This window comes from Haliotis rufescens, unplaced genomic scaffold (genome assembly GCF_023055435.1).
Source record: "Haliotis rufescens isolate VD_foot unplaced genomic scaffold, xgHalRufe1.0.p SCAF_8, whole genome shotgun sequence".
NCBI lineage: Eukaryota > Metazoa > Mollusca > Gastropoda > Lepetellida > Haliotidae > Haliotis > Haliotis rufescens.
Window position 1 is genome coordinate 18222396 of NW_025964372.1, and position 576716 is coordinate 18799111.

Sequence of the window (576716 nt, forward strand, 5' to 3'; positions counted from 1 at the left end):
AGCGGATGTAAAAGTATCTACACAGAATATGCGTGAACACAATCAAAGGAAATTAGACACAGTGATCGACAAAAGCATTGTCGTCATTGTCAGCATTAATTCAGTTCAGTCATTGCACATGTGTAGCCACAAGGGGGCGTCATGGTCAGTACCTGGTCACACCACCTCTTGCAGCCATCACTGCTCGACACCTCCTTGGCACAGATTGCACAAGTCGTCGGATTTTTTCCTGTAAGGCGTTGGCGAGTTGTGCCAGTGTGTGGGGACGCTGGTGACGTTGACGGACGCGTCGATCAAGTTCGTCCCACAAATGTTCAATCGGCTTGAGATCAGGCGATTTGGACGGCCATGGAAGGACATTGATGTTCTCATTAACAAGGAAATTAACTGTTGCACGTGCTGTGTGGAGCCGAGCGTTGTCATGTTGGAACAGCTCCCTCTGGCGGTCCAAAGTTTGGAGGAAGTGAAGACGCAGAATATGGTCTATGTATCTGTTTGCTGTAAGACTGCCCTGGACAACCACTAACTGTGATCTACCCGTGTAGGATATGGCTCCCCACACCATGACACTCCCTCCACCAAATCGGTCCACCTGTCGAACGCAGTTCGGCGCAAAACGTTCATGTCGACGTCGGTATAGACGTTGTCTTCCATCCCGTCGTTGAAGAAGAAAACGTGACTCATCGCTGAACCAAACGCGTCGCCAGTTCCTTAGACCCCATGCCTGTAGTCTGTTACATCACCGGACACGTCGTTGACGGTGTAGACGTCGAAAGACAGGTCCAACTTTTGGTCGTCTCGTTCGAATTCCCACTTCCGTCAGACGATTTCTGATGGTTTGGTCGGAAATTCTTCGCATACCAGGCACTTGTCCTGCAGTGCCCGTGCTGTAGCAAATCGATTCCGAAGGTCATGCAACCGGATGTACCGATCCTGAGCAGGGGTGGTCACTCTTCCACTTCTGGGATTATCTTGAGTCGAATAAGTGCGGGTATATCGATCCCATAGTCGAGATATGGTGCTTTGGTGAACGTTGAAGTGTCTTTCAACGGCAGACTGGGACTCCCCTGCTTCCAAACGTCCAATGGCGATATTTCGGTCAGCTGCAGTTAATCATGGCATTTTTCGATCTCCGTTCACGTCAGAAAGTTCGTAATGAACTGATGAATTTTGTACGGTCTTTTATAGTCAGTGTCTCTACTCTTGTTTCCAACACTTTGCACGTGCATTGTGCTGAAAACTTTTTCTGAAAGCAATTTCCGTGCATCCTTTGCATTTTTGTTGATAAACGTTTACAAAAAACATTTTTAGATGTGTTTGCGCGCAATGCACAACAAACATGACACGATTAACGGGAATCAAACATAGGAATTGTCTTTATGGCGATTGCTGGGGAAAAAAATCTAATTGGAATTCTCAAAACACCTATGCGTTTCCTTTTTTAAAGAGTGTATTTAATCCATACCAACTGTTAAAGCTGTACTGCACATTCTTTGAAGTAAGGCTCAGGACTCGTACATTGTATCCAAACATGGACTCGAACCCACGAGAAGCCCACGCTTTAACCACCGACATTGACAATGCATGAGTGAATGATGAGTGAATGTCGACTGTGTAAATAACCAAGTGATTGACATCCTGAGCATTGATCTACGCAATTGGAAAATGATGACATCCATCAACCACTAGACGACATAGACGAGACAAGGAGAGTGACGGACAGAGAGACACTGGGAGAGGGAGAGAGACACAGACAAGACAAGAGGGTGAGAGAGACACATACCCACAGATGACACACTGGAGTGGGTGAGAGACGAGACAAGGAGCGCGCGAGACAGACAGACACACTAGACAAGAGGGACGATAGAGACACACTGTGAGAGATAGAGAGACAAGACAAGAGGGCGGGAGAGAGTCTGGGAGAGATAGACGAGACAAGCAAGGCGAGAGAGAGAAAAACTGGGAGAGACAGACGAGACAAAGAGGACGAGAGAGACACTGGGAAAGGCAGACAGGCTAGACAAGGAGGGCGAGAGAAGAAAAACTGGGAAAGACAGACAGACTAGACAAGGACGGCGAGAGAAGAAAAACTGGGAAAGACAGACAGACTAGACAAGAACGGCGAGGGAAGAAAAACTGGGAAAGACAGACAAACTAGACAAGGACGGCGAGGGAAGAAAAACTGGGAAAGACAGACAGACTAGACAAGGACGGCGAGGGAAGAAAACTGGGAAAGACAGACAGACTAGACAAGGAGGGCGAGAAGAAAAACTGGGAAAGACAGACAGACTAGACAAGGACGGCGAGGGAAGAAAAACTGGGAAAGACAGACAGACTAGACAAGGACGGCGAGGGAAGAAAAACTGGGAAAGACAGACTGACTAGACAAGGAGGGCGAGAAGAAAAACTGGGAAAGACAGACAGACTAGACAAGGACGGCGAGAAGGACACTGGTAAAGACACATAGACGAGACACGGAGGGCGAGAGGGACACACTGGGGTAGATAGATAGACGAGACAAGGAGGGTGAGAGAGAGAGACAGACGGAGAGACAAGGAGGTCGAGAGAGACACATTGGGATAGATAGATAGACGAGACAAGGAGGATGAGAGAGAGAGACAGACAGACGAGACAAGGAGGACGAGAGAGACACTGGGAGAGACAGACAGACGAGACAAGGAGGACGAGAGCGACACTGGTAAAGGCAGACGGACGAGAAAAGGAGGACGAGAGAGACAAACTGGGATAGATAGATAGACGGGACAAGGGGGTGAGAGACACATTGGGAGAGACAGACAGACGAGACAAGGAGGGTGAGAGAGAGACACACACAGGGAGAGACGACAGACGAGACAAGGAGGTCGAGAGAGACGCTGGGAGAGACAGACAGATGAGACAAGGAGGACGAGAGACACACTGGGGGAAACGACAGACGAGACAAGGAGGACGAGAGACACTGGGAAAGACACGGACGAGACAAGGACGACGAGAGAGACACTGGGAAAGGCAGACAGACGAGACAAGGAGGACGAGAGACACTGGGAAAGGCAGACAGACGAAACAAGGAGGACGAGAGAGACACTGGGGGAAACGACAGACGAGACAAGGAGGACGAGAGACACTGGGAAAGACACGGACGAGACAAGAAGGACGAGAGAGACACTGGGAAAGGCAGACAGACGAGACAAGGAGGACGAGAGAGACACTGGGAAAGGCAGACAGACGAGACAAGGAGGACGAGAGACACTGGGAAAGACACGGACGAAACAAGGAGGACGAGAGAGACACTGGGAAAGACACGGACGAAACAAGGAGGACGAGAGACACTGGGAAAGACACGGACGAAACAAGGAGGACGAGAGACACTGGGAAAGACACGGACGAAACAAGGAGGACGAGAGACACTGGGAAAACGCAGACAGACGAGACAAGGAGGACGAGAGACACTGGGAAAGACACGGACGAAACAAGGAGGACGAGAGAGACACTGGGAAAGGCAGACGAGACAAGGAGGACGAGAGACACTGGGAAAGACACGGACGAGACAAGGAGGACAAGAGACACTGGGAAAGACACGGACGAGACAAGGAGGACGAGAGAGACACTGGGAAAGGCAGACAGACGAGACAAGGAGGACGAGAGAGACACTGGGGGAAACGACAGACGAGACAAGGAGGACGAGAGACACTGGGAAAGACACGGACGAGACAAGGAGGACGAGAGAGACACTGGGAGAGACGACAGACAGGACAAGGAGGGTGAGAGAGACACTGCATAGGAGAGACAGACAGACGAGACAAGGAGGGTGAGAAAGAGAAAAAGAATTAGAGAGAAAGGGTGAGAGAAACAGGCGAGACAAGGAGGGCGAGAGAGAGGCAGACAAACGAGACAGGGGGACGAGAGGGAGAGACAATGATAGCGTGAGAGAGACATTGAGACAGAAATAAGAACAGTGGAAAAGCTGGTGACCTTCCTCAACTGTAACGATCTCTCCACAACTTTCGGCGTGAGACGATGTGCATCATGGATGAGCAGGAAGACGAGTCTTGACCGCTAGCAGATTCTTGGAACGCGGTATTGATGACACGGGGAAATCGCTACCTAATCCCACAGACGCATAAATTCACTCTCATCAGGCCTATGACAAATTCGCATGTCAGGCCAGGCACAATATTGATAGAAATGGCTATTCTATCGTCATTGGTTCAGAACGAACTGTGGTGAAGGCCAAGTGATCTAAATTGAGTAATGACATTGATGAATTGCACTAGCTTTTAGACATTGTTAGCCTAGAAACCACTTTACCCAGGACATCTGTTAAGGGAAATTAATTACCCCGTGACAGAGCCATTCCAAGATGGCCGCTAGGTCCGACATCTGACCTCGCATCACACTCCACTGCGCAGACTCAAAGGAATCGTGATTTGCATAAGCATTTTCCATTACATGTTTGATAGACTCGCCTCCCTCCCGCCGGTTTTAATTTAAATGTTATTACTGATTGTTCGTGTTCATGGGGTGAGGGGGGAAAAGAACAAGTCTTGGGTCAAAGATATGAAGCGCGATGCTTCTATTTAAAGATAACGTAAATTATGTTTTATTTGTATTTGCGATTAAAAGTGACAGGATGAGTTATGTCTCTGCGTTCACTTATTATTGGGAGGATTCATGTCAAAGGAAACAGTATTGCCTGCACGACTAATCAAATATGCTGAGGACTTGAGATGGATGGACACCATCTCCCCGTGAGGTGCTGTTAACTATGTACAACCAGCATGAATCTGTCGGTAAATGTGAAGTGAATGTTCTTTTATGGCGCAGTAACTAATATTGCATCCACATAAACTGCCGGGCATACATGGAAGTATGCATGTTTGATTTTGTATAGAAATGAAACAGACAAGAAATCGTTCGATGATTATTCGATGATGATGTATTAGAGGCGGGTATCACAGTTGTGTTTGCGTTTGCAGCGTTTCGGCGACTGTTTTCAGTCTAGTAATATGTGATACCATTTGTTATTGTTTTCGATTCACCAATGTGTGAAGCCCATTTCTGGTGTCCCCCGCAGCGAAATTAATGGAATATTGTTAAAAGCGGCTTAAAACCATACTCACTCGCTCATTCAATCGGAAACAATATTTACTGAATCGTTTTCTTGGTCAAGGCCAATGTTTCTTCTAGTTTCTATCATTAAGTGCGGACATCTACATATACATCTTCACTTCCTGAGGGCTTGATTTAAGACTTTGGAGTGAGTGAGTATGGTTTTACGCCACTTTTAGCAATATTCCATCAATGGGGACACCAGAAATTGGCTTAACATATTGTACCCATGTCGGGAATCGCACCCGGGTCTTCGGCGTGACGAGCGAACGCTTTAACCACTAAGCTACCCGACCGCCCCTTCAGCGTGACGAGCGAACGCTTTAACCACTAGGCTACCCGACCGCCCTAAAACTTTGTAGTCAATCGGACAAAAATAAGTTTGTCAATATAGAATGGAGATAAGAGGCACTTGATAATCAAGGTTTCCATTGTACCCACACAATCCACAATAGTCAGCTATCCGATGACGTCAGTCAGTATAGGATGTGTACGGTTCTAAAGGATGTTTTGGACCATGTCTGCATTGTCACTAGTTTTGTCCTGGGTTGTTTGAGTTGTGTAGTTGTTGTTTCCTGTCATCAGTTTCGGTGAACCGTGAAAAGAAAACTTGATTCATAAGCGGGACAAGATGAGTTATACTTGTTTAGGCGACAATTTTTAATTTAATTTGAGAAATTCAGCTAAAGATTTTAAAAAATGGAACGAAAGTGAAGGGTGATTGTTACTCATATTGCCGTAAGATATACCTGTATATACATAGAATTAATACGACTTACGACATTTGAAAAGTTCACCACACAACTCTTCGGCAAATTCCGCTCTCGTCGGCTATAGCTATCTATTCCCTGTGGGCGAGTTTATTCGCCTCAAACTCATGACGTCATCGCGCTTTCAGTTGGGACTTCATTGACGTCATGAAACTGATAGAAAACTTTGAAAACAATTTTTTTCAACTTGTCTAGTTTACGACAAACATGCTAAACATTTCGATCAGCCGACGAGCACCCAACGACATCAACACTCTCAGTCCGTACATCTGCAGGTCACTAATAGGTTTGGTTTTTTTATGATATTGTTAAAGACGTTCATATAATTCAGTCATTAGTGAATGGAGACTCGTGTCAACCTGAATGTCTGGCGAGGAGGCGAGATGACGCAGTGACAGTGGCACTCACTCACTCACTCACTCACTCACTCGTGCATGCAATAATTCACTCTCGTATTGAATCAATCAAGTCCGCACACACGAAAAGTTAATGAAAGAACGCACGTAGATACAAGGAATCTCACTGAGTGTCTTTTAATATATCAACACAAGTTGATAAAAGTGGAAAAACTCTGAGGCTTGTCGAGGAGTTTTCCCACTTTTAACAACGAGTGTTGATATATTTGATGTCAAAAGACACAAGGGTGAGATTTTATTTATCATCCATCATCATTCTTCCAACTTTTTCAGTTTGTAGACATTCATATGCAGTGTCTAAATGTGAAAAATACTGCTAACAGCTTCAGTAGCAGAGCCATTAGTGATGTCATTTGATTGTGACGTCATGTAACAATGTCGTCACAATGGTCTGCAAAGCATTGTGATGCAATTTCATTGCAGCGATATCTACAATGTAGATATCGCTTGATCTCACCCCAAGCGATATCTCCTGTGAGAGCAAGTTTGGGATGATAAATGCGCAATCACACACAATCACTCGCCTGTCAAATCACATATACTTCATAACACACTTAGGCACGTACCTGTACGCTCGACGTCGCACTTACACAATTCCCCATGTACTCAGTCTCCCATACGCACCCACGCAAACCTACATAAACGCACACGCACACGCACACGCACACGCACACACGTATCCACTGTTACAACAGTGTTGAGTACAAAGGCCACTTTATTTGTTGAATGGCTGAGTTTCAACTCTGAGTTTCAAGGGGGCACGGGTGGCCCAGCCGTCTAAGGTGCCGCGATTGCAGAGTTGCGTCCCATGGGCACGCCAGAAACCTATGATTGTGGCTTCGAATCCCGGTTCGCCCTGATTATGTTTCTAGGTTTGTCAGCACCATACCCGTGCTCGTGGGTTTCAATGAAGTGATAAACATCCGTGACCTGCATCACTTCGGGCTTTCCTCCCACATTAAGCTGACACGCCGCGATATAAGTGTAATACTGTTAAAAACGGCGTTAAACCCAACTCACTCACTCACTCACGCATTGAGCTTCATGGCTCTAACCGGGGACCTTTTTTAACCTGGAATTCCCAGGGTTTTTTCCTACTTAATATTGATATCTGACGCCAACAAGTTATTGGCATTGTGACGTCATTACAGTTTTATTAATGTCATACTTTAATGAAAACGTGTCATTGTAGAAGTGTAGTATAAATGACGTTGTTAATTCCAGTTTCACCTAACGCAAAATCAACTCTCATGACATGGTATAATGTCCTGTGTTAAACATCATGGGCTACCTTGATTTGTCTAAATGAATAATTACGTATGATATATTACACCTAATAACATGATGCATGAAATATAATAATGTGGCAAGGAATGATCCATTCAAGTCAATAACACTGACCTGAAAAAGAATGCAAAAATAATTGGATAAATACTGCTTGAGACGCCCAACGCTAACACCGTATTCGTGCGTGCGTGATTCCCGTGCAACCTTTCGAGTTGAGTTGATTGGTTCAACTTTGTCATATGGCCCTGTGACGCAGGGGTAGCATTATGCAGATGGCTGTTACAATGAATGCTCGTTCAACCCGTGACGAACAGGTCTGGTTGTTGATGAAATATAGTGATAGCTAAATAGACAGATTTTTTATTCATGCACCAATTGTCTTTAAATGTAATATCCAGTTATGTATGACTGTTAAATAATCTCATACCAACTTTGACTGGAGTAGGTCCAATAGTTTTTCAGATATTGTAGTAAACGTCGGTACCTTAAATTAACTGCCAGACTATACAAGGGACCAGAGAAATCAGTTCGTTATATCCGTTGTTCGTTTTCGCTCGGAAACGTACACCATCTTGGATAAAACAAAATACAATACACGTGTTGACTTGTATTAGCAGTGATCACTTCAATAACATTCAATTGATAACATTTCATAACATACATTTAATAACATTAAATTCATAACATTTTCCGAACAGTGTTATAAAATACATGTACAAAATGTAAACATATTTATCATGTTACGATTAACATACGGGGAGATGTGTAGTCGGTGATTTGGCTCTGGCCTCGTTTCTCTGACTGCATTCGTGAAACCGCATAGTTCAGATCAGCCATACTGTCAAATTACCGTCACCGTTGTGCCGTGTGACAACACTGGTTCCGAACACACATCCGTGAAGCCTTTACCCTTTACCTTAATCTTATTAATACATTATCGTTTCAGTGGGATTAAAGATAATTCTTCGGGTGGAACAAGCCAAGTTAGAGCTGTATTCCTGAACAAATCAACTTCTTACACCATGCCATGGCGTCAGATTACAATCAGCGTGTGTGAAGAAGTTCGATTTAACGCCGCTTTGAACAGTATTTAATGTACAGTAAACTACGGTTATAACAAATACGCTTATAACGAACTTACGGATATAACGAACTTACTGTTTTGGTCCCCACTATTTGCTGTAGTTATGCTGTATATATGCTTATAACGAACTACGGTTATAATCGAACTAAAATTAGTAGTCCCTTTGAGTTCGTTATAACCGTACTTTACTGTATATCAGCTTTTTGTGGGATGAACAACCATAGTCACGCAGGTCTTTGACGTTTACTCCTTTCAAGAAACCCATGAGCATGGTGCTGACAAACCAATAATTATGATCAATGCGAAAATGGGTTTCGAATCTACGATCATAGGACTCTGACACGCCTAAGGGACGCAACTCTGCACTGATAATTTCGTCGAATACTGTGCCCCCTGTGCACAAATTATCTTTTCGGTGACATTATAAGGAATTATTTAGGGAGGAGGACCCAACTTAGACACGGCAATATTCCAGGCCGCAGCAAATTCTGTCAATGTGCCCACCGGTCACACCGTGTCCTGGGCCCACTTGCACAAAGTGATCTTAGCACTAAGATAATCTTAACTCCCATACTTTAACATAGGCTTACGATAGGCTTAGCGCTAAGATCGCTTTGTGCAAATGAGCCCTGGTGTCAGGTTGCAACCAGTGAGTCGGTGATAGCTACTTTGAACAGTTATATTACGTGTTAGAGAAGAGTTCAAAGTGATGCAGGTGTTACACGTTTAACACTTTGGCTAGACCCACGAGTTAGTGAGTTGGTTTTAATGCCCAGTATTCCAGTTATATAACGGCTGGCAGCTTAATGTCGGAGGAAAGCCCGAAGTGATGCAAGTATCAGACGTTTGCCACTTTGATGAAACAACGAACACGGGTATGGTGCAAACAAACCTAGAAACATTATCAGGACGAATCGGGATTGGAACCCACGGTCATAGATTCATGGTGTGTCCAAGGGACGCAACTCTGCACGGCCGCAGTACAGTCCACGGGCATGGGTATAATGCTAACTAACCTTGAAACACAACCAAAGCTAAAATGGGATTTGAACTAAGTATCAAAGGTCTCTGTCGCGCCTAAGGGAGAGAACTCGGCGCAGTGAATTGCGGGGTACCCTCTCACAGCAGAATCTACTCTTTCGCGATGCTTTCAACCTCATCATATCAACAGATTTCTATCATTCATGACCTCAATTATCGTGAAGAATCTGTCGTTATCCGTCGATGATGTGAACATATTTTTTGAAGAGGGGGCGAGACTGCAGCTGTAAGAGCTTAATGGACCTTACAGTTTTTGTTTGCATTTGATTGATTGCAATAGACATTGCAGCTTTTGGCTGATTAAATAAACAATATCGGATTTGTTTTGAAGCTCTGACTCACTAATGGCGTCATCTGTTACCTGCACTCCGAGATTTCACTGTCGAAAAACTTAAATATCTCTCCCCACTGGTTCTTGATCTCCGTATGTTTGAAGGTGAATGTACGCGTATTAGGATCATACTATCCATAAATATTAGACAGCTACGTGATAAATCGCAACGAACAATAAAGAACGAAGTGTGGTTTATTTCACGATGAAACATGGTTCTATCATGACGTCATTTCTGGAGATTCAAACAAGCACTCGCCACTTGATGACGTCGTATATTGGACGACGTTATATTTGAGAGGTGTGTCTAGTGAGTTGTTCCCCATAGATGTAGCTGGGCAAAGCAGACAAACGCAGTGGCCGAGCGATCGCATCTAAACGTGGCAGCGATATGACAACAAGTATTGGGAATAGAGGTGCAGATAATCGACGTGAGGATTGTGAAAATATGCGGAAAATACCCACCCGGGCATAAAATGGACTTGTCCGACATTGTCGAAGTCGGATTCCATTCAGGGTGTCATCATTATTTAAATACGGGTAAATATTGCTTTATTCTCCCTGCAGTGTGCGATAAACAACGACCACGAGTCGTTTATTTCTTGTTTGAGATATGAATTATTATGTACAGCCTTTTCAAGCATGATGATAAAATGTACAAGCTTTAAAAATATAGAATAATAAGTTTCTGATATTTGCACATGTTCGATTCCCATGCTGATTGGTTAGTTGAAGCGCATATTTTTACAACAATACAATAGGACATCATCAATTGTTCGTGACGTCACAACTGAACAAAACGTCATGGGCGATGGGGTAATCCCATTGGTTAAAGCTTTCGCTCGTCACGGCGACATCCGGGTTCCATTCCCACGTGCGCTCAATATGTGACGCCCACTTTTGGTATCCTGATATTACTTGAATATTGCCAAAAACGGAGTAAAACCCTATCACTCCCTCGCTCATCTCAACAGTAGATACGTTTTCACTAAAAATAATAAATAGATTAGCATACTCGAAACTCGGATCTTTGGTCCCTTGTGAGTGAATGCCAACGGCTCGGCACAAAATGCGTTCCCCATGGACAGACATCTTCCCTAGGCAAGAGAGTTAACTGACTTTAAAAGTCCAGTTTCCACCCTTGTCGAACTTGGCTGGAATTCCTGAACTCGATCGTAGCGCCACCAGTGGTTATTACGAGTTATGTCCCTTCTAAGCCTCTCCTGTGGACCAATCAGATGCCATCACTTGCATTTGTTTCAAACAAAACGGTGGCGCCCACTCATGACGATCTGATCGATAATCAAGAAATATATTGTGATAAAACGGGTCTTACATCACGAAGTGCATCAATTCACGCGAGCACCTTGATTAAAACATAAAAATGTTTGGAAAATATCTGTTGACAACGAGTTGGCGGTGCACATGCTTTGCAAATCCTGCAATCGACCGAAATCTGCGCGACAGTTTACGAACCGGATTTCGATTTCGTTGCGCGATTTTTATTTGACCATGCATACACTCGTTAGTCCAGGCAAAATCTAACTCCATAATACCAGCCTAGTTCGGCAAGGGTGGAAACTGGACTTTTATAGTCAGTTAACTCTCTTGCCTCGGGAAGATAATGGACAGATAACCTCTATCAAGCCATTATGACGACGTCACGCCATTGTTCTTACAGTTGATTCTGAGACAGAAATTCACTGGTCATTCTGAACCTAAAATTGGCGAAACCTTTGGGCACATTGTATACCAATCATGCCATGATGTAAATCAGAGAACTCACTCGGATCTATTAACTATTGCTTTGTCTTTTACCTGACATCAGTACAAATTTAAGTTAAAATATATTAAAATATGTTGGCATCTAGTTCATCCGCTGAGATGTTTTGGTTTTATATTCTTGGTTTTCAGATTTGTTTCCTAAAACCATAGATCCAGTGGTCGAAATACAAAATTCTGTATGATATGTTTCATTTGACACTTGTCAGAGGGGTATACAAGGTACGTGATCTAGACTACCAGATATCGGACTTTCATTTTGTGGAAGCCTCGACGGCTGAGTGGGTTTGACATTGACTTTGTGTGCTGGCGATTAGGTGCTTTACTCTTGGAATATGGGTTCGAATCCCTGATGGGACACAACCCCCAAAAATACTTTACTGTGAAGGTTTTATTCCAAATATAACATTTCTTGCACTTTCTAAATGACATTATGTATTTACAGAACTCTCTCACTCACTATTATGTCAGAAATAAAGAACGAATAATAATGATGTTGTAAATACATAAATGTTTGTGTGTGTTTTTTATCATGGTGCGATAATTGACAGGAAGTTGAATGTCACGTTGTAAACGTCTTCAAATCAACCTTTGTCTGGTGACAAATGAAATAGAACACGTATGCGCCAAAGGTAAAAAGTCATGTTTATTCTGTATTTATGGACCGCCACCGTGGTCTAGTGGTAGAGGGTCCACCCGGAAGGTCGGGGATTCAATCCCCGGCAACGGCATACCAAAACACGTTAAGAGCTCGGAGGTTCACACAGTTTAACCAGCGCTTTTAAATCGTTCACATTTCAATGAACCCATCCAAACTGACGTTCAATTCTTAAATAATTTCATACTTTGAAGTTTACACTGTTTCTTTCATGCTGATTGGCTGAAGGGGTAGTCACGTGATCTGATATTTGGAGTTCACACACCTGTGAATGGACAAAAAAAGTTCAAACGATGTGAACAATTTTTTGTGAAATTGATCGTGTGAACTTTTGCCGGAACTACTTTCCGGGGTTTCCCCGAATTCTCGATCGGTGTTTACGATCAACTCGTTTTTCTTTCTTTTTAATCCCTGCATTTATCGGCAATATAATTAATTTAGTATTTTTGCCTGGTCTTGTAACATTTCATCTGACTTATAAATGAATAAATGCTTTGGTTCTGGTGTTTGATGTCGTCTAGCTGCTAGGCCTACATGAAACAAAATGGATTGTCCTTACGGTGATCTGGATATGGAATGGCTATCTTTCAATACTAATAACGCAAGTGAAGAAAAATAATTCTGTAAAATTACTGTGGTGAACGAAATTGATTTATTGAGCGATATTTACTTTGATGCCTTGTTTTCGGAAATGACAGGAATCTAGCACCAATGGAAACAATGTCGTACCCTGCTCAGATGTGGCCGCTGACACAGAGCAAACGCGACTGCTCCTGATCAATCCCAAACTAAAATCTGATTTACAATCGTTTCGGGAAAAAAAATCTAATATTTTGAGAAACCACAAAACATAAAAACGTAGGGAAAGAAACTTTTAAAAAAAATTAAAAAAAAAAAAAAACTTGCCTACCTGTTTTATCGATTGGTCATCGGAGACGATAAATATCCGTAGACGGAATTAGGCCAAATCTACTATTCCAGTTTCTGAGTTGGCCGACCTTCTCCGTGCATTCTAGGCCGAGAAGCGGCGGCAAATGAGGAGTGACGGGGCACAGTAATGAGGCTGACATTAGGTCATACAGTAGGTCCATCTCAGGTGACAAGAAACACCAGCTAAGCAAAGTGTTACAGCACACGCGACAAATCCCAAACTCCAAATATAACACACCCTGACGTTGAAAATTAACACAAAACACACAAGATTCAGAGCACTCGGTTCAATCCCCACCAGTCCATTCCGCATCGTCCGAAATTGGTTTGCGATTATCCAAACACAAGCAACACATTCATAAATCGGTGATATTCCCAATTTGCTAGTGCCATGAGATGGTTAACGCGTCGGGTGTTTTCCATAACTGCTCCATAAACGTCAACAGCAGTTAGTATAAATTTCATCCTCATGCCCCCGTTCGACTCGAAATGCACCTCTTTACAAACTTATGTGACGTCATTTTATGAATCCGCGCTTGAAGGTTGACCTCGCCTCGGTGCATCGAGGTCATGTTTATATTTTTGTTCAACTTCCTGTGACCTATTTTTAAGATTTGATTTATCCAAAATATTGTTTGTAAATTTGTCCAGAAAATGAAATTATGTTGACATATTCTAGATAATGTTGTATATATTCAAAGAACAATATTTATTGTTTATGACGTCACGGACAACAACCTCTGAGTTGAGGTGATCGGCAACAGTTTTCTAAGTATATTTGAAAATAGACTATGAATTATATATGCAATAATTCACTCAAAATAAAACATGATCTGTCTTAGGTGAACTGATGTTGCAAGCCACCCATTCGTCACCACTCGCTCCTTTCCGTAACCTGCAAGAATACTCGTCCCCCTATCGATGTATGTGCGAAAATACGACAAACCAATCAGACTGCGTGTATGATTTCAAGTTCTTCGTCAAAGAATCCTTCAGAAATAACTTTTGATTTTACATATGTCTTACATCTAAGAATATACCAAAGAGACGGTTAAATGTGTTCAATCATACCGTATAATTCCGCACGCCCCGATGAGCTTTAAATTGCATCTGAAATATATATAATGTATTGGAAAAATGTGTGAACCATTGCGCAACGAGTTGACAACTGTTTTAGGTGTGCCCGTTTGCGCTAAGACGGAACCCGGTCGCAAAAATGGCCACGAGAGGGGCACGAGTCGCTATTCGGCTTGTCCGGGAATAACACGAGTTGGTCACGAATGGGGCACGAGCCGCTATTCGGCTTGTCCCGGAATAACACGAGTTGGTCACGAATGGCAAGCCACCGTGCCAAAGCTCGCCGTAGGCCGTGAACTTCCGGGATAGAATAGGTCCCCAACAACCCATGCTTGTCGTAACAAGAGACTAACGGGATCGGGTGGTCAGGCTTGCTGACTTGGTTGATGCATGTCATCGTATCCCAATTGTTTTGATCGATGCTCATATCAACCACTGGATTGTCTGGTCCAGACTTGATTATTTACAGACCACCGTCATGTAGCTGGACTATTGCTGAGTGCGGCGTTTAACACCAAAAAAAAACATATAGCTGGAATATTGTTGAGTTCAACAACAACAAAACAAACAAACAAAGCTCATCGCTAAGGACAGAAAAAAAATCCACTTGACTCGAAAATGTTTCTCTAGATTTCATCAATGTGTCTCTTATTAACCTACTCTCCAACTTCTGCCTAACATCAACTGTGTATTATGTCTTATTGTGTAACAGAACACATTAAACACATCACTGCTATTCCGAAAACACTTACACACATAAACACACTCTCTGCTGACATTGTTATCTGATCCAGTATTCATTATAGAACCAATTCGCCTGTTGTCCTGTTAAAAGAACGATCCATTGTAAATTACCAATTATTGCGGAACAAAAGCCGGAGCGAGAAACCCTGCCATATTAAATGACAACTTGTGACGGATCCCAAGCCTTCCTGCAGTTGACAGCGGTCGCCAAGTCTCGCGAGATCACGGACCGGGCCACCGTATGCTTCTAAATAAATCTTTATTTATCCATTTGATTTATAGGAAAAGTTTTATTTTACCGAACTGTTGGTCTGCGTGTCAAACTTGAATGTGGCCGCACAAAAAAACTGGAAGGTAATTATCGTGATTTAATAGAAATGCGTATTTTGTTACAAGTCAGTGGGCGCTATCACACTTGGTCCAGTCTCGAGATCAATTGTTTCTCAAAACCTTTGTTCGAAATCATAAATTATGAAACAATTTATGCTATCAATTTCCACACAAAATAGATTACTCTATGTTTCCTTTCACCGTCTTTTGCTTTATCATGGTCGCGCGGCAACAAACGGGTAAAATACGTGTAAATTAATGAAGGAACGCTTTGTTCACAATAATTGCACTTCCCTCTGCTGAAAAAAACAACGTCTTTAAAAATGATTGGAATATTACTCCGAAAACTGACATCTTAGCATCAGCGTTTCAGTCATATTTCGCTAATTGCCTATACTCCCTATTAGCGGAATTAAATAATAGCTGACTAAAGTTATATTGTGATTAGTTGATTAGTTGATTGGTTGAAGCAAACTCTGACTTTTGACATCGACCCAGCCTTGTCTTTTATTGGATATTGTCCTTTCTGATATTCTGGTTGAAATCGGCGTTAAAACGCGACAAATTTCCGTAATTGTAAGTTGCCTTGATTAAACGCCAGGCAACACTCCCTTTGTGTTATTGTGTTAACTGCATCGCACGTTATATAGTGTTAGCGGTGAGTTCTGCATCGCAGGTTGTCGTGTAAGCTGCGAGTTCTGCACCGAAGGTTATAGTATTGGTGGCGAGCTCTGTATCACAGAGTGTAGCGTAAAGCGGCGAGTTGGTGTTAATGGCGATCTCTCCATCGCAGGTTACAGTGTCAGTGGCGAGTTCTGCATCGCAGGTTACAGTGTTTGTGGCAACTTAATCTGATACAGAAGATTTAAATTTGCACATAGGCTTGTTAAGCTTGTCGTGGGCGTCATGTTTTCAAAACACCTCTTAAGACAATGATTTATAAACCCATTTGTAAACATAATTGTTTCAGATGAAAACTGACAATATCAGAAAATAATTTCAGCATCCATTAAAGAGATCGACAGCTCAGTGTTCCGGAGTTCCCCAGTTCCGATTTTTGATGACAAATTAATGTTGAGTGCGAGCGATGCCGAACTGTGGAGAAGGCGTACTATACAGGACTTGTATTAATGTTGAGTGTGAGCGATGCCGAACTGTGGAGAAGGTGTACTATACAGGACTTGTATTAATGTTGAGTGTGAGCGATGCCGAACTGTGGAGAAGGCGTACTATACAGGACTTGTATTAATGTTGAGTTCGGGCGATGCCGAACTGTGGAGAAGGCGTACTATACAGGACTTGTATTAATGTTGAGTTCGGGCGATGCCGAACTGTGGAGAAGGCGTACTATACAGGACTCGTATTAATGTTGAGTGTGAGCAATGCCGAACTGTGGATAAGGTGTACTATACAGGACTTGTATTAATGTTGAGTGCGACCGATGCCGAACTGTGGAGAAGGCGTACCATACAGGACTTGTATTAATGTTGAGTGTGAGCGATGCCGAACTGTGGATAAGGTGTACTATACAGGACTTGTATTAATGTTGAGTGCGAGCGATGCCGAACTGTGGAGAAGGCGTACTATACATGACTTGTATTAATGTTGAGTTCGGGCGATGCAGAACTGTGGAGAAGGCGTACTATACATGACTTGTATTAATGTTGAGTGCGAGCGATGCCGAACTGTGGATGATTACAGAGTGTGGTTCAGACACCAGGAATGGCTACAGACGGTGGTTCAGACACCCGGAGTGGCTACAGAGGATTGTTCAGACATCCGGAATGACTACAAAGTGTGGTTCAGACACCCGGAATGACTACAGAAGATGGTTCAGACACCCGGATTGACTACAGAGTGTGGTTCAGACACCCGGAATGACTACAGAGTATTGTTCAGACATCCGGAATGATTACAGAGGGTGGTTCAGACATCCGGAATGATTACATAGGGTGGTTCATACATCCGGAATGACTACAGAGGCTGGTTCAGACATCCGGAATTATTACAGAGGCTGGTTCAGACATCCGGAATCATTACAGAGGGTGGTTCAGACATCCGGAATCATTACAGAGGGTGGTTCAGACATCCGGAATGACTACAGAGGGTGATTCAGACATCCGGAATGACTACATGGGGTGGTTCAGACACCCGGAATGATTACAGAGGGTGGTTCAGACATCCGGAATGTTTACAGAGGGTGGTTCAGACATCCGGAATGATTACAGAGGGGGGTTCAGACATCCGAAATGATTACAGAGGGTGCTTCCGACATCCGGAATGATTACAGAGGGTGCTTCCGACATCCGGAATGATTGCAGAGGGTGGTTCAGACATCCGGAATGACTACAGAGGGTGGTTCAGACATCCGAAATGATTACAGAGGGTGCTTCAGACATCCGGAATGATTACAGAGGGTGCTTCAGACATCCGGAATGACTACAGAGGGTGGTTCAGACATCCGGAATGACTACAGAGGGTGGTTCAGACATCCGGAATGATTACAGAGGGTGGTTCAAACATCCGGAATGATTACAGAGGGTGGTTCAGACATCCGGAATGACTACAGGGGGTGGTTCAGACACCCGGAATGACATCAAAGGGACCGCTGTTTCACATTCATGGGGGAGATATGACTGGTCCTGTGTTCGGTTAAAGTCACTCACCCACTCACTAAATCCGTTCAATGATGATACACGTGCAGAGTAAACATCATCTACACAGTCAACACCCATTGGTGTTGACTTTTTGTTTACCATGACATAGCCCCATTTATAAGTTCCTACCTTTACTTTTGTTGTTCTTTCAGGTACCTACATATAATCTCTGTCTTCACAGCATTTATTCACCCGATGAAGAAGTAAGTATGTACTCCGAAACGTTGTGTTCCCCATAATAAAGAAGTTGACATCCATACATTCTCTACCTTATGTGTATCACGTCTAAATGTTATCCTGGAGCACGGGTGGCCCAGTCGTCTGAGGCGCCGCGATTCGCTGTGCAGAGTTGCGTCCCTTGGGCACGCCAGAAACCTATGATTGTGGTTTCGAATCCCGGTTCGCCCCGATTATGTTTCTAGGTTTGTCAGCACCATACCCGTGCTCGTGGGTTTCACCAAAGTGGTAAACGTCTAAGACATGCATCACTTCGGGCTTTCCTCCCACATTAAGCTGACATGCCGTGATATAACTGGAATACTGTTAAAAGCGGCGTTCAACCCAACTCACTCACTCTAAATGCCATTCAAAGACTTGACCCATTTATAAGTTCTTGAATTACGGCATATCACGGACAACTTGGCGATATATTGACGCCATCACTAATCCCGCACCCGACCCTCGTTGACCAGCCCTCGGCGGCCGCATCATACTCCATCTCCATCCTCAATAGCAACATGATGCAGTAATCAACTCTGTAAGTATCTTCAGTACAAATGATCAGACATTTCCATTTGAAATAATAAAGTAAGGGATATCAGTCGAGTGCGATGCATTACATCCGGGGCTTTATTACCACCAGGGGACAAGTTGGAATTACATGAACACGATTGTGTCTGGTCAGGAAAGATAATGCCCGATCAAAAAGGCTAATTTCATTCAAGTTATTTAGATTTTTTCCAGGAAAGAATTTCCTCATTTTGTCTCTGCATTAAAACAAAAAAAATTCAATCAAACAAAACAACCGTCGTTCATCAAATTTGGGGGTCAGGGAGAACATGACAAGGTCGCCATTTTGTGATAAAGATCACGTGACGGATATGGAGGTATCATTATTTCTCAATTTCCTCTGGCTGTACGGCGCCAAGGGCCATTATACTCCCGTTAAGGTTATTGCAAACATTGTACAATGAATTCTCCCGCTTTATTGCATGGATATTGAGGCGTACAACAAACACAGAGACTCTCAAACCGTGCTATCCCTCGTCTATGCGATCAGATAACATGATTGAATACACCAAAACAATTATTTCAATAGATTTTGGGTGATTTTTTGTTATTTTGCTCATTTGTTTCGACGTGGATCGTTTCAATATTTTATCATAATTTCCTTGAGATAGAATCGCACATGCCACCATTTCCTTCAATGTGCGTCCCTGATAACGCGGTTTTTGGTGCAGAATCTTTATTTTTGCTATTACTGTTTTGTTTCCATTACCCCCACCGCTTCAATACACATCTCGTTATCAGCCGTGTCATCGCGGAGGATTTTATCAGAAATCAGACATTTTAGAAAAAAGATGGGACGCTAGATATGCGATAATTATATTTTTTAATTATTCTGGATAAATGCCAGTAATATTTACATCTGTTAGTCTGCAACTTCATGTTGGCATTGACTTGTCTGATGAAAACAGGCCAGATCTGCAAATTCGCTGAATATCTACGTGAGTGTATGACGATCAATCGGTTGAAATACAAGTTTTCAACAATTTCTCACTGAAGGAAAGTTTCAATGTGGGTAAACTTTTAAATTTCATGTACAAATCTTTCAATGTATATTCGGTTGCATACAAGGATATTTTTCAGTCCTGATACAATACAGAAAAACACACTTCTATCCACTATCCACTCTCACACAATGTAGAAAAAAACACTTCTGCCTGCCTCCCCCTCTCACACAATATAGAACAACACACTTCTGCCCACTCTCCCCTCACACAATATGGAACAACACACTTCTACCCACTCTCCCCTCACACAATATGGAACAACACACTTCTACCCACTCTCCCCTTACACAATATAGAACACACACTTCTACCCACTCTCCCCTAGCACAATATAGAACACACACTTCTACCCACTCTCCCCTCTCACAATATAGAACAACACACTTCTGCCCACTCTCCCCTCACACAATATGGAACAACACACTTCTACCCACTCTCCCCTCACACAATATGGAACAACACACTTCTACCCACTCTCCCCTTACACAATATAGAACACACACTTCTACCCACTCTCCCCTAGCACAATATAGAACACACACTTCTACCCACTCTCCCCTCACACAATATAGAACACACACTTCTACCCACTCTCCCCTTACACAATATGGAACAACACACTTCTACCCACTCTCCCCTCTCACAATATAGAACAACACACTTCTGCCCACTCTCCCCTCACACAATATGGAACAACACACTTCTACCCACTCTCCCCTCTCACAATATAGAACAACACACTTCTACCCACTCTCCCCTAGCACAATATAGAACACACACTTCTACCCACTCTCCCCTCACACAATATAGAACACACACTTCTACCCACTCTCCCCTTACACAATATGGAACAACACACTTCTACCCACTCTCCCCTCTCACAATATGGAACAACACACTTCTACCCACTCTCCCCTCTCACAATATAGAACAACACACTTCTCCCCACTCTCCCCTCTCACAATAATGAACAACACACTTCTACCCACTCTCCCCTCTCACAATATAGAACAACACACTTCTACCCACTCTCCCCTCTCACAATATAGAACAACACACTTCTACCCACTCTCCCCTCTCACAATATAGAACAACACACTTCTACCCACTCTCCCCTCTCACAATATGGAACAACACACTTCTGCCCACTCTCCCCTCTCACAATATGGAACAACACACTTCTACCCACTCTCCCCTCTCACAATATAGAACAACACACTTCTACCCACTCTCCCCTCACACAATATAGAACAACACACTTCTACCCACTCTCCCCTCACACAATATAGAACAACACACTTCTACCCACTCTCCCCTCACACAATATAGAACAACACACTTCTACCCACTCTCCCCTCACACAATATAGAACACACACTTCTACCCACTCTCCCCTCACACAATGTAGAACAACACACTTCTGCCCACTCTCCCCTCACACAATATGGAACACACACTTCTGCCCACTCTCCCCTCTCACAATATAGAACAACACACTTCTATCCACTCTCCCCTCACACAATATAGAACACACACTTCTACCCACTCTCCCCTCACACAATGTAGAACAACACACTTCTACCCACTCTCCCCTCACACAATGTAGAACAACACACTTCTACCCACTCTCTCCTCACACAATATAGAACAACACACTTCTACCCACTCTCTCCTCAAATAATCTATTTATATTGATCAGTTATTTTGGATAAATAGGCACACCAACACCTATGTTAAGTACAGATACTATCATCGTCTCCCAGCCATATCACCCCACTGGTCACATGTACGTTGATTATTAGCATAAACATCTGGGAGCGAACCAAACAGCTCAAGTCTAATTTTTTAGCTAATCTAATTCATCAATTTAAATTACTGTTAGTTTTATCAAAACAGTGACAGTTGGTCATGGAAAATTAGCATTTATAATATAATTACACTATTATCCATAAATCTCCTTCTCCAATACAATAAAACAACGCCATGAAATATTAGCCTACAGAAATATCTTAACACTCATGAGTCGGATATACAATCGGCCGGATAAACAAGACTACACTATAGTCAGCATCTGAAGCAAACTAAATCAGATCGAAATATATTTTTACAAACTGGGAACTTACAGTGAACACAAATAAAACGAAAATAATTGTCTTCGTGACAAACGGTTAGGGAGAGAGAAATGGCTGCTCCATGGACGTTGTCTCCCCTGATACCAGTATACAAGTTACTGTCAACAGCTGTTTGAATTGGGTTGCAACTTGGAAATAAAATTGACAAAACCCTTTCTAAAGTCATACGAAACCTTTGCTTGAAGCACAGTCGACTGGACGATTTCGTCTACTTCATGAGCATGTGTTTATGAATCACTATCAAAGCCTTTAAAAACTATCAAGGATATTTCCGGAGGGCGGAAGGTCAGGGGTTCGATCCCCGGCCGCGTCATACCAAAAGACGTTAAAAGATGGTACTTGTTGTTACCCTGTCTGGCGGTCGGCATTAAGGGGCTAAAAGAAGGACTGGTCGTCTCGGCGTCAGTATACTGTATCTGTTTGGGCTTTTCATGTTAAACTATGGCATGGTATCTCAGTGTGCTAGCACTATAAATCGGCATCAGTCCTGACTAGTACAAGCAGCCACACACACACACACCCGCGTGCATACACTACGCTATATAAGTGCAATAATCTTGGACGCGACGTTAAACCCCATTTCGCCTCACCAAATAATGCTGCACATCAACCACCACTACTACAATGTACTGTATACTATGTTCCTGTGGCCTTTCTGTAAAGGGCGGAGGGGTTGACCAGTGGTTAAAGCGACCAGTCGTCACGCCGGAGGCCCGGGTACGATTCCCCACATGGGTACAGTGTGTGAAGCCGATATTGCTGGACTATTTCTAAAGCGGAGCAAAACCGTACTCACCCATTAACCCGCTCAGTAAAAGCAAATAAACGATCAAAGGACAAACAAACTATTTGAGCTTATTTCGTTGTCGTTAAAGAATATATCCTTACTTGTTTTCAGTATAATAATACACATATGTAACAGTACTGAGTAATAACGATATGCAGTTCATATTCGCTAGCTCGGTAGGGACACGTAATTCCATCAACTGATCCGTAATTCAAGACAGGAGTGCAGATATCAGACATTAATACCGATAAAGATTCTACACGAACCTTGAACTCACATCGTTGTTAACGCTGACTTGTAGATTTCCAGTTAACGAGATGTTGAGTTGGTGGAGTTCGAGTTACCGAGATGTTGAGTTGGCGGATTTCGAGTTACCGAGATGTTGAGTTGGCGGATTTCGAGTTACCGAGATGTTGAGTTGATGATGGTGAGTTGAAGCTCGAGTTAACTAGAATTTGAGTTGTGAGTTCGAGTTGAAGGGATGTCGAGTTGGTGGAGTTCGAGGTTACCAGATGTCGAGGTGTTGGGATTCGACTAAAAGAGGTTTGGCAGTTTATCTGCCTTATATTGACAAATTGTTATAACTATGTATTGCTCGATAGATCTTTATACGGCGTTGTAACGTCTGAGTTTGTTTTTTTGGGTTTTGTTTGTTGTTTAACGCCACACTCAGCAATATTCCAGCTTAATGACGGCGGTCTGTAAATAATCGAGTCTCACCATTCGATCCCGTTAGTCGCCTCTTACGACAAGCATATTCGCGTTTCACGGCAAGCATGGGTTGCTGAAGACCTATTCTAGCCCGGATCTCCACGGGTCTGCAACGTCTAAGATATGTGAGGCTTGTGAGACATGAACTAACTACTAAAAACAAGGGAACGGCTTCTTTACATATTATGTTATGAAACGTCTACTAAAACATCGTCAATCGGTGCTCATGATGTCAATCACTGGATGTCTGGTCCAGGCTCAATTATTTACAGATCGTCGTCATATAGCTGGAAGAGTCCTGAGCGCGACAAAAAAACATATCCTTATTTCTGTCCCTCAGTATATGTTCAAACTCAAATTGATATTATTGTCTTATTGATATTGTTTAATGTTTAATGTGTTCTTAGTGATACACGTGTCTATATATCCCGCGAGACAATTAGATTGTAATTAGTGCCAACGCCTAATAGTTCCACAGGTAGGAATTCTCCTCAGCCAATACAACCATTAAGTTCCAGCCGTAATTAACACCTGGCCCCAGAGATCATCCGGATGTGTGCTATTTACAATACACAACACTCCCAAATAAATGTAAGGGTCATTATCTCCTAACGATTTCTTTTGATCGCGATAGAAAGACAAAAAGCAACCGTCCCCTGAAACGAAATACGTATCAGAAACGGTTGATTTAGACTCAAGGAAAGGCATTATACGAAATGTGAATCAATCGACACTACGATCTAATTATGATTAAGATAAATAGTTAATGTGTTTATTATCTTCTATCAATACGTTCAGCTACTTAATTGGAAACAAATATGCCCCGCTTTGTTGACTGTTATTTGTGATACAGATATTTTCTTACTGTAAAATGTGCGCTGATCTATGATTCATCCCAACGTGGCCTGACAGACATGTTTGATGGAGAAGAGTGTTGTATGTTCTTGAGAGTTGTGCTGACCTTTCTTGTTTGTAGATATTAGTTCCGTATTGCCTATCGCTGCCACCCACTTCCCAGCGAGCGGCGACGGGCTGACCTAATACAATCTGTGAAGCCTCACTCTGAGATATTTCTTAAAGTGCCGTAAAACAAGACTCACTTACTATCAAACGGTAGTAGTAGTAGTAGTAGTAGTAGAAGTAGTTAGGAATTAGTAGTAGTAGTAGTTAAGAAGTAGTAGTAGAAGTAGTAGTTAGGAAGTAGTAGTAGTAGAAGAAGTAGCAGGAAAGTAGTAGTAGTAGTAGTAGTTAGGAAGTAGTAGTTGTAGTTAAGAAGTAATAGTAGTAGTTAGTAGTAGTAGTAGTAGTAGATAGGAATTAGTAGTAGTAGTAGTAGTAGTAGTAGTTAAGAAGTAGTAGTAGTAGTAGTTAGGAAGAAGTAGTAGTAGTAGTAGTTAGGAATTAGTAGTAGTAGTAGTTAAGAAGTAGTAGTAGAAGTAGTAGTTAGGAAGTAGTAGTAGTAGTAGTAGTAGTTAGGAAGTAGTAGTTGTAGTTAAGAAGTAATAGTAGTAGTTAGTAGTAGTAGTAGTAGTAGTAGTAGATAGGAATTAGTAGTAGTAGTAGTAGTAGTTAAGAAGTAGTAGTAGTAGTAGTAGTTAGGAAGTAGTAGTAGTAGTAGTATTAGTAGTAGTAGTTAGGAAGTTGTAGTAGTAGTTAGGAAGTAGTAGTAGTAGAAGTAGTAGCAGCAGTAGTAGTAGTAGTAGTAGTTAGGAAGTAGTAGTAGCAGTAGTAGTAGTAGTAGTAGTAGTTAGGAAGTAGGAGTAGTAGTAGTCGTAGTAGTAGTAGTAGTAGTAGTAGTAGTAGTTAGGAAGTAGTAGTAGTAGAAGTAGTAGCAGCAGTAGTAGTAGTAGTTAGGAGGTAGTAGTAGTAGTAGTAGTAGTAGTAGTAGTAGTAGTAGTAGTTAGGAAGTAGTAGTAGTAGTAGTTAGGAAGTAGTAGTAGTGGTAGTAGAAGTTAGGAAGTAGTAGTAGTGGTAGTAGTAGTAGTGGTAGTAGTAGTTAGGAAGTAGTAGTAGAAGTTGTAGTAGTTAGGAAGTAGTAGTAGTAGTAGTGGTTAGGAAGTAGTAGTAGAAGTTGTAGTAGTTAGGAAGTAGTAGTAGTAGTGGTTAGGAAGTAGTAGTAGAAGTAGTAGTAGTTAGGAAGTAGTAGTAGTAGTAGTAGTAGTAGTAGTTAGGAAGTAGTAGTAGTAGTAGTAGTAGTAGTTAGGAAGTAGTAGTAGTAGTAGTAGAAGAAGTAGTAGTAGTTAGGAAGTAGTAGTACTAGTAGTAGTTAGGAAGTAGTAGTAGAAGTAGTAGTAGTTAGGAAGTAGTAGTAGTAGTAGTAGTTAGGAAGTAGTAGTAGTAGTAGTGGTTGTAGTAGTAGAAGTAGTAGTTGTTAGGAAGTAGTAGTAGTAGTAGTGGTTGTAGTGGTAGTAGTAGTAGTAGTTAGGAAGTAGTAGTAGTAGTAGTAGTAGTAGTAGTAGTTAGGAAGTAGTAGTAGTAGTAGTAGTAGTAGTAGTAGTAGTAGTTAGGAAGTAGTAGTAGAAGTAGTAGTTAGGAAGTAGTAGTAGTAGTTAGGAAGTAGTAGTAGTAGTAGTGGTTGTAGTAGTAGAAGTAGTAGTCGTTAGGAAGTAGTAGTAGTAGTAGTGGTTGTAGTGGTAGTAGTAGTAGTAGTTAGGAAGTAGTAGTAGTAGTAGTAGTAGTAGTAGTTAGGAAGTAGTAGTAGAAGTAGTAGTTAGGAAGTAGTAGTAGTAGTAGTAGTTAGGAAGTAGTAGTAGTAGTAGTGGTTGTAGTAGTAGAAGTAGTAGTCGTTAGGAAGTAGTAGTAGTGGTAGTAGTAGTAGTAGTTAGGAAGTAGTAGTAGTAGTAGTAGTAGTAGTAGTAGTAGTAGTAGTAGTAGTAGTAGTAGTAGTAGTTAGGAAGTAGTAGTAGAAGTTGTAGTAGTTAGGAAGTAGTAGTAGTAGTAGGAAGAGGAGGAGGAGGAGGAGGAGGAGGGAAGAGGAGTAGGAGGAGGAGTTTCTATGGATATTTCCAGATCTCCTGTCATGACACGACAGTGTGTGCTCACAGTAACCCGGAGGTATTGCCCCGATCATACACAACAAGGGTTCCTCGTGAAACAATAGCCATCAAACACAGCTTGCAGCTCCCCACAATGTCGGACAACAACACGGCTGGGGATTTTACCCGAGGGAAACTTCCACTCCTCTCACGTCGGGTTGTCTCCCCTTTAATGGAGTTAATTATCCCAACTGTGTCTGTTTCACGCTTAATTTCTAAATGCATCCGGCTCACTGTCATAGCAGAAGGACAACCTATAGAAAAACATCAAACCGAACCCACAACAGCGAAACAGAATATGTCGATAATTTTCCAAAACTATATGGAAAAGCTTTCGAATGCTTTTAGCCGCGCTGTACACGAGTATTTGTGTAAACGATTTCCTATTAAAAGCCCTTAATAGTTAAAACACCAGCACTCACGGCTGATAGCTACTCCAAGTGGGAGACCAGCCTTCGTATCTGTGTAAGTGCCCCCTCGATATAACGCTACTTTCGGGACACTAATGGACAACTACCCACTTAACACAAACGCATCCAGTTTCCACGCCAACAATACATTCTGAGAAAAGTGATAAACGCTTACCAAAATACATCGCTGATGGCACCCTTGAGTTTAATTGTTTTGTTGTTGCTACAATTATATTAGTTGAATCAAATCGCACAAATTAACGTGATGATCATTCAGGGTTGAACTTAATATATTGGGTAGATTGAGAGGTACACTAAACTGCCGGGTCAACGAAGGTATACACCCATGTTTGATGGTGGCTCAAAGTGAAACAAACAAAGAATGGTTATTCGATGGGGATGTATTTGATACGGGTATCATGCTTGTGTTTTGGACCTTAATTTTACAGTGTTTCGGCGACTTTGTTTCAGCCTGGTGACATTTGATAATTTTGGGGTTACATCCAAATTTCAAGTGTATCCTTTCTTTTGCCTGGCAGTTTAATCAAAAACTGCGACTACGTGAAGCCTCACCCACTACATCGCCTACAGCGACATACACGACGGCGTTTGTGGTTCAAAGATTAACGACATGCCGTAAAACGTACCAAGCTACTCATCTCCGAGTGTCTGTGACATGTGAAGTCACATTATTCAGTATTCAGTTTGTGACCCCCAAACTCCTAATAACCTCCGCCCGTCAAATTATTTGTATGTTATTTTCAGATTAAAATGAATGTGTGCACAAACGTGTCAATATGTTCTTTCTTTTAAAGGTGTAAAGTTAATCATGCCATCCACCACGCCCCCCTCTCCACAACAACGAGGCAGGTGCAACTTAACAATTATATTTAAACAGTGAGATCGCAGTAGTGGTGGTGGTTGTGGTAATAGAAGAAGTAGTGGTTGTGATAGAGGTAGTAGTGGTAGTAGTAGAAGTAGTGAGTGAATATGGTTTTACGCCGTTTTTAGCAATATTCAAGCAATATCACGGGGGGGGGGCGACCAGAAATGGGCTTCACACATTGTACCCATGTCGGGAATCGAACACGATTTAACCACTAGGCTACCCGACCGCCCCAGTAGTAGTAGTCGTGGTAGTTGTAGTAGTTGAAGTAGTAAAATGGTGGTGGTAGTAATAACAGAAGACGTGGTAGCTGAAGCAACATCGTCGTAGGGGCAGTAGTGGTAGTAGTAGAAGCAAATGTAGCCGCAATGAAAATGGTAGAAGTACAGTAGTGGTAGTAGTTGTAGTAGCAGTAGTAGTAGTAGTAGTAGTAGTAGTAGCAGTAGTAGTAGTAGTAGCAGCAGCAGCATAGTAATGGTAGTAGCAATAGTAGCTGTAGTGAGTGAGTGAGTGAGTAAATATGGTTTTACGCCGCTTTCAGCAATATTCCAGCAATATCACGGCGGGGGACACCAGAAATGGGCTTCACACATTGTACCAATGTCGGGAATCGAACCCGGGTCTTCGGCGTGAGAAGTGAACGGTTTAACCACTAGGCTACCCGACCGCCCCAATAGTAGCTGTAACAGCATAGTGGTAGTCAAATATAGATTGTTTATTGCGTATATATACTATATAGCTTCTGTACAAATGCGTTGTATCATTTAAGACGTGAATTCCATGCGATATTATCTTAGTCTCAACTCCCATTTAGCACACCGGCAAAAAACATTCATCAGACACATCACGTGACGACCACAAGCTTATCGATGCGCAACATGATAACAACATACAAGATGATCAATTGTTTAACATTTAAAAATCCGAAGAAAAAAATACATAAATCATTAAAACAAACACGATCAGATATCCATGGAACTTAGACAACAATAAGTAACATGACAATGAAATCAAATATGTCTTTGTAACTTATAAATCACTTAGCAGACATTCGGTATGACATGAAGAGAAATCGTGATTAATATTTTTAAATTTGAATATTTATTATACCGCCGGAGCACATGATATGGAATATGTAAGGCACGCCCCCGTGTCGTTATAGAGAGGTGCATTCTGACACCGACATTCAGCTGATGGCGGAACCCGGATGAATAAAGTGCCCGGATCAATGATGACAATTCCCTCTCAGCAAATGATATGGCCGCTCGATGACTGTTAAGTGAATGTTGTTCTCCCGTTTCGTTCAATATCTAATTGTCCCCAACTCGCATGTCTTTTCATATTCAGTTTGGATCTTGAATTCGTCGGACTGGTGGGGGTTAAGGTAGAGGTTGAAATCCACCCGGCACTGACAAAAACGCCAAGACGATTAACTTGATTGAGGAAAATATAAATCGATTAAGAATTTCTATTCTGGCATTATCTTTGAAAAAGAATACGTGGTAAAATGCATTACAGATATCGAAGATATTCACCGGACTATAATGCATGGTGTTCCGGGAACTTATCACTCTTAGTGGGATCGATCTAGATTGGTGTTTTTAAGTGGTAAAATGCATTAGCAGTGTTTTAGAGATTTATTATGAATGGGGGAAAACAAAGTGGTTTGTTAAAATGCTTAGAGAAGTATGCTGTGATGAATTAAACATACCCTAACATCGTTTTTGACAGATACTTTGGTAGAATTGATGCGACTCAAATAAGATATATTGTTGAATGCAATTAGCACCGCGTAGAGAGGGAACGTAATGCTTGTTTTCAAAGCTGGAGTATAAACAGTCCCCGTGCGTGTTGGCGTTAGATATATTCTACATATATCAAACAGCGGCATTTTTACCATTTTAACATCAAAATATGCAGTAATGGATTATGCGAGATTGTAAGATTAAGCAAAGAATAAGAACATTATTTTTCTAAATATATGATGCCTAGAGTTAGTTTTATATACGTCCACGCAAATATTTCTCAGGCGAGTATGTGTTGGGAGAGTGAGTGGATGATTGGGCGTGTATGTGTTGGGTGAGTGGGTGATTGGGCGAGTTTTAATGATCCACTTGACACAATTCAACAATCTTCGAACAGATCTAAAACAGTTCCATCGTCGTTGTCCCTCGGTTGTGCTCCTTGCCTCTGCATGTCGCACTCGTTGTCGACCTCCCTATCACGGAGATACTATTCCGTAATGGCGTGATAGACGGGATTAATTACTCCTGTATTGTCGTGTCTTGTCGCGGCTCACATTTCAGGCATTGATCTCCCAATTGTCAGATAGCTTACCATCGGGACACGAGGAGGGATTGCCAGACTCGGCGCTGCTCGACATAATCAAATCTCCACTCTCCCCCCGCATGTCAGCTGCGTCAATACGATGGCGACTTTATAACCAAATGAGCTTCACCCGTCCACGCAAATATTTCTCAGGCGAGTATGTGTTGGGAGAGTGAGTGGATGATTGGGCGAGTATGTGTTGGGAGAGTGAGTGGATGATTGGGTGAGTATGTGTGGAGAGAGTGAGTGGATGATTGGGCGAGTATGTGTGGGGTGAGTGAGTGGATGATTGGGCGAGTATGTGTGGGGTGAGTGAGTGGATGATTGGGCGAGTATGTGTGGGGTGAGTGAGTGGATGATTGGGTGAGTATGTGTGGAGAGAGTGATTGAGTGATTTGGCGAGCATGTGTGGAGAGAGTGGGTGAGTGATTGGGTGAGTATGTGTGAAGAGAGTGAGTGATTGAGCGAGTATGTGTAAGGTGAGTGAGTGAGTTAGTGAGTGGGCGAGCATGTGTGGGGTGAGTGATTGGGTGAGTATGTGTGGTGAGAGTGGTTGAGTGATTTGGCGAGCATGTCTGGAGAGAGTGGGTGAGTGAGTGGGCGATCATGTGTGGAGAGAGTGAGTGAGTGATTGGGCGAGTATGTGTGGGGATAGTGATTTGGGGAGCATGTGGGGGTTGGGTGGGTGATTAGGGGAGTACATGGGGGTGGGTGTATGGGCGAGCATGTGTGGAGAGAGTGAGTAAGTGAGTGATTGGGCGAGTATATGTAGGTGAGTGGGTGATTGGGCGAGTATGTGTGAAGAGAGTGATTTGGCAAGCATGTGGGGGTTGGGTGGGTGATTTAGGCGAGTACGTGGGGGTGAGTGAGTGGGTGTATGGGAGAGTATGTGTGGGGAGAGTAAATGGGTGATTGGCCGAGCATGTGTGGAAAGAGTGAGTGAGTGATTAGGCGAGTATGTGTAGGTGAGTGAGTGATTGGGCGAGTATGTGTGGGTGTGTGGGGATAGAGATTTGGCGAGCATGTGGGGGTTGGGTGGGTGATTGGGCGAGTACATGGGGGTGAGTGAGTGGGTGTATGGGAGAGTATGTGTTGGGAGAGTGAGTGGGTGTATGGGCGAGCATGTGTGGAGTGAGTGAGTGAGTGAGTGATTGGGTGATTTGGCGAGTATGTGTGAAGAGAGTGATCTGGCAAGCATGTGGGGGTTGGGTGGGTGATTTGGGCGAGTACGTGGGGGGTGAGTGAGTGGGTGTATGGGAGAGTATGTGTGGGGAGAGTAAATGGGTGATTGGGCAAGTATATGTGGGGAGAGTGAGTGGGTGTATGGGCGAGCATGTGTGGAGAGAGTGAGTGGGTGATTGGGCGAATATGTGGGGGGTGAGTGGGTGATCGAGCGAGTACGTATGTGTGAGGTGAGTGATATGATGAGTGGACGTATATGTGTTTGGTGATTGAGCGAGTATGTGTGAGGAGAGTGAGTGGGTGACTGGACGAGTATGTGTGGGGAGAGTGAGTGGATGATTGGGCGAGTATGTGTGAGGAGAGTGAGTGGGTGACTGGACGAGTATGTGTGGGGAGAGTGAGTGGGTGATTGGGCGAGTATGTGTGAGGAGAGTGAGTGGGTGACTGGACGAGTATGTGTGGGGAGAGTGAGTGGATGATTGGGCCAGTATGTGTGGGGAGAGTGAGTGGGTGATTGGGCGAGTAGGTGTGATGACAGTGAGTGGGTGACTGGACGAGTATGTGTGAGGTGAGTGAGTGGATGATTGGGCGAGTATGTGTGAGGAGTGTGAGTGGGTGACTGGACGAGTATGTGTGGGGAGAGTGAGTGGGTGATTGGGCGAGTATGTGTGAGGAGAGTGAGTGGATGATTGGGCGAGTATGTGTGAGGAGAGTGAGTGGGTGATTGGGCGAGTAGGTGTGAGGAGAGTGAGTGGGTGATTGGACGAGTATGTGTAGGGAGAGTGAGTGGATGATTGGGCGAGTAGGTTTTGGGAGAGTGAGTGGGTGATTAGGCGAGTATGTGTGAGGAGAGTGAGTGGATGATTGGGCGAGTATGTGTGGGCAGAGTGAGTGGGTGATTGGGCGAGTATGTGTGAGGAGAGTGAGTGGGTGACTGGACGAGTATGTGTGGGGAGAGTGAGTGGATGATTGGGCGAGTATGTGTGGGGAGAGTGAGTGGGTGATTGGGCGAGTATGTGTGAGGAGAGTGAGTGGGTGACTGGACGAGTATGTGTGAGGAGAGTGAGTGGATGATTGGGCGAGTATGTGTGAGGAGAGTGAGTGGGTGATTGGGCGAGTATGTGTGGGGAGAGTGAGTGGATGATTGGGCGAGTATGTGGGGTGGGAGTGAGTGGGTGATCGTATGTGTGAGGTGGGTGATATAATGAGTGGACGTGTATGTGTTGGGTGAGTGGGTGATTGGGCGAGTATGTTGGGGGGGGGGGGGGAGTGAGTGGGTGATCGTATGTGTGAGGTGGGTGATATGATGAGTGGACGTGTATGTGTTGGGTGAGTGATATGATGAGTGGACGTGTATGTGTGAGGTGAGTGATATGATGAGTGGACGTGTATGTGTTGGGAGAGTGAGTGGGTGATTGGGCGTGTATGTGTGAGGTGAGTGACATGATGAGTGGACGTGTATGTGTTGGGTGAGTGGGTGATTGGGCGAGTTTTAATGATCCACTTGACACAATTCAACAATCTTCGAACAGATCTAAAACAGTTCCATCGTCGTTGTCCCTCGGTTGTGCTCCTTGCCTCTGCATGTCGCACTCGTTGTCGACCTCCCTATCACGGAGATACTATTCCGTAATGGCGTGATAGACGGGATTAATTACTCCTGTATTGTCGTGTCTTGTCGCGGCTCACATTTCAGGCATTGATCTCCCAATTGTCAGATAGCTTACCATCGGGACACGAGGAGGGATTGCCAGACTCTGCGCTGCTCGACATAATCAAATCTCCACTCTCCCCCCGCATGTCAGCTGCGTCAATACGATGGCGACTTTATAACCAAATGAGCTTCTTTCTGACAGTTATTTCCCGAAATCATTGCACAAAAGACAATGACAAATCCGAAAATATATGTCTGGCCTGAAACTATTATTGTTTAAACTACCCACTACCGTCCCTGTACCACAGCTATTCTGTTATTTTTGCTAAATATTCCTGGACATGTTAAAGAATGCCTTGGGTATTTGGTCCATTGGTTCATGCGTCCGTCACGCCCGCGACCAGTTCCGGTTTGAATAACGAACCAAGTTGTTGACGAGTAGACGTCTTAAAGTTATTGGCACTATGTAAACGTTGTTTAATTGAGTATTTAGGATTTTTAGCCTCAGCGATTGACACCTTTTTACAAGGTTGGTTAAAATATGACAAATCAATGCTTTAACAACGGTTAAAGTATTCCGGGAAAAAAGGAAATTCCTTCATGTTGATTGTGTTATATTCGCGTCCGGCGTTGACTGCCGCCGGGTAAGGGCGATAACGCTAGCGATTTAGGGACATATGTATACAAACCGTGTTTGTGTATAGTGTTATATTCATGCTTATTTTCAAGTTTTATTCACCTTCACAGCTTGGAGCTAAAGAGATTTCAAGATACACACAGAAGAAATTGCTACGGCAGTAAACACGACCATTAACGAATGTAATGGGCACATGACTCAGTCGTTAGGTTACGGCAATTGACGGAAATTACCGGAAACGTGAAACAGCTAAATCCAGATTAACTTAATCACAGTAACGTGAACATCAGTCGCTATATGCTCTCTGTGTAAACAAATATTGGAAATGAAATTATGTTTATGTCTGTGGATGGCCATAAATGTAATTCGGTTGGAGTAGGTTGTGACTTTGAAGTGTATGTTGATATGTCATTGACAGCACTTAATGGCGTAGCGAATATACCCCAGTAATTACCGAACATAAAAACAGACGTACACTTGTGCGGTTCACCGTGTAATTATATACGTCTCTAAGAAAGTAGGTGTGGTGGTGTATGTTTCGTTGGCTGTTCAACCTCTCCACGAGGCAACTCTCAAGACTGAATGTTTCACGTGTAATCTCATCTCAAGATTCAATGTTTCATGTGTAATCTCATCTCAAGATTCAATGTTTCACGTGTAATCTCATCTCAAGATTGAATGTTTCACGTGTTATCTCATCTCAAGATTCAATGTTTCATGTGTAATCTCATCTCAAGATTCAATGTTTCACGTGTAATCTCATCTCAAGATTGAATGTTTCACGTGTTATCTCATCTCAAGCTTCAATGTTTCACGTGTAATCTCATCTCAAGATTGAATGTTTCACGTGTAATCTCATCTCAAGATTGAATGTTTCACGTGTAATCTCATCTCAATATTGAATGTTTCACGTGTAATCTCATCTCAAGATTTAATGTTTCACGCGTAAGCTCATCTCAAGATTCAACGTTTCACGTGTAAACTCTTCTCAAAATTCAATGCATCATTTGTCAACCTTTCTCAAGATTCAATGTTTCACATGTAATCTCATCACAAGATCGAATATTTCACGTGTAAGCTCTTCTCAAGATTCAATGTTTCACGGATAAGTTCATCTCAAGATTCAATGTTTCACATGTAAGCTCTTTTCAAGATTCAGTGTTTCGCATTAAAACTCTTCTCAGGGTTCAATGTTTCGCATGTAAACTCATTTCAAGATTCAATGTTACACGTGTAAGCTCATATCAAAATTCAGTGTTTCACGTGTAACCTCATCTCAAGATTCAATGTTTCACATGTAAGCTCTTGTCAAGATCCAATGTTTCACGTATAAGCTCATCTCAAGATTCAATAATTGACGTGTAAGCTCATCTCAAGATTCAATAATTCACATGTCAGCTCATCTCAAGATTAAATACTTTTCATGTAAGCTCTTCTCAAGATTCAATACTTCACGTGTAAGATCATCTCAAGATTAAATACTTTACATGTAAGCTCTTCTCAAGATTCAATACTTCGCGTGTAAGCTCATCTCAAGATTCAATACTTCACGTGTAAGTTCATCTCAAGATTAAATACTTCACATGTAAGCTCTTCTCAAGATTCAATACTTCATGTGTAATGTCTTCTCAAGATTCAATGTTAAACGTGTAAGCTCATCTCAAGATTCAATACTTCACGTTTAAGCTCATCTCAAGATTTAATACTTCCCGTGTAAGCTCATCTCAAGATTCAATACTTTACATGTAAGCTCATCTCAAGATTAAATACTTCACATGTAAGCTCTTCTCAAGATTCAATACTTCACGTGTAATGTCTTCTCAAGATTCAATGTTTAACGTGTAAGCTCATCTCAAGATTCAATGTTTAACATGTCAGCTCATCCCAAGATTCAATACTTCACGTGTAAGCCCTTCTCAAGATTCAATACTTCACGTGTAAGCTCATCTCAAGATTCGATACTTCACGTGTAAGCTCATCTCAAGATTCAATACTTCACGTGTGAGCTCATCTCAAGATTCAATACTTCACGTATAAGCTCATCTCAAGATACAATACTTCACGTGTAAGCTCATCTCAAGATTCAATACTTCACGTGTAAGTTCATCTCAAGATTCAATACTTCACATGTAAGCTCTTCTCAAGATTCAATACTTCACGTGTAATGTCTTCTCAAGATTCAATACTTCGCGTGTAAGCTCATCTCAAGATTCAATACTTCACGTGTAAGTTCATCTCAAGATTAAATACTTCACATGTAAGCTCTTCTCAAGATTCAATACTTCATGTGTAATGTCTTTCAAGATTCAATGTTTAACATGTAAGCTCATCTCAAGATTCAATGTTTAACGTGTAAGCTCATCTCTAGATTCAATACTTCACGTATAAGCTCATCTCAAGATTTAATACTTCACGTATAAGCTCATCTCAAGATTCAATACTTCACGTTTAAGCTCTTCTCAAGATTCAATCATTCACGTATAAGCTCATCTCAAGATACAATACTTCACGTATAAACTCATCTCAAGATTCAATGTCAGAATCCTAGAATCGCCCCGACTATTATATGTTTCTAGGTTTGTCGGCACTGTATCTGTGCACGTGGGTTTCACCAAAGTGGTAAACGTCTGAGACTTGAATCACTGTGGGCTTTCCTCCCACATCAGTCTGCCACGTTGTGATATAACTGAACTGCCGTTCAAAATGGCGTTATCCCCAATTCATTCACTTACAATTCAATGTTCCATTTGTATGCCCCTTTCAGACGCTGTGTTTCATATAAAGACAAGACACGCGACTGAGGCAATGAGGAGTCCACAGCGGTAAGTAGACGAGGCAAGGCGTTTGGGTAAGTGAGCGCCTCAGATCACATGTGGAGGACTCCGAGAATAAGTGAATCGCGAGTTTATTGGGAATAAGAGTTTAATGTGAGATCATTAGTTAATAAGTCAAACAAGTTTCTGTGTGAATGAGTCAGTTAGTGAATGATTAAGTTAGAGTTTGAATTTCTTAACTGTTTAATTACAAAGTGGGTAAGATATTTTATTTGCATCGAGTTGATAAGCTGCAATTTGTTTTTTAATTATAAAGATTTCGAGAGGGATTGATATTGCACAAGTGAGTGGGCGAGTTTCTGGGTGAGAGGACTGTTAAGAGAATGCGAGATAACACGAGAAAACGTGAGGTATTGTTTGTTTGTTTGATGTTTGATGCCGCACTCAGCAAAATTCCAGCTTTATGACGGCGGTCTGTAAATAATCGAGTCTCGACCAGACAATCCAGTGATTGACTTCATGAGCTTGATCCACGCAATTGGGATCGATGACATGCATCAACAAAGTCAGCGAGCCTGACCACCCGTTCCCGTTAGTCGCCTCTTACGGGTAAGCATAAGGTACTGTGTGAGTGAGTGAGTGAGTGAGTGAGTGAGTGAGTGAGTGAGTGAGTGAGTGAGTGAGCGAGCGAGTGAGCGAATTATTACGAGGGGATTAATGCGTGTGCAGGTGAGTAGGTTAGTGAGTTGACAAGTGAGTAAATGAGCGAATTTACGAGTGGAGGGGGGGGGGGGGGGGGGGGGGGGGGAGTGACAGAGTGAGCGGGGAGTGAGTTCGGCGAGCGAGTGGGTGAATGAGTCGGTGGGCTAGTTGGGAAGTGAGTGACAGAGTGAGTGACAGAGGTAGCGGTGTAGAATGAGTCGGCGAGCGAGAGGGGAGTGAGTGATAGAGTGTGCGGGGGAATGAGTCGGCGAGCGAGCGGGGAGTGAGTGATAGAGTGAGCGGGGGAATGAGTCGGCGAGCGAGCGGGGAGTGAGTGATAGAGTGAGAGGGGGAATGAGTCGGCGAGCGAGCGGGGAGTGAGTGACAGAGTGAGTGATAGAGTGAGCGGGGGAATGTGTCGGCGAGCGAGCGGGGAGTGAGTGATAGAGTGAGAGGGAGAATGAGTCGGCGAGCGGGGAGTGAGTGATAGAGTGAGCGGGGGAATGAGTCGGCGAGCGAGCGGGGAGTGAGTGATAGAGTGAGAGGGAGAATGAGTCGGCGAGCGGGGAGTGAGTGATAGAGTGAGCGGGGGAATGAGTCGGCGAGCGAGCGGGGAGTGAGTGATAGAGTGAGCGGGGGAATGAGTCGGCGAGCGAGCGGGGAGTGAGTGATAGAGTGAGCGGGGGAATGAGTCGGCGAGCGAGCGGGGAGTGAGTGATAGAGTGAGCGGGGGAATGTGTCGGCGAGCGAGCGGGGAGTGAGTGATAGAGTGAGCGGGGGAATGAGTCGGCGAGCGAGCGGGGAGTGAGTGATAGAGTGAGCGGGGGAATGAGTCGGCGAGTGGATGGACAAGTGAGTAGATAACCGACTGAGTAGGTGAGTGGGCGAGAGAGTTGGCGAGCGGGTGGGTGACTGAGCGGATGAGTGAGCGAAGGGTGAATGAGTAATTATGCGGGGATGTAAGTAATGTGTCGACGAGTGAATGACGGGGGAAATGAGTGGACGGGTGAATGAGGGAAGAAGTGAGTAGGTCAGTAAGTAGGGTAGTGGGTGGGATAGTGACTCACATCTTTGGAGGTCAGTTTGATAGCTTAGCAGTAAACAGCGAGGTCACATCTGAGGAGACCAGTTTCATAACCCGATGTTTTGTACCACTGTCATGGCAGTGCTGGAATATTGCTTAAAGGGCGATAATTCACACTGACACAGTCTCACGTACCAGACACGCGACTAAATACAACGCGTTGCTATGCCTCGAAATCATATCCTGAGCGGCTGGTCAATGGGAGATAACTCCAAGACGTGTGTGTTGGGAGCTGCAGCTGTCGGTTTGCAGTGTCGCGCGGTTGGCATACAGGGGACAGTTATTTCACAGTGTTGAGTACAAATAGGTCTCTTGCGACCCATGTCCTCCCTAAATATATATACTACTTATACTAACAACAAAACGTCTCTTCACGCTAAAATGTGAGTTTCAAGAGCAGAACTTAATTTACCATGATTATATCCACAACACTAAATCCTGGGTGGAACAGATCACGAAAATGTAAACATCCTCACACTGGTTTTCAAACTGCTTGTTGGTGCCATGTGGGATTCTCTCTCACACTCCCTCTGATAATCACGGCCAGGTTAATCTGGAAACCAGGCGAGGTTGTAACAGTAAGAGTGTGTACTCAGGGTAGTGGTGGTTGTCGCGGTCAGGGTGGAGGTCGTAGTGGTGAATGTGGTTGTCGTCGTTGTGGTGGTAGTGGTGATGGTTGTTGTGATGGTCGTTGTGGTGGTGGTGGTTGGTGTGGTGGCGGTTGTGGTCGTTGTGGTAGTGGTAGCAGCAGTGGAAGTAGTGGTAGCAGCGGTAGTATCAGTGGCAGCAGCAGTGGTAGTAGTAGTAGTAGTAGTAGTAGTAGTAGTAGTAGTAGTAGTAGGAGCAGGAGCAGCAAAGGTAGTAGTAGTAGTAGTAGTAGTAGTAGTAGTAGTAGTAGTAGTACGAGGGGTGTTCATTAAAGATTTCCCCTAAACCACTTAGGGTTATCATATTTGGTTGAAATTTCACATGTGTAATGATACATGTATCTATGGGTTATGTCCGTATTTGCAGCACCGAACTATTAATCTTACCACTTTTACAGGTGTTATGATCGAGTAGGGTGTGACAATGGAGCCAGTAGAATACCGAGCAGTGATTAGGTTTTTATATTTGAAAGGTCGCACACCAAAAGAATCTTTCGATGAAATGAAAGCAACTTATTGGGAAGATGCCCCATCATATGACGTTGTTAAACACTGGCATCGCCAGTTCAAGTGTGGTCGGACATCTGAGGAAACAGCTGCCATTCCTGGTCGCCCCCATTCAGCCATTGATGAGGGCACTATCCATCAAGTGGAGACCTCCATTTTGGCAGACCGACGTATAACTGTTCGCCAGTTAGCACAAGATGTCAAGATCAGTGTAGTGTAGGGTAATTTGAACATGCATAAGGTGTCTGCACGATGGATTCCCAGGCTGCTCACACCTTTCCAAAAGCAGGTACGAGTCAATTGCTCAAAGGATCTTTTGGACATGTGCCAAAAAAACCAGGCAAACTTTTTTGACAGACTTATCACACAGGTTGAAACATGGGTCCATCACTATGATCCTGAGACTAAAGTTCAGTCGATGCAATGGAAGCATGTGGAGTGGTGGAGGCAGGCAAGGTCATGCTCACGGTGTTTTGGGACCAGCACGGAGTAGTGATGATGGATTTCTTGGCAAAGGGTACCACAATTACAGGAGCTTATTATGCTTCACTGCTGCGGAAATTGCGGGACGCTATCAAGCTTAAGAGGCGTGGCATGCTGACCAAGGGTTTCCGTCTCCTGCAAGACAATGTTCCAGTACACAACTCTCATGTTGCCCAGACAGAAGCGCGGTCCTGTGGCTATGAAATCCTTCCACATCCTCCTTACTCTCCTGACCTTGCACCATCTGAGTTCCACCTTTTTCCAACCATGAAGTCATTTTTTAAGGGAAAACGTTTCACAGATGATGAAACACTGATTTCCGAAGTCAAGTCGAAGTTTAAGACGCAGAATGAGGGCTTTTACAAGCGAGGTCTCCATAGTTGCATTAAACGATGGGAGAAGTGTGTAACTCTTGGTGGTTCCTATGTGGAGGTCCATCGGAAGTGGGTCAGGGGAAATCTTTAATGAACACCCCTCGTAGTAGTAGTAGTAGTAGTAGTAGTAGTAGTAGTAGTAGTAGTAGTAGTAGTAGCAGTAGTAGTAGTAGTTTATAGGCCGCTTTTAGCAATATTCCATCAATATCACGGCGGGGGACACCAGAAATTTTGGGGAATCGAACCAAGGCCTTCTGCGTGACAAGCGAACGCTTTAACCGCCAGTTGTGACAAGAGTAAACGTGAGACAAATGACGTCAAGGCTGCAAAAGTTGTGGCCCCTGAATTCATGAAGATATTTTATTAGTGCTTCGCGAAGTCTCGGGTTCTTATTCTCATCACACTTCATGTGCATTCACCGCTCAGTGACATGGGCGTTGCCACAGACGTATACAGCCACTAAATACACCGAAAGCTCCCTAAATACGGTGGCCCATTAGGGACATGGAGTCTGTTTTTTCAAAATTGTGATATTTCACTTACTGTTATCGTAACCTTTTGCAAATTAACACGATTTGTCATACAAATGTGTGATAAATCATGTAAAAAGAAAATATTGTATCGCTGAAAAGGGAAGCGAAAATGTCATAAACTAAAATGAAAATGTAAAAACAAAAACGAAAATGTAAAAAATTAAAACGACAATACAGAAAACTATTTCCACCGCGGTGGAAATAGTTTTCTGTATTTTCATTTTAGTTTTTGGTATTTTCGGTTTTGTTTTTACATTATCACTTTAGTTTTGACATTTTCTTTTTAGTTTTTGACATTTTTGCTTCACATTTCAGCGATTCAATAGCTACTTGAAAGTACATTTTCCATGTTTTCGGTTGTTTCTATACATGATTTATCACATATTTGTATGACAAATTGTGTTAATTTGCAAAAGGTTACGATAAAAGTAAGTGATATATCAAAATATTGAAAAACAGACTCCTTATGGGCCACCGTACCTAAACACACAGTATAGCACGTGAGGGGGAGCAAGAAGCCAACGGGTAAAGTTTCACCAAGTGGACACAAGCGCAGAAATTTGTTGTTCAGAGTCGCCTCCCTTAGCCCTGCCAGCATCCAATAGATTCGCTCTGAAAATGATCCTTGGTATTTGAGCATCATACCCGTGTTCGTGGGTTACGTTCAAGGGGTAACCGTAAATTGTTTGGGGGTGCGGGGGTGGGGGGCCGGGGTGTGTGTGTGAAAATGGGGGGTTGTAACGTGTTTATCATTTCTGTTAAGTCATATTCACATATCGCTCATTTGTTATAAAACTAGAAGCTTCTTGCTATATTCTATTACGGATAGATATTATTCCTGGATTAATGGTAAAAACCAAGGTCCCCAGCAACCTATGTTTGTCGTATGAGACAGACAAATAAATGGAACGGGTGGTCAGACTCGATGACTTGGTTCATTGCATGACGTCGTATCCTGTTGCATGGAGCGATGTTCATGATGTGCATCACTGGATTGTCTAGACCAGTCTTTGTTCCCCTCAATAACAACAAGTACAATCTGTTAACGTCTTTTTGGTATGACGCGGCGGGGTATATCTATCCCCTCTCCGGGCAGACGCTCTATTCACTAGACCACGGAGGCGGTCCGTCACAAAGAAGATGCCGAACGTCTCGTGTCCATTAGCAACTTGTGGAGGAGAAGAAGACTGAGATTTAGTCCCAGAAATAAAGTTGTCTTGTTTACAAATATTTATCTACGAAATAAAACAAATAAAATCCAAATGGGGCCCAGAACAATCCGAGGCAATCTAGACTTGAGTTGGACTCCTTGTTAATTTTTTGTCTGGGGCCTGGGAGGGACACTAGGAGAGAAGAAACAGCTAAACTTCAACACAAGGCCAGGTTCCAAAACAATCAAGCTGCGGCAGTACCTTCTCTGAAACACCATGAGACAAGAGGCCATTACACTGACAACAACAGCCTGGAAGGTTTCCACGCCAGAACAAAAGGTTGTCACACAACCATCCTGGAGCAGTGTCAGCTCTGGAACCACCATGGCGGTCATCGCACATACAACAACATAGAGCCTTTCCACACCAGAACACAGGATTGACAATCCACCATCCAAATTCCATCGCAGAACACATCTCATTAAAATAAAATCTGTTACTACGATGCGACAACCCCATGCGTGAAAATCTCACCACCCGTCTGCATAAGGTTTCAAAGACCACAATCCATGTTTGTTTCCTCGGGGACATAATATTTTATGGAAGGCATGAAAAAGAATAACTGGACTTTACCTGGTGCGTGTAATCTGGACCCTGCTGTGTTCCGTGTGCAATATTAGTATGCCACTGAAGTAAGAAATAATTTTGATGACAAAAACATTAGCTACTTTTCTGTTGTTTCTTTGTATGAAAATTAATAATTTAACTCTTGCGCTGACTTATAATGCTTGTCTTGGTCATTTGAAAAAAAAATCGAAATGATATGTATCACGGTATTTTCAAATTAGATATATTTGCTTTATTTACAAAATATGATGTCCATATAGTAACTATCCGGAAAATGGCGTCTAACATCCTTAATTCGAGATACAAAATTGCGGTTCGTATGTTGGGAATGTAATGCCAACAGTTCGGCAATTCGAGCGGGGAACATAGGAAAATGTACCTTAAGCAGGCGACATTGACATCAGTAGAAGGGGTCTCAGCAATCAGAATCCGACATTCATGTGGAGGGTAAGAGAAGTACAGATATGCTTCATGTTGTTTAAACGAGTTCCTAGATCGTCATGTGTTTTTTGACAACAGGGGTTTACTATTAGAGTGAGTGAGTTTTGTTTTAGCAAATTTTCAGCAACATCTCGACGCGGGACGCCAGACACGTCTTTATATAGCCAGGTGTGTCTGCACAGTGGAACTGAGAGAATAAGACAAAGATTGTCTCTCCGGGCAGACGCTCTATTCACTAGACCACGGAGGCGGTCCGTCGCAAAGAAGATGCCGAACGTCTCGTGTCCATTAGCAACTTGTGGAGGAGAAGAAGACTGAGATTTAGTCCCAGAAAAAAAAGTTATCTTATTTACAAATATTTATCTACGAAATAAAACAAATAAAATCCAAATGGGGCCCAGAACAATCCGAGGCAATCTTGTCTCATCATTCAGTTTGTTTTCACTTAACGCAATCAGAGTACCTAACTCAGAGAGGTAATCGGGGCTGGTTATGGAGGCGTGAGTTTTTATGAGTTATGTTCCCCTCGGTAACGTCAAAACTGTACGTACTGTACACGGACCTCTGACATGTGCTACATGCCCCTGGCTATCCCCCTACACACAGGACCTGACTCAACCCCGTTCTACTGTCTATACTCGATCTATGTCCATTGTGTCACGTGTCGTCATTGTTTATTGCTTCCTGCTACTCACACGTGACTGGCTGACTGACTGACTGACTGATATAGGAGATTTAACGTGCGCTCTCCGACTGTAGCGTATTTCGCACACGGGCCTGGCCGGGCCATTTCGTGTATTGCGAAAAGGGTGAAAGTGGTGTGTGCAACCCAAGAGGGGGCATTTAGGGGTTGGTTATATTGAATTTTTGGAATTTTTAAATTTGGAATGAATGCCGAAGTGGGTGGAGGAGGGAACTAAGGGAGCCGGGTGAGGTGGGTGTTTGTATGTTTATTGGATTTTGGATTGGTAGATTAATGAGTTTTTAGATGTGCTTAATTAGATCTGTTTTGATTAGGAATACGCCTAGGGCCTTGAAGTTTTCTAGTTTATTTTAAGGGTTTATGGTCTCTGCTGACACGTGGCTAATGCCCATGTGATTCATTTGTACAGTGACATTGAGACGCTCTCTTAACCACGTTCGGGTGATGTGGACCATGTTTGACACATGTCATGGTGCAACCAGTTACATTATGTAATATAGCCTAAATTAAGGAGAACATCCACACAGAGATATATTTCATACATACAATGTCTCTCATTATTAGCAGCGGTGGGGTAGCCTAGTGATTGAAGCGTTCGCTCGTCACGCCCAGGTTCGTCAGATAGAGGGTTTATCCACACTTTTTTGTTAGCATAGCATATGAGCTAATATATTCTTGGAATGACTGCACACGAACGACAGTCATTGCCTCATTGCAAACAACAACCTTAGCTACGGAATTAAAGGGTAAGTAATCTCTGGCGTATTTCCTGCTGTCTAACACTGCCCGCTCGGGCTCACAAGCTTCTGTGTGTCGATTTGCTCGGTAACCTCGACCGGGCGTGACAAGAGACTGGGCTACCGTCTGTATGAACAGCGTAAATCAATCGATATCTATACTCATTTCTGACTGAACACCAATTGGTTACCCGTCACTACGATTTCGATGTTACAATCACTACGATTTCGATGTTACAAAGGGCTCATGTTGATTAATTTTCTTTAACCTAAACAAACAGGACGGTGGAAGCTCATGGGATGTCGTTATTTGGAAATATCCCTCATGGTTATAGTTTAATAATGAAAAAAAAAGTATCTTGTAGTAAAACATTTTCGGATTTCGGATTGCGTGGATAATACGATAGCTACTCCCTTGTTGTTATCCATGTTTCCTGATTTGTTTGTTTGTTTGTTGTTTAACGCCGCACTCCAGCTACATGGGCGGATACAGGGTGTGTGTGGGGGGGGGTGGGTGGGGTGGGTGGGGGGTGGGGGGGTGCGCATGGGTAGCTGAAGACCTATTCTACCCCGGATCTTCACGGGTGTGTTTCCTGGTATAAGCTACACCTGTAAAGTCATTCACTTGAATCTCAGTTAATGGATTTATTACAGGTGTAATTAGTGGTGGCACCACACAGATTACGTGACCCATGTTCCCATTTGGCATTTCTTTTGGGGTAATAATTGAATCTAAATCCTGGTTTGAAGTTGGGTGAAATGAATGTTATGTAAACTGCACGTGACAGCTCAGCAAGAGAGGAATGATCAGTAGAGTTACAAAAAAGACATCCATCAAAAGATTAAACGATATACGTTGATTGATAACTCACTGATATCTTGCACAGTGGATTTGTCAAAAGTAAGTGTTTACATGTGTTTTTTTTGTTTGTTCGTTTAACGCCGCACTCAGCAATATTCCAGCTATTTGACGGCGGTCTGTAAATAATCGAGTCTGGACCAGACAATCCAGTGATTGACATCATGAGCATCGATCCACGCAATTGGGATCTATGACATGCATCAACCAAGTCAGCGAGACTGACCACCCGATCCCGTTAGTCGCCTCTTACGACAAGCATAGTCGCCTTTTTAAGGCAAGCATGGGTTGCTGAAGACCTATTCTACCCCGGATCTTCACGGGTCGTTTACATGTGTACGTTTACTGGAGCAGACGGAATTCACCCATCTCAGGACGTGAAGTTCCTTATACTTTGTTTAAAGAATTAGCCGACAATACGTTGATTGATGGCTCATTGTTATCTAACTCAGTGGATTTTGTTTTAATAGGACCGTGGAATCGTGAAAAGAGTTGTCACGTGTGTTATCTCAGCTGACCCATGACACTTGACACCTCTGTGAAACACCTGAAACAAACTTACGTGACTCAAGAGAAATGAACACGAGTTATAATTCCAGAAACGCTATATATATATATATATATTAATATATTTGATTGTTACAAAGACACGTGACATCGAACAAGTTTCTTTGTTCAGCTGCAGACGTATGGGATATTTTCTTAATTTGGATATTCACGGATACGCTTAATATAATACATACAACTTTGGTCGATTGTAATTACGATATTTGCATTTTGTTTTCATTCTCATTTGCTGCAGCATTGAACAGAATCATTCTTGTTCCTCTACGTTTTCGTTGGGAAGTTCTTGGATGTCCGACAGACAACACTAAGTCTTTGCTTTCTCAAGCCTTTTTCGTTTGTAGGCTCGTATATGTTACAATCAATGTGTAAAATGTGATTCACTCAGGCAATTTATAAAATGTCTAAATATTTCAGTCATTTTACAAACTGACTGAAAAATATGTCTATTTATTCAACATATTGACTAAAAATTATTAAGACATTCAAATGGGCTTAAAACAACACTATAGTAGAAATAAAAAAATATGGAAATGTACTTTGACTTTCCTTTTCTTTAAATCCTATCATTTTCAGTCACTGGGTGGTGAAATTAAACATCAACATATTTGGAATGTGTTTGCATGATAAAATAAATGGTCAATTTGTAAAAAAAAATATGTAAATTTAGGCGTTTAATAAATTGCCTAAGTAAAAATTGTAGTAATTCTGCACATTGACTTTAACATACAGACACCATAAAATAAGCAATGCTCAGGTGAAATATTATCAGGTGTGTGTGTGTGTGTGTGTGTGTGTGTGTGTGTGTGTGTGTGTGTGTGTGTGTGTGTGTGTGTGTGTTTGTGCGTGTGCAAAAAAATGAAACTAAAAACATGATGTGACGGAATGAATGAAGTGCTGTTATAAAGACTCCCTGTACACACACACACACACACACACACACACACACATACATACATACATACATATACGTCGATACGTTTCTTAGATAAATCTGTTGTGAGGTAATGTCAATAAGGGGTATTGTCCAACTGCATTTGAAGCTGAAAAGTATTTATCTCTTTTTCGGGATAAGGCTCTGTAAATCTTTTGACATACCGACCGAGCATATACACAGAAATGGAACTTGAGAATGGAATTATGTGTAAAAGATCTACTTTGTTTTGAAAAGCAAAGCTATGGCCAGCTTTCGAATCGCATATTCATGTTCCGTATTATTTCTTCATTTCAAATCACATGAGACGATATACAGATTTGATTGTGACTGATTTAGCAGTTAGCCAGCTGGTCCTGTTCCTCAAAGCGATCTTGGTACTATGACTATCGTTAGCCTATGTTACAGTGTGGAACAGGCTCCTCCGCATTAGAAATGCACTACCTGACAGAGTTACTTCCCTTGAGTTGTCTGCCGCTAGATGGCATGGTAAACCCATCGAAAACATTGCCCGACGCCATTTTGTGATATCTTAAGGAAAGAGAGATCGAAACTGAAGCATTACTTGTCTTTTTTCTCCATTTTACGTAAGTTTACCCAATGGAATGACGCAGTTAGAATGTATACCGACATATAAGACTTGCGGGTGGGTGGTATAACACTTAATCATTTGGTTTGTGTCCTTGTATTTGGGCAAGGCAGATGGAGAGGTGGTGCAAAATTCGTGTTTGTTGATGTAAATAGGAAGTAAAGTTTCAGTAAGTACACATACTGAGCTGTCTACTCTCTGGATTTCTACTACGTTTATATGTGTCCGAGTTGGGATGAAGGGATATACGAGTAAACTATCGAGTATCATTTTGATGACCCTGATTGAAATGTTTTCGACAACTGTTTGTTTTGTGACACGATGGAAATAGCGTGGCGTCTGCTTCGGCAGATCTCGTGAGTCACAAGCATAATTAGAATGGAAGTCCAGTGGTGACATGGAACTTTGATCTCTTTCACATTTATTAGAATACAACACTTTATGTTATTTACACTGTTAAAAATATATTATTGGTTTTATTATTTAGGGGCCCAGTGCCGTTTCTTGATGAGTCTACTGTTTCACACGTTAGGGGGTGTTGCCCTTGCTGCAATTAAAACCTAGCTGTAGTATACAGCCTTATCTCCCTTGACCTTGTTGGAATGACAGCTGTGTGTTACTAAGTGTCAGTTGTCTTGATACATCCATTTGAAAATGAATCTCAATATGTATATACACTCAGAAGTATGATAATGATATATCGGTTTATAATGATAATTGATATGAGTTATTTTGTATGTGTGTGGATAAAAATTACCTGTGTAGACCTGTAAGTTAATGCTACCTGTCTTATGAACTAGGCAAGTCCATGAAATGTTTAGAATTGTATTTTCTGCCTCTTCCTTATCCATCTTAACCATAGTTATCTAAATAAAATAATAAATGTACTGTAAATCACAATCCAAACACTGTTTGATTTAGTCTCAAAGGCCTCAAATATTTTTAATGGACAATCTTCAGACATCAGTGGCTATTGCCCCTGACTGTTAGAGATTCCATTAACAAAACTATTGCTTAAAGAATAATACCATATTGCCCATTATTGGCTTCAACTGCTATTAGCTTGTAATATTTTTCCCTTTCGAATAAAATGATCTGCAACATGTTCTAAGAGATTTATGCTCATGTATACATGTCAGAATGTCTTTTGCATATTGTTGAAGTCTGCCAGATAAAGTACCTTCATCTATCATACTTATTCATGCTGATTCATAATTAAATCACCATTGATACATGTTTGAAAGATGTAATAATTATTATTTGTGTTATGAGTTAACTTACTGTGTTCAAATGTTTCCATCATATTTGTTGTCAAACACAATTCCACTCCATTGACCATGCTGACATGATAATCATGAAACAAATTAATGTTGAACCAGTAGAATACCTTATAAGATCATTTCACCTCTGACAGAATCATAAAAAATTACAAAGACTCAAAGGAATGCTTTGTAGGTTAGTTTGGTTAACAAGAAACTGCAGGTTTCAAAAGTGCAGTTTTGGAGGCCATGCCAATCTTATACTGCCATGCAAACTGGTAAACAACTGCTATTGAAACTGTCATGGGTGGTGTCTCTGTACAGGGCTAATGAATTCTGTTGTGTTTGCCTCACCTCTAAAACTGACCTACCATAATCATCATAAACGCCCTGCTCCATTAAGCACACCTGACCAACTTCTAGACTGACCTGTTAGTAATCCATAAACATGTTATAAGCGCCTGGTACTAAGCCTGAAAATTTACGTGCCAATCTGTATTATCCTGTGCATGTTACAGATCTTTTCACAGTCAGCACAGCAGTATAGAAAGGGTATGTTACTATTATTGAAACAGTTTAAATTTAAACTAAGTCTGCTTTCTACTGCTTGATTTCTGACAACAAAGTCATCTTGTCTATGGTTTTAAGAGTAAGCATGCTAGTGAAAATCTAGAGTGACTAGTTGTTTATCACCCATATCTGGTGATTTGACATAAGCATCCAGTCTGAAAATTAAAAGTGAAATGAGCCTAGGACTTGTTGGAAATGGCCAATAGTGTCTACCCCTATTGTATCTAACATGTTTGATTTAAAACCAATTTTCTGTTGTATCGACAAGATGGTATTGTAATTTTGACATATATGCGAAAAGCTAAGAACCATTGACACAGGTTGCAATAAGCACAGAACCACTGTGGCATGCTAATTAGACAGATTGTAGTTAGTGTACATATGATACAGAAGGGATGTTTCATCTTTCCTTTCAGAATGACCAATTACAGTGATTGTCTAAGCACTCTTCTTATTACATGGGCTTATTTGATATGATTACCACCTCATTAACAGGCTCACATCATAACACTTACTCCCCATGGGAAGTCTAGGGTAGAATAGATCCCTAATGTTGACGTAAAAGGTGACTTTATGGGTCGTGTGGTCATTCTCTGTGACTTGGTTGTCTGAACTTGTCTCAGCATGCCTCAACAGATGGGGCGTTGCTGATTATATCAATCACTGTTTTATCTGGTCTATTCTCTAACTATTTGCAGGCTGTCGTGACGTTGCTTAGGTGTTGCTGACTGGTATTAGACATTAAATGAAACAGCAAAAGCATATGATGTCATTATGCAGTTTTGTTAATTGCAGACGTTACAGAACATTTCTAGGCACACACCCTGCCCTAGTTGTGAATAAGATGTTTTTTTGTTGATGGAATATAGAAAGTTATGTTTTGGCAAATGACAAAGCAATGTATCTATTTGTATCCAGCTTTATTTTTATTTATTCAGTATTTTCATTAAGTATTTGTATGTCTTAAACTGTAAAGGTATTTGCATACCATATTTTCTTGTGTGGAATGTGGTATTTCTTATATTGTGCGTAGTTAAGAACTACATCGTATCATTACAGGGGAATGAACATGAGATAACAAACTTGGTCAATGAAAATTGTGATAAAAAATCACTATTGACATCTTGTTATTTTCAGTGCTGTTTTTACTTCTTCTTTTTTTTTAAGTAATCATAAACGTAGCACTTGTGACTTATGGAATAGTTTGATGAATCACAGTTTTAGGTTTTCACAATCAAGAAAACAATGTTGAAACATAAAAATCAAACAACAACTAATATGACTGTCAAAGTAAGGCATTTATGATATATATGTATTCTCTGAACTAAGACTCATTTTCTGGATCAATAGCAGTAAGCTGATCATGGTAACTGTAAATAACTGTGAGTTGGTGCGATCTGCCAATCAATTCACACAATTGGAACTATAATGAATGAAAGTGGTCAAATGTAACAAATGTTATATTTGGGATAACACTTTCTTAGTAAAGTACAGATTCTCGTAATTTTTTCGGGTTGAGTCCCGCCTCGGTGGCTGAGTGGGTTAGATCGCTGACTTTGTGTGCTGGCGATTAGGTACCTCACTCTGGCAAGTGTGGGTTCGAATCCCGGACGGGACTCAACCCCCAAAAAGTGAGAATCTGTACTTTTAATACTAAGAAAGTGTTATCCCAAATTTAACATTTGTTACATTTGACCACTTTCTATATGGCATTGTGTATTTATAGCTTTCGGCCATGGGAGCCATGCCAATTTACACTTGTCGGAGGGGTACTCACAGTACGTGATCTAGACTACCAGTTGTCAGACTTTCATTTTTGTGGAAGCCTCAGTGGCTGAGTGGGTTAGATCGCTGACTTTGTGTGCTGGCGATTAGGTGCCTCACTCTGGCAAGTGTGGGTTCGAATCCCAGACGGGACTCAACCCCAAAATAGAACGAGAATCTGTACTTTACTAAGAAAGTGTTATCCCAAATATAACATTTGTTAAAATGAATGAAATTTTGAATAAAATTAATATAATCATGATAATAGATTACAAACAGAAAGCCACATAAACAATGCATACTTATGACCAGATAGTGTAATAATAAAGGATTATTGTTCATACATCATTGCAGATTTGTTGACATCCCTTTTCTGGTGTTTTGTGCTCAAGGTAATGTCATTACTTGGGGAAAAATAATCAAAATTCACTGTTTGCATATGTTATGCTCTACACAGCACATGTATGATAATTGTGTTGTTTTTTCCAGCATGTTCAGTAGTATATAGGTAGTATACATGATACAATCATTGACAAGTTTAGCTGCACACTCACACAGTTGACCATGGTTGACAGTTACCAAAACCAGTGCATAGTCCAATCAAAATTTGGTAACAGACTAAACATCCAGTTCGTAAACAGCATGGATTTCAACACGCAGATTTCCGTTGACTGCAAGATTTGCAACTGATTACAGTCAACTGGGCATCAGTAGATATTTTCCAAATCTTTTCATGTTTCTGATCTAGGTGCTCAAGTGATTTGATGCACTATTCGTGGTAAGACCTGTTTTATTACATAAGAGATCTTGACTATCGATCAGATCATCATGACTGGGTGCTGCCATTTTGTTCGAAGCAAACACAAGTGATATGAGAGGTGGTGTCTGATTGGTCAATAGAGGGGACATAACTCATAAAAGCCACTGATGGCGTCACAATCTATGCACAAAATTCCAGCCTAGTTTGGAAAGGTGGAAACTGGACTTTCATTGTCATTTAACGCACTTGCCACAGGAAGATGAAATATCTTAAAAAGATTAATGGAATAATATTTTGTTCTCAATTTGCCTGCCAAGGACACTTTGTTTGGAATCATAGATAAATTCCTGCAATGACAATGATCCCAGTCTGAAGAACTGAGGCAGGCTAGTAATAGCAGACACTATGGCCATGATGACAAACAGGGCGCCATGTGTTACAACAAGGATAAGATGAGCTGATTTATGTTAAGATGTCTTGTAGTACCCCGAAATAGACATGATAACTGCAGTATTCAAAACTAACCCTAAGGTTAAAAGTTCAAGATTTAGGGGGACCCCTAGATTAAATACCATAAGGACCTCAAGGACCCCAAGACTCCCACTCATTTCAATCACTAACTTTGTACAATAAGACGCTCAATATAATGATAAAATGTACTTTCTTTATATTTCAGAAGGGTAAAATCAAGTCCTCCATTTGCCTCAACTTGCACATGCTGTGTTGATTGCTTGAAGAATTTATTCATCTTTCTATATCATATTAGGTAAGTTACTCTGCAGAAATACAGACACTGTCATTCTTTAAAGTCAGTTGAAGGGTAGTGGGGTAGCCTAGTGGTTAAATCGTTTGCTCATCACGTCAAAGACCCTGGTTCCATTCCCCACAACACACTCACTCACTCACTCTTTGCTCGTCACGCCGAAGACCCAGGTTCCATTCCCACAATAGGTACAATGTGTGAAGCCCATTTCTGGTGCCCCCTGTCGTGGTATTGCAGGAATATTGCTAAGAGTAAAACCATAGTCACTCACTCAAAGTCAGTTGCTTGAATGATTGAAATGCAGTGATTTCAGTACACAATTATTGCATACATCAGTTCTGTGTGTTTATACTATAAAGAGATAGAAGGACAACATGTACAATAGCATCTTGTTTATTTAGTTACTGTCAGCAATTGTCAATCTCAAAACATTTTCTGTGTTAATTCATTGATTAGATATGTCAGGACTCAGTATAGATCAATTATCAGTTGACTGTAATGAGTCACTGATGCATCAATGCTAATCTTGTTGGTATGGTACATAAAATGTTTTGTTCTGTATTGATATTTTTTACTACATTTGCAAATGTTTCGCTAATATGAAATCAATCACCTGCTCAGTCAGATGGTCTGACAACATGCACTGATGGACATTTTGGACCATAGAAATATGAAGTCCACAATTCATTCTGTTCATGTACCAGGCCCTGTTTCTCACAGAGATCTCAGTGCTTTGTCTCTTGTTACTTCTGTGTGTTATCATAGTTATAGATTTATGATAATCATAGTGTTAAGACTTTTTGCTCTGTGGAACACAGTACCTTAGATATTTGGTCATTGACCCAATATACATGATATAATGTCATACTGGTGCATACTGGTGCAACTGGTGAGAACAATACAGAAAGATGTCAACCATTGAAAAACAGAATGACGTCAGCGAATTTCTGTATAGTTTTGACATTTCATACTGCACAGTTTCTTTCTTCCTTTTCTCCCTGACGCCTCCGTGGTCTAGTGGAGAGCGGAAGGTCCGGGGTTTGATCCCCACCCGCATCATACCAAAAGACATTAAAAGATGATACTTGTTGTTACCCTGTCTGGCTCTCGGCATTAAGGGGCTAAAACAAGGACTTTTTGGCTCGGAGTCAGTATACTTGGTTCTGAGTGGGGTATTCATGTTAAACTGCGGCATGGTATCTCAGTGAGCTAGCACTATTATTAGTATAAATCAGCATCAGTCCGGACTAGTACAAGCAGCCACACAAACACACACGTACATGCACATCGCTATATAAGTGCAATAATCTTGGATGTGACGTTAAACCCCATTTTACATCACCTCACCACCTTTTCTCCCTTAATATGATAATTAGTTTGATATTTTGATAGTTTGGAAAACAATGTTCATGTGGCATAAATATGGACCAATCTGAAACACTATCAGCAAATGGGTGTAGAGTCCCGAATGATCCTGAGAAATGCATGCTATGGTTATGTCTGTGCAGACAAAATGGATAAGGTCCATAGTATCTCATGCATGGTGTAAGAAATAAACTTCGATGTCATTGATATATTCTGTTAACCATTGATTGACATAAAGGTAGTCTAGTCTTGAGTCCCTGTGTAAGTTAAATATCATGTGACATGTGGATGCCGTTTCCATGCGATGATGTAAGGTAACCATGGTAACACTGTCTTTTCTTCCAGGTTATACCAGTAGTCAAGATGGCCGCCGGCCCGTACAACTACAGTTATATTTTCAAATACATCATCATTGGTGACATGGGTGTTGGCAAATCCTGCTTGCTCCATCAGTTCACAGAAAAGAAATGTAGGTACCACCAGTATTAAAGTCAGTGAGGGATTTATGTGCGATTTATGTATGATTAAGTACCAGTGACAGGCTCATTGGGGAAACAACTCTCTGCATGTTGTACTCAGATTGGATGAATGTCCTTTACATAAATAATCTTCACTGAAATATGGGCATTCAGAAATGCAATCAGGAATTATTTATCACAACCCTAAAATGCGCAGTTCATATTTGTGATCAACTTGTGTTTTTGTTTTTTTCAGTTATGGCAGACTGCCCTCATACAATAGGAGTGGAGTTTGGAACAAGGTATGGGTGATAGCAGATGCTCTGGAGTGTACCCTCCCAAGTGGAAATTGCAGTATTATCATATATATGTTTACTTATCCTACATTACTCTTTGATGCATTTACTGATTTCTTTAACAGGAAAACAAAGCTGTGTGAGGTCCAGCTGGAAAAAAAATTGTTCCAACCTGTTGTGTGGCAGACCCACCACAGCGCCCACGTAACCACAGAAGTGCTGATGTAACATATCTGCACATTACTGACTTACTAGTCATGTTTGACCTTGTTTAAGCTGTCTACTGACATCCTTTGCATTGTTTTATATTCTACTTCCTATGGCTTGTGACTTCATTTCTTACCATGTATTTGTGCCATTGAATTAATATATTGCGCTTGAAAATGGCTATTAGTCACAGTAAACAATGGTAAATATCACGTATATTGTTCCAAATATTGTCATTTTGATTTCTCCATGTGGTCACGGTCTCATGTCATTTAATTTTGCTTATTGCTTGGTAATTCCTTTTATATTGTATGAACCTATTTTAGTTGTGGATATTAAAGTGTTCTTTTTTCACTTTTATCATGTTTATACAGGGTAATTTTACCCTTTAACTGTTGAGTTTGGGTTTAAATTTGCCTGTATATCTCTTTGTTGTTTTGTACACATTATGATTACAACCTCTGCTTAAAGTGCAGATTTATACCCTGTTGTATTAAGTGCCACGATAGCAAATCTGGCAGGGATCCTCACCCCTTGTGTTTAGATTGCATCGCTACCATGTGCATTAGCTGCTAAGTGCAGCCCCTGCTCTTCCTTCTCTCCTGCAGCCTTTCAAGAAGTACCAGGGGGTATCGAAGAATACTGTCACCTTAATTGATGGGCGTGACCTCTCCTTCATCTCTTCACGTGCTGACGACAGAGCTCCGAGCTCCGATGACGCCTGAACCTCTTCAGGCACCAACGACTACACAGGCACAGCACCTATCTACACTTCCATAACCACCCAGGCGCCACCCCTCCTAGATGACAGCTACCCAAGCTCATCACCTATTGTCAGCACCTCTGAGCAGTTGCATATCGCCTCCTCTGGTGCTGGCGCCTCAGGGATTCGGACCTCTAACTGGTTATCCATCTACAGAGATGTCTTTCCAGCAAGCGCCGCCTCAGGCATCACACATTGATCTGTCCTGGATGCAGACGTTTACGCAGTCCATGTTCCAGCAGCCGATGGCGCCTCAGTTGATCCCTACATCTGTGCTGCCTTCAGAATCTGCACATCACCTGCTCTAGCACCGGTGCGTCAGGGATTCGATCTGCCACCAGGTTTCCCATCTACATAGATGCCCTTCCAGCAGGCGCAGACTCAGCCGTTACAGGCGCCCAACATGGACCCGTCCTGCGTAGCGCCTCTAATAATGTGTGCAGATCATATGGCTTCCACTCGGACTCATCTGAAGGTCCTTTTGTGCCAGTACAGCGAATCTTCCCCCGAGAAGGACACTCATCTCAGACGTAACCAAGTCCCTTACTTGATTCTTGACTGTTTGACCGTCACAACTCCATCACTTGGCCTGGGCATGGATAAACGAAGCACTAATTTGGTCCTAGCCTACCTCCATTCCGCTGTATTCAATGCTGAAGGATCTGGTCTTGGCATTGGACGAAGAATTTATGATATTATTTTTATCGCCGGCGTTCAAGGGTCCTCTACTTTAGGAAGGACAATTTCCCACTTCAGTGTCCCCTCAATTCTTGCCTGAAGTTCCCGCGCAGGATGTTCCTGGAGATCCAACACACTCTTTGTAAGTCATTACCTGAGGGCAATGGCCTTGGAAGGCATCAGAGGTGTAAACAGTTCTGACCCCCTGGTTGTCACCAATCCAAGCACACCATTGAAATTTTCCAGTTGTCCAGAGCTATCAGTGTTTCGCACGACAGTTAGGAAGGTCTCTATGCTACGAGCATTGGCTTGGTAAGCATGTCCTCCACAAGATCCGAGCGGTCGCCTCCACCATGTCTCGCCAACCCCAAAGGACATTTCTTCGGAGTCCAGAGCTGGCCTTTCAAATTCTCTTGTGTTCTTTTTGCACCCCAGATCATGCGGCAAGCATTAGCTCGGAATGGTTATGTTTCTGTTCAACCCAAGAATGCTGTGATGGTCATCTGGACTTTTTAACAAGGCTTTCTTGAGGATCACATCTGAAAGTACAAACTGCCTTAAATATGACTTTTTCATGTGTCAAAGTATGGCATTTATGATATACATGTATGTATCCATTATCTTGCTACTGAAGTTCAATTCAAGGCGTCAAAAGCAGTAATCTGACCATGGTTGCTGTAAATATCTGTGAGTTGTGCGATCTACTGATCACTTCACACACAATTTCGCCGAGTAATGTAAACAAATTTGAATGATGTTTTTAATAAAATGAATGAACATAGATCTAAGTCCAGATATACAATGAACTCGTTTTTATGACCAAATAGTATAATAATGGGATTAAAATGCGAACTTTAGTTTGGATTTGTTGACTGGCATTTCCGGTGTTAAGTGCTACCAGTGATCAGCTGATAACATTTCTTTAGATGGGGAAAACATCGTGTCATTGGTCAACTTGAGTTTATGAAGGGCAAGGGAACACTGTATGCCCGTCTCCATTTCCGTCAGATACATTGAGGAGTATTGCAGGATAAGTTGAACATTTTGTAAAATCTAAATGTTTTTTTTACGTTTGTATACTTATCCTGCATTACTATGTCTTAAGTGGCCCACCAGTCGCAGAGTTGCCTCCCCAGGGTGTCTTGAGATGTTACGCTCAAGCTGCAGATATGTGACATCAGCATTATCGTGGTTGCCGTGTGGTGGGTCTTCCGCACAACAGATGGGAATAATTTCTTTTCAGCTTGACCTCATGCAGCTTCATTTTACTGTCAAAAGAAAGCAGTAAATGCATTAAGGAGTAATGCAAGACAAGTATACAAATGTAAAAAATATTTAGATTTTACTAAACCTGGATGCATGAATCATATTCAGAGAGTATTGTTGGTGCATTGTAATTTTTGCAGTTTGTGACTTTAGTTTCAAGTCCAAGTCTAGAAAATGTCTTCCTATATAGCAAGAGCAAATGGTTCTAGTCCATACATTAGCTCTAAGTGTTACAGAAATGACTCAAAAAGACATTCAGGGCTGGTAGGCTCAAGAGTCTTTGGTACAGACCTCATTTGTTGACCTTTGTTTCAAGTTTGTTATAATTGTTCAATTTTTTAAATAGGCCAGCAGATCCAAATGACCCAAAAGATGACTTGAAAATTACATCCACATTTCATTATCACCTAAATTACAAACAATTCAAGTTGGTTATTGGTTATTATGTAGCCCCTGTATCTATCACAGCACTGGTAAATCTATGTATGTGTGTCAGCTGTAGCAAATAGCTGGTTTGTTATTTTGAGATTGTACTGAAAGTATGAAATTTGGTCAATTTAAATTAATATTCCTTAATTCAAATTGTTGCAGAACAATGTCATCATGGTGTTGATCTATGTGAACCATATTGTTGTCAGAATTATTGAGGTTGCTGGCCAGAAGATCAAGCTGCAGATCTGGGACACGGCTGGGCAGGAGAGGTTCCGAGCAGTCACTCGCAGCTACTACAGGGGGGCGGCCGGGGCACTCATGGTCTACGACATCACCAGGTAGAGTTGTTGTCCTTCGTTCTAAGCAAGATCGTCATATCCAAACCGTCGACCGTTGCCCAGTGATGCAAGTTCTGTAATTCACTGAGAAGAGTTTCTTCCCTTAGCCTACAAGATTTGCTGGTTATTGGTTCCAGTTAGCTTGCATCCTGTGTAAGGCCGCATGTGCAAGAGAGTGTGTTGTATGTTTCAGGAGGAGCACCTACAACCACCTGAGCAGTTGGTTGACGGACGCCAGAAACCTCACCAACCCAAACACAGTAACTACTTTTATAGTTCTCCTTGTCCAGACAGAGGGCAGTCTGCCTCTTCATGGCAGAAACAAATTGCCACATTTCTCAAAATATTATAACACAACAAGGGAAATAACCAAACTTTCTTGTCATGGGGATTTGAAGTTTTATCACATGTCATTCTTGTCAGGGTTCAAAGGAAAACAGCAGAATTTCTTGTTTTTGTTTGAAAACACCTGTTGGGAAAAGGTTTGAATCATGGTTAGAGAGGTCAAAATGTAACTGCTTCTAAGAGGGAATTATTCATTGTTCCTATTAGGGCCATTTCACCAATCCCAAACCAGTTTGTGAAATATTAGTGCTTATTTTAATGGCATGTTGCCTTTTGAGAGGTGTACATAAAGTTCATGTGCTGTTGTAGGTTATTTTCCTGATCGGCAACAAGTGCGACCTTGAAGCCCAGCGAGACGTTACATACGAGGAAGCCAAACAGTTTGCAGAAGAAAATGGCTTGATGTTTCTTGAGTGCAGTGCTAAAACGTTAGTATTCACATTGTTAGAATTTACAAATGAAATTTGGGGTTTCATTGTCATAACCCTTATAATAAAGGGGTCCTTACATTAAGAATGCATGAAAACTCAAGGACGTCCTTGTTATATTAACAGAATATGAATTTTACATTACTTGATCTTCAAGTCATGTGACCTATTCATTCATGCTACAATTTTACTGACACTGATGGTTTCAAGTGATAAAACTCTTAAAGTCTTGCATTCTGTATTATATTGAGAATATTGCTTGCCTTCCAGTGGAGAGAATGTAGAGGATGCTTTCTTAGACACAGCAAAGAAAATCTACCAGAATATACAAGATGGCAGGTGAGTCCTTTGACTCTCTCATCCTCTCCCACTATACATTACAACTGTGATTTGCTTTAAGATATATTTTAAAAGGGTCTACATCTAATCACTTCCAGAATCATGATCATTTAGTTGTCTTGCAAGTTTATCACCTAGCAGAATGAAAAGTTATATGACCAAAATAACTTCTTGACATTAAACCTGAATGGTCCAAGTGAAAGAGATATTGCGTCTAGGGCACTATTGATACCCGTGCTCGTTGAAAGTAGTAATGTTTAAGACCTGCATCACTTTGGGCTTTCCACCAACATCCAACTGATATAACACTGTGATATAACTGAAATACTGTTCAAATGAAAGACACTTTTAGGATGTAATACGTCGAACGAATCCTACCTCGCAATGATTTAGCAGTTCTCTGCCTGAGATGGAAATGCCATTCAAGGAAAAAAATGTGACAAACAGAGCTGTTATATGGTGATTGATTTTGTTGGATGGAAAGCTACAGACCTGTTAAACCATGTCCCACTCCATCCCCAAAGTTAAGGAATATTTAAGATTTATATACAACATCAACTTTTGAACTGCTCCCAAACATGATTCGTGGGGACGGTGGGGTAGCTTAGTGGTTGGTTCAGGCGTTTGCTCGCTGGAGACCAAGCTTCCATACCCGAGATGGGTACAATGCGTGAAGCCCATTTCTGGTGTCCTCTCTCCTCGATATTGCTGGAATATTGCTAAAAGCAGAGTAAAACCTCTCACTCACTCACTCACTCACTCACTCACTCACTCACTCACTCACTCACTCACTCACTCACTCACTCACTCACTCACTCACTCACTCACTCACTCACTCACTCACTCACTCACTCACTCACTCACTCCAGTATTTTGGTGAGTCCCCTATTTGCTGAGGGAATATGATTCCCCTCACATGACATGTTTCATAATGTACAGTATTATGACCTTTCTCTCAAGGGACCAATGATATTGAAACACTGTGTACCAGTACAGCCATCGTAATGATTGTGATTATTTCAGCCTGGACCTGAATGCGGCTGAGTCCGGAGTACAGCATAAGCCAGCCACACCACGCAACGCCCTCAATACGGATCAGACCCCCAACAAAGAGGGCTGCGCCTGCTAGTTAACAAGCCAGGCTGGCATCTTAACAAGCATTGGTTCTGCCTTCAATTCAGTCATTCCAGCGCCAACTGTCCACTGCTTGTATGCATACAGCAGTACGCACGATGCAGTGTCGATATCAATAGCTGACAGTTGCCGACAGCGTTCATCCTCCACGTCATCATCACCATCACAGGATGTGACCCCAGCATCATCAACGTCTTCACACATCCAATTGGCTCTTACACCAGTTTGTTCCAGCCAATCAGAGATCATTCAAGTATTCAAGCTGGGTAATTTGCTATGTTCATAACTGCAATCTGATTGGTCAGTACTAGTTTGAATGGAGCTCATTTGCCAGCTATTACAAGTTGATGTTGTAGCTGATTGGTCAGTTCTTTGAATGCTTGCAGCTGATCGGATGTGTGAGGACTGATGTCACTTCTCTTTATGTTCATCTATCTCTTACTGTTGTCAGACATGGACACAGGTAACCTAAGTCTATAACATACACTTGAAGTTTATACATCAATATCTCACAAATTATGAATTCTAATTTGAAAGGTGAGATTGCTTGAGTGATGGTCATGAGCATTTTCATTTCAGTAACCATAATGCTTATCATTTGATTTATTTATATTTTGTTATATTCCTGATGATTGTTCAAAATGACATTAATTTTTTAATATAGCATGAAAATCAGTTATGAATTTTCTGTGAACCGAAAATACTGGAGTATCTACGTTATTGAATAAATAAACCTAAAGGGAAGATTCCGCTACTCTTCAGTCCATGCCAATTGATAATTAGTTGGTTTTATTTATTTTTCTGAAAGACAGGTCCAGTGTGTTTATTCTTGGATTAGCCTAAAACTCAGAACAAACTTAAATATCATGTTTATCAGTTGAAATATATTGGTAGTACTTTGAAGACCCTGCTCTGGAGAAGTTACAAATTGTTCATTACTCTAGGATGAAGCATTAGCCTCCTCTCCATCTTCTGTTCCTAAGTTTGTGTGTTTGTCGGGTCAGTGGTTGTTGTGTGTGTAGATACAACGTTGTTTACCTCTGCTGAGTGCAGGGTTGGTAGACAACCCAATTGTGCTATAGTGTAAAGTTTGTTTTTGTTATGCTCAAGATCATTATGTATTGTTTCATATTTATTATTGGGGACTGAGCAATGTATAGCAGTTGTATATAGCTTATTGTGACGCTTACCTTACGCAACCCACTAGACAGGCACATGCTTAGTTTTAAATCTATGTAAATTGTACAGTGTCCATCACATATTTCATAGAGGTGAACTTTCAGAATGATCAGTGATAGAAGGGGCAAATATATGTAGTCATGACACTGATGATATCTAAATTGGACAAAAATGAAACAATTTGGATTTTAAAAAATATGCTACTTTAAAGAAGCTAAAGAACACCCAATTCTTCATATTACATGTTTCATGGCATGACAGAATAACAAGTAATATTAATGAATTAGGTGTTCTTTAACTTCTTTGGAGTAGTATATCTGTGTACCCAAGATGCTTCTATTGAATTAGATATTTTACCTTTATCACGATGAACATGCTGCTTAGAAGGTTATAATGATCTCTGACGCTTTAGTATTTATTGTCGTTACTTTCGTCAGTCAACTTTTCATGTATATTTTTGTTAAAAGGACATCCAGTAATCTTTACTGGAAACAAATTCACAAGGTGTTTGTTTAAGGGGCACCTGTGAGGGCACTTATTCTACAGTCACCCAGGACGAGTGATCATGCCAGTGTGCAGGATCACAAGCCCACTTGGAAATTGTTAAATGCCAGTTCTTCCCACTGGAAGATGACATGAAGTCTGAAATATATAAACGTGAGGGGGCACAGGGTGTCCAATCATCTGAGGTGCTGCAATTCACTGTGCAGAGTTATGTCCTTTGAACACGCCAGAAAGCTATGATTGTGGTTTCGAATCCAGGTTCGCCCCTTTTATGATTCTAGGTTTGTCAGCACCATACCTGTGCTCGTGGGCTTCACCAAAGTGGTAAACGTCTGAGACCTGCATCACTTTGGGCTTTCCTCCCACATAAAGCTGTCACATGGTGATAAAACTGGATACTGTTTAAATCGGCATTAAACCCAATTCACTCAGTTTAATCTTTAATACATAATCATTGTCATGGCATACCAGTGACAGAAAAGCTGTTTGTTATTTGGGTGTTCATGTTCATGTTGCCCCTACACTTGGCAGTCCTAAGGTGAACTGTTTGATAATGTTATCAGGTAGAGTTTCACAAAGTGGTAGTTGTGATTAATGGATATTACTATGTACTCTTGCTCTTGTAGCCATTCGAAGTATGAGAGGCCCAGTAATCTTAGGCTGTCATTTGTTGTGACGACTTGTGCCCATTAGCCATTTTAAATTCCATCTCAGTAACGATCCTTGATTGTGATGCTTGGTTTGTCAGCTCCATAGCCACTCCTTGGTTTCATCAAAGTGTTGAATGTCTACAACCTGTATCACTTTGGGCTCTCCTCCACGTTAAGCTGACATTGATATGAGTGAAATAACTGGTCGGCTTCAAGCCTAATTCACCACTCACTGACAGTTGTTCCATTATTTCTGGAAACCACATCCCAAACTTCCCCCAAATACCACCAATCTGTTTATAATGTCAGTGTTGCTAGGATCAGTTTGTGTGACGATGACATTGTGGTCCATGTTGATGCAGATGGAGCTTCATATTGAAAACACCACCATCAGGCCCAGGAAGCCTGTGTTGCTCACAAATTAGCATCATGGGTTTCTTGCAGGTATCAATCTGTAGCACTGGAGGTGTATAGCACAGCTTAATACTGATGATTTCATTTCCAAATGCGTCACGTTCTGGTCATGAAACACTATCTATCCAAATTGTTTTGATCTTATTATTCATGTTACTCATGTATTAACTTCTGTTGGTAGTAGTGAAGTATTTGTCACCTACAGATAATGCAAGCCTCAGTTGTGAGGATGAGGCTAGGTGAGAGTTGTTTCCCTTTATTTTGTTACTGTAGACCTCTGCACATTGTTTGAATCTTGCATTTGAGAAGTAATTATGTAATCTCTTGTGATATGAATACTTGTGTCTGCTAACATAGTACAGTCAATTACTTCTTCTTTCTATAGTCATGTGTTCACCTGAGTATGTACTTGCAGTCCTTCAATAACCCAGTTTCATAACAGTGAGATTAAATGTCAATTCTGATGTACAAAACATTTCAAAAATAAATCATAGCAAAATATCAATTTAACTGTGGTATCATGAATATATTTGTTATGGTTATTATAAACAATGAAATAATTTATAAGATGTTGTAGGAATCTGTACTAGTAAGGTTTGTTTTACAGTGTTAAGTGGTGATGTTTTCCAAACAACTACTTTTCTAGTCTGGTTGCATCACAAGATGTTTTAATAATCACGGTTTACGGTAATGGTTGAAATTACTATTTTATGCATATTGTGCATATATCTTGCATATGTCCTAGTTAAGTTATTAAGTGATGGGTGATACCAGAGAGGAAGATTGCTTTTGTGATGTGATTAGAAAATTCTATTTTTGATCAACATTGAGAAATGAGATTGTAAGACGTAAACTGTTGTTGCTTCAAGATACAATACAAACAAAGAACATGAAATCAGAGTGACAAGGCCGGTTGATACATTGTAACAATAACTTTGTCATATTAAGGCAAAAATGCCAAAACTATCTTTTATTTCACCCAAAATATTTTTAATGTTTTAAATCCTTTATGATAATTCCATCAGATATTATTAACAATGTAACAGGTTATTGTCACAATCCTCCAGCAAAGCTACCTGTTACAGTGAATTTTTGACATAGTTATCCCTGAGTAATTAAAGCATTAAGTTCATCTGTTCAACGGCCTTGTTCACAAAATGGTGTATAATGTGGAAGATGTCATTGGCACTGTAGGTAAAAAACAGCCTCCCTCGAATCTGAAGAGGACAATATGCACTGGTTGTCAATTCCAATGTGATATTCTTGTACTTCTGCTGTGTTGTGTAAATTCTCTTTCATGCAATAGTAGGTAGCACTCGATAATTGGGCATATGAAAGACATAATATAAACTACAAGTAATAAAGAGATGATGTATATAAAGTGATGAAGGCTTGTGTTGTTTTTGATCGAGCAGTGTAAGGACAAGAGAGAGGCTGTGGTTGTTTTTGTTCTACCAGCCGACCTGATTTAGCTATGTAAAAACAAAAGAGAGGCTGTGTTTTTGGATCTACCATCTTGCCTGATCTAGCTATATGAGAGAGATAAGGGGCTGTTCTTGGATCTACCAGCTTGCCTGATCTAGCGATGTGAGAGAAAGAAGAGGCTGTTCCTGGATCTACCAGCTTGCCTGATCTTTCCATATGCCACCCCCATGTTTGTTTATGACCTGCACCACTTTGACCCAATGTTCCCAAGCAGCATTAACCCCCAAAGACTAAGATACCCATCATATTATCACAACGCTGTGTCAGTGTCTGCAGGTGTTGAAGGATGGAAGTGGAATAACTGCTGTCAAAATATAGAACACTTATTTATTTAATAATACTTCTAATGTTATAATTACTCCTCTACACTTAATCCTGGTTAGAATGCATATCCAGCAACCTATTCTTTCATACATTTTTTAGGCAGATAAATGGAATTGATGGTCGGATACCTGATGATTTAGTTGTGGGTCAGGATCGTACCCTGACTGCATTACTTGTGTCACCAGGGTAGTGAGATGTGAATACATACTGGTAATTAAGCGCACAAAGAGAACAAAACGCCATACAGCAAATAATAACCAAGTGATGTTTAAATCAAAGACAAAAGGATGGCTGCTGATCCACAGACGACCAAATAGGAGTTCAAATAGTTAATACAGGGTTATAACAACATCATTGAAATGCAAAACAGGAGTGATACACCTAGAGATAAAGGCTCCACATTCTCATCATATAAATCTTATGGTCAAGCTCTAAGATTGCATTGAGGACTGATCAAGGTTTGAAATATCTTGAAGAGCGAAGTTGTCTCCCTTTGGCCACCTGGCTGATGGGGCCAGGTTGAGAAGTTTCCCTTCCATGTCAACAGGGACCAGCTCATAGTAACCATAACTTCAGTAGCAACAATAGTAGTTTATTTAACACTGGTTAGAACTGTTGCACACTGCTGACAATACATATCTTAAATTCCTTAACATGCCACTAGTAATCATTGTTAGACCCATGAAGATTCCGGGGTAGAATAGGTCTTCAGCAACCCATGCATGCCGTAAAAGGCGACTAACAGGATCGGGTAGTCAGGCTCGCTGACTTGGTTGATGCATGTCATCGATCCCAATTGCGTGGATCTATGCTCATGATATTAATCACTGGATTGTCTGGTCCAGACTCGATTATTTACAGACCGCCGTCATATAGCTGGAATATTGCTGAGTGCGGCGTTTAACAACAAACAAACAAACAAAAAAGTAATCATTGTTAATACTGAGCTCCAGGAAGGGTAACAAGGAGTACCATCTTTTAACATCATTTGGTATTAGGTGGCCGGGGATCAGACCCTGACCTTCCTCTCTCCAGCAGATGCTCCATGCTTGAGGATCTATTCTGCCTGTGAATCCAAGCATGAGCTACTGGGGATCTATTCTGCCTTTGAATCCAAGCATGAGCTACTGGGGATCTCTTCTGCCTGTGAATCCCCAGGGGAAAAGCAAGAGGTACTAGGATCTATGTTACCCCAGAATCCCACATTCAGGAGGTGAAAGATTCTTGTATGAAACACACAGAAAACAGTCAACAAGGATACAATTTTAAGAGTCTTTATTTAAGACCTGAACTGAGCAGCATTTAAATGTCTCTAATGAACGTCTAACCATGTAGTACAAAGGTAGCTCAATTTGAACATCGGTATCCACTGTAACTGGGTATGTTGGTACACGTAAATATTTCCACAGGCAAACACTGCATTCCAGTTAATGTATGTATAAAACTGTAACAATATCACAGGTCAAATCAAATACTGATATAACATTCTATAACACAACTCCAGGTTTTAAAACCAACTGAATCAAAAGTTATCGCATTACAATTGGGACAATAGCTTTTGGTAGTGTCATATGTAAATCTTCTCCCTCACGAAACTGTTACCTCTTGAACACAAATCAATGAGTAACGATCAACTTCTGAAATCCCAAAAGGAATTATTTGAAACTGATAGGAGAAGATTTGCACAAATCAGCAAGTGAAGTTGCATGAATCAAACACTGACATAATGAAGGGTAATTTTTCTTTCCGTTATGAGCTTATTAACTCTGACAATTCAATATCTTTCAATTCTCAACGTTTATGGTATATAAACATTAATCAGAATTGACAACAAACTATCATGACTGATGGAACCTTGCTTGTGTGAAATCCTAAACACAGGTTCAGAACTCAACATAAAAGTTTCTCAATGTTAAAAAAATAACGGAAAAGTTGCTAAAACTGTTCTTGCTCTTATTTGTTTCATGATGGTCTTAGCTGAAATAAAGCTTTGATAACGAAATACCGAGAACAGACAACAAACAATGAAATCAACAGATAACCACATAGCAGGATCTAGATGTATAGTTGGAAACCTTTAGAAAAACCTGTAGAGATGTACACAATATATTCACATGAAAATTATTTACAATTTTATATTCTAATACTGCTTAAAACACTCTCACACCAATTGAAAGACATCTGCTATATCATATAACACAAAACCTAGACTGTACAAATATGTGATGAGCATAATACACATTAATATAGAAATACTGATAATCATTACAATCCGTTTCAATTTTGAAACTACGCACAAGCTGGAAAATGTTGTTGTTTGATAAGCAAAATAAATAATGTACAGTTTAGATAAAATGTCTTTTGAACTGTTTGTATCAAAAATATTTCCATTCAACAAGAAACACAAAAAATTATACATTCAAAGGAAACAGTTACCGTTCAAGAGTTACCCCCCTTTGAACAGTTATTGTCAAAACAGCAATGTTCTTAATACTTTCAGCAGTGAATACTTATGCCCGATGAATACTTTATAATACTGACAGCAATAGGTGCAGTTGCTGTTGTGCATTCTGTAGTATTGATATAATATGGTGAAAATAATACTGTGGTATTTATTTTTCTATTTGAACCCCTGTTCCGTATCATTTGCCCTTAAAAGGCAGACCCAAGGGTCCAGCGATGATCCCCTCGACGACGCCTCATGCGCATGATGCTGCTGTCGATATCAGCGGCTGCGCTCTTGCTGCGGATGTCATCACGGAGCTTGAGGTGGGAGAGACGCAGCAGGCCAATGTTCCGACTTGTGGCAGTGAGAGACTGGAGCAGACCGTCTCCGCCCTGACAACAATTGTGGAAATATTTATACAAAATATCAATGTTGAGTATTTTCATTTGCATCTACATTTCTCAAGAGGTACAGCAATATTCACCATAGACAGAGATGTTATATCTATCACAATGAATGAAGGTATATATGGGTATGTCATCTGACAATCTACCCCACCTACCCTGATCGTCTGTTGTGTACCAGGGTATCTGACAATCTACCCTACCTACCCTGATCATCTGTAGTGTACCAGGGTATCTGACAATCTACCCCACCTATCCTGATCATGTGTTTTGTACCAGGGTATCTGACAATCTACCCTACCTACCCTGATCATCTGTAGTGTACCAGGGTATCTGACAATCTACCCCACCTACCCTGATCATGTGTTGTGTGCCAGGGTTTCTGACAATCTACCCCACCTACCCTGATCATGTGTTGTGTACCAGTGTATCTGACAATCTACCCCACCTACCCTGATCATCTGTTGTGTGCCAGGGTATCTGACAATCTACCCCACCTACCTGATCATCTGTTTTGTGCCAGGGTATCTGACAATCTACCCCACCTACCCTGATCATGTGTTGTGTGCCAGGGTATCTGACAATCTACCCCACCTACCCTGATCATGTGTTGTGTACCAGTGTATCTGACAATCTACCCCACCTACCCTGATCATGTGTTGTGTGCCAGGGTATCTGACAATCTACCCCACCTACCTGATCATCTGTTGTGTGCCAGGGCATCTGACAATCTACCCCACCTAACCTGATCATCTGTTGTGTGCCAGGGTATCTGACAATCTACCCCACCTACCCTGATCATCTGTTGTGTGCCAGGGTATCTGACAATCTACCCCACCTACCCTGATCATGTGTTGTGTACCAGTGTATCTGACAATCTACCCCACCTACCCTGATCATCTGTTGTGTGCCAGTGTATCTGACAATCTACCCCACCTACCCTGATCATGTGTTGTGTACCAGGGTATCTGACAATCTACCCCACCTACCCTGATCATCTGTTGTGTGCCAGGGTATCTGACAATCTACCCCACCTACCCTGATCATCTGTTGTGTGCCAGGGTATCTGACAATCTACCCCACCTACCCTGATCATGTGTTGTGTACCAGTGTATCTGACAATCTACCCCACCTACCCTGATCATCTGTTGTGTGCCAGTGTATCTGACAATCTACCCCACCTACCCTGATCATGTGTTGTGTACCAGGGTATCTGACAATCTACCCCACCTACCCTGATCATCTGTTGTGTGCCAGGGTATCTGACAATCTACCCCACCTACCCTGATCATCTGTTGTGTGCCAGGGTATCTGACAATCTACCCCACCTACCCTGATCATCTGTTGTGTGCCAGGGTATCTAACAATCTACCCCACCTACCCTGATCATCTGTTGTGTGCCAGGGTATCTGACAATCTACCCCATCTACCCTGATCATGTGTTGTGTACCAGTGTATCTGACAATCTACCCCACCTACCCTGATCATCTGTTGTGTGCCAGTGTATCTGACAATCTACCCCACCTACCCTGATCATGTGTTGTGTACCAGGGTATCTGACAATCTACCCCACCTACCCTGATCATCTGTTGTGTGCCAGGGTATCTGACAATCTACCCCACCTACCCTGATCATCTGTTGTGTGCCAGGGTATCTGACAATCTACCCCACCTACCCTGATCATCTGTTGTGTGCCAGGGTATCTAACAATCTACCCCACCTACCCTGATCATCTGTTGTGTGCCAGGGTATCTGACAATCTACCCCACCTACCCTGATCATGTGTTGTGTACCAGTGTATCTGACAATCTACCCCACCTACCCTGATCATCTGTTGTGTGCCAGGGTATCTGACAATCTACCCCACCTACCCTGATCATCTGTTGTGTGCCAGGGTATCTGACAATCTACCCCACCTACCCTGATCATCTGTTGTGTGCCAGGGTATCTGACAATCTACCCCACCTACCCTGATCATCTGTTGTGTGCAAGGGTATCTGACAATCTACCCCATCTACCCTGATCATCTGTTGTGTACCAGTGTATCTGACAATCTACCACATCTACCCTGATCATCTGTTGTGTACCAGTGTATCTGACAATCTACCCCACCTACCCTGATCATGTGTTGTGTACCAGGGTATCTGACAATCTACCCCACCTATCCTGATCACCTGTTGTGTGCCAGGGTATCTGACAATCTACCCCACCTACCCTGATCATGTGTTGTGTACCAGGGTATCTGACAATCTACCCCATCTACCCTGATCATCTGTTGTGTACCAGTGTATCTGACAATCTACCCCACCTACCCTGATCATCTGTTGTGTACCAGGGTATCTGACAATCTACCCCACCTATCCTGATCATCTGTTGTGTGCCAGGGTATCTGACAATCTACCCCACCTACCCTGATCATGTGTTGTGTACCAGGGTATCTGACAATCTACCCCATCTACCCTGATCATCTGTTGTGTGCCAGGGTATCTGACAATCTACCCCACCTACCCTGATCATCTGTTGTGTACCAGTGTATCTGACAATCTACCCCACCTACCCTAATCATCTGTTGTGTACCAGGGTATCTGACAATCTACCCCACCTACCCTGATCATCTGTTGTGTGCCAGGGTATCTGACAATCTACCCCACCTACCCTGATCATGTGTTGTGTACCAGGGTATCTGACAATCTACCCCATCTACCCTGATCATCTGTTGTGTGCCAGGGTATCTGACAATCTACCCCACCTACCCTGATCATCTGTTGTGTACCAGTGTATCTGACAATCTACCCCACCTACCCTGATCATCTGTTGTGTACCAGGGTATCTGACGATCTACTCCACCTATCCTGATCATGTGTTGTGTACCAGTGTATCTGACAATCTACCCCACCTACCCTGATCATGTGTTGAGCTTCTGGTAGCTGTGTACCAGGGTGACGCTGGAACACTCGCACCAGAGGTCGATCGAGACGTTCCCTTGTTGTCATGTCAGCACTCATCACAGGACCCTGAATAAAGACAACATTTGTAAAATATTGTTTGTAATCCATCTCCTCAATAGAATATCTCAACCTTCAATCAGAACCATCTGCAGCAATACACAGCACGAGTGAGTTCACTTGTCTCAACATTATTATAGTTATTTTACAGCATGTCAGCTAAATGTGGGAGGAAAGCCTGATGTAATGCATATCTCATAAATGTCATACCTCACACTTGATGGCCATGCGAGTGTGGTTTAAAACCATATTTTAGCAACAGACCAGCAACATCACAGCGGGAAACACCATAAATGGGCTGCACACCAATGTGGGGAATTGAACCAGGGTCTTCATCATGATGAGCTGACGCTTTAACCACTAGGCTCCCCCACTGCCCGTTACCATTTAGATGTCACAGCACTAAGTCAACTTGGACAAAACTGCACAGCTAATTGAAATATCTCTGTACATTAATAACTTGTTGGCACCATGTTTATTACCAAAGTATGACCACCTGATCCTGTTAGTCGCCTCTTACGACAAGCATGGTCGCCTTTTACAACAAGCATGGGTTGCTGAAGACCTACTCTACCCCAGATTTTCACAGGTCCAACAGTTGACAACTTACCAGAGCGTTTCCTCGGGCTCGTTCTGTAGAGTCATACCAGCGCTGTGCTCGATGGATGGCGTGGCGGTTCTCCCCCAGGCCCACCCCCAGGTGTTGCTGCAAACATCATTCAATTATTGTCAGATCAATCAACATGTTCCATGTTTTGATATGAATGTCAGTGAAATTGCTTGTATCAGCAACAGTTACAAGGAATGTAACACTAACACTGCTGGTGGACTTCCTTTCCCAATGTTAGTTTCCCTTCACAACAAGCTCAGCTTACCATATTTGACGTAATAAGCGCCCCCCCCTTATAAGTGCCCATGGCAATTTTTGCTAATATACTGGCTAGTGAACAATCCCAATTAGCACCCCTTCCGATTGATCAATGTACACAAGACTTATTTATTCGCGTATAATGCGCACTCGTGTGTTATATGCACCCTTAATTAACGGCAATTATATTCGGGAAAAATATATCTGTCGTACATTAACATTTCAGGCTGTCAGCATAAACCACGAAATCTATCTTTCAACTCTGTTTTTTTCACCCAAATAATATTCTAATAAGAGCCTCCTGGGCGAATAAGGTATTTGGAATTCATCTGACTCACAATCTGGGGGCCAATCATGTTTTAGTTACCTATTAAACCACACTATAGTTCCTTGGCACTCATCGTGTTTCATAATCCCCACTGAGACCAATCATGTTTTAGTTACCTGCTAAACCACTCTATAGTTCCTTGGCACTCATCGTGTTTCATAATCCCCACTGAGACCAATCATGTTTTAGTTACCTGCTAAACCACTCTATAGTTCCTTGGCACTCATCGTGTTTCATAATCCCCACTGAGACCAATCATGTTTCAGTTACCTGCTAAACCACTCTATAGTTCCTTGGCACTCATCGTGTTTCATAATCCCCACTGAGACCAATCATGTTTCAGTTACCTGCTAAACCACTCTAAAGTTCCTTGGCACTCATCGTGTTTCATAATCCCCACTGAGACCAATCATGTTTCAGTTACCTGCTAAACCACTCTATAGTTCCTTGGCACTCATCGTGTTTCATAATCCCCACTGAGACCAATCATGTTTCAGTTACCTGCTAAACCACTCTATAGTTCCTTGGCACTCATCGTGTTTCATAATCCCCACTGAGACCAATCATGTTTCAGTTACCTGCTAAACCACTCTATAGTTCCTTGGCACTCATCGTGTTTCATAATCCCCACTGAGACCAATCATGTTTCAGTTACCTGCTAAACCACTCTATAGTTCCTTGGCACTCATCGTGTTTCATAATCCCCACTGAGACCAATCATGTTTCAGTTACCTGCTAAACCACTCTATAGTTCCTTGGCACTCATCGTGTTTCATAATCCCCACTGAGACCAATCATGTTTCAGTTACCTGCTAAACCACTCTATAGTTCCTTGGCACTCATCGTGTTTCATAATCCCCACTGAGACCAATCATGTTTCAGTTACCTGCTAAACCACTCTATAGTTCCTTGGCACTCATCGTGTTTCATAATCCCCACTGAGACCAATCATGTTTCAGTTACCTGCTAAACCACCCTATAGTTCCTTGGCACTCATCGTGTTTCATAATCCCCACTGAGACCAATCATGTTTCAGTTACCTGCTAAACCACCCTATAGTTCCTTGGCACTCATCGTGTTTCATAATCCCCACCCGGGACCAACCCAAATTATACTTTACAACAAGCATTAGTTTTAGTCAGAAATCAAGAACATATATAGATGAACTACCTTGAGCGTTACTGTCTCAGCAACTTTCTGAGTGAGACCATCGTTGACGGACTTGTGAGCTGCTTTCTGTAGCCTCTCCACTCTGTCAATGGTCTCCCGGAGTTCCTGCCGGAGGTAGCCTGACCGACATCGGGCTTCCAAAGCATCAGCGAGGGCAATGTCGGCATCGGGCGTGTATGGTCCGATGGGATCAGCTTGACTGGCTCCAAGACGAGTAGTGTCCAGACGAGACAACCGACCCTCTGTGGAGCTCTTGGTGCGACTATCTTGATTGGAGTTGGCGTTGTTAAACGATAGTGCGTGGCACAGAAAATCCAGCACACGGGAACGCTCCTGCAGTGTGGCAAACAGGTGCTTCCGGGCCTTGTCCAAAATCTGGAGCAAGAATGAAGAAACTTGACACCACATTAACATAGCAAACATCAAATAGGCATCTCCGGTCGACATGATTATTTCATGTTTCTAGGTTTGTCAGCATTATATCAATGCTCGTGGGTTTCATCAAAGTGGTAAATGTCTAAGACCTGCATCACTTCGGGACTTTGCACCCACATTAAGCTCACACGCTGTGATATAACTGTAATACTGTACAAAGCCGCATTGAACCAGTTCACTCACTTACACACAATTAATGCATAGAGTGAATGGTCACAGGTTGCTAATTTGAAATGACTATTTAATTTACTTTTTGTAAATAATCTCAACACACACAACTGAATGTTCTAAACTGGTCAGCTCTATCTGCACACACACAATCTGTAAATCTAGTTCCTTTATCATATATTTACAAGTCATGAAACTGTTACGATCTTTTGTCTCGCAATCCCTCGCCCAGAACATCACAAATCAGGGCAAAACAAACTTGAATCTTGAATCAATAAACACACAAACTCAATGGCAGGATTAATGATAGGATGCAGCATTCGATTTTCAACCTTGTTGTCCTTTTTCTAATTTAGAAATATATCTCACTTCTGTTTGTTTCTTGTTTAATGCCACACTCAGCAATATTCCAGCTATATGACAGTGGTCTGTAATTAAATTGAGTATGGACCAGACAATCCAGTGATTGAAATCATGAACATTGATCTAAATAATCTGGGATACAATGAAATCAAACCAATCAACCAATCAACCAATCAACCAATCAGTGAGCCTGACCACCGATCCCATTAGTAGCCTCTTATGACAAGCATTGGTTGCTAAAGAGCAATTCTAACCCAGATCTTCAAGGGTCCTAACCATGGAAGCGACTCGACTACGAAGACTATCCTGCCACCAACTGGTCCTCGACAAGACTGACCTGGAGCTGTTCCTGCACAGACTTGAGTTGAGCCTCCAGCGTCTTCTTGTTGTTCAGCAGGTGAGCCCTCTCGCCGTTCAGCAGGTCATCAGCACCATCGTGAGGCTGGAACAAGAACACATTGTCACACTCCGCACACCTTTGTCTTCATACTGTGTGTGTCATAATGTCTGTTACATTGTGTATGTCACTGTCTGTTACATTGTGTATGTCACTGTCTGTGACATTGTGTATGTCACTGTCTGTGACATTGTGTATATCACTGTGACATTTTGTATGTCACTGTGTGTTATATTGTGTATGTCACTGTACGTTATATTGTGTATGTCACTGTCTGTTATATTTTGTATGTCACTGTCTGTTAAATTGTGTATGTCACTGTCAGTTACATTGTGTATGTCACTGTATGTGACATTGTGTACATCACTGTATGTGACATTGTGTATGTCACTGTCTGTTATATTGTGTATGTCACCATCTGTTATATTGTGTATGTCACTGTCAGTTACATTGTGTATGTCTCTGTATGTGACATTGTGTATGTCACTGTATGTGACATTGTGTATGTCACTGTATGTTATATTGTGTATGTCACCATCTGTTATATTGTGTATGTCATGTTGTCTGTATGTCACACTGACCCGGTTGTAACCAAGAATGGGGAATAACACTGGGAGATCATCAAGCACACGCAATCGGTTTTAGATACCCCCTGCCTGTGATTAGGTGAGTTAGCTGTCGACCTGCCACAGAGTTGGCCATGAATTATGTGGCGGTCGGTGAGAGGAGGTCGTTCATCACACCGCTGATGACCGCTAATGGAGGTGATGACCACTCCCCCTTCCTACACTACACCTACTCTGGCAGTATTGATTGGTAATTCCCAACCGGAACCCATCGACTTGATTCCACTTCCAAGAAATATGGCAATGTATGTTTCCCTTCTTGAATATGTAGCCAGCAATCAACAGCAGGACTCCAGGACAGTGAATGTTGTTTTACACTGTTATACACAATACAACAGTTACATTAAGGCTGCCTGCACATAATGGTGTCTGGACCAGGTTAACCAGTGGTTGATAGCATGACCAACAAGCAACAGTATGTTGGTAATGACACACAGTCCACACACAGAGTGTCTACCTTATGCTCATTAGTTTCTTTGTATGTTTGTTTGTTGGGGGGTGGGGTGGGGTGTTATTTTTTTTTAGAATTTTCATCACATTTTTTCTCTTGTTTTCTGCTTCAATTCATATAATCATGAATACACACGAACACACACATATAGACGTGCATACACACATATAGACGCACGCACACATACACACACACGTTTGTAGCTTAAAACCACGCTCAACAATATATATGTCAATGAAAATTACTTAAATAGTGAGTTGTCAACAACCTATTACTAGTGGTTAATAATCTAGGCATGGGTTGTTCAAACTTTTCACTACCAAATGTAGAAATAAATAAATCCCAAAACTACAGTCTAAATGCTATATCTATTATATATCCACAGCAGAGGTTTAAAGAACTGTGATATCTTGTTGACACAAAGCAGTGTGTTGAACACAATACTCAACTATCTGCTACTATGTTGCTATGTGTCCACTAGTATATTCCATCAGTGTATTTAAGAGTTAGCCATGTCCTATTCTGGACTTCACTAGGACATGAAGACACGTCCTACAAGGCCCCGAGACGTCCTCTCTGTACACCGGTCTGGTGAGAGCAACACAAGCATGAGGTGCCCAATTATTGGCGACACACTGAAAACCCATAAACAAGCCTGGATCAATGCTAGATTTACTGCTGCCTGCCCTGTCAGAGGCCACATCGCACAAGCAAGCTATATATTTGTACATAACTAACACAAATACGCCCTCCGATCGGCACTTGTACAGGGAGGATTGGTAGTACGTCAATTATCTGAGTGCCCTGTAGGAAAGTACCCACAGGCCATAATGTTTAATTGAGCATAAAGCAGGTACAAGAGTGCTCTCTGCTGACTAAAAGAGCTTTCTCAGTCACTTCAAATATGACTGCATTAGGGATGAATGAGAAAAGTAATATTCTTTTTATGGTCAAATGAAAAACTTAAGTCTGATAACACTTACGTTTCATGCATTTCCAATCACACAATTATATACTGCAAAAAAATAACTTTGAATATGACTGTCCTCAATACACTCATACAGTCTGTGACAAAATCTTTTGATTCGACAAGGCTGAACATGGCGCTAAGCATAATTTTCAGTAGAATTTAGTGTTATCATATGGACTATTATCAGCTGAGAATTTAACAAGACTCTGGCTTCAGACTAGTGGCTCAAATCGTAGGTTCATATATTTTCCATTATTTGCACAAAAGATGTCTTATTTTTTACTTCACAGCACACAGTTTTGAATTATCACAAATACCAGCTGTGACAGGTGGTTCAGTGGTATGTCTGTCTGAGTCATAAAGGAAGATAGCTTTTTAACACATCAGAGGTTGTTCCACAGCACTAACTGGTCCAGCTTTGGCAAGGGCTTGATGCCCAAATGAGCTGGTGCGAGATTTTACCAATAACAACTGATGCTGGCTACCTGATTTTAGCTTATTATGCTTGTATGTGTAATATCAGCCTGGAACTGTGTAGAATGTGAGTTTCTGAGGATATTTTTATAAAATAGTGTGCTCAGTCTTTAATACAATAAAATATCCACAAAAATATTCATGATCCCTGACGTATTTTGTTCAGTATACATTGCCCAATACTTTCTTGACATTGTTTGTTTGTTTGTTTGTTGCCGCACTCAGCAATATTCCAACTATTTGATGGCGGTCTGTAAATAATCGAGTCTGGACCAGACAATCCAGTGATTCCCATCATGAGCACCAATCCACACAATTTGGATACGATGACATGCATCAACCAAGTCAGTGAGCCTGACCACCCGATCCCATTGGTTGCCTCTTACGACAAGCATTGTCCTACTGAAGATCACACATAATATTCCTGTCTACTGAATAATTAATAAACTGTTATGCAGGTGAGCTACAGTACATGACCATTTCACATTACACATTCTTAATCCCCACGACAATCTATGCCGATACATGTATTCATGTTTATTTAATACAAGTTTAACATGCATTGTTGTAATCAGAGTGTATAAAAACTCCCATATCAGAAAGATTTCACAGATCCAGCACAACAACAAAGAAGAAATGGTATTGACAGATCACCTTGGGAAAACCAAGATTGAGTTCCAACAACTAAAATATCCAATCACACAAGTAATCTCACGACGTAACTACACAGCAATATTAGTGTTGCTAACCTCGTCCACAACTTGCCACACAATCTCAGTCCTTCACCCGCCAGATTTATCGATACTTAATTACACTTCGTAATAATGGCCACTGTTTGCCTCATATCGGTCCCGATTGCCTGGATTAGCAACATATATTAGTTTAACATACAAAGCACCATTCACAGCCTGTATTGAGAGATCTTTCTTTCACTACACAAAGTCATGCTAACAATAAAATATTCAACACTGCTTGCTGTGTTATCACCCACCATGACATAACATGACGATTATGTACTTCACTCCGTCGCTCACACAAAAGAATCCTAGTAAAAGAATCTGCTCATTTATATTCTTTTAAACTATCTCAAAGCAAGTATGTCAGAAGGTTAACACGAAAAGGAAGAGTTCCACAATGTAAGAAAGTGTGAGTTTCTATGGAACCAGTACAGAGATAGAAGCTCAATACGCAGGTTACGGCTTAAAAAGCAGTCTGAGTCAATAACTCATGGAACTTATGTCATTGGAGTACAATACATGTCAGTTATACACTATGGTAATCATTGAACTACTACCATTCTGATTCAACTCCTAGTTTTCAATACAAACCTGTGATATTCCAGTTTTTATAACGTCCGTCATTGACAGCTTTTTACATATCATAAATGCATGGCTTATTCCAGTCATGATATGATGATATACTGCCAATGTGTCGGGGTTTTTTAATTTTTAATCTCACTAATTAGTCACAATGTCTACCCTGATTCTACAGCTTCAGCTAGACTACACACTGCTGCACTAGTGTAATCTTGCTACATACTCACCCGTTTCACATAAGCCAACTTATCCTGAAAATCATGCAACATGTGAAATTTGTGTTTTAAAAGTCAAAAATATTAAAAGGAAAATAAAAAAGGAACACTCTGGTATTTGTGAAATGAGCATAAAAATCTTATGTTGCCTGCTAAGGGGAGACAACTGACTCTGTATTTTGGATCTTGACATTACCTTGTATTATTTTTTACAAACATGTCAAATATTTCATTCTAAATTGGCAATTTTAAACTACTATTACCACAAACTTGGCTCTTAGCATCATTTTTGTCCATTTAAGTGTTATCATTCGGACTTTTATTCACTGATCTTACCAGACCTGACTGAATTTTACTGGACTCGGGCTTTGGACTAGTGGCTAAAGTCGCAGACTGTTTGTTCATATCAAAATGTCATGCCTACTACAAAGAAAGTCCTTTGTAACCGGTACTCAATACATTTAGTTTTATACCTTGGATCAGGGAGTTCCAATAGGAGTCCTGAACAAGTTATTTATTACCTTGTATATTCAAATATTGTTTACCAGCAGTCTCATTTCCTAAAACACGTCTCACTGCATCAGTTCACTTGCACTCACCATACATCACACAGTGTAGGGGTTTTCTCATAACTAATTTATCAACTTTATCCCAAGAAATATCATCCAGACAATGATCCAACCTCTTCCAAAGAAAAAATATGTGAAATGCCTACAATGAGCTAAAATCCAATTACCATATTTGACGTAACAAGCGCCCCGCTCTAATAAGCGCCCATGGCGATATTTGCTAATATATTTGCTAGTGAACAATCCCAATTAGCTCCCCTTCCGATTGATCAATGTACACAAGACTAATTGATTCGTGTATGATACTCACTCGTGTGTTATATGCTTCCTTAATTGTGGGCAATTAAATTCTGGATAATATATCTGTCGTGTATGATACACACATACTTTTCTTTTGTACCATGTCAGGCTGTCAGCATAAACTACGAAATTTACAATTTTTCAACTCTGTTTTTGTTCTCACCAAAATTATATTCTAATAAGAGCCGAATATTTCCAATTTTGAGAGCGCCCCGGGCGCTTAATACGTCGAATACAGTAACATCATAACATGTTACAACATTTACAATTCCTGTTTGATTTTAAACGAAAATAATTTCAAAAGTTTTGAAACAACCCCCATATGCCTTTTTTCAAAGGCATTATTAATTCATTTAAAAAACGACACTGACTCAGCTCGAAGGGAAACAAATGATTTCCTTTCCGGCAAATGTTAGTAAAATCAATCATCCCTTAATGCTGACTGAATTCTTAGAAAGAACCTACGTACCGCACCACTGCGTTATTGAAGCACACCGTCATACAGCAGCGGAATTGATATTAGTTCCATAACCACCACCACATTCATCAGTTTAATGAAATGGCTGTCACCACTGCAATCAATGTCACTTGGAAGCATGTAGTTATTGATTTTACTGATTGGGTTCAAAGATATTTCCAGCTGAATTTCATGTCACTGGTTCCGTGTTGAAGGTTTATCGTAAGAGTTGCATGGACAGAATTAATCAACGTGTGGCTTCATGTTTACGAAAAGCTAGCAAAGGCTTTCCTGTGCATTCTACAGGTTAATTCACATTGATTAAATGGCAAAGGCATATTGGTAAACTTGATCTTGGCTGACCTTAAGTTTCCGTTATGGCAGCCATTTATCAATATTGAACATAAATCTTTCAAAAGACCAAATTTTCTCATTTATTTCCCATGGAGCTACACTAACTGTGCACTCCCCCGTAAAAATCTGGGTTAGAATTGGTCTTCAGCAACTTGTGATTGTCATAAGAGGCGACAAATGGGATCGGGTGGTCAGTCTCGCTGACTTGGTTGATTTATGTCATTGTGTCCCAATTATGTAGATTGATGCTTATGATGTCAATCACTGGATTGTCAGGTCCAGACTCAATTTTTACAGACTAACATAATGTAGCTGGAATGTTGCTAAGTCACAGAGGCATCAAACAACAAAAACACACACAAAAAATATATAAATTACGATAAAAGACACTGTGCACTTGAGTAACTGTAGCTTGTGTTTTTATGTGCTGCCAGGATTCTGAGGAATGGTAAAAGTGGTAGTTCTCAAGAAGTTCACAGGTTCATACTGAATTTACCAGTCTCAGACAAGTACTTCTGTTAATTTCGACCCCTATCTATTGTATGCTGTCTGACTCCATCTTTGATTTCCATAAATGTACTTGGCACCTTTAAATCTGACAGGGTATCGTCTACTAGCTAGTGTTTATAGACTGGCGTTTCCAGTGTTCTGTACACAGCGGAGCGTGTCTCCATGGCAACACCATGTTCATACTGCAAGTTTCGACCTGGGTATGTAACATTCAACATGTTAAGTTGTGTCATACACTTGTAGTCCTCCGGTATAGATCGGCCTCTACTTAAAAGGGAGAATAGTAACTCGATCAATTAGTGCACAGAATTTTTTTATTTTTTTTTTATTCCAATGTAAATGCATTTTAATATAGATTCTATTTCTACCCACTAACAAATATTTGCATACCATGTATTTGTTCTCAATTTTTACACATTGACCAACCAAACCCTCACCCACAGCTACGCAATTACACAAATTATAATGTCACACCTGTACAAGAAATATCAAAGAATACATATCTTCTGATCGGTCCTTCCCAAGGGGAACATTGGGGTAGCCAAGTGGGTAAGCGCTGGCTCATCACGCCCAGGTTCCTGGTTTTAATCTCTACATGAAACTTTGTCTGAAACTTGTAGTGTCCCCCACCATGTTACAACTGGAATAATGCCAACAAAGTAGTGTAAAACCCAACTCACTCACTGAACAGTCGGGAACAGTCGGGTAGCTGGGTGGTTAAAGCGTTCGCTCGTCACACCGAAGGCTAGGTTTGATTCCACACATGGGTACAATGTTCGAAGCCCATTTCTGGTGTCCCCTGCTGTGATATTGCTGGAATATTGCTAAAAGTGGTGTAAAACCATGTTCACTCACTATCTCACTGATACCAACATACATGTATGTATCTCATGTAAGGCCTCGGATTTTAAAACAGCACGAACACCTCTACCTCGTTTCTCAATCAAGTAGACCCCTCAGCATTAAAAAGCCTACAGTACAGTACAGGTGTGAATGGCCGCTTGACAATGGCCAGAATGGAGTCTCAGCCAACAACCCCCAGCAATAAAGGTCACTGATTACAGGTAGGGAGTACACCTGTCAACCTTCATTCCCCCTTGACGAGGTGAGGGGAGGGAGGCTATTGTTGAGGGTCAGTGTGTCGTGGAATGTCCCTGCATACACTGATGGCAACGTTCCCTCACCGGGAGATGTGCTTAGCTGTTCTGTGGCAGTGGTGTATACATGTAGTGTGTATTTGTACATGTTGTATGGGACTTACTGGTCTGTGACACTCACAAGTTTTCTGTGGGACTAGTGCATTTTCTGTGGGACTAGCGTAAGATTAATGTAGCTAGTTCATGTTCTGTGGGACTAGTACATGTTCTCGCTCTTGCAAAACAAAGATCTGAGGACATCCCATGACAGGTCACATCAGAACAACCTTTCATTTGACCGACCAAAGGAATAACTAACAAGAAGTCTACATTAACCAATCAGAAGGCAGCTTTCTCGTCCTTTATGGCACTAGTTTCAAACTGGCAACTACGCTTTGAAACATATTTTGACAGATTCTCGATTAAAATTTGAAAACTAAACAAAAGAACATCCTGAAATTGCTAATAGACGGTCTAGATTGTATGGATTCAGTCGTAAAGCCCTGCAAATGTCGTTTGGAATACCTCATGTTACATTTTTCGAGGTTGCACGATTAGAAAACTCATTCTGACTGTCACTTCCCAATCTGGTAAGCAACGCTCTGATTGGTCAGATGAAAGTTTGTTCTGACGTGACCTGTAATGAGATGTCCTAAGGTATTTGTTTAGTGGTAGCGAGATTAGCGATTTTAATGAGATTGGTACATGCACTGTGTGCAGCTAGTAGATGCACTTTGGGACTAGAACATGCTCCTTGCAGATAGTAGATGTTCTGTGGGATTAGCACATTTTCAATGGGACTAGTAAATGTTCAGTGAAGCTAGATGTTCTGTGGCATAATTCATGTTCTGTGCAACTGTAATCTGTTCTGTGGAAGTAGTACATGTTTTGTACAGCTAGTAGATGTTCTGTGAGACTAGAACACATTCAGTGCAACTGTTATATGTTTTGGGGGACTAGCAAATATTCTGTGGAACTTGTGAATATTCTGTGGAACTAGTGAATATTCTGTAGGACTAGCACATGATCAATGTAGCTTGTTCATGTTCTGTGAGACAAGTAGATCTTCCATGCAGCTATCACACTTAAGACCCTTGAACCAACACTGAAGAAATAGAGTCATCATAATTACTTCCTCTCACACTCAGTAAGACAACTAGTGAGTGAGTGAGTGAGTGAGTTGGGTTTAACGCTGCTTTAACAGTATTCCAGTAATATCGCGGCGTGCCAGCTTAATGTGGGAGGAAAGCCCGAAGTGATGCAGGTCTAAGAGGTTTACCACTTCGGTGAAACCCACGAGCACGGGTATGGTGCTGACAAACCTAGAAACATAATCGGGGCGAATCGGCAACTAGTGTTCCAGACACTTTTAAACATAACAACAACCTCAGGTCACAATGTGTTTACACTTGCTAATCAGGAATGCAATTCCTACATTACAAAAACCAAACACTGGCACATAACTGAGTGAGTTGAATGCACGTCCCACGATCTCCCTTCCCAACCACTGTCTGGTGGCAATAGTTCCTGACAGTGTGTACATACCGGGAGATTTGGAACACATCCACACCACAATCTCTGCCCCTCGTATAGTCGGAGAAAGTGGTACTCAAGTCCATGTATTGTCCACAGAAGAGCAGGTGGTCACCCTATCCTCAACTAGGTAATACCGTGGGGAGACTAAACATATCAGTATCTACTGATCTTTAATACAAACAGTACAATGTTGGTTTTCACACTTCCAACACACCGCACAAATACCTTTCCACCTAAACTAGATGTCTTATTCCTCATAATTAGGTCCCAAAGGTTGTTACTATTCATGGCTGATGAATTAAATAATCGGGAAGTAAAATAGAAATAAATAAACAGTAAAATGAGCAAACTTTCAATGTCAACAATCTATCAATCATATTTCTTTAACTGTTTTATTCCTGAGCCTGTTTCACATAACATGATATGTGTAATTACAAGTCGGATATCTCAAACAATAATTAAACATTTACCATCTTTGTATACGTGTGTGTATTAGATTCCCAATATCCACCGTTGTTATAGGAACACCCACACAACAGAATCAATTATGTAACAGAGTATGTCTGACTTTTTGTGTGAGCATGGTAAGATCTTGACTCTTGGGAGATCCCAACCCTCCCACGAGATGAACAAATCAATATAGTTATAATGCCGCCGTGAGACACCAGAACCATTACAGTAACGATGCCACCACCGTTGTTTTCCTAAACTCTGTCGATCAATACACGTTGCCTACCAGGGGTGAGATCTCCAATCACATGGCCTAGCACATCATGGGATTAATGAATTATAAATCATACATCTGTTTTTCAAAAAAATATATCCTGTTCTTTTTTTTAACACAGTTGCCAAGCCACACTATCTAAAGGAGCAGTGCATCATCACTAGTGTGGCAGCTTTAGACACCAGCCAAGGGGCCACACTTATAACAGGTTGTTGCGTGAAACGTGGTTTGAATATATATCTGCCGTGAACAAAGTTGGGTCAACACGCATCATTTCATTTCAATACAGAGCGTTTACTTCACAACTCATGATTGTCTCTGACAACTGTTCACAGCATGTGTCTACTTTTCCAGTTGAACACATGTCACTAAATGGTAGTTTTATAACCAATGGAAACCTGACTTGGAGTGATAAACTTGAGGTGGTACTGTGGCCCTACTGACTTCTGCCTATACACAATAACTTCACCTGCCAGGATCTATTCAACTTAATATGTTACATGGGGAGTATGTTCCTTTGACAGTTGGTGACAAATACTTGGCTCTTGACATCTTTTTAGTATAGTTTAGTGTTATCACACTCACTATTATTAACTCTGTTTACAAGACCGAACAGAATTTGACAAGACTTGGGTTCAGACTAGTGGCTAAAGTCATAGACACTTCAGATACATTTCTAAAAACACACTTACATTATTTAGTCAAGTGTTGGATCACAGATCCCATTACCTATTTTCAGTAAAAGAATTGAGAGGAAACTAATCAGAATTTACACTTAGATTTTGCCCCTCAAGACGGCAAATACGCCAAAATTGCTTGTGATTACTCAGTGTTTTTCAAAAAAGGCTACATTTGATATTCATAATTAAAGAATTATCAGTCTTAGCAGATTCTTAGATATGAATCTATAATCCCTGGTCGTTTGACCAGACTTTGTCAAAAACAACTCTTATAGACTTCCGTTAAAAGCCAACATTTGGCAAACTTTTCAGGCTCAAAAATCAAAGTTACACAGATTTCTGACTTTGGCAAACCAGTCTGTGATCCAAGAAATAGAATAATAATAGCCCTACTGATGTGTTCACTGATCCATTGTTAAAGTTTCACATAAACATTTCATTTTTTCTACTTTCAAAGAATGTCAAATTGAACACCAAAAAAATCTTCAAAGTGTAAACTGTATTTTAAAAAAAAATTGATATTAACTATAATTAATAAATTTTGTTAAAAACATTGAACTGCAGAACTATATATTCCAAAAAGAAAGAAAAAAAATCCAACTGTTAACAATTAGTGTTACTGACTAAAATTTATATCATCACATATTAATGTTTACTTTGTCCAATTTATCTTTACAAATATCTAGAACAATGAAGCCTCTTTAACATCAGTGAATGCAACATCAGCATGACAACCAATCTGTAACGAGGCATTAACTGTGGTAACTACAGCAACAGGAGACATCTAATACCCCAACCCACCGCTCCAGTAGTCCGCTTATATCCCCTTATCCAGCCATGTTATGATGTAACTCAAGCCCTGTATAATCCCTACACAATAGACATCGGCACAATGTATTAACGATTTACTCCAGGTTAGCGCTTCTGCGTGGTGGAAGACTTGAATACAGTATTAAAGATACTGCCATGATAAGATTTAATGCTGTAATGGTAGTTGCCATGAAGGTAATACTGCCTCCGACACACAAACATTTACATGCTCATCTGGCCAGTCTTGGAGATTCTAATGACATAAAAAGAATGTTTGATATATTTATTTTATATATTTACTTTATTCAACTTACAAAGGTTTTGGGTCTTTAAATATCAATACTTGGTCTGAGAAAATCGTATCAATTATTAATTATCTAAAATAACCTACCGGGTATTATAGGAATGCAGTTTTATTTTATCAGAGATGTGATTGTTTTATTTTTTATTTTAAAACATTTATTAAACCTGGAAAAAGGTCAAAAGATATCAGTTTAATATTGCCACTGTCGTAGCACTCTGTGACAAATATACACAACTCAATAAAAAGAATACCCGATATTTTTCATATGACTATAGTTAATCTGTCATGGCTGTGGGTATTGCAACACAGCCTTTCAATTGTGAGTAGTGTTCTTTAACTTGTTTTGAGTAGTATATTTTGTACACGTGATATCCAGGCAACAGTTAGCACAAGTTCCTCTTTCACACCTAACTGCCCATTGTTACCTGGTAAATCAGGAAAATATCGGGTGTTTGATCGCTCACCTATAATGATCAGCTTACATGTACAAGTTTCATTCATGCATAGACATTGCTTACTTTCGAGTTGATTATATATATTATCAATGTTTGGTCCAGTGCTGAGATGACCCGTGAAGATCCAGGGTAGAATAGGTCTTCAGCAACCCATGCTTGCTGTAAAAGGTCAGGCACGCTGACTTGGTTGATGTATAGCATCGATCCCAATTGCGTGTATCGATGCTCATGATGTCAGTCACTGGATTGTCTGGTCTAGACTTGATTATTTACAGACCGCCATCATAAAGCTGGAATATTGCTGAGTGCTGCATTAAACAACAAACCAACCAACCAGTGCTGAGAGAAATGAGCTTGAAATTTCCCTGTAGTGACACTACACTTTGTGCTGATGGTTAATGATACAGACTGACGCCCTCAAGATGGTGAAACAATGACTCAGTCCCTTCGTGACACACACACATAATTAAGTGAAGCACATCAGTCAACAAATCTTTCCATATCCACAAATTTATTTATCTTAAATTTGAGCTCAATCAAAATAATTTGTTGTACTGTTATAGTGAGTGAGTGAGAGTGCTTATGGTTTTACGCCGCTTTTAGCAATATTCCAGCAATATCACAGTGGGGGACACCAGAAATGGGCTTCACCCATTGTACCCATGTCGGGAATCGAACCCGGGTCTTCGGTGTGATGAGCGAACGCTTTAACGGCAAGGCTACCCGACCGCCCCTTGTAACTGTTATAGTATCATTTTACATACCTAAATATGTTTAATATACCTTGACAAAATGTGGAGTTTCTGAAAAATAACCTTTAAATAGGGCAGCACTGTGGTCCCTATGTTTCTAATTTCCTTGGCCAATGTGCAAAAATGCATGAGTAAAATACATGGAATATAAAAGAAATGTAGAAAAACTTGAACATGAAAACATTAGAATTCTGGATATTATTTTTAACAGAAACTTTATAGGACAGGGTGTGTTATTATTTTCCTCAAAATGATTTTGAATTGAAGTTAAAAAACTACAAGCAAGGAGGGGTGTGGCCATGCGGCCTGAAGAAGCAAAACTGACATTATTGTTTGACCAGTGTTTTTTTCTAAAATTCCTTTTTATACAACTTTCAGCCAACTGGGCCCTTATCTGTCAATCTCCAACTGGAATATTTTTCAAGGCTGATATTAATTTCTATTCAAGAAAAGATGTTTATCAAAACATGACAAACGACCTGTGTGCAGGTGGAAGGGTTGTTTGCATGTGTGTCAATTAATCACATCGGTCATGTATATATATACATGTATATATACACAGTTCAGGTTGTGTTCAGCAGCTGATGTCATCATGTTCAGCATATCACTATCTTGCTTGGCATGTACACTTGCTGAACCAAGATTGTCGTATCAATTATTCAAGCTCATTTCATGAGTATCTACTATCCAAGGTGGTTCCTTAATAGTTAATGAACAAATTTGACACTGGATCTTCTTACTGCAGTTGATCCCTACATTGAGATCTTTGACTTCAGAATAGGTTGTGGACCTAGCTATGAGACACAATGCAAATAGAACTCGTCTGTTGATAACGTTTACGAGCAACATTTTGTTCCTGTGTTATAATAGTGTTATTTGTCAAGAGGGAAACATTTTTATCATCTGAAACATACAATAATCATTCTCACAATTATCATTATTCACAGTTTACTGGGAATCACAATTACTGGTTCCTCGTCTATCAATTGTGAAACATAAAGGTCCAGAATTAAAAGTTGAATAATATAACTAATCAATCTACATGTTTTCAATAAAAACTGCATTCAAAAAGACATATTTAAGGCTGACTGTTCTATTACAAACATGGGAATACTACCATCTGTATTTGTGGTATCTTGAATCCCATCTTATTTTAAAGTATGGAAGCTTTATATCTATTTATCTCTGAAATGTGTTAATTATATTTATTATATTTGACACATGATTTAAGTATTTTAAAGAATATTTTTGGTAAATTGTCTTGACAGATGTATGGTTTAAATATATATACCTTGTATGTTGATGAATAATGCCAAGCAATGGTATGGGTAGCAACTTATTATATTTTACAAACTGAGAATAAAGAGGCAAGTATAGCCTACTAGGACTAGATCTGCCATTTTCATTGCCTTTTTCTGTATTGCCAATCACAAAGTTAACCAGGTGAAAAATATAATAATACAAACCGCATTTTTTCATTGCATGCTTTTTTTCTCACCTTTTCTCTTGTGTGTCTTGACAATCTGACATCATTACTGTCTTTATTCAACTTCAGATCTTTCCTTGTGTGTTCAAGTGCTTTTTCCAGTGCTTCCTTTCCTCTTGTTAACGATTTTATTTCTTCATTTGTTTCCAACAAACTTTCTCTCAGCTTTGCTACAACAGCCCTCACATCTCTAGTATATCTTCTGATTTCTTCATTACTCAACTGAACAACTGTGTCTCTCAAGTGTGGCAGTGGATCAAAGGCTCTGCCAATATCACAACTTTTATCACTTTTGTGAACTATGTTTTGAGACAGTTTTATACCTTTCAAAGTTGAATTCCTCCACGACTCAGGGCCGATCATTGTGGTAGAAGCAACTTTAGTAGCCATCCTTCTGAAAAAGACTGACCGCGGAGGATGGACACAATCGCTGACAGACCACGGTGTGTAAATAAGTACTGAAGCACAGCCGTGTTTTATTACTTAGGCGTCACTTTCCATGCAACGTCGTCCCGGGCAACGAGTCTGTGTGGATCGAAAACACGAACCCGTATCGTAGCGAAACAGGAAACCCTATTGCGGAATACGGAGTGGGATTATTGTGGCCTTGAAATTTGGGATCATAATGATAAGAATACAAGTTTCAGAAAAATCACCAGCATAAAATAAAAGCAAACTGTCCCCAAAACGTGTCATTTTCTTTAAATTAAAAACGCAAAAATTATTCTCTCGAAATTAGTTTGTGAGTGGATGTAAAATGTGCTCTGTTAAACCTTGTGACATTTACTGATTTAGCATCCACATATCTTCTTTTACACTGCTAATGTGCAGTTGGAAACTTTTTAACTTTATTTCTCAAATATTATATTTTGCAAATATTGTGAAATGCTTTAAATACTTTTATAAAGACCTAATAAATGTATGTCAATAATACAACATCAGCTGTAGTTTTTCTGTTATATTCAATATGGTTAAAGGTACAATAAGTAATTTCCAGTAATCCGTGTTAAAACCAATACGTCTTTTGTAATTTGAACACATTACGGAATGGGTTCGATGACATCAAGACTGGATTAAACTATATGATGGCTAGATTTTTTATCTCTTTTGTCAGTAAAATTATACGAAGTATTACAAACTAAAGTTGAAATAAGAATCTTGAAATTTAACATATTGATTTTAGGCTTTGTTATTCTGACTACGGTAAATATGGATAATCTTTCATTAATCCGAAATAAAGTTGTTTGCAAAACTCTCCGCCTTTTGTCGTGTTAAACAAGGAAATACTCCGGAAATACACAAGGGTTGGATATCCATCGATATCGGATTAAATCGGATTATGTGATTGCTACATTGTCGGCCTTTCATCAGTGAGGGAATTATCTGATTACTGGGTATTACAATCGTAATCACACTTGCTAGTACATATAGAGCAAGCGGTCCTTACAGAGCAGTCGTTGTTTGACTTTTTCCAGCTCCATTTGAAGCAAACACTGCTCTTGAGTGAGTAGGCTTTTAGGCCGTTTTAGCAACATGCCAGCATTGCCATGACGGGAGATACCAGAAATGTGCTTAACAAGTTCATTTGTACCATTTTGGGAATCGAAACGGGGCCGTCGAACGCTTTAACCACCAGTCACTGATGATTTATAATAGGGGTGTGAGTGGGTATTAAGCATTTTAAAAAATGTTCCTTAAAATGGGGCGTATCATCAAATATGATACAGTCCTAAAAGCTGACGGTGAATCTGGGATTCGAACCTGTGCGGTCAGTGGATCGCGGCTAGACAATAGCTTGGCCACGCAGAACGCACGCGAAGAGCCTTGTGAGTTACATATGTTGATGCATTATGTAACATATGTAAAGTATTCGAAGATGAAAAACACATTTTGTATAGCTGTGTTTATCTTTTACAGCATAAGGGACGTGTTACGTCGAAACAGCAAGGACAAAATGAGGACAACCTCTATGTAACTCCCACTTGTAGGGTGCACTAGTGGCCCAGTCGTCTAAGGCGCCACGATTTGCTGTGCAGAGTTTCTTCCCCTGGGCACCCCTGAAACCTATGATTGTGGGTTCGAATCTCGATCGCCCCGATTATGTTTCTAGGTTTGTCTGCACCATACCCGTGCTCGTGGGTTTCACCGAAGTGGTAAACGTCTGAGACCTGCATCACCTCGGGCTTTCCTCCCACATTAAGCTGACACGCAGTCATATAACTGGAATACTGTTTAAAGCGGCGTAAAACCTCACTCACTCACTAGATTTGTAACTATATTTGTAAAAGGCCTGAACTACGAATAAACATGTCTGTCTGTCTGTTTGTCACACACGCACGCACGCGCGCGCCAAATGATATAGAGGATGAATTTCAAATGCTTCTACCGTGTCGTTCATACTCTATTTTAACGAAGAGGGCATAAACGTTATGTTATCGCACACAAAAATGTGTTCAGTTCACGAAAGGTACAAATGAAACACAATGCAGGGTGTGGTGACATGTTTATTTCATAAAATAACATTACGAAGACGATTATAAGTAAAGCGAGAGTTACACTGGCCCTGGGGCGAGTTGGGTAAGTTGTCTGGGATGATAATATTGACACAGGCGTGCCACACTGTTTAAATCTATTAGTTATATGATTGATGATATGAACACATCGTACCTTGAAATCTCAGGATTAATACCCAACGCTTTTTATTATACATATAAATATATTTATAGGAACGTCCGGGCGAAAATAAGTACAGACTTTAAAATTGACACTTCACTCTACTAATATTACTGTGTACTGTGAAATTTGCGATCCCGTGTTCCACCGAGACGTCATTTGAGCGTCAGTTTGCATGTCATATCGCCAATGACAACCATATCAGATACATCACCATCGAATAACCATTTCATGTTTTGTTTCTTTTGCCAGGCAGTTTTAATAAAGATAAGCGAGTGTATAAAAATCCACTGAAGCAAACGTTAAAAGAATGAAACGCGCTCAACAGCATTGCGTAATATATGTGGTCATTGTTGACGTCGCGTTGACCATATTAGCTTTACGGCGATATAAGATTGCTTCTTAACTACGGCTAAGTGTGAGGTGGATACTTCTTCAAAAAGTGGAGACTAAGGTGTATATTACTCAGAAGTTTAGAAAGATCGAATATTATTGCTTTCCGAATTTGCACTTTTTAGCGATTATCAGTGCTATTTGGTCAGTTGAAGCGATATGACGTCACATTCCTTCATTGTTGGTGGCAATTCGATCTGATGTAATTCTTTGTTCATGGCCTCACAATTCGATAATATCACGACTTCTTAACAATAGGTTCAATTAATTTATATATTTCGTTTTGTTTGTTGTGTAACACCACACTCAGCAATAATCCAGCTATATGACGGCGGTCTGTACATAATTGATTATATAATCGTCATATCTATACCGGACAATCCAGTGATAGACATCATGAACGTCGATCTAGGCAAATGGGATACGATGACATGCATCAACCAAGCCTCCGAGCATGACCACCCGATCCCGTTAGTCGCCTCGTATGACGAGCATGGGTTGCTGAAGATCAATTCTATTCTGGATCTTTACGGGTAGCCCAATTCGATCGCCTCTTACAGCCAGTTGGGGACTCGTTCTACTCCGGGGTCCCTACGGAATGAATTTATATATGTAATGCTGACATTCTCACGGGTTTTGTTCGTTTTCATGATATAAAAATAAGTAATATATTTACAATAACACTCAATACTTGGATTATGGATGATATCTTTCGTAAATGACTGCTGTAAGTCCATCGCCAAAGGCTCGGGACTTCTCTCATTCCTTCACTTGGGACGGTTAATTAATAATTCCTCATAGCGCATTGGTTATTTCCTAATTATTACATGCGTGTGGGACAGAACAGCGAACACTACTCTCTCTCTCTCTCTCTCTCTCTCTCTCTCTCTCTCTCTCTCTCTCTCTCTCTCTCTCTCTCTCCCTCTCTCTCTCTCTCTCTCTCTCTCATATTGTATATTTTACGTACGCATTCTACAGTCACGCGCACAGACTCTCAATAAGCCTGTACTGATTACCTCCCTTTATTTACAACCCACGCTAGTCTCATTTTTCCACAACGATCGATATGTCGAGTTCCCAATATACACGCGACGTAAATAACACCTGATCTCTGAACCCGTCCACATCCTTCACACTGTGTCTGCGGCCCTAGCGCCACCGACTGGCCAAGCCATGTGCACCTGCTTATAACTGGTTACCGTCTGTACTGAACATCTACCGAAAGGGAATGAATGCAATTATCTAAAATTTCAGGGGTAAAGGTTGTTAAACTGAACTCAGTATATTCTTACGAGATAGACAATGAAAAAAAAAACCAGAAACAAAACGTTGTCAACAATTATTTGGTAGAACGACGTTTTTAAGCATGTCAGTATAACCTACAATTACCTGCAATATGTAAGTGATTACAAATGTACTCACAAACAAACAATCACTACGTGTTAGCCTTTGTATGATAGGGTGTCTATATGTTCATTCTTTCTTCATTTTCTTCAAAAATGTATCTTTCTTCGATTCTAATAAAGGACAAAGGAATTTAAATCCAACAGGTATTCGTCGTTTCTAGTTAGAACCAAAGGAAGACGATGTGGACATGCATAGACATATATTGAGGTGTTAAGAACTGGAGAACATGGCCATATTTATTTAAACTGATTTTAATAAGATGGGTTTATGAAAATATGGAGATGTGATATTGATGACATTATGGACGTCTTCGACTTATGTTATCGCAGTGTTGCACAGTGAGGTCCAGTGGGTATTATAGTTGTACACTGAGGTCCAGTGGGTATTATAGTTGTACACTGAGGTCCTGTGGGTATTATAGTTGTACACTGAGGTCCAGTGGGTATTATAGTTGTACACTGAGGTCCAGTGGGTATTATAGTTGTACACTGAGGTCCAGTGGGTATTATAGTTGTACACTGAGGTCCAGTGGGTAATATAGTTGTACACTGAGGTCCTGTGGGTATTATAGTTGTACACTGAGGTCCAGTGGGTATTATAGTTGTACACTGAGGTCCAGTGGGTATTATAGTTGTACACTGAGGTCCAGTGGGTAATATAGTTGTACACTGAGGTCCAGTGGGTATTTTAGTTGTACACTGAGGTCCAGTGGGTATTATAGTTGTACACTGAGGTCAAGTGGGTATTATAGTTGTACACTGAGGTCCAGTGGGTATTATAGTTGTACACTGAGGTCCAGTGGGTATTATAGTTGTACACTGAGGTCCAGTGGGTAATATAGTTGTACACTGAGGTCCAGTGGGTATTTTAGTTGTACACTGAGGTCCAGTGGGTATTATAGTTGTACACTGAGGTCCAGTGGGTATTATAGTTGTACACTGAGGTCAAGTGGGTATTATAGTTGTACACTGAGGTCCAGTGGGTATTATAGTTGTACACTGAGGTCCAGTGGGTATTTTAGTTGTACACTGAGGTCCAGTGGGTATTATAGTTGTACACTGAGGTCCAGTGGGTATTTTAGTTGTACACTGAGGTCCAGTGGGTATCATAGTTGTACACTGAGGTCCTGTGGGTATTATAGTTGTACACTGAGGTCCAGTGGGTATTATAGTTGTACACTGAGGTCCAGTGGGTAATATAGTTGTACACTGAGGTCCAGTGGGTATTTTAGTTGTACACTGAGGTCCAGTGGGTATTATAGTTGTACACTGAGGTCCAGTGGGTAATATAGTTGTACACTGAGGTCCTGTGGGTATTATAGTTGTACACTGAGGTCCAGTGGGTATTATAGTTGTACACTGAGGTCCAGTGGGTATCATAGTTGTACACTGAGGTCCAGTGGGTAATATAGTTGTACACTGAGGTCCAGTGGGTATTTTAGTTGTACACTGAGGTCCAGTGGGTATTATAGTTGTACACTGAGGTCCAGTGGGTAATATAGTTGTACACTGAGGTTCAGTTGGTATTATAGTTGTACACTGAGGTCCAGTGGGTATTATAGTCGAATACTGAGGTCCAGTGGGTATTATAGTTGTACACTGAGGTCCAGTGGGTCCCAAGTTACCCACGCTTGTAGTACGAGTCAACTACAACCAGTAAGTGATTGAGTACGGTTTTACGCCGCTTTTAACAACATTCAAGCAATATCACGGTGGGGAACGCCAGAAATTGGCTTCACACATTGTGCCCATGTGGGGAATCGAACTCGGGTCTTCGCCGGGACGAGCTAACGCTTTAACTACTGGGTTACCCCACCGCCCTTACTATCAAGTTATTACAGTGCGGGCCCCGGTTGATAGTGTGTCGTGTACTATGTCAGTGTGTGTCGTTGCTGGGTCTATTAACAACTAATTTGGCTGTTCAGATTCCATAATTTACAATCCAGGGCAATATAACCGAAGCTAAGTGTGGTATAAAACATCAGTCATTCACTCTTAGTCGTAGTTATTGTGTTTTAATAATACAATATGTATTTCCATTGAGAATATGACCCTACATAATAATAGAAATCACACGTGATCATGACAGAATATAGTTCTTTTATATCTCATGGCTCACGTGGTGGGCCTTAGTTTACCAGCACAATAGCCCTGTAACGGGTTTGACTAAAGCTTTAAAAGAGATGAGAACATTATAATACCATACAAGTTTAACAATATGTTTGTTTCCATTTCTGCCTGATCTGTTCATTCCATATAGGATTACGAACCAGTATTCTTCCCCAATACCATTACATTTATCCAACCTAAGACAAGCTGATTCCATTGTTTTCCTGTAACAATAGTAGGATTATTAAGACGTTTGTAAATTTTCTATTCTTTGAATTAGCTATATACAGTAATTTTCTACAGGATGCTCCAGTTATATATAAACCTAAAATATGGTAATTTCTTTCTCATCTATGCTAATCATGAATGTAATATCTGTGTCGTGTCTGAACTATGTCAAGCGGCGTATGGTAATGCCCTGTACATGAATAATGGACCTGTGCGCCTTTTACATTATTAGAAACACTCAATAGGTTTGTTTGTACTTCGACATTGAAATTTAACGGGAAACCATTTCAAGGAAGGAATAGTATTTCAGCATACGTCGAATGAGATCCGGGGTAGAATAGGTCTTCAGCAACCCATGCTTGCCGTAAAAGGCGACTATGCTGGGATCGGGTGGTCAGGCTCGCCGACTTGTTTGATGCATGTCATCAATCCCAATTGCGTGGATCGATGCTTATGATATCAATCACTGGATTGTCTGGTCCAGACTCGATTATTTACAGACCGCCGTCATATAGCTGGAATATTGCTGAGTGCGGCGGAAAGCAACAAACAAACAAACGTCGAATGAAGTTGTCGCATCCAGTGACGTGAACCAAAAAATGATGTATTTTTATCAGTCAAATGCAGACTATCCCACCCCCTCCCTCTGATTTCAGCCCTCCTGGGGTAGTATATTCCTACATCTGCCTCTGCTTGTCGTAAAATACCTGGACAATGCTAAGCGGCGTACTCTTAACTCGCTCACCCTAATCATGTTGAGGATTGTTACCTGGATGGTTAGGGTTGCGCGCGGAATGATACCATCACCGTCCCGGAGATACGGGCTCCGTCCCAGAGTGTCATCTTGGCCCGCTGACGTACCATATAGACATGTATGTGGAAGTCGTACCGCTGGATCTATTTCTTCTGTTTAACATTCTTACGTCTTATTTGACAAAAAGAAAAGTGGGTTGGCCACAACTAGGACCTTTTACGTCTGTTTCAATTACCTTGGTTTAGTTTGTATACCTGTATGTTGAGTGACGTGTGTCTGTTCTACAGCCGCGTGTAAATGTTCTGAAGCGGGCGTTGACGAAGACGAGCATCCTGTGTTCTTAGTCAATGACACACCTGGCTGAGTCAGCATTTTAAAGACTAACTTTTATTCCTGCATAAAACAATTACGCAACGTCATACGCCCGGGCCATGACACCTCCATTAAGCTCTAGGTGCGTTATGTCGTGTCAGCGTACATCTACTGAATACTAAAACAAAACCACATGCCGGTACTTCTATCCTAGTATATTCTGTATGTGGTGTGAGTTTATGTTTATTTGAGTACAAACACATGCTGATTCGATAATTTGAGCAGTATTTATCGGAGAACTATTATAGAACAGGAAATGTAAGCGAGCGTAATAAACTGTTGACAAACCGGATAAGAAAGTCTCACAGAAAACGATATAAGCTTACTGTTTGTGACGTCATATCTATATGTACTGTGACGTCATGAGAGATGTCGGGCTGCTCGTTTGAAGCCACCCACTGACAGGTGCTTGTGTGAGTGATGACTATATAATTAAGAGGATGGCTGATTAAAGTAACAGGATTATGTCCCAAGACTATTTTGGAATATAAGAGGAAACAAAGTGTATTCATATACGTATATATGTAGTACTTAAGCTTGGTGAAAATTTTGATTATGGTTCAGCTGACAGCTTCAAGGTATTTCGAATTTGAACTATATAATCTTCCTTCGAAAATAAAAACATGTTAATTTTTACATTATTATTCTCTAGTATTTCAATACAAGCACCGTTATACATTAAAAACGTATAATACTATATTTATATCTAAGTGATAGGCACATATCTCAGCTTGGCATAGCTTAGAAATAACGTGGAGAAGTGTGGGAATATATGCATTAAAAAACCCTCAGAATTATTATTGACTGATTGCGAAAATGATTAAAATAACATTTAAACACTGCATCCTATGAAGGGGGTGCATTATGCCCAAGTGCGTATCATACAAAAGAAAATACATTAACAAATAATAAATAACATAACTCCACTGAAAATAATAATGTTGTTGACCAAACCGATACCGGCAGCAATAATCCTATTTCATGGGCAGCGCATATTCCATGTTTTGTACCCAACAGCGCGGTGATCTGAAAGGGGACACACTAAGTTCCGTGGCTACTTAAACCTCTAAAGTTTATTGACAACAAGGGCCCTAATTAGTCACCTTACGGTTCAGTACCCCCTGGGATGAAAAGAACCTGTAGTACGGCTGGGTTAATACTTTGCCCAGAACAATTGATGTCTTGGGCGGGGCCTTTTGAATGAATCACCGATCTTAGCTTACAGTTGTGGGTCAAAGGTTGAGCGACATTTTGCTTCAAATTTGCTTCCCCGTGGGGCCGGTGGTTGTAGTCTGCGCTATTACTCAACTAGGGAAACATTCCCCTTTTCGAATTGATTTTCTCTAACGTCGGAGAGATCTTAAACAACTCCTTCTCGCGGGCAGCGCGAGACAGTCGCATCGCTATTCACCACATGCGACCTTCACCTTGGATGGCATGTACTCTGCTCTAGTGTGACGTCAAAATTTCCCCTCCTTCCTCCGAGGCGAGACACACACTTCACCGGCGGAAGAAACAAAATACAACAGAGACCCCAAAACTGGATATCCTCGAACGATGGACAGAAATTAAGGATATTTAATTGGTGGTGAATCATTCTTATGTATGCCTGGTGTTATTGATATGGCATCAGTTCCGACATGGCCACAGTCGAGTCTGTCAGCGACCGGATCAGAAGACATTGACAGGTTTCGCTCAACATGGAGACGGGAGGGTGAGGAACGAAACAGGGTAACTGGTGACTCTATAATCGTGAATGGGATCCGATCTGGAAGTGACAGATGTGTAGACGAACAGGATATTAACAGTTCAACCATGGCGGGGAAAAATAAGGTAGGACATCTGAATGACTCTGATCATATTGTGTCAGTTCACAACAATCCTTTTTTCAAAACTTATGGGATTCGAACCCAGCGACCCGAGAGTCGTGTTGACGATCCAAGTGTGCACGAGGGATCTGGAACTCTTAGATCAGCAAATATCAAAGAAAATGATGGTGTATTTGAAGAAGATGAACCCCACGTATACAAACCGGGATCAGGGTTTGTACACAAACTTATGGGCAAGTTCTCCTCACTCTCCACCAGGGAAGACTACAGTTACAGACCGAAGAGGACTTCAAGTTTGGAAAACCTTTTGGACGGACATCACAAACATGATGTACATAATAAGGAAGATGTTCCCAGACGGGTCCAGGAAGGGTTGTCTAGCTTCAGTAAGAGTGTTGAAAACGTTAACCACATGAGTAAGCCTCTTCGACCTCTTAGGGTACCTACTTATCGCTCTATATCGGAGTCGAGTGATAAAAAATCTAAAGTGAAATCTCCCAGAGAGTCAACGGATGCACCTTTCTTAGGCCGAGATGACATTATTATTATTGAAAAAGAACATTCGGACAAACAAGACCAAAAAATATCTCAGGCATTGGATAGTCCAGGAAAATTCACTGGACCCCAGGTGATAAGTTTGAAGGATGACACTAACAATTTTGATGAGCTTCCAAAACCCAATACTGTTCTCAGTGTGCGCAGCATGTTTGAAAAGCCGACTCCCGCCCCTCCCCTGCCAGTGTACACAACAGCTACAGGGCCTGTTGTTGTTTCTCCAACAAATAATTTGAAAAGCCCGCCTTTCTCTTCACACAAGATTGTTAGCAAAGTTTCACCATCTGTATCTACAGAGTCTACACAGAGTAATGTTTCCAAGACAACAACAGAGGCAGCAACTGGGCCATCACAGAAGCGCAAGGCTCCGCAACCACCTGTTGGAGTATTGTTAGATCAGAAGAGTGGTTTGCCAACTCCAAGACCTCGGTCAAGACAGAGTCCTGTTATTGCTGTGGCCCCATTTGTTAATGATGCAAATTTGGTCAAACAAGAAAGTGAGGTTATCAAAAGTGGAAATAATGGGAACGTTGAGTCAGGCGGCATTTGGCCTGAAGAATCGGTGTCTAAGGTCTTTGATTCCTCAGCTGTTATAAAACCACCAATAGCTCCTGTGCGGTCATCTAAAACTAAACAGTATTCTGCTTCAACCATAAAAGAGACCACTCAAACCACAGAAAAACACACCGCAAACTCAACTACAAAATCCGACACAGATTTCAAGATGGAAAAAGAGAAACCATCAAAGGCTGATACTAAAACTAACATCAATGGAACCAGCTCAAATGGTGGGCTTTCTAGATCAACGGCAGAACCAGTCTACCCACAAGAACCAAGCTCAAGAATTCAAACAAGTGTTAGTTATGAAAACAGTTCGAAATTTGATAATATATTTCCAAGTGAAAAATCCATTAGTGACTTGGATACCCATTTGGATTTACATTCACAAGATCAAACTCCTGTGGAATGTCTACCTGAGGGATCTGGACCTATGAAGGGAATCCCACGCTTTATATCAGATCGGTTAAAGAAAGACGGGAACCAAACAGGACATCATCAAGCATCGGTCGTAAATAATTCTTCTAGTCAAGAGGAAAATAGTATACGATCATCAACGTCTCAATCAGAGGCAGATCCCCCTGTAGCAAGAAAACGCAAGAACAATACTCCAATAGAAGAACCCCCAGAACCGCGAGATAATGCTAATCTTTTGAATTTTAGAAAAAATCTAAAATCTGTTTCGGAATCTAAAAAACCAGTGTCTCAGGTTTTTGATACAAGTCAAATTGTCCGGACACCTGTAAACCACATTCCAAAACTGGATCTATCTAGTATTACAGACGATCAGCGCAATGGCTTTCACCCACAGGAGGGATACAAACCCACGGATATTAAACCGTGTAAGATCATCTTCATTGGTGCCAACGTTAAGACGGGTCGTTCGCTACTGGACAAGAAGAAACTGTCAAAGGTAAGTCACTCCATCACAGAGTTTACTCTCGTCTACATTTGCAGTAGGGTGGCCTATTGGTGAAAGCGTTTGCTTGTGAATACCCAGGTCCTATTCGCCACATGAGTACAATAAGTGAAGCCCCTTCATGGTGTCCCTTGTAATGATATGGCTGGAATAGTGCTTACAGAAGGGTGAAATCCTTCTACAAGCTGTCTACACACTCTGGTCTACGAAAACTGTGGGAAAAAATGCACCCCACTGTGTCATATATCTGTACTTTTGTTTCAAAGAAGGTGCATTGACAATGATATTTTGGTGATATTTTCAATTTATTGTCTTCATTCGTTAGTATAGATCAGGTTTGTTTGTGAGAAAGTGATATGTTTCTCCCCATTTCATGGCTACTTTTAGAATCAGGAAGTAAACAAGATCTGCATAGCTAACCAGTGAAGTTATAGTGTATGCGATGCTAGAGAGAGCAAGTTTATTGCTCTAAAGTTTTCAAGTTTGGTTTTTGAAACCATTATATGTTTAATGAGGAAAACAATATTGAGGGCAAATTTGCATATATTTTGTTTCAACTATTACATCTCATATACAATGTATGTGTGAAGTTGCTGTGCGACTAAGGGTGGTGTATATAGTTTACAGTAGCGGTGTCACTGTGACATGTACGGTGGAGCACAGTTATGTCAAAATGCACCTTGTGTTTTACCAGCCGTGACTCTTTTTGAAGACAAGATCTTTGTTTAAGGATGGGAAGTTGCACTGATGAATTGACACAATTCTACCATAACCCTTTAAATATATAATCAATCATGTGGTGGCGTCTCTCATGTTCAAAGTGACATAAAATGTGGATTTTCAAGTTTCACCTCTTTGTCCATTCACCCATCATAAACACGTGTTAACGTCCCACTCAATCCTTGACAAACAGGTGCCCCCTAGTCTTCTCTCCCTCCCCACCTTCTCTCCCTCCCTCCCCACCTTCTCCCCCTTTCCCACCCACATTTGTGGCCAATGAAGCATGCTGTACATTATGGAGTTGCACCTATGTCAGAATATACAAAAGCTGTTGGGCAATCCCTTGTTTCAAGCCTGCCCATTGGGTAATCATCTGTTAAAACAATTGCCATTGGTCAATCTGCCTGGGGGTACATACTTCGACATGAAGAGAATGTAAATGCTGACAGCTGTATATATAAAGGTTTAATGACTTGATCAACAGGTATCTGTGTTGAAAGACGTACGGGGTGTACACCTACGTCTGTTTATCCAGTGTATTCAGTGTATTGTTAGCTCTAACCAGCATGCATAGTTGTAAATGGAGCCTCCTTTGTGAAAGAACAAACAGACAGTTTGCATGTGTAGTGAAAGAATTAGTCAGTTCTTGATGCAAGGCGCAATATTCATGTCAACAATGTGCTAAATGACCAATAGAATCCTGTTTTTGGTATTGGAAAAGTAGGTGTGGAACATTGCGACTTCCTGACACTTATTCGGATTAACTTATTGTCTGGATATTAATTTAATCAGTTAGTAAGCATATCTCGGTAGGTTGTGTTTCATTGTATGAGAAGTTGACACTTGAGTAGTGAGTGAGTAAGTTGGGTTTTATGCTGCTTTTAACAGTATTCCAGTTATATCACGGCGTGTCAGCTTAATGTGGGAGGAAAGCCCGAAGTGCTGCAGGTCTTAGACGTTTACCACTTTGGTGAAACCCAGGAGCACAGGTATGGTGCTGACAAACCTAGAAACATAATCGGGGCGAACAGGTGACACTTGAGGATAAGATGCCATCTTGATATGTTGTATACTGGTGTCAGGTCTCAAACTTTGGGATACTTCACGAAAGCTGCCTACTTTTGTAGTATTCACAACTATATTTACTGATCCAGCGCAGGCATCACACATATATTCACATATCATGCAGTAAACAATGGGTGACAAAAGATGCTCTGTCTTGGATACTGCTAATTAGACAGGTATATCGCTTTTGTGAGGTCATTGACATGTCTTAGGGCAGCACACGAACCTATTCAGATTAGAAGTAACCTGAAACAGAATTTCAAGTAGTGATGTCGCAGTTCACGAGTACAACAGTGCATTGTAGGCATCTTTGCACGATACGATACGATACCCGATAGACTTAATATGGCATTGATTCACATTTACCCTCATATCGTTTTTCCAACTTGATCTCGGATTGATATCAATAAGCATGTACAAACTATTTTCTAATTCCTCATAACTTTGATGTGTTTCGGATATGAAACCGGCCCGAAACTAGACTGACCTAGACTATTTTCTCGTACAGAATAGTTGACTTGACTCAGTGTCCTGTTGATGAGTAGAGTATTTTTAAAAAAATGTCTACTCATTGTTGTAAAAATAGACTGGAAGGGAGTAAATATACCGTATTCAACGTAATAAGCACCCAGGGCGCTCTCAAATTAGAAATAGGGGGCTCTTATTAGAATATAATTTTGGTGAAAGAGTTGAAAGATCGTAAATTTCGTGGTTTATGCTGACAGCCTGTAATGATACAAAAGTCTCTGCATATTATACACGACCGATATATTTTTCAAGAAATTAAATGCCCGTAATTAAGGGTGCATATAACACACGAGTGCGTATTATACGCAAATAAATAAGTCTTGTGTACATTGGTCAATTGGAAGGGTGCTAATTGTGATTTTTCACTAGCCAATATATCAGCAAATATCTCCATGGGCGTTTATTAGAGTGGGGCGCTTATTACGTCGAATACCGTATATTGAATACCCCAAAATAACTATCAATACCCAATGTGAATGATAAATTATCTGGAGCCCTTGTTCACAGGTACTTCAGGGAAAAGGTCTTTAGCAACCCATGCTTGCTGTAAAAGGCGACTATGCTTGTCGTAAAAGGCGACAAACGGGATCGGGTGGTCAGGCTCGCTGACTTGGTTGATATATGTCATCGATTCCAATTGCGTGGATCAAAGCTCATGCTATCAATCACTGGATTGTCTGGTCCAGACTCGATTATTTACAGACCGCCGTCATATAGCTGGAATATTGCTGAGTGCGGCGTAAAACAACAAACCAACCAACCAAACTTCAGGGAATCGCCCTGATTGTAATCCTTGGCTTGTTGACACCGTACCCTTGCTTCTTGGTTTGACCACAGCAGTAAATGAATCACCATGATCACTTCAGCTTGCCTCCTCCATTTAAGTGACACACTGTTATAAGTTAAGGCTGACATCATGTTAGTTAATAATGGCGTTTAACACATCTCACTTAGTCACTTAGTCAACTATATTTTAACAAACGTACGTACCACGACAACATTTAAATAATCACATCTTGACCAAACAAACCATTGGTGTGCAATGATCCATGCTGTTGGTTGCACACAAGCAAACAGTGGAACTACACTATCGTTTTTCATTTTACTCTGACACAATAAGTACAGGTCCATTGGGACCCATCTTGCCCTGTGTTCAACACATTGTTGTTATAGACCAGGCAGTCAGGGTTACTGGCACTGCACCAGAGCACTGCCTTTGAACAGCCTTTGATGAAGACTAGAATTTGTGATAATGGTCTTAATCTCTGGTCAGGGCGGTTTTGTCATTTGTTCTGGCAATTAAACTAATTAGGCATGAGTAGACAGCCATCATTATCAGCTCTTGAGGTGGAGCTATGCAGTGTCTCACTCATTATGCTGTACTGTATATTGGGAAGCAATGGGATTACATAAACATGTATCAATGTTGTCCGAATGTAGTAGGTCAAACCATCTGCTTCAATTACAATGAAACCATTTTTCAGAAGCCTCAAAATAAAACAAAAGGCCCAAGGCTTCACGCATTGTAACCATGTTGGGAATCGAACCCGGGTCTTCGGCGTGACGAGCTTTAACAAATAGGCTACCCGACCGCCCCTTCTGATGATATAAATAAACAAACCCACAACATATTCATCATTCTAACTACATTCTTCATTGAATCGTGACAGTTGTCTCTCCTATCAGCTTAATATCAGCTCATGATGAGTTCAGAGACTTCACTGCATTTCTTGATGAGCTGATAACCCAGAAGATAGTTAATAGATACAATGTGGGAAGCCCATATCTGATGTTCCGGCCGTGATATTGCTAGAATATTGTTAAAAGCGGCGTAAAACCGTATTCACTCACTCACACTCACATGATTATGTAAGCGATGATCAGTTCCGCTGAATGTAGATCTACCATAGTCGACGTAATAAGCGCCCAGGGCACTCTCAAAATAGAAATAGGGGGCTCTTATTAGAATAAATATATTAGAAATTAGAATTAGAGTTAAAAAATCGTAAATTTTGTAGTTTAAGCTGACAGCCTGAAATGATACTAAAGAAAAGTCTGTGCGTATTATACACGACAGATATATTTTTTCAGAATTTAATTGCCCATAATTAATGGTGCATATAACACACGAGTGAGTATTATACATGAATAAATAAGTCTTGTGTACATTGATCAATCGGAAGGGGTGCTAATTGGGATTGTTTAGCCAATATATTAGCAAATATCGCCATGGGCGCTTATCATGCTTATTAGGTCAAATACAGTAGCTATTAAATGAGTTCTCTGGTAACATTGGTTCCTGTGGAACAGTCATTACTAGAGATAAAGTTCCAGAGGAACCCACTTTCTGGAGGTATGAACACTGTTAGAATAGCACCACCAACACATCTGAGACTGCTCAAGCTTTGACCATGTAGAATAGCAGTGATTTAGTTTCCAAATGAGTGTTGCTGTTAGCAGTGTTCAAACTAAGGTGGCCCTTGAGACCCCCTGTGTGGGGACCCCGCATCTTTGACTTTCAATTTTAGCGTAATGATAAGGACCCTTTGATTTACCTTATTTGACATAATAAGCGCCTAGGCGCTCTCAAAATTAGAAATAGGGGGCTCTTATTAGAATATTATTTTGTTTGAAAAAACAGAGTTGAAAGATAGATTTCGTGGTTTATGCTGACGGCCTGAACTGTTTATATACGACAGATATATTTTTCCAGAATTTAATTGCCCATGATTAAGGGTGCATGTAACACACCAGTGTGTATTATACACGAATAAATAAGTCTTGGGTACATTGATCAATCGGAAGGGGTGCTAATTGGGATTGTTCACTTGCCAATATATTAGCAAATATCGCTGTGGGCGCTTATTGCGTCGAATACGGTATATCTTTTGTTCAGATTTTACTTCAATGTTTTTTTAGGTTGTGGTGGTATAAACATAACAACCGGCACACATGTACGCACATGCAAACACATGCACATACACACAGTCTTGGATAGGTAGGGGGTTAAGAAAAATAAATACTAAATAGAATATCAGGTAATTTAATTAAAATACTAATCCCATTCTTCCACTTTTCCAATTAAGTATTTTAATAGGTGGTGTGGGTAAGAAACATGTATTTATGATTTTTCGGATGTAAATCAAGTATTTGATTTTGTGTGGTGTTAGGAGCATGTTAATCCTCATCTATTAAATGAACAATCATATCTACATGATCGTCCCATTAAGATGGGTTTTGTGATCATCATAGAAACATGTTTCTGGGCGCCATCTGGTGGACGGCTTGACAGTCTTTAGCCCGCTTCATACTGTTTATTGATGGTTATTGATCAGCCAGGTGTAACTTTGTGTACACATTTGTTTACACTGGCACTTGTTGACAGTTTGTGGGGACCCAGCTATCAGACTTGATAATCAAGCATGTTGAATGATGCTATGTAATGTTAGCTGTTGCTGGTATTTGGAAAATAGTTGTGAAATTTGCATTTTTGTTCAAATGTTTTCTTTGAAGCTATTTGAAGGAGTGGACTAATCTTGAGCATTACATGAGAGATGGAAGTTTGTTTTGTTTCTCTGAGGTTTTTCTTTTGGGCAATATTTTTCATAACATGATTCAGTGTTTGATGGACAATGTGAAAATGTTTTAATTAATGGGTCCTAGTTTTTTATACTCCTCCACAACCTCACAAGCCAGTCATGCCAATTTTCTGACACTCTTGTCCTCTTTTCGTGATTACTTTTTTAAAAAGTAGGTGGAGGAAAAGATTTTAAACACATTTGTTTTAAAAGTGATTTGTGAAAAGTTTTGAAGATTTTTCAGTGATAGGTAGGGTAGACTAATGTTCTGTCCCAGAAATAAAGTTGTCTAACAATATATGTCTACAAACTACAAAATATAATCCAAAAGGAACCAACAACAATGATTAATTTTAGACTTGCCAAATCATTCTAGACTTGAGTTAGATTCATTGTTGATTTATTCTCTTGGGTTTGGGAGACAAACGACGCAGAAGGTTACTTAGCTTTCTACATTGACAAACTGTCATATGTTTTTCATTACTGACTTGTTGGGGACCAAACAATATTCTTACCCAATGTTTCCTGTTCCATTTGTGACTGTTTTGTCATTGGATCCATATACCACATAATTGAGAAAAAACATCATCTTCATGTAATTTGACAAACAGTGTCTAAAGTCTTGTGACACCAAGATTGTTATGTGACGGAAAAAACCATAATTTTCGAAAGAGAAATGAAAATTAGCCATCATTATTATTATCAAATATTAATCTAAATCATGTGAACAGTTGTAAGGACACGACTTGGACAAACTGATAATTTGGCTGCTTGAAAACTAACACGACTCTGTCAGGGGTATGAATATCTCTTCAATCATAGGACTCTGCTTTTCAAAGGTACAATTCTCGTTGAGCATCGTGCTGTTTTATTACCGGAATTAATCACGATGTGAGTAATGCTATAATAAATTGATATTGTAAGTGATAAATTGCTGTTTTGCCTCATTGGGGGAAAAAGTGGTTGCCATGGTTACCAAAATTGATGAATTTCTGCAGTGTATCAGTTGCAGTTAACCTGGACAAGGCAGTCTGTGATACAGGTCAACTTCATGTTTAGAAATCTTTGGGAAGACTTGATCTTGGTTTTATTGTGGCCATTTGGTCACATTTAGTTTGAACTGTTTAGATTGGTTTTGCACTGTTGGTTTTCATCAACTGTAAATTGTGTGATAATTAGGGGTGAAACAATACAGCAAGGTCATGATACAATGCATATCATGATGCTTAGGTCACGATATGATACATATCGCATTTTGCATATTCACGACAAATGATGTGGAAACTAAGTATTTCAGGGTAGGTTTATCGTCGTGCGTCTGTTTTAAGTTGGTGACTAAATAAGAAAACATACAGCTTTATGAATATAACAACTTCTTGTTTCTTGCATTAAGGAATGTTTCTATGTAGATTAAAGAAAACAAGTAAAATAATTTATTTTAGCAGGTGTCTTGTCTTGTAATAAATAAAATAAAATGTATTGTATAACACATCGCATGAAAACTCACGATGCACCTGTTCACCGATGTATTGTTTCACCCCTAGTAATAATGACACTTCATCAGATGTGTCATAGCTCAAAAATGGTACAGTCATCTGTAGAGTGTGGTATAGTCAGCTGTGGAGTGTGTGATACAGTTGGTGGTACAGTCGGTGGTACAGTCAGATGTAGAGGGTGGTACAAGTCAGCTGTAGAGTGTGTGATACAGTTGAGGGTACAGTCGGTGGTACAAGTCAGCTGTAGAGTGTGTGATACAGTTGAGGGTACAGTCAGTGGTACAAGTCAGCTGTAGATTGTGAGATACAGTTGAGGGTACAGTCGGTGGTACAGTCAGATGTAGAGGGTGGTACAAGTCAGCTGTAGAGTGTGAGATACAGTTGAGGGTACAGTCGGTGGTACAGTCAGATGTAGAGGGTGGTACAAGTCAGCTGTAGAGTGTGTGATACAGTTGAGGGTACAGTTGGTTGTACAGTCAGATGTAGAGGGGGGTACAAGTCAGCTGTAGAGTGATACAGTTAGTGGTACAGTCAGTGGTACAAGTCAGCTGTAGAGTGTGTGATACAGTTGAGGGTACAGTCGGTGGTACAGTCAGATGTAGAGGGGGTTACAAGTCAGCTGTAGAGTGTGTGATACAGTTGAGGGTACAGTCGGTGGTACAGTCAGATGTAGAGGGTGTTACAAGTCAGCTGTAGAGTGATACAGTCGGTGGTACAGTCATGGTACAAGATACAAGGATATTTGTACACATCAAACCTTTGAATGAAGTAATGAAAATGTTCTTCAAAATAAAAAGATCAAATAAAAATTCATGGTAATTATCCTCTCTTTTTTCTTTGAAGTTTGGCCGACGATTCATACCCTCCATCCCATGCTGTTTTATTCTTGAAATATATGCTTGAATACCATTTAGAGCATCTATACTTAGATTCGGCCAAACAATTTTGTGTTACATGAACAGAACTATAGATATCGCAGCCCGCTGTAAGTGTTAGCAATCATGATAAGAATTAGAGCATACAGAAACCATGAATACATACTTGAGCTAAAACCTTATCTGAACAGCAGATTTAAATTTAGATTTGAGGCCGATCCCCTCTGTTTCCTAGGATGGTGCTGTCAAGCTGACACAGACTGCTCACTGTATTAATCCACCTGCTTGGTTTGTTTGACCAATGTTGTGACTTGACTCTCAATTAGGTTGCTGTGTGTTGCATGACAGGTGATCACAAGATTCGACAGTCTGTTCATTCATTCAAAAGCACAACATGGAACTGATAATGACGACAATAGTTTTCCTAAGCAAATATTTAACGAAAATTTCAGTGTTTGAAACTTGCCCGAAATGTAGCCAATCCTGTGAGGAACTATTTGAAATTACGAATGAAAGACGAACACACGTTTGAGAAATGTTCTACTCCCTTGGAAAGATGATCCTTTAGATTAGACTCATTGATCACAATGTTGAGATAGTTTTTTTAGTCATTTTGAATCAGATTTGTTTGTTTTTTGTTGCTGATTATGAGTTATTTAACACATATTGTTAATTTAGTATGCAGCTGGTTTTCTATCAAAAAGTCAATTGGTTACCTTTCCATGGGGAAACTGAAACAGGCAGTCTTATGCAAACAAGCTCAAATGCTTGGTAAAACAACCCTATCAATTTTGGGGTCTTTTCTAAGGCAACGCCCTTCACTTGAAATATCTTTTGCAAAGGTCTGCTACCTCTAAGATACCGCCATTGTGGGCCCTAGCAAGGCAATGCATTCACGTTAAGTCCCTCGGGCAAGGTTGATGATACAACTTCCAGAGCATGTACACGTTTAACAAGCCGATTTTCAAAGATGAAAACTACAAATTTTATTGCATATCAAACTATGGATATTCCATGTAATTATAGTCTGATTTTCGTACCATGGACGTTGGTTTCCTGTTGCAAGCAGGAGACAAGGTGTTTACACCAAATCAATTGTATTGAAATTTGGGAAGAGTCTGTTGATTTAATACTGTATGATGTTATGGTTTTCCTATATCAGCCATTGTCCCTGAGTTTATAACAGCTAGCACCAGACAGCTGGCCAGCAACAGTTTGAGGTGTTCAATATATAGACAATTATATCCTGACCTGTAGGTCATGTAGGTCCATTAGGCCACTACAGAGTGATGTGTTATATATATCGACAATTATATCCTGACCTGTAGGTCATGTAGGCCCATTACTTCACTACAGAGGAGGTGTTCAATATATAGACAATTATATCCAGACCTGTAGGTCATGTAGGCCCATTAGTCTACTACAGAGGAGGTGTTCAATACGTAGACATGGTATAAGACAATTATATCCTGACCTGTAGGTCATGTAGGTCCATTAGGTGACTACAGGGTGATGTGTTCAATATATAGACAATTATATCCTGACCTGTAGGTCATGTAGGCCCATTACTTCACTACAGAGGAGGTGTTCAATATATAGACAATTATATCCAGACCTGTAGGTCATGTAGGCCCATTAGTCTACTACAGAGGAGGTGTTCAATACGTAGACATGGTATAAGACAATTTTATCCTGACCTGTAGGTCATGTAGGTCCATTAGGTGACTACAGGGTGATGTGTTCAATATATAGACAATTATATCCTGACCTGTAGGTCATGTAGGCCCATTACTTCACTACAGAGGAGGTGTTCAATATATAGACAATTATATCCTGACCTGTAGGTCATGTAGGCCCATTAATCTACTACAGAGGAGGTGTTCAATACATAGAGATGGTATAAGACAATTATATCCTGACCTGTAGGTCATGTAGGTCCATTAGGCCACTACAGAGGAGGTGTTCAATATGTAGAGATGGTATAAGACAATTATATCCTGACCTGTAGGTCATGTAGGTCCACTAGGCCACTACAGAGGAGGTGTTCAATATATAGACAATTATATCCTGACCTGTAGGTCATGTAGGTCCACTAGGCCACTACAGAGGTGGTGTTCAATATATAGACAATTATATCCTGACCTGTAGGTCATGTAGGCCAATTACTTCACTACAAAGGAGGTGTTCAATATATAGACAATTATATCCAGACCTGTAGGTCATGTAGGCCCATTAGTCTACTACAGAGGAGGTGTTCAATACGTAGACATGGTATAAGACAATTTTATCCTGACCTGTAGGTCATGTAGGTCCATTAGGCCACCACAGAGGAGGTGTTCAATATATAGACAATTATATCCTGACCTGTAGGTCATGTAGGTCCATTAGGCCACTACAGAGGAGGTGTTCAATATGTAGAGATGGTATAAGACAATTATATCCTGACCTGTAGGTCATGTAGGTCCACTAGGCCACTACAGAGGTGGTGTTCAATATATAGACAATTATATCCTGACCTGTAAGTCATGTAGACCAATTAGTCCGCTACAGAGGAGGCGTTCAATATGTAGACAATTATATCCTGACCTGTAGGTCATGTAGATCCATTAGTACACTACAGAGGAGGTGTTCAATATATAGACAATTATATCCTGACCTGTAGGTCATGTAGGCCCATTAGTCCACTACAGAGTGATGTGTTCAATATGTAGAGATGGTATGAGACAATTATATCCTGACCTGTAGGTCATGTAGGCCCGTTAGTCCACTACAGAGTGATGTGTTCAATATGTAGAGATGGTATGAGACAATTATATCCTGACCTGTAAGTCATGTAGACCAATTAGTCCGCTACAGAGGAGGCGTTCAATATGTAGACAATTATATCCTGACCTGTAGGTCATGTAGGTCCATTTGTCCATTACACAGGAGGTGTTCATTTGTAGACATGGTTAAGACAAATATCCCCTGACCTGTAGGTCCGTTAGTCCACTACAGAGGAGGTGTTCAATATGTAGACAATTATATCCTGACCTGTAGGTCATGTAGATCCATTAGTCCACTACAGAGGAGGTGTTCAATATATAGACAATTATATCCTGACCTGTAGGTCATGTAGGCCCATTAGTCCACTACAGAAGAGGTGTTCAATATGTAGACAATTACATCCTGACCTGTAGGTCATATAGGTCCATTAGTACACTACAGAGGAGGTATTCAGTATGTAGACATGGTATAAGACAATTATCCCCTGACCTGTAGGTCATGTAGGTCGATAAGTCCACTAGTCCATGTAGTGTATCTGACATCATGGTCATATTTATCGACTTGGTAGATATTGACCATGCTCATAGTATCAATCACAGCATTGTCTGGTCAAGAGCATTACAGGTCACCCTCATGTAGCTGGAATATGGTAGACTAATGGACCTACATGACCTACAGGTCAGGATATAATTGTCTTATACAACAAACAAACTGTAATATGCAAATGGAAAATAAACTGCTAATTTGATCGTACAATAAACTTCTGAATTAAACTGTAATAGTTCATTATCCTGTTATGTAATCTTGTTAAGCTACTTACTGAAAGCTTGTTGGATTAATTACTTAATTAGCATAATTAACAATAAGAAGATGAGAAGATTTGTTCTTTTGTATGTAATTTGAGCATGACCTGTGACTATGAATACTTCTGACCTCTAGCATTAATTGAAACATGATGTTCAAATTCAACATTTGATACTTCTGTATGTGTGCGTTATGTTCATTGTCGGACACTGTGATAATTAATGTATAGCTTAAGGTGGAAGAGCAATGATTACATCCAAGCCCAGATTATTATAAATTATATTGTTCCTTCCTTGGTGGTCATTTAAAAACTTCTTTGCCAAACCCATTGTCCAACTCACCCAGCTTATTGTCCAACTCACCTATCCCATTGTCCAACTCACCCATCCCATTGTCCAACTCATCCAGCCCAATGTCCAACTCACCCATCCCATTGTCCAACTTACCCAATGTCAAATCTTCTTATTTTCTTTGTCACATACATTAAACTACGGTTATAAAGAACTCAAAGGGACCACTAATTTTAGTTCGTAATAACCGTAGTTCATTATAAGCATATATACAGCAAATGCACAACAAATGGCCAGGACTGAAAATAAGTTTGTTATATCAATCAGTTCGTTATAAGTGTGTTCATTTTCAATGTAGTTAACTGTACTCAGTTCCAGTTAGATCCGTTACTGTAAAGTTATCACCAAGATATTGACACAATAAGTTATAATTTTCAAACAATTGCTCCTGGTGTATGTGCTTTATGACTTTGACAGCGTCACCTACCACCGAGGAAGTATTTCACCCTTGTTTCCTCAACAAACAAGATAATTTGTTGTGATATTCAGACATATTGCATGTTTGCTAGCCTGACTGCATGCAAATTATTACCAGTGCCCAAATGTATCTTCCTTGTCACATGATTCATTTAGTCCACACTGTCAGATATATTCTCCCTTACTTTACAACTAAAGATCCAACTCTATCCTTATTGCACTGTATGTAGCCTGCTGCACGGCATTAGGATAATGAACAGTGTTCAAGATTAAGTAGAACAGTCAGGAGTACTTATAATGGGCATGATGTGAAAAATTAATGAAAAGCATGAAAATGTCTGATGTTTCTTGAAATATCAGACATTTTCTTGCATTTCATCAAATTTATCATCATATATTTACCAAATTAGAAACAAATCTAACATTTGGAATGACAGTTAGAATGTCCTAGACAATGAGCATTTCTGGAACCCTTATTATTCTGAACACTTTGAAAATGCAACATCAAATGTCGTATTAAGTTCAGCAGTGTATTTAGCATGTTTAGGCATGAGGTAGTAAACACAACAATGTTGTTTGGGTTCAAAACTCATTTGATGTGATTCGAGTCTTGAGCACAGAAACACATGTCTGATGCTTGAAAACATGATGATGCATTTTCATTGTGTGTTGTGTAGACATTTTGAGTCCTTAATATTAAACATTTCACACTCCTATTTTCCAATTTCTCCCACTGCTTATTTGGGCTAATGTGAAGTTTCAATTTTGATTTGGTCATTCACACAGTTTGTATCTTGATGGTGAATGTGGGTCAGGCCTGTTATACTCCACCTCCCTGTAAAAGATAGGTAGTAGCACAGGTCATTGTTCACCATCACTGTACCTGCAGTCACCAGATCACATGCAATAGTCCTGATAGAAGTGTGGGATCGTTAGCATTCCTCACATGATCCTTGGCGACATTAGGCCTTTGTGTGAATCTCGTAACTCACCATATCACATAGACACTGGGAGGAGCTCAGACCATTTGATACAGGGATTAGGTGTTGGTGGTGGGGATCGTGTGACAGACATATGGTATAAATGTTTGGGTCTATGTGATAGATGTATTGTATAAATGTTTGGGACTATGTGATAGATGTATAGTATAAATCTTTGGGTCTATGTGATAGATATATGGTATAAATGTTTAAGACTGTGTGATAGATGTATGGTATAAATGTTTGGTACCATGAGCAGATGTGATAGATGTTTGTTATGGATATTTGGGACGATGTGATATTTGGTCTAGATATAGACCACGTGATAAATATTTGGTAAAGATATAGACCATGTGATATATATTTGGTACAGATATAGACCATGTGATACATATTTGGTGTGGATATAGATCATGTGACATATATTTGGTACAGATATAGACCATATGACATATATTTGGTATGCATGGTATAGATATAGACCATGTGATACATATTTAGTATTGATATAGTCCATGTGATGCATGTTTTTTCTATTGATGTTTGGCACTATGTGATACTTATTTGGTATAGATATAGATCACGTGATAAGAAACAGCATAGACCTAGGCTCATGTTATTGCTCATGTTATCAGCTACTGGTTTGCTGGGTCAGACGCCATTGTTTACAGGCTGCCTTAATATAGTGAAATATTGCTGACCTCACTCACTCACCCACTCACTCACTCACCCACTCACTCACTCACTCACTCACTCACTCACTCACTCACTCACTCACTCACTCACTCACTCACTCACTCACTCACTCACTCACTCACTCACTCACTGCTGTTGTCTCCCTGCACTGACCCTATATAATCAGGGCAATCTGTGAAAGGACCAGGGCAATTTAATTTAAAGCTGCAGTCAGGTAACTGAATCCTCCTGTTTGTTCTTACATGAATCTGTGGTAGTGAAATAGGTCTTCAGGCTATTCTTGCACACATTATTGTGACAGCGAGGCATCGTGCTTGAAGATGCCATGGCACTGATTGGTCTGAGTGGACCAGAAATAAAATAGACATCTTTGTAAAGGAGGCACTTGAACTAATGTGCAACATGCATTGTTTATCCTCAACAGCTGGTGCCACATGAAACAGTGGTTGTGCTGGAGACAAGTGGTATGGGATAATCCAGACTAGTCGGCATCAGTCCTGGATACCATGGATACAGGGCATAAAATATAAATGTTGAAAATCAATCATGAGCTTTTTCAAGTTATATATTTTGGAAATACTTTCGGGGAACTATTGTTTATGAAACAATTTGGTTGAAATCCTAAAAAATAAAATATTAATAAAATGCACTTTTGGGTAAGTTTCTTCATCTGACAAACATTCAGGTGTGATAACTGTTAGCAGTTTTGTCAATAAGAATAAGTAAGATATTTCTTCATTTCCAGTAATTCCAAAGTTGTTATACTTAAACAGTCAGATATTTATTTGGCTTAGAGGTCTGTATTTTTCCCAGGTGAGCAGCTTATGTTGGAATCACAGAGATTCCAATACAGGTCATCAGAAATGAAAACTATTTTTGTTTTCTTAAAAATGATTTGTTTTTACCTAGACGTTGGTTTGACAGGATTGCAGTGAATGCAATGATAGAACACCTGTACATATAAGAATATTACAAGAATTCACATTTTTGTACCAAAAAAATGCTTTTCTACTATGGGCATTTATTTTAAGATCCAAGATAAAACCTTGAAATCATGCCACGGTGCTTCTGTTATTTGAAACTTGCATCTTTGAGGAATCCATTAGTTCACACGCAGTGGCAGTTGTGCCAACACAGGAGTCTCAACACCGATTCCCCACCACCTCACAGTTGACACAGTGCTAGTCATCAGCTACTGCTGTGTTGCATAACTAACAATGGCGAGGTGGATCACTGGATGCTCGACTCTCGTACTCACTCACCTGCCTTAACGAGGAAGGTGGACAGGTGTGCTATGGACTCTCTCGTGTAGTACTTGCCAGTTAACGAGGCAGGTAAAAACTTTCTATTGTTGCCATTATTGCACCTTCGCATGTCTCGCATCAGTTTGATTTTCTTCTGTTTCATTGATATACACCAGGAATGTCCAACATGTGATTGTTTATGGGAAGTTTGAAGTGGGTGGAATTTTACATGGGGTTTATTTTGGACCAGGCATGATAGGCAAAAATGTCTCTTTGAGCCAAAAAACTATTCAGTGTTTCGGAGGAAATATTTTGATGATCAATATAGTGCGTTGATACCCTCTTGCCATGACAAGTTGTCTACACGACATACCTGGATGCCGATATTCAACATGACGACATACAAAAAATAAATGTATAATTAAATCTGACAAAAATTAATATCTTTCAAATGTTCAGATATGGTACATCTTCACGAGGCAAAGGAGTTAAGTGACTGGAAAAATCCAGTTTTCACCCTCGCCGAACTAAGCTGGAATTTCTGGGCTCGATCATAGTGACACCAGTGGCTATTGCGAGTATTGTCCCTTCTATGTCCCTCCTATTGATCAAGCAGATTCCATCTCTTATATCCCTTGCATTTGCTTCAAACAAAATGGTGGTGCCCAGTCAAGATGATATGATCGATAATCAAGATCTATATTGTAATAAAACGGGTCTTACTTCATGAAGTGTATCGACCTTGATTAAAAACATGAAAAGATTTGGAAACTATCTGTTGACGCTTAGTTGCTTTGTTAATCCTGCAATCGACCAAAATCTGCATGGCAGTTGATTTTGATTGGAATATGCATAGACTCAGACGTCCAGCCAAACTTTTACTCCATAATTCCAGCCTAGTTTGGCAAGGGTGGAAACTGGACTTTCATTGTCGGTTAGCGCCCTTGCCTCAGGAAGATGATATGGGTACTATTAAATGTGTGCAAGTAACATATGTTTGTGGTGACATTCCAACCTTTTATACAATAGTCGCGTCGAAATTTTATGACTCAGTTGGTGAAAAGGGGTGGTTTCGAATTGGGCCTTTGAACCATATATTATATATGTTGTACAAGGAGGGGATGGGTGGGTGGATGTGTGGAATCTAACCGTGTAATATGACTGACTGTAAGATGCTGTACTCATGTTATCAGGGAAATGGACGTCAGTTTCTTGAAACTCACAGGTTGAGAGATGTAGACTTGCACTGAATCTCTGTGTATCAAGTCAGAAATAGATAAATAAACCACTGGCTTTGTCGAGTCAGAGTTAAAGTTTAATAATATAAGGCCAAACACATAATTTGCAATTCTTGAGATGTGTCTTTGTCAAGGCTAAGAATGTGTCTCTTGTCTGATGTTGTCTCTTGTCAAGCCGCTCAACGGTGACAATTCGATTTCCAGCAGAAATCACTACATTTTGAAAGGTTTTAATGACATGCGACCTTGTTGAATGAAATTTCAACCATTGTTAAATTTACGAAAAATCGGGGCGGTCGGGTAGCCTAGTGGTTAAAGCGTTCGCTCGTCACGCCGAAGACCCGGGTTCGATTCCCGACATGGGTACAATGTGTGAAGCCCATTTCTGGTGTACCCCGCCGTGATATTGCTGGAATATTGCTAAAAGCGGCGTAAAAAAACCCACTCATTCACTCACTAAATTGGAAAAAATCATTGTTACAGAAGGCCAAAAGGTTTTAATGTCATATTTACGATGAGGACAGTTATATTTACACTGTGCACCGTGAGTCAGTGTGACCACTATCCTGCAGTCAGATGCCACCCGGGCTCTTCCGCTGCTCTCTGTACGCCTTTCCTGTGTCACTCAATGTGCTCTCGTTTGATCAAACTCCTGGGAAGTGTTGTCAGCCTATAGACACAGCACCTCCCCCTCTCCACACCACCACACACACTCACATTTGCTGGTACACTAATTGCTGTCTTGAAAACACTGATTAGTTTTCTCAAGATTTAGCACACCCCACCATGAAGTGGAACTACTTTTTGCCCCAGATGAGTGTGTGAGGAGGTATCAACAATCAGTAGTCCTTAGTCGCAGTGTTTGTTGGGGTTCTCTGTCACAGTAACTGGATTCTTAGTTTGGAAAATGTCATGGAGTTATTTCAAGTGTGTTTGTAAGTGTGTTTGTAAGAGAACTAGATCTCAGCTTGTTGGTTTGCGTGTTGTGTGTCTCCTACTTCTGAGATGTTGCGTCCCTTGGACACGCCAGAAACCTATAATTGTGGGTTCGAATCCCGGTTCGCCCCGATTATGTTTCTAGGTTTGTCAGCACCATACCTTGCTCGTAGGTTTCAATGAAGTGGTAAACGTCTGAGACCTGCAGCACTTTGGGCTTTCCTCCCACATTAAGCTGACACGCCGTGATATAACTGGAATACTGTTAAAAGAGGTGTTAAACCCAACTCACTCACTCACTCACTACTCCTGAGGTTGTGTTGTGTCTCTCCCAACTTCCTATATTAACTAAAACATCTAAAACCTTTCCTCCACATCAAACTGACACGCAGTTATTTACCTGGAATACTGTTCAAAGTTAAACCCGACTCACTCACTCCTACACTTACATCGAGCTTGTCCTGTGCTCTGTGTCTTCAACAAGGAGGCAGGCATGGTAAAGAAGAACCTGTCAGGGCTTCATTACTGCTCAGTTTTCAAAGTTATAAATGAAAGTCATGAAGGCAGTGTCCTTCAGTGCCATTGTCGTAAAAGGCAACTAACGGGATCGGGTGGTCAGGCTCACTGACTTGGTTGATGCATGTCATTGATCCCAATTGTGTGGATCGATGCTCATGATGTCAATCACTGGATTGTCTGGTTCAGACTTGATTATTTACAGACCGCCGTCATATTGCTGGAATATTGCTGAGTGCAGCGTTAAACAACAAACAAACAAACAAACAAAACCTTCAGTGCCTCCCTTCAAGAGGGATAGACTCTGGTCATTGATGTGTTGCCAGTTCTCAGTGTAGGTATGGACTAACAGATTAATAGACATCATTAGTATTTTAGGCTAGAAGAAAAGCAATGTGTTTTTTAATAGCTTAAGAAAAAATTGCGAGGACTAGGGCTGGCTATCGATACAGATCATGGAGATTGATAACCGTTAACTAAATATCGATCAATTATCGATAAATATCGGAGATGTATCTTTGAGAAAATACGCAAAATAATCCTAAAGAAATCAACATATTTCACACCACTAGGGAGTGGTGGCACATTTATTCAGAGATTAATTTGTCGACATTTGAGATATAACAATAATAGTTACTTTCCATCTTTGGCAATTAACATTATTGACAACAAGAACTCTGTTCTGGTAAATGTAAACTTTATTTCATCACAATAGTTTATGTGAGTTATTATCGATGACACAATTTTCATATCGATTATCGTTAATATTTCTTCTCATCCATGATAATTCCGGTTATGGATCTTTTTGGCCAACCCTAGCTATGCCTTCAAAAACTCCAGGGCTTAAGTCCTCCTTTAATATATCCTTTTCCTCCTTGTATCATGCATGTGTATTCAGTGTACGGAGCTCCAGATAACACTTTGAGCCATTGACCTTTTACTCCAGGGTTTCTATTTTAATTGGGTTATTATTTTTCATTCGGTAACCAATATTTGTTCACTCATCTATTCATCACTCTATTGGTTTTTTCCCAAAATTAGTGAACATTTTAAGATTTAAAAAAAATTAAATAATGTTTTAGATTATATAACTGTTCTAAATATATAGGATTGACTCGGAAAGTAAATTGGCTTGTAATTGTGTTTCGGAAATTAGCTACTTTGTACACATGCTGGAAAAGTTTTATTGGGTATTTACGAGTGCTGTTTTTATAGCGTTTTCATTTAATGCATGCGTTTCTGTACGTAAGTTAACTGAAAGTAATTTGGCTTGGAGTATTTTGGGGGGTATTTTACGCAAATACGCTGCTTATTTGTAGCTCTGATAGTACCCATGTAGTAATCATGGTAATTGAAACATTAAAAATCAATTAAGAAATATTACACTTCAAAGACATTTCATTTCTTGGAACAAAGGGAACTAAATCCTTAGTGTTTAGTGTGTGCCTTTTTTAAGGACGGGTTGGAGTTGTGTTTGTGTTTTTTCTAGGGTAATCCTGGCTAGCGGGATGTGTTTGAAAAGCCACGAGGGAAACCTCGGCACATCACTGTTTGTCAGGAATCCCCCACTGGGATCACGAACATATTTAGTCAGAAGGCTCGGTCAAACACATTTCACAATACATCGGGATTGAATTTGATCATGCTTCATCATTGGAGTCGTAACTGGTAAAATAAACAGGTTGGAAATCTCTACATTCAGATCAAATTGTTTGTGTTTGTTTGGTCAGGCATGTTTTTGATATGTTCGTTTTTCTACGTGTCAGTGCAGTAGTTAGGTGATGAAATGATTCAAACAGCTGGGGAATAGTGCAGGGAATAATTAGATTATATGAAACAAGCTGTAGGGAATTAAAGGTAATGCCATTTCCTTCACTCAGGACAGTTCTGTGGAGGTTATTACATTTATACCGAATAAAAAAAGTTAGGGATCATGAATGTTTTGTGGGATATTTTGTGTGTGTAGTGAACACTGAGCTCAATATTAACAAGAATTTTCATGATCCTGACATGACCTATCCCAATACTTAGTGAACTCACCCAATACTATACCAACTCACCCATCCTGATACTGACTCATCAATCCCCATACCAACTAACTCATCCACTCACCAAGTCACACCATCCTGATACCAACTCACCCATCCCCTCACCAACTCATCCATCCTGATACTAACTCACCCATCCCCATACCAACTCACCTACCTTCTTACAAACTCACCCATCCCCATACCAACTCACCCATCCTGATACTAACTCACCCATCCCCATACCAACTCACCCATCTTCTCACCAACCTGCCCATCTCCTCACCAACTCACCCATCCCCACACCAACTCACCCATCCTGATACTAACTCACCCATCCCCATACAAACTCACCCATCCTGATACTAACTCACCCATCCTCTTACCATCTCACCCATCCCCTCACCAACTCATCCATCCTGATACTAACTCACCCATCCCCATACCAACTCACCCATCTTCTTACAAACTCACCCATCCCCTCACCGACTCACCAATCCTGATACTAACTCACCCATCCCCATACCAACTCACCCATCTTCTTACCAACTCACCCATCTCCTCACCAACTCATCCATCCTGATACTAACTCACCCATCCCCATACCAACTCACCTACCTTCTTACCAACTCACCCATCCCCACACCAACTCACCCATCCTGATACTAACTCACCCATCCCCATACAAACTCACCCATCTTCTCACCCATCTTGGTACTGAATCACCCATCCCCACACCAACCCATTACTGATCCTAGTCAGATACCTGTTTGCCCTTCCAAATCAAGTTCAAAGGTGTGATTCGATGTCATGGTGATTTTTTAACAATGTTGAGAAATGAAACAATTATTTCAACTCCATCACTTAAGATCCTATTTCACAAGCAAATCCCTTTCCCGATACTTTTGCGTTACCCCTTCTTCTCAATTAAACTGAGGATTAGCCATTTCTAGTCGTTGAATCAACAAGTGGCAGCATCGTGAAAAAATGCCTTTAACTGATTTGCTCTCAACCAGTGTTGCTAATTTTATCGAAAATCGAAGGCAGTTGTGTGCTTGTTGAAAATAGATCACACTCAGAGGGCAATGGAGGGTGGTGAGTGTGTGGTCGTCTGATGGCACTGGTTTCATGAAACTGTCCAAGACATTAGGGTTGATTGCTAAGAAGCCAATCTACTTACCATTTCGGAGGAGTAGTTGTATGAGTTTGTATGAAGCCTAGATGTAAAAAATGTGATTGGGGTATAAGTGATGCTGGGCACTATTGATTAGTAACACTCCCTCACTCTAACAACATATAAGTAAACCAAATACTGGAATTAGAATGAAAATCTTGGGAGGTTTCGAAATTAACATAAACTGCAGGGCAAAATAAATTATACACTTGAAAATTGAATTTGACAAAATAAGTTGTATTACCAGGCTGCCAAACACTGCAGACTTAGGGCCCCTGTATCGAATACATCACCATCTAATAACCATTTCTTGTTTGTTTCCTTTAAGCCAGCGTCAGGCATAGGTGTATACTTTCTTTTGCCTGGCAGTTAATGTATGATAGCTCAAGCCTAGTGGGATTCAGGAAGTGCTTGTGACATTCCCTAATGTTTCAAACGAGACGTTTAGATGTCCTTAGGTGAATATAATCAAGCAATTAAACTCATGAACCCCAAACTCCATTACTTTTTAAAATGGCATAAATATGTAAAACAGCTGGAAAATGAAAACATGACATTTGAATAATTCAGCAGTGATTCATCGTAGAAAGTTTCTGTGGTCGAGCAGAGAGGAATGTGCCTACCATATTGAGGGACTGACTTTAGGGGGATACCCATGGACCAATTACTGCAATCAAATTTATTTCAAATTCAAAAACAAGTTTGTCAGTCTTCTAAAAATGTATGTTTATCAGTCTAGCAGTGAATAATTACCCTTATTCACACACTATGAAGCATTGAGTCCTGAGTCTGCACAGTGGCATGTAGACAAGCAGACCAATACATTTCAATAGTATCAACTCATTGATATTCAATACATTATAAAACATGTTCATAAAAATGCTACAAAATGCAACAAATGACAAACAGCATTTGGAGTTATGAGAGGGAGACTATATATAGTATTACATTAACGTGAGATGTACAAAATAGATATTTGATAAAAGTGTTGATAAAAAACATTCAGAGCTAATTACCTGTATCAGAAAACGCTTTACCAAATATCTAAAATATGTTGCAGGTTTTGGCACTAAGCACAGGAGTACATGGTCTGGATAAAATTAAATGTAACAGTTTGTCACAGATTATGTTTGAACCCTAATTTTGGTTATGATTTAGGTGTTCCTAGATTCAGATACTGTACCAGCAAGCTTCAGGACCTTCATCCATTTTTTCTACTGGGCTTGAAAATTAACTTCTGTTTTCACTTTTCCAGAAACATTATCTGCTACATTCTACCTTGTGATGAAAGAAAATGTCACTAGTCCCTCCTGAAGTTTCCTAGTCTTAGATAAGAGGAGTTAATTTCAAACTCGGTAAAGGGAAGGAGCTCTGTGTTCCAACTTCACAGGATAATCTAGAAAAAACTAGATGTCCCAGTTATTGAAACAGGTCACAGCCATGTGGTTGTTTCCGTGGAAGGCTTGGATCCTGCTCGATCTACCTCCATCACGGCTGACTACAGCCTTCACAACACAATGTACACAAACAAGTTTAGTTGTCATAAACATTCTACATAGTCGCTGACAGATTTGTCAAACACAAAATGTTGCTCTACTGGGATCTAGGGCTTCCATGTTCTGGTGTCTTTGCTTTTAAGCTTGATTTTATAATTATTAAAAAAATTATTCAGGGACATGTTGACAAAATTATCAATATTTCTTGTCATCTCTGCCAGTATGCTTACAGAGACAAAGTTGTTTACGTCAAATTTAGTTAATTTTGAAGTGTGTAGAAGGCAGTTCAAATTAATAGGGAACTTTTTAAAAGAAAAAATCAATATTTGTTAACAGCTAGCCTTTCAAACCAGTTGATGTTAATTTTTCTGACAAGGTGACATTGTTGGATGATTTGGTAGTTTTCAAGTTTTGAAGGATGAAGCCCCATGACTGTGTGTGATGTATATCATTATGAAACATTGTGTGTGCTGCTATCAAAGTTGCTGGAAAAGAGTATCATCGGGCAGATATTGTGAATGTATCATCAGGGATGGACATTAACAAAGACTCTACAAGCCAAAAATAGTGATAGCACATAGCAGTAACCCCCACACTCGAAATTCTACTCGCCCTCACGTTACCCAACATGAACATAACCAGTCCAGACTAGCATGGGCTAGTATCCCTGTGTCCCATTATTTATTTTCTTCAAAAATGTCTTGAGTACAAGTGAAAAACAAAAGCAACAAACAAGGAGTTTTTTAACATTTGGTGGAGCCCAGGTGACCCAGTTTTCTTGGGCACTTTGACTGTGCAGAGTCGTGTCCGTTAGCTGTCAGGATCCGCTGTCATGGGATTTAATCCAGATTCACCTTGATTATGATCCTTGGTTTGTCAGCACCATATCCATGCTTGTGGGTTTCACAAAAGTGAGAAACATCTCTGACTTCCATCACTTCAAGCTTCTCCAGGCAATAGCTGTGAGTCACAGAGTGTCAGTGTATATTGCTTCACCGTAAACTCAGGAGCCGAAGTTGAGAGGCTATGCTATGACTGATTCATGTTAAAAACTGTGTTAAGCCCAATCACAATCTGTACTGATAAAAAGTGTCACCTACAGATGATACTTTTCTGTCTGCCAGGGTCCATGTTCCTGGTGTTTGTTCCTGATCCATGTCCATTGTCCATATTCTGGTGCACGTTCCTAATCCATGTTCCTGATCCATGTTCCTGGTGCATATTCTAGGCCCATGTTCCTCAGGTGCATCAAGTACTGTTATCTTCGTCTGGACGTTGTAATATTTCATGAACATAAATCTGTCTATATAGTCATTTGTACTCAAGCAAGGAGCCATTGCTCTGTCCTGAGTGAAATATTGCCCTCTTGGTTGTGAACATCACACATTCAGTGTAACATATCTGTCACATCAGTGTGTTTTACATGGCAATATCTGCCAGATAAAAAATATGTAAGTGTTTTCTCGAGAACATGATGTAGGTGAATCTGAAATTAGAATATGAAAAGAACTATCATTTCCCAGGACAAGCCAACCTTCAAACAAGAGTGAATAGTTGTGCTAGAAAAATGACAAGACCTGTGTATCCCCTCCCATATGAACTATATACATAGGAATCCAGGATATGTGCAAGAGATAATGTGTAGATACCCTACATGAGATATACCATGTATATCCTGCTTGAGATATACCTTGTATGCCCTACATGAGATATACCGTGTATACCCTACATGAGATATACCATGTATACCCTCCATGAGATATACCGTGTATACCCTACATGAGATATATCATGTATACCCTCCATGAGATATACCGTGTATACCCTACATGAGATATACCATGTATACCCTACATGAGATATACCTTGTATACCCTACATGAGATATACCGTGTATACCCTACATGAGATATACCTTGTATGCCCTACATGAGATATACCGTGTATACCCTACATGAGATATACCATGTATACCCTCCATGAGATATACCGTGTATACCCTACATGAGATATACCATGTATACCCTCCATGAGATATACCATGTATACCCTCCATGAGATATACCATGTATACCCTACATGAGATATACCATGTATACCCTACATGAGATATACCATGTATACCCTATGTGAGATATGCCATGTATACCCTACATGAGATATACCATGTATTCCTTCCATGAGATATACCGTGTATACCCTACATGAGATATACCATGTATACAGAGCTCTAGATAAGCTGCGTATCTGCGTAAAATATGCATAAAAAATGCAGAAATACGCAGTAAAATAAAATCCAAGCGTATCCAATACGCAACGAACATTACAGATTCGCTACAAAAATAAAACTTGTGCGTATCATCAAAATATTGTGAAGTAACCCTGCGTATTCGATTAGCAAATCAGCAACTTATTTTGAAATTATAAACGGACATTCCGTCAACCTTGCCAAACTCCACGATGACAGTTACATCATGATCATTTGCCATCACACTTTCTTGTGGAAGTATCGTGGTATTTTTGAGTCCTATAAAGCTCTCTAACCCACACGACATCAGTTTTCAGGGACTAGATGAATAGTGTTTTTTAAATATTTAACTTAAATACCCACATGTGTAAAAACTAGTGGGTAACAGAAATTTGAATACCCAGATAGAATTACTGATACCCAATGATTTAAAAATGCATGGGTAAAATACCCACAACAGCAAAAGCTTATCTGTAGCTCTGTGTATACCCAACATGAGATATGCCGTGTATACCCTACATGAGATATACCGTGTATACCCTACATGAGATATACCGTGTTTACCCTACATGAGATATACCGTGTATACCCTACATGAGATATACCGTGTATACCCTACATGGGTATACCGTGTATACCCTGCATGAGATATACCGTGTTTACCCTACATGAGATATACCGTGTATACCCTACATGAGATATACAGTGTATACCCAATGTGAGATATACCATGTATACCCTATATGAGATATACCGTGTTTACCCTACATGAGATATACCGTGTATACCCTACATGAGATATACCGTGTATACCCTACATGAGATATACCGTGTATACCCTACATGAGATATACAGTGTATACCCAATGTGAGATATACCATGTATACCCTATATGAGATATACCGTGTTTACCCTACATGAGATATACCGTGTATACCCTACATGAGATATACCATGTACAGTGATCGCTCGCTATTGCGCTCTTCGATAAAGCGCTACTTCGGTTATTACGCGCGGTAACGCATGGCTCCCAAAATTTATGTACACTTTTAATACTGAGAGTTTTACACAGACATGATTGTATTGTTGTTCGTTGTTTATTTGCACATAACGCTTCTCATTGCATAATCAACGGTTTATCGCTGAATGGAGTTCTAATAATCTGTTTGAAAATATCCGCGGCAAGTCCCGGAAATACGATTGTTCAACTAGTTAACTTTTCACACTATACATCCTTTGATCTTAGAAGCGCATGCATGCAATAAAAGAGAACCACAAGTGAAGTTTATATTCTTAATTAGTGGGCAATCCAATTTAAGGCTAAACTGTCACACAAATGTAGTTGCTGTCACAACACGGCGGTCATTCATTTCGTAATCGCGCTTTCGTAACATCGCCTGTTTTTTCCCCGTAGTTATAACAAGCGATTTCATTGGATTAAAATTTGTTTCTAATGACGCTTTCTTGCCGAAATCTGCTACAAGTTTCGTGATTGGTCAATTTTGAGCACGTGACCTCAGGCAGCCAATCAAGCTTTGATACAAAGCTCGTGTTTGATAAATTTCAGAAGTTAGCAAAAGATTTTTTGTTAAATCGTGTTATTCTGAACGTTTTAAGCAGGAAATCACGATATATATTAAAAATATGGAACTTCGCGAATGTATCGTGCTAGGTTACGAGCTGTGACAAAGATTTTTCATGCATATATTTTTGCATTAAACGTTGTGTCCGAGCCGAGAATTCAAGGCGACGAAAGCCGAGATGTCATTTGACTTACATTACACGCGATCGCACAAAACGATGGAAATAATAACTTAGATGTAAGTTTGATTACTTTTAGATATATTTTTGTTGATTTTATTTATCACTTTGTATAATATATTTAAAGATTTGCTTAAAATAGTCTATATTTTGCTCTTTGACATGTTCGATGCGGACCCGTTGTCGAAATGTGTGTCCGAGAATTTTATTTTCAATAACATCGCGGGAAATAGTGAATAATTTTTTAATTTATTGATAAAAAATGATAAATTAGAATGGAATACGTATTTCAGACATTGTGAAATATGACAGATTTAATAAATGAATGATATTACAGGTAGATCTAGGTCCATAAAAATATATACTATTTTGACGTGACGTGAGATAAACACATAGGCCTATTGATGATTTGAGATTTGCCGAGCGCGCTCCCCCGCCTCGGCTTCGGTTAAACGGCTCATCGTCTATAACGCCCACCAATTATTTGGACCCCATTGGTAGCGCAATAGCGAGCGATCACTGTATACCCTATATGAGATATACCGTGTTTACCCTACATGAGATATACCATGTATACCCTACATGAGATATACCATGTATACCCTATGTGAGATATACCATGTATACCCTATATGAGATATACCGTGTTTACCCTACATGAGATATACCGTGTATACCCTACATAAGATATAGCTTGTATACCCTACATGAGATATACCGTGTATACCCTACATGAGATGTACCGTGTATACCCTACATGAGATATACCGTGTATACCCTACATGAGATATACCGTGTATACCCTACATGAGATATACCGTGTTTACCCTACATGAGATATACCATGTATACCCTACATGAGATATACCGTGTATACCCTACATGAGATATACCATGTATACCCTACATAAGATATACCATGTATACCCTACATGAGATATACCGTGTATACCCTACATGAGATATACCATGTATACCCTACATGAGATATACCGTGTATACCCTACATGAGATATACCGTGTTTATCCTACATGAGATATACCATGTATACCCTACATGAGATATACCGTGTATACCCTACATGAGATATACCGTGTATACCCTACATGAGATATACAGTGTATGTCCAACAAGCTCGGGCCTGTTGTGTGTATTGTAGAGTGTTTACACTGGAGAGATATACAACTGTGTCTGGCAGGTGGCCAGTTGGGTTTCACAGTCCAGGTCATTCACAAGTTGTCCTTTATGTTCCAACACCATGGGAGATGTATGCATGCTGGTAGATGTACAGAAGTTTATGACCCACAGACGTATAATGCCGTCGTTCAGTATACCCAATCTTCCAACTTGACCCAAAGGTGCTGGGGGACTCATTTGTAATATATTTACCACACAGTTATTTGCATTACAATACAAATTCAGTATGTAACTTTGGGTCTAATCAAAGCCTGAGTTTAGGCAAATTTAATTTGGTCAAGGCAAACCAGTGATTGATATTATGATCATACGTTCCATACCCCCAAAATTGACCACTTGATCCATACAGTGCAGTAGCATTCCAACTTGTGACTATGCATGGGCAGCGAGCAATTGTGGTTTATTACCCGGAATGATTGTTATCTTGATTTGATAGCAGCACACAGTTCAATCTTGTGTGTGCTAAGCTCTCAAAACATGGTGAAATTTAGGAGAAAGTGAGACATCATGTGACTGCTGACCAGGAAGTGTATGAGATAAGGATTTGCTGATGTCAGCATTATTTTTACCACACTTTTTGACATCCATTCAGATCACTCTAAACTATTTAAGGCTATGAGCAAAAGAATTGGAACAGTTGTAAACACACTTAGCAGTTGGGGAAGAATGAGTAGGATTTTGTGCTGACATCAGCAATTTTCTAGCGATATGATGTTGACCGTGCTGATTCTGTTTCAAGGTACCCCAAAGGTATACATCGCTGCTCATTCTATCAACCACTGGTTTGCCTGGCCAGGTTTGATTGTCAAACCTTTGTGATATCGGTTGAATATTGGTAACTGCGGTGTCAAAAAACTCTCTGCACATCCTCAATCCAACAATTGCACATTACATTGCCAATAATTGCATCATACAAACAATTTGTTGGCAAAATATTTAGCTTATAATTAAACTTGTCAAATAATCAAGATACGTGTCAGGTATTAGTAACAATATGTGACTATATATTCCACTACCTGCTCCTGTGGATATCATTATGAGGATCCTACATATTACTTCTTTTCATGTCGCAACTACTGCAATCTTCGGAACAACATGTACTACCATATAAAGGGATATGACTTGGATTCAGTATTATATGGACATGCTACAACATCTACTGATACTAACCTTGCTATTGTACAATCTGTCCATTTGTTCACTGTAAAATCTAAAAGATTTAAAATCTAAATATGTCTTCTTAACAATTACATCGATCAAATAGTTGTTTGTATGACTGTGTGATATGCTGGTATGCTGTTTGTTTATGTACCGATATATGTATGCATGTATATTTGTATTTGTGTGTGACTTGTATATCATCATAATATTTGCAACAGTAGGTACAATTAATCTAAATTTATTATTTTATTTACAGTTTACTCTCATTAATTGTTATATGTCCTTTGTAGGGAGAGGTGTTTAGATAGGTTGAACCTGTTCACCTAGACTAAAATCTAGTCTCTGAAATGAACATATCGTACATAAAAAAAACAGTTGTTCAGTTATCTTAATAAAAATATAATAAAATGGAGCCCAGTGACTCTCTTCATTTTCAGATACTGCAGTGATCTAGACTTGCCAAACATTATAGACTTGCATGGGCTGTATTTGATATATATTTGTATCAGGGTCTGTAAGACAGACTACTGTTCACCAATCCCATTCCTTTTTCTTGGAAATAAATATTGTTTAAATTATATGTGACTAAATATCAAAGAGTTGGTGAACCATTTGGTGATATTTCCCACAATGAAAGTGTTCATAAACTAAACACATATTAAAAGCACTCATTGCATCGGTTGCCCAAGTTGACATTTTGGGACTGTTTTGACAAGGGCTAAATTAGATGAAGTTTGGCTGTTTGAGTAGCCATTAGGGGTTTACTAAGCTGTCACTTAATGTGTTTCCCAAACATGGCTTAAATCCTCACGACTCGCTGTCTGAAACGTCATCCAGGTTAGCTGCTGATTTGTGGGTTTTGTGTGTGACAACTGGCTAGTGATCACACTTGTTAGAGACTGGTTATCGGGTGGTTACAGGCGGATTGCAAAGTGGTTAATAATGACCCGAGCTGGCGAATTAGGCTCAACTGAGCCTCTTACCTGTCAATGTTTTGGAGTTGTGTTTTTACCCTTAATGGCTACCCTGGACATAATTAAGGGTAGTTTGGGAATTCTTGTCAGGTTTTTCAATAATAATCACAATGCTTGTTTATTCTTAAGTGTTATGTAGTTAAATGGGGGTTAGATTACAGATTTTTATCCTATTTGTTTAAACGATTTCTTTGGCGAGTTGCCGTAACAGAAATATTTGCTTTAAATATCTTCATAATTTGCCAGCTGGAATTGTTTGCCAAATAAAAAGTCTCTGTTTGAAGAGATTTTAACTTTAAAGGCAAAAGGACATTTTTCTCTTTCATATGACTGGTCACATGACATGGTTTAACTGACAGGGTGTTTGCTTTTAAGCCGTCATTTCCTTGACTTTTTTCCGTTAAAGGCTGACTTTGGGACCAGCTCTGCCTAAGTATCCCTGTCTTTGTCTTATTCCAATCATTGTGTCTACCTCACACTTCACCTTTTGGCCTCAATTAGCATTCAGCACATACCAAACACATGGGACGGTGAAAACACAAAATGTCACAAACAAATCTTCACTCGTCATCTCGACTTTCTCCATTCTGGACTGTCCTTTAACTGGCTTGTACTCTCACACACGGAATAATATGGTAGGTCTACTCTCAAACATAATCTCATAAAGATCTGTTTAATTCACGTATAATTTTGCTTTTTTATTTTTTAGTATTTCTTTTAGCAAATGTGATGTTCGTGTCATGGTATTAGTGGTGGTAGTATTCTGGTATTTTTAGTCGTATCATCAGCCGTATAATAATGGCAAACATTTGAAGTTGGAAGTGGGTTTCAGCCATAAAGCCATGATGTGAATAATAGATCCTGACTGCCCATGTGTTTGTGGTGGTTGAAACCTGCATTGTTAGCTGACTCATCATTTTTGACATTGACGCTGGATGCAGTGCCCAAAGTAGGACCAGAACTGGCAGTCTGACAGCGAGGCACTGGAAGCCATAAGAACTCTGATGTGATTCTGTTTCAATCACTGAAACATCTAGGTTATGTTACTGTCCTCTGGATGACTGAGATGGGGTGGGCTATAGAGCGTCTGCTATAAATCTGTAACAAAACACTTTGTGGCAATAGGGCTATTATCATGTGTTCATGGATTTCTACAACACAAGAGATGAAGCTAAAACTTAGACAGTCAAAGCTGACAATGACTCCTACACTGCAATACATTATATGAGCTGTAATAGTTTATGCATGTGGGATATATATGCAGTAAATTGTATTACTAGAGTGAATTTGTGAGTGAGAATGTTATTTTCTGTAAAATATCAAAGATGTCCTGATAAGTTGTGTTTTTTTCATGTCACACATTTTTTTTCTAGCCTTGGCAGAAGTCTGTTTTGTGTAACAGGGATTTCATTTTATAAACAATAAAAAATAAAACAATGACCACATATCATTGGATTACTCATTTTCATACACCAATATGCCACTTCCCAACAAAACTGATTTAATTTCAATTGATAATTCGAAGTACATGTGATATGTCTATTGTGTATAATGTTTCACAGCCGGGAGATTATAGTTGTGCTGACAGCTCAGGGATATTAGCTTTACTGGAAATGATTATAAATAGTTTCTTAAATATGTTCTATTTCTTATCTGTAATCCCTCCAAACAGTTGGTATATTGATATAAGTAAAGCAACCCTGTGACGGTGTTGGCCCGGAGCTGCGATGTGTGTATACCCTACTTAGAGTTCGTATAACCCGGGCGGGGGATAATACTTATAATGTACCTATTCATACCGAGAGAACGTGGGATGACATAGGTCATATGCTCACTAAATATTTCATGAGGTTGGTTTTGGTACATGGTGTCTTTTGAATAATAGATGTGTTGCCCTATTGATTTCCATCGGATTTGATGCTTGCTTCGTAGTGTAGGTGTTGATAAAACATACATTCCATTGGACAGAAGCCTTTGAAATATATTCTTTAAAAAGTTGAAATTATTTTGACAATTAAATATTTGATGTTTTTGAGGACTTTTTGTTCAGGGTTTTGATGCATTGGTTCAAATACTTCAGGGTTTTGCGGATTACAGTACTTTGATGTATTTTTGGCATATATTCCTTCAATTTGATTTTTTTTCAGAGGGTCAGATTGACTTCTAAACAAATATGTCGAGTTAAATATTTATGATAAGTTCTCAGCAATAATTCATGTATTTAGTGATATGTTGTAAAATGTTACTCTTTCATAAAGACTCCTTCAATGAATAGCTGATTAAGTAGGAACTTATGAATCATAAACTATAATGGTTACATATTCCCAAACAGGTGTGCCACAAAGGATTAGACTAAACCATGCTGGTTTTACATGGGTGTCTTTGGGCAGCCTTGTCAAAGTGTTTGCTTGTTACACCAAAGGCTTGGGTTCAATTCCCACATGACTACAATGTGTGAAGCCTCCTTCTGTGAGTGAGTGAGTTATAATTTAACGTTGCATCGGCAATATTTCAGCCATGTAGCGACGAGACCAAGTTAATATATTTACAATTTAGTTATTAATGCAAATTTTTATTTAAAAACAAGTTATGAAATATATTTGAGAATAATATACTTAGAAGCCTCCTGCTGGTGTCTCCTGCTGTGATATTGATGATAGTAGACAAAAACACAAAACTCGACTCACTAGCTCACCAATATGTCTTCAGTTTAAAGTTGTGTCAACGCAGGTTGATTCAACACACTTGTAAAACAGTGTTCAAAATATAGGTATGGATGTTAAGGGTCCATGTCATCACCCTAATATAGAGGTAAACTTTTAGGGGATCCATGGACTCAAGTACTATGGGAGCAAACATCAAGGACCCCAGGACCCCCGGACCCCCTTCGATTTCGAATACTGTCAAACTTATTTTTCTTGTCCCCAGCAAGATATGGACGACAGTGGTGTGTAAAAATATACTCGATCAACTCTGATAAATGAGATTGTTGAGCTAACCCTATTATATAACGAGTATCTAACCTCTGCTGAATTTTGCACTGTCAGTTGTCTTTGGAATTGGTTTAAAAAAATCAAGATTGATCGTTGGTTTGTAAAAGCAGTCACTGATCAATTAATGATCATTCATGAATTTATGTAAAAAAGCATCTTTTGAGTTCTCTTTCTTCATGCAAATTACAAAGAAAATAGCAGCTGAGATGTTATGCTCTATTACACAATCATTTCTTTGAAAACTTGCAACATTATCTGGCATTGAAACCTCCTCCACTATCAAACTCTATCCCTACAAATTCTTTTGAATGAAATAACAGGATTGTAAACTTATTGATCTGAGATTCCATGATCGTTTCCTTGCTTGGAAGCTTAAACAAACCATCAGTCATCAATGAAACAGAATAATGCAGTCAGTAATCTCAACCACTAGTCTGAAGTCCGAGGCTAGTAACATTTTGTTTGGTCTAGTAAGCTCAGCTAATAATTTCACAAATAATAACACTAAATTCTACTGAAAAAAATGATACAATTTAGAGTCAAATTCGGGTTAGAAAACTCAAAAGCATTTGTCACGGCCTGATAATTAGGTTTCATAACTAGTAACTACTATTGCAGCAATGGTGGACTATCACTAGTCAGTCGCCCACACCCAAGAGAATAAATTGAAAAAGGAGTCTAACTCAAGTCTAGAATGATTGGGCAAGTGTAGATTGCCTCAAGTAAGCATTGTTCTGGACTCGATTGGGAATTTTTTAAATATTTTATTTTAGATATATATTGTGAAGTAAGATAACTATATTTCTGGGACTATATGTTAGTCAAGACTATCACCATCACCAAGAATACAACTGATTTCTCCTGAATACTAGCTGATACTGTTGGGTAACCATGCATGGCGACATCCGGTGTCACCGAGTCTACTCCAGCTCTGTATCGGCCATGCTTGAACGCTCCAGTTGTAGTACACATGCATCCATTAACCTTGTATAGTTAGCCCCTTGGGTAGATACCAAAACAATATAATAATAATGTTTGATTATTGTTGGTGTTTATTGAGTTGGGGGAATAATACACAGGAAGTATGATGGTCCAGTATTAGCTTTTGACAACTGATTTTCGGGGAACTGATGACGTTTATTTTCCGGGTCAGAAGGGGGCCTGTGTACCTCGTGTTGGATGAAAGAGATGATTGTGAGGATCAGTCAGGCTTGCGTCATAGGCACTGTGGAAACATAATAAATCAATTATGTATTTTCAAAAAATGAAGTTTTTAAAGAAACCTTTTGAAGTGGTGCATGGCATTGTTGAGGAGGTGCAGGATACTGCAGTCATGTCATAACACGATACATTGCAGTTTGACAGTGATTTGGTTGGTAGTTCAAGTTAGAATTCTTTGCATTAGTCGGAACTTCACCCTCGGACATCGGCTAGGCATATTGGCTGACTAACTCCTCTAAAGTTTGAATAACACCACAAAATAGTCATCCAATCAAATTACATAATATTGGTTACACGAACTCTGTATAGAGGTAGTGATGATGTCACTAATACTCGTCTTGTCATGATGTACTGTCTCAAATATGAACTGGGAACAGCTGGCAGCAGAAGGACTTCCTCCCCTGTCTTAACTCAAGGAAACATCTATTCCAGCTAGAAGTTCGTTCTGCTTTGTTGTAAAATATTATGTGTAGGATAAAACATGACAGAAGGTATTCATAAGATTTAAAACCCAAATCCATGGGATAAAACCAAGGATAAGTGTTTTATCTAACTTATGAACTGAGAACATTTATCAACATATTTATGTTTGAAACATACTTTCCCTGAATCTTAGGAAACAAGCATGAAATAACTGTTGCTGGCGTACGGTACTTGAACAAAACATTCTAAAAAGCATTGTGATTTCTCAGAGCCTCTGTAGCCAAGTGGTACACTCACTGGGAGACAGATACGAAGGTTGCATGTTCAATCTGCGGGAATATAAAGAAAACATTTGTTATTGAATTTTACATTTCTTTACATTGTTCTAATGCAAAATATATTTCATACATTCATATGTTACAATATAAACCGAAGTTGTATTCATAATACCCCGGGGATATTATTACATCCCTGTTTATGAGATTTAACCTGACTGGAGAACAATAGGATGATGTCACGAGGTTTGTGTTTGAAATAGATGGAGGGCCACTGGTCGAATATAGATCTATGCAGAACTCTCGTTAAGAACAGTCATTTTGATTGGTTGTCGAGTTCAAGCTCACAAGCAACATATTCTGTGCTAGGGATATGGGAGATAGAGATCGTGACATCACCTCAGCAACGTAGCTATGGTGGGGAATATATCATGGCTAAGTACATCTTAATGGAATGGAGATATGATTATACACTGGCATCACCTCAGCAATGTAGCTATGGTGGGGAATATATCATGGCTAGGTACATCTTAATGGAATGGAGATATGATTATACACTGGCATCACCTCAGCAACGTAGCTATGGTTGGGAATATATCATGGCTAGGTACATCTTAATGGAATGGAGATATGATTATACACTGGCATCACCTCAGCAACGTAGCTATGGTTGGGAATATATCATGGCTAGGTACATCTTAATGGAATGGAGATATGATTATACACTGACATCACCTCAGCAACATAGCTATGGTGGGGAATACTATCATGGCTAGGTACATCTCAATGGAATGGAGATATGATTATACACTGGCTAATCGGGGATGCATTTAGACGAGAGTGTCACAAGTCATGTGTTAGTAAAGTGGCCACCTTATGATATACGTATATGAGCATAATTCTCCCCTCAGTTTCGGGAACTGCGTGATGATTCAGGGGTAATGAAGTGTAGCAACCAGTCAGGCTGGCAGCTGTTGCTTCAGGCTAATGACCCTGTCAACACTTGTCTAGACAAATACCTTGCAGTATTTCTGCATTTCCCTGACTTACCAATAAAACTACACTTCAACAACACTTCTACATGACTTAGCTGGGTAGGTACGTGTAGATTGCTTGAGGTAATTTGCAACTAGGCTTTAGAGCTGGGTGTTGTAAATCACAGAATCGGTACGTGTGTAGATTGAGATAATTTGCAACCATGTTTAAGAGGTGGGTGTACGACAGAATAGGTACATGATTAGGTTGCTTGGGATAGTTTGCAACAAGGTTTTTGTAAATGATATGATCACATCAACAAATCCTTCCTTGTGCAGGTTTGATCACAATTAGAATAGACATTTTCTTGTATTGATTTTATTTGTTGTATTTGATTATCAATGTGTTGTAATATTTTCCCTCTCTCTTTGGCATCAAAGAAACTTAGTTTGATACACGTGTACTACTCAAAAAGATTGAGGATTACCCGATTCATTCTTTCAATTCTTCTCCCGATTCTTTCATGCCATGACAGATTAACTATACTAGGGTGAAAGAATCAGGCGATCCTTAAGTTTAGGAACCAGATGAATATCTGTATCTAGTCACAGAAACATTGTGATACTTTCTTGTTTCAGTACAAATACCATCTTGTGGATCATGTATTAAGTACCTTAGCAAAAATACCCCTGAATTAATAAAAATAACATCTTTATGAAAATTCCAATGTTGAACAAATAATTATTTTTTTCCCAATTTGTCTTTCAAGGTTACATAGTTTAAGATCAAAGATAAATTTGATCTGTTGATCTTCTTGGAGCTTGTCCCTGGTCAGTGTCTAGAGCCAGGTTTGTTGGTGTTTGGTCAGCCTTGATACACCACAGCATTCTACACAACTGCATTTCCAGCTGTTGTTGTATTGGCTAAACCATTAATCTCTTAACTCGGCTCCATACTCATGCCCTGGCCATTGAAGTTTAAACAGAATTGATTTTACGTGACTTCTGTTGAGCAAGAAGTTTGGTTTTATGGAAAATCTAAGTTTGGATATATTAAAGCTTTGAAAAAACTTCAAAGAACATTTTTTTTATGTGACAAATCTTTTAACTCGCAAATTTTCCGACGAACTCAACAGCAATTTGTATTTTAATCAATAAAGTTGATTTGTAGATTGTGTCATTAACGCTCGATTAAGCAAGGTCGCTGAACAACTTCGAAGGAGTTTGAAATTTGACAAATTTGTTTCCTTATATGAACTCACATGCGTTTTCTTAGTCTTACAAGTACGAGCCGTGAAGATCCAGGGTAGACTAGATCTTCAGCAACCCATGCTTGCCATAAAAGGCAACTATGCTTGTCGTAGGAGGCGACTAACAGGATCGGCGTATCCCAATTGCATGGATCAATGTTCATGATGTCAATCACTGGATTGTCTGGTCCAGACTCAAGTATTTACAGACAGCCAACATATAGCTGGAATATTGCTGAGTGCGGCATTAAACAACAAACAAACAAACAAACAAAATCTAAGCAGTGCAAACACTGGAATAAAGACCCTCTCTGGAGCCTTCCTGGTGTCACTGACTCTCATCTATGGAAGGCTGATCATTGGCAACTGGTAGCTGTCCTCGGGCTAAAAGGGGGGCGGTCGGGTAGCCTAGTGGTTAAAGCGTTCGCTCGTCACGCCGAAGACCCGGGTTCGATTCCTGATATGGGTACAATGTGTGAAGCCCATTTGTGAAGTCCCCCGCTGTGATATTGCTGGAATATTGCTAAAAGCGGCGTTAAACCATACTTACTCCCTACTCGGGCTAGAAGTAGAAGGAGATGATGTTGTAGCCTGGTGATTATAGCATTCGCTCACCATGCGGAAGACTCAGGTTCAGTTCCCCTCAAAGGTACTCTTGCGTCCCCTGCCGTTATATTACTTGTATATTGCTAGAAGCGGCATAAAACCAACCCACTCACTCCCTTCTTGTGTATGAACGGCCTGTGCCATGGTTATAAGGGCCTGTCTTAGGGGTACATTTGACCTGTCCTGGGGTATAAGGGACCTGTCCCCGGGGTGTTAGGTGTTTGTGACAGAGTCCAGGTAGACCACATGGGTTTCAAACAAGAGAACATCACTCTCGGCCGAGATGGGCAGGAATTAAGTTGTCAATGGGACGATGGACACTGGTAAATTACGACTGGTAGATCTGAGTGGACTGTGATCACCCTAGGGGCATGGGTCAGGGAGTGGCTTTATGATTGAGTTGTATGACTAGATGTGTGAACAGTGCTGGGCTGTGTTGTACACTGCTAGAGTGCAGCTTGACTGGTGATCTCTCAGTGGGGTCAGCATGGCAATGGGATGGGGCTGATACTGGCTGGATTGGTTAGAAAGGTCCCAGAGGCCAGAGTTTAATCTGTCATACAAAGCCTGAAACAAATATATCCAATACAGCCCATGCAAGTCTATAATGTTTGGCAAGTCTGCAGTATCAGGAATGAAGAAAGTCTCTGGGCTCCTTTTTATTATATTTTATAACTATAATTTAACAACTGTTTCTTTTGTAAAATGTGTACATTTCAGAGACTAGATGTTAGTCTAGCCAGAGGTGTACAATGCCGAGACCCCAGTTAGACCAGGGATTTACCTAGGATTCTAAACTAAGTGCCCTTGGCGTGCACATTGTATGTGTGTGTCCGGGGGGGGGGGGGGGGGATGGGTCATTATTTTGTTTTGTTCAAAGTTCTTATTTATTAAATTCAGAGGTATTTTAACCTTGTATTTTGAGACTGCATTCAGTGAAACCGTATAAAATTAAGCATTTAAACCTCTTCCCAGTTATTGGTCCTGTTATCACTGAAATACAGATTCTCGCAACTCAAGCCATAAAACTAGTTATTAGTTATGTTTATCATAAACCTGTATAGGGAAATAATTAATTCCTATTTGGGAATTTTTAATGACACTTGCTGCAGACTAAGGGCTGAATATCAGCCTCTGAGCAGGTCCACATTTGAGCAGATACCAGTACCTGGATAAGTATGGTGTATAATAATTATAATCATAATCATAATCATCATCATCATCATCATCATCATCATCTAGATACATCCCTGTAGACCCTTAGGCCTTCAGTAATCTATTGTTTAAGTGGTGACTAAACTGGACCATTGGTCAGGCTCGGTGACCTGGCTGGCTGGTTGACTGTCATCGCTGTATTCCAATGGCATGGGATGTTGTTTGTAATATCAACCACTTGTCCACTGATACTGCTGATTGAAGGATAAAACCACAAAGAATATTGCAGAAAACTAATTTTCATTCACCTGTCGAACTTCTGAACTGATTTTCTTCAGTTATCCACGATGGTTTGTTTTTAGACTTGCTGTAATGCACCATTCTATGAATTTATTTAGTTCTAACACATCCCAAATCACAAACCTTTCATTGCCCGCTTCCACAAAATGAAAAAAGCCCTGCAAGTTTCAGAATATATTCCTCAAGGCAAGTATACATGTTTTACATCTAGACTGTTAGTAAATAAATCTGAAACTGTCTGAAATTCCAAAATATTTTTTGGTTTTGGTTTTTTTCAAAAAAAGGTTGAAAGTGGTTGTAAAATCAATGAATGGGTGTTTTTTTTCTTGTGTTATTGGCTGTTTGTCCAAGATAGCGGGGTTTGATAGGCAGCATTAGAAATTGTCACGAAAGTACTCACAGAAATGAAAAAAAACTTTTTTCGATCTCAGATTTTAAATAAATGCAGTTAATATACAAAATATATAAATATTCAAACAACTCAATTAGTACTAATTGGGCCTTGGCACATATACAGCGTATCAAAGGTTTTTATGTCTTTTTACACGTAAAAGTGTGTAAAAATGTGAACAAAACAGATTTTTGTGAAACTGAGCATAAACAGGTGTTTGTAGATCAAGGCGAATGTCCATGACCTATGACACCTTGACGACAGGTGAAAACAGGTGTTTGAAACCCACGTGCATGTGATTTGTCAGTGGTTAGTGATTTGTGAGTTGCATTGTGGGATAGTGAATCATCGTCAAAATATCAGAACATAAAAGTAATATATTCCCTTCTCAAACAACAACTTACATTTCATTATTATTATGTACATAAACATAGCTGTTATTTTTATTGTTGTTTTGATAACTTTTTTCCAGGCTAATTTGCATAATGCCTATAGCCTGTTTCTGCCATGTCAATTTGGACTTAGTATTATTTTTGAATGTTGAAAGTGCCTACAAATTACCTCCTGTAAAGTACATTTTGTATTGAGCACTGAGATAAAACTAGCAAATCCAGACTAGTACTTTTCCAGTTGTTTTGTTATTTTGTATTTACATCTACGTAATGCTTTGTGTCGATTATTAAATCCAGCAAAACAGGGGTTTTTCATTTCCATGAGTACTTTAGTCCTGTAGCCCTTGCCAACTGCCCAATAGTTACGGTATCATAAGGACGTGTAGAAATTTACCATTTTTAAGGGGTTTGCCATATGTTATCACAAGGACTAGTGGACAAAAACTGTTAGTTTCTACCGCTGAAAGGTGCCCTGTCTCCTGTACTGTGTGAGGTGAAAGTGATATTCACCATAGCTGGTGTAGGATAAAGACAACACTATCCTCTCACTGACATGTTTAGGAAAACTTATCAGCTCCGTGTAAACATTCAAACAAACAGACACAGTTTCACTTTCAGGCTATTCTTGACTGGATGTGAATAAATTGCAATCTCATTATTTGTATACATTGTGAGATGGAGGTTTGTTGAGAGAGAGTTGCCTGTGAACTGTTGTGAGGGGCAGAATTTCAGAAGGAAGCTGGATCAGGTGCAGCTTGCTGTGGTGTGCATGTCCAATGTCATGTTGGGAGAATCTGTTTCAGGAACTTGGCGTCCTATTCTCTTTCTCTGAAATCTATGACATCCTCTTCCTGGTGTGTATGTTGGTTGGTTTGTTTGTTGTTTAACGCCGCACTCAGCAATATTCCAGCTATACGACGGCGGTCTGTAAATAATCGAGTCTGGACCAGACAAACCAGTGATCGATATCATGAGCATCGATCCACACAATTGGGATCGATGACATGCATCAACCAAGTCAGCCAGTCTGACCCTCTGATCCCGTTAGTCCCCTCTTACGACAAGCATGGTTGCCTTTTACGGCAAGCATGGGTTGCTGAAGACCTGTTCTACCCCGGGTCTTCACGGGGCTGGTGTGTATGTATATGCTGATTTATAGAAATTAGGGATACCATACCCACAGTCAGGCTGGTGATGATATACCAAACCCACAGTTAGGCTGGTGATGATATACCATACCCACAGTCAGGCTGGTGATATACCATACCCACAGTCAGGCTGGTGATAGACCATACCCACAGTCAGGCTGGTGATGATATACCATACCCACAGTCAGGCTGGTGATATACCATACCCACAGTCAGGCTGGTGATATACCATACCCACAGTCAGGCTGGTGATAGACCATACCCACAGTCAGGCTGGTGATAGACCATACCCACAGTCAGGCTGGTGATAGACCATACCCACAGTCAGGCTGGTGATAGACCATACCCACAGTCAGGCTGGTGATGATATACCATACCCACAGTCAGGCTGGTGATGATATACCATACCCACAGTCAGGCTGGTGATATACCATACCAACAGTCAGGCTGGTGATAGACTGTAGCTACAGTGTGACCAGTGGTTGCCTAGAGCAGGTCTCAAGGAGGTACATGTGTTATTCAATGACTATTCACTCTCATAACAGGAAGATATATATCTGTAACACATGCCTGAGGTGTATGTGATTGTAGTGTAGATTAGATAACATTGTCATGACGGTGTTGGGCTTCCAGTGTTTGAGATAACAAGCAGCTTCAGTTAAATGTTATGTAAGGGAAAGGTGGATGCTTTTATCTATCAGATGTCTTTCTTGATAGAAGTAGCTAAGGGGGTGAAACCTGGAGCCATGGTGCTGGTCATCATTCTGTTTTTCTCCCTCCTCCCATCTTTAGTCATAGTGTTGTTTTTATCCCACAGTCAGGATATATCAGAAACAGGATATAGAAACGGGCTCCGTCGGTCCGTCCGTCTGTCACGTTTCGTTTCCGGAGCATATCTCAGAAACCGTTCTATTTTTTTTAACATGAAACTTTGCAGGTCTGTCAAGTACATGCTGAATTGGTGCCTTTTGCTATTTAGAAATTTAAGAAATTTTTATTTTTTACGTTTCCATGGCAACAAGACGGACTTAGGTTCTGTGAGGGTAGAGTTCGTTTCCGGAGCATAACTCATAAACCGTTCAACATTTTTTCATCAAACTTTGCAGGTCTGTCAGGTACATGCTGAACTGGTGCCTTTTGCTATTTAGAAATTTTTATTTTTTACGTTCCATGGCAGCAAGATGGACTTATGTTCCAAACTCTTCTTTTTTTCACAATTTCCATGACAAGTTCCACCTCGGTTAAAAAATGTTAGGGTTTGTTTAGATTTGATTATGTCATAAATTCTGCAATAGGGGCGGGGGATATAGCCATGTTAGTGGCAAACTCTTGTTTTTAATTCTTTTACCATTTTTTGATAGAATTGAAACAGATCTAAATTATAGAAAGGTCAGATGTAAAATCAGGTCAGTGTTGATTGTCGGTCAGATTAGTCAATGCCAAGTGGATAAAGGTTATGTAATGTTGCCAGCAACACTTGTCTGTTCTCATGATAATGAAAATGACAGAACCTAACCATAATCATAAGAAATCCCTGCCAAAGTGCTGTCCACTGCACGATTCCAAGTATACCACAAGAATGTGCCTATGAATCCCCATTAAAAAGTGATGACACCAGGTGCTTGTGAAATCATGTGCACTTCCCACACTACTGGAACCCGCCACGAATACATGCAGAGGCAAGTCAACCACCCACCATGACAAACAAAGAAACACGAAAGGACCTGATTTCTGTTTAAGGTGAAAAGAAATGCTCCATGTTGTGACTTACAACAGTTCTTCTTCCTTCAATAAACACACCAGTCAGGAATACTACTTCTAATGTAGTTTAAATATGCCTGATCTAATACTTTGCCAATGCGATGTTAAATTTTAACTCACTTACTCATCCTTTTCATGTATGAGAAAATTAAATATTTTAAATATTTTTATGGAAATATTAAGTTTTCTGAGTGAGAAGATACTCCTCCCACCAGCATGTGTACCCTGGCCTTGGTTTCTGACAGTTTGTAGCCGTCCGTTCCTACCATTATTCAATATATCCTTCGGAAATACAATCCAAGTTCAGTCTGCCCTCATCCAATTACTACACTCCTAGTTTTGTTTCCAACAAGGAAGTAGGGGCCTGGACAGGATCAACTCATTTTTTTTGGGGGGGAGGAGTAATATTCTGTAGGATATATCGGCATTCCCTGCAATGTATATGGAAGGCAGGGACTGGTGTATATATTACATCGTGTGTCTCATGTCTGTACAGTGGATACTGTGACATCTCTGTTCCGACAACACATACCTCAGTCAGAAGTATTTGGAATGGGACACACCATTTTCTAATAGTTTTTAAATGTTTTGAACATTTTTGATTTTCAATTTATTTCTAAATTCACACAACCAATTCTTCACACAGCTGCTTTTGTAATTAATTTTAAACATTTTATCAGCGATAGAAACTAATATTTTCATCCCACTAGTCCTTACAATGATAACAAATAGCAAAACCCTTAAAAAGCGCAAATTTCTACTTGTCCTTGTGATACCTTAACTAATTGGCACTGTGGCAAGGACTACTGGACTAGAGCCAATTTCTAACGCTGTTTCATACATATTTATTTATTAACATTATTTTCAAATCTGTGAATGTGACAGATGAAGGGATTCCTGGCAGGATACCGTTTCTCAGGTGGTAACAAACTGTCCGCAGCCTGATTTTCCCTTGAAAATCTATGGAATCAAGGCATTATTTCAGGGCAAACACTTAAATTTCCCCAAATGACATTATTTGATGGAAATATGGCTATGAAAAGTGACTAATTTGGGTGGGTATGGCCCTTGTCATCAGTCATTACTCATAGCAGGAAGAGATGTTTCAAATGAATTAAGTTCTAATCAATGAACAGATGTGTGTAGAATTCTATAGGTAATATATATTGATTATGATTTGTAATACCGAGACAGGTAAATGCTTGCTCTGTTCTAGCCAAATGGCTGACAGGTATCAATATTGCTGCCATAACTGATGGAAATGCGTTGTTCAGTGTGTGTGTGTGTGTGTGTGTGTCATGAGGGCGGGGCAATGAGAGGGCAGTCACGCCACGCCCTCTTAATGCAGTCAGCTGTATATGTGTGTTGAAGCACCAGATGCTCGGTAGTCCTAAAGCATGGGACTGTTGAGTTGAAAGTCAACTGTATTTGTGTGTTGAAGCACCAGATGCTCGGTATTCTTATGGGAGTGGGACTGTTGAGATGAAAGCTGTTGCCAGTGCATGCTTGCAGTGGTTGTGTGGATCAGACTGGAGCTGATGTCATGTCAGACCATGTCAAGGAAGTGTTAAATACAGGGTTGTAAGACAAGGGGGGGAGGGGGGGGTACTAGGGCTGGGCCAGGTAACTTGGGTACCCGGGTCGAGTGGGTACTGAGTAGGGCCCGGGTACCCACAGGACTACCCGGACCCGTGGTTAGTCACGATATGTTGTTTAATGACAAAAATTATCTCAAACTCTATGGTAACAATACAAGTCACTAATGTTCGCATTTCTTTCTGACTATGCACCCATTCCTTTTGACTTTTCACATGGTTGATAAAGATATAACTTAACTTCAGTGTATGCATGGCCAGATTATTTAATACATGAACTAAATACATTTTGCAAGTGCTGTGGTAAAAAAATTTCCTATCAGACATTTTGTATCTCTTGAGACCTACCCAGTACCGGGGTAAGGTCGGGTAATAGAGGGGGGGTAAATTTAGACTCGTCCCAGGCCTAGGGTGTACTGCCTGTGACAGATGAACAATGTGTGCTGTGGTTGTGGTGTAGTCAGTCAGGGGAAGCTGAGAAGATGTTAAGATTTGTTTGTTTATTATTTATGGCTGCACTCAGCAGTATTCCAACTAAATGACGGCACTCTGTAAATAAATAAATAATCTGGACCTGACAATCCAGTGATTGACATCATGAGCATCGATCCATGCAATTGAGATATCCTGGCATGCATCAACCAAGTCAGCAAGCCTGATCACCTGATCCTGTTAAGTCATATTATAATTAAAATTCATATGATAATTAATAGTCATATGATAATTAATAGTCATATGATAATTAAAGGCAATATTGTAAGTCATACCACATGTTAGTGCAAGCCAGTCAGTTGATGGGAAGCAGTTTCCAAGACTCTCCACCATTTGTACCCGAGCCGTGAAGGTATTGACTGTTTGTCATTACTTGTAGGTTAACTGCTTTGCTGACAATGAACTCAGGACTGAGTAAAATAATGTCAACATTGGTTGTGCTTCCAGCATGCCATGAGAAAATTGGGATCCTGTTCGCAAAGTGACACTAGCTTGCTTTATTTGAAATCGGAGGCGTGACTTTTGAGCACTTTGTGTATATCTGATAATGGAACCCTTCCTGGGGAGTAATAGAGCTGATTGGTGGCCCCGAGTTCCCCAGTCACTTGCCCTCGTCCTGATACATGCTTGATTTATTTCCCTTTATCGGCAGAAACAGACATGTCGCTGTGGACTAGGTTGACACAGCACAACGGCTGCCTCAGTGTTGTTCACAGAGTTTGTTTAATTTACTGCATCAGACCGTTTAAGCCAGGATGATAAGGGATTTGTGGTTATCAAGGGAGATAACCCTTACACTCGCCTCGACTTAGCAGTTTAGATACGTTTTGGAGTAATTTTTAAGGCTAATTTTGTTTCTTGATGTGTGGATATTCCTGGCCAAAAGAAATAGACATATTTTTATAGAAATGTTGACATGGTTGAGTTGACGTTTAATTCTAACACAAATATCAAGTGTAAACAGATGCTGTTCTACTTTACACAGTCAGAAAAAGTCAAGCTATATCATGGCAGCCTGTAGTTTATCAAATTTGTCCAGTTAAATAAGCAGTTGATAGCATAAATAACAATCAGTGCCAAAATTGCAGCCTCTCATTGTGCCCCAACCCCCTTTAGTCGGGTCTTATAACAAGCAGTGAATGGGTACCCGGTAGGAAGAGATGGTAATGTGACTGCCACACGTTGTGACCGCTCAACCCCCTTTAGAAAGGTCTTATAACAAGCAGTAAATGGGTACCCGGTAGTGACAACCCAATCCCCTTTGATCAAGTCATATAACAAGCATTGAGTACTACGGACCAATTCTGATCCCAAAACATAAGGTGTAAGAGGTTCAGGCTTATGATTTGTGAAAACTCCAGTTAAGCCCTGTATGTATCATTTCTTGAATCATATTCTGTAAGTGTTCCACCCTGGGGATTCCATGCTAGTTACCAATGCTGGTCATAAGAGGTGACCAAATGGATCAGGTGGTCAGGCATGGTTACTTGGATGATTGTGTGCTGTATTCTCCGACCTGAATTACATACTGTAAATATCAACGTACTATGTCTGTGACAAAACTGAAGTCTTTGTCGATTTTAATGTATAGAATGTTATTAGCTGAGACTAATGTCACAGATTGGCTAATGTCACAGATTGGCCCATGTTGCAGATTGGTACTACATGTATTAAAACATGAACATCTATGCTGATATTTATGCTTTAAAGTCTGGCAGGAAAGAAAGTTAGGTTCTCCGTGAGTGACAGTTGCATGACGCATGATTGCGTACCACGGGACTCCCTAAACCTGGCAGGTCATGCAGATCCTAACAAAGAGCTGCAGATGATGGTAATGTGCGGATGTTATTAAGGCAGTGCAATCAGGTCACAATCTATTTATGTGGGTGCTGGGTAGGGTTGGGGCGTATTGTCACTAGTTCCCTCCTTCCTTCCTGTACAGCACTCCGACAGAGTGTTATGTCTAGACTTTGTTATGTATAGCATTGATGAAGATGGATGACATGGTGGGAGGTGCATGATCATGAAGAGGCATTGTCTGTAATAAAAATAGACAAGGAAATTAGGGTATTCGTGATACGCTGAAATAAAAGGTCATAAGTTTGTAGGTTGCTGGGGCGGTCGGGTAGCTTAGTGGTTGAAGTGTTTGCTCGTCACGCCGAAGACCTGGGTTCGATTCCCGACATGGGTACAATGTGTGAAGCCCATTTCTGGTGTCCCCCGCCGTGATATTGCTGGAATATTGCTAAAAGTGACATAAAACCATACTCACTCAATTGTAGGTTGCTAGGACTGCTGATTGACTTAAGTGTGTCCCCCTTAAACTGTGCAAGGGTTCAAATTTACTGATTTTATTTCCTTGACACATATAAACTGAAGTTGTAAATACATGTTTTGTATACAGACTATGTGTAAATGTGCACATGTAAAATGGCTTCCTTTTGTCAACTTGTCATTCAGAGTTGACATGTTTCTATTACCGTGTCTGTATGTTGTATTGCAAGTGGCAGCATCAGTCAGACTTTCATTACTACCAGGTGAATGACAATTTGAACTTTCTACATCTACCAAACAATCTCAGTGCTTCATTGCCATTGACCTCTCAAAAAATAAATCTAGGCCCCCTGTTTCTGATTATGTCCCAGGGCCCCGTTCCAAAAAGAGATCTTAGCGCTAAGATGATCCTAACTCCCATACTTTAACATAGGCTTACGGTGGTCGTAGCCCTAAGATCGCTTTGTGGAACGGGGCCCAGGTTTACTACACTGTTACAAGGACAGCCGTTTCTTTAGGGAAAGGGCCACTTGACCCAACATATTCAGTGGAAGACAATCCGTCCCCACAAACAGACCAGCCTCCACCACAAGAGCACAAGCATCGTTTTTTATAACAAATCAAACATGACAACAGTTTGTTCAAGTTATCATTTACAGTTTGACCTGAAACAATGCCTGTGCTTGATTCACGTTTTATATCCTTGATCTGCAGTAGATAAATCCTGTTATACCACTCTCTTTTTATCCTTCACCATTCCAGTGGAGATAGGCATTTAACAGTAAATTTCGATGCATCTAATGTAGATTGGCTTGATTTTATCAGGGCTGTCTTACACGGGACACAGTTACTCTAGTTTTTAGTTCAATGAGGAGAGGTTTGACACACTAGGAGTTATGATCTCCAAGTGGTGTCAATCTTAGCCGTGTGGTCGCCATAGTGGAAGATGAACGGCAGACATAAGGTGGATAACAAAAGTGACAGTAAAGGGAAAAAGCGGCACAAGGTAAATTTTGAATTGTCGTAATGAGTGATGGCTTTTCTTGTCTCAAAGTTTGCTTGGAGATTTTTGTCGTAATGGTTGTCGTGAACATGTTGGATTATGTCACCATGACCTCTGTACTTCAAACAATGTTCGGAACAGTCGGTTACATCCTTGCTGGATATGTAACAGTGAGCTGAGATTTCATGACTGTTGTCGAGATGTTGCCTGTTATGTCTCCAGGTACACGTCATGACAATTCATGAGTCTGTTGAAGGATGAAGATACGATTTACGGAGTGTGTGTATGTCTGTGCTCTGTGTACTGCGGGGCAAGATCCAAGAAGGGGCACACACAGTCAGGTCCTGCTACCTGTGGGCAGGATATGTGGCCCTCTAGTCTGTAGTCTGTACTCTGTAGTCTGTACTCTGTAGTCTGTATTGTCCTAGGAGCAGTAGGGCTGGTGGTTTATTGAACAGGTGCTTCATCTTTACTCTGTGACACGTGAAGATCCGGGGTAGAATAGGTCTTCAGTAACCCATGCTTGCCGTAAAAGGCGACTATGCTTGTCATAAGAGGCGACTAACGAGATCGAGTGGTCAGGCTCGCTGACTTGGTTGATGGATGTCATCGATCCCAATTGCAAGGGTTTATACTCATGATATTAATCATTGGACTGTGTGGTCAGGACTCAATTATTTATAGACCGCCGTCATATCGCTGGAATATTGCTGAGTGTGGCATTAAACAACAAACAAAATCTTTACTCTGTAGTCTGTATTGTACTTTGAGTGGTTACTGGTTGGTGGTTTACAGGTGCTACCGTTGGGGAAGATGGGTTGTCTATTCTGCCTTTCATCTGTATTGTAATAGGAGTTGTGGTTGTGGTTTATTAGAACCAATCACATGAACCAATCAGATCTCATCATTCTGACATGGAGGTATGATAAAGAGCATTCCACAATAGCATTCTTAGTGCTACGAACAGCATAAGTATAATGTTATATGGGTATCAGAGTAAACAGTTATAGCTAAGATTGTATTTTGGAATGGACCGTTGAGCTCTAGTAGCAGGGAGTAAATAATGGTTTGAATGACTACAATATCCAAATCTCTGCCAGCTTTGAAAGTGAATGGCTGTCCCAGAATAAATGTTACATGACACTTTAATTAATTCTCACAGTATTATCACAGTGTGCAACTAGTCCAAAGCCTGAATCTAGTCATTATTTGTTTGGTCCAGTACACTCAGCTAATAAAAGCCCATACTTTAAAACTAAAACTCGCCAGTCATGATTCTGGTTGAGAATTAGTCCCCATCAACCTGTGCTGGTCGTAAGAGGCGACCGAAGGGTTGAGGTGGTCAGACGCGGTGGCTTGGCTGATATTGTGACCTCGTACCCTGACAGTGGGGATCGTTGCTCACAATATCAATCACTCAATTATTTACAGGCCACTGTCATATAGCTGGAATATTGCTGAGTGTGGCGTCAAACCAAAAGCAAATGGAAAACACTGAAAGTGATGTCAAGAGCCAATTTCGGCGAGTAGAGTCTGAAATTGTTGGCAGGACTCTTATTTCTTTATCTGGCTTCAAAACAAGGTATCACGATATGGCTGAAATATTGCCGATGTGGCTTAAAGCATATACTCACTCAAAACAAGGTCTGTTTACACTGTTGTTGGTGAGACCCAATGTTCCCACCTTCAGGGGGATGTATTTAGCAAAGGTAGGAGGAGCTCAGGTTCTATGCAGGTTGTACATACACCTGGACAAGACAATCAACAGGTCACATTGTCCAATAAGAGTCCAACACTCTTGTGTCAGATCAGCAAACAATCAACAATTGTTTCTGCGGCCCATTCTGCTGTTTGTCTTTAAGGCATGGATATATTACTTATCAAGCAGCTGTACTTCTTAGATGCCTGGATCATCATGGCGTGTTGCCAAAGCTGATTTTGTTATAAAGATTACAAAAGCTGAAAACGTTGAATGTTTGAGATAGTCATTCTTACCGCTATTCTGATTTACAACCACATCAGCTTAAAACAACACTGACCTGTTTGTCATAACAGTACCAACCGCCTCTGTGGTCTAGTGGTAGAGCATCAGCCCAGAGAGCGGAAGGTCCGGGGTTCGATCCCCGGCCGCGTCATACCAAAAGACATTAAAAAATGGTACTTCTTGTTACCCTGTCTGGTGCTCGGCATTAAGGGGCTAAAACAAGGATTGGTCGGCTCGGAGTCAGTATACTATGTCTGAGTGGGGTTTTTATGTTAAACTGCGGCATGGTATCTCAGTGGGCTGGCACTATAAATCGGCATCAGTCTGGACTAGTTCAAGCAGCCACACAAACACACGTACATGCACGTCGCTATATAAGTGCAATAATCTTGGTCGCAACGTTAAACCCAATTTCACCTCACCTCATAACAGTACCTGCATATATTTTTTTAATTGTTTTTCACATTTTCCAAAACAAGTTTGGATGTAAAATCAGCCAGTTCCAATAACACAGCTGTTACTCAGGACTGACTACACATATTTTTTTCTTTTTCATTTTAAGGTATATGTGTTATTAAAGAGAAAATTTGCATTGGCAGCAATATATTGTGGAATATATGAAATATATGCCTCTGTAAAAGAATATATTGCACATGAAAAACTGTGCCAATTCCCATCTCATCAATTGTTGTCTCAATGCTAATTGCATTTTGACCATTGTGGGATACTACTTATTGACAATATTGGCTAAGGCTGGTAAAAATGCCAGATTATTTGTAACATTGTATGAGGAGTGTTCAGTCTTCCCGGGAGGATTGTTGTGAATGGCTACAAAATTGCTGATGCGGCATTATTCACTGAGTTGTCCCGAGGGCATCCTGGTCGTCATTCTTTCAGCTGATGTTTTGTTTGATCAACACAAATAATCTCGACTAATAAATGAAAAATAACCAACGAAAACATCTGGCATTTCCTATGTTTGTGAAATTTGTTATGAATTTATCAGTAGCAACTTGATCAAAGTTGTCATGAAATGGATCCCTACCATTTTGTCTCTAATTAATGTTATAAGGTATATACTGAGCTGAAAAAGTTTGGGATCATGAATATTTTGAGGGATATTTTTATAAAAATGTGTACTCAGTCTTCACTACAAAAAAATATTTCTCAAAATTTTCATGATCCCTAACCTTTTGGTTCAGTATATAAATATATATATATATATATTTATTCAGATCAATTCATAGTCATATACTTTTAACAGACCTTGATCTAAAATACGAGGAAGGGTAAATTAGCAAACTATTTCTCCTGCCTTTTCAAACTTGATGTTCACGGTGTTGTTGAAGTTTGTTGGTAAAAGACAGGTTATAAATATGCCAGGTGAAACAGACTGACCTGAAGAAACAGATTGCTCAGGGAGGTCACCCTGACCTCAGGAACTCCAGTTGCAAATATATCGTCAGCTCATATGTTATAGGTCATATCGCTCTGGTGTGCTGGATCTAAAACTGATGGTTGTTAAATAGTTTTATTGCCTCCTTGTGATGATCTCTTGAACACAGCTTGGAACTCGGGTGATGGTGTTTGCAGTGTTGATTCATTTGGAGCTATCACAAACTGTCACTGTGGACAATTGTCTTATGTTTTGGACATTGGAGCGGCCTAGTGGGTAAAAAACAGACCCGGGTTTGTTTCCCCACATGGGTGCAGGGCAAGAAGTCCATGTCTGTCTCATCCATGTGATTGTTGGAATATTGCTAAAAGTGGCTCAAAACACTCACTTATACCTTATACTCACACACCAACCCAATCTCTCTCTCTTTCTCTCTCTCTCTTCTCTCTCCCTCTCCCTCTCCCCCTCTCTCCCTCTCTCCTTCCCTGTCTCTCTCTCTCTCTCTCTCTCTCTTTCTCTCTCTCTCTCTCTCTCTCTCTCGCTCGCTCCACTTCAGTGATCTAGTGGAGAGTAGAAGGTTGGTTGTTCCATTCCCGGCTATATAATCATACCAAAAGACATTAAAAAATTGTACTTGTTGTTTGTACTTTTTACCCTGTCTGGCGCTTGAAATTAAGGCCACAAAATAACGGCTGGTCAGTTCAGAGTCAGCATAAGTTTTCTAGATATGCTGTGTCTGAGTGGGGTATCCAGCATGAAATATCAGTGGGTAAGCACTATAAAACCAATGTAAGTCCCGACTAGTACAAGCAGCCCCACACGCACACGTGCATTCACATCGCTTTGAGTGAAATAATATTGACCACAAAGTTAAAACCCATTTTGCCTCAGCTCACCCTACTCACTCAACATTATTGGCCAATCAGCTGATAAGGGACATAATAAGTGTCAAGTTACCGCTACTTTACAACAATACAGATTGATGTAGCTATAAAAATCCTGTTTATTAGATGTCTTTATGACATTAAGAGGTTGACTGAACTAAATCCCTCCAATAGGAACGTGTCATGTTGATGGAATAATGCTGATTGGGTCATAGGACAAACACTCACTGTATCACGCAACGTTTGCATAATGTAAAACATCAAATCACTTCGTTGGGATATTGTTTAAAAAGAAAAATACTCTATAACATACTCTTTAATCAATTTGCTTGGTTGGTCACTTCGCTTGATCTATGGCCCATTCATGTATTGTTATATATAGTGACGTGGTTACATACAAGTTTAAAATATAAATCTGTGATAGTCTTGTTAATTTACAGTTGACAGGTTTTGTTAATCTAAATGTATATATTATTAATATACAACTTGTTACAGTCACGATAGGGCTGAAATACTGTCAATGGGATTTTAAATTTAAACTCACTCACTGAATCACTTTGCGTGTGATGACTACACATCCATATTTCCTCCATTAGAGTCACAGAAATCTTATTGATTGCATTTTCACACTAAAATCACACATACTGCTCAAAGGAAGTTAAGGATATACTACTCAACAGCAGTTAAGACCATTCGATTCCTTCATATTACTATAGCTATTAGCTATATTGGCATTCAAGATTTGGGTTGTCCTTAACTTCGTTTCAGTAGTATGTGTTCTATCCCCCTCGTCTAGTGGGGGGGGGTAGCCTAGTGGTTAAAGCGTTTGCTTGTCACACCGAAGACCTGGGTTCGATTCCCGACATGGGTACAATGTGTGAAGCCCATTTCTGGTGTCCCCCGCCGTGATTTTGCTGGAATATTGCTAAAAGCGGCGTAAAACCACACTCACCAACTCGTCTAGTGGATAGAGTGTCTGCCTGGAGAGTGGAAACTTGGTGGTTCGATCCCCAGCTGCATTTCACTGAAACCTGACCTGCTAGCTCATTACGTATTCAGTAATGGTAGCAGACAAGTAAGGCGAGATGCATTTATTTAAAAACTTTATTTGTATTGGTGCGACTAAGTAAAATGTGCACTCCCAGTGCATGGAGAACACTTCCGTCATGGCGGAGGTATGTGTGGGGGTTGTTCAGTTTTAACTAGTACTCGTAGGCGACGACCAGCTTCCTCAACTTTCAACTGACGATGAAACAACAATTTACAGCATTGTGGACCGACCTAGAAGGAACTCTCACTTGTTCGTAACATTCCAGGGTCTGGAACAAACATAATGTCTGATAGTCCAGCACATGTAAAATGTAGGAAGGACTAGTGGCATTTCCTTGTGAACAACCACCTTTACCATTGCAGCTCAGGACAGTTTTGAAAATAAAAACTAGTTCTATCCGTGCTTACATGTATTGTGTTGCTGAATAGCTGCAGGAATTGATGCTGTATCAGAGCGGGCCTGGACTTCTGTCTGTTATCCTGGGTACTGTTGTACAAAGTGATCTTAGCACTAAGGTGATCGTACCTCCCATACTAGTCCTGCACCATGACCGTGGAATATATTTATTTTATGAAAAAATAATAATCTAGAAAAAGCAAAAAGCAAGTCTAGCCAGCTCAAGCTAGCTCTATTCTGAAATCAGCATAGGGAAATTTTTTTATTTTTAGAGTCAAGAAGGATATTGTGTAATATAAGATTGCAGAGACTAAATGTTAGTCTACTCCCATACCTTAACATAGACTTACGACAGTCGTAGCGCTAAGGTCGTTTTGTACATTGGCGCCCAGTTCAAGTGTTGGTGAAAACATGATTGTCTCTGTGTCATTTGGGTAATAGTAACAGTTTGATTAATATACATCCTAAATTTGGACAACAAATCAGTGGTTATAAATGACTTGAATCACACTTGATAGAAGTGCCAGTTTTCCAGATTATATGGGGGCATGGATGTCCCTGATTGTCTAAGGCACTACAGTTACCTGTGCAGAGTTGAATCTAGATCGGCCTTGATTATGTTTCAAGGTTTGTCAGAACCATTCCCCTGCTTAAGGGTTTCACCAAAGTGGTAAACATCTGAGATCTGCATCTTTTCAGGCGTTCCAACATTAAACTGATGTGACTGGAATAATGTTCAAAGTGGTGTTAAACCCAACTCACTCACTCACTCACGATTATGTTCTCTCACTCCCAGTTGTTGTTCAAAGTGGTGTTAAACCCAACTCACTCACTCACTCACGATTATGTTCTCTCACTCCCAGTTGTTGTTCAAAGTGGTGTTAAACCCAACTCACTCACTCACTCCAGATTATGTTCTCTCACTCCCAGTTGTTGTGGCCATTCAAGAGCAGAGGTACGGACAGTAAGAACAATGGGGGATTCTCCCAGCAAGGTGGAAATTACAAACCTGTTCCAAAGTTTCTCACTATTTGCAACACAAACACTGCCTACTACACATGCGGCAACATCGCCGACGATGACTATCCTGTCTAATTACAGCTTTCTGATGAACCTGAGGGGACCTGTTTACCTGTTGGCTGTTGAGAACAAGGTGTTTGTTTTGTCTGTTGTCTATTGGAATGTGTTCACACATTCAGGTAATCCTCAGCAGGTTCGAACAACACCTGTTTGTTTGTGGGATTGAATCGTGGAATTTATCATAGAACACTTAGAAAGAGGTTAAGTTCAGTGTCCATGAGTTAATTAGACCCATTGGTGGTGATTCCAGGATTGTTTGTCAAAGTGGCGACTAAATGGATCTGTTGCTCAGATTTGGTGACTTGGTTGATGTAAAATTTTTCCCAATTGCATGGACCGATGCTTGTCATGTCAATCACTGGATTGTCTTGTCCAAATGACCGCCTCAGTGGTCTAGTGGTAGAGCGTCCTCCCGGAGAGCGGAAGGTCCGGGGTTCAATCCCCGGCTGCGTCATACCATAAGACACTTAAAGATGGTACTTGTTGTTACCCTGTCTGGCGCTCGGCATTAAGGGGCTAAAAACAAGGACTGGTCGGCTTGGAGTCAGTATACTGTGTCTGAGTGGGGTATTCATGTTAAACTGCGGCATGGTACCCCAGTGGGCTAGCACTATAAATCGGCATCAGTCCGGACTAGTACAAGCAGCCACACACACACGTGCATGCACGTCTCTATATAATAATAATCTTGGACACGACATTAAACCAAATTTCATCTCACCTCACCTCACCTCTTGTCCAAATTCGTTATTTACAGATCACTGTTACATAGCTGGAACATTGCTGAGAAAGAGGTGTTAAACAACAAACAAATCAAACTACAAATACAACAACTATTGTCACAGAATTTTCACTGTTCTTGTCGGGTATCAGTGTCTAAATGTACATCATCGCGGGATCGGGTGGTCACTTAAATTGATGCTCATGATGTCAATCACTGGATTGTCGGGTCCAGACTTGATTGTTTACAGACCGCCGTCATATAGCTGGAATATTGCTTACTGCGGCATTAAGCAACAAACAAACAAACATCATTTACAACTCAAAATCAGACCTCGTGAATATGCGGAAAGTAAAATATTCGAGTTCCTTAAAATGTGGGTGCTGTAGAAAGAACGTTACCATTGAAATGGCTTCATCTTTTGTATGTGTACTTGATATAGTAAAATTGGTTGGTTGGTTTGTTGTTTAACGACGCACTCAGCAATATTACAGCTATATGACGGCGGTTTGTAAATAATCGAGTCTGGACCAGACAATCCAGTGATTGACATCATGAGCATCGATCCACCAATTGGGATCAATGACATGCATCAACCCAGTCAGAGAGCCTGACCACCCGATCCCGTTAGTCGCCTTTTACGACAAGCATAGTCGCCTTTTACGGCAAGCATGGGTTGCTTAAGACCTATTCTACCCCGGAATCTTCACAAAAATCCAAACCTCTAATATGCAGCACTGCTGAATGGTTCTTAATGCAACTGCCATTGACTTCAAATAAATTGTTTGCGATAAAGCCCCTCCTTGCCCAACAACAGAGGAATGCTTCCAGGTCCACTGATAGTCTGCCAGACTGGTGATGTAGGTCCCTGGAGAACTTGGCTGGCATTCCTTCAGGCAAATATTGTTGCTAGCAGGGCTTAGTCGGAGTCAGTTGATCAAGATTAGTCCAATACCCACTGCGTCTTTGTTAGCTGAGGAGTTGAAACGTTTATACTAATACTTGTCGTATCTTTGTGAAAATGGTTGACAAAAGACAAAGATGATTGAAGATTAAGTGGTTGTTTGGAATTACCTTATATTGTTTTTATTAATTACTAGTTGGATCCAATGCCAGTATGTTTTAAGGGGATTGAAACACTTAAACAAATGGTGTTGGCGTTCGCAAGTGATCGTCGTACATGTTTGTGCACCTGGTTTGAGCAGGTTTATTTGTTGAACAGGGGTTGGTTTTGCGATTATCTACCCGTTGGGATTAGGATTTGTTTGTTGTTAGGCTGCACTCAGCAATATTCAAGTTTTTTTGCAGAGGTCTGTAAATAATCGAGTCTGGACCAGATAATCCGTTGATTGGCATCCCAGGCATCGATCTACGCTTGTCATAAGAGGCGACTAATGGGAATGGGTGGTCAGGCTCGCTGATTTTGTTGATGCATGTCATTGTATCCCAGTTGCGTAGATCGATGCTCATGATGTCAGTCAGTGATCCTTTAGGACTCTTCCTCTTCATCAAGCTGCGGGCCGGTGGGGTAGCCTCGTTGCTAAATCGTTCACTTGTCACGCTAAAAGCCCTGGTTCCATGGGTACACTGGAACAAGATGTGAAGCCCTCCTGCTGTGATATTGTTGGAATATAAACAAATATTCTGACCAATTTTTAATGCCACAATCACCAAACTACAATCATTCCTTCAGATTTGTTCCGAATGTAGAGGGCAAATAACTATGGGCCAGAGGCCAGGTGACCCCGTGACGGCCTCCTGAATGTTGAACTCTGTTTTTGTTTTCTTAACGAATACATAAGCACTCTTGCCTGTTGGCCATTGCTAAATCCACAAGGTCCTGTTGGGCTTAGTAGAACCGTCTATGTTTTGTGCCCAAACTTGACACAAATTTGCTACCTCCCGACTTGGATGCCGATCATTCACATCGAACATAGAAGCCTTTAAGTGCCTTTTGACCCCGCAAGGAACGGACGCCCTCTATTGCAAACACAGGCTTACTTTGGTACCCTACAACTGTATGGAAGTGAAATAATTTGCAGATGAAAAATGGGAAATATCAATGGAGTATCGGAGGAATGTTCATCTGTTTTCATCTTCAATAAACATTGCTGTCTTTATGTAGTGATTGTCTGCCTGCTTTATGACCCGGACTTTGCAATCAGGCTAGGGGAGCCTGGAGTCCGACAGGGCCTGACAAGGAGGAAGTTGTGAGGACCGTTGTTTTTGTAGTGATAGTGTGGTGGTGTCTAAGTTAATACAGTTACAATGAGTTAAGTGTCAACACGAAGAATGTTTTATCTTCCTTTCCATAATCTTCTATAGATGTTAATATCAAGTTTTCCGTTTTTCGCAAAATATGGTTCATTAGATTAATGACTTTGAAGTGTCATTTATTAAAATTTATAAAATTCCCGTTTGTTTTTTAGAATTGTCTAAAAAAGTGTGTTGATGTTAATATCAAGTTTTCCGTTTTTCGCAAAATATGGTTCATTAGATTAATGACTTTGAAGTGTCATTTATTAAAATTTATAAAATTCCTGTTTGTTTTTTAGAATTGTCTAAAAAAGTGTGTTGATGTTAATATTAAGTTTTCCGTTTTTCGCAAAATATGGTTCATTAGATTAATGACTTTGAAGTGTCATTTATTAAAATTTATAAAATTCCTGTTTGTTTTTTAGAATTGTCTAAAAAAGTGTGTTGATGTTAATATCAAGTTTTCCGTTTTTCGCAAAATATGGTTCATTAGATTAATGACTTTGAAGTGTCATTTATTAAAATTTATAAAATTCCTGTTTGTTTTTTAGAATTGTCTAAAAAAGTGTGTTGATGTTAATATCAAGTTTTCCGTTTTTTGCAAAATATGGTTCATTAGATTAATGACTTTGAAGTGTCATTTATTAAAATTTATAAAATTCCTGTTTGTTTTTTAGAATTGTCTAAAAAAGTGTGTTGATGTTAATATCAAGTTTTCCGTTTTTCGCAAAATATGGTTCATTAGATTAATGACTTTGAAGTGTCATTTATTAAAATTTATAAAATTCCTGTTTGTTTTTTAGAATTGTCTAAAAAAGTGTGTTGAGGTATTTCTCTTAAAATCCAAAATGATCACTCAGGATAGAATGTAAGCCTAATATAGAAATCACAATTTCATATTAATGTCGCATTACCTTCTGAGCCTTCACAGAGTTCACAAACAAACATTAAAACCTGCAACTTGTGCACTGGTCTTGCTTCTCTTAATCATTAGAAGAGGGATTCAAAAAGTCACTTTGTCAATTTTGTACAAAGAATATGTCGTGACATTTGCTTGTCTGAAATGATTTGATATTTTTTTCTGTGTTTAGGAAGTTGTCCATTAACTATTTCCTTGAAAAAATTCTACAATATCGTAAAGTTATTGCTGTGAACATTTGAATCCCATAAACTGATATATATCCATCTGACCCATTTAGAGAGGTTTCTACCTCGCAGCAACAGGAGTGAATGACTCATAGCCATAAAACAGAACCTATTCCGTCACAAAGGCCATCTGGAACACAGAGCTTCATACTCAGATTAAATATTCATCTGTTTTTTGACTGGCACTATCAGTGTGGCTGAATGGTATTTATTCATGGGCCCCCTGAGATGTTAGGAATTGTGAGATTTGGTGAAATTCATCGAGAGTTCGATGTTGAGTTACAATCTGTATTTCAGAGACTGGGATTAATGTGATCGTGTTAGTGTATATGTAGATATTAAGAATGTGCATGATTACTTTTTATATCTAATTGTATTTTAATATTTGTAATATCTTAAGGTGTCATTTCGGCCCTCTGAGGCCTGGTGCTTGTATTTTAAGTACCGTATGTGCTAAATGTTGTGTTACTTTGTAACACATGACACTAATAAACTTTTTTATTATTATATATTATAATACAGGTACATTGTAGTTACAGAACTCGGTCATCTCAACCATACACATTCCTTTTTCATCATTAAGTCATTTTGATCTCAAAACTTGAAAAAACCTAACTACAGTCTGTGCCAAACAATTTTGAGTCTATTACCCAAACTTGTCTCTTCACATCATTTTCAGTACAGCTTAGTGTGGACTGTTATTAGTTGAGCCAACTATCAAGCAGTATACCGAACAGAATTTTACCAGACTTGGTTTCAGACTGTAACTATATACTTGGGTCCTGTACCCGAGATTGTCATGATGTAACTCTTGATAACTAGTGTCATTGGGGCTGTTGGCTAAGCCGGTAGTTTCAGTGCTCTTCGATGTGAGGGGGCGGTCGGGTAGCCTAGTGGTTAAAGCGTTCGCTTGTCATGCCGAAGACCCGGGTTCGATTCCCGACATGGGTACAATGTGTGAAGCCCATTTCTGGTGTCCCCTGCCGTGATATTGCTGGAATATTGCTAAAAGCAGCGTAAAACAATACTCACTCACTCACTCACTCACTCACTCACTCACTCACTCACTCTTCAATGTGAGGTGCAGCCTGTAAGGCCTCACTGGTTTCTCTGTGTGTGATATTGCTGGGTTATTGCTCAAAGCGGTGTGAAAACTCGAGTATAGAAGAGTCAAGGTAGTGGTTGATAACATGAACAACTCCCATTCAATCATCCAGGTCGAACATTATTTAATACTATTGGTGTAACGATACATAGATACTGTATTGTATCCCCATACCAGCCCACGATACAATACTTGGATTTACAACCCCTGTATCATGATGCATAATACTCGGTTTGATTTCCCTTGGATATATGAGAAGTCCATTCTTGATGTCCCAATGGAAGAAATGTTGGGGTCCCTTGATTAAACTACTTTACCAGCAGACCTCAAGGATCCCAGGAACCCCTAATTTCAAACATTGAGTGGGATACGTAGAACTACTTTACAAGCAGACCTCAAGGATCCCAGGAACCCCTAATTTCAAACATTGAGTGGGATATGTAGAACTACTTTACAAGCAGACCTCAAGGATCCCAGGAACCCCTAATTTCAAACATTGAGTGGGGTACGTAGAAATCCCTTATGTTGCCACATAAGAAGTCGACTGTACCCATAGTAAAGGAAATCCTGGGCACAAGTAGGTAATCCTTATTTCCGATAGTATTATTTGGGCGAGTTACAAGGAATATGAAGCTGATTTCCTGTTAACTAATTAGAATACTGTGAAGTCCAGACATTGTCAGTTACACAAAAAACACACAGAGAGAAATAATAAACAGAGAGAGGGAGGGAGGGAGTTTATTTGAGTTTCACTTTCTATACCAACATATCATGCAGATTTGACTCTTTTTGGTACTAAAAGAGATTAAAAAGACAGTAAATAGCTAAAGTGTACCTGTTCAGGTGTAAACAAATTGATCAGGTCACATGTCTTGTCAAAAGCTGATCAGTGAAGTCATGTCATTCAAGTTTCTGACAGCTAAATATAACGTCCACAGTAGATGCAAATCGGTGATGGCCATGCCAAGTGATAAGTATTGATTTTACAGACCATCCAGGCCGCCAAGAAAAAGATTCTATTTAGAAAAAGTATATTTATTCCCATTTCAGTGATAGCCACACAGAACATGGCTTGTGTAACACTGTACTTTAGAGGAAGCCATTGAGCCATATCCAATGGCTGGAAGACCTAATGTAACATGTGACCTCGCCACCTGAATATGCCATAGTGGAATTCCCTTTCCACACACGACACCAGTGTTGTATTGACCAGATAGCCAATGATACTCAAAACTCTTGACAGAATGTGATATCTGTAATGAAAATGTGTCTGAAGTAAAGTATTCATGTGTTTAATGATACTCCTGTTCTGCGATACAACATTGGAAGATGCATTTGATCAATATTTTCAATCTCAGTGACAGCTAGAATGAACACCCCATGTTTGAGTACCTCTCACATTCACTACATTTTAAATTTTTCTCTTTTTTTAGGGTAAGATCACCTTCAATGACAACAACAACCAAATGTTCGAGTACCCAACGGAGGAGGCGTTGCTGGCCGACTACCTGGTACTGCATCCTGACGAGCCGTCAGAAATACTCATCCTGGAAGATGTGGGGTCCTCCATGACAGAGTCCTCCGATGACGACGCCCACCCTCAGACTCCCCGAGGAGGGGCAAGAGAAGGAGGGGACGACACACTCAAGTCCAACACATCTATAACACACTCAGGTCAGAGATGCAGACATTAGTATTGGCAGTGCAGTTTTACTACTGCATCAGAAACTAACTCGCTATCCTCTAGGATTAATCTCATTCAAATCAGATCTTAGTTCTTGCTACCGCAAAAGATCTGAGGACATCCCATTCCATGTCATGTCAGAATGACCTTTCATCTGACCAATCACAGCATCGGTTACCGGATTGGGACAGTGACAGTCGGAATGTGTTTTCTAATCATTGAACCTCGAAAAGGTTAACAGGGGTATTCCAAACAATAGTTACAGTCTGTACAACTGATTTCGTCAAAATCATCCTCAATCTCCTGCTTCAATTGGAGAAACATTTAAAAGATTTGAGAAGAGACTTTTGAAAGCCTGTGGGAGGTACAATCTAAACTATCTATTAGACATTCCTTAATTTTCTTTTGTTCAGTTTTGAGTAGAGAACTTTGTCAAAACTGTAGTTTGGAATGGAAGTTGCCAGTTTGAAACTAGTGCCATAAGGCTCGAGTAAACTGCTTTGTGATTGGCTAATGTCCATTTCTTATTAGTCATTTCATTGGTCGGTCAAAGTTCGCGAAAGGTAATTCTGACATTATGGAATGTCCTCAGGTCTTTGTTAAGCAGTAGCGGGAACTAAGGTCTGATTTTGATGAGATTGCTTTTGGATATATGTGAAAGCTTACTGTCCTTCAGGGTATATATGAAAGCACATTATCCTTTAGGATATAAATATAAAAACTGGCCTAATCTTGACTTGGAGAGACCGCCTCCGTTGTTTAGTGGATAGAGCATCTGGCCAGAGAGAGAAAGGTTGGTGACTTGATGCCTGGCCGCGTCATACCAAATACTCGGCATTTAAGCGATAAAACAAGGAGTGATCTACTTGGAGTCCATTTTAAACTGCAACATGGTATCTCAGTGGGTTAGCACACCCGACCTAACCTGAGCCTCTGTGAATATGTTGTTGCCATCCTATGAAAATATTTCCTGCTATTTTTCTGATTTGGATGTGATTTTCAATGCTTATTCCAGACTATGCTTTTTTCAGGCGGCTTGTCCAGTTATAAAACCAAGTACAGTATGGATTTTGAATTTGGGGCGTCTATGAACGAACCAGAGCCCCAAGCAGTGGTGGAACAAGTTGTCGAGGAAGACCTGAACAGCCAGGCCGTACCCGCAGACGAGGATACCACATGGTCCACGGAAACCACCTCTGACCTCTTGTTCTAGGAACATTGTCAAGTGCATGGATATACGCAACAAGAGAACATTTTGTACAATCATGTATGTACAAGTTTACCAGGAATATTTTCCTGGCGGCCAAAGGTGCAGTGGTTATTGACTAAAGGGAGACAACTCTGTTCTTGTGTGTTGGGTATCCCCTAGATAGTGGGTATAGAAGCATGATATTGTAATATACATTTATGTGTGTTTTTGCATTATTTACAGTTATGGGTGTATTAGATCCATCTTGTGGTTCTCGACAAGATGAGGTAATTCTTCTGGACTCGCCCAGTATCTTCATCGTCTCGGACGTTGTCTTTGTGTATGTATATTCGATGGAACTACTTTTCTATGTGTGCCAAGAACGCCATAGTTATGTATTCATACACAGTGGATTTTTATCTTTTGAACATAAAAATTACAAGCTTAATTGATGGAGATGTGTGATAGAATAGTTTGTGTGGTAAATGAGAGAAACTTACGGAGGTCTTTGTCAGACTTACATGCAAAGGAGAGGTTCAAGGAAACTGATTATTTTAACACATATTCTTGAACCAATCAGCGTTGAAGTGTTTTTATTTTTAATGAAGATTTATAATTGAGTCTTTGTTGATATCATATAAGAAATGGAGATTTTTACACTTCTTAAATCTGAAAAGGTACAAAAATTTGGTTCTCAGGCAGATTATATTATAAGTTTACATGAGCTGGTGGAACCAGAAACAGACACAGCTTTCCTGGAGACGCTCGTAACCATGGTAACTGTTGTTGGATAATATTATAACTAGGAGCTCTGAACTCAGTGATGATATATTTTATGAATTAAACTATATCATGAGAATATAGTATATATCATCAGAACATCGTATTATGGTCAAATCAGAACTTACATGTTTGAATGTTTTCAAGTGTCCTCCATTAAAATGGAGATTTCCTTCCTTTCAGAAGTTATTGTCATTTTTACATCATAATGAAATATTCAGAAGCCTGAGACGCCCTGGGGGCATACTTTTCTTATTGATGACGATTATTGATAATGACCCGTCTCATCATAGTGTTATCATGTGATTTATCTAAATACACAGGGACTCAGCTCTCAGAAGATGAAGTATTTCGACATTTTATTAAAAAAGAAGAGAATTTTACTTGAAATGCTCTCATCTCCTAGCTCTCACCATTTCATTCCATCGTTTACAAGCAACTGATACTTTGTCTGTCTCACTCGATCTGTGTATGCACAAACATCTACAGGAAGTCATGATTAGGAATTTAACGTGTGATGAACTCTGGATGAAATACTCAAATGGGTTAAATACGTCCAAAAACGGGCTACAGACAGCCCACATGTGTTGAAGGGAGATAACTCTGTTATGTGCAAGCTGAGGATGTTTCTTTAAATAGTTTCTGTTCCTACTTGTGTTCTGGGGATACGAAGTGTTCTATGCTACCACAGAAGCCAATCTCCATGTGATGTTGAATCTAGAACAGTTTGGTGGGAAATGTCATTGTGTGGTTGTTTGTCCCTTATTTCATTCGCTTTATACGTATCTCGATTTAAGGAAAGATGGCCACCATCTCAATGACCACATGGAACGTATACTACTCCAAAGACAGATTAACTATTCAGGTTATAGTCATATGAAAAAATCAGGTGTTCTTTAACTTTTTTGGAGTAGTGTATTTGAAGGTTCATGGCAAACATAAATTACTTTGACCAGGGGCAGATATCTCCTTTTGATTTATGATGATGAGATGTGTATAGATATCAAGCATTGTCATTAAGTCAGGGATGCTCTTGCGGTCAGCTGTAGTTCTCAGGAAAATATCTTCTTGTCTGTTCCGACTCTCTACTCAGAAAGATAATAACAGCATGCAACAGACACTGAACTTTTGTAGAGCTCGTTTTTAGGAGCCATCAGGATTTGGGAGGATACATACCTGTTAAAGATATCTTCATATTTGCATATAGTATTTTTTGGATAATAACCATATTTTAATATATTTGGACCAATTTTGTACTCAGCAAAACAGTGGAGACCAAACCATCATTTCAACATGTTGTCTGTTTCTTTGTGTTACATCATCACAAACATCAACCAGTTGGTCCAAGGGAGGTAAGCCAGTTTCATGTCGACTGTTTCCCATATACTGGAACAATTGTATATTCTCATTGTCAGTTATATGTAAAACTTATGTCAGTTGAAATGTGTTCAAAGAACATTAAGAATACTTTTTTTTACAATTTGTTCAATTATTTACAATTATTCCTAAGCTTTATCACATTCATTCCTCTTCAAGCTTTTCATCTCTGCATTCCTTTTTGCTAAAATTAAAAGTTCATCTTTCAACTACACATTGCCAAGAGGGATAATTTGTTATGCTTCATACTTTTCATATTTTTGTAATTCTTCATACAGATCTGTCTGTGTTTACTGAAGTTGGTGCATTGTTACTGAAACAAGTTAATATTGTTTTGCAGATAAATATTTTGTGTATTTTTGTATGAGTTCTGCAAGATAACTTTCATGTTTAAACAAAAAATCCTCAAATTGGAACTTTTTAAGAGACATTAAATGTATCATTTTTATTGAGTATAAATAAGATTATTACATCTTAATGTTAATAATAAAATTAATTAATTGTTGTGTTTCTTATTTATGGACCATAAAACATAGACCTTTTTTGGTAGATAATTAGTATATTTTTGAATATGTTAATCCATCTTCAGATATAGATTTCTTTCATCTCTGATTTGAGGATTTTGACACAGTGAAAGTATGTATCAGTACAAGATGTCAACTATCTCAAACACAAGTGATTCATGATATAAACAATAATACAGACAAGAAGAACATTGGCAAAGTACATCATAGAACAGGTATAATAGATACTTCATAAAGTATACCATGAAATATTCTAACTATTTCACCAATTATATACCTTTTTATTTCATGCTTCTGAAGTTGAATAAGTTGCATTCTTTTATCAAGTGGCAAGTTATGCTTCATAGCATTTTTTAACCAATATGATTTCTGAAGTAATTAACATTCCATCTTTACCTGACACTTTTACTATTCCTCTGAAATAAGCTCACACTATGTTTCATATTCACTATATATTTTATTTTGTGCCAGTGAGATTTCTGTAAAAAATACACTTTTTATGATGTATCCATTTATAAAACCTAAAATGTGATGTGGAACGACTTTATTTTGTTCCTTTGTAGAATAAATCAAGGGAGGTAACTCTGTAAAATGCATCTTAGGATACCACAACAAAATGTCCTTCCTGTGACTTGTATATATGTAGATCTATGCATGTTTGTACTATAACTATGTAAACACTGTACATAAGTAACACTGCATCTGCTGAAAGTGCAAAGCTTATGTTTTTATTGTTATGTACAAAATGAAAAATGTTTTACGTTAATTTGATAAATTAGTATTCAATGACATTGGTGTTTTTATTAGCATGGTAGAGTTTTGAAGAATTCCATAAAAATATGTAGGTATTACCATATAATTCTAGAATGTATGGATATTTTACTAGTGAGAGTAGCTGGCCTACTGTCCATGTGTGTAATTGATTTGTCTTGATTTGAGTGGTCTGCACAATAGTGCAACATGGATTATCTCCCTTTACAAATAGTCTCATTGCCGCTTGGCAAGCTCCTATACTATTAGCTGCCACCAGTCAGAGCTCCCCGCTGTGATAGGTGACCACGACCATGCTTTGAGTTGAACTCTCAACCAATTCACGTTTATGTTTACAAACATGCGATTACTGTCGTGAATGCTCTTACCCCAGCTAAAAAATTATTTTGTTTGTTTTTCAATTTGAATTTCTATTTCATTTCAACTATCATGTAATTGGTCTAGTAAGAATGTAAGGGGGAATCTAGCTGCATTTCGTTAATGTGTAATCTCAAACCAATTGGATCATTCAAAGAAAACATAAATTCATCTGGGAATTGGTAAGTCAGTAAACCTTTTCAAAATTCACTATCATGGAATTCCCAGTGCCATACACAAGAAAACAACTGTGACTATGTTTGGGGTTAGAGGGCACATTTCAAGATTCTTATAATGGCTGCTATTCTCACTGGTGGCAACAGTGATCCCGGGAGGGTAACGAAGGTGTCCCATGCTGGGAAGGAGCTTGCCACATCAGATGGTATATTCCATCTCTACACAGATCACAGACTCTGGGCTGTTTATGACCTCAGAAACATGATAATTAATTAAATCTTTTGTAGAAATTAAGTTTTCGAAAAAGTCTTTTACTGGTTAAATAATTTACACATGCTACTATGACAAATAAGACATGTTGGGTATGGATAACAGCAGAGACCTATATCGATATGGGCACATCCATATGTAATACAGATGTGTGCAGCCCCTTTACAAAGGGCAGATATCATAACCTGACAGTCGCAAGAATAACCGGAATGGTTGGCCACCCATATTCTGTTGATCAGCCTGATGTCTGTGTAGAGATGAGTCTCGTACCCTCGGAAATACTTACACGGATGTTTTAGTAGTTTGGTGATTGGATTTTTTTGTTCTTCTATAAAAGATAAGACAATGCTGATGAACTGATGATACACGGTGGGTCAGTGTTGGAAAATAAGGGGGATCCTGGGGGCCACAGAGTTTGCTGCTGTATTATTTGAATCCAGGGACCCCTGAGTCTTCAGATTTTAACATAAGGGTTTTGATAAGGACAGCTAGACTTTCATGCTTAATTTCCAGCACGTTGTGTGAAACATATTCCTTTGGTGTATATGGAAAAAAATGATTCAGTACTTCCAGTCCAAGAGCTACGTAAAAATAGAAAAGCAAAAACTGATCCCGAGAAATGTAATGTCTGAACAACACAGCAGCATGACAACCAGTAACTTCTGTTGTAATGTCTGAACAACACAGCAGCATGACAACCAGTAACTTCTGTTGTAATGTCTGAACAACACAGCAGCATGACAACCAGTAACTTCTGTTGTAATGTCTGAACAACACAGCAGCATGACAACCAGTAACTTCTGTTGTAATGTCTGAACAACACAGCAGCATGACAACCAGTGACTTCTGTTGTAGCTGATGTTTGTGTTGCATTTTCTGGAGTGACTTTAGGTGATAATATTTCCAGCTCTGTCTTGACGGTAGTGGATGTTGTGTGTGACTGCCGCCACTGCCGCTGTGGGTCTGCACTGTGGGTCTGCACCTGTATAATCATTCATCAACACCTTGTTCATTCAGGAAAATAACATCCAGGAATATCTGCAATATAAGTAATGAATGTTAACCAAAAGATTTTACATTTTTGGATCATACCTTCCTTCTCAAAATCTTGCAAAAAGTGGCATACTTTGGTGCTTCAATGTTTGTTGAAACACTTCCTCCTCTGTCTAGTCTATCATGAAACAAACCATTCGGAGCAACTTCACTTCACACAGATTAGTCTCTGAAACATGGGGAGATAACTCTAATGACACCAATTGTTATGACTACTGATTTACATACTGCATGCTGCTCTCAAGCCCAGACTTCCCAGCTCAACTTCAAATATATCCTCACCAAATACTTTACAGGTTTGAGTCTGAGGGATCAGTTTATTTAGGTTGTGTCCTGCAGCCTTCCTCACCTATGTGTTTGTGTATCTTTTAGTTTTATTACAAGTTTGCAGTGGACTCAAATCTGAACAACCCCAAACCTGACTATGCGAACCGAAGACGTTTCCAGTCCAAGCAGTCCAGTTTCCAATGTAAACTGATATATTCTTCCATATACAACTACAAATTCATGACTCAAGATGGGGGTGTACACAAGAGGCTTGCTCTTTCGTAGATTTAGCCCATTTCTGGTGCCCCCCGCCGTGATATTGCTGGAATATTGCTAAAAGCGGCGTAAAACCAGACTCACTCTTTCGTAGAATCAGGAAGTCATTATCTGACATTACCTCTTCTCTCAGGTTTCAAGCCAAGGGTGTTCGGCAAACAGATTCATAAAAACGTTAACTTCAAACTCAAGTTATGAAATTGTTTGTCAACAAAATGTCACTTATGATTTATTCATCTTTGAATCTAATTAATGGCAATAATGGGTTCCTTAATGATGAAAATAAAAATCTAAATGATATTTGATTGGCAGCTGGAGAAAACATTTGATTGATTGCATAGTTTTTTAAAGGTATTCAGCGTTATTGGTTCATGGGTATTATCTTATAACATTAATTAATATAGTCTGTTATTGCTTTAAGGTATGATTTAATGATACGAGGATGCTTGTCATCGTATCCCAAATGCGTAGATATGAGTTAACGTAAACGTGTTGCTCAGTTGAAATAGCTTTTTTAACATATCGCAGTTTCGATGGGAGCTGTCCCCCATTTCAAGCTGCCGAATGTGGAGGACATGAATATTTTAGCGGCTGTTTATTTTTTTTTAAATGTCATTGGGCTGCCTTGGAGTGGATAGGGGGTTTATATTTCATAGGTGAGTAGTTCATCGACTGAGTGGATGTGTGGCCTATTATATGCAGATTTGTTGTACACCTAGCTCATCATTAATATATTTTACTTTGACAAAACCATACAAATATTTCACCAAGACAACTAAACATTGTCAGCATAATTGTCACCTGAGATTTGTCCCCATATCACCAATGTCTATACTCACCCATAGTGTCCGTGTAACCATGGTAACTGAATGTAGTTTGAAAGCATATTACTAGAAAATCTATTGATATACCCATCAATGAATAATGCATTGTATCGTGAAATGTCCGTTACATTTTTCAATGACTTGAAGTTTGGGAAAATGGAGAAAAGTTCTTAAAGATGACATACAACTCATCCTTTCAGGAGGATATAAGTCCATTAGTCTCTTAAATTAATGATGCTTTCATTTGGAAGCAGTTGGCGGTGGAGTATCCCCCTCAAAAGTTAAGGCGTATCAATATCTTATTCAGGTGTATGAATCTGTTTATAACCTTCAGATTTCAGGAAAATGATTTTGAAGTTATGATGTCATATCACATTATTCGTCTTCAGATTTCTTGTTCGATGACATTTTAATATTTGACCGAAATGTTGAAACTTCTCCTTTTCCCAAACATTGTCTGACCTATGCCAGAAACATGTCCGTCGGGGAGATACGACTTGATATTCCCAGGTACCGATATAGTGCTGGTGTCCCCCCTGTATATAGAGGCTTGACAGCATACCTGGTCGTCATACCAATCATGCATTCCTTCTTTGTATGTATTCTTATTTGATGCAAATGCAAATAAATATTAGCAACATGCATAGACTTTGTTGTCTTATTCATAAGGTTGTCATAGTTACAAAATTTAACAGATTTTGATAGTTTTGTTCATTATAATATATTTATATGATGAGTGAGTGAGTATATATTTTATGTTACTTTTATGAATATTCCAGATGTATTATTATGATCTCGGGATGCCAACAGTAGGTTTCACACATTGAACCATGTGGGGTTTGAACCTGGATTTGACCAAAAAGCTATGACTCATGTGTCTACCTGATGGTGTCACGGGTTTGCCTGCTCAGCTGAACAATCCTTTCCTGCATGTGACAGGTGTGATGAGAGAGGTACCCTCTTCCCAGCCTCAGGTGTAATACAGCGCTGTAGAGGAAGCTACCACTTGTGTCTACCTGGTGGTGTCACTGGTTTGCCTGGTCCAAACGAGACTATTTACAGGCTGCTGTGCTATTCATATTGTTGGAATTGCCTGTCTCTAGCAGTCAACAACATTAGAAGACAAATGTTGTTGTATTCCACATAGGATCTTAGAATCTTATAGTTTTGTGGTTGATAACATCAGTAACAACCATATGTTGTGGGCTGTTGTTGGGTTTTTTGTCAACTGTAGCCACAACTGTTTAATAGCCTCTCATACAGACCCTGAAACAGAAATATCCAAAAAAACTGGGCAAGTCTAGATCTCTTCAGTTTCAGCTTCTGAAAATGAGGCGATTCTGGGCCTCTTTTATGATATACATTAAAAGACAATTCAACCAACAACATCTTAAAACTCGATTTGGGGAGAAAATAACAAGATTCGCGTTTTCACCAGTCACAGACCAGAACATCAGTGTCAATTTCATTGGTTCTTTGTAAATAGAATCTGAAAAAACGTTTCCATCATAAGATATCTCTAGTAAAAGCAGGGTCCATTGTATGAGTCCCGGTACATCATAAGCATGTGTAACCACCCTCCTATAATGATGATACCAGGTATTCTTGAAAAGGTGAGCATGTCCAGACCCAGCTTTGGCACCTATCACAAACACGTGCAAAGGCAAGTCAATGAAGTGATAAATCAGTTAGGAACATGGTCAGCCTCAACAAACCTCATTATAATTAGTATACCCCAGTAACCTGTACAGTACAGTGCTCTCTGCAAACTATACACAACAGTGGACATGTTAGACAATGTTTGGCCATCGGCCAACATGTCCCCCCTCACACACACACACACACACACACGCACTGGGATTCTGGGTTAACACTGGTTCCCAGCCAACTATGCCTGTCCAAAGAGATCAGGAAAGGAATCGGGTAGTCAGGCTGTGTGACACTGAGAAGGATGTTCAGGACATCAATCACAGGTACAGTTTTGTTTATTTACAGGCCATGTAACATACATGGAAAACTGCAGAATGCGACAAGAATAAGACAATGTAATCGCAATGCTTGCCCTGATATTTGTTTTATCCTCACGGGGTCTTTGTAATCCCAAACATACAGTTGGTATACGCCGTAGGTGCAGGTACGCTGATCACAAATGAATCTTTTATTTTCCCAAACGTCCTCGCGGTTTGATAATTCAAGGTTATGTATGCACCTTTCTTTTGAATTTTGACAGATTGAAAGAAACGTGTTTTATTGATAAACATGCCACCTGTGTAGGACTTACGCTCGTCGGATGCACCCTCCTTACATAATCTTACAAAGAAAGCAGAGTAACACTCACTTAACAATAATAAATTAATGATCATACACAACTACTGTTGGATGTTTTACGATAGCTGTTCCAGATCGGTTCCGCTATTGGTGGACATCATGCAGGAAGATCCCATGCAGTCGGGATACGAGAATGTCTGTGTTGGATGTTTTACGACAGCTGTATCAGGTCGGTTCCGCTATTGGTGGACATCTTGCAGGAAGATCCCATGCAGTCGGGATACGAGAATGTCTGTGTTGGATGTTTTACGACAGGTGTCCCAGGTCGGTTCCGCTATCGGTGGACATCTTGCAGGAAGATCCCATGCAGTCGGGATACGAGAATGTCTGTGTTGGATGTTTTACGACAGGTGTCCCAGGTCGGTTCCGCTATCGGTGGACATCTTGCAGGAAGATCCCATGCAGTCGGGATACGAGAATGTCTGTGTTGGATGTTTTACGACAGGTGTCCCAGGTCGGTTCCGCTATCGGTGGACCCCATTTCTGGTGTCCCCCGCCGTGATATTGCTGGACTATTGCTAAAAGCGGCGTAAAACGATACTCACTCACTCACTCACTATCGGTGGACATCTTGCAGGAAGATCCCATGCAGTCGGGATACGAGAATGTCTGTGTTGGATGTTTTACGACAGCTGTATCAGGTCGGTTCCGCCATTGGTGGACATAATGTAGTCGGGATATACGACAATGTCGTAAGAGGCGACCAACGGGATCAGGTGGTCAGGCTTGCTGACTTGGTTGGTGCATGTCATCGTATCCTATTGGCGTGTGTCGATGCTCATGACGTCAATCACCGGATTGCCTGGTCCAGACACGATTATTTACAGGCAGTCGTCATATAGCTGAAATATTACTGATTGCGGCGTCAAACAACAATCAAATACAACACACAAGCAGACATGTCACCGAGAACATCCCCTCTCAAGTTTAGTAGCGGTCGTCTCTTCCGACAAACATGAAGTACTGTGTACCTGTTAGACTAACAAAATAAAAATGGAGCCTAGAAGTAGAACAATGCTTAAATTTCAGCTTACAGCTGAGTCAATCTAGACTTGCCAAATCGTTGTCGATTTGAATTGGATTCCTTTGTTTAATTTATTCTCTTGGGTCTGGGAGGCAGACTGAGGGCCTGCATATCGCCCCAGAAGCCCCAAGGGAGTCATACAGACTTGCATGTAAAGCTAACTGGACGAGAGAGTAGTCACTGCGAAACTGACGTTCTCAGTTAGCGTCCAACTTGGCGTTCATACGTTTTTATAAGACTGTAATCTTGAAAAGACGTAAACCCTACAGGACTAGTTCCACATTCCTGCAAGGAGAGCTTCCCTATTGCTTGCATCGATTTCAAAACCCTGGACGACCAAGATGAGACCGTATTCGTCAAGGTATTACCCAAGTTAACCTAAGTTGAGCAATGTCAGCACTTGTAATTCATTTACGTCACACTTCGGTTGACCAAACTTGCCCATATACTTACTGAACCCCTAGGGTGCAGTACTCTGGCTAACAACCTCAAAGGGAAGTCATCGTTAAAGTTTATTAAAGTTTCATTTATTGGCTCAATCGTGAATTAAAGGATTTTAATGAATATAATTAACTGGGTATTGACAGTATAGATTTTATATATTCTGAGGGTGCAGGCTAAAAAGTCATCGATTTCTCGGGCGATTAATTTGTTTTAACATTTCACAATCATTGGTGTTTGCAAGTTTAATTTCATTTATTTCAGTACCAAGTTAAAAAAAAAAGTAAGATGCCGTTTTCGCCAATGCCAATGTGTCAGACACCTGGAAGAGTGTGAGTGAGTTTAATCTTACGCCGCTTTTGGCAATAGTCCAGCAATATCACGGCGGGGGACACCAGAAATTACCTTCACACATTGTACCCATGTCGGGAATCGAACCAGGGTCTTCGGCGTGACGAGCGAACGCTTTAACTACTAGGCTACCCGACCGCCCCTTAGGACGAACGTAATCTTTAGTCAATTAAATCTTTTATTACATCATACATTTCCTTCTTCTAGATTTATGTTCTTACGTTGAATATAACCCAGTTGATTTGCCTATTTAATTTATTTTTTTTCCAGTTTTGATCATATTAAACGCAGACATTAGTCATTGAGCATGATTATTTCAGAGGCGAAGCGTGTGAGAATAGACGTTTGACATTATGCTATGTTCATATTTTACGAGCGCATTTATGGACCGATAGCGGTAAGGTTAACCTATGAATAGCCACATGTTTTGTATATTTGTTTGTTGTTGAACGCTGCACTCAGCAATATTCCAGCTATATGATCTGTCTATAAATATCGAGTCTGAACTAGATAATCCAGTGATTGCCATCATCAGCATCGATCTACGCAACTGGGATGAGTGAGTATGGTTTTACGCCGTTATTAGCAATATTCCATCAATATCACGGCGGGGACACCAGAAATGGGCTTCACACATTGTACCCATGTGGGGAATCGAACCCCGGTCTTCGGCGTGACGAGCGAACGCATTAACCACTAGGTTACCCGACCGCCCCCAATTGGAATACGATGACATGCATCAACCAAGTCAGCGAGCCTGACCACCCGGTCCCATTAGTCGCCTCTTACAAGCATAGTCACCCCTTAAGGCAAGCATGGGTTGCTGAAGACTTATTCTACCCCGGATCTTCACGGGCAGCCATATATGTAGTGGTATACAAGTAGGAGTACGTATGTTGCACGTATATAGGCATAGAGATAATTTTGGAAGACATACTGATTCTAAACAATAACGATATTAAAACCACAGAGCGTTAACCACCGACGTATATACATAGGATGAGCAGCCTATCTATATACGTCTTTGGTGGAACGGAAAACGCAAATAATATTCGAATAGGCCAGAGACTATATGGTGTCTGAATAGGCCCAAAGGATAAAACACAAAGACTTTTGTATTCGACTATTTTCGAAAATGTTATCATGTAATGTTTATTAAAATCAATATACAAGAAATATTATCTGCATGTTGTATGGAAAAGCTTGGGAATTTTACATATTTTGGCTTCAGGTGAACAAACCCGACAAAAGGAAACTTCCTTACGGAATATTCGTTCCGTATCCTATAATACAAATCAATTTGGTAACAACCCAGCGCGGTTCATCCGAGAGAGCCAAATCGCACCCATCGAGTTCTTACACGAAACAAAGTTACACCGTACTTTTTATGTTAAACCATTCCATTTCTTTTATCATCTAAGGATATACGATATTAATGAAAAATGGGAACAACAAAGAGTCCTACAGTGACAAAATAACTAAAGAGATATTCATTTTGGGTTCCTACGCGCGCACCGACTGCGCGAAATAGAGATGATATTTTCGTAACGAAGTATTACTTGAAAACATTTGACATGGATACCGACCACACCACGATTGTGCAATACACGCAAATATGATTAAAAGGTGTGTTGTATGTTTAATGGTGTGGTCCGTGCATTGGTAAAATATCATTGAATGTGCACTGTGTAAAAAATTGGCATTGTTTAATTATATTTACTATTAAATATGGTACCTTTATTGCAGTATCAACTATACACAATTCGTTAGCATGGTCGTGCTTTTATCAAACGATAGATGTTTCAATTATGGTCACCAGCGACATAGTCGCTCTCTTTAAGTATAGATATTTTCCTTTAAGCAACAAATATACCAAAAACTTTTCATATAGTGTAAAGTAGTTGTCATGAGTATAGAATCAAAAATAATACTGTTTCCGGTCACGCTTGCGCAGTGTAGACCTCTTTCCCCGCTTTCTAAATTAACATGGCGACTCCAGCTAAAGTCACAAAACCAGAAGGGAAAAATAACCACGACACGGCAGATGAGCAAGCAGGTTTGTATTAGCAGATATATTTTAAATGTGTGTATTTATGTGCGCTTATAATTTCATAGATTCAATGAAACAGTGCTGTACGAGAGCCCTATCAAACCGAACTGTGTCTCCATCACGAAAGCCACATGTTCCCGGTCTTTTGTTTAGTCGTTCGAATTTCCTGAATCGTAGCGATAAAATCAACGATCTCGAAGTGATATCGTACTGTTGGCGGTTTATATCGGCAGCAGTTTATATAAATGGAGTTTTGCGTTATGTTGAATGACGACTGAATCATTTTCCAGAGGTGAAATTGAACTATTAGCGTCAGGCGATGTTGTTGTGAGCTTCTCCACACCGATCCATTACGTCATAGCAGTTCAGCAAAATGTAAACAAACGCCTCTCGGTAACTCGCCTAGAAGAGCATTAACTTTTCGAATATTCGGTCAGTTGCAATATAGTTTACATTGGAATATATTAAAATTGTTGAATATATAGAGACGTACTGTAGGAAACATTGTTTGGTCCATCCACCCCTGCTTATCTCCCTTTATTAACTAAACCATTCCGAAAAAGACTGACTCTTTCATCTTTGGCTATTTTTCCTATTTTTAATATTTTTAATTTTAAAATGTAATTCCATTCACATTTCAAAATGATATGTGGGAATTGAATTTAGGAGATAACTGACTTTGGACATCCCCATGATTTTTGTGTTTGATAAAACAATTCTTTTCATTGTAACAACGTGTTGAATAGTACCTTCAGGCATTAGTGACTTGATATTTTGTACACTAGATTTTGGTCAGTAGAAGGGATTTATAATTGCATCGTAGATATTATCTAGAAAACATTTGATTAATCCATTTTGAAAAAGGTTTCTTCACCACTGCTTGATCTCAGAAAAAACATTGTGCATGTTTTGAATAAACATGACCCTCTTGGAGCATGTACATTTTTAATTAAATCCACAAGCATTGAAAGCATATAAGCACAGTAACTTGTTAAGCTAACATGAGGTGGACACCCCTGAAGAAAACTAGTAGGCTTTGCAAGTCTTTTATTCTACTGTTCATTGTGACGTAAAAGATGTGACGTCAATTGTTTATAGAAAAGCACCAAAATTGTCACACATCCTTTGAATATTGTAGTAACCACAACTTAGCATTTTGTAACCAAATATTGTAGATATGATTATTTAAGTATGCCAACCGACAACTAAACAAAGTACTATTGTATGAATATTAATCCATGGCGATGCAGACGTTAAATCTCTGTTTCAGTCAGGAGGTTTATTGTGATTTAACAACCTCTGATTGACCAATTGGAATATGTAATTTCCAAATGCATGGAAGAATAGGTATTCTCTCTTGAAACATCTTCGCGAGGTTCTAAATCCCAATTCCATGGTATTATTTTGATAGCTCAATAACTACTCTTGTATACACAATAAGATCACCACATCAAAATAGTATATAATTTTATTAACCTACCTCTCATATCATTCATTTATTTATTCTGTCACTTTTCACAATGTCTGAAAAACATATGTCATTTCAATTAATCATATTTTATCAATAGATTAAAAATTTATTCTCTATTTCAATGATTCCCCGCAATGTTATTGAAAATAATAATCTGGAACACACACTTCGACAACAAGCAAATCTTTAAATAAATTATAAAGTAAGGAGTGAAATCAACCAAAATATATCTACAGGTTGTCAAATTTCTAAGTTATTATTTCCATCTTTTTTGTGTGTTATGTAAGTCTGATGACATCTCAGATTTGGCAACTTAATTAATAGGCTGTTATCAGGAAATGGGTGATGCCAGATAATATTTATAATTTAAAAAAATTATTTTCTGATTATGTAAACAATGAAAATGAAAAAGAAACAGGTTACGATTGATGAAAATCGTCAGATTTTAGCTTGCTTCTTGTCTAATCTGGACGTTGTGAATGTGTTACTTACATTTTTTAATTAAAATGAACTTAAGTTGTGAATGCAGTATTTAAATAATGCGGCAAACATAACTTTTATATTTATAAACAGTAGGATTAAACCTTTCAAATTGTGTATAACTTGTAGTAGCAAAGATGTTTTACAAGCAGATAATTTCTTTGATAAATGTAAGCTTCATCAACCACCCCAGTCTCTGGAAGCTTCTGTTTGACTGGTGTTGAAAGAGTGTAATGTCTTTGAATGTATTTATATTAGATGTGATGATGTTTCAGATAAAGAGCAACAAGAGGCAATAGAACAAATAGATGAGGTCCAGAATGAAATCGACCGGCTAAATGAGCAAGCAAGCGAGGAGATTCTCACAGTGGAACAAAAGTACAACAAATTGAGACAACCTTACTTTCAGAAGCGGTCAGATTTGATTGCCAAAATCCCCAATTTCTGGGTAACTGCTGTATCCTTTCAGTCATCAGTCTTACAGGTGGACTGTAGCCATTCCCTCGAGATTCTTTTGACATGTCAGTTTAGTGCAATACTGATAACAGAAACAGTCGTTGCCAAAATTCTACGAGTCTTGTAGCCCAAATATCTCTCTCATGATTGTTTTCATCAATTTGACTAGATTCGGGTTCTAGTGGTTAAGTCACAGAATACATAAATGTTCGTTGTTTTTACAGCTCTGGTTGGTTGGGGAGGATTATGTAAAGAAACTGTTTTAATTCTTAGATGAGCTAGGGGTATTATTCAGAATCACGTGTACATTCTGTCATTTAGCCTTTCAGGATCAAATGATTTTGTGTGTACTTTTTAAACCCTGATTTGCCGATGTGATCATGGTCTGTCAGCACCATAACATTCCAGAATAACATAACATGTTACAAGCCTAATCTTGTAATGTGTGTTGATATTATTTTCAGCAGATTTTAGTCTCAGCTTTTTGCTAAGCTTTCTTCACTGGAAGACATGTTACTGGTTCCGAAGGATCACAGACTTGTGCCTTTGCCAGTGTGTTTGCAGGGATTTATTTATTCCAAAATAAATGCCATTGCATGGGAAGCAACTGAGCATTACAGCCTCTTACTCTCATTGGTTAGCGAAATACATGTCACCCATAGCCGTAGCATCAGTGAGAACTCTGTAACATGTACTGGGACATTTTTTAAAATTCCAATTTGGGAATTTTTACTGACATTTTCTGTAAACTTTGGGCCGAATATCAGCCTTGGAATAGGTCTAGATAAACACTTGGGTTTGTACGTTGTAAGTGTTCACACTACATGAAGCTGACATGCCTAGATATGACTAACATATACTGCCAGCTTGTGGCAACTGAGACCATGAAAAGACCTTAACTATGGACAGTTTGTAAATCACCCTCAAGTATCAGCACTGCTAAATGAAGAGGATGAAGAGGCCTTACAGTACCTGACCAAAGTGGAGGTGCAGGAGTTCGAAGACATCAAGTCAGGGTACAGAATAAACTTTGTGAGTGAACTTGATAGCTGGTGTATGACCAAAATCTCAGAGAGCCATATAAGATAAATCGCCATCCAGGGCTTGAAATTAACCGTATTTTGCGTGCCAACGCAAGCCTAAAATGAAAATGGCATGGCTAAATCATGATCTTCATGCCTCGATGGCACGCTTGGAAAATTGGAATTAATAACCTACCTTTGCCAAATAAGGCATATTTTAATGATAAATATAAATCTCGTCAGCAATAAATTAACTCTTTCAACACCGTAGGTCAGTTTTCCGGCCAAGAAGCATCGAGTCCCCAGACACCGTAGGCCGGTTAACCGGCCAAACCGTAGTCACGTCAAAATAGTACATATTTTTATGGACCTACCTGTAATATCATTCATTTATTAAATCTATCACATTTCACAATGTCTGAAATACATATTCCATTTAATTTATCATTTTTTTATCAATAAATTAAAATATTATTCACTATTTCCCGCGATGTTATCGGGGAAAAAATTCCCGGACACACATTTCGACAATGGGTCCACATCGAACATGTCAAAGAGCAAAATAAAGATGTTTTAAACAAATATATTGTACAAAGTAATAAATAAAAATCAACAAAAATATATCTAAAAGTAATCAAAATTACATCTAAGTTATTATTTCCATACTTTAGTGCGATCGCGTGTAATGTAAGTCAAATGACATCTCGGCTTTCGTCGCCTTGAATTCTCTGCTCGGAAACGATGTTTAATGTAAAAATATATGCATGAAAAATCTTTGTCACAGCTCGTAATCTTGCACGATACATTCACGAAGATCCACATTTTTAATATATATCGTGATTTCCTGCTTGAAACGTTCAGAATAACACGATTTAACAAAAATCTTTCGCCAACTTCTGAAATTTATCAAACACAAGCTTGGTATCACAGCTGTAATTCGATTGGCTGCTGTCATGTGCTCAAAATTGACCAATCACGAAACTTGTAGCAGATTTCGGCAAGAAAGCGTTATTAGAAACCAATTTTATTCCAATGAAATCTCTTGTTATAACTACGAATAAAAACCAGGTGGTGTTCTGAGCGTGTAGATGAAGGAATAAGCTTTCAAGCGATGTGACATATGCCATTCTTCGACGAACATGTTGTTCATACAAAGCCTTGAAAACGGGGGTAATTCTTCATGTTACTGAGCAGACAGCCGCTGTTATCGGGAAATGGGTCATGACAGAAACTATTTCTAATTCTTTTTAAAATGATTTTCCAATTACGTAAACAATGAAATAAAACAGAAATAGGTAAGTGGATTTTACTCAGGTGGGGCTTGTCTGTCACAGTCATTAAATGGAAGTCAGTAAAGTAAGTTTGTAAATCACTTTAACTTGAATAAATCACTTACTATTAAGATCACAGATGTCTCGCTAACTTACAATTACATGAATTTATTAACATTTTGACAGAGAGACAAAAATAAACAACAAACACTTTAATGGTTGTTAAAATTTTAATATTGAAATGTAACAAATAATTGGGTGGGCACTCCATGATTTCCCAAGGCACACCTAAATTTTATACCTTGTGCCTTGTGACACCCTTGACAAAAATTTCATTTCATTTGTGAGTTGTCTTTTGCTGTGAGTAATGAGTGTACAAGGCACTGCAATTGTCTTGCATATTGTTAGACATGTATACCACTGTTGTTATGCACACGGAAGGATAGAAATTAGAAGTCACCTGAAACAAGATTGACATGTTTTTTTGTGTCCACTCATGGGTGTAAAAATACCCAATAGACTGGACCCAAGGGAGTGAAAATATATTGAATACCCAAGGTTAGGGGTGACTATTGAGGTATTTTTGACTATTGCGATAGTAAAAAACAACTATTGCGATACTATTGCGATAGTGGCCCTACATCAAAATAATTATAACTTTCTGATACTATTTGTAAAGAAAACAAGAAATGAGAAGAAAACAAGTTCAAATTGACCTCTCAAAAACATTTAAATACAAAATTTCACTTCATGGAACTGGTAAAGTCTTAGGTTACTGTAGTGTTTTAGCACCAATGTGAATGAATATGATTGAATGACTAGTATTTGACTATACAAACTGTCAAACTGTCTTTAATTGTCACATTGGCATTCACTGAATGACTAAATGCGATTCAACATATCAATTAGGAAACAAAGTTGACAAAAACTGACATGTGGCTTCCGCCATCTTGTCAATGTTGCCTAGCGACGAGTAGCTAAGGGACGTAATTCTAAATCAAGCAGAAAAAGTAGTGCAATCCAAACGAAAGCACGACAGAGGTTAGATGATCATAGTTGTTTCTATGTTTTTTAAGAAAGTAAATGTACCAAACAAATTAACTATCGAAACTATCGATAGTTAGACAAACTATCGCCAATAGTATCGATTGTTTCAAGTTGCAATCGATAGTGTACTATCGTGAGACAAGCAATCGCAATCAATCGATAGTTCGATGTATCGTTACACCACTACCCAAGGTAATGAACAATATTCAATGTGAATAGCAGCTTGTGAGTAAAAACAGTTATCTTACATTAGACATTGACTGTCAGGCCACAAAGTTAAAAAAAAAAATCAAAGCAGCCAAGGCAAAATGTAAGGAGCCAAAAGTAATGACTTGTAATTTAACTGAGCTTCTGCATAACAAAACACACAAAACTCCATTAGTTTGAATAATCAGTTTTATATCATGAACAACAACTGTTGTTGAAGCTTTTGAGTTTTTCAGACAAACAAGCTTTAGAACATTGTCAGTAACATCATCAGACAAGCTTTAGGACATCGTGTCGGTAAATCCATCAGACAAGCTTAAGAACATTGTGTCAGTAACAAACTGGTGCCAGTTGCAGGCTTTGGTTCATCTAACGTATCTACAGACGATGAGACTTCCGTGTCAGCTTCGCCATTCAAAGCATTCCGTATTTTCTTGAGTATACTTCGCATTTTTTTCCAAAAAAACCCACAGCTGTGTAGAAGGGGGTGTGCATTATACATGAAATAATGAGTTTTGATGTTTTTCCCCCATGGAAAGACATTACCGAGAGCATGTAACACCGGAAATACCATGTCAACAAATCCATACTGAAGTTCGAAAATTTTTCATGTAATTACACTGTCTGGCTATAAAAAGGGTTCTTTGTATATCTGGACTTATGTTTGTAACTTATTTCATTAATTTTATTCAAAATTACTTTTAATATTGTTTTAATTAATTTCGGCGAAATCGCGTGAGAAGCGATCGGAAGAAACCACGGTCAGATTACCGCTATTGACGCCTTGAAAAGAACTTTAGTTGACAGAATGGATACATATGTCATAAATGCCATACTTTGACTCGTTAAAAGTCATATTTGTTATTGTTGGATGGTTCTATGTCAACACGGAATTCTCGCGATCACGTGCGCGGGAGCTTTGACGGTGACTGGTCAGACTGGTTCCATGTAAAACCATGTAATACCCGGTAATAGCTGCTTCGCTTATGGTTATTATTATTTCAAATATGTTTAGTAAAAGCTGCATCTAAATTAACAAGATATTGGAATATATTATTCCTGATAAAAAAAATAGCTTCAGATACAATTTTTGTCGATCCTTGCATTAAAACCCTGTAAAGTTATATCATTGGGTGTGTCTTGACTGAATCCCCGGTAAATTCCAATAAAATGTGTGTACAGCTGATTGCTGTGTCTGGCTTAGTTTACAAGAAGATACACATGGTAATCTTAATCCCTGGATATAAAACAATGCCTAGCAGATAAAGAAAAATACAATTTAAACGGTAAATCAACATGTCTGGTGATTTTTTATCTCAAATTTCGAATTTGTACTGACCAAGTTTCTCATCACCCGTTCGTTTGCCAGACATTGCTAAAGGGGTAGATATATCTACGGTGTAATTTTTTTTCTGCACTTGGTAGATCTATTCGAATTTGTTTCCCAAGAGAGGGGTGCGCACTATACTAAAGAAAATATGGTATTCATCATTTTGATTGACAACGATTTGTTGTTGATTTGACTTGCGCAAATATGGAAAAATACTTCGTGTTTTTGAACGGCTAAACAACCGCCACAGCTGTCGCCTGGGCGGATGTCATACAGCGCATGCGTGGGTACTAAACTCTTAACATCGTTAGTGCATTACTTAATAACGGAAAGTGCTTCCTTCATTCCAGGTATGGAGCTTCATATCGAAAGCGAAAACAGTACACATGGCCTAGCAGTGATCTAGTCGATGTTATCATGTTCTGATATCGATTTTTTTCACTGAAGTTACCACACTTATATTAAAAACAATCTTTTTCAATATCTTATGACTAGAGATATTTAGTCGCCAAACTTAATTAAAGACAAGGAGCCAGTTGGCGACTAACATGAAAATACCAGTAGCAAAATACAAAACTAGATCGCCATGGCGACCAATTTAGTCGCAACTTTGTGGCCTGACTGTAGGGATCTACTATGCTTTACCGGGACCTGTAAGAAACAAGTAGTAGATTCCCTGAGTTTGTAGGTATTTAGTTTCTTACACACACTTGTATGTTGTTATTGATATTTGGATGGCCAGTTCTTTTGACATTTAGTGGTGTGCATGATAAAAGTAATGATAAACGCTAGTCCACAGCTTATTTCCCTAATTTTTAAATTGTTCTGATATTGTTGTGCAACATTTAAAAAAGTTTCAAAAATATTTTCTTTTTGTTTCAGTATTTTGATAGCAACCCATATTTTGACAATGATATGATAACTAAAGAGTTCCATTTGAATGATACTGGTGAACCCTCCTCTAAGTCTACACCGATCAAATGGAAAAGTGGAAAGGTAAGTACCTTGGTTGCACTGAGTTGTCAGGGCCTAGTTTCTATTGAAGATAACTGAAGCAACAGAGCAGCAACATTTAGCAGAATAATACGCAGAATGAAAGATTGGATTGTTTGCTGGGCACCGATGAACTACAGTACATGTTATTTATCTATGAAGAATTATAGGATAAATTTCCAATTCTTTTAATGTGAAATTTCAGTGACTTTCAAATGTTGACAGTATTTTGTAAAAATATATTGATGAAATGCAAAACATTAAAAAGATTAGACTGAAGTCAATAATGAAAATAACATGCTGATGGCCAAATGTTATGTAGCCTCAGAACAAGCAATGAGTTTACATGAATGTTTGTCTGGTCAGGACTTGACAAAGAAATCCAGCCAGCCCAGTAAAGGACGAAAGCGCAACCACGAGGAACAGGAATCCTTCTTCTGTTGGTTCTCAGATCACGGGGATGCCGGTGCAGATGAGTTAGGAGAGGTCATAAAGGACGATATCTGGCCCAATCCTTTACAGTACTACTTGGTAGGTGTTGTAGGAGGCTTCCACCTTCAGCTAGTTGAGTCATTCTTACCTGAGTTTGGCGCATCGTGACATAATATGCTGACCTGTTTACTCATAAGGTTTCGGACTGTGAATCTAGGTGAAAAAATTACTGATTTTTAAGAATATATACTGAAACACTTTGGAATAGAATTTTTGATTTTTTTGGATGTTGTAATATTTTGCAAGTAAATTAGTCTCTGTTAACTTGTTCAAGATCTGATAATAATAAGAAGTGCCTTGCAGAAGACGTTTTTTAGCCATCAAATGGCAATTTTTATTTTTGCAGGCTTCAGAAATCGATGAGGAGGGCGGAGGTGATGGTGGTAAGTGTTGAATTCTTTAGAATTAGCTACCTGAAGTTTGTGTTAAAAATCCAAGTCTTAGGGGCTCCCTACTTTCAAATAATGCCGCAGACAATGTCAAGGTTCCTCCTATGTTTGTAACGCCACGAGGGCAGTAGCCTAGTGGCTAAAGCGCTGGCTCGTCGCGCTGAAGACCCAGGTTGGATTCCTCACATGGGTACAATGTGTGAAGTTCATGTTCCTGCTGTGATATTGCTTGAATATTGCTGAAGCGGCATAAAACCATACTCGTCCTAACAATGAGATTTGAAGTTGAGCAATAGGGGAATTGTTTTGTTTTGTTTTTGATGAAAGCATATGCATACTTCTCCATATACAAAGCTTAGACGAGGAGTGTGAAAAGAACTGTAAAATTCAAAACTACACCGCCAAAGGGGCGGGCTGAAATTATCCCATTTCCCCCAAGGTCATTGCATCATCATTTTTTCAAATTGCGTTCTCTCTACCCCCTGGGGAGGATACAACTAAGCTGTCTGTTAGATGGTTTTTCATCACATTAATATCCATTCCTATGGGGTACCCATACAATGCTGCATGGAAAAAAAGCCATTTTTATAACAGACCCATGTGCTAGACACCAGTTTTATGATCTATTTCTTGAGCCTTCATCTATGTTGTTGGTTGTTGCAGATGAGTTGGATGAGGAAGGTCTGGATGATGAGGAAGGAGATGGAGAAGAAGATTTTGATGGGGAAGATGAGGTGAGCATGATCTGGACATTGCTTTGTTGACCCAGACTGAGATTTATTTAATTTTTCTTTTGCTGAATGAAATTTATAAGACATATAAGTCTATTGTTCAGGATTAGATTTGATTATAAACCACAGCAAAAGCCTGAAAAAGGGTTCGTCGCAGGGTTTTTTGCTATCTTATTTATTTTTATGGATGGCGATGCCTGACTTGCTGATTTTTAGATTTCACCTCCTGGCAAGGGGCATTCTGAGTCTTTGTAGTGTTTATGTGATCTGGTCAATGGAACAACGTGTCAGATACCCTGTGCAGAATTGTTCCTCTTAGCTGTGCAGGGTGGTGTGGTAGCCTAGTGGTACTCTCGTCATGCTGAAGCCCCGGATTCGATTCCCCACATGGGTACAATGTGTGGAGCCCATTTTTGGTGCCCCCCATTGCTAAAACGGCGTAAAACTATACCCACTCACTTAGGCTGTGTCAGGATAGCTGCTTATGGGTCCTGGATTCGCTCTGATTACGATCCTTTAACTGTCAGCACCTTACCTGTGTTTGTGGTAAACTTCAACACTCAAGGCCCTACACCCATATTATCTGACACTCTGGGATACAGCTAAAATAATGTTGATAAACCGATCATTAATAATCTTGTGTATTATTCCTCCATTCAATAATAATGAATACCTTGGACCCATACACTATTATCTTGTGATTTTATTAAAGGCCTTTTATTGCATCTTGTGATTTGAAACAAGATTCAGCATGAAGCTACTGTTGATGAGATACGCTACTCAACTTTTGATAAGGGATATGTTTTTCTTTCCATGATACACAAAATGATATGTCAAGTGTATATTTAAGTAGGACATGTCTATCCCAATGAAAAGTTGAGTAGGATTTAATACACTTGCTTATTGTGGAGGCGGTAGGTCTTTAGCCTCTAGTCAGAAGCCTGTATCCAGCCAAACTTGGTTCTTGTAAGCTCGCCTTGCAATTGTTCGAATGTTCTGTCTAAATTCTACTGAAAAAATTGCCAAAAAAGTTTTGCGGCCAGTTGACAAAAATTGTTTTGACACAGGTTGCAAGGATGTGTGGACTTAGGTCACTCGATCTCTATTGAATTAGTCTTCAAGAAAGCATTATACGATTGTGTTTCAGGAGCTAGGTGAGGAGGAAGCAGAGGATGGAGAAGAAGGGGGAGAAGAGGAAGAAGGTTAAGATCATCGGATCATCGGCTGTCATCGTCATTTCCCATCATTCACTGGCAGACTACCCTGGGTTGAGGCGGGGGATAACAACCTACACCCATGGCTAACTGACTACACATGGACAACACTTAACTACACCAATGCTAGAGTAGATGTTAAGCATGTCAAGACGTTTTGTTTTTGTATATTTGGCTGTGTTGGTTTATGGTTAACAGATGCGAGCCCAGCTTAACTCCATTACATGTTTGCTGCATTGACTTTTACATGGTATGGTAAATGTAAAGGAGTTAAAGGGTTAAATGTTCTGTGTGACTTTGTGTGTGAGCAGTTTTCAAGTATTAGCTACGACATAAACAGTTTCAATTAATTAGGTAAATAATCCATTGGTGAAGCTCATCTCAGGAAAACTTCTTAATTGTATTCAAGTACAGTCCGTTGTACCGTGGTTTCTGAATGGCATTTCTACGTGGTCGTGAGGTTATTAGATGACCAAGGGTTAGCCATGGGTGTCTTGGAATAATCTTTTGTTTTGGCCTGGATAGGATGGATTCAACAGATTCATTCTCGATGGAGGTCTAAACCTACTGCTTGACAATTATTTTATGATCTTGTTTGTCTTGTGTACCAGATGTTTTATATTTTGGAAAGTGTTTAGGATAGATATGAACAGACGAGTTTCACAGCGAAACCTCTGCATGTTTTAAGTAAATGTGTCTATTCAGTGTCAGATCCTGATGTTAAGAATCAAACACGTTCGATGTTCTTACATATATAAATTCTTTTTGATTGTTATGAGTTATCTTAAAATGTTATTTCTCCTGTGAATTGACCAATGCATCAACCCTTTTTTTGTTTGTAACAGTATTAGGTAGGAAATTTGAATCGAATGAAAGAGTTACATCTCTTGCAATTCAGTTACGTATTTGTGTGTAAAAGTTAACTTTGAGACCATTGTGTAATTAAAGTAGAGGTAAGAAAACAATTTTTAACTTTAACAATTTCTTAACATACTCATGACAGTAATAAATTAATACTGCCGAAGGTTTTGTACAAAGCACATCAACCATCAAGGTCATTTCCATGAAGCATGCGACAAGGCAGTACGTGTTTCTATGTTGGAATAACGGTGTCAAGTCCAGCAATCATTTTTGTTTATTATTATCAAAGATGTTCTCTCCGAGTTCAGGAAACGAGACCTCCGCACTTTCATAAAGTAACAACATTTTGTACATACGTCTTTAGCATTGGCATCGCTTTGCCAGCTTCACAGGAACTTCCCAGTCAGGTTAGTGCTACCTTGCATTTTTAAGCTCCGGAGGAGAGGAAAGGTCTGGCATGTTTGATAAACCGGGATTTAGAATAGGTTGAAGTCTTTCGACTAGCTTCTCTGACTTGGCCTACAACAACGATTTAAGATCTATTGAAAATAAAGTTGTTCGAGGCTGGTTAATGTTTGGTTGTAGTGAGTCTGAACACCTAGTGCTAGATGGAGGCTACAAGTTTACTGTGAGGAGAGAGCCTACTGTTGTCATTTTGTACAAAACTGCAGTGCAGAGTTTATCAGGAACACTGTCTAGTGTTGGTGTGGTTTTGTATAGACCTTTTTCATAACAGATAAATCGAAACATTCGATAACCGTCATGTTAAATCATTAATAAAGATGTGTCATACCAAGTCAAACCAGTTTGTTTTCTTTCCCAGCACAATTCATGCTTTGATCTCAAACTGGGGTAAAAATGAACCCATTTCTTGGTTTCTTTAACTGTGCGACACTTTCTACGGAGGCATGAATTGTTGTGTCTAAGGTTCTGCTCCCAGTACAGAGGAGCATGGGCTTACAATAATTGTGGGTTCAAATTCCAGATTCATCATAATTACCTTTTTGTCAGCACCCAACTGCTTGTGACCATCGTCCTGGACCTGCATCATTTGGGGCCAACCTTCCACTTAGCTGACATGCCTTGGCCCAACTGAAATACTGTTCACAGCCAATCTCATTCAAATCATGTCTTTTATTAAATGTGATACATTTCTGGATTGAGGTCTGAGGATATGAGGTAATGTCAGGTGATCTGAGTGGGTTCTTGAACAACCCTGATGTCAGCTTTCTAGAACAATTTCCCTAGCCCCATCATATTAATAGATGTTAAAAGATGGTACTTCTAGTTACCCTGTCTGGCCCTCGGCATTAAGGGGCTAAAAGGAGGACTTGTTGGTACACTGTGTCTGAGTGGGATATTCATGTTTTAAACTGCGGCAAGGTATCTCTGGGCTAGCACTATAAATCGGTCTGGACTAGTACAAGCAGCCACATGCTTGTTGCTATACAAGTGCAATAATCTATATTTCACCTCACCTTCGTGAACAATTTCGATACATGAAGTTCAGAATTGACAGGGTATATAAAATATCTACAACAATAAAAAGCCCAGCTGTCATTGTATACGGTGAGAAAAGTTGGATTAAGTTAATCAAAATACATAAATCATGCTGGTCTGCAGGTTGCCCAAACCTTGACGCAGGTTTGCTGATCAGAATGTTCACCTGATGTCGATGGAAGGGTCCTTACACAGGTATCGGTCAACAGATCTGATCTTAATGCGACTGTGTTAACAGCTGTATTAAAGCCAACTTACACACTCCAGGGGCACAGATGGCCAGTCATCTAAGGTGCAGGAATTGGCTGTGCAGAGTTGCATACCTTAGACTTGCCAAGACCTATGCATGTGGGTTCAAATTCCAGTTCACCTCAACTGTTTCCAACACAATACTCGTACTCCAGTGGTTAACACTTTCTGAATGTCTTCATGCTTTCCTCCCACATCGAGCCAAGACGCCGTGACGAAACTGGAGTACAGGTCAAAGCAGCGTAAAATGACCTACTCTCTGAGGGAATAATCCAAACAAGGGACCAAACACAGTAGCTTTACCTCACCCTTTATTCTCAGACGTCTACATCCTGATGAAGTACTAGCACTCGTCCTCTGACTTTCAGAAGTTTCTTCCTGGGTCTCGCAATTCCTTAGGTCCAACATCTGCAACCACTTCAGACTCGATACAAGTGAAATACTTGCTCACATGTGACGCGCAAATTTAATGGTCCCTGGTATTCATTTGGCAATATATAACCATGCTCACTCCATGAAAGTTGGTTAGAGGAGAACACTATTATTACTTTGATTAGTGTACATTTAATGCATTCTGTTACCCTGACTTGGTCAACCTTACCTCTGCCACTGAATGCTAGATTGTCTTCCAAAAGTTCTTTCAACAAATTCTGTTTATTGTCCATTTCACTTGTAGACATTTAGGTAACATATTCCATGAAATTGTTAATTTTTCAATACAAAAAGTGACTCCTTGCTATTTGATAGGCTGACAAAGCAATTATTTGTGTTAATGCTTCTCGCAGATTACTGTTTTCTGATTGGCTAGTAATAGTGGGCGTGGCTTGTGTTGTAATATTTTGCTGAACTATGTCACTGATTTTGTTTTACAATCACACTCATTTACTAATAGTCCAGTGGTGGACACGAGATGGATCAAAGTGTCAATCACAAATTATACGCCCCGATTATGTTTCTAGGTTTGTCAGCACCATACCCGTGCTACTGGGTTTCACCAAAGTGGTAAACGTCTGAGACCTGCATCACTTCGGGCTTTCCTCCAACATTAAGTTGACACGCCGTGATATAACTGGAATACTGTTAAAAGCGTCCGTTAAATCCAACTCACTCACAAACTATATGTGATTGAAAATAAATCCCTGGAACTGATGTTGAAAAATTGTTACAAACCCACTCAACTCAGAAAATCTGTACCACCCAGTGTTGACACCAGTAGCTTACTATACAACTATAACTACAGAATCAACAGCACACAATTCTTTGGAATCTTGCTGTGACTCAAACAAGGAATTTGTAGTGATTAATCACCAGAAAATACACGACAATGATTTCAAAAATTGAAGCATCTTTAATATGTCATTAACATACTTGACGGTAACAATCTATGGGCGTCCTCTCCCAAGTGAACACAACGCTTCGTCCCTCTCTTTAGCAATAGATTTGTCAAATCAGTAAGTCTTAAGTGCTGATGTAAATGGCTTTTATCAACACCGGCCGACAATGTTACACAAATATATTCAACACAACAGGACTGAGCCATGGAATAATCGTCCATCACATAAACTCAAGTCTGTCACCACAAACACTTGTTTGAGAGATTGCTCCTGCAGATGTATAGGCTAAATACAAGGTATTTTAACAGTTTGATTATACATGGATATCTTTTTAATGTCAGTTCAATACTTGGTGATGTTTCACGTCATTGACTCTGCATATTGTCCAAGAGGAATGTACTGCACACAAGACCGTGAAGTATTCGTGGTAGGTCTTATCCAGCACCAAGTCAAAAATATATTTTTACAGCAGCTTTGAGTCTCACAAAGGGAAACAACTCGCTTGTTGGTCATATTGCTTTTATCACCACAGGAAAACTGCAATTATCGTTTGCTTTCATCCTAACGCAGCAGTCGAGATATTCCAGCTGTAAGACGGCAGTCACTAAGTCTTCAAGCTCGGACCTGACAAACCAGTGATTGATATGAGCAGTGTTCAAACCTGTCCGGTACAAGAGCACACAATCAACCAGGTCACCGAGTCTCAGCATCCATCCATTTGGTCGCCTTGATCATAACAGGTGGCTTGGCAACAATTCTACCCTGGAATCCACACAGGACTCAACACTGACAGGAAAACTGCAGTGATGGACAATATCGGTGAATGTTCTGATTTCACTGGTCACAACATGACATGTTAAAGAACCATTAATTCATTTCATTAGAGTCCCTTACAAAGTTAACAAGACGACTATTTTTGTTTTGTATATATAATACATCACTTGCACACAATGTCACCACATAATATGTCACGGACCCTACCCCCAGCTAATGTTAAAAAAATCAGACCAAAGACATGAGTCTGTATGTTTAAGTTGCAAGTTTCACGAAGCTGTTTGATTGAACAACAGAACAAACTATTCTATATTTTCTCCAAAAGAAACTACTCCCCTTTTAGTAGGGATATTGTTTTATCTTTCTATGATAAAACCAATTCTCTTAATGTCAAGTGTATATTGAAACATATCTGTCATATCTGATTATCATTATCAACAGATGAGTAGTACCAGTATATGAGCTTTGTTTTCAAGTGATGCAGTCATATTTCCTTCAACACACTTCATATTTCTCTCGATACTACTTTCCTATGAGCTGTAAAAATCTGGGATAGAATTGGTCTTCAGCAACTCATGCTTGTCATAAGAGGCACCAACGGGATCGGGTGGTCAAGGCTGGCTGACGTGTTGATGCACCTCAGCTAACCCAATTGCAGAGATCGATGTTCATGAAGTCAATCATTGGATTGTCTGATCCTGACTCAATTATTTACAGACCACCATCATACAGCTGGAATATTGCTGAGTGCGGCGTAAAACAACGAACAAACAAACCCTTTTCCTCTGTATCTCTGGAAATATATTAGGAATTTACAAGGCCAAAATCGTCAATTTGATAAAACCAAATATTTCTTGAGATACGTTGGAAGAGGAAGAAGTTCTGATTTCAGCAGGATGTCTCCCTTCAGTTCACTTCGGATCACGATCCTACACTGAGACTTCAAAGATGATACGCTAGTTATCCACAACTGAATATCCTTGGTGATGTCCTGGTCGTCATTCCCAATTAGGGGACACATTCTCCGCAGATGTTTGAGAGAGGCGAGACTCAGCACCGGATGCATCAACTCCAGGAGCTTCTTGAGGAAAGTCGGTTGTGAGAAATTGATGGCATATTTCACCCATCGTTCGTGCATCTTGTTTCTTCGTGTATAGTTGGCACCGGCTTGGATGAGACTTATCACCACCTCAAACTCTGCATCGGTGAACCTTCTCCGGGAGCAGTTGACAAACTTGTCGAGCTCATAACACAATGGCATCTTACCTGAAACAGGGAGTCAGTTAGGAGATAAACATTAATTGTTTTCAGATTTGAGGGTGTTATTAATCATTTGATACCTGGAAATTCAATTTGGAACTAAAGGCATAAGCCAGAAGACTCAAATTCTAAATCTTCTGGGCATCGAATACTCAGTCACAACTGCAAATCCGGAAACAGAATGTTTACTGACATGATAAAATACAAAGGTTATTAGTAAATCTCTCTCTCCATGAAATCTCTCAGTTGTGAGACAGATGTGACTCCAAATGCTGTGACATCACCTTGGAATGTGACGACGTCAATGGATGACATCACATGCTTCTGCGATTACTGAAATCGCCTGATTATAAATCAAAAGTTGTTCTGATAAATGTGAATTAAGCCTCATATACGAATGGCAACGGTTTCTCAATTTGTAAGATTGTATTCATACGCACTGATAAGTCCAAAAGACTTCCAGGATCGATTTAAAAAGGTTTTTTAACCAATCAGATTACAGCAGACACTCTTACAGTGTCATGGCAAAGTTTCAAAGACCAAAATTCTCGTAATGCAATTGAAAAGAAAGTATTTTGCAGGGAAATCGGTCTTCAGCAAATATTGAGAGAAATTTGTCTTGTTGCATATATAAACCATATAATACTGAAAGAAACTAAAGAGATATCCTAACAAACATTTAATACATGAAGGTTCGTAGCTTGCAGCAATGTCTGTTAGGGGATTACTGACAATGTGGTTCTCAAAAGTAGTTAAAGTACACCCCATGTTTTCATATGACTACAGTTTATCTGTCATGCCAAAGACTTCTACCACATAGAACATTATTAAACACTATCTCCTATTATTCTAACCCGGCTGGACAGCTTGATACAGTTAGCTTGACTCCCATACTGTCAGTAGCCAGCTGGTAATCAAGGGAATTAGACTTTGCAGACCTAACGAGATGTCACCATGATAATATATTATACATGTACAAGGCAATGAGCTGGAAGCCATTTTGTCCTTTAGCATTTCCTTTGTCACGTGATCACCAAATTGAGTGGAAAATCCAGTGTTGTACCCCCTACACACAACAAGTGCTTTATGAAACAAGCCCCCAGGCTACAATTTCACTAAATCTAACCAAAAACAGCTTACCTTGCCCTTCTTATAACATTCACATAGAAATCATGTAAATAAATATTTCTTTTTTAACCCTCCTATGCTGTTTGTTAATAATCAATGTATAAACCATTCACACTGTTTTGTGAATTCAGCATAAATGCAAATATCTTCTTCTCTTTTTGGCAACTTGCTGTGAAACAGAGTTTAAAGATCAGCGATCTCATTACACAGCCGGTAGTCCTCATGCATATTTAAGTTTCTGCTAATGGAACTGCCGTCTGTAGCAACTGCTGCTGGCCCCTGTGTGGAGAGGACCATGGACAGGGATAGGAGTGAATGTGGATACAGCAAGACACTGGTCTAGTTCCTCACTACAGCTTGAACACAGCTGGGGGGCGTGTCACTTGACAGCTTTTTTCCCCAATGGTACATGAATGGTCATTTTACTGGTGCTTCCCTCAATGACGTTCAGAATAGAATTATGACTTGATCTTCATACAGCAGAACAGTGTCTGACTTCAATGAGTGATTCAGTGTAATCTAATGAAACAGCATGTGAATTATTGCATCAGTGGCAGACCACAGCCTATGTTAAGTGAGTGAGTGAGTATGGTTTTACGCCGCTTTTAGCAATATTCCAGCAATATCACGGCGGGGGACACCAGAAATGGGCTTCACACATTGTACCCATGTCAGGAATCAAACCCGGGTCTTCGGCGTGATGAGCGAACGCTTTAACCACTAGGCTACCCGACCGCCCCCCTATGTTAAGACTTAGTGGACACCTTATTTCCCTTGTCCTCTGTGTTGAAGCTAGTCCTGCTTGAAAGAGACCAGAACCTGGCAGTTAATTCAGTTCCAATTTGTTGCAAATTTGAAGCATTGAGAACTGGTTCACAATTATGCCTCCAATGCTGCTAGTCACTGAGAACTACCATCATTGGATTGTTACTTATCTTCATCACAATTTAGTCGACTCGGGATAGCGGACTAGAGTGAGGTTTGATGGTGGAGTCAGTGCTGCAGGAGTTCAAAACAAGTTGCCAAAATGAAAAGAAGATATTTGCATTTATGCTGAATGTACAAAAACAGTGTGAATGGTTGTTTATACATTGGGTATCAACAAACAGCACAGGTGGGTTGAAATAGAACTATTTATTTCCCTGTTATCAAGAAGGTCACACAGTTTAAGCAGTACAAATATATTGGCGCTGTCCCGCAGAGCAATTGTAGCATATGACTGGTATTAAGGTACGGGATTTACGACCATCTTAGCGTTACAATCGTATTATGGAATGGGGCAGTGGGCTGCAAGGAGCAGTGAAAGAGGCTTCATGATAGTGCAAGGAGCAGTGAAAGAGGCTTCGTTATAGTACAAATGTACCGATAGTTAAAAAATGTTCGGCATAGAAACTGAAAATGTGTGACTTACAAAGGGCAGGTATAGCCTGTGCAAGTTCATCATGACTTATGTGTGCAGTCAGCGATATCCCTGCTTTTTCAGTGTCCTTGAAACAGTGAGTGAATATTGTTTTACGCCGCTTTAAGCAATATTCCAGCAATACCACGGCGGGCGACACCAGAAATGGGCTTTACACATTGTACCCATGTAGGGAATCGAACCCGGGTCTTCGGCGTGACGAGTGAACGCTTTAACCACTAGGCTACCTGACCGCCCCTGTCCTTGAAACAAATCAATCCTTGGCCACACAGTACAGGGGTATAAGCAGCATTCCACACTGTCGGAGGTGAGGAGAAGTGTTGTGTAGCGTCGTTTTCAAGTTTACTGCACTTTATAGCGACGTGCATGCATCTGGGTGTGTGACTGCATATTCTAGACAGAGCTTATGCTTAGACCACTGAGATTCCATACCTCAGTGTAACATGAATACCTCACTCAGATAAAGTATACTGACTCTGAGCCAACCAGTCCTTGTTTTAGCCCCTTAATGCCGAGCGCCAGGCAGGGTAACATCAAGTACCATCTTTTAACGTCTTATGGTATGACGCGGCCCGGGATCGAACCCCCGACCCTTCCGCTCTCCAGGTAGACCCACCATTGGAGAACACTGACAACCATCAGTCAGGTCACACATTTGGACATTGTCACTCTGGTGTGCTGTTATGACAAACATTACCTATTGATGATCAGGATCCCCACAGGGAGACAAGCTTAGGGTGCTGGGACATACCTACCCTGGGTCCCATTCTACTGAGCGATCTTGGCGCTACGACTGCTGTAAATCTATGTTAAGGTATGGGTTCATAATCGTCTCAGCGCTACGACTGCTGTAAGTCTATGTTAAGGTATGGATTCATAATCGTCTCAGCGCTACGACTGCTGTAAGTCTATGTTAAAGTATGGGTTTATGATCATCTCAACACTATGAGAGTGAGTGAGTGAGTACGGTTTTACGCCACTTTTAGGAATATTCCACCAAAATATCAGGGTAGGGGACACCAGATATCTGCTTCACACATTGTAACCGTGTGGGGAATCGAAGCGGGTCTTTGGCGTGACGAGCAAAAGCTTTAACTACTCGGCTACCCCACCGCCTCGTATCAGCACTACAATTGTTGTAAGTCTTTGTTTAAGTATGGGTTTATGATCATCGCAACACTATGACTGTTGTAAACATCTTTGTTTAAGTATGGGTTTAGAAATGTCTCAGCACTACGACCATTGCAAGTCTATGTTAAAGTATGGGTTTATAAACGTCTCAGCACTACGACTGTTGCAAGTCTATGTTAAAGTATGGGTTATAAACGTCTCAGTGCTACGATTGTTGCAAGTCTATGTTAAAGTATGGGTTTATAAACGTCTCAGTGCTACGATTGTTGCAAGTCTATGTTAAAGTATGGGTTTATAAATGTCTCAGCACTACGACTGTTGCAAGTCTATGTTAAGTATGGGTTTATGATCATCGCAACACTATGAGTCTGGGTTAACGCTGCTTTTAGCAATATTCCACCAATATCACAGCGCGGGACACCAGATATGGGCTTCACGCATTGTACCTATGTGGGGAATCGAAGCCGGGTCTTCGGCAAACGCTTTAACCACTAGGCTACTCCACCGCCCCCTCAACACTATGGGTTAATAATCGTCTCAGCACTACGACCTTTGTAAATGTCTATGTTAAAGTATAGGTTTATAAACGTCTCAGCACTACGACCATTGCAAGTCTATGTTAAAGTATGGGTTTATAAATGTCTCAGCACGACTGCTGTAAGTCTATGTTAAAGTATGGGTTTATAAACGTCTCAGCGCTACGACCATTGCAAGTCTATGTTAAAGTATAGGTTTATAAATGTCTCAGCGCTATGACTGTTGTAAGTCTATGTTAAAGTATGGGTTTATAAACGTCTCAGCGCTACGACCATTGCAAGTCTATGTTAAAGTATGGGTTTATAAATGTCTCAGCGCTACGACTGTTGCAAGTCTATGTTAAAGTATGGGTTAATGTCCGTTTCAGCACTACGACCTTTGTAAATGTCTATGTTAAAGTATAGGTTAATAAACGTCTCAGCACTACGACCTTTGTAAATGTCTATGTTAAAGTATAGGTTTATAAACGTCTCAGCACTACGACCTTTGTAAATGTCTATGTTAAAGTATGGGTTTATAAACATCGCAGCGCTACGACTGTTGTAAGTCTATGTTAAAGTATGGGTTAATGTCCGTTTCAGCACAACGATTGCTCTCCATGGGGTTATGTGACCCTGGCGTAGGTCCCATCTTACCACTCTTGTCTTTGACTATTGCCGATGTGCCAGCGAGCAGCAGCTTATAGACTATCTCTCTCCTCACCACGATTCCCTGCTTGGAGTTCTTACAGATGCAGTGTAACGCTGGAACAGGAGCAGGAATATCACTGATACAACACTCGGACACACTGTCCAAATACAGATCTAAATACCAAAGACTACTAATGTATTTGTTTTACAACAAACATACTATAAAGTTTGTGGAAGAAACATGAAAAAAATAAATTAACCTCAAAGTGATTTTCTGTCCTTGATCTTTCCCTCCTGTCATGACTTTAAGGACTGATGCCAATTTCAATAAATGATTGATGCAAGTTCTTCAAATTAAGCATGATTTATTTTATTTTTTTAGAACAGAAAACATTAAAATGTTTTACCAGGATAACCAAAAAATGAATATTTTTACTGGCTTTAGAATGAGTCAAATTTGCAATATCTGTGAATAAGTATAGCTAATGCCGTTTTTAGCAATATTCCAGCAAGATCAGGGTGGGGCACCATGCAGAAATGGGTTTCACATATTGTACCAATTTGGGGAATTGATCCCGCGTCTTTGATGTGACGAGCGAACACTACCCTGATAAATAATTTGCCACATTATGCTACTAATCTTCTTCCATGTACCATTTTCATATCTGTGGCACCAGAATCCACACATGACAAAAACACTACGATAAATTAATCTAGTCAGTGTTGCAGTTGTCATAACGACTCACCTGTAAACCCATCTTCGTCCTTGAGTAATGCATTACAGGTGTGATCCAGCAACATCTGCACAATATTCAATGCTACAGTGCTGTCACTGCTGCAGGCTTCCATCAGCGCTGTTCGACCTGAACAAAAGATATCCCCACAGGGATTGTGGATTAGAATGGGCCACCAGCAACCTATGCCTGTTGTAAGATTATAAATGGATTGGGTGGTCAAGCTCAGTGACTTGGTTCATTGCATGTCATCATACTTCGTGATGGCGTGGTTGTTTCTCAGAACATCAATCATGGGTTTGCCTGGTCCACATTTTGTTATTTAGCTGGAATATTGGTGGGAGTGGAGTTTAACAAGAAGCAAACAAAAAGGAGACAGGATTTGAAATGATGAAAGCCCAGGGCCCCATTCCACAAGTGATCTCAGCACTAAGGTGATCGTTACTCCCATATTTTAACATTGGCTTACGATCATCGTACACTCAGGTGATCGTAACTCCCATATTTTAACATTGGCTTAAGATCATAGTAGGGCTCTGGTGAACATAACTCCCATACTTTAACATTGGCTTACGATCATCGTAGCCCTCAGGTGATTGTAACTCCCATACTTAAACATTGGATTACGATCATCATAGCCCTCAGGTGATCGTAATTCCCATACTTTAACATTGGCTTACGATCATCATAGCGCTCAGGTGATTGTAACTCCCATACTTAAACATTGGATTACGATCATCATAGCCCTCAGGTGATCGTAATTCCCATACTTTAACATTGGCTTACGATCATCATAGCGCTCAGGTGATTGTAACTCCCATACTTTAACATTGGATTACGATCATCATAGCCCTCAGGTGATTGTAACTCCCATACTTAAACATTGGATTACGATCATCATAGCCCTCAGGTGATTGTAACTCCCATACTTAAACATTGGATTACGATCATCATAGCCCTCAGGTGATTGTAACTCCCATACTTAAACATTGGATTACGATCATCATAGCCCTCAGGTGATTGTAACTCCCATACTTAAACATTGGATTACGATCATCATAGCCCTCAGGTGATTGTAACTCCCTTACTTAAACATTGGATTACGATCATCATTGCCCTCAGGTGATTGTAACTCCCTTACTTAAACATTGGATTACGATCATCATTGCCCTCAGGTGATTGTAACTCCCTTACTTAAACATTGGATTACGATCATCATAGCCCTCAGGTGATTGTAACTCCCTTACTTAAACATTGGATTACGATCATCATTGCCCTCAGGTGATTGTAACTCCCTTACTTAAACATTGGATTACGATCATCATAGCCCTCAGGTGATTGTAACTCCCTTACTTAAACATTGGATTACGATCATCATTGCCCTCAGGTGATTGTAACTCCCTTACTTAAACATTGGATTACGATCATCATTGCCCTCAGGTGATTGTAACTCCCTTACTTAAACATTGGATTACGATCATCATTGCCCTCAGGTGATTGTAACTCCCTTACTTAAACATTGGATTACGATCATCATAGCCCTCAGGTGATTGTAACTCCCTTACTTAAACATTGGATTACGATCATCATTGCCCTCAGGTGATTGTAACTCCCTTACTTAAACATTGGATTACGATCATCATAGCCCTCAGGTGATTGTAACTCCCTTACTTAAACATTGGATTACGATCATCATTGCCCTCAGGTGATTGTAACTCCCTTACTTAAACATTGGATTACGATCATCATTGCCCTCAGGTGATTGTAACTCCCTTACTTAAACATTGGATTACGATCATCATTGCCCTCAGGTGATTGTAACTCCCATACTTAAACATTGGATTACGATCATCATTGCCCTCAGGTGATTGTAACTCCCTTACTTAAACATTGGATAACGATCATCATTGCCCTCAGGTGATTGTAACTCCCATACTTAAACATTGGATTACGATCATCATAGCCCTCAGGTGATTGTAACTCCCTTACTTAAACATTGGATTACGATCATCATAGCCCTCAGGTGATTGTAACTCCCTTACTTAAACATTGGATTACGATCATCATTGCCCTCAGGTGATTGTAACTCCCATACTTAAACATTGGATTACGATCATCATTGCCCTCAGGTGATTGTAACTCCCATACTTAAACATTGGATTACGATCATCATTGCCCTCAGGTGATTGTAACTCCCATACTTAAACATTGGATTACGATCATCATAGCCCTCAGGTGATTGTAACACCCTTACTTAAACATTGGATTACGATCATCATTGCCCTCAGGTGATTGTAACTCCCATACTTAAACATTGGATTACGATCATCATTGCCCTCAGGTGATTGTAACTCCCATACTTAAACATTGGATTACGATCATCATTGCCCTCAGGTGATTGTAACTCCCATACTTAAACATTGGATTACGATCATCATTGCCCTCAGGTGATTGTAACTCCCTTACTTAAACATTGGATTACGATCATCATAGCCCTCAGGTGATTGTAACTCCCTTACTTAAACATTGGATTACGATCATCATAGCCCTCAGGTGATTGTAACTCCCTTACTTAAACATTGGATTACGATCATCATTGCCCTCAGGTGATTGTAACTCCCATACTTAAACATTGGATTACGATCATCATTGCCCTCAGGTGATTGTAACTCCCATACTTAAACATTGGATTACGATCATCATTGCCCTCAGGTGATTGTAACTCCCATACTTAAACATTGGATTACGATCATCATTGCCCTCAGGTGATTGTAACTCCCATACTTAAACATTGGATTACGATCATCATTGCCCTCAGGTGATTGTAACTCCCTTACTTAAACATTGGATTACGATCATCATTGCCCTCAGGTGATTGTAACTCCCATACTTAAACATTGGATTACGATCATCATTGCCCTCAGGTGATTGTAACTCCCATACTTAAACATTGGATTACGATCATCATTGCCCTCAGGTGATTGTAACTCCCTTACTTAAACATTGGATTACGATCATCATTGCCCTCAGGTGATTGTAACTCCCATACTTAAACATTGGATTACGATCATCATTGCCCTCAGGTGATTGTAACTCCCATACTTAAACATTGGATTACGATCATCATTGCCCTCAGGTGATTGTAACTCCCATACTTAAACATTGGATTACGATCATCATTGCCCTCAGGTGATTGTAACTCCCATACTTAAACATTGGATTACGATCATCATTGCCCTCAGGTGATTGTAACTCCCTTACTTAAACATTGGATTACGATCATCATTGCCCTCAGGTGATTGTAACTCCCATACTTAAACATTGGATTACGATCATCATTGCCCTCAGGTGATTGTAACTCCCATACTTAAACATTGGATTACGATCATCATTGCCCTCAGGTGATTGTAACTCCCATACTTAAACATTGGATTACGATCATCATTGCCCTCAGGTGATTGTAACTCCCATACTTAAACATTGGATTACGATCATCATTGCCCTCAGGTGATTGTAACTCCCTTACTTAAACATTGGATTACGATCATCATTGCCCTCAGGTGATTGTAACTCCCATACTTAAACATTGGATTACGATCATCATTGCCCTCAGGTGATTGTAACTCCCATACTTAAACATTGGATTACGATCATCATTGCCCTCAGGTGATTGTAACTCCCATACTTAAACATTGGATTACGATCATCATTGCCCTCAGGTGATTGTAACTCCCTTACTTAAACATTGGATTACGATCATCATTGCCCTCAGGTGATTGTAACTCCCATACTTAAACATTGGATTACGATCATCATTGCCCTAAGATCGCTTTGTGGAATGGGACTCAGGTGTCCCTGTCATAGTCCTCATACTTGAAGTAAAAATAACAGGGGTTCCTAGATCAAACTACTGAAGCCACCCCTCAAGGACAACATTGGACACAATGTATTTGGATTGTCCCCATATCTTCTAGTTCACTAAGCTTCACTGTGTATTTATGAGACAACTGAGGAATGATTTCAGCAGGAATAGATTGTGTCTTTGAATTCTTAGTTCAATTCCTGATTCATATACAACATGTTAGCAGAATATTTAACAGTGTTCAGTATCTGAATATCTCCGACTTGTTCAGTACAATTCCTGATGCAACTATGATGTTACTGGCATAATCAGAGAAACAAGATTTGGCATCTATATAAATACATCAATACTACTCAAAAGAAGTAGAGGACCATGTGAGACTAACTATAGTAATATGAAATAATCTAGTGGTCCTTAACTTCTTTTGAGTGCTATACTTAATTTTGTAAGAACAATTTCTAATCCATATATGATGGTATTGCCATTATGAAAGACAAAGGATCTATGTGAACACTCTGTCTTGTCAGTACTCATGTTTAGGACATAATTCACTATGGCTTTACCAGCATTATCCTGAGTATTGACGTCGCAGCCGATGGCCAAGAGCGCCTGGACATAATCAGCAAAGCTTCGGGATGCAATGTGCAGCGGTGAGCGACCAAATCTGTCTCTCACATCTACGTCAGCGCCAAAAAACAGTACTGATGACAGGATGTCTTTTGTCACTGAAACAAAAATATGTATATATTGATTAAACAGTCAACATTTGCTATAACAAGTTTGGATAAAGCATTGAAATGGCAGACTTAACATCCTTGAATATCCAGTGTATCAAATCTCCAGTTGATGATGATCAAAACCCTGGGCCCATTCACCACCATAGCTTTGTTTCAGAAATGATGTGACCAACTCAATCTCCCTTATAACTTACTTTCTCTCACAAGCAAACTTGACATCCACAACAAATCAAAACACTTCTCTTCTTTGGCCCTCACTCTATGAAGGTTCATACTCCAATGAACTCACACAAAGTGAAAGTCAATTCTTATAATTTTTTTATCACAATTTCTTACCTCAAAGGATGTAGGCCAAGATCTAAACACAATTTTATTTAGTATGTGTGACTTCATGTTTACACTGACAGCCATACAACAACCAGCTATATCGCAGAATAAAATAGTTCCTCAAAAAGAGAGTTGACATAAGCGTGTGGATGCATAACTTGTTCTTCAGAAACATCTTACATACATGTGTTCAAATAATATGACCATTAGATGTGAAAGATCTGTAGAGAACTACCTCAGTAATTCAGTCAAATTGACAGCACGTCGTAATACATTTACATCAAGTACAAGATGTCAAAATAGCTGACAAGATAAACGTGACGGGAGAGATTTCCTAAGTTGTTCTGAATGAACCTGTGGCGGTTACATGTGTTAGTCATCATTGATCAAATGGCCGATCATTGAAAGGTGATTAAAGATGCGTCAAACAGACACTAAGGTAAATTCATAGATTGCTGGAGACGGTCAGTGTCAGCCTAGACACAGATCGAGTCGATACTAGGATAGTTTAGATGAGCATTTCTTCGTTTGTTCATTAGGATAGGCCCTAGCAAGGATATTCGTAAACAATCATGTAGTCACGCTCTCTGACTTTTCTCAATGTATACTGAAACACTGAGACCAGGAATAAAGGTTCTAAATGATCAGAAAGAACACTTATGTATGTTTTTGTGCTAGGGAATTCCCAGGGGTTTCCCCAGGAATGTGGAAGTAGTCCGTCAGTGTTTACGTCGTTCCAAGAACATGGTCTCGTGAAAAACGTATGAACGTCAAATTGTGTCGTTCATACACTTATGAATGTCAATTTCGCGGTCATGTGACAGACCTCTAGTCCAATGGAAAAGCCGCATATCGTGTAAACTTCAAATTAAAAATTTATATCATAATGGAACGTACAGAAATTTATGTTCAGAACAAACACTCTCATATCGAACTTACGGATTTAACAAACTGTTTTTGGTCCCATCCATTTATTGTATATATGCTTATAACAAACTATGGTTATAACAAACTAAAATTAGTGGTCCTTTGGAGTTCGTTATAACTGTAGTTTACTGTATTAGAATACAATGCATGCACTTTGCTGAATTAATCAAGTGCAATGCAGATTTGGGTAGAGACTGCTAGGAAAACACCATGGACGGCCTGTAACTCTGTATAGTGACAACTCAATATCAAAATGGTTTCTAGGGAGCTGCACAGAGATACGGGTTCCCCAGCTAAAGTGAATGGAGACATAACACACCGGACAGTCAAGAATTGTAGACGTCACTGAATAATGCAATTTTACTAGGGCCACAACAAATACACTATGAGGTGAATACGATTCATATCACGGATATAGGGTAACAAATACGAATAATAATTCACGAATACAATAACAAGTCAGCAGTTGATGTATTATTTGTTATATTCAGTGAAATAATAACATAAATTATTTGACATGGTTGGTTAATTATTAATATATTATACATTTATATACTGCATTTATCCAGGTACTAGTATCTGCTCAAATGCGACAATGACCAGTGACCACAGTACTGTCAAATTAATTATTATAAGAGTTTTGTCTTATCTATGCATATATGTTCTTATGGATATTTTTAGGTATAGGGAATGTAAATGCACATGATTGCATATTCATAAATATTTGATTCTAGTGGCCATGAATAACGAATTCAATTCATGAATGGATACATTTCTATTCACCGAATACGCGAGTGAATCGTAACACCCCTGAATTTGACATGGACGTGATTCTAAACTCGTACAGACAACTTGGGAAAACAATGTAAGATGAGGTCATGTTTACCCCCTTGCTGCTGGTTCATCCCAGTGATGATGTGCAGTAGGTACGCATTGGAATCATCTTTGAAGTTGGGATCAGTTCCCTTCCCAAGCAGTCGGTTCACCTTCTCCAGGTTTCTCTTCCGTACGGCATCCAACAACCCCCGCTGGTTGTCCGACAGCCGCTGGCTCTTCCAGTACTCCACCATCTCACCTGCCTCCTGTTGGAGAGAAAGGTAACTATGATAGGCATATATGCTGGTCCTGCATGTTACCACTGGTGGAATAAATATCCTAGGGCTAAAGTTTTTTTTACCTTTCTACGACCTACCATTATTAAGTTGTTATTTGAAATTGCCAACGGCTGCGACAGAAGTACTTTCCAAAACATTTAATAGGAAGCTGCAATTAGCTGATGCTGAGTTTAGCCATAATCACTCATTGCGCTTACTGACATCAAATGTGTCAATTGATTTGAAGAAACCATTGACTGACCAATCAAAATGAAGTATTTTCCAAAGTATAAGTAGCTACATTTGAGTTTTACGCCACTTTGAACAATGTTTCTGTCATATAAGCGTGTCAGCAAAACGCATGTGGAAGTCCAAAGTGATGCAGAATGTAGACATTTACCCCCTTCTCACAAATATGAGCACAGTAATTGTGCTGACAAATCAAAGATTCGAATCCACAATCAGGAGAACCTAATACGACAAGGGACGTAAATCTTTACAGTGAATTTTGATGCCTTTGACGACTGGGCCACCCATGCTGTGGTGGGATGTATTCAAATGTATGTTTGTTTCATTTTGATGGAGCTTCAGTTTTAAACGCTACATTGTTAATGGTATATCTCTACATTGAAATGACATGGAAACATGTTAGTTTGTAGAAAGCATTCAGCACATGTGTCTACCACAACGATAATTCACGAAAGTGACACACCCGATACAAGCACTGCAGGTGTGCTGAACACAGTCGGGCGGTTCCACACACGATAGAAAGACATGTTTTCCTGAAGATGACATCTTGACAGTTGTGATAACCGTTTCTATACAATTGTGCACAAGTACAATACTTTAAAGCATAACCGCAGTCACATTTACAGCGAAAAGGGATAAATAATAACCTTGATCTCATGTTGAAGATCTCTTGAGGTAGCCATATTTGTTGACAAGTGAAAATGAGGCTGTGAAATGAGTTCTAATGAATAATTACCGCGTAAAGTGAAATATATCAACGATATTTATAACAAATGTAGTTAAGTAGCCATATAAAGCGTACATATTAACTGAATATACCTTAAAACAATGAAATAAAACGAACTTGGTAAGTCTCAATGTTTAGATTAATGACAATGTAGTTTATCGACTGGTATGTACTATGATCATTTGACAGATGCACGTGCAAAAGGAAAATCCCGTGCTTCATGTGACGTAGATAGACTGTTTGACTGCTTATTTATTGGAAGCACTATTGGTAAGTGTCATTTCTCTCTGCACCAAAGTAAATATTATATTTATTTACATGTGACAGACCGTTTTATAAATGCCGACTGTTGGTACCAATTGGAATGTCTGGTCAAAATGACCGCGTAAGAATATTACTTGTCTGTTATCAACTGCTAATTGGGTGTAGCACTTCCGATTATTGGAGTAAATGTTAAACATGTACTCATGCAGTATTCTATCTGTCAGTGAAATAGATATGACAGTGCTCTACTTCGTAGGCATTGATATATATACCAGCTATGTGTAATGTATATATGTCACGATGTCAACAATACATGATACCAGGTAGAAACACTTGCCTGTTGGGAATAACGTGAGATAAAGAGGTATGATGTGATATTGCGATGGAATTGGCCGAGAGCCGCGATGGGGTCCTACATCTAGGGTCATGTCTTGACTGAAGAACCCAATCGCGGCTCTCGGCAATGATGAAATATGTTAATGTCTAACAATATGAAAAGAATTCTTAAAGATTTATGAGCTTATTGAGCAAAGCGCTTATTACATGAAGTCTGAAGTCTTGTTAGGCCATAATAACATCCATGATATTAAATACTGTAATTCAGATTATACTTCCCATTAACCAAATTAACTACAAAAACAAAATCCATCCATCCATCCCACATGTAAAAATCATTTAAATGAAATTCTTATGATTAATGGCAAGGTCACACAAAAATACACATTATTTAAATGTTTAAACAGTTTAACCTAAATTACCTTAATCTGCAAAATGAAATATTGATTTGACGTAATAAGCGCCCAGGGCGCTCTCAAAACTAGAAATAGGGGGCTCTTCTTAGAATATTATTTTGGTGAAAAAAACAGAGTTGAAAGATACATTTCGTGGTTTATATTCGACAGATATATTTTTCCAGAATTTAATTACCAATAATAAAGGGTGCATATTACACATGAGTGTGTATTATATGCGAATAAAGGTCGGAAGGGGTGCTTATTGGGATTGTTCACTAGCCAATATACAATGTATTAGCAAATCTCGCCGTGGGCGCTTATTAGAGCGGGGTGCTTATTACGTTAAATAAGGTACACATTATTTAAATGTTAAAACAGATTAACCTAAATTACCTTAATCTGCAAAATGAAATAAATACTGATCTTGCTTGTAAATGAGAAACTTTGTTGTACACATTAAGCAGTGCTGGTAACACATTATGAAAATGTTTAAACTAAATAGTGGATATAGGAATTTATGCCTTGGCCATGCAGTGTGTTATGAATACATACCATCAATTAGTACAGTGAATATGCAGTGCATCCTTCTAGCACATAGTCCCAAGTGAAATTGTCATGTTTAATAAATCTTTGTTACTAAGTAATGGTATTTTATGTATATATGTGGACGTTCTTAACAGTTATCATCCGGAATTGGGCATTTCTGACCTTTTCAAAATCAATAACAACACCAAAAATGAACCCACAGTACAGTACATGGTAAGACACATTTGTGCCATTTCTCACCATTTAGGCATCTATATATGTGAGTGAATTTTGCTTAAAACTGCAGACAGCAATATTCCAGGTCTATAAGAGCAGTCAAGTCGGGACCAGGCTAACCAAAAGCTGAGCTGATTGGGATGCCCCTGGTTTTTTTTGTAGGCTATGATTTCTGGGATTACCGTTTTTGTGAACACCCGGTGTCATCAAACAGCGTCAAACCATATTCACTCACTACACTGATTGTTACACACCACACATCGTCTTTGGTAGGCTTAAGAAATATTAACGGTGACTAAATGAATCAGGTGGTCAGACTCAGTGACTTGGTTGATAGCAAGTCATCATACCCTCATGATAGGGAACATTGCTCACAATGTGAATCACTGAATTGTCTGGTCATATTGCTGGAATACTGCTGAGTCCTGCAGTAAGCAAAAAACATGTATAAACAAGCATAAAAAATGATGAATGGTTGGTCAGATTTATAACAAAGTACAAAGAAAATGTCACAATGTTAAGGGTGCCAACCCCCTTATGGTATGCCGGATGCAGAGCCCTGTTAGAGTGGTATTCTGGGTGCCACAGTGCAGTACGCTGGATGACAAGAAATGTACATAGATGCCAATATTGCAATGTTGAAATATATTTTTTATCTTTTCTTCTTGCAAAATATGTGTGTAAAATCCCAGTCAATGTACTTGCGCCAGTCTATTTAACTTGATATGACTTGAGAGTTCTTAATATGTTTGATGCCAAGACAAATTTAATGGTGTGATGGAGCCCCCTTATTCAGTTGGCTGGGATAAAAAGTGTTGTTTTTTCTAAGTTTCAGATGGCAGAAAACTTGTGGACTATTAAAACAGGATAATCAAATAGTGCAACACTTTGAGACACCACTGAGGGATAATATTTGTTTATGAGATGATTGTGAATAGTTTCTGTTCAATTAAGACCCAATTATTGGCTGTTATAAGAAATTTATCTGGTATGTTCAAACCAAGTGCCCTTGGCAACAAATTGGGAAACAAATACTTTTTGTTCTAAATTGGGATTTTCTTAAAAATGCATATTTTCTTACTTTCAGGGGTGTTTTAATATTTCATTCAGTGCAAAGATGTATAACTAATCATTAAGGCCTTTTCTTGTTTATTGGTCCTGTTATCAGTGTAAAGCAAGTCACCTCTGCCAAGCAATAACAATAGTTTTTACTGTAATAAGATTTGTTGGCAAAAATCTATTATTCCAATTTGGCAATTTTCATGACATTCACTTCAGACTTTGGGTCGAATATTGGCCCCTGAGCTGCTCTAGATACATCCTTTGATATTTTTTTCTACTTATGTGGGCTGGCTTCGTTTGGGTCTTTTGGGGGATTTGTTTTATTTTCATGTACCGTTTCCATAGCAATTTTTAATTATGACCCATAAAACTTTCTTTCTGCTTCGTTGAGTATGTAAACGAGGGTCTGACTGCAGACATGTATTCTCAATTAAGTAATTCCGATTCTCAAAGAAGACAAACTTCTCTGCAGGGTGGGCATCTATATTGATTTAGTTGGTGATGCTAATGTTCAGATGGGGAAGAGTTGCACGCTTGCATCACTCACAGTCTGGGCTGTTCGCCACATTAGTGACGATCACAACCATGCTAACTTTCTCGGGGAAGCATTCACATTTAATTACTGCTTTCTTCTCACTTAGTCATACAAGGTGATCTAGTAAAAAGTAATATTGATGGGATCATTTTCACTTCTCATTAATTTTCCATTTTGGGGGAGAAGTATGGATTCTGTTCAAATAAAATTGTTCGTTTAATTGTGATATATGAATGAAGGTTCTTTGAGGGATAGAATGTGTGGTTGAAGTTTGTAGCCCAATTTATCATAATATTTGAAATGCATACAAGATTCTTAAATACCATGAATTTTAGGTTAACTGGTTTCCGTATTGAATATTACTATTTGTTAAGACTATGATTGAATTGCATGTGAATTTCTTTTTATTGAAACTAGATTTGTCATTTTAATTCTAACCTGTGACCTGTGAATGCGGCTAGGGTTAACATTTCTCAGGCAATCATATTTAGCTTTTCAGTTGGTATGGCACTCGAACTGTTAAACGAGAATGGATTTATATTTTTTGTAAATTGAGTTATTTGAATTTGATACAACAAAAAACAGAACAGATGTAACAACATCAGAATACTGTAAGAAGTATTATCCCAGTGGACTGGTAATTCTTAACACAATAAATTTGATATTTCGCTTGAAACACAGGCAGAACAGTGGACAAGTTCGACATTAATGATGCATGAAAATTAAAGCCAGACACTGGGTGTGTGTAGCAGTGATGGCGATACTGATTAACTGTTGCAGGTCAAATGCTGTGTTATTTCAGTCATTTACTTGGATTACATTATGCTTGGATTATATTATAGGGGATTGGAAATATTGGCTGCTATATACACCTGTGGTATTACTTCTTGTGGCATAGAGGGCACGGGCGGCCCAGTCGTCTAAGGCGCCGCATTTGCTGTGCAGAGTGGCGTCCCTTGGGCATGCCAGAAACCTATGATCATGATGATTGTGGGTTCATATCCCGGTTCGCCCCGATTATGTTTCTAGGTTTGTCAGCACCATTCCCATGCTCGTGGGTTTCACCGAAGTGGTAAACGTCTGAGACCTGCATTACTTCGGGCTTTCCTCCCACATTAAGCTGACGCCGTGATATAACTGTAATATTGTTAAAAGCGGCGTTAAAACCCAACTCACTCGCTCACACTGACATTAATAGGGAAAAACTCATGATGTTGAAAAGATTATTGCCCTTTGTAGTTTGGTGGAAACACAGTGCGGTATGTATAATGTGTGTTGCAGCATTCGGGGGTTCGTTTTTAGTAATATACTCAGATTGGATAGTCGCTCATTCTCATTGTGGAAAATGAAATTTATACCTCATATTCTTAGGTAATATTTCCAATACTTAAAACAAGTCTTCTGTTTCATTCTGCTTGTCTTAACTGTGGTGTGAACTGTTAGGTTAATTGTCGGGTTAGCCTTGTCTGTCTGTTTGTAGAGCCCACCCTTGACAATCCGGGTTAGAATAGGTCTTTAGCAACCCATGCTTGTGGTAAGAGGTGACTATGCTTGTTGTAAGAGGCAAACAAACAGATCGGGTGGCCAGGCTCACTGAATTCGTTGATGCATGTCATCGTATCCCATTTGCCAGGATCAATGCTCATGATATGAATCACTGGATTATCTGGTCCAATTATTCACAGACTGCTGTCTTATAGCTGGAATATTGCTGAGTGCGGTGTTAAACAAGAAACAAACAAAATATTTGAGAGCCCTGGACCCCGTACCACAAATCGATCTTAGCGCTACGGTGATTGTAACTCCCATATTTTAATACATGTAAGATGCACTTACATCACTTTGTGGGATGGGCCTGAGGGGCCAATGGGGATTTCAAATTGAATTGAGCCCTGGCAACGTATGCTTGTCGTATGAGGCAACCATATGCATGAATGGACAGGCTTGAAGACTGAGTTGGTTGTGTGTCATCATACCCTCAGAGCGTGGATTGTTGCTCAATAAATCTATCACTGGATTGTCTGGTCCGGACTTGATTATCAACAGGCTGCTGTCATACAGCTGGAATATTGCTGAGTGTGGCTTTTCCCAACAAACAAATGTACTGTTATGTACATTTTATGATGTAACTATGGTGTTAAACAACAATACAAATAGCCCCAAGGAGATAATTTGAGTGGGGTTTCCCCATAGTTGACCAGTGTTGACCACTGAGACATACTGGAGGCTGAAGAAAGGCCATAATGACTACCAATAGTTGTAATAAACAGTGCACATGCTCTCAAGTCCAGTGCTAATAACAGACAATCATTGAACTTGTTGAGAGAGAAACGTCAGTTGAATTTAATCAGCATATACTACAATTGAATTAGTTTGAATGATTCAAACAGTCTTGATATATTTGTTTGATTGAGCTTGCAGTGGATGCTATTTTGATCCATTCTAATATTTGATTGATAAAGTATGTAATACTTGGTGGTTCAGTAAAACACTGCTGTAGGCCAAGACCATTTTCCAAACAGCATTCTTAGCGCTAAGACGACCGTAACTCCTATGCTTCAACATAACACCTGTGAAGTTCTGAGTTAGAATTGGGATCGGGTGGTCAGACTCACTGACTTGGTTGGTGCATGTCGTCATATCCCAATTGCGTAGATTGAGGCTCATGATGTCAATGACTGGATTGTCTGGTCCAGATTAGATTATTTACAGTTCCATCACACAGCTGGAATAATGCCAAGTGCAGTAATGCTACAACAACGAATAAACAAGCAAACTTTAACATGGATTTATGGCAGTTGTAGCATTGAGATTGCTATGTGGCACAGGCCCCAGGACAAGTCAACTGCACTTAGCCAGTGTTCAATCCTCCATGGGGGGCACTGGTGGCCCAGTCGTCTAAGGTGCCACTTTTCGCCGTGCAGAGTTGCGTCCCTTGGGCACGCCAGAAACCTATGATTGTGGGTTCGAATCCCGGTTTGCCCCGATTATGTTTCTAGGTTTGTCAGCACCATACCCGTGCTCGTGTGTTTCACCGAAGTGGTAAATGTCTGAGACCTGCATCACTTCGGGCTTTCCTTCCACATTAAGCTGACCCGCCATGATATAACTGGAATACTGTTAAAAGCGGCGTTAAACCCTACTCACTCACTCACTCCTTCATGTCCTTTGTGCTGAGTCCAGGGCAGAAGGGTCCCATGTATCCCATGGGGAGGCCATCACTGTAAATGTATGTTTTGGGCATCCCGACCCATTAATATTAAATCTGTTAGGTAGGAAAGGAGTTCCTTTTTATCCGCCGCGATATAACTGTAATACTGTTAAAAGCGGCGTTAAACCCAACTCACTCACTCACTCACCAAACATTCATTCTAAATCTCATTCTGGGTCTGCAATCAGCTGTAATTAAGTCTCATTATTAGTCCAACCAGTGCTGTAATTCAGGTGGGATGTGTTGACAGTGACGATCCTACAAGTTATAGATAACAGCTATAGATATTTTCTATTATATAGACTAGTTGTTACAAGAATTACAATATCAAGTATCAAAAACAACATTGAGTAGTGAAATTGAGATTCTCACCCAGTGACTTCTGATTATACCAAAACAAGTTGATGAATGCTACGGATATCGGAGGCTTGCTGGTGATACGTTTATATTTATCAACAGATCTTGATGTATTTGAGACACCAGGGCAAGATGCTATTGATCATCCAACATCATTCCTCTGACTTTTTCTGTTTGTAAATAGTAATAACCAGTGTCTTGGGTGTAAATTATACAGGTCAGAGAAATAAGTGATGTCATTTGATTGTGATGTCATGGTAACCAATAACATCACAATGATCTGCAAAGCAATTTCATTGTAGCTATAGTTCCTTGATTTCTGTCAAGTGATAGCTCCTATGGGAGCCAATTTTGGATGATAAAATATCTTCGACGACGAGACAGAAAGTTACTGTACAATGTCTGTTTTCAATAGGCAGGAACAAGCTTTATGCAACTTTTTACTCAGGCATAAATTTTATTGGTCATCGGCAGTAGTTGGATGCGAAAGATGAACTCTTCAGAACCTCAGATAAAAGGTACAAATGTGACTCCATGTGGCAAAGTTTCAGGTTAATATTTTATTTCATTTCAAGGGCATGTTGTCAGCTAGTGCAAGTTCTCGAATGTTTGATTTTCAATTTAACTACTTCATAATACTCTTGTTGCTTGTAGGTAACCCTTTCCACTGAACCCGTGAAGATTCCGGGGTAGAATAGGTCTTCAGCAATCCATGCTTGTCGTAAAAGGCGACTATGCTTGTCGTATGAGGTGACTAACGGGATCGGGTGGTCAGGCTCGCTGACTTGGTTGATACATGTCATCGATTCCAATTGCGTGGATTGATGCTCATGATGTCAATCGCTGGATTGTCTCTGCCAGATTCTATTATTTACAGTCCACCATCATATAGGTGGAATATTGCTGAGTGCAGCATTGAACAACAAACAGATGGTGTCTCGTATCAGATTGGGTGTTGGCGTGGGTGTGGGTGTGGGTGTGGGTAGACAGCCGCCTTTCCTCAACCAGCAAAGGGGTGGTCGGGTAGCCTAGTGGTTAAAGCGTTCGCTCATCACGCTGACGACCGGGTTCTATTCCCGACTTGGGTACAATGTGTGAAGCCCATTTCTCGTGTCCCCCGCCATGATATTGCTGGAATATTGCTAAAAGCGGCGTAAAATCAAACTCACTCACTCACTCACTCACTCACTCACTCACTCACTCACTCACTCACTCACTCACTCACTCAACCACTCACTCACTCAACCACTCACTCACTCAACCACTCACTCAACCACTCAACCAGCAAAACTAAGGATGGGTTCAGGAAGCTAATACTAAAACATGGCAAAAATTTGCTGTTCAGTCGAAGATATTTAACTTAGTTTGAGCCAACTGATGAGGATTTGGTGGTTACCTGGTTAATTCAGGTCGTCCTGCCCTATCAAGTCTTGGACCATTGTTCATGCTATCAACCTCTACTTTGTCTAAATCTTTGCATTGTTTTGATGCAGTTCTGAAATCAGTTTCTGATATTTTGTGTTTATGTTGAGCATGCATTTTGTTTGTTCAAACTACTACTACTACTACTACTACTACTACTACTACTACTACTACTACTACAGGTATTGTGTTGATATTACTGTCCATTGGATAACTGATGTTTGTATCATATGGAACTGCAAGTATGTAGGTGTTACTTGCCGTTGTATAACTGATGGTTATAATATATGAAGCTGCAAGACTTCAAGCCATTTAAAGGCTTTCCTTTAATACTTTAATAACGTTTCAATTATACATTGTGTCAGAGTAATCCGAAGACTACTTTATTTTGCAGCTTCTTCATCAGCTTGTTTCTCAAATTAGCCAGGCCTTGGCATGTATGGTCTAAACAAATGTTCAGCTGTGTACATTATCCCAGTTAAAGTGTTGGAGGTTGGGGCTGTGTTGTGTTGTCTGACAACAACTATTTCACAGATTTATCGAAGAGGTAATCAGTTTATTGTGTGGTATGGCAGAGATTTATTTAGATCTATTCAGAGTCTGTGGCATATTTTGGAAAAAATTCCCAAAGTGGAATTAGAAATGTTCAGTTTTTGTCTATATGTTCTGTGAAACCTGTATGGCTGCAACTACATAAGGTACCGATACTGCTGAAATACTGCCGATGTGACTTTACATTTTAACTCGTTAAGGTACCAACTGCACACAACACCTTTACAATATTAAAGAATTCAGAAATTTAAATATTTACAATGTAAATGTGTGTGTATACAATATTGAAGAAAATTGATTGTGATAAGATCTAGTTTGAGAGTTCTATACTGTAATAATGCTCACTTTTGTATGATTGTATTAAGGGCCAGTGGCCTTATAGTGAATAAATTGTCTGTTAATGTAGTTATAACCAATGTTTTAGAGGTGTTGTATTTCACCGATTGCAGAACCAATTAAGAGGAAGAGGCTTTCAAGCTTTGTTTTTCATTATTTTATTGAATGCAGTGTTAAGATACAATGATAAGCGACCTGGATTAAGCAAATAAGAACTTTAAAAAATGTCAGTTTTGAACAAAATAACAACATTTCCCCCCAATTTGCGTGCCAATGGCACTTAGTTTGAAATTCTAGTTAAATCCCTTCATGTGCTTGCTCATTTCCACAAGTTTCTAGGCTAGAGTTGTTTTATTTTGTTGGTTTTATGTTGATCGTTACAAAGAAAAAGGGTGGTTGGGTAGCCTTGTGGTTTAAGTGTCACGCTGAAGATCAGGGTTCGATTTGCCATATGGGTACAATGTGTGAAGCCCTTTTCTGGTGTTCCCTGATGTTGTAAAATTCCAAATTGGAATTAAGAAATTCATGTTGTTATAACCGGGTCAGAATAGGCCCCCAGTTCTCCATAGTTGTCTCCCCATGGGGATTCCGCCATCATTCCGGGGCACAAGAGGTCCCCAGTTCTCCATACTTGTCTCCACATGGGGAGTATGCCATCATTCCGGGGCAGAATAGGTCCCCAGTGCCCCATACTTGTCTCCACATGGGGATTCCGCCATCATTCTGGGGCAGAATAGGTCCCCAGTGCCCCATACTTGTCTCCACATGGGGATTCCGCCATCATTCTGGGGCAGAATAGGTCCCCAGTGCCCCATACTTATCTCCACATGGGGATTCTGCCATCATTCCGGGGAAGAATAGGTCACCAGTACTTCATACTTGTCTCCACATGGGGATTCCGCCATCATTCCGGGGAAGAATAGGTCACCAGTGCCCCATACTTGTCTCCACATGGGGATTCTGCCATCATTCCGGAGCAGAATAGGTCACCAGCACTTCATACTTGTCTCCACATGGGGATTCCGCCATCATTCCGGGGCAGAATAGGTCTCCATTACTTCATACTTGTCTCCACATGGGGATTCCGCCATCATTCCGGGGCAGAATAGGTCTCCAGTACTTTATACTTGTTTCCACATGGGGATTCCGCCATCACTCCAGGGCAGAATAGGTCTCCAGTACTTCATACTTGTCTCCACATTGGGATTCCGCCATCATTCCGGGGAAGAATAGGTCCCCAGTGCCCCATACTTGTCTCCACATGGGGATTCCGCCATCATTCCGGGGCAGAATAGGTCCCCAGTACTTCATACTTGTCTCCACATGGGGATTCCGCCATCATTCTGGGGCAGAATAGGTCTCCATTACTTCATACTTGTCTCCACATGGGGATTCCGCCATCATTCCGGGGCAGAATAGGTCTCCAGTACTTCATACTTGTCTCCACATGGGGATTCCGCCATCATTCTGGGGCAGAATAGGTCTCCATTACTTCATACTTGTCTCCACATGGGGATACCGCCATCATTCCGGGGCAGAATAGGTCTCCAGTACTTCATACTTGTCTCCACATGGGGATTCCGCCATCATTCCGGGGCAGAATAGGTCTTCAGCAGCCCATACTTGTTTCCCAATGGAGATTCCGGGCCACATAAGGTCCCCTCTACACCATGCTTGTATCCCTGTGAAGATTCTCGGACAGAACAGATAATCAGTACGTCATACTTCTTCTGACCCGTGAAGATCTGGTGCAGAACAGGTCTTCAGCAGCCGATGCTTGCCGCAAGAGGCGACTACTGTATTCGACCCATTAAGCGCCCAGGGCGCTTAAAAAAAGACAGAAGGGGTGGGCCCTTATTGGGACCATTTCAGAGTCAAGTTGGCGTATATTCATCAGTAAGCCTTACCATATTTTCTTAAGAATAGTGCACACTTTTTTTCCAAAAAACACAGCTGTGTAGAAGGGGGTGCGCATTATACACAAATTAATGAGTTTTTGATGTTTTTTCCCCCATGGAAAGACATTACTGTGAGCACGTAACACCGGAAATACCATGTCAACAAATCCATAAAAAGTGTTCTTTGTATATCTGGACTTTTGTTTGTAACTTATTTCATTAATTTTATTCAAAATTCCTTTTAATATTGTTTTAATTAATTTTGGCGAAATCGTGTGTGAAGCAATCGGAAGATCGCACAACTCACCGTTATTACCATCAACCACGGTCAGATTACCGCTATTGACGCCTTGAAATGAACTTAAGTTGACAGAGAATGGATACATATATCATAAATGCCATACTTTGATTCGTTAAAAGTCATATTTGTTTTTGTTGGACGATTCTATGTCAACACGTAATTCTCGCGATCACGCGATCACGTGCACAGGAGCTTTGACGGTGACTGGTCAGACTGGTTCCATGTAAAAAATAATACCCGGCAATAGCGATCAGCTGCTTCACTTAGGGTTATTATTCTTTTAAATATGTTAAGTAGAAGCTGCATCTAAATTAACAAGATATTGGAATATATTATTCCTGATAAAAAAATAGTTTCAGATACAACTTTTGCCGATCCTTGCATTTAAAATCCTGTAAAGTTATATTATTGAGTGTGTCTTGACCGAATCACCGGTAGATTCCAAGAAAACGTGTGTACAGCTGATTGCTGTGTCCGGCTTAGTTTACGAGAAAATGCACAAGGTAATCTTAATCCCTGGATATAAAACAATGCCTAGCTGAACAAAAAATACAATTTAAACAGTAAATCAACATGTCTGGTGATTTTTTTATCTCAAATTTCGAATTTGTACTGACGAAGTTTCTCATCACCCGTTTGTTTGCCGGACTTTGCTGAAGGGGTACGGTGTAATTTTTTTCTGCGCATAATATTCAAAGTCACAAATATCTAAAATAAACAGAATACAGTCATGCCCCGCTTATACGGACTTCAAATATCCGGAAACCTCGGTTCCCGGACGATTTTCATCGAAAACGAAAAAAGTACTATATAAATTTTCGGAACCGGTGGGGGGGGGCTTATTGGGGGAGGGGCGTTTAATGGGTCGAATACGGTATGCTTGTTGCAAAAGGCGACTAACAGGATCGGTTGGTCAGACTCGCTGACTTGGTTGATGCATGTCATATCCCAATTGAGTGGATTGATGCTCATGATGTCAATCACTGGATTGTCTGGTCCAGACTTGATTATTTACAGACTGTCGTCATATAGCTGGAATATTGCTGAGTGTGTCATTAAACAACAAACAAACAAACAAACAAACATCATACGTCTCTCCCTGTGGAGATTCTTGGACAGAATAGGTCCCCAGTACCTCATGCTTGTTATGAGAGCCTGCTGTGGCTTGGATGGTCCATCTCTGTGACTTTTTGCATGTCATTGTGCATGTTCGCATTCAGCAATTATATAATCATGTTGAAAATATATCTGTGCTTATTTTGACATTGCATTGATGCAACATGTTTATTTAGAAATGTCTGATTGTATAAATCTTAAATGAGCTTTAAGAATGGATTTGAGGGTGCATACCTGCACTCATTGTGGCATTGAAGTGATGTTAGTGTTATGTGTTTACCTATAAAACATTTGAGTGATAAATGTTGGGCATGTTTTAAAAGGGAGTGCACATTCACTCACTCACTCAGTCAACTTTTTGTCATACAAGTGAGTGAGTGCAATATTGCTTTACAACATATCCAGTCTTGCAACTATGTCATGATGTCATTTGAAGAATAACATTGGTGGCTTTGACATATAACTTTATTTTCCATACATATTATGACACTAATTCAAATTGTTATATTCCCGGGCATACTGCGTACATCTTGGAGAATAACACAACATTGGCGGCTATTACATGTCAATATGCTGTGACACATAAATGTCCTTAGTGCAAATGGCTGTGCATTACTGACTGATAAACCACCAACGTGCAAAAAGTAAATTGTCTAAATATCTCAAATATAGAATTGTTAGCAAGCTGAACTATTGTCAGATGAAGTGAAGACATTTTGGGGTTATTTTTCATGGAGCATGATTTGTTCAATTTAAATTCATTTCAAAGATGATGAATATGTCATATTCATATATTGACACCTTGGGCTTTACAAAATGAAAACAAAATTTGTGGCACAGATTTCTCGGATGTGAATTGAATGCAAGTATTGACTGTGGCTGCTTTCGTTCAGTATTGATCTTAAAGCCTTTGAAAGTAAAAATTTGAGTTATCACCCATTTTGCATGATGCTAATGATTCTTTGTGCTGGCACGAGTCCAAGCGAATGTCCCCCGTTGGTGATGTACTGCCTCAGCTAGCACTGGAGGTTTAGGCTTGATGGGAGAGTGGGGATTAAAAAACAGTTATCACATGGCTAGAGGTGGCTTAATGCTACAGAGGCTGTTGTGAAACTCACCAGGGGGACGCAGTCAGTCTAGATTAGCTGAAGAGGAGATTGTATTGCTTTTCTTTGTGGTGCTTGGAGTATACTTCACGTACAGTAACATGCTGTTGAAATATGGCGATATCATAAAATAATGTCCTCATTGTGTTGTGTGTTTATTATTGAGTGTTTCTTTACAATGCCATCTACATATATTTCATAAGCATGAAGGAAAGAGTTGAATTGTATGAATGTGTGTTCTGTTGATAGTGAATCAAAAGCTTGGTGTATTGGGTTTCATTTTTAAAAATATATTTTTGCAGACAGTAATAAAGATATAACTCCATTATTATTTTTAGTAATAACATTATATTAGTGATCTCATAAACAATGTTTTCTTGATTTATGTGAAGAGGATGAATTTTCAAAAAGTCCAGATCATATTGTGTCAATATTTGATTGTCTTCTGATTCATATGTAAATGCGTTCATGCAAGTGTTCTTAACCTGTTAATAACCATTCTGTCCAACAGTTATTGTGACTGACAGGGGGCACGGGTGGCCCAGTCGTCTAAGGCGCCGCAATTCGCTGTGCAGAGTTGCGTCCCTTGGGCACACCAGAAATCTATGATTGTGTGTACGAATCCCGGTTCGCCCCAATTATGTTTCTAGGTTTGTCAGCACCATACCCGTGCTTGTGGGTTTCACCGAAGTGGTAGACATCTAAGACCTGCATCACTTCGGGCTTTCCTCCCACATTAAGCTGACACGCCGTGATATAACTGGAATTCTGTTAAAAGCGGCGTTAAACCCAACTCACTCACTATTGTGACTGACATAAGTAGCGTCCCATTCCTAATCCCCACCCACCATTACCACAATACCCCAGACACTTAAACAATTTATTTGTTTTAGCTCCTTTACTGCAAAGCTGTTTTTTCAAAGAACAGATAGAGAACTGTCACTCCAAAACTGTTTAAAGGTCAGACAAATAAGAATATTTAGCTACATAAAACATGCACCATTGCAACCTATTATTGAAAAGTGCAGCCTAATATTTATGTCTACATGCACCAAGTGCATGTGAAACAAATTCAAACTTTTGTCTGATGTACACTTACTTTTCTACCCAACAACAATTTTTGAACTCCCAAAATTCCTTTAAACTTTATGCACCATACTACACATCTTACCCTTGTGTTTTGCGTGATTTGTCATGCTTTCTTGGGCTTGTCATCAAATTGTTGGTACTTCAAGATTGTGTTAAGATGTTCTTTTTACTTTTTACCTCAATACAGCATTAAATAAGCCCTCTGGCTTTTTTCCAAGTGCAAGGTTTTTCATTTTCTACCAAAGCCTCGGAGGTTTGTTTTGTCCAACTTATGAACTATCTAAATGCAAGAAATACTTGAAAAAATAAGAAAACATAAGGATACCTTGCAGTGAAACAATACAGAGTGTTGCGTATAAAAAGGCATTCAATCAAAGGGTGTGAGAGAAAGACCATGTGTGGCATGCACACAACTGAAGTCATAGCATAAAAAATTGAACATACTTGCATCACCTGCCCTGGTGGCTCAGTGGGAAAACAGTGGGTTACAAAACTAAACATGATACGTGAGGATGCAGGTACGATTCACGTCATGGAATTTTCAGGTGAAAAAAATTGTGACCAATCATAAATCAACATTATATTCATATCCAAAGGGCAGTTTTTGAAATGTCAGTTGTAAAACCTAGGTCTATGTCAACTCAAAAACTGTTCAATATCTTTCAACATAATTTGGCAGATATATCAAACAGATCCTGAAGTGGTGCCTTTTGCTCTTTGTGGATATTTTACTCTCTTTTTCTCAATTTACTTTTTGGATTTAGGTCTTTGAAAGGCATTTAGAAGTGATGCACATAAGGAAGAGAATTTATGGATGTCGACTTCTTTATTATGAGGAACACAACGTTTCGGAGTATATGCTTACTCCTTCATTAACCTGATGGAGTAAGCATATACTCCGAAACGTTGTGTTCCTCATAATAAGGAAGTCAACATCCATAAATTCTCTTCATTATTTTGGATTTAGTCTCTTTTTGCTTTTTAGCTTTTTGCTATTTAGGAATGTTTCAATATTTGATTTTCCCCTGTTTCCATGGAAACAAGTTAGCTGAAACGGAGGAAAGTCTCATTTCTGGAGCAGAACTAAAAAAACATTCAACATTCTTCATCCAAAATTCATACATATATTAATCAGGGGCTAAGGTGGTGCCATTTTGCTATTTTGGAATTTAAAAAAATTAAAAAAATTTTTTTTCCTGTTTCCATAGCTATGGACTATGACTGTGCAGAGTGGTGTGTTTGTCTGGATCATATCTCTAAAACTAATAGGTATTCTTTCATGACACTTGGCTCACACAAAGACTGGGTTGTCAAATGGTGCCTTTTGCTACTTAGGGGGGTTTAGAATTTATATTTTCTTTTGTTTCCATGTTTGACTGTTCATATTGGTGTGTACCTGACATAGAAATAAAAAGTTCCGAATCCCAATTCCATTTTGAAAAGTCAGATAGATAGAAATTCTCTCATCAAGTTGGACTTAACGTAACAGTCAGATGATTTGTTATTTTGAATTTGTAGTTTGTAGGGACCGGGGGGGGGGGGTGTCATCTACTGATGACTCTTGTTTTATGTTTTCGTGACGTCGGACTTTACTGATAATTAGGGTAGTGCTCGTTACCAGAGCAGAACTTCAAAACCGTTTGATGATTTGGGATATTAAAAAATGCTTAACAGCATTATGTATATTTTTTTCTCTGAACTGAAGGTATCCAATGGCAATGAACCAAAAGTAGGTATCAGTAGCCAAACTCCATTTCAGAATTGCACCAGACCAGGGGGATACGTCATCTCCTGATGAATTGTTTTATAATGCGACTACTGTATTGTTTCACTATAATGTATCCGAATGTTTTCTTATTCTTTCTGGTATTCTGGTCATTTAGACGGCTGTTAGTGAAAACACTCCTCGGCACTTTGGGTGAAAATATGAATCTGTTTTAAGAATGAATATTGTTGTTTGTTTGTTGTTTAACGCTGCACTCATCAATATTCCAGCTATGTGACGGCAGTCTGTGAATTATCAAGTCTGGAGGAGACAATCCAGGGATTGATATCATTAGCATCGATCTATGCAATTGGGATGGGATGCATCAACCAAGTCAGCGAGCCTGACCATCCGATCCTGTTAGTCGCTTTTTAAGAAAAGTATGGGTTGATGAAGACCAAATCTAACCTTGATATTCACGGGTTGAAGAACAAATGTCTTTGATCCCAGTTATGGTTAATGCTTCGTAGCTATTTATCCTAAATAAACTTAAACTTTCAATTTTTATGAATAAAACTTTTTTGTCATCTGTATCCTCCTTTTGGATGTTTCCAATTGATATTTTATGGCCTAAGGAAATCCATTCTCTTGCCTTAGACATCCTAGACATGAATGAAAACAGATTCTTTAATGAAAATTGGTCATCTGTACTCCTGAGAATTTTTTTTATTTTGGAGAACAAAATAATCAATTTATGGTGAAAGAAACACCTTTCTCTTGGCCTTAAAGCATCTTGGACATGTATGAAACAGTTCCGTTAATGAAGCATGATTAGTTTTTTGCACCTCCTGTTGTAAGTGGCGGAATCAATACTGCGCTGACAATACCCAGGTTTTCTCTCACGGATGGTGACCCAGCTGATGCTCCTCTCAATCGGCAATTGTTGCAGCGTAAATGATTTAAGGAGGTCATGACCTTTGATATGGAACTCAAGCATCCTTAGATTACCACTTGCCGATTTTTCGCTCCTTTCTTGTTCAGTCAAACATTTTGTTTTCTTCAGAGATCTCTCCCACAATGATGCTTGAGGGCGTTTTATTGGGAGTAGTTTGTTCATGGCTGATTGAGTACTGTATTTGAATAATAAGTACCTACCAGATAGAGTGGAAGGGGACAAGTTACAGTGATGATATATCATAGTTAACTATGACCAGTTGACTATAACAGTTATCAATGTTGTATGTCGTTTGTCCAAGGTTGGAAGAATTTTTATAAGAAAATTGCTGACAACTGACATTAGACATAATCTGCGACCTCCACAGGATATTGGGGGGCACAGGTTGCCTAGTTGTCTAAGGCGCCATGATTCGCTGTGCAGAGTTGCGTCCCGTGGGCACGCCAGAAACCAATGATTGTGGGTTCGAATCCCGGTTCAGCCGATTATGTTTCTAGGTTTGTCAGCTCCATACCCATGCTCGTTGGTTTCATCGAAGTGGTAAACGTCTAAGGCCTGCATCACTTCGGGCTTTCCTCCCACATCAAGCTTACACGCCGTGATATAATATATAACCGAAATTAGGGCTGCAACGATACAGGAAGGTCACGATACGATACGCATCTCGATATTCTGGTCACGATACGATACGTATCTCGATAGGCAATGATACAAAAACAAGACTTAAAGCATGTCAAGATTGAACCTTTCATGATTTTTAAACAGTCAACATTATTTTTTAATAACAAGACTACTGAAGTTGTATTGAATTGCGTACTTTAGTTCGGTTTTGCTGACTGGTATTTCCGGTGTTATGTGCTTGCGGTGATCAGCTGATAATGTTTTTTGAGATTGGGAAAAACATCTGTCAGTGTAAAACCTGAGCTTATTAAAGATATAAGTATGTTTTGGGGAGCCATGCATTTCCGTGTGCTATAACCAAGTTAGCGGTTTATTGAAAGGCACAATAGCGAGGAAAAGCTGTACTTGAGATTTGCGTTCTGTATCGTGGCGTATCGATAAATGGGCCCACGTGTAATGTAAATCATACCATGGGTCAAGTATCGCTATGCATCGGAATATCAGTGTATCGTTTCACCCTTAACCGAAATACTGTTAAAAGCGGGATTAAACCCAACTCACTCACTCACTCACAGGATATTGCTGACTGTGGTAAGACTTTGTACTGTAAAGTTATAAAGAAAACCTAAGTATATTCTTTCCTTGTCTCACATGCCCTATAACCCTTTATATATTTTGAACCTTGTGGTCAGTCCTTTGTTGATTGTGTGTCAACATACCCCTGTGACGTTGTGATATCCAACACTTTATTGTCTGGTCCAGACTTGATTGTTTACAGGCTGCTGCCATTGGTGGAAACTTAACTGTTACATTCTGTGCAAAAACCTTTGAGAGTTCTACCCCCGAACATGGTTCTTAGCATCATTTTTAGAATTTAGTTTTATTATTTGGATTATTATTAGCTGAGCTTACTGGACCAAACACAATTTAACCCGTGAAGATCCGGGGTAGAATAGGTCTTCAGCAACCCATGCTCGCCGTAAAAGGCGACTATGCTTGTCGTAAGAGGCGACAAATGGGATCGGGTGGTGAGGCTCGCTGACTTGGTTGATGTATGTCATCGTATCCCAGTTGCGTGGATCGATGCTCATGATGTCAATCACTGGATTGTCTGGTCCAGACTCGATTATTTACAGACCACCATCATATAGCTGGAATATTGCTGAGTGCGGCGTAAAACAATAAACCAACAACCAAACACAATTTTACTAGACTTGAGAACAAATAATAAATGGTAGAAACATACGGCCTGGGTTCTTCTTTCAATAACAAGAGTTACTTCCCTTTCCATTTACCTCTGGAGTTTTAATATCATTGAAATATCATAATTTACAAAATGTTTTTTGAATATATGTAACTTCTAAATCTCATTGATGTCAATATATTAATCAAATTAACTGAATAATTTTTTTCTCTGCCTGCCCTTGCCTATCACTGTAAGCAGAATCTATCGATTGTTCACGTTCTTTGATATGTAGACTATTGATATGGAGACTACTATAGTCCTTGATGAAAGATATTGAAAACCAGTGGCAAGTCTTAGATGTATGACAAGATGCTTGATGCCTTGAATGGCTCAGCTGGGGTTCCTTATGGAGGCAGTGTGTACCAGTGAAGATCCGGGTTAGATTTGGCCTTCAGCAACCCATGCTTTTCTTAAAAAGTGACTATGCTTGTCGTAAGAGGCAACTAATGGGATCAGGTTGGGTGGTCAGGCTCACTGCCTTGGTTGATGCATGTCATGGTATCCAGCTTGCGTAAATCAATGCACATGTCAATCACTGGATTGACTTGATCCAGACTTCATTATTTACATGCTGCCATCATATAGCTGGAATATAGCTGAGTGCGGCGCTGAACAACATACAAACAAAGAGGCAGAAGACATGTCTGTTGTGTAAATGGTTTTGTTATAGGAAAGGCACTAGATGTTGCCAACGTTTTTCTGGCTTTGTACCCGTGAAGATTCCTGGGTAGAATAGGTCTTCAGCAACCCATGCTTGCCGTAAAAGGTGACTATGCTTGTCGTAAAAAGCGACTAACTGGATCGGGTGGTCAGGCTCGCTGACTTGGTTGATGCATGTCATCGATCCCAATTGCGTGGATCGATGCTCATGATGTCCATCACTGGATTGTCTCTACCAGATTCTATTATTTACAGTCCACCGTCATATGGCTGGAATATTGCTGAGTGCAGCATTGAACAACAGACAAACAGATGGTGTCTCGTTGCATCAGATTGGGTGTTCGTTTTGGATGTAAGGATACAGTGATTTACTGGTTACTTTCACCAATTCACTTTGTACTGATGCTGGTTTAATCGGGTTAAGCTGATATCAGATTTACCACAGTTAAAAAAACTTTCTTTGTTCTTCTATATATTTCATTTGACAGTTTCATGATTTGTAGCGTCCTGATTATGTTTGTAGGTTTGTCAGCACCATACCCGTTCTTGTGGGTTTCACCAAAGTGGAGACCGCCTCCGTGGTCTAGTGGTGGAGCATCCGCCCCGAGAGCGGAAGGTCCAGGATTCAATCCCCGACCGCGTCATAACCAAAAGACGTTAAAGGATGGTACTTGTTGTTACCCTGTCTGGTGCTCGGCATTAAAGGGCTAAAACAAGGACTGGTCGGCTCGGACTCAGTATACTGTGTCTGAGTGGGGTATTCATGTTAAACTGCGGCATGGTATCTCAGTGAGCTAGCACTATAAATCGGCATCAGTACGGACTAGTACAAGCAGCCACACAAACACACACACGTACATGCACATCGTTATATAAGTGCAATAATCTTGGACGCGACGTTAAACCCCATTTCACCTCACCTTCACCAAAGTGGTAAACGTCTGAGACCTGCATCACTTCGGACTTTCCTCCCACATGAAGCTGACACGCCATGATATAAGTGGAATACTGTTAAAAGCGATGTTAAATCCAACTCACTCACTCATGATTTGTAGCATGATAGATTGAAGTTTTACTTTAGGTAATGGCATGACTTATTGTCCTTCCGTTCGTTGAACAGTTTCCAATTTGACTTTGGACAAACTGAAGAGTTAGACTTTAGGGGAATTTCTATCAACACAATGATTAAATGTTTGTTTTTTTAAAGAATGTAAGCATGTTCAGCGTGTTCAAATTGGGGAATATGTTTTTAATCTATAGTGGCAGCCATTTTGTGGGGTGTCTCCAGAAGCCGAGCTTTCCCAGTTTACAGTCTTGAGCTGAGCTTTGACTTGCAGACAAGCAACCTTGGGATCTTTTTCTTGGACGATCTTTTTTTAATTACCTATTGAATCTAACAGTGACACACAGGGAAAGGAGTCGGAGGTGATGAAGTTTTTACGGTGCGACATATATCTTCCAGGCGGTTGCCGGCGTTTGTAATCGTTGCTCTTCATTATGCTGTGGGGATATGTCGATCACAGGTGCAGCCATGATGAATTGTCTTATATTGTCTGCATTAAACAGTTTGTCATTAGTGGCACAAAGCACAGTGATGATGGCATAGCATGCATTGTGTACTTGATGGCAGCAGCCATGTGTGAAATGCATGATGGGTAGGAGGGGAGATAACTCACTTTTCCCAGCTCGCTTAGTATGAAAACTTAAATGGATTTTAACTTGATAATATATGAAATTATTGTATTATACACCTGACCCAAAAGGGAGGGGGTATATAGTTATATCTGTCCCTCTTTCCAAGGACATTTTTATATGTAACCTATAATTTGTAGATTCTACAATGTAGATTCTTTTCAAACTGGGTGAACACTTTGTATAGGATAGGTACAGTGCAAAGTTTGATTTCAATATTCATATTTTCTAAAAAAAAGCAGCTTTTTTTCTTTTTTAACTTTTGTATGACTTGTAACTTGAAAAATACTTCATGGATTCTTTTCAAGAAGAGGTGCAGTGTAAGGTTCCATTTTGATATGTGTATTTTCCGAAAAAATATGATGTCTTTCATGTTGTGAATTTAGAATTTATTTTTTGCTTCAACATTTGGGCATCCTACATGGATTATCCTTGAATTTTTTACTAATGAGAGAAAATCCCCCCTGGTCTCTAAAAGTAATGAGATTTTATGGTGTGTGATGAGATTTTGCAAATTTTCAGAGACATTTAATCTTCCCACAGTGGAAACTGTATTTGATATTCGGTATTTGTGACTCGATTTATGTTGCAGTTAATGTTACTAGATTATATAGTTAGATCCTCCGATATTTTTGAACATTAATTATTCCACTCTGAATATTTCAAAATATTAGCATTAATATCAACATGAAAGTGCATTATTATATATATTTCTGTTCATTGTCTACTTTAGGAGAAAATACATTAATATTTATGTTTTCCAGTTCATTGTCGACTTTAGGAGGAATTATTTGCAAGAACAATTATAGATAAGGCATGTTTACCACCATCAGCTGTTCCATTTTGTTTTCATGCAGGGAACAAACAATTTCTATGTCTTTGACAATGTCTATTAAGAATGTAATTTAATATATTCAAAGCGATGACATGAAATAGTGACAGCTGTAGATGGTGTTACAGTTTGTTGGCAAAAAAATAAAATAATTTACATTCCAGTGCTTTCGTCAATTTCACTGTCTCGTAGTGTCTATAGTGTGTACTGTAACAAAGACCGGGTGTCCAACCGTATCAAATGAAATTTTATCAGTATGGGCTTTTTTAACTAATTAGAGTGAGTCTGATCTTACGCCGCTTTAAGCAATATTCCAGCAATATCACGGCGTGGGACACCAGAAATGGGCTTCACACATTATACCCATATCAGGAATCGAACCCATGTCTTCGGCGTGACGAGCGAACGCTTTAACCACTGGGCTACCCGACCGCCCCTTAATTAATTAGAACTGTCTGTTAATCATACAATGATTTTTGCTCCAGGTTCACATTTTTGTTTTATTAGCATCAATTAAGTCATATATTTTCTGCAGAAGACAGCATGTTTGCCATGTGTAGCAGCCAGAAAATGTTCATGAGTTACCGGAAGTTGAAAAGATTGTTGACATTCACAATGTTTATGAGTTACATTTGAATAATTAAGTCACTAAATATGGACAAATCTGGAAACAAACATATCGTAGCATATTCTAAAAAATCTCCAACTTGCTTTTTGACCACTAGAAATGGTTCAAATTCGTAATTCATGCACGTTGGCCATTCTTGCAAGAGGGTACGTTCATGAAAACCAGTGCTCTCTCATCTATAGTCTAGGCGAATCTCATCTTAAATACGATCGTTTATGATCTAAAATTTGTATATTCTTATGGAGAAAGAGTTGTAGGTATATTCATTTATGTTGGGTTTTGTCATTCCAAAATCAAAAATTTGCCTGTGTTTTGAAACTTTACCCATGATCGCATTTTTCTCTGGATTTCTGCACAGATGCACATGCATGTACGTCTTTGATTTCTGCTTGGATTTAAGTGACAAAAAAATATGGTTAATGACTTGTTGTAGGTCAACGAATACGATTTGACAACCAGGTATAAAAAAATGTAGTGCAAAGCTCCACACAGTGATATAGGAATCTATTATGCACAGTAAGAGATGGCATGCAGTGTTGCGAGTATGCAAATCGCTGTTTTGATTGACAACTTTTGACGATTAAAGAAACTATTGAGTAAGTTTTTTATTGACATTTTTAGGTACAGTAGAACAGGGTTCTAACAACATGTTGATGCACGTGCATTGCAGACACACGTGATGTTGCTACTTGTATATGCAAGGGGTCGGCGTATGGTTCTTGGTAGGAAGTGACAACTTAGAGACGATGGGTTGTGGTATATACAATTTTACTTTATACAGGTAGATATATACATCTGAAAAAAACACTATGTGCCAGGTCAGCATGTAGTAGTAGTGGTTGTTGTCTCTCTCCCTCTCTCCCTTACTTACTTACTTATATTGGAGATTTAACTCCAAGCGTATGTCGCACACGGTCTCTCTCTCTCCCTCTGGACCAAGGCTTATATAGCCAAGGTCACCTGACATTTAGTAAGTCATAAATATAGACAACAGTAATTCATGATCAGTGACATACTTGCACATCTCGTTCATGATAGCAGACAGTCAATGTACAATACAATGAGGATTAACAATTAGGTAGGATTAGCATCTTATAAATAACGACAATAAAGTGTTTCAGGTCATATAGATGCCAAGGCTCCAGGGTAATTAGCCTTTGGAATTGATGTTCATTCAGACAGTGGTTGTTCACTCCAGGAAATTTCTGAGATGGGCCCTTCATGTGAAAATTTCAAATATTCCCGAGGTACGCCCATACAGCACAACTATTGAAAGATGTACGTGATTTTCAATGGCCCTGAATTAATCTTGATGCGATATCTATGACAACTATGCGAGAATATCGCAGCCTAAGTCAAACCCTATAAGGGAATGGAGTTAACAGACTATCAAAGTTCAGTTTCCACCCTTATGTTATGTTTTGGATGGACTAACTAGTCAATGCATAGACCAATCTAAATCACGTAATGAAATGGCAGCCAGTTTGTAAATTGCCGTGCAGATTTTGGTCGATTGCAGGATTTGGAATGCATGTGTACTGTCAACTTAGCGTCAACAGATGTTTTCCAAATCTTTTCATGTTTCTTATCAAGGTGCTCACGTGATTTGGTGCATTTCTCTAAGTAGGACCCGCTTTTTACAAAATTGATCTTGATTACCGATCAGTTAGTCTTCACTGTTTGAAGCAATGCAAGTGATATGAGAGGTGGAATCTAATCTGGTCAATAGGAGGGACATAGAAGGATCATAACTCGTAATAGACATTGGTGGTGCTACAATCTAGCCCAGAAATTCTAGCATAGTTTGGCGAGGGTGGAAACTGGACTTTTACAGTCAGTTCATGCCCTTGCCTCGGGAAGATGCCTATAACCATGATAACTTAAAAACTGCTTCAAGGATTCTTTTCCAATTGGGGATATAACTTCTATACCAATAGGAGAGGTGCAAAGTTTGATTTCACTATGCAGATTTTCGTATAAAATATTGTTATTTTATGTAGTTTCAGAAATATGTTTGATTCGAAGTCAGGGGGTATTAGTGAGTCCTGCCCTCTTTTTGTCTTGTTCACTTTTGACATCTTTGTTAAAAAACTAAGCTGAAGTGATTTAAAACATGAAATCCATTGATGATGTGAAAGTGGCTTGCTACTTCTTCTTTCAGCAAAACTGGTCATTCTCCGGAACAAAAATATTATTCTTGCAACTCGTAAAATGTCTAGGACCGCCACTGTGGTCTAGTGGTAGAGTGTCTGCCAGGAGAGCTGAAGGTTGGGGTTCGATCTGCAGCCTTGTCATACAGACTTTAAAAGATTGTACTTGTTGTTACCCTGTCTGGTGCTTGGTATTAGGGGGCTAAAACAAGGACTGGTTAGCTCGGAGACAGTATACTGGGTCTGAGTGGGGTATTCATGTTAAACTGCATTCTAGCTGTTGTTTCGAGTCCTGCCAAACCAGTTGTTCAATGATCAAGTCACAATGAACTTCAAGCAATTATTTGTTAAGTACAATGAGCTTATAAATTATTAATACTGTATTTTGCATAAAAAGAACTCACTAATTCCCCATAAAAAGCAGCACTTCATTTGCAATGTTTTGAAGATTTGAAAATCCAAACCATGCTACCATGATTTTCCACCAATTTTATGGTAGAGGTGGTTCACGAAAGACTAATTTCAATTTTATTTACAAGAACAGAATAAATTCACCTAAAATATAGCTGAGAGTGCCACAGAGAGTCGGTTATTACAACCCTCTGGTCTGTGGGTAGAGCTATCCTTGGTTGGAGAATCAAGCCCCTACTGCCTAACATTTTGGTTCTCTATCTACTTAACTAAAATTAAAACAATACCGTGAATATGATTCACTTTTGATACATAATGGGGTGTGCCCTACAATTAATGAATGGCTAGATAGAGGAAAATACTTAATCCTGTTAATTGGTCTGGTACTAATATTGTTGAGATTCAACCACCTTATCCATGCCATGTATCGACATTGCACAGCAGTCATCAATGCTCATGGCGGACACACGAGAAACTGACTTGTGATGCCATTTTCTCAGAGACAAGTGTTGTGTTTCACTTTAAGAACATTTGTCACTTTAACTTCAACCTTGATGATCAGTTTTGCCAAGTTTCACCTTTTTACTATGACTCAAAGTATGTTTACAGTGTTTGGACAAATAAGGCTTCTCATATATCTATCCATGGTGACGTTTCTTTTGTGGTTCAGTATAGGTGTTGACATGTTTGCTTGAATAAAATTGTTCGAGGAATTCTGTTAAATTCTGTAGATATGACTTTTGTCTTAATGAATAGTATGTCTGGGAGATGGGTTCTTGTTATCCGAGGCTAGTGTTACCTGAGTTTTGTTTGTTAGTTGTTTAACACTGCACTCAGCAATATTCCAGCTATATGATGGCGGTCTGTAAATAATCAAGTCTGGACCAGACAATCCGCGATTGACATCATGAGCATCGATCTAGGAAATTGGGATACAATGACATGCATCAACCAAGTCAGCGAGCCTGACCACCTGATCCAGTTAGTCGCCTACAAGTTACCTAAGGCTAGTCTTTGTCTATAACCTATAACTGAAACTAATATTTTAAATCTGCATTTCCCCTGAATCCTTATATATCTCTTGCTGTGTATCTATAATTATATGAAAGTTTAGACAAATATTACACCATGACAACTATATCAACAACTAGTTTAGTATCTGTACTAAAACTTGTTTGTACCAAAATAAGATTGACGAGTCATAACATTATTTCTTCATAAATCAGGTGAGCTACAAAGCCTTGTGGCTTTATTTTGACAGGCTGCTGGAATATGTCTGACTGCGGCATAAAACAACATTCACTCACTCACTCATGGGTTTCTTCAGAGTGGTTACATCTAAGACCTGCATCACTTCAGCCTTTCCTCCCACATACTGAGACACTGATATCACTATAAAAACAGTTCAAACTGGAGTTAAACCCAACTCACTAACTCACAATATGAAACCTTTATAGCCTCTGTCCTTTCAAGTGTAATACACACAGTGATATATGCGCAGGAAGGCTTTCCCTAACAGTTAGTCCATTATTATGGCTGGTGTTTTGTCTGGTGTGCCCTCTTGACAATTTAGTCTCAGTCTGTCTAAAGAGGTATTACAGCCCCAGTCTCATTACTGGCATCATTAGCGACCCCAACAACATAGTCGGCTGTATATATCTCTCCTCATTGCACAGGAGAGCTCTACTGCAAGGGAGATTACATCCCTGCTTTACCATACTGACTATGGCCGGCAACAAACAACTTTGTCTAGTGGTGCCCTCTTCACAGGAATTAGACACCACCCAATGGGGATTAGTCTTTATTTGAATTACCCAGCAAGATCTTTCAGAAGACTTTCATGCTGGAAATATTACAAGTGACCTTCAGCAACTTCGCCATCTCACATCTCATGGTCAAATGCAACCAAAGTTTCGGTTCTTGTCCTGAAATGACAAGGGAAGAGTTCAACTTGGCTTGAGGATAGTGTTAGTATTCACCAAATGTCATCGTGGTGTTGTAAGCATCTATGCCTGGCCAGGTCTCGGCTAGTTATATACCACAATGTGCGTTTCACATAATAATATTGATTTTTCATTACTTAGGTCTCCAAAAAGTTAATGTGCATTGGCTGCCCGGAGGCGGAAATGTGCAAGTGGTTATTTTCAGTCTTGGCATGACTTTTCTTCTACACTTGTGGGAACTGAAATTTGTATTTTACTTTAAATTAATTAAAGTCAAATTAACCCTTTTCCAGAAGAAACAGCGCAATAAGCATGCAATCAGGGGTTGATATGATGCAGTACAAATGTCCACGGATGTTAATTCACAATATTTTGCTCTGGGGGAAATATGTGGGTCTCCTGATCTCAAATGGAATACATCAGCTCAGGTGACCAGTTGTTGGGACAATATCACATTCAGCTGCTTGTGACATTTTTAAATATTTGTATTCGTTGCTATGGGCCTTTTTTAAACAAATAAAAACAATGGAACATTTGAAACAAACTAGCCAATCAGTGTGAAGCTAAAATATAATCATGATAATGCTCTGTGACAAATGATAAAATTAATTATCCCCCGCCCCAACAAAGTTGGCGGGGGATATAGAAATGGGTTCTGTCCATGTGTGTGTGCGCGTGTGTGCGTCCCGAAATCGTTTCCGGAGCATAACTCAGAAACCGTTAAATAATTTCTTACAAAACTTTGCATGTTTACCAGACACATACTGAACTGGTGCCTTTTGCTATTTAGGAGTTTTATAAATTTTTATTTTTTACATTTCCATGGCAACAAGTTGGACTTAGGTTCTATAAGGGTGCTGTTCGTTTCCGGAGCGTAACTCAAAAACCATTAAATACTTTCTTACAAAACTTTGCATGTCTACTAGGCACATACTGAACTGGTGCCTTTTGCTATTTACAAATTTTATAAATTTTTATTTTTTATGTTTCCATGGCAACAAGTTGGACTTAGGTTCTATTTGGTAGTGTTTGTTTCTGGAGCATAACTCAAAACCCATTCAATACTTTCTGACAAAACTATGCATGTTTACCAGACACATACTGAACTGCCTTTTGCTATTTAGGAATTTAAGAAATTTTTATTTTTTATGTTTCCATGGCAACAAGTTGGATTTAAGTTTTCATATAGGGTGGGTTCACTTATGGAGTATAACAAATAAACTGTTAAATATTTCCTTGTCAAACATTTCATGTCTATATATAAAGCACATACTGAACTGGTGCCATTTGATATTAAGGAGTTTTATAAATGTTTATTTTAGAATTTCCATTGCAGCTATTTTGACATGGCCTAAGAGAAATGTTGGGTCAGTTACCTGGTTTTGGACCATAACGTGTTAAAATGGCGGGGGATATAGATGACTTCGTCGACTATACGCTTGTTTCAATTATAAATGGGTAATATAACCCTTTAAGCAACATAAAACCTCACCTTCATTATTCCATGTATCTTGTAACCTGGCAACAGGAATGGTTTCCGAGGTAGGCACATGTAGATTTCCTGCTTATGTTTGATGATTGTGTTTCGTGGTGATTTCTGAATTGAAATTTGAAGGTTAACCAAGAAATCGATGAAAACAGAACTAAATGTGAAATAAAGTTAACAACCACACAACATCAATGAATAATTAACAAATGATATTGAAACACGCATGATTAAGTTTACCTTCACAAAGAGGCAAGTCTATGGGTCAAATATGACACAAATGTCCAGAATTTGTCACTGTCGACTGTCTCAGGCTCCTTATTCATTTTACTGCCACGAACTAACAATCATCACAAATAACCTACAATAATCTACTGCCACGTAACAACTTGATGGTAATAATGTCTGACCAGGTATTCTTTGTGATAAAAATACACTACACAGAGGAAACAAATCCATTCATTTTATTGTATATTAAAGTCTGAAAAGTGATAATTTGACCTTATCCTGACTCATACTAATTGCTTATCTCTTCTCATTCCCCAAAAGTAGTGGAAGCTTCCTGTGATGTGTTCCCAGAGAACAGAAAAACATTTCATCCAAATGCACCCTTTCCATGACCAGGCGCACCGGAACCACATGACCAAGCTGTGTGACTCATCACTCTCATTTTCACGCCAACAAGCTAGTTGGGAATTTTTTCGGAGCTTGTAATCCGAACTATCCCATTTAAACTAATCTTTTTCACAATTTTCATTCATCATATTCATTGATTATTATTTTTTATTTATCTCTGCGCTGAACAGATAAGGGAGATGGACTAAAAGAGGAAAGACTTTTCACAATCAACTTTTATCATCAGGGACGACTTTGGAGAAGAAGAAGACAGAGGAGCATCAGTTAACGTTTATATATCTCTCCCTTTAGATGAAGATATGGGGTTTGATTTATAAGAGGAACCACAGCTTGAACTTCCTTCTGCATAGACTACTCCTCTCATCACATTTCTTCACTGGGCAGCAACAGTGTCAACTCACTTCTAAAAGGCTCTTCAAACTCGAAGAAGAAATCTGCATCATCTGGCGAAAGTATTTGTCTCTTGCGAAGAAAGTCTTCTCTTGCTTCATCGAAGTCATCTACCATCATAAAGGCACTGGCCTCTGCAAATACTTAATCATCATGCACAATGGGGTCCACAAAATCAACTTCTACACAGAGAGAAGACACCTGCGTGCAGCCTTCAACCTCCAAATAGGCGCTGACATTCGCGAACCTTCCCATCAATATCTCAGGCCCAACCTTCCATGCAGCCTAAGACTTTCAGGCAACACTCTGCCTTCGCCCAGCTATCAGCCCTCGAGCAGCCTCAGATTTTTCTCCAGGGTTCTTTACCTACTGTGTCATCAAACAGTACTTCGTAGCCAGTGTAATGCAGCTGGTTCTGCAAGCCATGCAGCAACATCAGCCTTTGACCAAACCCTGCAGGAAGCCTATGCCTTCGAGATCAAGCTCTGATAAGATTCCTCAATCGTCTGACTGTTCTTCTATGCACAGGACCATGTCACAATAAAAATATAAAAAAGTCGCAAAAATAATCATAGACGAGGCCAAAGGCCTTTGGCCTCATCTATGATTTTTTTTGCGACTTTGGCCTCGTCTATGATTTTTTTTGTGAGTTTGGCCTCGTCTATGATTTCTTTTGCGACTTTTTTATATTTTTATTGTTACATGGTCCTGTGTTCTATGGCAGACCATCAAGAGGAAGTCGTTTTTCAACTGGACCTTGGTGAGGAGTCACCGCAAGCAAAAGAATTCCCTTCTATTTATGAAGACCACGAAGGACTTCCCATTTCCTCATCTTTCCAGGGATACTTCTACAAGTGATACTATTTGTATCAAAGGAGAAGACACTGATACATTGACCATCCCTCCAATTAAGCCGATTTCTCAGATAACCAAAAGTCTGAATGCTTTGTTTGCCAAGGCTTCTAGATACTACTGCCAGAGGGCTTGAACATTTCACGATCCATTAACGAAATTATGTTAACAGCCCTAAAGAATGACCAGACTGATTGGGAAATTATTCTTCTTTTGACAATGATCGCGCAAAAGAAGAATCAAGAGTTTGTTTCTGATCACATCAGTTCTATCGCAGTTGGACTCACACTACTTCGTCGCCAGGGCTTGAAAACCAATTCTCACTGGTCGGGTCTTTATGCAAAGCCTCTCATGAGCCAATCATGGGACTCTTCGTCCATCAAGGACCAAATGATCATCAAGTCTGTCCAAACAGTGAACTCTTTGTAGAAGTCACACTTTAAAAGTCGTTTCTCTGGCATCTAGAAAGCTAAAGACAAGCGATCCACCAGCTACCGACTTCATCCTTTCGTAGGCCTCAGGACAGACCACGTTATCAGTCTGGTTGAGGCCGAAGATTCAAGGGATCCCACGCCTGTCGCTGAAGAGGAGGTTGTTGACTGACTTGGACTTTCCACCCCCAGACATTCAAATACAGCAGTTGACTGTAGGTGGAAGAATGGCAAGATACTGGAGAAATTGGGGCATCCAGGACGACCCATTCGTTTCGGACATTGTGAGGACAATTCTCAGGGTTACAATTCAGCCTTTGGCGAGGAACCTCCTCTCTCTCAATCTGCGGATTGTTCAGTAACTGGAGACACGCAAACCAAGTTATCAAAAGTTATAAAAAAGGCCATCAACTTACTTTTTTGTAGAGATAGTACAACCAGATGCAGGGCTCAAAAGAATTCTCAAATCGAATATTTCCTGGAGGGCAAGTAGATATTATTTTGTACTCGTCCTAGAATATTTTCACTTGCCCTTTTAAATTTTGCAATGTTTTATGTTCTCCGTTATTATTACCATTTTCTGTAATTTAACTTTATAAAGTAAAAATTCACAAATACATTCAGTGATTTTGCATGATCTTGTGCTGACTGAAGATCATTCCTAACTTGTTCATGTTCACAGCTTACACATATTTCCTACTTTTACCTTGAAATTTTAATGTTTCATTTCTGAACTTAAAATGTTTAACCCATCACGAGTTGACACTTTGGATCTAGCTGATAGTCAAGGATTTTTACGACAGACAGAACAAAATACATTTATTGTCCATGCCATCTACATTCACCTCCGCCAATTGGCTTCCAGCAAAAATAATAAATACATGACACTTTTTTATGGATAGCAACTTCTTCTATCCATAAAAAAGTGTCATGTATTCATGTCCTACAACTTCTAAATGCCTATCAAAGACAACAACAAAATACAATAGATGATTACATTCCTTTAAAAACTTTGTTTACTTCCTTAACAGACAGTTGGCAAGTATGCCGTCTATTCATTATATGAATGATATGTACATCATTATTATTATTAGTAACGTGTGAGAGATAAAACAAATTTAAGGTTAGAAATCTTGCATACCTTTTTCCTTCCTTTGCACTTTTTTCTCCTAAAAACACAGCTGTCAAGAGAGGTGCATTATACACGCCATGATAATTTTTTGTTTTTTCCCCCAAATGCACCAAAACACCAAAAATACTATGTCAACAAATCTGTACTCAAGTATGCAAATTAATTATATAATTACACTTTCTGGTTGTAGAAAGTGTTCAATGTACAGTGGATTCTGTCCAAATCAGACTCTTGTCAAATTTGGATTTGGGTGAAAACCAGACTTCTTCTCCGTTCCCCTCAGTTCCTTAATAATCTACCATTACTCAAACTGACCTACAACTCTCAAATTCAAACTTTTTAAACTTCGGACTTGGACTAAAATTATGGTGGTCCCAACAACCAATTTATAACTGAAAAGAAGCTGTCTAAATTGGACTGGAACAGACCAGACTGGACCAGACCGGACTGGACCAGATCGGACAGGACCAGATCGGACAGGACCAGATCGGACAGGATGTTCTCTCACTTGGAAGTAGGCCTAGTCATTGTGAGCTAAAACAACAATGCTAATCCTTCGTGTCATCCTATTGATCTTAACACTTTGTTGTCTGCTTAATTAATTAGAAATTTAATCACCTGTTAATGAGAAATTTAGCTTAATTAGATATACTCAGTATCATCAGCGTGTCAATAAATAACAGTAAACACAGCTATTGATATGTGAACCACTTTCCGGTACTTCACCTCCAAACTGTGACTGTTTTTCAAGTCGTGTCCTCAATCTTTAGAAACATAAGCTGTTCAATCTCAATGACTTATGCAAGTAAAGAATGTTTTAGTGTGTACTCAAGGCCAGGTCATGTCAATATTTCATGTACAATGTTTGTGTTTGCGAATTAAGATGAATGATCGTTGCCTTTTGTTGTCTTCAGTCCAACTTTTTGTACTCTGTGTAATCTGGACCTAGGAGTAAACCGGGCTAATTTGCCAGTCCCAACCAAGTCCGAATTGGACAGATTCCACTGTATATGTGGACTTATGTTTGTAACCTATTTAATTAATTTTATTCAAATTTCATTAAATATTGTTTACATTAATTTTGACGAAATTGTTCGTAAAGTGATATGTAGATCACACAACCACTATTTACAGCAATCAGATTACTTTATTTGACAGAGAATGGATATATATAATAAAAATGTTATAATTTGACTCTTTAAAAGTCATATTTGTTGTCGTTTGACTATCGTATGTGAACATTAAGCTTTCACAATCTCAAGCGGGAGCTTCGATGGTAAGTGATCAAATTGTTCCATATGTAAAAATGTGCGACAATAGCAATCAGCTGTACAAAAATGCCTTGCTTATGGTTATTATTATGTTATAGATATATATCATAAAGCTGCAACTAAAATTAAACAATATTTGAAAATATTATTCCTGATAAAATAATAGTTTCTGATATTTGCATCCAAATTCTTTGAAGTTGTATTATTGGGAAATTGTAAATGAATCACCGGTAGATTGGGAGAAAAAGTGTGTACAGCTGATTGCAGTTTCCAGCTTAGTTTACGAGAAAATACACACAGTAATCTTAATCTTTCCATACAAAAACAAAGCTTAGCAGAACATGAAATACAATTTAAATGGTAAAACATAATGTCTAGTGTTTTATCTAAAATTTCAAATTTTTATTGACCAAGTGTGTTATCATCTGTTTGTTTACCTGAATTCACTGAAGTGATGCAATGTAATTATTGTATGTGCATAATACTTGAATTTACCAAAATGCTAAATCACATAGAGTGGGATGCGCCTTATATTGGGGTGCACACTATGCTCCAGAAAATATGGTATTTTATTTATTTATTTGATTAAAGATGAATTGATACGATTGAAGTATGTACTGGCGTGGTAGGATGAGTGTTAGTTCACTTCCTTCTCGCCCTGCACATGCTGCCACTTGTAACTATGAGCGGACAAGTGGATTTTTGAAGCCCTGAGATGTCCCTACCCTGGGGTTCTATTCACCTCTCTTCCTGTTTCCCAACAAGAATTCAAACGAAAAGTTCCATTTAATTTACAACATGAAAGAATTCAACTAAAAGTGTCTTCAAAAGCCAGACAAGTTTGGAATTTTTCCGCCTTCAACAACTAGAGCAGATGATGAAACAACGATTTTATCTGGTATGCATCGATCTTCAAGCTGCTTACCTTCATATCCCCATTCATCCAGCCTCCTGTCCTGCCCTTTGGAAATTAAACGGCCCCGTGGCTTTTTACACGGGTGACCAAACCTATTGTGGTCTTTCTACACAACAAGGGGATCTGTTTCACCTTCTACTTGGATGATTGGATTCATGCTCATCAACAGGTGCTACAACTCCAAATGAATTTCACTCTGAAATTGTTAACCCAGCTAGGTTGGTTAATCAACTATCAGAAATCCAACCTCCAACCATCCTAAGATCACAGGTTCTTCAGGAAGATCGGTGGATCAAAATCCAAAGCTATCTGCCAGTAGCTATTTACAAACAGATTTCAGTCAATCAATGACAATTGACCTTAGGTCTGCTCGCTTCCACTCAAGCTTTCACACTACAGGGCAGACTTCATCTGCATCATATCCAAAGGTTCCTTAAACCGTTATTAGACCATCAAGAACTCAGATTCGTCTTCCACGTCTGAAGAAACATCTCTGATGGTGGACAATCAAGTCAAATGTCTGCAGAGGAACTTATTTGAACAAGCTGGAATACGATCAACACCTTTGTAGACGCCTCACTGGAACGATGGAGCACCCATCTCGACTCGGACGTAGCATCAGGGCTGTGGTTTATACAGGAAAATCGCTTCCACATCAACCACCTAGAGTTCAAGGCAGTAATCTGGGCATTATCTCATAGGGCACCACGTTGAGAGACAAATATCTGATGATAAGAACAGGCAACTCAACTGTGGCCTTTTACATAAACTTCCAAGGTATGACATTGTCGGCAACCCTTCTGAAGTTAACCTTCAGCTTTACGAACAAACAGACAAGCTGTATCTAAGGATCAAAGCAAGGCACATTCCAGGAGCGTCAGGTGTTAACAGACGCCCTGTCAAAACCATCAATACCGTCGCCAACAGAGTGGATGCTACATCCAGAAGCATTCGAACTGGCGACTGTCCATCGGTGGTTGTCCCCAGTAGCAGACCCTCTGTAAATAATCGAGTCTGGACCAGAAAATCCAGTGATTGACAGGATGAGCATCAATCCACCCAATTGGGATCGATGACATGTATCAACCAAGGGATGACATGTATCAACCAAGTCAGCGAGCCTGACCACCCGATCCCGTAAGTCGCCTTTTACGACAAGCATAGTCGCCTTTTACGGCAAGTATGGGTTGCTGAAGACCCATTCTACCCCGGAATCTTCACGGGTCAGCAGACCCTCTGGCTTTGTCCAACAACTTGCTGGCAATATCATGGGATCACGGGAGAGACTTCACACGTACCGGTATACGTTTCCACCACCAGCATTGATACCTCTGTTTTTTTCGGAAGATCATGCATGTAAAGAACCTGCACCTGCTTATGGCTTTTTCTGCCCTTTTGGCTGGCGAGAACATGGTTCCCAGACTTCGTCGCAAAAGCAGGCAAGTCAACTCTAAAGCCCCCGAACTGACCAAATCTGCGACAGGTGGAAGAGATTTGAACAGTTTGCAAGATCAAAAGGGTTAACAGCAAAAAAAGCCTCCTCATCACAAGTAACAGATTTATTGTGTCGGTTACGAGGCGCAAGAAATCTCAAAGGTTCAACTCTAGGCACTTATTTGGCAGCTGTCAGCTCCGTATTAGCCATGACCAATGGAGAAAGACTTGATACTGAAATAATTAGTAACCATAAGCATAGCACTTTGGGACAGCTGATTGCTATTGCGAGATAATTTTTTGCATGGAACAATTTGACCAGTCACCGTCGACGCTCCTGTGCTTGCGATAGCAAAAACTTTATGTTGACATATAATAATCAAACTACAACAAATATGACTTTCGGTGAGTCAATGTATAGCATTTATGATATATATATCCATTCTCTATCCACTAAAGTTTGTTTCAAGGCGTCAATAGCGGTAATCTGACTGTGGTTGCTGTAAATAACGGTGAGTTGTGTGATCTTCCGATCACTTCACACACGATTTCGCTGAAATGAATGTAAACAAAAAATATTGAATGAAATTTTGAATAGAATTAATAAAATAGATTTACAAATATAAGTCCAGATATAAAATCAACACTTTTTATAACTGAGACAGTGTAATTACATGATTAGTTTGCATACTTCAGTATGGATTTGTTGACATGGTATTTCCGGTGTTACATGCTCACAGTAATGGCTTTGTGTTGGGGGAAAAAACATCAAGACTCTTCAACCCTATGTATAAGACAACCCCCCTTGAAAGCCCCCCTTATTCAGAGGACATGGAAGACTTGTCCATTTGCCCTAATAGGCTTTATGCACATACCTTCAAAAGACGAGTTCTAGAAGATGTAGACTGTGAAGACTATTTATCCCCATCATCGAAGAATGCTTCATCAGAAGTCTCCAGAGCTACACTCAGAGCCTGCGGGGCAGCAGGGTTGGACCTACCTTCAGGGACCTACCTTCAGGGACCTACCTTCAGAGTCCAACCCACATGAAGTCCGAGTGATAACATCCACACTGACCTTTCACGGGGACTGCTCCATCCTGACCATTATGGAGGGTTGTTTCTGGTTTCCTCAGGGGGGTATGAGTGGCTCAGCCTAAGGCGCCGCAATTTGCTGTGCAGAGTTGCATCTCTTGGCCACGCCAGAAACCTATGATGAATCCCGGTTCGCTCCGATTATGTTTCTAGGTTTATCAGCACCATACCCATGCTCGTGGGTTTCTCCGAAGTGGTAAGCGTCTGAGACCTGCATCACTTCGGGCTTTCCTCCCACATTAAGCTGAGATGCCGCGATATAACTGTAATACTAAACCCAACTCACTCACTCATTCACTGGTTTCCTCAGAGATATCACCATGGAAGATGTTGCTGGTATTCATCAATTTGGACCACTTGTAGTAGTACAACTAATGATAGCAGCCAGAAGATAGCTGAGAAGTATCACACAATCACGTGACTCAGTGACATCAGGTTACTGTCCGATAACCACCGACTGAGAGTCTATGCTTCTCTGTATTACTATTTAATTCACAGCATGAGTGATAACGATTGTGTCAAGATTCCATCCTTCATTTAAAACTATTACCATTATAAAGCAAGCTAGAATGCCATTCTGTGCACGCTTTTTATCAAAATCCTCAAAATCCTTGGATTTTCTTCTTTCGCTTCCAAAAGGAGATGGTACCCCCAACAGGCTAAGAAGAGCCTACAAGAATGTCTGACCACGTTCCCATTGGGCTTTGCATCAGAACAAATTATGTCAGAATCACACATCGAGGTGAGACCCACCACCAACTGTGAGATTAAGGCAATTAGTATGAGTCAGGTTAAGGTAAAATATGACTTTTTAGGGTAAAAATATCATTCATGCTAATCCTGACTCATTCGCTGAGGCATCCAACCAGCCATCCCCACTCTCCCTGATTTGTTTTTCGGCAAGTAAAGAATAGGAAAATGAAGAGAGTGATGAGTCACACGGCCTTGTCACATGGTTCCGGTGCACCTGCGCATGGGAAGGATACGTTTGGGTAACATGTTTCTCTGTTCTCTGGAAACTCAGGAACACAGGACGTTTAAACTACCATCTTGGGAATGCGACGAGATAACCAATTACGGTAGTATAAGTTAGGATAAGTATAAATGATAAATTTACCCTAAAAAGTTCATTTTTCACAGCAGTGACAGAAAAGTGATATGTTAACTGCAGTGAAAGTAACACTTCACCGGAACTACCGGTAATGAAGTTTCCAACTTGTGTGCCTGTCGCACTTACATTTCTGTGTTGACAGTGAAAATATTTTACATCCAATAAAAGATTTACTGGATTACAGTTCTTCTTGTATGTACTTTGTTCCAAACTCCTCATATTGGATGCTGGGGCAGTGGGGTAGCCTAGTGGTTAAAGCGTTCCCTCGTCGCGCTGAAAACCCGGGTTCAATTCCCCACATGGGTACAACGTGTGAAGCCCATTTCTGGTGTTCCCGCCGTAATATTGCTGGAATAATGTTAAAAGCGGAGTAAAACCTCACTATTGAGTGCTGACAGTATTTGACCAGACTGGTGTGTGTCTTTGTACCCCAATAGTGGTCAGCCTTGAGGTGTTTCTGATCAAAAGTCTATCATTTACAGACTGTAGTGACAAAGGTGGAATATGCGACTGAAAATATTTGCTCACTCTCTTGTAACTAGCTTCTTGAGATTTATTCCCTCTGATGTGTTTTCACCATGTTTCCAATTAAACCCTAATTTCCCCATTTATCAGACAAGCACTTTGTTCACATATATTTATCACTTCTTATCACTCTTTATGTGCACAGGAGGAGACTCCATTGCCACACTGAGGTGATTGTTGTAATTCAGACATGCTGTTAGAGTAACTGTCGTAAATTAATATTTTTAACAAGGAGTTATTGAAAGGATATACTGTTGACTTGGTATAATGGCTTTGTTGATGATCCCCTCATAATAATCACGTTGATGTTGCCTGGCATGCAAGTGTTGATAACGACGACCCACACACAAGACTAAGAGGATACCAGATTTCACAATATTTGGGTATCTGTCGGGGAGTGGTTGCTGTTTGGTATATATAATTTACTCAGTAAGTAATATGGTAAGTTATTAAATGGGGAAGGAGCGGTGGTTATTGTCAGTTATATCAGGGTTGTGGCGGTGGTCTTAGGGCGTGAGTCTCATGTACATGGTTGTAAAAGATGACAATTATGTGGATGAATGATGCGTTGCCCCTCTGACTGGACAGTATTATTGTAGTATACCTAAATAGTGTTACTAGCCCCCTCCCTGAATACTTTTACAAGTCCTTCACTGAATAGTGTTACTAGTCCCCTCACTGAATAGTGTTACTAGTCCCCTCACTGAATAGTCTTACTAGTCCCCTCACTGAATAGTGTTACTAGCTCCCTCAGTGAATAGTGTTACTAGCCCCCTCACTGAATAGTGTTACTAGTCCCCTCCCTGAATAGTGTTACTAGCTCCCTCACTAAATAGTGTTACTAATCTCTCACTGAATAGTGTTACTAATCTCTCACTGAATAGTGTTACTAGCCCCTTCCCTGAATAGTGTTACTAGTCCCTCACTGAATGGTGTTACTTATCTCTCACTGAATACTGTTACTAGACCCCTCCCTGAATAGTGTTACTAGCTCCCTCACTGAATAGTGTTACTAGCCCCCTTACTGAATAGTGTTACTAGTCTCTCACTGAATAGTCTTACTAGTCCCCTCACTGAATAGTGTTACTAGCTCCCTCACTGAATAGTGTTACTAGCCCCCTCACTGAATAGTCTTACTAGTCCCCTCACTGAATAGTGTTACTAGTCCCTCGCTGAATACTGTTACTAGTCCCTCGCTGAATAGTGTTACTAGTCCTTCACTGAATAGTGTTACTAGTCCCCTCCCTGAATAGTGTTACTAGTCCCTCACTGAGTAGTGTTACTAGCTCCCTCACTGAATAGTGTTACAAGTCCCCTCCCTGAATAGTGTTACTAGCTCCCTCACTGAATAGTGTTACTAGTCCCCTCCCTGAATAGTGTTACTAGCTCCCTCACTGAATAGTGTTACTAGCTCCCTCACTGAATAGTGTTACTAGCTCCCTCACGGAATAGTGTTACTAGCTCCCTCACTGAATAGTGTTACTAGCTCCCTCACTGAATAGTGTTACTAGTCCCTCACTGAATAGTGTTACTAGCTCCCTCACTGAATAGTGTTACTAGTCCCCTCACTGAATAGTGTTACTAGCTCCCTCACTGAATAGTGTTACTAGTCCCTCACTGAATAGTGTTACTAGCTCCCTCACTGAATAGTTTTACTAGTCCCCTCACTGAATAGTGTTACTAGTCCCTCGCTGAATAGTGTTACTAGTCCCTCACTGAATAGTGTTACTAGCTCCCTCACTGAATAGTGTTACTAGTCCCCTCACTGAATAGTGTTACTAGCTCCCTCACTGAATAGTGTTACTAGCTCCCTCACTGAATAGTGTTACTAGCCCCCTCCCTGAATAGTGTTACTAGTCCCTCGCTGAATAGTGTTACTTGTCCCTGGCTGAATAGTGTTACTAGTCCCTCACTGAATAGTGTTACTAGTCCCTCACTGAATAGTGTTACTAGCTCCCTCACTGAATAGTTTTACTAGTCCCCTCACTGAATAGTGTTACTAGTCCCTCACTGAATAGTGTTACTAGCCCCCTCACTGAATAGTGTTACTTGTCCCTCACTGAATAGTGTTACTAGTCCCCTCCCTGAATAATGTTACTAGCTCCCTCACTGAATAGTGTTACTAATCTCTCACTGAATAGTGTTACTAGCCCCTTCCCTGAATAGTGTTACTAGTCCCTCACTGAATGGTGTTACTTATCTCTCACTGAATACTGTTACTAGTCCCCTCCCTGAATAGTGTTACTAGCCCCCTTACTGAATAGTGTTACTAGCCCCCTTACTGAATAGTGTTACTAGCCCCCTTACTGAATAGTGTTACTAGTCCCTCCCTGAATAGTGTTACTAGTCCCTCACTGAATAGTGTTACTAGCTCCCTCACTGAGTAGTGTTACTAGCCCCCTTACTGAATAGTGTTACTAGTCTCTCACTGAATAGTCTTACTAGTCCCATCACTGAATAGTGTTACTAGTCCCTCACTGAATAGTGTTACTAGTCCCTCACTGAATAGTGTTACTAGCTCCCTCACTGAGTAGTGTTACTAGCCCCCTTACTGAATAGTGTTACTAGTCTCTCACTGAATAGTCTTACTAGTCCCATCACTGAATAGTGTTACTAGTCCCTCACTGAATAGTGTTACTAGTCCCCTCACTGAATAGTGTTACTAGTCCCTCGCTGAATAGTGTTACTAGTCCCTCGCTGAATACTGTTACTAGTCCCTCGCTGAATAGTGTTACTAGTCCTTCACTGAATAGTGTTACTAGTCCCCTCACTGAATAGTGTTGCTAGTCCCTCACTGAATAGTGTTGCTAGTCCCTCACTGAATAGTGTTGCTAGTCCCTAACTGAATAGTGTTACTAGCTCCCTCACTGAATAGTGTTACTAGTCCCCTCACTGAATAGTGTTACTAGCTCCCTCACTGAATAGTGTTACTAGCTCCCTCATTGAATAGTGTTACTAGCCCCCTCACTGAATAGTGTTACTAGTCCCTCACTGAATAGTGTTACTTGTCCCTGGCTGAATAGTGTTATTAGTCCCTCACTGAATAGTGTTGCTAGTCCCTAACTGAATAGTGTTACTAGCTCCCTCACTGAATAGTGTTACTAGCTCCCTCACTGAATAGTGTTACTAGCTCCCTCACTGAATAGTGTTACTAGCCCCCTCCCTGAATAGTGTTACTAGTCCCTCGCTGAATAGTGTTACTTGTCCCTGGCTGAATAGTGTTACTAGTCCCTCACTGAATAGTGTTACTAGTCCCTCACTGAATAGTGTTGCTAGTCCCTCACTGAATAGTGTTGCTAGTCCCTAACTGAATAGTGTTACTAGCTCCCTCACTGAATAGTGTTACTAGTCCCCTCACTGAATAGTGTTACTAGCTCCCTCACTGAATAGTGTTACTAGCTCCCTCATTGAATAGTGTTACTAGCCCCCTCACTGAATAGTGTTACTAGTCCCTCACTGAATAGTGTTACTTGTCCCTGGCTGAATAGTGTTATTAGTCCCTCACTGAATAGTGTTGCTAGTCCCTAACTGAATAGTGTTACTAGCTCCCTCACTGAATAGTGTTACTAGCTCCCTCACTGAATAGTGTTACTAGCTCCCTCACTGAATAGTGTTACTAGCCCCCTCCCTGAATAGTGTTACTAGTCCCTCGCTGAATAGTGTTACTTGTCCCTGGCTGAATAGTGTTACTAGTCCCTCACTGAATAGTGTTACTAGTCCCTCATTGAATAGTGTTACTAGCTCCCTCACTGAATAGTTTTACTAGTCCCCTCACTGAATAGTGTTGCTAGTCCCTCACTGAATAGTGTTACTAGCCCCCTCACTGAATAGTGTTACTTGTCCCTCACTGAATAGTGTTACTAGTCCCTCACTGAATAGTTTTACTAGCCCCCTCACTGAATAGTGTTACTAGTCCCTCACTGAATAGTGTTACTAGTCCCTCGCTGAATACTGTTACTAGTCCCTTGCTGAATAGTGTTACTAGTCCTTCACTGAATAGTGTTACTAGTCCCCTCACTGAATAGTGTTGCTAGTCCCTCACTGAATAGTGTTGCTAGTCCCTCACTGAATAGTGTCACTAGTCCCTCACTGAATAGTGTTACTAGCTCCCTCACTGAATAGTGTTACTAGCTCCCTCACTGAATAGTGTTACTAGCTCCCTCAGTGAATAGTGTTACTAGCTCCCTCACTGAATAGTGTTCTTGTCCCTCGCTGAATAGTGTTACTAATCTCTCAATGAATAGTGTTACTAGCCCCCTCCCTGAATAGTGTTACTAGTCCCTCCCTGAATAGTGTTACTAGTCCCTCGCTAAATAGTGTTACTAATCTCTCACTGAATAGTGTTACTAGCTCCCTCAGTGAATAGTGTTACTAGTCCCTTGCTGAATAGTGTTACTAGCTCCCTCACTGAATAGTGTTACTAATCTCTCACTGAATAGTGTTACTAGCTCCCTCAGTGAATAGTGTTACTAGTCCCTCGCTGAATAGTGTTACTAGTCCCTCACTGAATAGTGTTACTAGCCCCCTCCCTGAATAGTGTTACTAGTCCCTCACTGAATAGTGTTACTACTGGTAGTCCCTCACTGAATAGTGTTACTTGTCCCTCCCTGAATAGTGTTTCTAGTCCCATCACTGAATAGTGTTACTAGTCCCTCACTGAATAGTGTTACTAGCTCCCTCACTGAACAGTGTTACTAGCTCCCTCACTGAACAGTGTTACTAGCCCCCTCACTGAAAAGTGTTACTAGCCCCCTCACTGAACAGTATGACTCAAGTCCCTCACAGAGTAGTATTACTAGTTCTTTACCAAATATAATTTCTAGTCCCCAAGTCAGACTACTGTTACTAGTCCCTTTCACTAAATAGTATTGCAAACCCCCTTCTGACTGAATATTAATACTAGTCCCCCCTCATGTGACTCCACTACGGGTCTCCCTCACTCTCCAGTAACACCATCCCCCCTCTTTGTCCAAGCCCCATTGCGTCCCGCTCCTCCCTCCCATGACCAGACATAATTGTTTGGCATGTCAAGCTTGAAATCAGCATCACATCATATACATTAAGCAGAAGCAATCAATACCTATTCCACTTGGGGTCTTAAAAAGTCACAATTACTCTTATTGATGTGCTTAACCCTCTGTTTCAGGAAATAAAACACACAAACTAAATATTTCACACAGTGGGCATATGAGGGTTTATTTCATGGTCAGCGAACTATGACATGGTCAATGGTCAAAGTCATTGTGAAACTGGTCATTTAAGGAAGACGATTATCAGGATACAATAGCCCATTGTACAGCAGTCTCTAAACACACTGTCATTGCTGCACGTGCCCCGAAAATATTTACATACCATCCATGGTGCTTGGGCTACAAGGGAGAGTAGTGGCTATAATGTTGTCATGGTTACATTGATCAATATAATGTATTATCTGAAATTATTGGGCTGCGTGTAGTAGGCGAGATGCAATTCCTGCCATCCCATGTAGAGACAGAGCTAACCATTGGCTAGAGGGTGTATATTCGGGTGGCCGGTCACAAACCACTAACAGGGTCAATCTTGGAAGGAAGAGACAGTGAAATATTAATGAGCCATGTCAGGGAGAAGTTTGGGTGATTAGGTTGAACTGTGCACTGTGCACTGTGATGCCCGTGACAAGTATGTTTATATAGACAGAAGGTTTCACCCACTATCCCATGTGCCATTGATTATCAGTGTAAGTGGTTTCCAAGGAGGATAACAGTTTTGTTTTATGTGATTGGCAGGAAGCTTTATCCATGCCATTGATTTGTGATGTCACGGCGACTGTCAAGGAATTTCACCCCAGCCGGATAAACTGTGAGCAGTGTTATTCTGTTTATTGGTAACCATTCAACGACAAGTCTTTGTCAATATCAGAGCAAATGTGTGCCAGGCTTGAATCCGTATTGTGTATACATGCCGACTAGCTGACCACTTGTAATAGCCGTGTCTGTTTCCCCTCCTTGCAGATCCGGAGTGTATAGACTGGTGGCGGGTGATATGGACTCGTATTCCTGGCTAGGCTCAGCTAGCGTATGTCATGACTAGGATATACATTACTATGGGACTTACTGTTGATGGATATAGACGGTGAAACAGGTGAGTGTGCAGACAATGTCAATGTTACTCCATTAGGGGCTGAGGTGGGGGATATAGCGCATTATAGCACAGGAAATACACATTAGCCCTCATTAGTCTCCAAGACAGCATTACAAGGGCATTGTGTCTAAATACAACAAAAGGGTTGTCAATGTAGATGGAATGGATTGATGTATTAGGATGATGAACGCAAGCATAAATCTTGCTCTGTTGTAATTTAGTTGGATTCTTTTTGAGAAAATGTTTTTTTGTACGTTTATTCAAATGATTATGGATTGAATGACCTTGAGAATATTTTGACGCAACCTCGAGAGCATTTAACTCTGTGTGATGATTTTAGTGTCTCAATCAATTTAGATGATTTAAACTGATCCAATTAGGGAAGTGGTAACCTATAAAGTTACTTCTTCAGTCTTAAGTCATGTCGTTATTTCGTGAAATTAATACAGGTCACCCATCAGATAAGAACTGCATCATATGTATATTAATGTATATGTTTTGTTAATTTCAAAGAAACATGAAGTGCAGGGATTTATGTAGACCTGCTCAGATGCAGATATTCGGCCCATTCTGCAGCAGATGTCAGAAAATACTCCCAGATTGAATTAATATTTCTCAATTCATGTTAATTTAGTTATAACTAATCGCATGACTTTGTGGAGGTGACTTGTATTGCACTGAAAGAAGGACCAATAAGGAAGAAGAGGATTTAGTGCTTAATTAAAATTACATTATTACATCAAATGCACTGTTTAAATACAATGTTAAAATACTTCTGAATTTAAGAAAGTGAGAACAAAATAACAATATATTCCTAATTTGCTTGCAAAACCTAAACAAATTCCAGAAGTGGAAAGGCAGTACACTTGATTGATATGTTTTGTTTACTGGACTTCTTAAGCCTTTCTGTTTTTCAAACTTTTGTTTTGTGATAAATGAATCTTTCAGAGACATAGAAAGATAGAATTAGTTACACTACAAAAATATGTAAAAACAATTCTTTTAAGAAATTTGAGGAGCGGATCTGTTATGCAAGTAATTATGAAAATTACTGACAAGGATTCTGATGGGTGATCGTCTGAGAGCTAAACCAATAAAGTTAACGTAATTTATTATCTTTGTGTCAAACTGACATTAGGAGTGTTGTTCTATTGTATCCAGTACATATAGTGCAACATCAGTCGGATCATAAACCACTTTCGGATAGTTTCATAGCTTGGTTATTAAAACAGAGAGCTTCTAGATCAGATATCATTTGGACGAAGGCGTTGTATGTGTAATGTATTTGGCAAGTATATACTGTGTTTCCCCAACAACACTGGCTGCTTGTAAGAGGCGATACCATGAGGATTCCTGGTTGGAGTGGGTCCCCAGAAACCCATGCTGTTTGTTTGTAAGAGGCGACCAAATAGGTTGTGTGGGTTGATTGGATCTGCTTGCACCCAGACAGTGTGGATCGCTGCTCACAAGATCGATCACTGGATTGTCTGGTCAAGTCTTATAGATTTACAGGGAGCCATCATAGCTGCGATATGACTAACTGCATCCTTAAGCAACCAAGAAATCTGCGTCTTCATACATATAATTCATTATGGGAATAGTTTTAACTATTTGCTGATTGAAAATTTCCTTTCAATTTGTGGATAGGAGTGTGGACATGTTACACATGTACGCTGATCTCGTTGAAACAGAATTTCTACGTTGATACAAATACCCAGACTCATTGTCACTGACTCTTTAAGATGTCATTGATTGAAAGAACTTCAAAGGCAACATCATAAAATGTTGATAGCTGTACAGATATGCAGGCATGACATTTCTATGGAGGAGGGAGTTTTGTGAATGAGTTTACTGCAAAATCTATACAGTTATTTACCATTAGAATCTGCCTTCAAAAGTGAGTCATTACATTTTCTGGGCTTGGAGTGAATATATTTACATGCTAATCATTCTGTAAGACAAGTAACATTTTCTAAGAAATGCCTTTTTTTCCATTGCAAGATTTCCCATTAGTGCTGGTTAACACTGAGATGGGCTGTGGTGCCTGGTACAGATTGATATGACATCATATACACCAGCTTCAACCATTGTTAAATAACACCCACTTCCTTTTGTCTGATAGCTCCTATGAGTGTAGGTAATATTAAAAAGACCAATTCCAATATCCAAAAATAATTTTGTAAGGCTGCTGCTGCTTTCAGGCTGGTTGTCTGTGTCAGTGTAGAGACAACACAATACAAATTTACACAAGTCCTCAAAAATACTGGCACGCCTTTAAAAAGTGACAAAAAAGCCTACCTCCCTACCCTTTTTCCAGACTGAATATAAATTAAACATTAACTTTTATTTGGGGGCTTTAGCAAAAAATACTGTTGATTTGATTGTTTTCATTTTCACAATATGACAGACTGGATGAAATATTATATTGAATTTTTTATTTGATTGCTCCATGATTCTTTCTGATGACATGAAATATGATATTTTAGTCTGAATTCTGTAATGAAGGGTAAACATTTCCTACTTGTAATCCACTTCCCTCACACTCGGCTCCATGGTGATGGTGGAATTCAGAATTGATCATCTGATGGAATAATTCAGGCTTAATTAGGTGTTAACTGTTGCTGTTTCCTGTCAAGTTCTGCGATGAGACTACAAGTAGACATTTATGGTGTTGTATTTGACACACTTCATCAAGTGTGAAGTTTCTGGCTCAGCTGGTCTGCATGGCACCATGTACCCAGCCAGGTTCTGTTGTGAGCCACATCACAGGAACTGAGGATGTAACTACCCGGTACTGGTCCTTGGGCTTACAGGCTGTTAGATCAGTTTCACAGTTCGATTTTGACAGTTTGGATGTGGTTTCATCACAATTTCAATATAGAGAATCTCACCCTTGTGTCTTTTGATATCAAATATATCAACCCGAGTTGATAAAAGTGGAAAAACACTGAGGCTGAGATTTTATTTATCATCCAACATCATTTTTCCAACTTTTTCAGTTTGTAGACAGTAATAAGCAGTGTCTTAAGTGTAAAAAGTACTGCTTACAGCTTCAGTAGCAGAGCCATTAGTGATGTCATTTGATTGTGACTTCATGGTAACCTAGACTTGACAATTAGTATAGAATTGCATGGGCTGTATTGGGTATTTCATTTTGATAGAAACAAACTACATCATATAAACTGAAAAGGATCCCTATTGAGATTGGAGATTCAGAACCTGTGGAAAATCTAGACTTGCTTCATTTAGTGCCACAGCAGTAATTAAGGTAAGGGGAAATAATATGGTTCTGGGACTGTGAGACAGACTAACCCAATAGCTATAGGTGTATGTTAATTTAACCATAATAGACACTAGCTATAGGTGTATGTTAATTTAACCATTATAGACATTAGCTATGGTGTGTGGTTATTTAACCATTATAGACACTAGCTATGGTGTATGTTAATTTAACCATTATAGACACTAGCTATGGTGAATGGTAATTTAACCATTTTAGACACTAGCTATAGGTGTATGTTAATTTAACCATAATAGACACTAGCTATAGGTGTATGTTAATTTAACCATAATAGACACTAGCTATGGTGTGTGGTAATTTAACCATTATAGACATTAGCTATGGTGTGTGGTTATTTAACCATTATAGACACTAGCTATGGTGTATGTTAATTTAACCATTATAGACACTAGCTATGGTGAATGGTAATTTAACCATTTTAGACACTAGCTATAGGTGTATGTTAATTTAACCATAATAGACACTAGCTATAGGTGTATGTTAATTTAACCATAATAGACACTAGCTATGGTGTGTGATAATTTCACCATTATAGACACTAGATATTGTGTATGGTAATTTAACCATTATAGACACTAGCTATGGTGTGTGGTTATTTCATCTTTATAGACGCTAGCTATGGTGTGTGGTAATTTAACCATTATAGACACTAGCTATGGTGTAAGGTAATTTAACCATTATAGACACTAGCTATGGTGTATGGTAATTTAACCATTTTAGACACTAGATATGGTGTATGGTAATTTAACCATTATAGACACTAGCTATGGTGTATGGTAATTTATCCATTATAGACATTAGCTATGGTGCATGGTAATTTAACCATTATAGACACTAGCTATGGTGTATGGTAATTTATCCATTATAGACACTAGCTATGGTGTATGGTAATTTAACCATTATAGACACTAGCTATGGTGTATGGTAATTTAACCATTATAGACACTAGCTATGGTGTATGGTAATTTAGCCATGATAAAGCCACTGGCTACAGGTGCATGGTAATATAGCTTCATCATAGACCTATCTTTATTAAATGCCTGTCATGACTTTATGTAGACTACTGCTACCATACATCAATAAATGTGATATCTATTATTGATGTGACCATTAACTGAATTATTGAACATTAACAGAAATTGAGGTCAAAGACAATTGGTCTGGCACATTTTTGCAGAGAGACCATTCAAATGACTGTAGAGTTATTACTGGAGCAGATCTTGAAAACTGTACAATTTAGCTCTAGTGGTGAACTGGGACCTTTTGATAGTTTGGGATTTTATAAACAAATGTTTTTCGAGTTTCGATATACAATAAATATTTACCATTATGGGGGAAATCGATGACACTGTTCTTTTGTCTATATTTAACCCATCTAGTGCCACCATGGTCACTGTCAACTCTGGCAAGTGGATTATTTCTATGTATATTTAACCCATCTCAATTCTGTTATAAAATTATGCTTTTAAAAATATAGTTGCTTCCTGTGAATCCCACTGGAAATAGTTTACATATTTGATCTCACACTCACTGTCCTGGCTTTGTTCATTAAACCTGTCAGCATTTATAACACTGTGATGTCAGGGATGTGCAGAGGATGTGTTGGTGTGGGATATGATGTATATTACAAGGGATGTAATATGTGAGTGGGATACGATGTGTTTTACAGGGTATGTGAGTGGGATACAATGTATTTCACAGGGGCTCTGAGTGGGATACAATGTATTTTACAGGGGCTGTGAGTGGGATACGATGTGTTTTACAGGGGAGGTGTGGTGGGATATGATGTGTTTTATAGGGAAAGTGTGGTGGGATATGTGTATTACAAGGGATGTAATATGTGAGTGGGATATGGTGTGTTTTACAGGGGATGTGAGTGGGATATGATGTGTTTTACAGGGGCTGTGAGTGGGATACGATGTGTTTTACAGGGGATGTGAGTGGGATACGATGTGTTTTACAGGGGATGTGAGTGAGATACAATGTGTTTTACAAGGGAAGTGTGGTGGGATATGATGTGTCTTACAAGGGATGTAATATGTGAGTGGGATACGATGCATGTGTTTTATAGGGGATTTGTTGTGGGATATGATGTGTATTACAAGGGATACAAGATGTGGGTGGAATATGCTGAATATTACATGGATTACAATGTGTGGGTGGAATATGCTGAATATTGCATGGATTACAATATTTGGGTGGAGTGTGCTGAATATTACATGAGATACAGTATGTGGGTGGGATATGATGCATATTACATAGGATACAATATGAGGTTGGGATATGATACTTAAATTGAAATACAGCTATTTACCACAGAGCATGTCTGGCAGCCAGACTAGATACTGAATATTTTGTGTCCTGTTGAGGATGCTCCCCAGTACTCTGTCCTGTAGCATTTCAGTTGATTTCCTTGTGGTGGTGACATGACCCAGTGGTTGAAGCATTCTGTCCTGATGCTGCACACCTGCATTTCATTACAAGAATTGCAACTGTCTGGTGAATAAATATATCTTGGCAACAGCTGTGCCTCACAAAATATAGCATTCATGTAATCATGTTATTTAACATTTTTATTTTGAAGACTAGATTGTATGTCAAGGTTCTTTGAAACCCTTTCTGCCATTAAGAAGACTTTGTTTATTCATGAATGAATACAATCATTACATAATACCTTAAGTCCAACATCAAGGTTCCTGGACTGGGATCAGCTTGGTGATATATGTATATTTGTTCATGGTATTTATTTTGATATAAGCAGTTGTAAGTATTAAGAACCTGATTATATTCAATCCTGCTCCACACGAGGATTACAGCACCTGTAAGTACCTGCCTGAGGCTGGCCAGGTTATATTGTGTACGATTTGTGTCAAACACATTTGTCTATCTGCACTAGATTGTGGTATAAGACAAGGACAGATCTTGTATATACTGTTGTTTGGGACTTGGTAAGTAACGTAGACCTAGGCTAAACTATACTCACTCTTTAAGGCTCGTAGCATATGATGTGTACAACAGGGGATATGATGTGTATTACAGGGGATATGATGTGTATTACAGGGGATATGATGTGTATTACAGGGGATATGATGTGTATTACAGGGGATACAATGTGTTAGTTGGATACAATGTGTAAGTGGTATACGATGTGTACTAGAGTGTATACAATGTGTTGGTGGGATACAATGTGTTGGTGGGATACAATGTGTTAGTAGGATACGAAGTGTACAACAGGGTATACAATGTGTAAGTGGGATACAATGTGTTAGAGGGATATAATGTGTAAGTGGGATATGATGTGTTAGTGGATACAATGTGTACGTGGATACAACATGTACCACAGGGTATACAATATGTAAGTGGGATACAATGTGTTAGTCGATACAATGTGTTAGTGGGATACAATGTGTTAGTGGGATACAATGTGTTAGTGGGATACGATGTGTACCACAGGGTATACAATATGTAAGTGGGATACAATGTGTTGGTGGAATACAATGTGTTGGTGGGATACAATGTGTAAGTAGGATATGATGTGTTAGTGGGATACAACGTGTTAGTAGGATACAATGTGTTAGTAGGATACGATGTGTACCACAGGGTACACGATATGTAAATGGGGTACAATGTGTTAGTGGATGTAATGTGTTAGTTGGATACAATGTGTTATTGGGATATGATGTGTACTACAGGGTATACAATGTGTAAGTGGGATACAATGTGTTGGTGGGATACAATGTGTTAGTAGGATACGATGTGTACCACAGGGTACACGATATGTAAATGGGGTACAATGTGTTAGTGGATGTAATGTGTTAGTTGGATACAATGTGTTATTGGGATATGATGTGTACTACAGGGTATACAATGTGTAAGTGGGATACAATGTGTTGGTGGGATACAATGTGTTGGTGGGATACAATGTGTTAGTAGGATACGATGTGTTAGTAGGATACGATGTGTACCACAGGGTATACGATATGTAAGTAGGATACAATGTGTTGGTGGGATACAATGAGTTGGTGGGATACAATGTGTTAGTAGGATACGATGTGTTAGTAGGATACGATGTGTTAGTGGGATACAATGTGTTGGTGGGATACAATGTGTTGGTGGGATACAATGAGTTGGTGGGATACAATGTGTAAGTAGGATACGATGTGTTAGTGGGATACGATGTGTTAGTGGGATACGATGTGTAAGTGGGATACAATGTGTTGGTGGGATACAATGAGTTGGTGGGATACAATGTGTAAGTAGGATACGATGTGTTAGTAGGATACGATGTGTTAGTGGGATACGATGTGTAAGTGGGATACAATGTGATGGGACTCTGTTACTTACAATGTGTTGGTTGAATATGATGTGTATTGGAGTGGATACAATGTGTTATTAGGAGATGATGTGTATTACAGGGGATACAGTGTGTTGGTGGGATATGATCTGTTTTGCATATATACTGTTGTTGGGATATGATGGAACTCCAACTCACTCACTACTCACTCTCACAAGTAGTCACGAAGGAATAAATTAAATGTCATTAACCATGTTTATGGTTGAATAGCTGTATGTTAATGTGATAAGTTCATAAATGTGTGTGAGACAAGTACAGCAACATCTGTAGAGCATTGTGACAGTGAGTCATCATCAGCTAGTAGCTCTGTCCCAAAACACTGCAGCAAACTGCTCACATGTCACAGCACAAAGTCAGATATAATCACTCCTGTATTACCCAGAGAATCTTTTAATATAAATCTCCAGCTTCTGCAGGTGACAGAGCCAGCAGGAATCTCAGCCTCAGCCGAGGGCCATGCCGACTACTGGGACCTAAATTCCATATTGCCCCGACACTGGTGGTTAATATATGCATATCTCCAGGCCAAATTGGTATTGTAAATGGTCCACAGAGTAAGGTTCTTTTTCACAATTGGCCTTCCTTGCAGACCATACATTGTGGTACATTGTTAAGCCGCTGTGGTCCTGTTCCTGTTCAGGGCAGCTCCCGAAGGAACATGACTGATGCAGATTGTGAATCGTTTGTTATATTTGTTCTTTTAGGCTGCACTCTGCAATATTCCTACTATATGACGACAGCCTGTAAATAATCAAGTCTGGAAAGGAAAACCAATGATTGATATAGTGAGCATCACCCCACAATGTTGTTCTATACTCCTCCTTTTGCTATGTTCTTTCCAAAGTGACCTGTCATGACAAGGAATCGAGCACAAGGGACCATGTTATCGAAGGTGGGTCCCATATGGCACAAGGATGATTTGCTTGAATTTTTATTTGTCTGGGAAGGATGTAAAGATGCTGCTGGGCATTTGACCCTTGAAGATCCGGTGTAGAATTGGTCTTCAGCAATCCATGCTTGCCATAAGAGGCGACTATGCTCATAAGAGGTGAGTAACAGGATCAGTAGTAATTGCATGATTGGGATATTATTTGTGGAAAAATTATAGTTTCAGATAGTTTCTATCTGTGAAGATCCGGGGTAGAATAGGTCTTCAGCAACCCATGCTTGCCGTAGAAGGGCTACTATGTTTGTGGCGACTAACGGGATCGGGTGGTCAGACTCGCTGACTTGGTTGATGCATGTTATCATATCCCAATTGCATAGATCGATGCTCATGATGTCAGTCTGATCTAGATTGTCTGGTCTAGTCTCGGTTATTTACAGACTGGTGTCATATAGCTGAAACATTTCTGAGTGTGGCATTAAACCACAAACTAACAAACAACAATGCCATTCACTCGCTCATTGCAGAAGGATGTTGTAGACCTAAGCAATGAATGTTCTGATGATGCATGAGAGCTCTGTGAGCACAGGATGTTTAAACATCTGACACTGGTTTTATAAATCAGTATTCCTCTCTTCCTGCATGTCATTATGGCACTAACATTATACTTTGTGATACGTGTCATATAACACTCATGTATGTGACAGATTCATTTCCAACCCACCAAGCCATAGATTGCTCTGTGGGAATACGCTGGAATATTGCTTTGTGTGCAACAACAAACAAACATAATGTATGACCTCCCTGAACTTTCCTCATCAATGACCAGTCTCAAAGGCACTGTGCATTGTCTTTTTGACAGACCACCTCTGTGGTCCATTGGATCTGCCTGGGAGTGGAAGGGTCAGTGGTTCGATCCCCTAGCTGCTTCATACCAAAAGACATTAAAAGACTCGGCTCTGAGTCGGTATTTGGGTCTGAGTAGAGTATCCATGTCAAACTACGGCTTGGTATCTCGTAGGCATGGTTTCTCGCCATAAAAATCGGCAAAACGTCCGGACTAATACAAGCAGCCATACATGCATACACGTGGGTGGGTGCATGGTTGTTGCTACATAAGTGTGATAATCTTGAACACAGTGTTAAGACCTCTTTTAACGGCTCCTCTTCGTGAATGATGAATGATGTGTGTTCATCAATCAACAGGACACCCAGTGTCCACTGTATCATTGTAACGAAGTTGTGTATATCAAGAATAATGTTGATTTTTGTGCCTGATTATTTGTGTTTGCATCTGTATGGAGCTGCTGCTGCTGCTGCCAGAAGAACATTCAGTCTTTATATCCCGGTTCTGAATAGTCCAGGCAAGTAATCAGAGCCAGTCAATAGAACATCACGTTCCCTATTACTGGACGTTCGTCAGATGTTCATGGGATGAAAAGGATGTGAATGAACGGCCATGTTTTAGTGGCATTCATGACACAGAAATGTTGCAGTTTAGTTTAAGACTGATAGAGTTTAGAAATTGAGCCTTGTGAATGCTTGGAAGTCATTTAGCAATGATATTTTTATAGATATGTATGACAGAGCCATGCTGGTATTGCAGAAGGCCTGAAGGTTTTAAGTCTTGAAGACGTTCAGTCACAAAAACTTCTCTTGGTGTTTGAGGATCACATGGCTCTTGACATGGCTTTCTGTTTTAAGAGCTTAATGAAGCCTTGTGGTTCAGGATCATGTCACAGAAAGGAAGACATTTGTAAACCCTTTTCCACTGGATGCCGTTTTTATTTCACTTCACTAAGCTTTAAAAAAAATGTCATTGTCGATATATATCTTTGGCAGACTATAAATGAATGGATGGTTTATGCTGCTTACAGGCAAAACCGTGGTTGATGGCATGAACAACTTTCCTTGCCTTCAGGGAAGATTGACTCGCTATCAGCCAGATCATGTGATGTGAACACGCCTGTAGTATTTTAGTCCTGTAGTATGGGGTAATGGGAACTATTTTGACCTCGCACGCCACTAGCACTTTTGATGAGGTATTCCATAGTCTGGGTATCCGGAGGGATTCCAGGTAAGAATATGTCTCCAGCAACCTATGCTTGTAGTAGGAAGGAACTAAATGGATTGGGTGGTCAGACTTGGTGGCTGGTTTGGGGCAATATTGTCATATCCCAATTGTGTGGATCAATGCTCATTATGTCAATGACTGCATTGATGTCTAGTTGGAATATTGCTGAGAGTGGCATCATGCAACAATCAAGCAAACAAACTATAGGGGTTTGGATTTTTGTTGTTAGAATAAAGATTTTTTTCATATGTATTATTCACCATTTCTTACGAACAGCAGTGATAAAATCATGTGGTTTTTTTTCATTTCACCTAATTGTTCAACAGAGTTGGACCCATTTATTTTGGACAAAAGTAAGTTTTTTTCCTTTTTTAATTTTTTTATTTGTTGGTCAGTCTCATAAAACCTACTAAAATATTGTAATGGCTAAAGTTTGAGGGTATTGATAAATGACCCACATCAGCCTTTCTATCACTGACTATAGGCTGACTGGGTCAAGAAAATTCAACAAATGAATTTTGTTTGTTTTGTTTTGCAAGTGGAGTGAGCTTCTGTTTCCCTCGATGAGTTGTTTCCTCCCGTTGGGGCTGTGTGGCTGCTGTAATATTCTAATAATGTGGCAGCTCAGCAATAATCACTGTGTGACCTAAATAGAAAGTTAATTGGCAGTAAGTAATTAGATGAAGCTCTCTAATCCTGGAATCAATAAAAGGATTGGAGTATTTCTGTGTCACGTATAATGCCATTCCATTCATGTCGCTGTAGACAACTTGTGGAGACTGTCTTTCATCAAAGCTGACCCTAATGAATTCCACAGTTCGAATAGGCCCCAAGTATCCTATGCCTGTTGTATGCTTGTATGTCGTATCCTATGCCTGTTGCATGTCGTATCCTATCCCTGTTGCATGTTGTATCTTATGCCTGTTGTATGTTGTATCTTATGCCTGTTGCATGTCGTATACTATGCCTGTTGCATGTCGTATCCTATCCCTGTTGCATGTTGTATCTTATGCCTGTTGCATGTCGTATCCTATGCCTGTTGCATGTCGTATCCTATCCCTGTTGCATGTTGTATCTTATGCCTGTTGTATGTTGTGTCCTATGCCTGTTGCATGTCGTATACTATGCCTGTTGCATGTCGTATCCTATCCCTGTTGCATGTTGTATCTTATGCCTGTTGTATGTTGTATCTTATGCCTGTTGCATGTCGTATCCTATCCCTGTTGCATGTCGTATCCTATCCCTGTTGCATGTTGTATCTTATGCCTGTTGTATGTTGTATCCTATCCCTGTTGCATGTCGTATCCTATCCCTGTTGCATGTCGTATCCTATCCCTGTTGCATGTTGTATCTTATGCCTGTTGCATGTCGTATCCTATGCCTGTTGCATGTCGTATCCTATCCCTGTTGCATGTTGTATCTTATGCCTGTTGTATGTTGTGTCCTATGCCTGTTGCATGTCGTATACTATGCCTGTTGCATGTCGTATCCTATCCCTGTTGCATGTCGTATCCTATGCCTGTTGCATGTCGTATCCTATCCCTGTTGCATGTTGTATCTTATGCCTGTTGTATGTTGTATCTTATGCCTGTTGTATGTTGTATCTTATGCCTGTTGCATGTCGTATCCTATCCCTGTTGCATGTTGTATCTTATGCCTGTTGTATGTCGTATCCTATCCCTGTTGCATGTCGTATCCTATCCCTGTTGCATGTTGTATCTTATGCCTGTTGTATGTTGTATCTTATGCCTGTTGTATGTTGTATCTTATGCCTGTTGCATGTCGTATCCTATCCCTGTTGCATGTCGTATCCTATCCCTGTTGCATGTTGTATCTTATGCCTGTTGTATGTTGTATCCTATCCCTGTTGCATGTCGTATCCTATCCCTGTTGCATGTCGTATCCTATCCCTGTTGCATGTTGTATCTTATGCCTGTTGCATGTCGTATCCTATGCCTGTTGCATGTCGTATCCTATCCCTGTTGCATGTTGTATCTTATGCCTGTTGTATGTTGTGTCCTATGCCTGTTGCATGTCGTATACTATGCCTGTTGCATGTCGTATCCTATCCCTGTTGCATGTTGTATCTTATGCCTGTTGCATGTCGTATACTATGCCTGTTGCATGTCGTATCCTATCCCTGTTGCATGTTGTATCTTATGCCTGTTGTATGTTGTGTCCTTGCATGTCATCATAGTCCATCTGTGTGGATTGTTGCTTATAATATCAGTCACTGAATTTTCTGGTTCAAACTTGATTATTTTAAGGGTGCTGTCATATAAGTGGAATATTGCCAAGTGTGGTGTTAACCAACAAGCCTGCCATTCCCACATAGGTTAGGTGTTACTGTTCAATTTTATAAGTCTTGTAATTTAATTATGTGATCTGGAGAATGAAAGATCAGGGCTTTGATCAGTACCAACATTGATGTGATGAAGTCCTTTAATTTGTGTCCTTCAGTCCTTCAGGGACTGTCTTTCATCAGAGCTGAGCCTAATGAATTCCACCGTTCGAATAGGCCCCCAGTATCCTATGCCTGTTGTATGCTTGTATGTCGTATCCTATGCCTGTTGCATGTCGTATCTTATGCCTGTTGTATGTTCAAACTTGATTATTTAAGGGTGCAGTCATATATATTGCCAAGTATGGTGTTAACCAACAACCCTGCCATCCCCTCGTAGGTTAGAATAGGTCCTCCCCATCAACCAATGCTATATAATATATTTAATGGCACTCTTCTCGAATGTCTTGTACAGTGTTTGACATCCTATGTCTATTTATAATGCGACAAATTCATTTCACTATTCACTACATTATTATTACCCTGTGATGGTCAATTCGCAGCTCCCTGGGGAGTATACAACCAAGGCAGCCTGTGAGGCACAAGCAGGTTAACAGGCACAGCACCATCTCTTCCTACCAGGTACCCCTTAATTGCTGGGTTGCCTGAGGAGACACCCAATGTTTATGATCTCATTGATATACATACATGTACACGCACATTTTGTGTCATCATGCATGAAGTGTGTCATGTAATGTGCAAAGAAAACATTTCCTGTTGATGTACGACTTCCTGAAGGTGATGACCTCAAAGAAGTAGCATGAGGTACATATGCTCTGTGCACGTCACTCTGACTGATAACGGAAAGAGTTTTCCTGGATGACAGTGCAGGTTGTGGGTGATGACCAATAAAGGATCCCAGTTGACTGCACAGCGTGACTGCCAGGAGGACAGTATTGACTGTAGGGTGTTCTCAAACTCTGCATCAAGAGTTGAGGTGGATGACGCCTTCGTTCAGGGTGAAGCACCTCGGGGGTAAATACCAGTGTCACAGGCATTATACTTAGGTTTGACACCAAGAGTACTCCTGATTATGATCCTTGGTGTGGTGCTCTGTCAGGACCATACTTGTGTGGAAAACATGGATTTATATAGATGTCAGTGATCTAACTTGAAGTTATATTACATTTGAAGTTATCAATGTCAGATATGAGGTTATCAATATTACATTTGAAGTTATCAATATTACATTTGAAGTTGTTAATACTACATTTGAAGTTATGAATATTACATTTGAAGTTATTAATATTACATTTGAAGTTGTGAATATTACATTTGAAGTTATTAATATTACATTTGAAGTTATTAATATTACATTTGAAGTTGTGAATATTACATTTGAAGTTATCAATGTCAGATATGAGGTTGTCAATATTTCATTTGAAGTTATGAATATTACATTTGAAGTTGTGAATATTACATTTGAAGTGATGAATATTACATTTGAAGTTGTGAATATTACATTTGAAGTTATCAATACCTGATATGAGTTCATCAATATTTCATTTGAATCTATCTATATTAGTTTTGATGTCATCAAAAGATTATTTCATGTTATTGTTTATTTTCTTTAAAATTGAAAGTGAAATTTGATAATTGTTCCTGGTTTAATTTTAACACAACGCCTTATATAGCTTGAAACCACTATCAACACGATACACAAGGAATCTCGCCCAAGTGCCTTCTGATATCAAAGATATCAACATGATGTCTTGAGTGTTAAAAGTACAGCTGACCAGCTTCGCTTGCTTAGAAATTAGTGATTTATCTGTGATGTCATGGTAACCGATGATGTCACAAATGTCTGCAAGCACCGTGATGCAATTTCCTTTTAGCGATTTTTCCTAGGATCTTATGAGTGAGTGAGTGAGTATTGTTTTACGTCGCTTTTGGCAATATTCCAGCAATACCACGGCAGGGGACACCAGAAAAGGGTTTCACACATTGTACCCATGTTGGGAATCGAAACCCGGGTCTTCAACGTGATGGGTGAACACTTTAATCACTACATACCCCACCGCCCCGAGGATCTTATGATCTCACCATGGAAGCCAGTTTTGGATGATGAAAAACCTATGATGTCAAAACCATTTCATTTTTTAAAATTATTTTCTATGCCAATGTGCCAAGATACAGTAGGCAAAATAAATTTAAAATGTTTGATTTGCGGTTATTTGTTTTTAACTTTCTTAAGAGTTGAAATTTAAACAGAAGCATGTTAATAAGGCATTTTTATCCTGAAACAGTTTTTTTATCTTTCTAAAATAAATTCTCAAGAAGGCTCATTATATATATAAGACAAGACCCATCAGTCTGGCATTAATGTACAGTATTAGGAGATGCTGGGTTGGGGTTCTGGAAATTGATGGATTACATAAGTGTGGCAGACAGTAGTAAATGTAATGACAAGATAAAATGATTTGCACAGTAAAATGAAGTAATCGAGATATGTTTGACTATGGTGGAATATATTGGGTATTGCTAATCATGCAGTTAGATCAGCTGCTGCTGCAATGCATCTCTTGCTGCAGGCAGGTCTGGGAGCCCGGATTCTGCTGGTGACTTCATCATGTCTTCACCTAGAAATATGCAGATAGAGATAAAAATCAATATATCCAGACAATTATTACAAACACAGGTCAACTCTCCCCGCACCTCCTGTCCCAGCCAATCGGGTGTAATCTACTCAGGGAAATATGTAATCTAGCAGGGTGATATCTTGCTATATCACAAAGCAGCACATCATTTATTTCTGCCCTCTGTGGACGGCATGAAGTATGAATGTCTCTTCCAGGCAGTCCCACATGGCGTTGCGTTGCCGGGATTACCAACAGGGGAGATAACTCTGACTTATATGGCTGTCCCTGGTTGCAGTCAGCCAGGATGATGGTGGAATATCCCATTTTCATGGTGGAATTAGTTGGAACAGATATATTTCACATGTTCCCCAGAGATTTCAATGTGAATACAGCTGTAAGCATACAATCGTCACAGACCAAGCTTGCATTTTAATGCCCATGTTTCATTAAAGCCATGCTTAAATCGACAAAAAAGATTGATTGATTGAGTCTTTGTATTAAATATTGAAGACATCACGGTATTATTGCCTATCTTGATTGAGATTGATCAAATCGATGTTGTCAGTCTGAGAGGTGCTAAGGTATTAGCCACGTCATCCCTAATGGGCACCAACATTTTTCCCAAGTTTGGGGTTTGTCATGATCAATGCGGTAAAGTTTTGTTGTTATTTTGTTTGTGAAAAATATTTATTTTCAAACAAAACAAATAGACGTGAGTGTACAAACAGGATGTCCCTCCCAAATGTGGAGTTGTTGCCTAGGTGTATACCTCTTGTTCATGGGTCTCACAACAATTCAAACATATGTAAACTAATACACTTGAAATTATTGAATAAAATCCTGCCAGTCCTGACACTCTGATGTTGAAAACCCCTCCACCCCATCATCCCATCACCCCTCCCAACAGAGGTGTGTAATCATTGTTTGAATCCCACAATAGTCCGGTCACACACACACTCACTCACTCTCACTCACTCATGCTGTTCTATAGTCACTCTGTAAAGTCAATCACTGTACACTATTTCACTCTCATTCACTCTCTGTACAGCTCTCACTCACTCACTCACTCACTCAGCCATCTACCCAGCCACTCACTCACTCACTCACCCACTCACCCACTCACCCACTCACTCACTCACTCGCCACACACTCACTTACTCACTGCACGCCAGCTAGGCAATCAGGAAGCCCAGAGACCATGTTCAGGAATAAATCATCTTGATGTTCCTCATGCTCCAATCATTAAATACTCCCTCAGCGATTACCTCGACTGCGTTTACGTTTTATGTGTAATATAAAGATGTTGGTGATTATATGGGTCATTTATTGATCGTTACGGGAAGACAAGTATTGCCTACTCTCTCCCGACATCAGGAGCTGCACCGGGCAACTCCACATCACGGAAGCAACAACTGTTAAGGTCAATATATGTTTGTTTCTCCTCAGTGGTGTTTCTATGGAGACAATATTTGTGTCCTTGTATTGTATACACTCACAGGAAAGGGAAGCTTTGAAATAAGTGTCATAAAAAATTATTTATCACGCACCAAACTGTTTCTCCATTTATGCTTGATTTGATATTATTAAAAATTTGAGATTCATTCAAGATGAATTAATATTAGAGAGACATGCTTTTCATTTTAGTGAAATTGTTTGCTTTTTAAAAAAATAATTCATTGACTTTATCATTTACCTTTGTAAACCACAGAACGGTCATATATTATTTAACAGTCTGATCGTAACAGGACTTTATGTAGACCTCCTCTAGGCCATCGTTTGGCCCTTTGTCTGTAGCCAATGTCAGAAAAAATTTCCCAATTCATGTTGGTTCACTGGTTATTTGTTTTACACCGCACTCAGCAACATTCCAGCTATATGACAGCGGTTTTTAAATAATCGAGTGTGGACCAGACAATCCAGGGATTGATATCATGAGCATCGATCCACGCAATTTTTATCGATGACATGCTTCTACCAAGTCAGAGAGCCTGACCACCCGATCTCGTTAGTCACCTCTCACGACAAGCATGGGTTGCTGAAGACCTATTCTACCCCGGATCTTCACGGGTCCCCAATTCATACCAATGATATCCAATGTTATGGCTTTGTGGAGGTGACTTATGTTACTGATAACAGGACCAATAAAGAGGACTGAAAAGGCTTTAGTGCTCAGATTTCCACTATTACATTGAATGCCTTTCAAAATGCTGTCTAATTTGTAAAAATAAGAGCTTTAACAACAATCCCAATTTTGAAAAATTGAGGACTTCTTACCAGTTTGCCTGCCAAGGGCACTAAGTTAGGAAACCTAGATAAATCCCTGTCATCTATTCTGTGCTAGTGGTTACTGTAGAATTCCATGGCAAAGGAAGTCTAGTGTTTACGCAGAATGGGGGATGGTTGGGTAGCCTAGTGGGTAAAGCTTTTCCTCGTCACGCCGAAGACACGGGTTTGATTTCCCACATGGGTACAATGTGTGAAGTCCATTTCTGGCCTTCACCGTGATATTGCTGGAATATTGCTAACAGTGGCGTAAAACAATACTCAATCACTTAAACAGAATGGTAGAAACATTGGTGTGCTCATCCTCGCTTATCAAAGGGATAATGTCTCCATCCTTTCATGATAAATACCCTGGACCCATCCACCTTTTAACCTTTATTTCATATATATATATAGAGGGGGCACGGGTGGCCCAGTCGTCTAAGGCGCCGCGATTCGCTGTGCAGAGTTGCATCTCTTGGCCACGCCAGAAACCTATGATTGTGGGTTTGAATCCCCGTTCGCTCCGATTATGTTTCTAGGTTTGTCAGCACCATACCCATGCTCATGGGTTTCACCAAAGTGGTAAACGTCTGAGACCTACATCACTTTGGGCTTTCCTCCCACATTAAGCTGAGATGCCGTGATATAACTGGAATACTGTTAAAAGCGGTGTTAAACCCAACTCACTCACTCATATATATATATATATATATCCCAGAATTTCTTTTGCTCATGAGTTTAATTTGATTGGATGGCTATCTTCATGTCATTTGAATCAGGCTTGAAACAAAACTGTTGCAGCAGATGTGTCCAAGATATCTATGATAATAGAATGGAGATATAGTACTCTGTATAATAGAGGATGTGCTGTGCTGTAGGAATTCTCTGAAATGCTTCCCTGACATTAAATTTAGATATTCTGATCTTGATAATCCTGTACCCTGGCTGTAGACCATGGTGATGACTGTTGATTGGTTCCTGTCTATCCTTGGTGCCAGTGATTGTCTTTGATTCCAACATCTGTCAAGATTAAAAACTGTTATTTTTTACCATTTTGTCTCAGTCATGTCAGTTGTCGTCTAGAAATTGACACAGTTTATGTGCTTGGGGATTTTAACCAGCTCTGCCTTAGTGCTTTCCCCATTAGGACAGTCGTTTTTGTTGCTTTGATCAGACAAATGCCTGCTCCAAGGTTTGAAAATAGGTAAATTAAGAAATGAGTTTGGTTTATTTTTTAGTTAACAGTTTCTTTTTTCAGCACTAGGATTTTGCAACTCTGGCAAACAGTGGTCACACATGAAAGGGATGAGAAGTTTTGAGTCCAGAAATATTGCTTGTGTTTAATATTCTGATGCACAGGACTTGATCCCATAGCGATCCTGTGTACTATATAGATCCCTTGTACCCATGTAGGTCCCTCGTACCCATGTAGGGCCCAAGTACCCATGTAGGTCCTCGTACCCATGTAGGGCCCTCGTACCCATTTAGGGCCCTCATACCCCATGTAGGGCCCTCGTACCCATGTAGGTCCCTTGTACCCCATGTAGGTCCCTCGTATCCATGTAAGTCCCTCGTACCCATGTAGGGCCCAAGTACCCATTTAGGGCCCTCGTACCCCATGTAGGGCCCTCGTACCCATGTAGGTCCCTCGTACCCCATGTAGGGCCCTTGTACCCCATGTAGGGCCCTCATACCCATGTGGGTCCCTCGTACCCATGTAGGTCCCTCATACCCATGTAGGTCCCTCGTACCCATGTAGGGCCCTCATACCCATTTAGGGCCCAAGTACCCATGTAGGGCCCTCGTACCCATGTGGGTCCCTCGTACCCCATGTAGGGCCCAAGTACCCATGTAGGTCCCTTGTACCCATGTAGGTCCCTTGTACCCATGTAGGTCCCTCGTACCCATGTAGGGCCCAAGTACCCATGTAGGTCCCTTGTACCCATGTAGGTCCCAAGTACCCATGTAGGTCCCTCATACCCATGTAGGTCCCTCGTACCCATGTAGGGCCCAAGTACCCATGTAGGTCCTCGTACCCATGTAGGGCCCTCGTACCCATTTAGGGCCCTCATACCCCATGTAGGTCCCAAGTACCCATGTAGGTCCCAAGTACCCATGTAGGTCCCTCGTACCCATGTAGGGCCCAAGTACCCATTTAGGGCCCAAGTACCCATGTAGGGCCCTCGTACCCCATGTAGGGCCCTCGTACCCATGTGGGTCCCTCGTACCCATGTAGGTCCCTCATACCCATGTAGGTCCCTCGTACCCATGTAGGGCCCAAGTACCCATTTAGGGCCCAAGTACCCATGTAGGGCCCTCGTACCCATGTGGGTCCCTCGTACCCCATGTAGGGCCCAAGTACCCATGTAGGTCCCTTGTACCCATGTAGGTCCCAAGTACCCATGTAGGTCCCTTGTACCCATGTAGGTCCCAAGTACCCATGTAGGTCCCAAGTACCCATGTAGGTCCCAAGTACCCATGTAGGTCCCAAGTACCCATGTAGGTCCCAAGTACCCATGTAGATCCCTTGTACCCATGTAGGTCCCAAGTACCCATGTAGGTCCCAAGTACCCATGTAGGTCCCAAGTACACCTGACCCGTGAAGATTCCCGGATAGAATAGGTCTTCAGCAACCCATGCTTGCCGTAAAAGGTAACTATGCTTGTCGTTAAAAGCGACTAACGGGATCGGCTGGTCAGGCTCGCTGACTTTGTTGATGCATGCCATCGATTCCAATTGTTTGGATCGATGCTCATGATATCAATCACTGGATTGTCTGGTCAAGACTCGATTATTTTACAGACCGCCGGCATATAACTGGAATATTGCTGATTGCGGCGTTAAACAACAAACCAACCAACCCAAGTACACCATGTAGGTCCCATATACCCCATGTAGGCCCTACGTACCCATTGTAGACCACAAGTACCCCATGCAGACCCCAAGTACCCATTTAGGTCCCAAGTACCTCATGTAGGTCCCAAGTACCTCATGTAGGTCCCAAGTACCCAGTTGTTTTGTCCTCCGACTGCCAATCTCAGCCTGAAGTCTATAAAAGCTATATGTTAACTAGTTATATTAACCTCTGTAAGATTTCCCATAGAGATATTATAAACACCACATATCACAAGCTAAAGGTGAGATCAAGTCAATTAGCAATTTTGTCTACAAGAAGCAAATTTGACCAGTCCATTTCCTTGATTGAAGAGCAATTGTACCACTGTGGCCAAGCAATTAGGGCAGTTGTTGCCCTTCAATCAATGAAGGCAGTAATTTTATTGGTCACTTGCAGATGACCACATGATCATCCCTGGTCAATATCACTGTGTTATTCCCTACAATGATAAACTATGCAGTGTCAGAAAGAATGGAATGTTGAGTTGTGGTTTCATTCTCTAGTCCCTTGGGTACAAGAGCCTTGTGTTGTGTTATTAGGGCTTCTAGGGTTAATAATGAAGCTTGTATCTCGTGATTGGGTATTTTAGGGTACTTGTTCTTGTGTACAGCGCACAGGTCACAAATAAGGTGAAGCTACTCCAACTACACCAGAGAGTAGTTGGATGGGTGACTGGCAGCTTGATTCCTTAGTTTCTTGGGCCTCGGCCTGCCCCACACATGTGGTTTCTCTATGGGCAAGTGACTTTGTCGAAATATGCCTCTCTTCACCCAGCATTGAATGGGTACCAATAAGGAGGAGATGGTAATGTGACTGTTAACCTTCTAGTGCCTCATAGGCAGCCTATGGGTTGTATACTCCCCAGGGAGCTGAGAACGATAAATGAGTAAACTTTAATCGATCACTGCATGGTATTCTAGTGATTAATAACCTGGTAATTGCATGATTGGGATTTTATTTGGAGTAAAATAATAGTTTCAGATACTGTTTCTACCTTTGAAGATCCGGGGTAGAATAAGTCTTCGGCAACCCATGCTTGCCGTAAAAGGGCGACTATGATCGTGTGGTCAGGCTCAATGACTTGGTTGATGCATGTCATTGTATCCCAATTGCATAGATCGATGCTGATGATGTCAATCACTGGATTGTCTGGTCCAGACTCGATTCTTTACAGACCGTTGTCATATAGCTGGAATATTGTTGAGTGAGATGTCAAAAACAAACAAACAGATACAGTTTCTTCCGATCATTATGATTGCATCAAACTTCTTCTAAGTTACATATGTGTTATTTTTGTGCACAGCTTATTCCTGATAATTTCTGGATTAGCATATAAAACAAATACATCTTAGTCTCTGCAAGTAAAACAATGCCATGCATAACAGGAAATACAATTGAAATGGTAAATCATCATGTCTAGTTTGTTGCAAATTTCACTTTCATTGATTAGGTCTTTTATCTCCTGTCATTTCACCTGTAGTGATACAATGAAGTTTTTGACACTGAACAATACACAGCATAGCAGTTTTCCCAGAAACTTCTTCTCAAGAATGGAGGAAGCACGTTATGCTGAAGTGCATACGATCCACAAGAAAATATGGTAGTGATATAAATACTGCAGAATCTGTCCAAACTGGACTTGAGTGGCGCCTAAAGTTTATCCTGGTGTAGACCAAGGTCTGTAATAGTGAGATGTTACTAGGAGCTGCTTCCACTGCTCTTCCTGTGGCAGTGATGTTTCCACATTAATTTAAAGAAATACCCTTGCAAGCCTTTGATTCAACTCATAATCCATAATTTTTAACAAATGTTTTGTGAAAACTTAATTCCTAAATTGGAGAAAGCTTCGAAGGTGAAAACAGGGTTGAAACTAAGTGCTCAGCCAGGCTAGTTGTGTTGAGCTTTAATGGATTGTGCCAGTGAGATGGGTGAAAATATAATCAGGGTTAGGGAGCATCATTTACATGATAATTTGGTCCTTTGTTCCAGAGGAAGTTCGGTTGGAGAGATTTTACTTGATGATAAATTAACACAGTAAATTTGGGATCATAAATTTAGGGCGGTATTGACCGAGGTCTGGATTAGTCAGTCCTGTTTTGACAGATTCCACTGAATATTATATTCAGAGACAAATATCACTTTACTAACTGGGTTGATAAAAAGAAATCTTCTTCTTTTTAGGATAATGACACAACCTTCATTATGTCATCACATTATAACGAATCTAAAACACAATTTTCAATATAATATTGGGGGATTGCGTGAGCCAGGGCCATTAGTTTCACTTAATGACAACTTAAGAAACTGAATGCATTAACTGAATGCATTAACCAAATAGATATCTCATGCACAAGACAGAGCTAAAGCCGTAACGAGGTACTCAAGATTTTCATTAAAGGCGATTGCGGAATCTTCACAAGGGTTTCCGACATCATGCAAATGTTTCCGACTCCAGTAAGGTCTTTTTCATACTGCTAAGTTTGTGGACGTCTTTGTAATCCTGCTAAGTTTGTGGCCGTCTTTATGGTGCTGCTAAGTTTGTGGCCGTCTTTATGCTGCTGCTAAGTTTGTGGCCGTCTTTATGGTGCTGCTAAGTTTGTGGCCGTCTTTATGGTGCTGCTAAGTTTGTGGCCGTCTTTATGGTGCTGCTAAGTTTGTGGCCGTCTTTATGCTGCTGCTAAGTTTGTGGCCGTCTTTATGGTGCTGCTAAGTTTGTGGCCGTCTTTATGATGCTGCTAAGTTTGTGGCCATCTTAATGATACTGCTGATTGGTAAGCACTGATCTCCAGATTTCAACTGTGAAAAAATCCTGACATATGAGGATTCTGTTGAAATTGAATTTAGTAATTCTGGGTTGAACAGGTCCCCATTAACCTATGCTGGTCGTAAGTGGTGACATCATGGATCGGGTGGTCAGGCTTGGTTGATTGCGTGTCATTATACCCATGCAGACAGTGTAAGATGCTGCTTACAATATCAACCATTGGCTTGTCTGGCAAGACTCGATTATTATAAGCATATGTCAGGAACATTGCAGTATCACAAACAAACAAACCATGTATGGATGTAGTGGAAGGGTTCTTGCTATTTTTGGATTTTAGCTTCTATACCTATTTTTTTCTGGATAGATGTTCCTGAACCCGGATTTCCAACCTTATAAAAACCAACAAACATTCTTGTTGGTATTTCATTTCAAGTTTTCTTATGATGAAATAATAACTTTTTGAAATAATCTCTGACACAAAGCGTCTTTCAGTCTCCTGCATCTTGGGACTGCCTCCGTGCTCTGCCCGGAGAGCGGAAGGTCGGGGGTTTGATCCCCAGCTGCATCATACCAAAAGACATCAAAAGATGATGCTTGTTGTTACCCTGTCTGGCGCTCGGCATTAAGGGCTAAAACAAGGACTGGTCAGCTTGGAGTCAGTATTCTGTGTTTGAGTGGAATATTCGTGTTAACCTGCGGCATGGTATCTCAGTGGGCTAGCACTATAAAACTGGCATCAGTCTGGACTAGTACAAGCAGCCACAGACACCCACACACTCACAGCGATTCGCTGTACAGAGTTGTCCCTTGGGCACGCCAGAAACCTAGGATTGTGGGTTCAAATCCTGGTTCGCCCCGATTATGTTTCTAGGCTTGTCAGCACCATAACCGTGCTCGTGGGTTTCACGGAAGTGGTAAATGTCTGAGACCTGCATCAATTCAGGCTTTCCTCCAACATTAAGCTGACACGCCGCTGGAATACTGTTAAAAGCGGCGTTAAACCCAACTCACTCACTCACTCACCTCACCACCTCCTGTATCTTGGCTAAGGTAATCCAAAAAGTACAAGAATGTGATAGCAATGAAGTTTTTTTAAAAACTGATTTTATCATGAAAGAGATGAAGACAATGTTAAGGTTTAAATGGATACTTGGAGATTCCAGGTGAAAACAGAGGTCCCCCCAAACCTATGCTTGTTCGTTAGAGGCGACTAACAGATCAGGTCATCAGTCTTGCTGACTGGGTTGATGAATGTCATTGTATCCCAACTGTGTGGATCAGTCCTCATGTCAATCTCTGGGTTATTTGGTCCAACCTTGATTGCTGACTGACCATCATCATATAGCTGGAATATTGCTCAGTGCAACGTTAAACAGTAAACAAACTACATTTGAAGAACAGTTCACTTCCCTGTCACTTCCCTGTTGTTTGTATTATCAGTGAATTATCTCTACATCTAATTTTAGTGTCAGAGGGATAGACAAAACAAGATTGTTATGTAGGCTTATGTGCCATGTGGGTCCACAGATTACTGTAAGAATACTTGTCCAATAATGTATATTTACCTCCACTGAAACAGTTTGGGGCATCGGGATAGCCTAGTGGTTAATGTGCTATCCTATCACGCCGAAGAGCCGGGTTCAATTCCCCACATGGGTACATTGTGTGAAGCCCATTTCTGGTGTCTCTGCCTTGATATTGCTGGAATATTGCTTAAAGTGGCGTAAAACAATACTCACTCACTGAAACAACCTCCTTCCCTGCAATACTCTCTAATTACTACTGATCCCAACTGGGACTCCAGGGCAATAGAACCCTAGTATCCCATATCTGTCATAAGTTCCAAGGAGGATTGGATGGCTACAAGGTGGAACAATGTAACTTGTTTGTCATCTCCTCATTGGCTGAGGGGCGGTCGGGTAGCCTAGTGGTTAGAGCGTTGGCACGCCACGCCGGAGACCCGGGTTTGATTCCCGGGTTCGATTCCCGACATGGGTACAATGTGTGAAGCCCATTTCTGGTGTCCCCCGCCGTGATATTGCTGGAATATTGCTAAAAGCGGCGTAAAACCATACTCACTCACTCACTCACTCACTCACCTCATTGGCTGCAGAGATCATTGCTCTGTAGAGAACCAATTTTTGACTTAACCACACCTGATTACTTATGGCTGCCATAATATTGCTGGCTGTGGCATAAACCAACATTCACTCCTCCACCTAATGACCTTATTGTACATGTAAGTTGGTCCTGAATTAGCCCAGTTAATCTCCCTGTACAGTGTTTATCTCCCTGTACAGTGTTTATCTCCCTGTACAGTGTTTATCTCCCTGTACAGTGTTTATCTCCCTGTACAGTGTTTATCTCCCTGTACAGTGTTTATCTCCCTGTACAGTGTTTATCTCCCTGTACAGTGTTTATCTCCCTGTACAGTGTTTATCTCCTGCAAGGACGTGCTCTAGGTCTCGGTCTCTCTTCAGGAAACTAGAGATTATAATTAGTTATTTTTACATTTGAAGGAGTGGTTAGATCAAACCAGAAATAACTACATTTGCCTTAAGGATTACACAACGTGATTGGGTTGGTGCAGATTTTATTCTACCTGTGAGTATGAAACAGGTAGATCTCAGGTTGATCTCTATTCGAACAGAACATCAGCCTCAGGTAGGTCTCTGATTTAACATCAGCCTCAGGTAGATCTCTGATTGAACATCAGCATTAGGTATAACATCAGTATGGTAGATCTCTGATTGAACATCAGCCTCAGGTAGATCTCTGATTGAACATCAGCTTCAGGTAGATCTCTGATTGAACATCAGCTTCAGGTAGATCTCTGAATGAACATCAGCATCAGGTAGATCTCTGATTGAACATCAGCCTCAGGTAGATCTCTGATTGAACATCAGCTTCAGGTAGATCTCTGAATGAACATCAGCATCAGGTAGATCTCTGAATGAATGTCAGCATCAGTACACCTGGTAGGGTTTGACCACTTGGTTCCCTCCTGAATTGTCTGCTATGTATGAGAGTAACAAATCTTCAAGAACAAAACTGACTTTTAATTTTTTAGTGGATTTCTTAGCTAGCCAGCACTGACAGTTCAAAAAGAAATATCCGGGCGTCAAATACTCGGTGAAACCGGCAAATCTGAAAACATGTACTGTTTATCCCCAAAATGTGCCTGATGACAATCCACTTGCTTTCCTGAAATAAAATGTTTAGAGCAAAATATATTGCTATATCGTTGTTTTGCAGACTGTTGAGTAGAGCGAGCGTTTGTGCTGCCACCAGGGGGCGACACTGCTGCCTCCATGTGGTTGCTACCCGAGCCTACCATGGGCTGCGGAAGGAGTAAGCATAGCTCCAAAAACAGCTCCGATGACTCCGCCGACCGTGAAGTAAAGCAAGCACAGAAACTTCTCGCAAAGACGGACAAGAGCAATAAAATAGGTATGTTTCAATCATTCATACATCGGTAGCTTATAGGTTTTTGAAATTGTCACAGAAGTGGAAAAAATGTTGACAATATGGTAAATGTTTTGTGGACTTGCAATCACATTCCATTCTGGAACTGCTCTCCTCCAACTCATTACTTAAACAAATACCGTGTTTGAAGCATTTATCCTACCATTGACACAGGTGGTTCAGTTTCCACTGGTACATGTTAAGGACATTATATACCCTTCATGTCAGAGTGTTGAGATCTAATTGGGTCACGTGATCTTGATAAAATGCTATGTATCCTGCCTGGGAGGGAAATATATTTCTAAGTGGGAGAATAAATCCCTTATACCCCGCCATGAAGAAAGCAGGCTGCACATGGATTTCTGAGGAGAGGAATAAATCCCTTATACTCCGATATCTTGCAAAAAACTAAACTTTGTTTGTGAAATGATGAAAGTGACACAAAACAGCGCAAGTTATCCTCAGTTCAATCAAACACCTGTTTTCTATCAATTTTAAATTTGTTTTAATTCTTTTACAATGGTAGATTAAGACATGTTGGCAAGATAAGTTTGTTGTATGGTATAGCCTGACCAATGGGTGGCCAAGTGTTCTAAGGCACCGCGTTTCGCTGTGCAGAATTGCGTCCCTTGGACACGCCAGAAACCTATGATTGTGGGTTCAAATCCCGGTTTGCCCCGATTATGTTTCTAGGTTTGTCAGCACCATACCAGTGCTCGTGGGTTTAAACGAAGTGGTAAACATCTGAGACCTGCATCACTTTGGGCTTTTCTCCTACATTAAGCTGACACGCCGCGATATAACTGGAATACTGTTAAAAGTGGCGTTAAACACAACTTACTCACTCACTCTTGTTCCATGGGGATGTTGTAGGGCAAAATAAGTATGCATTTATTGTTATTAGTCCTGCACCATGACTGTGGAGTTTATATTTTTAGTTGTTTGTTTTTACTGAAAGCCTAGGCAAGTCTAGATCAAATTAACCAAGTCTAGTTTGCTTCATTCCACATGAAAGGTTCTTTCGAAAAAAATAGTTTTATCATTTCAAAGACATGTTTTCATTGACTAAGTGTGAGTCTGTTATTAGTATTAGTATTTGTATTATTATTAGTATGTTTTGACTGAACCCCACCTTCACCATCTCTAACCCCGTGGGGATTCTGACTAGAATTGGTCCCCAGCAGCCAATACTTGTCATAAGGGGCAAATATATCCTTTGACTGGGTCTTGTGTCCTTGGTTGATTGCATGTCATCATACCCCAACAGCGTGTGACGTTGCTCAGTCACAACTGCAACATTTTGCTACATGTGGATGTGTATTTGACCACACACAACATGATATTCTGCCACGGAACATGATAAATTGAAGGAAATGTCAATCCGGCTTTTGTATCGGAGACGATAATATCGGCAGGAAGTAAACAAGGAAGTAAACAAGGAAGAATTGGGCTTGCCGCACTGGCTATTTGGCCATGAACGGAGTTGGGTAGCTTTGTTGTTGTAGTGTTGTTCACCAACACTCAGGCTTCATTTCCTTCATAGTATCATGGTGGCGGTCGGGAAGCCTTGTGGTTAAAGCGTTCGCTCGTCACGTCGAAGACCCGGATTCGAATCCCGACATGGGTACAATGTGTGAAGCCCATTACTGGTGCTAAAAGCGGCGTAAAACCATACTCACTCACTCACTCACTCGCTCACTCGCTCACTCATGGTATCATGTGAATCTCATTGTTGCTTTCTCCTGCATAAGCTAGTATGCTTTAATGTGGCTGTAATACTGTCGTTAGTGGCAGTATGCTCAATTTACTCAATCATTCACTGAAATTCTATTGTTTTTTGTCATGTAAACACTCACTCACTCACTCATGTGCAAATGTAGCTTAGGCTTTCCCTGCAACTGTTTACATCTTCAAGAAAGAGACAAAACCTTTCTTCAGATTGTATTTGCAGCTGTTTATTGATTTCTGCTGACTAGACATGGGTTTTGTACTTCTATTAAATCTAAAAATAAAAGAGATTTATTCCCTTGCCAGTTTTGTGGCTCGTAGTTGCACAGTGATATCTTGCTTTTCATAATTGCTGGGACAGTAATGGCCCATTTCATTTGTGTGAATGCACGAGTGTGGAGATCGATCTACAAAGTTGTCCCTGGTGAGTTTGAAACTATCAAACTACAAGGCTGTGTGAGTGTTTGAGTGTGTGTGAGTGTTTGAGTGTGTGTGTGTGTGTGGTTTGTGTGTGTGGTTTGTGTGTGTGTGGGGGGGATGTGGGGTTTAACTCTGTGTGTGGTTAGTGTGGAGTGTGGGGTTTAACTCTGTGTGTGTGTAGTTAGTGTGTGTCGTTAGTGTGGGGTTTAACTGTGTGTAGTTTGTGTGTGGTTAGTGTGGGGTTTAACTGTGTATGGGTATGTGTGTGTGTGGTTAGTGTGTGTAGTGGGGGATGTGGGGTTTAACTCTGTGTGTGTGTAGTGTGTGTGTGGTTAGTGTGTGGTTTAACTGTGTGTGTGTAGTGTGTGGTTAGTGTGTGTAGTGGGGGATGTGGGGTTTAACTCTGTGTGTGTGTAGTGTGTGTGGTTAGTGTGTGGTTTAACTGTGTGTAGTGTGTGTGTGGTTAGTGTGGGGTTTAACTGTGTATGGGTGTGTGGTTAGTGTGTGTAGTGGGGGATGTTGGGTGTGGGGTTTAACTGTGTAGGTGTGCCTGTTGGTGTAACAAGTAAGTGAGGTTTGTGTCCCTGTGTATGTGTTTGTGTGTATGGATCTGTGTGTGTGTGTGTGTAGTGTGTCTGGTGTGTGTGTAGTGAGTCTGGTGTGTGTGTAGTGTGTCTGGTGTGTGTGTAGTTAGTGTGTCTGGTGTGTGTGTAGTTAGTGTGTGTGTAGTGTGTCTGGTGTGTGTGTAGTGTGTCTGGTGTGTGTGTAGTGAGTCTGGTGTGTGTGTAGTGTGTCTGGTGTGTGTGTAGTGTGTCTGGTGTGTGTGTAGTGAGTCTGGTGTGTGTGTAGTGTGTCTGGTGTGTGTGTAGTGTGTCTGGTGTGTGTGTAGTGAGTCTGGTGTGTGTGTAGTGTGTCTGGTGTGTGTGTAGTGAGTCTGGTGTGTGTGTAGTGAGTCTGGTGTGTGTGTAGTGTGTCTGGTGTGTGTGTGGTGTGTGTGTAGTGTGTCTGGTGTGTGTGTAGTGAGTCTGGTGTGTGTGTAGTGTGTCTGGTGTGTGTGTAGTGTGTCTGGTGTGTGTGTAGTGAGTCTGGTGTGTGTGTAGTGAGTCTGGTGTGTGTGTAGTGAGTCTGGTGTGTGTGTAACAAGTGAGGGTGTGTGTGTGTGTGTGTGCGTGCGTGCGTGCGTGCGTGCGTGCATGCGTGCGTGCGTCCGTAGCAAGTGAGTAAACGAGGGTTGTTGCTGAAAAGTGTTCCAAATATTATGTTACAATGAAAGCATCACGTTTCTGTGGGATCAAAGCCCAAACTGAGACAGGTTGAAGCAGACATTGAAAGGTACCCTGGAGTTGAAGTATTCAAATTTTGTGAAGGGTCATTAGACCTCAATCTTGTTACTGAAATTCTGAAACCCCAAACCCACAGAGCAATGATATTCCTGGCAAACATGATGTGGTGGTCTTCACAATTCAGATTCATTCAGATTTTTATTCCCTTGACACCAGCCAACTCAATCTTTTCTGTGAAGCCCCAAGCAACAAAACGGCTGATGAAACATGGAAGGTCACTGAAGCTGCGTTGAGCTACAGAAGATAGCCACAGGAATGATGCAATCACAATGTTTTCAAGAAAAAGCCTGTTCTCCGGGAAACAAAGTTGTTTGAACGTGATAGGAGGTGCCTTCTTGTTTGAGATCGATACACACCGACCATTATAATTAAATTGAAGCGTTTTATCTCAGGAGTATATTTGAGTTTGTCGGTTTTGAGAATCAGGAGGATATTTATGAGAGATGTTCCGTGCATTTTTATCTCGTGGAGATCAGAAAGTGGTGGTGTGATGAAGTATCATTGATTCACCTCGGTTAGATAACTGAAAGACATGCAGTTGGGACTGGATGACCACTCTGTCCAATATTTTGTCAGCAAGATCCTCACTTTCTTGCTGACTCGACATGGTTCTTCATGCAGATACAGGAGAGGAAGAGGCACATCGTGACATGGCTAATGCGAGCTGTTGTTGTCATCTTCGCTCACCTTGGCAGGGTTGTCTAGTGGTTAAAGTGTTTGCTTGTATTGCCAAAAACCTAGGTTCAATTCCCCTCATAGGTGCAAATTGTGAAATTCTTTCTGAGTATGGCACTCACTCAGTCTTTGCCCGCAAACCCACCTGCCTGCCCGTTCATTGTGTCAGTCACATGGCTGAGGGCCTAAAACAATATTTGTATAACAATTCCGGGGATAAAATAAGAAATTTGTCATTCTTGAAAAATAATAATAATAGTTCACTTGTAAAGTGCATGACTCCACATGCAATGTATGATCCAAGCACTACCTTCCCCACCCCACGCCCCCCAGTGTATTTTTGCCTTTATTATATCCATCAACATTGTCTATAATAGTATTGAGGAAATAATATGTGGACTGGTGAGCAGATAACACCTACTACTCATAATTTACATGATAAAAATATGACATTTATCCTTCAGAATGTTTTACATGATCAAAATATGACATTTATCCCTCAGAATTATTTACATGATCAAAATATGACATTTATCCCTCAGAATTATTTACATGATCAAAATATGACGTTTATCCCTCAGAATTATTTACATGAGATCAAAATATAACGTTTATCCCTCAGAATTATTTACATGGTCAAAATATGACATTTATGCCTGGGAATGAAGACCACCTCAGTGGCCTAGTGGTAGAGCGTCTGCCCAGAGAGTTGAAGGCCGGGGGTCATACCAAAAGACATTAAAAGATGGCACTACTTGTTACCATGGCCTGTGCTCTGCATTAAGGAGCTAAAACAAGGACAAGTCATCTCGGAGTCAGTATACTGTGTCTGAGTGGGGCATCTTTTAATCTGCATCATGATTTCTCAATGGGCCAGCAGTATAATATTGGCTTTAGTCTGTACTGCTATGAACCTCCACACACACCCACACAAGTGTGCATGCACGTCGCAAATAAGTGCAATAATCTTGGACACGATGTTAAACCCCATTTCACCTCACTCACATGGGAATGTACCATCCCTGTCTTCATCAAGTACACCATGAAACATCCTGATATTCTACTCAACATTTGCTAAGGATAACACCTTGACTGAAGATGACTACTTTAGTCCTAAGCAGTTGTTAAGTAATTTACTTCGTCATTCAGAGAGTAAACACATGATCCGGTTAACATCGGTTCTGGGCTGGTGCAAATAAAAACACGGTATTTTCTTTACCCAAGTATGATGCGCACCCCCCTCTAGCAGATTCAGTATTTTTGAAAAAACAAATTTTCGAATATTATGAGCAGAAAAAAAATTACACTCTACCCCTTCTGGTAAACGAAAGGGTGATATGAAACTTGGTCAGAACAAGTTTCAAATGTGAGATAAAAATCACTAGACATGTTGATTTACCGTTTAAATTTTTTGTTCTGCTAGGCATTGTTTTACATCCAGGGATTAAGATTACCTTGTTACCAGCAATCAGCTGTACACATATTTTCTTGGAATCTACCTGTGATTTGGTTAAAACTTACCCATTGATATAACTTTAAAGGATTTTGATCCAAGTATCGGGAAAAATTGTATCTGAAATTTTGAATAAAATTAATGAAATAAGTTACAAACATAAGTCCAGATATACATGATTAATTTGAGTACTTCACCATTGATTTGTTGACATGGTATTTCCGATGTTATGTGCTCATGGTAATTTCTTTGCATTGGGGGGGAAAAAACATCAAAATTCATTATGGCGTGTATAATGTGCACCCCCTTCTACACAGCTGTTTTTTTTGGAAAAAAAGTGTGCACTATACTCAAGATAATACGGTAGCATTTGTATGTGAACATTCTGAAATTCAAATTGTTACATAATGCACTAAACTGCCGATAATAGTGATTAGATATGTCGTGTAATGTACCACTTAAAAGTAGTTAAAGAAAGAATCAGGTGGTCCTTAACATATTTTGAATAGTATATTTGGAATTTCAGAATATTTCATTGGAAACTGGGAATTTGGAATTGGAATTAGAACATTTGCCTGTGAACATAACAAATGACAGTGTAATTATGAGACAGACTGAACATGATTTACGTCCAATTTAAGTCCAGTGTAGTTGTATTGTTTCATTGTCAGTATTTTGTGCTACCAATACATGTGTTAATTTTCTTTTCCTCCACACAACATTAGAAAAAAATCCTGTTCACATTGATGGAGTAATTATGGTCCGTGGTTAGACAGGTCCTTTGATGTGGGAACAACCCTGCGATATACATCGTATCATCATGCTTTATGCCCAGAGCAGTGTACAGGCCCTGGATGCAAATCATTTCAATATTCTCTACAATTCTGTCGGCACAAACCAAGCATTACAATGACCCAGACGAGACTTCATAACCCGGTGTGGGTCTATTCTCAGCATAACGGAATCAATTGATGTCGGATAATATTTGTTGGAATCAGGCATTGGGATGTTGCAGTTATTAGGATGCATATGTGAGGGTAAGTTAGCTGGCATCAAAAGACGTTTGGGGAAAGAAAGACCCTTGTGCAGCCTCCCTTTCTCTTCAGTGTATATCGTTTCAGGGACTTTTTAGTTTCGTATTTTGTATCACTGAGTGTGATGTCCTTGATGTGAAGTATTGCAGTGTGATTGTCTTTTTCGTTTGAAACATATGATGCTATTTGTGAACACGATTTTCATATTTTCAACACAATGTTTCAGAATTATTGGTGATTCTTGATATGTTTCATTTGACAAGAACTAATAAGTGTAAAGGAATGGCTAATAATTTGTGATGAGCTTTGAGATTTGCCAGTGTGTCATGCTTTGTGATAAACATGTGTAGTGACTTTATGGCAATATGTGTCTGTAGCAGAATACCACACTGTGCAGTTCTGTACACTGAGGTCCAAGGGAAGCTGTCGCAGTAGCCGGGTATGTTGTTCACAAAACAGGTTGTTGAGATACTGTCAGGGTTGTCTCAAACAGTAGACACAGTTGTCTTGTCATGATATTTTCAGGGTTGTCTCAAACAGTGGATACAGGTGTCTTATTTTCCAGGTTGTGTCATACACTGAACAAGGTGTTTTGTCATGATATTTTCAGGGATGTGTCAAACAGTGGACACATATATCTTGTCATGATATTTTCAGGGTTGTGTCAAACAGTGGACACATATATCTTGTCATGATATTTTCAGGGTTGTGTCAAACAGTAAACACATGTATCTTGTCATGATATTTTCAGGGTTGTGTCAAACAGTCGATACGGGTGTCTTTTTTTCCAGGTTGTGTCATACACTGAACAAGGTGTTTTGTCATGATATTTTCAGGGTTGTGTCAAACAGTGGACACATGTATCTTGTCCTGATATTTTCAGGGTTGTGTCAAACAGTAAACACAGTTGTCTTGTCCTGATATTTTCAGGGTTGTGTCAAACAGTAGACACATGTATCTTGTCCTGATATTTTCAGGGTTGTGTCAAACAGTAGACACATGTATCTTGTCATGATATTTTCAGGGTTGTGTCAAACAGTAGACACATGTATCTTGTCATGATATTTTCAGGGTTGTGTCAAACACTGGACACAGTTGTCTTGTCATGATATTTTCAGGGTTGTGTCAAACAGTAGACACAGGTGTCTTGTCATGATATTTTCAGAGTTGTCTCAAACAGTAGACACATGTATCTTGTCCTGATATTTTCAGGGTTGTGTCAAACAGTAGACATGTATATTGTCATGATATTTTCAGGTTTATCTCAAACAGTGGACACAGGTGTCTTGTCCTAATGTTTTCAGGGTTGTGTCAAACAGTAGACACAGGTGTCTTGTCATGATATTTTCAGTGTTGTCTCAAACAGTAGACACAGGTGTCTTGTCCTGATATTTTTAGGGATGTCTCAACAGTAGACACAGGTGTCTTGTCCTAATGTTTTCAGGGCTGTCTCAAACAGTAGACACATGTATCTTGTCCTGATATTTTCAGGGTTGTGTCAAACAGTAGACACATGTATCTTGTCATGATATTTTCAGGGTTGTGTCAAACAGTAGACACAGGTATCTTGTCATGATATTTTCAGAGTTGTGTCAAACAGTAGACACAGGTGTCTTGTCATGATATTTTCAGGGTTGTGTCAAACAGTGGACACAGTTGTCTTGTCATGATATTTTCAGTGAAGTCTCAAACAGTGGACACATGTATCTTGTCCTGATGTTTTCAGGGTTGTGTCAAACAGTAGACACATGTATCTTGTCCTGATGTTTTCAGGGTTGTGTCAAACAGTAGACACATGTATCTTGTCCTGATATTTTCAGGGTTGTGTCAAACAGTAGACACAGGTGTCTTGTCATGATATTTTCAGGGTTGTGTCAAACAATAGACACAGTTGTCTTGTCATGATATTTTCAGGGTTGTGTCAAACAGTAGACACATGTATCTCGTCATGATATTTTCAGGGTTGTGTCAAACAATAGACACAGTTGTCTTGTCATGATATTTTCAGGGTTGTGTCAAACAGTAGACACATGTATCTCGTCATGATATTTTCAGGGTTGTGTCAAACAGTAGACACAGTTGTCTTGTCATGATATTTTCAGGGTTGTGTCAAACAGTAGACACAGGTGTCTTGTCATGATATTTTCAGGGTTGTCTCAAACAGTGGACACATGTATCTTGTCCTGATATTTTCAGGGTTGTGTCAAACAGTAGACATGTATATTGTCATGATATTTTCAGTGATGTCTCAAACAGTGGACACAGGTGTCTTGTCCTAATGTTTTCAGGGTTGTGTCAAACAGTAGACACAGGTGTCTTGTCATGATATTTTCAGTGTTGTCTCAAACAGTAGACACAGGTGTCTTGTCCTGATATTTTTAGGGATGTCTCAACAGTAGACACAGGTGTCTTGTCCTAATGTTTTCAGGGTTGTCTCAAACAGTAGACACATGTATCTTGTCCTGATATTTTCAGGGTTGTGTCAAACAGTAGACATGTATATTGTCATGATATTTTCAGGTTTATCTCAAACAGTGGACACAGGTGTCTTGTCCTAATGTTTTCAGGGTTGTGTCAAACAGTAGACACAGGTGTCTTGTCATGATATTTTCAGTGTTGTCTCAAACAGTAGACACAGGTGTCTTGTCCTGATATTTTTAGGGATGTCTCAACAGTAGACACAGGTGTCTTGTCCTAATGTTTTCAGGGTTGTCTCAAACAGTAGACACATGTATCTTGTCCTGATATTTTCAGGGTTGTGTCAAACAGTGGACACATGTATCTTGTCATGATATTTTCAGGGTTGTGTCAAACAGTAGACACATGTATCTTGTCATGATATTTTCAGGGTTGTGTCAAACAGTGGACACAGATGTCTTGTCCATATATTTTCAGGGTTGTGTCAAACAGTGGACACATGTATCTTGTCCTGATATTTTCAGGGTTCTGTCAAACAGTGGATACGGGTGTCTTTTTTTCCAGGTTGTGTCAAACAGTAGACACATGTATCTTGTCATGATATTTTCAGGGTTGTGTCAAACAGTAGACACAGATGTCTTGTCCATATATTTTCAGGGTTGTGTCAAACAGTAGACACATGTATCTTGTCATGATATTTTCAGGGTTGTGTCAAACAGTGGACACATGTATCTTGTCATGATATTTTCAGGGTTGTCTCAAACAGTAGACACAGTTGTCTTGTCATGATATTTTCAGGGTTGTGTCAAACAGTAGACACAGTTGTCTTGTCATGATATTTTCAGGGTTTGTTTTAAACAGTAGACACAGTTGTCTTGTCATGATATTTTCAGTGATGTCTCAAACAGTAGACACAGGTGTCTTGTCCTAATGTTTTCAGGGTTGTGTCAAACAGTAGACACAGTTGTCTTGTCCTAATGTTTTCAGGGTTGTGTCAAACAGTAGACACAGGTGTCTTGTCCTAATGTTTTCAGGGTTGTGTCAAACAGTAGACACAGTTGTCTTGTCCTAATGTTTTCAGGGTTGTGTCAAACAGTAGACACATGTATCTTGTCATGATGTTTTCAGGGTTGTGACAAACAGTAGACACAGGTGACTTGTCATGATATTTTCAGGGTTGTTCCAAACAGTGGACACAGGTGTCTTGTCATGATATTTTCAGGGTTGTGTCAAACAGTAGACACAGGTGTCTTGTCATGATATTTTCAGGGTTGTGTCAAACAGTAGACACATGTATCTCGTCATGATATTTTCAGGGTTGTGTCAAACAGTAGACACAGTTGTCTTGTCATGATATTTTCAGGGTTTGTTTTAAACAGTAGACACAGTTGTCTTGTCATGATATTTTCAGTGATGTCTCAAACAGTAGACACAGGTGTCTTGTCCTAATGTTTTCAGGGTTGTGTCAAACAGTAGACACAGGTGTCTTGTCCTAATGTTTTCAGGGTTGTGTCAAACAGTAGACACAGGTGTCTTGTCCTAATGTTTTCAGGGTTGTGTCAAACAGTAGACACATGTATCTTGTCATGATATTTTCAGGGTAGTGTCAAACAGTAGACACAGGTGACTTGTCATGATATTTTCAGGGTTGTGTCAAACAGTGGACACAGTTGTCTTGTCATGATATTTTCAGGGTTGTGTCAAACAGTAGACACAGGTGTCTTGTCATGATATTTTCAGGGTTGTGTCAAACAGTAGACACAGTTGTCTTGTCATGATATTTTCAGGGTTTGTTTTAAACAGTAGACACAGTTGTCTTGTCATGATATTTTCAGTGATGTCTCAAACAGTAGACACAGGTGTCTTGTCATGATATTTTCAGGGTTGTGTCAAACAGTAGACACATGTATCTTGTCATGATATTTTCAGTGATGTCTCAAACAGTAGACACAGTTGTCTTGTCATGATATTTTCAGGGTTGTGTCAAACAGTAGACACAGTTGTCTTGTCATGATATTTTCAGGGTTTGTTTTAAACAGTAGACACAGTTGTCTTGTCATGATATTTTCAGTGATGTCTCAAACAGTAGACACAGGTGTCTTGTCCTAATGTTTTCAGGGTTGTGTCAAACAGTAGACACAGGTGTCTTGTCCTAATGTTTTCAGGGTTGTGTCAAACAGTAGACACAGGTGTCTTGTCATGATATTTTCAGGGTTGTGTCAAACAGTAGACACAGTTGTCTTGTCATGATATTTTCAGGGTTGTGTCAAACAGTGGACACATGTATATTGTCATGATATTTTCAGGGTTGTGTCAAACAGTAGACACAGGTGTCTTGTCCTAATGTTTTCAGCATTGTCTCAAACAGTGGACACATGTATCTTGTCATGATATTTTCAGGGTTGTCAAACAGTGGATACAGGTGTCTTATTTTCCAGGTCGTGTCATACACTGAACAAGGTGTTTTGTTGACCCAGTTAGCAGTCCCAGGATCCGCTGTAATTCAGATCCAAAATCTTTCAAATTATGATCCTTCATCTGCATGACATCAGTCCTTGTTTCGGAAATGTCGGCAACCTAAAATTGTGAAGTATATTTACACTGTTGCTTTGAAACACATGCAAATCCAAATGAGAACAGGTGAAGCTTCCAGTATATCAGATCCTAGCCATGCAGGGGCCCCCCTAACGGCAGACCCCCTAATGGCAGACCCTCTAATGGCTCTGATTCTGGCAGTATGTAGGAAAGTGTGTCTTGGGTGATCCTGGCAAGCTGAATCACTAAGAAATACTGTTGAAAGAGACATATGACCTAACTCAGGTGTTCACTATATTTTCACAATGTTTGTGTTTTGTTGCAGGTGACAAGAAGGAGAATGAGGACCCTATTCGAACGAACACAGTCAAGAATGGAGGCAGCAAGAGAGAGAGGGCGGCGAGAAAACAAGAAGAAAAGCTGACATTATCCCCCCTCAAATCAGCAAACACAAACTTTGTAAATAACGGAACCGTGAATGTTTCCAATACAAGAGATGTGCAAGACAGTCATAAAAGTGACAAGTTTTTGGTAAGAGAGCATGGTCTGTTGTTGTTAACCCAAAACAAAATGTTAGGCCTTCCTCCCTGATGAAGCGGACATGTTGTGGTATAACTGAAATATGGTTCTAAGTGCCATTAAACAGACCCACTCACTCAGTAACAGAATCATTTATCCTTGGTGTGTCAGCATCTTAACTGTTCACAGGTTTCACTGGTGTAGTTAAGGTCTATGTTGTGTACAACTACATATTCTCAAATCAAGTCAAGTGAGAAGGGATCGGTGGTAACAATGGCTGACTGAGTTCATTGCTGCAGGACCCGTGAAGATCCGGGGATAGAATAGGTCTTCAGCAACCCATGCTTGTCGTGCGAGGCGACTAACGGGATCGGGTGGTCAGGCTCGCTGACTTGTCATCGTATCCCAATTGTGTGGATTGATACTCATGACGTCAATCGTTGGACTGTCTGGTCCAGGCTCAAATATTTACAGACCGCTGTCATACAGCTGGAACATTGCTGAGTGCTGCGTTTAACAACAAATAAACATACAAAAATCATTGCTGCTGGTGTGTCTTGTCCATACTACTATACAGATATTATAAAAATTCAAGACTGTAAGATATACTTGGTCACAATTCACAGTTCACTGGTGGATCCAGAGGGGTGCAGGGGTGCACAGCTCCCTTTTCTCAACATCTTGCATGTTGACTGCACACTAGGCCAAGTTATTCTGACTTGGGTATTATGTGCACACACCCTTTTTCTACCTGCTTCATCCACCTCTGCATTTACAGTTTGTAGCTCGACTGTGAGGTCAACATACAGTAACTGGTAATGCCTAGTTACTTTATTATTGCTAAATTTACATTCACACTGAGAAGTCTGTTATCTCCTTTTTGTTCCCCTGAAGCTGTCTGGCGTAGTATTTGATGGTACATTTTAAACAAGAATTTGTTTCTAATAAACTTGAACCAGAACATATCTGATGAACTTGAACCAGACATATAATAAACTTGAACCAGAACATTTCTGATGAACTTGAACCAGAACATTTCTGATGAACTTGAACCAGAACATATCTTATAAACTGGAACCAGCTGAACTAACAGTGATGTGAGGGAAAGATAAAATGCTGTAAACTGTTGATGTAGGTGAACAAGCTCTGCAAGAAATGAAGCATTACTTTGGTTTGTTGTAGGAGAGTCGAACACGAACATCCTTTAAGGACAGGCCGGCACCGGGCAATCCTCAAAATGTGCAGTAAGTTGTCCTTTGTTGCAGCCTAGGGAAGACGAAAACATCGGTGATGAGCCTTTTGTGAAGAGCATTCTTGATGTTGATGCACATTGTTACATTGGATGGAGATCGTTGTTACATTTGATGCAGATTGCTACATTGGATGGAGATCGTTGTTACGTTTCATGCAGATTGTTACATTGGATGGAGATTGTTACATTGGATGGAGATCGTTGTTACATTAGATGGAGATCGTTGTTACATTGGATGGAGATTTTTGTTAATTTGATAGAGATCGTTGTTACATTTGATGCAGATTGTAAAATTGGATGGAGATCGTTGTTACATTGGATGGAGATCATTGTGAATTTGATGGAGATAGTTGTTACATTTGATGCAGATTGTTACATTTGATGGAGATCATTGTTACATTGGATGGAGATCATTGTTACAATGGATGGAGATCATTGTTACATTGGATGGAGATCGTTGTTACATTGGATGGAGATCGTTGTTACGTTTGATGCAGATTGTTACATTGGATGGAGATCGTTGTTACATTGGATGGAGATTGTTGTTTCGTTTGATGGAGATTGTTGTTACATTGGATGGAGATTGTTGTTACATTGGATGGAGATCGTTGTTACATTGGATGGAGACTGATACATTGGATGGAGATTGTTACATTGGATGGAATTTTGTTACATTGGATGGAGATCGTTGTTACATTGGATGGAGATCGTTGTTACATTGGATGATCGTTGTTACATTGGATGATTGTTGTTACATTGGATGGAGATCGTTACATTGGATGGAGATTGTTGTTAATTTGATGGAGATCGTTGTTACATTTGATGCAGATTGTTACATTTGATGGAGATCGTTGTTACAATGGATGGAGATCGTTATTACAATGGATGGAGATCGTTGTTACGTTTGATGGAGATCGTTGTTATATTGGATGGAGATCGTTGTTACATTGGGTGGAGATTGTTACAATGGATGGAGATCGTTGATACATTGGATGGAGATTGTTACATTGGATGGAGATCGTTGTTACATTGGATGGAGATTGTTGTTACATTGGATGGAGATTGTTACATTGGATGGAGATTGTTGTTACATTGGATGGAGATCATTGTTACATTGGATGGAGATCGTTGTTACATTGGATGATCGTTGTTACATTGGATGGAGATCGTTGTTACGTTTGATGCAGATTATTACATTGGATGGAGATTGTTACATTGGTTGGAGATCGTTGTTACATTGGATGGAGATCGTTGTTACGTTGGATGGAGATCGTTGTTACGTTTGATGCAGATTGTTACATTGGATGGAGATTGTTACATTGGATGGAGATCGTTGTTACATTGGATGGAGATCGTTGTTACATTGGATGATCGTTGTTACATTGGATGGAGATTGTTACGTTGGATGGAGATCGTTACATTGGATGGAGATTGTTGTTAATTTGTTGGAGATCATTGTTACATTGGATGGAGATCATTGTTACAATGGACTGAGATCATTGTTACATTGGATGGAGATCATTGTTACAATGGATGGAGATCATTGTTACAATGGATGGAGATCGTTGTTACATTGGATGATCATTGCTTATTTGATGGAGATCGTTCTTACATTGGATGGAGATCGCTAATTTTATGGAGACTGTTGTTACATTTGATGGAGATTGTTGTTAATTTGATGGAGATCATTGTTACATTTTTTTATGCTGATCATTGGATGGAGATTGTTGTTAATTTGATGGAGATCATTGTTACATTTTTTTATGCTGATCATTGGATGGAGATTGTTGTTAATTTGATGGAGATCGTTCTTACATTGGATGGAGATCGTTAATTTTATGGAGATTGTTACATTTGGTGGAGATCGTTGTTAATTTGATGGAGATCATTGTTACATTGGATGGAGATCTTTGTTAATTTGATGGAGATCATTGTTACATTGGATGCAGATCATTGTTACATTGGATGGAGATCGTTAATTTTATGGAGATTGTTGTTACATTTGATGGAGATCATTGTTACATTTGATGCAGATCATTGTTACATTGGATGGAGATCGTTGTTAATTTGATGGAGATCGTTGTTACATTGGATGCAGATTGTTGTTACATTGGATGCAGATCGTTGATACATTTGATGGAGATAATTAAGCAGCTGTAAGTCAGTTTTAATAACAGTCAGGTGACATTGAAGACAGGATTGACTTCTCAATTTCTTTTCTTTTCTTTTTCAACTGAAATTTTGGCAGTGTACTCATGGAAACGAATAAGGGATCAATGAAAACTATAGGGAAATAAGCTTTGCTGTCAGTACATTTCAAATAACACGCATACAAATTTAACACGTCAGAATAGAATGTTGAGATGTGTTTGTGTGCATTGTTTCCAATGCGTATTTGGTAGACAAGGCTGGGAGCCCATGACAGCATGTCATTTTACTGTGTCTAAAACCAAGTGTTCCTTCATTCATTTCCATCAGTATATTGTTGTGTACACATGATACTGGCCTTGTATCTTGATATCATTTGGTATCCTGTTGTTGTTTGTTAGGTTTGATGTCCATGTAGCCTTAGCTATGTATGTAGAACCATGTCCAACACAGTAGACACTGCCTCTGTGGTGTCGTGGATAACACAGGAGAGCCTGGAGAGCAAGGTCTGTTGTTTGATCAATACTTGTTGTTACCCTGCCTGGTACTTGGCACTAAGGGGCTAAAACAAGGAGTGGTCACTCAGAGTCGGTATATGTGTCCGAGTGGGGTAACCAAGTAAAACTGCGGCATGGTGTCTCAGTGGGCTAACTAACGAAATGACATAAGTCTGGACTAGTACAAGCAGCCACACAAACCCACATGCATGCATGAACGTCTCTATATGTAAGTGCAATGATATTAAATGCAAAGTTAAACCTCATTTCACCTCAGCTGATAGAATATCCACAAGATTGAATGTCCACAAGATAGTCTGATTGGCAGAAGCAGATCCAAGGGGACAACTTTTCGGAAAATGTTTGCAATATTTTAAATGTTTCACAAATTGCTACTTCTAATTTCAGAGCAATTATTAAGTTTAATGTCATTTAAATTCTTTCTTAACGTATTCACAAATAGGTTGGCATTTGTGCATTGTGTGGAGAGTTTCATATCATCACTGTAACTTCCATTCAACATCACTATTTTGTCCAAATTCTGTATACCGTATTTGCCATAAAAAGTGCCTTAATGTGGAGCACTTAGCACCATACACAAGTTAAATTTGTTTTAGTGAACAAAATTAGTAAAAAAATTGATGTCACTAGAACATTTTTGTATTCCTTCTGAGATGCAGTTTTCAGTAAATAATGTGCCGTTTGCACATGAAAAAATGGACTGTCATGTAATTTTCGGTCTTAACATAGGCGATTTCAAAGATTACTGACAGATTAGTTTGTAAGTTGGGCAGATGGTGTTTATAGTAGCAGTGTGCTAATTATGGTAAATACGGTAAACCTAGTTCATTTGTGGACATTATCATGTCTTTATCATCTTTGTCTTATTTTTTCAGAAATCTTACAACTAGTCAAATAGAATTTTTCAAAATGCTGGATGAAAAAATAGAACAAGTAAGTACCTGATGACTTCTGTGTACAAACCTTCTTAGCTTTGTCTTACCGATTATATTTAAGTTGCCATGGATCTAAAATCACAGGACATTCAATATTCATTACATTTGTGTAAATTCTGCCCTGGCAGCTTTGTGGTAGAATGTGCTGACTGGCAACCTCATTGCAGAGACATCCATTTTTTTCAGGAAAAATTGGTCTGAATTATTAAGCATATTTCTATTCAAAGTGGCCTTAGACACAGCAAATTTTGTGTAGAGTTATTCGCATTAGTTGTGCCAGGATTCGCAATCCCTGATTATGATCCTTGATTTCCAAGCTATATACTGTTGTGAGTTTCACCAAAGTGGTGAACGTTCTACATTTTCTTGGTCTTTCTGCTCACATAAAGTCATCACACCATGGACCCGTGAAGATTCCAGGGTAGAATAGGTCTTCAGCAACCCATGCTTGCCGTAAAAGGCGACTATGCTTGTCGTAAAAGGCGACTATGGGATCGGGTGGTCAGGCTCGCTGACTTGGTTGATACATGCCATCGATCCCAATTGCGTGGATCGATGCTCATGATATCAATCACTGGATTGTCTGGTCCAGACTCGATTATTTACAGACCCCCGTCATATAGCTGGAATATTGCTGAGTGCAGCGTTAAACAACAAACCAACCAACCAACCAACCAATCATCACACCATGACTGAAATCCCATTCAAAGTTTCATTTATCTTGATTCATTCACTCATTAACAAGATTTCAACATTACCAACTGACAAATTTCTGTCCGCAGGGAAGAGATTACGATGTTGAGGAATCCTCCGAAGACTGACCTCTACCTTCCACCCCTTTCATTGAGAAATGGACTCTCCCATCCTGCCAGCTATCCCACAAGCAACATTGTTACATCAGATACTGTTTGACAGCCATGGTACAACAATGTTACAGTAGTGGTACAACATTGTTACATCAGATACTGTTTGACAGCCATGGTACAACAATGTTACAGTAGTGGTACAACATTGTTACATCAGATACTGTTTGACAGCCATGGTACAACAATGTTACAGCTGTGTTACACTGTTGCATCTCCTCGACAAGTGTGGTTCTGCACCATATGCTCAGTCTCTTCTTGTGTTTCCATGGACAGTGTCCCTTCACGTGTTTTTGTTCCTTGAAAACACACTCACTCAACAGGATGGAAGCATAGGCTTATATGTGCTGCAAGATCTTCATCAAGATTTCTCAGGATTACGGATGGATACAACTGTACTAGTGTCCATCTAAGATTTGAGGCCACTGTTCCTGTGATATTAAATCAGTACATTTGTTTATTATCCTTTAATTCAATAGAGGAGGAATAGTTCTGCAAGGATATACTTTGTAGAACGGTCTTGTAGTCTTAGACAGAAGACGCTGCCGTGCTTTCCTTTGATTTAGACACAGTTTGCATCAGCCAAAATGGTGTTTACGCTATGTGTAAAAGGGCTTAATCAAAACATGTATAGAATGCAGTTCTGGTATTTCATGTAGTACCACATTCCAAGTCTATTGTGTTCTTACAGTCTGTTGTGAGACATCACTCATAATTCTGTGTTTGCTTTTCTTAGTATTTATTGTTGACTGTAAACTTTGTTCCTGACCAGCGTGGGTGCTTGTGTAAATTGGTACAGTTGGTAAATTGGTAAGTAAACAGTGATCATCTTTGTCTTCTCCAGTTTATTAACCTTTGGAAATGTTTTATAATAACTTAATACTATTTGAATATTAAGAGTAAGAATGACAAGGCAATAACAAATATATTATTAATTTTTTATTTTTTTTAAAAAACTGGAAACTTAATTTTTATATTGATGAAACAAGTTCAGAAGATAGGACACCATAATTTAACTGGAATATTAGTGAGTGCAGCTTTAAGCAATAAACAAACAAGCACACATGACATATGCAATGTTTCTGATAAAAGTACCAAAATATGTATCATGGCTGATTTTTGCTTGTTTTGGAGTGGGCATGAAAAGACTAGTACATGTAGTCACTTAGGGTCATTGGATATAGATTTGTAGCTTATTAATCTTCCTAAGGGTTATTTGTTTGGAGGTGTTTTTCACCATGAAATATTATAAGTTAGTTTATGACAAAATATTTTTACTTATTGAGGAATTACTTTTAAAAAATAAACATTTTGGTTAGATATGTACAAAGGTGTCAGTGAATAGACAAAAGCTTGAAGTACAATCGTGACACCCCCAGTCCCCACACCCACTGCCACATCACACAGACATGCACCTCCCCACCCAACGCACAGATGCATGCTGATTGTGGCAAATCGGATAAATAAGTGATTGATTGGTTGTTAAATGGTAGTAAACTTGTCAACATGAGTTAATTAACCCTGCCCCAGTTGATTTTCTTTGAATAAGGTATTTATTTATCAACACACTTTAGATTTATAAATTGTTGGGCATTTGGATGTAAATTGCTACATTGTTACCTAATCAAAAAGTTTTCAATCCTGAAATTAAGTGCATTAATAACATCAGAGATATTTAAAAATTTTATTGCAAGTATTAAGTAAAATAATGAGTGCACACTGTAGTCATTGATGGGTGAAATTTAAAAACAAATTAACTGTTAGTAAAATATGCTAGATAGCAAGGTCTTCATTGGTTGAGTGTCAGTCCATTTCTACTTGCTCCATCTTCATGTATCATATTAGTCATCAACGACTGCCACAAGGGGAGGTCACTCCCATGATATTAGCTTCTTGTTGGGAGAACCTGTTGGATACCTCTTAGTACGTCAGATATTTGTATATGTCCGTTCACACAAGCAACATAGGATAGCTGTGCATGTTGATAATTTCTCTTGCATGTCACTTGTCTTACATCCCCAATTTATTGAGGGAAACTGAGGCCATTAGATATATGGATGGAACCTTTTAGACTCCTTGACTGAAAATCTGACTGAGTAAGCATAGTACAATTTAGACTTTGTGTTCAAGGTTTGTTGGGGATCAATGTACCGGCACATCACCTCATTAAAGTACCTGTGTCTCAAGGCTCGACCTGGACCTAAGTACCCGATTTTAAAGGTGATATGCCACACAATCAACATTTAAAAAATAAAATAATGTCTGCAGACAGTGTATTGTTTCTCTTCCATGTCGGAAACACACGTTAGTGAAGTGAAGATGTGAGTTATCTCCCCTGGCTCAAGTACGAGTACCATCACCCCCCTAGTCTCACCCTGCAGTATTAACATAAGCAGATGGTTAGAGAGAACATATCATAAGATCAGTGTATTTTCCAGCCAAGGAGGTAGACAAAATGTCTATTACTCCTAAAAGTTTGAAATACAAGTTGAAACAAAATACAAAAGAAAAATAAGCATATTATCAAAAACAATTTTTTTTTTTTTTTTTTCTTTACAGTATCAGAAAATGGCTATGGCCTTGTTTATATGGTGCTTGACTTATGATTTTGCCAATATTAAATGCATGTTAAACTTGCAGACTGGACTGACCAGAAAAATCTGGTGTGGTGTTCTGCTCATGTGCTAAAATATGTTTGTATGATATAGTTGTTTTATATCACCCTACCGAGAACCAAAGGAGTTATGTGACAAAATAACCAACAGTCAAAAGTCATCAACTTGCACTGTACAGCATATTTTATTGTATGAGAAAGAGATATATGTTCTCTTTGTAGCATAACAGTCCGTAGTAATGTGATAATTATTTGAAATGAAAGGTTGATTTTTTTAATTTGCATTTCAGTTCAGTATCAATTTTGACCAAATATCAAAGTAATATATATGCTGTAGAGGAATTACATTTCGTACCCTGAAAATAATCAGATTTAGTGCAGTGAACACAAAATTCTTTATAGTTGAAGTGAAGCAATATTTGCAATTGTTCTATGTTCCCTTACTTATTTACACATATATATATATATTATTTCTGTCTGATCAAGTAATGTCACGACATGCTTTGGTTTTCTAATGTTGGGATGTGTCGTTTAGGGTTTTTAAAAAAATGATAAAATCAACATAAGGAACTTGTGCCAAAAAATAGTTTTTCACTCTTTTGCATAATATGATAAATTAATATGCTGGATATATTATTGCATTAGTCTGCTGGAACAAGTGATATTGAATATTGGTATTGATACCTTGATAACTCCATTAGTATGCTGCATAGTGGTATGTGGGAATACACCGGAAATAAATGTGTTTATAGTCTATGCATGTCATAAAGCTGTCATATTCCATGGCAGCTCATGACACCTGTTCTACACCCTGTAGGAATGGAATAACACTGGAAGGAACTCTGTACATAAAATCTTTCACATTAAGTCGGCAAATTCTGCTTCCTTCATATATAATGTAGGCAGCAAAAGGGCAGCGTTATCGCATGATTTCATCCCAGATAGTAAACTGACCGACCCTTCTGCATATTTATACGGCATGTTGGTGGATTTTGATAAAAGCTTTTCTTAATGGTGACTAGAAATCAGGTTTATGAAAAAAATCTATATTAATGGTCCTGACAGCTATCTCATTGTGTTGTGTAATGTTATAGTCACTTGAAGTGGTGGAACTAGTGAATCCTCCAAATGCTGGTAGAGATGATCTATGGATTGAGGTGAGCTGAGTGCACACAGCAGTTAGCTCATGTTAATCTGGGGAAATGTTAGGTGATATGTGAAATAACCCTTAAGATCTACAAATGTCGGAGTTGCAGAATACCTTCAGTTTGGCACCGTGTCATGGTGGCCTGTTATGGATCATGATATTCTTACTATGTCGGCAATGGTGAAAGGATCAAGAATAGGCAGGACAGCAGAAAAACAGAAACATGTTCTCTCAAGCGGAGTCGTGAAGGTTTGAATTGCCAAGGTGTCACTGTATTCTGCCAGCAGAGCTGATATACGGAGATTTATTGTACCTTTTCCAGGTAACATGTAACAGTTACTAACCGAGACTGAGAGGTTCAAGTAAGATGATCACTCGTGTACGTTTTTTGGTTTGTTGTTAAACGCCGCACTCAGCAATATTCCAGCTACATGACGGAGGTCTGTAATTGGAGTCTGGACTAGACAATCCAGTGATTGACATCATGAGGATCGATCCATGCAATTGGGATACGATGACATGCATCAACCAAGTCGGCGAGCCTGACCAACCGACAGTTAGTTGCCTCCTACGACAAGCAGTCACCTTTTACAGCAAGCATGGGTTGCTGAAGACCTATTCTACCCCGGATCTTCACGGATGTACAATGCACCTTCTCGAGTGTCCATCTATCTTGAACATCAAGGTCAGTAACTATTTTACACACTGGCAGAGAAGAATAAACTTTCGTTTCATCTGAATGAATACCTGTGCATGTGCAGCTTCTATTGTAAGATAGGTGTTGCACTGATATGAACACCTGTGACAAAAAATAGTGTTAATGTGTAACCCCATCTACTTGCTGGCAACATTGTTGTACACTTGTATGTTATAAATACCAATACTGATGGCTGGCATGTGTTGGAAACGAGGCTGAAACGCTATGAAAATGCAATGTATTCATTGAATATTTATGTCAGTCGTGAGCCAAATATAATGGATGTAAGATTTTGAAATGTCAACAGTTTCTTTGAGCAGGTAATGCGAAAATTGGAGTCGTTTTAATGTCATGGGTTATTTGCTAGGATCATATTTTACCATGCCTAGATTTAGTAGGATCAGGATAATCAGAGAATTACATGGAAATGGTATCTTTAAGATTGTTTGTTTTGAGCATTTCAATATAGTTTGATATTAAGGAAGACTGCAAATGTCCCAAGAGTGAAATCCGGTAATAAATGTTGTTTGTTGTTTTTGTTGGTGATTCAGATATTTTATTGTCCTGTTTGTTGTTGTATGTTTCCTATATGTTTGTTTTCAGAGAATTAATTACATGAAAGTCTCTTGATATCTGTTAACCCCTGTGAGGCTGATCATGACACAGATATTGTTAACCCTTTCCATGCTGTTATTGACCCAAGGCTTGTTTACTTATTTATTTGTTAACTGTTCTCCTTCAAGCATATCAAAGCAAGTTCTGTTTGAGTTTTAAGATTAACCCTTTGCTTTTCTTTATGCTGTATCACACTTCACCTTCATCTATTTGTATCCTCTTTGGGGCGATCGGGTAGCCTAGTGGTTAAAGCGTTCGCTCGTCACGCCAAAGACCCGGGTTCAATTCCCGACATGGGTACAAAGTGTGAAGCCCATTTCTGGTGTCCCCCGCCGTGATATTGCTGAAATATTGCTAAAAGCGGCGTAAAACCATACTCACTCATTCAATTGTAACCTCTTCACTGAGAGACCATATGATGGAAGGCATCACAATTCCCTCTTCTGAGTTGCGTCCCTTAGCTTTGCCCTGATGATGAGCATTGGTCTGTGAGCACTTAGCCGTTCATACTGGTGAGTTTCATTAAAGTGGTAAGCATCAATAATCTGCTCAATGTTGATCTTTTTCTCCCACATTACTCTATTATACCATAGGCGGATCCAGAGGAGGGGTTAAATAAAATAAATAATTCTGTTTGTATTTCCTTATGTGTCATCAAGTCCATGTGACAGATGACACGACTTTTGTAATAAAAGACACTTCAATAGTTATGTGTGAAAAAAATCAGTGAACTGATTTCATCTTGACATGATTGAACATTTGACAGTTTAGGCCCGAATTTCTTGGTTTACGATTCTGCCATCTCCAAAACTTAAAAATGTTTAAAGAAAAAATAAATGAATAAAATGTTGTTGTTTTTATTCTGCCGACCATAAATAAGTAAAATATTTACTGTTTATCTGTTTTTTTAAACCTGTTGAAAATTTATCTTTAAAACTCCCACCTTCATGTTTCCCTGACCTACTTAAAATTTTAAGGAAATAAAAAATAGATTTGAAATTTGCAACCAAGCAACCAAGCAACCTGAATTTAACGCTGCACTCGGCAATATTCAAGCTGTATGAGACTATCCAGGGATTGACATCATGCATCAACCAAGTCAGCAAGTCTGACCACCTTTTATGGCATGCATGGGTTGCCGAAGATCTATTCTCTACCTGGATCTGTCTGTGTAGGGATGAGATGCATTGAGAAGTTTCCGTTGATATTCTTACTTAGTGGTTGAACTGCTGGAGCTCCGGGTTCTTTTCCCTAACAAGTGCAGTGGGAAAGATGCAGGTAAACTTCAGAACGTCATTGCTCTTTGTGTTCATGACCCTCCCTGGGAAGGCCAGTTTGGTACAGAAATAATTTGTGTCCACGGAATAGTTAAAGATTCTTATTTATTTCAATTTAAAAATAAAACAAATAAAGGGAGGCAGACTTTATGATGATGCGGGCGGTGCCTGAAAACCAAGACTTCTTTTTTCTTCTCCTAATTATGTACTACTAATTTGTTTAGATCCCATCACAGTAACCCTCCCTCTTTATTCATCTCCTGGGTATTACTGAGAAGCCAAATGTGCTCATGGTCTTGTAATATCATATCAGTTGTTTTGTGGAGTCCCAGTAACACAGTTGAGTCAACAGGAAGAATTCTATGTTTGTACTTGTGCAATATTATTTTGTCTAAATTCACTTTGAGGTGTCTGTACATTTTAACCAATTTATTTTTATCCCCATGGGATATCTGGTTCAGTGAGCAAAAGAGTACTACATACCATATTCTCTATTATTTAGCGCCCTGCACCACTAACCCCTCTACCAAGATTGAAAATTTACATGTTTTATTGTTTCATGGACATTTAGACAAGGTATGTTTCCTTCTACTTGATCTCTGACAACAAATTTAACTCAAGTATGCTTTTAATAAGTGGCCCCGGGCGTTTATGTACAATATTCACCATAATAGTCTGAGAGTGCACTTGCTTCAGCGTCCACTTCAGGCTTGGGAGTACCTGGTCCAGTCAGTTTGTTGACAAACAAGGTGTTGTTACTGTAAGGAGAGCTTTGACACCGAGGTACATAATACTGTGTTACTTCTGTGCTTAATCATAGTTGTGCAACTGAAGATTGAACCCCTTTACGTTAGCTTCATCATTCATACACCTGGAAAGTTTAGCACCTCGTTTTGATGGAAGATTGTCACAAGAACACACACAGCAATTGAAAAACTACATGACTTAATTTCAATATTTCTAAAGAAAATTGTGTTTCCTCAAAAGTAAATTGTATCCTGTATGTGGTGCTTAATTATTTCCAGGTGTTATGATTCTACTCAAACTATCTTCTGCTCAAATATCAGGGTTATCTCAACATACTCATTTGAAATTCTACAAAAGTCTTTATTTATTCAAGAATATACATTTCATGTATAGAAGAGGGTACTATATATGCTCAATATGCAATGTCATTACCTTCGCTACATTGTGAGACTTTGTATGAAAGCAATACAAGCTGGTCTAGTGCACAATCTGACATACTCGTGTATGCTACAGGCAGTAGCAAATACCATGGCCATCTTTTAATGCATTTTGAATTCAATAAAATTTACAAGTTCATTTGTTTTTGCTTTTTTAAAAATATTATTGTCAAAGAAGAGATGATCAGTTTCCAACTCGTGTTTATAAAAAAAAAAAAAACAGCATTAGGGATCAACCATTTGAGGTTCCAGGTGGATCATGTTTATATGGTCGGTCCCTTTGAGGGGAAATGATAATCTCTCATGTTTAACAATGTTTGTATTGAGGGCTACAAGCTACATGATATGCAATGAGAAAAGACCTGAAACATGCCACAAAATGGAGGAACACTGCTAAATAGTATGATCATTTTGTTTTAGACATATTCAACAGCCTAAGACAAGTATTTATTATATTCACTATGTACCAACCTTATATCTTATACATATACCATGAACAGACATTAAAAAAGAAATCAAAATACATATATCAGGAAAGGTTTCTGCTTAAAATTTATTGAAGAAATGATTAGAATTAAAATTAAAATTTTGCCAACGATTATGATTTTAAAACAACTGAAATAGGGTTACAAAGAAACAATTTGTTCACAATCAGGTTTAAGTTTTTACATGAAAACTTAATACCCAGAGCACCATTCATTTTTAAAAAAAAAGGCATCTTGGTAACCCTGTATGTTTACATCGTTACAAATATACTGATGAACAGAAATAGGGGCACATGTTTAAAGGGAGATAACCTTGTGTAACCATAATAAGGGAGATAACTTCAAGCATCTCCCCTGAGGCTGACCTGATATCACTTGACAATATATTGGTAGTTGCTGGGGTGCTCAGGGATGCATTTGTGAAAGTGGGCACCATGCATGCTGGGGGGTGATCCCACAATAGGTACTTGGACTTGGCACACAGGTCGTGTACGCAATACGCAATACACTGGTCTCATCATCTCATCCGTGCTGCTTATTCTGTTCATCTGAAAACACCTCCATGTGACCTTACTTCCATCAGTATATACCGGTAGTAACAGTATCAAAGATATCAAAAGTCCAGTGTTGAAAGACGATCACTTTGCCCTCGATAAACATGCAAAATGACAGATATAATCAAGAACGACATCAGTTTTGTTCCTATTATGCCAAATATCTGGGTCAATATGCAAAATTACACACAAAAAAGAAATGATATCTGGTTAATTTCCTGAAACAAAATCATCATAGTTTAAACAAAAATCTGTTAATATTTTCAAATAGACAAGAAAATAAATTCATCTGGCCTAAAATTTCATGTTGAAGATATGTGAGCATTTAAAAGTTCATACAAATATGACATTTACAATTCTAATACTTTCCCCATGTATAAACCCACAAGGCACATGAAATAACTGGAAATTCTTCATAGTTTGAGGAATTTACGAAAAAACTCATAATGGAACATTCTGAAAACAAATGTTGAAAATTAATACGGCCATGCAGAGACCGATATGTGTATAATGAAGGTGGTTTGATATTGTATATGAATCCTCCGATTATCATATGACTTTGCCCGCACTTTGATACGATACACCTGATTGTCTTGTAATGGTTTCTTGGTGAACACGACACCTTTACCGTTCTCTAGTCGAATCTTAAACTCAATTTTGGGATCGTTGTCAAGAATCTTGAAAGTAGTCTGAATAAGGATTTCGTCGTTCTGATTGTAAGCCGTCAGTCGGATGAGATCCTGTGCTATGTTGCCACTGGGGAGGGAGAGTGTGCGGAACTGGATGACGTCTGCGTACTTCGCTCCGGGAGGGCAGGGGATGTTGGGGTTCACACACTCCAGGACACAGAACCTGTACAGACATTAAAAGCAGTGAGTGAGTGAGTGAATTGGGTTTATCATCGCTTTTAACAGTATTCCAGTTATATCACAGCATGTCAGCTTAAGGTGGGAGGAAAGCCTGAAGTGATGCAGGTCTCAGCACGTTTACCACTTCCGTGAAACCCACAAGCATGGGTATGGTGCTGACAAACTTAGAAACATGATAGGGGCAAAGCGGGATTCGAACCCACAAGCATAGGTTTCTGGCGTGCCAAAGGGATGCAACTCTGCTCAGTGAATCACGGCGCCTCAGACGACTGGGCCACTCGTGCCCCCTTGAAAGCGGTGAGTGAGAGTATATATTGCAATATTTTCACATATCCAGACAGGTGGACACCAGACATAATGCCCATTTGGGGAACCAAACCAAGGTCTTTGGCTTGATGAGCCAACACTTCAACTTGGCTATGTCACCGTCCCTGAAAACTTGTTCAGATGAGGTCAAACGAGGAGATCGAAAAACAATGAATTCCAATCAAAGCGAATAATTACTTCCAATGATTTGTTTTGTGCCATTGCCATCACAGCTACATCAAGGGACAGGCAAACCATGACACAGGTTTGCTTCTGCTGGCGAAGGATCATCATAACACTGAATCAGGGAAACCCACAACGAGGGTACCCACACGGTTAATGGATGTCTTCCACAAAACTCGTGATGATGTGAAGGATGCTGGTACAAACCAAAGTTAGTGTTCACTTGTACACATCCAGATATGGCAACCTTTTTATTGATTTGTTTTTAATAATGGTCCAAGGATAAATTCTTTTGGAAGAAAACAGTTTTTTTTCATGTTTTCTCAGTTTTATAATATCTTTAAAATTATCTAATGTTGAAAGCTACTTGTGTAAATAAAATGTGGACAAGTGATGGTGGAGGTGTTTGTGACTGTGTGATGGTGGTGACTGACTACATACTGTGTGGTAGGGTCGCGGGCGTAGTCCACTGGGCAGGGAATTTCGATGCAGGAGTGGGAGCCGCGAGTGTTGAAGCACATCTTTTCAAACCCACAGTTGATCTGCTTCTCAATACACTCGTTAATATCTGTAACATTTAACATTCAATTGTAGGAACACACAGATCAATAAACTGCAAAGATATTTTGGGGAAAAAAACATGAAATGTTCCATGAGACATTTAAGAGAGTCAGTACATTCAGAGTACTGTTTTGTTCTGCATTAAGATATCCATTAAGCCAAACGATGAGGCTGGACGAGCCACAGGAACACATGACCTAATTTTACTACACAAAAGAAGTAATAGAACACCCGATTTTGTCATTTGTGAGTGAGTGAGTTTGAACATGAACAGTATTCCAGTCAAATCATGGCAGGTCAGCGTAATGTGGGAGGAAAGCCCTAGTGATGCAGGTTTACCGCTTTGGTGAAACCCACGAGCAATAAGAAAGAATCAGGTTGTCCTTAACTTCTTTTGTGTAGTATATAAACTGGTTTGGCCTCAGGGACCACACAAGCAAATGTTGTGCTCAGGTATTTGTCCATTCTTCAGCATCCTCTAAACAAACTAATAAATACATCTGCTAATATGATAATCTTATGTTCTACTGCCATTCACTGACAGACTAATCACAGTTATCAAGTATTTATCACTGTTGGCAGACTATTATAGAAACTGCCCTCTCTAAATCACATCATTTATCTGCACATGGCAGAGACACTGACATCGTCAACTTAGTAATATAATTAGCAATCTAATAAGATCCCGTATTGCTGTCTACTTCTTTGTGTGTGTGATGGTGACTTACTCCCCTCATAACAGGGTTGATTTGATTGGGAGTGGATGCATGATGGCGGTGAGTTGGTGTGCTATGTGGTGACAGCATGGAAGATTGCAATGTGGCCCAATGGATGATGGACACAACAATGGGAAATGGAACAGAATGGCAGAGAGGCATAAAGGAAGGGAGAGATAGATAGAAAGAATGTGAGAGGGATAGAGAGGAATACAGAAGACAAATGGAGAGAGAAGTGAGATAGAGAAAAGGGGAAAGATGGATAGAGTGAGTGAGTGAATTGGGTTTAACGCCGCTTTTAACAATATTCCAGTTATATTACAGCGTGTCGGCTTAATGTGGGAGGAAAGCCCGAAGTGATGCAGGTCTCAGACGTTTACCACTTCGGTGAAACCCACAAGCATGGGTATGGTGCTGACAAACCTAGAAACATAATCGGGGCGAACCGGAATTCGAACCCACAATCATAGGTTCCTGGCGTGCCCAAGGGACGCAACTCTGCACAGCGAAGAGCGGCGCCTTAGACGGCTGGGCCACCCGTGCCCCCGATGGATAGTGGAAAGGAAGAGAAGAGATAGAGAGAAAGGGAGATAAGTAGTAGGGGAAAAGCATACAATGGGAGGGATAAAAGAATAGGGGAAATATACACAGGAGACATGGATAGAGAGAAGGGAAGTCCGGTGAGGATAAAAAAGGTTGAAACAAAGAACGAAAGAGGCTGATAAAATGGAAGATGGGAGAAGGGGAGTGAAGGAAGGTTGGTTTGTTGTTTAATGCAGCTATATGACGGGTGTCTGTAAACAATCGAGTCTGGACCAGACAATCCAGTGATTTATATCATGAGCATCGATCCATACAGTTGGGATCGATGACATGCATCAACCAAGTCAGCAAGTCTGACCACCTGATCCCATTGTTCGCCTCTTACGACAAGCATAGAAAAAAAAGAATTGGGTAGAGATAAAGAGAAGGAATGGATAGATAAACAATATATATGGAAACCATCGGGGACAAAGGTGTGAGCAGGGATACTGTGTGTTTGTGTGTGTGTGTGTGTGTGTGTGTGACAAATTTCCAAATTCATGTACATTGTAGTTATAGTTACAACCAAGAATATCCAACGATAACAGGATAGGAAAGAGGACTGAAAAACCATTCATGCTTAGTTTTACAATGTTAAAATACAGTTCATATTTTCTCAAATTGGGAGGAAACAAAATCCCATTTTGGAAAGAAATGATTTTTCCAGGTTGGCTCATTGTTTGGTCTGAGAGAAAACCCTGTAAATGCAAGGGTAAGGTGCATAACTTCAGTGAACCTGAAATTCTAACCTCTACCATCAGATCCTGGCTAAGCCAAGGGAGGCAATTTTGCATAGCGAATAAGATTGCTAACCCAACCATATTACACCATACTGTTGAGCCTATTCAGTCACGCTGCCACATCAACCCCATCCCCTGAGGGGTCAGACAAAGAGAGTTGGGTCTGTTCAGTTGCGTTGCCACATCAACCCCATTCCATGAGGGGTCAGACAAATAGAGTTGAACCTATTCAGTCACGCTGTCACAGACCCCCATCCCATGAGGGGTCAGACAAATAGAGTTGGGCCTATTCAGTCACGCTGCCACAGACCCCCATCCCATGAGGGGTCCGACAAATAGAGTTGGGCCTGTTCAGTTGCGTTGCCAAAGACCCCCATCCTATGAGGGGTCCGACAAATAGAGTTGGGCCTGTTCAGTAGCGCTGCCCCATCAATCAACAGGCTTGAGGGATGAGCAACACCAATCCTCCCATCACAAGCGTGACTGTATTAGCTGTGACGTCGCTGTAACTCAACACCAGGGATTGATCCAGCTCCACGTTGACGTCACCCCATTTATAACTGGGCACTCAACAGCTCAGAGGGGTTGATCCCAGATTACTTGTGGTACAACATCACCACATCAACGTGACAGATCGTGACATTTCTCACTTAAAGTTGGATGTTGTCATCTTATGAACAGAGATCCACATGCTTAGGTAAAGCTGGTGTTAGGAAGGAATTTTTACAACTTTATGAGCAAAATATCAGTTTGTCAGCATTGCAGTTAGTTAACACTAGGTGACACTTTATCTCAGTTATATGCCATGGTGATCCACGTTGCAGATGTTTATCACCTCAATGAAGTCAAAGAGCACAGGTATGTTTGTTTGTTTGTTGTTTAACACCACACTCAGCAATATTCCAGCTATATGATGGCAGTCTGTAAATTAGTAAGTCTGGACCAGACAATCTTGTGAATGACATCATGAGCATTGATCTATGCAATTGGGATACGATGACATGCATCAACCAAGTCAGTGAGCCTGACCATCCAATCCTGTTAGTCGCCTCTTACGACAAACATAGTTGCCTTTTACAGCCAGCATGGGTTGCTGAAGACCTACTCTACCCCGGATCTACACAGGCCAGCACAGGTATGGTGCTAACAGACTATAAATCATAAATGGGCAGAATTTAAACTCAGTACAGCATGTTACAGCACTGCTGGGCCACCCCTGCCAGTATCACACCGACTTAACCTCATTCGTGAATACTCATTTGCTTATACTCAACATTCAGGAAAACCAAATTGTTTTGAAAAAATCCCATGTTTATAAACCTTCCACTGTTTTGCAAAAGTGATTTTCAAAAACTCACAGTGATTTATTTGAACATGTGAAGAGTTTATCAAAAATCAATTTCATTTCTTTAATCTTCAAGACCTTGAAAAAAGAGACTTTTCTTCTCTAAAGATATCGAAACAAAAAACACAAGGATGACGAGTTCACAAGGTTCACATTCCATAGATCAACAGGGACATCAGAGACGGTTGACCTGACGTAAAAATCCTCCTAAAACAGACACGTTCTTTAATTCAAAGCTTGAGGGTGCGTTTGAGCAGCTTATTGGATTTATGGAGGCTTTGAGATGAGTTATTGATTTTAATTCCGTATTTGAATCAAGATCAATAAACAGCGTGTTTGTGAATCTCCACAGTGACATTTGAATTGACTAAAAGATGAGGGATTGAAAGTTTACACAAGTCAGCAATATCACAGTTACTTGCAAACAATCAAGTCTGGTTGACAGCAAGTACATCGATGAACACCTTTCAGGTATGCTGACACACATTCAGCCACATCACACATTGAGGTATGATGACACACATTCAGCCACATCACACATTGAGGTACGATGACACACATTCAGCCACATCACACATTGAGGTACGATGACACAGATTCAGACAGATCACACATTGAGGTACGATGACACACATTCAGCCACATCACACATTGAGGTACGATGACACACATTCAGCCACATCACACATTGAGGTATATGACACTCATTCAGCCACATCACACTTTGAGGTACATGACACACATTCAGCCACATCACACATTGAGGCACGATGCCACACATTCAGCCACATCACACATTGAGGTACGATGACACACATTCAGCCACATCACACATTGAGGTACGATGACACACATTCAGCCAGATCACACATTGAGGTACGATGACACACATTCAGCCAGATCACACTTTGAGGTACGATGACACACATTCAGCCACATCACACATTGAGGTACGATGACACACATTCAGCCAGATCACACTTTGAGGTACGATGACACACATTCAGCCACATCACACTTTGAGGTACGATGACACACATTCAGCCACATCACACATTGAGGTACGATGACACACATTCAGCCACATCACACATTGAGGTACGATGACACACATTCAGCCACATCACACATTGAGGTACGATGACACACATTCAGCCAGATCACACTTTGAGGTAAATGACACACATTCAGCCAGATCACACATTGAGGCACGATAACACATTCAGCCACATCACACATTGAGGTACATGACACACATTCAGCCAGATCACACTTTGAGGTAAATGACACACATTCAGCCACATCACACATTGAGGTACGATGACACAGATTCAGCCACATCACACATTGAGGTACGATGACACATTCAGCCACATCACACATTGAGGTACGATGACACACATTGAGGTACATGACACACATTCAGCCACATCACACATTGAGGTACGATGACTCACATTCAGACACATCACACATTGAGGTACGATGACACATTCAGCCACATCACACATTGAGGTACGATGACACACATTGAGGTACATGACACACATTCAGCCACATCACACATTGAGGTACGATGACTCACATTCAGCCACATCACACATTGAGGTACGATGACACACATTCAGCCACATCACACATTGAGGTACGATGACACAGATTCAGCCACATCACACATTGAGGTACGATGACACACATTCAGCCACATCACACATTGAGGTACGATGCCACACATTCAGCCACATCACACATTGAGGTACGATGACACACATTCAGCCACATCACACATTGAGGTACGATGACACACATTCAGCCACATCACATACTGAGGTACGATGCCACACATTCAGCCACATCACACATTGAGGTACATGACACACATTCAGCCACATCACACATTGAGGTATGATGACACATTCAGCCACATCACACATTGAGGTACGATGACACTCATTCAGCCACATCACATACTGAGGTACGATGACACACATTCAGCCACATCACACATTGAGGTATGATGACACATTCAGCCCCATCACACATTGAGGTACGATGACACACATTCAGCCAGATCACACATTGAGGTACGATGACACTCATTCAGCCACATCACATACTGAGGTACGATGACACACATTCAGCCACATCAAACATTGAGGTACATGACACACATTCAGCCACATCACACATTGAGGTACGATAACACACATTCAGCCACATCACACATTGAGGTACATGACACACATTCAGCCACATCACACATTGAGGTACGATAACACACATTCAGCCACATCACACATTGAGGTACATGACACACATTCAGCCACATCACACATTGAGGTACATGACACACATTCAGCCAGATCACACATTGAGGTACATGACACACATTCAGCCACATCACACATTGAGGTACGATGACACACATTCAGCCACATCACACATTGAGGTACGATGACACACATTCAGCCACATCACACATTGAGGTACATGACACACATTCAGCCACATCACACATTGAAGTATGATGACACATTCAGCCAGATCACACATTGAGGTACATGACACACATTCAGCCAGATCACACATTGAGGTACGATGACACACATTCAGCCACATCACACATTGAGGTACGATAACACACATTCAGCCACATCACACATTGAGGTACGATGACACACATTCAGCCACATCACACATTGAGGTACGATGACACACATTCAGCCACATCACACATTGAGGTACGATGACACACATTCAGCCACATCACACATTGAGGTACGATGACACACATTCAGCCTCATCACACATTGAGGTACGATGACACACATTCAGCCACATCACACATTGAGGTACGATAACACACATTCAGCCACATCACACATTGAGGTACATGACACACATTCAGCCACATCACACATTGAGGTACGATGACACACATTCAGCCACATCACACATTGAGGTACGATAACACATTCAGCCACATCACACTTTGAGGTACGATGACACACATTCAGCCACATCACACATTGAGGTACATGACACACATTCAGCCACATCACACATTGAGGTACGATAACACACATTCAGCCAGATCACACTTTGAGGTAAATGACACACATTCAGCCACATCACACATTGAGGTACGATGACTCACATTCAGCCACATCACACATTGAGGTACGATGACACACATTCAGCCAGATCACACTTTGAGGTAAATGACACACATTCAGCCACATCACACATTGAGGTACGATGACACACATTCAGCCAGATCACACATTGAGGTACATGACACACATTCAGCCACATCACACATTGAGGTACGATGACACACATTCAGCCACATCACACTTTGAGGTAAATGACACACATTCAGCCACATCACACATTGAGGTACGATGACACACATTCAGCCACATCACACATTGAGGCACGATGACACACATTCAGCCACATCACACATTGAGGTACATGACACACATTCAGACACATCACGCATTGAGGTACAATGACACACAAGCTTGGAAGTGATGTTCCAACGTCCATTGCTCCTATCCCCAATTTAGCACAGAGATTTCTCCAACTCATGAGAGCAATTTGATTGGAAAAGTGGGTCCAGGAAATTTATCAAGTAAGAATTGGGATATATTAACCTGGAAATTTTCGGCTGATATGGAGACGAGAAGTGTGTTGAAGGGTTTGGCTTACAGCTGTTTAGTAAGGCATGTGTACACAAGGGCTGGGACAGGTAACTCGAGTACCCAGGTACTAGGGTAGGGTGGTTCCTGAGTAGGACCAGGATACTCACAGGACTACCTGGACCTGTAGTTGGTCACGTGATATATTATTCAATGGCAAAAATTATCTTGAACTTCCATGGTTCCACTATAAGTGACTAATGTTCGCATATCACAGCTGGCTTTAATATTCTACCCAGGGCAAGGTAGACCAGAGGTTGACAGCATGAGCATCAATGCAGCACAACAATGACACTCTCGGCCACATTCTGGAACCATCCAATCCTCATCACCTAATCAATCAGCTCATAAGACGAACATAGGTTTTGTGAGGTGATCACCATGTGGTCATGTGGTCTTATTACATGTGACTTCTTACCGACACAGGAGAAGCCATCCTTTCCGAGTCTGTATCCGGGTGGACAGCGGCAGCGGTAGGAGCCGTTGGTGTTGGTGCAGTTGTGTTGACACTGGTGCTTCCCGATGGCACACTCATCAACGTCTGTAACCCACAGAAAACAGGAGATCTAGCTACCTGTGGGAATATTCTCACTGTTATACTGTCAATATTTAAATTGATATTTAGATATTTTTATCATTCTCTTTCGTGCAAAATAATTACTGAATTTATCATTTTTTTGTCAAATTTTCACTTAATATTTAATATTTAAACAAATTTGTCAAGATTATTAGTCAAATATTATTAGGAAACTATAGGTAGTTAAATATTGCAATAACATGAAAGATCTTTGTTTCCAACTTGAAGATTGATAATTAACAAGAATTAGTGTAATTTCAAATTTACCAGTCACAGAGCAGATAAATACCACATACTGCAAGAGCAACATCTGTTTGTGCAGATTGGAAACCATTCTAACCTGTGTCTAACATAGCTTTTAGATCCACTAACAAAGAAAAGAGAATAGTCTTATTCTCTGCCCACTAAACTAATTCCGTTATGAAAAAATGAGTGAGTGAGTATAATTTTTCATGCTGCTTTTAGCAATATTCCAGCAATATCACGTCGGGGGACACCAGAAATGGGCTTCACACATTGTACCCATGGTGGGAATCGAACCCGGTTCTTCGCGTGATGAGCAAACGCTTTAACCACAAGGCTACCTCACATCCCCTATGAAAAAATGAGTCAATAGTGAAGAACAATGATCCTCCTCCTTCACTCAACTGGCACTGTATTTCAAAATGTTTTCAGCTTTTGTTTCCACTTTTGATCCTATGGGTTCGGAAAAAAATCAGTAAACTGAATAATTAAACAAGGTGTTGGAATCCACAGAATACAGTTGTGTTGGAAAATATGCCCTCATCTGGATCAGATCAAGTTACACCAGATTCACAGAGAATGAACTGTCATGGACAGTACACAGTGAATGCTGCTTGACATGTGACATAAGATGCATTGATATGATATACCACATCATTATTGGGACAGAAACCGGTGCTAGCATGCTACATGTATATAACATAGAGATATATAACATGGGTGTCAGCAGAGATCATATACCATATACAGCATGGGTGTTATTACGTGATATACAACATGGGCATTAGTGTGATATACAGCATGGGTGTTAGCAGAGATCATATACCACATACACCATGGATGTTAGTGTGATATACAGCATGGGTGTTAGTGTGATATACACCATGGATGTTACTGTTTTATATACAGCATGGGTGTTAGTGTGATATACAGTATGGGTGTTAGTGTGATATACAGCATGGGTGTTAGTGTGATATACAGCATGGGTGTTAGTGTGATATACAGCATGGGTGTTAGTGTGATATACAGCATGGGTGTTAGTGTGATATACAGCATGGGTGTTAGTGTGATATACAGCATGGGTGTTACTGTTTTATATACAGCATGGGTGTTAGTGTGATATACAGCATGGGTGTTAGTGTGATATACAGCATGGGTGTTAGTGTGATATACAGCATGGGTGTTAGTGTGATATACAGCATGGGTGTTAGCAGAGATCATATACCACATACACCATGGGTGTTAGTGTGATATACAGCATGGGTGTTAGTGTGATATACAGCATGGGTGTTAGTGTGATATACAGTATGGGTGTTAGTGTGATATACAGCATGGGTGTTAGTGTGATATACAGCATGGGTGTTAGCAGAGATCATATACCACATACACCATGGATGTTAGTGTGATATACAGCATGGGTGTTAGTGTGATATACAGCATGGGTGTTAGTGTGATATACAGCATGGGTGTTAGCAGAGATCATATACCACATACACCATGGATGTTAGTGTGATATACAGCATGGGTGTTAGTGTGATATACAGCATGGGTGTTAGTGTGATATACAGCATGGGTGTTAGTGTGATATACAGCATGGGCATTAGTGTGATATACAGCATGGGTGTTAGCAGAGACCATATACCAGATACACCATGAATGTTATTACGTGACATACAGCATGGGTGTTAAATACGAGGAGTGACTGCAGGCCAGGTGATGAGTTAAGGAACAGAGACATAGATACAGCACAGAATCAGACTATGAAGAATAATTCCTCCTGCATTGAAAACAAATGTGAAGTAATATCAATTTCAGAAAAACATGAAATATCTGTTAAGTCCCATCTCAGGAAAACACTGATCTTGAAATTTCATTTCCATGATGGAAATCACAACTAGGACTTTGATATGATGTTCACTTGAACAACAACTTGCAACACACTCCATCAATGCCTTGTTTGAGATGTTGGTACCTTGGAGATAACCAAGATGTAGAGAAAAGAGATCGAGACAACCAAGTTCTACTGTATTGGACAACAGGAGGAGATTTTCAATATGGATGCCATATGATTTGGTACACAGGTTATAACTGGTTCATGATTGGAGTGAATGAGTGAGTGAGTTGGGTTTAATGCCACTTTTATCATGGCGTGTCAGCTTGACGTGGAAGGAAAGCCTGAAGTGATGCAGGTCTTAGACATTTACCACATTGCTGAAACCCACGAGCTGAAGACCTAGAAACATACTTGGATGAATTGGGATTCAAGCGAGTGAGTGAGTTGGATTTAACGCTGCTTTTAACATTATTCCAGTTATATCACAGCGTGTCAGCTTAATGTGGGAGGAAAGCCCGAAGTGATGCAGGTCTCAGACATTTACCACTTCGGTGAAACCCACGAGCACGGGTATGGTGCTGACAAATCGGGGCGAACCGGTATTTGAACCCACAATCATAGCTTTCTGGCGTGCCCAAGGGACGCAACTCAGCACAGCGAATCACTGCGCCTTAGACGACTGGGCCACCCGTGCCCCCAATTGGGATTCAAACCAACACTGCACAGTGAATTGTAGTCGCCTTTGACAACTGGGCCACCCTTGCCGCTGGTTCAGGATGAGAGAAGATGTAAAGAATTGACATTTTCCCAAACAAGTAATGCAAGTTTTAAGAAGATGTTGGATCTATCATCACATCAATTCCATGAGAGGATACACAATGAAATCTTTAAACTGTGGAGTAGACATTGGAGCATCCACACTGGGGTACAGGTGCAACCTCCTGCTGTTTGGGGGCCACTTTAACATGGATGCCCCCCTCAGACAGTTCCGGTACAGAGACTTCAAACCAACCAGGTCTTGTTTTATGCCTTTTATGGTGAATGCCAGCAGGGTAACAAGAAGTATCGTCTTCTGGTATGACACAACCAGGAATCGAACCACCGACCTTCCCTTCTCTGGCCAAATGCACTATCCATTCGCCCACGGAGACAGTCATTAAGCCAGACCCTGCAAGACATCTATATAACCGACTGACCCTGTGGCCCATATCAAGCACTTCATCAGTACAGTTGTACCTAGCATTACATGTCTGATACATTTGTATGAAGCTGTAATCAACAGTGAGTGAGTGAGTCTGGTTTTACGCTCCTTTTAACAATATTTCAGCACTATCACAGCAGGGGACACCAGAAATGGCCTTCACACATTGTACCCATATCGGGAATCGAACCCATGTGTGTGGTGCGATGAGCGAACGCTTTAACCACTAGACTACCCGACCGCCCCCTGTAATCAACAGACACTGTCTCAGTTGTTAGATCCTTGAGAGAACCTGATGACTGGATTGAAAATCATACTCCTTGACTTTCATACTAAATCTGTTAAAACATTTCCAAGCAGGATGTGTGCACAGAGTGCACATACATCCAACTTCACTCCCTTCCCCACCCCACAATTTTGTTGACAACTTCGTAGTCATCTGCCATTGATTTCTCACTTTTGTAAACTTTGCCAACAAGATGAAAATATACATGACTTTTAAATGTGCAATAAACCAATATTTTCCAGTGTGATTGAGTGAGTATGGTTTTACGCTGCTTCTAGCAATATTCCAGCAACATCAAGGTGGGGGACACCAGAAATGGGCTTCACACATTGTACCCACAATATTTTTCCAAACATACTGAGATACCTATTCATTAGTATTTCAAATCGTGATATACCAGCATAACAGTTATAGTGAGTGAGTGAGTTGGGTTTAACGCCGCTTTTAACAGTATTCCAGTTATATCGCGTCGTGTCAGCTTAATGTGGGAGGAAAGCCCGAAGTGATGCAGGTCTCAGACGTTTACCACTTCGGTGAAACCCACGAGCATGGGTATGGTGCTGACAAACCTAGAAACATAATTGGGGCAAACCAGGATTTTCGAACCCACAATCATAGGTTTCTGGCGTGCCCAAGGGATGCAACTCTGCACAGCGAATCGCGGCGCCTTAGACGACTGGGCCACCCGTGCCCCCCATAACAGTTATACCATGCACCTCTAATAATAATATATCTCTAAGTGTCATTATGAAAGTGTAGTTTTAGTTGAGACAGGGTTGGTTTGTGGATGTCTGATTTACTCTTTCACTGTGAAATGGTCCTATAGCGAAGTTACACACGCTTGTCCCTTGGCTTCATCCAATCTGTTTGTTTCTTTGCAACATATCTGTGTCCTTCCCAGTCGTTGATCACCTGCTTGATAAAGGTACTAGCAGCGGTACCGAAACATTGCAATGAATGAAATAAAGAACTTGAAACCCACAAGTCAACTCTGTCTTCAATTATCGTAAGTCATTATCTGTAGGAACCGCTATGCAATATGCGAAGACAACATGTACACGACACAATATATTGACTCAAACCTTATTTGAATATGTAGGTAGGATTAGACATGTCACTGGGTGAGATACGTGTAAGACAACATTTGGCCCTCTGTGAGTTATACAGCACTTGGCAGTTTTAGTCATCCGATATATGAGAAGCCATGCTGACAGTATGTTGTATATGCAATATAGCCAGTTATACCATGGATATAGTGAACACTTAGATATAGGATATATACGATTCACAAGGACAATATCAGAGTTACTGGACACCGGCAGACACAGGGATCACACAATGCCTACCAATACACCGATCCCGGTGAGTTCTATCAAACTGGGTTCCTGAGGGGCATCTAAGCCGGGGTCTGTTCAATGCACATAAACCATATTTGCAAGACCTAGCCGGTGCCACTGGGTAGCCTTGGTCAGCCTGAGTGTCGGTGGAGTACACTTTGGCAGGCTCTACAAACTCCAGTCCTGGAATCAAATCAGGTCCGAACAAGGCTTAGCGAGGGATTGATGGAGCTGGTCGTTAACAAAGAGAGTGAGGCCTGGTTGTGACAGTCACTTAATTGTGAATCTAATTACTGGAGCCCTTTTTGTGGCTAAACCCAAATTACCATAAGATTTATGAAGGAGAATTATATTAATAAAGCATTTTTAAACATGACACTGTTTTTGAAACTATGTACACTTATATTTACATCTTTTTTGATTCAGTTAATTGATTAGGAAATACTGAGAGTAATTTTAACATTGCTTATATTTTCATTTGAAAACACATTAAAATATACAAATGTCTCTTAATTACTTGGCTTACAAATTGAGGTATTAAAAATGGACAAAAAAAACATAAAACTTGAAAAAGTGTTTCTTAATTATCAATCTTGTGAAAATAAAGATATTTTTTTCAAAAGGAAAACCCTTTCCCATTGGCCTAGATGATGACCTGATTTTTTGTCCATCACAGAAATCCCAGAAATTCAAATCTTAATCTAATTCTAAATATACTACTCAAAAGAAGTTAAAGATCACCCAATTCTTTCATATAACTAAAGTTAATCTGTCATGCCATGACATATTAACTATAGCAATATAAAAGAATTGCATGACCTTCAACTTCTTTTGAGTAGTATATATCTGTAGTTGGATCTGTAAACCAAGTAATGTAAAAGATGCCTCAAAGAAGTTTTAGTTTGACACAAAAAATGTCTAACCAGCACAGGTCTTCTTGTCAGTCAAGCGGACCTGCCCAAACGGACAGATGCACTCAAAACTGGCCCACAAGTTTCGGCATTTGAAGTTGCAAACAGGCGGGATTTGTTCACACTCATTAATATCTGGAATCAAACAGGCTTGGATGAATACATCAAGATACACAAGCTGTGTATGGCCTAGATATGTGACACACCATGTTGGTCAATCTATTAGCAGTGTAGGAAAAAAAAGTAACACTTTTTGAAGGAAAAGAAATACTTTTATCAAGATCTGATATAAACTACATGGACATCAAACTGGAAATCCAATCATCTGTAAAATTGCATAACATATAAACTCAAGTTATCCCAGTGAAACCCAGCGAACCAAGTCTTTGGTTTGTTGCTGAAACTGTTGTGGTAGCCATATTGAAGATCCCTGGGACAGACATTTTAAATAGAACTGCCTTTGGCATGTATTTTGAAGGTTGAAAGTGCCATTGACTGGTTACTGAACTATGTCTCTTATGTTTTGGTTTCCGGAGAGTTTGTACAATACGTTCCTTCAAGAATAACAATTAATTGATTCAAATGACTCAAAGATCAAAGGAGATATTCTACTTACCGTATACGACGTAATAAGCGCCCAGGGCGCTCTCAAAATTAGAAATAGGGGGCTCTTATGAGAATATTATTTTGTCAAAAGACCCCAGAGTTTCCGTGGTTTATGCTGACAGCCTGAAATGTTTATGTACGATAGATATATTTTTCCAGAATTTAATTGCCCATAATTAAGGGTGCATATAACACACGAGTGCATATTATATGCGAAAAAATAAGTATTGTGTACATTGATCAATCGGAAAGGGTGCTAATTGGGATTGTTCACATGCCAATATATTAGCAAATATCGCCGTGGGCGCTTATTAGAGCGGGGCGCTTATTACGTTGAATACGGTAAGCATTTTTCTACTTAAACCATTCTTGTTAGCTGGTTTCATATGATGACGAATGAAGGAGGACACATTGAGGACTGAACAAAAGTATCAACTGATTTAATTATCCACTTTGTACAAAAGGGATTTGAGTGGGTGAAAGTTGTTTTACATCACAGTCCTGAATATAAGATTTTTGGTTTGTTGGTTTGTTTTTTAACGCCGCACTCAGCAATATTCCAGCTATATGACGGCGGTCTGTAAATAATCGAGTCTGGACCAGACAATCCAGTGATTAACATCATGAGCATCGATCCACGCATATAACCAAGACAGCGAGCCTGACCACCTGATCCCGTTAGTCGCCTTTTATGGCAAGCATGGGTTGCTGAAGACCTATTCTACCCCGGAATCTTCATGGGGTCCCTCAATACTAGAGCTGGATCATTGTGGTCTGTTAATATCTGAATCTGGACCAGACAAACTATACACGGAGGCAGAAAAAATGCAATGCTATGTTTGGTTGACAAAATCGCATAACGTTCAATTTCAAGTTGTAGTTCCTGTATATTGAAAGAGCATGATTGCTGTGGTGTCGATGTTCATATCCATTGACTTTCAGAAGTGAGGCCCACTATGTTAAAAACACCATGAACATTAACAAAACGGGATCGTGTGACAGGGCTGCCAGGTTTGACAATCGGGTTCTATTCACCAAGGCCCTATAAATGCAGATTGGGACATTGTTAGTCAATTGCCAGAACAATGTCACATGATGCTGAGGTGAATAGGATCTAGGCCACTGGCATGTGTAGTGTGGGAAGTTGCCATACGTTGAAACATTCACTGGTCGACCAGTGCTAAACATCATGCTCAGTGCAACAACGAGGTGAGGTGAAATGGGGTTTAACGTCGCGTCCAAGATTATTGCACTTATATAGCGACATGCATGTACGTGTGTGTGTGTGTGTGTGGCTGCTTGTACTAGTCCGGACTGATTTATAGTGCTAGCCCACTGAGATACCATGCCGCAGTCTAACATGAATACCCCACTCGGACACAGTATACTGACTCTGAGCCGACCAGTCCTTGTTTTAGCCCCTTAATGACGAGCGCCAAACAGGGTAACAACAAGTACCATCTTTTAACGTCTTTTTGTATGACGTGGCCTGGGATCGAACCCCGGACCTTCCGCTCCCCGGGCTGACGCTCTACCACTAAACCATGGAGGCGGTCCAGTGCAACAACGAAGGAAAATGTCTGAGCGCCCAAGTGTGACAGTGTTCAGTCATGTTCCATCTTCCTCTTTGGCTCTTACATACAGTAGAACACAGATACAACGAACACGGATAGAGCGAACAAACGGATACAACAAACTCCCTGATTTATCTCCAATATAATATCATAAAAAATTACATATATAACAAACTCTCTACAGCGAACTAACGGGTACAGCAAACTAAACTTCCGTGTATAGCGAACTAAGAAATCTCACGCAGTGTCAAGTGTCACTGACAATAGGCTGTGTGCAATCAGCAGTGAATCAACACAATCAGCTGTGAGGATCAACCTTGTTAAACTTAAATGAATGTTATGAAATGTTATAAATTGAATGCTATGAAGTGATCACTGCTAATACAAGTCAATGCTGCAATTACTTGTAATGTGTATTGTGTTTTGTTTTATACAAGATGGCGGACATTTCCGAGCGAAAACGTATATAACGAACAACGGATATAACGAACAATGGATATAACGAACTGATTTCTCTGGTCCCTTGTAGTTCATTTATCCATGTTCTACTGTAAATAGTTTCAGACTGATCTCAGACGTCTTCCTCAGAATCCAAATGGAGGCTTCCTTATCTTACAACCAAACAAAGGACCTGGAGGGTGATATAAACCTCCCCCGATAGAATAAAGACAGATGTCTTCAATTCAAACACAGAACCTTAGTCCTGACAACATGGTGAACCTAGGTCTTCATAGCAGACGGGACCTAGACTGTCTTAGACAATGAAGGATCCAGGGGGCTGATGCACACACCCTTCAATTATGAAGATACTAACGCGTAAACAATAAGCCAGTCATTTGGTGAAACAATTTTAACAAAAATAGCGACTTTCAAATATAAATTGTTTCTCAAATTATTTGCAGTCATTGCCTGTGTTGTATTCAGTGTTTCCCCCTTTACTCATAACTGTATATTGCGTATGCATCCTTGGAAGTGATGTTCCAGTATTCCCCGAACAGGACAGATTGTAATGTACGACCACTAATAAAACCAGCTGATGAGAGTTGGGCATGAAGGTGAGGATGTATTGTCCTGATGTACGACCACCCGCTGGATACATGTTCCTCATGTAGAAATACAAACCACATCGATTGTGAATAAGTTACTAAAACAGAGCAGGTGATTTTATGTTCTGTATTTGACAAATGTAGGTCTAAGTACCATGGCCTTGGTCCATGTCATAGTATGACCTCTAATTTCCTGGGTGCTGCATTACTGAGCGATCTCAGCAATAAGGTGATTGGAACTGCTACCACAACATAGACTTACGACAGTTGTAGTGCTAAGGTTGTTTTGTACAACAGCACTATGAGCTTAATTCAATTGAGTTGACAAGACCATCGCAGTAGCTCCCACTGACTTTTGAAATTTGGAAGGATGACATGGCTTTCACCAAGATGAAAGAATAATGTTGCATAAAGAGAGGGGTGAGTTTGGCTTTCAACACAGCTTTGAACTGTATTTCAATTTGCTGGATGTGGTAGGAAAGCTCTCAGTGATACAGGTCTTTGATGTTCACCCTTTTGGTGACAGCCACGAGCACAGGTATGGGTGAAATAGGATTTCAACCCATGATCCTTGGTTTCAGAAAGGCCTGACTAATGAATGTGAATTGCAGCGCCTTAGATGACTTGGCCTCTCAAGCCTCCATCACAAAGTATTATGAAGTACAAAGTGTCCCTTTTGGCCTACAGGAGAAAGAGGTGTGAATGTAAAGATACAGTCAGAAATATTGCAGCTTATTCCGTTGGCCTGATAAACAAGCAGTTGATAGCACGAGAAATTATCCACACTACATACAGTAACACTGACACAGACAGGGGAGGGCATTTCTCTTCAGGAAAGAACATTATCAGAACTTCACTCACAGCATGATATCTCAACACAACACTCTCGTTTATATGTAAATTATTACTGGCCAGAGGTTGCCAATATTTGGAGACGACTCCCAACCGATATTGGAGAAACTGACTGAGTGACTGAGGGGGTAAAAAAGGAAGATAGATCTATTGATTTTCTGTTTAAAACTCAATGAAAACACATCAGAATGTATCAGTGTCAGCCCTCCCTCTTCATAAGTTGCTTGTTGTTGTCATGGTGACCTGTAATAATCCAATGAGTGAGTTTGGTTAAACGCCGCTTTTAACAGTATTCCAGTTATATCACGGCTTCTCAGCTTAATGTGAGAGGATAGCCTAAAGTGATGCAGATCACAGACATTTACCACTATGGTAAAACCCACGAGCACGGGTATGGTGCTGACAAACCAAGAAACATAATCGACGCGAACCGGGATTGAAACCCACAATCATAGGTTTCTGGCATGCCCAAGGGAGCAACTCTGCACAGCATATCGCGGCGCCTTAGACAACTGGGCCACCTGTGCCCCACTGTAATAAACCAGACCATACCAATGACCACGAGCGAGTCAGTAGTCTTATTAAAACAATAAAATATTGTCTTGTTTGTTTGTTGTTTAACGCTGCCCTCTGCAATATTCCACAGATGTATGACCATGGTCTGTAAATAATCAAGTCTGGACCAGACAATCTAGTATTTGACATCATAAGCATCGATCTATGCAATTGGGATACGATAACATGGATCAACAAAGTCAGAGAGTCTGACCACCCGATCCCATTAGCCACCTCTTACGGTAAGCATGGGTTTGCAGAAGGAAAATTTTTCCACCCGTATCTTCATGGGTCAATAATGTCTTGAAAAAATAGCATTGTCGGTAAGGAAATGATTTAAGCAGTGACACAAAAATATTAAATGGTTGATCACAGAATACAGTGTAATGAACATCAAATGAAATATTTGTTTGAGTTGGAACTGGTGAGGATGACTAGTAACCTCAAAGTTTCTTCCCTACAAGCCCTTTGAAACACTTACTAGCATTTAATAGTAGCCTAACATTAATTTCTGACACTGCTTATTATGAATAATTGATCTCCCTGTTGAGGACACTTACTGCTTGAGAATATTTTTCATAGACTGTAAAAGAAGACTGAAATACACTCATGAGAAGCTACTAATAGAATGATGATTGGGATATGGGACATAGGGCATGCAAGGTGGACATTATCTGTTGCATAAACATTGAAGAGAAAGACACACTGAGAGGAACAACCAGCGGACAGGAAGTGGCTACAGCTACCCACAATGCACCACCTACCTGTACAGGGCTGCCCTGGTCCTCGGGATGCCAGGCCTTGAGGACATGTGCACTTGTAGCTGCCGGCGGTGTTTATACACCTCTGGTTGTAGTAGCATCGATGGCGACGGCTAGTACACTCGTTAATGTCTGCAGCAGCCAGTCAGTGAGTGAGTGAAATGGGGTATAGATCAACTTTCATCAACATTTCAACATGAAATACAGGTTATGAACTCATTAATTCGAAGTCCAAGAGACTACCCAAAATATGTGTGTTTTCCATAAACTGAATACTAGTAAGAGAATCGAGATGATTACGCTGTCATATTGAGAGAGTGAGTTGGGGTTACGCCACTATGAACAGTGAACTCTTTGGCGTGCCAAAGGGACGTAACTCTGCACAGCGACTTGCAGCACCTAAGACGGCTGGGTCACCATTGCTCCCTACACTGTCAAACTGAGTTACGTTACCATGGTTTCACATGTCAGCCTTATATAGGAGTAACGGCCCAAATGGTGCAGGTCTTAGATGTTTACCACTTTGATGAAACAGCCAGAATATGATGACAGACCAAGGATCATAATCAGGATGAATTTGGAAGCCAAGGGCTGCAACATTGTGACCATGTACTTGGTGCACCTACCGATACACTGGCCACTTCGAATCCTCCGGAATCCTGGCTCACAAATGTTGATACATTCGTAGCTTCCGCGAGTGTTGACGCACTCTTGGTCTCGTGGGCAGTTGTGACTTCCCACGATGCACTCATTAATATCTATAGTGGGAAAAACATCACATTGAGACTCTTATCAAATTGCAGTATACCACGGCCCACGTTCACAAAGCATCTTAGTACTATGACCTTTGTAAGTATGTTAAAGTATGGGAGTTAGGTTTGTCGTAGCTCAAAGATCGCTTTGTACAAGTGGACCAAGTATAAATATACAAAACAATGAGTGAGTTAGTGAGTATGGTTTTACGCCGCTTTTAGCAATATTCCAGCAATATCACGGCGGGGGACACCAGAAATGGGCTTCACACATTGTAACCATGTCGGGAATCTAACCCGGGTCTTTGGCGTGACGAGCGAACGCTTTAACCACTAGGCTACCCGACCGCCCCTACAAAACAATGAAGAAGTGACACAAGCTGCCTTGATGTCTCACCTCTGCAGGCACCCTGCTGTCCACCAACCAGTTTGTAGCCGGTCCTGCACGCACATCTGTAACCGCCATTGGTGTTGAGGCACTGCTGAGGGCAGGGCGAGTTGGGGCGCTTGCACTCGTCCACATCTGATACACAAAGTCACAATGACATATGGCATCAACAGTGTGTGAAGTAGTGAGCATGTACACCCCGAGATCATGGCAACTCTTATAATTCTTCTGCCACTTTTGGCTAAAGTATTGTAGGTATCTTACTATCTTATCATAACCTTGTGAGAGGTACTAGTTTCAAGTGAGAACTGCAGAGGGGTTATACATTAGAATTGTAAGACCTGCTTGGAAGTTATACATTAGAATTGTAAGACCCAGGTTGTATAAACAGCCTTTTAATATGCATCTAATGTTGATTTTCGACTGGTTAAAAGTCCAAAATATATTGACATGAACATTCCAGAACGTGAATTAAACCTGCATCTTCACATATCATATTTAGTATTGTAACCCACTGTTTTCCCACTGAGCCACTAGGGAGGGTGATAGAAGGGTGTTCAATCTCACATGTCATCACTTCAGTTGTCTGCATGCTGCACATGGTCTTTCTCTCACCTGCTGTCATCCTATTTGTTCTTTACCACGACTACTGTATTGTTTCGCAATAAGGTATTCCAATGTTGTCTCATTCTTTCTGGTATTTCTTGCACTTAGATGGATCATAAAGTGGTTAATCACTCTGAGTTTTGGTTGAAAATGTAACACCTTGACCTCAATCAAAACCTTACATCTGAAGTATAACGTAAATTCCTGTACACACTGTTCCATGACATTTGTAATGAATTCATCATGATGGATTCACAATTACAAAGCTCAAGTTGATGACAAAAGTGTTGTACATGAAATATTGCCATGTCCAACATGGCCACCTGGTCTACTTGTATGGGTTTTCACAAGACTGCAACTGGACGAACAGAGAAAATGTTCAGAAATGTAAATGAACAGTCTCATTCCAAAATTACACTGCAGTTACACAGATAGTGCCAACCCCTCTGGGTTGCAAAGGGCCCTGTGTTTTCCTTCATCAACTGACAAACTGCCACAACTTACCCACACATCTTCCGTTAGGGGAGAGTCTGTAGCCTTGAGTACACGAACACCGGAAGCTTCCCACCAGGTTCTCACAAACATGCTCACATGTGTCTGGCTGTGCCTTGCACTCGTCGATGTCTACACACAGACAGAAAAGAAGGAAGTTTTTTGTGTGCCATAGGAGCTATATGGTGACGGTTTGTAAATAATCGAATCAAGGTCACACAATACATGGATTGACATCATCAGCATCGATCTACACAAGTGGGATATGATGACATGCATCAGCCAAGTGAGTGAGCCGAGGACCTACATTTTTACCAAGTATGGATAGACATGCATAGTTCACTGGGGACCTATATTCTGACCCGGAATCCTCATGTCAAGACAAGCATAGGTTCCTGGGGACCTATATTCTTTGCCAGAATTCCCATAGGGAGACAAACAGATTTTGCTGGGGACCTATATTCTTAGCCAGAATTTCCATTGGGGGCAAACATTGGTTACTTGGGACTTTCCTTCTTACCTAGGAACCCAACAGGGGGAGCATCAAGGAGGAATGCACTACAAACCTTGGCACTCCAGCCCATTGAGAGCCCTCTTGTAGCCAGCAGAGCACTGGGCCAGACATTGGTAAGACCCGATGGTGTTCACACACTCCTTGTTTATGGGACATCCAGCTATGTTCTTCTGGCATTCGTCGATGTCTACAGAACAATGGGAAGATTATTTCCTGGTTAAGATAAGTGAGAGAGAGAGAGAGTTTGTTTAAACACAGCCTTGAACAGTATGTAGGTAATACCACTCCTTCACCTCTACAAGGCATCTTTAGCACAATCTCACCATCAACATGACTCTTATCAAACATTTTCACCTCTACTAGACATTTATACCACCCCTCACCTCTACAGGACACTTATACCACCATTCACCTCTACAGGACACTTATACCACCATTCACCTCTACAGGACACTTATACCACCATTCACCTCCACAGGACACTTATACCACCATTCACCTCCACAGGACACTTATACCACCATTCACCTCCACAGGACACTTATACCACCATTCACCTCTACAGGACACTTATACCACCATTCACCTCCACAGGACACTTATACCACCATTCACCTCCACAGGACACTTATACCACCATTCACCCCCACAGGACACTTATACCACCATTCACCTCTACAGGACACTTATACCACCATTCACCTCCACAGGACACTTATACCACCATTCACCTCCACAGGACACTTATACCACCATTCACCTCTACAGGACACTTATACCACCATTCACCTCTACAGGACACTTATACCACCATTCACCTCCACAGGACACTTATACCACCATTCACCTCCACAGGACACTTATACCACCATTCACCTCTACAGGACACTTATACCAACCCTAACCTCTACAAGACACTTATACTACCTATCACCTCCACAGGACACTCATACTGCCCCTCACCTCCCCAGGACATTATACTACATTTCACCTCAACGGGACATTTTAACCACCGTTCACCTGTTCAGGACAGTTATATACCATTCCTCACCTCTCCAGGACATTTATGTACCATTCCTCACCTCTACAGGACATTTATATACCACTCCTCACCTCTACAGGACATTTATGTACCATTCCTCACCTCTACAGGACATTTATATACCACTCCTCACCTCTACAGGACATTTATGTACCATTCCTCACCTCAGCAGGACATTTATATACCACCCCTCACCTCTACAGGACATTAATACCACTCCTCACCTCTACAGGACATTTATATACCACTACAGGACATTTATACCTCTCCTCATCTCTACAGGGCATTTATATACCACCCCTCACCTCTACAGGGCATTTATATACCACCACTCACCTCTACAGGCCATTTATACCACTCCTCACCTCTACAGGACATTAATACCACTCCTCACCTCTACAGGGCATTTATATACCACTACTCACCTCTACAGGACCGGCCGTCAGACTCCAATGTGAATCCTACAGGACAGGAACATGAGAAGCTACCAGGTGCGTTGTGACAGAAGTGACTGCATGGCTTGAGGCGTGTGCACTCATTGTCATCTGAAAACAGCAGCAGCCTCAATATGTAAATGTAGTTAGAGAAGACATTCAATATTCAACAAACGATAAACATGTTAACAATGCATGAGATTGTTTCCCACGTTTCAATTTAGATTTTTTGAAAGAGACAGATTCCATATGTGATTGTTACCTCGGCAGAAGGATCCCTCTTCATCGTGGAAGAACCCCCTGGGACATCGATTACTGGGGTTACCTGAAGTAAAAGTAAATAAACAGTGAGTGTTTTTCCAGGTTTATGCATATAAAGTTTATTCCTGTGGGCTAAATGCATAAAATAGTGATTAAACAGTTGAAGAAAAGGTTATACAAATTTGCGCAGATATATCTTCATGTTTAAGTTTATGAGTGTATAGAGCTGACCTGGTGCAATGCTTGCACAGAGCTGGAACATTAGCTCACCTGGTGCAGTGCAGACACAGAACTGGAACATTAGCTCACCTGGTGCAATGCTGGCACAGATGGAACATTAGCTCACCTGGTGCAATGCTGACAAGGAACTGGAAAATTAGCTCACCTGGTGCAATGGTGACAAGGAACTGGAACATTAGCTCACCTGGTGCAATCCTGGAACATTAGCTCACCTGGTGCAACATTAGAACATTACCTCACCTGGTGCAATGCTGACAAGGAACTGGAACATTAGCTCACCTGGTGTAATGCTGACAGGAAACTGGAACATTAGCTCACCTGGTGCAATGCTGGCATACAGCTGGAAGCGCACATCCTCCTCCCCGGGCTCAACATTGACCTCCATGCCTTCAGCATAGAGTCGCTGCACCAGGAACGGCATCTTGCCCAGTGACGGGTCATATGTGATGGTGTGGTTCCATGCATATGGCATCCTGTTTCCATCAACTCGGAACAGTCGTGAGGAGAAGGCATAGATTTCACCTGAAAAAGGGTAGTGTTTATCATTGTCAGAATTCACACTAAGGCATACTATACAGTTGTCTGCCCATTCTGCTCCATATAACCTCCTTATCCACTCTGATCTCACACCTGGCCCAGTCTGCACCCTAATTTTACCTGGCCCAGGCTGCACATACTGTTCTGTATAGAAGTGGATGTACCATGTTAACCTCCCTATCCACCCTGATCTCACACCTGGCCCGGTCTGCACCCTGATTTTACCTGACCCAGGCTGCACATACTGTTCTGTATAGGGGTGGATGTACCATGTTAACCTCCCTATCCACCCTGATCTCACCTGGCCCGGTCTGCACATACTGTTCTGTATAGGGGTGGATGTATAATGTTAACCTCCCTATCCACCCTGATCTCACCTGGCCCGGTCTGCACATACTGTTCTGTATAGGGGCGGATGTACCATGTTAACCTCCCTATCCACCCTGATCTCACCTGGCCCGGTCTGCACATACTGTTCTGTATAGGGGTGGATGTATAATGTTAACCTCCCTATCCACCCTGATCTCACCTGGCCCGGTCTGCACATACTGTTCTGTATAGAAGTGGATGTATAATGTTAACGCCCCTATCCACCCTGATCTCACCTGGCCCGGTCTGCACATACTGTTCTGTATAGGGGTGGATGTATAATGTTAACCTCCCTATCCACCCTGATCTCACCTGGCCCGGTCTGCACATACTGTTCTGTATAGAAGTGGATGTATAATGTTAACGCCCCTATCCACCCTGATCTCACCTGGCCCGGTCTGCACATACTGTTCTGTATAGGGGTGGATGTATAATGTTAACCTCCCTATCCACCCTGATCTCACCTGGCCCGGTCTGCACATACTGTTCTGTATAGAAGTGGATGTATAATGTTAACGCCCCTATCCACCCTGATCTCACCTGGCCCGGTCTGCACATACTGTTCTGTATAGGGGTGGATGTATCATGTTAACCTCCCTATCCACCCTGATCTCACCTGGCCCGGTCTGCACATACTGTTCTGTATAGAAGTGGATGTATAATGTTAACGCCCCTATCCACCCTGATCTCACCTGGCCTGGTCTGCACATACTGTTCTGTATAGGGGTGGATGTATAATGTTAACCTCCCTATCCACCCTGATCTCACCTGGCCTGGTCTGCACATACTGTTCTGTATAGGGATGGATGTACCATGTTAATGTTCCTATCCACCCTGATCTCACCTGGCCCGGTCTGCACATACTGTTCTGTATAGAAGTGGATGTACCATGTTAACGTCCCTATCCACCCTGATCTCACCTGGCCCGGTCTGCACATACTGTTCTGTATAGGGGTGGATGTACCATGTTAACCTCCCTATCCACCCTGATCTCACCTGGCCCGGTCTGGACATACTGTTCTGTATAGAAGTGGATGTACCATGTTAACGCCCCTATCCACCCTGATCTCACCTGGCCCGGTCTGCACATACTGTTCTGTATAGGGGTGGATGTACCATGTTAACCTCCCTATCCACCCTGATCTCACCTGGCCCGGTCTGCACATACTGTTCTGTATAGGGGTGGATGTACCATGTTAACCTCCCTATCCACCCTGATCTCACCTGGCCCGGTCTGCACATACTGTTCTGTATAGGGGTGGATGTACCATGTTAACCTCCCTATCCACCCTGATCTCACCTGGCCCGGTCTGGACATACTGTTCTGTATAGAAGTGGATGTACCATGTTAACGCCCCTATCCACCCTGATCTCACCTGGCCCGGTCTGCACATACTGTTCTGTATAGGGGTGGATGTACCATGTTAACCTCCCTATCCACCCTGATCTCACCTGGCCCGGTCTGCACATACTGTTCTGTATAGGGGTGGATGTACCATGTTAACGCCCCTATCCACCCTGATCTCGCCTGGCCCGGTCTGCACATACTGTTCTGTATAGGGGTGGATGTACCATGTTAACCTCCCTATCCACCCTGATCTCACCTGGCCCGGTCTGCACATACTGTTCTGTATAGAAGTGGATGTATAATGTTAACGCCCCTATCCACCCTGATCTCACCTGGCCCGGTCTGCACATACTGTTCTGTATAGGGGTGGATGTATAATGTTAACCTCCCTATCCACCCTGATCTCACCTGGCCCAGTCTGCACATACTGTTCTGTATAGGGGCGGATGTACCATGTTAACCTCCCTATCCACCCTGATCTCACCTGGTCCGGGCTGCACATACTGTTCTGTATAGGGGTGGATGTACCATGTTAACCTCCCTATCCACCCTGATCTCACCTGGCCCGGTCTGCACATACTGTTCTGTATAGGGGTGGATGTATCATGTTAACCTCCCTATCCACCCTGATCTCACCTGGCCCAGTCTGCACATACTGTTCTGTATAGAAGTGGATGTATCATGTTAACGTCCCTATCCACCCTGATCTCACCTGGCCGGGGCTGCACATACTGTTCTGTATAGGGGTGGATGTATCATGTTAACCTCCCTATCCACCCTGATCTCACCTGGTCCGGGCTGCACATACTGTTCTGTATAGGGGTGGATGTACCATGTTAACCTCCCTATCCACCCTGATCTCACCTGGCCCAGGCTGCACATACTGTTCTGCATAGGGGTGGATGTATCATGTTAACCTCCCTATCCACCCTGATCTCACCTGGCCCAGTCTGCACATACTGTTCTGTATAGGGGTGGATGTACCATGTTAACCTCCCTATCCACCCTGATCTCACCTGGCCCAGGCTGCACATACTGTTCTGTATAGGGGTGGATGTATCATGTTAACCTCCCTATCCACCCTGATCTCACCTGGCCCAGTCTGCACATACTGTTCTGTATAGGGGTGGATGTACACGTTCCTGATCTGGCCCAGGTCAGGCACATGTCCACTGACCACGATGTCAAACTTGAGCTTCCCCTTGTCATCCACACCAGTTGCATAGTGGGTCATCCTCAAGACCTCCCCTACAAGTTAAGGTTAAGGTCAACACTTTGACTGATATATTTCACACACTGACACAGATATTACACTATGTATGTTTTGTAAACGGGGTTGAGCCCAACATGGGCAACTAATTACTTCATATCACTCTCACAAGGTAAGTGATTCAAAGCTGGTTCTAGTCTTTCCACTAAAAAACAAAATAACATCTAACATTACAAAAGAACAAATAAATAAACACTTTGATTGAAATATACACTTTATGGAGCATTTATCTATCAATAGATGTTAAATAACTTTTAGCTTAATATGAACTCTAGTACATCAAGTAACAGGCACATTCTTGCTTGTAACAAATTAAGGGGAGGTAACTACAGACCTGTTGCAAACTCGACCTGCACCTTCCTGTTGAAGACACCCTTTGTTAGAGTATATCCGTTGTAAGCTCCGTCCACCTCCATGGCTGTCGTCCAGTACACAGGGGTCAGCAGCGAGATCAGGTGCTGAAGGTGGGGAGCTGAAGGGAGACAACTCTAGTAAGAATGGGGATGAAGGGAGACAAGTCTAGTGTTTGATGTTTAATGCCACACTCTGCAATATTCCAGCTAATTGACAGTGGTCTGCAAATAATCAAGTCTGGAGCAGACAATCCTGTGATGGGGGGGTGGGGGGAGGCTGAACGAAGACATCTATCTCACATTTTTCACAGCGTGTCAGTTTAAGGTGGAGGAGAGAAAGTGATGCAGACAGGGGGAGACCACATACACCACTTTGGTATGGGCCCAACTAGACCTTTAATGTTCCATGTCGCCCTAAAACCCAAATACCATACTACCATTTTGGTGAAACACATGAGCATGGATACAGAGAAACACAGATATCATAGCTTGAGTGGTTCTGAGATCACATGATCCTGGCACAGCTAAGGGACGCAACTGTAAGAATACAAGCACACAGCTAATTGGGCCACTGTTACCCGATCTCAGTCTGGAGAATGTGTAACAGCTACATAAACAAAGTATCCAATATGCTTCAGAAAATAGTTCTGGTGAGAGTGAGCGAGTTGTTTTTTTTGGTTTTTTTTATAACTATTCCACATGTGTCACAGTGTCAGAATAATATGAGAGGAAAACACGAAGTGATGCAAGTCACAGATACTTATCACCTTACTTAAAAGGTTTTGAACAGTATTACAGTTATATCACTGTATGTCAGCCTAATGTGAGAGGAAAGCCAGACAGGATGATTCATACTTTTTTGAAACCCATGAGCACAGGTAGAGTGCTGAGAAACCTAAGAAACATAATCAGGACGAACCGGGATTCGAACCCACAATCATAGGTTTCTGGGGACGCCAAGAGATGCAAATTCCAGCACCTCAGACAAATTGGCCACCCATGCCCCCCACCTTAATAGTATTGACCAACGCACATGCCATTGTACTTTTCCAACACTTATTGTATTTGCTTCCAGCCTTTACAGAAAATCAATAACTTTTAATCAATAACTTTTGAAAAATATTTTGATCAAGCGACAGCCAACACTTCTCCTCCCAATCAGCTGATCAGACACAACAAAGTAATTAGCTGGAACCATCACTGCTACAATCTGGGTGCAGATAAATCCTTGTTACACATTTTGCAAAGTGCTACTCGCAGCTTGTCTGGACTAAAAACATCCGATCTGCACCTGAGACCAATCCACTCAATTAGATCGTCTCCGTGGAAGAGTTTTTACCCGTTCTGTGTCTGAACTTGAGATTGAATATTGGGATACACCATTATGGTTTTAAGGTGAATTATCGCTCCGGTAGTACGAAGTTATTACACGTAGGACAAAATGAGTGGGAGGTTCCTATGGTGTTTGTTTTGAGGTGAGGTGAGGTGAAATTGGGTTTAATATTGTGTCCAAGATTATTGCACTTATACAGCGACGTGGGTGTGTTTGTGTGATGCCGATTTATAGTGCTAGCTCACTGAGATACCATGCTGCAGTTTAGCATGAATACCCCACTCAGACACAGTATACTGACTCTGAGCCGACCTGTCCTTGTTTTTAGCCCCTTAATGCCGAGCGCCAGACAGGGTAACATCTTTCAACGTCTTTTGGTATGACGCTGCCGGGGTGACACGCTTGATCTTTGACCATCAAGCTGGAGGAACAAACATCTTGCCATGTGGGTGTCGAAAAGAGCTTCGATAAACAGGAGCTGACCAAACAAGTTGATGGAGACGACGAGATGCTGTAGGAGTATGTTTGGATCTGTGTTAACCTGAATGCAGTCATCTTTGTAGGACTCGAACACAATCCCCAAGATGTGAAGGAACTTCATGATTGGCTTGGTGAGGCCAAGAAATTACAGTGAGTGAGTGAGTGAGTGAGTTTTACGCCGCTTTTAGCAATATTCCAGCAATATCACGGTGGGGGACACCATAAATGGGCTTCACACATTGTACCCATGTCGGGAATCGAACCCGTGTCTTCGGCGTGACGAGCGAACGCTTTAACCACTAGGCTATCCGACCGCCCCCCCCAAGAAATTCCAAATGGGAGCATCTTTCATTGGGAGTGGCTGCCTTGGAAAAAGAACCAAAGGAAATGGTGGTGCTCCTGATGGATGAGAACATGAAGGTACGCATCCTGTCAGCCGAGACTGACCATTAAATCGCCAGGTTGAATGATTGTACGAAGAAGAGCAAATGATGTCATACAGAAATGCAGAGGGACCTCTAGGGTGCCATTGATGCAGACGCAGGAGACTGACAGACACCTGAAGATGGGCATCCCTTTGAACATCCTGCACAACGTCCTGAATGTTGTCTGCAAAGAGACTCTGAGGTGACAAGGGGAGCTGGTACAAACAGGTTTTGAAATGATAGTGACAATGGCAATGTTGAAGAACGCCCCTGCATCTTTTGGCCCTGACCGAACCAGCATGATGTGAAATGAGGTCCAAGGTAGCCATGATCTTATCCTGAATCAAAAGTACCGATCCACGAATAAAGGCCTCGTCGTGTGATTTAGTGTGAGACATCAAAGTCAAGATAGCCTTTGTTGTCGAAAGGATGGTGGATAACAGAAGAAGTTACCGTCTAACAGTAGAGTCGAGATGAGCCAGGTCACAACTCTCCATAGTCGATGCAGTCAACCAAAGCTTAGGGTAGAGAGATCGAGTTCTGGAGCCGAAACATTCTCAGACATGCCATGGGTCCCGGAATCCTCCACAGGAAATCAAGGGGAATGCAGGCGATGGAAAGGCCTGGGAGGGAGCGTAATGTTCATAGAGCTGTTAGAGGGTATGGCAAAGCATGATAACCAATCATTGGACGAAGTACTGTGTTGACGTCAAAGATGGTCTGTGATCCAATGAAGGACCAGCGCAGGGTCAGCAGGGTTTCAAAGCACTCGGAGGAGGATGCAGTTGAGGGTTAATGATCCATATCTTTGTCAGCAAGCACATGATCCACAATCAGAGGAACTGGAAAAGCAGTGCCAGGAGGAGCAGAAAGTGTGAGAGTCGGAGAGTAAGTCGAGCTATCCAGGCCGTTGCCCGCCGGTAGTCAGAAACGATGCTGGAGGACAGTGGTGACAGCTTGCAAAAGTCATTCAAGGCTCGGTGCTGGATCATTAGCCTAGTCTCTATAGTCCCATGAGGTTTTTGGTTTGGTTTGGTTTGTTGTTTAACGCCGCACTCAGCAGTATTCCAGCTATATGACGGCGGTCTGTAAATAAACGAGTCTGGACCAGACAATCCAGTGATTAATATCATGAGCATCGATCCACGCAATTTGGATCGATGACATGCATCAACCAAGTCAGCGAGCCTGACCACCCAATCCTGTTAGTCGCCTTTTACGACAAGCATAGTCACCTCTTACGGCAAGCATGGGTTGCTGAAGACCTATTCTACCCCGGAATACTGAGAGGAATCACAAACTGGAAAGTCCTGTCATTGATGCCTATAATCATAGCAGCCGAATCTCTGTCATGATGGTGATCCGACAGAGACCGATCCTGAGAGCAACCAGTTGAACCTGAGAAAGTCAATCCTCAGATAGCTGATCTTGAGAATGTCGATCCCCAGGTGAGGCGGTCTTTTAAGTGTTGATCGTATGATTGACTATCCTTGGAGCATTGATGCTTGGGACTGATACTAACTGATCCGAAATATAGCAGAAGGTGAACCCTGATGACTAGTAGCAGCGGAATCTTTGTTCGTCACCATTGACGGAAGAGCAATCGTCAGAACTACACCGGCCCAGGCAAATGCAGCATAAATTGTGAGGGTCTGACATAGAAAAAGTGTGCCTCCACTTCAGACAGGCTAGGTGAAGAGGATCGTTCTTGCTCATATATTCCAGCTATATGACGGTGGTCTGTAAATAATCGAGTCTGGACCAGACAATCCAGTGATTAATATCATGAGCATCGATCCACGAAATTGGGATCGATGACATGCATCAACCAAGTCAGCGAGCCTGACCACCCGATCCCGTTAGTCGCCTTTTACGACAAGCATAGTCACCTTTTAAGGCAAGCATGGGTTGCTGAAGACCTATTCTACCCTGGAATCTTCACGGGTCAGATGTAATATCGAAATCACCATCATGTAGTAGTGAAATCAGTTAAAAAAAAGATTCCAACAACTATATTCTTTAACCTTGACAGTACACGTCTCAACTGAATGGCAATGAGAAAGAGCATAATGTGGCAGGGTTAACCATGTGATCAGGTCTTGTGGGTGGCAATGTACGGGATTACAGTGCATGACCCATTTGACAGGGTGGTGACCATGGTGATGCTGGGGTGTGTTCGGGTGAATTGTTTTTTAGAGGCTGTACGCTCAAGAACTTTATTCACAGGTATTGAAGCTAGATGTTCAGTAAGGATAAGGATTAAACAGTTGTGACAAGCTGATTAGATCCTAATCAAAATTGTCTATTGCTTGATTAGATCTTCATAGGAAGATGAGATGTAATACCCCTGATTGTTGATCAAAGCAGATTTCTATACCTTATAAGAGTTTCTTTGGGTGAAGTCCTGATGTTTGGTTGAGAGGATTTGGACTCAGTCAAACTGAATTTGATGGCTAGGAGGGCTGGTTTGCTGTCTTGTTGTTCTTTGGTGTGGATATCTACTGGGCGGTATTTTAAGCATTACTCCTTTGGGGGGTTGCTTGTAGGAAACCTTGGATCAACAGAGATCAAGGGTATTACATCTTGTCTGCCTTGGAAGATCTAATCTAGTAAAAGACTATTTTAATTAGGATCGCTGACTTGGTTGATGCATGTCATAGTATCCCATTTGCTCATGAAGTCAATCACTGGGTTGTCTGGTCCAGACTTGATTATTATTATTATTATGGAATATTGCTGAGTGTGGCATAGAAAAAAAAACCACTCACTCATTACCTGTGTACTATTTGTTAATACTGTACATTTGGCTTCATCCAATTATCTGTGTGCTACTTGTTATCTATTACCTGTTGTTGTCAATGTTAGTATGCTGCTTATCACAACATGTCATGCATAAATACCTCTCATCACTTGGTTGTCACTCTAGCTTAAATGCCAATCAAACAGTTAGTGCAGTAGGTAGGTAAGGATTTTACTGCCACTTCATGCAACTTTCAAAAGGCTGCTCTTGGCATGTCATTAATGGGTGAGGTGAGGTGAAATGGAGTTTAACGTCATGTCCAAGTATATTGCACTTATATAGCGACGTGCATGAAATACCATGAAATACCATGTTGCAGTTTAACATGAATACCCCATTTAGACACAGTATACTGACTCCGAGCCGACCAGTCCTTGTTTTAGCCCCTGAATGCCGAGCGCCAGACAGGGTAACAACAAGTATCATCTTATAACGTCTTTAGGTATGACGCGGCCGGGGATAGAACCCCGGACTTTCCGCTCTCTGGGCGGACGCTACAAATATACAGCTACTACCAGCATATCATATAAAAACATCATTCTGAAACGTTCATAAATATATATTACAAACTTTTGAACTGGTCCCCAACTTTCACATAGATGACCAATTCAAACCAAGCTTCTGAAGAACAGATTCCGCAGATGTTTTGAGGGGGTGGTATATCAAGTCATGGCAGCAATTACAAAGTTGTATTAGTGGTCATATTCACTTGACATTAGTCACTATGGAAACTGCAAATAAAGTAGGGCATTCTGTGACACATCTATCTGTTGGTCTGGTTATGCCTACCGATAGTTCTGGGGACATTCCTGATACTGGCCCTAATCCTGATGCCCGAGTCAGTCGGGGTCATCTCCGATACGATGGTGGACTCCACGATGTCGATGTTGTTGATGTTGCCGACAAGATTGCCCTCAGCAGTCCTGGGGGAGGCTGGAACAAACAGGTGCCCTGTACCATCTGATTGTCTCAAGACCAAGAAACATCCCTTACCAACAAGTACATATAACTGTATTGTGAATCTTTCGGATTTTCTACTACAAAATCAATGAATAAATATATACCCATACTGTGACCATTTTTTTCCCCAAGAAATAGAAGAGAATGTATTTCAGTTTATCTCTCTAACTTTTCAGAAAAAGAAGTAAAAAGTTCAGAGAAAAAAAACCCATAACATTGCCACCAACCTTCATCTTTCCACCCCCATATACATTGACTACTCTCATACACCATGGTGAAGCATCGACTACCCCTCCTTGATAAAGTCAGTACTCACTGTCACAAGCCGTGGTGATGCACTCGCCCACCTGGACACCGTTGCCCAGACAAGGACGTCCACCATGCTGCGGCTGTAGACACTGCCGCCTCCTCTCCCGCGTCCCGTAGTCACATGTCTTGGAACATGCTCCCCACTCTGCCCATGGATCCCAGTTGCCGTCGACTACAGGAAGAGGAAATTTTGAGGTGAAAGATGAGGACTTGCCCATTAATCTATTTTCCACATAATAATAAAAAAAAGTCATAATCATGATGCATTTATTGACACCAAAACTTAATACTGACAGAATCCGCACAAACTTGTTCAGTAAGAGAAGATCAATGTACATTCACTTTGTATCAGTCTCCAGGCTTATATCCAAATAGCTAAGGAGATGTTAACTGTAACAATATTTCAATCCAGTATACCCTGGGGTGAGTGAGTGAGTGAGTTGGGTTTAACGCTGCTTTTAACAGTATTCCAGTTATATCACGGCATCTCAGCTTAATGTGGGAGGAAAGCCCGAAGTGATGCAGGTCTCAGACGTTTACCACTTCGGTGAAACCCACGAGCACGGGTATGGTGCTGACAAACCTAGAAACATAATCGGGGTGAACCGGGATTCGAACCCACAATTATAGGTTTCTGGCGTGTCCAGGGGACGCAACTCTGCACAGCGAATCGCGGCGCCTTAGAAGACTAGGCCACCCGTGCCCCAAGTATACCCTGGGATTAGAGTCAAGATCTAATAGCCCAAAATAGGTGTGTAACAAATGTTATATTTGGGATAACACTTTCTTAGTAAACTACAAAACTGGTATTGCTCGCACAGCTGAAAGTTATGAATACACAATGGCTTTAAGAAAGTGGTCAAATGTAACAAATGTAATATTTGGGATAACAATTTCTTTGTTAAGTACAAGTTCTAGCACTAGACTCAACCCCCAAAAGTATTAGAACTTGTACTTTACTAAGAATGTGTTATCACAAATATGATATTTGTAACATTTGACCACTGTCTAAAAGGCATGTGTATTCACAAACCAGACATGGTTTCAATCTTGGGCTTATATCCAAGACATCGCAATAAGAGCGATATGGACCAGATATGATTCTCCTGGTTTACTGTATGGGCGTTATCAGAGATATTCCAGTCTACAGTGGTAATATACCATGGGCTTAAATCTGATTATTACAACGGGAGATGTAAGTGATGGACTTATTCCAGGCATATGACATTGAACAGTGTCAGATACCGACCAGGACAGTGCTGTTGGTTGCACTCGGTGATCTCCTCTCCGTGTCCCGTGCATGGCCTCCCTCCCTTGGCGGGGATCGGGTTGGTGCAGGTGCGGAACCTCTTCATCTGTCCTCCGCCACAACTCCGACTACACTCGCCCCAGGTGCTCCACAGCGCCCAGTTGCCATGCACTGCAACAAGAACAACACCATCACTAAAACAACCTCCACATTGTCACGAGAACAACAATGACACTATCACTACAACAACCACACTATCACTACAACAACCACACTATCACTACAACAACTACAACCCCACCATCACAGCAACAAGAACTACACTGTCACTACAGCAACGAACACATCATCACTACCAAAAGTCACTCACGTGGGCAGTGTATCTTACCCGCACAGTGTGACTCATGTGGTCAACGTAGCTTACCTGGACAGTGTTCACTGTTGCAGTAGTCCACTTGCTGTTCCGGGCCGACACAGTCCGCGCCCCCGTACTGCGAGCGAGGGTTGTCACAGCGACGGACCCGTGTCCTGGACCCTCCGCCACAGGACACACTGCATGATGTCCAGTCCATCCACTGACCCCAGTTGCCATCAACTGAAGAGAAACAGATCCATCATTTCTTCCATAGGATTCTTGCTCCTGAAGAACTTGGTAGGACTACAGTCTATTAGATTATTGTAAGGTACTTTACACGGCATGTTGATTATCTTGGCCTGGCAAACCATTTGTTGATGGTAGGAACAAGGATTCACATCTCCTTTGTGTTAGAGGTGTATGGGTTCATCAGAGGGGGATGCACAGCACAAGACACAAATCTTAGAGTGGACGAAACACAAGACAGGTTTCACCCTTACACCCCCCCCCCCAAACCACCACTGACAAAATACAAGGGCACATTGACACACCATCAGGGCACACTGACACACCATCAGGGCACACAGATACACCATCAGGACACACTGAACCACCATCAGGGCATGATGACACACCATCAGGGCACACTGACACACCATCAGGGCACACTGACACACCATCAGGGCACACTGACACACCATCAGGGCACACTGACACACCACCAGGGCACACTGACACACCATCAGGGCACACAGATACACCATCAGGACACACTGAACCACCATCAGGGCATGATGACACACCATCAGGGCACACAGACACACCATCAGGGCACATTGACACACCATCAGGGCACACTGACACACCATCAGGGCACACTGACACACCATCAGGGCACACAGATACACCATCAGGACACACTGAACCACCATCAGGGCATGACACACCATCAGGGCACACTGACACACCATCAGGGCACACTGACACACCATCAGGGCACACTGACACCATCAGGGCACACTGACACACCATCAGGGCACACTGACACACCTTCAGGGCACACTGACACACCATCAGGGCACACAGATACACCATCAGGACACACTGAACCACCATCAGGGCATGACACACCATCAGGGCACACTGACACACCATCAGGGCACACTGACACACCATCAGGGCACACTGACACCATCAGGGCACACTGACACACCATCAGGGCACACTGACACACCTTCAGGGCACACTGACACACCATCAGGGCACACAGATACACCATCAGGACACACTGAACCACCATCAGGGCATGATGACACACCATCAGGGCACACAGACACACCATCAGGGCACATTGACACACCATCAGGGCACACTGACACACCATCAGGGCACAATGACAGGTCCTTCCTGAAATAACTATGTCCAAGCATACCTGCACAGGCCTGTGTTCGACACGCCTGTCTGTCGATGCCTGCCCCTGGGCAAGGCAGTCCCCCAAACTGAGGCCGAGGGTTGTTGCACTTGCGCTCTCTGGCCTGCTGCCCCTCCCCACAGGTGGCGCTGCAAGGACTCCATGGATCCCACTCTCCCCAGATGCCATCAACTAATTTGCGAATTAAGAGTTTTTCAAACACCGTTTCGTCAGACATTGTAAAAGCAAATGAATGCAAGAAATTTTGAGTGAGTGAGTAAAAATTCATCACCACAGAGGTATCATTTCAGCCATATAGTGATGGACTCAGTATTTCAAAGTTATAACTAATTTTAATATTCTTAATTGTAAAAGGGAAAGGTGTCCTGAATTCTATATTTATAATTCTTCATGAATGCTTCGTGAAACTTCAGTATCCCCAACTAAAGAATCCCCACTGGAGGATAAGCACTGGATACATGGACCTGTTATGGTTCGGAATCCACATAGGGTGACAAGTGTAAGAGTGAATATTATCCTATCCTATCCCGGGGATAATATTCTCTAGTATCAGGATGATTCTCCCTTGTGAATTTGAACCCATACCAGTGTGGCACTAAGGTAGGATACTATACTCTCGAGTAAAACTTTCTCCGGGATAATATTTAGGTAGGATATAATCCTTGCTTACACAAGCACTGCATACTAGGGATAGATTATGGTTCAGAATCCAAGTAGGGAGACAAGCATGCATACTGGGGATGTATTCTTCCCTGAAATCCCAACAGATAGACATACTGGATACAGGGACCTACTCGGCCCAAGAATCTCTAAAGGGAGATAAGCATGGGCATGGGATATTCCCAAAGCTCTCCACAGGAAGACAAGCTAGTGGGGACCTACTTTTCCCAAGTGTCACCACAGGAGGTGAGGTGAAATGGGGAAATGCTGAGCGCCAGACAGGGTAACAACAAGTACCATCTTTTAACGTCTTTTGGTATGACGCGGCCGGGGATCGAACCCCGGACCTTCCGCTCTCCGGGCGGACGCTCTACCACAAGACCACGGAGGCGGTCTGTCACCACAGGAAGACAAGCTAGTGGGGACCTACTCTTCCCAAGTGTCACCACGGGAAGACAAGCTAGTTGGGACCTATTCTTTCCAAGTGTCACCACAGGAAGACAAGCTAGTGGGGACCTACTCTTCCCAAGTGTCACCACGGGAAGACAAGCTAGTGGGGACCTACTCTTCCCAAGTGTCACCACGGGAAGACAAGCTAGTTGGGACCTATTCTTTCCAAGTGTCACCACAGGAAGACAAGCTAGTGGGGACCTACTCTTCCCAAGTGTCACCACAGGAAGACAAGCTAGTTTGGACCTACTCTTCCCAAGTGTCACCACAGCAAGACAAGCTAGTGGGGACCTACTCTTCCCAAGTGTCACCACGGGAAGACAAGCTAGTTGGGACCTATTCTTTCCAAGTGTCACCACAGGAACACAAGCTAGTGGGGACCTACTCTTCCCAAGTGTCACCACAGGAAGACAAGCTAGTTGGGACCTACTCTTCCCAAGTGTCACCACAGGAAGACAAGCTAGTGGGGACCTATTCTTTCCAAGTGTCACCACAGGAACACAAGCTAGTGGGGACCTACTCTTCCAAAGTGTCACCACAGGAAGACAAGCTAGTTGGGACCTACTCTTCCCAAGTGTCACCACAGGAAGACAAGCTAGTTGGGACCTACTCTTCCCAAGTGTCACCACAGGAAGACAAGCTAGTGGGGACCTACTTTTCCCAAGTGTCACCACAGGGAGACAAGCAAAGATACTGGAGACCTAGTCTTCCCAAGTGTTACCACAGGGAGACAAGCAAAGATACTGGAGACCTACTCTTCCCAAGTATCACCACAGGGAGACAAGCAAAGATACTGGAGACCTAGTCTGCCCAAGAATCTCCACAGGGAGACAAGCAGGGGTGCCTGAGGACCTACTCTGCTCCAGAATCCCGAAAGGTAAACATTCTTGGGTAATGGGGACCTAGTCTGCCCAAGAATCTCCACAGGGAGACAAGCAAGGGTTACTGGAGACCTAGTCTGGTCCAGACTCCTTGCAGGGTCATACATATCACATACATCAACATTACACAGTAGCATGGGGTATGGTTATGTCAATGCAGAACTTACTTGGACAGGACCTGACATTGCAAGGTGACTCGTCAACTCCGGCCCCCTCACAGGGGAGTCCCCCAAACTGTGGTGGGGGGTTGTCACACCGACGGGACCGGGTCCGCTGGCCGGGGCCGCACGAACTGCTGCACGACTTCCATGCACCCCAGTTTCCCCAGCTGGCATCCACTGCAACACAGAGATTGATTGTTGATGAATTCAAAACTTGTTTACCTTCAGTTTCTGTCTTGGATTTTCATGTGTGTGTCAATGTTCAAGAGCTCCCAAACTAAAACAACACATTAATAAATCTGTTTTAGTAACCAGTGTTTCACAAATAAACTGTTGTACATGTACATGTCTTTTTAAGTTTTCATATCACGAGTAAACCAATTTAAACATCAGTCTGACACAAGTCTTGATTAGACATATTCCACAGCTAAATCCTGACAAGTAGTGTATGTGAGTGAGTGAGTTGGATTCAACAGTATTCCAGTTATATCATGCCATGTCAGCTTAATGTGGGAGGAAAGTCCGAAGTGATGCAGGTCTCAGAGGTTTACCACTTTGGTGAAACCCACAAGCACGGGTATGGTGCTGATAGAGACATAGAGACATTGTCGGGAAGTTGGTTGGTTGGTTGGTTGTGTTGTTTAACGCTGCACTTAGCAATATTCCAGCTATATGATGGTGGTCTGTAAATAATCAAGTCTGGAACAGACAATCCAGTGATTGACAACATGAGCATCGATCCACGAAATTGGGATCGATGACATGCATCAACCAAGTCAGCGAGCCTGACCACCCTATCCCGTTAGTCGCCTTTTACGACAAGCATAGTCACCTTTTACGGCAAGCATGGGTTGCTGAAGACCTATTCTACCCCGGAATCTTCAACTATCCCTTATTCTATCCCGGGTCTGTCGGGGTGGTGCATGTACAATAATTAACGGGTATAGATTCAAGGTTTTCAGTGTCTGTAGACTATTGGACTACTGCCTTTGTTAAGGTGTCTGAACTCAAACAGTTACAAATCAATCCAAAACATACTGACCTCCAGACAGTCACTGATGTGTGAATTGTCTCAGCCTACTTGTAACATACAACAGTAAGGTGGTCTGCTGGTGTCGTGTCTCTAAACTGAGTTGAGTTTAACACAACAGGATTTCAGTTATACCACAGCTCAATGTTTGTTTGTTGTTTAACGCTGCACTCAGCAATATTCAAGCTATATGACGGTGGTCTGTAAATAATCAACTCTGAACCAGACAATCCAGTGATTGGCATCTTGAGCATTAATCTAGGCAATTGGGATATGACAACATGCATCACCAACCATCAGCGAGTATGACCACCCGATCCCGTTAGTTGCCTCTTACGTCACGCAGTCACCTCATATGGCAAGCATTGGTTGTCAGCTTTATGTGTGAGGTATGCACAAAGTGGCACATGTCTTAGATGTTCACCACTTTGCACAAGCACAGGTGTGGTGCTGACAAATCAAAAATCATAATCATGCTGAATATTGGATTCAAATCCATGATCACAGCCTTTTGGCACACCAAAGGGAAGCAACTCTGCACAGAGAATATTCACGCCTTTTAGTAAATACACAACTAGGCCAAACATACCATTCAGACTTAATTCTACCTACCTGGACATTCCCCCATTATACAGGATTTGCTTTCCCGAGCAGCCCCAATACATTGATGGCCACCATTGGTTGGAGGAGGGTTGTCACATGATCTGGTGCGGAAATGCAGCCCAACACTGCACGTGGTGCTGCACTCGCCAAATTCGCCCCACTCCGAGAAGCCGCCGTGCACTGAAGGAAGAGGAGACATAATTTGCTGATTGGACAAATCTTGTCCAGTTGGCTTCCTTGATGTCATAATATACAAACTACTAAAAAGAAGTAAAAGAACACCCGATTATATTACTATAGTTGATCTGTCATGCCATGCCAGATGAACTATAGTTATATGACAGAATCGGGTGTTCCTTTTAAGTAATATAAAATAAATTCTGACTAAACATATTACAACTTAATCTCAGTTTAAAGAAATAAAATAATTCTCAAAAAGTTGCAAGTCTTGTGGATGTAACCAAAATATTACAAATATAATCCAGTCAAATCTTAATTACTAACTAGTCCATGATGAATCTCCTGTGTCATGACAGTTTAATTTTTAATGGATTCCATTTTTTTATGAAGTCATTAATGATACACAAACAAGTAGTTCTTTTATGATGTTTTCATATGGAAACTAATGACGTAGATGCTGCTACAACAGAACCGCTGTCTGTCTGACTATCTGACGTGACAAAGTCATCTACTCACCTACCACTTTCAAATCCGTCTCTACGAAGGTCTTGCCAAGCTTGTTGGTGGCAAAGCAGCGATATAGACTAGAGTCATCTAACTGGCTTGCCACGATCCTACATCGGGAACAATGGAACATGTCAGAAGACAAAATGTTTAACCAGATATACATAAAGTGTGTTTTGTTTCTTTGTATTAACATACTCGGCAATATTCCTGCTATATGACAGCGGTCTGTATACAATCGAGTCTGGACCAGACAATCCAGTGATTGGTATCATGAGCATCAATCTACCCAATTAGGATACGGTGACATGCATCGAACAAGTCAGGGTGCCTGACCATCCGATCCCGTTAGTCACCTCTTACGACAAGCATAGTCGCCTTTTCTGGCAAGCAAGGATTGCTGAAGACCTATTCTACCCCAGGTCTTCATTGGTCACACCATTCCTGGAATGTTCAGCATTCACACCGTTCCCGGAATGTTCAGCATTCATGCTTTTCACTTTAAGCCCAAAACACTGAACCAATAGAAATGTGCACTTAACAACATTTCTAGGCCTTTTTTCTTTCCTTTTAAATAATTGGATCCTCTGACCCAAAATCAGGTTACCTGAGTGAGTTGTTTGGCAGTACAGTGATGCGTCCGGAGGAGACGAGGGGCGTGGTCTCCTTCCACCAATACATATCAGGCTTGGGGTCACCACTTGCGGTACAGTCTATAATGATTGTCTCCCCTTGGTCGACTTTCTGACTCTTTGGTGGTTCAATCTTAAATGTGGGTTCAGCTGGAAAGAGTAAACACACAAACTGAGACACATAAGAACAATCTATACTATACACTGGGGACCCCCCACAGCCAGAGCAACATCAAGTCACTGGACTGAGAATCCTATGTGATTCATAGTGACCCTTCCATCTCTGCTATGTGTTACAAGGAAATTTTCAAACTGTCGTATCAATAAAGACAGCGTTGACTTATGGTTTTCGACTTCTTTATTATGTCCATGTGATGTTTCAGTACAGATGTTGCTTCCTCTTGTGTGACAAAAGAAAATTTACTTGAAATTCGATTTGACCCAAAACTTAGAAACGTTATTGAAACATTACTAGGCTCAAAACAGATATAAAAAACATCACCATCAAATCACAATTTCTTGTTTCTATCATGGGTATTTCCAGAGTTGACTGACAATGAAAGTGCAGTTTCCACCCTTTCTGAACTGTGCTGGAATTCCGAAGTTGTGTTTTGGCTGGACTAACGGGACTACCGCACAGTCCAATAAAATTTGTGTTACGAAATCGACATCCGGATTGTCAACATGGATTTCAACATGCAGATTTCAGCCGACTGCAGGATTTGCAAAGCATGTGTACCCTGGCATCAACACATATTTTCCAAATCTTTTCATGTTTTTAATCAAGGTGCTCAAGTGACTTGATGCACTTCATGGGGTAAGACCCATTTTATTACAATACAGATCTTGATTATTGTTCAGATCGTCTTGACTTGGTGTTGCCATTTTTTTTAATCAGAGAAGGGAATCTGATTGGTTAATAGGCGGGACATAGAAGGGACCAATGGTGGCACTATGACAGAGTCATGAAATTCCAGCCTAGTTTGGCAAGGTTGGAAACTGAACTTTTATTGTTAACTCCTTTGCCTCGGGAAGATGAACATGGTTGTATACTATCTATTGCTCTGAAGTATAGCATCTGTACAAAATGCTGCAGTGAATCCTTTCTTGAGGCCATCAAGCACTCATTCTAAGAGCTGCTTTATGCCCAAAGCTTAAACCAATGTGCTATCATAAGCATCATGTTTATTTCTACCCATCTATTGCAAGACACAAGATGTTGTGGCAGTATTTATAACTCTAGTAGCATGTGCAAGAAGAGAATTCCATTACTTTAGGTCTTCAAGTCTTTGGGTATAGCTTGATAGCTTCCTGTAATGTCAACAAGTTTCACTTGAATCAACAAAGTATCAGTTCACATTACATTCCAATGCTGATCATTTCATAAAAACATTATTATCTTTCATCATTAAGATATTGCTGGGGGACCGGAAATAGTTAAGCCGACGCAGCAAAGAACTGATACAAATTTCAGTATTGTGTTGAATGGGATTAGTACTACATTGACCACAGAAGACGTGTTATCTTACACCATACTGTGACTGTCGCTCGGCTCTCTGACGTCCCGGCAGTGTTGACGGCGATGCATTTGTACTCGCCTGCATCCGAAGCCTGCAATAAGAAATACGTCATTGTAAGACTGATAGGGAATACGTCATTGTAAGAGTGATAGGGAATACGTCATTGTAAGACTGTAGGGTATACGTCATTGTAAGACTGATAGGGAATACGTCATTGTAAGACTGATAGGGAATACGTCATTGTAAGACTGATAGGGAATACGTCATTGTAAGACTGATAGGGAATACGTCATTGTAAGACTGATAGGGAATATGTCATTGTAAGACTGATAGGGAATACGTCATTGTAAGACTGATAGAGTATACGTTATTGTAAGACTGATAGGGAATATGTCATTGTAAGACTGTAGGGTATACGTCATTGTAAGACTGATAGGGAATATGTCATTGTAAGACTGATAGGGAATACGTCATTGTAAGACTGATAGGGAATACGGCATTGTAAGACTGATAGGGTATACGGCATTGTAAGACTGATAGGGAATACGGCATTGTAAGACTGATAGGGAATACGTCATTGTAAGACTAATAGGGAATATGTCATTGTAAGACTGATAGGGAATACGTCATTGTAAGACTGATAGGGAATACGTCATTGTAAGACTGATAGGGAATATGTCATTGTAAGACTGATAGGGTATACGTCATTGTAAGACTGATAGAGTATACGTTATTGTAAGACTGATAGGGAATATGTCATTGTAAGACTGATAGGGTATACGTCATTGTAAGACTGATAGGGAATAGGTCATTGTAAGACTGATAGGGAATATGTCATTGTAAGACTGATAGGGAATACGTCATTGTAAGACTGATAGGGAATACGTCATTGTAAGACTGATAGAGTATACGTTATTGTAAGACTGATAGGGAATACGTCATTGTAAGACTGATAGGGAATACGTCATTGTAAGACTGATAGGGAATATGTCATTGTAAGACCTATAGGGAATACGTCATTGTAAGGCTGATAGAGTATACGTTATTGTAAGACTGATAGGGAATATGTCATTGTAAGACTGATAGGGTATACGTCATTGTAAGACTGATAGGGAATAGGTCATTGTAAGACTGATAGGGAATATGTTATTGTAAGACTGATAGGGAATACGTCATTGTAAGACTGATAGGGAATACGTCATTGTAAGACTACGTCATTGTAAGACCTATAGGGAATACGTCATTGTAAGACTGATAGGGAATACGTCATTGTAAGACTACGTCATTGTAAGACCTATAGGGAATATGTTATTGTAAGACTGATAGGGAATACGTCATTGTAAGACTGATAGGGAATACGTCATTGTAAGACTACGTCATTGTAAGACCTATAGGGAATACGTCATTGTAAGACTGATAGGGGATACGTCATTGTAAGACTGATAGGGTATACGTCATTGTAAGACTGATAGGGAATACGTCATTGTAAGACTGATAGGGAATACGTCATTGTAAGACTGATAGGGAATACGTCATTGTAAGACTGATAGGGTATACGGCATTGTAAGACTGATAGGGAATACGTCATTGTAAGACTGATAGGGAATACGTCATTGTAAGACCGATAGGGAATACGTCATTGTAAGACTGATAGGGAATAGGTCATTGTAAGACTGATAGGGAATATGTCATTGTAAGACTGATAGGGAATACGTCATTGTAAGACTGATAGGGAATACGTCATTGTTAGACTGATAGAGTATACGTTATTGTAAGACTGATAGGGAATATGTCATTGTAAGACTGATAGGGTATACGTCATTGTAAGACTGATAGGGAATATGTCATTGTAAGACTGATAGGGAATACGTCATTGTAAGACTGATAGGGAATACTGCATTGTAAGACTGATAGGGAATACATCAATGGAGGACAAATAGGTAATATGTCTACGGAGGACTGATAGGGAATACATCAATGGAGGAAAAATAGGTAATATGTCTACGGAGGACTGATAGGGAATACATCAATGGAGGACAAATAGGTAATATGTCTACGGTGGACTGATAGGGAATACATCAATGGAGGACAAATAAGTAATATGTCAATGCAGGACTGATGGGGTATACATCAATGCAGGACTGATAGGGAAAATGTCAATGGAGGACCGATGGGTAATACGTCAATGTAGGACCGATGGGTAATACGTCAATGTAGGACCGATGGGTAATACGTCAATGTAGGACTAATTGGGAATACGTTAATCGAGGACTGATAGGGAAAATGTCAATGGAGGACCGATGGGTAATACATCAATGTAGACTAATTGGGAATACGTTAATGGAGGACTGACAGGGAATATGTCAATGTAGGATGATAGGGAATACGTCAATGTAGGACTAATTGGGAATACGTTAATGGAGGACTGACAGGGAATATGTCAATGTAGGATGATAGGGAATATGTCAATGTAGGACTAATTGGGAATACGTTAATGGAGGACTGACAGGGAATATGTCAATGTAGGATGATAGGGAATACGTCAATGGAGGACTGATAGGGAATATGTCAATGGAGGACTGATTGGAACTCTGTCATTGCAGGACAATGTGCCACAATCTCATAGGTTGAAATTTTTCTTGCATTGATATATGTCATCGTATTACATAGATCGGTGCTCATGATCAATCACTGGATTGTCTGGTCCTGACTCGATTATTTATAGGCAGCCATCATATAGCTGGAATATCGCTGAGTGCAGCATTAGACAACAAACAAACAAAAGAATTGTTGCCATGCTCCAGTCAACTTCTTTAACAGTTTCACATCCAGATTTAATTAAAGGTTAGTTGCCTTATATGATATTTTTAATGGACCACTCTTATAGCATAGTTGACAACATGAGAAAGCTACTACTCACTGTAGAATCATATATGACAAGAGATCCATTAGCCAGCTGCTGTATTCTGTGGCTTAGCTCGACAGGACGGCCATTTTTTGTCCACAGAATCTCCGGTATCGGGTCCCCACCCACGGAGCACTCCAGGACGACCTTCTCCGCGATCTTCACTGCCTTGTTGCCGGGGGGAACAAGCATCCTGGGAGGAACTGGAACAGCATCACATAGTCAGGCTGAATTTATAGTGGATATTTTGCTTATCTTTCACATAACAACATGTTTATCTCATTGAGACACCTGACAAAGCTGCTAATTTAAAAGGGACACAGCACCGAGTTGAAATGTCAACTTTATGAACTTAAACATGTTCTTTTGTTTCACAAGTGAGCCCTTTGACAACAGACAACTCCATTGCTCATCCTTGATAAGCATGTTACAATATTTAATTTTTAATACTTCTCCTACATAACATTTTGCATTCCCATTCTGTTTCATGTCAAAAACATAACTGGCAATGTCATGCTTAGAGACAACTGTTCCAGAACCAAGGTGTAAACCATTCATCCTTTCGTTAAAATCAAAATTTTCTCAATGAAGCTGGTAAAGAAAAGACGGGTCAGGAACCCATGCTTCCCCCATCGCGATTGATTGATTGAGGTGTTCTCAAACCATAAAGCAGAGGGATATCATATTGGACTAAATGATCTGATTAAGGACCTGACCATTTTTCGTCACTGCTTCAATACTGTTTCCTCTGGAAGGAAGAACAAACACTGATTTCGGGACCACAACATTTTTCTGGAACAATGTTGCTTTGCAAACAAATCAGACTGATGCCTATGCACATCAAATGGTAGTTCCCTCAGGAACAAGCATTGTAAGAAATACCTCCCTGACTGAGGGGAAAGCTTACCTTTAACGACAACACTGGCGGTCGCCGACACCTGCTGGTTGTTGGCGGGGTTGGTGGCGACACAGGTGTACTCGCCGCTGTCGGCGCGGATGGCATTCCTCACAAAATACAAGCTGCGGCCATTGATGCTCACAGGAGCTGAAGACACAAACGTAAAGATTGGTGGCTGTCTGAGTTTCAGCATGATGATGGTAGGGGAACACATACAAGTGATGGAAGGGGGGGGGGGGGGGAAGAAGAGACTTACAGGTGATGGGGGACACTTACAGGTGATGGTTGAGGACTTACAGGTGATGGGCAAGACTTACAGGTGATGGGCGAGACTTACAGGTGATGGGGGAGACTTACAGGTGATGGTTGAGGACTTACAGGTGATTGTTGAGATTTACAGGTGATGGGTGAGACTTACAGGTGATGGGGGGACTTACAGGTGATGGTGAGACTTACAGGTGATGGGGGGGGGGGGCACTTACAGGTGATGGTGAGACTTACAGGTGATGGGTGAGACTTACAGGTGATGGGGAGACTTACAGGTGATGGGTGAGACTTACAGGTAATGGGGTGGGTGCACTTACAGGTGATGGGTGAGACTTACAGGTGATGGGGAGACTCACAGGTGATGGGTGAGAATAACAGGTGATGGGGTGGGTGCACTTACAGGTGATGGGGAGACTTACAGGTGATGGGGGAAACTTACATGTGATGGGGAGACTTACAGGTGATGGGGTGGGTGCACTTACAGGTGATGGGGAGACATTACAGGTGATGGTTGAAGACTTACAGGTGATGGGTGAGACTTACAGGTGATGGGTGAGACTTACAGGTGATGGGTGAGACTTACAGGTGATGGGTGAGACTTACAGGTGATGGGGAGACTTACAGGTGATGGGGAGACTTACAGGTGATGGGGTGGGTGCACTTACAGGTGATGGGGAGACATTACAGGTGATGGTTGAAGACTTACATGTGATGGGTGAGACTTACAGGTGATGGGTGAGACTTGCAGGTGATGGGTGAGACTTACAGGTGATGGGTAAGACTTACAGGTGATGGGGTGGGTGCACTTACAGGTGATGGGGGAGACTTACAGGTGATTGGGAGACTTACAGGTGATGGGGTGGGGGCACTTACAGGTGATGGTTGAAGACTAACAGGTGATGGGTGAGACTTACAGGTGATGGGTGAGACTTACAGGTGATGGGGGGGACTTACAGGTGATGGGTGAGACTTACAGGTGATGGGGGGACTTACAGGTGATGGGGTGGGTGCACTTACAGGTGATAGGGGGACTTACAGGTGATGGTGAGACTTACAGGTGATGTGGTGGGTGCACTTACTGGTGATGGTTGAAGACTTACAGGTGATGGGGGGCACTTACAGGTGATGGGGAGACTTACAGGTGATGGGTGAGACTTACAGGTGATGGGGGAGACTTACAGGTGATGGGGGGCACTTACAGGTGATTGGGGGACTTACAGGTGATGGTTGAGGACTTACAGGTGATGGGGGAGATGGGGAGACACTTACATGCTATAGGCTTGCCATTGAGGAGCCAGATGATGGTGGAGACACTTACATGCTATAGGCTTGCCATTGAGGAGCCAGATGATGGTGGAGACACTTACATGCTATAGGCTTGCCATTGAGGAGCCAGGTGATGGTGGAGACACTTACATGCGATAGGCTTGCCATTGAGGAGCCAGATGATGGTGGAGACACTTACATGCTATAGGCTTGCCAATGAGGAGCCAGATGATGGGCGAGACACTTACATGCGATAGGCTTGCCATTGAGGAGCCAGGTGATGGGCGAGACACTTACATGCTATGGGCTTGCCATTGAGGAGCCAGATGATGGGGGAGACACTTACATGCTATAGGCTTGCCATTGAGGAGCCAGATGATGGTGGAGACACTTACATGCTATAGGCTTGCCATTGAGGAGCCAGGTGATGGGCGAGACACTTACATGCGATAGGCTTGCCATTGAGGAGCCAGGTGATGGTGGAGACACTTACATGCTATAGGCTTGCCATTGAGGAGCCAGGTGATGGTGGAGACACTTACATGCGATAGGCTTGCCATTGAGGAGCCAGATGATGGGCGAGACACTTACATGCGATAGGCTTGCCATTGAGGAGCCAGATGATGGGCGAGACACTTACATGCGATAGGCTTGCCATTGAGGAGCCAGATGATGGGCGAGACACTTACATGCGATAGGCTTGCCATTGAGGAGCCAGGTGATGGTGGAGACACTTACATGCTATAGGCTTGCCATTGAGGAGCCAGATGATGGGCGAGACATTTACATGCGATAGGCTTGCCATTGAGGAGCCAGATGATGGGCGAGACACTTACATGCGATAGGCTTGCCATTGAGGAGCCAGGTGATGGTGGAGACACTTACATGCGATAGGCTTGCCATTGAGGAGCCAGATGATGGGCGAGACACTTACATGCGATAGGCTTGCCATTGAGGAGCCAGGTGATGGTGGAGACACTTACATGCTATAGGCTTGCCATTGAGGAGCCAGATGATGGGCGAGACACTTACATGCGATAGGCTTGCCATTGAGGAGCCAGATGATGGGTGAGACACTTACATGCTATAGGCTTGCCATTGAGGAGCCAGGTGATGGTGGAGACACTTACATGCGATAGGCTTGCCATTGAGGAGCCAGGTGATGGTGGGGATGGGCACACCATCTGCAGCACACTCCATCTCCAGCCTATTGTTGATGGTCACCTCCTTGTCCCGGGGGATGATGAGGAGTCGGGGAGGAACTGCAACAGAATACAGCATGATCAGGCCATGCATCATGACGTACCACACAACCATGTCAGTGTTATGGTTGCTTTAACCTCCCTACTTGCATTCAGCAATAATTCCTCACTGGCTATGTACAACAGGCCCCATCTTCTACAGAAGTGTATATGTGCAACTGGGACTGATGAGAACCTGCAAAACATCTAGATTAGCGATTGACATTGCTCCCAAGATCACAGATGAAGCTTGGTGAAGATTTACTGAAGATATACAGCAACATTCTTTCAACTGGGGACTTAGATATTGGACATTATACAGAAGTCAAACACCGAATTGAACTTGCAGACAATATGCCATTCAAGCAATGACATAGACACATTCCACATTCAACGTGCCAAGAGGTGGAGGACCATCTACAACAACTGCTTAGATGTGGTATCATTAGAAGATCACACAGTCCATGGGCTTCTAATGTTTTAGTTTTGCAAGATATGACTTCAGAACTGACAGACAGTTAAAGATGTATATGCCTTGCCAAGAATGGAAGATATTTTTTTGTCATCTTGCTGAATAAAAATTTCTTTTTGCCTTTGATATGTAGTCCAGGTATCATCAGAAGGAGATTGATGAAGAGCACAAGGCAAGAACAACATCTACAGTTGGCTTACTGGGGTTTTATGAGTACAATCAGCCAACCTTTGGACTGGTCCTCTGCTTCCTTATACCGGTGAGGTGTGGTGAAGTGGGGTTTAACGTCGCGTCCAAGATTATTGCACTTATATTGCGATGTGTGTGTGTGTGTGTGTGTGTGTGTGTGTGTGTGTGTGTGTGTGTGTGTGTGTGTGTGTGTGTGTGTGTGTGTGTGTGTGTGTGTGTGTGTGTGTGTGTCTGTCTGCTTGTACTAGTCCAGACTGATGCCGATTTATAGTGCTAGCTCACTGAGATACCATGCCACAGTTTAACATGAATATCCCACTCAGACACAGTATACTAACTCCGAGCCGACCAGTCCTTGTTTTAGCCCCTTAATGCCAAGCGCCAGACAGGGTAACAACAAGTTTTAACGTCTTTTGGTATGACGCGGTCAGGGATTGATCCCCGGACCTTCCACTCTCCGGACGGACATCTACCACTAGACCACGGAGGCGGTTCCTTATACCGCATATTGCCAGAACTTAGTACATGTAACAGTCCGGCGGAACATACACCTTGTACCAATGGGACCAACAGCTATTGGTGGCATCTTGGACATTTATTTAAATGTGTTCGATGTCATATGTCGATATTTCCAAAGACATTTCAGGATATATGAAAATATGGAAGGGATGGAACTTAAACTAAAATGGTGCAATGTTAGGGTGTATAAAAAACAGATTACTGCACTCATGCTAGTCAAATACCAAGAACACCCACATTTGGAATGCTTGGAATGCAATACCCACCAGCCATGACAGAATAACTATTGTAAAAAACATTGCGTATACTTTAACTTTTTTCCCAGCAGTATATTTTGATTCCAAGCAGTTGACCAACCTTGTACTCTGAGCAGCCTGCTCTGGGAGTCCCGGCCGGCCTTGTTGTCCGCCGTGCACACGTAGCTGCCCGTGTCCTCTGCCTCCACTCGCTCAATGATCAATGAACCCTCATCTGTGAGGGTATACTTGGGGTCCCTGGGACTGATCCAACTGCCGTCTCTGGTCCAGGAGATCCTTGGTGCAGGGTTTCCTCCTGCCTCACAGGGCATGGTGGCCCGGTCGCCAACGGTTACCACGAATTGGGGAGCTGCAGATTTGATCTTTGGAGGGACTGTAATAACAACATCAACATTTAAAAACTTGCTCTTTCTATTGTCAATGTACCCATATTATTTTTCACACAATCAAATATTATTAGACAACTGAAATGTTTCCAATTAAGAATGAGTGAGTGAGGGAGTGAGTAAATATGGTTTTACGCAGCTTTTACCAATATTCCAGCAATACCATGGCAGGGGACACCAGAAATGGGCTTGAACACATTGTGCCCATGTCACGAATCAAACCCAGGAATTCGGCATGATGAACGCTTTAACCACTAGGCTACCCCACCACCCACAATGAAGCATGAACCATGTTATTCAGTGACCAGTTTGTAAATAATACACTGAACAATAAAAGTCAGGGATCATGAATATTTTTGAGGATATGTTTTTCTAGTGAAGATGGAGCACAAAATTTCATAAAAATATGTAAAGAAATTCATGATCCAAAACCTGTTTTGTTCAGGATATATATATATATACACTGAATGCTGTGTGGTCAGTTGGGTTAAATTTGTGAAAAAAGGGGGAAACAAACTACACTGAAATTTATTTTCAAAGTCCCCTGAAAAAACAAAAACAAAACAATACCCCACATGACAATTGCAAGTCAGGGCACTACCCACTGTGCCACCAGCCAGTGTGGGGGTTGATGCTTACCTTCCACTGTGAGGGAGACACTCTCTGTAGCATTGCCAGCCTGGTTCTCAGCTATACAGGTGTACGTCCCTGCATCCACAGCTCTGTCACACAAACACACAGGTGAGTACAAGTGTGTGCAGGGTGCACAGGTTCATACAGTTAAGTTCTGTCCCGGGTGAGCCGGGGTGTGTACAGGTGTGTACAAGTGTGTAACAGGTGCCCCTGCATCCACAGCTCTGTCACACAAACACACAGGTGAGTACAAGGGTGCACAGGTTTGTACAGTTATGTACAGGTGTGTATATTTGTAAACATTGAGGACTGGGGTACCATGCTGCATCCACAGCTCTTATCACACATACATACATGTGCAACAGCTGAGTGCAGGTGTATTTAGGAGAGTATCGATATGTGCTGGTGTTAACAGGTGTACAGCCCTGCATCCACAGCTCTGTCCCTGGTGAGCCTAGGTGTGTACAGATGCGTACAAGTGTGTAACAGGTGCCCTTGCATCCACAGCTCTGTCTTGGGTGAGCCTGGGTGTGTACAGATGCGTACAAGTGTGTAACAGGTGCCCTTGCATCCACAGCTCTGTCTCGGGTGAGCCTGGGTGTGTACAGATGCGTACAAGTGTGTAACAGGTGCCCCTGCATCCACAGCTCTGTCCTGGGGGAGCCTAGGTGTGTACAGATGTGTACAGATGCGTACAAGTGTGTAACAGGTGCCCCTGCATCCACAGCACTGTCTCAGGTGAGCCTGGGTGTGTACAGATGTGTACAGATGGGTACAAGTGTGTAACAGGTGCCCCTGCATCCACAGCTCTGTCCTGGGGGAGCCTGGGTGTGTACAGATGCGTACAAGTGTGTAACAGGTGCCCCTGCATCCACAGCACTGTCTCAGGTGAGCCTGGGTGTGTACAGATGTGTACAGATGCGTACAAGTGTGTAACAGGTGCCCCTGCATCCACAGCTCTGTCCCGGGTGAGCCTGGGTGTGTACAGATGTGTACAGATGGGTACAAGTGTGTAACAGGTGCCCCTGCATCCACTGCTCTGTCCCGGGTGAGCCTGGGTGTGTACAAGTGTGTAAGAGGTGCCCCTGCATTCACAGCTCTGTCTCGGGTGAGCCTGGGTGTGTACAGGTGTGTACAGGTGCGTTACATGTTTCCCTGATGCCACAGCTCTGTCACAGTTGAGTCTGAGTGTCTTCAGGTATGTTTTGGTATGTATTGGGTGTCCCTGCATCCACTGCTCTGTCACAAACAGTGAGAGATTGTCATAATGAACAGTAGTTACTGTTTTCAGAAATAGACATATTATTTCAGGGGAGAAACAGGGAGTTTACCCATGACAATTTTCTTTTTTCCCCTCAAGTGTCAAAATTATATAAATGTCACAATTATCATTTTCTTTACTTTATCCAAAAATGAAATAAGTTTGGTCTTTTTTATCAACAGAATTACAATATTGTAAATTTTACAATAAATTGTATAATTATATACTTATCCTATCTCACACTGTGGATTTTGCTTTCTTCTTTCGATCCTAATTGAAAAAGTTTCTGGACAAGGGTTTCCAGCTTCTAAAATTAATTCACCCAGACACCTCCCAACATCTGGGTCATGTATGCTTACATGCTGGTGGACCAACATGCACTGATCACGTGGTTTCCCCAGCCAATTCATTCTCGTTCAACAGTGTTATAGGCAAAGGAAATTGTGGTTTGAGGATGAACGGGTGGGTACATAACATGTGAGATAGGATAAGTATATATATATACAATTTATTGTAAAATTTACAAATGTTTAAACTTATCCTATCTCACAATATGCATTATCCCACGGTGGGATGGTGGGGCGCTACTCCCAATTCTACATAGATAACAACCTAAGGCTATACACAAGGAAGCTGGAGCTTAACAGTGATACCAATCAATGTTAAAGTAACAATGTTAAGTGTCATAAGACAAAGCTTGTGAAGAGGAATGAAACACTTCCGAAGAGGCCAAGATGATGTAATAGGTTCAGCCAAACCGACATCCAGCGAGAGTACTCAGTGAACATCCAAGCCCGTCAAAGCTGCCGAGGTGTGTAAGGAAAAAGGCATACCAAGCAAAAATATAGATGAAGTCTGGCAAATTGAAGGTCGGCAAACAAGTGAAGACTTCACAACAAAAATGCAAAGTTGATGGCAGGCAATACATCTTCCCGAAGCAAGGGAGTTTGTCTTGACTGGGTGCCCCCATTTTGCTTAATTGGTTTTGGTTGATTGGTTTGTTGTTTTACGCCGCACTCAGCAATATTCCAGCTATATGATGGCGGTCTGTAAATAATCAAGTCTGGACCAGACAATCCAGTGATTTGACACCATGAGCATCGATCTACGTAATTGGGATCGATGACATGCACCAACCAAGTTAGCGGCAAGCATGGGTTGCTGAAGACCTATTCTACCCTGGATCTTCACGGGTCCCATTTTGTTTAAAGCAAATGCAAGTGATATGAGAGGTGGAATCTGATTGGTCAGTAGATGTGGGGTGGTGGTGGTGGGGTGGTACATAGAAGGGACATAACTTGTAATAGTCACTGGTGGCGTTACGATCGAGCCCAGACATTCCAGCCTATTTCGGCAAGGGTGAAAACTGGACTTTTAAAGTCAGTTAATTCCCTTGCCTTGGGAAGACGGTGATTTAAAAGAGAATGAATTGGCTGGGGAAACCACGTGATCAGTGCATGTAGATTAACTAGCATGCAACGTGCATGGCCCAGATGTTGGGAGGTGAACAAGGTGATGCGAGGTATGTCTGGGTGAATTAATTTTAGAAGCTGGAAACCCTTGTCCAGGCACTTTTTCCCTTAGGATCGAAAGAAGAAAGAGGACCGCATTGTGTGAGATAGGATAAGTTACAAAATCTAGTTCATTTTTCTAGTTTTCTGACAAGAAAACCCCACCTCCCAATAGTCACATCAGTTAATTAATGCTAAAACACATGTTCTTTCCTGACCGGATGGGAGAGTGGAGTGACGTTACCTTGCATGAGGTATGGCGAGTCCTCCATTCTGCAGCGTGATGTAGTGGACGCGGCTGTAGGAGTGGCCGTAGTTGGTGGCGGTAATCTCCTTCCCATCCTTCTCCCACCGGATCTTGGGCCTCGGGATGCCTGTAGCGCTGCAGGGCATCACAGCCGTCCGGTTCTGGAGCACCACAAAGTTCCGCTGTGCCACACTGATGGTCGGTGGAACTACAAGCAATGAGTGACATTGAAGACACAGATAATGACTTAAATCAACTTGGTTTCATGTAGTTGACAGCACCAAGTCAGTATTTGAGGTAAAGTAAAAGTGTGATTTCAAAAAGTACTATTTCAGAATAAATGAACTTCAGAATTGTACCAATTACAGAAAGGGGGCCAATCATTGGTACTGGGGACCTATTCTGCCCCAGAATCACCACAGGGAGACAAGCATGGGGTGCTGGGGACCTATTCTGCCCCAGAATCACCACAGGGAGATAAGCATGGGGTGCTGGGGACCTATTCTGCCCCAGAATCACCACAGGGAGATGAGCATGGGGTGCTGGGGACCTATTCTGCCCCAGAATCACCACAGGGAGATGAGCATGGGGTGCTGGGGACCTATTCTGCCCAAGAATCACCACAGGGAGACAAGCATGGGGTGCTGGGGACCTATTCTGCCCCAGAATCACCACAGGGAGATAAGCATGGGGTGCTGGGGACCTATTCTGCCCCAGAATCACCACAGGGAGACAAGCATGGGGTGCTGGGGACCTATTCTGCCCCAGAATCACCACAGGGAGATAAGCATGGGGTGCTGGGGACCTATTCTGCCCCAGAATCACCACAGGGAGATAAGCATGGAGTACTGGGGACCTATTCTGCCCCAGAATCACCACAGGGAGATAAGCATGGGGTGCTGGGGACCTATTCTGCCCCAGAATCACCACAGGGAGATAAGCATGGGGTACCGGGGACCTATTCTGCCCCAGAATCACCACAGGGAGATAAGCATGGGGTGCTGGGGACCTATTCTGCCCCAGAATCACCACAGGGAGACAAGCATGGGATACTGGGGACCTATTCCGCCCCAGAATCACCACAGGGAGACAAGCATTGGGTGCTGGGGACCTATTCTGCCCCAGAATCACCACAGGGAGACAAACATCGGGTGCTGGGGAGCTACTCTGCCCCTGAATCACCACAGGGAGACAAGCATGGGGTGCTGGGGAGCTACTCTGCCCCAGAATCACCACAGGGAGACAAGCATGGGGTGCTGGGGAGCTATTCCGCCCTGGACTTCTAACTTGAAGACACACTTGAGATACTGCGACCTCGTCTGCCTCACATGAGGTACTGGGCATCCGTACTGGAGCCCTCTGAGTACACTACCTGCCCCATGCAGTGACCCACCTTGTACTTGGAGGGTGATGTCCCTCTTGGAGGAGCCAGCCCTGTTTTGCGCGATGCAGGTGTAGACGCCTCGATGGTACAGCTGCAGGTCCGTGATGTGCAGTGAGCCGTTGGACAGCACTTGGTAGGAGCCTGGACAGAGGAAATACACACAGGAGAGATCAGTTATATTTCTAAAAGAAACAAAGGTTTATTTAACATGCAGTCAAACTTATGCCCAGTACATGTTATACAGACAAGCCACTTTTTTGCCTTTTGATTTATGAACTGCAAGAATTTTTCAATAATTACTACGACCAAAATATACCTCTGAGGCAGTTCCTTTTGGGCTCTCACCCCAAGCTTCCATGCTCACTTCGCAACACTCCGACTCATTGCAGCATGACTCCCCTTAAAGTAAAGTATAAGTGTGGCTCGACGCTCTCGCGCCATCCATTGCCAGGGCTTGTAGGATAATACACCCCATTTTTCATCTGAAGAAGGGGAGACTGAATATCGTCTTGGAATTCTGGAATACTGTTCTTCATCCCAACATCACACATCGCTCAACACTCCTACACTCTAGATATTCCCGAAGGAGAGCCAACCCATTCACCACCCACCCTTCACCCTCCCCCTCCTGTAGGAGAGCCCTGTTCTTCAGCCCTCCCCCTCCAGTAGGAGAGCCCTGTTCTTCAGCCAACCCCTCACCCTCCAGTAGGAGGTCCCTGTTCTTCAGCCCACCCCTCACCCTCCAGTAGGAGGTCCCTGTTCTTCAGCCAGCCCCTCACCCTCCAGTAGGAGGTCCCTGTTCTTCAGCCAACCCCTCACCCTCCAGTAGGAGGTCCCTGTTCTTCAGCCCACTCCCTGTTCTTCAGCCAACCCCTCACCCTCCAGTAGGAGGTCCCTGTTCTTCAGCCCACTCCCTGTTCTTCAGCCAACCCCTCACCCTCCAGAAGGAGGTCCCTGTCCTTCAGCCCATCCCTCACCCTCCAGTAGGAGAGCCCTGTTCTTCAGCCCTCCCACCCCGCACCCTCCAGTAGGAGGTCCCTGTTCTTCAGCCCACTCCCTGTTCTTCAGCCAACCCCCACCCTCCAGTAGGAGGTCCCTGTTCTTCAGCCCACTCCCTGTTCTTCAGCCAACCCCTCACCCTCCAGTAGGAGGTCCCTGTTCTTCAGCCCACTCCCTGTTCTTCAGCCAACCCCTCACCCTCCAGTAGGAGGTCCCTGTTCTTCAGCCAACCCCTCACCCTCCAGTAGGAGGTCCCTGTTCTTCAGCCCACTCCCTGTTCTTCAGCCAACCCCTCACCCTCCAGTAGGAGGTCCCTGTTCTTCAGCCCACTCCCTGTTCTTCAGCCAACCCCTCACCCTCCAGTAGGAGGTCCCTGTTCTTCAGCCCACTCCCTGTTCTTCAGCCCACCCCTCACCCTCCAGTAGGAGGTCCCTGTTCTTCAGCCCACTCCCTGTTCTTCAGCCAACCCCCACCCTCCAGTAGGAGGTCCCTGTTCTTCAGCCCACTCCCTGTTCTTCAGCCAACCCCTCACCCTCCAGTAGGAGGTCCCTGTTCTTCAGCCCACTCCCTGTTCTTCAGCCAACCCCTCACCCTCCAGTAGGAGGTCCCTGTTCTTCAGCCAACCCCTCACCCTCCAGTAGGAGGTCCCTGTTCTTCAGCCCACTCCCTGTTCTTCAGCCAACCCCTCACCCTCCAGTAGGAGGTCCCTGTTCTTCAGCCCACTCCCTGTTCTTCAGCCAACCCCTCACCCTCCAGTAGGAGGTCCCTGTTCTTCAGCCCACTCCCTGTTCTTCAGCCCACCCCTCACCCTCCAGTAGGAGGTCCCTGTTCTTCAGCCCACCCCTCACCCTCCAGTAGGAGGTCCCTGTTCTTCAGCCCACTCCCTGTTCTTCAGCCCACCCCTCACCCTCCAGTAGGAGGTCCCTGTTCTTCAGCCCACCCCTCACCCTCCAGTAGGAGGTCCCTGTTCTTCAGCCAACCCCTCACCCTCAAGTAGGAGGTCCCTGTTCTTCAGCCCACTCCCTGTTCTTCAGCCAACCCCTCACCCTCCAGAAGGAGGTCCTTGTTCTTCAGCCCACCCCTCACCCTCCAGTAGGAGGTCCCTGTTCTTCAGCCCACTCCCTGTTCTTCAGCCCACCCCTCACCCTCCAGTAGGAGGTCCCTGTTCTTCAGCCCACTCCCTGTTCTTCAGCCCACCCCTCACCCTCCAGTAGGAGGTCCCTGTTCTTCAGCCCACCCCTCACCCTCCAGTAGGAGGTCCCTGTTCTTCAGCCAACCCCTCACCCTCCAGTAGGAGGTCCCTGTTCTTCAGCCCACTCCCTGTTCTTCAGCCCACCCCTCACCCTCCAGTAGGAGGTCCCTGTTCTTCAGCCCACCCCTCACCCTCCAGTAGGAGGTCCCTGTTCTTCAGCCAACCCCTCACCCTCAAGTAGGAGGTCCCTGTTCTTCAGCCCACTCCCTGTTCTTCAGCCAACCCCTCACCCTCCAGAAGGAGGTCCTTGTTCTTCAGCCCACCCCTCACCCTCCAGTAGGAGGTCCCTGTTCTTCAGCCCACTCCCTGTTCTTCAGCCCACCCCTCACCCTCCAGTAGGAGGTCCCTGTTCTTCAGCCCACCCCTCACCCTCCAGTAGGAGGTCCCCGTTCTTCAGCCCTCCCACCCCTCACTCACCCTCATCCTCACGTAGGAGAGCCCTGTTCTTCAGCCAGAAGATCCTAGGCGTGGGGGTGCCCTCCACCTCACAGGGCAGGGTTATGCCGGTGGACAGTGGAGACTTCATTACAGCTGGGCCTACGTTCAGGATCTTTGCAGGAACTGACAAGGAACATGTCATGATGAAGACTGAGATTCCCTGTTATACATGTACAGTGCATTTGGTCAATCACAGGATGAGGAGGAAATGATAGCCTCATGATTCATAATCGATGGCAAAGATCCTAAACAAAGTTATGGTGGCAAAAAGGGTCCAGTCACTGGTTTGAAATATGTGATGCTAAAAATAGTTGTCCAATCAAATTAAACATGAACAAGGGTAAATCAGTGCAAAATTAAAAATAAGACAGATAGTGACTACACTTCCTAAATGAAACTGGGGTAGCGAATAGGTCCGGGTATTTATCATCTATAGTAACCTTGATATTTGAGTATACAGCACCACCACTGAGCTCCACCTTATTGGAGTGCCAGACTTTTTTTTTTTCTTACCTTGAACGTCAATGCTGATTGTGCGGGTGGCATTGCCTGCACTGTTGGATGCCGTGCACTGGTAATTGCCAGCATCCTCTATCATGATCCGTGAGAACTCCAGTGACCCTGACCTTAACATTCGGTGCCGGAGCCCGGTGGATGGGAAGGGGGAGCCATCCTTGGTCCAGGTGACGTTGGGCTGGGGCTGACCATTTGTCTCACACTGCAGGACTGTGGGCGTGTTGACCTCTGCTGCCATCTGGGTGGCACCAGGCGCAATTTCCGGTGGAACTGACCAAAAAGTGAGGTGAGATTTTGTTTGTTTCTTTGATTAAAGCTACATTCAACAGTATTCTAGCTATATGATGGCAGTCTGTTATTAATCAAGTCTGGACCAGACAATCCAGTTATTGATATCATGAACACTGATCTACACAACTGGGATAAGATGACATGCATTAACTAAATCACAGAGTATGTCCACTCTTGTGACAAGAGTGAGTGAGTATGGTTTTACGCCGCTTTTAGCAATATTCCAGCTATATCACGGCGGGGGACACCAGAAATGGGCTTCACACATTGTTCCCATGTCGGGAATCGAACCCGGGTCTTCGGCGTGATGAGCGAACGCTTTAACCACAAGGCTACCCGACCGCCCCTTCTTGTGACAAGAATGGGTTGCTGAAGACTAATTCTAACCTGGATCTTCACGGGTCAAATGGTGATACAATGCATAAATGGCATTATTTTTATTACTTAAAAATATGAAGACAATAAATCTGGCCTGACATAAGATTTGTTTGGTCAAAGGGTCAAAGAGTTCCACTGTAACTTGAGGTCGGGGCAACATCTTACAGAACTGTCAAATATCAAGTAACCACTAATGTACATCTATATTTTCAGGCCATTTCTACTCTGAGAATAAAATTTGTCAATCATAAAAAACATCTTTTTGGTCCGACTTTGCAAAAACAGATTATATTTTTTCTCTCCTTACCCATAACAGAGACTTCGAACCTGAGGCTCGCTTCTCCAGCCGTGTTAATCGCCTGACAACTGTAGGCGCCAAAGTCCAAGAGTTGAGCACTGATAATGTACAGTTTCCTGCCATTGTCAAGGATACGGATATTGGGGATTCCATACTGAGGGATTATCTCCCCTGACCTGTACCACCTTACGTCCGGAGGTGGTATTCCCACTGCTGGACACTCCAGGGTCACTGATTGGTCCAGAATGACAGGAACACTTTGAGTCACTTCGGAGCCATTGATCTTTGGTGGAACTGCAAGAGTTTAATTCATTTGTTGGTATACAGCTATGAACTACATCATTTGACGGGCACTCTCCAACTCAATTTTTGTTAAGCAAATGTGTCTATCATATGGCTTTGTTCTCTCAAGATTCTATTGCTACACAGTGGGAATAAATGATAACATTTCTTTATACTTTGTTTTAAATTGCACAATCTGTTTTTTTTAATACTTATTTCTTGCTTTTTATCAGTGAGTATATAGAGACAGAAACATTTTATATGTAAAGAAATAAGGACATTATTTATAAAATATCAGTCACTTATGGAGTTAGTCTTAATTCAACTCCTGAACTAAAAATGTACACAAAAATACAAACATAATGATGTTAAACATGTATTTAGAATCAAATACTGCAAAATTTGTAGCTTTGGAGAAGGCTAATCTGTAAAGAAACCACACCCAAATTAGTCTGGCATAAGAAGTACTACGCACCCAGCACTTGAAGATCATACTGTTTCTCTATAAAGCCAGCCTGGTTCTCAGCATGACAGGTGTATCTGGCTGTGTCAAGGGTGGACGCCTGTAGGATCTTCAGTACCTTGCCGCCATTCTCTATGATAATGTTGGGATTCTCCTCTGCCACGATGATGGCACCATCTTTCAGCCAGAGGATCGAGGGCTTGGGGACACCGCTGATGTTACACGGTAATGTAATTGGCTGGGTCGTCACAACATCCAGGGTCTCGGGGCTCTCGTTACCGTTGAACACAGGCGGGACTGGAACACAAGGTGAATCAATCCTTGGCAACCTATACATATCACAGTTGACTTACTGCGCTGGACACATAACATTAGCACAGGGTGAATCAAGTTTTGAAGGCAACAGGCATGGGGTAATTGGGGAGCTTTACTTTTAGTTCAACAAAGGCTGTATTCTGCTATACTTCATAAGCAATACTGTGATATACTGCATGGTGATACTCTGATGTACTGTGTAACAATGTGACATACTTTATAGTAACAATCTGATATACTATACAGTGATACTCTGATGTACTGTGTAACAATGTGACATACTTTATAGTGACAATCTGATATACTATACAGTGATACTCTGATGTACTGTATAACAATGTGATATACTTTATAGTGACAATCTGATATACTATACAGTGATACTCTTATGTACTGTATAACAATGTGATATACTTTATAGTGACAATCTGATATACTATACAGTGATACTCTGATGTACTGTATAACAATGTGATATACTTTATAGTGACAATCTGATATACTGTATAGTGATACTCATTTATATACTGTTGTTATATAGCAGTGTAGTTAATTGTTAAACAATGTTGTTTTTGCTGAGATTCAGTAGAATTTTATACCATTGTGTTTTGACAATGGTTAGTTGTCAGGAATTTAGTACTATCTAATGTAAGCACTGATACGAAAGTTACTACATTTAGATGCTTTTGGATTCAAGTGAAATCTGGAATCTTCTAGAACAGCCAGTCTAATCCAGCACTGCATAGAAACTTCCAGAAGGGATTAGGCTATATAAGGGGGCAAGGGTGTGCCTCTCTCATCTCACATTACATCAAGACCAGTGGTTGTGTAAAGATCATCTTTTCACCCTGGATATCTAGCCTTGGCCTATTTCTATCACCACTGCTTTTGTATTTTGTACTCCTATTATAATTACTCTGCAGTAATTTGTATTGATTTGTAAACCTAGTTAACATTATAATACAATTGTTAACTGTGTACCATTTCTTTGATGTTTTCACACTGAATTCTTTTGCGTCAACTTATTGTTTCAGTTTGGAAGTGGGCACGTAACACGATATAGTGATACTCTGATATACTGACATACATTCACAATGATCCACTCACCAAACACATCTAGCTTGATGACCACCTCGTCTGTGCCGGCTTGGTTGAGGGCGCGGCAGGTGTAGCTCCCCGCGTCGTCCACCTGTGCGTTGCTCACCTCCAGGGTGGTGTCTTCATTCAGGACTCGCAGGTCGCGGTATGGGAAGTCCAGCAGTGGGACACGATCCTTCAACCACAAGATGCTGGGGGTCGGCACACCATCCACAGGGCAGTTCAACAACACGGTCTTGTTCTGGTGCACTGAGGGGTTCTCTTGTATCAGGTTGCGATCGATGCTCGGTGGAACTGAAACCGTGAGTTTAGATTTACGCTTCTTTGAACAGCATTTCATCATTATGATAGTATGAGGGGAAGGGGATGCAAGTTCTAAATGTTCCCACCAGCATGGGCAACCCACAATAGACTAAGGACCATAACTGGGTTAAATTGGGGATTTGAAACAACAACCAGTGGATCCTGTCAGGCTAAGCACTGCAATTCTGAACAGCAAATTGACAATTGATCTCCTGTAACTTAGAGTTTTTAGTGACTAAAATAAAGACTATAAACAAAAAGAATTAAAACTAGGACTAAATTGTGTGTTTTTTTAATTAAGAGCACTTTCATGTCATAACAATGTCACCCGACTCTTTTGTATGTGAGATTAACTGAAGGGAATTAGTTCTCATACAAGCAGTTTATTATCCTCAGCTGACGTACCAAGAACTTCGAGACTGAATGTCCTCTCCAACTGGCCAGCCTCGTTGGTGGCGATACAGGTGTACTGGGCGGTGTCCTTCACCAGAGCCCTCACGATCTCCAGCTGCAGGCAGGGTGAATTAGAGAGTCAGCACAACAACAGGGTTTATACCTTATTTCCTTGAGTATAGTGCACACTTTAAAAAAACAAAACACAGCTGGGTAGAAGGGGGTGCGCATTATACACACCATAATGACTTTTGATGTATTTTTCCCCCAACGCAAAGACATTACCGTGAGCACGTAACAACGGAAATATCATGTCAACAAATCTATAGTGAAGCACGCAAATTAATCATGTAATTAGGCTGTCAGGTTATAAAAAGTGTTCATAGTATATCTGGACTTTTGTTTGAAACTTATTTCATTAATTTTATTCAAAATTCCTTCTAATATTGTTTTAATAAATTTTGGCAAAATCGTGTGTGAAACGATCGCAAAATTCACCGTTATTAAGAGCAACCACGGTCAAATTACTGCTACTGACGCCTTGAAATGAACTTTAGTTGACAGAGAATGGATACATATATCATAAATGCCAAACTTTGACTCATTAAAAGTCATATTTGTTGTAGTTTGCGGATTCTATGTCAACATGTAGTTCTCGCGATCACATGCGTGGGAGCCTCAACAGTGACTGGTCAAATTGTTCCATGTGAAAAAAAATACCTGCCGATAGGGATCAGCTGCACTGAAGTGCTACGCTTAGGGTTATTATTATTTTAAATATATTTCGTAAAAGCTGCAACTATCATGAATAAAATAACAAAATATTGGTATATATTATTCCTGATAAGAAATAGTTTCAGATACAATTTTTCCCGATCCTTGCATCAAAATCCTTTAAAGTCATATCATTGGGTAAGGTTAGACGAATAACCAGTAGATTCCAAGAAAACGTGTGTACAGCTGATTGCTGTTTCCAGCTTAGGTTACGAGAAAATACACAAGGTAATCTTAATCCCTGGATGTAAAACAATGCCTAGCAGAACAAAAAATACAATTTAAATGGTAAATCAACATGTCTGGTGATTTTTTATCTCAAATTTCAAATTTGTACTGACCAAGTTTCTTATCACCCGTTCCACCTGTTTACTGGAATTCGCTGAAGGGGTATGGTGTAATTTTTTTCAGTGCATAATATTCTAATTTTTCTTTTCGCCAAAAATACTGAATCCACTGGAGGAGGGTGCGCATTATACTTGGGTGCGCACTATACTCAAGAAAATATAGTATTTCGTTAATTTGAATAAAAATAATGCCTTCTTAAAATAACAATTGACACATAGCATAACCTTCTTGAACTCATACATAAACTTACAATTTTTAGCCAGTTTTCAGACTTACTACATGCAGGAGAGATAATTACACCATTGAATTTTAATACTCTAAACATAATCTGACCAAAAATATTTCTTTGTTTTTGTCATTATGCCAACAGCCAGGAGTCCCCCTTTCCACAATAAAACAATTTTGATTGGAGGCTTAATTATGTCAACGTAATTTTAGTTAAAACAAATATTCAAAAATGTTCTCTTTGACCATCAGTCAACAGGAAGCTAGTTATATGGTGGTTGTTGACCATCAGTCAACAGGAAGCTAGTTAAATGTGGTTGTTGAACATCAGTCAACAGGAAGCTAGTTACATGTGGTTGTTGACCATCAGTCAACAGGAAGCTAGTTACATGTGGTTGTTGACCATCAGTCAACAGGAAGCTAGTTACATGGGGATTGTTGACCATCAGTCAACAGGAAGCTAGTTACATGTGGTTGTTGACCATCAGTCAACAGGAAGCTAGTTACATGTGGTTGTTGACCATCAGTCAACAGGAAGCTAGTTACATGTGGTTATTGACCATCAGTCTACAGGAAGCTAGTTACATGTGGTTGTTGACCATCAGTCAACAGGAAGCTAGTTACATGTGGTTATTGACCATCAGTCAACAGGAAGCTAGTTACATGTGGTTGTTGACCATCAGTCAACAGGAAGCTAGTTACATGTGGTTGTTGACCATCAGTCAACAGGAAGCTAGTTACATGTGGTTGTTGACCATCAGTCAACAGGAAGCTAGTTACATGTGGTTGTTGACCATCAGTCTACAGGAAGCTAGTTACATGTGGTTGTTGACCATCAGTCAACAGGAAGCTAGTTACATGTGGTTATTGACCATCAGTCAACAGGAAGCTAGTTACATGTGGTTGTTGACCATCAGTCAACAGGAAGCTAGTTACATGTGGTTATTGACCATCAGTCTACAGGAAGCTAGTTACATGGTGGTTGTTGACCATCAGTCAACAGGAAGCCAGTTACATGGGGATTGTTGACCATCAGTCAACAGGAAGCTAGTTACATGTGGTTGTTGACCATCAGTCAACAGGAAGCTAGTTACATGTGGTTGTTGACCATCAGTCAACAGGAAGCTAGTTACATGTGGTTATTGACCATCAGTCTACAGGAAGCTAGTTACATGTGGTTGTTGACCATCAGTCAACAGGAAGCTAGTTACATGTGGTTTTTGACCATCAGTCTACAGGAAGCTAGTTACATGGTGGTTGTTGACCATCAGTCAACAGGAAGCCAGTTACATGGGGATTGTTGACCATCAGTCAACAGGAAGCTAGTTACATGTGGTTATTGACCATCAGTCAACAGGAAGCTAGTTACATGTGGTTGTTGACCATCAGTCAACAGGAAGCTAGTTACATGTGGTTGTTGACCATCAGTCAACAGGAAGCTAGTTACATGTGGTTGTTGACCATCAGTCAACAGGAAGCTAGTTACATGGGGATTGTTGACCATCAGTCAACAGGAAGCTAGTTACATGTGGTTATTGACCATCAGTCAACAGGAAGCTAGTTACATGTGGTTGTTGACCATCAGTCAACAGGAAGCTAGTTACATGTGGTTATTGACCATCAGTCAACAGGAAGCTAGTTACATGTGGTTGTTGACCATCAGTCAACAGGAAGCTAGTTACATGGGGATTGTTGACCATCAGTCAACAGGAAGCTAGTTACATGTGGTTATTGACCATCAGTCAACAGGAAGCTAGTTACATGTGGTTGTTGACCATCAGTCAACAGGAAGCTAGTTACATGTGGTTGTTGACCATCAGTCAACAGGAAGCTAGTTACATGGGGATTGTTGACCATCGGTCAACAGGAAGCTAGTTACATGGTGGTTTCTGACCATCAGTCAACAGGAAGCTAGTTACATGATGGTTGTTGTTGAGGATCCTGACTTCATCAGACGGGATGAGGGGACTGCCATTGAGGAGCCACTCCACCTCCGGGATCGGGATGCCAGACACGGGGCACTCCAGCAGCACTCGCCGCCCTTCGGTCACCTTGGGGTTGTACACCACATTTGACTCGTCGATGTCTGGCTTCACTGTAAATAGGGTGAAAGTGAGAGATAAGTAGATTATGCTTTGTGATCAATATTACATATTATATCCAATAAGAAAACTCAGTCAGGGTCATACACAGTTGGGAGTACAATCTGGTATCTTTTCTACCCTATCACACTAGTAATCACTTCGTAACATATCAAAGGACTAGACCCTGGACAACAAGGCCTTACTTTGGGGTATGCTCTCAGTCAACAAGATCTTAGTAAGGACAACAAGGTCTTGGTTAAATGCAACACGGTCTTGGCCAAGGACAACACAGTCTTAGTCAAGGACAACACAGTCTTATCCAAGGACAACACGGTCTTGGCCAAGGACAACACGGTCTTATCCAAGGACAACACGGTCTTGGCCAAGGACAAACAAGGTCTTGGCCAAGGACAGCATGTTATTAGTCAAGGACAACACGGTCTTGGTCAAGGACAAACAAGGTCTTGGTCAAGGACAACATGGTCTTGGTAAAGGGCAACACAGTCTTGGCCAAGGCAACATATTATTAGTAAAGGTCAACACGGTCTTGGTCAAGGACAAACAAGGTCTTAGTCAAGGACAACACGGTCTTGGTAAAGGGCAACACGGTCTTGGTCAAGGAAAACATGGTCTTGGTCAAGGGCAACAAAGTCTCAATAAGGCCATGCAGGTCTCTTTTCATCAATATACAAGCATGAATCTGTACTGATTTTTACTTCTTACAAGCTTTTTCAGTTGGCCAAGAACAGTGAGTGAGTTAAAATTTAAAGTCACATTGGCAGTATTTCAGTTGTATAGTCACTTGCAGTAGATTAATAGATTAATAATAAATAAATTGACTGTATAAAACTTGTAGACAAAGGACATCACAAAGAGACTATCACAAATTTGTATTTAAAACTGGTATGCCACCATGAAGATTTTGTTTCTTTGTTGTTTAACACCACACTCAGCAATATTCCAGCTATATGACTGCAGTTCAATCATGAAAAGATGTCATATGAGATAACATTTGTTATGAAACAGGCCATAGACCACCAGCAGACAGAATTGGGGCACAATACTGGGGACCATAGGTACTATTGGTAAGCCAAGATTAGTACATGAATTTCAGCTAGAATGCCCTGAAGGCATATGGGTTTGAAGGTAGTTCTGTTACAATTAAAACAAATAACTAAATCTTGTGATTTGACCATGTGTGACAACTGCTAGACTACAAAACTGATGGTGATGAAACATCTGTGTTTCTCTTACCAAGCACAACTAGATCGAAGTCAGCCCTGTCCTCCCCTGCTGGGCTGGAGGCGATACAGCTGTAGACTCCTGCATCAAACTCAGTCGAGTTCTGTACTCGCAGCTGGAGACCGCCATTCAGAACCTCCACGCGAGAGTCATACGTGATATCACGATTGTCTCGTAACCACTTGATGGCCGGGAATGGAATACCGGACACAGGGCAGGTCATTGTTGCTGTTAGGCCCTTTATGACCCGAGGGTGGGTTTCGCGTGCTGTGTCATCTATGTGGGGTGGTACTGAAATGATAGGGTGTTAATCAATCCATGTTGTTATACCTCTTTAAATCACTAAATGCAACATTGTTATTTTTGTTGTTTAACGCCGCACTCAGCAAAATTCCAGCTATATGACAGCAGTCTGAAAATAACAAAATTTGGACCATAAAATCCAGTGATTGACATCAAGAGCATCAATCTACACAATTGGGATACCGTGATATGCATCAACGAAGTCAATGAGCCCGACCAGCCGACATCTTGATTTGAAATTATATACATATCAAATTCAAACGATAAATTACAATCCGGATTTCACAATTCGTAAAGCTGATATGGTAAACCAGGAACCAGTGAACAGTTCACTATGTACATAATGATGAACCAAAGCATCTGTCTGTGTGAGTGTGCTGAAACCACATTCAGAAGTACTTCTGTTGTGTTGAGTCAACATGAGGTCACACTGGGCCCCATTGCAAAAGCCATCCCAGCGCTAAGGTGATTGTAACTCCCATACTTTAACATGGGCTTACGATAGCCGTTGAGCTAAGATTGCATGGTACAACTGGGCCCTGATATGGTTCTGACAGATCAAGTGTATTAATTTAGGTTCATCTGGGATTCAAAGGGAGAATAGTGTTAACAAATCTACTGAAAATCTCTTCAAGTGAAAACAGTTTCAAGGCACTTAGACCAATCTTTTGGGGACAAACCCCCTTTGTACATACCCCAAACTTCCAGATCGTAACTCTTCTCTACCTCCCCGGCTTCATTTGAGGCCACACACAAGTAGTTACCGGCATCCGGCACATGGACACCTCGGATTATTAAGCGGCGACCATGGTCCTGTATAATCATGTGAGGGTTGGCTTCAAAGTCGATTGGCTGACCCTCCTGCAGCCACAAGATGTCCGGCACTGGAACTCCCTCAGCAGGACAGTCCAGGGTCAAGGTCTCATTCTCAATGACCTTGGGGTCGGTGACAACTCCCTCTGACGAGATCTCCGGAGGGACTGAATTAAACATGAGAGAGGGGGCGAGTGTACATGTCCAAACTGATATTGTTCTCCTCAACATATATAACATAGAATCTCACCCGAAAGAAGGGAATTGTACTGGTAAACATTTCCTGACGTGCGTTATATATTTCATATAAACAGCCACCCAGGTGATATTCTATTTATTATCCAAATTGATTCCTTGTCATTTTGTACATGGTAATAAACAGTGTCTTGAGTGTAAAATGTACAACTAACAAGCTTCAGTGGCAGAGAGATTCGTTATGTCATGTAATAGTGACATCAAGGAAACCAATGGTTTCTAAAGCACTGTTATGCAGTTTCATCATAGCCCAAGGAGAGGTCGCTTGATCTCAACCAAGCAATATCTCCTGTGGAAGCCAGTTTTGAATGATTATTTATTATCAACATACGTCATAAAAAATAAATAATGGTAAAATGTGAATGTCCACAAGAACTGACTGAGGAAATGAATGGTCAGGACCCAGTATTTTGTTTGTTTGTTTGATGGATGGATGAGCCTGTCGTACTTCTGCAAAACTTGACCTCTCATCAGTGACTAAATACACTGGTTAATATACTTTTTTTTAAATGTTTACAAATATTTATAAATATCTTTTTACATATATTTAATATATTTACATAACTTCTTTTTTTCACAATAGAAGAAACCATGATTAACACAATCCCTACCATACCAATGTGGTTAAGGGTTACTGGGATGGTAAGCATGTTTTTCAATAGTGAGTGAGACAATGGTGAGGTGGATAGGATAGGGGTTGTGCATCAGAAAAGAAGAAGGGAAGATGAGATAGGATAGCAGTATTTAATGAAAACATATGTTTGATTTGATTTTGCCTCCTACAACTTAAAAACTTTAACAGATTGGTCTGGCTTAAAATGATTATTAACGGTAATAATTATTGTGGAAGGAGGTGTTATTTTAATGACCGACCATAAGTGTATTGCACTGAACCTTTTGTGTATTTACACTTTTATTTTTGTTCTTGGAATGTTTCGACAAATCAATCAAGAAAACCTTTGTCATATTTTGATTTTGCTTCTTGGTATGTTAGTAAACACATAAAATAAAAAAAATAAAAAAATTGGTCTGCCATTAAATGATGATAAATGGCAATCACTAAGACAGACGTGAGTGAGAGTTGGGTGTAGTACTTGAACAGGATTCCAGTTATATCACAGTGTGTCAGCTTACTGCGGGAGAAAAGTCCTAACTGAAGCAGTTCTCAGATGCATATGTTTACCACTTCAGTGAAACCAACAAGCACAGGTATGGTGTTGACAGACCGTCAATAACCGTCTGTTGTATCGCGCCGCACCTACCATGTACACTGAGATCGTAGGAAACGTCATCCTCCCCCGCTGGGTTGTTGACAATACACGTGTAGCGGGCCGAATCTTCCACTGCAGCATTCTGGATCTGCATTCGCATTCCTCCCTCCAGAATTGTAATATCCGGATCGTTGGTATTGACGGGTGTGCCGTCACGGAACCAACGGATTTGCGGCGGTGGGTTGCCCTCAGCAGGGCAGTCGAGGTCAATGGTGCTGTTGACGATGACCTTAGGTTCGAAGTTACTGCCCTGAGTGTTGATGGTCGGAGCGACTGGAAACAAGATCAGATTTCTGAATTGTAATATCAAGGCGGCCTGGGAATAATTAATACAGGGCCAGGCAAACCAGTGGTTGACATCATGAACAACAATCAAATGTCAGTGAATAATGACACACAATAAAGTCCACCTCTTCTTTATTTGATTCTGTTCTAATGACAAACATGGGACATTTTCTGGCAATGAATCCCCACAGGGAGATAAGCCTGGGGTGCTGGAGACCTATCCTGAAATCCTGGGATTAAAGTTTGAAGGACTGAGGATAATTTCTGTCTGGGGTTAAAGGGACATGTTCTGGCCATTGCCACATCCTCACAGGGAGACAGGGGACCTTTATTTTCAAAGACTTTTTATGGGGAGGCAAACATTGAGTACTGACAATATATTCCGCACTGAAATCCTCACAGGGAGACAGGGGACCTTTATTTTCAAAGACTTTTTATGGGGAGGCAAGCATTGAGTACTGACAATTTATTCAGCAGTGAAATCCTCACAGGGAGACTGGGGACCTTTATTTTCAAAGACTTTTTATGGGGAGGCAAGCATTGAGTACTGACAATTTATTCAGCAGTGAAATCCTCACAGGGAGACAGGGGACCTTTATTTTCAAAGACTTTTTATGGGGAGGCAAGCATTGAGTACTGACAATTTATTCAGCAGTGAAATCCTCACAGGGAGACTGGGCACTGGGGATAAATATATCCTGCAAACACCCACAGGGCCATACACTTAACCAAGGAAATGTTACAGATGAATATTCAACTTTAACCAGTACTCACCCCAAACATCCAGATCAAATTGGATATTATCTTCTCCTGCTCTGTTGCGAGAGGCACACGTGTACTGCCCAGAGTCCTTGACCTGTGTGCGGTAAATGCGGAGTTGTCTCCCACTGGCCAGGATCTCGTATCGCGGGTTGCTGCGAGCGTCAAGGAGCACATTGTTGCGATACCACAGAATCTCAGGCTGGGGGTTGCCGGTCACAGGACAGCTGATAACAGCAGTGCTGTTGACGATGACGTTCGGGTTGGTCACCGTGTTCGTGCGGTTGATCTGTGGTGGTACTAGAGGAACAGGAATAAGGTCACTCAGATTGGAATCCTAGATAAATCTATGCATTATTAATAGCTTTTTGAGACATCCTTTACAGTTATGATTCTTGAAAAGATCTGTAATCATCATTCAGTCTGGAACAGCTGATAACTCCTTACATCTTTAATGGTCCCAGATACTTCAAGTCAAGAAAGTCTTATCGTATATTATTACCTACTAGGACAATCGGATCGGGGTTCATAAAAATCACATGACCTAGGGACGAGACAACAGTGTATTGTTCCCGTTATCTGGACAGCATTGTTGACGTCATTCAAATCTTATTGTGACGTGAGGTCGGAATGACGTCACACTAGAAACGACATCATAGCTGAAGATTGTCATTCGAGAAAATTGTGGATACACTGCTGTTGTGATTTGCTGTCTTCATAGGTAAACACTAAAATTTGTCTCTGTATGCAGACATCTTCTTTGGTAATAAATAAATTTCTGGCTCGTGTAATACTGGAATTAAGACACTCGTGTCGTAAACATATAGTATGACACGAACACTCATATAACATACTCTATTAATGACACTGTATCATCAAACTGATGACTGTGAATGTGAGGCTCACCTAAAACTTCCACATCAAAAGCTTTCTCGTTCTCCCCTGCGATATTCTTGGCCAGACAGTAATGTCTCCCTCGGTCTCTGATGTTGGCAAACTTGATTTCCAGCACCCAGCCATCTTCAAGCAACGTGTACTTGGAGGAGTTGAACTTGATACTTGCGTCATCCTTCAACCACGTGATCGTTGGCGGAGGGATGCCGGACACTGGACAGCGTAGTCGCAGTGTGCCGTTCATGATGACTTCTGTACTGTCCACCTCACCCGGCTTCTCCACCTCAGGCGGAACTAAACACACAAACCACAGTAGTCAATGATAACAGAATCGGAAACTCCAATTCCCAAATACCTCCAGAACAAAGACTTGTGTCGCGCATTGAGAACTGTTTCTTGTTGGTGAGTCTGCTCTCGTTATCAATTTCAATATAACACCAAGGATCATAGTTCAGACTAATCTAGGATTCAAACCCAGGAAAGTGAGTGAGTGAGTATGGTTTTTACGCCGCTTTTAGCAATATTCCAGCAATATCACGGCAGGGGTCACCAGAAATGGGCTTCACACATTGTACCCATGTCGGGAATCAAACCCGGGTCTTTGACGTGACGAGCGATCGCTTTAACCACAACTACCCAACCGCCCCTAAAAAAACCAGGAAAGGGACACCGATGCCCATGAGTTTGTTCTAATACAAGTATTGAAGTACCAATGCCACGCACTGCTTCAGGGCGAATGGCATGTTTTGATTGGACTGTATATATAGCGTGTGATTTCTTTATGTAAATACATTGCAATTTCCTTTGTCTTCTGATTCATTTATTTAGTTTGTAATCAAGTATTCATTTACCTGAAATGACAAACTATTCATTGGTAGAGTAAAGACTGTATATAGGTGTGCAATAAATGTCAATGTTGCTTACTCATGTGATACGGCTGTTATCTTACTGGAGTAGTTATTGATGTTGGAGTTTGGGGTCATTCTTGGGAAACAGCCCAATCCAAAAATTTGGATAAAAGAATGAGATTCGCCCCTCAGGTCAATACCTAATATTGAAAAAGAACCAAGGCGTACAAACCATGTACATAGACTTCATAGGTCTCCTCCACTTTGCCAGCAACATTCTCCCCAACACACAGGTAGAACCCCCGATCTGTGACCTTCGCATTGGTCACTTCCAGACGCCGCCCATTTGCCAGGACATTAATGTTGGGGTCAAGTTCAGGGGAAAGAGGCTGTCCGTCCTTGAACCACTTGACCACTGGTGGCGGGATGCCTCCTACTGGACAGTTTATGTAAAGGGGCTGACCTACCACCACTGTCATGTTGTTGGGGGAAGATGAGCCTTGGTCGACCTTCGGAGGGACTAGTAGGAAGGAACGAAGCAAAGAATAAATCAAAGAAAGTAACAGAGCAAGGAAGCTAAACTTGCAGGCAGATACAACTCAATACATACATAACATTAAATCATAGAGGTCACTGAAGGGTAAAAATAAATGAATCAATGTATCATATTTTACAAGAAGTAAGACATCACACATTCAATGAAACAATTATATGTAAATGAGGTGAGGTGAGGTGAGGTGAAATTTGGTTTAACGTCGCATCCAAGATTACTGCACTTATAAAGCGAGGTGTGTGCGTGCGTGCGTGCGTGCGTGCGTGCGTGCGTGCGTGCGTGCGTGCGTGTGAGAGAGTGTGTGCTTGTACTAGTCCGGACTGATGCTGATTTATAGTGCTGGCACACTGAGATACCATCCTACAGTTTAATATGAATACCCAAATCAGATACAGTATACTGACTCCGAGCCGACCAGTCCTTGTTTTAGCCCCTTAATGCTGAGCGCCAGACAGAGTAACAAGTACCATCTTTTAACGTCTTTTCATATGACAAGGCTGGGGATCGAATCCCGGACCTTCCGCTCTACCACTAGACCATGGAGGCGGTCTATATGCAAATGAGTAGTGCCCCGAAATGACATTTTCAACATGGCCGCCATAAAGTAATGCTTATATGTTTTCATAAGGACCATAATAAAATGAATAATATTTCAGTTGTCATGTTTAAATTTTAAATGTGATCCATAAATTTATATATATGCCTTAAAAGATCCAGGCAAGGTTCTAATTTTGAATCGAAATTGTCAATATTTTCAACCAGTGAGATTGCAGCACACTCATATTACCCCTCACCCACCTAACACATCCAAGTCGAACTTCTTCTCCGTCTCTCCCGCGGGGTTGATGGCAGTGCACTTGTACCGAGCAGTGTCGTCGATGAGGGCCCAGCTGATGATGAGTTCGAGCCCGGAGTCTGAGATGAGGATGCGTGGGTCATCCGGATCCGTCAGTAGGAGCAGTCCGTTCTTGTACCATGTGACGATCGGCGGAGGATCAACGTCCTCTGCTACAGGACATCGGATGGTGATGGAGTTGTTCACAATGACGGTTGGCTTGTCAGCCTCATTACCAAACGATCCATCAGTTTCCAGCTTGGGAGGGACTGAAAATAAATGCTAGCATATAGAATACCGAGTACCTTCCACCAGATTTGGAAAAGAAATGTGCACAAGGTTCTCCCTTTTTCTAAGTTATTCAGTCACCTCACTAAAATAACATGGGGTTTGCCCCTTCACACAACTTGAAACAAATGCAATTGTATATATACATTATTCTTAGCATCCAAGGTTAATAAAAACTATATGTTCGTTGAAATGTGGCCCAATTAGATTCTATGATGCTGCTGAATTTTTTATGCTTATGAATTGCTTTGAAATTAAATTTTGAGGATTTATCATTAAACCATACAACTGTAGGCCCACTCATTTTTTCAGTATATTTTGATTTTCATCAAGATTGATTCTAAAAATAGTCTCACTCTTGCGCGCTGTTTTATAACTAATATCAAACAAACAGTGGATAGGTGTCCAGTATTTTGTAGGTGTACCAAAATATATACTTTTATATTTTATATAGATATATTTTTTAAGTTTATATACTGACAGCCAAGAGAAACGCGAACCATAGAAACCAAGGGACGTATGTACCTTAAGAAGAGATGATTCCAGTGTGTACCACTTAGTGACAAAACAAACAATCAGCCAAGAGTTACCACAGAGTGTCCTTATTCTTATCATGACATGCTGCACAGTGATTTCCAAACTTTGCACGCTAATCCTGTACGAGAAAAATGGTGCATCTCGAGTCATGGGTCTATGACGTCATATGTGATGCGTTCATAAGCATTGGTTCACACAACATACCAGTATGTTCGTTTGTGCATCAGACCAATTAATATCTCTTGAATATGAGTAAGTCTTTAATATTAACCTACATGCTTGTATTCACGTTTCGTTTGGTGGTGAGTATATTTTGTGTTGACAGGTGTAAAATATCAGCAAAGCTGAGAGTATTTATTAAATCAAGTCCACATATCCTTGCGCTGTTGATATTGTTTCATCCAAGTGGTAGTGCCTCATGATACATACTTTTACAAAGATATGTACTCACTAAGTATCTTGAGATTAACTGCATGACTGGCATTGCCAGCCACATTCTCTACGACACACTTGTAGACCCCCGAATCCTCTGCCAGGGCGTTGTCCAGCTCTAGGTTCCCATCCGGTCGCAGAGTGACACCAAGGTCAGTGCTAGACACTGGTACGCCATCCTTCAGCCAGGAGATCTTCGGAGGAGGGGTTCCCGTTGCTGGACATCGGAGCATCACTGGGTTTTTCTCAATGACCTCGGTGTAGGTCGGGAGGTCTTTTGCGATCTGTGGTGGAGCTGGAAGAGTGAGTGGGTGAGTGAATGTTGTTTTACACCCCAGTTTGCTTTAAAACAGCTATATCACGACAGCCTGCAAATAATGGAGTCTTGAACTCAGGGGAAACCAGATGTTGACAGCATGTTCAAAGATCAAGATTTCACACTGTTATCACCCAATCCTTGTTTAAGTCGTTTGTTGAGAAACGCATCTTGCAATGGAACAGACAGTTGGTTAGTGAGTGAGTAAATGAGTGAGTGAGTGAGTATGGTTTTACGCCGATTTTAGCAATATTTCAGCAATATCATGGCAGAGGACACCAGAAATGGGCTTTACACATTGTACCCATGTCGGGAGTCACCCGGGTCTTCTGCGTGACGAGCGAACGCTTAAACCACTGGGCTACTGGACCACCCCGAGTGAGTAAGTGATTTAAACAGATTCCAAATTTCAGACAGAAAATCTTTGCAAAATGTCACATTTGGAGAGTATATCAGTTCTAAATGAAATAAAATAAAACAGTTTCAATATTCAATAGTCTGAACCAACCCAGGTGTGTGTTGTCAAATGTTTAGCTGTTTATGCAGTTAGTAGATTGATAGACATATAGAGCTTTACAGTAGAAACCATCACAATCATTCCATTTGCAGTTACTCGTATAAATAGATTTGTATGACAACAGATGATGCCCATACCGTGAACCACCAGCCTGAAGTCCTGGTGTGCCTCCCCTGCAGGGTTCTTGCCACTACATGTGTACATCCCCGCGTCCGTCAGGCGAACCGAGTCCAGCGTCAGTGACCCGGCTCCGATCATGAAGATGCCGCTGTCTGGGTCGGTGAGGTCCATGATGGTGTTGTTCTTCCTCCAGGTGACGACAGGGGTTGGGTCGCCATCTGTCTCACACTCCAGCAGCACTGGCTCCCCCTCCATCACTGTGATGTAGGACGGCCCTGCGGTGATGGTCGGTGGTCCTGGGGAGAGGTACAGTTCATGTGGTATTCATAATGTTCCCCGGGAGTATAAAGCAGTCTTTAAACTAATATCATCTGCATCAACCTTTGCTTTCAGTGCTCTTTCGATCTCCTTATCATGTAATATCATTCTTAAAATAATTGATGTTCAAGACATAATTCCAGGTGTCAGTGAGTGAGTAGGGTTTTACTCGCTTTTAGCAATATTCCAGCAATATCACGGCAGGTGACACCAGAAATGGCTTTCACACATTGTACCCATGTCAGGAATCAAACCCAGGTCTTTGGTGCGACGAGCCAACGATTTTACCACTATGCTCCAGGTATTAGTTACAGAAAGTAGTCTATTGGGCAATAATACATTAAATCATTGTATAGACTTTCCAAGCACTTCCTGCAACATACCTCATTTGCATATTTATTGCATCATGATTCCAAGTTTATCGGACTGGTTTGTCGTATCGATAACACAATCCATAATTTGATACACTATCTTGACTTTACTTACTGTAGACAATCAGCGTGATGACTTTAGTTGTGTTGCCGGCAACATTTGAGGTTACACATTCATAGATGGCCTTGTCTTGGAGTCTGGCTTTCTTGATAAACAGGCCTCGTTCCCTTATGTGGATTCTAGAACTCCGTGGGCGGAACGGAGTGAAGTTCCGTCTCCAGAAAGTCTTGGGTTTGGGTTTTCCCATTGGATTACAGGGAAGCAGTATATTCTTGTGTTCCAAGATTTCATATGTCTCATCAAGTGCACCATCAATAGTGGGAGCAACTATGCAGGCAGATAAAACAGTCTTTAAATCTACATCATCCTTTGTCAAAAGCCACATATAACTGCATGAAAAACTTAAGATACTTAAATTAAGGAACAAAACAAGAAAATCTTTGTGTACTTTGTTAAAATGAACTTAGAAAAGGTGGTAAATTATTTTCAGGAGAAAAATAATACTTATTCTAGTAACAATATATGTGGATATATTTATTATTTGCTTTGGGTTAAATATGTAGATGGGACTTTAGGAACTGGATATTTTAGTTAAGAATTTCTCTAAAATATTAATAAAAGTTGTATATTTTTTTCAATATTTGTCTGCATGCATCAATCTGAAACAAACATTTTCTTCTGTTCTTGAAAAGCAGATTTCTTGCTGCGATAACTTACTCCTAACATCAAGGGTCATGACCTTCTCAGTGCCGCCAGCAATGTTGGAAGCAACACACTTGTAGGAGCCGGTGTCACCAGGGTCGGCACTGAATATCTCCAGGCTGCCGTCATTGCGAATGAAGTAGTGGATGTCGCTGAGGGAGATGGGGGAGCCGTCCTTGTACCACTGGAAAGTAGGTCGAGGGTCGCCCACAGCTCGACACGGCAACACTATTCCTTTACCTTGGTTAACACTGAAGTTACGGTTACCTTCAAGGTCGTCTTGGATCAGCTTTGGAGGAACTGAGAGTAAGATAATATTTAAAGTGTTGAAAACATTCCCTGTGTCTGCTTCAAATTAATTTCTAGCCAAAATGTTTTTAGTTTGTCCTCCTATAAATTGAGGAAATTGAAAGAAATAATCATAAAACATGTTTTACTATCTAAACCTTTTTCTTATTTGAACAATGTCAAATTAACCATGACAACATCAATGTTTGTCTCACGCTCATGGAGACTTACATAATTTCCCACTTGTACACACAGAACAGTTCAAATAAATTACGATCCATTTTCTCCAGAAACAAGATGGTGGAATTCGACTTTATTTCAAGGAAAGAAAAAAATGACGAAATTTTACGCATCAAGATCAAAATTTACTGAGGTGAGGTAGGAGATCTCAGAAGGATGGTTCTTACCTAACACATCCACGTTGATGGAGTATGTGGCGTTACCACCAATGTTGCTGGCGTGACAGACGTACTCTCCATCATCGTCATGAGTGATGTTGGAGATCACCATCTTCCCTGGACCTGTCTTTCTTATCCTGCCACCAGGGGTCAGCACTCGTCCATTTTTCATCCAGTTGATTTTCGGTGTGGGTTTACCGAGCAGGACGACACACTCCAGTTCTGCCTTCTCCCCTTGTTGGACCTTCACAATGGGGTAGGTGTAGGCAATCAGCGGCCGCACTGAACAGTAAGTGATGGGGTATAAGTAGGTGATCAGTGGCCACATTGAAACAGTAAGTGATGTATTTATCCCTCGATACACAATGGGAGAGCAGAGGGTGCCAGGGACCTATTCTGCCCTGGAACCCCACTAGGAGACAAGTATTTGGTACTTGGTAACTACTTTGCCCTGGAACCCCACAGGGTGACAAGCATGGGGTACTGGAGAACTCTTCTGCACCCCAATCTCAACCAGGTTTCAAGACCAAAAACTAGCTCACCTATTCCTGTGACGCTGACGAAGGCAGAAGCGTCATTGACACCAAAGGCATTCTGCGCCAGGCACGTGTAGATACCCTCATCTCCGAGCCCAATGTCTGCCAAACATTCAAGACACATTATAGGTTCAACATGTCACAAAAGGTACCTCAAGGAATAAGATGCAATTTTCTTACAGTGCCTACAAAGTTTGGATAGATTTCCACAACAACAGAATCCTATAATTGTGCTGAGACTTTATTATTTTAAATAACAGGACCAGCCATTCTCTTATAGTCAGCAGCACAATGTTTTCCTGGAACTACTTACACTAATTTACACTAATTCAGTCCTTACAGATTGATGCCAAAAAAATAATAATCAGCAGTGACTTGAACTTACACTAGAAATAGTCAGCAAAAGGAAGATTACTTGACTAAATTCTACTCACTAGACACATGTAGACCGCCGGAAGGCAGCTGTTGGAATCTGCCACTGGTGTCGAGAGGCTTGCCATCACCACGTCGCCAAATGATCTTTGGTGGCGGCATCCCTGTCGCCTCACACTCCAGAGTGCCATTCCTCTCAATCTCAATGCCAACATTACCGGGTGGCCGGATAATCTCTGGAGGTGCTGTAACAAACATGAATTGAATGCTACATGAAAATGCTGCTTGGAGTGAGAGAGTTAGGTACTGTTGCTCAACACTGCTGTCAATGATCAGGGCTCTAATTAAGGAGTGAGTGAGTATGGTTTTACGCCGCTTTTAGCAATATTCCAGCAGTCTGGCGGGGGACACCAGAAATGGGCTTCACATATTGTACCCAGGTCGGGAATCGAACCAGAGTCTTCGGCGTGACGAGCAACGCTTTAACCACTAGGCTACCCGACCGCCCCCCTAATTAAGGAACTTGATTTAACTTGCACCAGGTACATGTTGGCATGAAAACCCAGTTGCACCTAACAAAACCAGGTTACACCTGACAAAACCAGCTTGCACCCTGGTCCAATTTTTTTTATCAAAGTTGAAACATTGGCCAGTCTGTTGCCTGTGTCACATTAATTAATGATACATGCTGTAAAACGGAACAGGAAGATGTGAACATAATCTTGAAGGAGATTTACAGTAAACTAAAGTATGGGATTAAATCATTTATATAAGGCATATTAACACAAGCATCTTGAAAAAATTCTAAAGGCAAAACACCTGAAAACCTACTCGTATTCATGAAACTACTGAGAGAGTTAATGATTGAGGTGACGTCACAGCGGAGAGTTGACTTGCAGACGATCACTGTTTCTGAATAGTGTATGGTAGATTACTAGCCTTCGCCCCGGCATCATCTAACAATGCCGTCGATGACAACGTTGAATGTTCGCTCAATGACCTCACACATATTCGTCCATATCAATATAAGCCAGTGGTTAGTCTAAAAATAGTCTTGAGAGCAGCGAGGAAAGCGAGGAAGATCTACTGAGTGAAGACAATCAGTCCTATATCCACACGAAAAGACTAGGAGCACAATCTGGTGTTAAATGCCATCCTGACATTTCAAAATAAAATGGCTGTTTGTCTATTAAAATTAATTCGTGAGACAGTTATTCTTGTGTAAAAAGTGCCAGGTGTAGATTGACACTTAGCATTCTCAAAACATTATAAGTTGTAGCACAATCCCGAGGTTTACATGGGGTTTTATTCATCGCCAGTGAAGAGTGGTATAAAACCTAACGAGGGACGCATAAAAGTACCCCGAGTTATCCTGCTACAACAAATTTATCTTACCAACATGTATTAATGTGACATTGAAAAAGAATGAACACAAATTAAAAATTGATAGAAAACAGCTGTTTGATTGAGCTGAGGTTAACTTGTGCTATGTCATGTGAGTCCTATTTGCTGTGAAGCTGGGTATAAGGGATTTATGGTTAATAAACCTAAGAGGTATTGAGTGTGTTCAAAGATCCTTGTTGTGAGGAAAAGTAAGGGTTAGGCAACCACAAATTGTCCGTCTCACAGTCCCTGAACCATATTACTTTCTCTTCCGCCCAAGCCTTACTGAAATAATATAGCCTTAAATACAGCAAGTCTAGATTTTCCACAGAATCTCCCATCTCACTGCAATCTCATTAAAATCAGATCTTAGTTCTCGCTACTGCTAAACAAAGATCTGAGGACATCCCATTAGGGGTCACGTCAGAACGACCTTCCATCCGACCAATCAGAGCGTCGCTTACCAGATCATAAAAGTGACAGTCGGAATGTGATTTCTAATCATGCAGCCTCGAGAACGTTAAAACGGGGTGTTCCGAACGATAGTTACAGACTTAACGACTAAATCTATACAACCTAGACCATATATTAGCCATTCTAGAACATTCTTTTGTTCAGGTTTCAAATTTTTAATCGAGAATTTGTCAAAATATGTTTCGAAGCGTAGTCGCCAATTTGAAATTGGTGCCGTAAAGCACAAGAAAGCTGCCTTCTGATTGGCTAATGTCGACTTCTTGTCAGTAATTCCATTGGTCGGTCAGAGTTTGCGAAAGGTCGGTCTTACGTGACCTGTAATGGGATGTCTTCATATCTTTGTTTAGCGGCAGCGAGAACTAAGATCTGATTTTCATGAGATTGATCTCACTGAGGCTCCTTTTCAACTTAAATGAAGCTGCTTGTTTCCATCAAAATTATGTTTTCAGAGTAACCGTTAAGCCTTATATGGTAGGGCCAGATCATTTGGTGAAACATGGCCCTGGGCTACTTACACCCAACTTCCAGTGTCACTTTAGCATCGTCAGAGCCAGCTTCATTGGTAACAACACATCGGTAGTCTCCTGCATCCATTTCCTGCACGTTCCTGATGATGAGGCGTCCACTACGTGTAATGTCCACATTATACGCAGACTGAAGCTGAAACAGTCAATTTCAGTATGAATACTGTCAGAATATCTACTTGTGTGTAGGTCACATTTTTTGCCAGTACTTACACCAGTAGACATGTGGGCACTACTTGACAAAATTATCATAATGATACGAAAATTGTAATGTCAATATTAATATTTAAGCCAGAGTAAAAAAAACCCCAAAGAGCTACAAAGGTTTGAACTATGGATCTAGGCACTATGATTAAGTCTAGAGATATGTTCAAGTTTGGGAGTTACGATCACCTTAGCACTAAGATCGCTTTGTGGAATACAAATGACATAACTTCCACTATAACTTGGATTTAACACTGCTTTGAACAGTATTTCAGTTATATCATGGTGTCAGCTTAACTTGGGAGATAAGCCAAAAGTGATGCAGGTCTTAAGACATTTACTGATACATGAACATTCCAAAGCAATAAGAATATCTGAGGTGTGGCTAGTCACCTTCCGTTCCCCTCTGTACCATGTTATCTCAGGCGCTGGGATGCCCTCAGCCTCACACGCCAGTCGAGCTCTGTCGCCGGTGGCAACCAGCATCCTCCTCTCATACTGACGAATACGTGGTGATTCTGCAAGAGTTAATAAACATGATTCAACCTTGTCACATGACTGGTAATTCCATATTAGGCAAGATCAACTGTATAAAGAGTGGTGACTTTTGAAAAAACACAGCATAAAATTGACATGAGATTTTGAAAATGCTTGTGAATAATAATAATTATTGTTTTCTTTTTGTCAAAGTGAGTGAGTGAGAGAGTATGGTTAAATGTCGCTTATAGCAATATTTCAGCAATATCACGGCGGGTGACACCAGAAATGGGCTTCACACATTGTACCCATGTCAAGAATTGAACCCGGATCTTTGGCGTGACGAGCGAACGATTTAACCACTAGGCTACCCAACCGCCCCCTATTTGTCAAAAAGGCTGTTGAGTTAGATGTGAGAATGAAAACTACAACTAAGTCAGAGTTTGAGTAAGTTGGGTTTTACGCCTCTTTTAATAGTATTCCAGTTATATCATGGCTGTGTCAGCTTGACGTGGGAGGAAAGCCCGAAGTGATGACGGTCTCAGATGTTTATCACTTTGGTGAAACCCATGAGCAGGGGTTATGGTGCTGACAAACCAAGAAACAAAATAGGGTTGGACCAGGATTTGAACTCACTGTCATAGGTTTCTGGCATGTCCAAGGGACACAACTCTACACAGCCAATCACCTGTGCCCCCGAGTATGTTTGACATGAGCAAACCTTAACAGAATACCTACTCCTATTCTCTCGAAATGTTAAAAGATTTTGGTTTGGCACATTTGGTTGGTTATTTGGTTGGTTGGTATGTTGTTTAACGCCGCACTCAGCAATATTCCAGCTATATGATGGCGGTCTGTAAATAATCGAGTCTGGACCAGACAATCCAGTGATGAATATCATGAGCATCGATCCATGCAATTGGGATCAATGACATGCATCAACCAAGTCAGCGAGCCTGACCCCCCGATCCCGTAAGTCGCCTTTTACGACAAGCATAGTCGCCTTTTACGGCAAGCATGGGTTGCTGAAGACCTATTCTACCCCGGAATCTTCACGGGTCTGGCACATTTGGAAAGCTATGAAATAAATTGGTCTGGCACTCAGTTGCATAGTGGCCAAAGCAAGAATCATACATCAAGGAATGAGATACTCACCAATGTAATTTACTCGAGCAATGGCTATGTCCTCTCCTGCTGGGTTTTTGGCCAAGCATTCGTAATCACCCTCGTCAGTTCGCTGAATCTTTTTGATTATGAGCACACCATCTTCGAAATAGATTCGCTTGTTCGGAACTATAAACTTCCCTCCTCGCATCCAGCTGTATTTGGGCAGAGGGTATCCATCAGCAATACACGTCACGTTGATGGTTCGACCAACGAGGAAGTTCTGAGATCGGGGGATAGTTCTGGCAATCGGCGGTTCTAAACATTCAGGTCAGAATTAAATAAATACAAAAATGGTAAAGTTTTGATTACTTTTAAAATAAACATGGAATGTTAAGTAACTAGTAATTATTTAGTTCAATTCTTCATCTAAAGTAAATGACAGCAAACATCTCCCCTGCAGCACATAATAATGTTATGAAACATCTCTCACCTGTCTCTCTCTCTCTCACACACACACACACACACACACACACACACACACACACACACACACACACACACACACACACACACACACACACACACACACACACACACACACACACACACACACACACACACACACACACACACACACACACACACACACTCGCTATATAAGTGCAGTAATCTTGGATGCGACATTAAACCCAATTTCACCTTACCCTTAGAAATGGGATATGACATAATAAATATTACCTGTGGTATTTTGACAAAATATAACATCTCACCTGTTGTTGATATACGATACATAACATCTCACCTGTTGTTCATATACGATATATAAAATCTCACCTGTGGTATTTGTACCATGTATAACATCTTATCCATGGTATATATACAACATCTTACAAGTGGTACATATACAAAACATAACAGCTCAACTGTGGTATAAACATGATACATAACATCTCACCTGTTGTTCATATACGATACATAACATCTCACCTATTGTTCATATACGATATATAAAATCTCACCTGTGGTATTTGTACCATGTATAACATCTTATCCATGGTATATATACAACATCTTACAAGTGGTACATATACAAAACATAACAGCTCAACTGTGGTATAAACATGATACATAACATCTCGCCTGTGGCATATACATAATATATAACATCTCATCTGTGGTATTTACATGATACACAACATCTCACCTGTGGTATTAATATGACATATAACATCTCACCTTGAAGCCTGAGGAATACCTTGTCCTCAGTGGATCCCCCCTCGTTACTGGCCTTGCACACATAGCGCCCCACGTCCTCCCTCTGCACATTCCTTTACACAACAATACAACCTCAACAGACAGATAATCTGCACATGTACATGTATGGAATCATAGGGAGATAAAAGGTTACAGCAGACTAAAAGGAGTGAGTGTTACTTAACCAATAGCAGCAAGGTAACAGCTTCAAACATGACCATTAATTCAGCACAACCTACTTCTTTCTTCATTACAAACGAGTGAAGATCCGGGTTGGATTAGGTCTTCAGCAACCCATGCTTGCCATGAAAGGTGACTATGCTTGTCGTAAGAGGCGACTAACGGGATCGGGTTGTTAGGCTCGCTGACTTGGTTGATGCATGTCATCGATCCCAATTGTGTGGATCAATGCTCATGATATTAATCACTGGATTGTCTGGTCCAGACTCGATTATTTACAGACCGCTGTCATATAGCTGGAATATTGCTGAGTGCAGCGTTAAACAACAAACCAACCAACCAACTTCAATACAAAGTGACTGGTATGATCAGTAAACTGAAAAACAGAATGCCTGGCATCACCATCACACAAATAATGAAGCTGACACCAGCAAATGTTCGCATTATGAGGTAAAAAACGATTACTGTCAACCGGGGAAACACCACTGATTCTGCAATCAGTATCTGGAGTATCCACCCCTCTCATGGATGACAAACTCATGCATCTCCTCATGCCGCTGATCAGACTTCTGATTTTCAACATTGGGATCCTGTTATTCCTGGTGCAGTACCTGGGTCAGTTCAGTCGAGTTTGAACGGGAGGGTCTCTAGGTCACACTTGGGACCAAGGTAATCCAAAAGGTATTCAACTGAGTTGATCAGGAATTTATTTTGGAATCAGGTTGGGCTTAATGAATGTGCATGTGTATATATGACAGTGACAGTGAGTATGACATACCAATGGCTTAATCCCCTAACTAAAGCAGCATATTTTCGACTTTCTTGCAGTTTTTGTTTCAGCATTTACTGTTACAACATGACAACTTCATAAAAGTGAAGTACCACATCTGGACAAGACAAAACCAGGTTGGAATGATCCGCATCATCAGGGCGAGAAAGCTGCAGGACACAGCAGATAGATGCATATGGTTCTCAGCCAAACCTGACTTGTCTTCTTACAGAACTCTCTGGAGGTGGTAAAACTCATCTCTGGAGTGAATGTTATCACCCTTGTCCGAACACCTTAGTTGTTAATCAGGGACAACCTGTTATCAGCAGTATTGAGCATACCGTATTCGACATAATAAGCGCCCAGGGCGCTCTCAAAGTTAGAAATAGGGGGCTCTTATTAGAATATTATATGGTGAAAAACAACAGAGTTGAAAGATCGTAAATTTCGTGGTTTATGCTGACAGTCTGAAATGTTAATATGCGACAGATATATTTTTTCAAGAATTTAATTTCCCATAATTAAAAATGCATATAACATAGGTATTATACATGTATAAATAAGTCATGTGTACATTGATCAATCGGAAGGGGTGCTAATTGGGATTGTTCACTAGCCAATATATTAGAAAATATCGCCGTGGGTGCTTATTAGAGCGGGGCGCTAATTACGTCGAATATGGTATTATATATATATATTTTTTCAGAGAGTGATGGAAGTGCTCATAAAATCTCATGTAGAGCTGAGTTCTCTAGCTCATCCCATGGATGTGGGTTGTGGAAGCATGGATGGTGTCCTACCACACAATGCTTTGCAGTTCCCATAAAGTTTGGAACTCATACCAGGTTTGACATCTACTAAAATCACATCCAAGGGAGTCAACAAAATTGACAAACTGTGGTTAATATCTCAGTAAGGTCAGGCAGTCTTTGTTGAAAGTACTGCAGCTCACCTGATGAAAAGAGATCCATTGGACAGGACACTGACTCTAGGATCCAGAGCTACGGGTCCGTAACGTCCAGGCTTATACCAGGTCATGTTGAACTCCACTGTACTGAAGGCGTTACAAGTGAGTATAGCACTGTCCCCCGGGAGAACAGAGATGTTCCATGTCTTGGAGATCACCGGAGGCGGATCTGAAACATTCCATTCGTGTATACACCGGTAATTCAAAATACAAATCTGGACACAGTCAGATATAAGAACACTTTAGCTTGGTTAATGCAGCATATATATTGACCATGACATAGAGAATACTACATAAGTGGCTGTATTGTATGACTATTTATCTTACAACAAGCGAAAGTGAGTTTGATACGTTTTGAAACAACTTGCAAGATAAATTGCATATGACATTTGAGCATTTTAGCATTGAATAAAAAGTGGCTGTACATACTATTTATCTTACAACAAGCGAAAGCGAGTTTGATATGTTTTGAAACAACTTGCAAGATAAATGGCATGTGACATCTGAACATTTTAGCACCGAATCACTTTACCTATTTTCATGATCGCAGTGGCACATTAATACATAACACAGGGGTCATTAACTGACATCATCTGGCTTACTACTTATACCTCGTGTGACCCTCCACAAAAACAACTTTAGCCATATCAGTGGATTATTAATGACAATGAAACTTACCGCTGACGTCAAGATATGTCTTTGTGGTGGCGCTGCCAGCGATGTTGGTGGCGTTACAGACATAGTCGCCCTCTGAGCTGGACCCTGCACGGGGGACTTCAAGAGTTGCATTGGCCGAGTCACTGAAATAGAGTGTTTTCATGGGACGAGTCACTGAAATCGAATGTTTTCATTGGCCGAATCACTGAAATAGAGTGTTTTCATTGGCCGAGTCACTGAAATAGAGTGTTTTCATTGGCCGAGTTGATGAAATTGAGCGTATTCATTAAATAAGCAAATAATTAATTATTTTCAACATTTAGTAATTAAGCAATATCAAGTCAACCATAAAATAATCCTGTCTAGAAAAGACAATATTGATAGCATTATCAGCGACCTTCATCAGGGTACATGGACCATGGACGAATCAACCAACTTGACCCAAGATCCCACTAAAGGGAAACCAGAATGGGGTAGTGAGGACCAAATTTTCCTGGGAAATCTCCACTTGGAAGTAAGTATGAGTACATGGGAAGCCAACATGGGATACTGTGATCAGTACTGCCCTGGGTTTCCGACTGGAACCACTCTTCTCTGTGACCAACCTTCTAGAAGCTCATATCATTTGTCTGGCCAAAGAACCCTCAGTATTTTGGGGAAACACATGCGTCATACCGGACACCAATCCACCATGTTTGTTTGATGCTACTAATAAAGTATTTTGTATCTACTTTGGTAATTAAAGATTTCATTTACTTACAAAAGCATTTAATTCAAGCCGTTGAGTGGGGGCAAGCCCCCCCAAACCCCCGGTTATTTTAGCGAGGCGACAAAAATGGCGTATGCAACCATAGAAACTGTTCCTAAGGAATGAGCTCATGCACATCCCTTACCAAAATGGCGGAAGGTGTCCGGTATACTGCATTCTTGCAATATTTTACCCCTTTAGATATATATTTCTTACAATAATACTACGTGCATGCTCGCACATATTGGGCACCAGACTCTGCACTGTGCATGTCAGTGTGGCTGTCTGGTCAAACAACCCTCAGTATTTTGCTCCTTTAGATATATATCTCTTACAATAATACTACGTGCATGCTTGCACATATTAACTTACATGTCTATGTATTTGCGACCAACTTACTAGAAACTCATGTCATATCCCATTTGGACCCCCCTTCGGAACCATCGGACAGTGTAGGGGACCAAACTCTGCACTGTGCATGTCAGTGTGGCTGTCTGGTCAAAGAACCCTCGTGTCAGATCTTGCATAGACACTGTTGGCGCTGTCGGAACACGTGGGCTGATGGCTGTGGGCGTGGTTCTCCGTAATACATAACCCTGGTCATCTATACCATCAACCTGCGGGTATGAAGAATTCCATGATGAAGGAAAGAGTTGTCACAGTACATGAGAGCTTAAATTGTGAATGAGTTGAGTTGAACTCCTATTTGCTTCACATCATGGCATGTCAGTTTAATGTGAGAGGAAAGCCAAAATTGTCGGCGATCAGATTGGGATGGCGCTACAAAATAGTGTCAAAAGCAGTGTAGTTCACCTAGAAATGAAGTTGACAGTTTAAAATGTCTATAAAGAGAACCCCTTACAAGTTGCTGTCATATTTGATGTTCAAATATTTTCTGATAATGAAACTAACTAAAAACTAACATTAAATTCTACAGTTTAAGAAAAAAGAAAAGAATTCTAAATGTCAAGATTTGGCTTCCTCAGTCTGGCAGTGGTGATAATATTTACAGGCTTCAAGTGGCTCACATATACCCTCGACCCGCCTAGTGTGTCAGTAGTTTCAAATTAAATAGCTAGGATAGGGTTAGGGTTTGAAAAATTCATAAAAAAATGGAAAATCAATAAAAACAATTTTTTTCTTTTGACTGCACCCCTCCATATGACAGAGATTAAATGTACTAAGTTTGAGATGAATCCACTGAATAGTTTAAGAGAAATCTCGCGGACAAAGTTTTCGGATGGACGTTAGGGTTTGAAAAATTCATAAAAAAATGGAAAATTAATAAAAACATTTTTTTTCTTTTGACTGCTCCCCTACATATGAAAAAGATTATATGTACTAAGTTTGAGATGAATCCACTGAATAGTTTAAGAGAAATCGCGCGGACAAAGTTTTCAGACAGATGGACAGAACCTTGGTATAACTATATACCCCCGACCTAGAAGTCGGGGGTATAATAAATGGAACACATATTTGGAATCCTACTACTAACTACACATACATCAAATTTCATTACATTGAGAGCAAGAATAGTCATCCATAATGAGTAAAATCTAATTATTTTTTACATCTGTATTCTTATCCTGCATTTCTCCTTAATGCATTTACTGCTTTCTTTTGACAGAAGAACGAAACTTTGTGAGGTCCAGCTGAAGAAGTTGTTCCAACCAGTTGTGAGGCAGGTCCCATCACACAGCGCATACATGACCACGGAATTGATGTCACGTATCTTCCTATTACTCCTTGAACGTAACATCTGAAGACATCGTAGGGAGGCAGTTCTGTGACGGGTTGGCCCCTCAGACGAAGTAATGCAGGATAAGTATACGAATGTAAAAAATATATTTAGATTTTACAAAAATTGTTTAACTTATCATGCATTACTCCTCAATGCATCTGCCAAGGCCACATCCCTCAGGTATTTCCAAAAAAACACCCTTCCATGTTAGATCTGATGGAGCAATTGCTGTGGAGAACCATCAAAGAGGATTGTTGGCTCTGGAAGTATCAAGAATAAAATCTCCGGATTGAGGGTCTGAGTGCCATGGCAATGGCTTTCGCCACTCTTGCTGAATAACCCTTAGTGTCTAAAGCCCTTTTGAGATGCACCAGGCAGGCAGATGACATGTGCTTGGTGTTGGGTGTGGCAACCTGTCGTGCGGATGGATCTAGTAGATCTAGTGGATTGTTTTCAGCAAGATATTGGAGGTACATGAACCAACCTCTTGCCGTCCACCAAGGCCCGATCAAAGTCAGAGGGAGGTTCTTGGTTGCCCTTATCTTCTGCATCATCTTTGGAAGAAGTACAGGTGGAAGAAAACGTATGCTATTAGTCCTTCCCAAGGGATGTTCAGCACCTCGACTGCCAACGCCTGTGGATCCGGAAATTCTGGCTAGTGGCAAAGAGCTAATGTTTGGATGACCGAGATGCTGACATATGAGACTGAAGGCCTAAATAGAGCATCTGCTGAGTGGTTCTGATATCCTGGGATATGCTGGACCAGGTACTGCAGGCCCAGGCGATCCACCAGATGGAAGAATTGGAATGTCTGCTGAAGCAAGAAGTGAGGGTGAGTTGACATCAAAACACTGTGATGTTGTCGGTTGAGACAGCAAGCTGGGTGTTCTGGAGGCGATCCTGCCAGTGTGATATCGCCAGGATGAGCACCTGCAACTCTAGTACATTTATGTGCCCTGTGCGCTGCACGTTGGACAACAGCTCTGAAGCCATCTCGTCCTCTAGATGCGCACCCCTACCCTGTTGAGGTGTCTTTGAACAAGTGTGACATTGGTGACAGCTCTGTTAAGGAGAATCCTCCGAGACGTTCGACTCTACCATCCACCACCTAAGATGCAGCCTGAGGTGAGACAGTAGAGTGATCCTGGCGCTAGGAGCTGTTGGAGAAGCGTCCTCTGATCGTCAAGTCCTGGGCCGACATAAGCAGCCCCTGAAGCACCTGCCACTGGCAAAGTGTGAGGGGTTGCTGAAGGGCAGGTATCAGATGGCACCGTATCTTGAGCCACATGTCCACAGGAACAATGTCCAGGTCTGCCTGAAACAGGCCTCCTATGAACTGAAGTCGGTACGATGGGGTGAGGTCCGACTTCACCTCATTGACTATGCATCACAGCTGATGGACCTAAAGTTTTGGTGAAGGAACAGGGTTGCCAAATCCGGGTCGTTTATACCATCACTATGTAGGATTCGAACCAAATGTTCCTCAGGTGGAGAAGGCCACTGGCTTGGTGATGCATGTAAATAGTCACAGGGCCACAAAAATTTCGAATGGGAGGACCACCCATTGGTAGTGGACACCACTGAATTGGAACCTTAGGAATCAGCTGTCACTGGGATGGAAAGGTACATGCAGGTACACATCCTGCATGTCGAGACTGATCAGGGAATCATTGGAATTGATTCTGGTCCTGAACAGTGTCAAGGTTGTCATGCAAAAGTATGGAGGAGGCTCTGCGTATTGCTCGTTGAATATGGTGAGATTGTGTATCATCCTCATCTTGTCCGAGTCCTTCTTAGGGACAAGGAGGATTGGCGAGTACAAGCCTGGTGTTATGGCTGGAGCGCTCACAATCTCTATAGAATTCTTGGCCAACAATATGGTGTTGAAGGTGTTGAAAGCGACACGGTGCCTGGGTAGGTGGAGGCAGCAGCTGAATCTCCGGCAGCGATGGTGGCAAGGGTAATGCAGCACTCAGAGGAGGCGGTGTAGGTGGACGACTGGGACGTAACAACATAGGTGTCTGAACATTCCTGTCGAATGGATTCCTGAGAGTCTGATATCCTCCTCATGTGTTGTTTGGTCTGCTGTGCAAGGCTCTTCCTGGATGCCTAGAGATACTTTGGTGGGGAGTGGGGAGAAGAAAAGTGACACTTCTGTCCCATCACACAGATACCAGTGCAGACAGGACACCATGGTTGAGGGTCCTTAATTGACTTTTATCCACATCAACCGATGCAACGGGCAAGCATAAATCTCCAAATTATGCAAAGTTGCGATAACCAAATGTACTCAAACATAAGGGATAATAATCCAATGTTTTAACCCAATCTATGAGATATGTGACATCTTCACTTCCATGCTCATTTAGGTGCTGCGCAATAGGGTCTGCCTCACAACTTCCACCGGTAGTTGGGACAACTTCTTCAGCTGGACCTCACACAGCTTCATCTATCTGTCAAAAGTAATCAGTAAATGCATGAAGGCGTAATGCAGGATTAGTTAAAGAATATGGTTTCCTTGGTCTCTGTCGAAAAGATGTTTAAAGATGCCGATGTCGGAAACATGACTTTCAGTCAGGTGAGCTAAACATCAAGCATCATGATCAGGTCACATTTTTTACTTGAACCCACCTCGGATTCTGGCACGACTAATGTGCAACTCTGCACACCATTTTGTAATGCCTCAGATGACAAGAGTCACATGTGCTGCCGAGCTCAAATAGATTCACAAGACTAAGCAAAAGGTGAAGGCCTCCATAAGAGGATTTACTGTACAACCTTGAGGTAGAAGAATTCATTGGGTGGAATGAAGGATGTGACATTGTAGAGGGCAGGGTTGGTTGGATCTCGGGACACGGGGAACTCGATGAGGGCCTCTCCTTTAAGGTCGACCAGCTCCAGTCGGGTCAGCACCGCAGGAGGGTCAAGGTCAGATGCATTGATTACCACATGGGTTGGAATACCTGGAGAATAACAAGGAATCGTGAGTTAGTCTAGCTTCTAACAATAGTTAAAAAAAGCATGGCACGTCAGCTTATTGTGCGTGGAAAATGTAACAGTTTTTAAAGCCAAAAGGCACGGATATGATGCTGACTATCCTGGCACAACTAAGGTATTCAACTCTGCACAGCAAATTGTGGCACCTGAGAACAATGGCCATGCTGAACAAAGGATCAAATAAAAATAACTGATGATGTTTTCAAGTGCCCTGAGCAACATGTCAGAAAAATAACCGCCAACGAATTAACTGTAATTGTTTTGTCCTAGATAACAAAATGCAGGTATAAACATGAACTAGATCAGAGTTAAATAACCAAAGTAGTCTCTTTATATTAATTAATTTTGTCCAAAATGTCTGGGTGGCTTTTGTTTATTGTTCAATTCTGCACTCTGCAGTTTTCCAGTTAATAGAATGATGGTCTGTAAATAATCAATTCTGGGCCAGCTTCACATCAACAATCCACATCATCAGGGTATGATGACATACAGTCAACCACCGAAGCTGATCACCCTATCCATTTGGTCACCTCTAACAACCAGGTAAGGCTGCTTGGGACGTATTCTTACCTAGAATCCACACTGGCTTGTCTTGGTGGAAATAGAGGCAGTTTTACAGGACAAGGGGAATTTATCTTATTGAAAAAATAATAATTTTGAATCAGCAAATCTGTAAAAGAATCAGTTAGGTTGGTCTGGCCTATCCTAAATTATGACAAATCTACCTTCCACAGGTCTGAGGCTGGTCTGGGAGAAGTCAGTGCCTGGTTTCTTGGCGAAGCCGGCTGCGAAGTCGACAGTGCTGAGGCCGGTGACCCTGATGGTGTGATGGCTGCCGCTGGCCACCTCCAGCTCCCACATGCCAGGTGTCGGGTCCTTCACGTTGTGGATCAACACGTTCTTGATGTTCAGCAGCTCCTTGATGTGGTTCTGGGAGTCATCATACTCGAACAGGGAGTCGCCAATAGGGACCTGGTTGCCTGGACATCAGTGAGCAAGTAAGCTGAGATCAATGCGGGCTTGAACGTATTTCAGTTATGACGAAAGCCTACGATTACGTAGGTCCGATATGGTTACCACTATGGTGAAACAACAACATTTTGTTTGTTTGTTTGTTGTTTAACGCCGCACTCAGCAATATTCCAGCTGTATGACAGCGGTCTGTAAATAATCGAGTCTGGACCAGACAATCCAGTGATTGATATCATGAGCATCGATCCACGCAGTTGGGATACAATGACATGCATCAATCAAGTCAGCGAGCTGACTGCCCGTTAGTCCCCTCTTACAACAAGCATAGTCGCTTTTTACAGCCAGCATGGGTTGCTGTAGACCCATTCTACCCCGGATTTGAAACAACAATGTGACAGATCAAGCATCATTCAAGTACTGACCAAATATACAAAGAAAACAAAAAGGTTTGAATGAGCAATGTTAATGTACATACCCTTCTCTATTTCTTTTCTATTCTTTCCCTTCTGTCAATTCATGTATTAATTGTCAATAAGCCTACATGTAAATCTATGGGAGAAGGTGTTCTATGTTGTGATAACTTGTGCACAATCTTTTCACGAGAATAAATTATGTTTGAATTAAAAAAACTTAATCTAGCTACCATTACAGTAAGGGCTGGGTGGAAGGGAAAATAATATGGTTCATGGACTGAGAAGACTAAGACCACTGCCTGGAGAAAACCAGTGGAAACCCTTTAATCTGGACTGTTGCATTGCCTCTAAAAGCTACAGAATTAAAGAATTAATGAATCATGAGAACAAAGTCATGTCCCTGTGAACATATGTAAGTGTTCCCAGATTAACAGGGTCTGGACTCATGGAGTTTCACTGTAGGAGTCTTAGGACAGTGTTCTGGGGGGGGGGGGGGGGGGGTCACAGCACTATCTGCTGCTGCCGTATGTTGCTATGACAAGTTCTCAAGAGAAGAGCTTGGGCAGAGGTTGAGCATTGAGCTGTAGTGCACATACTGATAAAGGCTGCTTTTACTACTACCTGTACCAAGAGATCAGGGTCTCTGAGAACTATTCTGGTGGTCTCTGAGAACTATTGAGTGGGTCTCCTCTTACCATCAGGGTCTCTGAGAACTATTCTGGGGGTCTCTGAGAACGATTCTGGGGGTCTCTGAGAACTATTCTGGGGGTCTCTTACCATCAGGGTTCCTGAGAACTATTCCGGGGGTCTCTGAGAACTATTCTGGGGGTCTCTGAGAACTATTCCAGGGGTCTCTGAGAACTATTCTGGGGGGTCTCAGAACGATTCTGGGGGTCTCTGAGAACTATTCTGTGGGTCTCCTCTTACCATCAGGGTCTCTGAGAACTATTGAGTGGGTCTCACCTTACCATCAGGGTCTCTGGGAACTATTGAGTGGGTCTCCCCTTACCATCAGGGTCTTTGGGAACTATTGAGTGGGTCTCACCTTACCATCAGGGTCTCTGAGAACTATTCTGGGGGTCTCTGAGAACGATTCTGGGGGTCTCTGAGAACTATTCTGGGGGTCTCTGAGAACTATTCTGGGGGTCTCACCTTACCATCAGGGTCTCTGAGAACTATTCTGGGGGTCTCCTCTTACCATCAGGGTCTCTGAGAACTATTCTGGGGGTCTCCTCTTACCATCAGGGTCTCTGAGAACTATTCTGGGGGTCTCCTCTTACCATCAGGGTCTCTGAGTATAATTCTGGGCGTCTCCCCGCTGACTGACACTGTGATCTCCTGAAGCTGAGAGTCGATGGGGATGGGGAAGGTTTGTGTCCGAGCCGAGTCCTGGTCCACAGACATCAGGTTGACCTTCCGAGCCTGAACAGCCACTCGCACAAAGTTCAGCACCTACAACCACCAATTATGATTATGTATCTGTTCTGAGCGAAGAAATGGTATGAGCCCTGAACCTTTTGGCAAAGGACTTTCAGGTTTCATTCACAAGGAACAGGAACAGATAATCTTAGTTCGGAGATCAAGTAGGTTACTCATTGCTATTTCAAAAGAAAATTAAATATAATGTTAGGAATAACCAACCTTCAGGGAAATTCTCTTAATCAGGCTGTTGTTGCAACTTTACAAGCATGACTTCATTGTGTTTCAGAAATTCTTTTAAAGCTGTTTCCAAATGTATTCTAATGAAAAGAATGCCTATTATGGTGTGGGAAATCCTCCTGCAGTTTCAGGTTCATCCCTTCTGGTGATAAGAATTCTGATCCTTGGTCCTGATGAGCTAATACATTAACCTGGTCTTATTGTCAAGATCAATGGATGTATAAACAGTGAGTGAGTGAGTGGGTGGGTGGGTGGGTGGGTGGGTGGGGGAGAGAGAGAGAGAGAGAGAGAGAGAGAGAGAGAGAGAGTTGGGTTTTTATACCACTTTGAAGAGTTATTTCCAGTTATATCACAGCATGTCAGCTTACTGGGTGGTAAAGTCAGCAACCACTATGGTGAAACCCACAAGAGTGGGTATCTTGCTGACAAACCTATAAACAAAATCGGAGTGAACTCGGGATTCAAACCCACAATCACAGGTTCCTAGCACGCCCAAGGGACACAACTCTGCACAGTGAATTACAGCCACTTAGACGACTGGGCCACCCATGCCTCTACATAAGCAAAGAAAACAAGGATGTGTACTAGTGTCAGTCACCTGGTTGACTTGGGATTTCTTGAGGAGGAAGACTTGTCCAGAACTAGTAGAGGCAATTTCCTCGTAGGCCTTGAACCCCTTGTGTGTGTTGTTGCCGCAGTCCCCAGTCAGCACAAACACCACCTGAAACAACAGTCAGTCAGTGAACTTTGTCATCAATGTCAAGCTGTATCACAGTACTCTGAAACTAAGTAGGGTCTGATGGTACACAATCATACAGGTAACACACAATAATACAGGTAACACACAATCATAGAAGTGGGATTGTAGGTGAGGTGAGGTAAAAATGGGGTTTAAGATTATTGCACTTATATTGTGGCATGGCGTGGCGTGCGTGTCTGCTTCTACTAGTCTGGACTAATTCCGAGTTAATAGTGCCAGCCCATTGAGATATGAAGCCACAGTTTAACATGAATACCCAACTCAGGCAGACCAGTCCTTGTTTTAGCCCCATAAGGCTAGGGAGGGTAACAACAAGTGCCATCTTCTACCGTCTTTTGGTATGACACAGCCAGGGATTGAACCCCGAACCCTCAATTCTCCAGGCAGATGCAATACCACTAGAACACAGAGGCGGTCAGTAGGATCTTACACATAGCAGATTAATATAATTTAAATATATGATAATATACGCTAAATTGGATACTGTGTATCACTTCATTGGTCTGCAATTGTTTGAATCAAACGATTCCACAGTAATGGCACACCATTGTACAGTCAACACAATACAGCCCATAGCCTGTAACTAAGTGTAACAAATACTTCAAGATGATTTGGAGAGTGTGAGTGAGTTTTTAACACAATCATAGGTTTCTGGTGTGCCCAAGGGATGCAACTCTGCACAGCGAATTACAGGTCCTTAGACGACTGGGCCACTCGTGCCCCCCCCCCCCCACCGATAATTTGGGGAAGAGGTTGAAATAATTTACATGTTAATGAAGAAGTTGTGTGTCAATCATGTCTCAAGCAAATCTGAAACTACCTTTAGTCATTTTTATTTATTCTTAAAACGTCCATTAATCTATTAATTTTGATGCCACACAGTACCACCCAAGCCAGTCAGTGCAGGACAGGTCAAAAACTGTTTACAAAGGATGACCACATGAGATAGGTGAGCTACAAACACAGCAAGAACTGCCAGGAAGCATTAACAACATGCTCAAGAGCCCAGAGGAGAACATTACCCCTGACACAAAGGCAACCAATAATGACAGCAGCAGACAGATAGTGTCCACACACTGCAGGGAGTATGACTGGCAGCCGACACTGAGATTCTACAGGCAGGGAGGTCTCTGACGTTATACTGTGTGAAAGGTAGCCCTTGCTTATAGTGAGTGAGTTGGGCTTTCAAGCAGTATTTCAGTAATATCGTATGACATGGATGATACGGCAGCTTGTGAGACCCAGACCCTACAGAATTTATTTTTATAAAGGAGCCCAACTCAAGTCTAGAATGATTTGGCAAGTCAAGACCGCCTCAGCTCTAGGAAAGCTCCTGACTCTAGGCTCCATTTGGATTTTATTATTTCTATTTTGTAGATATATATTTTTACATAAGAATCTTTTCTGGGACTAAATGTCAGTCCAGGTTTAACATAGACTGACATTTAATTCTAGAACTAAAGTTATCTTATTTTAAATATATTCCTACAAAAATAAAAAATAAAATCCTCATGGGGCCAAGAACAATCATAATCAAGACAGTTTATCCTGACAACTGTGTATTTTAGAGTATTTTAGAGTATATTAAGAGTATTTTAGTCAATTACTTGTAAAAATAGGTTAAGGATGTAGACATCAGGAAGCTATTTTGGTAATGGTTACCGGAAAAAGGAGATATAGCAGATTCTTTTATGGAGTATAAGTCTTCTGGGACATCCATATATTGTAACATCTGTATTTGAAACTGTACTCACAGGCGTCAAGTCAGACAACACAAGTCAGCCAATGAGCTGTCTTGGATATTTCAGGAGGGATTATGAAGATTAACCTGGTTCCCCCATTTCTCTCCAGTTTCTACACTGACAGCAGAAGCCTTTTCTATATGGGTGCAGTGGTTGGGGAAGACTTTAAAGGTGTTCAGAGAGAGAGTAGAGGAGAATTCAGCCAATCAACAGCAGCTGTTCCCGGAGGTTGCATGTCACTGTGAGAGTATTTGTTGTGACATTTCCAACTGCTTCCTACATTCAGACCTAATTAGGAATTTCCTCCATTACACCATCCTCACTTCTTTTAGGGGTTGTTCCTAAATCTTTGTAAAAATGCTTCTTGTTCCCTGTAAATTAATGCTACAAGACTCACTTTGTGTACAAACTATCTAACAAATTTCCATAAACATGAGATTTGTAAATATTCAAATATTCCTCGTATTTCCAAACTTGAAAAACATGCATGTTATGCCCTTATAGCATTAGAAGGCATATTAGAAAACCGGCAACAGCACTTTTTTCGTTGGTGCACGTGAACTGGTATTTGGAACAACATGGATCCCGTTGATCATGTAAATGTTGGAAAGGTTCTAAAAGATAAAAGGGGTTGATACAGTGTTAACAGTGTTATTATATTGCTATAAAAAGTTACCAGATGGTATTGAAGTTCAAGTTGTCTGTCACGGATAGTCTGTAGATGACACGCGCATTGACCAATTTCTTGAAAAATGACGATGAGCTGTTTTACATCGCCACACACTTCAGCGTGCCTGAATCTTACGAACAATTGTTTATCGGAAATGGTACTCAATCCCACGATTCACCATCATGAAAAATGTGTGAAGCAGCTAGGCTTTCGAAGTCAAAAACGACTTATATATCACGTACACCCCTTGTCCAAAAGTTGAATGACAACATTCCATCCAATCCAAACAAGCAGATAGCTGGTTACAAGAACAACAATCATATGAAAACTGATCAGCACAAATATCCCAAATATCCCAAATAATGTCTGGAAGCACAAGGGTACTGTTCAAATCACCAGGATACAACAGTCAGCAATCTCAAATTATCCATTTTTCTGGTGGCGTCAGTACTATGTTTGCTGGTTTATAATGTAACTGTATAAATATAATGATTAATCTCCTTACACCTCCAAGTCCTTGCCGTTCCTATCAAATCAAACCTGATTTTCACTGAAAGTGACATGACACAGACTTAAAATGTACTGATTTTACCTTTCTGCCAACAAGTGAGAGCGTGGCTTGGTTTGAATGACTAAAGTTGTGAAATTACATCACAGATTTAACATATACAACACAATGAATCATTGTTGTTGTAATTAATGTCATCAATCTTCAAATATGCTACAACACACAAATCAATTATCTTTATCAAATTGTTCCAGGAACATTTTTCTTGGAGAATAGACTTTCCCAAAGAAGTTCTAAGGTTATTTGTTTTGCTTCCCATTACCAAGAAATGTATCTCTTCACAAGATGTACCGTAATATTTCAACAATTTGGTGTATTTGTTTCTGACTGGGGGTCATGAAATTGTTGGAAAGACAAATAGAATTCACCACTCGTGTGTTGTAGTCTGGACATCAAACTCGCCCCGTTAATCAGATTAACTAAGAAATGGTTGATATTTCCCATATTGATAAACCCTTGTGATGAATCCTCTATTTATTTATGTACTTAAGCAAACTGTCTGTTAATTCAATGTTTATTATGCTAATTGAAAAACAAATGTCTGAGAGTTTTTATGGACTTTTCTTGAAGTCAGGAAAGCAATAACAGACATACAGTGAAACCCATGAAATATTGTTCCTGCTAAAACTGTCAGCATTAGCAATATATCAAAGTAGTACAGAGTACAGAAGTTTTCTGGGTGAAAATGCTGAAAATCTCTGTATCTGATGGCTGAATGTGATCATACAGACAGGGAATATTCCATTGCTAAATGTTCCACATTGTATACATTCCAGTACCACCACCATTCAGCCAGGGTATGTACTACATCTACCTACACAGCAGGTGGATATAAGCTTTATAACCCAGGCCGGTAGTTCCTCATCTAACCCAGGGGAACAGTTGTAATAAGTGCAGGAGTTATGCAGCGATATCACCTCAGTGGCAGCAGAGATCGAGGCAATACACTGATGCAGTAATTAAATGCATACTCAGCTCGTACCACCTATTTCGCTTGCATTTGGTAATTAGATTATTTCTGGAAGTAATATCAAGCTACATATGTTGCAATATTCCTGATATTCTGAACTTTCACAATCCTGATAGTAAGCCTTGTTTCTATTTACTTGGTTTATGAAACTGTCAATCTGAAATTACACAAATGTGGAACAAAATTCCATCAGGTCTGTTCAGTGTAGTTCAATTATATGGGAAGGTAAGTAACCTACTGAGATGTTATTCAAAATACCTTTATCTCTGACTTCATTTTTTTTATTTAAGGAGAAATTGTAACACATTGAATACTCAATAACACCTGCAATTTGTAAACCGAATACTTAACTGTCTATCTCTTAATCTAATTAGGTCTATTTGTTTGTTTCTTTGTTGTTTTACACCGCACTCAATATGTCAGCTATATGATGATGGTCTGTAAATAATCAGACCAGACAATCCAGTGATTGATAACATGAGCATTGATCTATACACTTGGGATACGATGACATGCATCAATCAAGTCGGCGATCTTTACCGCCCGATCCAGTTAGTCGCCTCTTACGAGAAGCATTCGCCTTTTACAGCAAGCAAACCATTTGGGATGTTGGTGAGTGAGTGTTGTGTAAACCCAGTCAGCAATATTCCAACTGTATCACAGCAACTTATCAATAATCAAGTCTGGACCCAACAACCAGTGGTTGATATTATGAGCAACAATCAATGCCATAGGTTCACAAGGACACACAATCAACCCAATCGCTGAGCCTGACAACCTGTTCCAATTTAGTTGCCTTCTTCAAGCAAAAGGAGACCTATTCTAACCCTGATGCAAGAGGGGAAATTTTATCATTAACACACTAATAAACTAAGGTAACTTGCACTGAACAATGTATGTTGACATCAACGAATGTTTAACTCTTCATGGGGTTCTCTAATACCTTATTAAGCAATTCCAGTGAAAATATTCAACATCCATTTTCACACAAACGGAGACATAAATTATTTTATGTTACTTGTGTTGATATTCTTTTATTAAATTAATTCACTCTATTTAAAAAAGTAACAGAAACTACTGTCTGAAATATATTTCTAATTTTAAAAAAGACATATATACAGACAAATACAGACATTGTACATATTCCCCAATATGTTCAACTGTTTACATAAACAGACATTATCACCATGTTTAGTATTCACCTGATGAAGGGGCAAGAAGTAGCTCTAAACTGTCATTACAAAGAATAAAAGAAGTAGTTATCAATAAAAAAGTGTCATGTAGTCTAAATGCCTATCAAAGACTTCATAATGTTTCCCAGCAGTTATCAACAAAGCTATCATTTACATCAACTGCTTCTGAAGTCATTAGTTTTCACAATGTAAAGCTCCTTGCACAAGTATTACATCCTGACCAGCACATGTTATAATTATATGTACAGAGCGTTACAGCAACAACAGTGAGAGGAGTTAAGGATTGAATAACTGTTCATAACGACCAGTACAGAGTTGTATCCGGTGCTGTGGTCGCTGTTGGAGAGGAAATGAGGCCATTAAGTTGGTATGCATTCATCTGGAGGATTCCTTCACACTTAAGATGATCATATTGAAGAGTTTCCAATTTTCGAAACCATTGTTATGTTTGTTTATAATTCTAAGAATAATACCTCTATTACATCATTGCTATAAATCCTGTATTTGGCTGCAACCACATTACAACTAAATCTTCACATTTTCAACAGAAGTCTTCTTCACTGACAACTACACACAACTAGTTCTTCCTGTCAGAACACCAGTAGCCAACAGCTCTTCCTAGTGCAAAGGTGATAGGAGAACATTCAATTTTAGATGTCATGACTTAGTTTTGACTGTGCTGCACGTTTCTTTCACTCGCATGCTTTGATTGCATTCCTTTTATACAGTGATGCACTGTATTGTTTCACCATAAGATATCTCGATGTTTTCTTATTATTTTTGTAAGTTCTTGCATTTAGATTCATACCGGTAAGTGAGATAAAGCACAAATCCGAGCTTATGGTCGAGGAAGTAAGACAGAGGCAATCGGGTATCAGCAATGCGAGAGGGCAGATTCATAATCTTCAATCGTACAATGGTGGAATTTTTTATCCTGTCGTAGATGGAGCAAAAAAATCAGGAACCATGGGGATAGTGACAGTGCCATCAGATTCCTTGGTTCCTCCACGGCAAATTTGTCTCACCGGTTGTCATAAATGAGAGAGGAGGAAGGTCTCCATTGGACCGTTGTAACCAGAGGAGCTGGGAAGATGTCCAGACTTGTGTTGTCGGTAAATCCTCCTGATGCAAATGATCGTGTGGAGAAGACTGTAAAAAAGTCCACCCTGATCAGTGAGTATGGGCATCCCAGTGTCCTCCGGGACATTGTTGTAAGAGGGTGACAATGGGGGCATACCGTGGCGAATCCCAGAAAAGAACGAGTTAAGATAGGTTTTGGTTTTGGTTTGGTTTGTTGTTTAACACCGCACTCAGCTATATTTCAGCTATATGATGGCGGTCTGTAAATAATTGGGTCTGGACCAGACAATCCAGTGATTGACATTATGAGCATTGATCCACACAATTGGGACCGATGACATGCTTCAACCAAGTCAGCAAGCCTGACCACGCGATCCCACTAGTTGCCTCTTACGACAAGTTTAGTCGCATTTTACGGCAGGCATGGGTTTCTGAAGACCAATTCTACCCCGGATCTTCACCGGCAAGGTAAGATATGTGCCCACATCCATGGAGCATCTCTTGATCCTTGACATGGCTCGGTTGGGACGCTGAGTTTCAAATTGGAGTTCTTGACCAATTTGAGATACTCGGCATCTAGCAGTTGTGAATCCAGGAATGGTGAGTCATGGGTTTGATATAACTTCCTCCACATAGCAAGGAGGGGAAGTCGATCATTGTGCCGTAGATTCTGTCAGGTATCTGCCATCTGATCAATGATCTTAGCGATGTAGCTCTGCCATGGAAGAGTCCGACATACTTGTTAAGAAGTAACATGTACTTATTGAAAATCTAAAGAGTTTGTAAGATTCCCAATAATTATATAGGACAGGACATGCTTACCCTTTTAGTGAACATCTGGTTATTTTCAATGTTACATTCATATAACTTTTATAACTATTTTGCCCGATGGAATCTGTTTCAGAAAATGATCAAGAGCGAGTATTCTCAGGTGTCGACATTTTGAATACACAAATAAAGAATTAAAAAAATATCCGTGACTTTTGAATGTTCAATGTTCAACTGCAACATCTTAAAAACGGGTACACAAGAAAATTCTATGGTTTATGAGATCGGTACATTGAAAATGACATACTTCACTTTGCAGTCCTTCCCTTATTTCTTTTGACACAGTATAGATATGTAAACAGTTGAATATCTATTGAGTTATCTTAAGCAAAAGTGAGTAAGTAAGTGAGTTGGGGTTAATACCGCTTTCAAACATATTTCAGATATATCACGATGTGTTACAGCTGAAGTTTGTAGGAAAGCCCAAAGTGATGCAGCTCATCCAAGCATCTTGGATTCAAACTCACAATAAAGGGATACTGACATACCTTAGGGTCACAAATGTGCCAACAGTTACCTAATCGTAGACTGGACCTGTTTTAAGCAGCAGGCAATCTCTATGCTAAGCTTCTTTGTGAAATTAGGTTAATGCATTCAATAACAACTTAAGGGCGGTTGGGTAGCCTAGTGAATAAAGTGTTCGCTCATCACACCGAAGATCCGGGTTCGATTCCCAACATGGGTACAAAGTGTGAAGCCCATTTCTGGTGTCCCCCGCCGTGATATTGCTGGAATATTGCTAAAAGCGACGTAAAACCATATTCACTCACTCAATAACAACTTGAAAAAGAGTTTTTCAATTCCCCAAAAGACCAGCTAAGAAAATAAACAACAGATCATCACAAATGTTTCAGCATATGAAAGGAAGAACATGCACCTAACACAGAGCTGTAAACACAAACAAAAACAGACAATTACCCCTTTAAAAAACGTGGAAAATAGTTTCTCAAGTTATTCAGCAAAGGCTGCTCCTAAATCAAATATCTCTTGTCATGATAATGCAACCACCAGCTACAAACGATGTTGTCAGTCACAAAAAGAGCTTCCTACGTTGGAGTTTTTGACTACTATTTACACAACTAATTACAAGCAGCAGATGGAACGCCAACAAGCCACTAAAGCTGCTCTGGCCTCTCATGGTTGTCTGACACTGAGAGACAGGCGGTGGGAGTTCTTGAGTCCTTGTACTAACGCTCTACCTAAACAACACCAACCTGTCGTGCAGTTAATTACACATAGCGTAACACCAATATATTTCATTGGGAGAAAAATAGTTTTGTCAATTGTTGGCTTTTTTCCTATGATTTATTTCAGATAAGCAGGATTTATTTTAAACTGGAAAAAAATATGTTTATTCTAAAACTTGCATCAATTTGCTTGACTGGAATCTTTGAAAATGATAACATGTGTTCAACAGGTTTGTTTGTTACTTAGACAAAAGAATATAGCAGATTCAGCAAGACTGCATAGAGAATTTAAATTTCATACCGGTACATATTTTGTTGATGGCTGATGTGTGGTGAGCAAAATGAAAGGACACACTGCCCACTGTCCAAGTCAGCCGGCTGCTTTGTTTATTGACTATCATGAGCATAGGGCTCAAATTTACCTCAAAGTTGATATATTGATAAATTAAGAATTTACGTCTTGTCCCAAAATTATAAAAGGACTTATCCTTGGTCCAACTCAATCTGCTCCATTATTAATAACTTTTGGGTGGCAAATGATCAAAGCTATTTGCGAATCACAGATTAAGAATGATTTCTGCTGTGCTAACAGTTGATGGACTAAATTAGATTTCAAAACCTATTTGCATCTATTTGACTGACTTTGTAAAATTATGTAAAGGACAAACACGACTGAGGTTTGGGTTGGAATTGTAGAACCTGAGGGTAGCTGGGACTCGGAACAAAATGCCATGCTGTATGTATGAGTTTGGTTTGTTGTTTTATGCCGCACTCAGCAATATTCCAGCTATATGGCGTCTGTCTGTAAATAATTGAGTCTGGACCAGACAATCCAGTGATTAATATCATGAGCATCCATCGATCCACGCATTTGGGATTGATGACATATATCACCCGATCCCGTTAGTGGCCTTTTACGACAAGCATAGTCACCTTTTACGGCAAGTATGGGTTGCTGAAGACCTATTCTATCCCGGCGTCTTCACGGGTATGTATGAGTTTGAATCCCATGATCAGGGTCAATTCAGATATGGCAAGTTACTGGTATTTCTTGCATTTAGGTGGTCCATAAGTGGCACAGAACATGCCTCTAAGGTTTCGGTTGAAAATATAAAACCTTGAGCTCGGAGGCGGGTTTTATCCTGTACATAATCAAGTTCATACAAACCCAATGAGAGGTGATGAACTGAAGGTGAAGATATCTGAACGTCATTATGAGTCATAATACGAACACAAGAAACCTCTAAAAACACGAGGTGACGTCACAGGTGGTTTCTAACACTGCCAACTGAGAAGCACCCACATGAAGACCCTCTTGTACCTGCCAGCCTTGGTCACCCAGATACACTTCTTGATGAAGTGCTGGACACATTCTCCCATGTTTCTCCAACACTGCCAACTGAGAAGCACCCCCTTCAGGCCCCTCCTGAACCTGCCAACCACTTCGGTCATCATGATACAGCTCTGAATGAAGTGTTTGACACATTCTCCCATGTTTCTCTCCTCCGTTATTGTCATCAGAGTACAAACAATCTCATGTTCTACATCTCAAACAGCCCTGACAACATACATCCCATTCCTCCACACAACACAAGGCCTGTACCATAAATCCTTGACATGGTGCTGGGGGCTCTATAATGGGAGGTCCTTGTGGCAGAGACGGTTTCGTGAAGTTTTTGCAATTTTGTTTAAATGTCTTTCTTGATATTTTTTAACTTTTAAAGAAACAGATCCAAAGTTCAATTTTGGAATAATACGAGTGAGTGGGTGAGTTGGGTTTCACGCAGCTTTTAACAGTATTCCAGTTATATCATGGCATGTCAGCTTAATGTGGGAGGAAAGCCCGAAGTGATGCAGGTCTCAGACGTTTACCACTTTGGTGAAAACCACGAGCACGGATACGGTGCTGACAAATCTAGAAACATAATCAGGGCGAACCGGGATTCGAACCCACAATCACAGGTTTCTGGTGTGCCCAAGGGACGCAACTCTGCACAGCGAATCGCAGCGCCTTAGACAACTGGGCCACCAGTGCCCTCTGAATAATACAAGGATTGGTTGATAAGTTCTGAGACTCACATAGAAGGGACTGCGTAACAGTGAAATCTCTTGTTGTGTACATTACATGATGTCACAGAGGTATATCCACAAACACGTGTCAACTGAGCAAATTGTTTTGGCGTGACAATTCAGTGAAATAAGAAGGGGTCTCTGACCTTTGGAAAGTGGACAAAGTTGAGGAACATTCAGAGATCAAAATATGAGGCTTAGAACTTATCTCTCAACCCTGAGAAATTGAAAAAGGAGTAATGAAAGGAACTGTTGAAATGCACTCTCCTTGTAACAATTTAATCTTTGTTCCATCTAATGGTTCTTTAGGTGTGTTGATTGAGCTTGCATTTGTTCAAGGCCGGTGTTTATTCACGGCGTACAGCATATGTCACATAGAAGTCATAAACTATTCAGTTTAAAAAGGATAATCAGACATCTACATCAAAACAAGACATTTTCCGGTAGAAGTGGAGCTGTTAACGATTACTGTATATAAGTGCCACACTTCTCGAGTACACCTCCTCAGCGCACATCAAAGCTCCAAGAGGATGATGGGAATTTAATGGCAGAGTATTCAACAGTCATGTGGGTGTTCCCAACGTCAGCCATACATCACTCTTGTGGGCACATATTATCTCTGACCATGAAGTTATAAGTCATCTCCTCCTGGGAATTGCTCAACCTCCAAGTTAAGTGTTATCACTCAGTGAATCTGTTTTCTCAAAAATAGTTTTTGCTTCATTCAAATTAATTTTTCATTTATATTTTTCATAATTTCTTTGTATAGATTTTTTTGGGAAAAATTCTAGCGTGGTGAGGAAAGAAAGGACTTAAAGATTGACATCACAGATCACAAAGGTGTCCTTGCCTTTAAAATTGTTTTTCAATATTTCATTTTATCAAGGTCTGTGGATCTATAAACCCTATTAACCAACAGTATCTTCTAAATAAAACAATCTGACGATGAAAAACAGAACAAGACTTTTTGTACTGCTTTTGGCTAAACTGGGATTCCTAATGCCAAATAAATTTCTGTCACATAAAAATTGACTTGCAACAAAAATTCACACAATGTTTGGCCCTATTTTGTTCCTTGAAGGATGTATGCACACAGTTTCATTTGGTACACATCACTTCGTGTTACCAGTAACAGTCATACAATGACTAGATGTATCATGGGAAAAATAGTTCTTTTAAACGAGTTGGCTGATCATATAAAGGTGATCATTACAAAACTTTGAATAGGTACTGAAGTAAGTTCATAGATTGCTGTGGATTGTTGTGGACTGTCACTCAAGATCGATGGTCTTTAGGAAGGTTGGCAGCGAGGATATTCAATCACAGGCATGTCATCAAACATAACTTTTTTCCAATGTATGCTAAATTTGTCATATGACTTATGAATGTCAAGGTTCGCAGTCACAAGACCAGCCTCTCATCCAATGGAAAAGCTATATATCATTTAAACTTCACATTTAAAAACTGTTGTACTGCAGACCTTAAGATTTTTTATAAAGACTGTGTCTACTTGAGTGTTTCTGTCATTGTACAATACACCTTAATCCCGTCCGTGAAGAATGTGAAGACCGTACAGCCGGTGTTTATCTGACTGTTTCTGTCATTGTACAATACACCTTAATCCCGTCCGTGAAGAATGTGAAGACCGTACAGCCGGTGTTTATCTGACTGTTTCTGTCATTGTACAATACACCTTATCCTGTCCGTGAAGACTGTGAAGACCGTACAGCCGGTGTTTATCTGACTGTTTCTGTCATTGTACAATACACCTTATCCTGTCCGTGAAGACTGTGAAGACCGTACAGCCGGTGTTTATCTGACTGTTTCTGTCATTGTACAATACACCTTATCCTGTCCGTGAAGACTGTGAAGACCGTACAGCCGGTGTTTATCTGACTGTTTCTGTCATTGTACAATACACCTTATCCTGTCCGTGAAGACTGTGAAGACCGTACAGCCGGTGTTTATCTGACTGTTTCTGTCATTGTACAATACACCTTATCCTGTCCGTGAAGACTGTGAAGACCGTACAGCCGGTGTTTATCTGACTGTTTCTGTCATTGTACAATACACCTTATCCTGTCCGTGAAGACTGTGAAGACCGTACAGCCGGTGTTTATCTGACTGTTTCTGTCATTGTACAATACACCTTATCCTGTCCGTGAAGACTGTGAAGACCGTACAGCCGGTGTTTATCTGACTGTTTCTGTCATTGTACAATACACTTATCCTGTCCGTGAAGAATGTGAAGACCGTACAGCCGGTGTTTATCTGACTGTTTCTGTCATTGTACAATACACCTGATCCTGTCCGTGAAGACTGTGAAGACCGTACAGCCGGTGTTTATCTGACTGTTTCTGTCATTGTACAATACACCTTATCCTGTCCGTGAAGACTGTGAAGACCGTACAGCCGGTGTTTATCTGACTGTTTCTGTCATTGTACAATACACCTTATCCTGTCCGTGAAGACTGTGAAGACCGTACAGCCGGTGTTTATCTGACTGTTTCTGTCATTGTACAATACACCTTATCCTGTCCGTGAAGACTGTGAAGACCGTACAGCTGGTGTTTATCTGACTGTTTCTGTCATTGTACAATACACCTTATCCTGTCCGTGAAGACTGTGAAGACCGTACAGCCGGTGTTTATCTGACTGTTTCTGTCATTGTACAATACACCTTATCCTGTCCGTGAAGACTGTGAAGACCGTACAGCCGGTGTTTATCTGACTGTTTCTGTCATTGTACAATACACCTTATCCTGTCCGTGAAGACTGTGAAGACCATACAGCCGGTGTTTATCTGACTGTTTCTGTCATTGTACAGTACACCTTATCCTGTCCGTGAAGACTGTGAAGACCGTACAGCCGGTGTTTATCTGACTGTTTCTGTCATTGTACAATACACCTTATCCTGTCCGTGAAGACTGTGAAGACCGTACAGCCGGTGTTTATCTGACTGTTTCTGTCATTGTACAATACACCTTATCCTGTCCGTGAAGACTGTGAAGACCGTACAGCCGGTGTTTATCTGACTGTTTCTGTCATTGTACAATACACCTTATCCTGTCCGTGAAGACTGTGAAGACCGTACAGCCGGTGTTTATCTGACTGTTTCTGTCATTGTACAATACACCTTATCCTGTCCGTGAAGACTGTGAAGACCGTACAGCCGGTGTTTATCTGACTGTTTCTGTCATTGTACAATACACCTTATCCTGTCCGTGAAGACTGTGAAGACCGTACAGCCGGTGTTTATCTGACTGTTTCTGTCATTGTACAATACACCTTATCCTGTCCGTGAAGACCGTGAAGACTGTGAAGCCTGTGCATACCTGACTCTGTTTCTGCTGTATGATCTCTAGCACCTGGTCGGTGAGGTAGTAATCTTTGGAGCGGGCGTCAGTGAAGACGTAGATGAAGGAGTTGGGCAGTGACTTCTCCAGGGCCAGCTGGATAGCGCCGATGCTCATCTCCGGACAGTCACCACCACCCTGCACATACAATGATCGCAACTCACGCTGGAATTCTTCAGGGTCAGAGGTCACCAGGTAAGGACCAATATCTGAAAATATGAGCATGATGAGACATTTTGAAAATGTTTCACATGATTATGACGAGAGGCACTGAAGGGCATGATGATCATCTGTCAGTTATTACTCAGACTGATTGATTAAATGGATGAAGGAGCATGGTTTTAAACAAAGAATGGGCTTCACACATTGTACATTGTCTTGGACTCGAACCACAAGCTATCCCAGTGCGCCTTTGTTTGTTGTTTAAGGCTGCACTCAGCAATATTCCAGTTATATGATGGTGGTCTGTAAATAATCTAGTCTGAGCAGACAATCCAGTGATTGATATCATGAGCATCAATCTGTGCAATTGGGATACCATGACATGCAACAATCAATCAGCGAGCCTGACCACCCAATCCTGTTTGTCGACCTTACAACAAGAATGAGGCAAGACATATTCTAACCCGTATCTTCATGGGGCACATGTCCATCATTGAGCAAAGGACATCATAGCAATAACCTTGTGTCCACATGGGACCCAATTGGCAACATACACTTAGTGACACAAAAGTATTGCCCAGAACACCCACACTTCTAATTAATCCAAAGTATAATATCTTAAAGAAGATGTATGTTTGTTGTTTAACTCTGCACTCAGCAATATTTCAGCTATATGACAGCAGTCTGTAAATAATTGAGTCTGGACCAGACAATCCAGTGATTAACATCATGACATAACTATTATGAAGCAACCCAAACACCAATGTTCTCAGTTGCATTTGTGTTTGTTAGTTGTTAATGCTGCACTCAACAATATATCAGTTGTGGACCAGACCAACCAGTGATTGATATGATGGGCAATGTCCTGCGTCATTGGGATATGATAAACACATTAAAAAGTCACAGAGAATGACCGCCCGATCTATTCACTCACCTCGTATGACAAGGGTTGGTCACTTGGGATTTATTCTAACAAGGAATTCCAAGTGGGGTTTGTCCATGCAATTGCCTTGTAGCCACCTTGGTTCATAATCATGATAATATTCATTAAACTGATGCCTCCTATGCAGTATAAATGTCAGAAAAAAAACACCTTGAAATGATTACAAAGTATAAAAAGTGTCTTCAGGTTTTGGCCCAAGTGAAGACTTACTGGATGTTGGGATACCATATAGGATTGAAACGTAACATCTGCCAACTTCCTTCCAGCCTGTAGGCAAATAAAGAACCTGACCAGTGTCTTCAGACATCAAATATAACACCAGTCAATAAATGTTTAAAACTCTGAGGCTTATCATCCCCAAGTATCAGTGAAGTCATTTGAATGTGACATGTATCCGATGACATCACAATGGTCCGCAAAGCATTGTGATTGAATACATTGTAGCAATATCTCCCATGGGAAACTAGTTTGGGATGATAAATATTTTTATTTGCATCATCTATGTAGTAGTTCAGTTTTCACAGAACATGTCACATAAATTATAGGGTTAATATCAAAACAATGACATTTGTTTTTTATGGGCGATTTTCCTCAGAGCAATAACATCCTTACTTGAGCTGATAAATTTTTCCTTCTTTTACAGAATCAATAGGACAAATAGTAAGAGAAAACATGATTTCATGGTCCATATGAGATTAATTTCCTATGACATATGAGAACAACATGTTTTAAAATAAAAATTGAAACAAAAATTATTTTTCAACAAGGAATTTTTTCAATCATAGCTTGTTTCAGATTTCAGTTTTGAGTAACCTTGTAAATAAAACAAGATTTCCACGTAACTCAATACTGTAAATAACCAGAGCATAAGAAAGCCTTTACTGGGCACACCCTTCATAAAAAGTCCCCTTTTTAAATGTGAAATATGTGTTCCAAACCTATTCTGCCTATTTATGCTCATTTATGCTTCACAAGTAAATGAACCCAATTTGTGTACACATACTTCAAGTTAAACGGAAATTCCATGTAAATTATGTCACATGAACAGGTTTCATTGCTTAAACACATGTACTCCGTGTTGTGCTATTTTCAACACAACTTGTTCTAAATCAGGGATAGCTTTCGTAGATCATATATGTTGAAGAAAATAATGTCACGGGGAGGCAATTCCTCCTTTTGGCATTATTTAATGAGGAAGAGAGTCACCTCCCCAACATCTCATTCACTCACATGAGTGAGTGAGTTTGATTTTACTCGGCTTTTAGCAATATTCCAGCAATATCACGGCGGGGACACCAGAAATGGGCTTCACACATTGTACCCATGTCGGGAATCGAACCCGGGTCTTCAGCGTGACAAGCGAACGCTTTAACCACCAGGCTACCCGACCGCCCCTCCCTCGCATGAACATGGGTCACACCTGTGCCATGACTACTGTATGTTAAAGAAGCATACCAATTAAATATTTCATGCGGGGTGAAAATTGATGAAATGTCCACACCAACTATCAACATTGCATGTAACTTGTAGTACATACTATATGATGAATGTTATTAAGAAAGGCTGATTTTTAAACAGTTTTCAGTTTTACGTTTTAAACATCCTCCAGTATTTGTTGTTTAATCACTACAATATTCCTGCGGTCTGTAAATAATCAAGTCTGGACCAGACATTCCAGTGATTGACATCATGAGCATCAATCCATGCAATTGGGATGGATGACATGCATCAACCAAGTCAGCGAAACTGACAACCCGATCCTGTTAGTCGCCCCTTACGACAGGCATAGTCGCCTTTGAGGGCAAGCATGGGTTGCTGAAGACCTATTCTACCCCGGATCTTCACGGGTCCATCCTCCAGAGGATCATACATGTATCTCCATTCTAAATATCCTTGAACAAAAGCTTTGTTCCGAGTCCAATTCAAGTGACATGACACTACAATAGCCATCCAATCAAATTACCATCTTTTTCAGGATACAAAAAAGCAATGAAATCACCAGCACTTGGCTTTCTTTGACGTATTCCATCTCAAATACATTTGAAAATGTCTGATTAGGGTGTTAAGTGCTGAAGCTATCTTAATTGTCAGAAAATATTTTTATCTGAAAGGTCAGGGCTCCATTCCACAAAGCGACCATAGCACTCAGACGATCTTAGTCTCATTCTTCAGCATGGACTCAGCGCTTGTCCTAGTGTAGTCTTCTGATTTTATTTAATGTATTGAAGCTTAACGTTTACTTTTCTATGTTGAATGCCAGTAATTGGTTGTATGTAGTTTGTCTGACCCGAGAGTCACCTCCCTTGGTCATTGCGACTGCGTGTAGTTACTTGTCATCCATTAAAGCCTCGTCTCACATTCAGGGAATAATTTTAATTGATTTTTCATTAATAAGCTCATGTCAGTAAGAGTAATTTTGCACAAAGTTGGTGGAAAGAGTGCGAGTGATTTCAACTCTGATTCTGTGGCAAATGGGTGCTGTGTATTTAGTAGGTAATACTGAATGGAAATATAATACAATGGATTACCATGGATGGGATTTAAGTGATCCTCGTCCCATCATGTTATCTGGGTACTGTACAGAATCTTGACAACTTTTCCCAAATACAATATTTTGTGTGTGATTTGTCTTCCAATAGTTCTTACTCTTCATTTCATGGTCTCATATTAAACCAAAAGGAACAGCAATGACCATGAAACAGATTTTTTACCAAGATCTAGATTTCATTTTAATGCTCATGTGTTCCATATTCATCTTCTGGGAATGTGTTTGCAGCCTTTCACAACTGAAGTGGTACACGTCTGCTGCATACAGTACTCCACTGTCATTTCTCTAGGTGTTTAGTCTTTGTTTACGCTGGTACCACGTGTTTACTGGTGATGCAGCATCGGCTTCGTCAAGTGCTTCCAGACACAAGGCAGTTGCTTTGAAGTTGTAGGATGCTGTGCATGTGTTGACGCAGATGCACAATGAAAACTTGTCTGGTGTATAAAGGAAATGGTTTTCTTCAGTTGGCAGTGTTAGCAAGTTGAATTCAAGTCAATAAAAAGCCCTTTTATTTCAAGCCAACAATGTTATAAGTGAGAGAGTAGGGTTTTACTCGGCTTTTTGCAATAATCCAGCAATATCATGGTGAATGCTTTAGCCACTAGCTACCCTACTACCAATCGTTATGAAGAATATCAATCTACAACTAAAGGACTGCCCGAATATTTAAATATTTGCTGTAGATGAGTGAAACCTCATTCAATCTCAGGGGCGATGGTGTAGCCCAGTAGTTGAAGTGTTCGCTCTTCACGGCAAAGGTCCAGGTTCGATTCCCCACATGGGTACAATGTGTCAAGCCCATTTCTAGAGTTCCCTGCCATGATAGAAGCGGCGTAAGACCTAACTCATTCATTCACTCACACGAACACATCCCTACTTGACTTAGGCCTACCAATTCACAACCATCAGCATCTGTGTCACGACTTCCTGTACACTTGGATGTGCAACAATAGTCACAATCACCATCTAGGTCACTTTATCAAGTACTACAGATTCAGAAATGGTTATGAAACTTTATACAACATCTGTGTTCTAGATGAGAAGCCTACTTGGTCAAGACAGGAAGAGATGCTTGAGATACAGAGACCCAGTAGGCAGACAGATAACACTGGCTTCCCGCACACCCCTCACATTCTGTAACACTCTTATATTCTCATCTTCCACTTGTCTTGGAGTGCTACACTTCAGGCCGCATTACACTATATCACCTCATAGACCATGTAATATTGGATCTTGTTATACTCCCAGAACAAGGGGTTAATGTTTAGCGGCTGGCCTGTTGTTTGTGTGCAATAAATCACTATGCCACCCCATAGCCCATGTAATATTGGATCATGTTATACTCTCAGAACAAGGGGTTAATGTTTAGCGGCTGGCCTGTTGTTTGTGTGCAATAAATCACTATATCAGCACATAGCCCATGTAATATTGAATCATGTTATACTCTCAGAACAAGGGGTTAATATTTAGGGGCTGGCCTGTTGTTTGTGCGAAGAAAAACACTATATCACCCATGTAATATTGGATCTTGTTATACTCCCAGAACAAGGGGTTAATGTTTAGCGGCTGGCCTGTTGTTTGTGTGCAATAAATCACTATACCACCCCATAGCCCATGTAATATTGGATCATGTTATACTCTCAGAACAAGGGGTTAATGTTTAGCGGCTGGCCTGTTGTTTGTGTGCAATAAATCACTATATCACCACATAGCCCATGGAATATTGGATCATGTTATACTCTCAGAACAAGGGGTTAATGTTTAGGGGATGGCCTGTTGTTTGTGTGAAGAAAAACACTATATTACCACATAGCCCATGGAATATTGGATCATGTTATACTCTCAGAACAAGGAGTTAATGTTTAGGGGCTGGCCTGTTGTTTGTGCGAAGAAAAACACTATATCAGCACATAGCCCATGTAATATTGGATCATGTTATACTCTCAGAACAAGGGGTTAATATTTAGGGGCTGGCCTGTTGTTTGTGCGAAGAAAAACACTATATCACCACATAGCCCATGGAATACTGGATCATGTTATACTCTCAGAACAAGGGGTTAATGTTTAGCGGCTGGCCTGTTGTTTGTGTGCAATAAATCACTATACCACCCCATAGCCCATGTAATATTGGATCATGTTATACTCTCAGAACAAGGGGTTAATGTTTAGCGGCTGGCCTGTTGTTTGTGTGCAATAAATCACTATATCACCACATAGCCCATGGAATATTGGATCATGTTATACTCTCAGAACAAGGAGTTAATGTTTAGGGGCTGGCCTGTTGTTTGTGCGAAGAAAAACACTTCATCACCACATAGCCCATGGAATATTGGTTCATGTTATACTCTCAGAACAAGGGGTTAATATTTAGGGGATGGCCTGTTGTTTGTGCGATGAAAAACACTATATCAGCACATAGCCCATGTAATATTGGATCATGTTATACTCTCAGAACAAGGGGTTAATATTTAGGGGCTGGCCTGTTGTTTGTGCGAAGAAAAACACTATATCACCACATAGCCCATGGAATACTGGATCATGTTATACTCTCAGAACAAGGGGTTAATGTTTAGGGGCTGGACTGTTGTTTGTGCGATGTAAAAACACTATATCACCACATAGCCCATGTAATATTGGATCATGTTATACTCTCAGAACAAGGGGTTAATGTTTAGGGGATGGCCTGTTGTTTGTGCGAAGAAAAACACTATATCACCACATAGCCCATGGAATATTGGATCATGTTATACTCTCAGAACAAGGGGTTAATGTTTAGGGGATGGCCTGTTGTTTGTGCGAAGAAAAACACTATATCAGCACATAGCCCATGTAATATTGGATCATGTTATACTCTCAGAACAAGGAGTTAATGTTTTGGGGCTGGCATGTGTGAAAAAAGCCATCTGTTTCCCAAAATGCAGAACAAAATAAAAAAATTGCATGCTGGACATGCTGAATATTTTGTGTTGTCGGTGATTGGCTGAAGGATATTCTGAAAGATATTGTCTCAAACCCATGCACAAATAAAAAATATCTAAAGAATCTTAACGAGTAACTTATGTATTTACAGAATTACCTTTATTTTTATTTACTCATAGACATGTTCTTTGCTTGAAATATGCCTTTGACAAAATCCATTTGATTTTACTTTAATTTATGGTGCTTTTGAAATTAACCTCATCAAATTTTTCTCTGCCTTTTAGTTTGTTTGTTCAGTAATTGTTTGACCCATCTGGATTTTTGTTGTTCTTGTCATCTACGTAAAATATTGCCTGAGAAGTTTAAAAGAAGTTTAAGTTCTGAAAAAGAACAACCCAAACACAGTTTAAAAGAAGTTAAAGTTCTGAAAAAACACCCCAAACACATTTAAGAGTTTTAAGCACAAACTAAAAGAAACACTAAATTGTATAAGAAAGATTTCACATTTGGTAGATACATGTTTGTATAAATATACTCCATTCCCTGAACAAAATGAAACTTATGACATTTCAAGTTTTTTCTAATGAGCCTGCATGTTTCCTCTTCATATATCCCGACCTGAACAGTGCTTGGTTCCAGCCACTGGCTCACTAGGTCAGGGGAATATAAAGTGTATATTACACCAGCCGGATACTGAGTGGAACTGTGTTATTTAATAGACTCATTGAGACATCTGACCCGGGTTTTATGCTGTACACCTGCCTCAACATGTAACTTGTCCTGCTGCTACATGTAACTTGTCCTGCTGACAGTTTTTTTCCTACAGAACCAGAGCAGTGTTGTCCTGCTACATGTAACTTGTCCTGCTGACAGAGGTTTTTTCCTACAGAACCAGAATGGTGTTGTGCTGCTACATGTAAGTTGTCCTGCTACATGTAAGTTGTCCTGCTGCTACATGTAACTTGTCCTGCTGACAGAGGTTTTTCCCTACAGAACCAGAATGGTGTTGTGCTGCTACATGTAACTTGTCCTCCTGACAGAGGATTGGTCTGATGAAAGGTCTTTCTGATGGGACCTGTAATGGGATGTCCTCAGATCTTTGCTTAGCAGTAGCGGTAGCGAGTACTTAGAGCAGATGGCTTGAAATTGACGGCAAGCTCCTGCGGAAAATGGCCCTCGAGATTTAAACACTTCTTAACACATTGGATGAATAGGCTTCTTGAGTTCCCTGAAACCTTTAGAGAGTCTTAATTATACCTTCTTAGATCAGGACACTTATTACAGCCAAGATCAAACTGGCAAAGCCTTGATTTACCTCACCATTCTTTACAAGCACATGGACCCCATACCCTCTATCATCCGGAAATGCAAAGTGTGCTTTCAAGAAATAGCCATTTTGCTTGTGATAAACATCATCAATAAGTTTCAATCATGTGGTTACAATCACTACATCCAATGCCTCCAAAACTGTTTGTTGTTTAAATGCTGCACACAGGAATAGTCCAACTCTGGACCAGACAATCCAGTGACTGAGCAATAATCCATGCAATCAACCCAAACACCAAGCCTGACCACCTGATCCACTGAGTCGTCTTTTACAGGCCAATTTCAACCAAGAATCCACGTGGAGCTCAGACAGAGAGAAATCGTCAGGTAACATTCTAACAAACTTTGATTTTAAGGAAATGATTTAACAGGTTGCGGACATACATGTAATTTTAAAAAGTGAATGTGAGTGAGTGAGTGAGTTGGGTTTTACGCCGCTTTTAACAGTATTCCAGTTATATCACAGCATGTCAGCTTAATGTGGGAGGAAAGCCCGAAGTGATGCAGATCTCGGACATTTACCACTTCGGTGAAACCAACGAGCACGGGGATAGTCAGCGAGTCTGACTACCTGATCCACTTAGTCACCTCTTACAACAAGCATGGGTTACTTAAGACCAATTCTAACTCAATCTTCAGGGGTCTAATTATGTTGCAAGGATCATATACACAAACATCCAGACTTACCGTGAGTTAATACCACTTTTTGCAATATTCCATCAATATCATGATAGTTGGCTTTACACATTACACCCATGTGGGGAATCAAACCTTCAAACGAGTGAACACTTCAACCGCAAGGCTACCACACTGCCCAATTCAACTTTCTAAAGCTAGTGGTTTCAGAAGAGGTCTTGAAATTCTGGATTCTCAAGATGAAGACAAATATTCAAATGTACAAATAATACCTAAAACATTGTTGAGCAGAATATGACAACGTGGTTGCCACGGCAATACAAATGTCCAAATTTGATCTTAATTGTAATATCCTTAAGTTTATAAAATAATAATAATGGGTGAATTTGGCAACACTTTTGTCAATGGCAGGGATCACCAGAATGGGCTTTACACAATGTACCCATGTGGGGAATTGAACCTGGGCATGACAACCCAACGCTTAACCACTGGGCTACCCCATTGCCACAGTAATGATTCTAAAGACCACTTCAATCCTTCATCATACTAAACTACATCCCCACCAGAATGTCCCCTTTTCACTTCCAGTTCAGTGTATGCTCCATCCCACAGCTGCACTAGGAGGCACCACTCAATCAATGCTAGCAGTCAGATCGTATCAACATCGTGTCGGATCATATCAACATTGTGGCGGAACATATCAGCATCCGATACACAACCATCATGAAATCTTGATATGAAGGGTTGTTTATTGGGCGTATCTCATCTCCCTAATGTAGCAGCAAATTATGCTGGGACAAAACTCCAGAGCAGTCTGGCGATTATAGTGCCATGTATATATGAAAGTAAACCTGTATAGCAAGTATAATTAATATCACTTTTGTTTTTTTATATCAGGTAGAGCCAAGAAATCGCAAAAGTAAACAGTCCTTTAACATGATAAGGTGCATGTTTTTTGTGTCACTGTCAGCAATATTCAAGCAATATCACAAAGGCTTGTCCAGCGCCAGGACTGCGGGATATATATATATATATATATATATATATATCCCGCAATTATTTGTTAGTCTACACGAAGGGCTGTAAATGGAGTCTGGGCCTGTATATATATATCCCGCAATTATTTGTTAGTCTACACGAAGGGCTGTAAATGGAGTCTGGGCCTGTATATATATATCCCGCAATTATTTGTTAGTCTACACGAAGGGCTGTAAATGGAGTCTGGGCCTGTATATATATATCCCGCAATTATTTGTTAGTCTACACGAAGGGCTGTAAATGGAGTCTGGGCCTGTGGTTAATTTCCTTCATTTAAACAGGTAACCTACTCACTCATAATTCAATATAATGCCATGGTTAAATATGCAATTCATCAATGTAACAAATAGCTAGGAGAAGGCTAAACTGAATTTTTTCACTTAACATTGTCAATATTTTGCAAAACAAATTGTCTGCTCTTTAATAGGTCTTATGTGTTCAGTTGTTAAATGCCACAGTCAGCTGTAGTGCAGGAAAGTCCAAGTGATTCAGGTCAGGAGTTTATCTAGGATTCTAAACAAAATGCCTTTGGCTGGTAAACTGGGAAAAAAAAGTGTCTTATTGTTCAAAATTGGATTTTTCAATGTTTTTATTTTTTTAATTTCAAATTGAGAATTTTTACTGTCATTTGCTGCAGACTCTGAGCAGGTCTAGATATTACCCACAGCTACCATCTTGTTGAATTCCACAGACATAGGTGAGGTGAAATTGGGTTTAACATCGCGTCCAAGATTATTGCTCTTATATAGTGATGTGCATGCATGCATGCGTGCGTGCGTCCGTCCGTGGCTGCTTGTACTAGTCCGGACTGATGCCGATTTAAAAGTGTAAGCTCACTGAGATACAAAGCCGCAGTTTAACATGAATACCCCACTCAGACACAGCATACTGAGTGAGCCAACCATTCCTTGTTTTAGCCCCTTAATGCCAAGCGCGAGACAGGGTAACAACAAGTACCATCTTTTACCGTCTTTTGGTATGACGCTCTCTGGGCAGACGCTCTACCACAAAACCACGGAGGCGGTCCAACAGACATAGGAATGGTGTTGAAAAAGCAAGAATCATAATCAGCTGATTTATTGTTTTTTGTAAATGCCCACAGCAATATTCCAACTATATCTCATTGTCTGTGAATAATCAAATCTGGACCTGACCATCCAATGACTGACATAATGAGAACTCATTCACACAATTGGGATATGATGACCAACCAAGTCACACGCCTGAACACCTGATCAATTAAGTTCCTGTTACAGTAAGCAGAGGTTGATGGGGACCTATATTCTGTCCCTGAAATCCCCACAAGTGTCATAATCAGCACTAATCTGGGACTAGAACCTACAATCATAGGATTCTGGTAGCATCTCTCACTACAGGGCAATCGGAGTTGTCAGTCTTGAAATGAGTGAGTTAGGATGCTTTTACGCCGCTTTTAGCAATATTCAAGCAATATCACGGTGGGGGACAGCAGATTTTGGCCTTCACACATCGTACCCATGTGGGGACATCAAACCTGGGTCTTCGTCATCTTCTTCTTATTATTATTTACAGATTAAAATAAAAAATGCAGCAAAGAGGGTTTGGGTGATCCTGGCACAGTCAGGCTGGTTAGGCTCATCCTCAGCTCAGGGCCCTTGCCCCCTGTGCATATATACCATGTTTTTCCTCAATCTTGTCAATCACATACTGTCGAAAGGGACAGAAAATTTAATGATATAAATTATTTCATTGGATTTATCAAAAATATCATTTTCCATGACGCCCTCTACATATTCCGGGTCGTACCATGGATGGACCTCTGTGTCAAAACTATTATTATTATTAGGGCTCCAAGCCGAAAGGAGAGCCCTATTGTAATCCTTTCGATTTATTATTATTATTATTTATCATCATCATCATTCCATGGAACTTAGACCACATATAAACAAAGCTCAACACGTGACCGTAGTCATCTGAGCCACATGTGAAAAACCATAGGTCCTAACCCTGTTCCAAAAAGTTCTTTGAACAAGACAATGTTGAGGAGCACCAACTGGACTTTGTATTTGGGTTTGTATGGAGACATTGGTGAGGCTTTTCTGGTACACTTACATTTGGTGGCAAGCCACAGCACAAACACACAACACAAAATGCTACAAGAGCTATCAAATTGCCTTCACACCAGCAGCTTCTGGCGTAACAGGAGAGGCCAAGTTCTTCTCCTTTATTACTTCTAAAGCTTTTAAAGTCTCTTTGATGATCTATTTTTAGCCTCTGGACAGCTGTTGGAATTGGAATGAGCTTATTTCTGTGTCACGATTGTGAACTAGACCGGAAAATCTCATTCCAGGCTTGGCAGCCACTTCCCGATTACATGTCTCAGGGAGAACTAGTTGACAATGTTGATTATGTTTGTGAATCATTTCTATTTGAGTTTCAAGTGGGAGGAAAACCCATAGTGATGCATATACTAGACATTTTCCACTTCCTTGAAACTTGTGACACAGCTATTCCACCTTCTGATGCAGGCCAGTTATGTCAACAACGCTGCCATGTGGGGATCCCAGGGTAGAATAGGTCCCCAGTGTCCCATGCTTGTCTCCCCGTACAGGGATTCTAGATCAGAACAGGCCCCCAGTACCAAGGCTTTTCCCTGTGTGGGGATTGTAGAGCAGGTCAGGTCCCCAATACCCATGATTGTATCCCTATGGAGAAACTAGGTCAGAATAGGTCCCAGTACTCCATGCTTGTCTCCCCGTAGGGATTCTAGATCAGAACAGGCCCCCAGTACCAAGGCTTTTCCCTCTGTGGGGATTCTAGGGCAGAAAAGGTTCCTAATACATCATGCTTTACCCTCAGATGGGATTGTAGGGCAGAACAGGTCCCCAGTACCCCTTGCTTGTCTCACTTTGGGGATTCTAGGTCTGAACAGTTTCCCAATACATCATGCTTTACCCTCTGATGGGATTCTAGGGCAGAACAGGTCCCCAGTACCCCATGCTTGTCTCACTGTGGGGATTCTAGGTCTGAACAGTTTCCCAATACATCATGCTTTACCCTCTGTTGGGATTCTAGGGCAGAACAGGTCCCCAGTACCCTTTGCTTGTCTCACTGTGGGGATTCTAGATCAGAACAGGTCCCCAGTACCCCTTGCTTGTCTCCCTGTAGGGATTCTAGATCAGAACAGGCCCCCAGTACCAAGGCTTTTCGCTCTGTGGGGATTGTAGAGCAGGTCAGGTCCCCAGTACCCATGATTGTATCCCTATGGAGAAACTAGGTCAGAATAGGTCCTCACTACCCATGCTTGTCTCCCTGTAGGGATTTTAGGTTAGAACAGGTCCCAGTACCCCATGCTTGTCTCACTGTGGGGATTCTAGGTCTGAACAGGTTCCCAATACATCATGCTTTACCCTCTGATGGGATTCTAGGGCAGAACAGGTCCCCAGTAGCCCATGCTTGTCCTCCCATCGACATCCTGGGCAGAATAGGTCCCTAGTACCCCATGCTTTTCCAAGCCAACTGACACTGGGAAGTTCAATGAGTGACCTGGCTGAATGTGTATGGCAATATCATATATGTTGCTGTCATCCACTGGTTGGCCTGGCCATGACGTGATTAGTAAGAGGGTGATGTTAATTAAAAGGAATGCTGCTGCTGCAGCGACAACATTCACTTACTCTGGTGACAACACAAACTCACCTGGATCATGGAATGGAACAAGAACATAGTTATACAGAGGCTTTTCTTTGCGGGCCAGAGCTGTTGCCAGGATTGTGGCAGCGCCTTCAGTCACTTGTACCAAGTCATCGTACATCGATCCCGTTATGTCAAACACAAATGCCAGTGACGCTGCTCCGAGAGGAATGTCCTCTTGCGATGCCACAAACACACACGTACATGCCACAAAACTAACAATAACCACCTGCACCAAATGCTGCGTCAAACAGCCCATCTTCCACAACTATCCTGAGAACATACGCTTAAACACAAAGGCCAATATTCCTGGGACTTTCCTTTTAAACCGTGTCTACCTGTTAATTGCAAGCCGCAGGTACCTCTAACTCAATTACACAATGTGCAAGTACTCCTCTGGCTGGCAATAGCACAATCAGCTGATCTCAAGCATGCTTCCGCCCGAATTTATCCCAAACATCTGCTGACAGTTTTCTCAGAATTTCAAACTTGGTTGTCAAGTACACAACTTTATCTTAGATCTTGCTACCATCTTGACATCAAAGGACTTCACTAAATCTTCATTACATGTGTTTAGAATCACAGATCACATTTCTTGAAGACTCCTTTCCAAAGAACACAATTTTTCACTCTTGGATTTTGATCAAAACTTAACTTTCTGGAGTCTGTTCTATAATGTGCTAAAATGCACATGCAAACAACGCACTAACAGATCTCCAGCAGCGACTTAGAGGACAGCAGGCATACTCCACAGTATCTCCTTGCCGTCTGCTCTGTGCGTCTGCTACTTGCTGTCTGCTTGTGAGTAAAGTGACATGGATACAATTACGCTCCCTGTCTTTCAACAAGCCTCTTTTCCTGCAGTGCCACTGATTAGGATCCTGGCCAGTTCCACACAAACCACAGGGGGGACAGCAGGTCATGGGCCTCATCCATCAGTAGTAAACATGACTTATATGGCTCACTAGTGATGCTGTCACCCCTGTAGGTGGACTCGTCTATTGGTTGAAGGAAGGGTTGTTGCTCTCTTGATGGTTAACGGCTCAGATTCCACTCTTGGCTTGTTGCTAATTTGTTTCCAAAACAGCCCACAATTTTAAATAGGTTTTTAAAATATTTTTTTTCAACTTGTAAACAGCTAGATCATTTGATCAATTTGTATATAACTACAGTATTGCCAACCTGTTGATAGGACCAATGTATAAGTCTCTCTTTGGATGTAATCTTCAGCTGGCTACTGTTGATCATTGTTTACGGCATCAATATTTTTTTTAAGGCATTGACATGAGCTGTAGGTGTCCGTTTCAGGGTAACTACAACTTTTTTGGACAAAGCAGTTCAAACTTCACTGTCAGTCAGTGAGTGAGTTAATTAGTTCCATGAATACATGGAACAGTATTTCAATTATAAAAACAAATTGTGTGTCCAAAGCTATGCAAAAGATCTTGTAAATGAGGGAGCGTTTGACATGGAGTTTAATTTCGCTTTGAGAAGATATTTCAGTAGCCTCATGTCAGTTTCGTAGGGAAGCTCAAAGTGAAAAAATGTAGTAGATGTTCACCCCTTCAGTCAAACTAAAGAGCATCTCAGTCTTAGTAACAATCTCTCACAGGGGCCCTTTCCACAAAAACAATGGTGGCACCACGACTGTCATTTTTAATCTATGCTAAAGCATGAGAGCTATGACTATCTTAGTATTGCAACTATCAGTCTATGCTGTAGTATGCGAGTTACGACTAAGCATTGCGTGTCTATATCTATGCTACAATATGTGAACTCTGACTCAGCATTACGACCATCATTAGTTTATGCTAAAGTATGAAAGTTACTACCGTCTTACAACTAAGCATTACAACTGTCATTAATCTATGCTAAAGCATGAGAGCTATGACTGTCTTAGCTTTACGACTATCACTCTATGCTCAGAATATGCAAGCTACGACTGGCTAAGCATAACAACTGTTAGTCTGTGCTAGAATATGTGAGCTACGACTATGTAATCTATATGGCTGTCATTAGTCTACACTAAAGTATGTGAGCTACGACTGTATAATCTTTATGGCTGTCATTAGTCTACGCTAAAGTATGTGAGCAACGACTATATAATCTTTATGGCTGTCATTAGTCTACGCTAAAGTATGTGAGCAACGACTATATAATCTTTATGGCTGTCATTAGTCTACGCTAAAGTATGTGAGCTACAACTATATAATCTTTATGGCTGTCATTAGTCTACGCTAAAGTATGTGAGCAACGACTATATAATCTTTATGGCTGTCATTAGTCTACGCTAAAGTATGTGAGCTACGACTATATAATCTATATGGCTGTCATTAGTCTACGCTAAAGTATGTGAGCTACGACTACATATCTTTATGGCTGTCATAAATCTACGCTAAAGTATGTGAGCAACGACTATATAATCTTTATGGCTGTCATTAGTCTACGCTAAAGTATGTGAGCTACGACGATATAATCTTTATGGCTGTCATAAATCTACGCTAATGTATGTGAGCAACGACTATGTAATCTATATGGCTGTCATCAGTCTACGCTAAAGTATGTGAGCTACGACTATATAATCTATATGGCTGTCATTAGTCTACTCTAAAGTATGTGAGCTACGACTATATAATCTTTATGGCTGTCATTAGTCTACGCTAAAGTATGTGAGCTACGACTATATAATCTTTATGGCTGTCATAAATCTACGCTAAAGTATGTGAGCAACGACTATATAATCTTTATGACTGTCATTAGTCTACGCTAAAGTATGTGAGCTACGACTATATAATCTTTATGACTGTCATTAGTCTACGCTAAAGTATGTTAGCTACGACTATATAATCTTTATGGCTGTCATTAGTCTACGCTAAAGTATGTGAGCTACGACTATATAATCTTTATGGCTGTCATAAATCTACGCTAAAGTATGTGAGCAACGACGATATAATCTTTATGGCTGTCATTAGTCTACGCTAAAGTATGTGAACTACGACTATGTAATCTTTATGGCTGTCATTAGTCTACACTAAAGTATGTGAACTACGACTATATAATCTTTATGGCTGTCATTAGTCTATGCTAAAGTATGTGAGATACGACTATATAATCTTTATGGCTGTCATTAGTCTATGCTAAAGTATGTGAGCTACGACTGTATAATCTTTATGGCTGGCATTAGTTAATACTAAAGTATGTGAGCTACGACTATGTAATCTTTATGGCTGTCATAAATCTACGCTAAAGTATGTGAGCTACGACTGTATAATCTTTATGGCTGGCATTAGTTAATACTAAAGTATGTGAGCTACGACTATGTAATCTTTATGGCTGTCATAAATCTACGCTAAAGTATGTGAGCTACGACTATATAATCTTTATGGCTGTCATTAGTCTAAGCTAAAGTATGTGAGCTACGACTATATAATCTTTATGGCTGTCATTAGTCAAAGCTAAAGTATGTGAGCTACGACTATATAATCTTTATGGCTGTCATAAATCTACGCTAAAGTATGTGAGCTACAACTATATAATCTTTATGGCTGTCATTTGTCAAAGCTAAAGTATGTGAGCTACGACTATATAATCTTTATGGCTGGCATTAGTTAATACTAAAGTATGTGAGCTACGACTATGTAATCTTTATGGCTGTCTTTAGTCTACGCTAAAGTATGTGAGCTACGACTATATAATTTTTATGGCTGTCATTAGTCTATGCAAAAGTATGTGAACAATGACTGACTTAGCCAAACGACTCATTAGTCTATGCCAAGCTATGTGAGCTACAACTGTCTGAGCACCGTATCTGCCATGGGTCTATGTTATAATCATCTTAGCGTTATGAGTGCTATATTTCTATGTTAAAGTCTGTGAGTTATAAGGCCTTCACGCTATGACTGTAATAAATCATTCTTAAAGTAAGGGATTTAAGAGTGCCTGAGCACTCAGATACCATTACAGAACTGGGTCCTTGGATAGCTTCTCACATGGTTAAAATTTGTGAAACATGGAGGTGTTGTAGTCCTGCTTCATCACTGATGCCAGCTGATTAAATGGATTTGTATTCTTGGGACTTCACTGTTTCCCTTTCATACCCAAACCTATAATTTCTTGAAGTCTTTGATGGGCATAATATAATTTCTTGTCTAGGTTAGTGAGTGAGTGTTTGTTGTTTAACGCCGCACTCATCAATATTTCAGCTATATGACGGCAGTCTGTAAGTAATCGAGTCTCGACCAGACAATCCAGTTATTGACATCATGAGCATCGATCCGCACAATCGTGATATGATGACATGCATCAACCAAGTCAGCAAGCCTGACCACCCGATCCTGTTAGTCGCCTCTTACGACCAACATAGTTGCCTTTTTGAAAAGCATGGGTTGCTGAAGACCTATTCTACCTTGGATCTTCACGAGGCAGTGTTTTAGTAACCCGGCAGTCAGTAATATTCCAATTACATCACGACAGTCTAGAAATCATATGAGCACCCATACAGGCCATAGAATTACGCTGACACAGTTGGGTCGGACATTGTCAACTGTGACAAGTACAAAAGCACACCCGCTGATGATATGTCTCAAATATATTTCACTTTCCATTTAAAAACAATCATTATCAAAAGACAAACAAGCAAAAAGTACAACATAAACTAAAGTTAGCATCCAGATGTCCTTGGTTTTAGATGGCTTATTTATAGCTGTTTTGCCCATGTGCTGAGTGCAGACACAATAAACACTGCACAACTGAGCCCGTCGCTGGGCTGACCCCGCAGCTGACAATCAGCGACAACATCAAGACACATATCTGTGACGCACTGTAGGCCAAGACCCTAATATAATGTGATGTCGAATTATGAAAAAAAGTAACCTACTAAGGTACCCAAGAAAGCTGTGATGGGAATGAGAATGCTAGAGCTGAGAATGCAAGGCTAGAGTTGTGAATGGGATGCTAGAGCTGAGAAGGGGATACTAGAGCTGAGAAGGGGATGCTAGAGCCGAGAATGGGATGCTAGAGCTGAGAATGGGATGCTAGAGCCGAGAATTGGATGCCAGGGCTGAGAATGGGATGCTAGAGCTGAGAATGGGATACTAGAGCTGAGAAGGGGATACTAGAGCTGAGAAGGGGATGCTAGAGCCGAGAATGGGATGCTAGGGCTGAGAATGGGATGCTAGAGCCGAGAATGGGATGCTAGAGCTGAGAATGGGATGCTAGAGCCGAGAAGGGGATGCTAGAGCTGAGAAGGGGATGCTAGAACTGAGAAGTGGGAAAGAATGGGATGCAAGACCTGAGAATAGAGCTGAGAAGGGGATGCCAGAGATGAGAATGGGATGCTCGAGTAGGGAAAGATGAGAATGGGATGCTCCAGTAGGGAAGGATGAGAATGGAATGCTCCAGTAGGGAATGATGAGAATGGGATGCTCCAGTAGGGAAGGATGAGAATGGGATGCTCCAGTAGGGAAGGATGAGAATGGGATGCTCCAGTAGGGATGGATGAGAATGGGATGCTCGAGTAGGGATGGATGAGAATGGGATGCTCGAGTAGGGAAGGATGAGAATGGGATGCTCGAGTAGGGAAGGATGAGAATGGGATGCTCGAGTAGGGATGGATGAGAATGGGATGCTCCAGTAGGGAAGGATGAGAATGGGATGCTCGAGTAGGGATGGATGAGAATGGGATGCTCCAGTAGGGAAGGATGAGAATGGGATGCTCGAGTAGGGAAGGATGAGAATGGGATGCTCGAGTAGGGATGGATGAGTCTTGTTTAAATCAAATCAAATGTGATGTTGTTCGTTGGTTTGTTGTTTAATGCTGCACTCAGCAATATTGCAGGGATATGACAGCAGTCTGTAAATAATTGAGCATTGATCTACAAAATTGGGATTCGATGACATGCATCAACAAAGTTAGTGAGTCTTACAACCTGATCCCATTAGTCACCTCTTACGACACCATGGGTGCTGAAGATCATTCTCCACGGTTAGAGTGAGTGAGTGAGTGAGTGAGTGAGTGAGAGTGAAAGTGTTTGGGGTGAGTGAGTGAGTGAGCAAGGGAGCGGGTTCAGCATCTCTTTGAACAGTATTTCAGTCATCACCTCAATGTGGGAGGAACGCCTCAAGTGAGTCAGGTTGTAGGCCTGTCCCACTTTAGTGAAACTCATGAGCACGAAACTGTGTAGACAACTCCTTAATGAAGCAGATCCTCTGTGCGTGTCCCAACTACAAAGGGCTGAGTCACCAAAGACAATACACTATTCTATTTGCAGCAGCAACACTTGTAACATGCACAGCATTGGGGGAGATAAACTGGCATCACAAGCAGCCACTTCCCATCTTTAGGAGCGTGTGAATAAACAATTACACACTGTCCTAAGATTACCAGGTATATCTTTGGTCCAACTATTATTAGAAGAACACATGTTTATAACAACTAAGAAGATGCTCTGAAGTTATCAGAATAACAAAGTTTTAATAACTTCCGGGTTAATGACACACTTCTGGTTTTGGAATAAATATGCCAAATGCATTATAAAGTCCTGTGCCTCGATCTAGCTACCATAATAGGCAAGTTAAAACTCAGCTAACACACTATGATTTCACAAAAAAATTCCTGTGCTATATTTAATAACGTGACCACAATATCGTGACCCTTCCTCAAAGCTTTGGATGACTTATATTTAGTGTCGCCAAACTGCAATTATAAATACTCAAATTATTGTGTACACAAGCCTTTTTCATGTCTAATTCACATTGAGTGACCTTGACCTTCAATGCCATCTAATCACATTCAAGAACATAACTCAGTCTAGATTCTGATTCTGTGACCACTTTTTAAGAGACAATACAATGGTTGCAAAAAATCTGGCAAAGTTTTAGCTTCATATGCTTTTTACTTGGGGATTAAAATGTAAAAGATAATGATTGCCAATTGTAAGGTTAAAATTTCAGGTTGATCCATAAGAATTGAAAAATGACATTTTAAATGTTATCCTATCATATAACTCATCTGTACAACCAATTGGTAAGAAAATAAAGGTAAAACAATATTTACTACGGTAGTTGTTTGCAAATAAATCATGTTAGATAATAGTTTGATATATATATTTATATAGCCCTGGATCACATTAATGTCTTGTCATATTATACCATGAACATTGATAGCTGTGAAATAACAGTTTTCACAGTGGTGACAAATTATTTGCCTTTGAGGGGGCAGCGAATACTTCCTCTGAAGTCAAACATCTATCCCCCATATTGTAACACTTCCAGCAATGATAGCGTCTAATGGCTGCCGAATGAGCCGCTTCACAAGATGGTGCCAACTAGGGACATTAGTCTTGTAAATCAGACCTTCAGGAGAGCTAGCATTCAAAGTCCACACACTGCTGGAATCTCCTTGGTGAGCTTCCTGTCTGGCATATTTAGATTAATATCTGATGTTCACACCAAAGATCAGTGCTAATAAGTTGCTGGATGAGATACCTGGCTGTATCCCTGACACACTTGACAAGAAGCAATGACTGTACCTGGTAAATCACATGTAGAAGGTCCCATGGATGGGTGATGACAGTAGATGAACAGACAGACGATGTGAGATAGATACACAGACATGAGTTGGACAACAGACATGAGATGGACAGACAGACATGAGATGGACAAACAGACATGTGATGGACAAACAGACATGAGATGGACAAATAGACATGAGATGGACAAACAGACATGAGATGGACAGACAGTCATGAGATGGACAAACAGACATGAGATGGACAAACAGACATGAGATGGACAAACAGACATGAGATGGACAGACAGACATGAGATGGACAACAGACATGAGATGGGCAACAGACATGAAATGGACAAACAGTCATGAGATGGACAACAGTCATGAGATGGACAACAGACATGAGATGGACAACAGACATGAGATGGACAACAGACATGAGATGGACAACAGACATGAGATGGACAAACAGACATGTGATGGACAAACAGTCATGAGATGGACAACAGACATGAGATGGACAGACAGACATGAGATGGACAAACAGACATGTGATGGACAAACAGACATGAGATGGACAAATAGACATGAGATGGACAAACAGACATGAGATGGACAGACAGTCATGAGATGGACAAACAGACATGAGATGGACAAACAGACATGAGATGGACAAACAGACATGAGATGGACAGACAGACATGAGATGGACAACAGACACGAGATGGGCAACAGACATGAGATGGACAAACAGTCATGAGATGGACAACAGTCATGAGATGGACAACAGACATGAGATGGACAACAGACATGAGATGGACAACAGACATGAGATGGACAACAGACATGAGATGGACAAACAGACATGTGATGGACAAACAGTCATGAGATGGACAACAGTCATGAGATGGACAGACAGTCATGAGATGGACAAATACAAAATTCTTATGGAAAATCAACTTATAAAGTAATACCTCCAGAAAATGGCTGAGCAATGGGCAATATATTGTTTTTCATATTGCTGCCATGGCATTCTTGTTTAAAATAACCTTGTAATTCAGATTCATATGCCCTGTTATTTCAGATGAAATGTCCAAAAAGGGAAAAGTTGGAGGACAGACATATGGATGGACAGAATGAATAATGTACCACAACATTAACACTTGACGTTCTTCAAGAGAGCTACAAAGAGGATTCAACATTTCTTGATTCAATTTGAAAAATGTATTTTTCTAAAAAATGTACAAATACTAACATAATTCAGTCTCTAGTTAATCTAAAGAATACTTATGGGAGGAAAAAGATGCAAGAATTCCCAAACCTCTGAAAGATTCCATCAATATGGAACTCAGCAGCTGCCACTGAGAGCTATTTCTCCATCAGATGAAAGTTCTTCAGATCCGAGCAGTCTGTCATCCTCCACTGCTCATTCACAGATGATGTCAGATGGTGCAGAGTTGAGATCGGTCACTGACCTGGGGTGCTGATGGTGCGATATAAGCTGAGTCAGTGCATGAACAGGTGAGGTGACGTGAGGTGAGGCGAGGCGAGGCGAGGCGAGGGAGGCGAGGCGAGGCAAGGTGAAATGGGCTTTAACATCGTGTTCAAAATTATTGAGCTTATGTAGCGACATGCATGGACGTGTGTGCGTGTGTGCGTGCGTGCTATAGTCCACACTAATGCCGATTTTAATACCACTGAGATACCATACCGCAGTTTAAAATGAATTGTAAAATCTTAATATTTTTTACACTTGCATACTTATCTTGCTATACTCCTTAATTAATGCATTTACTGATGTTTTTTGACACAAAGATGGTGTGAGAGGTCCAGCTGCAGAAGAAGTTGTTCCAACCAGTTGTGTAGCAATAGCCTCGCACAGCTGCTACGTGACCCAGTGGTGACGTCACATGAGAGCACATTACTGCTTAAAATGTAACATCTGAAGACTTCGTGAGGAGGTAGCACTGTGAGAGGAGGGCACGAGATGTAGTAATGCAGGAAAGGTATTCAAATGTAAAAGATATCTAGATTTTACCAAATCTTTTTAACTTATCCTGCATTACTTTGTTTAACGCCGCACTCAGCAATGTTCCAGCTATATGATGGCAGTCTGTAAATAATCAAGTCGGGACAAGGCAATCCAGAGATAGACATCATGAGCATCAATCCACACGACTGGGATATGATGTCATGCATCAACCAAGCCAGCGAGCCTGACCACCCGATCCCGTTTATGACAAGCATAGTCATCTTTTACGGCAAGCATGGGTTGCTGAAGACCTATTCTACCCCGGATCTTCATGGGTCGCATTACTTCTTTATGCATCTGACGATACAGCAGGTGGGCCTACCTTCAAACAAATCCCTGTCAAGGTCCAAGTAACCAGAACAGCATCCTGCACAATGACCAGGAAACAATGAACATTCCTGTCAGAAGGAAAACGAGAGTGAGAGGGATGCATGATGTCCACGTTACAGTACTACAAAAAAAAGCGTGAGTTAACATCTCCATCTGACGTAGCAAGCTGATGCTAGTAGCATGTAAACCTTCTAGTCTGGGGTGACTAGCACTAGAGAGGTCGAAAGGTCAGCTGTGGGCATCAGGAAGAGTCAATGGCGCTTGGGGTTGGTGACTTGCTGGGCAACAACCAAGAGGCAAATCTGTGGACATCCTCCACATCCTCTAAGGCTACATGTCTCCGGTAGTGGCTTGCGAAGACTGTGTCAGAATGCCAGAGGCAACCTTGGATTGGTCACAGCAGTTGCTGTGGAAAGCCAGGTGGAGGCAATCACTCTGATATTGGCCCTCGGAGGAACCAAGCCCACAGCTTGTGCTCTGTAGCCTGTAGAATGAGAGCTCGTAACCACAAGGAGATCGTATTAACGGATAACGTCTATCACCTCAGTGCACGAACAGGGCATAGATGGAATTTCTGCTCATCTTCGGCACACAATATTGAAGAGAGAGGTGGGATGGTGAAGGATCGGTTTGGATGGTGAAGGATCGGACTGGATGCCCTGAGAGTCATTTCTTGGGTATGAAATCCCATCACAGCCCAAGATGAACGGCACTGTGCCCTCTGCACTCAAATTGGACAAGGGTGATGTCCAATACATCACTCATAGCTCGTTCACCCTTGCCATTGTAGGCAGAGCCAAGAGGAAGACCAACTTCTTGGTGAGGTTGTAAAATGAAGCTGATTGAAATGGCTCAAATGGGGCAACTTGAGACCCACGTTCAAATACCAGACTGGGGATCTGAACGTGGCCTTCTGATCCTCCAATCTGAAGGACTGCAGCAAAGCTTGGAGTTCCTGAATCTTTGTCATTCTGCAAATTTCTGAGACTGTCCATACCGGGCCATCAGTTAAGTAGTAATGGTACTGCCTTTGAGGTGTCTTTTCCTGTTCAGGGACATAGTGGGTCGTCTGTGGACAGCCCCTTGCTGGTCCTCCAGGCCTGCATCACCTTGGGAACAAGTACTGGCGGATGAAAACACATACGCTCTTAGTCTTTCTCAACGGATGCTGAATGTGTCCATCTCCCAAGTCGGCAGATCTGGTAGTTCTGTCAAGTGGAAAAGAGGTCAATGTTTGCATTACCTATATCCGGGAATGTGCGGGACCAAAAAGTGTAGGCCAAGCCGATCTACCAGATGGAAGAACTGGAACGTCTGTCGAAGGAGTGAGTGAGAGTGTGTCATCCCCTTATTGCGTAGACACCAAACCACTGTTTGTTTGTTTGCCATACTCAGCAATATTTCAGCTATATGAGGGTTGTCTGTAAATAATCATGTTTGGACAAGACAAGCTAGAGATTGACATTATGAGCACCGAGTGAGTGAGTGAGTGAGTGAGTGAGTATGGTTTTACGCCCCTTTTAGCAATATTCCAGCAATATCACGGCGGGGGACACCAGAAATGGGCTTCACACATTGTACCCATTATGAGCATCGATCCAGGCAATTGGGATATGATGACATGCTTCAACCAAGTCAGCGAGCCTGACCACCCGACCCAGTTAGTCGCCTCTTACAGCAGGCATGGGTTGCTGAAGACCTATTCTAACCCGGATCTTCACGGGTACCAAACCACCGAAAAATTGGCGGTGGAATAGAAGAGTTGAGTGTACCGGAGACGCTCCTGCCAGTCTGATATCTCCAATATAAGCGCCTCGAAATCCAGGTTGTTGATGTGCCAAGTGCGCTGTGCGCCAGACCACAACCCGGAGGTCGTCTGGCCCCAACCCTGCTTCTTCGAACAGGAGAGACGTCGGGGCAATCTCATTTTTTGTCGTTTTGACGGGACCCATATGGGGATGTCCTCAGATCTTTGTTTAGCGGTAGCGAAAACTAAGATCCGATTTTAATGAGATTGGACGTCGGGGATAACACTGTTAAGGTGACACCTCCTAAGATGTTCAACTCTTCCACCTACAGCTGTGATGACTCCTGAGGTGAGGAGGTAGAACAACAGATAGGCAAGGGTCCTGAGGTTTGTTAGGTGCCAGTAACTGTTGGGTCCTACCCTGGTGTAGGTGCCCTCTAATCGTCAAATACTGGGCCGAAGTGAGCAATCCCATGAGGACTTGTCACTGATCACTGACAAAGTACAAGTGGCTGTCGAAGAAAAGGTAGCAGATTTAGATTAGGCTGTCTACGAAACTGTAAAGTTCAAAGGTCAACTTAATGAGGGTTACTGCTCGTGTCGGGCCTTGACGATACGTGGAAAGTTATCCCATGAAGACGAGGCAACAACATAACAGTAGTGGGAAGTCAAAGCTGTGTCAATCATACCGTACGAAGTAAGGGGATTGTTTCCATCCCCTTGGCACCATATCAGCGCTCCTGTTCTTATATCGAGGTGATGCTTAAGGGCAGTGTCTCATTACTTTGCATATAGGCACTAGAGGTCTACTGAAGTTAGTGACTCGGTCACATTGATGTAAGCAACAGGCGTCTGATCGAGGGGTTGCAGCATTAAGCACAAGTAAGCAATGCAAATCTATTCCATAGAAATACACAGCACGGCTAGTATTAGGTCAGTTGACCTTATTCCGATCGAAGATGTATACAGTCAGAAAGTTCTTGACATGAGACATTTAAATCACCCTGCACAGTAGCCTGGAATCCTGCATTTTTGGCCGGAGAGGAGGTTCAAGCTCCACATATGGACAATCCCCAGTGAACTGTGTGATAGAGTGTGAGTGAGGATAGAATGGTGTGTAAGCATGCGAGTGAGTTGGTGTAGATTTGTGTGTGAGTGGAGAATATTGTGTGAGCTATGAGTGAGTGAGTATAGATTGGTGTGTGAGTGTGTGTAGACAGGTGAGTGAGGAAGTAATAAAAAGAAAATCATGCCCTACACAATAACCCTGTGTAATATCCCCCAATCAACTCATTGCTGTGCAACAACAGCCTTTGACATCATTCATGCTATTATCAATCAGTTATTTCTAAAAACTCTGACAATCACCAAATAACTACGTATATACATTCCACAGACTTGTGTATGAGCAATATATGTTTATGATAGGTATTCCTGAAATACCAAAACTATTAATCTCGCCCCTATTGGAAGAAGTTGATATGAAGTATCAGAAGCTCCTCTGGTGAGATGATAATTCTTGCCCATCCATCACCAAATGTCATTGTATCTCAGTGCCTAACTCCAGGGGGAAAACCGTGCTGATTGGTGGAGAACCAAGCACCTGCACATAGATCATATGTAAGTACCAGGATGGTCAAATGCATCCTTGGTTTATGAACTGGTTTATGATTGGGAGCTGGGATGTATCTGAGGCTCATTGAGATAGCCTGGAACACATTCCTCATTGGCACTTAAACGTCCATAAAAGTCATAACCATTTCTTCAATAGGATGAAACATGATGGTCAGTGTGGGAGTTGAGTGTCATTTTGTATTGCTTCTTGTGGTTAGAATCAGATTAACTCATGATCACGGACTTACTCGAGTTTAGTGATCATATAGACTTACAGGATAAAAAAACCCTAAACCAGTACATTGTGAATTGTAGAGAAAAAAGTGAATTGGAAAAGAAAAAGGTTGTTCAAGAAAAAAAGAATTACAGAAAACACACCATCACTAAAAAAATATATGGGTTGTAGGGCCCTCTATGTTTGGCAACTCAATAGACAGTGGCGCAATTGCTGTCTCTAACAACATCCCCTTAAGCCCCCTCCCCCCTCCCATAGAATAGGTCTTCAGCAACCCATGCTTGCCGTAAAAGGCGACTATGCTTGTCGTAAGAGGCGACTAACGGGATTGAGTCGTCAGGCTCGCTGACTTGGTTGATGCATGACATCAATCAATGGATTGTCTGGTCCAGACTCAATTATTTACAGACCGCCGTCATGTAGCTAGAATATTGCTGAGTGCAGCGTTAAACAACAAATAAACAAAACCGTCCACCAGGAGACAAGCTTGTGGCACTGGGGGCCTGTAATCCATACAGGAAACAAGCAGGGAGCACTGGGGGCCTGTACTCCCACCAGGACACCAGCAGGGGCACTGGGGGCCTCTACGCCATACAGGAAACAAGCAGGGGCACCTGGGGCCTGTAATCCATACAGGAAACAAGCAGGGGCACCTGGGGCCTGTAATCCATACAGGAAACACGCAGGGGCACTGGGGGCCTGTACTCCCACCAGGACACCAGCAGGGGCACTGGGGGCCTGTACTCCCACCAGGCCACCAGCAGGGGCACTGGGGGCCTGTACTCCCACCAGGAAATAAGCAGGGGGCACTGGGGGCCTGTACTCCCACCAGGACACCAGCAGGGGCACTGGGGGCCTGTACTCCCACCAGGACACCAGCAGGGGCACTGGGGGCCTGTACTCCCACCAGGACACACGCAGGGGACCTGGGGGCCTGTACTCCCACCAGGACACCAGCAGGGGCACTGGGGGCCTCTACTCCCACCAGGACACCAGCAGGGGGCACTGGGGGCCTGTACTCCCACAGGACACCAGCAGAGGCACTGGGGGCCTGTACTCCCACCAGGACACCAGCAGGGGGCACTGGGGGCCTGTTCTCCCACCAGGACACCAGCAGGGGGCACTGGGGGCCTGTACTCTTACAACGACACCAGCAGGGGGCACTGGGGGCCTGTACTCCCACCAGGACACCAGCAGGGCTACTGTACTCCCACCAGGACACCAGCAGGGGCACTGGGGGCCTGTACTCCTACCAGGACACCAGGAGGGGGCACTGGGGGCCTGTACCCCCACCAGGACACCAGCAGGGGCACTGGGGGCCTGTACCCCCACCAGGACACCAGCAAGGGGCACTGGGGGTCTGTACTCCCACCAGGACACCAGCAGGGGCACTGGGGGCCTGTAATCCATACAGGAAACAAGCAGGGGCACCTGGGGCCTGTAATCCATACAGGAAACAAGCAGGAGGCACTGGGGGCCTGTACTCCCACCAGGACACCAGCAGAGGCACTGGGGGCCTGTACTCCCACCAGGACACCAGCAAGGGGCACTGGGGGTCTGTACTCCCACCAGGACACCAGCAGGGGCACTGGGGGCCTGTAATCCATACAGGAAACAAGCAGGGGCACCTGGGGCCTGTAATCCATACAGGAAACAAGCAGGAGGCACTGGGGGCCTGTACTCCCACCAGGACACCAGCAGAGGCACTGGGGGCCTGTACTCCCACGAGGACACCAGCAGGGGGCACTGGGGGCCTGTTCTCCCACCAGGACACCAGCAGGGGGCACTTGGGGCCTGTACTCTTACGACACCAGCAGGGGGCACTGGGGGCCTGTACTCTCACCACGACACCAGCAGGGGGCACTGGGGGCCTGTACTCCCACCAGGACACCAGCAGGGGCACTGTACTCCCACCAGGACACCAGCAGGGGCACTGGGGGCCTGTACTCCTACCAGGACACCAGCAGGGGGCACTGGGGGCCTGTACCCCCACCAGGACACCAGCAGGGGGCACTGGGGGCCTGTACTCCCACAGGACACCAGCAGAGGCACTGGGGGCCTGTACTCCCACCAGGACACCAGCAGGGGGCACTGGGGGCCTGTTCTCCCACCAGGACACCAGCAGGGGGCACTGGGGGCCTGTTCTCCCACCAGGACACCAGCAGGGGGCACTGGGGGCCTGTACTCTTACAACGACACCAGCAGGGGGCACTGGGGGCCTGTACTCCCACCAGGACACCAGCAGGGGCACTCTCCTCCCACCAGGACACCAGCAGGGGCACTGGGGGCCTGTACCCCCACCAGGACACCAGCAAGGGGCACTGGGGGCCTGTACCCCCACCAGGACACCAGCAAGGGGCACTGGGGGCCTGTACTCCCACCAGGACACCAGCAGGGGCACTGGGGGCCTGTACTCCCACCAGGACACCAGCAGGGGCACTGGGGGCCTGTACTCCCACCAGGACACCAGCAGGGGCACTGGGGGCCTGTACTCCCACCAGGACACCAGCAGGGGCACTGGGGGCCTGTACTCCTACCAGGACACCAGCAGGGGACACTGAGGGCCTGTACTCCCACCAGGACACCAGCAGGGGCACTGGGGGCCTGTACTCCCACCAGGACACCAGCAGGGGGCACTGGGGGCCTGTACTCCCACTAGGACACCAGCAGGGGGCACTGGGGGCACTGGGGGCCTGTAATCCCTACAGGAAACAAGCAGGGAGCACTGGGGGCCTGTAATCCATACAGGGAAGAAGCTTGGGACACTTGGGGCCTGTAATCCCTACAGGAAACAAGCAGGGGGCACTGGGGGCCTGTAATCCATACAGAAAACAAACAGGGGGCACTGGGGGCCTGTACTCCATGCAGGAAAGAAGTTTGGAGCACTGGGGACCCAAACTACAATCAGGAGACAGGCTTGTATGTACCCAAGCACATGCCAAAAATGTGGTTTTATGCTGTTTAGACTGCAAATAAGCCGGCAGGGTGAAAAATATTACCTGACAAAATATTATCCACTTTGATGCGAGACCATCATTGGTGGTTGTTTTGATGCGAGGAAAGAGTCATCAGTTCCCAGGATTACCACAAGTATTTCCTGGCCCTGACATCACAGAAAGAAGGCTGTTATCACACAGCAGGAAGGAAAAGTGTAGACATCACATGGCATGACACAGGCCACTGCCACTTCTAGGGATGACTTTCTCTTCACAATATCTCCTAAAAGGAAAGGCCCTGCTTCTTGTCAATACCACACAGCAGCAATTGTTGTTGTGCCTACAATTGCAGAATCAGCAATTTAATACTGGTTGAAATATATTTATGAATAGTGTCTCTCTCTCTTGGTGACCTTATGTTTCATGTGTAAATGGTTTGCAAAATGGAAAATTCCCATGCTGACCAATATCATTTTTAAGCACCGTACATGCTGGTCATTCTAAAAGTTATTCGCTGATGAACACCGGAAAGGAGAGAAAGAACTTTGCATATAAAAAAAGAGTATTTTGACATCATAGCTACTTTGTATTTTTCTATTTATTACATACACTCCAAGGATGTATGAACATGTTATATATGTACAACCCATAGGGATAGGTTTCATTATTTTCTAATTTTTGTTTTGTTTGTTTGTTGTTTAATGCCGCACTCAGTAATATTCCAGCTTTGTGACAGCGTCAATAAATAATCAAGTCTGGACCTGACAATCCAGTGATTGACATCATGAACATTGGTCTACACAATTGGGATACGATGATATACATCAACCAAGTCAGCGAGCCTGACCACCCGATCCTATTAATCACCTCTTTACATCGCCCTTTACAGCAAGCATGGGTTGCTGAAGACCTATTCTAACCTGGATCTCTATGGGTACATTATTTTCTCGATTCATCCACTTATTATGCTCTAACACATATGTAGAAATAGTAAAAGTTGAGTGGTATATGATATCTCTAACTGAATATCATCATCTTCATTGATGTCAGCAACCCAGCAGTCAACCCACATGGACCATGTGGCTCAACGATTATAATTGAGTGAATGAGTATGGTTTTACGCCGCTTTTAGCAATATTCCAGCAATATCACGGCGGGGGGACACCAGAAATGGGCTTCACACATTGTACCCATGTCAGGAATCGAACCCGGGTCTTCGGCGTTACGAGCGAACGCTTTAACCACTAGGAAACCCGACCAACCCTCAACGATGATAAAGTAACCTACGATGACAGTGGCACGTAACTCATTCACATGACGTAGGCGAGTGAATGAGTGAGTTACAATTTAACGCATCGGCAATATCTCAGCCACCTACTGAGGCGGTGAGTGAGAGTTGGAAATTCTGTACAATAGATGACATTACATACAAAGCCTAGTTTACAGCACTCAGAGTTTAGACTTTTTCCTGGGAGCAACTTGGCTCCTGGAAATATTTTTCTAGGTGCCACATTAAAGTTAAAGCAGCCACATGGATTTAGGCTTACAAAGAATTTATTATTTAAGAAATTAAATAATAAGACAAGTCACGATTGAAAACATTCCAATTGTTCTAATGTGTGTGAACAACAAACTTTGAAAACTTGGTGCAATAAGGACAGGTCATTCAATAATTACCCATGTCGAGAGGCCATCAATGGTAATTGCTTAGCCATTTACCTGAAACAATACTGTTGACGCCTTTTAGCGTTTCTGAGTTCACTATCCCCACCAACATCTGCATCTAATAAATGCCTTTTAGGGCTGCTAGCAGTAGTAGCCATAGTTATTCATGTCATCATTCTGTGATGGGCAGGTTGGCTTAGAGATGGCTCTTGAAAACACGTAGAAATATTCTTCTATGAAATGAACAAGCCACCGTTGTTAAAGTTGTTTGTAAGTTGTTTAACACCGCACTCAGCAACATTCCAGCTATATGATGGCGGTCTGTAAATAATCGAGTCAGGACCAGACAATCCAGTGATTGACATCATGAGCATCGATCCACACAATTGAGATACAATGACATGCATCAACCAAGTCAGGGAGCCTGAACACCCGATCCCGTAAGTCGCCTCTTACGACAAGCATAGACACCATTTACGGCAAACATGGGTTGCTGAAGACCTATTCTACCCCGGATCTTCATGGGCCCATTGTGAAAGTAAACTGAGTGAGAGGTTTTACGCCACTTTTAGAAATATTCCAGCAATATCATGGTGGTGGAAACCAGAAATGGGCTTCACACATTGTACCCATGTCAGGAATTGAACCCGGGTCTTCGTCGTGACGAGTGAATGCTTTTACCAAATTACCACTAGGCAACCCAACCGCCTCGAAAGTTAACTGAAAAATATGCACATGACCAGAAATACATAAACTTGTAGCATTACAGACGTAAGTATCAGAAGCAAGATAGGCTTCAGTATGGCTGTAAGGAGTTCCACTACACCCCAAACAGGGAAGTCATGATGTTAATGTTCAACTCCAGTTTTTTCAATATGTGAAAAAGTTTAGTTGCCAAGATCATTTTATTAATGGGAGCCAACTGGCACCCAAGCAATAAATACAGGTCACAAAATGGTAATTTAGATTGGAGGGTACTTGGAGGACGGTGTTACAATGCTGCTCAGCACAGTCTTACAGGTCAGGTTTCCTTTTCTTGCTGTAATATGAGATGTTAAGAAAAACCCATCATACACAATCGGAGTAACATGTTCCCCTCTACCCTTAAAAAAAAATATTGTTATGTATGTTTCATTAAATTGTTTATAAATATAACTTTGCATTCTTGACTCACTGAAAATATCAACTTTGATCTCGTCGCTATGTGGCTGAAATAATGTTTATATGACATTAAATATTAACTCACTCACTCACTTAAAAACGAAATCATTAGCAGATACATTTTGTCCAAAGGTGCAAAGAAGTATGGTTATTTTATCGATCCTTAGTAGCAAGGATCCCCCCTCCAAAAGTCATACATGTATGCATTGCCTCTCAGTCCTTTCAATCATATATATTTTTAGGGGGGATATCGGCGGAAATCTCACCAGATATTGATTGCAATTAACAAATGGTGATTTATTAATTGACTTATTTCTGAAGTTACAATGGATTTTACTGTCTCTTCTTTCACATACGAAACATGGCAAACATCATTCCGAGTTGTTTGATGTTTGTTTGTTTGTTGTTAATGTCTCACTCAGCAAAATGCATCAACCAAGTCAGTGAGCCTGACCACCTGATCCTGTTAGTTGCCTTTTATGACAAGCCATGTACGGCAAGCATGGGTTGCTGAAGACCTATTCTACCCCGGATCTTCACGGGCCACATGAGTACACATGTAAATCCTTAGATGTTTCATGTCAGTGCAGTAGCCGGGGGGGGGGGGGGGGGGGGGGCAGGGGATTTTTGTTTTATATAGAAAACAGTTTTATTTGAATCATGAAAATACAGGTTGGGGACAAGTGATAAATTCTTGTACAAATATTTGCCCCCCCTGTCAAAAAAAGTTAACTACGGCCTTGCATGTACATCTAACTCAGGGGAATATCTAGGATTTTGAAAACAAAAACACTTATGTACATACTTATTTATCTATTTTGCATAACATAACACAATATCGTGTGTGAATTTAAGAAAAGTTAACATCTTATCGGCACATTTTACTCATATAATCACAAAAATATCTCATATATCAATAATTCCAGCTAAATACAATAAAACAATTCGCATTATATTGAAGATGGAGGATTAAGAACTAATCAGTTTTAATACTACATCGGTAACATGTATATATCATCGTGGTCTTTATGCTAGCAGAGACCATACCGAGGGGCTGTTCTTGGGATGTTAAGATCGTTCACCTGTTCACTGCCTTGTGAAACCAAGTGGCAATTTCAAGCGATAATGTTAACGCGATAATGTTGGCCACTGTTTGGCCAACAATGAACAGGCGAAGTAAAAACGTCCTTTGGAACCTTCAAATAACACAGAACTAATTTCAGCATGAAAATATCAAACATGAGCAGGTGACTATGCTTGTTGTAAAAGGCGACTAACGGGATCGGGTGGTCATGCTCGCTGACTTGGTTGATGCATGTCATCGATCCCAATGACGTGGATCGATGCTCATGATGTCAATCACTGGATTGTCTGGTCCAGACTCGATTTTTTCAAAGACCGCTGTCATATTGCTGGAATATTGCTGTGTGCGTCGTTAAACAACAAACCAACAAACAAAAAAACCAAACCAAACAAACCTGAGCAGCTGTTTTCTTTTCAGAGTTTCCGACACCCGGAGTTTCCGACACACAATGTGTCGATGGGTGTGCCCGGAGCCAGAGATTTCGCACATCCCATGTGTCGTCTGCGATGTCAGGACCCGTGGAAGTCCAGGCAACATTGTAACCACGATGACCGTGTAGCGGCCATAAAATTTCCGAGTCCCATGATGGGATTCGAACCACGGACCTTCTGATCAGAGGTCGGACGCCTTGTCCACATGACCAAAGAGGTTAACCCCGTCAGCAAGCTGACAAGGTAAGGATGTCATCTGTGGGATGACTCCACGCCCTGCTACATACTCCCCCGTCAACAGAAGGCACGTCCCGGGCCGCATAGTAGGGTACTGAGGCTTATTTTGCTCAAATTTAATATGAACGTGCTCAGCCCCACGTTGGGCGCCAATGTAACGGCCTTAAAATTTCCGAGTCCCGTTATGGGATTCGAACCACGGACCTTCTGATCACAGGTCGGACGCCTTGTCCACATGACCAAAGAGGTTAACCCCTTCAGCAAGCTGACAAGGTAAGGATGTCATCTGTGGGATGACTCCACGCCCTGCTACAACCGCATCGCCTGCATACTCTGACGTCCGTACACACTCAAAACGTCCAGATTCCATTAACAATCACATTTCCTTTTCACCCATTATCAATTACTTTTATCTCGTTGAAACAAAATACAAACCACGCATTACAATTCAGTGGCTCAGCCAGTTATCTGCAACAGCAAATAAATAATCCGTGCACATGACTCGCGATCTTGCACGTGCAGCACGTGCAGTGATCGCTCGCTGATGAAATACTACCAGCACGACAACTATCATCGATAGTTCGGTCTTTTGTTTTACGCTGGCAGCTGATTTGATTTTACAGATCAGTTATTCTCAAACCATAACCACATCAAGATACTTTTAGGAAGTGTAGATAGTTCAGTTGTGTTATCAAAAGTAAATAGTCATTTTGTTTCATTAATTTATACTGGAAGAGCCTGTAAAATCTCTCGCCGTTTTAACTTTTGACTTTGGACTATGGGACTTCAAAGGAGACCGTAATTTGCTCAAAGTTCCTTTCAGTCTTTTGGTTTAACATGACACGTGTTCTGCGCAAGAGGTTACTCCATTAATCCCAACGAGTTGAGAAGACGCACTGAAATACAGCATTTCTTAGACACAATAATGAGAGATATTGCCTTACAGTCTCTTCTTGCAAGACAACGCCTGAAAACATTTTACGTGTGCGTCAGTGACTATTGAAGTGTGAGTGACTGTGCTTTTAAACCTTGGGAATTAACATTCCAGCAATACCACGACAGGGAACACCAGAAATGCGTTTAAAACACTGTACGCAAGCAGGGAATCGAGCACGGGCCTTCGGCGTGACGAGCGAACGCTTTAACCCAAAGGTTTCCCTAAATCCAATAAGCGTCATGCTTGCATTTTTTTAGGGAGGTCCTTTGATCGGGCGTTTATTCGAGGCAGACAGTGTTTTATATCAAGTTTTTATTTTGTCTGTATTGTTTCAAATGTCTTTCCTCGATGCCTCGTCGTTCTATTTGTAGAACCAACGTTATTCTAAGATTTACACTTTGTAAATAAGGCAGGGTTATCCGGGACATAACGTGAAAGTGTGTATACACACTAGAAAAGTGCTGAAACTGCCTTCTTGCTGGTCAGTTTTATACATTTCCAAGGCAACATGTCGGGCCAGTGTTCAAAATAGCTGCCTACCCGCTAGCAAAATGCTAGTGACTTTGAAATTGTTCAAGTGACATTTCCGTAAAGCTGGCCCGACCATCCAGTTGAAACTTCTAGGAAATACATATTTATTTCTACGAATCATTAAGTCAGGTAAAGGCTTCATTTAATATCAGAAACCATTTTACGACAAGCATGGTTTGCTGAAGACCTATTCTACCTCTTCGAAATGAGTGTTGCGTTGAACAACAAAGAAAGTACGTATAAATGTCCCGAGTGAAATTAATGTTCTTTGTTCAGAGGTTTAGCCTTTGATTTAAACACATCTTTATCGCAATGTCAATCTGGATTGGGAAAAGCACGCCTTGCTCAGATCTACTGGATCCTCTTCAGAAAGACACCTACTATGGGGAAACAGGGTACAAGGTGTGTTCAGAAGTGAGCAGGCTGGTTTTCTTTGAACACTGCAGGAGGGCATTCCAACTGCCGGGCTCAGGCCAGTGGGTGATGGGCAACTGGTCATTCATTCTAACCAGACGGCTCTAGCTGGCCCAGCAGAGGACACGCTATTCTTAGATGCATTGACAAAACAGTTGAGAGCTTACTTCTAAGCATAGTGACTATACATTTTATTATCACTTTATCTAGTCTTTGTAATAATTTCAAAATAATACAGATTTAATAATACAAATTTAATAATACAAACTGAATTTTAATTTGTGCATGCTGTCCTATCCTACAGAGTTAAGAATTGTATTAACAATGCCAACGTTAGAAATAATCTCCACAAAACTATACTTCTCTCTATGTAATATGAAATAATTATTAAACTTATATTTGTAATAATCTGAAAGTAAACTAATGACAGTAATAACGTAATAAAAATTAAATTACAAAACGGAAGTACTACACTATACATTCAATAAAGAAACCTATTGAAAAATATTAACTTTGTAATATACAAACATATCCTTATCAATAATATGCAATCAATTCGGGAAACAGTGAGTTCATCAAGTACATCACAGAAATGTCATCTTGGGACAGACCCGTGAAGATCCGGGGTAGAATAGGTCTTCAGCAACCCATGCTTACCGTAAAAGGCGACTATGCATGTCGTAGAAGGCGACTAACGGGATCGGGTGGTCAGGCTCGCTGACTTGGTTGATGCATGTCATCGATCCCAATTACGTGGATCGATGCTCATGATGTCAATCACTGGATTGTCTGGTCCAGACTCTATTATTTACAGACCGCCGTCATATAGCTGTAATATTGCTGAGTGCGGCGTTAAACAACAAACCAACCAACCATCTTGGGACACAATGAGTGAGTGAGTGAGTTGGGTTTAACGGGTTTAAAGGTTCGAACTTCGTACCTTGAGGAAACACATTGATTCCTAGAACAGTGTGAGAGAGTGTGTTGATCGCAGGATGATGTCGGTTGGGTTTAACGCCGTTTTGAACAGTACATGTGTTCCTGTTATGTCACGGCGTGTCAGCTTAATGTGGGAGGAAAGCCCGGAGTGATGCAGTCTCAGACGTTTACCACTTCGGTGAAACCCACGAGCACGGTTATGGTGCTGATAAACCTAGAAACATAATCGGGGCGAACCGGGATTCAAACCCACAATCATAGGTTTCTGGCGTGCCCAAGGGACGCAACTCTGCTCAGCGAATCGCGGCGCCTGAGACGACTGGGACACTATGAAGACATCTTGTCGTAAATATTCAGATGTAAGGCACTCCCTATTTATTTTTCTTTCATAAAAAATCATACAGATCAGTCTAGAGGTGAACTGGGCCTTATATTTGGGATATTGATAAATTCTGAACAGCGTAATGTTTTTCTTCACTGAACTGAAGGTATCCAATGTCAATGAACCAAAAGTTGGGTATAAGTAGGGGTGGGGGGTGGGGTATGGTGGTAAGGAGATATGCCATCTTCTGATGACTCGTGTGATATTACATAGAAGTTAGATCAACAGTTGAAGTTAAGTTTGTGAAGATAGCAAATCATAGTTTTCAATCGGACTTCTATCAGCCAATCATGGATTTCAAAGTCTACAGTCTTGGTGTTTTCGTTTGCTGAGAACAGATCAAAGGCAGGCCTGCTCGCTTTAGTTTCGTGACATGTGTTAGGCCAACGGTCTACAACTGCATTAATTTGGTCTTTAACTTCATGATTTACAGTATTCACGAATACATTTAATGTAGCATCAACCGCATGGGGGAGTGGAGGGAATTATGAGCATAGACTTGCTGGGTATTTTATGATATTCATGTCAGATAAAAACAACAACTTTGGTTTATTGTTACAGTATACCCCAAATAAGTAGAATTAAACTGATTTATTAAGTAAACACAGAACTTGATTATATATTTGGTTTACATATCAAAGTCTAAATTTATTGTCAAGAACAAATGTGGCGACCATACGACAGAGTTACTTCCCTTTGACTGCTTTTGTTTTATATGGTTGAGAGAGTATAGGTACGATGAAAATATCATGCAACTGTACCGTTGCCCTCTAACTGTTTCCGCCACTGCCCACAAAGTCCAGTCGATGCATATAGATTTTAGTTCTTGACTGTATTTGTCTGTCGTCCTGGATAAAGGATAATGTCACAGCACGATGTCCACGTACAGCTTTGTTCCAGCGATATGATGGCGGCCTGAAAATAATACTGGACCTGATAAACCAGTGATTGATATTATAAGCAACGTCCCACGCAGCAATGACACGAAGTCAACCAAGTCGCGGAACCTGACCACACGGTCGTGTTCAGTCGATCCTCACCCGGAATCCCCTGGGTGTGCAGGGGTCGCCATACAGCTCGTAAGGGCTGGCGACCAAAGAGTTGTCAGGTCTGCGTCGCTCGTCGATTTATTCTGTTACTTATGTAACAGGACAGGACAGGACAGGCTTTGGGCACTTTAGGACACCATGACTTTCCTGTTACACTTACATAACACCCCTGGCAATCTCCGCTTGTCTCCCTGTGCGGACTCCCGGTGGGAATATAGGTCCCCAGAAAGCGATACTTGTAAGAGGCGACTAACGGCATCGGGTAGGTCCGGCGCGCTGACTTGGTTGATGTATGTCATCGTAACCCAACTGCGTAGATCGATGCTCATGATGCCAATTACTGGATTGCGTGGTCCAGACTCGATTATTTACAGACCGTCGTCATATAGCTGGAATATTGCTGTGTGCGGCGTTAAACAAAAAAAACAACAACAGACAAACATAAGCAGATGAAGGAGTCGTGTCTGCACAGGTGAATGCGTCATTCCAAACCTGACCTAGCTCTAATTTGTTGTCACAATGCGTATACGGTGGAGTGAGTGAGTGAGTTGGAAGTAACGCCGCTTTGAGCAATATTACATATATATCACGGCGTGTCAGCTTAATGTGGGAGGAAAGTCCGAAGAAATGGAGGTCTCAGACGTTTACCACTTTGGTGAAACCCACGAGTATGGGTATACTGCTGACAAACCAAAAAACATAATCCGTTCGAACTGGGATTCGAACCCACAGTTATAGGTACCTGGCATGCCCAAGGGACGCAATTCTGCGCAGTAAAGATCCTGACCTTAAACGACTAGGCCAACCATGCACCCAGTGAGTGAGTGAGTGAGTGAGTAAGTGAGTGGTTGGGTGGGTGGGTGGGTGGGTGGGTGAGTGAGTGAGTGAGTGAGTGAGTATGGTTTTACGCCGCTTCTAGCAATATCACGGCGGGGGACACCAGACATGGGCTATATACTACTCAAAAGAAGTTGACGAACACACGACTATTTCAGAGTGAGTGAGTGAGTTTGATTTTACGCCGCTTTTAGCAATATTCCAGCAATATCACGGCGGGGGACACCAGAAATGGGCTTCACACATTGTACCCATGTCGGGAATCGAACCCGGGTTTTCAGCGTGACGAGCGAACGCTTTAACCACCAGGCTACCCGACCGCCCCGACTATTTCAGAATACATGACAGTTTAACTATAGCACAAAGGTTTAACTACAGTAATAGTAATAGATTCACTTTTGTAATATAAAAAAAATCGGGAGTTCTTTAACTTCATTTGGGTAGTATATGTATATTCCTCATACAAACGCGTGTAGCATTGTGGCGTATTTGGTTGATGATTATTTTCATAAAATGGGTTTTCTTGGTAAACAGCAGTTGTGTTTCGAGGGAGCTAAAACACTATCTGGCTTCTATGAAAAAGTCGTGCATGGCGCGTGCTGGAAAACATCACGGCTGCTAACCCCCAATATTCCCGGGGAACTGCGTGGTGATGCTCCCTGTCATGTGCTGGCAATGGCCCAGTGCGTGTACCTGGTGTATATATAATACCTTGTATATGTGTAAGTCATACCTACAAAAGCAATTGTTCACCCTGACCTGGGTTGGTTTCTACAAGTACAACACATGAGACCTCGGGTAGGGCGCTTCCTGGTGCAAGACGTCACAGTCCACCCACGTGTGCGGACCCGTTCATAAACCCGATCTTAGTGTTACAACTAGACTAAGATTTGGTCTCTGAAATCTTATTTTACACAATATTCTTCTTCACTCTAAAAATAAAAAAATCCCTGTGCTGATTTCAGAATGTGGAATAGAGCTAGCTTGAGCTGGCTAGACTTGCTTTTGTATGAGTTTCTAGATTTATTTTTTTCATAAAATAAATATATTCCACGGTCATGGTGCAGGACCATGTTACAACAATCGTTTAGAGCATGGGCGTTGCGATCACCTGAGCGCTAAGATCGCTCTGTGGAACGGGTCCTGGTGGAGGGCTTCATCAAGTCTCAGGGAATGTGTGGGTAGCTGGGTGTTTGGAGATGACACCCTTATTACATACCACGGACCCGTGAAGATCCGGGGTAGAATAGGTCTTCAGCAATCCATGCTCGTCGTAAAAGGCGACAATGCCTGTCGTAAGAGGCGACTAACGGGATCGGAAGGTCAGGCTCGCTGACTTGGTTGATCCAGACTCGATTATTAACAGACCGCCGTCATATAGATGGAATTTTGCTGAGTGCGGCGTTAAACAACAACCCAACCAACAACCAACATACCACGGCGACAGCCAGGAACAGGATGTATATAGGTGATTAATGTGTCAACGTCATCGGAGTTTTTTTAAAGAGGCAAGAGACAAGTTTAAATCCTATCAAGTTACGCTCAAGAAGGACATTGTATTACAATGGCGGATCAAGGGGTTGGTGGTGTGTAGTGGTGTTCTGCAGGCACTTTGTATGCGGATTGCCTACCACGATAACATGTTGTTTGGTTGTTGAAGTAAATTAAATAAGCTTATCTGAGTGAGTGAATGTTGTTTGGCCCCACAGCGAGCAACATGGAGGTGATATGTACACCAGCCAGGCCCATGCAGACAAACCAGTGAAAATGTGCACGAGCACCGTTGGTCCGACCCGAAGGTCCATTCTGACCACCGATCCACTTTAATCGCTTCCTAAGACAAGCTTAGGCTAGGTGGGACCATTTCTAAAACGGAATATTGCCAACTGTGGCCTTAAACAATACAGAAACAAAACAAACTTTATATTCTTAACAAAAAAATATATGTATACATGAAAAAGGGATAATGAATATTTGTTGGATATTTTTATGAAATTGTGTGCTCAGTCTTGACTAGAAAAGATACCCCCTAAGTATTCGTGATCCCTAACTTGTTTTGTTCAGTATGTTACAGCCATTATACACCGGTCTTTACCGAGTCGATTGTGTGGAGTGAGTGAGTGAGTGGGTGGGTGGGTGGGTGAGTGAGTGAGTGAGTGAGTGAGTGAGTGAGTGAGTGAGTGAGTTAACATTTGGTTCAATGTATGTTGTAAAATACACATACAAACTCACCATTGTTTTGCCAACTTCCTCACATGTATAACAGAAATGAGGCTGCCAACCCTCCAGCCCCTTTTTGATACGCGGGATTCGGGGGTCTATTTCGAAAGTACTTGGGACTCAGCAGTGTGGTACGCGGATTCAACATTTATGAAAAAAATAATGATGCACGTTAAGTTATAATTTTATATATAATATTTTTTGGACATTTTTCGATTAATTTAACTTCAAATCACTCCTTTTTATCATTCCTTTTGATATTTTTGTTAAATAGTTATTGGCGATTCTGGGGGGAGCAATGAGACTCCGAGTGAAAGGTGACATATTCAGTGCGGTATCAGGGCACAGAGGTGCGATATGTAGACGATACCTTTGAACCTAAGATATGTATATTGCGACTGATGTGATCTATATACAACAACATATTCTATAAACAAATGCGTAGTTTATTTGTTGGTCGATACTGGTAGGGCCTGACATTTATAGCTCGTGCAGAAGTGTGAAATATTCATTGATCTTCCAAATCACTCTACAATCACATGGTTCGTGATGTAACTATGTCACCTGTTGCGTCATCGTGTAACGCTTGGCCCAACAAGGAGAAGTGAAATAGAGGAGATCGCACAAAGCCCCAATATAAAAACAATTTAAACAACTAGCAGGACTACGCGACTTGACACCCTGGCTCCAACCTAAAGTGCCCCTTTCAGCGAGTGACGTAGGTAGGCGTGTTTGTGTTCGGCCATTCCTAAAGTGTTGTCGGGGTGAAATGGTACGGTTGCGTCAGCTTTCAACCAATCACGACCAGGATTGTGGGTTACTAAAGGGATGACTCCCCGATTGCGTCATGCTCAGTATAAATATTAGCAACACACTAATGACAATTTCCCCCACTGAGACAAGCTCTTGTTGACAGCGTGTCTGCTGTAGTCGCTCCGACCACTCGCTGTTCAAGGTAAGCTGTAGTACAATCGTACATAGTATACGTATAATCCTCATACAGACACGTGTGGCTTAATGGTACATTTGGTTGATTGGTCTTTTGAAAAAGAAAATGGGTGTTTCTTGGTAACAGTAGTTATGTTTCTGGAGGGATAAATAACAACCAGCGTGCTGCTTCACTCGCCCCGTCCACTTTTCAAGTTAAGCTTTGTTTTATTTGTAAATTGTTGGTATTTGTTTGATAACGACGTATTAACGTTATTGAACCATTTCAGTTAAATTGTCCTCTTAGGGTTCAGTCCGAGCATGGGTGGGGATTGAGGGCGGGGTGGGGATTGAGGGCGGGGTGGGGTTATGTGTTTCAGAGGAATTTGATGCACTAACGAAAATAATGACCCTTTCTATTTCCCAATGCTTGTCATTTTTTGATGACCCTCCCCATGGCCTTGAACATTTTTTTATGTTACTCCCGAAAAGACAAAATGCAAAAGCACTTCCTATTTTATCATAAAATGTCCCTTTAATCATTACCCTCCCCTAATATATTTTAAAAACCCCTCCGTTAGAGACGGTCACATTTTTGGTGACCCTACCCTGACCCTGATTCCTTCTGAAACAACCCCTCACCCCACCCCACCCAAACCAGCCCCTCCCCCACCCGCCCCATCGAACCCCGCCCCCACCCAAACCTTAATGATAAATGACAGGACCCTTACTTGATGCTTCTAATGTATAACTGTATATCACCTCCGGTAGCACACATTTCGAAAACTGCTTTCACCTGTGTGAAACTGTCCTGTGTAACTCAACACGCACCTTGTGGTGATTCCCGGTTACAGGCCCAGCAGCCTCTGCCGGTCGTATCTGGCGACTAAAGTGGATTGGGTGTTCAGGCTCTGTCGCTTGTGGGTTGTTGCTCAGTATATAATTCACTGGATTGTCTCGCCACTCATGTTTTTACATGGTAGGAATATTGCTCAGCCCGTCAAAGAACGAATACATATAGTTCAATGCAAGGGAGTCTGGATTGAGGCCCAGTTGTCTGTGTTGACCTGGCTATTCTCTTGAATATGCATTCGTGTAGTTGTGTGCGAGTAAAATATAGTCTCACCACCGTATTGAGTGACACCGCCTCCGTGCTCAAGTGGTAGAGCGTCCGCCCGGAGAGCGGAAGGTCCGGGGTTCGATCCCCGGCCGCGTCATACCAAAAGACGTTAAAAGATGGTACTTGTTGTTATCCTGTCTGGCGCTCGGCAAAAAGGGGCTAAAACAAGGACCGGTCGGCTCGGAGTCAGTATACTGTGTCCGAATGAGGTATTCATGTTAAACTGCGGTATGGTATCTCAGTAAGCTAGCTCTATAAATCGGCATAAGTCCGGACTAGAACAAGCAGCCACACACACACACAAGTGTGTGTCGCTATATAAGTGCAATAATCTTGGATGCGACGTTAAACCCAATTTCACCTCACCGTATATCCACGTGCACGTGATCAATGTGTAGACGAATGTATATAGGAGTGGTTCTAAAAATCGCCCCCTTTTTCGTTATGTTTGGCAGTTGTAGTCCCGTAACCTGTTTGTTTCAAACTCGTTCACTCTTGACGGTGGTTGTTTAAGGTGGATTCTTGGAGTTGTCTTCCCTTGTCCCATTCGTTTGGCAAGGAAATGAATAGAAATAGCAGAAGGCGTTGGCGTTGTGTATAATGCAGCTTTTATGTAGAGGGTGGGTAGTGTGAAGTTATGTGCGAGGTATAAGACGTGGGTCACATGGAGTGCCAGAGTCTTCACATTGCAGACATATATGCTTTCACAATGAGTTCATATGAGTGTTCATAGTTCGGGCATATGCCTTCACAGTGAGTTCAAAGGTGTCTTCATATTGTGTTGGTATACAGTATATACTGAACTGAAAGTTAGGGATATGAATATTTTGGGGTATATTTGTGTGGAGTTGTGGGCTCTTAGCTACAAACAAGTACCCAAAATATTCCGATCCCAGACTTTTTTTCAGTTCAAAATGTGTCGTCATATTGCGACATATGTTGTGCAGCAGATCCATATCTTCATGTAGCGGATGTCTTCATATTGCGGGGCGGTGTCTTGTTATTCCTGGGCCGTGGCTTCAAATTAATGGGTCAATATATTTACAGAATAAACAAAGTACTACATACACTAGTGGAGGTCGTTAATATGCCATTCCTGCCACACTCTGACAGAGGGTTTCTTCACTGGTTTCTATGTCCTTTAGCCTGATATGTTAGCATGAATATTATTAATTATGAAGACCCACAAATAGGTAGTTAATAAAGCCAGCATATATTTCCTAATAAGTACGCGATTAATTTTCGGCATACGACATTACCCCGCGTATAACTTACAAACAGACAATAATAGGATTATAGGATGGTAACTTAAGGTAAATGTAAAAACGCCTATATGAAGACAATCAGTACATGTATAACGTCACAAGTCTCGGTCCAAAAAACCCACTGGCCACCGCCCTCTCTAAGACAATAGCTCCAAACAATGCCGTACGTCCATTGCGTACAGTCTACGTCAAACCTATATATGTATACATTCAAATAATTCCTTCGATATTCAAGCACGTGAGAAAAACGTTGGTTGATTGACAATAGCTTTGTGCTCCAAAGCGTATATCCCGATAAGGTAAACACAGGCTTCGATTTTCATTTTGTATATTCAACGCTTGATAACATTTCCATTGTACAGACCTTCGAAATTATGCTTATAAGATACGGTTGAGATTGCCATCTGCTTCAACCCTGAGGCCCGTTCCACAAAGGTGATCGTAAAGGCCGTAGCGCTAAGATCGCTTTGTGGAACAGAGCCCAGAGCGGTATTCGCTTATATATGTAACGCCACATGCACGGTGATAGCTGATGTACCTGGGCAGCCGGCCACTTCACGTCTGATGTCGGACGTCGGACCCGTGAAGATCCGGGGTAGAATAGGTCTTCAGCAACCCATGCTTGCCGTAAAAGGCGACTATGCTTGTCGTAAGAGGCGACTAACGGGATCGGGTGGTCAGGCTCGCTGACTTGGTTGATGCATGTCGTCGATCCCAATTACGTGAATCGATGCTCATGATATTAATCACTGGATTGTCTGGTCCTGACTCGATTATCTACAGACCGCCGTAATGTAGCTGGAATATTGCTGAGTGCGGCGTTAAACAACAAACCAACCAACCAACTGATGTCTGCTCAATGTCTTGGTTTCGAGATGTGACATGTTCAGAGTCGGTGAAATATATAAGGAACGCACATCCATACATACAGACTCCCTTAACGTTGTCAGAATAAACGGTAATTGGATTTATGCCATGCTGACAATTTCGACACCTGGGCTGTTACTGTTATAGTGAGCATTCGTCAAATTTTAACAACGTACAAGACTTATTCCAATACATGTCAAAATAAAAACAAACAACGCACAAATAAAAAAAAAGCAAATTACCAGTTCACATGTATTGTGCATGTACGTAATATATTGATTCACGATATCGGAACAACGGTTTCATGAATATTTTGTTTGATTATTTATTTCAATTCATTAATTTATTCAATAGGTTTGTTTATAAATTCATTTGAGCTATACATCCTGATTTGCTTCAAACGTTTATCAATTTATTTGTGAAATAGAGTACAACCGATTACATTTTCACAACAGTGCTGATGAAACACGTGTAGTTCTAAGTACCCGGTGACGTGTTTCGGTCATTGGAATATAATATTGACACGTCTAGAAGTGAAACACGAGTGTTGATGTCAATATGTATTAAACCGTTGAATATTCTCTTTACAAATGATATGTTTACAAGCTAATAGTGCTTGGATGTTAGACAGTTAAATGAGAAAGAAGAAAACTGTGATATTGATGTGCCACACATAAATATGAACATGTAATAAAGTAAACCGCCGTCATATTGCTGGAATATTGCTGAGTGCGGCGTTAAACAAAAAAACAAAAACAAGACAGAATGTAAGAATGCAAGGTACGCCTGTACCCTGTGATCTAGGGTTCGAATCCCGGTGCACCCCCATTATGTTTCTAGGTTTGTCAGCACCATCCCCATGGTCGTGGGTTTCACCGAAGTTGTAAACGTCTGAGACCATCGACAATTGGGGCTTTCTTCTCACATCAGCTGATACGCCGTGATATAACTGGAATACTGATCAAAGCAGCGTTAACTCAACTCACTCACTCAGTGAATCGGACTTCTCCCTCACTTTACGGACTAGTGACATTTCCAGCCATGATCTTACTTACTTATTTACTTAAATTGGGAATGTAACGTGCGCTTTCCGACATATGCGTATTTCGCGCACGGGCCTGTCCGTGTATTTAGTGTTTGGTCGAAAAGGGTATTGTCATAGCGACTGATTTACGACACCCATTGTCTGAAGAACATTTAATTGCAAAGGCTTATTACCCTGGAGCCATGACATCTATATGCCTTGAAACACTTAATTGCTGTTATTTATAAGATGCTAATCCTAATTGTTAATCCCTGAACGAGATGTGCTATTATGTCACTGATGATTTACTGTTTACATTTATATTTATTACTTACTAAATGTCAGGTGACCTTGGCTATATAAACCTTGGTCAAGAAAATAGAGAAAAGAAAGGTCTTACCCTTAGCCTAGCTAGGGTTAGGCTGGGTGCCCCGGAGCACCTAGACAACCAACCACCACCACTATGTGCTGACCTGGCACATAGTGTCTTTTGTATGTATATATCTACATGTATAAAGTAAAACTGTAACTACCGCAAGCCATCGTCTCCAAGTTGTCACTTCCTACTGAGAACCATACGTCGGCCCCTTGCATATTCGAGTATGCAAATTATTCATTAATCAACGTCAGACCAACGCGTTGTTAGTATGTCTTTGATCTTGGCCTCGTTGTGGTATTTAATATGACCTGTGACCTTATTTCTAAGTAATTGAGGTTATCAGCTAATTGGTAAACATCTTAAACATTATAAAGTGACAGACCAGGTGTTTGATAGACTTGCCGGGACTACCAGTGTATCCGATGCTTGTCCCCCACTGAAGCAACATCCCCTGTAGAGAACAATAGGCTCCAGGTGACATGACGTGTCCCCGGTGAACACCTAAGGCAGAGTTACCGGTGTTGGAGACACCCACCAAGTACTTTTGTAACATTAGGTAAGCTTAATAACTACTTAACGACAAAAACAATGCCGTAGTAAGTAGTAAATCTTCCCTTCGAACGACGAAGAGCGACCAGATGCGGACTGACAGGATGTGTCATAAGTGTTCACACACACACCAACCTTTTCTGTCTTTCATCAATACAATTAAATAATGTATGCCTAAGGCACTTCACAGGACAGACTAGACTGTCTTCCAGACCCTAGAGAATAATGAATACTCAAGTCTGGAAAGATTCTGCAAGTCTAGAATGCCGCAGGTTGTTAGCATTGTTCTGGGCTTCATTCCGATTTTATTTTGTATTTTGTAGAGATATATTTTTAAATAAGATTTCGTTATTTCTGGGCCTGAGGCCTGTGTCTCCTTCCACCATGTCATGTGTTGTTTAACTTGTTAACACCCGATTTCAGTTGTAGATAATAGTATTTGTACTTGTAACACTGTTTGGAGAAGGATAAGCAGGGGGGGGGGGGGGGGCGTTTTTTCACGCAGATCGTTTTTTATACAAGTTTACAAATGCATGCATATTGTTGTTTATTCAACAGTTAACAAATTAAATGCATGCATATTGTTGTTTATTCAACAGTATACAAACGCACGCATAGTGTTGTACACAATAAGATTGAATACACATGGTTTCCTTAATATTGTGGTGAGAGGTCTAGGAGTTTTGATGGATATTCATGTTTACATTAGCTTACATTAGCTGTGGAATACGTTGTTGTACATATTGTACACTCATTTAAAGGATGTATTTATATCACTGCAGTACTAAGTGCTCGTTATTATGTTTACCTTTACTGTACTACATTGTTGACAGAAGCCACCTAGACTGTTTTCCAGGTCCTAGAAAATAAAAAAGAAATGAATTCAACTCAAGTCTAGAATGATTTGGCAGGTCTAGATTGCCTCAGCCCTAGGCAGAATTAAGAATTGTCATGGGCTCCATTTGTATTATATTAATTATTTTGTAGATATATAATTTTAAATAACATAACTTTATTCCTGGGAATAAATGTTAGTCTGAGGAGACGCCATGTTCGTGAAATATTGCCGAGAGTGGCTTTAGATTACCAGCAAACATGAACCCCTAAGATTTGTGCTTGATAATTCCTCTTGTTCAGTTTTTAATGATAATCGATCTGAATAGATTGATGGGTATCTTATCCTCATCAATTAATTTTGATCTAAACAATTGATAAACTATCTGCGAGTTAACAAATTGTCCATGTCAGCATTAATGGCTGCAAGTATTGACAGTTGTATTTTCTGTGTGTCCTGAATATCGCCTGGGCGGTGTTTATTGAGAGACGCGTCAGGTGTATATTTAGTGAGCAGGTGCTCTCTCAGGTAGACAGACCAACGTCAGCAAGCAGTACAGACATGTGGGTCTGCCCTACATATACCTTTCTATGTCACGCTAGAAGCCCAAATTAGACGTTTCCGGTATTAAGATATAATGATACATATATACATATAAAATATACATACACTAAACAAGTTCCATATCTAGGACTGTATCAGTTTACCGAAGTATTAGACTTTGCCCCCTGGCGTATATTCAGATGAACTGGACTGAGCGAGGGTACAGTATTTAGGTTGGTATGGCGACTAGCACTGTTGCTGCGTTAAATTTGCATGTACTAATCGTCAAATCCATTGGGTTTTTTCTCATAAGCCTTCCTAGACTGTATATATAGTTCTGATATATATTTTGTCACATTTTTAACAAACAATATATATTTTTTAAATTCACTCACTGACTAGGAGAAAACGGAACAATAATCTATCAACACTAAAGCTTGTCATCAACCGGGCTAATTAGCAGTTGTAGCTTTCCACTGTCCCTCCACAATGCAATGTTTAACGGGGACCGCTTATATCCCTGCTCTCGCACGGTCGATAGTGTACAAGCTACCCACGATAGTTTCTGGTCACGTGCGCGTTGAGTGTTGCCCTACCTTGGCGCCGACCGACGATCGTCCGCAACCAATACGATTCCTTTCTGTGACATATATATGCATGCTGGGGAAAACCCCAGTCTTCGGTGGCCTTCGCTCGGCCAACAAAAGCAGGCTCGTGCCAAATGAACTTCACACACTGTCCGAGCTTCACACGCTGCTGAGAGCTCAGGGCACTCGTTGAGAACGTGATAACGTAGCATTCACTGACCCAATAACCAGTCATTCTCGGCTAACTCTCGACAAGAGAAGGGAGAAGATATAGCTTATGTGCGAGTGTTCTGTTATTTCTTCACATTATCCAGGTAATATTTGTTGATTTTGTGATCTTAATGTTTGTTTCTTATAGTGTGTGTTTGTATGCCACTGATCTACCATGTTGTGGGGACTGGTAAGTCCTGGTCTATTTGTACAGTGGCGATATTTGAAACCTTTGTCTTCTAAGTTTGGTGTGTTTGAATGCCTTTTGAAGTTACACGTATGAATATATTTTGAGCACCGAATCACCGAGGAGACAGAAGTTATGGACATATATTTATGTGATTCGACGCATGTTTTATCGAATGTCGGAGAACGTGTTTCGCCTGTGTCAGCTGTCTTTCGAACAAATCGAACATTAGAACACATGGACGCAGCCTAGTTATGTTCTGTATATCAGCCGACCTTATCAGCTGTTAAGGAAATCAATAGGAGTCGACGCTTCAGCTGTAGATGTTTATTTGTTAAATGTCGCACACAGCAATATATGACGGCGGTCTGTAAATAATCGAGTGAGCAACTATTTACAGTATTAGGGTACGATGACACTCTATCAATGACGTCACCGATTACATGAAAACACACCCTGTATGTTCTCGCCGACAGTTGACCGAAATGTTCAGATTTTCAGTGAATCGAAATTTGCGCCTGAAGATCGGAAACGAGGGGATTTCGTTAATGTGGATTTGTAGTTTCAATTTGTGCTATTTATCACTCGCCGATCCTGACCACCATCCATTAAGTCGGCTCTTATGACACACATGGGTTGCTGGGGATCAGGTCTGGTCGAGTTTAGATGAATAAAAGGGTTAAAAGAACCTAATTCTTCCATACTGTTCAGAAATGGAGGGTCATTTTTCAGAGGGGACTACGCTAAAAATATAGATCCCAAGCAACATATGCTTGTCTCCCAGTTTGAATTCCGATTAAGACTTAAGGTCCCCAGCAACCTATGCTTGTCATTAGGGCTCAGTCACACATACAGGGTTTTTACTGTCGTCCTTTATAGGACCATTCCTGATTCAAATTTGTCAAAAGTCTGATCAAGATCCTGAGATTCGTGGCGGGAAATTCACAAACAATCAGATATTGTTCAGGAAGCGTCCCGATTCAGCCGTTTCCAGCCAAATTCGTCCCGATTCTCCCCTTCTCAATCCTAAACTGATCCGATTTGTATCTTCCGCATAGTAAAAAACGACCGAACCTGTCTCGACAGCGTCCCGAATGCGATCCGACAGAGATCAGACAGTGACCGGACAGTTAACCGACAAAGACGGTTCACATTCGGCAAGATCTGAACGCAACCTGGACTCAATCGACAAGAAACGGCAGTGAAATATTCCGTCCAGACAACAGAGGAAATTGTTACGATTTTGATCCGATACAGCAGAATCTGTCACGACATAGTCACGATTGTAATCCGACTAGACACAATCGGCTGCGTTTCCCGAATGTTACGGACGCACCACGGGAGTGCTTGGCCGACCTCTTTCGACCTTTCCCGATCCGTAGGACTCTGTTACGAACGTATACGACTGCGTTCAGGCAATGATAGGACATGCCGGATCATTGAGGATACTAATCCGACTTTTTCACTTTTCGTGTCGTAGGGCTGTCTGATCTCAAACGGGAGCCATAATCGGCACCGTGTGAACCTGGCCTTAGAGGCGACTACATGCATGATGGGTGTCGGCTGGGTTCGGTGACGTGGTTGATTGCGTGTCATCGTATCCCAATTGTGTGGATCCTTTGTGTTGTCAGTCACTGGATCATCTGGTCCAGCCTCGATTATTTACATGTAGCTTGAATACTGATGAGCGCGGCGTTAAACAATAAATATAATTTTCCAAAGGCTGATGCTCCTCTCTTCAATCAAAATGCTACGTTTAATGCTTTAATAACTGTTGGTATTATTACAGGTCTAGTATCTGAAGACGACCATGTCTGTCCCCACCACCAACAAGACGGTCCTTAACAAGTACCTGGACCTCCCACAGCCTGACGAGAAGGTCCAGGTCGAGTATATTTGGATCGATGGATCTGGAGAAGGGATCCGCGCTAAGTGCAGAACTCTCGACTTCAACCCCAAGAGCCCCGAAGGTCAGTTTTACATGCCATTATTGACGCCGTGAAACAGAAGAACAACATTCATTCATGTGCCCCGTGAGTGCTGGAATACCGCTAAAAATAGTGTAAAACCATGTACACGCTATCACTCAAAACAGGACCCGTGAAGATCCGGGGTAGAATAGGTCTTCGGCAACCCATGCTTGCCGTAAAAAGGCGACTATGCTTGTCTTATTAAAGATGCGACTAACGGAATCGGGTGGTCAGGCTCGCTGACTTGGTTGATGCATGTCATCGATCCCAATGACGTGGATCGATGCTCATGATGTCAATCACTGGATTGTCTGTTCCAGACTCGATTATTTACAGACCGCTGTAATAGAGCTGGAATATTGCTGAGTACGGCGTTAAACAACAAACAAACAAACAAACACCCAAGGCGTCCTATTTTGAATGCTAACAGGCCTCTAGAGTAGATGATGTCAGTGAACTAGGACAGTCCCTTTCCTCGATACTGTCCTGCTCACAGGTTGTATGTAGAACGCAGTAGTGCCTGGACTTCGCTCTCACGTGGAACATATGGCGGTTATCAACATCTGGTAGTTTGAACATCTGATCACATGTATTACGACAACTGGCCAAGGACGAGATAGGTACATAAATCCCAGATGTCATTCATGATGGATGCGTCTAGTGATTAAATCGCTATCTACACTATGTACCGTACCATACGCACACATTGTCCAGAAATACTTGTTTTCGGAATGTCGCGACTGCGCACGAATCAGGTATTTTTTTCGAAAAAGCGTCACAATATCTTGGCAGCCGCAACTGCTTCTCTCGTTAGTCCGGAAACCTGGTTTTCCGGGCGATTGCTGATGTGAACGTTTATGTCACTCCGCATCCGTTTTCATGAGTCCGGACTAATTCAATCGGAGCTGTACCGCCCAGACCCAAGAGAATAAATAAAAAATAAAAAGTCTAGGATGATTGGCAAGTAAAGATTGCCTCTGCTCTTGGAAGTTAAGCTTTGTTAGACAGACAGATAACTTTAATTCAGCGACTAAATGTTTAGTCTACGTCCAGAGAGAACTTGGGTCAAACGTAAGGACACGGGGACGCGGGAGATCACGTGTACAGAGGAAGGACTCATGTCTGAGAGCCTCAAGTTGCTGCTACGTGAGAGTATGTGGCACGGGGACATGTGGCGTGACGACTGCGGCTTGTAAACCACACCGAGCAAAGTCCACATGCCGAAACAGCTAATGTTTTATAAGAAGAATACATTCACACATCAGCGACTTGTAAATCATGCCTTGTTCGACTGCAGCTGACAGTTGCAATAAATTACCAGTGATTACATTAAGGTGATTGAGAGGATTTTATTTAGTGCACTTTGGAAGTAATTTAAGAGATTATGTGATGGTGCAATATATTACCAGTCAGTAGAGGCATGCTGCATTGAGGAGATACGTAATCTCATTGAATTCAGATTTTAGTTATCGCTGCCGCTAAACAAATAGATGGAACTAAGATTTGATTTTAATGAGATTGAGGAGATACGTGGCGAGGGTACTGGAGGCACGTTTTTCAACTTTGTGTAACGCCACACGTCTATATATATTTCTATATTTAAATGATACTTACTGATGAAAGAACACGGTGCGCTTTCCCGCCCCCGTACCAGGCACCAGATGTGACGTACACTGACCCACGTAACACACACTTGTATATCATGGACAGGTATCGAACAATCATTAAAAAAGTGTTTAAGTACTAGTATTACCTTGACAATCAAATATATCGACTGCACCGCTCGGTGTTTTACCTCAACCCAGTCACATTGCGGTACAAAGTGATTAAGTGAGTCAGGACAATCAACATCGCTTTGAACAGGGTTGTGGGCGGTGGAAGGCCGCGTTGTTATCGAAAGAATTAAATTGTCCCGAAAATTCTTAAACAACAAAATGATGCTTCTGACGTGGAAAAAAATAAATTGTCTTCCACAAAAATTACATTACTGCAAGGTATTTTACTTAAAAAGAAATTCAAGCTCATAATTTTAAACAAAAATGTCAGGTTTTCTAGATGTAGTTCAAAATATCTAAAATCGGTACAAAATAATCATGCCCGAAATCAGGGGAGATAACCCCCAAAGAACAACATCCCACCACTTCCACAATTTGAATTTTGAATTTTAGACAGCATTGTAAAGAGCGTTTTGAAATTAGCTCTTCAACACATGCATCTTTCAATTGCAGAATGCCCTGTGTGGAACTTCGATGGTTCAAGCACGGAACAGGCGGAGGGGCGTGACTCGGACCGCTATCTCCAGCCCGTAGCTATCTTCAAGGATCCCTTCAGACGCGGAAACAACAAACTCCTCATGTGTTCGGTGTACGACCACAAGTTCAAGCCTGTCAGTAAGTAGGACTCTCAGTTGTTCAGACCCCTAGGTTGGGGGACTAAATCTCATGGTTTGGCTCGGTTGACGTACATGTGTATGTGCTGAACAAAATAAGTTAGGGATCATGAATATTTTTTGGGATATAGTGTTTTTAATAGTGTTCGGTTCATATAAATATTTCATGATCCCTTACTTTTTTTGTTCAGTATATGTTGTCATGTTGACATTACTCGTGATCCGTGAAGATCCGGGGTAGAATAGGTCTTCAGCAACCCATGCTTGCCGTAACAGGCGACTACCTTCTGGTAAGAGTTGACTAACGGACTTGCTGACCTGGTTGATGCATGTCATCTTATCCCAATTGCGTAGATCGATGCTCATGATGGCAATCAATGGATTGTCTGGTCCAGACTCGATTATTCACAGACCGCTGTCATACAGCTGGAATATTGCTGAGTGTAGCGTTAAACGAACGACCAAACAGACAAACAACATCACTCCATAGATCAGGCCTTGGTTTGTCTGACCAGACTCCACTAGCCCTACAGGCTGCCATGATACGGACTGAATAGTGTTACTGCCGTGTAAAATACCATTCGCTCACTGAATGACTGTAGATACATATTTCTGGTGTAGAAGGGCGATGACATTGTCCCTTGATACCATTCCCTTCCTCTTCAGAAACCAACCTCCGACACACGTGCAAGGTTGTTATGGAGAAGGCGAAGGCGGAGGAACCCTGGTTTGGGATCGAGCAGGAATACACCCTGTTGGACTATGACAAGTACCCCTTCGGCTGGCCCAAGAAGGGCTTCCCCGGACCTCAAGGTACAGCAGGGTCAATGATGGACACATTCTGTTTCCCATTACTTTTCTCATTGTTTCCAAATGATTTCTCTTTGTTTCCCATGAATGTTTTCTTTGTTCCCATTAATTTTTTCATTGTTTCCCCTTCATTTGTTGCGGAGGTAACTGGAAACAAGAAGGTCCTTGTAAACCAAAGGATTGATAAGGACGTTTTCGAACTCACGAGTGTTAACACGTTTTCTAACCTTGTGTGTCAAAATCGGTGGAAATGCCTTTGTCTCATCAGTATCCTTTAAACTCGTGAACGTGACCTTCACATAAGATGAAGCGCCTGTGATCACCTATCTGTGATCCTCCCTCTGTGACGTGTGTATCATGTTCCAGGTCCCTACTACTGCGGGGTTGGAGCCAACAAGGTGTACGGCCGTGACATCGTGGAGGCTCACTACAGGGCGTGTCTGTATGCGGGGATCGAGATCGCAGGGTGTAATGCAGAGGTCATGCCGGCTCAGGTACGTTCTGAATGAAGAAATCCATTACAGAAATCCTTTCCGTTTTCCATGTCCCGGAATGACAAGATGGAATCTGATTGATGACAAGGACGGCGTTGTGAAGTCAGTTGTATGATCATCGTATCATGATTTGTTTGTTTGTTGTTTAACGCCGCTCTCGGCAATATTCCAGCTATATGACGGCGGTATGTAAATAATCGAGTCTGAACCCGACAATCCAGTGATTGACATCATCAGCATCGATCCACGCCAATGAGATACGACGACATGCATCAAACAGTCAGCGAGCCTGACCAACCGATCCCGCAAGCATGGGTTACCCTGTATCTTAACATGTCGATCATCTTATGAATCATTGACATCCGATTATATTAATTATTACATCGTTTATAATTAATTTTTCCACACGCTGTTGATATTACGGATAGCGTTCTACTGTTATCAGTTACAAAGATAGACTTTCCTGGTCGGTTATCAACATTTTGGGCCCTGTAAAGGTTGTCCTATTTAACATAGAATCTGACCTTGTTACTTCCCAAACTTTGAGCGAGAGAGCTAATTGGGGCACTGTTAAGGTTGTCTTGTTTATTATCTTGCCTAACAACCATGCTTCACCACTTCCATTGGGAGGTCCAAGTGGGGCCCTGTTAAGGTTGTCCTACTTTTAGTCCTGTCTAACCATATGTTTCACCACCTTCCAGTGGGAGTTCCAAGTGGGGCCCTGTCTGGGTATATCCATGGGAGATCACCTCTGGGTGGCCAGGTACCTCCTACACAGAGTGGCTGAAGACTTTGGCGTCATTGTCACCTTTGACCCCAAGCCAATGAGCGGCGACTGGAACGGTGCAGGCGCTCACACCAACTACAGCACCAAGTCAATGAGAGAAGATGGTGGCTTGAAGTGAGTGCATCTCGTTGTTGCCTGGATGTCTGGACATTGTATAATTAGATATAAATATATAAGTTAAATGCTCCAGAAATAAATGATGACACGTTCGAAGTAGCTATGAATAAATAGTATAGGTCATATGGAAAAACCCCGCTCCTTTGGTACCTGGTCGAGCGAAGCTGTCAACCGATCACGTGATCAATACACACCTTCTGAGACTATAATTATCCAACTTGAAACTTGAGTGAGTGAGTTTGGTTTTACGCCGCATTTTAACAGTATTCTAGCGACATCCGCGGGGGACACCAGAAATGGGCTTCACATATTGTACCCATGTTGGGAATCGAACTTGGGCTTTCGGAGTGACGAGCGAACGCTTTAACCACTAGGCTATGCCACTGCCCCGTATTTTTAAAGATGTATTGGCATCGTATATAGTAATAAACTACAGTAACAGTAACTGTCTGTTAAGAGGACTGCTTCTCAGGTCCCCAGCCCGGGCCTTCGGCTAGATGTTGCCACTTTGATTTTTATGTTTTAAAAATTATTATTTCATTCGAGATTGAGTTCTTATATTCCATATACTGTCAATTAGCCCCCCTGTTTGCGACCCTATTTGTGATAGATGACAATGAATAAGCTATTCAACATCGTACTTACAGGGGCGGTCGGGTAGCCTGGTGGTTAAGCGTTCGCTCGTCACGACGAAGACCCGGGTTCGATTCCCGACAAGGGTACAACGTGTGAAGCCATTTTGTGGTGTCCCCCGCCGTGATGTTGCTGGAATATTGCTAAAAGCGGCGTAAAACCTCACTCACTCATACTAAGAAATAATTTCATATTCATTTATATGCATTTGTTGTTTTCAGGTTCATTGAAGACGCCATTGACAAGATGGCACCTCGGCACGCCGACCACATTGTCGTGTACGACCCCAGAGGGGGCAAGGACAACGAGAGACGTCTCACGGGAAAACACGAGACGTCGTCCATTCATGACTTCTCTGCAGGTGTGGCTAACCGCGGAGCTAGTGTGAGAATTCCCCGCCAGGTGGCGGAAGAGGGAAAGGGTTACCTTGAAGACAGACGTCCTTCTTCCAACTGTGACCCCTACGCAGTCACAGAAGCACTTGTGAAAACGACCATCTTGGACGAACCTTTGTTCTAGAAGGAACGTACTTCTTGTATATACCACATACATTCATCGTATTTGGGAATACCTGCCTATGCATGGTCGTGGAGGCGGACGGTTTCTCTACCATGTACACGGGATCACCTGAATCATTGGATATCTCCCCTGTATCAAGTTGGGTTAGAAGACGTTAACATAGGCCGCACATCTTGTATATGTCAGTAGAGTGCTCGGGTGTTGACAGCGGGTGACTGCAACCGTTGAGATCTGAAACAAGGACGTGGATTTGATAATATATTGTAAATATTCTAGCCATGGAATACGTTTCCGACTGTGCGGGCCCCGTTGCACAAAGTGATCGTATGACTTCGCAAGTCTGTGTTAAAGTATTGAGTTACGATTGTCTCAGCGTTAAGATTGTCGTACGTCAATGTTAAAGTATTGAGTTACGATCGTCTTAGCGCTACGATCGCTTTGTGGAACTGGGCCTTGTCCAATATACACGGGAAGTTTATCATCTTGCTTTTAGTAAGCATAGGGGCGGTGGTAACGGCAGCCTATGCATTGAGAAGCAATGACTACTCACCAGACAAAACATGTTTTATGACTATATATTTAGAATGCATACGTTTCCTTGTTTCCTTGTGATAACTTTCATGTTTCATTACCATGTTGTTATGTACATAGCTACCTTCACTCTGTGTCATACGAGTCGTATTGACTCAGTGAACTGTCTTTCACGTTGTATGTATTTATGTGAATGAAATAACCAATGGGGGTAGGGGTGGGGGGATATGTGTGACCGCTCGTGTTATTCCGGAACGTTGTCGGAAAACGCGAGTGATGACCCATGTGACATGTTCTGCCCTCGGTTGCGTCGATCGAGGAGAAAACTGAAGCCACCTTTATAGAACTATGTGCCAAGCTTCCTCTTTTAATGGACAAGAGAGATAAGCAGGTACATCTACAAAATGCTAACAAGTGTTAATTCTGATGAAGTACTGCAAAATGGCATCACAAAGACCGAGAACGTTGTCCCCGGGGTTCCAACCCTGGGTATCCGCATCATCATCAAGTTTTGACGTAATACGGTTCGAAATGAAATTATCATGGACGGATAGTCTAAAGACTTCGAGTCGATCTATGGGTAGCTATTTTCTGCCTGGTATAATACTTAGAAGTAAATGTCACGTCTCACCTTCATTGTAAATTCTTCATTGGGTTCATTTATTTATGCACATGTACGCAAAAGCCAGTCTATTTAATATCTCAACGATCAATGTTTCAGATATTTTGCTGACATTCAGCAATGTAATGGACAATAAAGTCGTTTTGAACAGGAACATGACCCCTTGTGTGTGACTTCCACCCTAAACATCCCCTAAAGACTCCAGGCTTACACTGCATGAAGCAGTTTGTCAGTGCTTCAACAATACCACGTGGGGGAGCATCAAGCATGTGCCTCACCCACTGAGCTAGGAATCGAACCTGATATTTCGGCCCTGTGGTGCCTGCTAAGGCTTTGGTGCTTCACCTGTCCAGCCAGATTCACACTGAACTAAGGGTCGTACAGTGGACAGCGTCTGTCCGGAGAGAGAAGGTCGGGTTTGATCCCCGGCCGAGTCATACCAAAATATGTAAAAAGATGGTACTTGTTACTCTGCCAGACGCTCGGCATTATGGGGATAAACCATTGACTGGCCGGCTCGGAGTCACTCTACTGTTCTGAGTGGGATATTCATGTTAAACTGCGACATGGTATCTCAGTAGGCTAGCAATATAAAACTTGCATTATTCCGGTCTAGAACATGCGCGCGCACACACACACACACACACACACACACACACACGCTCCGTTAAACCCAATTTCACCTCGGCTGTAACTAAGGGACAGAGGTGTCCATAGCAAAAAAAACGGTATTATTAAGTGGTATCCATAGCAACCAGACGTTGTTAATGACACTTCGGATGATATAGACCAAATCGACCAATTGTCGTGAGCCTTACGGGTGTTTTAATGCATAATTATCAATAACTGACCGGATGTGACGTCATCAGACTTTGCACCGAGCCAGTAGGTCACCTATGCAAATGCAAATATTTGTACAAGTATCACTTGTCCCCGGCTGGGTACGGCACTGATGTTACATCGACATTGCCACATAATCCCTTTCCCTACACCCCCACCCCACCCCCCACTGGATGCTGAGCACATCGAGGTACGGGGGTCAAGGTTCCCTCGCGGAAACAATTACCACGCACCTGCCATGCACAGAACACGAACAGCATCGGAAAGTTTAACTCGCGATCGGTGACTATTCGTCTTGTTTCGGTTACAGGAAAGGGCGAGTGATGTAGAATGGGAAATGGCAGTGCAGTGGTCTATTTATGTCCCCAGTAAACCGGTTCCGTTATGTCAATCCGACCAGACACGATGTTAAGCAAGCAATTTAGTGAGATGCATTTGTTTAATGTCTTATGTCCAGATTATGTCGTCTATCTTGTTCACTTCGCAGTACATGCACGTATGGCTAGACTAACTCAAGCTCTCGAAATTGAGATATAATTTCAACAGAAACAAACAGGTCCAGTTAAATTGAAAAGGAGTTCCATGGAGTTGTGAGATTCTGTTCCTGAACCTGTGGAAAATCTAGACTTGCTTCATTTGGGGTCACAGCATGACAGTGAGGGTGGGGCGGAAGGGAAAATAATAAGGTTCGGGGACTCGGAGACAGACTAACGTATGGCATACAAGGGCGGCGGATTAACAGCAGTGAAAGCCTGTGAACACGGACCGTGTGACCTTCTGATTTCGTCCTGTAACTGCCGTGGCAGACATGAAATTGGATTGTAATTTCGGCAGTGTTGACAGTTTCCTCTATAGAGAAAGGCCAGCACACGAAGCAAGGTATTCTGTCTTACAGACCCTGATACACATATATCAAATACAGTCCATGCAAGTCTATAATGTTTGGCAAGTCTAGATTACTGCAGTATCAGGAAATGAAGAGAGTATCTGGGCTCCTTTTTATTAATTTTTTATTAAGATAATTTAACAACTGTTTTTTTGTACGATAGGTTCATTTCAGAGACTAGATGTCAGTCTAGAAACTGGGGGTAGCCCAGTGTTTAAACTGTTCGTTTCTTGTACCTCATCGTGTACGTAATTGTTGGAATAAAACCCCTACTCACCAAGTCATCCAACTTGACACAATGAATAAAAGTACATGACTTCGAGACAACCAGTCCTAAATGCGGTGCGCCCCACAGGGTAACAACAAGTACCATTATTTGGAATGACGTGGCCGGGGATCGAACCCCAGACCTGCTTTCTCGGCAGACCACGGGGGCGGTCCTACTGGTCGTAACCGTTGAAAGCTGGCTATCGTACCCCGATGGATGGGACGTTGTTCGGGATATCAATCTCTAGGTTATAAACAGGGCGCTGACGTATCAACGTTATATGCTGACATCGGCGTTGAAAAAGCTATACACGTGATAAAACAACAACACACAAACACTTTATTTACCAGTTGTGTGCTAGCTGACACCATTCTCCTCTCGGGTCGTGGCAGTGGTAAGTGCTAGTGTATACATGACTCATTTGCATAGCGCAGCCTGTACCGAGAAGCAATTACCCCCAGTGCAAGATCTAGGTCAATCCCCCATGTGACCAGCATGACATATGGAAGAGAGATTCCGGAAAGTCGGTAAAATGCTCCCATTTCCTTTCTCAGGAGATCATGTGATCTGCAATAACACGAGCCGTGCGGGTCACGTGCCGTTGTCTATTGTTTCTCACAGTCATCATCACACACGGGTGGTTGTGTCATCATTTCCCGATCAGTCATTCAATTGATCTAATTCAAGCATGTAAGAGGTCACATGTTTAAAGTACATATCCTATTAAGTACATAGACTCACGCTTAGTCCCTGAAAATATATGATTTTTGATAGAAACAAGCTTCTGCGTTTTCATTGAAAAGGAACCCCAGTAAAGTGGGATATTCAGAACCTGTGAAAAATTTAGATTTGCTATATTTAGGGATATAGCATCACTGTTAGCCTTGCTCCAAGGCTGTACTGAATGTTAAGTCCATTGGTGTATAGTAATTCTATCCTTATAATTATCTCTCATAGCGACAGTCGGTTCTTATTATTTATATAATCAAGCAATTATGATTTTAATTAATAACTATTGTTTTAGGGACTTGTGCAAGTCTACATCACAGTAAGGGCTGGGTGGAAGGGAAAATAATATGTCCCAGGGACTTGTTAGACTAACATTAAGTCTATGAAATCTTATATTACACAATATCCTTCTTGACTCTAAAAATAAAATAAAATATTTCCTTCTGCTGATTTCATATGTGGAACAGAGCTAGCTAGAGCTGGTTAGACTTGCTTGTGATAGTGTTTTTTTCCCCATAAAATAAATATATTCCTCAGTCATGGTGCAGGACTAGGACTTTGTTTGTTTGTTTGTTGTTTAACGCCACACACAGCAATATTCCAGCTATATGACGGCGCTCTGTTAATAATCGAGTCTTGACCAGACAATCTAGTGATTGACATCATGAGCATCGATCCACGCAATTGGGATATGATGACATGCATCAACCAAGTCAGCGAGCCTGACCACCCGATCCCGTTAGTGAGACAGACTGAGGTCTTGCATACAATTTTAACCATCATTTACAAGTTGGGTGATTCAAGGACATACTTTGTGTTATTAATTCATCTTTACTATTTCACAAATGTCGGAATTTCACAATATTTGGATCATTTAAGTAATATTCAGGAATATATGTTATCCTCGCAGGGGTGCAATGACATACAATTAAAACGTGATTTTCGTCCTCGACAGCGTGGCTGTTACACATTTTACATAATCGTTCTGGCCTTGGAGGCTCTGTATATTTCCTTATACTTATATCAAACAGACACTGTTCGGTAAACTATATATATTACATAGATACGTCATTTATGAAGACATAGACCTGTACATCTAACCAAGACATATACAAACGGGTCTTCTGTGGGACATTTTCCCAATGACTGGTATAATTTGTATGGATGCTATCATTTATATATAATATTTATTTGGTGTGTCAATTCAAATTGTAACTTTTCATCAGCAACAGGGTTATTTGGATATTTCCTGTTTCGGGTTCTGCATGACAGACTACGCGAATTTATAGAAATATTACTGCTCTGTCGGCCTCTAATACTGGTCACACACTCACTGATACTCTTAAGTCACACAGATGGCCCACTCCTGCACGTGGGGTTCACCAAAGTGCTAAAGACCTGCATCACCTCGGGCTTTCCTCTCACATTAGGATGACACGCCGTGATATAACTGGAAAACTTTACAAAGTTGCGTTATATCCAGCTCACACACTCACTCACTCACTCACTCACTCACTCACTCACAGATGGCCCATTGGTTCAAGTCGCTGTTTTTCCGCTGTTCAAGGGTTGGTTCCTCAATCAATGATGGAGGTTCGAAGTCTTGGTTTGTCTTCACGTACATACGTGGTATACTGGTAAACCTGAGCAGACAGGTTATGTAACGAAAACATTATTCAGAGCAGCATTGTATTCAACTCACCTACTGCCTTAGAATCCAGATGAAGTCTTTTGATGCGATGAAATACCATTCATTCATTATTTTGTTTTCGAAAACATTTAGATCTGTTCGATTGAAGCCTAAGTGAAATCGGTTACTGTGTGATGGCCTGTTGAAGCCTAAGTGAAATCGGTTACTGTGTGATGGCCTGTTGAAGCCTAAGTGAAATCGGTTACTGTGTGATGGCCTGTTGAAGCCTAAGTGAAATCGGTTACTGTGTGATGGCCTGTTGAAGCCTATGTGAAATCGGTTACTGTATAGGGGGGGGACCTGTTGAAGCCTAAGTGAAATCGGTTACGGTGTGATGGCCTGTTGAAGCCTAAGTGAAATCGGTTACTGTGTGGTGGCCTGTTGAAGCCTAAGTGAAATCGGTTACTGTATAGGGGGGGGACCTGTTGAAGCCTAAGTGAAATCGGTTACTATGTGATGGCCTGTTGAAGCCTAACTGAAATCGGTTACTGTATAGGGGGGACCTGTTGAAGCCTAAGTGAAATCGGTTACTATGTGATGGCCTGTTGAAGCCTAAGTGAAATCGGTTACTGTATAGGGGGGGGGACCTGTTGAAGCCTAAGTGAAATCGGTTACTATGTGATGGCCTGTTGAAGCCTAACTGAAATCGGTTACTGTATAGGGGGGACCTGTTGAAGCCTAAGTGAAATCGGTTACTGTGTGATGGCCTGTTGAAGCCTAAGTGAAATCGGTTACTATGTGATGGCCTGTTGAAGCCTAAGTGAAGTCGGTTACGGTGTGATGGCCTGTTGAAGCCTAAGTGAAATCGGTTACTGTGTGATGGCCTGTTGAAGCCTAAGTGAAATCGGTTACTGTATAGGGGGGACCTGTTGAAGCCTAAGTGAAATCGGTTACAGTGTGATGGCCTGTTGAAGCCTAAGTGAAATCGGTTACTATGTGATGGCCTGTTGAAGCCTAAGTGAAATCGGTTACTATGTGATGGCCTGTTGAAGCCTAAGTGAAATCGGTTACGGTGTGATGGCCTGTTGAAGCCTAAGTGAAATCGGTTACTGTATAGGGGGGGACCCGTTGAAGCCTAAGTGAAATCGGTTACTATGTGATGGCCTGTTGAAGCCTAACTGAAATCGGTTACTGTATAGGGGGGACCTGTTGAAGCCTAAGTGAAATCGGTTACTATGTGATGGCCTGTTGAAGCCTAAGTGAAATCGGTTACAGTGTGATGGCCTGTTGAAGCCTAAGTGAAATCGGTTACTGTGTGATGGCCTGTTGAAGCCTAAGTGAAATCGGTTACTATGTGATGGCCTGTTGAAGCCTAAGTGAAATCGGTTACGGTGTGATGGCCTGTTGAAGCCTAAGTGAAATCGGTTACTGTGTGATGGCCTGTTGAAGCCTAAGTGAAATCGGTTACGGTGTGATGGCCTGTTGAAGCCTAAGTGAAATCGGTTACTGTGTGATGGCCTGTTGAAGCCTAAGTGAAATCGGTAACTGTGTGATGGCCTGTTGAGGCCTAACAGAAATCAGGTACTGTATGGGGGCCCGTTGAAGCCTAACTGAAATCAGGTACTGTATGGGGGCCCGTTGAGGCCTAACAGAAATCAGGTACTGTATGGGGACCCATTGAGGCCTAACAGAAATCAGGTACTGTATGGGGACCCGTTGAGGCCTAACAGAAATCAGGTACTGTATGGGGACCCGTTGAGGCCTAACAGAAATCAGGTACTGTATGGGGACCCGTTGAGGCCTAACAGAAATCAGGTACTGTATGGGGACCCGTTGAGGCCTAACAGAAATCAGGTACTGTTTGGGGACCCGTTGAGGCCTAACAGAAATCAGGTACTGTGTGGGGACCCGTTGAGGCCTAACTGAAATCAGGTACTGTATGGGGACCCGTTGAGGCCTAACAGAAATCAGGTACTGTATGGGGACCCGTTGAGGCCTAACAGAAATCAGGTACTGTATGGGGGCCTGTTGAAGACTAACTGAAATCAGGTACTGTGTGGCCTGTTGAGGCCTTAGTACGAAGCCTTTCTGGCAGTCGCTCGATTTATCAAAATTCTGATGTTATCACAATCAGGAATCAATGTTCTGTGGGAACAAATAGGTGACAGCAGCCCACATGGCAGTCACCACATGAAACACATATTCAATACAAGAGATGACGCGTAGCTGCAGCCGGGACAAACACCTGTCACCAGGCTACACATCCCTCGTGAACCAGCGGATGCAAGGTGATACGTTCTGGAATGATACATGTAGAAAATATGCCATTGTGTATTAATTTGGGTTTTCCATTATCACACCAATTACTTGTGGGCGTGTAGGGAAAATATTCCACGTTTTTACGTATATTCCTATGCGGCGGGAGAAACGGGATGTGCATGGATGGTTAATAATGGATATATGGTACATGCTATATAGTATATACGGGGTGTTAATACATGGTATAAAGTACATGGGTGGTTAACGAATGTTATAACGCACATAGTTATTAATAAATGGTATACGTGTATAGTGAGTGAGTGATTGAGTATGGTTTTACGCCGCTTTCAGCAATATTCCAGCAATATCAGGCATGTGTGGCTCGAACCCGGGTCTTCGGCGTGACGAGCCAACGCTTTACCCACTAGGCTGATGTATAGTACAGGTGATACATACATGATACATGTATGGTACATTGTACACAGTGATATGAATGATACATTGATATTACGTAGATGACACATGGAATATTCATAGACAGGGCAGCCAGTATGCGACAGACGAGATTCCACACGCTCTGTCATATCTCTCTGGTGTGGTCTATGATGACAGTCCTTTGGTAAAGATGTTGATTGTATCAAACTGCTACTGGGGGCACGGGTGGCCCAGTCGTCTAAGGCGCCGCGATTCGCTGTGCAGAGTTGCGTCCCTTGGACACGCCAGAAACCTATGCTTGTGGGTTCGAATCCCGGTTCGCCTCAATTATGTTTCTAGGTTTGTCAGCACCATACCCGTGCTCGTGGGTTTCACCGAAGTGGTAAACGTCTGAGACCTGCATCACTTCGGGCTTTCCTCCCACATTAAGCTGACACGCCGTGATAAAACTGGAATACTGTTAAAAGCGGCGTTAAACCCAACTCACTCACTCACTCACTCAAACTGCTACTATGAGGTTAAACCATAATAGAATCCGATGTCAATGACAAGACCGCCAAATGGCTGTGAGTAGACTAACATCTAGTCTCCGAAATGAAAATATTTTACAGAAAAACAGTTGTTAAATTATAGTTATAAAATATACTAAAAAGGAGACTTTCTTCATTTTCAGATTCTGCAGTAATCTAGACTTGCCAAACATTATAGACTTGCATGGGCGGTATTGGATATATTTGTTTCAGGGTCTGTATGATAGATTTGGCCGTGAGATACAGTTGATACTGATATACTTGTTGATACATATGTTTATATATATGTTTTTTGGTGTTATGTTGTTCCATTTTTATTACATTCCCCATCATACTTTACATTTCAGTGCAATACACAAAATGTGCATGTTGTTACATTTATCATACATTATTATCATATCATAGTTTGTAAAGGGTTTCTAAATAACAAACGTAAAGAAGACAAGAAGGTATGATTGATATACTTGTTGATACAGGTATTGATATACTCGCTGATGTTGATGTACTTGTTATACTTGTTCTCTGTCTTGACATCGCGAATATTTTGAACTCGACGACAGTAACAGAAGCGAACGTAAAATCAACGGTTTCTCACTACCTTCCGCCGAGGGCCATCAGTACAGCTACAGGAGAACTTGGCAACAGCGTGATGCCGGGGTAGGTTCTGTTCCCTTACACGCTTACTTCATATTAAGACACTAGTCTGTCAGACATATATGTACTGTGAGTGCGTGTAAGCTTGTTTGACATCGAACTGAGCAGTGTTCATTTCACAGCCTAGTGGTTAAAGCGTTCGCTCGTCACGCCGAAGACCCGGGTTCGATTCCCGACATGGGTACAATGTGTGAAGCCCATTTCTTGTGTCCCCCGCCGTGATATTGCTGGAATATTGCGAAAAGCGGCGTAAAACCGTACTCACTCACTCACAGTGTGTGAGAGTAGTGTAGGAGGAAAGCCGAAAGTTGACTCGCGAAACTCACGAGCACGGGCATGGTGATCAAGGATCTATATCAGGACGAACAATCAGCAGATCCTGGCACAACTAAGGGACTTAACACTCCACATCACGTTGCAGCGCCGTACATTACCAAGGCACCCATATCCACCATATGCAGGTACTTAACGTGAGCGACTTTGGGCTTACACTTCTTGCAGTGTTCTAGCAAGACCCCGGCCTGGGGCACAGTTGGCTTCACTGGACTCGAACCCGGGTCTCAAGCGTCACGGGCCACTGCTTTAACTATTTGGCTACCCAACCAACGACGGCAGATATTATGACAGACTGGATGGCACTGCGTTGTGGATGCAGTATTTCCAGTAGTTGTTTGTAGGTTAGTATATAGCTCTTTAATGCGAACTTCCAAAGCCGCCAATACGACTGCCGTCGATTCGTGTAACGGTTGGTAACAGTTGCCATGGTAAAGTGTACATTTGTGCATGTATTGTATTGATTCAGGTGTTTCAGAGAAGATCGGCAAAGGACAACGCCTAATGTCAGTGAAGTAGGTCATGTGACGTAGAACTTCAACTTTTGCATTGCCCAAGCTTCGTTTATTGATTCCAGCCTAACGACGACGTAATTACAGTAGACTGTGGCGGTGGACGTAAGTACAATAGACTGTGATGTCATTAATTAGATTGTGGGGTCATTGTAATAGATTTAACGTAATTCGACAGACTATGGGGGGTGGTGGGTGATGGTGGGTGGTTGATGGAGGTAGTTGGGTGGTGATAGTTGGTGGTGGGTGGTGATAGTTGGTGGTGGGTGGTGATAGTTGGTGGTGGGTGGTGATAGTTGGTGGTGGTAGGTGGTGGTGGTAGTAGGAGTGATGTATGTCATTCAGTCACTGCCTCGTGAGACATAATTGTATTTTTCTAAAATGGCAGCCAATCACTTTTATGAGGAACCACAACAGGGCATGCAACATGTCCAGTGAACAATCATTGTCCTCTGTCAAACCTGAACCCTCACCACAGCCTGTGCTTGTAGGTCCCTTTAGTGATGTTGGGGGTACGTGTGGCCCAGTCGTCTAAGGCGCCGCAAATTGCTGTGCAGAGTTGCGTCCCTTGAGCACACCAGAAACCTATGATTGTGGGTTTGAATCCCAGTTCGCTCCGATAATGTTTGTCAGCATCATTCCCGTGCTCGTGGGTTAAACCAAAATGGTAAACGTCTGAGACTGCATCACTCCGGGCTTTCCTCCCACATTAAGCTGACACGCCGTGATATAACAGGAATACATGTACTGTTCAAAACGGCGTTTAACCCACCCGACATGAACCTGCGATCAGCACTCTCTCACACTGTTCAATGTATCAATATGTTTCCTCCAGGTACGAAGTTCCTTTCCACTGTTTGCATGCTCCTTATCTAATCAGCACGACGAATGTAGGACGTGGCTATCCCCCGACTACAAAACGAGTGAGTGAACTGTCTAGTTAGCAATATTCCATGAAACATTTTCGTAGGGACCTGACCGCCTCCGTGGTATAGTGGTAGAGCGTCCGCCCGGAGAGCCCCGACCGCATCATACCAAAATACGTTAATAGATGTTACTTGTTGTTACCCTGTCTGGCGTTCGGCATTAAGGGGCTAAAACAAGGACTGGTCGGCTCGGAGTCAGTATACTGTGTCTGAGTGGGGTATTCATGTTAAACTGCGGCATGGTATCTCAGTGAGCTAGCACTATGAATCGGCATCAGTCCGGACAAGTACAAGCAGCCATACAAACACACACACGTACATGCACGTCGCTATATAAGTGTAATAATCTTGGACGCGACGTTAAACCCCATTTCACCTCACCTCGTAGGGACCTACAAGAGACGATCAAGGACAAGCCGTGCACGGGTAGGAGACACCACCCAGTTCACTTAGTATTCAGTGTCCTAATTTTACTCCATTCTTGTCGTCAAGCATGGGGACCTGGGGACAAGTTATGTAAATAACAAATACTACTTTACATTTGAAATCTTTCAACGCATGCAAACTTTGTGATATTATCCAAGTGTATGTTTGACCTTCGTAACATTAAAAAGGGAGTGAGAAGTACTGTGAATGTGGTTGATAAGTGTCTTGTGTTTGACTCGTGTTTTGACGCCACAGCTGACACTGAGATAATATTCAAGCCTGGCAGATACACGACTGTCGTCATCTCTCCAGCAAGACTCACGGACGAGCTATGCGCGGGTAGCTGATGTAATGTCCTCAACCTGAAAGTACTTCAACGTGGTGTCACAGCAACGTAATAATGCTTTATGTGTATAACCTACATACAAGCGCAGTGACTGCACAGTTTGTTAACATATACACATAAATTGAGCTGTGTGATAGCATCATGATAATAGTATCAGAAGGCAGTGAACACTGTCATCTGTGTAAGCAGGTCCCGTGCAAGATGTGGTGAACGTTGTCATCTGTGTGAGCAGGTCCCGGGCAAGATGTGGTGAACGTTGTCATCTGTGTAAGCAGGTCCCGGGCAAGATGTGGTGAACGTTGTCATCTGTGTGGGCAGGTCCCGTGCAAGATGTGGTGAAAGTTGTCATCTGTGTGAGCAGGTCCCGGGCAAGATGTGGTGAACGTTGTCATCTGTGTGAGCAGGTCCCGTGCAAGATGTGGTGAACGTTGTCATCTGTGTGGGCAGGTCCCGTGCAAGGTGTGGTGAACGTTGTCATCTGTGTGGGCAGGTCCCGGGCAAGATGTGGTGAACGTTGTCATCTGTGTGGGCAGGTCCCGTGCAAGATGTGGTGAACGTTGTCATCTGTGTAAGCAGGTCCCGTGCAAGATGTGGTGAACGTTGTCAACTGTGTAAGCAGGTCCCGTGCAAGATGTGGTGAACGTTGTCATCTGTGTGAGCAGGTCCCGTGCAAGATGTGGTGAACGTTGTCATCTGTGTGAGCAGGTCCCGGGCAAGATGTGGTGAACGTTGTCATCTGTGTGGGCAGGTCCCGTGCAAGATGTGGTGAACGTTGTCATCTGTGTGGGCAGGTCCCGTGCAAGATGTGGTGAACGTTGTCATCTGTGTGGGCAGGTCCCGGGCAAGATGTGGTGAACGTTGTCATCTGTGTAAGCAGGTCCCGTGCAAGATGTGGTGAACGTTGTCATCTGTGTAAGCAGGTCCCGGGCAAGATGTGGTGAACGTTGTCATCTGTGTGGGCAGGTCCCGTGCAAGATGTGGTGAACGTTGTCATCTGTGTGGGCAGGTCCCGGGCAAGATGTGGTGAACGTTGTCATCTGTGTGGGCAGGTCCCGTGCAAGATGTGGCGATCACTGTCAACTGTGTAAGCGGGTCCCGTGCGAGATATGGTGAACGTTGTCATCTGTGTGAGCAGGTCCCGTGCAAGATGTGGCGAACATTGTCAACTGTGTGAGCAGGTTCCGTGCAAGATGTGGTGAATACTATCATCTGTGTGAGCAGGTCCCGTGCAAGATGTGGCGAATACTATCATCTGTGTGAGCAGGTCCCGTGCAAGATGTGGTGAATACTATCATCTGTGTGAGCAGGTCCCGTGCAAGATGTGGCGAATACTATCATCTGTGTGAGCAGGTCCCGTGCAAGATGTGGTGAATACTACCATCTGTGTGAGCAGGTCCCGTGCAAGATGTGGCGAACACTGTCAACTGTGTGAGCAGGTCCCGTGCAAGATGAGGTGAATACTATCATCTGTGTGAGCAGGTCCCGTGCAAGATGTGGTGAACGTTGTCAACTGTGTAAGCAGGTCCCGGGCAAGATGTGGTGAACGTTGTCATCTGTGTGAGCAGGTCCCGTGCAAGATGTGGTGAACGTTGTCATCTGTGTAAGCAGGTCCCGTGCAAGATAGGGTGAACGTTGTCATCTGTGTGAGCAGGTCCCGTGCAAGATGTGGCAAACACTGTCAACTGTGTGAGCAGGTTCCGTGCAAGATGTGGTGAACGTTGTCATCTGTGTAAGCACGTGTAAGCAGGTCCCGTGCAAGATGTGGCGATCACTGTCATCTGTGTGAGCAGGTCCCGTGCAAGATGTGACGAACGTTGTCATCTGGGTAAGCAGGTCCCGTGCAAGATGTGACGAACGTTGTCAACTGTGTGAGCAGGTCCCGTGCAAGATGTGGTGAACGTTGTCATCTGTGTAAGCAGGTCCCGGGCAAGATGTGGTGAAAGTTGTCATCTGTGTAAGCAGGTCCCGGGCAAGATGTGGTGAACGTTGTCATCTGTGTGGGCAGGTCCCGGGCAAGATGTGGTGAACGTTGTCATCTGGGTAAGCAGGTCCCGGGCAAGATGTGGTGAACGTTGTCATCTGTGTAAGCAGGTCCCGTGCAAGATGTGACGAACACTGTCATCTGTGTGAGCAGGTCCCGGGCAAGATGTGGTGAACGTTGTCATCTGGGTAAGCAGGTCCCGTGCAAGATGTGGTGAACGTTGTCATCTGTGTAAGCAGGTCCCGTGCAAGATGTGACGAACACTGTCATCTGTGTGAGCAGGTCCCGGGCAAGATGTGGTGAACGTTGTCATCTGGGTAAGCAGGTCCCGTGCAAGATGTGGTGAACGTTGTCATCTGTGTGGGCAGGTCCCGTGCAAGATGTGGCGAACGTTGTCATCTGTGTGAGCAGGTCCCGTGCAAGATGTGGTGAACGTTGTCATCTGTGTGAGTAGGTCCCGTGCAAGATATGGTGAACGTTGTCATCTTTGTGTGAAGACATCTGGTAAAACTCTCCGATATATCCCTCAATATGTGAAGACATCTTGTTAGATTCTCCGATATATCCCTCAATGTGTGAAGACGTCTTGTTAAATACTCCGATATATCCCTCTATGTGTGAAGACATCTGGTTAAACACTCCGATACATTCCTCTATGTGTGAAGACATCTTGTTAAACACTCCGATATATCCCTCAATATGTGAAGACATCTTGTTAGATTCTCCGATATATCCCTCAATGTGTGAAGACGTCTTGTTAAATACTCCGATAAATTCCTCAATGTGTGAAGACATCTTGTTAAACACTCAGATATATCCCTCTATGTGTGAAACCGTCTTGTTAAATACTCCGATATATCCCTCTATGTGTGAAGACATCTTGTTAAATTCTCCAGTTGATCCCTCTATGCGTGAAGAGGAGGACACCATGTTTTGAAATTATTCCACAGATATAATCCGATACAACGGAATGTATCGTTATTGTTGTAATCACTGTCATGCAGTTTGGAATATGCTACAAAACATTGTTTCGTTATTTTTTTATTGAAAAGTTTCAGGAACGTTTTTTTCGGCGATCGCCGCGAATAGTTAAAGATTGCTAATGCGGCGTTTCGTAACACTCACTCTCACTTATTTCTTGGCGAATAGATATTCTCAAAAGAATTGATAGTTTATTTGTTTTCTTTCATACAGCGTATTATCTAATGCATTTCTATGAAATTCTATAAAAAAAATCTCTAAGCATAATGTACCGTACGATTTCGAAATTTTGGATGTGTTTTACTCGTGTTTTGAATATAGAAAATATCATCCTCGTCTGGTTAAAGGCTCGGCAAAAATCAATTAGATTTGGTTGACATATTCCATAGTGACACAACACTGACTCTTCTACATAACACATACAGAGAGATCGCGGCACCAGATGGCATCAACACTGAGATGACTCAGCTGTACTACCTTATGACTGCCATGGTGATTGTATAATACCATTTTGTATTTTGCGTATTGCGTATTTTCATCAGACCAGAAAGGTATTTAATAAAATGGAAGTATCATTATGTAAATAACTACAGAGGTATAAACCACTTTATTTGGGAACATTACTGGCAGAACTGGGAACTCACTCTGCAGTCATAAATAAGGCCGCCAGGGAGGAGATTGTTTGGGGGATGAACCAGATCAACCTGTTCAATGGCAGGACCATGGCCGAGCATCATCAGCAGTCCTCTGATGATAAGAAATACGTTTTAGAAATATTCGTTTAGCAACACAGTTTGTATGTGTGTTTGTGCGTGCGTGTGTCTGCGTGCGTGCGCGCGTGCGTCCGTACGTACGTGTGTGTGTATGTGTCTTACTGTGTGTGGTGGGGTGGGGTTGGGGTTGGGGTTAGGGTTGGGGCTTGAAGCTGGATAAGTTCGGTTCACTCAAGAAACAAGTAATCCAGTTTGTAAAATGTGCGACTCTCATTGTACTGAAGATGAACCCCTACTTGTAACAGTAGTTCACTGAAGAAATTTAATATTTAACGTCGCATCGGCGGTTGAAGCTGGATAAGTTCGGTTCACTCAAGAAACAAGTAATCCAGTTTGTAAAATGTGCGACTCTCATTGTACTGAAGATGAACCCCTACTTGTAACAGTAGTTCACTGAAGAAATTTAATATTTAACGTCGCATCGGCGGTATATCAGCCATGGCGGGCATATTTCATTTTTCAGTATATGGAACTATGCGGCACAATACATCCCAGTATATGAAGGGTCAGCAACGGTTCCATCATATTTATTGATAAATTAATTAATTCGAACATATATTTTTGTTCGTTAATTGTATTAAACATGGTGAGAAAGTTGACGAATGTACACCTGCTGTTCAATGTAATCACGTGCATTTATGCGTGTATTGAAAACAACGGAATGCAGTTTGATGGCTTATAAAACGAATGAACCCCAATATTATAGGCCGCCATGTTATAATTGCACTATAAAATAAAATAAAATAAAAAGGACGCCTCCGTGGTCTAGTGGTAGAGCGTCCGCCCGGAGAGCGGAAGGTCCGGGGTTCGTCAGGCCGCGTCATACCAAAAGACGTTTAAGATGGTACTTGTTGTTACCCTGTCTGGCGCTCGGCATTAAGGGGCTAAAACAAGGACTGGTCGGCTCGGAGTCAGTAAACTGTGTCTGAGTGGGGTATTCATGTTAAATTGCTGCATGGTATCTCAGTGAGCTAGCACATAAAATCGGCATCAGTCCGGACTAGTTCAAGCAGCCACGCAAACACACATACGTACATGCAGCCGCTATATCAGTGCAATGATCTTGGACGCGACGTTATACACCATTTCACCTCACCTCACCTATAATAAAAAAAATTCGTTGTGTTCATTTAATGTCCTGCATTCTGATTAGCTGAACTGATCACGAGTTCTTGCGTGTACATTCGAGGGAATTCCCTTTCTTCTACCGTGTATCGTAATGCACAGGACATTTAGTGAAATTCATGCATATTCCTTATCCAAACCACCCTTTGAGACCAAAGGCCGACAAGAAATGAAACAGCAAACATGCAGGTTCTCTCGTCTGGGTTCCACAAATTTCTTCTGATTCTATTTCTAACCCACATTTTTCCAACTGTGTCTTCCCGTTCTCAGGGAACTAATGTTTAAATCTGGCGATAACTGACTATGTCATTTGAAACAACCGTCTTCTCGCGGACATATTTGTTCCGGTTCGTTACAGTCTGACTGTTGCAGTTCTTCTCGCCTCTTGCCTTGATCGACACGTCCTTTGAACTTTGTTTTGATCCTACTCTCCGTTGATTGGCTACTGACTTTGTGGGCGTGTCAAATTGAACGATCACCTGATTCATGTCACGCCACAGTGTGTATTCCTACACCTGGAATGTTTATTAATTGCGTCATTTTTGTCTATTAAACTATTGTACATGTTTTCGTTGTCTAATTTAATTATAACGATTAAACGTATAGGCATTCAGTCGCCCAGTAGGGGTGCCAGGATGTTGATTAACAGTATTCACTGAATCCTGCTGCGACGCTTTCGGTACAAATGTGTTCGCCCTCGGGATCCAACTGAATATCATAGAGGGGCTATTATCAAATACACAATAGACGATGTACAGATTTATTTCGATTTATTCTTTTTCTGCATTTCATTATATATTAAAGTAGATTTTAATGCAGTTAAATTCAATTAATTTTGCATGTCCTTAAACAGGGCGTATGACTTGATTCACGGCATGTTACAGCGGCTCTTACAGTTAGTATACATCCTGTCTAATACACGTTTTGTGATGAAATAACTTACAGGTTGACTAAGCTAGCATAATAACATCATCATCATCATCATCATCCCGCGAAGGATGCAAAGATATATATATATATAAAGATATATATAAAGATATAAAGATCTAACCCTCAGGCACAATTTATTAATAATTAAATAGTGGAGTAAGATTGAACATATATATATATATAACGTCCGTTAAAGGCTTGTCGTAAGAAAGAGGCGACTCACGGGATCGGGCGGTCAGGCTCGCTGACTTGGTTGATGCATGTCGTCGTATCCCAATTGCGTGGATCGATGCTCATGATTTCAGTCACTCTATTGTCTTGTCCAGACTCGATTAGTCACAGACCGCCATCATTTAGCTGGAATATTGCTGAATGTTGCGTTAAAGAACAAACAAACAAACAAACAAACAAAATTATAATGTCAATGTCTACATCTGTAACTGCATGACCTTGACCTTGACATTGAAGTTACAAACATAGTCTGCCACTGACAATATTGTAGTGTGAATCTGATTTCTGGTGTTCCCCGCCGTGAAATGGATGGATTATTTCTAAAAGTGCCGTAAAACCATACTCACTCACTCGTTGTCGGGGTAAAAGTGAAAGTTGACACGACTCCCCAAACCAGTGTCGTTACGTAATACACGCAGCCCCTGAAACATGAGTGGTATGTGTTTTGGAAATTGCCAGCACCATCAACATTGACTGCAGTAGACACGGAAGATGGCGCCATAGTTGTAGTCGGCAGATCGACGGACGTTGGCGAATGATGTTGTAAAACAAGTCGTGTCATCTAAGGTTTGCATGACTGGACAACATATGTGGGTTAACAAATGTTGATGAGGAGGGCCTCACAGTCCCTAAACCAGATTATTTTCGCTTTTGTCCATCCCTTTCTGTATTGCAAAAACCCAAAATAAAGCAAGTCTAGATTTTCCAATCTCCCATCTCACTTGGGCTTCTTTTTAATCTAAATGGAGTTTTTTGTTTCTATCAAAATTGTATATTTTTAGAGACTAATCGTCAGTCTGGGTCAATTTCAACAACTTTGAATTATTCACCGTCTTTCGAGACAAATTTATCTTACTAATATCGACAAAACATACAGCTTGTACTGCTACCGAGAGTGGCTGCCACGACAACGTACGGCAAGATCTGAGGGTACATGTCTGACGGTAACACGTCTGATGGTAACACATCTGACGGTACCTGTCTGAAGGTAACATAGCTGGGGGTAAATGTCTCAGGATAACATGTCTGGGGGGGTACGTGTCTGAGGATAACATATCTGGGGGTACACGTCTGAGGGTAATATATCTGGGGGTACATGTCTGAGGGTAACATGTCTGGGGGTACACGTCTGAGGGTAACATATCTTGGAGTACATGTCTGAAGGTAACATAGCTGAGGGTACATGTCTGAGGATAACATGTCTAGGGGTACATGTCTGAGGGTAACATGTCTGGGGGTACATGTCTGAGGGAAACATATCTGGGGGTACATGTCTGAGGGTAACATGTCTAGGGGTACATGTCTGAGGGTAACATGTCTGGGGGTACATGTCTGAGGGTAACATGTCGGACGGTCCATATCTGGGGGTACATGTCTGGGGGTACATGTCTGAGGGTAACATGTCTAGGGGAACGTGTCTGAGGATAACATATCTGGGGGTACATGTCTGGGGGTAACATATCTGAGGGTACATGTCTGGGGGTACATGTCTGGGGGTACATGTCTGGGGGTAAATGTCTGAGGGTTACATGTCTTGGGGTACATATCTGAGGGTAACATATCTGAGGGTACATGTCTGAGGGTAACATATCTGAGGGTACATATGTGAGGGTACATGTCTGAGGGTAACATATCTGAGGGTACATGTCTGAGGGTGACATATCTGAGGGTACATGTCTGGGGGTACATGTCTGAGGGTACATGTCTGAGGGTACATGTCTGGGGGTACATGTCTGGGGGTAAATGTCTGAGGGTAACATGTCTTGGGGTACATGTCTTAGGGTAACATATCTGAGGGTACATGTCTGAGGGTAACAAATCTCAGGGTACATGTCTGAGGGTAACATATCTGGGGGTACATGTCTGAGGGTAACATGTCAGGGGTACATGTCTGAGGGTAATATGTCGGACGGTCCATATCTCGGGGTACATGTCTGAGGGTAACATGTCTGAGGGTAACATGTCTAGGGGAAAATGTCTGAGGGTAACATGTCTGGGGGTACATGTCTTAGGGTAATATGTCAGACGGTCCATATCTCGGGGTACATGTCTGAGGGTAACATGTCTGGGGGTACATGTCTGGGGGTAACATGTCGGACGGTCCATGTCTGGGGGTACATGTCTGAGGGTAACATATCTGGGGGTACATGTCTGAGGGTAACATGTCTGGGAGTACATGTCTGAGGGTAACATGTCTAGGGGTACATGTCTGAGGGTATCATGTCTAGGGGTACATGTCTGAGGATAACATGTCTTGGGGGACATGTCTGAGGATAACATGTCTGAGGGAACATGTCTGAGGGTAACATATATGGGGGTACATGTCTGAGGGTAACATATCTTGGGGTACATGTCTGGGGGTACATGTCTGAGGGTAACATGTCTGAGGGTATATGTCTGAGGGTAACATGTCTAGGGGTACATGTCTGAGGGTATCATGTCTAGGGGTACATGTCTGAGGATAACATGTCTTGGGGGACATGTCTGAGGATAACATGTCTGAGGGAACATGTCTGAGGGTAACATATATGGGGGTACGTGTCTGAGGATAAACTATCTGGGGGTACATGTCTGGGTGTAACATATCTGAGGGTACATGTCTGGAGGTAACATATCTGAGGGTACATGTCTGGGGGTACATGTCTGAGGGTAAATGTCTGAGGGTAACATGTCTTGGGGTACATGTCTGAGGGTAACATATCTGAGGGTACATGTCTTGGGGTACATGTCTCAGTGTACATGTCTGAGGGTCGCCATTATTTCCCAGTCAGGAAATTGCTGGAGTCATGTTAATACTAATGCACAGGTGTATTCTTTACAACAGGTTTCAATGACAGCCTTCCAGCAGCTTTCGTCAGGCTTTTATATACATCCTGCCAGAAAACACGCGAGAAGGTCAAGGCCATGCATTAAGCAGACGATGTTCACCAGACCGAAGGGACGGATTGTCCGCTAGCTATAAACAAACAACGAATATGGCTATACACAAACAAGATACGCAAACAAGATACACAAACACTATATACACACTGGGGAATACCTCAGCACAGCCGGATGACGGGTGTATATGTGTGTGTGTCTGTTTGTCTGTGTGTGTGTGTTTGTGTGTATATCTTGTTGTATCTGTGTGCGTCTGTGTCTGTATATGTTTGCGTGTGTCTGTGTTTATGTGTGTGTTGTCTGTGTGTGTATGTGCGTACGTGTGTGTGTGTGTGTGTGTGTGTGTGTGTGTGTGTGTGTGTGTGTGTGTGTGTGTGTGTGTGTGTGTGTGTGTGTGTGTGTGTGTATATGTCTGTTTGATTGTATGTATATATTTTTTGTGTGTCTGTTCGTGCTTGTGTCTGTGTGTGTGTCTGTGTGTGTCAGTGTGTGTGTGTATGTATGTCTGTACGTGTGTCTCTGTGCGTGCGTACGTGTCTGTGTATGTTTGTGTCAGTGTGTATATATGTCGTTGGTCTGTGCGTTGGTATGTCTGTGTGTGTGCTTGTTTATGTCTGTGTGTGCGTGTTTGTGTGCTTACGTCTGTGAGTGTTTCTGTCTGTGTATGTATGTGTGCATGTCTATGTTTATCTATGTGTGTGCGTGTGTGTATGTCTGTGTGCCCGTGTGTGTAAGCGTGCATCTGTGTGTGCCTCTGTCTGCGTGTGTGTGAGTATTTGCATGTCTGTTTGTTTGTATGTATATTTTTTTTGTGTGTCTGTGCGTGCTTGTGTCTGTGTGTGTCAGTGTGTGTGTGTATGTATGTCTGTACGTGTGTCTCTGTGCGTGCGTACGTACGTGTGTATGTTTGTGTCAGTGTGTATATATGTCGTTGGTCTGTGCGTTTGTATGTCTGTGTGTGTGAGTGTGTGAATGTGTGTGTGAGTGTGCTTGTGTATGTTTGTGTGTGTGCTTGTGTATGTCTGTGTGTGCATATATGTGTGTTTACGTCTGTGAGTGTTTCTGTCTGTGTATGTATGTGTGCATGTTTATGTTTATCTATGTGTGTGCGTGTGTGTATGTCTGTGTTCCCGTGTGTGTAAGCGTGCATCTGTGTGTGCCTCTGTCTGCGCGTGTCGGAGTATTTGCATGTGCGTGTCTGTGGTTGTCCGTGTGTGTGTGTGTGTGTGTGTGTGTGTGTGTGTGTGTGTGTGTGTGTGTGTGTGTGTGTGTGTGTGTATGTGTGTGTGTGTGCCTCTGTGTCTGTCTCTGTGTGTCTGTGTGTCTGTGTGTCTGTATGTGCCCGTGAATGTCTCTCTCTCTGCTCAAGGAGCGGCCCTGCAGAAGGTGATCGGAAGGGGCCGTTACGTTGCTCCGCTCGCTGGTGGAGTCAGATATACAACGCCTGTGCCTCTCCAGAGAGATCATCAGAGGATGACCGAGAACATTTTAATTCGGAGGGTCGGTACAACGTATTTACTCTCTGTACAACAGAGAAGGGCAATCAGTACGGGTCAACCGTTGTCCTGTTAAGATGTCCTATTAAGATGGGCAAGTGTCCGCAACAACAACATTGTACGATTCACAAACTGTACCACTGCAACAAGATGGATCGGGAGGTGGATACTTGATGGCTAACCGTCGAACAGATCTTGTGATCGGGTTGCAGTGGGTTGCAGTGATTGTTGTGATGTTGTGATGGTAACCCCCGTACGTTAACAGAGGCTAACGATCACCGTAGTGCTGAGATCCCTTCCTCGAACGCAGTGTTCATTTGAGGTAAAACCATCCAGACAACCTCAATACCCCTGCCACAGCTCCCTAAAACCACCAGAGATGAACCAACATGGGTATTGTACCACATGCAATGTGAATGGTGAGGTGAAATTGGGTTATACGTCGCGTCCAAGATTATTACACTTATATTGTTACGTGCAGCCAGGGCTTGTGCCGATTTTATAGCGCTAGTCTTCAGGTATGCCATGCCACAGTTAAACATGAATACCTCACTCAGACACAGTATACTGACTCCGAGCCGACCAGCCCTTTGTGATGAGCGCCAGACAGGGTAACAACAAGTACCATCTTTTAACGTCTTTTGGTATGACGGTGCGGAGGCTCTACCGCTAGACCACTGCAATGTGAAAGGAGACTGTTACATATCAGTGTATTTAACTGTTTAAACAATGATTGTATCTGTGTAACATTGTTACTGTTGAGATTAGGCAGACGCTCATTGCATTGTATTTGGGAAGTGATTAGTCGTCAGGAATGTAGTACTGGTTAATGTAAGCAGATGTCAGTAAGTTATTATATTTAGATGCTAGAGTCTTGTAATAACCTCCAGAAACTGCGAGGCTTGTCCAGAATTGTATAGGTCCAAACGGCGCTGACTAGATAGTTCTGGAAGGTAGTCGGACGGTATATAAGGAGACTAGAGCATGCATCTCGCATCTCTCACACATTTCTGCCCACGCGCATTTTCATCACGTCAATACAAGCTTTCATGTGAGGATCACACACCATCTCTGATTGAAGTGATTCCCTACCTAGCCCATCACGGAAGCTTGGTCACTGTCGCCGCTGGGTGAATATTTATTATTATCACTGACTTTTGCTATCACCACTGCCCACTGCCATTCTATTATCTATTGCCATTGAATACTGTACTACCACTCTATTGTTTACTGCCATTGAATACTGTACTACCACTCTATTGTTAACTGCCATTGAATACTGTACTACCACTCTATTGTGTACTGCCATTGAATACTGTACTACCACTCTATTGTTTACTGCCATTGAATACTGTACTACCACTCTATTGTTTACTGCCATTGAATACTGTACTACCACTCTATTGTTTACTGCCATTGAATACTGTACTACCACTCTATTGTTTACTGCCATTGAATACTGTACTACCACTCTATTGTTTACTGCCATTGAATACTGTACTACCACTCTATTGTTTACTGCCATTGAATACTGTACTACCACTCTATTGTTTACTGCCATTGAATACTGTACTACCACTCTATTGTTTACTGCCATTGAATACTGTACTACCACTCTATTGTTTACTGCCATTGTACTTGCTGTGAAATTTGTAATACATTTGTTGCTTGTATACCACTTGTTATTTGACGTCGGAATTCTGGATTAACATATTGTGTCAATTTGGGAATTGACGTATCAAGACTCATTGGCAGGAGAAACACCCAGACCATTACCACTGAGAACCAGAGAACTCCAGACATCCGTTCTGATAAAAAGACTTCAAATCCGACCACACTCAAAACATCCGAACAACATCCTTAGAAGAAAGGTGACGGGCCTCTCAAATAACCAAACAGAAACATAACTCCTTGAATCCATCAACATCAAAAGATTCCAACCGGCCTCCATGGTTGATTAGTTGAAATGCGGAAACCCCGCTGTCTGGACACTTACTATACCGATAGGAACATAACCATAAAGCGGGACCCTACTAAACCCAATGATGCGTTAATCCGGACATATTGGTAATCCGGACCCCCTTCACTGGGAACAGTACCGTCTGGATTGACGAAGCCTCACTGTAAACATTAGCATTGATTTCCACTGAGTGAGTGAGTGAGTGAGTTATGATTTAACGTCACATCGGCAGTATTTCAGCCATATCGTGACGAGATTTCCACTGAGCCATGGCTGAATGTAAAAGCAGGTTCACATAGTGCGGACACTAATTCTTGCTGGAAAGCATACACCAGCTGTCTCTAAAATAGGCATTGGTTGTGTAATGTCAATTTATATGTAAATGTCAAGTGAACTCAATAGGTTACAAAAAAAATGAAATAGAGGGAAACGCCTTTGTTTGTGACTGGCCTGTGTGAGAGATGTATATGAAATATGCAATATGGTTCCATGAGAAAATATATGATTTGAAATGTATCTAAAAACACGGGATAGTGACGTGGCAGGCTAATGAGCATGCGCAGATTCTACATCAGAGTGAGTGAGGAGAAGTTGAGAGGCCATAAGTTACAGAAGGGTTTTACAGAAAGAACGCTCTCGTTCCATTTTGCGTTCATTTATATCCCAAATTTACCAATATTCCCAGTTACATGAGGTGGTGTCCACGCTGGCCAGATTGTCGGCTTTGTGGCGCTGGGAATCCTGAGTTGATTGTTCAAGGGACCGACCATCTGATATTCTAGAGGGAGGAGACTGGTATTTTGTCTGGAGAGGATATATTTTTTTCAGCTACAGCTGGAAAACCAGATATTTTTAAAACTAAAAGTTTGAGCCTGAATAAAACACCTTGCAAAGCTGTAATTTATGTGGCAGTCAATGATGAAGAATAATTCAAGACTTTTCCCGTACAATATTGCGTGGATAAAACGTGTACCAACTTACTGTCTGTGTGTGTGTGTGTGTGGGGGGGGAGAGACACACACACAGACACACACACAGACACAGACACACACACACACACACACACACACACACACACACACACACACACACACACACCTCTGGCCCCTCGGGAAAGAAGTGAGGGGTAACAGAAAACGTTGTCCACTTAGCAGGGTCGGGTGGCTTGGTTATGATATGTCCAGCTGCATTGGTCCAGTGCAATGTTCACCGATGGCTCATCCAAAGGCAAAATCACGACACCACCAAACAGGCCTGCTCAAGGAGCGGCCCTGCAGAAGGTGATCGGAAGGGGCCGTTACGTTGCTCCGCTCGCTGGTGGAGTCAGATATACAACGCCTGTGCCTCTCCAGAGAGATCATCAGAGGATGACCGAGAACATTTTAATTCGGAGGGTCGGTACAACGTATTTACTCTCTGTACAACAGAGAAGGGCAATCAGTACGGGTCAACCGTTGTCCTGTTAAGATGTCCTATTAAGATGGTCAAGTGTCCGCAACAACAACATTGTACGATTCACAAACGGTACCATTTCAACAAGATGGATCGGGAGGTGGATACTTGATGGCTAACCGTCGAACAGATCTTGTGATCATCAGACGGGTTGCAGTGATTGTTGTGATGGTAACTCCCGTACGTTAACAGAGGCTAACGATCACCGTAGTGCTGAGATCCCTTCCTCGAACGCAGTGTTCAAGTGAGGTAAAACCATCCAGACAACCTCAATACCCCTGCCACAGCTCCCTAAAACCACCAGAGATGAACCAACATGGGTATTGTACCACATGCAATGTGAATGGTGAGGTGAAATTGGGTTATACGTCGCGTCCAAGATTATTACACTTATATTGTTACGTGCAGCCAGGGCTTGTGCCGATTTTATAGCGCTAGTCTTCAGGTATGCCATGCCACAGTTAAACATGAATACCTCACTCAGACACAGTATACTGACTCCGAGCCGACCAGCCCTTTGTGATGAGCGCCAGACAGGGTAACAACAAGTACCATCTTTTAACGTCTTTTGGTATGACGGTGCGGAGGCTCTACCGCTAGACCACTGCAATGTGAAAGGAGACTGTTACATATCAGTGTATTTAACTGTTTAAACAATGATTGTATCTGTGTAACATTGTTACTGTTGAGATTAGGCAGACGCTCATTGCATTGTATTTGGGAAGTGATTAGTCGTCAGGAATGTAGTACTGGTTAATGTAAGCAGATGTCAGTAAGTTATTATATTTAGATGCTAGAGTCTTGTAATAACCTCCAGAAACTGCGAGGCTTGTCCAGAATTGTATAGGTCCAAACGGCGCTGACTAGATAGTTCTGGAAGGTAGTCGGACGGTATATAAGGAGACTAGAGCATGCATCTCGCATCTCTCACACATTTCTGCCCACGCGCATTTTCATCACGTCAATACAAGCTTTCATGTGAGGATCACACACCATCTCTGATTGGAGTGATTCCCTACCTAGCCCATCACGGAAGCTTGGTCACTGTCGCCGCTGGGTGAATATTTATTATTATTACTTGCCCGTGAAGAGATCACCCGTTTAATAAACATACAGCTTTATTACACATTGTGTAATACCAAAACGCGTGCTTATGTACTCTCGGAACACGTTTCACGAACAAATATTGAAAGCTCTCAACATCCCTTGGCGTATTCAACGACATTGTGTGTGGATATGATAGATCACTGTGAGGAGCTTATGCACCCTCGATGACCCCAGCAACCTTGTTGCTAGGCTGACGTCACATGGCATTGTTTCGCCGATGGATCTTGCAACAAAATTCAAGAAATTACGTCATCGGGTATTGTGACGTCATTGTAAACTTTGAGCTGCAAGGCCCCGTTCCACAAGGCGATCGTACTCTAGCGCAACGAGAGTCTTTAGTCTAAGTTAAATTATGTGAGTTGTGATAGCCTTAGCACTACGATAATTTTGTGGGACGAACGCCTGAATTCTAAAGGTGGACCATTGTATGATATTAAATTCATACGTTTCAACTTTTGACGTGTTTGAAGTATTATTCTGTTAAACTCAATTGGATTATGCCACGGATCGTGTAGGTGTCAGCCTATTTACACTCAACAGTATAATTCTAAAAACATTATAAATGACAAGTAATAAATAAAATACTAAACTCGCTCTCGTGTAAAACCAATTTTATGAAACTCGTGAATAGTTGTGGTATCTGACTCGCTTTCGCTCGTCAGATACCAGAACTATTCACTCGTTTCATAAAATTGGTATTACACGGGAGCTCGTTTAGTATTCTATATTTATCACTGACTTTTGCTATCACCACTGCCCACTGCCATTATATTTGTCTTGCCATTGAATACTGTACTACCACTCTATTGTTTACTGCCATTGAATACTGTACTACCACTCTATTGTGTACTGCCATTGAATACTGTACTACCACTCTATTGTTTACTGCCATTGAATACTGTACTACCACTCTATTGTTTACTGCCATTGAATACTGTACTACCACTCTATTGTTTACTGCCATTGAATACTGTACTACCACTCTATTGTTTACTGCCATTGAATACTGTACTACCACTCTATTGTGTACTGCCATTGTACTTGCTGTGAAATTTGTAATACATTTGTTGCTTGTATACCACTTGTTATTTGACGTCGGAATTCTGGATTAACATATTGTGTCAATTTGGGAATTGACGTATCAAGACTCATTGGCAGGAGAAACACCCAGACCATTACCACTGAGAACCAGAGAACTCCAGACATCCGTTCTGATAAAAAGACTTCAAATCCACCATCTCCGACCACACTCAAAACATCCGAACAACATCCTTAGAAGAAAGGTGACGGGCCTCTCAAATAACCAAACAGAAACATAACTCCTTGAATCCATCAACATCAAAAGATTCCAACCGGCCTCCATGGTTGATTAGTTGAAATGCGGAAACCCCGCTGTCCGGACACTTACTATACCGATAGGAACATAACCATAAAGCGGGACCCTACTAAACCCAATGATGCGTTAATCCGGACATATTGGTAATCCGGACCCCCTTCACTGGGAACAGTACCGTCTGGATTGACGAAGCCTCACTGTAAACATTAGCATTGATTTCCACTGAGTGAGTGAGTGAGTGAGTTATGATTTAACGTCACATCGGCAGTATTTCAGCCATATCGTGACGAGATTTCCACTGAGCCATGGCTGAATGTAAAAGCAGGTTCACATAGTGCGGACACTAATTCTTGCTGGAAAGCATACACCAGCTGTCTCTAAAATAGGCATTGGTTGTGTAATGTCAATTTATATGTAAATGTCAAGTGAACTCAATAGGTTACAAAAAAAATGAAATAGAGGGAAACGCCTTTGTTTGTGACTGGCCTGTGTGAGAGATGTATATGAAATATGCAATATGGTTCCATGAGAAAATATATGATTTGAAATGTATCTAAAAACACGGGATAGTGACGTGGCAGGCTAATGAGCATGCGCGGATTCTACATCAGAGTGAGTGAGGAGAAGTTGAGAGGCCATAAGTTACAGAAGGGTTTTACAGAAAGAACGCTCTCGTTCCATTTTGCGTTCATTTATATCCCAAATTTACCAATATTCCCAGTTACATGAGGTGGTGTCCACGCTGGCCAGATTGTCGGCTTTGTGGCGCTGGGAATCCTGAGTTGATTGTTCAAGGGACCGACCATCTGATATTCTAGAGGGAGGAGACTGGTATTTTGTCTGGAGAGGATATATTTTTTTCAGCTACAGCTGGAAAACCAGATATTTTTAAAACTAAAAGTTTGAGCCTGAATAAAACACCTTGCAAAGCTGTAATTTATGTGGCAGTCAATGATGAAGAATAATTCAAGACTTTTCCCGTACAATATTGTGTGGATAAAACGTGTACCAACTTACCCCAGGTGGATAACACTGGAATATGGGTCACCTGGTTAACGTGTACCATCTTACCCCAGGTGGATAACACTGAAATATCGGTCACCTAGTTAACGTGTACCATCTTACCCCAGGTGGATAACACTGGAATATGGGCCACCTGGTTAACGTGTACCATCTTACCCCAGGTGGATAACACGGGAGTATGGACCACCTAGTTAACCTATTACAACCTACCCCAGGTGGAAAATATTGGAATATAGGGCACCTTGTCAACCTCACTCAGGTGGATAATACCAGAATACGAGGCCCCTGGTGAACGTGTACCATCTTACCCCAGGTGGATAACACTGAAATATGGACCACCTGGTTAACGTGTACCAACTTATCCCGGGTGGATAACACTGGAATATGGGCCACCTGGTTAACGTGTACCATCTTACCCCAGGTGGATAACACGGGAGTATGGACCACCTAGTTAACCTATTACAACCTACCCCAGGTGGAAAATATTGGAATATAGGGCACCTTGTCAACCTCACTCAGGTGGATAATACCAGAATACGAGGCCCCTGGTGAACGTGTACCATCTTACCCCAGGTGGATAACACTGAAATATGGACCACCTGGTTAACGTGTACCAACTTACCCAATGTGGATAACACTGAAATATGGACCACCTGGTTAACGTGTACCAACTTACCCCAGGTGGATAACACTGAAATATGGACCACCTGGTTAACGTGTACCAACTTATCCCAGGTGGATAACACTGAAATATGGACCAACTGGTTAACGTGTACCAACTTACCCCAGGTGGATAACACTGAAATATGGACCACCTGGTTAACGTGTACCAACTTACCCCAGGTGGATAACACTGAAATATGGACCACCTGGTTAACGTGTACCAACTTACCCAATGTGGATAACACTGAAATATGGACCACCTGGTTAACGTGTACCAACTTACCCCAGGTGGATAACACTGAAATATGGACCACCTGGTTAACGTGTACCAACTTATCCCAGGTGGATAACACTGAAATATGGACCAACTGGTTAACGTGTACCAACTTACCCCAGGTGGATAACACTGAAATATGGACCACCTGGTTAACGTGTACCAACTTACCCATAGGTGGATAACACTGGAGTATGGGCCACCTGGTTAACGTGTACCATCTAACACCAGGTGGATAACACGGGAGTATGGATCACCTAGTTAACCTATTACAACCTACCCCAGGTGGAAAATATTGGAATATAGGGCACCTTGTCAACCTCACTCAGGTGGATAATACCAGAATACGAGGCCCCTGGTGAACGTGTACCATCTTACCCCAGGTGGATAACACTGAAATATGGACCACCTGGTTAACGTGTACCAACTTACCCAATGTGGATAACACTGAAATATGGACCACCTGGTTAACGTGTACCAACTTACCCCAGGTGGAAAACACTGAAATATGGACCACCTGGTTAACGTGTACCAACTTACCCCAGGTGGATAACACTGAAATATGGACCACCTGGTTAACGTGTACCAACTTATCCCAGGTGGATAACACTGAAATATGGACCAACTGGTTAACGTGTACCAACTTACCCCAGGTGGATAACACTGAAATATGGACCACCTGGTTAACGTGTACCAACTTACCCCAGGTGGATAACACTGAAATATGGACCACCTGGTTAACGTGTACCAACTTATCCCAGGTGGATAACACTGAAATATGGACCAACTGGTTAACGTGTACCAACTTACCCCAGGTGGATAACACTGAAATATGGACCACCTGGTTAACGTGTACCAACTTACCCCAGGTGGATAACACTGAAATATGGACCACCTGGTTAACGTGTACCAACTTATCCCAGGTGGATAACACTGAAATATGGACCACCTGGTTAACGTGTACCAACTTACCCTAGGTGGATAACACTGAAATATGGACCACCTGGTTAACGTGTACCAACTTACCCCAGGTGGATAACACTGGAGTATGGGCCCCCTGGTTAACGTGTACCATCTAACACCAGGTGGATAACACGGGAGTATGGATCACCCAGTTTACCTATTACAACCTACCCCAGGTGGAAAATATTGGAATATAGGGCACCTTGTCAACCTCACTCAGGTAGATAATACCAGAATACGAGGCCCCTGGTTAACGTGTACCAACTTAACCCAGGTGGATAACACTGGAATATGGGCCAGCTGGTTAACGTGTACCAACTTACCCAATGTGGATAACACTGGAATATGGGCCACCTGGTTAACGTGTACCATCTTACCCCAGGTGGATAACACGGGAGTATGGACCACCTAGTTAACCTATTACAACCTACCCCAGGAGGAAAATATTGGTGGATAATACCAGAATACGAGGCCCCTGGTTAACGTGTACCAACCTCACCCTGATGGATAATCCTGGGATATGCGTTACCTGAATCTCACCCCGGGGGCACCTTGACACACTTCACCTGTTTATTGAGAAACAACATTCATCCCACCAGACAGGGTTAAAGGTCACTGTAAATTATATTTTTCTAACAGATTTGCACCTTCAAACGTTCTTCCCCTCATCCATGTCATTTGCTTCAGGGAAATGTTTGCAGAGAGTAAGACACCTGTCAACGTTCAACTGTTTTGTCGCATTGCCAAGTGAAGAAACCTTCACACAGCTAAATTCTGAATAGGACTGCAAGTGGATGCATGCGGCGTGTTGTTTGGATATGGTATTTGCCCATGCTATTGTGTTTCAGGGAACTGTTGGGCGTCCACTGTCGTTATGGCTATATGGAGAGTATGGGTATATACATATACCACATTCCCTTCTGCGCGTCTGTAGTTTATATTTCTTTGTTTCCTGTGTGTTGTTTAACGCCGCACTGGATGACGGCTGTCTGTAAATCATCGAGTCTGGACCAGAAAAGCCTGTGGTTCATAGCATGAGCATCGATCTACAAAATTGACAAGCATCAACCAAGTCAGTGGGTCTAGCAACCCGATCCCGACAAAAAGGGATTACTGAAGACCAATTATGACCCTGTATTTTTATATACAACCCCGGGGGACTTTATGGTGCTAGTTGAAAACATTTAACCGAGTTATTCCTTATAGTGTCTTGACACGTGTATTGGGGACACGGGGGTGGGGCGCCACAGTTGACTGTGGAGAGTTGCTTCCCTTGGGCCCGCCAGGAACGTATGATCGTAGGTTCGAATCCCTGTTCATCCCGATCATGTTTCTGGTACCAGTACTATAGTCGTGGGTTTCGCCAAAATGGTAAACATCTTAGACCTGCATCACACGTCATGTTTCATACTATATTTAGGTTGTGGGTCACGTTCATACGAGCTATACAAGAATTTCATTCCTCAGTGGCGGCCATATTGGATTTATTTTGGATGGCCCCATATCTTAAAATATTTAGAATGTCATAACGTACTACTGTGCCAAGTTGCATGCTTTTGTCACAAAGTGCACAATTGACCCTATACCTGCCTATTAGGATGAACACCCAGCTGACATGCCGTGATATAAATTGAATACTGTTGAAAGTGGTTAAACCCAACTCACTCACTTAATCAATCTAATACGCGTCCAAACGAACTATTGTCCCCCCCCCCCCCCCCCCCCTCCACACACACACACACACACACACACACACAAACAGCCGGGTTAAGCGTAATTGTACTTCCATTCTATATACTTATGTACTATAATACCGTATAATTTCTTATTTCTGGAAACATACACTACACAGCACTGATTCATCTGTATTGAATGGACTGAAATGATGGTTACATTCATAAATACATGAAACTGAATAATCGCTAATGAATAATTGTGTAGAAATGATGCAGATTCAAGGGAACACGAGTGATGTTCTGATGGGGATGTTATTGCTTCTACCATGGGTCATAGTTGAACGTCGCGTTGAACGTTATTTCAGTTATTAACTGCCCAGCACAATTGTGTTTCATTTTCACTCTCAGTGAAAATATGTAAAAGTTTATGCCGAAACAACTTTCAATCCTTCTTAATGTTCATTTTTTCAAAATATATTAATCAACTGCTGTCGGTAAGGCCTATACTTTTTATCAGTTCATTTTATGATAAAACCATTGATCGGTGGTCGAAATGAGAAAAATAATACTTCCAAATCTCTATTTTTCATAGAGTATCATTGTGTTAACTAGCTATGACGATTCACTCGCATATTCGGTGAATCGAACCGTATCCATTCATGAATTAAGTTCGTTATTCGTGGCCACTAGAATCGAACAATTATGAATATTCAAGCATTTGCACTTACATACCCTGTACCTAAAAATATCCATAAGAACATATTATATGCCTAGATTTCTTCAAAGACAACACTCTTATAGTAATTAATTTAACAGTATTGTGGTCACTGGTCATGGTCACATTTGAGCAGATACTAGTACCTGGATAAGTCCAGTATATAAATGTATAATGTATTAATAATTAACAAACCGTGTCAGATAATTTATGCTGTTAATGTTTCACTGAATATAACAAATAATACATTCACTGCTGACTTTTTATTGTATTAGTGAATTAATATTCGTATTCGTTACCTTATTTTCGTGATACGAATCGTATTCGCCTCATAGTGTATTCGTTGCAGCCCAAGCTGTTAACTATGGTAGCCGAGAGGGGACATCGCTTTCTCGCTCTATCGCTTTCTCGCTCTATCGCTTTCTCGCTTTATCGCGTTATCGCTTTATCGCTTTATCGCTTTCTCGCTCTATCGCTTTCTCGCGGAATAGCAATATTTCCTCTTGGCCACTATATGGGTTTCTTTACGATAGAAAGTATATACGTAAAACAACATTAATGAATTGTTAAACCTGACCTCAGTGGGGGAGGGGTTTTAATCATAAAAGAGAGCTGAGATTTTTCCAGTCACATTACAAATTATACATATGGACAGAATGTTGAAATTTTCTCACTATCTACTTAGACATAATTATGTATAATTTAATAGTACAGATATAGGTGTTTTTATAACAATCCACGTATTTCTGCGTAAAAAAGAATTTGATTGATTTATGGCCCTATTTAGGAGTTATATTGGAATCCCCGCCCTCAGGCCAAGTTATCAAAACAAATAGCAAATAACACCGCTCATTAGCGCTGAGGAGTACATACTTCCTAAAAAACAATATTTTCCCCCTAAAAACCACGTTTATATCCATGTTTATTCTGTTTGCGGAGTAGATGTCATCATAGTGGAAGTCCTCACCCAAGCAATGGTAATACTACCGGATGTCCAAATGTAATTTCTAGTTTTGGGATGACATATTGTTCTCAGTAACCGTAATGTCGAAACAGATAGTTAATTGGTTTTATATTCAAGTTGGGATTTCCGCTATTCAAAGTGTGCAGTGAGGCCGTCTTATCAACAGTCATTTCTGAGACATAAATGCAAAGTATAACTAATTAAGTCTAATCTAAATTTTTGCATTTATAATTAACTCTAACGTTAATATTCAAGATTTACAGTACATACTATTCAAAAGAAGTTAAAGAACACCCGATTCTTCCATATGACTATGGTTAATCATTAGAGAAATGCGATAGAGCGAGATAGCGAGAAAGCGATAGAGCGAGAAAGCGATAAAGCGATAGAGCGATAAAGCGAGAAAGCGAAAGAGCGAGAAAGCGATGTCCCCTCTCGGCCACCATAGTTAACACGTGAACCACGCCACACTCTGCTGTGGTAACGCTGACCAGTTTTATCGTAGCTTCATCCAATGCTTTGAGCGAACGTTGCTGGGTCAGTGAGCATGTACCACTTGTTGGGGTCAGAAAGGGCCGATTGGTACTTAAATGTGATTATCACACTCTGTGGTAATAAAACAGTTTTAAACTGGAAATGAATATATACACAATGAACATTAATTAACCACCGCCCCCTTTTTCGGATATGCAAGAAATGGTTATTCGATGGTGATGTATTTGAAACGGGTATCATAGTTGCATTTTGGGTCTTACGTTTGCAGTGTTTTAAGCTAATAACGTTATGATAACGTTTGTAATTTTTTGTGTGCTTTCTTTTGGCACGGCAGTTTATGAGTGAGTGAGTGAGGGTGGTCTGACGCCGCATTTAGCAATATTCCAGCAATATCACGGCAGGGTGACTGGGGGTCACAAGAAATGGGCTTCACACATAGTATCCATACAATGGATTCGGGAATCGAATCCGGGTAACGAACGCTTTAACCACTGGGCTTCCCGACCGCCATCTCTCTCTCTCTCTCTCTCTCTCTCTCTCTCCCTCCCCTCTCTCTCTCTCTCTCCCTCCCCCCTCTCTCTCTCCCTCCCCTCTCTCTCTCTCTCTCCCTCCCCCCTCTCTCTCTCCCTCCCCTCTCTCTCTCTCTCTCTCTCCCTCCCCCCCCCCCCCCCCTCTCTTTCTCTCTCTCTCTCTCTCTCCCCTCCACCACACCCCGGCAGTTTATGATCCATTGATTTAATTACTATAAGCAGGGAGTATTTATAGAGGGTCTTTGTATAATCTCCTTGCTGTAAACTATTAATGGATGGTGTGAAGCCCATTTCTGGTGTCCCCCGCCGTGATATTGCTGGAATATTGCTAAAAGCGGCGTAAAATCAATCTCACTCACTCACTATTAATGGGTGAATGATGCGAATACATCGACATGTCAAAATATGTCATCCTGCTATTTGTAGATTTCAACTTACTTTAATGTCAGTAACTATTGTCCATGACCCGATTGCAACACATGTCAACAGGGGGCATGGACAGATTAATCGATATGTTAACGGGACACTGAACTTATTAACAATACAACCTGCAGCAGATGGTCGTAAGCTAGTTTATTATTCTATCTTATGGAACTTACACTGTGCCCTGGAGACTTGTGTACATATTTATAACAAGTTCATGATATACTTGAACGTGAAACAACCCGCCCCATCAACACTAGAATCAAAGAGTACAAAACTTCAGCCTTCAAATCTGACAGTAAATCAGCCATCTCGGACCACATCAGCAACTGCCCCAATCACATCAACTGGGAAAACGTCCAAATCCTCTCCAACAACCTCCGTGACTTAATGGAAACAAGCAGAAGCAGTCCAGGCCTTTATCAACAGAGACCAAGGCTATTTCACACCATCCGCCTACCGTAAAATCCACCCGTGAAGATCCGGGTTAGAACCCGCAACCCATACTTGCCGTAAAAGGCGACTATGCTTGTCGTAAGAGGTGACTAACGGGATCGGGTGGTCAGGCTTGCTGACTTGGTTGATGCATGTCATCGTATCCCAATTGCGTGGATCGATGCACGTGATGTCAATCACTGGATTGTCTGGTCCAGACTCGATTATGTACAGACCGCCGTCATATAGCTGGAATATTGCAAACAAACAAACAAAACAAACCATGAACTCAATAGCTTCTTCCAATCATCCCTCCTAATAATTTAATCAGGTTTATTGACTTCCTATTAATTGGCTTCCTCATCCTGTGTTCTCTGACCATCATGTTACAGTATTCTCCTTCTGTTGTTATTAGTTAACCTACTCATGTTAATTCCCCCCATGTATGACAATTATTGTTACTGTGTAATCCTTCCTTTATCAGTTTTGCTTGACAGCAGTATAAAAAATAATACCGAAACGTCACAATTTTAGTATAATAAAAACAGTTAGCCATAAAACAACTTTAACAAAGAGTTCCTGTTTAATTTTGTCCTGTTCGAATGGAGATAAACGCGCTTTTGGACCACGCTTTAATTGGCATTTGAAACATCTGGTTGCGCTAAAAAGAAAACACAATACATTGCATGTTTATCTCCTAGTTAAAATGCAGTTTGGATTATATGATTCATACAATTACACGTGATTCAGGCAAAAATTGTTAGAAATTAGAATTATGTAAATTATACACACAGCTGATCAAATATTTAAGTTTAAGTTTTTAAGGTGATAATCTTTTTTAATTTACGTGACCTTCATATCAGCCATATTCAATTCAACTGGAGACCTTGCCCAGATGAGGCGAGGTGCGGTGTTTAACGCCGTACTGAGCAATATTCTAGCTATGTGACGGCGGTCTGTAAATAATCGAGTCTGGACCAGACAATCCAGTGATTGATATCATGAGCATCGATCTACACAATTGGGATATGATGACATGCATCAACCAAGTCAGCGAGCCTGACCATCCGATCCCGTTAGTCGCCTCTTACGACAAGCATAGTCACCTTTTACGGCAAGTTTGGGTTGCTGAAGATCTTTTCTTAAAACGACATACGAGCATAGATTGGATATGCAACTTATAACACACTCATTCTAACAGCTTCCATGGGCGTCATTTTGATTGAAAATGTATTTAGCAAACATACTTATGATCTTAACATTTGAAAAAAAAGATATAACCTATCGTTTTTTTGGGAGAAGGGACAGATGTGATCACTGTATTGTTCACTGAACTGTGCTGTGGTGGCAGTTATTCTGAAGTTTCAAGCATAAAAGGTTTACAAAGTTGTAGCCAGAGATATGTACGGCATGTTCTAGAAATGATGTTGATATGTTCAGTGATGAGTGAATGTAGTTTTACACCGCTTTTAATATATCAATATTCTCTTTAGCAACATTCCAGCAATATAACCGCGGGGGACACCAGAAATGGGATTCACACAGAGTACCCATGTCGGGAATCGATCCCGAGTCGTATGCGTAACGAGCTAAAGTTTTAACCACTAGGCCAAACCACCGCCCCCGACATGTTCGGTGGCTTTGTGGTGGTGAGGTGAACTGAAGTTTAATGTCGCGTCCAAGATTATTGCACTTATATAGCTGCTTGTACTGGTCCGGACTGATGCCGATTAATAGTGCTAGCACACTGAGATGCCATGCCGCAGTGTAACATGAATATCCCACTCAGACACAGTACACTGACACCGAGCCGACCAGTCCTTCTTTTAGCCCTTTAACAACAAGTAACATCTTTTGCTATGACGAGGCTTGAATCGTAACAGCAGGACAGGTGGACGGATGAACAACGGACGAAAACGGTAAACCATGTCTTCATATCGACGATGTCAGGGTTAAGCTGAAACTGACGACTATTCAAAATTATTAATTTGCTTTGTTTACAGGATAACATTAACGGCCTTAAATTGAGTGTTGTCGTGTTGCTGTACACGACGAAGTTATTTGGATTTTGATTTAAAAAAAAATAAAAGAAATTGTCGCATGGAGCAAATTTAATATCAAGATCAAAGGTAGAAACTTGTGCTAAATTCAGCGGGCTTGGAAGTTATAATGGAACGTTGGCGGATGTGCGGACGAAATTACATAACCTCCTTCCTATTCCTAGTCCGCACACAGCCACAGCCACACGCTCCCATACAAACACGCAATATCTTGTCGATGTGCTTTATCCCTTAAAATTGTGCCTGAATACCATAGTCCCACCGACTGTGACCGCTGAGGCTGTATAAGAACCGCATGACAGCCACAAGGGATCACGGTACGGTGATATTAGACAATATCCGGATTATACACTGCACAAGCCTCTCAACGTCACCAGCTCACGCACTCGACATGCATCGCGGGGCCCACCACGTGCAAACTTCGTGATTGACAACAATACACATCACGTGATCGCCTCTTACGCATGGCGAAGTCCCAGCGTGCCAGCCAATCGTGATTCGGTTTCAAACGAGCCTTGCCTGCAAACCAGTCATACGACTCGATGCATGGGTGACTGGTGTGACATCTCACAGCGCATGTCATATGATAGGTGTGTATGTGTCAGTCTCACACACAGACATACTCTCCAGTTACCCTGACAGTGGATATATCTTTCCAGGTAAGTCAAAAATCGTCATCTAACATTACTGCAGATTTCTTATAAGAAACTCCAACAGTGTCAATACTTGCTGACCGTTATGTCTTAAACGTCCATGTCAGAATTCTGAAACTCACCCACTTTGTGTGTAACGTGCGTGTGTAAAACAGGACGATAGAAGGGATATTGTTATAACACCAATAAAGACTTGACACCGTGTTAACATACAAGTTCTGAATTGCCTCGTGTATCCGCGATCTCCTCAGGTAATAGTTTCAGTATGCGGTGGGCCAACCCCACTCCCCCGAATCCCGAATACCATCTATTTGTTTACCCTGAGTGTCATTTGCTCACCCCTGAATCCCGAATACTACTTATAACACAACTCTCAAAAGCACACGCCAGATTTAACTCTACAAAGGCAGAATGTCGATCTTAAACGACAACATATATAGAAAAGGTTCCTAGGTCATAAACGGTGCAATATGAGGTTAAATTACTGAGCGACAAAATATGTATGAAGTGAATTGTTAAGTACCCCTTTTTAAAAATCTTGAATCTTCGTACCAAAAATGATTTTATTTGTGACTAATACACCGCTATATACCACACGACTAAGTCCCGAATACTCCTTGATAAACCCCGATTCCCGCGTACAAAAAGGGGGTTTGCAGTCAATTGTATCTGCTTCACATCTAATCGTTAATAGTGATATGACCTGATATGTATACCGTTTTTCCCCTATGAAACTGATAAGGCGTGTACATGTTTTTCCCAATGAACTGGTGATGTGGTACGTTGTCTGTAGGGTGTATATACATACTTTAGCCCGCGTTGATGTAATGGGGGTTGATGGAGAAGGGTTGCACGCTATGTGGTGTACATATCGTGGTCGGTATATAGCGGTGTATCGTGTATAAATCATGGTCGGTATATAGCGGTGTATCGTGTATAAATCATGGTCGGTATATAGCGGTGTATCGTGTATAAATCATGGTCGGTATATAGCGGTGTATAGTGTATATATAATCATGGTCGGTATAGAGCGGTGTATAGTGTATATATAATCATGGTCGATATATAGCGGTGTATCTCGTGTATATACAATCATGGTCGGTATATAGCGGTGTATCGTGTATAAATCATGGTCGGTATATAGCGGTGTATAGTGTATATATAATCATGGTCGGTATAGAGCGGTGTATAGTGTATATATAATCATGGTCGATATATAGCGGTGTATCTCGTGTATATACAATCATGGTCGGTATATAGCGGTGTATCGTGTATAAATCATGGTCGGTATATAGCGGTGTATCGTGTATAAATCATGGTCGATATCTAGCGGTGTATCGTGTATAAATCATGGTCGATATATAGCGGTGTATCGTGTATAAATCATGGTCGGTATAGATCGGTGAATCGTGTATAAATCATGGTCGGTATATAGCGGTGTATCGTGTATAAATCATGGTCGGTATATAGCGGTGTATCGTGTATAAATCATGGTCGGTATATAGCGGTGTGACGTGTATATATAATCATGGTCGGTATATAGCGGTGTATCGTGTATAAATCATGGTCGGTATATAGCGGTGTATCGTGTATAAATCATGGTCGGTATATAGCGGTGTGACGTGTATATATAATCATGGTCGGTATAGATCGGTGTATAGTGTGTATATATATATCATGGTCGGTATAGATCGGTGTATAGTGTATATATATCATGGTCGGTATAGAGCGGTGTATAGTGTATTTATATCATGGTCGGTATAGAGCGGTGTATAGTGTATATATAATCATGGTCGTTATAGAGCGGTGTATAGTGTATATATTATCATGGTCGGTATAGAGCGGTGTATAGTGTATATATTATCATGGTCGGTATATAGCGGTGTATAGTGTATATATATCATGGGCGGTGTATAGTGTATATATATCATGGTCGGTATAGAGCGGTGTATAGTGTGTATATATATATATATCATGGTCGGTATAGATCGGTGTATAGTGTATATATATCATGGTCGGTATAGAGCGGTGTATAGTGTGTATATATATATCATGGTCGGTATAGATCGGTGTATAGTGTATATATATCATGGGCGGTGTATAGTGTATATATATCATGGTCGGTATAGGGCGGTGTATAGTTTATATATATATCATGGTCGGTATATAGCGGTGTATAGTGTATATATATCATGGTCGGTATAGATCGGTGTAGAGTGTGTATATATCATGGTCGGTATAGAGCGGTGTATAGTGTATATATATCATGGTCGGCATAGAGCGGTGTATAGGATATATATCATGGTCGGTATAGATCGGTGTATAGTGTATATATATCATGGTCGGCATAGAGCGGTGTAAAGTATATATATCATGGTCGGTATAGAGCGGTGTATAGTGAATCTATAATCATATTTTATAACTGTAATGTATTAAAAAGGTTTTATGATACTAGTTTTATTTTTATGTACCGCTTATGGCATTGACGTTACACCTAAATGTCGTTTGATGATTAATTTAGTATCTTTCTGTGCTCTAGTAGTTTTCTAGTAATTTTCCTACCAATTTCCCTACCAAGGATAGTTAACATATTCACCCGTATGCCATGGAGTGTAAACTTATAAGGCGGTCGATGCACTCGACGAAGCACGTTGCACGGAATGAGCTGACTATCAAACCGTGTTATATAACTAATGCCATACCTCAATTGTCCAAATAACACGACAAAAACACGCGTTATACCAGTTTATGACTTTTTTTTCCAAGTATGCATAAAAGAGTAGTAACTTACTATACTTGATCTTGAGTTTGACGTCTTAACACGGGGTAGCCTAGTGGTTAAGTCAGACACGCGTCATGCCGGAGATCCCTAATGAATAAAGAGTTTGACGTGGACTGTCGTGTCCACCAGTGATATTAATGGAATGTTTCTAAAAGCGGCGTAAAACACACTCACACACAGATTAAGATTATGGTAATGACAAATGTATGTCATCAGTGAAATGAACACATGGAAAGACTAGCAACGGATTCCCGTGGCCTCTGTTGTGAGCTGGGTAATGTTGAGTGGTGTGACATAACGGGCCAGCACAACAGCTGACGCAACAAGCCTACCTCCTCGGTCAATATAGGGTGACTGCGCATTTCTACACTCAAACCTGTGTTTCATAACGCGGGGCTTGCACGTTGCCAAGAGAGGGTTATATTGATTTAAAACCATGGCTCTCTTGTCCTTGATCGTGCTATTAACTACCTGAATTGTCAGTTAAACACCACTTGGCAATGACGGAACCTCTCCCCTCTATCATCTACATTAATGATAGAAAAAATTCATGAAAAACGTGTCGCCAGCATTTCCAACCCACGAAGTCCGCACCGAAGGCTGACGAATGTAGTGGTTTATCACGGCGACATGGGAAAAGTTGTATACAATCACCAAGTTAATCTACTTACATAAGAACAACTAGCTTATCCGTTTATGAACGGTGAAACGTGTGTGTTTCATGCAGAACATTGTTATTCTATGCATTGTACGTACGTGTGATTAGGTAGCTTTTCGTTCAACGAAACGGGCAGATAAAAAAGAAATAACTGTTATCTTGATTTGGGCGATGTTTGCTTATAAGAGGACGATCAACCAGGGCAAGTAATATTTAGGTGATTGGTGAATGTGCTCGATGTGGTCCAAAATGAATGGTATGTTTGCCCCGGGACATGCATTTCATAACCGGAGTCGACAAAGTGTTCAGGGAACAAATTTCACGTGCATCACACGCAGGGGCGACTCACACTGTGTTCTCACAGTTAAGCATAGGTTCCCTGAATATCTTTCAAAATACCTTTAACGTAACATTGTATTTTACGCATGTTAGGTACTATGAATGTTGGCTATGGTTTAAAGAGGTCAAACCACTCCGTATCCGATGTTTAATCGTTGAAATGGTCAGTTAATGCTCCGCGTCCTCGGGGTTATCACTGACCATTTCAATGATTAATACATCACTGAACAGAGGGTATCCATGGCAATGAACCAAAAGTTGGGTATAAGTAACCAAACTTAAGGTATAGTTAGTTAGTTTGTTTGTTGTTTAACGCCGCACTCAACAATATTCCAGTTATATGAAAGCGTTGACAAAGATATGGGAATTATTTGACCTGTAGATACTGACACAGCTGGGGGAGGCGGTGGGGGGATACAATTTCATTAAAAACAGATCTTAGTTTTCGCTACCACTAAACAAAGATCTGAGGACATCACATTACGGGTCACGTCAGAACGACCTTTCGCAAATTTTGACCGACCAATGAAATAACTGACAAGAAATCGACATTGGCCAATCAGAAGGCAGCCTTCTCGAGCTTTACGATACTAGTTTCAAACTGGCGACTACGCTTCGAAACATATTTTGACGTATTCTCGATTAAAATTTTTAAAACTTATAAGAAGAACATTCTGGAATGGCTTATAGATGGTCAACACTGTATGGATATAATCATAAAACCCGTAACTGTCGTTCGGAATACCCCGTGTTAAATATATCGTGGTTGTATGATTAAAAAACAAATTCCGACTGTCACTTTCATGATCTGGTAAGCGACGCTCTGATTGGTTGGATGAAAGGTCGTTCTGACGTGACCCGTAATGTGATGTCCTCAGATCTTTGTTTAGCATACAGTTATCATCAGGTCTGTCTGTCCGTCCGTATTTCGTTGCCGGATCATAACTTGAAAACCGTGAAATGTTTCATCCAAACTTGGTACATGTATTCACCACTGGCTGAATTTGTGCCTTTTGCTATTGTGGACAATAGGACAACCGAGAGCCCGAATGTCACGTTCTGAGTGAAGGGTGCATTTACTAGTGTATGTTTGTGTGCCATCAAACTTTCTGTCAGTCAGTATTCTGTGTCTTACTGGGGGTTTACTCGCATTTATATCTATGTTACTCGCATTTATATCTGTGTTACTCGCATTTATATCTGTGTTACTCGCATTTATATCTGTGTTACTCGATGCCTGTGAATTACTTCCACGGCCGGTGTGTTGTTACGCTTGGAGGTAATAATATGTGATTTTCTGAAAACCTGTTTGTCAAAACACCACTAATTTAACCGTCGGGGGCACGGGTGGCCAAGTCGTCTAAGGCGCCGCGATTCGCTGTGCAGAGTTGCGTCCCTTGGGCACGCCAGAAACCTATGATTGTGGGTTCGAATCACGGTTCGCCCCGATTATGTTTCTAGGTTTGTCAGCACCATACCCGTGCTCGTGGGTTTCACCGAAGTGGTAAACGTCTGAGACCTGCATCACATCCCACATTAAGCTGACACGCCGCAATATAACTGGAATATTGTTAAAAGCGGCGTTAAACCCAACTCCCTCACTAATTTAACCGTCAGGTGAAAATGTATCTGTTCCTATTTTTAATGAAGCGTATTTATGACACAAGCTGTTGAATACTGAATCTATGACTACATGTGTTAAGGCGGAACGTGCTTAACATGGCACATACTAGTAAACAGGCGTGGATATTAGCAGTAACAAATAAACGGATGTTTAACGGGTTATCGAAGCAATTCACTGTGCAGAGTTGCACCCCTTTGCCATGCCAGAATCATGCTGTCATGGCTAACTATTGGTCTGGTTACAGTGCTTGTGGTAACATTTTCATATTACAGTGTTTAGTACAATACTATAGACTATAAGACTGGACCCGTGAAGATCCGTGGTAGAACAGGCTTCAGCAACCCATGTTTGCCGTAAGAGGCGACGCACGGAATCGGGTGGTCATTTCTAAATATATTATTTTGTAAAGAAATTGAGACTTTAATCAACAAGACTGGTTTTCAAAAGTGTGTGAATCTTGTAAATTATGTCGATATCAGGATTATTAATATTCAAACAGTTGAGTATTATTGATATACTGGGTGAATATAGACATTTGTTACAGAATTGAAGAACTCCCATTGAATGATACAAGTTGAGAGATGATGAGGTCTTGGTCGTAATCAACTTTGGAAATTATGTAAACTGGGAAAATATGAAGATTAGCACAACTTTATGATAGTATGCCCATATTTCACTGCTTTAAGAACAAAATATTTGAATATTTTTTGGAATACCCCTTACTTGTAAGTTTAATGTTAATATCTTGTATTCTAAGGCCTTCTCTACAAGATAAAGGCACTGACAGTACTTAATCATGCGATGAAGTACACTTTGTGGGTTCATAATTGGCAGGCTTGAGCAGTCAGGTAGCCTAGTGGTTAAAGTGTTCGCTCGTCACGCCAAAGACCCGGGTTCGATTCCCGACATGGGTACAGGGGGCCGCGATTCCGCGATATTCTCGCATAGATGTCATAGATATCAACATTAATTCACCGCGATTGAAAATAGCTTACATCTTTCAAAAGTTTTATCCGCATTGACACTCTCATTTTCACCTACAAACATCGAACAAGTCGCATTGCTTGAATAAAAGTATCTGCCAGGGATATAGGCCCACATTTCCAAATACAATGAGGCGTACCTCGGAAATATTTGAATTTTTCACATAAAGGGCCCATCTCAGAACATTCCTTGAGTGAACCCTGATCTACTGTACCTAAAAATGTCAATAAAAACTTACTCGTTAGTTTCTGCAATCGTCAAAAGTTGTCAATCGAAACAACGATTTGCATACTCGCAACACTGCATGCCAACTCTTACTGTTCATAACTGATTCCTATATCACTGCGTGGAGCTTTGCACTACATTTTTTATATACCTGATTGTCAAATCGTATTCGGTGATCTACAAGTCATCAGCCGTATTATTTTGTCACTTAAATCCAAGCAGAAATCAAAGACGTACATGTATGTGCATCCGTACAGAAATCAAGAGACAAAATGCGATCATGGGTAAAGTTTCAAAACACAAGCAGATTTCAATTGTGGAATGACGAAACCAAACCTAAATGAATATATCTACAACTCTTTCTCCATAAGAATATACAAATTTTAGATCACAAACGATAGTATTTTAGATGATAGTCGCTTAGACTATAGATAAGACAGCACTGGTTTTCATGAACGTACCCTCTTGCAAGAATGGCCAACGTGCATGAATTACGAATTTTGAATTATTTCTAGTGGTCAAACAGCAAGTTAGAGATTTTTTAAAATATGCCACGAGATGTCTGCTTCCAGATTTTTCCATATTTATTGAAAAATGGACTAATTCATTCAAATGTAACTCATAAACATTGTGAATGTCAACAATCTTTTCAACTTCCGGTTACTCGTAAACATTTTCTGGCTGCTACACATGGCAAACATGCTGTCTTCTGCAGAAAATATATGACTTAATTAATTAAACAAAAGTGTGAACCTGGAGCATAAATCATTGTATGATGAACTGTCAGTTCTAATTAATTAAAAAAAGCCCATACTGATAAGATTTCATTTGATATGGTCAGACACCCGGTCTTTGATACAGTACACACTACAGACACTACGAGACAGTGAAATTGACAAAAGCACTGGAATGTAAAGAATATATTTTTTGCCAACAAACTGTAACATCATATACAACTGTCGCTATTTCATGTCATCGCTTTGAATATATTAAATTACGATCTTGTCAAAGACATAGAAATTGTTTGTTCCCTGCATGCCAACAAAATGAACAGCTGATGGTGGTAAACATGCCTTATCTATAATTGTTCTTGCAAATAATTCCTCCTAAAGTGGACAATGAAATGAAATACATAAACATTAATGTATTTTCTCCCAAAGTAGACAATGAACAGAAATATAAATACCAATGCATTATTTTTTATACTGATGATAATTTGAAATGTTGACAGTGGAATAATTAATGTTCGAAAATATCGGAGGATGTATCTACATAATCTAGTAACATTAATTGCAACATAATTGGAGTCACAAATGCCGAATATCAAATACAGTTTCCACTGTGGGAAGACAAAATATCTCTGAAACATTGCAAAATCTCATCACACGCCAAAAAATCATTGATTTTAGACCAGGGAGGATTTTCACTCATTGATGAAATATTCAAGGTTTATCCTTGTGGGTACAATGTGTAAAGCCCAATTCTGTTCTATTGCTAAAAGCGGCGTATAACCATACTCACTCACTCATAATTGGCTGATGTCACGACGCTGTTCAATTTACACTCCCCTCCCCCCACCCCACCAACCGTACGTAGCCTTGGCACGACTGTTATGTGATTACTGTCTGAACAATGCTACCGCATCTACGTCAGTTATCGATCGGTAAAATAGTTTCTTGAACTTGTCGAATTAGTGCCCGTGGGAAGAAATATGGCAAGATGATGTCAACCATCTCTTATGCCGAGGGTTTATGTCTGTCTCAGGCCACAGGAATAAGTAAGCCAACCTTGAAGAATTCCATGACCATAACCAGCAGCGTGGGGCATTAAACAAGACACTGCAGTCTAACAAAACAACCTCCCTTATTTTCCTCCCAAGCTGTCGGTTTACGTCGGCCGCGGTGTCATGTAGTGCAACCAACTCGGTAAGCGCTACATTTCACAGCTTGCATCAGCGACACAGAACTTCGGCAATGCTTACATGTGTTAACCCCTCATCGACCCTCCGACCTATCAGCAACGTACCGATCTATCGACCGACTGACCCACTTACTTTGCATGCTAAAGTCCCCTTTACACAGGGCTGCGACCTTTGTGCCACCTTTGAGCGATCAAAAACTGGCCAGCACGTTCAATGGTCGCCTAAACCCAGAACATCATGTTTTTATGTAACTGCTCGAGTTGTTCAACGTCTGCAACTACAATGAAACACTGCAGGTACAAGCCGTCTATTTAGAGGCAGGCTGAGGAGGCACTACAGGTAGCTCAAAGGAGGCAGAAAAGAGGCAGAAGCATTGCCATGGTGTCTCAAGTGTTGCCGTGGTCGCCGAATAGAGGCAGGGCGGTCGCCAAACTCATCGTTCAATGCACGCTGTTGGTCGCCCAAAGAAGGCACAAGGGAGGCAGAAGCATCGACCAGATTTACGGGACAATATTTCAGCATAACGCATCTATTACCTGGCGACCATTGGGTGATCACTGGGCCTTCATTCTGCAACAACGGCAATGTTCGTGCCTCCCTTCTGCCTACTTTGAGCCACCTTTGAGCAACCAACCTCCTCGGCGACCTTTGTGCGGCTGTTTTGAACATGTTCAAAACTTCACGGCGACCATGGCGTCAATGGCGATGTCTGAACCTCTTGTGTACCACCTTGGAACGACCTAGGCAACCATTCTGCCTCCTTTGAGCCTCCAACGACGACCTTGCAAAAAGGTCGCCATCCTGTGTAAAGGCCCCATTAGGAAATACGCCTTTGCATGACGCAATACAGCTGTTGTCGGTTGTTGCATGTACATGTTTCATCGACTAACGGGATCGTGCCGTGGGCTCGCTGACTTGGTTGATGCATGTCATCGTATCTCAACTGCGTGGATCGATGCTCATGATGTCAATCACTGGATTGTCTGGTACAGACTCGATTATTTACAGACCGCCGTCATATAGCTTGAATATTGCCGAGTGCGGCGTGAAACAAAAAACAAACACACGTGTTCATCGATGCTCAGAGATCGATAATGACGCAAGAGTGCGATAGGATACATATAAATATTTCAAACAAACCTTGTAAAGGTGCAAACGTGTGAGATCAATACGTCAATGTCAAGGCTACTTATGTAACCTGTGCATTCATTTGACTGCAGTGAGTGAGTTCGTTTTTACGCCGCTTTTAACAGTATTCCAGTTATATTGCGGCGTGTCAGCTTAATATGGGAGTCAAGCCCGAAGTGACGAGGTCTCAGACGTTTACCACTTTGGTGAAAACCACGAGCTGATAATGGTACTGACAAACCTAGAAACATAATCGGGGCGAACCGGGACATCTAACCCACAACCATAGGTTTCTGGCGTGCCCAAGGGACGCAACTCTGCACAGCGAATCGCGGGCCCTATGCCGACTGGGTTCCCGTGCCCCTTATTTGACTGCAAGATGGCGTAATATAAAACCAGCGCTTACTCAATGATTATACTTAATGAGCTCCCATGAAGGGAACGCAATTTATTTACTAGTATATCTGACAGTTATGGATCCTCACCAATAAGTCACGTGTTTTTTTAAATGTTTGTCTATAGGATATACTGAACAAAAACAGTTAGGGATCATGAATATTTTGGGGAGACTTTTTTGGTAGTGAAGATTGAGCACCCAATTTCATAAACAATTTTTTCCCAAAATGCAACACGGGAAACTTTGCATTCATTCAGGACATTCCTTGTAGTCCAGTGAGCGGAGTTGTTCATATCGCCGAAGACCAGGGTCGAGTCCCCACATAGTTACAAAGTGTCTGGGGTAGAACTGGTGTCCAGTTCCCGGGCGTATCCGTCCCTGTATATTCTGAGGCAAAGTCTCACTATCCCTAGCTGTGGCTCTCTCTCCGTCCCTTGGGCACGCCAGAAACCTATGATTGTGGGTTCGAATCCCTGTTCGCCCCGATCATGTTTCTAGGTTTGCAGCACCATACCCGTGCTCGTGGGTTTCATCGAAGTGGTAAACGTCTGAGACCTGAATCACTTTGGGTAAAAGGCGACTATGCTTGTCATAAGAGGCGACTAACGGGATCGGGTGGTCAGGCTCGCTGACTTGGTTGATGCATGTCATCATATCCCAATTGCGTGGATCGATGTTCATGATGTCAATCACTGGATTGTCTGGTCCAGACTCGATTATTTACAGACCGACGTCATATAGCTGGCATATTGCTGAGTGCGGCGTTAAACAAATAACAAACACACGTGTTCATCGATGCTCAGAGATCATGACGCTCAGATGACGCAAGAGTGCGATAGGATACATATTAATATTTCAAACAAACCTTGTAAAAGTGCAAACGTGTGAGATCAATACGTCAATGTCAAGGGTACTTATGTAACCTGTGCATTCATTTGACTGCAGTGACTGAGTTGGTTTTTACGACACTTTTAACAGCATTCCAGTTATATGGCGGCGCTTACCCTGTGATTATACTTAATGAGCTCCCATGAAGGGAACGCAATTTATTTACTAGTATATCTGACAGTTATGGATCCTCACCAATAAGTCACGTGTTTTTTTTTAATGTTTGTCTATAGGATATACTGAACAAAAACCATTAGGGATCATGAATATTTTGGGGAAAGTTTTTGGTAGTGAAGATTAAGCACCCGATTTAATAAACAATTTTTTCCCAAAATGCAACACGGAAACTTTGCATTCATTCAGGACATTCCTTGTAGTCCAGTGAGCGGAGTTGTTCATATCGCCGAAGACCAGGGTCGAGTCCCCACATAGTTACAAAGTGTCTGGGGTAGAACTGGTGTCCAGTTCCCGGGCGTATCCGTCCCTGTATATTCTGAGGCAAAGTCTCACTATCCCTAGCTGTGGCTCTCTCTCTCTCATCATGTTTCTAGGTTTGTCAGCACCATACCCGTGCTCGTGGGTTTCATCGAAGTGGTAAACGTCTGAGACCTGAATCACTTTGGGTAAAAGGCGACTATGCTTGTCATAAGAGGCGACTAACGGGATCGGGTGGTCAGGCTCGCTGACTTGGTTGATGCATGTCATCATATCCCAATTACGTGGATCTCATCCAAGCGATATCTCCTATAGGAGCCAGTTTTGGAATATTTATGGATTGACTATCTTTTTCTGTTCATTGAGGTATGATTCGAAAAACCGATGTGCAAACTGTACAATGTTTATAATTAAATTCGACAACGTAAAACATGTTTTATTTACAATAGTTTAACCAAAAACAGTTGTATATATCAAAACCGACAAAAATGACGAGATTGATAAACATTCCAGGTGTAGGAATACATACTGTGGCGTGACATGAATCAGGTGGTCGTTTAATTTATGCACAAAACTTGACACGCCTACCCAGTCATTAGCCAATCAACGGAGAGTAGGATCAAAACAATGTTCATTGGATCTGTCAATTTAGGCAAGAAGCGAAAAGAACTGCAACAGTCAGACTGTAACGAACCGGAAGAAATATGTCTGGGAGAAGGCGGCCGTTTCAAATAGCATGGTCAGTTACCGCCAGATTCAAACATTACTTCCCTGAATACGGTAAAACACATTTGGAAAAATGCCAGTTAGAAATGAAACCCGAAGACATGAAGGTTGAACCGAGGCGAGCGGGAAAAAAACCAGACGAGCGAGCCTGCACGTTTGCTGTTTCATTCATTCTCGGCCTTCGGTTTCAAAGGGTAATTTGGACAATGAATATGCATGAAAGTCGCTAAATGTCCTGTGCATGACGATACACGTGAGCAGAAAGGGAATTCCCTCAACATTCCTCGGTAATTAAAGCAGTGCGCCTCGTGGGCGTGGCTTAATTTTTTACATTCGTTGGGAAATGAATGCAATAACACGTGACAAATTCAGCTAATCAGAATGCAGGAATTTCAATGAACACAACGAATATATATATATATATATATATATATATATATATATATATATATATATATATATATATACCAAGCTGATAGGACATGAACTAAATGGAATATCGTTCAAAGCGGTGTTAAAATCAACTCACTCCTGTAAATGATCGAGTCTGGACCAGACAAACAAGTGAATGGGAGTGCGATTCTTCCATCAGAGATAGACGTGACCCGATCGCCATGTTAGTCACCTCGTGTGGCAAACAGGAAGTACTGACGGCCTCTTCTACCCGGGCTCCACACAGTGTCCACGATGAGAGCACGACTGGGTATCGTGTGTTGCTAATGATACCCTGTGGGAATAATGACTGGTGCATATTGCTGTATTAAGTCGTCACACTACTGAACCAGAAGGCTCCTTCCCCTGGTGACTGACTGTTTGCCTCCCGGCCTAGCGACACGACAGATGTTCAACGCTTGTTCCCATTTTCAAGGTGTATTTCACCTGGGGGACATTCTTGTGTCGAATACACCATGATTAGTGTGGTGGCGGGGTGGTTAGTGTTACGTCCTCACCCCCTCGCCCCGAATTGTCATCCCCACTTTGGTTAAAAGTGCTGGGCTAGTACCGAAAGCAGCGTAAAACTTCTAAAACTTGATTAATGTGATAGCGGCATTAAAACGACATTCAGTCACTCACTCATGCACTCTAATCAGTTTGACGGTGAAGGCATTCTGTCACCTTGGAATCAAGTTGTTGAAACATATACTACTCAAAAGAAGTTAAGGATCACCTGGTTCTTTAATATTACTATAATTATTCTGTCATGGCATATGAAAGAATTGGGTGGTACTCAACTTCTTTTGTGTAGTATACATGCTTATTACGGAGACATACCTGCATCACCTCGGGCTTTCCTCCCATATTAAGCTGGCACGCCGTGATATGACTGGAATAATGTTAAAAGCGGTGTTAAACCCAACTCACTCACTCACTATTACGGAGAGAGCCCCAACAGTGATCTGCACTATCGGGGCACACACACTACAGAGCTGGGGTGGTGATGAGAGGATATGCTGGTCGTGATGCGTCTACCGGAGCATTTAATAGACTATTTGGGATCTGCTGAAATTGCTCAGGTTTTGTACCCTTTGTGCCCTTCACACAAATAATAATTTTTCATGAACTAGCTTTTTACGTCAGCGTTGCACGGCTGACTGGGCGCGATTCAGTCTTTTGAAAGTATGGGTATGACGACTGCGAAGGGACAATAACACGTGTTTAGCTCTGAAATCCTCGTGAATTTTTTTTTTCATATTTAATCGACGTTTCCTGTGACGTTTATCAGTCCCCAGGCTTCACAAATAAACCATGGAAATGAAACCTTCAACCTTTGATATTGGCTATGTAAGGGAGACACAGAGAGAGGTTCATAGTGCGCGAAATACGCATTATGTCGAAATCCGCACGTTAAATTCCCAATCGGTTGGTTGGTTTGTTGTTTAACGCCGCACTCAGCAATATTCCAGCTATATGACGGCGGTCTGTAAATAAAGTCTGGACCAGACAATTCCGTGGTTAATATATTGTTTTTAAGATGTACTTATGTACCTGTTGGTTTGAAATAAATCCCCAGTAACAGTAATGACCTACGTGCGTTACTCTTCCTGTCCACGGCTACCCCAACAGTTGTTGAGGATGACAGGTACAAAATTGATAAACCCAGAGGACAGCCTTGATCTGAAATTATGTTCACCATTAACCTAGGGGTCACTGGTGGCCCAGTCGTCTTAGGCGCCGCGATTCGCTGTGCAGAGTTGCGTCCCTTGGGCACGCCAGAAACCTATGGTTGTGGGTTCGAATCCCGGTTCACCCCGATTGTGTTTCTAGGTTTGTCAGCACCATACCCGTGCTCGTGGGTTTACCGAAGTGGTAAACGTCTGAGACCTGCAACACTTCGGGCTTTTCTCCAACATTTAGCTGACACGCCGTGATATAACGGGAATATTGTTAAAAGCGGTGTTAAACCCAACTCACTCACCATTAACCTGATGATTTACTTGTGGACCCTCTTCCCCCTCCCCCCCCCCCCCCCCGAAATATTGTTGAGTACAGCTGTTTGTGAGCTGTCTGAGAGACTGCAACTGCAATGATTTGGTCGCCCTGACACAGAGCTTGGTGTTTGTTTAGAAAAGATGTTTGTTATTTCATCATGGCTGAACAAACAATGGGTTATCGGCCGCCATCGCTATTTGCATGGATGCGTGGGCTATTGATAGACCCATGTTCATCCGCAAGTATTTTGTGTTAAAATGCCTGTTCAGTGTGTCGTATCTGATGAAAGGTACATGGTGTTTAATCTTATTTTGATCAACCATATGCAAGCATTCACTGTCATGGTAGAATTCATGCTAAAGCTGGATCCATCTGATGTGGATATGAAGACGCGAACAAAGGCTCGGGGTAGACGACCTGAAAGACCTGTTGTACTGGTTGTTCTAATGCACCCCTGTTGATACAGGATTTGGATCGGTGATGACAAGGCGGTGTCTTTGTAAACTGCAGAGATGAGCAGGGACCGGTGGAGTGGGATGGGGTGGAAGGAGTGAGGGGAGGGTGTGTGGGGGTGTGTGCAGTATGTGCAGTATGTGGAAGGTAGTGACGGGGGACAAAAAGAGATAGGGTAGAGGTAGACGGGGGAGGTAGAAGTAGAGACAAGTTGGCAGGAAAGTTCGAGGGGTTGGCGGGGAGAAACTGGACTCGACCAACATTCTAGTCTGTCTTACAGACCTTGATACAAATATATATCAAATACAGCCCATGCAAGTCTATAATGTTTGGCAAGTCTAGATCACTACAGTATCTGAAAATGAAGAGTCACTGGGCTCCTTTTTATTATATTTTTTATTAAGATAACTGAACTGAGACTTGATGTTAGTCTACAAACATTCCAAAGCTGTGTGTTCATGCAATCCTGTAACACATGCTGCTTTTATTCCCGTTTCAATGCCATGCACTGAGACAACATCGCTATATGAAGTAGTCTTGCTGGTTTAAATTTCCAAACGTTCTATTCCACTGTTTGGATGGCCTTGTTTCCGTGTTGTGTTATACCACTGACAGCAATGTGAACACACTAACGCCATGATGCAAATGTTTCTTTGAAGCCTGCAAACCCGTGAAGATCCGGGGTAGAACAGGTCTTCAGCAACCCATGCTTGCCGTAAAAGGCGACTATGCTTGCCGTAAAAGGCGACTATGCTTGCCGTAAAAGGCGACTATGCTTGTCGTAAGAGGCGACTATGCTTGTCGTAAGAGGCGACTATGATTGCCGTAAAAGGCGACTATGCTTGCCGTAAAAGGCGACTATGCTTGCCGTAAAAAGCGACTATGCTTGCCGTAAGAGGCGACTATGCTTGCCGTAAAAGGCGACTGTGCTTGCCGTAAAAGGCGACTGTGCTTGTCGTTAAAGGCGACTATGCTTGCCGTAAAAGGCGACTATGCTTGCCGTAAAAGGCGACTATGCTTGCCGTAAAAGGCGACTGTGCTTGCCGTAAAAGGCGACTGTGCTTGCCGTAAAAGGCGACTATGCTTGCCGTAAAAGGCGACTATGCTTGCCGTAAAAGGCGACTATGCTTGCCGTAAAAGGCGACTAAGCTTGTCGGTTGGTTGTAAGAAGAGGGGGTAGGAGGGATTTTTTTTTTTCGGGAAGACGGATTGCTTGTAGGGGAGGGGTGGTTTTTAGGGAGGGGTTGGGGTTGGTTGTAGGGGGAGGGGACGGTTGCAGGGAGGGAGTGGGTTTAGTTACGTGTGTGTGTGTGTGTGGGGGGGGGGGGGGGGGGGGCTTTTTAGGTAGGGTGAGAGGTTGGCTGTAGGGCATGTAGGGAGAGGTACCATGATCCCCTCGTGATTAACTGTTAGAGGAAAGACTAAAGTGTTCCTACACACGTAAAGTAATGTTAATCTTCCTCTCGTTAACTGTTGACGGTAGCTGTTATTTGAAAGCTGTATTAATATTGGATAATGACTGTAAACCTCTTAATGGCAACCCTTTAAGCCTTTATATGTACTTGTTTACATCAATCTTGACTGCCGCTCAGCAAGCTCTTTCGCCGAATGCAACAGTTGGCATTTGCAGGCATGTGTATGCTTGTTTCATAAATGAGAGTTTTGACCCTTCTCATGACCCCCTTAAATGACCTGCTAAGCTGTCAGCTCATAAACAACTCATTGAAGACATTTGACCTTTACGTAAATAATCCCCGTCAACAACAATCGACAATAAACCTTTGATCTTTTCAACTTTGAATATCCCTTGGTCAGAAGTGACTTTCAGTGCAAAATGGGATGTTGTCCTGCTAATATTTATAACCCGCTCTGAACTCATGTAACGAATTTATCGTTAAAAGTTCCTAAGAATTATTTCTGTGAAATATTTGTGTAAATTTGATCTTGTGGCCGTCACAGGATGTCAACAATTTCAATTGTGACGTGACAAGGGTGTGACGTCATCAAATACTATGACGTCGATATGGGTTCTTGATTTCGGTTTAGGAAACGCATAACAATGGAAACAATGCTTACCGTAAGAGACGACTACCAGGATCGGGTGATCAGGCTCGCTGACATGGTTGATGTATGTCATTGTATCCCAATTGCGTGGATCGATGCTCATGATGTCAATCACTGGATTGTCTGGTCCAGACTTGATTATTTACAGACCGCCGTCAAATAGCTGGAATATTGCTAAGTGCGGCGTTAAACAACAAAAAAACAAACAATGTGCATGAGTTTTTAACATCAGTATGCTTCTTCGTTCGCATATGAGGCGTCACAGTACTATACATCTTCCCGAGGCAAGTGAGTTAACTGACTGTAAAAGTCCAGTTTCCACCCTTGCCGAACTAGGCTGGTATTATGGAGTTACATTTTGGCTTGACTAACGAGTCTTTGCATAGTCCAATCAAAATTGCGCTCCGAAATCAAAATCCGGTTCGTAAACTGTCATGCAGATTTAGGTCGATTGGATGATTTGCAAAGCATGTGAACCGCCAACTCGTTGTCAATAGATACTTTCTAAATCTTTTCATGTTTTTAATCAAGGTGCTCACGTGATTTGTGCACTTCGCGATGTAAGACGCGTTTTATGACAATATATAGATCTTGATTATAGATCAGATCGTCTTGACATTGTCGCCATTCGATCCCCATTGTCGCCATTCGATCCCGATTGTAGCCATCATCCGATCCCCATTGCAGCCACCCGATCCCCATTGTAGCCATGCGATACCCATTGTAGCCACCCGATCCCCATTGTAGCCACCCGATCCCTATTGTAGTCACCCGATCCCCATTGTAGCCACCCGATCCCTATTGTAGCCACCCGATCCCTATTGTAGCCACCCGATCCCCATTGTAGCCACCCGATACCCATTTAGCCGATCGATCACCATGGAAGCCACCCGATCCCCACTGTAGACACCCGATTCCACCTGTAGTCGCCCGATCCTCAATGTAATCGCCCGATCCCCATTGTAGCCATGCGATTCCGCCTGTAGTCGCCCGATCCTTAATATAATCGCCCGATCCCCTATGTAATCGCCATTCGATCCCCATTGTAGTCACTCGATCCCCATTGTAGTCACCCGATACCCATTTAGCCGATCGATCACCATGGTAGCCACCCGACCCCCAATGTGGAGACCCGATTCTACCTGTAGTCGCCCGATCCTCAATGTAATCGCCCGATACCCATTGTAGTCACCCGATACCCATTGTTTTTACCCGATCCCCATTGTTTTCAACCGATCCCCATTGTAGTCACCCGATACCCATTGTTTTCACCCGATACCCATTGTAGTTACCCGATCCCCATTGTAGCCACCCGATACCCATTGTAGCCACCGGATCTCCATTGTTTTCACCCGATACCCATTGTAGTCACCCGATACCCATTGTTTTCACCCGATACCCATTGTAGTAACCCGATCCCCATTGTAGCCACCCGATACCCATTGTAGCCACCGGATCTCCATTGTAGCCACCCGATACCCATTGTAGCCACCGGATCTCCATTGTAGCCACCCGATACCCATTGTAGTCACCCGATACCCATTGTAGCCACCCGATTCCCATTGTAGTCACCCGATACCCATTGTAGCCACCGGATCTCCATTGTAGCCACCCGATACCCATTGTAGCCACCTGATCCCCATTGTAGCCACCTGATACCCATTGTAGCTACCGGATCTCCATTGTAGTCACCCGATACCCATTGTAGCCACCGGATCTCCATTGTAGCCACCTGATACCCATTGTAGCCACCTGATACCCATTGTAGCTACCGGATCTCCATTGTAGCCACCTGATACCCATTGTAGCCACCGGATCTCTATTGTAGTCACCCGATCCCCATTGTAGTTGCAACTTGTTGGTAACTGGAATCCAGATCTCCATACCGACAAGTCCAGCGGTGTACCACGTGACAGTCTGGGACAAGGAGCAGAATGTGGGGGATGTGACCAATTCTGTCTCCCGCTCTTCAGCACAGCAAGGGTTAATACTCGTTCTGATGTGGGTTCAACATCCGCAGATGATTGATATTAAACCAGCTTGGGTGTGTTGTGCGAGCGTGGCCTGCACTGACTGCCACGCACTGATTACGCCAATGAATCGGGAACATGATGTCAATGAGTTCGAAAAACCAATTAATTAGGTCACGCGGAAAAACCATCAGTGCGTGAACTTCATGAATGGATGTTCAAGACACAATGTAGAAATATAAGTCGTCCGTATAACATCAGCACAACAACATTCGTGTGTAAAGTAACTTGGGTCATACTTCATTCACGACCTTCTCAAATTGAGTGGATGAGTACAGGTTTATGCCGCTTGTAAATATGTATTCCAGCGGGTTCACCAAGAATGGGCTTTTCAGATTGTTCCCGTTTGAGGAATCGAAACGAGTGACGAGCGATCGCTTTAACCTCAATGCTACCCGTTTGCCAACAAGGAATGTTTGGTGAAATATTTCCCGTAGGTCTGTTGTCAAAACAGTTTTCAGTTTTGGGTGATATGACAGCCACACTGTGCGTATCATTCAGTGAGATTTCTACAAATGAGGATCGGTTGACGAGTGTCTGACAATAGATAGTATTCAAAGAACTGGAAAGAGAATTCAAGGCACTAACAAGTAACTGCATACTTCCCGTGGTCTAGTGGTAGAGCGTCCGCCCGGAGAGCGGATAGTCGGAAGTTCGATCCCTGGCTGCGTCATTCCAAAAGACGTTAAAAGGTACTGAGGTACCATACCGCAGTTTAACATGTATACTCCACTAAGACAAAGTATACCGACTCCGAGCCGACCAGTCCTTTCATTTAGCCCTTAATGCCGAGCGCCAGACAGGGTTACAACAAGTACCATCTTTTAACGTCTTTTGGTATGACGCGGCCGGGGATCGAACCCCGGACTTTCCGCTCTCCGGGCGGACGCTCTACCACTGGACTATGGAGGTGGTCTAAAATATAACAGACAATACAATAGGTCAAAGAGGTGGCAGCAGCGATGAGTATGAGGTCCTATAATCAATGTTAGTGCTCTCACAAATGTCACTTTCGAATGTTTGGCAGGACCTACTGTTCCTGAATCCAGAAAAGTACTGGAATCTGGTAAGAATCCCATCTGCAACAAAGCAAGTAGATAAGTCAGGTCGAATAAGGCATCGAATCGCCCTCATGTCGCGCGAAACTGTCCTGTCCCGAAACTTGTCGAACGATCAAGCCTGTCACATTCTTGTTTGCGAACAACCAGGGGTGGATAACTCATATCGCTTGCTGTCGCCAACAAGCCTCTGCATTTTACAACCACTTCAGTCACTTGCTGCCACTGACAATAACTACAAGTATATTCACAACCGTTTCTACTGCAACAGATATTTCTTTAATCCGAACGGAAGAGATAACTGGTGAAATCGTTCGCATAAACACATGTCCGGATTAACGAGTCATTGATCACAAGTGATGTCAGGTTGTGTGTTATTTACAACATTTTCGTGGGAAAGTTTGGTGCCTGGATTAAAAGGGGTTTGCTGTATATTTTACGATTTTGCGATTTAATTTGAACTCTCATTAAAGTAGCTGAAATTAACCGAGTTGGTAAGACTATATTACGAACATAAATACGGCTTCGCCCTGTCCATTTCTGGATCAAACCTCAAACACTTAGTAATGTATGACCGTACGCGGCGGACCACGTCATCAACAGTGGAGGCGGGTTGCCTAGTGGTAACACCGAATACCTGTGTTTGATTTCCCACAATGGTACAAAGCCCATAATTCCTTCCATTATTGCCACATGTTTCTGCTTTAGCTTTAATCACACTATAAATCTTGAGATGTCTCCTCTTCACTGCCAATATATATCTTATAGTTGTGAGGCAAACACTATCCTGCGTACTAATGTATCTGCGCAAGCGCGGGGCGGGACGGGACGGGACAACGTCTCTTCTTTCCCGTATCCAGATGCTAACAATCAAAAGAATTTGATCACATCTAAACACGTTTTGCCTTGTTATTTTACACACTTCTTGAGGTCAGTACAGACAATCTGGGAGCAGAATTTACAGATTAAGGGAGTGTAAGGAGCAAGTTAGTTTCTGTGTCCCCCGCCGTGATATTTCTGGAATACTGCTAGAAATGGCGTAAAACCATACTCACTCACATCATCAACAGAAGGGCGTGTTTCAGCTCAGTGCATCACATGTCCATTACACTAGGAGTGCACGTGTTTGTCTCAGGTCATTTCGTCCACCGTCACACGCCAGTAACTTCCTTCTGAAAAGTAACCATGCACGGACGACACACTGTTTTACTTTGATTCATTTCGAAATGTTCAATGATATTAATGAATTATGTATTCTTTATTGGTCAGTACATGTGAAGATCCGGGGTAGAATAGGTCTTCAGCAACACATGCTTGCCGTAAACGGCGACTATGCTTGTCGTAAAAGGCGACTAACGGGATCGGGTGGTCATGCTCGCTGACTTGGTTGATGCATGTCATCGATCCCAATTGCGTGGATCGATGCTCATAATGTCAATCCCTGGATTTACAGACCGCCGTCATATAGCTGGAATATTGCTGAGTGCGACGTTAAACAACCAACCAACCAACCAACTTTATTGGTGGGAAAAATAAATTAGTAATTATTAAATACTCAATTTTAATAAACTTATCACATAGTGGTTATATATATATATACATACGTATGACAAATCAATCAAAACTTTGTATGAATAATTCACAACACCTGACACACAACCGAGAGATGGTCCTGTAGATCCGCGCAACGTGACGTGAAGTGAAACCTTTTCTCGATGCCCCGGCGTAATACATAAAGATTGTAAAACATGGCATAAAACGCCACCGCCTCACTCACTCCCTCCCTGTGTGTTGACAGAATGGTTGACAGACAGACTGCCGGATGCACCAACAAGGCCGTGCTGGCCAAGTACATGGAGTTAGAGCAGCCAGATGACCTGGTGCAGGCCGAGTACCTCTGGATCGACGGGACAGGAGAGGGCATCAGGACCAAGTGCAGGACACTCCCATCCGAGCCCAAGGACCCTCAAGGTAGGCGTGCAAACACACGTGCAACACACGTGCAACACACGTGCAACATACAGTACAATACACTTGCTGTCCATACCATACACATACATGATGTTCATGATCGCATCACTGGATTGTCTGGTCCAGACTCGATTATTTACAGACCGCCAGAGCTACAGATAAGCAGGGTATTTGCGTAAAATATCCCCCCCAAATATTCTAAACCCAATTACTTTCAATTAACTTGCGTACAGAAACGCATGCATTTAATGAAAAACTCAAATGTATAAAAACAGCACCCGTAAATACCGAATGAAGCTTTTTCAGCATGCGTACAAAGGAGCTAATTTCCGAAACACAATTACGTGATAATTTACTTTCCGAGTCAAGCCTATATATTTGAACAGTTATAAAAAAAATCTAAAAAATAATTTCATTTTTTTGAGATCTTAAAATGTTCACTCTTTTGGGGAAAAACACAACAGAGTAATGATTAGATGAAGGGAAAATATTGGTTACCCAGTGAAAAATGTAATAACCAAATTAAAATAGAAACCCCAGAGTAAAAACTCAATTGCTCAAAAAGTTATCTGGAGCTCTGTCAGACTGCCAGTCATATGGCAGGAATATTGCTGAGTGCGGCGTTTAACAACAAACAAACAAACATATAAATATTTTTATTTAGTATTTAGTATTTAGTATTTATACATTGTAGACTGTCCAATCTGGAACTACGATGGTTCCAGCACCTATCAGGCCGAGGGCTCGAACTCAGACATGTATGTGAAGCCAGTGGCGTTGTTCAGAGACCCCTTCCGCGGCGGCAAGAACAAGCTGGTGCTGTGTGACGTCTACAAGTACAACATGCAGCCTGCAGGTACGTCATCCGTCGTCAAGAACGTGGGACTAGCCCAGTGGTGGAAGTGTTAGCTCTTTACGCCTCCGACCCGGGTTTGATTCTCCATATTTGTACACTGCGTGAAACCCTTTTGTCTCCCACCATGATATATCGCTGGAGTATTGCTCTCGTGGTACTTGTCTACCCAAACTGTACGTAGCACATGGCAAGTGTAGCGTCATTGATGGATAGCGTTGGTAGGAATTTTAAGGTTAAGCATTAACAAGAATGTTCAAGCAGATTACGTACACTCAACTTACGTTTGATACGTTTTGTAAATTAGTCACGAAGAGTGGGCCTGGTTGTCCTGAAGTCAAAGGCGCCGCAATTCGTTGTGCAGAGTTGCCTCCCTTTGGCACGCCAGAAACCTATGATCGTGGGCAAACGTGCATCACTTCGGGATTTACCCCCACATCATGCTGACACGCCGTGATGTAATTGGGATACTGTTGCAGCATTACTTACAAATACTGTTAAACCCAACTCACTCACAAATGCCATGTAGTCAATTTATATACTCAAGTTTGTTATCTGGGTGGACACGTGGTTCGCCCGTGACCCGGATTCGAGTTCCACATCATGGGTCAGTTTGTAACGCTGACCGTTTCTCACTCATGATTATGCGACCGCCTCCGTGGTCTAGTGGTAGAGCGTCCGCCGGTTCGATTCCCGGCCGCGTCATACCAAAAGACGTAAAAGATGGTACTTGTTGTTACCCTGTCTGGCGCTCGGCATTAAGGGGCTAAAACAAGGACTGGTCGGGTCGGAATCAGTATACTGTGTCTGAGTGGGATATTCATGTTTAACTGCGGCGTGGTATCTCAGTGAGCTAGCACTATAAATCGGCAATAATCCGGACTAGTACAAGCAGCCACACAAACACACAAACGTGCATGCACGTCGCTATATAAGTGCAATAATCTTGGACGCGACGTTAAACCCCATTTCACCTCACCTCACCTCACCTCATGGTTATGCTGGCCAAAACACAGGGCTGATGTTACAAATAGGACAAACGTGATGTGCTGCATTCTATAACGCGAAAACTTCTACTAGTTGGATTTCTTGGTGGTTGCCTACATTAAGTGAGTTGCTTTTAGAGCTGCTTTGAACAGTATTCCAGTCATATCACGGCGTTTCGGCTGAAAGTAGCCCGAAGTGATGAAGGTGTGAGACGTTAACGACTTCGACGAAACCCACCGAATGGTGCTGTCAAACCAAGAAACATATTCGGGACGAAACGGGATTCGAACCAACCATCATAGGTTTCGGGCGTGCCAAGAATCAAAGGCTGCGAACAACAGTTGACGGGTATCTGATAGCACAATCCTAAAGTTATGGCGTTTGACAGCTTGATGTGGGGAAAAAGCCAAATTGATGCAGGTCGTACCAGTTTGGAGAAACCAAGATCATAGAGGAGAATTATCAGGGTCAATCTGGGATTCGAACTCGAATGGACCTCGCCTTGAACCACTGCGACATATGTAAAAACATATTCATTGATTTCGCGATACCTTGTGACAGAGGGGGTATTCTAGTCTGTCATGCAGACCCTGAAACAAATATATACAATACAGCCCATGCAAGTCTATGATATTTGTCAAGTCTAGATTACTGCAGTATCAGGTATGAAGAAGAGACTCTCTGTGATCCTTATTATATTACATAACTATAATTTAACAACTGTTTTTATCAGTAAACTATGTTCATTTCAGAGACTAGATGTTAGTCCGGGGGAGTTCTGGTACTCGGAGATTCTGGATACCAGCTCGTGCTGGCCTAGCTGTTTATACAACATCTATGTTAATAGCGCCTGTAACAACATGGGGCAGGTTGTGAACTCACGTGGCAATTGAAACGTGGTTTGTATAACACGGCTTAATCGCAGCAATCTGGGTAATGGTCATGACCATTATTAACATCGAAAGTCAAGGTCGTTGAAACCGGTTTGGCCTTTTGTGATACTCATATAAAAGATGTGAGATACACTCCTATGTGAATACTTAACCACAATTATATAGATGGATAGAATTTGTAATCAAATAAAAATAAACAATATCGGTTTTGAAACATTTAGTGCAATCAACACGAATTTCACTACTGACCCACTTTTACAAATATGGAAACGTCGTAGAACAAACCAGATGACGACACTATTGAACGTGACGTCACCTTTCCTATCCCTGTGACGTCACCTAACAACGGGTGTGATAATGACCCGTCGTCAAGCAATTTGAGGGCATTATCCATTTTAGCTGTAATACGTAATAGTCAGCTCACAGAGAGCTGAGAGTAGGTCAGATCTACTCCAATAACAATGGCTGCATGGAATCCATCTCTCTCAGTGGTTGAAAATGTTTATCATGGAGGGTCATAGCAGGGTACGATTTCATTCTGTTTTACCACCTGCACCAGGTGCAACCAGGTACATTAATCAGGTTGCACAACCAAAATACTGGCTGCACCTGTTTATCATAAATTGAAACACTGTATTTTCAATTATTTTGAATACTAAATAAACTCATAGAGAACATAAACTTGAGAATGTGCTCCAGTATATTTTAGGTAAATCTGTATATGGCTTTTCACATCATAAAATCCATGACAACCTCAAAAAAGAGTTTCAAAGTGTGTTTGATTTGATTGTAACCTCATAAGTGACTGTTCTAGTGGTAGTTGTGAAGAATTAGTTCTGCAAGTTCACCGCATTCAGACCTCCTGTGTATTTCACTAATTTCATAAACTTTTGTTTCCTGGATTTTAAAAGATTTGCAGCCAATTCTAAAAGAAATTTCTACTTTTATCAAATATAACTGCTGTGGTGGAAATGTTACCTGCCCTGGGTGCATCCTGACAATAACAGTTACCTGCACTAACAATGTTTTACCTGCACTGGTGCAGCTTGGAAATCGATCCCTGCAGGGTCACAACGTTCTGCGTAAAAAATTCAAAAATACTTGACAGCATAGGTCCCCATGTTACCGGTAGGGCAGGACATGCTTACCCTTTTCGTGAACACCTTGTGTCGTCACTGAATTTCAGTTATCCATTTGTACAATTTTCACCACCATCTTGCATGGTACGCCCACCGAAATCTTTTTGATAATCGAGAGTGATTATTCTCTGGCGTTGACGTTTTGAATTTTTGAATTTTTGTCGTCGAGTATGTCCCAATTCCTTGTCACCCACTTGGGACTCCGGGATCGACTGTGCTGAACACCCCTATCCTGGTCTGAGAGTCGATGGGATTATCAGTATCATCTTCCCGAGGCAAGGGAGTTAAGTGACTATGAAAGTCCAGTTTCCACCCTTGCCGAACTAGGCTGGAATGATGGAGTTACATTTTGGCTGGACTGACGAGTTTATGCATTGTCCAATTTAAATCGCGTGACGAAATCGACATCCTGTTCGTGAAGCCCAGTGCAGATTTCGGTCGATTGCAGGTTTTGCAAAGCATGTGTACCGCCAACTCGGCATCAACAGATATATTCAAAATCTTTTCATGTTTTTAATCAAGGTGCTCACTTGATTTGATGCACTTCGCGATGTAAGACCCGTTTTATTACAATACAGGTTTTGATTATCAATCAGATTGTTTTGATTGGGCGCCGTCATTTGTTTAAGCAAATGCATTTGATATGAGAGGTGAAATTTGATTGGTCAAAAGGAGGGTCCTAGAAGGGACATAACTCGTAATGGCCACTGGTGGCACTACGATCGAGCCCAGAAATTCCAGTTTAGTTCGGCAGGGGTGGAAACTGGACTTAATGTCAGTTAACTCCCTTGCCTCGGGAAGGTGTGTGTGTGCGCGTGTACGTGTGCGTGTGCGTGTGCGTGTGCGTGCGCACGTCGCTTTATCCCCTTGATGCCGAGCTCATGACAGGGTAACAAGTACCATCTTTTGGTATCAAGCGACAAGGAGATCGAACCACCGACCTTTTTCTCTCCGGTCAACTCGTACTATATTTTTGCGTATTTATGTATGACGCGGCCAGGGAATCGAACCTCCGACGTTCCGCTCCCCGGGCAGACCCTTTATCCACTTGGCTACGGGGGTCTTTTCACCTTATGAATATGAGCTGCAATTATCGATTCGTTACTGCAGAGAAGTAAAGAGAGCAGTGTTGAAAAACATGTTGCCCTATCTATGTCTACCTATAGGCATCCTATCAGTGCCCGCTACATCATGTCGGTCTAGAATGCACTCTATGGCCACAGGTCAAGGAAACATGCGAGTGATGACGAATTGTACCCAACATCAGCACGATTGTGATCGTGTGAAAAAACGAAACTAAAACTCCCAAATGTTGCATATCTAATAGTCATAAAGGCGCTATCGACTAAATTGCCAAGTGTCGCTTAAATAGCTGCAGGTCTTGGGTTACAGAGTGCATGTGCTGTCGTCCATGGTGGTCGCGGTGTGGCGGACATAGACCAGAACGTAACCACATCAGCTCATGGCTAGAATACATCCTAAACACACGTTAATATGTTAATATCAATTCGGGCTTTCCTCCCACATTAAGCTGACACGCCGCGATATAACTGGAATATTGTTAAAAGCGGCGTTAAACCCAACTCACTCACTCACTAATATGTACAGATGAAGTATGTGTGTGAGATCAGGGTTGAATACCCGGACTATAATGTTAATGTGGTTATAATACATACATGGGTTGTCCAGGTTTTGCTAGGTTTCAGTTTATTGACTCCAGAGTTATAGTGACGTTGAGTTGTAAATAATGGCCTGCGTCGTGTTAATGTTTAAATTGTTGCCCCATCTGGTCACATTGTTGCCAATATCTGGTCACTTTGTTGCCCACATCTGGTCACATTGTTGGCCATATCTGGTCACTTTGTGGCGTATTTCTGGTCACATTGTTGCCCACATCTGGTCACTTTGTTGCGTATTTCTGGTCACTTTGTTGCCCACATGTGGTCACTTTGTTGCGTATTTCTGGTCACATTGTTGCCCACATCTGGTCACTTTGTTGCGTATTTCTGGTCACTTTGTTGCGTATTTCTGGTCACTTTGTTGCCCACATCTGGTCACTTTGTTGCGTATTTCTGGTCACATTGTTGCCCACATCTGGTCACATCGTTGCCCACATGTGGTCACTTTGTTGCGTATTTCTGGTCACATTGTTGCCAATATCTGGTCACTTTGTTGGCCATATCTGGTCACATTGTTGCCCAATATGGTCACATTGTTGCCCACCTCTGGTCACATTGCAGCCCACCTTTGGTCACATTGTTGCCCACCTCTGGACACAATGTTGCGCATAACAACCTCAGAATTCCAACCATTTCTCCCTCAGAAACAAACCGTCGTCACTCCTGCCTTGCTGTGATGGAGCGGGCGAAGGATTCGATCCCATGGTTTGGCATTGAACAGGAATACACGCTGCTGGACACAGATGGTCATCCGTTTGGCTGGCCGAAGAACGGGTTCCCCGGCCCTCAGGGTAGGTGTCAGAACATCAACCAGTACTTCATTACTGGTGGGAATGGGTCACTGGTACCTCATTACTGGATAGAATGGGTAATCGGCACCTTATCACTGGTAGAATTGGTCATCGGTAAATTATTACTTGGTAGAATGGGCCCTCAGCACCTTATTTCTGGTAGAATGGGTCATCGGTAAATTATTACTTGGTAGAATGGGCCCTCAGCACCTCATTTCTGGTAGAATGATCCTTAAGTGCCGCATTATTGTTAGATAAAAGGGATTTGGTATCTTAATTGGGGGTATTGGTAGGATTTTCACTGAAACCATCTCAGCTGTCTGGCCAAGTGTGACATCGCATCGATGGCTATTATACATACTCCGGCTAGTGAGATACTTAAAACTAAAATATCGAACTGCAACCATTTCTAATGACAGATTCCGATTGTATGCAAGAGCGATGATGTGGTAAAGTTCAAACATGTGTACCAGGTTATGCTAATCACTCCCTGTTGTGTACATACCTGTCTTAACAGTGTTACACGATGTCATGCAGGTCCCTACTACTGCGGCGTGGGCTGCGACAAGGTGTACGGCCGCGACATCGTCGAGGCTCACTACAGGGCGTGTCTGTATGCGGGGATCGACATTGCAGGCTGTAACGCCGAGGTCATGCCAGCTCAGGTATAAAGGACACTATTGGTGTAGACAAAGACAAAATAAAGCCAAATTATTTCATTTTCCCGAGGCACAGGAGTTAACCGACAGTAAAAGTCCAGTTTCCACCCTTGCCGAACATAGTCAAATCAAAATCGCGTTTGCTTCAGGAAGATGATCAATTGGATTTCGATCACTGTTCCTCGGAAATGAAAATATATTGATAAAAAGAGACCTCAAAAGAAATGTCGGGTAAAAGAAAAGAAACGAATGACTAGGGGACCAGCATGTCCAAGCCCTTTCCCTATTGAACTGATTTGCAATTTACTTAACACTGGAATACTGGACAGGAAGAATGTTTTTCATTTTATTCCACATTTGTGACTGGTGTATTAACCTGGTGTATTTACCTGGTGTATTAACCAGGTGTGTTAACCAGGCGTGTTAACCAGGTGTGTTAACCTGGCGTGTTAACCAGGCGCGTTAACCAGGCGCGTTAACCAGGCGCGTTAACCAGGTGTGTTAACCAGGCGTGTTAACCAGGTGTGTTAACCAGGTGTGTTAACCAGGTGTAATTCGCCTTGGGGCTTTTCCAACTCTAAGCCCTTCTCATTCAGTTATGTCAATCCTCTCGCACCAATTGTTCCATCAGCCGTACGTCATGTTCCATATTGGACACCAGGGGGTTGCAAGGGAAGTGTCGTTGAAGTTGCCCGGAATGCAGCCGTATACGCACGTACACAACGGCGAGGAGAGCAAATGTGCATTGACTAAAAAAATCACTGTTTGTTCATCGGAACAGGAAGCCCATAATGGATTAATTGCAATCTTATATTGGCTCAACTACATGATGGATATAATATATATTGGTAATATGCAGTAATGCAAGGTTTATTATAACATAAGATTGTGCATTACAACTTTGGTTTTACGTCGCTTTTCGAAATTTATCACTCACTCACTCACTATTACTAAGGATATATCCAGGGTATGAAACTCCCAAAAAATTCAGCCAGACCACAGGACTGGCTAGCTGAAATATTTGCCAGCCCTGACCAAAACCTGCCTGCCCACTATAATCATATGTTTATCAGGATAAGCTAACGGGGTTTCTTTTTGGTTACATTTTAACATTCATCTTTACGTGTGAATTAATGCTTATCATCGGGAAATATTTAGAATATTTTCACATGTGAAATATAACCCGACCGTCGGGCAGGGGGATTTGAAAATCTGGCAGCCCGAGTTGAAATCAACCCGTCTCGGACGGTCGGGCAGGCAGGTATTTCGAACACTGATATATCTATGGTATATTGTTAATATCCTATTTCAGCCTTGAAACATCACACAGATATTCCCCCAATGGCAATAAATATATCCTCCCTGGCCACAAAACCTGCACTGGTACAACGATAAAGTGCACTGTGTTTTAGAAGTCATTCGCAGCCTTAATATCTGAATTTAAGTATGGCTGCTACGACAGCCTTATTGAAAATACCTACTTTGATAGTTATTTGTTTATGAGTCTGTTTAGATTAATCATTACAGCAGTTGTGGGTTGGAACGTATGGCGCGTTCTGCATAGATGGATGGTTAACGATTTACTTCATTTTTCGACCCGTGTAGATCCGGGGTAGAATAGATCTTCACGGGATCGGGTGGTCAGGCTCGCTGACTTGGTTGATGCGTGTCATCGAATCCCAATTGCGTGGATCGATGTTCATGTCAATCACTGGATTGGCTGGTCCAGACTCGATTATTTAAACACCGCCGTCATATAGCTGGAATATTGCTAGTGCGGCGTAAAATAACAAACAAAACCTCATTTTTCACATTTTAAATGTGATATATCATCTTGTAAATATAGATGTAAATTGCAAAGCCTCACATGACTGGAATGCATGAACACTTGAATGAATCGTTTGACAACACGAAGAAAACAGTCGGCTTCATATCAGCTGCACCCTGTGCACGGTATGGGCTGGTGACTCTTGTAACTTGGCGACACGCATGTCTTCAGGCATTTGTAGCTCAATAGACATACTGGTGTTACAGCCGCGGGGGGTCTGATTACATCCCTTCAATTGTTTGATGTTTGATGTTTGATGTTTGAAATGTATAAACCCCTGAACCCAAGCAAATATGTTAACAAAATAGGCCATACAAACCAATCTTCCACTGTTGTGTCAATGAGATTTGTTAGATGCTGTACTGGCTGTGACAGAAGAGTTGGTCCGTTTAGTGTGCCCTGTCTACGGTTTTATGTCGAATAGTATCATGGGGCACCATCAACCTTGTCTCATACTAGATTGGACCCGTGAAGATTCCGGGATAGAATAGGTCTTCAGCAACCCATGCTTGTCGTAAAAGGCGACTAACGGGATCGGGTGGTCAGACTCGCTGACTTGGTTGATGCATGTTATCGATCCCAATTGCGTGGATCGATGCTCATGATATTAATCACTGGATTATCTGGTCCAGACTCGATTATTTACAGACCGCCGTCATATAGCTGGAATATTGCTGGATGCGGCGTTAAACAACAAACCAACCAACCAACCAACCAACCAACCAACCAACCAATCAATCAATCATACCAGATTGTGTAAGATCGTAATTAATCCAGTGGAGGCTTACTGTTCCAATGACCAAACAGTTTTTTTTAGTCAATGTAAATTTCTCATCGCCGTCGTGTCCCTGCAAATACGGCAACATTGCGACCAACGTCAACGACACTTCCCTTGCAACCCTCCTGGTGTCTAATATAGAACATGACGTACACGTTCAGAGCTAACCTAGCTGATAGAACACTTGGTGCACTCCGCCATCTTGTATTAGGTCTCACGAGACCTCGTTACGTACTATTCACAAACAGTTGTGCGCTATAACTAAGTCATGTTGTGCTTGACCATATTTCAGTGGGAGTTTCAAGTGGGGCCAACTGAAGGCATAAAGATGGGCGACCATCTGTGGGTGGCCAGGTACCTCCTGCACAGAGTGGCGGAAGATTTTGGAATCGTTGTGACCTTTGACCCTAAGCCAATGAGCGGCGACTGGAACGGCGCAGGCGCTCACACCAACTACAGCACGAAGGCGATGAGAGAAGACGGAGGCATTCTGTGAGTTCACTTAGAGTGTGGTAGACGTTGATGCACACTGAACACTGCACACTGAACACTGCACACATTAGTCTGTAAACATTAATGTAGACGGCAAAACGGAAACGGTAAACGTTCTTGAAGACGGATAACGTTGTAGATGGTAGAGGTTGGTGCATATTGTAAACGTTGTTGTACACGTTGATGGAGACAGTAAACGGAATTTGTTAACGTTGACTGTTACCTTCATGAAGACGGTTAACGTAATGTAGGCAGTAGACCTTTATGTAGACTGTTAACGTGGCTGACGGTAAGGAATTGGTTAAGACGTCGAAGTAAATTCAAATACTATTGTATCTTTCAGGGCTATCGAGGATGCCATTGACAAACTTTCCAAGAAACATGTCCGCCACATAAAGGCGTATGACCCAAAGGAAGGCAAGGACAACGAGAGACGTCTCACGGGACACCACGAGACTTCATCCATCCACGACTTTTCGGCAGGTGTCGCCAACCGCGGAGCTAGTATCCGTATTCCCCGCCAGGTGGCGGAAGACAAAAAGGGCTACCTTGAAGACAGACGCCCTTCATCCAACTGCGACCCTTACAGCGTGACAGAGGTCATCGTCAAGACAACAGTGTTAAACGAGTGATGTGATGGACGTTGTTATGGATACGTGACAGCGCGTTTCATCGACTATTCCTTTTCTTAAATAGAAGTAGTTCTTTAATTTCACTGAACATATTAAGGCGGTTGAAGGCGTGGTTATGGAACGAAGGTGTTAGGAGACATGGTCGCGTTCCTATAGCCTTGCGATAATATACTGGTCGTGGGTTCGAATCCAAACTTCACCGAGATTATCATCATTTTGAGCTCTCCTGATACTTAACTTAAAGATGGCACGCCTGGAAATAGCTGAAGTACTGTTCAATGCTGCTTGACGCCAATCTCTTGAAGTGCATTGGGTTATTCATGGTGTATAGCATCACTGTTAGATTAACATCTGTATTTGCTTCGTTGATAATAGGGGCGGTCGGGTAGCCCAGTGGTTAAAGCGTTCGCTCGTCACGCCGAAGACCCGGGTTCGATTCCCGAAATGGGTCCAATGTGTGAAGCCCATTTCTGGTGTCCCCCGCCGTGATATTGCTGGAATATTGCTAAAAGCGGCGTAAAACCATACTCACTCACTCACTCGTTGATAATAATTCATATTTAAACATAAACATTACACTGCTTCCTGTATATCGATCTGTCCTTGAAAATGAGCGATACATTGGTCCTTCATATCACTGAAACAACTCGCATACCGCACATACCAACATTTTTCACGCATCATTTTAATACAATAGAAAAAAATCACATTATTATTTTAAAAGCATGTACCATGTGACCAGCAAATATCTTTGACCTTAAGGTGACCTTGAACTGTCAATCACCAAGTCTTTGACCTCATGAACCGAGACCAAAATAGATGAAGGCTTCAACTGTCATGCTCTTGATCTCATAGGTCCTTGATCTCACAGTACCAAACTTCGGAAATAACTCCCACATTTAAACCGTCATATAACTGTAATACGAACCAAAGCGACGTTAAACGCAACCCCACTCACTCACTTACTTACAAGCCCAAAGCATTAAACACCTGGCCTTGCACTTGTTCTCGGTGACCTCTCCTAGATTTCATGTTGCTGTAGATATCGTAGTCATGTACGTTAATATACGTCATAACCTGGTTAATATGTTATATCTATGCAAGTCGAACGAGCGTTTTGGTCAAACACCCAAACTGAAATCTTTTTTAACATGATGTACATAAGGTGTTGTTATGTAATGAAAGATTTATGTTCCCAACAGGGGACGAAACTGAATGTCTCGTTTTTGTAGACTAATATATCTGTCCTCATATTTTTAATCACTTTATGTGATGTGTATGCTATAACAATATGTATACTTTTTTAACACAGTGAACCATACCAGTCGTATTAAACTTGAACCTATTGCACACGCCTTGTCATTTATGGTTACGCCTTATTGGGGATTCTGGATCCGAACCTGTTCTTATCGTTGGTGTTTGTCTGGCCCAAACTAGGGTCATTATTTACAGGCCGCCGTCATACTAGAAAACAAACGGAGAAAATGAAACACTGCTTCTATACAGTTTAATATGGAAGCGTATTCGTACCACAGTCTAAAAAAGTAACATCTGCGTAGAGGATATATTCATCAAGGTAGAGGATAATAGCATCAACGTAGAGGATATAAACATCTACGTAGATGATATTAACATCAACGTAGAGGATATAAACATCTACGTAGAGGATATTAGCATCAACGTAGAGGATATTAGCATCAACGTAGAGGATATAAACATCAACGTAGAGGATATAAACATCAACGTAGAGGATATTAACATCAACGTAGAGGATATTAACATCTACGTAGAGGATATAAACATCTACGTAGAGGATATAAACATCAACGTAGGGGATATTAACATCAACGTAGGGGATATTTACATCAACGTAGGGGACATTACCATCAACGTAGGGGACATTACCATCAACGTAGGGGATTGCTGAAATCAGCGTCTACGCACACTGGGTATGCTGCAAACAGGAATGGCACAAAACGAAGTTGCCAGTCATTTAAATAATCATCGAAACGCAATATCATCTCTTATACGTATCTGGATACGTTGTCTACAGCAGGGCAACAACCATTTTCGGTTGGTGAATCTCCGGAAACGATACCGAATTGCTACGTTAACAGCTCGGACAATACTTGGGTTGAGACTAATTAGTTACAGAAGCGTACGCAGCCGGTTTAGGGAGAAAAACATTCGGTCCCGACAAACTGCCGTTTCCACCAATTTGCTTCCACGTCACTGTCAGGCACGCCAAGCTTGGTGTCAATCTGATTTGGTTGGTTGGTTGGTTTGTTGTTTAACGCCGCATCCAGCAATATTCCAGCTATATGACGGCGGTCTGTAAAATTATATATATAATCGAGTATGGACCAGACAATCCAGTGATTAATATCATGAGCATCGATCCACGTCATTGGGATCGATGACATGCATCAACCAAGTCAGCGAGCCTCACCACCCGATCCCGTTAGTCGCCTTTTACGACAAGCCTAGTCACCTTTTACGGCAAGCATGGGTTTCTGAAGACCTATTCTACCCCGGAATCTTCACGGGTCGTGTAGATCTGAGGTTCTGAAGACTATACTGGGACAGTATACTGTTCACAGACGAGTCCAGGTTTAATCTGGACAGACCGCCCCCGTTGTCTTATGGTAGAGCGTCTGCCAGGAGAGCGCAGGATCAGAGATTCAAACCCGGCCACGTCATGCCAAAAGATGGCACTTGTTGGTACCCTGTCTGGCGCTCGGCAGTTTGGGGTTTAAACAAGGACTGGTCTGCTATACTGGTCAGAATACAGTGTTTGAGTGGGATATTCATGTTAAACTGCGGCATGGTATCTCAGTGGGCTAGCACAATACAATCGGCATTTGTCCGGACTGCTACATGCACGCACGCACGCACGCACATGCACGCACGCACATGCACGCACACACGTCGCTATGTAAGTGCAATAATCTTGGAAGCGACGTTAAACCACATTTCACCTCACCTCACCTTTTGAGCTGGAGTCAAGTAAGACTGCGTATTCACAAGCTTATTAAAACAGTCGCTGTGAAATGTGAGGATCTTGTCGGATTATGATTCAGCGATTCACTTCCATCCGCAACCACAACTGACATAAACAGTTCACGTTCATGGAAGGTCAGACAGGTGGTGGTATTGTTCATCAGGGCGGACGCTCTACCAACAGACCACGGAGGCGGTCCAGATCAAAAGGATTCTTTCAAAAAAGAATCTACACGTAATTGAAGAGGACGTATGTTCTCTCACTTGTACATAGTCAAACTTCATGTCAGCAACGCTTCTATGCACATATGATATGTTCTCATTCACCGTGGCACGCCCCACAATCGGTAAAGAAGCGATATGTATATATAAAGAGGTAATGAGTGAGTGAGTGAGTTGGGTTTAACGCCGCTTTTAACATTATTCCAGTTATATCGCGGCGTGTCAGCTTAATGTGGGAGGAAAGCCCGAAGTGATGCAGGTCTCAGACGTTTACCACTTCGGTGAAACCCACGAGCACGGGTATGGTGCTGATAAACCTAGAAACATAATCGGGGCGAACCGGGATTCGAACCCACAATCATAGGTTTCTGGCGTGCCCAAGGGACGCAACTCTGCACAGCGAATCGCGGCGCCTTAGACGACTGGGCCACCCGTGCCCCTATAAAGAGGTAATGAGAACTAGGACATCGGGGAATTGTGTCATCATTTATTTACAGTCATTTAGATTTATACAACTTCGAGAAGGCTAAAAACACATTGGCCCTCTTTGCCCCGGTGACATGCGTTAATGAAGGGCAATATACGGGTCTTTGGGGTACATTGGTCTTAATAACATAATTAATATTATGACAAATTATTACATATATTTGTTTTGTTTTGTTTGTTGTTTAACGCTGCACTCAGCAATATTCCAGCTATATGAATGTGTGAAGCCCATTTCTGGTGTCCCCCGCCGTGATATTGCTGGAATATTGCTAAAAGCGGCGTAAAACCATACTCACTCACTCACTCACTCCAGCTATATGACGGCGGTCTGTATATAATCGAGTCTGGACCAGACAATCCAGTGATTGACATCATGAACATCGATACACGCAACTGGGATCGATGACATGCATCAACCAAGTCAGCGAGCCTGACGACCCGATACCGTTAGTCGCCTCTTACGACAAGCATAGTCGCCTTTTACAGCAAGCATGGGTTGCTGAAGACCTAGTCTACCCCTGATCTACGGGTTTTGTATAACACACACACACACACACGCACGCACGCACGCACGCACGCACGCACACACACACGCACGCACGGAAGCACACACACACACACCTTTGAGTCATAAATACAAAGTTATATTAAAAAACACATTAGTCAAACATAATTTGGCATAACAATATTAAATATGTTATTCAGGCCAATTTACCCCAAATCAACTTTTTCTCGTCGCTATATGGCCGATGCGACGTGACATTTTAACTCACTCACTCACTGCATACCATAGTGACCTTTATTTACGTGGATTGTTGTTGCATTCTTTGTTGATTTACCTCCATCTTCCGTATTTCTCCATATACTGATTATGTTCTGTGGATTCCTGTACTTCTGGGCACCGAGGTTTTCATACATTGAACTTAGTAGTAGTGTTACATTATCCTCGTGTGGTCACAGAGGTGGATATTCAACATGCATGGCCCTTTCGTAACTGGTCCCCCTGAAGATTCCAGGTCAGTACACGTCCCCACTGCGACATGCTTTAACAGCCAGATAATGTGGATGGGGTGGTTACAATGTGCCCTGGTTCTGTGACAGCGTTCCTTAACGTGTGTGGTTGTTCGTGTTGTCAGCCGCAAGGTGCCCGTCTCCCGATTATGACAATGTCGCTGTCATGTCTGGAGTATAGCTGGCCATGTCGTTAAACAGCATTCACTTATTCGTCTTGGCTGGTCACGCTTCACGCGCTGAAATTGATCAAACAAAAGCCAAAAGCATGCTAATCAATCTGCCCGTGATATGTTGGCTAATCAATCTGCCCGTGATATGTTGGCTAATCAATCTGCCTGTGATATGTTGGCTAATCAACCTGCCCATGATATGTTGGCTAATCAATCTGCCCGTGATATGTTGGCTAATCAATCTGCCCGTGATATGTTGGTTAATCAACCTGCCCTTGATATGTTGGCTAATCAACCTGCCCATGATATGTTGGCTAATCAATCTGCCCGTGATATGTTGGCTGATCAATCTGCCCGTGATATGTTGGCTAATCAATCTGCCTGTGATATGTTGGCTAATCAATCTGCCTGTGATATGTTGGCTAATCAATCTGCCTGTGATATGTTGGCTAATCAATCTGCCTGTGATATGTTGGCTAATCAACCTGCCTGTGATATGTTGGCTAATCAATCTGCCTGTGATATGTTGGCTAATCAACCTGCCTGTGATATGTTGGCTAGTCAATCTGCCTGTGATATGTTGGCTAATTAATCTGCCCTTGATATGTTGGCTAATTAATCTGCCTGTGATATGTTGGCTAATCAACCTGCCTGTGATATGTTGGCTAGTCAATCTGCCCGTGATATGCTGGCTATTTAATCTGCCCTTGATATGTTGGCTGACCTGCTAATCAATCTGCTCGTGATATGTTGGCTAATCAACCTGCCCGTGATATGTTGGCTAATCAACCTGCCTGTGATATGTTGGCTAGTCAATCTGCCTGTGATATGTTGGCTAATCAATCTGCCTGTGATATGTTGGCTAATCAATCTGCCTGTGATATGTTGGATAATCAATCTGCCCATGATATGTTGGCTCATCAATCTGCCCGTGATATGTTGGCCAATCAACCTGCCTGTGATATGCTGGCCAATCAACCTGCCTGTGATATTATCATTTGCAGAAGCCCTCGGTCTTTTTAATGGAAGTTAATGGAAGGCCTCAGCTTCATAAATGAAAATGCCCTGGAAAATAGCGTTACCCTTATAGTAGACTCGTCCAAAAATGAAACAGATGAAAAACATATGCAATAGCTTGAATGGACTGAGCAAGATGTGATGAATCGTCTCATTGCGCTTGGCTTAGCTTAATGTATTATTATATCAAAACACGAGATCATCAACAGCATTGCAGGCTATAACGAAGGCAATTACCAGTGTTTCCCATGAGTCAGCCAACCCATCCAAGTCATAAAATTCAACCCATACCGCTTCACTCAATAGATTTGCAAAGTTCGCATTTTTATGTAGTCATGGTACAATGGCGATAACCTTGCTGTGTTTTCATGGTAGAGCTGGGTTATCTCTGCGCGGTCTCTTCTAGATTCAGGGAAGCGTGGAAGGTCTGCATGTATCCTATAGCTCCACGCTGAACACGATTACCGTTTAGAAACCAGCTGGTAGTAATAAATACGAAAATGTATCAACTCACTGTTCGGGAGTTTGATTAAAATTTGGATTGCAAAATGAACAAAGAATTTCAATATGTGTACTCTGTACCGTAGTTAAGCCGGCATCTAGCAAGGAAGCCACCTCATAGAAATGTATGACGGGTTCAGGATTGTATCCACACTCCGTCGCAGTGGTGTCTCAACATAACACCACTGCAACAGGCTAATTTGCATATCACGTGATCGGACTTTTCTCTTGTTTGAAAACAAACGCGCTTTTTCAGAAATCAGTATAGAGCGGACTAATGCAAGTATTTGGTATATGCTCTACATATTGTTTTGCATAATTATATAGATATGCTACCAAAGCCGCGACAGTGAGTTGCATGACAATATATATTTATACATCAAAGTGACCGTATCGCTAGCTCTCCGTAGGGCTTTGATGACAGCACGTGGAGCCGTACAACCAATGTAAACAAAGGATAACTACGCAAAAGCAAGTAGATTATCACGTTTTAGGAGACTTGTGAAAGCTTGTCAAAAATGAAACGGATGAACAACATATGCAATACCTTGAATGGACTGTGAAAGATGTGACGAATCGTCACATGGCGCTGGTCTGTGGCAGAGGTACTATGCTGGCTGGCTGGCTGCCGCAAGGAACTCTGAGTAGGAGAGTGGATTGTATCTTCAAATTAATGTGTTTAAACTAAGAATGCGTAATGAATAGAATATCTCACAAACAACTAAAGGGGAATTCCCCACGACTCGACCGTGGCGTGCAACAACATCGTCCACAACGAAGGCGACGAAGATCATGACAGGGGGCCGACCTCCTCCGTGGCCTAGTGGATAGAGTATCTGCCCTGGGGGCAGAACATCGGTGGTTCGATCCCCGGCCGCGTCATACCAAAAGACGTGGAGCCCAATGTCTTGGTATGCAAACTTCCGTTTGCCGTCAACGACGACCACGATCTTTGCCACCGAATTATGATGGCGCTATATCCGCCAGGTATGTTTCTTTGTTCGAAAAAGCACACACACACACACACACACACACACACACACACACACACACACACACACACACACACACACACACACACACACACACACACACACACACACACAAACACAACACACACACACACACACACACACACAACACACACACACACACACACACACACACACACACACACACACACACACACACACACCATTTAAGACTAAACTTGAGCACTGAATAATGAGAACTCCTGCATATAGTGGCCATTAAGCGTTGCGTTGATGAAGACGTAACATCTGCCAAGACTGGGTCTTTTCTTTTCTTCTGAAAGAAGACGTGCGGAGTTTTCTCCCTTTAATGGACACCCTCGTTTATTCGGCTGTGTTCGAGCGAGCTCTAATATAAACAGCCGAACGTGATCTGTGTACACCCATTACATGTACTGGTCCATGTACACAGGGTTTGAGGATACCCCAGTGGTTAAAGCGTTGCCTCTTTAGAGGGGGATCCTCTCCTCGTCTGAATCCTGAATACCATCTAATTATTCACTCTTGAGTGTCACTGCTGAAGCCTGAATCCCAAATACAAAATTCTCAAAAGTATTGTCAAAATGGTGGTGGTGGCAGCCTCTCTGTAAGCCGAAGACCGGATTCCATACGCGGCACGGCGTACAATATGTGAAATCTCGGTGTGGCCGGCGGAAATATAGCTATAGGCACCGTACGTGCCAACTTGGCGACTTGAGTGGTGTGTGAATATCATTGGCTGCAATCTTCGAAAACCTCTAGCCTAACACGTGATTACAGGTACTATGATCCTGATAACTGGCGATTGATGAATACAGTTATTAGTGTGAACAAATAGCTGGTCAGACCCAAGCAAAGTTCAGCGCATGAGTGAGGACGTTCATGAATTCATCAGGCATTAAAGTTCAGGCAGTACTCTCTCAGGACATTCTTCATTAAACGTCTTCCCAACATGTCAACCGAGGAGGAACGAACAAGATCCGACATGTTTATTTTATAAGTATTTTATTTTACATGTATATTTAATATTAACCGCTTCCGTGGTCTAGTGGGAGAGCGTCCGGAGAGTGGAAGGTCCGCCGTTCGATCCCCGGCCGCGTCATACCAAAAGACGTTAAAAGATGGTACTTGTTGTTACCCTATCTGGCGCTCGGCATTAGGAGGCTAAAACAAGGACTGGTCGGCTCGGAGTCAGTATACAGTGTCTGAGTGGGGTATTCATGTTAAACTGCGGCATGGTATCTCAGTGAGATAGTACAATTAATCGGCATCAGTCCGGACTAGTACAAGCAGCCATACACACACATGAATGCACGTCGCTATATAAATGCAATAATTTTCGACGCGACTTTAAACCCAATTTCACCTCACCTGTTTTAATATTAACAGAAAGGTAACTTTATCAATGTACATAAGTCAATTTTGGACAAAAATATTTCCTCAAATGTTAAACAGACGGTAGTTGTTGATCATTGTTGCACAAAGTTGAAAGAAAATGTTTCAATCCGACTTACATTTCTTTTGATACGAGAAAGCATCCATTACTCATAAACAATATATAACATGTAACATCCGTTATTCATTAAGACTACATGACATGTAACATCCGTTAATCGTTAAGACTACATGACATGTAACATCCGTTATTCATTAAGACTACATGACATGTAACATCCGTTAATCATTAAGACTACATGACATGTAACAGCTGTTAATCATTAAGACTACATGACATGTAACATCCGTTATTCATTAAGACTACATGACATATAACATCCGTTAATCATTAAGAAGATTATAACATGACATCCGTTAATGAGTTAGGATTATGTAACATATAACATCCTTCAGTGATTAAAATTATATAACAAATAACATCCGTTAATTAGTAATAATATATAGCCTACAACATCAGATTTTATATATTATAACATGACATTCGTTAACCATTACAAATATAGTACATATACTATCCGTCAATCATTCCGAATATAAACCATCCCTTAATCATTAATAATATATAACATATAACATCCGTTAATCATAAATAATATATAACATATAACATCCGTTAATCATAAATAATATATAACATATAACATCCGTTAATCATAAATAATATATAACATCCGTTAAAATATGTTATGAAAGCTTGTAATCTCATGTATCAATTCCAAAATGCGATATCGAAGCTGCAGTAAAATGACTGCCTAGTAACGATTGTCACATAGCTCAAAGACATGTTTACACTTTAGCGGCCTCTGTGGAAACACACCCAGCTGAAATTGGTCTGCATTTTTGTTTCATACTGATTATCACGTTTCCTTCGTCAAAGTGAGTGAGTGAGTTGGGTTTTAACGCCGCTTTTAACAGTATTCCAGTTATATCGCGGCGTGTCAGCTTAATGTAGGAGGAAAGCCCGAAGTGATGCAGGTCTCTGACGTTTACCACTTTGGTGAAACCCAAGAGCACGGGTATGGTGCTGACAAACCTAGAAACATAATCGGGGCGAACCGGGATTCGAACCCACAATCATAGGTATCTGGCGTGCCCAAGGGACGCAACGCTACACAGCGAATGAGCAATCTTTATTCATTCACCGTTAAACTTTATACGCCAGCCTTACAGAATGGGTCACAGAGTACAGCCCTAATTTATATTACATGTTGTGAGAATTGTAAATCCATTCGTGTACATTTCGTCACTGTTTTCGTTTTGCGTCCACTGGATACTGGAGACTATTCTCGTGTGTTGGCGCTCTGAATTTAGCTCTCCGACTCGTGTTGTTTCACAAGCTGTTGTTTGACATGGAGCAATTTCCGCCTTCCCCGTGCAGCATAAGCAGTTTCAACATATATATAAAATCATGTATATGAGCTAGATAATTCCACTGTATCATGTATCCAGTTTCAAGTGGCCCTTACGTGATGTGGAAAATTCCATACAGCATGGGCAATTGGTGAAACTCTTGCCTGGATCGGAGCCAAGAGCGTTGTAAGTGGGTAGCGTGGACTTTAAACCCAGATTAAGAAGTATAAACTGTTTCACCTTTTCGTAGCCAAAGATAAACTTAGATCCTATGTTAAACCATGAGCGGTCCACAAACAGTGAAAAATAATTCCGTTGCCCTGACACGAGTAAAGTTTCCTTGGAACTCCCAACGTTACACAGTTTGAGTAGTGATGCTACAGGTACATTAATCACCTGTCTTTGACAGTCTTGGGCTGTTTCATGCGAGCTGGCACCAAAGGACGGTCCTCGGCATGCTCGCACTATGTAACCTTGATGACGAATGGGGAAATGTACACATGACTTTTTTTATGAATCAAATATTATTTTATAGTACATATAGATAATAGACAGTGCGGAAACAGTATTCGTCGAAAAGGGGTGGTCTCAAAAGCATAGAATATTTATAGATAATTGTATTTACGTATCCAGCCACTAGAAGCCAATCACAAACATTTAATGGAGAAATACAAAACAGAGATTTAATGACGGTAACAATACGTTGTTTACTCTGTCGAGTGGTGTTGTGTGGTGAAACTAATATTATATTTTAGGTGAGGTGAAATTGGGTTTAACGTCGCGTCCAAGATTATTGCACTTATATAGCGACGTGCATGCACGTGTGTGTGTTTGTGGCTGCTTGTACTAGTCCGGACTGATGCCGATTTATAGTGCTAGCCCACTGAGATACCATGCCGCAGTTTAACATGAATACCCCACTCAGACACAGTATACTGACTCCGAGCCGACCAGTCCTTGTTTTAGCCCCTTAATGCCGAGCGCCAGACAGGGTAACAACAAGTACAATCTTTTAACGTCTTTTGGATCGAACCCCGGACCTTCCGCTCTCCGGGCGGACGCTCTACCAAAAGACCACGGAGGCGGTCAATATTATATTTTAAGCAAATCATACAGTAGTAGATCCTCAAAGGATGAGGGCAAAGAAAAAAGTGAAAATATATTCTATTTTGTTGTTGTAAATATAAACTGCCAGGCAAAAGAATGTATACACACATGATAGATTGTGGCTTAAAATGAAACAAGGAGGAAACTGGTTATTTGACGGTGATGTTTCTGATACGGGTATCATAGGCGATATTACATGCATGGCAATAGGAACTCAGCAACCCATGCTTGCTGTAAAAGGCGACTATGCTTGTCGTAAGAGGCGACTAACGGGATCTTGTGGTCAGGCTCGATGACTTGTTTGATGCATGTCATCGTATCCCAAATGCGTAGATTGATGCTCATAGTGTCAATCACTGGATTGTCTGGCTCAGACTCGATTATTTACAGACTGCCGTCATATAGCTGGAATATTGCTGAGTGCGGATTTAAACATCAAACAATGTGTGTGTATAAGTCTAAGGCTCCGCAAATCACCGTGCAGAATTGTGTCCCTTAGGCGTGGCAGGATCCGATGATCCTGGCCCTGTTTATATACGATTCTTGTTTTGTCAGCGGTCCTGTTTCACAAAAGCGGTTTAACGTCTAACATGTTGGTTGGTTGGTTTGTTGTTTTATGCCGCGGTCTGTAAGTAATCGAGTGTGGACCAGACAATCCAGTGATCAATATCATGAGCATCGATCCACGCAATTGGGATCGATGAAATGCATTAACCAATTCAGCGAGCCTGACCACCCGATCCCGTTAGTCGCCTTTTACGACAAGCATAGTCACCTTTTACGGCAAGCATGGGTTGCTGAAGACCTATTCTACCCCGGAATCTTCACGGGTCTGTGTGCCACTTGAAGCTTTCCTGCCACATAAAGCTGACAAAGAACTTATATAGCGGCCATACCAGAGTGTAACCCGACTCTCTCATGGTGAACAGCGTGCATGCAGGTCTAGAGTTGACACACGTATAGAAACATTAATAATTCCAACGCTGTTATTTACAATGCATAATGTTTTTAGTTAGTTACTATTATGGAGATGATGCTGTACAATATATTGCGACATATATTAACCCATGTACGCTATGTGGTCTAGTGGTTGAGCATCCGCCCGGAGAGCGGAAGGTCCGGGGTTCGATTCCCGGCCGCGTCATACAAAAAGACGTTAAAAGATGGTACTTGTTGTTACCTTGCCTGGGGCTGAAACAAGGACTGCATTGTCGGGGTAATGTGTCTGGGTGGGCTAGCACTATAAAATCGGCATTGATCCGGACTAGTACTATATAAGTGCTATAATTTTAAACGAGACGTTTAACCCCATTTCAGGCCGCCTCCGACGTCTTGTGGTAGAGCGTCCGCCCGGAGAGCGGAAGGTCCGGGGTTCGATCCCCGGCCGCGTCATACCAAAAGACGTTAAAAGATGGTACTTGTTGTTACCCTGTCTGGCGCTCGGCATTAAGGGGCTAAAACAAGAACTGGTCGGCTCGGAGTCAGTTTACTGTGTCTGAGTGGGGTATTCATGTTAAACTGCGGCATGGTATCTCAGTGAGCTAGCACTATAAATCGGCATCAGTCCGGACTAGTACAAGCAGCCACACACACACACACACACGCGTGTATTCACGTCGCTATATAAGTGCAATAATCTTGGACGCGACCTCACCTTAACCCCATTTCACCTCACCTCACCTACTGACAATAGGTGAACCAAAGTCCGCTTCACTTGTTTACTCCGTTTATCTATCAGGGACCATGTCTAAATAAATTACTGATAGGTGGCCTGGTGGCCCCCAGACTGAAATGAGTGGTCGAAAAATATGGCATCGAATGGGCTTTGAGGAAAGCGAAAACAGGTCCACCCGTGTCAGCATTGTACGTACCCACTTGACCCTCCTGGACACATCAGTCAGTTGCCTCTCGGGTAGAAAGATGTCGGTGACACGGGACAAGTTGTACTGACACTTCACACTGAAGATAAATACGCCATGCCCCATTTTACAATGTCTTCATTTGATAATCCTGTTGCCTGGTGTAGCCTGGATCTTAGAGCGGTGTCACGCCATGCAACACGCTGGCTCCCTTCCCTTCCCTACACATATACACACAGTCACACACACATACACACTGAAAATGTGTGAAAATGACTCCTGAAAATGCAGAAATATTTCTAAAAGCCGGGAATAATACCATGCTCATTCACTCATCCTCCGGGGGCGGTCGGGTAGCCTAGTGGTCAAAGCGTTAGCTCGTCACGCCGAAGACCCGGGTTCGATTCCCGACATGGGTACAATGTGTGAAGCCCATTTCTTGTGTCCCCCGCCGTGATATTACTGGAATGATGCTAAAAGCGGCGAAAAATCAAACTCACTCACTCACTCACCCTCCGCCGCGTTTTTTGATGGATTAATGCTAAAATCGTCGTAAAATCTAATTCACTCACCCACACAATCAATCACTCCAGTACATAAGTACTACTAGTAATTCCTACCGTTGAACTGATCCCTAAATACTTGTATATGTTAATGAAATATTGGAAGTCTAATACAATGGAAAAAAAACCCATGTCATTTAAACAGAGTGATAATTGAATTTAATTTTTGTTGACTGTTTCGACATTAATAGTTCTCACCTTGAAAAGTCACAAAATGTATAAATAGCGAGCCGGACAATAGTGACATATGCTATTGGCAGAACTATATTTTGAGACGTCGCATGCACACAAGGGCTGATCGTCGGGTTTTTGACCTTACATATATATTCTTTAGCATAATAACATGATATACTAACGTAGTCAAAGGTCGGAAGTCATCCACTATTTAAGACTTTAACCATACAACTACTAGTACTCATTCATACAGATAATTCGTAATTTCTCGAAGCTCGTTCCTTGTTCTCTAAGTATATAACGTACAGAGTATAAGTGAAGAAACGGACACTGGATAATGCATTCGTCACCACTCGCCCCTTTCCGTAACAAGAAGACTTGTCCTGGAATAACACGAGTTGGTCACGAATGTGGATAATGATAATCTCTGGCATGGAGACTCACACGCAGACTAAATTTAAATTATTTTGTTTAACACTGTATAAGTACGTGCATCTTGTTCAGTGACTTTCGGCTGGTGTATTTATGCGCCCCTTCTGGCTGAAATATTACTGCCGACCAATGTCAGAAATATAGTTCCACTGACTAATACCAGTATATAAGTAAATAGGTTTATTTATACATATCCCCATCTAGGTATACTGTTGTAAAATAAATTCATGAAAAGTAACATTCTTATGAATGATGATGCTATTTATCATATCATTTACATGCCAAAGACATCCGTGAAGATCCGGGTTAGAATTGATCTTCAGCAACCCATGCTGGGGGTAAGCGGCGACTAACGGGATCGGGTGGTTAGGGTCGATGATGGTGCATGTCATTGTATCCCAATTGCGTAGATCGATGCTCATGAATGTCAATCATTGGATTATCTGGTCCAGACTTAATTATTCATAATTACAGACCGTCGTCATATAGCTGGAATATTTCTGAGTTCTGCGTTAAACAGCAAACAAACAAACAGCATGCATAAGATATTCAATCTGATATAATATTATAACAATTACATTTCAGTTTTACCCCTTGCGTCAGTGTAGGACACTTTTACAGTGTAATGAATGGGTGGAGGAATTTCCCATGGTATTTAACAAGAATATTCAACGGATCGTCCTATTTCTAAATGAGTGAGTGAGTGAGCTGGGTTTAACGCCGCTTTCAACACTATTCCAGTTATATCGCGGCGTGTCAGCTTAATGTGAGAGGAAAGCCCGAAGTGATGCAGGCCTCTGACGTTTACCACTTTGGTGAAACCCAAGAGCACGGGTATGGTGCTGACAAACCTAGAAATATAATCGGGGCGAACCGGGATTCGAACCCACAATCACAGGTTTCTGGCGAGCCCAAAGGACGCAAATCTGCACAACGAATCCCCCCCCCCCCCCCCCAATTTTCCAAATGAAGTCGTGAGGGGTAGGAAAACTCTAGTGTCGTTTTACTCTTTACGACGTTCTTACAAAAGCAGATAATTTGGAACAAGCTCAGGTTAACATTTTAATGCTACTGCGAAGATAGGTGTTACAAACCATGTTAAACCACTTGTCAAATTCGTGTAGGCTTATATGTGTCATGGTGACCTATAAACCAACCGAAGTCACCGAGAATCGCAGTGCTTTGGATAGCCACAGAGACTGTGTCACATGATCGTGATATGCGGCTTAATTTAGCCAACCAATCAAACGTCTCTCTGTGACGCAGACCAATGAAATTCCGTGTACAGCGAGGTGAAGAAAATAAAAATGCTTGGCACAGGCGAAGAGGCATAGTACTGCGGCCTTCCGTCCGACAAACTATCACGGGGAATACCACGTAGACAAAGGTAAGTACACTTATATCCTGAGCGAGTACAGTCAAGTGCCTGGTCAGTGTTTTTCATAGAACAAGCTTCTGTGTTACTCAGTGCTGTCAGTTGATTGTAAGCAACGTACGCGATCAGCTGATCGCAGATTCAATGCGGACCAAACCGTAGAGGCGAGCTGTTCGCTCACAGATTTGCGGTGTTTGACAGATCGGTTAACAAATTGCTGAGAGGTGAAACAATGAGAATTGTGGAAGTATTTGTCAGTTTTTAACATTTTGTATATAGAATGTAACTTAATGTAACAATGATTTTTGCCAGCGATAGTTTTCTATGTTGACGACTGTCTGTGTAACCTACCTTTAGTCTGTTAAACTATTGCATCATACCTCAGGTGATAATGTGACGCAACGTTTATATTGATCGGTAAAATATCCGCCCGTAACTCTTGACTCGAAAATGTTAAACATTTCAACCCCTGCTAGAAGTATAAAAAATAATTTCTGTGGGGTTAGGTTGCCCTAACCCAGGCAAAATTTGAAGCAGGGTTGACGGGCGGAAATAATTCCTATTGATTCCTTTGCAATAGTACTGGCTTGCTGAAGGGATTCGAACACCCCAGCCGCGTCATACCAAAAAGACGTTTTATGGTACTTGTTGTTACCTTGCCTGGCGCTCGGCCTTATAGGAGATAAAACAAAGACTGATCCCCTCGGATTCAATGTACTGTGCGCGAGAGGAGTATTTATGTTAAACTGTAGCATGGTATTTCACTGGGCTAGCAATATGACTGATACTGGGCTGTACTAGTAAAAACACGCAATCATAACAACCCTCTTGCATATAAATTATGATATTTTAATCCACGCTTCAAGTATAATTAACTTAGTTCGCCTCTGTTAGGTCGCGTGGCATCATTAACATACAGACAGGTATGTTATGTAAGTGAGAGCCTCCGTGGTCTAATGGTAGAGCGTCCGCCCTGAGAGCAAAAGGTCGGGTTTCGATCCATTGCCGCGTCACACCAAAAGACGTTAAAAGATGGTACTTGTTGTTACCCTGTCTGGCGCTCGGCATTAAGGGGCTAGAACAAGGACTGGTCGGCTCGGAGTCAGTGTACTGTGTTTGAGTGGGGTATTCATGTTAAACTGTGGCATGGTATCTCAGTGGGCCAGCAATGTGGGTGCAATAATCTTGAACGCGACTTAACTGATCCCTTATTTCGCATCGCCTGACCCAGATGGCGGAGAAACAGTAGGGGTTATCAAGAATTTCTGTTTTATGAAAAATCGTACACTTTCATATTTGCAAACAAAACATTTATCTGTGGAATGTTTGGTGCAGGATGAGCGAAGGGGTGAGTGTTGTTGTTCGACCGGCTGATGAGTGTCATCTCATAAAATATTACTGTGTCAGCGGCCTTAACTCCTAGACGAATCTGTTTCTGTGAAACTCAACTTAAGATTATGTGAACCCAAAAGAAATACATTAAATTAATGCTGTCATTGTTTGCAGAAGTAGTGGACTCAAACATAGTCCTCATCGTGTTTTGTTCGAATTCACCACTTATATACACCTGATGTTATCGCGCACGACCCCAGGATAATAAATTAACCCTATCTATATCGGCCACTGCTGCTTCGTGAGATGACAAACTAGGTTATCAAACCCATGTTATATAACCCATTGTACATACACGAGGAGCTCTCGTGCAGCCCGTGCATATATTGCAGACGTATTGTATTGTGAATGGCCCTTTCTAATGTATGCTGTCCATGCAGAATTATACCACACTATCTGCACAAAGGGGTATTGATTCCACAAGGTGAAGGTCGCGAAGCACACCAGCTGATCGTGTTCTGACAGATGGATTTCCGTTGTAGACCACGATGAGGTATTATATACGCTAGTTAGGGGCTCGCGGTAGCAAATCTGTCCACCGGTTGTCTGTGCGTGCCCTGAATAAGGATAGTAGATGTGTGTTAGTTCGGCGAGGCTGCCGCGTGGTGCGGTTTGTGTATTGAGTTAAAGGTTGCCACGGGGTCAACATTGTGTGACCGAGATGCGAGGTCGCGCTGCAACAGTATATATGTGCCGAAGATGATGCACCAATTCCACACACCAGACTTCCATTAGGCCGTGATAAACTAAATTAAGAATGGTCAAGATTACTGTGTATAATATATCAAATTAAAAATGTCAAAATGAATGTTCAGATCTGACATTATGAGGTGAGGTGAAATGGGGTTTAACGTCGCGTCCAAGATTATTGCACTTATATAGCGACGTGCATGTGTTTGTGTGGCTACTTGTACTAGTCCGGACTGATGCCGATATATAGTGCTAGCTCACTGAGATACCATGCGACAGTTTAACATGAATACCCCACCCAGACACATTATGCTGACTCCGAGTCGACAATGCAGTCCTTGTTTCAGCCCCAGGCAAGGTAACAACAAGTACCATTTTATTACGTCTTTTTGCTATGACGCGGCCGGGGATCGAACAAGCGGGCGGGCGGACACTCTACCACTAGACCACGGAGGCGGTCTCAGACATTATGAATGATATCTAGGTGTGACCGTGCCAACACCCTCCTCTCATAAATCCCGATTACCATCCATTTTTCACTCTGGGTCTCGTTGCCCACCCCTGATTCCCGAATACTACTTAAAGATCCGGGCTAGAATATGGCTTTAGCAATCCATGCTGGCCATAAGAGGCGACTAACGGGATCGGGTGGTCGGCCTGGCTGACTTGGTTGATGCTTGTCATCGTGTCCCAATTACGTAGATCGATGCTCATGCTGTCAATCACTGAATCGTCTGATCCAGGCGTGAACATATCTACTCAATCCTATATCAAAGTTCACAGCTAAATTTAGTGTGGTGACCTGTTAAATGGACAAGCATAGCTCAAAACAGTCTATATCAAAGGTTGTCTATTGTTCCAGCTATCCAAGATGACGTCCACTGTGACGGACAAGCAAACCCTTGACAAATTTCTGAATCTTGACCAACCGGATGACCGGGTCATGGCAGAATACTTGTGGATTGACGGCACAGGGGAGGGCATTCGGTCCAAGTGCAGGACGCTCGACTTCGACCCTAAATCTCCCAAAGGTAAGGGGTTATTCTTATGATGAGTGTCTCACACAGACAAGCGGGTCGAGGGGGAGTAGACGCCGGCCAACTGACAGTCCCATCAGATTCAAATCATCAAAAACCCGAGCCGTGAACATCCGTGTTAGAATTGGTCGATCAACGATCAACGGACGGGTGGTCAGGCTTGCTGACTTGGTTGATCCATGTATATCTCAATTGCGTAGATCGATGAATTGCTCAGGATGTCAGTCACTGGATTGTCTGGTCCAGACTCAACTAATTGCAAACAGTTTGTCAGTTTGACACAAGTTACTAATCCCGCCAACACGTGGACCGGATGTGGGCACCAAATCCTAGAGGAGCCCCTCTTCAAGTTGTACGCCCAGACACACTATATGCAGTGGACATATAGGGGGGATATTGCTGAGATAATGTCCAGATACTGCTTAGATATTGATGAGATATTGATGAAAGCAGTGTAAAATCAGACTCATTTAACCCACTCGCCCCTCCAAACGTGCTGGAATACGATTATATGTCTCCAAATAGCGCTGTAATCTGGCACACAGACATTCAAACAACAGGAACTCCACCATACTTTGGCAAGTCTGTATTTCTTCATTTAAATATGTTAACAGACGATTCAAGGATTAAAAGAGTTACATATCAGAGACGAAACGTTAGTCCAATAACCCTGATAAATGTTGTAGTTGTCTGCCCCTCCACCCCCCCCCCCCCCCCACCCCCACCCCCCCCCCCCCCCCCCCACCCCCCACCCCCCACCCCCCCCACACACACACCACCCATTACGCTATGGTAAGTAATGGCAATACTTATGATCTACTTCAGATTGCCCCGAGTGGAACTTCGATGGATCCAGCACGTACCAAGCTGAGGGGTCCAACTCTGACATGTACCTGACGCCGGTGGCGTTGTTCAAAGACCCCTTCCGTCGAGGCAAGAACAAACTGGTGCTGTGTGAAGTCTACAAATACAACAAAAAGCCAGCAGGTAACGGGACGGACTTTGTGGTCCAATTCGCCATTAAGATATACCGTCACCATCACCGATACTTTAGTGTGTATGGATGACGTAAATACGTAATTTAACATTTCTGTTGTGGTACAAAAACATGTTTGTTTTCTGGTGTTAAGATGCAATTTTCACCGGCCTGTTTCAGAAACCAACCGACGCATGACCTGTGACCAGGCGATGGAGAAGGCGCGGGAGGATTTCCCCTGGTTCGGAATTGAGCAGGAGTACACACTGCTGGACTATGACGGCCACCCATTTGGCTGGCCCAAGAACGGGTTCCCGGGCCCCCAAGGTAGGTCACTGGCCCGTGAAGATCCCGGGTAGAATAGGTCTTCAGCAACCCATGCTTGCCGTAAAAGGCGACTATGCTTGTCGTAGGAGGCGACTAACGAGATCGGGTGGTCATGCTTCAGACTTGGTTGATGCATGTCATCCATCCCAATTGGATCCATGCTCATGTTGTCAATCACTCGATTGTCTGGTCCAGACTCGATTATTTACAGACCGCTGTCATATAGCTTGAATATTGCTGAGTGTGGCATGAAACAACAAACCAACCAACCAACCAACATTGAGCGCCTGTTGAGGAGTTTGGGCCAGAACAGGTCCCCAGTGCCCTAAGCTTATGTCCCTACTAGTGAGAACAGGCCACCAGTACTCTGTCCTTGTTTCCACATGGGAGAACAGGTCCCCAGTACCCTCTGCTTGTTGCCCGTAGGGAGAACAGAGAAGGGGTTGTCTTGACATAGCAGGAATATAGCTGAATATAGCTGACTAGCTGAATAAAATAACATTCACAAACTAACTACAGTTCGCAGACATGGGCCTATTAATGACTAATTGTCCGGCAATTATGACATACAGAACAGTTCTGGTGTACATTGTAACCTCTTGTCTCCAGGTCCCTACTACTGCGGTGTCGGAGCCAACAAGGTGTACGGCCGTGACGTGGTCGAGGCTCACTACAGGGCGTGTCTGTATGCGGGAGTTAAGATTGCTGGTTGTAACGCGGAAGTTATGCCTGGACAGGTCAGTAAATATGAAACACATCTCGACCCACCCCATTTGCCCTCATGATTCAACTAATGATTCCTGTATTTTCGGAGAAACAAATGCCTCCACCTGATATTCAGAGACTAAAGGAGCACCGTTAAGGTTGTCCGATCTTAAGGTTTTACCCTGAATTCCTATCTTATCATGTGTCTCCGTCAGCAAGTATTGCCATGCGGCCCATTTGAGGTTATCCTGTTTATCATCCTGTCCAACCTTCCTGCTTCACCTTCCAGTGGGAGTTCCAAGTGGGGCCCTGTGTGGGTATATCCATGGGAGATCACCTCTGGGTGGCCAGGTACCTTCTACACAGAGTCGCGGAAGAGTTCGGAGTCGTTGTGACCCTTGACCCCAAACCAATGGAGGGCGATTGGAACGGCGCCGGCGCTCACACCAACTACAGCACCCTGGCCATGAGAAACAAAGGCGGTCTCAAGTATGTAATCCATTTTAAACGTCTGATAATATTTTCGAAAAGAGATCTTTTGGATATGAATGAATGTACATTGAAACGAACTTGTTTATGGATGGAGTTTTTAGTGTAATAATGGTTTATTTAATCGGCAACTTAAAACCTCATTTTCGCCAAAAAGAATCAAGAATTATTCAGTGTCATTGTAGACTTCACTTTGATCTTGAAGAAAATTTGAAAAATATATTAAAAAATCATCAGGCCTTTGCGAAATAGAAAAAAAAATCATAATTTTCTTTAAAAAATCAGAAAATCCAATGCTATGCGAAAAAAACAGCTGTGGTGTTGTCAATGAGATGGTTCCTTATCATCGTGGTATCTTGGGCCTTTTAGGACATTTCATTGACATGTGATATGTATCCATGACATCAACAGTGGCCCTTGACACCCACCCGTTACAGACTACTCTAGCATATTGTCACGTGACAGAGAGACTCACCATGGTTGGGTTAGGTGTCCCTGGTATGACGTCAAAGATGTAATCAGATACTTTTTCGCTTTGACATGGATGTCAGCCTCCACATGTCGTTTACCCCGCGATGGATACTGTTTTACAATATGCCTGTTAACAGACCTGGGTGTATGTTTCTTTTCGTTTATTTCGGTTTATAAGGCAGACTTTTGATGTGAGACGTTTGAAATGGCATTCACACATTGTACCCATGTTGGGAATCGAACCCGGGTCTTCGGCATGACGAGCGAACGCTTTAACCACTAGGCTACCCGACCACCCCCATTGATTACAGGGGTGGGTTGATCAGAGGATGGTGTTGCACTAGAACTGATGTACTGAAAATAATGACGCTCCCCTAATGCTTGTCATATTTTCGGATGACCACTCCATGTCCTTGTACATTTTTTATATGTCCCGCCCCTAAAAGACAAAATGCAAAAGCTCTTTGTTTTAGTATAAGATATCAATTTTTCATGGCCCCCTGCAAATATGTGTATTATATTTATGACACTCCCCTCGTCATATTTTTTTTTTGACCTTCCGATTGCCTCTGACCCACCTATAATAAATGACCGGTGTCTAATACGTGATAAATATCGACCGAGCAAGACGATACCACTTTATTTCCAGGTATAAAGAAGTAATTGAGAACTCGTGCATACATCTGTTTAACACTGTTGGCATTAGTAGACGCCATCCCTTTTGACGATATTGCAGTGGATTTCCGTTAAAACATAATATATTGGGTTTCGTATGTGGCCATGTAGGTTGAAATCACAAATTTAAAAAATTTCGTGCATTTACATGACACATGTTTTGCAATAATATTTAAGTCACGCACGGGCGGTTGGGTATCCTAGTGGTTAAGGTGTTCGCTCGTCCTGCCGAAAACCCGGGTTCGATTCCCAACTAGCTACTCTGTGTTTCTTGTGTTCCCCGCCGTGATATTGCTGGAATATTGCCAAAAGCGGCGTAAAACCATACTCACTCAGGCACGAACGATTGTCGCACGTAATTGCAATGTTTTAGTACCTCGTTAGTAACTGGTGTCGTCTCTTCACAGGGTTATTGAAGAAGCCATTGAGAAGCTCTCCAAGCATCATGTACGGCATATCAAAGCCTACGACCCTCGTGAAGGCAAGGACAACGAGAGACGTCTCACGGGACACCACGAGACTTCATCCATCCACGACTTCTCGGCCGGTGTCGCCAACCGCGGAGCTAGTATCCGTATTCCCCGCCAGGTGGCGGAGGATGGAGAGGGCTACCTGGAAGACAGACGCCCATCCTCCAACTGTGATCCCTACTCCGTCACTGAGGTTATAGTGAGAACAACAATACTCAATGAATGAGATGAGAGGATATTTTGGGCGGAAATCTCAACTCGTGACGGCGCACTGGTAGACATTATTTCTTCATTAACAATCCCACATCACTGCAGTTCTCATGTGGACATGTCAGTCTGATTCACAACCCCAAAGCCGTTCGGGCAGATGGAATCTACATCGTTCCCTCAACCAATGACCTTATCTTATGTGGCGACTGTGATATTTTTGTAGAACTAGGTGCATTCGCATCTTTAATTTTTTTTTAAAAAGTATCAAAATTTGAAAGACTCTTTTCAGAACATTCCTGGCTTGTCGAAAGGCAGCTTTGAAACGTACAATGCTTTGGATTTATAAAACATATTTTTGTATTAACTCAAAAGAATCTGCAGTAAGATTACTAACATTTGCAGATAATCAGATTTTGAGACAATAATATATTTTTTTGTATATAGTTCAATAAATACTTGCATTGTTTTAGACTGACTAGAGATTTGATCTAAAACATGCAGGTAGTGGCTTGGTCAAGCAGTGACACGGGAGACAAGTCGGTAGTACGTGTCTTTTAAACTGTGTATTGTACAACGTTTTGTTCGAAAACATTAATGTTGTCTAATAAATGTATATATGTTATACGTTTCGTTCTTTCTACTTGTCTGTCGACCGCCTCCGTGGTGTAGTGGATAGCGTCTGTCCAAGGTCGGGGTTCGATCCACGGCCGCGTCCTACCAAAGGACGTTAAAAGTTGGTACTTGTTGTTTCCCTGCCTTGTGCTCGGTATTATAGGGATAAACTGGTCGGCTCGGAGTCGGCTTATGTGTCAGAGTGGTATCCATATTAAACTGCGCCATGGTATCTGAGTTGGTTAGCACTTTTTAACCGTCATTAGTCTGGGCGAGAAGAATAAAAAAACACGCACGCTACGCACTCGCACACACACGGCTATTGTTCCACGAAGGCGTAATTAACGAAGTCAGTTCACTTCTTGCGGGAACATTCCTCTTTCTTCAGATTGAAAGTGGGTTCTGGTTATTGGCCACCGAAACATACAACCACCTTCCATTTCTGACCAATATATTTCTGTCCCTATGTTCTAATGCCTGGCAACCAAGTGGCAGTAACTGACTACCCGATACACTGTCGCCACCTCTGACCACCAACACTATATTGTGCTGTATCCGGGCCTCCTAGTGTTGCCACTGCCCACGTGGTCTAGTGGATTGGGCGTCTGTCGAAAGAGCCAAAGTTCGGTGCTTCGATCTCCCGTTCGCGTCATATCAAAAGACGTTAAAAGATGGTACTTGTTACTCTGTCTGGCACTCGGCATTAAGGGGCTAAAACAAGGACTGGCCGGCTCGGAGTCAGTATACTGTATCTGAGTGGGGTATTCGTGTTAAACTGCGGCATGGTATCTCAGTGGGCTAGCACTATAAATCGGCATCAGTCCGGACTAGTACAAGCAGCCACACACACACACACGTGCATGAACGTCGCTATGTAAGTGCAATAATCTTGGACGCGAAGTTAAACCCCATTTCACCTCACCTCACCTCATCTCACCTCTGAAGCTCTCGAATATTAAACTCGTTCCTTCAACATCGTCACTTGTTATCACTTGTTATCACTTGTTATCTCCTCTACTGCAGTATGTATACGCAATGGACACAACCTGCGTAATTGTAAAGGATAAAAAAATATGATAAAACTATTGAATACACTAACCACGAGTTTTCAGGTTTCCCCATTTTACCCAGTAGGATGGAACTGCGGAAATCTCTCTGACCTATCCATAAGTTCAGACACATAAAAAGCTTGGATCAAAGAACGTTCAAAGACGACCCCTAGATGACTTTTTGTTTTTTGGCTGTTTGTTTGTTGCTTAACGCCACACTCAGTAATATTCCAGCTATACGACGGCGGTTTGTAAATAATCAAGTCTGGGTTGCTGAAGACCTATTCTACGCCGGATCTTCATGGGTCCCTATATGACTGAACCAAATGTATCGACTTACTGGGTACCTGGCTACCTTTCCACCTCCAAAAGAGGATGCCTACCCATCCCCCTTCCAACCCATTTTCATATTTCACAAACTTGGGGTACAGGATACCTACCCATCCCCGCCCACCCGATCTCATATTTCACAAACTTGGGGTACTGGATACCTACCCATCCCCGCCCACCCGATCTCATATCTCACAAACTTTGGTACAGGATTCCTACCCATCCCCGCCCACCCGATCCCATATCTCACAAATTCGGGGTACTGGATACCTACCCACCCCCGCCCACCCGATCCCATATTTCACAAACTTGGGGTACTTAATGCCTACCCATCCCCGCCCACCCGATCCTATATTTCACAAACTTGGGGTACTGGATACCTACCCATCCCCGCCCACCCGATCTCATATTTCACAAACTTTGGGTACTGGATGCCTCCCAATCCCCGCCCACCCGATCCCATATCTCACAAACTTGGGGTACAGGATACCTACCCATCCCCGCCCACCCGATCCCATATCTCACAAACTTGGGGTACTGGATACCTACCCACCCCCGTCCACCCGATCCCATATTTCACAAACTTGGGTCACTGGATACCTACCCATCCCCGCCCACCCGATCTCATATTTCACAAACTTGGGGTACTGGATACCTACCCTACCCCGTCCACCCGATCCCATATTTCACAAACTTGGGGTACTGGATACCTACCCATCCCCGCCCACCCGATCTCATATCTCACACACTTTAGGTACTGGATACCTACCCATCCCAGCCCACCCGTTCTCATATCTCACAAACTTGGGGTACTGGATACCTACCCATCCCCGCCCACCCGATCCCATATTTCACAAACTTGGGGTACTGGATACCTACCCATCCCCGCCCACCCGACCTCATATTTCACAAACTTGGGGTACAGGATACCTACCCATCCCCGCCCACCCGTTCTCATATCTCACAAACTTGGGGTACTGGATACATACCCATCCCCGCCCACCCGATCCCATATTTCACAAACTTGGGGTACTGGATACCTACCCATTCCCGCCCACCCGATCTCATATTTCACAAACTTGGGGTACAGGATACCTACCCATCCCTGCCCACCCGATCTCATATTTCACAAACTTGGGGTACTGGATACCTATCCATCCCCGCCCACCCGATCTCATATCTCACAAACTTGGGGTACTGGATGCCTACTCATCCCTGCCCACCCGATCCCATATCTCACAAACTTGGGGTACTGGATACCTACCCATCCCCGCCCACCCGATCTCATATTTCACAAACTTGGGGTACAGGATACCTACCCATCCCCGCCATACCGATCCCATATTTCACAAACTTGGGGTACTGGATACCTACCCATCCCCGCCAACCCGATCTCATATCTCACAAACTCGGGGTACTGGATACCTACCCATCCCCGCCCATCCGATCCCATATCTCACAAACTTGGGGTACTGGATACCTACCCATCCCCGCCCACCCGATCTCATATCTCACAAACTTTGGGTACTGGATACCTCCCATCCCCGCCCACCCGATCTCATATCTCACAAACTTTGGGTACTGGATACCTACCCATCCCCGCCCACCCGATCTCATATCTCACAAACTTGGGGTACTGGATACCTACCCATCCCCGCCCACCCGATCTCATTTCTCACAAACTCGGGGTACTGGATACCTACCCATCCCCGCCCACCCGATCTCATATTTCGAAAACTTGGGGTACTGGATACCTACCCATCCCAGCCCATACGATCCCATATTTCACAAACCTGGGGTACTGGACACCTACCAATCCCCGCCCACCCGATCTCATATTTCACAAAGTTGGGTACAGGATACCTACCTATCCCCGCCCACCCGATCCCATATTTCACAAACTTGGGGTACTGGATACCTACCCATCCCGCCCACCCGATCCCATATCTCACAATCTTGGGGTACTGGATACCTACCCATTCCCGCCCAACCGATCTTATATCTCACAAACTTTGGGTACTGGATACCTACCCATCCCCGCCCACCCGATCCCATATTTCACAAACTTAGGGTACTGGATGCCTACCCATCCCAGCCCACACGATCCCATATTTAACAAACCTGGGGTACTGGACACCTACCCATCCCCGCCCACCCGATCTCATATTTCACAAATTGGGGTACATGATACCTACCCATCCCCGCCCACCCGATCCCATATTTCACAAACTTGGGGTACTGGATACCTACCCATCCCCGCCCACCCGATCCCATATTTCACAAACTTGGGGTACAGGATACCTACCCATCCTCGCCCACCCGATCTCATATTTCACAAACTTGGGGTACTTAATGCCTACCCATCCCCGCCCACCCGATCCTATATTTCACAAACTTGGGGTACTGGATACCTACCCATCCCCGCCCACCCGATCTCATATTTCACAAACTTTGGGTACTGGATGCCTCCCAATCCCCGCCCACCCGATCCCATATCTCACAAACTTGGG

The 576716-nt window shown here is 41.5% G+C and overlaps 11 protein-coding genes and 1 long non-coding RNA gene across 20 annotated transcripts; 8 read left to right on the plus strand and 4 right to left on the minus strand.

The window, feature by feature from the left end:
* Positions 1-2890: 2890 nt before the first annotated feature.
* On the plus strand, positions 2891-3778 carry LOC125376978 (pre-mRNA-splicing factor CWC22 homolog). The gene has a single exon (XM_048389728.1). The coding sequence runs from the start codon at positions 2891-2893 to the stop codon at positions 3776-3778; it is 888 nt and encodes a 295-aa protein (XP_048245685.1).
* A 43587-nt stretch (positions 3779-47365) lies between these two features.
* On the plus strand, positions 47366-64774 carry LOC124142461 (ras-related protein Rab-14). 2 transcript variants are annotated; one of them, XM_046510936.2, is made up of 9 exons: positions 47366-47475; positions 52507-52596; positions 54304-54427; positions 54673-54718; positions 58265-58396; positions 58590-58656; positions 59051-59169; positions 59440-59508; positions 60532-64774. In XM_046510936.2, the coding sequence occupies exons 3-9, from the start codon at positions 54322-54324 to the stop codon at positions 60635-60637; spliced, it is 645 nt and encodes a 214-aa protein (XP_046366892.1). In that variant the 5' UTR covers positions 47366-47475; positions 52507-52596; positions 54304-54321; the 3' UTR covers positions 60638-64774. The 2 variants fall into 2 exon arrangements, with proteins under 2 accessions (XP_046366892.1, XP_048244885.1); XM_048388928.1 differs by lacking the exon at positions 47366-47475 and adding an exon at positions 49270-49288.
* Positions 64775-66458: 1684 nt separating this feature from the next.
* On the minus strand, positions 66459-89443 carry LOC124142462 (coiled-coil domain-containing protein 105-like). The gene is made up of 6 exons (XM_046510937.2): positions 88920-89443; positions 74723-74827; positions 73420-73794; positions 71664-71759; positions 70949-71062; positions 66459-68036 (listed from the first exon to the last, which is right to left on the minus strand). The coding sequence occupies exons 1-6, from the start codon at positions 89295-89297 to the stop codon at positions 67851-67853; spliced, it is 1254 nt and encodes a 417-aa protein (XP_046366893.1). The 5' UTR covers positions 89298-89443; the 3' UTR covers positions 66459-67850.
* An 8449-nt stretch (positions 89444-97892) lies between these two features.
* On the plus strand, positions 97893-171415 carry LOC124142463. Its single transcript, XM_046510938.2, has 3 exons — positions 97893-100697; positions 162658-162898; positions 163940-171415. The coding sequence occupies exons 1-3, from the start codon at positions 98448-98450 to the stop codon at positions 164119-164121; spliced, it is 2673 nt and encodes an 890-aa protein (XP_046366894.1). The 5' UTR covers positions 97893-98447; the 3' UTR covers positions 164122-171415.
* On the minus strand, positions 133719-146553 carry LOC125376943. Its single transcript, XR_007219412.1, has 3 exons — positions 146204-146553; positions 135767-135918; positions 133719-135170 (listed from the first exon to the last, which is right to left on the minus strand). It is a non-coding gene; the product is annotated as an uncharacterized LOC125376943 (long non-coding RNA).
* A 5402-nt stretch (positions 171416-176817) lies between the features above and the next one.
* On the plus strand, positions 176818-189727 carry LOC124142464 (protein SET-like). Its single transcript, XM_046510939.2, has 8 exons — positions 176818-176973; positions 179194-179375; positions 180284-180406; positions 185134-185247; positions 185611-185775; positions 186083-186119; positions 186789-186859; positions 188004-189727. Exons 1-8 carry the CDS (start codon positions 176904-176906, stop codon positions 188061-188063), a joined length of 822 nt encoding a protein of 273 aa, XP_046366895.1. The 5' UTR covers positions 176818-176903; the 3' UTR covers positions 188064-189727.
* Positions 189728-192008: 2281 nt separating this feature from the next.
* LOC124142465 (serine/threonine-protein phosphatase 6 regulatory ankyrin repeat subunit C-like) lies at positions 192009-207528 on the minus strand. Its single transcript, XM_046510940.2, has 6 exons — positions 207471-207528; positions 206367-206562; positions 204053-204214; positions 199640-199756; positions 198900-199007; positions 192009-194054 (listed from the first exon to the last, which is right to left on the minus strand). The coding sequence occupies exons 1-6, from the start codon at positions 207504-207506 to the stop codon at positions 193618-193620; spliced, it is 1056 nt and encodes a 351-aa protein (XP_046366896.2). The 5' UTR covers positions 207507-207528; the 3' UTR covers positions 192009-193617.
* A 209-nt stretch (positions 207529-207737) lies between these two features.
* LOC124142467 lies at positions 207738-301757 on the plus strand. Of its 6 annotated transcripts, none has more exons than XM_048389613.1 (7): positions 207738-207820; positions 252407-252536; positions 279252-279446; positions 291393-291598; positions 292769-292830; positions 296380-296437; positions 297222-301757. In XM_048389613.1, the coding sequence occupies exons 3-7, from the start codon at positions 279308-279310 to the stop codon at positions 297258-297260; spliced, it is 504 nt and encodes a 167-aa protein (XP_048245570.1). In that variant the 5' UTR covers positions 207738-207820; positions 252407-252536; positions 279252-279307; the 3' UTR covers positions 297261-301757. The 6 variants fall into 6 exon arrangements, with proteins under 6 accessions (XP_048245570.1, XP_046366901.1, XP_048245568.1 ...); XM_048389611.1 differs by lacking the exon at positions 207738-207820 and adding an exon at positions 251867-252254; XM_048389612.1 differs by lacking the exon at positions 207738-207820 and adding an exon at positions 251867-252132.
* Positions 301758-304738: 2981 nt separating this feature from the next.
* Positions 304739-433423, minus strand: LOC124142466 (hemicentin-1-like). Of its 2 annotated transcripts, XM_048389608.1 has the most exons (66): positions 432642-433423; positions 419371-419600; positions 405566-405688; positions 404589-404760; positions 402649-402903; positions 401705-401889; positions 397585-397802; positions 396459-396580; positions 395766-395949; positions 393847-393938; positions 392659-392925; positions 391420-391544; positions 390814-390958; positions 388504-388686; positions 388076-388171; positions 387543-387815; positions 386863-387147; positions 386200-386472; positions 385413-385691; positions 384462-384737; positions 383149-383454; positions 382030-382317; positions 380962-381243; positions 380071-380355; positions 379003-379284; positions 377368-377652; positions 376382-376660; positions 374963-375138; positions 371709-371811; positions 371010-371294; positions 369600-369884; positions 368852-369136; positions 367873-368145; positions 367339-367482; positions 364680-364811; positions 363284-363494; positions 360274-360356; positions 359349-359621; positions 357701-357832; positions 355047-355184; positions 354155-354342; positions 351244-351325; positions 349690-349864; positions 349095-349192; positions 348408-348578; positions 346772-346942; positions 344614-344784; positions 343251-343421; positions 342827-342997; positions 341585-341749; positions 341098-341241; positions 335252-335389; positions 334740-334895; positions 331712-331915; positions 331155-331217; positions 330884-331003; positions 329469-329603; positions 328915-329034; positions 327814-327939; positions 327291-327422; positions 326668-326796; positions 321283-321405; positions 320369-320542; positions 315300-315422; positions 307675-307801; positions 304739-306727 (listed from the first exon to the last, which is right to left on the minus strand). In XM_048389608.1, exons 1-66 carry the CDS (start codon positions 432892-432894, stop codon positions 306352-306354), a joined length of 12516 nt encoding a protein of 4171 aa, XP_048245565.1. In that variant the 5' UTR covers positions 432895-433423; the 3' UTR covers positions 304739-306351. The 2 variants fall into 2 exon arrangements, with proteins under 2 accessions (XP_048245565.1, XP_048245566.1); XM_048389609.1 differs by lacking the exons at positions 320369-320542; positions 321283-321405 and having other exon boundaries at positions 432642-433422.
* A 28301-nt stretch (positions 433424-461724) lies between these two features.
* On the plus strand, positions 461725-478445 carry LOC124142469 (glutamine synthetase-like). 2 transcript variants are annotated; one of them, XM_046510953.2, is made up of 7 exons: positions 461725-461881; positions 471209-471389; positions 473618-473779; positions 474445-474591; positions 474955-475082; positions 475784-475983; positions 476841-478445. In XM_046510953.2, exons 2-7 carry the CDS (start codon positions 471230-471232, stop codon positions 477136-477138), a joined length of 1095 nt encoding a protein of 364 aa, XP_046366909.1. In that variant the 5' UTR covers positions 461725-461881; positions 471209-471229; the 3' UTR covers positions 477139-478445. The 2 variants fall into 2 exon arrangements, with proteins under 2 accessions (XP_046366909.1, XP_046366910.1); XM_046510954.2 differs by lacking the exon at positions 461725-461881 and adding an exon at positions 469138-469336.
* Positions 478446-516044: 37599 nt separating this feature from the next.
* LOC124142470 (glutamine synthetase-like) lies at positions 516045-550383 on the plus strand. Its single transcript, XM_046510955.2, has 7 exons — positions 516045-516197; positions 538132-538304; positions 538999-539160; positions 544500-544646; positions 545184-545311; positions 548204-548403; positions 548747-550383. The coding sequence occupies exons 2-7, from the start codon at positions 538133-538135 to the stop codon at positions 549033-549035; spliced, it is 1098 nt and encodes a 365-aa protein (XP_046366911.1). The 5' UTR covers positions 516045-516197; position 538132; the 3' UTR covers positions 549036-550383.
* Positions 550384-566109: 15726 nt separating this feature from the next.
* On the plus strand, positions 566110-572837 carry LOC124142471 (glutamine synthetase-like). The gene is made up of 7 exons (XM_048389729.1): positions 566110-566121; positions 567718-567886; positions 568718-568879; positions 569049-569195; positions 569805-569932; positions 570190-570389; positions 571943-572837. Exons 1-7 carry the CDS (start codon positions 566110-566112, stop codon positions 572229-572231), a joined length of 1107 nt encoding a protein of 368 aa, XP_048245686.1. The 3' UTR covers positions 572232-572837.
* The last annotated feature ends 3879 nt before the right edge of the window (positions 572838-576716 follow it).

What these genes read in the sequence shown, in the direction of transcription:
- LOC124142471 (XM_048389729.1), top strand. An exon ending in CGGAAGTTATGCCTGGACAG is followed by an intron (nt 569,933 to 570,189) that starts GTCAGTAAATAT and finishes TTCACCTTCCAG; the next exon opens with TGGGAGTTCCAAGTGGGGCC. An exon ending in AGAAACAAAGGCGGTCTCAA is followed by an intron (nt 570,390 to 571,942) that starts GTATGTAATCCA and finishes GTCTCTTCACAG; the next exon opens with GGTTATTGAAGAAGCCATTG.
- LOC124142469 (XM_046510953.2), top strand. Translation starts at nt 471,230, where the DNA reads ATGTCTGTCCCCACCACCAACAAGACGGTCCTTAACAAGTACCTGGAC. An exon ending in CCACAAGTTCAAGCCTGTCA is followed by an intron (nt 473,780 to 474,444) that starts GTAAGTAGGACT and finishes CTTCCTCTTCAG; the next exon opens with AAACCAACCTCCGACACACG. An exon ending in CAGAGGTCATGCCGGCTCAG is followed by an intron (nt 475,083 to 475,783) that starts GTACGTTCTGAA and finishes ACCACCTTCCAG; the next exon opens with TGGGAGTTCCAAGTGGGGCC.
- LOC125376978 (XM_048389728.1), top strand. Translation starts at nt 2,891, where the DNA reads ATGAGACAAGGAGGACGAGAGACACACTGGGGGAAACGACAGACGAGA.
- LOC124142461 (XM_046510936.2), top strand. Translation starts at nt 54,322, where the DNA reads ATGGCCGCCGGCCCGTACAACTACAGTTATATTTTCAAATACATCATC. An exon ending in ACCTCACCAACCCAAACACA is followed by an intron (nt 58,657 to 59,050) that starts GTAACTACTTTT and finishes GTGCTGTTGTAG; the next exon opens with GTTATTTTCCTGATCGGCAA. An exon ending in CAGAATATACAAGATGGCAG is followed by an intron (nt 59,509 to 60,531) that starts GTGAGTCCTTTG and finishes TGATTATTTCAG; the next exon opens with CCTGGACCTGAATGCGGCTG.
- LOC124142470 (XM_046510955.2), top strand. Translation starts at nt 538,133, where the DNA reads ATGGTTGACAGACAGACTGCCGGATGCACCAACAAGGCCGTGCTGGCC. An exon ending in CGAGCCCAAGGACCCTCAAG is followed by an intron (nt 538,305 to 538,998) that starts GTAGGCGTGCAA and finishes TATACATTGTAG; the next exon opens with ACTGTCCAATCTGGAACTAC. An exon ending in CGGGTTCCCCGGCCCTCAGG is followed by an intron (nt 544,647 to 545,183) that starts GTAGGTGTCAGA and finishes GATGTCATGCAG; the next exon opens with GTCCCTACTACTGCGGCGTG.
- LOC124142462 (XM_046510937.2), bottom strand. Translation starts at nt 89,297, where the DNA reads ATGGCTACTAAAGTTGCTTCTACCACAATGATCGGCCCTGAGTCGTGG. An exon ending in CTGAGACAGTAACGCTCAAG is followed by an intron (nt 71,760 to 73,419) that starts GTAGTTCATCTA and finishes TGATGTTTGCAG; the next exon opens with CAACACCTGGGGGTGGGCCT. An exon ending in GAGCCCGAGGAAACGCTCTG is followed by an intron (nt 71,063 to 71,663) that starts GTAAGTTGTCAA and finishes GTCTTTATTCAG; the next exon opens with GGTCCTGTGATGAGTGCTGA.
- LOC124142463 (XM_046510938.2), top strand. Translation starts at nt 98,448, where the DNA reads ATGCCTGGTGTTATTGATATGGCATCAGTTCCGACATGGCCACAGTCG. An exon ending in ACAAGAAGAAACTGTCAAAG is followed by an intron (nt 100,698 to 162,657) that starts GTAAGTCACTCC and finishes CTCTTTTTTTAG; the next exon opens with GGTAAGATCACCTTCAATGA. An exon ending in CACATCTATAACACACTCAG is followed by an intron (nt 162,899 to 163,939) that starts GTCAGAGATGCA and finishes TGCTTTTTTCAG; the next exon opens with GCGGCTTGTCCAGTTATAAA.
- LOC124142466 (XM_048389608.1), bottom strand. Translation starts at nt 432,894, where the DNA reads ATGGGCTGTTTGACGCAGCATTTGGTGCAGGTGGTTATTGTTAGTTTT. An exon ending in TGTTCCATTCCATGATCCAG is followed by an intron (nt 419,601 to 432,641) that starts GTGAGTTTGTGT and finishes TCATATTTTCAG; the next exon opens with ATATTGGTCCTTACCTGGTG. An exon ending in CAACCAACAGCACTGTCCTG is followed by an intron (nt 341,750 to 342,826) that starts GTCGGTATCTGA and finishes CTCTTCCTGTAG; the next exon opens with TCGACGGCAACTGGGATCCA.
- LOC124142464 (XM_046510939.2), top strand. Translation starts at nt 176,904, where the DNA reads ATGGCGACTCCAGCTAAAGTCACAAAACCAGAAGGGAAAAATAACCAC. An exon ending in TCAAATGGAAAAGTGGAAAG is followed by an intron (nt 185,248 to 185,610) that starts GTAAGTACCTTG and finishes TTGTCTGGTCAG; the next exon opens with GACTTGACAAAGAAATCCAG. An exon ending in GGAGGGCGGAGGTGATGGTG is followed by an intron (nt 186,120 to 186,788) that starts GTAAGTGTTGAA and finishes TGGTTGTTGCAG; the next exon opens with ATGAGTTGGATGAGGAAGGT.
- LOC124142465 (XM_046510940.2), bottom strand. Translation starts at nt 207,506, where the DNA reads ATGGCTACCTCAAGAGATCTTCAACATGAGATCAAG. An exon ending in ATCTTCAACATGAGATCAAG is followed by an intron (nt 206,563 to 207,470) that starts GTTATTATTTAT and finishes TCTCTCCAACAG; the next exon opens with GAGGCAGGTGAGATGGTGGA. An exon ending in CAATACTCAGGATAATGCTG is followed by an intron (nt 199,757 to 204,052) that starts GTAAAGCCATAG and finishes TCTTTTGTTCAG; the next exon opens with GTCGAACAGCGCTGATGGAA.
- LOC124142467 (XM_048389613.1), top strand. Translation starts at nt 279,308, where the DNA reads ATGTGGTTGCTACCCGAGCCTACCATGGGCTGCGGAAGGAGTAAGCAT. An exon ending in ATAAAAGTGACAAGTTTTTG is followed by an intron (nt 291,599 to 292,768) that starts GTAAGAGAGCAT and finishes GGTTTGTTGTAG; the next exon opens with GAGAGTCGAACACGAACATC. An exon ending in TGGATGAAAAAATAGAACAA is followed by an intron (nt 296,438 to 297,221) that starts GTAAGTACCTGA and finishes TTCTGTCCGCAG; the next exon opens with GGAAGAGATTACGATGTTGA.